This window comes from Hippoglossus hippoglossus, chromosome 18, assembly GCF_009819705.1.
Source record: "Hippoglossus hippoglossus isolate fHipHip1 chromosome 18, fHipHip1.pri, whole genome shotgun sequence".
Taxonomy (NCBI): domain Eukaryota; kingdom Metazoa; phylum Chordata; class Actinopteri; order Pleuronectiformes; family Pleuronectidae; genus Hippoglossus; species Hippoglossus hippoglossus.
This window is the reverse complement of record NC_047168.1, coordinates 7,828,742-8,290,099: the sequence shown is the minus strand read 5'-3', so window position 1 is coordinate 8,290,099 and position 461,358 is coordinate 7,828,742. Positions and strand designations below refer to the sequence as shown.

Here is a 461,358-nt window from a genome sequence, read left to right as displayed (position 1 = left end):
TTATTTGTATTTAATTTGGTTACTTCTCTTTTTGTTGATTTTTGTATTTCTTGTGAAATGTGCTCCATAATGAAGTGTATTCTTTTTACTCTCTTCTCTGTTTTATTGCACAGCAGCACAACTCTTATTTCCATTCACTATTTTATTCTTCTACTTCTCTTCTGTTTTTACGATACAGCAAATATTTATTATATCTATGGTAACTTTATGATTTCCCAGTGTTAACACTATGCAAAGAGCCATTGATGGATATATGATTTGTGCCAGTCCCCCTGCCTGCCCATCATGGATCATCCCCACATTTTACACAAGAGGCACAAACTGGAGCAAGGCTCAGACCAGTTCATTTCATTGATGGTGAATATTAAACTGTGTTTGTGGCACAGAAGAGCTTTTGACCAAACCCCCATCTGACTCAACCCATATCCTTGCCCGACTTCCTGTGGATCAGTGGGAAGATATTTCTGCAGCCAGCTTCCAGAAGCTTGCGGACATCTTTCCCAGAAGAGCGGAGGAGACATTAATGTGCACAGTTCAACAATCACATCTGATAAAAACCTTTCTGGTGTCCACATTCTTCTTCATGTAATAAAGTCAAATCATCTCAGACCTGCACTTTACACACAACAGCACTTCCAAGCTCATAATGTAGATTTTCCATCCACTGAAATGATGGCGTCTCTTTTACGATGTGGTTTGTCTGGCAGGCCACAGGCAACATTACAACTTTTACACAGCGGATCCCAAAGTGGGCTTCAGAGATCACCGGCGGTCCTCCACAGTGTTTTCATCATAAATGTCTCCACTTGATAGCTCACCACAAACAGTTTAGACAATCCTGCACCGAGTCTTTTTTTTTCCTCTATCTTGCACGATCCGCTGGGGTTAACAGTTTTTCATTTCACATAAGCACGTCTGTAAAACACCTCGGTAAGAATTGATTTTTTCCCGCACATGCCGTGGCTGCACAATGAAACAATCCCATAATAGCCAACAATAAAAAGGCAGGATGAAAAGATGAACCCAAAAATAAACCAGCCGGCTTCTCAGCAAGTCAGGACGACTGTCAGCTGTTCTGAAGATTAGAACATTTTTAACAACAGAGAGAGTTTTCAAACATTTCCTTTGACGGTCTCCCAAGAAGACAAAGAGATTGGAGTTTTCCGTCGCACACTTTAGTTCAACACAATGACAGCGTCAGACAAATCATCAAACAGGAGGCCACTTACACAGCTGGTGTAAAAAGAAATTGCCGACACTTCTCAAAAACACGAGCTTCACGTTAAACAATTCTGAAGAGCGAGTGTCATCTTTGAACTTTGGTGTGATACGTTTTTAGACTTATCTATGTATGGAGTACATATCGTATGCAGCTGATTGAAGTTACCTTCTGGTGCTCACGTTTCCCACACATGGATTTCAGCAGATTTATGAAAATAAAAGGGAATCAAGGCGATTTATAAACTGTCAGTGATTCATTGATATTCTTCATCTTTCTAATACGATTTACTACTCTGAAATAAAACCTGGGTGGTCCTCAATCAATCAAACAGTCAATCATCAATCAATCAAACAGTCAGTCAGTCAGTCATGCAAATGCCATGAAAACAATATCACACACATAGCAAAATGCTTTTAAATGTCCTCAATTCAACTGAGGAAACAACAAAGAAAGAGAAAATGATGAGGATAAAAATAATACAATTTAAAAAGACATGAGACTGACAAAGTAAAAGATATAACAATAAACTTCCAATTAATATAGTGGATTTTGTCACAGTTGAACAGAATCTTTGACACAATTGATGAAATATAAAATAATGATATTGTTGTAATAACTTCTATTCGCATTGACTCATTGTTTGAAAAGCTCATCCCCCACGTCCTGAAAGCCTCATTTCGAGCCCAACGGTGCGCAGACAAGACGAATGCTTTCCAATCGACAGCCCTCACTTTCCCAGTTGTGTGTGTCAGCGTGTGCGTTTTGTGTGAGTGAGGGCAACTGTCACCGCGAACAATGATAGATGCCGTTTTTTTCAGGCGCCTATAAATAACGGAGCGCCTGGACAGAGGGATGAAGCCAAAATGTGCTCAGACAGACTGGCACAGGTAGACGGATGGCAATGCGAGGGCATTAATGAGAGGACGGGTCCGCCAGCACATGGGGATGAGAGCTCTGCAGATGGCTTGATGTCATCATTATGTGGCACAGTGTGTGTGGTTGTGTGACTTTGCGGGGGAAAGATGGGACACAGCATCGGAGAGTGACAGAAATATCATTCGTCCCGATTATTATAGGAGGAGATTTTAAGTTGAAAGATCCAAAACAGCAACATATCCAAGTGGGTCAGCTGTGAACTTTGCTTTCACTCTCATCTTGGAATAAGAATCTATTTCTGTCCTCCTCTCTGAGAGGTTTATTAGAAATATTTATAGTTATAGTATATACTTGAGGAGTATTCAACTGCAATATGCAATTTCACCAATAGATGTCATTACATTCTGCACACTGGACCTTTAAACACACAGCCTCATATCAAGGCTTTTTTTTCTTTAGGAAATATGTTCCGTGTCCCACCAGCTGGACAATAAGGACTAAAAGCTGAGACGCCTTTGACTTTGAAGTGATTGTCAACTTTGACGCTTTGGATGTAAAGCGGAAAATCAAACCTGAATCCGAAATGTCTCGCGTTCGCCCCCTGAAAACACAAACTGAAGCCTGGCTGGAACATTTTAAACAACCTTCGCTCTCTTTAGAATAAACAGCCTTTTCTTTCCTCTTTAAATCAGATACATAACGTTGGATATGTGCCTTTTTAGCACTATCAGCATTAAATCTCGGCAGCATCACAAAAATGCAAATTTGCAGACAATCATGTGCTCTGGCTCCGGGGAAGATGTGACTAAGCCAGGAAATTAAGTGCAAACATCCGAATTTGCAAGTGTTTAAATTCAAACATTTGCAAATTCCCTGACCTTAGCACAAACAAAACTTGCATACTGATTGGACTTGGGCTCATATTTAAATAAAGCCCATGCAAATTTACCAGACGACATCAATTCAGCATTTATCTCTGCAGACAGCTGCTGGACAGTGACAGTGATCATCACAAACTCTGGGCTGCTAATTCTGCTCAAATCTATAACTGTCAGGCCTGGGAAGTTTATTTTGGACGATAAGCACAGGTAAGAAAAAAAATAGATATTTCTTTCCCTGGACAGCCAGAGCCACATAATTACAGTCGGCACAGTCAGATGGCTTCACTCTCGAGAAAGTATCAATCTTCATTCCAGTGGCAAGTTTTCACAACAGAGCCAGATGCTTCCTCCGGGCGCCACGAGCAGCGATTGGAAAATGTAAACAACACATCATTCGTCTGAGGCCGCTCGTCCCTGGGCCTCCCGGTGAGGAATCGCGCTCACATATGCTCCGCAGAGCGCACCAAGTGGCAATTGGGCGGAAAAGTACGAGAGGAATCGAGGAAAGGATCATCTCGGTGTCTGAAAACAGACAATTCAACGTTGGGCGTCTGACCGATTCTCTCATTGCGGATCGAGATGTGGGATCTGACCCCCAAGACTCCTCAATGAGCCTTTGAGAAAAGATTTAAATGACTTGATTTGTTTTATCTTAATTCATTATCGATTCCTGCCCAAGGTGTCCTCGTCATCTTAAAGCAGGAGATACCATCACTCCATTTGCCTTGACGAGCCCTCCCCCCCCCCACGCTGCACAAACACCCTCCCGCCGATTGTCACCCCCGCCTCGCTGACAGCCCCAGATGAACTTTATAACAGATGGCGCCGCTGAAGAACCTTGGCGATTATTTGAGGATCACTCTCTCGCGCCTCGAGGGAATCGGAGAGGCTGCCACCGATCAGGGCGGAACTGCTCTCTACATAATTCAAAAGTCTTATTATAATTTGTCACATCCAAGATGGCTCGGCGATACATCTTTGCCCGAGTGAAATATGTCTTTTATTAATATGCCATTAATGAGAGATTGGAGCGTTTTGGAGCGGAGCTGTCTGCTGCGTCATCTATGACCGGGATGAGCAGGAGGCCACGGTTGCTGATTATTATCAAGTGTCGAAATTTATTTACTGCGTGACCTTCGAAATTCAAGATGGCGGTTGGTGGCATGTTGTAAAGATGGAGTGATTATGTGACCACGTGCAATAGGTACATAGAAATACTCGGCTAAACGGCTACTTTCTCGTTGTGTTTACATAAAATTACCCAACCACAGGTGAAAAGTAACTTCATTCATACAAAAGAGGTCGAACCAACCAAAAGTGTCACGTTTGGGACATTGAGATTTTGTGTCGTTTGCACAAAACACATAAACTAGATTATTTTTGGAAGCTACAAACACTGAAGCTGTGGGTGATGTCATCACTGATATAACTGAGCGAGACATCAGTTCAGTTGACTCATGACGGGGAATTTTCAATACCACTCAACTGGATGAATCATTCGTAAACAGTTGAAGTCAACACGCAACTGTAAGAAGTCATTGCTATTTAATCGACTGAATATGGAACGTTGTCTCATCATTTCATTCGTTGTGTAACAACAGTCGTGAGTCTTTCATTTCACAGCTTCCATGTTTCACCAGAACCTCTTTTTAATACACATTCACTGACACTAAAAAGATGAAATAAAACTATCAGACTAAACAAATCTAACATATTGAGCTTAGTCGTGTCCCTTTGTTCTTTCAAACTACAACTTCAATCTGTGCTTGGCTAAATTGAAGTCTGAGTGTCACCAATACTGACATCCAGTGCCGTTTGTTGAATGAATAAAGTGCTTTATTACCTACATTGCAATAACATCCACTAGTTTTATTCTTCACTGACTAAATACTCAAAAGGATTTAATGATCCAGACAGTAACCTGATGCTCTGAATGTCACCGAGCTGATCGCACACATTCAACATGGATCCGGTCAGAACATATGCAGCACGGGAGCCTCAGTGAAACAGATCGAGAATATTAACGTCAATATTTAATCCGTTAAGAGAGTAGACGCATTGTGAACTCTCTTAAAAGGTAAAGGAGTCTCTGGTCAGCTGAACAGTGATGTGATGAACAGAGATGGTCTCATTTGATCTGTTTACACCTCAACTTTCACATCATTTACCTTTCACAATTTAATCATCCTTCTAAATTGGAATTTAAAAAACAAACATCTTAAAACTGATCTATATTAATTGTTGTTGATCCTTTTTAACTCACGCTTTTGCATTGTTTTGCTTGTTTCTCATAATTTGCTTGGGGGAAGATTTGTGTTGTTTATCTTCACTCCGTAATGTTTGTTTTGAAAGGATCTATACATGAATAAATCTTCACTTCGTAACAACGTCAAGCTTTGAACCCTCTGAGGCTGTTGACACAACCAAATCGTCAGATACACGACACTCACGCAGCAAAGAGTGATGCTAATCCATCTCCGGAGCACTCAGCAGTCAGAGCGTACTCTGATATATTCTCGCTCCCCGGCAGCGACGTCAAGCTGTGAGTGGGACTTGAGTTCGGCTGTGGAGGAAAACACAGACTGGAAGGAGGTGGAATAGCTGGAAGACACACTTCTCTCATTATCCTTTCTTCTCGTGGTCGCTTCAACTTGCCCTAAGAGTCGGCTGTCAATCACGAACCGGGCATCAAGTCGGCAGGAGTCCACAGTGAACGCCGCGCTCATCAAATCTGCCGGCGGGTGGGAAGAAAACGCCTATAGAGCCCGCAGCCACAGCCAGCCGCAATTAAAGTGCTGCTCCGTTGTGGGAGCAGCGACTGGAGGCCACCTGAAGGTCAGCGAAAAAGCCAATTACCAGCTTGTCATACAGTATATTGTCAGCTAGGAAACACCTTTGCACTCGCAGCACAGAACCCCAGCGAGGAGTCTGGGGTGTTCTCACAAGAACAAAAAACTTTCAATTGGGAACTTTTGTTTTATTATTGTCGGGACAAACTAGAAAATGGAGGAAAACACAGCCCCGAGGTAAAACGTATGCACGGGGCCGCAGCTCAGACCATGCAGTTTCATTTACACAACTCTCAAATGGAATAGAAGAGATTGATTAAAACTTACAAAAATAGAGCATTTACAAAAACATATCTACAAAGACAGTTCAGTGGCAAAAATGGGGCTAGTTATTTTTTTCCATTCATTCATTTCAAAACGACTCTTTCCAAGAAAGAAATGTACAATGGAAAAACAAAAAAGAGACATTTCACAGTTTAAAGACGGGAGCATGTCAGTTTGCAGTCTTTGGGACGGAAACCGTCGCTACACAGTAGTTTCATGTTTCCACAATCCGGTCTTAATACTGGCCGCACTCTCCGTGTGTATTAAAGGCATCGCTTGTCCATTTTCTTTAAGTGTGCCGCCATTTTGCGTGATGAGGTTGAGTCCGTATGACTTGGGTTGGCTTTCTAATTCAGCGCCACTCGGCTGGATTACAGGAACAGAGTCTTTACTTGAGCTTGAAGCTGCAACAGCAGCAACCTGCTCAGTCTCTACTGTCACCACTGTCCCTACTGTCACCACTGTCCCGTTCCCCAAGGTGCCGTCGCCGCCTCCTTTATCAGAGTAGCGGGAACGCCGCGGCAGGCTCGCACTGTCACTGCTGTCCTGCTGCAGCTGGCTCTGATGCCGCTCCCTGTACGCCATGTACGCCGCCCGTCGGCTGTTGCGTGCAGCTAAGTCATAGTGGTGGTGCCGCCTGTGGGACACGCTCTGCACGCTGCCGTCCACGCTGGTGGGCACGTCGTAGGCGTACTCTCGCAACACCGTGAGACGACTGGCTCTGTGTGCTCGCGCTCTGTTTTTGTGATGTCTGCTCGTGTGTCCGTTGGTGGCAGCTGTTGGGATGTTGATGTTGTTCATCGGGCAGAACTGCACCTCAACTGGTGCCACGTGCATTTTAATTTCATTGTCTACTGAATGCTCAGTGAGGCTGTTGTCCAAAATGGCTGCACCGTTGGCTGTCACAGGTGCAGAGGGGGACTTGCACTGAGCTGCCTCTGCGTGCAGATTGGTCAGCTTGCTGCCGTGGGTGGAGTTGCGCACGCTCGGTGCGCTCTTATTCGTGTAGGAGGATTCTGCACTGCTGTGGCCGCACTTTGTGGACTCCCCGTCTGCCTTATTAGCGGACCCTGCAGTGGATGTCATCGCCACGTCTGGCTGAGACAGAAGGACGTCCTCCTGTGCAGAGTAGGCTCGCCTCCCAGAGCAGCAAGCCTGGGACCAATAGCGACGCATATCCTGTCTGTTTGCGCAGTGATGTGCCACCATGAACGCCCCGAGCGCCAGAGAAGCCACGCCAAATAAGCAGGTAAAAGCCAAGTTGTAGGGGTGGTCCTGCGATACAGACATGGCGCCAAACACCCAGAGGGCCGCATACAGCCCTAACGCCCCCGCCGCACCCATCAACTGGGCAGAAAAGGTGTGCTCGTTCTCCAGGGCGGACAGCGGCACGGCGTGGGGAGCAGACATCACGGAAGACGACGCCTCGTGAGGGGGGAGCTGGAGAACGAGTGGGTGGCAGTGGCCACGGGGGCCGTCTGCCGCTGACTCCTCGTTGGCTGGAGTGAGATGCTGCTGCTCTTCGGTCGGCTCCTTGAGCTCGTAGCGGCGCTCGGGGTGGCGGCGCAACTGGAGCAGGATGCTGAGGAAGTACATGCAGTCCACAAAAATGATGAATCCGACCGGGCCGTAAAAAGCCCCGATGCTAGGCTCCCATGCCATCCAGCAACTAGAGAGGGAAAAAACAGACAAGACAAATTAAAGATTTTAAGATTCTTTGAGAGTTTTATTCTCATTATATCAAGATCTTTGAATTCTTAAATGTCAGCAGTGCTCATTAAAACAATACTTTGCCTCCTCGTCTTAATTTGCCACTTTCGTTATTTACTTCACAAACTTATGGTCTGCCTCGGAGAAACTTTTGCCTCTCATCTTTACAGTGGCTGTCCCATTACGTTCAATAACACAGGCTGGATTCGTCCTGCTTTGCGAGAGAAATTAATTAAAACTCAGAAGACTTCAGACAGACACAGGTCCAGATTTCTCAATTAGTCAGCCACATTGCACAGTCCAAACAGCTGCCACTGTAGAGAGCGGGCGGGGGGGAGCTCGCTCTAAACTGGCAGCAGTTGCTCGTTGCTTGGATGCACATACCATTAATAGGCCTCCGTAATCAGAACTTCAGGGAATAACATTTTTCTACCCCCGTGAAAGTATCCACTATTCACTAAAACAGCGCGGCCTGGCCGGTCAATAACGGAGCCACTCTGTCCTCCTGAGGGCAGAATGTAAACGTTCCCATGGGCTCGGACGCTGCCTTATTAAACGCCATCGTCTGGATAAAAATGATGAAGCATTTTCCTGAGCACAAACTGAGAAGCAGGAACTTTAATTGCTTCTTAAACAAGAGACTACTTACTAGGGCGCATTGGTCCGGCTTCCATAGTTTTTGATGTTAGCTGCCGCTGTGATGCCGCACACAATGATGGGTATCCCTCCGCCGATTAAGTAGAACCTTGCAGAGGAAGCACAGAGAGGTATTTCTGCGTCAGTCATTGTGTTTGAAGGACAACAAGTTGGCATGAACTGGACACAGAGGTTCAGTACTGTCTAAGGCCTCTACACTGACACCATGTGGCCATTTTAGCAACAAACATGGACAGGTATTACAAATGTTGCCTGCTTAGTCATACTAGTTCATAAAGAACAAGCATTGGTGTCACATTTATAAAGAAAATATTTGATATAAATAATGTTTAAACATCCCCAAAAACATTTCTGTATTTTTTGTGAGCAGTTAGAAGCTACATAGTAATCTGCTGTCTGTCGGCATTACATGAATAAAACATGTGAATCAAACGGCTATAGTTTAAATTGTGCTTTAATATTTAAGCCGATCCAGGTCTGCTGCAAGAGAAAGAAACACTTGAGATTGGAATTACAATAAAAGATGTTGGTTCATTCACAAAGTGGTGTGAAATAAATACAGGAGCAAGAAAAGACTGATAAAACTGTAATGAACATTACTAGATCTAAATATATTTGTGGTGTTTCATATTAAGTCTCACTTATAGGCAGAGTTAGTTAACAGAAGAGCACGATGTGCAGTTTAACGATAACAAAACATGATGTCTTCACTGCAAAGTTGAGAGAATTTGAATTGTTACCTCCCCCTGCCAGCAGGTGGTGCCAACGTGCGGCACTGACAAGGGCAACTCAGGATAAATTCTGGAGGTCACCAGATGGTTGTGGATAATAATAAATAATACATTCACACTAAAATTGTTTTTCCATTAGTTTGTCTGTACCAGTGGTCAGATCTGTCTTCCTTTGTCCTATAAAGTACTTGATTTGAAAATCAGTAGGTCCAGAGTCAGTGGTGGTGGTGGTGTCATACCTCAGCATCGGCCGCGGTGGTGGCGGAGGCTCATCCAGCTCTTCGTAGCGCTTGGCCTTGCGTGTCACCTGTTTGTAGATGTTGCGTGCGGTCACGCCGACCCACAGCGCCGTCGCCAGAGTGGAATAGTGCAGCAAGATACCAACCTACAAGAGACCACACCATTGTATGTATGACGTTTACTAAAACAAATGAAATGTTATCAGACACCTACACTAGAGTCGATTACGCTCCTGCTGTGTTGAGTGATTTTTACCAACAACAATACACTGGAGAATTTTAATTGTTGATCTTTGAGCATTTTTCAATAAGCCATATTCAAACCTGACACCAACATGTGTGTCTCAGGTGATCCGATCACAAGTGGACAGGTGTGAATGTTCCCAAGATGCATTGAGGTACAATCACTCAGGTGGTCTGGGAACGCAAATTTGTCCTGGGCCACATTTTAAGACCGCCTACTCCAAAACAACATCCTCTACACTGCTACAGTTTTATAATGAACTGGAAATATTTGTACACTTATGTCCCAGACATTGATACATTTGTGGCAGCTCACCACAATATCAACATTGATTTAATTGATTCTTTTTGCCATTTCTAGTTGAGCTGTGTGCCGCACAATGCCCTCATCCCCACCTTCTATCTCTCTTTCACACACACACCCACAATAGAGAGTGAAATACCAGGTGTGAGCTGTCATACTAAAGTCTGTTCCCTTGTGATTGGATCACCCAAGACGCATGTTAATACCAGGTATGAGCAGGCTTATTGATTACGTAGCCATCAACCTGAGTTGAAAATCACTTTATGCCAGAAGGGATTCAATAAATAAACAATCATTTTTCCCTCCAGGTACTTAAAGAAAGAATAAGTAATGTGTCTCAGTGCACCACAAACCGTGAGAGGTGGTGTACAACTGCCTCTAGCTATGGAAATGATCGACTGTATCTTTCCTTGTATCTTTTACTGAGTTTCTCCCACTTTTATGAGTGGAGTGAACTTAGCCCAGGGCAACTTCTACAACTTTTTTTGAAAACTTCCAAAGCACATGTTCCCTTTCGACTGAGAGCAGACGTAGCAGGGGTGTTGAGGTTGTGCAGGCGCTGTACACTCACTGCTTGGCAGACGCTTGCGTAGCGCGTCTGATTGATGCCGCCTACAAAGACCCCGCAGGTGAGGGAGATGTGGAAGCAGAGGTTGACCAGCATGTGCCAAAACTTGCGGCTCACACGGACAGACCTGGAGATTAACGGACATACAGCACATCACAGGATTAACAGAAAATCGTTGGTTCTAACAAATTTGAGTGATTTTTTAAATTGTTATACTTGTGAGTCTGAAAGAACCAAATATTCTCAAGCTTTATTTAATTATTCTGCTTGTTTAGAATCTTTGCTCCCATTTTTTAGTGGGAACAAGTTAACGTAATTTTTGCTACTCACATTAATTACTAGGAGTTACGTCAAGTGTTTTAATTAATTAATGCTCTCAAAACAGTAAATCGTTTTGTGTACTTGTATGAGTAACTAGCAAAAACATAAATAATTACCTGTGGTGATAGATGTAACTAACAATAATGGTGATCAGACAGAGGAGGAGGATAATAGTGGTGGCGTAGATGACTGGGTGAAGGGGCTGGATACTGGGAGAGAAATGCTCCACACTGCTGAGGTCCTGCAACGGAGATGTAACTTTATTACACCACAATAAGACTCAAAATCCATTCATTATAATGCTTATCAACAATAACAAACCAAAAGGCCCATCTGGAGTAACTGAATTGAATCCTTTAAGTTCTTTATATAAAAAGTTATAGTGCTGTTCCCCCAATGAACACACGATCCCGAGGAGGAGCGGCCCGGTCGAAGGTCTTACCATGAGCAGGCCGTAGTTGCCGAGGGAGTTGCAGGATATGGTGGTGAAATTGTCGTGATGGCCCAGGATGTGGCAGCCGTCGCTCTGCCATGCTCCCTGTCCTCCCACCAGGCTCACGTTCCAGTTAGCGGACACGGGATCTGAGCCCCGGGCGAACCGCCGCAGGGTGACGTTAACGGGGGTCCGCAGAGCATGCAGGGACATGCCGTCTACATGCCAACACAGACAGGGGGGTATCAGAATAGACAGAAAAACTCATTTTCAAGATATTATCTGAAAGGCTATTTGGTTTCAGTGGCTTTATGTGTCAGAATATCCTCAGATTTCTCACCTATTTTGGCCATGATGACGGGGGTCGCCACACTCCTCTTCCCTCCATCATCCAGTTGGGAGGAGTTGCCAGTAGAGGGGAAGAACTTGCCATTGCGGAAGGCCAGTAGGTGGAGCTTGTAGACTGTGTCCTCTGCCTGCCCGGGGACTGCAGCCTCGATAAAGAGAGACTGAGGAAGCTGCAGGGAAGCCTCCACAACCGTGCTCTATAGAAACAGTGAAGTAAGAAATAATATAATAAGATATTTACAATGTCTTCTTATTTTTTGATTATGATTTGCAATTGAGAAATTTTAGATTATATGATCCTATCAAACAATCTACTACTAAAGTGCTAACAAGGTGTAATTATCTCTGATGGGAGCTGACCTTGTGAAGGACGCTGGAGAAGGCGCTGGTGGTGTTACATTTGAAGGTGAGCTGGCGGTCCTGGTTGGGCGACCGCTCGGGGCTCGGCCTCTGGAACAACATGCAGGTCATGCCGTTCCAGTCGTTGGCCCTGACTGTGTGGGCCTCGAGTGCTATGTTGGGCGATGGCTGGAAGGACAAAAGGGAAAAAAGTGGATTATGACCCAAACCCTCGTAAAAAACAAAAACGTTCAAGGGCAAAACCATCGACGAGACCAACCAGGGAGAAGGCTTGTGCTGTGGCCAGGCGGTAGACGGCGATCTTCTGGAGGCAGGCAACGATGCGGGAGCAGGCCATGGCCTCATGCTGAGCCATCAACAGCACCCTCTCGTCGGCCAGCATCACGTTACTGGCCATGCTCAGCATCACCTCGCCGAGCTGGGATACAACAGAGAAACTTAGCAGGAAACTCAACACGACATACGCCGCATTATTCGAGTGGAAACACGAGACATGTGAATGTGCTCAGCCAGCATCTTGTTTGAATCAAACGGCACTTAACACATGCTTGAGGGAGATGCTCGACACGGCTCATGAGACGATTGGAAACACACGTCGAGCCTGGTGCCGCCCGACTAAACTTTAAAATCTCAGCGTGACTTGCCCGTGGCACTTACAACGCGCTAGCTCCTCGCTCGTTCATTAAAAAAGATGTTGCTTTGTTTGAATTTGCTGACCTCCAGCTGTGCCGCAAGTCGTGAAAAGACACTCGTTCTCATTAAACAACATGACATCAAACAGATGTCGAACATTAATCTGTTTGTCTTTCGACAGGGAAATAAATGCATCACAACGTCAATGTAGACTCGTAAAAAGTCTGTTACACAAGTTTTGTCTCTAATTTTCCTTTCACGGTTAGCGAGGCCACCGCACCGCAGTACTTACATCTTTAAACTTCTCCACAAACTTGCCAAACTTCTCGATCATCTCGGCCACAAAGATGATGTCCATCTTGTCTGAGAAGTTGGCGGCATCGATTGTGCAGACCAGCAGACGCCGAGCCCTGTGAACCACGTTGGTCTCGTTCAGAGGCATCTAAAAAGGAGGATGTAGAAAAAAATACATATTAGGTTTGAATGCCAGCTTTGCAGTTAAGGGCAGCTTCTACGTTCAAAGACGAGCAAAAGATAAGACAGAAAGCTGAGGAGACAATAAATAAAGTTTCATGTTGGAGAACAACAAGCTGACTAACAGACCTGGTTGATGACGTAGAGAAATCTAGTGACATCTTTCTGGAACTGGCAGCGGGAGTAGTCGTCCTCGGCCCACAGCCCCTCTCGATCACAGAAGCGCCACGCCCGCTGCTCTTCGCCTGAGCTGCCCGAGTAGGTGCCTGCGCTCGATGGCAGTTTGTTGCAGGGGAGGTAGGCTCTGATCCCCGCCAGGGTGCGAGGCCACCTGGAAAGAGCCCAACACAAATTAGTCCTGCTGTTTCTGATCCACTTATTTTCCCCTGAGTTTGTGTCATAAGCTGTTTTCAGACATGCATTGAATGTCCCATGTGAGAACAAGGCAGGAAAGGGCGTGTTGATGGCGTTTCTCACATGTGCGGAAATTCTCTGGAGTTCCTGTCTAAAGACGGCTATAATGTGCATAAAATATATCACTAGCAGCAGAGTAATGTTATACCTGCTGAAGCCATGAAGAAATTCTAATGTTCAACCACAAGGGGGGGCCACAGTGCTTATTATGACAGCAGGGGAACGTTCAGCAGTAGATGAAATGCATTAAATATCACTTTTGAGAGAATGGATGAGTATATACTTTTAATTATTCAGTTTGGAAAAACATTCTTTATGATTAAATATGTTCAACAAGCTATTTTAATTCAAAACAAATAAAAGTGTGAAAATGTTGAAACTGAGGGTAAAACTCTGTATTTACATACAGTGCTATTGGATGAATTGTCAATATTAAATCTAATATAAAATACAGGCTTTTACAAGGGATGGAGATACACTCAGTTCTAAAGATATTAATTGAGGAGCTCTTTTTCTGGCTGACCTGAACTCTCCCTTGTTGTTGGAGACGCGTTCAGGATCGCAGTACTTGGCAGAACTCTCCAGCACCACAATGTGGACGGTCCTGGTGGTGTTGCCCCTGCTTGTCCGAATCCGGCACTCCCAGTTCCCAGTGAAACCAGGCTGGATGTTCCGGATGGTCAACTCACTGATGGGGGGAAAAAAAACAAACAGAGAAACTTCAGAAATGTTTGCCGACCTGCCGAATTTCCCCACATGATCACAGAGAGCACACCCCACCTAAGATTAACCAACGTTGTCATACCTAGCAATCAACGAGCAGTTCTGCACCATGCGCTTTTCGATGAGGATGCCCTGGGAAGCGTCAGACTTGACCATTCGGCCGTTCTGGTACCACAGCACCTGCATGTCCTCGGCCACGAATGAGGCCTGACACTGGAACGGCAGGCTGTCGCCCTGGAAAACCACCTGACGCTGGGACGGAGTCAGCTGGAAGGAGGGCAGCTCAAGCGGAGCATCTGAGGAAACGAGGGGAAAGAGTCACATTTTGTTCATATTTGTCACAAGTCATTTTCAACGCCGTTAATTCTGGATGTGGTGCCATTTCATTTCACAGTTGGCCCCTTTTCGGACACAAGGGAAAGCAAAAGCAGCATGTTGAATTCTTGAGTGCTATTTGTCATTCATGTCAGGCCACTGGCTCCCGCTGGATCCATGCAGTGTATTTCATAATTCCTCACTGTGGCGAGTGCCAAACTGATAAGACGTGAGCAAGTACAAACAAAGGCCTGGGCAGCCCTTCCCTTATCACTCGTGTCATTGCACAAGCCCCTGTTCTCCAGACGCCCGCCTCACTGATACCAAAACAGAGAAATTAAAGAGACAGTGCAACATTTCTGACACCGCAATCTGTGGAACTACTCAACATGAATTATTTCAGCCTTTTAAAAATGTCTGCGACTGGACAACCGGCACAGAGATCTGATGAAAGATAAAGTGTCAGGGGGGCATATTTAGGCTTCGTTACATCTTTGTGTGTATGTATGCAGATTTAAGTCTAGCTCAGGTGTGTATGTGTGTCCGTACCGCAGGTAAGGAGCTCCGGTCTGACGGAGGTAATCTGCTGACCCTGAAGAGACTGCGGGTAGGAGCACTTGGTGTTCTTGACGGCGATGTTCTTCTCCTTGATCCAAGGCGGAAGCCACAGAAGGTTGCAGTCGCACAACAGGAAAGGTGTCTGAAACTCCCTGTGGATAGATGTAAAGAAACACACACACACACGAACAAGGGGGATGTCAGTTTGTGATTGGGCGCTAACAAATATCAATGTGGGTTATTAGTTTCCCTGATGGATAACCCTAATTTTCCTGTCATGTTTTATGGCTTAATCACAGTTTTATTTGCATTGCTGACAGATGTTAAATATACAGATGTCACATACACACTGACGCCTGCATGTGATTTGAGCGCACAGCGAAACTGGCTCCATGTCGAACTTACAGTGACTTCAGAGACACCAGGCTGTCAAACGTCCCCTGAGACAACGAAGAGAACATGTTCCCGGAAAGGTTCCTGGAAATACAAAAAGAAAGAAATGTTGTTTCTTTCGAGCCAGAACATGACAAAGAAATTATTACATTATATCTATAAAATGACTCGTGACTTACAGTCTGATGAGACTGCTGAGGCCCATGAAGATATCGGTGTTCAGACAGCCGATGCTGTTGTTGGACAGGTCTCTGAAACACACACAGAAAAAAAAAAGGTTTCCTGGTTTATTTCTTCTCCATTTCAGAAATCACACATGATAGCTATTAACTTTTAAAACACCAACAATTAGTGAGCAATAATAAAGCTGAATATGTAAACAGCAAAATGTGGTAAAAGTTGCCTGGACAAAAAAGTTTAACAGAAGCAGGTTGAGGCAAAGAGCCTGAATATTACGCTGACAGGTTCACAGCATTCAAGGTGATTCTCAGTAATGTGTGTGTGTGTGTGGGCCTCAAGGGGAACCTCCGCATCAAAGACAGAGAAACACTGACGGGAGGCAATTAATCACCTATTATTAATGTCAAACACGTCAAAAAGTGTGTGTTTCTCCTCTGGATGTGACCTGACATGATGTCTCTGGCAAACATCAGACATCAGTCGGAGGCTCCTGACGCTTCGTGATAGGACCGAACACGGAAAAGACTGATCTTTCCTCTGTGAATTACACCCGGTGTGCAAACATGAAGTGAAATGGTTGGAGAGAATATTCACAGGAAGCTTTGATACAGTGGTCCCCCCCCCCACCCGCTGAGGAGCCAGGACCACCCAAAACCCACAAGCAGAAATGTTTAAGTACCATAATGAAAATGTGGCTCGTGCTTTGATATCTTACGATTGTCATGATGACAATAATGATGTGATTAACACAAAAAAAGAAATAATGAAGAAACATTTCAGATACACATATTGCTGATTCTATAACCTTTGCTTTTTAATTTGTAAAATGTCCGGTCAATGAATAATCAGTAAAAGACCTTTTTAAGAGCAGATACGTCTACAAAACACGAGGGGTAATAATTTAGCCAAATATAAATATGTATTCCATGTAGAGACCCTTCTGCTTTTTAAACAAATGCAGAATGAAGTGATAATTATCTTTTTTTTTTACCCTATTATTATTTATACATTATTATTTGTAACATTGACTTACAAAACAATAAGCTGAAAGGCTCTACAACCCTATGAGGAGCTGTAGATGATAATTGCCTGTGGGTTTGTAATAACAAGTGATTCCTTTCATGTATTCATTTGATCTAATCTTAACAAAAACATTAATTAGTACAGCTTCAGAATTTGTGAGAACTAAACCTAATTAGCTTTGATAAGTTGTAACTTGTGATTTTTATCCCAAAAACTATTTTAAGATCTTAAAATGAGTATGACATAACAGAAATGATCTACACTCCGAGACGGATAAGATTCAAAGCATTTTCAAGAAAAGTTGCTGCTGCATTCTCACATGAGCTAATTCGAACATCTTCCGGGCATTTTATCAGGCGAGTGGCAAGAAAAGTTCTGCATAATGTCCAGAGTTTATGTCTGAAAGCAGCGATGACAATTCCAAAATTCTAAAGGGTCAAAGCACCTCGACAGTAGCTGCAACACACGTCCCTCTGTGATCCAACAATTGGAAAGTGCCCGGAAAGGAAACAAGAGCCTGGGAGAAAAGACAGAGCTTCACCTCACACTACCAGATGAACTGTATCCCGCGGTGTTCCAGGAATGCGATACTGACACAAAGTGTTACCAGGAAAATCACTGCCTGGCATATGCTAACATCCGAGCATTTATGTAATTATTGGCGTTGGTCCTCAAGGTACCAGCTGCGGAATTTACAGTGTGAGGCTATTAGTTCCACTTGGAAGAAAAGAAAAAGAGGTTTCTTTGCAGGCTCGCCAAATAGTGCAAGCGTTGTGTGTCAGACGAAGGATAACACAGGGAAAAGTGAAGGGTGGAGGGGGCTCCCCTAGCTAGAAGCATACTTTAATCTCACTTTATCGCCTGGATTCAAATACTGGAGTTACAGCTACATCAAGGGACTTAAGGCAATATGGTAAATGCTTGTGAACAAATATAATTTCAGTGATTTTCATGTATGGCTTTGGAGCTATTACCCACAGTACTATCCACTTTCCATCTGCCTTTAATGAGTATTCATGACCAAAGACCCAGAAACTGTGGCAAGTTAACAGCACAGAGGACTGCTTCACCGCAGTGCTTCAGTTGTTGTGGAGGATACGAGCAGCAGAAGCAAAAATAGCCCCGATGTGATTAGGCTCCAGTCTCAACTGTTCAGCTGTTGGTGGAATGCAGAGTAAAGACGGCCGAGGCCTGAGGGATCCATTGGATTTGAGTGTGTTGTGTGTTTTACATCTCAAACTGAGTGTGAGGTGAGTTATGGGAGACACAGGTGTGTCTTCTCCCTGAGGGTGGAAGTACACCTTATTCTCCAGACAACTTCTCTTATATTAGATTTAAACTGGATATGGATATTTTCTTATATTGATCCAATGAGGGTTTGCACACAAATCTTAATAAAAAAATGCACTATCGGTAAATTTTATGTGACATTTTTCATTAAAAGTACGACCCTAACCTTATATTTGACATGTGTATTTATATTCACATTTGATCTGTTCTACATATTTGGAAGTGGGTTTGTGTGGGGTGTATAATTATTAATTAAGTTTATGGTTAAACTATAAAACATCAAGCCTCATTCAAATTTCATGGTCATTGATAAGGGTTTGATACATTTTTGGAATCATTGCCAAATTTCTTGATTTATAATCTGAAATATTTTACTGCCCAAAACATCTATACCCGTAGCTCTAGTTTACATATAAACTTTAGGCATTTAAAGATTTAGTTATTAGAATTAAATCTGTGTGTATCTTGCTCAGTAAGTCAAGAGGTGAGGAATCTAAATTACACACGTCCCCCTCAGATGCGTTGATGCAAAAGCTGTTTAATTCAAGAAGACTAATGTCTGATGTGTAGAGCCCGTATTATCCCAAAACTTCTGAAGCCCTCTCTTTAAAATGCCCCCTGTCACCGCTCTGTGACAACACACAGAAGATAAATGGCTTCTCCAAATGGCATGTCTTGAAAGGAGAAGAAAACTAATTAGGCAACGCTGAGGAGGGAGGCGGACGCACAGATGGAGGAAAATTAGCTTGGCGAGACTGGAGTCCAAGACAAAGACAAATAGAAAGGTAGAGGAGCAAGTGCCAAAGATATGTCAAATAAATGTGACATTAAAAAAAAAAAAACACGCAAATGTGTACTTTTTATTCATTCCATTCCAATTTTCCAAAAAAGGTTGAAGAATTAGGGTGGATGTGCTGCTGCAGATGCCAGCCCCTGATGTAGAGCTTCTGTGTTTACATTCCCATGGCCCAGGCACTACCTCATCATCTCCTTTGCTCGTCTTATCCACTCTGCGCTCTCCCTCCCTTTCACGGTCGGGTGAGTGAGCGACTACCCTTTGAAAATGAACCGAGCTGGGTGGGGCCAATTAAACTTTAGCCTGTAGGCAAAAACCAAACCCTGCTCTGGAACGAGTATCGAGGAGTCGCAGATCAGCGCGCGGCGGTACAGTGCGTCCACGCCGCCGCACACAGGCTATTCATGATGATGTTAATATGCGGAGGACACACAGGCCGGCAGGGATCCATCTGAGTGTGGAATGAATATGCATCGAGGGGGAGGAGGAGAGGGGGGGAGACTGAGGCCGGGCCTGAGCCAAGAAGCTGACTGCCTTCCTGTCTCGCTCTTACTGCTCCACAGCAGCAGCCAAGCTCAAGTTTGTGTTGGCAGCGGCCGGGTGCTGTCGGGTGATTCCAATTCATGCTGTGTTGCTGCTCTCTCTCTCAGGCACACACACACACATACATACACAACTGTACACTTAAACACACAGTCTCTGACCTCCCACACTGACACACCACATATCTCAGATGGTCTCGAGCTTTATGTATTCTCTGCAAATCAAAATTATTCTCGCATGATATTCATGGTCGCAACACACACGCGGTTACATATCACCCTCCTCACACAGATTTTTCCAAGTGTGTGAAAGTATATAAGGCCTCATGGTGTCTGCAGTGGTCTCTGGCAGAGCTCCAGACAAAACAGGGCTGTAGAAATAGACTGCTGCTCCACCGTGATCCCTTATGGACACTGGATACACTCTCGACCTGCTTCATCACGCACAGCACATTGCGTATAGATAAAAAAAAAAAACAACAGCTGAGTCAAACACATTATCTGCAAAGTAAAGTCTTGGGCTCCGACCAAATCCTATGAAAAACAAATTGTACACATACTGCCCGCAAAGCCCAGACACTATTTTGACTATTTAACTGTGGAATTTGGTGAAAGCTTTCAAATTACTGCATGTTTTGCAAAACAACAGTTCTACCAGTGTACAATACCGAAAGGAAATGGCTCCAACCACATTTCCCCATGACAAACAACACAAGTCGAACAGAAGAAACTAATTTAACAAAAGATATATTAAGTCGCAGCTTTCAGAAACCAATATTTTCTTATGGCAAATAATTAAAGCAAGAACTACAAACAAAACAAAAAAGCTGGAATTCAGCACTTTTGGATGCAATAATAATAAAAAAGGCAAAACCACTCTGTGAAATCCCAGAGGAGCTAAATGTGTGAAAGTGGAGCGCGCGCTTGCACACACACACACACACACACACACACACACACACACACACACACACACACACACACACACACACACACACACACACACACACACACACACACACACACACACACACACACACACACACACACACACACACACACACCACATTAAAGAGCGCGAAGCTGCAGAAGCTCCAACACTACTCACAGTCTTTTTAGTGCCGGCAATCCAAGAAAAGCGCCTGGTTCAACACGACTGATAATGTTACTCCGCAGGTCTCTGTGGGGGAAAGAACAGAAAGAGAATTGTAGGTCATGAACAGTTCAAGCAGCAACAAAACTGTGAAACTGCAACAATTTAGCTTTAACGTTGATTCATCATTAGAACAATTTGAAACCAAAAATGTTCCAGTTTCTCATTTCTTACTCTGCTTTGACAGTAGACTGAATATCTTTGGGTGTCGGGCAGCCGATCAGTTTAAACAAGTAATTTGTAACATCACACTGAACTCTGGGAAATGTGTGATCTGCATTGTTTCCCTATTTGCTGACAAAACAGTAGAAACAGAATATAGCTGCTGGCAGATATGCACTGATCACTGCACATTTTCCTGATATTTTCCAGAAGTGCTGTACTGTATGTGAGCACGCAAATGTCCAAGTTAGTTGCTCTGGATATTAGCTTTTCCTGCCAGTCCCATGGATACATATCCAGAAAATGTAGATGGTGTCAATGTGCTGTAAAAACGCATCTGACCCACAGAATCTCCTGCTGTGTTCTTCATATGTAAAATACAAACTCTGGAAAATGTCGGGAACAATCTTCGGGACATTCTCTGGAGTTGATGTCTGCTTGTGATTCCAGTTTTTTATGTCTTTGCATGATTTCCGCCAGATTACAGCCTCAATCTTTGCTCACCTTATCGAAACCGACTCACGATTAGAAGTTATGATACGGTGAACACACAGGTGAGTGTATCTTGCACATGCACATTTTTATCCAATGAAAACATCCACCCACCGATCATTACTAATTGCTGTCATTGACAGCCTGGCCATTAAAAGAGCTTTCAAGCACACGCACACGCACACACACGCGCGTGCCTTGAGGTTCAAAGGCTTGCGGTCATAGAATTCCTGCAGTGCTCACCTGCGCTGGCACTGCCTAGTCACTCATTACAGCAGAGATTCAGGAGGCTTTCCAGTCGCCACCTGAACCCACACAAAAGGCCTCTGGGCAACTCTGACCGTTTGATGTTGAGAGGCTGTCATCTGAAGGTGGGTAGGTGGCCACAGATAAGTCATAGACAAAAAATGTTTTTAAAGCTTTTGATGTGAGCGAGCAGAGTCTGGCCTCTCTGTGCAGGAGTGGTGAGAGAAAGATGAGAAGGCAACAAGACCTTCATAACCAGTTAGATGCACTTTTAGAGAAACAAGTTTCAGTTTAGTAATTTGCTAATTTCTAAGGTTGAGGTTTATATTGGTTGAGGTGCTTTCAGACAGTCAGGACATTTTCCTGAAATTGACCTGCAAGCCCCCTAGTGAAATATCGGAGTGGGTCCATGTGAGAATAAAGTTTACAGCGAGTCATGATGATGAGGTTTCTAACAAGCAACAGATGGAAAACTGGGGATAAAAATATCTTTAGATTTAAAAATAAAAAAGAGATGCCACCACTTGTGCAAATGCTCCGGCAATCTTCCTGTTGTTGGGAACGCGTCTGACCCGGACCTGCAGCATTCTTGATATATCAAAGGCAAACTCCGGATGGTTTCCGACTCATTTTCCAGAGTTCATGTCTGAAAACGGCTTTGGGGATGCAGATGTTACAGGTGAAGCACTTTCCCTGTGTCCGACTTTAACAAGTTTCTGGCTGAGGAGTCAAGAGAAAACTCTTCTGTTGAATCACTGTTTGACTCACTGGTCAGATGTACACGCCACAAAACTTTGACCAACAGAAAAAAATGCTGCTAGTGATGAAACTCTTGACACATTATCAAACTAATTTCTGTTCACCAAAACTGAGAATTTTATTCATCTAAATTAAACTTTAGTGCTATTTTAACTTTAAAAAACAAACAATTTCCAACACAAAGCTTTAAACAATATGAACAGATATGCGTGGGTGGTCTTCACATATCAGAAGTCACTCACATAGGTAAAAATGAAAAATAGCCCTAAAAACCCACTACTACCAAAAACAAAAACACTAGTGAATAAAATATGGGGAGTCAGAGAAGGCCAGTCCATGCTTAACCGTCCACAACTGCACCTAGGATCCAAAAACCGCTAACCACACAAGACTTGGCACCTTCTAAATCTGTTTGCAGAGAAAAATGCCAGCTTTCCCCCAACATGCTCGAATTGAAATATCTCCAAGAGCTTTCCAAAACTGCTCTTGAACTGGTACCAAACCGAAGGGTGGTTTTGTAGCTGCTGCCATTTTTGAGGGAGCACACTGTCTTCCAAAAGGTATTGTTCATATTAAACTTCAAAACCGTGGCACGGGATATAGTTTAAATGAACTCCTCCATTCCAGGTTTGGGATCCACACATATATATATATATATATATATATATATATATAAACTAAAAAATATTTTGGATTATACATTGAAGATAAGACTCTCTGGTAAAGTCAATTAGAGACTCATCAACAATGTCCATCTTTCAAACTTACTCTGTCTCCAAGAACTACTGTAAAAACTTGCATTATATCCATGTATAACTTGCTTAAGCACTTACTTCGACACGTATTATGCAATTCATGAATAGACAACAAAAAGTTCTTCAGAAAACACTACACACTAGTGCCGTTATCCCCGCTCTGTTTTCCACAATAGACATTCCTCCACAGCAGCGGATTTAGCGAGGAATTAGCATGTGATGGTGGCCTAGCTTGGCTCCTATTTCTATGAGCTGAGTGATAATGGGGATTCTGTGTGGCTCATTTCCAAGCAGGGACACCTTTGGCCCCCGACAAAATTCAGCGGTCCCCCCAGTTACTTTGCAATTTCACACAGAGTTCCAGATAGGTGTAATCGATTCTCTACCCCTCTCTCTGGCACTCACATCCTCTGTCTCCGTCCAAATGAGGGAGAGTTTCTTTGTGGACCAAGAAAAAAAAAACGCTGTAAAGCTGAGAAGGCGGTAGGAAGGAGGGGGGGGTTAAAGATGCAGAGCCTCGGCACATTCAAACGGACTCATGCAGCAGGTTTTTTTCCCCTCTTTCAGAGTTTGAGGGGGAAAGAGGGGGAAGTGTGATTGAAGGTGGGAGGGAGGCCATAGGAACATTTGAAAAAGGGAGAGCCTTCAGCATGCAATGTGTGTGTGGGAATCATGGTGTTGACACCTCTGGCCTTGGCTTGGCCTCATTACAATGACAAAAGCAAGCAAGCCATCTAGCAACCTCGCTTCACTGGTCGAGGGTGGACTGGAGAGGGGTGGGGTCTGTGGGAGGCACAATGGGAGCTGCTTTTGGAGGTAAACTTGCCTGTGGATTGATGCAACGACAGGCAGGGCCCATTTTACAACCAAATCGACTGGCCGTTCACAGACAAAGCACATAAGTGCCTTAAAGGCTTCCTTGGTGGGGGGAGATCAAAGCTTCTTTTTTTTTTTTTAAGTACATTCAGCACATAGCCTCTTGTTTATCCTGCAGGCCTGAGCTCTAACAACATCTGAGCCCACAGGGGATTTTCTAGCAAATCTATAAACAATCTAGGCTTATCTGGCCGTATCAATGTGGGAGTCAACTTGGGAAAAGTCATGCAGGACAATTTTACTAAACAAGTTGTGAGCACAAAAGGGAAAGAGGAGGAAATACTTCAGACGCTTGTTACTGATAATGAACAAAAAACAAAGCAAGCGAATAACAGCAGGGTCCAAGGAGAATGGCGGCTGTAGAGTATATGTGATGTGCTCGTAATGTTGCTTGCCAACACTGACAAACAGTGTGCAAAACGCTGGGGAGAATTTGCGAAAATCACACATGCTTCTCGCCCGAAGCATGTGAATAATCAAACTTTTTAATAATCAATTGAATTCTCGAAATCTCCTGTTTGTGGCTAGCGTATCCCGAGAGCCTTTTATCTTATCAGCTTCACACTTGGCATATGTATCGTTAGGTGCACAAGTGTATTTCGATTTTGGTACTATTTGGACACACTTTACTTGCTACAGTCATTTACTGCAGGTCACTTTTGCAGTTTCAGAAAGAAAGGTAAAGTCACATTACCACAGGCCAAGTAAACAGCCCAACATTGCACTTGAAAATGAAATAATAAAATCACTACTATCTAAATTACTACCACAAGGCTAAATAGCCAATATGGCCTCATATAGCATGTAGATTTCTGGTCTTCTGAACCAGGGGAACGACAGGGAAAACATGCCCTTAGAATTCCATATCAGTGTAGTCATGTGTTATTGTAGCCTTGGGTAAAAGCACGGCCATTAACGGTCTGGTTATTTTATCTGCATGAAGCCATTCCAAAGTGATAAATCACCCATGGCCCATATGTGCAGGGCCCAGAGCCACTTTCTCAAATTCTCGGCAGGAAGGAAACACGAGTGATGACAACCCAATCTCCAAAGGGAAAAATCCCATGACATGAACAACATCTCTCTATTGTTAAAGGGGAGCCCAGAGAACATACACATGTATACCAATAAATGTATTCACTGTGTACTACTTATTTCCTTCTGCTCTCACTTGTTTCTTCCATCAAAGGTTTCTACAAGTGACGCGACTTCACAGATTTGTTATATACAGGCGTCACTTAATCCTGGAGACACAGTCAAGTTGTCTGTGTGTTACTCCTTGTGCAGACAGTGGGCCCCAGCCCCAGAATACCCAAGCAGCTGTATGTTGAGAGTATGTCACCAGGCAGACAACAACCAACCCTGGGGGCTATAACTATAATTAGCCTTTTCTCGTAGCACCTCCAGTCTTCCAACATAGGCCGATGCACTTGGCTAAAGGGGAAGTGCTGTTTGGACGTCTACTCGTTTTCTATGACCTCGATGTTCATGGCATGACGCCAAAGTGTGTTTTACAAACGTCTTGCACCAGAAGCCGAGGTGGAGAGATGGATGGCTCCTGCTAATGCACTGGTGGATATAATGTGAAATACGGAGACTGTAACATCAAGCCCATGAACTGGTGATTTTTCATGGGTAAATAGAGTCTAAATATTTGCTTTGCAAGTTGGAAACAAGGACTTTTTAAAGCTAAGATTAATCATTTTTAAGTCAAGCACCAACTTCAACTGCAAAGGTTCGTTTTACATTAAAAAGAGATGTAAACAAATAGCTAAGAAACAGTTATAAGGAAGGACTGAAAACACTAACACATACATGCTTGAAAAAATGAAAATATTTATACTTACAATTTTTCCAATGTAGACAATCCAAAGAAGGATCCATTTCTGAGCTCTTGAATCTTATTGTTGTTTAGAATTCTGTGGAGAGAGAAAAAAATGTCAAGCAACCGGACAAACCACTGAATCTTTAAGTACATGATATAATAAGGAATAACATCTTCTCAGTGGTTGTATCATATGAATGAATTAGTCACCTAAGGCCATTTACTGTCTGAAACACACTACTTTCTGCCGCAGCTCTAAAAACAGCCGCCAGGAATGCGTGTTAATTAAATTGTGAAGGTGGATTCAAAAGGATCTAGTGTCTTTTTCAAAAAGTGGAACGGGGCCACGCTGTTACTTGTTGACAGATAACAATATTAATTCTCACTGTGTGTCCTCTATAGCCACACTCAGCTTCCAGCCACAGAATGTTCCTCGCTGCCAGGAAAAGATCAGAAGAGGGGAAAAAAACAACAACTTAGAGTTCAACCCAGCCATCTCTTTTCAAGTTAAAATGCAATCAGAGCAGTCTTCGGACAGGTCGCCAAATGAGATCAAGTGATCTTTCTGTGAAGCCTCTTTTACATTAAATGAAGTATCATGTTCTGTAGCAGCAGTGACTCACCGATGATACACTTTTTGTTAAAACATAAACCGCCACATTAAGTTAATTTATTTTCACAATAAAAGCCCTCCTCCACTGTTCAAAAAACCCACTTGCACACATACTAACATCTGGCTAGTCCGCATTCACTCCCGGGTCAAATGACTCTGCCGTGGCACAGATTGGCAGTAGTGGAAACACTGAGGTGAACGCGCAGGTGAACGCGCCAGACAGCGAAGTGAAAGAGCTTCTTGGTTTTTCGTTTGTGAAATCAAACATGACTCACTGGGGGAGAATAAACGAGAGGCAAACTCCTCTAACGGCAATGGGAGAGGATTTGACTTGTTGGCGGGTTTAACTCACCTGCATATCATACCTGCTCATTGTGGAGTAAAAGAGCTAAAAAAAAAATCCATGTTTTGAGTTAACACCAGGTCAACTTCCACCCAGCCACGAACTGGCAGAATATTAGTGACTCTTAATTGCGTATTTACTGCAATCAAATCTTTAATCACCTTCATTGAGTATTTTATTGAATGGAATCAAAACGATACAAATACACAGTACACATTTTCTACTTTCTCACTACAAAAACAAGAATTGAGAAAACCTTCAAGTCCAAGTGTGAATTCTGGATTGCTTCCTCCCTGGGCAGTAAACCAGATTTTATTATCCAGTTGAATTCCTGGTGCACAGTGGGAGTCGATTCACTGCAGCGAGCTGCTTAGTAAAGCTCCACTTTCTGTGCCCATGTCCCTCAGAGTTCAAGACTTTCTCCCAAACTAGTCCTACAGGAGCTGGAAAATCAATAGCGCTCTACTCCCAGCAGAAAACTCAAGCAGGGACTTGTGGTTAGCATGTTTCTGGCCAGCAGGGGAGGGGATGTGGTGGGTGACATACATGCTAGTGGCACCCACAACCCGGGGCCAGATTGGAGTCATTATGGGGTGTTGAGGGGTTGTTTTATTACAGGGTTGGACAGAGGAGACTCGCTGGAGATTTGCTGCTTGGCTCCCTGCCGCTCAGAGAGGGAGAAAGACAGACTGCGTACACAAACACTTCCTGTGTTTCGCTGCTTGTGTTTTGCAGCCTTCTGGATGCTGAGACGGCAGATGTTAAAACACCACGATGTACAAGACTGCAAATTCTATCACTGCCTGTGTGCACACATGATCTGATAAGGGCAGAAACACAGTGCTTTCCGAAACTGTGGTCACAAAAGTCTCGTTTATATTGAAGAATATTTGGCATACCAACTGGATGCATTTAACATGAGGGCTCTCTGAATTTAGGAATGTATGAATATAGGGGGTGGACAACAACATTCATGCAGTTTCACTGTTTTGTTGCTGCTTGAACTACAATTCTTTTTTTTACAATACAACAGTAGTTAAGGTACATATAATTTGTGCTGCTCATAGTATTCAGGAACTGATGCACAAGATATTAAGGTAGAATCTTCAGATCAACACATAAATAAAATGCAGCTACAAAGCCAACTCTTCCATTTCAACGAATGGGCCCAACAACAAACATTTATAAAGGAACTGTAAACCAATTTATAGTGGTGCAAAAAAAACAGACAAACAAATAAATTGTGTAATGTGAAAGTTAAGTATGCCCAACTTTGACACTTGCCAAATAGTAAAAGCGTACAAAGACACAGAGTAATCACAAGTGGACTCATCATTGCTGATATTAAGTTATTTGAAGTAGCACGTGGCACTAACAGACATTCCATCTTCACAGGAAGTTGTATAAATTTACAGACTAGAAAATGGATTTACAACAACATCATTTTAGTCTGGCTTCATAAATCCCCATTTCTGGCCCCGTGACTCGTGGGCTTGTAAAAATAAATCTGCGAAAGAGAGTTCTCTTGAGAATCATGAGCCCTTTTCATGCCCTCCCTGTCCCTCCCTCTTCCTCATGACAGGAGTGTGACCTCTGCATGTTGGAAACTTGCTCTCGCTCCACGGCTGAGTCTTCTTTACACTCCTGCATCAGCGAGAAAGCAACACCACAGCTACTGATTTGCATATAGAAAAGCCTCGAATCAGCATGGATCACGGCCGTTTAACTACCAGCATCTCCACTGCCCTCAGGGCGTCTATAGCAAGACCGTCTGCTTCCTAACCGCCTGTCTCTGGACGTCGGCCTGAGGACTCCAGACTAGAGAATGGTCAGGAATTTCTTTAGGCTAGGCCTCAAACGACGCAGGAGAGGAGTCTCCGTTATCTTGATGCATAGATAAGACCTGCTTGAGCTTGGGCTAGGGACGAGGTGCAGGGGGGGGGGGGGGGCTCCTTCAAAATCTCACATTCTGTTTCCTGGTACAGATGCTATAAATCTCTGACATTCACGGCAAACGCTGCCTCTGAAACTGGAATTTCGACTCTGAGTAATGCAAAATGAATTGGCCTAGATTTCATTTTGCATTCAAAGTGAGTAAATATGACACCATTCGAAATAGAGTTCTTTTTCAGTTAAGAAACTACACCTACAAACAGGTATGCCTCTGGCTGAAGGAACATTATCCAGAGGAGGACTGCAAATGGCCAACACTGGCACATAGTATTTTAAAGGACAAAGCTGACTGGTGTGCGCTCTCAACACCTGCTTTGTGCTCAGGAGGCTTTTAGACAAAGAACTCCCGAGAGCCGAGAGCTGTGAGCCCTCAACAGGTTTTCAAATAAGTTTCAGGCTGCAGTTGAGCTCATAAAAATCCTTCTAGAGTGACGTCCTCTGCATGTAGTGGATGGAAAAGTGGGCCTCGGCTCAGGTGGAAAAGGGAAACGATCCAGTGGCTGAGGTGGTGCAGCTTGCCATGGTGATTCATGTGGTTATCTAACACTTTATTGTACTAAGTATGAAGAGGTTTCTGCAATATTGGGATTTGGGAACCAAGAGGTATAAAGGTTGTGCCAGGGATTTTAGTTTGAAGTATTATTGAGGTAATATCGTCGTTTAAAGTAATTCACCAAAACTGGCATATATGCTTTTGGACCCTTTAGTTTTGGAAGTCGTAGTCATTGCAATTTCCTCTTTCACCATCCAACAGGCCAAGCTTAAAGCAGGATATGCACCCTATAGCTGTCTGGCTGAATAAACAAATGATCACCCACCATGCAAACACCGGGATAAAAGAAGATTAGTGATAAAATGAACAAAGGCCAGACTACAAGGTATCAACATGCCTGAGCTCATGTCAAACAAATTAAAATGAATTGCTCGTGCGGGAATCGCTGACACTTGGGGCAACTTGGCAAAGTCAAAGCTCAACAGGTCTGTGAAATGAAAGGTTGTGAAGAGACTAAATCTGCAGCTGTCGGTAGCTCGCCTTTGGGATTTTGCTTTCTTCCACAAAGCACCGCGGAACTCCTGTGAAAAACACGGGAGCATTCCTTCAGACCAACTGAAAGCAACAAAGACACTTCCTCTTAGGACATGCATGACAGCAGACACCTGTGTTCTAGTTACACAAGCACTTCAAAATGGCTCCCAGCATGACATAGTAGCTTCTCAATGCTGGGGAGAATAAACAAATGGGATGATTGACAGAGGTACTGATCGCACATTCCAAACTCATTTATCTATGTCGACTGACTTTTCAGATCTGACATCCACAGTGAAACTGCTCCACAAGCCGAACCTGAAGGAAGCAAAGTCTCACGGAAACCAGATGAGAATGCAACCTTAACTCCCAGTTTGCATTGCCGTAAAACAAGACACTTTACTGCACTCCGACGTGTCATCGAACTCAGCGCGCTTCTCCCGCAGCGAGGGAGGAAATCCCTGCTTTCTTCCTGAAATTAATCCCGTGCTGCTCTGTAAAGGCGAAAGCCAGGTGTGCTTATTTGCACTGTCCACCCCAGGTGCTCCTGTGAATGAATCCTGGCTACACAGAACAAGCCTGGCAAAGAAATACGAGCTGCATGAGCACAGAAAGCTTAAATTTGGACAGTTCCTGTCCTATGTGGGTATGTAGGATGAAACTTTGACCGACTCGCACTCATGTACACACCCGCACAGACTGCTCACACATCCTGATTTATCTCCCCATGTGAGGCAAAGTTTAAACTCAACTCCCTCTGTATTTTAGCCGAGGCCTACACTGACATGGGGGGGCAGGTCAGCTGTAAACACATTTGTGTCATTTCCTCTCGGATTACTTAGGCATGCGGTATCATTCAGAGAGCACAAATGCAGGAATGCATCACTCATTTTTCCCCCTACAGAGAGGCATTCAGAGCAGAACTGCACCGAATAACTACATGCATTCAATCCCAGGGTATGCTAATACCGGGCATCATTTAGTTGTGGGGAAATAATAGCCCCTCAGCTGTGTGACTGCTCATGTATAGAGAAGCATGGTTAAAATAGAAGTTGTGGTAACGGCAAGACCCACCATGTGACAGAATTCTGGGGTAAATCTTCTGGCATGTAGTCAAAACAATTATCCACCGGTTCAATGAGTTCACCATAATAGTCGAGAAACCTCTCAAAGACGTGTGCTTGTGGTTCACGTCTTTTTTTAACTCATCTAAAAAGCCTGGGTTTCATGTTTAATTTGTTCTCAAAGCCCCAAAGAAGGAAAACAGGAAATCTCAAGTACAAAGAAGGAGGTTAAGTGTGATGAATGGAATGGGTCTGTAATCACATCTAGCGTCTACTGCCGTTTCTGGTGAAGGCCTTTAATTAACAAGCACAACAAGGTGTGTCGACGCAACAAATTGGAAATCCGCCAGATGGAAATATGTGAAATAACATTACCCCAAAACTGAATGGTGGAAAAAGATCCACATCTGTTTAGATCCAGGGGTGTGTGTTAATCATGTTCATAGCCACAGACACCCAAAGGACTTGGTACAAAGCATTCAACACATTTTCAACACTCTGGGGCTGGTCTTGAAATTTGACTAAATTACAGCATCGTTTACGTGTTGCATAATTCAATATTGAGAAAAGTAAGTCAGTGCCAAATAGGGTGGATCTACTTTGGCTTAAGTAGGATAATTAATGGCTGGTAATGTTCCACTGCAGACCAGACCTGCCATATCCAGGCCACAGTCAACCCCACGGCCACCACACTGACTGAGGGGGCTCCTCAATTCAACCCAAGAAATGCCACTATGGTCAACCAGGAGTTGTGATGAATGTGCATCTTCAAGTAGTTAGTTTTGTTGTTTTCCTCCAGTGGACGACAAACAAGTGTTCAGAAATTCAAAAGTGGAAAACTGGAAGGAATTCTTGAGAGTTGAAACTCTTTGCCCTCTGTGCTCTCTAATTACATCCATGGTCGTCTTTGGAGGCTATCCTCCACATAACAGTGCTTCAAGCTCAATGCTAAATCATGCGGTGCCATGCTCGTCCTCCGATCCATCACTGTCAGAACAATGTGACTCTGGGATGACTGAAAACACGTGGACAAGGCATGAAAACTGAAAACACGCAGACCAGAGTGAAGGCAAGCAAAACGACCTCAGAAGAGATCATGACTAGAGGAGAAATTCTAGAAATATCAAAGAGGACATTGAGGTTATTAAAGACCACAAAGAGGAAGAAAAAGGGGATGAGGATTCTTTTTTTTTTTTTTTTTAATAGAGATTTCAAAATCCAAGTTCCCTGTATGTGTTTTGCCTTTTCATCAACACTTATCACATCCACGTGTCATTACTGGTACATTACAAGGTAAGTCAAAACTGATTTGCACACACGATACCTGGGTGATCCCTGCAATTAAAGTTAAATTCAAGACTTTTTACAGATTTTTAATGCAACTTGAAATTAAAGTTTAAATTTAATTCCCCACCGCCTTAATCCAACTTGAGCCAAGTCTGAAAGAAATAAAAAGTGATTCTAAGACTTTTTAAAGGATCCGTGGTGACCCTGCAGGTACTCATCACAGTGAACTTCTGTTTATTCCGTGGCAATGCAGATGAGTAAGTCTACTTCTTTTAAGTTTTAATACTCAGCTGAGTGCTTACCAGGTGTTCGGCTACACCCAGGCTATACCGAGTGTGCCTGTAATTTCAATGCTAAAATGGTAACATAACTGATTAAAAAAACTTTCTTCAATATGGATTACATTAGTTTGTCCTGTCCTGAAATGACTACAAATGGACGGACGGTGAAGTGAAAGATCTCGTAAACCCATGACTTTGGACAGAGCTTCAAAGGATGTGATTTGTGGTAAACAGGTTAAAACATGCAAACTCACTGCAATGCTCTTCTGACTCGTAACTTAACAGCCAATCCTCCCCCCTTTCTGTCTTTCTCTCCCTCCCTGGAGTCCATTATTTGCTTTCTACTCCTGCACCAAGCCTCAGTATTCTCATATCCCCCCCCCGTCCCTCCCATCACTCACCACCACCAAAAACACACAAGTGCTCCGGGTGCACAGCTTTGAATTACTGGCCTTGGTTTTTTGTTTCTATTGTTGTGTTCTTTGAGACACTATGATACATCAAAAATCACAATAGAATTTAATCAATTCAGGCTGAAAGCTTTCAAAATCTGCAGTAACATTCGATGACCTCAACCCATGAGGTCATAAAAAAGTTTGTGAGGAAACTCTACTTGGGCTCAACCACTTGAGTCAGAATGAGCATCTGTTTTTTGAGGCCACACAGAGACTCACAGAAGCAGATTGATAATAACAGCACGGGTGAAAACTGACTCTAACTCCATCCAACGGTGTATAGTCCAGCCAGGGGGTGGGGGGGGAGGCACCACAAGGGGTAATTCATAGCCCTCAAATCTACTACAATGCCTCAGAGATATGGCAAGAGATGTCATGTCGTAGCAGCCAAAATATCTTCCTGCGCATGAATCACGACGCTACAGAGAGACAGACGGTTAGAGTTACATAGGGTTTACATTTACACTGTAGCAGTATGCACCTGTGAAAGCATGATATACGGCTGACACATATAGCTTTAGTGTACGACCCGTCACGGCGTATATATCTTTTAAGAGATTTACACGTGTGCTGATAAGGAATTTCCCCTAAATCATGAATCACTATATGTGTAGAGGTGAACGTCAATCTGCTTAGGTTGTAATTAGGAATACAATGATGTGGCCAGAAATTATATCAAGATAACGATTTTCAACTCTTTTCACTTTGTCTCCACTTTGTTATATTCAATAAATCAATATATAGCTTTTGTATTGTGTGCAAGAACATTGAGGACAGGCTATATAAACCAATAATTGGATTACCTCAGATTTGTCAGATGTTTTGCTGTTAATCAAGTTTAAAACAGCAACCTATACACTATATATCAAATTGTGATATTTTTATCGCAATAATTAGCAATATCGACAGATATGAAACTTTTTATCGAGATAATATGTTTGCCCGAATCGTCCCTTTGATTAGCTGATATGGGGTTTTGACATCGTCACGATGACTGTTCTGTCGTGGAAGGAGTTCAGGATATTTATCGCGATAATTACCAATTTGAAACTTTTTTATCTTGATATACTTTTGACGTCCCTGTGTTAAGTTGTTTTTACATGTAAGATGATGCACCTCCTGTATATGCACAGTGTGACTGTCCAGTTGGGGTAAGAGTCCGGGCCACTTTTCACAATAATAACTCATCTCTACTCCATCTAAACTTTTTTATCTTGATATAATTTCTGGTTGAATCGTCCTTGTGTTTAGGTGATATGGTGTTTTTGACAGAGAAAGATGAAGCACCTCCTATATACTCACGGTGACTATCCTGTTGGAGAGCAGTACATTTACCGCGATAATTACCTATGTGAAACTTTTAAATATTGATAGGGTTACGTCAACTTCCAGCCTCACGTTTAAGTAAGTGTGTGTTTGTCCTAGTGTAAGATGATGCACCTCCTGTCCTGTATACACACCATGCTGTCCTGCTGGGGAAAGAGTCCGGGACTTTTATCGCAATAATTGAAATGTCGATATTTCAGATCAATCGATATCGGTAATTATTGCGATAAATGTCCCGGACTCCTTCCTAAGTTTTGACTAAATCCTCCAGCCTAAGGTTTAGTGGATTGGGTGTTTGTACTGGTGTTAAGATGACACACCTCCTGCCCTGTTGGGGAAGGAGTCCTGGACATTTACCCCAACAATTACCTATAATAAACTTTTTATGTCTGTATAATTTTTGGACTAAATCCTCCAGCCTTAGGTTTAGGATGTTTGTACCAGTGTAAGGTGATGCCCCCCCCCCCCTGTATACTCACAGTGTGACTGTCCTGTTGGGGAAGGAGTCTGGGGGCAGCACCTGATGGAGCTCCATGTTGCTGCACACCACCTTCCTGTCGCTGCTCGGGCTCTTCCCTGCGCCTTTCGGGCGATCATCGTACGATTTGCAATCGGACGCGAGCAGCACCGAGCCGCCGCCTCCTCTGCTGCCTCCACCCAGCAGCAGGAGCGCAAACAACACGTCCACCCTCATGTCCACACGCGACCGGGTCCGAGCCTGGGATCGTTTCGGTCTCTAAAGACAGATCAGTGTGGTTTGACCGAGGAGGGAAAGGTTGCTCGGCTCCACTGAACCTTCCTCCTCCATTTCTCGCAAGGCTTCTTTCCCCCTTTCGCTCGGCGGCGTTCACTCCTCCTTTGTTCGCCGAGCCCTTCGTCTATAATCCCCGTCCCATAGTGGCGAGGTGTTCACTCCCTGCAGCTTTTTTAATAATCCACGGTTGTTTTTTTTGTTGAAAAACTGCTCGGAGCTTCCTAGACAACCCGCCCGGGAGCGGAGAGGGTTTCTTTGTTGCCCGGAGCGTGGGTCCCGGTCACGGTGTTGTCTTTTCCGCGGTGGGAGGCGGCGGCGGCGGAGGTCGTCATCCCAGGTTGTCCGCGTCAACTTCACCCTTTCCCCGTGTGAACACGTATCCTCGCGTCCATTACTCCGGACTGTGTCCCGAACACGAACCACCAGCGAGTAAACTTTCCACTCTCTTGTTTTCCACAGGCGCCGACAGGAAATTACTCTGGGGGTGGGTGGGGAGGGGGGGGGGGGAGAAAGGTGCCAAAACAACAACCTTTTCAACTTAAATTGGGCTGGAAATGCCCGCAAATACAAAATAAAACGTCGCGCGTCCGTTGCAGAAGAGTCCCCGCGGTGTCCGCGTCTCTTTCAGCTCCTCTGTGACTTTGGAAAGTGTCCATAAAAACTCTGGTCCATTGAGAAAAGTCCTCCTCTCTTCCCATGGTCCTGCCCCGGGCTCCGACGCGTCAAGTCCGCTGGAGCGAGGAGCACATCCGGGCTGCGCTTCACAATAAAAGCCTACCCCCATCAACAGTTGACTTCCGTTGAGAAGTTCTGAGTTTGCAGGACTGGTGGCATGTGTTTATATTTAAATAAACATAAATGCAAGAAAGAGTTGAGAAGAATCATGTAGACACCGTGCAAGGAAAGCATTTGACAGAAAAGGACATGGGGAATATTATGACAATGAATGGATATTCAGATAGACGGACGGGTGAACGGATAGATAGATGGATGAATGGATGGATGGAAAGATAGATTGTTGAAATAAACATAAATAGAAGAACACGTTTTGAAGAATCATGTTGACACTGTGCAAGGAAAGCATTTGTAAGAAGAGGACATGGGGAATATTATGACAATGGATGGATAAACAGATAGACGGACGGGTGAATGGAGAGATAGATGGATGAATGGATGGATGGAGAGATAGATTGTTGAAATAAACATAAATAGAAGAAAAAGTTTGGAAGAATCATGTTGACACTGTGCAAGGAAAGCATTTGTAAGAAGAGGACATGGGGAATATTATGACAATGGATGGATAAACAGATAGGCGGATGGACGGATAGATGGATGGATGTTTGAGTACTTCCTCCTCGCAACTCTATTCAGGCTGCAAAAACTGACGAATACATTTTGAAGGCTGCTGTATTTTTGTACGAGTACTTTTGAGTTTTTTCATTTCATTCTATTTCATTCCGTTGCTTATATTTCACAGTAGATGCTGAGGCCTTATCAGGGAGGTAGTTGGACCTGCCTCGACAGTTTATGTATTCTCACCTATACCTAAAAACATTGATCTCAATGGGCTTTTTATGCTTTTACTGAGCAAACACCAAGCACAAATAATCTAAGAGGAGTAAGGATCAAATAAATTATTTCTGTTTAATCAAAGCTCCATGATTGTAGACTTCAGAGGGAAATAATAATATCAGGTTTGCAGAATAAGACACAAAACCGCATTTCACAAGTTTATATAGAACTTGAATCATAGCAAATAATTGAGAAACATTCAATCACATGAGTTTTTATACTTTTATACTCAATATGTGACAGATGTTGTCTTTGGATACTTTTACTGCTGTATTTAACGTGCACTGTCAAATACAGGAATATTTAATGTAACCTTTGAGTGTTGTTACCCTTTTGTATGGTATTGCTGCTATTACTAAAGTAAACAGTCAGAATTCTTCCTTTATCTCTGGTCTCAGTCTTGTTTTTCTCTACACATACAATAGCCATGATTTGTTTACCCGCCCTATTCATTTTCTTGTGTTGTGACCAGGTCGAGTGAGTCACTTTATCCTTGAGTACATTGGACCAAAGGATAGCATTTAAGTGAGCGATCACAGGTCAGGGAACACCTCCAGGCTAAATGCATTCACCACCACTTGTCTTTATGTGTTCAGGATATGTGATGCTTGACATTCATTGACGAGCGACCTTTGACCTTTTTTGTCAGTGTGCACGATGTAACAATGTTGTCATTCAGCAAACGGCTGAATGGTCTATATTTGATAACTTTAATGTAAATAGATTTTTTTTTAAATCTGAGACACAGAAATCATAAAGATGAATAAATATGAAGAAGAATAAGATGCATAAAGAAGAAAGGGGGAATAAAGAAGACTAAAGAGGAAGAAGAAAATATGACCAAAGAAAATGCATTAGATTAAAAAAGATGATGGATATAATAATACAATGTCAAAATAAAACATAATAAATAACAAAATGATAGATATAATAATTTAAAAAAGACTACGACAAGGATTACATTTATCGGAAAAGTATTATTTTAAATTAAGAAATAAAGTTGACGTCCAGGACCTGGTGGTGACGTGGTCACGCAGCCGAGATGTGTTGCGTTCAGGGCTCCTCAGTAGATTTGATAAATCGAGACGGAACCACAACTTGTAAGCACAATTAAAAGACCTAACTTTGTGAGAGAATGAGTTGTATCTTATTTTTAGCAGTAAAAGAATGAATGGCTACTCTGGGGGTATAGAAACCAAACAAATACTACATATGGTCTGAGTTAGTGTTCCCACCCAATTTCAACTTGTCCGAGGTGCTTTAAACACCACATCCCGGAGCGGTCCCTGTTCGGGAGCATGTTTACGGAAGAAGAGCGTTTCAAATCTAACGTAATTTAGTTTTTCTAACATAAGACTCAACTTAACACGATAAGACGTTAGAACAACTTTGATTTAATGTTGTGATTCTGGAAAAATGTTCCCACGTGGCTTTGCGTGGGGGGCGGCCACCGCTGCGTATCAAATCGAAGGTACAGTGAAGTAAACACAAACAACAACACGTGTTCAGTCTTGATGTAGTAAACAGCTCTATAATAGTGATTTAAGCTAAATAATATTGAATTTGTTAGGGCAATAACTCGTTTAAAGTCTATTTTTAATATTTCAATACTCTTGTGATAAAATATCTTAACATCTGTTGTTATATTTTAAGTATTTCCTATTGTGTTATTGTCTATGATAGAAATAACACTAACTTTTAGTGTATTTATTGTAAACATTTTGTATTAAAGGGCATTAGACTGCACAGGTTTTCATTCACTCCCTATAAATGTTGTACACCAGCACACAAAGTGCATTCATGTTCTCAAACCAGAGACTGGTTGTCCGATGTCCGAATATCATGGGATTTTCAATTATGACCAATAAAGTACAAGTATTGTTAACTAAATTACCACTGATATATTGTTAAGCCTGCACCATTTCAATCAGCTCACAAGTCAAATATCATGAAAATATGAGTTAAAACATAAGGCAGTTGATTTAACAAGAAATCACTGGAAAGAAATTAAAGCAATATACACTGACTGGGACATCACATGATTATAATCCTGCAATAAATTCACAGAAATACTCAAAGTCCCAGCAGAAACATTACAGTCATTTTTCTTTCTGTAAATATACATCCTACGTTTATGAAACCCTTCGTGTGTGTGTGTGTGTGTGTGTGTGTGTGTTTAGGTGGCTGGCAGGCCGACGGCAAGGGACCAAGTATCTGGGACACGTTTTGTCATGAGGAAGGCAGAGTGTTTCAGGAGCAGGACGGAGACGTGGCGTGTAACAGCTACGAGCTGTGGGAGAAAGACCTGGAGTGTATCCGGCAGCTCGGACTGACGCACTATCGCCTGTCCCTCTCCTGGGCCCGCCTCCTGCCTGACGGGACCACCCGGCATCTCAATCAAAAAGGTATTTCCATATTCCTGTCACACCTAAATCGAACACAACACAATGGAAGAAGCTCATGTGTTGGTTCTAGTTATGTTTTATCATTAACAACAGTGCTGCCTCACTGTCCGACAGGTGTACAGTACTACAACAAGGTGATTGATGACCTGCTGGCCTGTGACGTGTCACCCATGGTCACACTTTACCACTTTGACCTGCCTCAAGCTCTCCAAGACCAGGGGGGCTGGAAATCAGCGGGTGTAGCGACCATCTTTGACAGCTACGCCAAGTTCTGCTTCCAGACATTTGGTGACCGTGTCAAACTTTGGATCACTATCAACGAGCCAAGCGTGTGCGCCAAACTGGGCCACGAAGACGGCGTCCATGCTCCAGGGTTAAAAGAGCAGGGGACTGCTGCCTACCTGGTCGGCCATAACATGCTGCGCGCCCACGCTATGGCCTGGCACAGCTACAACTCCCTCTTTAGGCCCAAGCAGAAGGGTGCGGTGTCCCTGGCCATCAACAGCGATTGGCTCGAGCCGCTCCACCCTGGCTGCGAGGAGGATGATGCTGCTACTGGACGAGACCTTGCGTTTACGCTAGGATGGTTCGCCTGGCCCTTGTTTGTCACTGGAGATTATCCAGAAATAATGAGATCTGCCATCGACTCTCAGAGTGAGAAATTGGGATACACTGGCAGCTCAAGGCTGCCCAGGTTCTCAAAGGACGAACCTGCCATTTTAGGCACTGCAGACTTCTTTGCGTTGAACTACTACACGTCCCGTAAAGTCAAGGCTGGAGGAGGGCGTGGACAGATGTGTATGAAGAGCGACCGAGATGCAGAAGAGGTTTTGGATCCATCTTGGTATATCTGTGGGGTTTCCTGGCTGGCTGTGGTGCCCGGTGGCTTAAGGAAACTTCTTAAGTACATTAAGGTAAAATAACAACCAAAACTCAGGTTCATTTTACTGAAGCTAGTCTCAGACATGCACTGAACTCTGGATAATCTACTGAAATTTTCAGCAGTGGCTGTATGTGAGAACACAAATGTCTGAGTCAGTTGCTCCCGACATTTTCCGGAGTTTCTCCTGCTCGGCACTTTGTGAAATGTCTAGAGAATGTACGAGTGAGCCAATGTGAGGTGCAGGATAATGTCTGGAGGATTCACAGCGAGCAAGCCGGTGTGTTAATGACGTTTCTTACACCTGACGGATGCGAAACTGAAAAAACAAACAAAACAAAAACCAATGCAGATATCGAAAAAGAGGAGCCTTACATGTAGAGGACGCTGGCGAAGATGTTAACATGGAAAGACGAGATCCGACAGCTTTTGGCGATAAGGGTCGGTGCCGGTGACGTTGTGATGTCTGCAGCAGAATTTATACTTTATGCCCCGACCTCTGTACGCTGTACCCAGACACCATCCCTCGCACGAATGCTCCGGACATTTTGTTTTTGCGAACGCGTCAAACTCGGACAATATCCTGCTGTGTTCTTCATATGTGAAAAGCAAATGTTCACATGTCTGAAAAGAGCTATAGTCCACATCTCTTAAAAAAAGTGCCCTCACAAGGCTCAAACACATTCCCACATTTTCAGTTGAAACAATTGTGAAGTCATTTTTCTCTGCTCTCTTAGCATCAAACCGAATTGACCGACAAGACAAATCACCTTCAAGCAAACAAGGAGAACACTCTGACATTTGTTTAGTGTCTTGCTATTGATTTCGTATGCAGTAATCTCCTTTTAACACCTCCAGAAACACACTGATGCTTCATTAGTGCTGTCACATTGAATGAAACAGTTACTTTGCTGAAAAGTGTTTGCAAACGAGCAATTTCCTGCTGTTGTGACTTGTCACAGGCCATTAGTTTGAGCTTGGCACCGTCGAAACGCAGCTAAACGGCACACTGTAGACCAATCTGTCTCTCCCCGGAACGTCTGACAGCTGTGATGCCTTGTTTGACAATAATATTGGCCCTGTGACTTCACAGGACACGTTCAACAACCCAGCGGTCTACATCACGGAGAATGGCTTCTCTCAGGTGGGGCCGGTGCAAATCGAGGACGTCCAGCGCTGCAAGCTTTTTAAAGACACCTTCTTGGAAGTGGCTAAAGGTAATGGCTCCCAAATCCGCGCGGGAGAAATAAAATATAACAAGCAGATTGCCGTTAGCAAACAGTAGTAAAATGTCAGTCCAGCAGCTGCCAATAAAAATACCGGCTCTTGTAAAACGAATGATATTTAGCAGGACCAAAGGTAATGTGATGCACCACCAACCCTCTTACGATCCGGGGTGTGAATTTTGATCGTCAAGCACCATCTCACAAGTTCGGAATGCAGAGATTGGTTTCTGTATCTTCAGGGATTTTTGATTATACCTCACTTCCACCTTGAGGAAGACAAGTGAGCTAAAGTGTGCTTGTTGTAAGATCATATTAATCTCTCTTTATATATACGCAATATTCACCCATCCACATGTTGGTGGATCAAGATAATCAAGATATAAAATAGTGATTACAGATGTCACTAAGCAGGTTTTGCTTAAAAATTCAAATATATATTTACCTTTGAATGGCAAACCATAGATGTGTCATCTGCTTTTCTTCTAAAGACAACAGAAGAGAATATTTGTATTGTTTTTGTTTGATTTGGCGCCACCATCTGGCCAGCCTGTGTATTTTGTATTGCTAGAGATATGAAAACGCTGGCTCTTAAAAAGGCCATGATAGAACAACAGTGAAACCAAAACAGCTAAATGGAATTAGGCCCATAGTTAATTGTATTACTTATATTAGTGCTTTTCTTGCTGTGACATGTGACATTGTCTGACGAAAATCCCTGAATCTAGGGATACAAAGAAGTTGCAGGCTTTTTCCAATCATAGAAATCACAGATAATGCACGACTTGCTGAGGTGATAAAAACAGGCTTTAAACCCTAAATAAACCCTGCTCTTCATTTAAAATACCTAATAATGATGCTTATCTTGTCACGTGTCATGTTTGCAGTCGTGGTTTAATTCGATGGCCGTAGCTATCAGAGCAGGGAGTGGGAGCAAGCACCAAATTACAACTCATTCTCCATGTTTTCACTCTGTGTTCTTGTGCAGCTATAGGTGAAGACGGGGTCGACGTGCGTGGATACTTTGCATGGTCGCTGCTGGACAACTTCGAATGGGCTGACGGATTCAGCGTCCGCTTTGGATTGTTTCATGTGGACTTCTCCGACGCAGAGCTGAGGCGAACCGTGTACCGGTCTGGACGGGAGTACGGCGAGATTATCATCAAACACAAGAGAGCGACTGATGTACAACGACTGAAGATTTACACAACCTTAATAAACAAGCAGCGTTTGCATAGTTGTTTTGTCTGAACCAAACTTGAAAGCACCATCATCGTCTCTGAATGTCTTTTCAGTTGAGAAATTGGCAAAGGAACAGTCAGAGTGAGCTAACTCAGCCGTCGGGGGCAATTTGGCGTTCATTATTTTTGCCCAAGTAGAGACTGGAGGAGCTCGGGATCGAACCAGCGACCCTTTGGTTAGTGGACAACTCAGTCTCCACCTCCTCAGTCATAGCGCCCCACTTAAATCGAATTTAATTTGTGAATTTAAACATGCCCACATGCCAATAACAGTGCCTGAGGGAGATGCCTGGCATGAATTAACGGTCTGTAGACCAAAGAATCTCCCCTATTTAAATTTTTAAGCAAAGAAAAGTGCCAGGACAAAGAGCCATAAGCTTAAATAAGATTTTTTTCATCAAATAACTCAAAGCACCGGTTCTTTTTTTGGATCAAAGGTTCTGATTAATCAGTGCCATTATTTCTTTGACTGTTAGATTCTGATCCTATTTGAAATACAAGAGGAAAATCAAATCACATAATCCTGCACATTTAGTCATCCTTTCTGTCCTTCAACACAAAACGGCTCAACGGCTGCACCTATCACACGGGAACGGACCCATAATAAGATAAACTACAATAGTCAGCTCAGTTATTATAATGCCAGCAGGCTGCACGGAGCACACTTGAGTTGACTAAGAAGGGGGTGCCAGCTGAAAGCAACAGATGTCCTGCCACAGGAAGAGAGCGGGACGCCACTTGTGTTTCCCCGCGGACAGCTGTGCAAACTCTCCACTTGAAGGGAGGAGAGAGGGGGAACAAGCCGAAAAGCCTCCTGCAGGATTTCTCTTGATTCCTCTGTGCATACTGCGGCTGAGGTGGGATTATTTATATTGAGTGCTGAACAATACACGGTGGATTGTGCACGGCAGGGAGAGCCATACCCATCGTTAGGCTGTAGCACAGATGTGTACAGATATGTGTGTGACGGAGAGGAGGATGTTGACAGATGTTTGACTTTGATGGAAAACCAGTAAAACATAGAATGAGAAGCAGACTCAGTGAGGAAAGCATGTTTGGAAGCATGTTTGTGGGCCTACAGTGTCACCTTGTGGTATCTTGCAGAGCTACACTGTTCTCAGCTCAACGGCCCATGTTCTACTGTACCCACTCCTCAACAATGAGCCGTCACGTGCTGCATTTGCTTTGATTAATAAAACGCACACTGTTGGTGTAACAATAAACAACCAAAGCAGCTCCCTAACCACAATACATCACAGATTTAACACAATTAATATTTATGCTCCGATGTGAAGGAAAGTGTCATTTATATTCTGCGTTGGGAGACTTTGTATGCATTAATAAGCGTGGTGTATCGTGACATCCAGTTGGCTGTGCATACTGTTTTCAACAGATGTGAATAATACCCTCGTGGCCCTCCTCCATCTATGTCAAACCGAGTGAGATTCTCCTTTGTCTTATGATGAATAACAAGCTATTGTGAAAGCATGAATAATGCTGCCGCTTGCATTAGAACTTCTTCTTCGCCTGCTTTGAACACAAAGTTGAACCACATCTCACACGATAAACACTACATTAAAGGGATAGTCCACCCCAAAAATGAAAATTCACTCATTATCTACTCACCACTATGCAGATGGATGGGTGGGTGAAGTGGTTGAGTCCACAAAACCCTTTAGGAGTCTCAGGGGTAAACAGTGTTGCAGCCAAATCCAATACATTTCAAGTAAATGGTGACCACTGCTTCAAACGTATAAAAACAACCGAAAAAACAACAGAAAATTCCTCCATACTGCTCCTGTGGTTTAATCCAAATGTCCAAGAGCCCCCGACAATCAAATTCCACTCGAAACGGCATTTACACTGGATGACAACACAGGAGCAGTATGGAGGCAGGTTATGTTTCTTTCTGTTACCGCAGTGCTGTTTACCCCTGAAACTCCAAAAGTGTTTTGTGGACTCAAACACTTCACCCACCCCTCCATCGTCATAGTGGTGTGTAGATAATGAGTGAATTTTAAATTTTTTGGTGAACTATCCCTTTAATGAACTTCATTTAATATCTGTGGCTCTGTGGGAAAGGGTGCTGCTGCTCTTCGAGTCTCCGCAGAGCGACAGTGACTGAAACAAAAAACACAATTCCTGAACAGATGAAACTTGTCAGGGACACTTGGTCCAAAGGACTCAAATCAAATATGTAAAAGAAAAAGAGCAGCGATCGAATGTTGGGAACCAAAAAAAAATAAAAACTTGAGCGAAAGCAGGTTTTGAAGCGCGTTTTCCCATGATTCATCAGTGCAGCCTATGGGCAGCTGAATTCCCAGCTAAGAGTTGATTAGTAATTCCACCGACTGTCTCCCAGTATTGATGGATTCCATCCTCCCTCCATCAGTGGCTCGGGGTAGCTGCATGGGTGAGAGAAGCACCGGTGCTGCCGAATTGATTGAATGAAATATGAGCGGGAAGTTGCAGTGCACTAAAGCGAATGTTGAAATCAGCCACTTGTGGGGACCTGGGGAATAATGTGCGCCCATCGCAGGTTAGGAAAGCTTAAAACATTAATTAGCATTTAAATAATTCACTCTCTCCGTCGCTTTAATAACGCAGACGACGAATATTCAGACTTTTTTCCTTGCTGATTGGACCGCGATGTAGGGAGTCGCAGAAGAAACCATTTCTAAATGTGCTTTCCAATTAAGCGCCAAATATATCATGTGTATAGATAAGTTGCTTTTGACAATGAATTAGCACTTTTAATTGTAACATTCAATCACACCCACTGGCGGAGATTTACCCCCGAGGAACGGTGTGGCAAATTACCAAGAGGGGCCCATTTGTATTTGACCAAACTTTACTCATTACATCTTGACGGCCGATATGAAATATTCAATAACCAGCAAATTAATCGACTTATTACAAATTAACTAAATAATTCAGCCGATAATAAAGTATCTCCATTGTGAATTATAGAGAAATAACTATCTGCTGTGTCGTGCGGTGCTTACAGGTGCAAAAGGGCATAACTTCTGGCAAATAATTACCTTTCTCTATTTACTGATTACCCTCACACGCATATTCCCTGGAGAAAAGGTATAATTAGATTGTTGCTTCGGTATCGAGATGAAGAGACACCAGCCACTCCCTGCCTCTGGAGCGCAGATACAAATCTCTCTTCCCTTTTTTTCCGTCTCGCTCGCTCTCTCCGTCTTTGTCTGGGTCTCTCTTCGTCAGCTGGCGAAGGGACCCGCGAGAGGCCCGAAACCACCACTCAGCCAGTCCTCTGTAGTTTTCTTCCTTGCGTTCTTTCCCTCGCTCTTTTTTTCCCCCCACGCTCACTCTCTCTAACTCATCATCTTCCCCTTCTCCTAATCGCATTGCTCATTCTCCATTGACAAGAGAGTATGAGGAGAGAGGAAGAGAAGAGGCAGAAAAAAACACACACACACACACACACCACAAACTTTCTAAATCCCATTGACCTACTTAGGCAGACATTTCACTGGGAATTCATATTAGTGCAAAAGAGTTAGAAGAAGAAATGTTTTCTCATTTTCCCCCCCCCCTACGTCTTCCTCGCAACCCCCCCCCCCCCCCCCCCCCCCCTCCTCCTCCTCTTTCTCTTTCAGCTGGAAGCCATTTTCCTCACATCCCATATTTGATCCTGTGTGAGCACTACAGTGCATTATACAAGTGGATAAACGCCTTACCATGGCATAACCAGCGGTTTGGAGCTCTGTCACCACTTTTGACAGTGGCGTAAGAAAGCGCGACATCGCAGTTCTAAAAAAGCACTCTGCGAGGCCCCCTCTTTTGATTGACGGATTTGGGCGGCGGAGACGAGATTGAGAGGGATGAATATTGCGGGGGCCTTGAAGACAGGAAGTGGAATTATGACAGCCCCACACAGAGAACTAAAGCGTGGGGGAGACGAAAAGAGAATAAAAAGAGGTGAAAGCAATTGAAATGTTTTATTTTAAGTCCCTCCCTGAGGGACTGCGGATGACCCCGCTAACGACTGTTGAAATTCTGACTCCCTTGAGAGTGATGGCGCCACGTGATGGGAGGGGGTTCGCGGACCTGTCTGAAAAATTGAAAGCTCCTAGAATATTCAGCTAACCCTGTGCGCTCAGCTGGGTGTCGTGATTGGAGGAGGAGTGGTGGTGGGGGGCCATGCAGAGATTGGTATTCCGGCGCTATATGTGTGTGCTGGGTAAGCCCAGCGGTGGCGGCGAGAGAGAACCCCCCTCTGCGTGCGTGTGTGTGGTGGCCAATGAGCCGAGCGCAGTGTCTCATGGGAACGGTGGCAGGAGCGCGAGCGAACATAAGTGAGGACGGGGGAAAGAGACAATTTATGGAACCTTTAGAACCGAAGTGAATAACTGTGATGGCGGAGCAGTTATCAGGCCTGGATCCAAGCAGAGAGACTAATGATGTGAATATAACCTCGTGCTCCCAATATGCAAACACAATGTCATCAACAAAGAAAGAGGGAAAAATCCATCTTCTATAAATCTCCTCGGAAACTTTAGAGACAAAATGGTTCCTTGTGGGTTCTTATCTGTCCGACAATTATCAAAGGGGGGCGAGTTACAGTAAAGCTTCATTCTACATTTACCTCGGCCTTTAATGTGAAACTTCAATCAAATATTTAAGGCAGGATTCCTTCATCCTAATGTATTTTCATATAGTGTGGGCCATCATTTCCATTGGTAGCAACTTAAATGGCACAGAGCGAAGACCTCCACTACGGCCTAACCGTCCCTTTAAATTCAATCAAGCAGCACCAAAATGATCACTGACAGAAATCAGAAATTGTCTGATCACGTTATCGTTTCTTTAGAAATCCAGAAAAATGCTGAAAAAATATTTTGCAATGTTCAAGTAAGAGGAAAAGAAATTCCTGCATCTGCCCCCTGATCCAGACACGCAGCAAATATTTAATGTGCTCTTCCCTGAGCCATCCCACATCCTTCCACCAAATTGCGTGGTAATCCTCCTTGACTGTGGTAATTACTTTTTAAATAACTTTTTTTGTTACTTTGAAATTGGAGTGATTGCTATCTTTCCAAAGTGCTATAAGATGTAGTTTGAGAGTTTGTTTGAAGGAGGTGGGAGAAACTAAAAGTCAAATGTGTTTGCTGTAATATTCAAAAATTGGTTTGGAGAATTCCTGCTAGTTTTGAATCATTATCCAGTTTCAGATTTGACTAAACTTTGAGCTTGTTTCCAGACAAACTTCATTCTAGGTCTTTCGAAAGTGCTCCCACATGGTTTGTTGAATTTGAACCAAACAAAATTGATGTGCGAATCAATAAAAACACCCCCCAACATTACAATTCATCTCACTGTTTCCGAAAGTGCACTTTTTTTGGGGACTTTGGAAAAAAAAGTCTGCAGTCCGTTTTCAGACATTCCCTGAAACAACAAGTGGTTCCTTTGCAAAAACTCCACAGCTCATCTTTGATTAACTGCAGATGCTTTCGGTTCAGGCCGTTTCGCGAGGAAGAGGAGAGAGAGAGAGCGTGTACGCACGGGGCGCGGAGCAACAGTGCACGCGGACTAATTAACTCTAAGTGTTGTACGACATGCTCCCTCCTCACCCGCGTTGTCACTCAGGGTTTGAGTGGCGCTAATGAGAGAATTATCTAGCCTCGGACCCTCGTAATGCATTCAAATGAACACCAGCTGACCTGACCTATGAGATGGCTTTTTAATCTCACCACTTAATACCAATCAGACCTGCTTTCTCATGTGCCCACACTGGGAGGGCCCTCTGCTCCAAACGCCGCCGTCCAATTTTTTTTTCTTCTTCCCTTCTCCTCACTGTTGATCTAAGGGAGAGTATTTAATTGTGTGTGATGACTCGAGGGCCTCTGCTGGTATTATGCGCCGAACCTCAGGTGTGCCGGATAAATCAGGTGCATGTGGCTCCCGCAAGTGTTTGCCTGGCATCAAAGTGAAAGCGTTTTCGGGTGCATGTGCGCGCTTGTGTGTGCGTGTAAGCCCCTTATCACGAGAACCCAGTTGAGGATTAAAAAGGTTAATAAGGTCACAAGTTTGCAACAAAAAGTCTGCGACATACAATAGGGCTCTGGCATTGTTGGATTTCCATAATCATCGTCCTTTGGTGCCCAAACCTTCGACTCAATTGTTGTGCTCGTAGTCTTTCTACATGCTACACAAATGTTCTGCAGGGGGGGGGCGGCTTGGGGGAATTCAATAATTACCTGCTGGTGTTACCAATTCAAGCATTTATACTCAAATAAGACAGTGTCTCTAATTGGATCAAGGTATTTTCGGTGTGATGTCTTGCAAGCCGAACTGCGTTGGGTTTTTCTTTCGGCTGCACGGCGCTGAACTTGTGGGCAACGTGAGCAATAAGTCCTCCCAAGTGTTTGGGCCGCAGCCGGTTTTTGTTTTTCGCCAAGCGCTCGAGGCAACAAATAGCGGATCAGTCGGAGTTCAAGGCTGCTCGCGAAATGGTTGCTGGCGCTTCAGTGTCTTTTGGGGAGACTGTTATTGTTGTAAATCTTGCGGCGCGCCAGGGAGTCAAAACACGAGCTCAGGTGCAGCATCTGCAACCCTCCCACACTTGCAGCATGCACGAGTGTGTCGGGAAACGGGGGAGGGGGGGGGGAGAAAGCCAGTGATGAGTCTAATATGCAGCGGTTTTCCACTTCCCTGAAGTCATTAGAATCTATATTTTTATATTGTTCACAAGCAGTCAGGATTTGCCTGAATGGGGCCCAATTAAAGGGGATTTAATGGGATTTGCTTATTGCTGATTCAAAGAGGTGGTTGTGATAGCGTTGGTAGCAATTTCACTCTGCAATAAATATTTTAGTTGTAGTTGAGGCATTAACTGGGGAATAATCCTGCTGGAGAACGCTGTCATCTTGAAGGAAGTGTTGGAAGATGTTATGCTGAAACTGCAAAAAAGGCTCTATATAATCATTACGATGCTGCTTCCCTTTGTTCCCTTGCTGTATGGATTTACTTTACCTTGATTTTAACTTGTTCGGATCGATGCAGACAGTATTTTGACTGTGTGATCAAACCTCGCGTCAAGAATATTGCTCTAATTACAGCAGGTGAAAAGTTGTTGTAGTGCTGACTTGTGTAGATTCACGCATGCAGGATTTAGGGATGTCCTACCAGGCCCGGATGCATTGTGTAGCGCATCTTTACATGTCGCTCGCTGACAGCTAATTGTAAGGGGGGACAATAAAGACCAGCTGCTGCGTTGTGTCATGTGTGTGTGTGTGTGTGTGTGGCGGAGCTGCAGCTTTTGCCTCTCTATCACAGAGCAGAGGCCCATTGTCATGCAGGCGCTCAGGTACCAGGGCCCACTCGTCGCTCATCCGACTGACGGCCACTGCTATCTGCCCTGACTGTGACTGATGACGGGAGTGGGTATGCGTTAGCACCAGACCGTGTGTTCTACCGTAGGAAGGGGGGGGGTCTGTGGCAGGCAGGCAAGAAGGAGGCTGGTGAGATTGATACCACCCTGACTGGCTGAGGGCTGGGTTAGAGGCCAGTGGGCAGCGCTGCATCCACTGACCGTGCCTGCGGGCAAGGCAGGGGCTATTGGGCGCAGCAGCCAAGCAGGCAGAGCAGTGTAAGGGAGATGGATCAGTTATCACCATGACAGTGAGAATAAAGTTAGGGTTCATAGACCGGCACTGTGTGAATATATGCAACGGAGGGCTGACAAAAAGAGGTGGTGTGGTGCAAATTCAGAAGTAGATTTGAAGACTTGTTATACGCAGCTTTACTGTGACTCGGAAACAGCTGTAAAAACTGTGTAGAGGTTCACTTGGGGCAACTGAGGAGGTGCAGGAGGGGAACGTGAAGGAGAAGGGAAATAGAAATTCATCTTGAAATCATTCACGTTGGAGCAATAAGCAGACGGGTGTGTTCACACCGGCAAGACGACAAGACACAGGAAGCAACAAGAAACAATATGTTAAGTAGAATGGTAATATTTTCACAGGTGGATCAAGAAAAAGTGTACTGCTCAGAATTTTAGCTTTCAGGTTAATTAGAGGAGCCTTCAGTCTTTCATATCCCAAAAATAATATGTCTGTGTGGAGAAAATTCAGCTTCCCTTGTAATAAAAAGTCAGTTTACATAACAACAAATTAATGAAAGAAATAGGGAGCTGTTTTCAGATATTCACTCAATGAAAATGTAAGAAAAACTGGGTCGCTGACATTTTCCTGAGTTTGCCTTTCAGACAACAACAGGATATCGTCTGGTACATTCAGACGAGGGGCGGTGTGGATAGAGAAGGACATGACGTATACATTCTGCTGTTGAAATCACGTTTTGGTCCATTATCCCTCTTGAATTTCACATACAGCCAATCAGAAAACTATCCAGAGTTCAGATGCAGTGAGACCTACAAAGACTGCAGGCTACAGCGTTTACAGTAAAAACATCGAGGCTCAAAAGGTTAAAGGGTTTTCTCAGGTGAATATTTGAAAAAAACTTTAAGGAAGTCTCAAACACCCTGAAAGCCACTTATCTATTTTTGGTGGTCGCATATTTGATCCATGTGCTTATCCTCAACGCAACAATGGAATGTATGAACCTGTGTCCTCGTGCATCTGCTGTCGGAGGAAGATCAATGTGTCCTCATTGATGTTGTCTTGCCCTCTGCACGTGAAGTGAATGGAGGGGGGAGGAGGAGGAGGAGGAGGAGGCGGCGGCAGCAGCGGGTGGGACAGTGGGACGAGGGGTGCGCGCTAAATGGATGCGATGCAAATGGCACCAGAGGACATAAGAATCAATTTAGCTTATTGAAACAAATGAGACCAAGTCAGCCTTGCCATGGCGTGGGTTTCTCTTCTTCCTTTTTTTTGGCCGCCCCCATTGTTATTGTAATTAACCCACCCAACCCAAATCCCTGACCCTCCCTTTCACAAGCAGAGCCAACCCCCTCACCAGCCATGTCTATGTCTGCCTGGGGTCCCTTTTACCCTAATGAAAAAGCCTCAGAGGTGCCCAGGTAAAAATGTAGGGGCTGTAATGGTGATTCATGGCCCGGGGTGACATGCTAAAAGGCATGGGAGATCTGCCTAGGAAAGCATTTAGAAAAAAGGGTATTCCACGTATGAGCACCACACACACACACACACACACACACACAGACCCCCCACACCTCTAATGACTTACAGTCATTCCCTACCCCCTTAGCATGCTCTCATGTTTATAAACTCCCCTCTCCCCACATTCAAGGAATCCCAATAACCAAAATGGACTCGTTGGAATGACCTCAGGGGTAAGTGGCTAGCAGAATGCTTATTTCATATAGTGATGTGTGACGTCCTATTGAAAATTTGCCATTCTTTCCTTTAAGGGTAGGCCACTTTCCTGCCTGAGCTCTAATTCCCCAGTGTGGTGTGGGCATTGTATAGGGGTCTTGGGGGATGGATCAATAGTTAGAGAGAGCGATGGGGTCACAGTGGAATCAATGCGCTGGACAAACGACCTCCAGCTGCCGCCTGCACCTTCCAAGCTGCTTGACACCTGAGGCGATCTTTACTGAAATGTCCTCTGCTGAAATGCCACAGGGCCATGGGCTGCTGAGCAGTCACTCATGCAGCGCTCCCAAATCAAGTGGTGTATGCAGACCGGGTCTGCTGTCATCCACGGTGAAAGGCCTTGGCTCAGTGTTACTACATAAACAAAACTCATGCACCTGAGAATGTCAATTACTTGCCGCCTGCCCCTTTGGACGGCCCCGTGCATGATGGCCAAATTGGGATTAATTTGGGGAGGATGGGGGCCAGCGTGGAGGTGACACCATGTCGTTCCACCCCAAAGCGAGAGAAGTGGCTGTGCCGTGGAGAACAGGAGCAGCGGGCCGGCTTGATTGTTCCCCTATTACCCTGCACATCGTTTTGCATAAGTGGCAAAAGGCGCTGATGAAAACAAGTGGTGGTTTCAGGTCGGATGCAGACACCCAGAAAATGAGCTTTTTTTCCCCCTTTCCCTTCTTACCCTTCCGCTGGGCCGCATAATTCAGTAGAGCCATCTTGTGGAAATGTCATCGTGTGGCGGCGGTGGAGCAAACAGTGTGACAGAATGCCGTAACGCCTCCCGGGCCGGGGGCCTTCGCCACGCTTGCCACGCCCGAGTCGGCCTGACCTTGCAGGTGCTGATGTATGCAGCCACATTGGCGTCAAAAAATGGACAACGGGTGCCTCTTCCTTCTGGAAGGTTGTAGCTGCTGCCAGCATTACTTTTTCTTCTCTGATTTGGGTTCATACAGAGGTGGTGCATATTTCAAAGAGGGGCTGTATATGTTTATTTGCTTGAGGATATGGATTTATTCTCATTTTTTCTGCTTTTCTTTTTTGAATAGAGGTCAATTCCCCACCATGCTTTCCCTTTTATGCACCCACTCCCTATTCTTCATTCATCTTACCTGCTGACACATCTGACAACACGCTGCTGTATTATCATCCCCCCCAACCCCCAGCTCTATACCTTCCACAGCAACACAGGGCCGGCCCGACTCCTCCACCCCTTCTCTTTCTCCTTTAGAAAACTGATTATAAATGGTCAATTTGAAAATAGACTGGAAAGTCCCCAAGGCTGCTTGCCTTGTCAAATTGAAAAGGGACAAGGACAAGTCAGTCGACTTGCCCCCTGTCCTCCGTCCTGATGTTTCTGAGGCAGGTGTTCGAGCGGGAACATAACAAATTCTCCCCATGCGGCGGGCGGGCGAGGCGATGACGAGGGAGGGTGGGGCAGCAGCGAACTGAGGATCTTCAACATCTAGCCCTCAGCATTTATACCACAAGTCCCCACAAAGAGTCTATGGATCACTCCAGTGGGCTGGTGTTGGCAGTATCAGGAAAAGCCATAGGCTGTCAGGGAGTATGTGCCTTTCATATTTCACCGTAGACAGCCTTCCATTCTCCCGGCCTCACTCACAGCAGCCTTTGAGGATAATATCTTCAAATCTTTCCCTGCCATGCTGAGAGGCTATTTTTAAATAGATATTTATTTCATTCTCTCAATTTGTCTTCCTCTCTCTCCCCTCTGACCTGCAGGTATCGCTTTACTGCTTGTGACCAGTAGAGAAAACCTGCACAAAATGGAGAAAACGCTTGTGGCGAGGAAGGTATTTCTGTCAGCACAAATCTAACAGTCTTTTTCTCTCTTCATTTCCCTCTTCCATTCAGTCGTCTAACAGGGTCCTTTTTCATCCCTTTGTTACAAACCAATCTCCCCATTCTACCTTTAATTTATAGAGCAAGATAAAATAAAGGAAAAAGAAATACACTGAGGATGAACTTGGCAAAGAAATAAGCTTTGGCCCGTCACCCCATTAGTCTCATCTCATCACCTGACACAGTGACTAAATACTTGATTTTATGAGTGTGGAGTCTTGCTGTGATCTGCCGTGACTTTTCTGTGTTAACAATAAAGTCCCCGTCCGATTAATCTAACCGGCGAGATGGAAAGCACCCTTTGATATAGCCGCGATGTCCACTGCGGCATGATTCATCAGAGGAGACCTTGTAATCAGATGGGACGTGTGCCTTCTCCCCAACACGTATCTCCTCTCTCTCCAGAATACATTAGAGGAGTGTGAGCGACGGAATCATCAGATACCGGGAGGTGAATTGAAGTGGTCATGAACCCAGTGTCAAACTCAAATAGCTGAATGGCGATAGATAAAACAAACAAGGAACGTGGGCTGCTTGCAGAGGGAGGCGGGGAGCCGTGCGCCCGGGCTGTGGAGAACTTTTTACAGATAAGGCCCCGGCTGCAGCGCCGCATCGCAAACCCGCGCTATTATCGAGTGTGACCCCTGCTGGAACTGTAACACATGACCCCAAATTTATGTATTGCATGAACTTTCTCCCCACGTAGCGCGACATGAGTTATGTTTCATGTTGAGTTGTGAGCTGTCCTGCTTTCCCACAGGATGCACAGTCCTCCTGACCCACTGCAAAATAAAAAAATAAAAAAGGTGGATGGAAATTTATGTGGGGCAACGCTCCCTTCAGGCTGAATGTTGCTATTAGCAATGTGACCATGCTTCAGGTTGAATACTGTGGGGACGGAATACACAGTGATAGAATACACAATAAAGCTTGTCCACTCAACAGCCTTTTATTCTGCATCCTTCAAAGCAGGCTGCACAAATTGACAGCTTTTCTGTCTCAAGCAATATCAATATATTTGGCATAACAGACGAATATTAGATGAAAACATGGCGCTGAAGCCCTAAAGCTTCATCGTACCCTCTCTCCTCATTCCCTGATGATTGTCTCTTGCACTGTAAGCACGTTGGAATTTGTTGTCTGTTATTCTTTATCGTATTTCATCCTTTCTAACCCCGGCTAATAACAGTTTTCTTCCTATCTTCCTCTCTTTCAGGGCTAAGCCGGGTCTTAGAGCTGGCCCACCGTTTTCACAGAGGCAAAAAAAAAGAAAAAAAAGAAAACTGCTTGGGTAAGCAGAGGAAGGATTCCTCCGTTGCTACTTCAGGTTGTCCCCTCTCTCCCTTTAGCTGAGATTTCTATCCCAGGCCCTTATTATCACCAAACAAGCACTTTTTGATGATGATAAGTAATAGCTACATCCCTGTGTGTAGGACTCGGCTTCTCAGGGGACTAAGGAGCGCATGCTGGTCATTTTTCTTGCCCGTTTTGGCGTCCAGCGATCCTGGGAAATAAACAGGGGGCTGCGTGGAAGGGTAAGGGGTGGGGTGGGGTGGGGGTTGATTGTGTGTTTGTGCAGCAGTATTCACAACAGGAGGAATGAGCAGGCGATTGTGTGAGAGTTATGCTTTTTGATGTTTTTTCAGTGGATTTAACTGGTTTTTGGGGGGGAAAATACAGAACAAACAACAGACTTATTACAAGGCTGAACGCCAAAGAGACCATATCTCTTAAGCTCCTTTTTCCACAGGTCAAAAAAACCCACTAACACCCACTAACATCTGGCTTTTGTCTGCAGTGGGAAAGGATTCAATCGGCATTCAGTCATATGACTTTGCAGTATCCAGCTCCGGCTCTGATCGGCAGTGATGGAAACATGGCACCTGGGTGAACGTGCTAATTTCCTCTCCTTCTTTAGTTTGGCAGTCACACGACATGCTGCAGCTTTTCTGGCACCACTTTATGAGTCGCATTTAACTTCCAGGCGTTGCGTGCTCAAATAGCCATGGAAGTTTGTGTACTCTTTTACATCCCGGGAGCAACGGGCATCAGCGATTCTTTTTTCCGGATCGTGTAAGCTGCAACACTGCCAGGACATTGAGCTCTCCGGCGTGTGTGTGTGACATCGAACTTGACTCACCGTGGGAAGAAAAAACTGACATGCAAAGTCCTCTACTGGCAATGGGAAAGGACATACTTCAACTTTTTGGGGCGGGCTTAAAAAAAAACCATATATCTGCTAATTTTGGTATCAGAAAGAGATATGAGAAGAATTCAAGCAAAGTGAAGAATTCCTAAGTTTACCCTTCATGTTTACTGGTGAAACAAAATTAGATATTTTAACATGATCCAACTTTACAGTGTGGCTGTCAAGCTGTATGGATAATCTCTGTGATAAATCCCCGACTTGATTGTTGGGAGCAACAATGACAGAGGAGGATCACATCAAAAGAGGGTCACTGCTTCCTGACAGGACTTCTTTAGCCACTAATAGCGTGGTTGGGTGACAGCGAGAGCACAAGACGGAGGATGATAAGCTGCGGACAAAAGTGAAGATGCACTGCGAGCGGGCGGACACAAATAAACTGCATCTCGGGGCCTTCTAATCCCGCAGGCGAGCCCGACAGTGGCCTGTCAAACAGCGCCGACCAATTTGAATGCACAGCGGGGGGGAACACCCCCCCCCCCCTTCAATTCGGTGGGCATCTTGTTTATTTCCTGCTATAACTGCATCTCGCTGCCAAACACACCCCTTCACAAAAAAAAAAAAATCTATAATTCAGTCGGATTTGCGAGACAGTTTTATATTATGGACTGCTAAAAGAGGAAAATAACGGGAGGAATGATGGAGAGAATGAAAGAGACGGAGGATGGAGCTGAATGAAAGGGAGGCATGTCTATAGAGGGTATGGCAAAAACAACACAAGCATGTGGACAGGACGGTCCTTTGTTGGTTTGACCGCTATGAAAGCTGCGGCCTTGGGTGTGGTCTGCCAAGTACGCCACTCAACAGAAGTGGTATTCAAAGCAGGAGGGTCTGGGCCCTCCAGACCGTTATATATGAACAGCTCTATCCTCAAGCCAATGATGCCTTTGTGGGGACTACTGAAAATGTGGGCAATGCTTTCACTTTGACAAATGTTTAATATTTTCTAAGCGGTTAAAATCCAAAGGGACTGAGAAGCCTTTGGCCGCCAACAGATGTCCTTGTTTGACAACAAAATGTTAATCGTCGAACTGTTTGATAGCACTTTAATTTACACGCGTATTAGAAGCTTTTTCAAAAACACAAAAGCTTGGACGTGCATGAACACCGGCGTCCGGTCTAAATATAAAGACATAGCTATGGAGCGTGTGGTCACTTGAAGGTGGTGGCTCTCCACTGTCCTGGTGGCTGTCACTGTGAATCCCTGAGCTGCCACTGAGCAGCCTGACCTTTGGCTCTGCCTTTTAAGTGCATTGATCCGCTGGTCACTTTGAGCCAAGATGGCAACTCCCCCCCCCCCCTTCTCTCGCTTGCTCCCACCTTGTTAACCTGAGTGGACTCTGTGAGTGTGGCCCCTGACGTGTGGTTGCCCCCATAATATAGAGTTCGGTGCACGGCTCCAAAATGTCTCAAATAATAATGTATTCAGAAAAAAAAAATATGGAAGGAGGAAAGCTTTTCTTCTAGGCCAGATGCACGCGGGTCATGCTGTCTAATTTTAGATGGTGTTAATTGTGGCCCTCTCAAGTGTCTTCACTGCCACCTTTGACAAAAGCACCATTCATAGGCAGAGTGGTCATGCGGGCTGGCAGGGCTCCCGCTTTGCCAGTTGCTGCTGACACCTCCTTGGCACAGCCGGGCGGCGGCTGTGGCTGAGGTGTCTGCCTCCCCAGTGAGCATGCCTGAGAGTTCACGTTCTATAAGCAGAGATTTAACATGCTCCCGTCTGCGAATGTCATACATGTTGGTTCCATGTATTGGATTACAAAAACAGCAGCAGGGGCAGGCGCTGAGAGGCGTGCCGTCATTTCTAGATAAAGCCCATGCGGTCAAGGGAAAAAAACGGTAACGGACCCTGTTGCAGTGCGTTAAACATTGCGGTTTGGATCTGAGCGAGGTGCATTTTGTCACTTAAAGGCCTGGGAGTTTACCTCTCGGGTCGGCACACGTAAACATGCTCCCCTGCAAAAGGCAATAGAGGTGCAGCACGTGCAGCACAAAGCAATTCAGCATTCTAACGCCCCGCCATCAGGCTCACATTTCAACCATTCTTTAGTCTCTGCAACAGTTCCAGCAGGGTGTAAATTGTGCTGTAATGAATCCATGTCAGGTCACAGAAGAAGAAGGAAAAACGAAGGGAAACGACTTGAAGTATGAGGGACCTTTGATGATAACACCCCCCCCACACACACACACACACACGCCTGCGCTATATTGTTTTGCATTCCTGAAAGAAATCTGGGACCCCCAAGGAGCTGTGGCCCTCCTACAGCACTTTCATGCTTCTATAGCTCTATTTGTCCCATTGTACTCTTTCTCCACTCTAGGACAGAGACAGCCTTCGGGCGGGGGCGGAACAAAATATCTATATATCTTCAAAAGATAATTCATGCTGGGCTCATATATGTGACCACAATATAACCCCAATTTCAACTTGCACCATCAAATCAGTAGGGTAGAAATAACTGAAATTAAAATGTGCGATCCATATAAAATATATAAAGCGCCATAAAGAAAATCCTCTCCCCTGCTACAAAAAAGTTCCAGCAAACTTATGATGTTTGGAGAATAAAAGGCTCTATCACCAATTTTCAGGTTTAATGGAGGTGAAAAGGTTCATTACACTCCCACCTTTGGTGATGGTTTCGTCTAATTCTGCAGCGTTTTGAGTCAGAAGGATCTGGTGTCAATCATGTCGACAAATATGAGGAGGTAAAAACGTTAATTCTTAATGGGAGTGGTCACATTTGCTGACATGCGGTGGGCGACTAAGTCTTTTTTAGCGTTCAAGTGAAAGCGACACAAAAACTTGACTGAAAACTAAATACCAGATATCGAAAAGTGTAAAGGATGGAAAACAATATCCCAAATCTCACGTCTCATTTCGCCATGGCAGCTCTGTGTGGCTCCCAGGCAGGGGTCACCAACCCGCCGCCTCCGAGCTGCTTCCTCTCTAGTGGCTTCCTCGCTTTGTCAACATCATTCATCTTTATCCAACTGTAAAAGAACTGCAGCCCATGAATCGAAACAGAAAGAAAAAGTGTTCTTAGTTGACACTGTGTCAACTAAAAAGTGCGTCATATGCTACATCACGGCCTGATGCTTCTTTACCGAACTCAATCGTGTAGTGGCTTGAATGGATGTAGCTATAGATTCAAAATTCCCCCCAAAAAACAAACTCTCGGCAGAAAACAGAGAAGTTAATAGTGTGTGGACACATTTGTTTGCTCTCAGCACCGCTGCTGCTGGCGTATCGGGATGTTTGATCTGCGGCGAGAAGCTAGCAAACAACAAAAAATCGAATGTTGTAATGTAAAGACGTTTGCGGAATAAGCAAACTGCTTTTGCCGGAAAGTGTCTGGGCTGGGGATGAAAGAAAGGGAGCGGTTTGAGAGGTTTTCATTCAGAAAATTAAAAGACTCGCCCCTCACCGCGAAGACCGTCAAAGAGTGGGGCCATAGAAGTGGCAACAAACACCAGTCAGCAAATCGAGGTCGTAAACCCAGCTCCAGCGAACTCTGTTGCCTGGAATGAGACATGGGATGTGGACAATGTTGAGCAGACAGCACTGCTAAACAGGTGAGTAAACTGGGATGGGCCACAGAAACAAATCATTGAGGAGATCCCGTCCAAAGGGCCAAAATGAAATGTTTAGAAGCCTCAGAGACGAGCACCAGCTGCATGGTGTCCGTGGCTACAGATGGAGAACCGAGTACCAGAGGAATTTAAAAAAGAAGTGATTGGATCGAAAGCTCCTCAGGTTTTACAGCAACTTCCACAAACTCAAACATTCCTCCGCAAGTATATGAAGAGACAAACCTTCATATACTTCATATAAAAGGAAGAAAGAACAAAGCAAAAGGCTAAAAACCACCTCCAGCTCTGTGCATTGCCACATGAGGTCCAGATCCAAGAAGCTCCACAGCCCTATTAACACGTCCGTCCAGTGGAGAGGTCCTGAAACGATTTATCTTTGTGTAGAACATGTGAAGGCCACACCGATCCAGAACTGGAGGATCCCGATTGGTTTTTTGACCGTAAGTTGACAGTGTTGAACAGAAACCTGACAAGCATCACATCCGCCACAGCCATCTTCAGAAACATAAATCCTATCAAACCACCGAAAACAGGGATTTTCTCAGTGAGGGGAATGACACAGAGCTGATATCATTTTTTTTTTTCGTCATTTCATTTGCAGAAACAGAGGGAAGACTCAAACTAGGCGTGCGCAGCTATGATGTCTAAGTTAACCCTACACATGCTGGATTTTTCTCCACCACAAAATGTATCCGTTTTGTGTTTTAAGAAGAAACAGCACTCCCCCCCCCCAATAAAAACAGGTATCAACTATTTTCTCTAGTTCTATTGTTTCAGCTCCAGACAGATTATGTTTTTCTCTATGGTTAAAAATGGCTCTTCAGAGAGTAAAGGTTTCCGACCCCCTGCTCCAGGGATACCAGGGTCAGTGCGATGGTCCAGCACAGCTCCCACAGCAACGAATCCTAATCACCTCAGTGATTGCCCGACTTCTTTCCGTAGCACGTCCAAGTCATTTATCTTGTGAAATATCTCAACATCTACCGAATGGGCTGACATTAAATTTTGCACAGACATTTATGGTTCTGATACAGTGAATTCTAATGACTTGAATTCATGTCCTGACAACTGTCGGATAGGTTGCCATAAAATCCGGCACAGACTTTCTCGTCTCTCTCAAGACGAATTTTAAGAACTTGGGTGATCCCTCGATTTTTTATCTCGTGCCATCGTCATGTCAGAACTTAAAGGAGAAATATCATGCTTTTCAGTTTTTTCCTTCCTACAGTGTGTTATATGGGAGTTTTCTGTATGTTAAAGGACCTGCAAAGTTAAAAAGCCGAAAGTCCCTGTTTAAATGGAATTCCTCTCCCCCACAGAAAACACTGCTCCTGAAACGTCTCATCAGTTGTCCTGATGATGCTGGAGGAAGAGGAAGTGACCAGTCACCAACAGACTGAGCCAGCTGGCCAATCAGAACAGCCTGGGCTTTATCGGGAGGGCGGGCCTTAAAGAGACAGGAGCTAAGACCAACGTTTCAGTCAGAGGCTGAAAAGAGGAGCTGCAGCAATGGACAGTATGAGGACAGTGATGTGTTTTCTGAAAATTAGAGCTTGTAAACTTTTTCAAGTAATATCCCGAATTAAAATTAAGATGCAACTTCACCACTAGATGTCACTACATTCTCCACACTGAACCTTTAAAGTACATCCTCACTGAGCTGCTTGGTTGTCCTCTGCCTTGTTGCTCAGAGAAGTAATGTCCTCCCTTGGCTTTCCTTTGCCCCCTTGCTAGTTGAGTGAATTTGTGCTTTCACTATAGTTGGGCCATATGTTTTAATAAATAAACCTTTAGGTACGAGAGAAATCTATATTATAGACTATTGTAACTACCTGAATCAAAGATAATCTGACAAGAAGCTTGTGCAGCCAAAGATTGAATAGAGTTAAATAATCCTGAAGGGCCTCATTTTATCTACTTCTTTTTCCCCCCACCCTCACAGAGCTTCTCTAGATTTGCTTCATTATTACTCCTGCTGAACATCTCCTTCTTAGTCTGGTGAACAGAGAGATGAGCAGTGGGGGGAAGTCGAGTCTGTCAGGGGGGAGAAATGAGCGGAGGAACCACGGCGTAGAAACTTTTTTCAGGCTCCATTTAAACTTTGAACAGACACGATAATGTGTTTCGCTCCAGACTCTCAAAGGATGAGGGATTTCGGGTTTCGGCTCCTGGCCCGGTGCTCATTTGGGCCTTATTAATCTAATTACTTGCCCAATTGTACATGTTTAACATCGCCCCAGTCCTCTCTGAACTCGACTAAGAGAAGATGCCTGAACTCAGTTGGATATACCTTTATAAGGAAAATTGCTGAAGCCTGCAGATAGTTTTGGGGTGGAAAAAAAAAGCTAAATGGCTGCAATTCATCACACGATTACACCAATTATGTTGCTGGAATCTGGACGGGCTCAGATCACAGACCTCCCCGTCTGGGATCCCTGGCAGCCAATCGCACGAGATGCAAAGGCCCATTTATCTACCTTTTGAGGAGTCTTAGCCAATATTAATGCCCCCGACTGTGATTCCCCATCATCTGCCTCACCCGGTCGGTGACACCAGCGGTTTACACGTGGGTTATTAATGGTCAATAAATATTCACTCGGTGTTTAGCGGGAGTTTGTGAAGCATTAGCAACATACGTTTGTGTCAGGGCGGGGAGGCAGCCGGGAGTTTTTTATTTCTTGACGTGACAGCGCAATGGTGTGGCTAACCTTGAAGGATGTGGCCTGATGGGGGATAGGACCTTGGTTCGAGGCACTGCTTTTATTCTCCGGCTTTTCCTGACTAGCGAGGCAGTGAATGATGAGCCGCTCGCGTCGGACCCCCTCGTTCTTATCTTCTCAAAACGCAAAGTTAGGGTGGAGGGGAGGGGAATCCCGCTCCCCTGCGTGTGCGCAAGTACACCCAAAACTTAGATAAACATCCCTCTCCAAACAAATTTAGAAGAAATAAATGTAAGAGAAATGAAAGTACATTGTGACAAATGACTCAGCTGTCTCTTTCTGTATATTTTTTCCCCACCACACAAGTGAGCAGCAACCAGATCTGCACAAATCCAAATATAATCAGACAGCTTCCTGGAACACGCGCAGCATTACATACACCTCGCTCACCGTGGATTAAATTGCCATTGACAAAGTCTTGTTGTTGCTCTCTCTCTCTCTCTCTTCTGGATGTGATTTGAATTGGATTCATGTGGACACTTCTGACACGGTGAAAGAGAGGAAGGGAAGGAAGGAAGGGAGGGAGGAAGGAAGGAAGGAAGGAAAATTGAGCTCAGAAAGACACGGGGGCAATCAGAGAGAGAAGGGGGAAAAAATTCTGACAAATCAGAGAACGGAGTTGAGCCATCGAGAACCAGAAGTAGAGAAAGGGGGTAAAAGAGAAAAGAGAGCGTGTCTGACTGTTTCACAGGTTCATTCTGATGCATGGAGACAGACAGGAGAATAGATTGGTAGCCTTGGGTGGATAAGGACAGAACCATTCCCCAGAGAGATGGATTAGACGAGGGAGTGGAAATAAATGATCGCAGATTTTAATGGCCTTTTGGCTTGCTGCGCCACTCGTCCTCCCTCCCCCCGTTACCATTTCCTGCGTGGGGGGAAGTTTTACAGTGATGACATTTTCACATGCCAACTGTCTACCTTGTGCAGTTTAACTCTCAAAAAAACAATCATCACAACAGTGTTCGGCGGCGGCGCAGGGGCTCAGGGGACGCCGGGGAAGCGTGTGTCCTCCTTCCAGTCACAGATGCAGGACGTTTGCGTTTCATTCACTGCTCTCTCTTTCCACTCAGAGATCATAATACAGTCGGAGAAGAATCTAAAATTGACACTGTTCTATACTAGAACACACGTATGGGAAGACACAGCCGCAGGAAATTTTCTCTGGCTTATGACAACACTGTAGATAAAGTAAGTAACAGAAAAAAAAATGACAGTTCAGTTTCTGTTTTCTCCTTCACATGATTTTTGTGCCACATCTTTGCAGCAATGCAGCCAGGTTCTCAGATCTTTGCAATTAAATCTGCAATAATCAATATTCTATGTAAATAATGGGTCAAACTATGTGTAATGTCAAAAATGACACTTTAAAAAAATACTTTTTCCTCATTCTTGTTGAGGGAGCAGGATGTCACACCTTGTTAAGTACTATGGGACAAATTCTGGTTTGTGAATATGGGCGATACAATTCATAAAGCTTTTTCTTTTGTGTTTTACAGTCCTAAACTTTACTATTTTGAATTCATTCTCAATGCATTCCTCTGGTGACCCATCCAGCATGCTTCCCGCCTCTTGCCCAATGTCAACTAGGATTTTATTATTATTCTATTTACTTATCCTCTATTTTTCCAGGAAGGATACACCAATATACAATATCTCCTCTGTCAGGGAGTTCTGGTCAATATGGGCAGCAATGAAGTACAATACTGTTTCAAATATAAATACAAGTAGGGACAAATTAGAAAAACACACACAAAAAACAGGAAACAGATTAAAACCAAAAGCAAATCATTGGCTAAACAGATTTTTAAAGATTTTCAAACTTAATCTAATCCTGCCAAAAAGTTACTTTGGACTTATATATTTCTGGCAGTGAAGGAAAAGCAACTTTTTAAACCGAAATAGAACCGACTTTGGTCTGAGTTTTTTTTTAAGAGGCTATCAATATGGACTCTGAAGGTCAACTTGTTAACAAGCCATATGCCAAGCTATTTATAAAACCTCTTTCACACCAAAATGTTAAGGTATATGCAGGTTTTTTATAAAATGCAGGTAAACACCTTTCCCATTGCCAGTAGAGGAGTTAACCTCAGTTTTTCCCCAGGGCGTCATATTAAAACTCGTGAACACACCAAGAACTAAGGAGCTCTCTCTCCCATCTACTGTTAAAATCGTATCTCCAGTAGATGATAAGGAAGCTCCAGCCCCCCCCCGACCCTCAAAGGATAGGTGGTAAAGATAATGGATGGATGGATCCAGTCTCAACCACATTTCCAGCTGTTTGCAGAAGAAAAGTTCAGATAAACTCCCTGACTGCCTGTAAATAATTAAAAGAAATAAGCAAGAACATTAATTTAATGCAGTTTTAACTTCAGTGAGCGCGACAATGTTATTACCATGGCTGTGTGAAACGGAAAGTTGGAAAGGTCTGGAATTCCTAATCGACGTCTTTTATTTGTATTTTAAATAAATTCCCGACTTGCCTTAAGCCGAACCATCGTGGAGTCACCATCAATGGAGTCACTACCCTACATACAAATAGCAGCTGGTCAATGGACTAAATCTCAGCGAGGGATGACAAGCTCAACCTATATCCCATTCACAGACAATGCCGGATACATATATCTGCTCCTGCAGTAATGTTCCCCCCGGTGTGAGGACACATGCGGCGACGATTATTCCCGTCTCTCGCCTCCTCTTCTCCTGTTCCAAGAGGTGCGAAGGGCATTGCACATTAATGACATACTGTTCATATTACCCCTGCTCCACTTTATCTCAGAATTCAGCAGCACATTAATCTTGGCAATTTTAAGATTATATATATATTTATATGTATATTTAAAATACAGGAGAGCCGGCACATAAGTCAGTATAGCAGAATAATATACTTGGCCATTAGTTTTTATGGAAATATAGCCTTGGGTTGTGGAATAAAAATGGGTCTCACTCCTAATTTCTGTTATGATAAGTTCCATACCTGATTGCCTCCATAAGAGGCAGATCTGTCTTCATAAGGCCTTGTGAGGCTCCTGACAACTATTTAGCCCTGCTAATCCATTTGTTTGATTTATTTCTTACAGTATGTGGCTAATGTCTTTTAAAGATCTCATAGCTACAGTACAGGGAGATGAAAGGAAACCGATTGCTGACAGATAGCATCAAATTTTGGAGCATCTAATCATTCTCGCATATCACCCTCTCTCCCTCAGAATTCTTTTTTGGTTAATAAATGAGACGCCTTGATGAGCACGAGAGATACGGATGCTATTCTGCGCCAGTCTCGACGAGATAGGGATTCCGAGGGCGAGATAAGCATCGTCTAAATAATGCAATGCACTACTCAAAAAATAAATTGATGACATGAAACAAATCGCACCACTCCGGCTGCTTAAACTCTGCTCGAGAAGAGGAAACAAAGCCTGGTGAGAGCACTGAAGGAGGCTTCGGTAAACTTTGTTTCCTCACTCAAACACTTGTGTCTCTCACTTCCTCTTCCCCCTTTCTGACTCCAAAGCAGCTTTTAGATGTACACTGAACTCCAGACATTATCTTGAATTTATCCGCAGGAGCTGTATGTGAGAGTTGGGATTTCTGCAGCCGAGTAGAAACATCATGTCCTGCCTCCTGGACGTTCAGGATATCTTCCTGCTGCTTCCTTAATATGTGAAAGTCAAACTCTGGAAAATGTCAATTTTCTGGAGTCCACATCTGAAAATGGCTCAAGTTACAGTTCCCTTAGAGGCCTTTCTAGAGGGACCTAGCTTGCAGGTTGAAGCCAAATCTCAGATGACTTTGGGTTGGGGGTGAGGGAGTGGGGGAGGGGGTCTCCAGCCCAGTCTGACCAGGAACATCTGTCACCGTCAGTGACCAACGACCAGAGCTCAGTGTAGCATATGGAAGGTGGTGGTGGTGGTGAAGGGATTGGTGTGTGGGGGTGCAAAAGGGAGCGATAAAGACTGATGGGTGAGGGGCTCGCGCTCCTCTATCATCATTTCACAGGTCTGGGACTTTGAGACAGCAGCGTCTCACAGTGGGGATCACCGCAGCGTCGGGAATGGATGGGAGACGGTGGAAGACGAAGAGTGGGATGCTCCCGGAAAGAGGAAAGCAATCAGTTTGGTGGACGAGACTCCAGTCAGCAGAGAAGCACCTCAATGGAAATGTATTGGGAATGCTTAGTGACATGCCACGCGGCTTTTCCTCAACTTCCGTGCAAATACAACCCCGGTGCAGGCGTGCGAATACACGGAGCACAATGTCAGGGCTTATCCTCCCAGAAACATAAGGTGGGGCAAAAATATACACACATGCACACATGCAAATGCACTCAAAGCCGCACACGATTGACTGTCCCTTAAGTAAATACACAGCTACGCGTTTGGAGTGCACACGCCGTCGCGCACATACACAGGTGCTTTCGCTGCTCGCGTGCACGTGTGCACTCACACACCTAGGCACAGATTAGGCTACTGCTGGGACTGAGGAAAATGGCTTTAGGGGAGCCATGGCAGTGGCTGTGGTTCCCCGTCTCTGGCTTAGACACAGCCACGTCGATAACTAATCCTGACCTTTCCCCAGCCGCCAAATTGAAAAATAAGAATAAGAAAAAATAAAATAGATGGCGGATGCTATCGAGACGGCCTCTGCTGCTTCCTGCGGGTGTAAGATGCGGCCCATCTATGGATCGAGAGGAGGTGGGGGGGAGGGACAGAGGACAGAGGATGGGTGTTGGGTTGGTCTTATCTACTTCTCACAAGGTCCCTTCACATGAGCTGAGAGTAATTCTATCCTTGGCTTGCCCCACTGGGCCAATCTGAACCTGGAGAGCCGGTCAGGAGGTAGATATCATGTCCGTCTTTGAATCATGGACACAAAGCAACCTATAGAAACAGACAGGTGACCATTAGCTTATAGGTTATAGGTAATCTAAATAAATTCAGATGTTCCCCATTGGTTCTCTATACGAGTAGACTAACCTCACACACACACACGCACACACACACGCACACACACACACACACACCTACTCCTTGCACTGTCATACCTGTTAGAGCTCTAAATTACCTTTGCCACAAGCATGGCGAGTGTTGCCAAGCATCTCGCCGTCGTGAATATATTTAGTTACATGACCCAACCGCCCATGGTGCGGCACCGAGGAAGTGATGTGCTCCCGTTGGACTAGGAAGATATTTGATTTCATCACATATATACTCTGACACCCACCCCCCCCCCCCCGGGAGGATGGGTCCAGCCATGTGTGTCCACCATCGGAATAATTGACACATAAACTCCATTTCTATTAAAGGCCATTACTATTGAGTGCATGTGGGAAGTCCAAAATATCAGCAGAGAGACACAGATGAAATTCTCATTGCTCCTAAACAATCAAGTGATTGTGCACAGGGGAAATCGAGGGAACGGGATGCGACGTATTGCATGTGGAAATGACTAAGCCATATTAGTTAACGATAACAAGAAAATGAAGCAGAAACAAAGCACTTGGAAATGCTGCAGGAATAAAACGAGAGGGGGAATGAAATCACTGCGCTCACTTGCTCAAATGGAGCCGTTTTTTTTTCCCTTCTCTGCCCACACAAAAGGAGAAAGTGTGATGTGTGAGGAGCCTCTGTGCCGAAATGTGCTGCGCTGATTCATTCCCTGCAAGTGCACACAGACACACGCAGAGAAAACACAAACCTGCTCAAGTGGGTGTAAAGTTTGCACACAGATACAGACACACTTCTAGCTCTTTAAATCTTTTGCACACATGTAGACATACATTTGATGGATTAAAGAGCCCTTTACTCCACACTGCAAAGCATACATGTAGATTCACTACCAGAGTGGTACAATTGGCGGATATTCCCACTGACTCCACCAGGGGGAGTGGTTGTTTTCAGTCTGTTTCATGTCTACTCAAAGTGAACCTTCTTTCAGCACCTATGTTGCTGTGTTGAGGCCCTAATACAAGTCACTGCAGCAACTTTGGGGCCAGGAGTTGATGCAAAACAGAGATGGGAAGTTTTACAATCATGGATCAATCCCAAACTACCTCTAGGATGAAATGTGAGTGGAAAGGATGGAGGGAAATAAAGAGGAAATGTGCCCGTGAGCATTTAGATTACATGCAAATGAAGATTTTATACACACAGATGGAAGCAGATAAGACAATAAGCAGCAAAATACCCATTTTTCAACATGCAGATCCATATAATGATATGCTGCCAACTGACTACAACAAAGCAGATGCATGCAACGCAATTCAAAACAATTCAGCGCGCACGGAAGTGGGGAGACAACTTTATGAGATAAAGAATTAGTTCTGCATAGAACACGTGTAACTATTCCTCCTTTTTCTTCTCTCCGTTGGCAGAGCAACAGGCCCGAACCTGGAACTGCCTCTCATCGCGGACGTATCAGTGCGGCACGCCACAGAAATCAGTCCCCGTCTTTTGATGCAAATAATACACATTTGTAAGACTCATTAGTCTCTCAGTGGGTAATGGTGCCAGACGGCGGCGGCAGAAAAAACCCACAAGGGCAGGTAAAAAGAATGGGAGAGATTAGAGTCTTAACTTCTCTCTCTCACACACACACACACACACACACATAAACAGTTGAACATGCAAAAACTAAACACACAACTGTTCACGCCGCAGATGCTGTGCATACACAATCACCTGCAGATTTATGTGGAATATAAAATATAAATAGCCGAGCCTTCCAGTTGTTAAATTACAGAAGGCATGGAATGGTAAATAACTACTGGGCAAATAACTTAAATACTCCCTTTGGACAATGTGGCGGTTGCACTTTTCGACTCAGTATATTAAAAAGGTAATGATTTCAGTTCCTTAAAATACAACACACGCAGACATTTTTGCTTTAAGACCAATTTTATTTTTCTATTTTTAGGTGCACGCACTTTAGTTGAGTTGAGTTTTGTGTTCATGGTAAGAAACTATCCAATTTCCTGTCAGTGTCCGTGCAGCCGACATCTTCCTGGCAACCTGGCAAAAGGCCGAGGTGTGACATCACATCAGGCTGGCTGATTGGACTGTACCATCCTACTACAGCCAGAGGGGTGTTCTCAGTAGCCCACTTCCCTTGTGCCGCTTCTTTCAAGCAGAATCTCCCCTGCAATTGACCATGTACCAAGTCAACATGGTATAAATGCACACAGTTAAGAGATTGAGCTTCCTCTGTTTGTTTGAGGAGCAATTTCAGGAAAATGTCCAGTGCATGTCTGAAAGGCCAAGTAAAATAAAGTCAGCCTTTCTATTAGATGTGTATTAATCTACGTTTAATCCACAATGCATGTGCCATATTCATTCTACTCAATTATGTTTTTTTCTGCACCAGTCGCTGAGAACGATCGGCTCTTTAGCTCCTAAATACTCCACTTCTTTAAGCAGGGAGTCCCTAACTTTGTTCCGTTGTTCGTTGACAGACTGGTTTGTACTGTGGGTGCATCAGCTTTTTAGCTAAAACAGCTGAATGCTGTGATAGGAAACAAGATTAATGAGAGCAGAGGGACTGAGCCAGGAACAGTAAAGTTAGCGGGGGCTGTAACACCAACAAAACTAAACAATGAGCTGAGAGAGGCTCCACTGAAAGGATCCACAGATTTGGGCTGTGGTTCTTAGGGTCTGTCTCTCCAAACAGCAGCTTCCACAGTATGACATCTGCACAGCTGGTGTATAGTTGGAGGTGAGATAAACCTCGGTTCCACTTGAAGCTGAAAGAACAAGCCAAGAGAAAAGATACGTCCATTATTTTCCTTCACATTGATCGTCTTTTGTCTATAAAGAAAAAAAACACATTTTCTGATTCATTGATATATAGCTGACATGAGCCCCGTTCACAAGTAGAAGTGGCAACAAGTCAAACGCAGCTCATCCCATACATCATGCAGCTTCCCAGCCTTTGTCAGAGAAGGTCACCGGAGTAGCACCCTCCAGTGGTGACGTTACAGCCATTTTCTGCTGTGTTTTACCTCTTTTTAATCGAATGTTTGCCTCCAGCAATCCACAGCATGGCTAATTAATTGGAGTAATTATTTGCTTAGGCAGACAAAGTGAGCGTTTTGTCTGTGTTCGGCAGTTTTCGACAGGAGAACATTGTGTCCGGACGAGGGCAACGGGGATCGGCGCCGGATAGCCGGGGGGGAGAAGTCAGGATGACGACTCGTTGATGCAAGAGCTTTTTTTTCCTCCTTATTATTATTATTATTATTATTCTTTTGTTGTAGGAGTGTGTGCTGGGCCATTGTGTCACCTTCACAAGGATTTGGGAATGTGGAGCCAGGCAAGTCGGAGGCGATTTGATTTCGCTGATCCTCTGGACTCGTCAAGGTTCAAGAAGAAACGATCAGAACAGAATGTGAACCCTCAGAATCCTGGAAACCATGAGTTATAATACTGGCAAGAATACATTATTACTTGACATTACTTTAACGTGCAAAAAGTAACTTTAAAATTATAACAAAAGACCCAGTTTGATGATGTCGTGAGGCAGCGTGGGATCATGGGAGTCGTTGTCTTATCTTCTTTGGTCGGTTGTTGTCGCTTTTACGTTTGCACTTTACTGGGAGAGCTTCAGCGACAGGACGCACATAAAACAGCAATGAATAATCGTGATCCAGTACGACTGACCAATAAAAACTGGCTAAAAGTGTGTGTTCCTTCGTCATATGTTGTTTGTCCTGGAAGTTTATGCAGAGACGGGCAAAGCCACCGCAAAAGCAGATAGGACGCAATTAAAAGGCAACTAAAATAAAACTTCCTCTTACATTGAATAAAATAAGGATTTGTCCAGGTTTGAACATTGTTGCAAACATTTAAAAAAATCTAAGTACACAAGTCAAGAAGATATAACATTAGGCTAATCATTTCTAATCAACATTTTAATGAAGAAGTGTGGACGTTCCTAGGAAAGCTTCCATGGTGGGAAAGAGCCAAAGAAACAAATGAGACAAGCAGGAGTATGTAGCGAATGATGCAAGGCTTGTATAAAGACGGCAGTTATAATTGGTGCGAGTTCGGTGGGAGGTTGTCCCCGACACACGCTCCATCGGCCTGCAGACGGCCCCGCCGCTCACCACCAGTGCATTTCCTCCGACTCAGCCACAGCGGTAAACGTTACTGACACGACCGTATATCCCTACCCATTACACAACTTCATGTGCCAATGAGCAGAAATAAAAGTGGAATGAACTGTACATTTAGCAAATCTTAGCGGGTCACATATAAACAAGCAGTCACACATACGCACACACAAACATACACACACACACACTCTCGCTCCTGCCTATATTGAACGAGCTGGATCCTTTCGAGCACTCTAAATCTGTTCATCTGTCAAAGTGTCAGAGACTATGCATCATCCCTGAGTCTTACGGAGCGACACAAACACACACACACACACGCATGCACGTACACACACACGCACACACAGACACACGAGACGGAGAACATCTCTCAGAAGCAAAGCAGAGGGCTTTACCATATTTTAAATAGAGCAGGCTTGCTGAGATATCAGATTGCTCTCCATCTTATGGGAGACGGTCGCTGCTCTTGTGTACGTGGGAGTAACAAAACATAAACTATTTTCAGGGAGCCCGTGGAGCCGTACAACACCAGCCTCTTAATACCAAACAAAAAAAAAAATCAAAGGAATAAAACAGATTCATGCTTCCAGAGTAGTCAGAGTCATACCGATGCCGCGCCAAAGAAATTTATTTACCTTGTTCATAGACTCACAACAAACAAGACGAACAAGGCAGAGATATTATTCCGCCTCAGTTTTTTCCTGTTGAGGTGAATCCTCACAAGCAAGTAAATGTGTCAAAAAATACATCGAAAAATGTTATTTGAGGACAAAGAAATACTCGTCTCTGCCAGGGAACTTAAAACATAATTTTGGTTTATGACAACTTGGGTGGGTTACGAGAACATTGTTCACCAGGTACGTTTCTGAGAGGATGGAACGTGGCATCGCTATCACTCAAACTCGGCAAAAGGCAGGAGGGATCAGATGATTTGCAACAGTTTAGCACATTATCTCTCCACGTTGTTGTATTTGGAGAAGTGAGCACAAAGGAAACTAAAACCCATACCTCCAAAAGTCCCCTGGAATTAAAGAACCTCACAGTCACCGCCCACTTTTAGAACGGCTCTGGTTCTGGAAGTAAATTTCCCAATTCATTATCTCCATTGACGTTTTAGAGAATCTTTATAAAAATATAGTTTTAAGCCTGGAGCAGTTGTGACAAGAAAACATTTGATAGTGAAAGAAATAAATATTGTAAAATGGAAGAAAAGGCAGAGGCACACGAGCTGTGTACAGACTTTTTTTAACCATTGTGTATAATCCCTTTCCAACGACTTCCAGCATGTCTCTTCTCAAAGTTCATCCCCTTTCCTCACCTCTATAAAACTGCAGAATGTTAAACAGTTAAACAGTGCTCTCCACCAATCACAGACAGTATTACTTCCCTTTGACATTGTGAATGAAACCCGTTTTTCTTAAAACACAGCTGACATCATACAGACTTTTGGTTTCTACAGGAGCACACAACATTGTTTCGCAATCTCATATCTGGTGGTAAATCTGAGAAATTAAAGAAAATTATGAAAATCCTGGATCTGCCTGCTAATGTAGATTCACACCGAAATTTAATGGGTTCTTTGTTTCATCGCCATCCATTCTTAAGTTCTCAGCGTAATCCTGCTCACTAATGAACACATTAGCGGTGGTAATAACTCCCTTATTACACAAAAAAACCCCAATACAGGATGATACTGAGCACAGTCCATCTCCTGCAGAGGATCATGAGATATTATTTATTTGCATCACTCCTGTCTTCCCAGTTCGCAGCACTTCACTCGATAAGAACAATGTTATAATGTCCAATAAGAGGCTTTTTTGCATGCTGCATGAATGACGCCTATATGTCGCTGTTCTTTAAGTAACACTACTTGTGAAGCACATGGATGTTGTGAAGAGATGCTCAGCCGCCACAATTGGTATTCCTCCGAGGCCTGGATGTAAACGGGAACGGTACACGGTGTACGAACGTTGAGAAAAGGGCACAGAGCCTCCGCGCAGGTAAGGGCAGCCATACTGTCGAAACAGCTATAAACAAAACTGATGCTCATGCTAGTTAGAGGGAAAAAGTCATTGGCAATATTACACTGTCAGTGGAATCAGGAAAACACATACGCCTTCTGTTCCTTTCGGCCCCCTTTGTCTTTCACTCCCCACACACACACACACACACACACTCACACACACACACACACACACACACACAGTTTCTGACGGCCATAACTCAAAGGTCACGGGCGCCCTGGAGCGTGTAGTATCTTACCACACCTCAGTGGTCCAACACAGCTCCCAGGTGAGAAGGGATGCTGTGGGCTCAGCATGCTGATGCAAGCACGACTCCTAAAAGAACAGAGCGGAGCAAAGTAATTTGTTTGTGTGTCATTGTCTTTGATTGTTGGCAACTGTATGTGTGTGTGTGTGTGTGTGTGTTTCAAAAACACAAGCTTTCCTACACCAGGTGCTTTTCTAGGTGGACATTGTCACGCCGAACAAAAACACAAAGCGCTGCCATCACTCTAATTGATTAAGCTGTTGTGTTCTCGCCACAACACCTCAGAGTCGCAAGGTTCTGGCGTTTTGACAGCCTCCATCTTTCGCCACAAAAAGTCAGCAAGAGATTATGAATGGTGCCGGTGGACGTTGGGAGAATTCGCAGTCGTCCCACTCAGGATTTAAAGGAACAGTGTGTAACTTCTTGTGAGCAACAGTGCCGTCTGCAGCCACATGCGGTGATTCACTCTATTGGGCTTTGTGTCCGAGCGATTTACTTGTTTTCATGCAGAGCAAAAATCAAAGTCCATCAATCGCTTGACCAGAGCTCTGACTGCGTAGTCGCACTCACTGAACCGAAACACAACCGAACGGCGGGCATTTCCCATGATCCCCAGCCTCCTGAACTGATGCATAGAGCAAGATCAGGCGTTCAGGGTGAGGAGGGGGAACGAGAGCGGCGCCATTCTCCCTGTTCATAGGAAGTGAATCATCAGAAAGGTTGCACCGTGCGACTTAAACGTCAGATTATTGATTTGATCAAAATGCCAATGGATTAAAATTGTAAACGTGTTGCCAATGTGTCCCCTCATCTGTTAAACAATACAAGCAATAAAGCAAACAGCAAATCTAACGTCTTGCTTTTCCATGAAAGCTATAGGCAATCAGTTTGAAGTTTTTCTCATAGCTGTACCACTGGGACACAATGAGAAGAACAATGCTGTTTCTTTATCAATATGTCTTCTAAATAGATACATTCTCAGCTAGGAAGGATATTGACTTTTAGCCTGGGACATGCAGCTGTAACCTCAATCCTAACCGAAGTATGACATCATGTATGTAGCCTTAAAATTCATGTTTGAGAACCTTAAAAGTGAAGGGGGCTTCATTCACAGGTGGTGTTTATGAACTAGACACCGTCCTGCAAATGGAATCACATAACGCACAACGCCTGCCAACGCACCCATTTTCAAACTTTGTCCAAATTTTGATCTCAACACCACAACTGTTTCAAATTCACATTTAAATACTGGCCAAAATACTCAAAACAACCTTGTGGGTAGTTTCTGCAACAGTAGATTTACCCCCCCCACACACACACACTATCCATCCATACATCCATGTGTTACTCCTTTGAGGGTTGAGGGCAGAGCCAGAGCCATTTCCAGTGCCATGACAATGGGCGGGAGGTGGGGGGACCCCCTGGACATTCATTTTATTATTCACTCTCACATTCACACCTATGGTCAATTTAAAGTCTCCCGTTAACCTAACTCCCACCTGCATGCGGGAGGAAGCCAAGAGTACCAGGAGTAAATGATCAAAAATAAATGATCGACGGCCCTTTGTTTTGAAAACCACTGAGAACTGCGAGTGGTAAATCTGCCACAGTTATCACAGTAAACTGCCACGCAACACCGCAGAGCTTGGCAGGAGAAGCAACAGAAACAAAGGGGTGCAGGGCTTAGTGAGCATTCAACTCGGGCTGTTAAAGGCCATTGGAAAATGTCCAATAAGTTTTTCACAACCTTAATCTCTCCCAGTCTGTCCCCTCTGTTTTTTGTATTGCACTTCATTTCCCTGCATCTTTGTCTCACCCGCTTACTTTACTCTCCCCCTCTGTTAACCCTCTCTTTGGCTCCATCATAATCACCCCCCCCGGCTCGCTTCCTCTCCCTCCTTCTCCACCTCCTCTCCCCTTGTGCGTAGTAAGATGAAAATGTGTGTTTGGGGTGTGGGCCGGTGTTTAATGTCAGCCTGGGCCATGATCCGCTCTGAGGAGTTGATTTGCTGTGGCTCAGCGCCCCTGAGGCCGATTAGCATTCCGCCGCCAACTCTCCCAACTCCCTCATACTGTACGGCAAGCACACACACACACACACACACACACACACACACACCTCCGCTGTCCTTTCTCACTTCATTCTTTTTTTACTCCGACAGTCGTTCCTGCCACCCCACGCCAATAATGAGCCCAACAAATATCACTGTTACACTCACTCCCAGCTATCCCGGAGCAACCCTACTGGACGCAGCACAGCCGTGCCAGTGTGGAATAATTGTCAGCACAGAGAAATGCACCTTTTTCCTTCCACTTCTGTGTGTGGTTTTCTTATTGCGACTGTTCGGCGACTGTTGGCTCAACGCCCACTTCCCCAGCACAATAAGCTCCGACAGGGGCCTGAACTTGCGGCTGCCTTTAAAACACTCGCCAAGCTGCTGGCGTTGAGGCCCTGCACGCGGCTACCTTTTTTTTTTTTTTTTTCCTTCTCATTCTTCTGAGACGGCCTTAATGGCAGGTGTGCCGGGACAGCGTGGCAGCATCGATCAGGAAGAAATGACCAGATTAGTCCCTCGATGGGTCTGGGACTACGGATAAGCTGCAGAACTGGGTGTCAAGATGCATTGGACCAAATAGGGAAAGATAAATCACAGATTGGAGTTTCAGATAAGGTTTTGGACCGCTGTTTCCAACAAGGAGCAATAAAATAACAGTGGGTAACCTGTGGATAAAAACCCTGTACTTAAAAAAAGTTGTTCCCCGACGTCTGGGATGAATAACCGGACTGTATATTTCGCTTTTTCCTTCTTAAAACTCAAACAAGTCCTTGATTGATAATATTTTGATGCAACAGACTGCAAAGCTCCTGGAGAAAGTCCTCCCAGCTTGACTCGAGTTCAGCTCTTTGGATAAAAGTGCATTCGTCTTCCGAGACGTCATTGCTTGAGCGTGTGGCAGCTCACTGTCAGTTATGCGAGACATACATCTCATGGACAAATTGATACAGAGTGCTCCTTTATTGAACTAAATCAGGAACAAACTTTAGTTTTATTGAATACACCCCAGGTGCTCAATAACCGTCAGGCCCCATCAGATGACAGAAGCTCTCTATTGAGCAACACAGATTAAGTTTCTTGACTTGAGCCTCTCCAGCTGAGAACAAAGATATATATCTGAATCATGTGGAGAAGAGAGGCTTAATGAAAAATAAGACAAAGAAAAATGAACGCGGAGATATATCGACGTCTTATTGGCGTCTGGCAGGACTCGCCCATTAATGTTTGTTTTTACATGTTGAATAGGATGCGGCGGCTCAGAGAAATAATCCTAATAAGGAATACAGATGTACAAATACAGGATTCAAGCAAAAAAGCGCTCCATCATCTGCGTCCCCCTCTTCTGTTTCCTTGCACATGTGCAGAATGAGAGCGTCCCAGCATCGCGGGGCAGACATTAATTCACCTGAGCACTGTTGCTTTATTCTCCCATACATCAAAATAAGAAGAGAGTGTGTCTTTTTCCCCCGTCTGCAAGTGTATGTTTACAAATGAGCGCTTTTAATTCAAAAGAATGACCCAATTCTTCGGTGGTGTCAAAGACATGATGACTAATGCTTTGCCTGGAGACTTGCTGCAAGTGATTGGTTTTCTATTGCATCAAAATCAGAGATTCATAGATCATGATAAAGTGGTGCGACCGGGACAATGCTTCATTAATGGCCAGAGAGGGACGCGAGCTCGGGCGTGTTTCTGAAGCAACACCCTTTTCTCTCTCTCTCTCTCATCTGCAGCTCAATAAATCCTGTAAAATAAATCTACATTCTGTTTGAATGAATTTTGAAGCAAATACAAGGTGAAGGGCACATTTTTTAACAGAAATAGAAAACTTTTCTTTGTATTGGAGAAACAGACAAAGTGTTTGAAAAAATATAAACAAGCTTATTTGGAGTTGCTGACTACAGGGCAGTCAATTTCTGAGTCTTTGTCTTTTTGTGGACATTTTATCTCCAGCAGCAGGGCTGGAAATCTGCGAGGGGGACCCTCTTTGGCTTGATCTGTGCCCCTGCTGTCTGTTTGTGTCTTTAATAAAGACGCTGTCCTCACTTCCTGCCGGCTCCCCTCTGATTCACGGCTCTATTTACAGTTCCTGCATGGCCCTGCCAAATAAGGGGCCCTCAAATTGGGTAGTTAAAAGGAGCTGCGGACGGAGAAGCGCATTTTATCACCAGATATGCCCAGAAATCAATGCACCCTCTCAAATGGCTGTCTCTTTATGGACCGTCAGGGAAATATGAGTGGAAATGGAGAAGCTCGACGGCAGTGATGTGATATGACTGAAGGAACCTCATTCTTGAGTCTCGCCTCCCGGTTCAAAACAGACATTAACACCAAGGGTCCCATTGGTTAAAACTCCCCTCTCTCTGAGTCCATTGTGTGCAGTCATGCGAGATTTTGTACCTGATTACTGGACATAAAATCACAAAAAAAAAGAAAGTTCACAAAGAAGAGTTAGGCCAAAGTATAATTGGTATTCAGAACATTTATAGGCGAGTCTATAATGTGATTATAACCGGGTTAAGAGTATTCCAGGTTGCTGTGTCTGGTGTTAACAGCAAGCTCTGATGCAATATTATGAATAATAATAAATAATGTGCATTTTAGACACACTGCCAAGTATTAGAATATTATGTTCATCCTATGTCTGTGTGCAAAGACATGTAGAGTCTTAGGTTAACGCTACACATCTAAATAGGTGTGAGTCTGTGTGTGTTGGCTCTGGGATATAGACTGGTGCTCAGTCCAGAGTGCACCCCGCCTCTCACCCAATGTTGCCTGGATTGGCTCCTGCCCTCCTTGCGACCTATAAAGACATTGATAATGGATAACGGATTGATGACTGTGATTGTAGCCTTTCCCTCCTCTTTCCAAAGTAAACATCATGGCCTCTGGTTATGGTATTATGGCAATTAAAGGAGAACACTTGCCATGTTGTTAAATAAGTCAACAAATCCTCCAATTCTTTGATTCTGCCCTCAATAACAACACTGAAAAACATTTTCTGATCTGAAAATGTTTTTCAGTTTGGACAAAACGGAGCAGTACCACCAGAAATAGTGGGGGGCAGTGTAGCTGATGGGTTAAGTGAGATGATCACAGGACCTGAGGAAGACACTTTTAGGGAATGGTCCCTTTGGCTTTATCCACCCCCCCCCCCCCCCCCCCCCTCCAGCTCAACCATCATACTCGACTCTCTCCTTTGCTACCAATAGATACAAACGGTCTGAATTCCTACAACTACAACAACATACACACTGTTAACGACATCTCATTTTTGGTCATCCAGGAAGAACAGAGCCGATTTAGTTGAGCATCCGAGTCATTTACACCGTGCTCACTGCATGCGTTGAGCTCGCTGACACCGATAAAGTCATTTGTTTGGCAGTTTCACTGTTTGTAAGCACTAACAACAGTGTGCTACAGCAGCACTTCGGAGAGTTTTTAAAGTCAAAGCCGTTTAACTCACATCAATCACCGACGCCACTGCTCCACATGAACACCTGGAAAGTGCTCGTGTACTTGATCTGTGTGTTGCCGCTGCTTAAACGCTGTTGCTGCGGGCCCGTTGAGCGGCCGCGTCGCCTCAGTGGCAACTTGCTCTTTATTTAGAATCCAGTCTCCCCGGTTCGGACCCAAGGTCACTGCATCACGCTATGGATGCTGGCTGCCAAGGAAAGTAGCCCTATCACTCATCAGCCTTAATGAATAGGGTGCGGAGTAAAAATAGATACAAAGACAAGCAGTCAGAACGCGGGATTTCACAGGCAACGGTGCTATTGGCACTTGGCAACTTGCAGCACTTATTATCAGCCCACATAGCTGTGACTGCTACTGTCCAAAACTGTTATCTTTAGTTTGCCGATGGTTATTTTAGTGACCATGTTTGTTGCATGGAGGAGGAGAAACACCGGTCTGAGAGGACACGCGCACACACACACACACACACACACACACACACACACACACACACACACACACACACACACACACACACACACACTACAGTTAAGAAATGTTATTTTAATCCATCCTTACTTATATTTTTCCTTCTGAAAGACCTGCAACTGGATTTAACGTGGATGGCTTATGGCTGCACAATAGCAGCTTAACTTGCTTGGTCCAACTTTGTTCTGCTTTACTCACAAGTTATCAGGCATTGGTATTATTTTTAACTCCTGGCAACACAATTTCTCTTCATTGTGCGGTGACAAGTCCGTGTGGGAAGTAGTAGAGTTTGAGCCCATTGGAAATTTACTCACAATAAATTGCAGGGAAAGAATCAGAAACACAACTGTAAATCAGTTATTATATTCATTATTTAGGGTATTTATTTATTTATTTAAGTTCCCCTTAAATTGACCGCTGCAGCCAACGTGGCCCACAATCTGAAACTTTTACTTTGAAGGCGAGCCGTCTCTGTTTCTGTCTCAAAAGTTCTCCTCAAAAGTAAAACAATTTACAACGTGAACAACAGCAGATGAATCACACTTCATGCACAGACTGGTGACACTCAAGACAAATAAGACAAACCATATCTCTTACATTTCGGCCATGCTAATTGGCATTTATTCATTAAACACAGCAAACAAAATCTTTAAGACCATCAACTTAACTTCCTGTGCATGTAGGAATATGTATTTAGACTTTGTGTTGCGTTTACAAATATGATTATATGCCTGTTTCTGTATTCTTGTGGGATCAAGAACGTCTTGTTAGCCGTCAAAAGAAGCTTTCCCAAATGCAGTTCGCAAAGATTAACTTAACGCCGGGCTGTGGAGCAGCGTTTCACTGCCCTCTCTGGTGGAAACTTTCAAGTCTGTTTCACTTTGGACCCATTACGGTGATGGGTGTGGTTAGATGTGTGCAACAACCTGAAACCGCACCCAAGACTTCAATTTGTCAGGACCTGCTGATGCACTCTGGAGTACACATCTACATCGCTGGAGCAGGATAAGCTGTTAAACCACGAGGGGAAAGTAAAAACCAAGCTGTTCAGGGGCTGTTAAGTTGCTCTGTAAACAGTATCATGCGGAGTCACAGTTCTTTGTGAGCAGGTCCTTGGTTTGTTCGTATCGTGTGTGTGTGCATATGAGCAAATGCCGACGCAAAAAAAACCCCAAAAAACTCTCCTGCAGCCATTTTTAGACTGTTGCTTTCAAAACAAATCCAAAATACTTCTTTGCAGGAAAACTCCACAAGGCAGCTTTAATCAAAATAACTGATACTCTCAAGGTTTGTTTGCCATCAATCAAAAACTGCACTTGGAGCCAGTTAAGCCTTGGACCCAGAGGATAGACAAAGTCATACTGGCCCTTTTCCAGAGAAATCAGACCTACAGACTTTCTTTGTCGCAAAGATGAAACAGGCAAATACCTGAAATTATGTACAAGCAGGGGAGGGAAGCAACAAAGTGCAAATACTTCATATCTGTACTTTACATGAGTATATATGTTTCTGACGACTTTTTACTTCTCCACGCAAGATTATAACATACTCCTTACATTTAAAAAAAAAAAAAATACTGTCGTTTTAATGCTCAACAATTTGTCTTGCTTGCACCCATGTTTTTTGTAAATTGTATTCACATTTATTTAAAGTAGGAGCAGTGAAATAGTCTTCAAACTGTACTAATATGACATGAGCCTCAGTTTGCTTTGCACCGATTGGGCCTTCAGTGGGGGACTTTCATACTTTGAGTACATTTCAAAGCTTGTACTTTTATACTTGAGTCATTTTTGACACAAGTAACTGTATTTCCCCTTGAGCAGATAATGTGTGTACGTTTGCCACCTCTGAGTACAGGTATCACTTAACTCCATTCTGGATCAAGAAAGTACTATCGCTCCTTGCCTGCATGTGCACTGCAGCCTCTGAGGATCGTGCCATGTACTGAAATTGTGTCCTTTGACAGTAGCCGTCGCTTCCTTTACTGAACCCACATTGGTCCCGAGGCTTTTGGAGGTACATGATGGCAGATGGCCGACCCCCCCCCCCCCCTCCTCGCGCCGCGCCTCCACCAGCTTGGACTAGCACACATGTTCCCTCAGTGCAATTAAGTCTAGCTGACCCCTCAGAGCCCCCTGCATCAGTGGGGTGTTTCCGTCGCGTCCCTCCATGCAGATGCCAGCGCCGGCGTGCTCGACGCGCAGGCCCTCGCCACGCGTGTCACACTGTGCACATATGGCTTCTCCGTGTTCAGCATGTTTAATAATGCTGACATGTTTCAGGAGATAACATTAAGGCAGCAGGAGACCTCCACAAAAATTGACCGTCCGCATAAAAAAAAATTAAGCTGTGTGGTTTTCGGCGTGAGAGATTCGCAGTGTGCAATGGGAACGCAGATGGTGATAAAGTAATAATATATCGCAAACAAGACTGAGGAACGTGGATCATGAGTTATCTGTTTGGTTATGCATGGCAAAAAAGGGCTTTGCTCACTTGCAACTCTTAAATCAAATTCTCTATTTTGATTGAAAAAACAAATCACTCACCATTTTCAATCCGACTCCTGGAACAGCATCTCCCTCTCTCTCTCTCTCACTCCTTGTCAATACATACAGTAAATATATCTCTGGATTTGCATGCACACACTACTCCGAAGGCATGACAATAAAAGAAGCGGCTTAATATATCAAAAAAAAAAAAATCTATCTGATTTATTGGGACGTGAAGTGTTTGCGCGCAACAAAAAAAGAAAAAATCATTCCCATGCCAAATAGTCTTTGTAAGGCTTGACTGCTATTTACTGTCATGCGTCTCATTTTAGTGTTATGGGTGATTATGATGGGGAGGCCTGTGCAGCCATATATTAGCATGCGCTGAATGAGCTGTGGGACACGATGCCCCGTGACTGTGAGGTAAATGAAAGCGACTTGCTTATGCACATGCATTTACAGCCCGACATGAACTGGAAATAGCCTGCGACATTATGCGGAGATGTGGCGCCTTGTTGCTTTCCATACATTTGGTGCGTTTATGATTTATCCCTTCCATCTGTCTCGTGGAACAGCACATCCTTTCCCATCAGTCCGGACAGCGAGCAGTCTTTTATACAAACGTGCTCGTCCACTTTCAGTTTGGGATGTGCAGAGCACCTGACCTGCTGTTGTCTCGACCCCAGCAGAGGAAACCTGAATGCATCAGTGTTGCTGTCACTCTGTTGGGTAAATTGCCGTGGTTCTCCCTTTCCGGGCTGCACGGCCTGGATCAGACTGGGGCCACATATCTGCTCCTCTCAACCAATTAGGAAATTAGTTAAAACCCTTCACTTGTGCTGGGACAAGCTGACAGTCGCACACACACACGCGTGCACAGAAAGGTGCTGGCTACAGCATCTGCCCCCCCCCCCCCCCATCGCCCGGGCTATTTCTTAATTTAGATCTCAAGTAGGATAACCGGTCAAAACACACATACAAACACACTGAGGGGATAAATAGACCGTCTGTCTCCACACTTCCCCCTCTGTCTGCCACATGGTGCAGACACACATCAATTGATTCAGCATCTCTCTTCCCGTCTCGCTTTTTCTCTCTCTCTCTCTCTCTCTCTTGTGCTTTCATACACACAAACACACACACGAGCATGAAGACCCTCCCCTGGGGATGAAATCACACACACACATACACACACACACACACACACACACACACACACACACACACACACACACACACACACACACACACACACACACACACACACACACACACACACACACACACACACACACACACACGCACACAAATATCGGGTGGCTTGTTGCTGGAGTGGACAGGCCTTTGTGAGATAACGGGCAAACGCAGCCTGACAGGCTCGGCTGGGCCATTATTGAATTGCAGTGAAGACTATATTACTTTAGAGTGAGATAAAAGACTACATACAAGACGGATGGGTGGGGGACATCAAACAAGACTGTGTCCAGATTGTGCCAGGAGTAATCCGGCTGGAGGCAGCGCTGATTTCCCCGAGGCCAGGTGCCATTTCTAGTTGAATAATTCTTATGAGGAATCCAGCAGCAGCTCCGCCTTTGTGCCATCATTTGTATCGTCTTCCAGATTCCTTCCATCATATCCTGTTTTTTCTTCCCCCCCCCCCTCCTCATCCCGGGCCTTGCCCATTCTTCCATCTTGTTTCTCGGATTGCCGTTGCACAAAACTTCAATGTTATGATTGGGATTCTTCAAAATCGTTTAACTTCACGTGGCGCGTCCTCGGCCCGGGAGGGGGGAGGGGGGAGGGGGGGGGGGGGGGGGGGATGTCCCTCGACTACGAATGAAGAGGAGAGGGCCCTCGGGGGAAATACTTGTGATGGTGTTTGGGAGGTTTGGCCCGGAATGCAATATGGATCGCGGGAGAAGCCATCTGATGTTTAGGAAACATTTGGCACCGCGAGTCATCTGCTGAACCTGTTTGCGGTCTGAAGCATCTTTGATGTCTAGACAAAAGCGGCGTAAACAGATGCTTTGTGTTTGGCGCACTCTGAACATCTTAGGCTGCAAAAAGCCTGACAGGTATGATGATTAGAACGTTGTGAAGTCAGGTGATCATTACTCACTTCAAAAAGGGGGAAATTAACAAGTAGAAAACAATGCAGGAATCACAATGTGAAGCCTCCTTTCCACTGTTCTGTTATGTGCTACAAGGTGATAGCGCTCTTTTGTCGCTGGCAGTGCTGAATGGCATTGGACTCGACAGTAATGCTGGCATGTCATTAATCAAATATATATGCATGGAAATCATTTAGGCGCCCAGCCATAGGTTACGCTCAGGTGGCATGGAATAAAAGAACCGGGGGGGATGAGACTTTTTCTTTTTCCCCCACCAAGATCCAATATGATTCCCACCGAATTAAAAAAGATGACTGTCTCGGACATAAATCCAGAGTCTACATTAATAAAATATCAATGCTCGGTGGTATGGGGAAAAAATCGATGCAGCTCAGCCGGTTCTCAGAATTACAATGCAGAGTTATGGGAATTTAAGAAAGTCCAAGTTGTGGACATGACATGTTTGTGGGATGTCCTCTGAGGGACACAATCATGTTGCACTGACGTTCCGTGTGGTTGCTTTGTCAAGTAATGCAAGTGATGGTGTATGTGTCAGATGCTCATTCAGTTCATCCTTGAATGTGTTCAAGAAAGACAAAAACACATCTGAGGACTGTTTTTGTCGGTTCTTTTTTATTTATTACCAACATGCAACTGCATGAGGCCGCACCAAAGGAAGTAAATCATCTCAGTGACAACGCAAGTAATCATCCACAACTGTCGGGCGGAGCGAGAAATCTCGATTTCTTCTTTTGCTTCATTTGTACGGTGGCCCAGAGAGCTCAATGCAATGCGAATTAAGAAAGCGGATACAAAAAGACAAAAAACTCGGAAAGGAGAGAACATCGTCAATTTGACATGTGTATTTAGTAGTGTTGTGAGTATATCGTTGTGTTGTGAGTATTTGCTTGTGATGTGAATATTTAGTAGTGTTGTGAGTATATGGCGGTGTTGTGAGTATTTGCTTGTGTTGTGAGTATTTGCTTGTGATGTGAGTATTTAGTAGTGTTGTGAGTATATGGTGGTGTTGTGAGTATTTGCTTGTGATGTGAGTATTTTGTAGTGTTGTGAGTATATGGTGGTGTTGCGAAGATTTGCTCGTGTTGTAATTGTCATTGTCAAATTGATGTTTTCTTCACTTGCATGTGTTTTTTCTATTTCCATGGGTTTCTTTAAGCGGCTGTGCATTGAGCTGTCAGAGCCACCATATATTAGACACACAGAGACTGTCCTCCCCTATAAAATGACCCTATAGCCTCGTTCTTTTGTTAGCGAACCTCTGACAGCTGTAGTAGTTATGACAAGAGGAAATGAGGAAGCCCAGTAATATATTCAGAGCAACGTCCTGGTTAGATGGAGACAAGATGGATGGTTTGGTGGACACAACACAGAAAGAGGAACTTTCGGAGATGTGACACCTGCTCGTAGAAACCTGAGAGCAGATGACACTTAAAACATTGATCCAATAACATATAGTAGAGGATCTCTGCATTTGCAGGGAAGCTTTACAGCCATTGCCTAAACCTGCACTCTTCCTGTACACAGACCAGTGTGAGATTCAATGTGCACCATAGATTGATGTCCACTCTCCCTCTTTCTAAACTGAGTCGGCTTCCCAATACATTGTTTGTGCCATTGATTACAAGCCGTGTGCCCCATGATCACTGTGGAAGAACAAGGTAAATAAACATTGGTTGTTCTCTGATTGAAAACTGGTTTGTGTGTCGCCTCCTTCACCAAACAATCCTTCTATTGAGCGGCTCTGGAGCAAGACGGCCCCATTGTCTTATTTATTTGCTGACGTGATTCACAACATGATAATAATAATTAACTGAGGTTATTAATTTTTAATGAGAGACCTAAATGGTGAAGCCCCAAGGGCCTATAACCTCTGGTTTTAATTAATATGTGGTGGGTGCACATTAGGCTTTCAATTAGAGTGGGGGAATGGCCAGGCAATCACTGAGCGCTTTTAATCCATATGCTCATCAAGGGTCTAAGTCATGCCTTTTTAATCAAGCACTCCAGACCTGAAAAGAGTGAAAATGCATGTCTATCAGTCATTCAGTGAGTACAGCTAGAGCCATTCTGGACTTCAAGACAAAGTGCGGCCTTTTTAATGAGCTTGGCTTAAGACAGTAACGTGGCATGAAACGGCCAGGGAATTCAGAGGGGAGGGGGGGGGGGAGAAAGTGGAATTCTTCAAGAGGAGCTGCGAGGGGTGGGAGGTGGGATTAATGAGATGCAAATTAGTCCCCATTTGTTCAAATGCTGACAGCTGAAGCGCCGCTCTGACAGGGGACACTGTCAGTCCAACAAGCCCAAATAAACACTTCCCTGTTTCACCACTCAAACAAATGGCTTTTCCCCTGCACCGAGATGTGGCACATTCGGCTGGCTTGCCGCGGGTGACTTCATGCCATTCATGAAAATGAGATCCGCCGTGCCACGAGGAGACACTTTGTATGCATGCCTGTTGGACAAGCGTGTTTGTACATCTTGTAAAACAATACCCGCACCACCATCTCATCCCAGCGACACACGCACACGCACACGCACACACACACACACCTTGGCTAAATCACGAAATTGCCCAGGTGTCCTGAGCAGAAGCTGCGTTTGAGTTCAATTTTCTCAGGTGCCAGTGCGGAGCCATTGCTCTAGGTGGCCCTGATGGAGGCAACCTCAATACTAATCAGCAAATCTATTTTCAGGAATAGAGTAAATGGATAAAATGGCTGTTAAGTGGTTTAATCACATTCAAACATGAGTAAAACTAAAAAGGAGCCCAGTCATCAGCTGTGGAATGTACCATCATCAAGCTGCAACCCTGCATTAAAGAACATCACAGTGTTTCACAGCTGGAATCAGTTTGTCTGGATGAGTGAGGAGAAATAAGGAAATTGAGACGGAGCGGTGACACGGAGGGAAGAAAGACGACTTATAGACAGAGAAGGAGGTCGATAGATACACAGGCAGGTAGACGGCGAGATCGGGGGGCGTCGCGTGGCAGCTAATGCACACCAGCAATTATGGGCCATCATAATCACAGCATCCAGTGACAACATAATCATAGCACAATCAGGTGGCGAATCAGAGGCAATTTGCAGACTATCTCCACAGTTTGCGAGGGGCTGGCGAAATCCCCCACCCCCCGTTTGTGTGCAGCAGGCTGAGAAAGCTTAATTATCCTGATGAGGGGGTGGCAGAGAAGGGGACCGGCGACCCCGGCGCGCTCCGAGCTAGCGATGTGACAAATGTCGGCTGGTGCGGAGGCCTCGAGACGCCCGGAGACGCGTCACGAGGGAGAATTCCTGGCGGTAACGCGGCGAGCAACGAGCAGGTGTCAAATCCATCCTGATTGAAAGGACAAGGAAGAGCAGATGCACTATTTGCAGATGGTAACGTGTCCTGTGATTTGCCATCTTTGGAGTGTTTTGTAGGTTTGCGCGTATGCACGGAATACAAATATGTTTATATGCATGAGCACTTAAAGAACTGTGATGATGAACTTCAAGAACATCTTTTTTTATCCTGCTGCAGAGGGTGATTATCTTATCAGGTTCTGGCTGCGGGCCGAGATGTGAAAATACTGATAATCTCGCAGTGGGAATTTATTCTGTATTCATACATATATGGGGGAACGCACAATTTGAAATCAACGAGGAGACAAAAATAACTGCAGAGAAGGCGCCCAAAATGTTCTGTGTTCACTGAAAAATGAAATACCTTTGGGTTATGTTATTAAACTCAGAAATGAACAACAAGGAAGCTGAATTAATCTCCACCAAGAAGGGGAGCCAGATAATTCCAGTTGAGCAAATTGAATTGGAATGTAAATGTTAAAAATGATCCACACGCCGTCCCTGGGTTCCCGCGAACACTGGCTCCGAATTCAGCGCGCGCCTCTCTCCTTTTTCCGTTGCTCAAATATGTGGATAACAACAAAATTAATTATACATATTAATGCTTGCTTGCCAATTCTTCATGCGCATCTTCCCCCCCCTCCCTCCACTCCCCGGAAAACGGCTTTCTTCAAAAAGCACCCGTCCAGAATTTGAACCAACTAATCTCTGGTTGCCTGGAGAGAGAAAACAAGCGCTTTGAGGGAATAAGTTACATTCTGTTGCGGCGTTTACACGTGTGGCTGAGCACAGAACTTCAGAGCTGGCATTTCAATCAGGAGCCATCAGAGGCATCCTTGGCAGATAAGAGGAGCCGCACAAGCGCCTCAGCTCGAAAACTCTAATAGTGTGTTTACGCAGGAGCTGCAGGAGCTACACTGAGGCCTTCTCCTCGCTGTACAGTATTCTAATCAAAGGGGAAATCTGTGTAATGTGTCGTTTTTAATGTCGTCTTTTAAATATTCAAATCATTACATTAAACACTTACATAAATAAAATAAAAACAACAATACGAGGTATTTTTTTTTGGTGCTGCTCGAGGTTTAGTGTTTCAAGCTTCACATCACAGCATCATCGCTCCCAACCTGGATCCACACAAGGGATCATGTGATGAACCCGAGGGGTCACTGCAGGATTGCCAGGACAGGAAATATCAAATTCTACATTCTCCTATGTTGAATTATCTTTTTTACAATGACCTCAGTATGAAGCATGTTGCCAGCAGCTGGTCTGGCCACAAAGATTGGAAATGGGGTGAAAAAGGTAGCGCGGCTTGCTCCTTAAAAAAAAAAGGTAACAGAAATGCCTACCAGCACATCTAAAGCTCGCTAATTGGGACAGGCGTGGTTCAGGAGGTAGCGGGTTGTCCGCTAATTACAAGGTGATGGTTTGATCCCTGGCTCCTCCTGTCCACATGTCGAGTGTCCTTGGGGGGAGACGCTGACTCCCAAGATGCTCCGATTGGATGGCCAGTGTGTGTGTGTGTGAGTGTGTATGAGAGGAAAATTGTAAAGTGCTTTGACCATTAGGGTAAAAAAAAAAGAAAGAAAAGTGCTATATAAGTGCAAGACCATTTACCATTTAATTAAGACGTTGTCTCTTTTATTTTTATGTACAAAAGCCAAAGTGTAAAAGTGTCAAGTTGTGGTTTTATGGGGGTTTATGTGCCAAACTGTTTCTCGGCTGAGTGCAGCCACTTCCTCACCTGGCATCGCCGGACCGATTTGCATTTGTGAATCTTTGTCTGGGGGCACTCGGGTCATTGTCCAACGGGGAGCGTTATCAAAACAGAGCCGACCTACAACCAGCGTGCTGTTGAGTAACATTCAACATAGCACTGAGCCTTCTAGAGAGAATATGTTCACTAAAATATCTGTGCAATGCCCTCATTGGTTGCTCCCCTGTCAGTCTTTGTATCGCATTTGCCCCATTTGAGATAAATGGTGACGACTGGCCCATTTGGTTTCAGGACGGATGGAAGTCAGTCGAAATGGGAAGTTGGCTGCCCCCATACTGCGAGATGGAATAAACATGAGCTCACTGATTGATCTAGTTCCCAGGTTGGTAACTTCCTGAAGTCCATGAGATTGATCGACAAGTAGCAGGGAAAAAAAGGAACTGACTGTGAATACGCGTTTTTCCCACCAAAAACTGAACTCGTCCTTTAAGGGTCATAAGAAAAACTGACCCACGCAGACAAGAGGAGAGCATGCAAAATCAAATAGGACCTGAAACCAGGAACCTTCTTGCACTGAGCCCTGTTGATTGTTAAATATTACAGACTATTTGAAAAGATGAAACTGGCTAATCTGTGTAAACCCGGTGGATTAACTTGTTGATGTGTCTGAGCAGAACTTAATTTGGGAATTACTCACTTTAGAAGCAGTTGCAGTGACGGCAGGGAGCTGGTTCAATACCCACATGCTCACCAATCCTACTGAATGTGTTTTACTCGGATGATTTAAGTTGTTTTTAAAAGCATTTAGAAACAGCTATATTGCTATTTTTGGCCAGGGCGGACTATTAGTCTTCAATGATTAAGAGAATAAGGAAAAAGCTTAGACTCCCACTCTAAAGCAACAACAGCTAAGGAAATGTGTACATATTTTATGACACAATAAAACTAAATAAAAGTTAGATCTTCATTGCGGTCAAGGCAGTTTGCTTTTGCTCTTCAAAACTCCTTTGTTATATCAGATATATTTCCTGGACGGCTCCCAATATCCTTAAGGCTTATTGGAGCGCTGCATCCACACAACTCGCAGAGGACGGCCAAAGATAACAGGAAAAGTTGGACCCCTTCCTAAAGTGAGGCATTACCGAGGCCGGCCGCCGCTGTGCACAAGGGATTCGTACCCACGGCATAAAAGGTTTATATCACCTGGTGTAAAGATTCATTGGCATGATCATTGGAATCGACTTTTAAGTGACCTGCTCGCGATAAAAATGAGGCTAATTACGCTGGAATGGGAGAGTGTCACCTTTGTGAAAATATCTCATCTATTGATGCCTTGATTTTAATGACACGCGTGACCTTTTTGCGAGTCACACCCTTGAGCGGGACAAATACAGAGAAGAGAAATGTCTCGGCTCGTCCCCGCGAGCGCCGGGACGCACCGTCTTGCTGCGAGCTGGCTTCATCTCCCGCAGACGCGAAAACCTCCCACAGCCCCTCTTTTGCTTCCTCACTTGATTTTCCACCTACGCACGATCTCCGAAATTTTAAATTAAGAGTTACTGGGTGTCTACTTGAATTATTTACAGCGGATCGTTGTCGAGGATGATGTTGTTGACAGGGATAAATGTGTTAAGAGAATCCACTCCACCCATGCTTATTCTATGCAGCCTAATTTGTTTTTGTCATCACAGGGCTGGCACCCACCAGCACATGATATAATGCAGCTTTTTACAAGCATGAGAGGCTTTCAACATGATGTCTGCTTGTCATCATAAAAAGTGACAGGAAAAAAAGAGAGGGAGTCGAGGGAACAGAACGTGTGGCTGAGGGCAAAAAATTATACTTCTGCCCAAGATATTATAAACCTGAAAACTGCACACAACAAAAAAAAAAGAAAGTTAACAGATTTATTGGTGTTTCTTAAAACTTCATCATTCTTAACGAGTGAAAAATCTACGAATAGTGTGAAACCAACTGAATCTGCATCAATTGAAGTCTCTTTTTTCATCATCTAACTTGCTACCAATTCTACGACAATCCTAAAGTAAATTAAACTGTGTTCCAAGTGCTGTTCCTATGTAAAAATCAAGACCCTACACAAGGTAATTCTTTACATTCTCTGGGCAGCTGCACATTCTCCATCATTCAGTGGTGCAACTTCCACTCGTAAAATCCAGGGACTGAAAAACTGCTCTAATCTAATCAAACTAAAATGTATTCCAAGTCTACGCTATCTACTTAAGGGATATACATTTGAATTGAATACAATTGAAGTAAATGGCGACCGCTTCTTCAAACGTAAAAAACAACAGAAAAAAATACATAAAATGCAAATTCAACTTGAAATGGCATCACATGTTTTTAGCCTAAATGTCTATTATCCTCCTGAGCCGCGTTCACGTTGGCTCTTGCCTCTATGCTCACTTCTTCAGCTATCGCGAGTTCTCGCTGATCTCGTCTCGCCGATCTCGTCTCGCCGATCTCGTCTCGCGCCCCTTGGGCAGAAGATGATGAGTAGATAATGGGTGCATTTTCATTTTTGGGTGAACTATCCCTTTAAGTTCCTGTCTCTTTAAGGCCCCCCCCCCCCTCCTGTCTGCCCTGATTGGCCAGGTGGCTCACATGGATGGGATTGGTCAACCACTCCCAGCACGTGTAGGAAATGTCGGCCTCAGCTCACAACACAGTAGATAGAGTGAAGAAAAACCAAAAAAGCCAAATATTAAATAATAAAGATGACACCGAGCTACTCTCCTTAATACGATGCAGCTTCAGCTACCTTCAAAGTCTGCGGAGAATTGTCGACATCAGTCTGACAAAACACAGACAATACAACCTTTTGCAATGCTGACTTTTCCAAAGGATACACAGTAAACTAAGTGATTTAAAATTAAACATGTTCTCATTGGTTTCAGTTATCCTCAGTTGTCTCCGTTTCGTTATGCACATGTTAGAAATAGCAGCAGAAACAAGAGGAGTTCCTATAAAGTCTGAGCTGAGTCTGAGTTGTCACACATAGAATACACACACACACACACACACACACACACACACACACACACACTGAGTCTAAGTAAGTTGAAACAGCAAACGTCTGTAGTCGGGGAACTTGACTGATTTGAGCTACAAAGATATATCTTGGAGGAAAAGAGAATCCCAGAGCTCAAACCTCCACACCTTTATATGAGCAGAATGTGTGTCTGGAAAAATAAATAAGCGTGATTACGCTAGCGATACAAGTTTTCAGCTGTAAAAACCAGGAGCAAATCAGTGTTTGGGTCCAACAACATTATGCAGATCACATTAGAGGGTAATCTGAAAAATACAGTTTACCTTAATGTGATCCCACATATTGCTACACAGACCATTACAACAACTCAGCTGCCTAATAAATCTACAAGCCCCGAGTCGGTGGCCACCATCGCTTGAACGACACTTCCATGTTCAGGCAGAAATCACATCCAGCCCGGCTAAATTGACGTGGACCAGTTTTCCATATCCGAGGTGCTCTCCGTGCAGCCGTCAAGAATGTGTGCATCTGTTTGTGTGTTTGTCTTGTGTGTGTGTGTGTGTGTGTGTGTGTGTGTGTGTGTGTGTGTGCGTGTGCGTGTGAGATCTTATTTCTGTATCGTTTCGGTGGTCTGATACGTGCGTGGGACTCAAGCCCACAGCGGAGAGTCAATCTGAGACATCTATTATGCACTTCATCAATCTTTTTGGACTCTTGACATTTCACTAGCTGAACAAATTGTCAGTTATCAAAACTCAATTTCAGAAATGACATGTCGAAATTCACTCCCCCCCCCCGCCCCCCTCCTCCGCTCCTGCTCACTCGTCCTCCCCGCCTCTCTGCTCGCGTGTGCCTCTTTTGCATTTCCCCGACATTGCCGCCACTGGAGTATTTCCTCCCACAACTGTGCACACGTACACACACTTAAACACGCGGACATAATCACGCACAAGTATGCACATACACTCGAGAGGACAAATGAAGTTCAGTCCTCACCCCCCCACTCCATACCACCTCTACCTATCGCTTAAATAGCTTAGCGATGGTAGTTTTGTATGCAAAGAGTTAACGGCTGCTGGAGTTAATCGCTCCTGGGCTACTGGCGTTCCTGTGAGCAGATAAGGCTGTTTATAAATTGATTTGGTTATGCTTCATTGATAATAAAAAGGAGCCCGGCTTTATTTACCGAACAAAACACACACACACACACACACACACACACACACACACACGCACACGCACACAGCTTGCCATATTTAGATGCCTGTACAGTGCCTGCATGAGTATAGGTATAAGGTTAAGAGAGCTGAGGAAAAAAGAGAAAGAGCGAAAGCAAAGAAAGAATGAAAGAAAGCAAGTAAGAAAGAAAGAAAGAAAGAAAGAAAGAAAGCGAGAAAGACAAAGAAAGAAAGAGAGCAAGACAGAAAAAAGGAGCAGGAAAGAAAGAGCAAGAAATAAAAAAGACGGAGCGACCAAGACATGAAGAAAAAGGAAGCAAATAAGAAAGAAAGAGAGGCAAGAAAGAAAGAGAGCAGGACAGAATAAAAAGAGCAAGAAATAAATAAAGAAGGAGCAAGAAAAAGAGCAAGAAATAAAGAAAGAGCAAGAATAAAACAAAGGAGAGAGAAATAAATGAAGAAAGAGCAAGAAAGAAAGAAAGAAAGAAAGAAATGAAGAAAGACCAAGAAAGAAAGACAACAAAGAAAGAGAGCAAGAAAGAAAGAAAAAGAACGAGTGCAGTGACAGGGTCAACCTTGAGGAAAGGATGTCGGGAGAAAATCATTAGAGGAAAGTAAAGGTGAAAGCAGGCGACACTGAAGGGGGCCTAATCCTCGTTCACTCCCGATAATGAAAGTCATCAGTCACATTCTTATGCATACTAATGACATGTGCGAGCGCGGCGACACACACCCAAAAAATACACATACATGCAGGCCTGTGATGTAAAACAGCACAAGGACTTCTGTATCTCGTTCAAACAGAAAAAAAAACTTGCAGCGCGATTCCTCCCCTCTCGTGACGCTCCTGTTTGTTTTTCCACAGATTAACATTTCAGAAACGGCTAATCTCACAGACTAATCTGAAACCTGTGTCACCTGCTCCGTTCGGTGATGTCACCCCAGCGTGTGATAGGCAATTGCATTTTTTTGGTATTTTCTGTCCACGTTGTGAACACAACAAATACAGTATTATTGGCTCTGACAAGCCTCGGGCTGGATTTGAATTTAAGTCTCATACGTTTCCTAAATAAAAGCAAAGACAGGAAAAAGACATGAAGGATGGGAAAAAGTTTTTATACTGTACTTATAGGACTGCTGTGGCCAATAACCCTGATCCATTACAGAAACAAACCAAAATCCAACTTCATTTAATTACCTAAACAGCGTTTTTAAAATGTCTTCCATGAAAAAAGGGGCTGCTCCTGAATGGAGTCTGTGGAAGGTACGTTAAGTTCCTGTTAGGTAGTGATTTGCAAACTCAGAACTTCATAACAAGTTACGTTTTATAATCTGTCCTAATCTTTTCTGAAAATTCTAGCATGAACAATAGTTGGATCACGATGGAGACTCAAACTGTATCTTTGTAAACAATCTGAAGATTCAAATATTGCCCATGAAATCTGTTTTGTAGAGTAAAGCTTCTGAATTCTTTGTCACATCATTACCAGCAAAAGCATTGATGCGTAACAAATCAAAATGAATTCTCCAAAACTTTGAGACAATTGTCACAATCAAATCTTTCTACACTCTTTGTCTAGACTAATTCTCGTTCTAAACCCGACTGTTTGGAACGGGCTGTTTCCTTGGCCTTTCTTTCTGAAACTGTAAGAGTAAAGAGCAGCTGCAGGACCACAGAACCCTGAAGCTGCACAGAGAGCTGTTCGCCTGTTTATCCAAAGGTTCGGTGAAGCTCCACTCAGTACACACAACCCAGAACTGGAGAATCAGTCGTCCTTGCCATTGTCGTGAATGCACTGCTGCCGCCACTGGTACATAGCACTGGTCGCCTGGTTGTTAAAGATTATCAATATTGAACGTATCGGGTGTTCAAATCTCTCCAAATTCAACACTGCACTTCCTTCGGCCCAAGTGACACCCAGACACAGACAGTGTTGTACTTTACAGATACCCACAATTCATTTGTATCACAAGGAAGCAATAATACAAGATACAAACCACAATTAAATCCCAGTAAATATCATAATACACAAACAGAGTGTACAGGTCAAAGTCCATATTATGAACTCATAAATACTAATAACTAGAGGTGTTACGGTCTAGTTTTATGTCAAAAGAGTACAAGTGAAAACTGTAAATTGCAATCATCACATTACAAATATATTATCTTAATGCTCGACTCACCCTGAATGCTATATAAAGAAATAAAAATCAATATTAGACATTTTCATTTCAAACAGAGTTGGACAGTATCAGAGAAAGACTGTAGGGAAGTTGCGACGTTTCTTTCTTTCAGGCATTTACTGAGATAATTATAGCAGCTGCATGTGAGGTGAACTCTATTTAGTGCTTTTCAATCTTCCTTCAAGCAGCCAGTGTGAAATTTAATTTAGTGTTGCGTCTGTCCATGTAACCTTGACAAGTTTTTTTGGAATCGTTTGATTAGTCCCCTCTACTTAAAATTGCTCGACTGATTTAATGACATTCGTGTTCCTTCATTAATAAACTTCCATACTTACAGCGCTGTATGTGTGATCGTGTGCATGTGTGGGTAGGATGCATCTATGCAGGATAATTGCAGGGGAAGATTGTCACACTTTGCATCAGAGACGCAGCAAAACTTTGATCTACCGAATGAATTTTAAAAACCACAGTAGGTGCAATACAGTCGGCCAATAGCACTGCAACAGCACTGTAAGGACGCAGGGGATTGTTTTTTAGATTCAATCAAATCTAGTGCAGCAAAGTATATTTAATTTCCCTTTGCTGTTTTTGTGCAAATTTATGTTTCCTCTGAAAATATCCTGACCTTTCCTTGACACTCACGATAGAAGCGTTCCCTTTTCTTTCTTTTTTTTTTTTCACACTAAAAACCGGCTGCACGGGAGGTACAGTAGCTTGCAAGATGAGCAGCTCTGCTCGGGGGACACTACCGGCTCGAGATTTATGATGATCAGGAAGCTCATCAGAGAAAACGAGGAGGGGAGGAGAGAGAGAGAGAGAGAGAGAGAGAGAGAGGAAAACATTCACAGAGAGGAAAAGTTCCAATAATCATAAACATCCGACTCGTATTCCCAGAACGCCGAGTCCTGTGCGGAGCTCATTAGCATTCAGCGGACCCACCAGATTACTTGGGGCACTCTGTAATTTGCAATAAAAAATAAAGATGACGCCAAAACAAAAACAAATCTGAGCCGATACAAATTAGGAGGCGCGCGCTTGGTTAGTCTGTCAAAGGAGTAAATTTCCTCACGCCGCGTGAAAAAAAAAAAAAAAAAACTCAGGTCACCAGGCCCCGAGTACAAGCGGGAGAAATTAATGAGCTGGCTGTGTGACTTTACTCCCCTTGTATTTTTTCTCCACCGTCTTGCCTGGACACTGTATCAATCTGCATTTAATGTACTGATGATTTGGTGCTGGAAATAATTGCATTAAAGTGATTGGATTTATTTTGATTATGAAACGGGGAGGTTTATCCTCCTGGGATAGGTGTGTAACCGAAAATACCTTAAGAAACAGCATGACTTCACATTCCACCTACAATCCTTAAAGAGTCTTCTTTTACTGCAAAGTTGTTATATTCGTCACATCTCCACAGTCGGCCTCAGCCGGTTTATCAGCAGCCGGTCACCCAATCCCGGGATGTTTTAACGAAAGCCAATCCTTTTCCCTGATGCCAGCGAGGGTCTCTCTCAGCATGGAGGCTCCAGCTGCCGGCTGACACTCCGATATGCAAGAGCCAGCTCCTCCTCGCTCCTCACGCTGACGCATCACTCGGACTTTCAGATTACGTGAAAGGTCCCTGGGGGTGAAGCCGCATGGGGTCTAAATGCCACCTGCCCAGATCTCAAAACCTACCCAACCTCTGTTTACAGTGATTTCAAACATGCTGATATGGGAAAGATCCAGCAGAAAAGAAAAGAAAAAGTTGGAATACAGACCATAATAGGTTAGGGAAGGAAAAACGCTTGCTGATGCTGCACTAACGTGGCAGATGGGAAATGATATTGTCAGCTCTTTCTGCTTGTGTCCCTCTATCTGTTCACCCATCCATCCATCTGGTGATCCAGCGGCAGAAAAAAAAGCGGCGGTGGGAACGTGAGCCACCTGAAGCTTTAAGGTCAGCTCTCATGGGACGTCACCCTCCTTCCCCAAAGACGGCGACTCGCTTACAGAGTCCTAACCTGGCAGGCTGACCTCGCTTCATCAGTGCGCGGCACAACGTGCAACACTGAGGGACTGTCAAACGCTGGACAGCCATGTCCAACCTTTCTGCTTGTGTATGCATTAAACGCTTTTTTGATACTTGTAACTGCAGAGAAACATGGTTGGATGTCTCTCGGAGCTGCATGTTAACCCACTAAGCTGCTGTTTTTTCTTCTCGTGTTTCACTGGACGTTGGTAAAACCAACATGATAGGTCAAGTGTGGAAAAAAGGCTGGAAAAGGGCAAATGCTACAAAACACAGACAGTGACTGTACTACATCCCGGGAAGCTGTTAGAAAATAAAACTGAATATATTGTACACTGACCTGCATTAGCTGGGGTTAAATCTGAGTTTGTGAATTTTGGCAACTTTCAGAGGAAAAACCTGAAAATAAAAAACACATTTGAAGTAGTGGTGCTACAACAACTCCCCGTGGACATTTAGTAGACACGGAGCCTGGTCCTAACCAGCTCCTGACAGTGTCTTGTGTGAATCTTGTTAGAGAGCTAGCTGCTAACGTTGTTATTCTAATGTGGAGTATATGTGCTGCGGAGTTAGTGCTCATTAGGTTTTATCAGGCTGCAAAACTGAAACAATAAGCACAATAGCCGATCATTTTCTTTGGATTTGACACAAAAGCATCAAAAGAGGGAAAAGATACTGTTTTGTTGTTGTTATATTTACATGATAATAATGTAATCGAGGGTTTTATTGATGTCTGGCTAACTATAGCAACTATTAGGGGCCAATACATTCAGTAACTCCAGAGCTGCATGCAGTGACTGGGACTAGTGTTAAACCAGCTATAGAAACATAGTAGTGAAATTATTATTATCATTATTATTATGATCATGTAAACACAGTAAATTCTGCCTCATTTTGGACCCCATCATATGTGGCTAAATCTTATCTTATCATCAATAGTCCAGCATCACTGTGAGTGACACCTATAATATTATATGCAATCGTTCAATCCATTTTTAATATTAACTTTAATCGTTAATCTCTGTCAATCCTCATGAAAATCTAACAGTTATTCAACATAATGTGTGATGGTATTGATGTATTCAAATGTATTATGTGCACGTGGCATTCTATCTATCCTAACAATTGTACATTATTTCCACACAACTCTAACACAGAGTTTACTGAAACAGTTGGACAGCCAGTGCTGGCACAGTCACCTTCACATAAATCCCTGACATGGCTGTCTCGAGATATTTACAGATAGAGAAGGCGTCAGGGGACGGCAAAGTGCTGAGATAAACCTTCCCTCACCCCTATTCATTTTTTATATCACAACCTATAAATATAAACATATACATTCATATTTGCCAAATCGCTATGGCGGCTGAGATGCATGGCTGGCGACAGGAGGAGGAGACGCGAGAAATAATCCATCATATGCACCGAAACTGAGATAGCAACCCTAAACCTCTGTGGAGATCCCAGGCTGTCTCCTGGCCTGAGAAACAGGACTGCATGGATGCTTTCTATAGGACCCTTGAGCAGCTCAAAGATTATGGGATGAGAAAAAAAAAGAAAAAAAAATAGCCTCTTCTTCTGTTCCCCAAGCTTGGCTGAGGTTCTTATTGCCGACCATGTATCCATTACTGCCTTCCTCTGGTGCCCCCACGTCAATACGGCCCAAAGAAAATCTGGTGTGGCGGCACCTTCCATTGACAAAGCATGTCTGGGTGGGTCGATAGTGTATTAATATGGGACAATGGTGCAAGCCACGTGTGGCTCGCACCACTAGCCCATATCGGAGTCTCTAGCACGCCCAGTGGCTGTGTGAATGGCCTTGAGCTCCACTGGGGCAGTGGATACTTCTTGCGTGTGTGTATGTGTATGTGTGTGTGTGTTTGTGTGTCAGTGAAGACTGTTTTCAACCCCAGAAGTCCCAATAACTGACTACCAGACCAAAGAGGGAGAGAGAAAGAACAAGGGAGAGAAACATGGTTTATCACTAACAATGCTGCTGTCTGGCTGTGAGGACTACAGCAATGTAACAGAGAAAATCACCTGCCTATTCTGCTTGAGTTGTGGGTTTAAGAACCTTTTAGTGTGTAGCATATTGTGTTTTAATGTTATATAGTTAAAGAAAACTGCTACAAATGACAAAAATCTAGATTTTACTTGTAAAATCAACTGGAACACTAGTGAAATGACTGAAAACATTTTGTCCTTCTTAATTAGGGCTCAGTAGTTTTAAGTAATACACTACAGTAAAGCAAATTGCAAAGAAACTGATATTCACACGTACAATATGCAACGGCCACTAGGGGTCTCTCAATCTAAACAATAACAGAAGACAGTGAAGCAGCATGGGATCAGGGAAGTTGTCTTCATCACTTGTCCCATAATCTTTTTCAGTTGCTTCTTTCCCCCTGTGCCTTTGCCCTTGAATGGGAGAGCGTCAGGCTACGATGAATAATTGTGATCCATTGCCAGTGACCAATACAAGCAATTGACCGAGAAAAAAGCCAACTGGCAAACTGGGAAGCATTGTTCTTAGATATACGTTGTTTGACAAGGAAGTTTAACAGAGACGGACAAGACCACAGGTAAATTCAAAGGTGACCAAACTGAAATTTCCTTTTACCTTCGATAAAATTGGGGATTTCTCTGGGTTTGAACATCGTTGGACACATTTTGGATAATCTTAGTACGCAAGTCCACAAAATATACGACATAGGTCTCGTCCTTTTTAAACATTTTACTGTAGAATTGTTCCCTATTATGTCTTTAAAACAAACAAAAAAAAACATGACTCAATTTCCAAAAGTCCATGTTGGTTTTAACATTGCTATAGGGGCTTATTTATGGCCCTGTCAGAGCGAGCTGAGAAAGTACATGCAGCCATGTTCAGTCATCAGCAAAAGCTTGTTTTGGCCTAAATAGGTTTTGTCAGTTCAATCCATTTTGTGTATCTACGTCACTGTGTTGCTATTAGATCACGACCCGTTGCAGTGTCACTTTTGTCCTTGCTTAATTTGTTTAAAAGGAAAGGAGTAAATCATGTTTATCACGAGACCTGTGCAAAACTGAGAAATGTGTGAGCACGTGGATGCACATAGGGACATGCACAGTGTCAGTGATCGGTTGGGCTTGGTTTTAATTTAAGGTAAGATAGAAGGCCGAGACAAAAACTCTTAAAAACCAACCAGACGGCAGGAAAAAGCGACAATAAACGCACATGTTCGGTCACACAGGTAAATGTCCTGTCTTGTGCGTGCATGCTTGCAGACACACACACACACACACACACACACACACACACACACACACACACACACACACACACACACACACACACACACACACACACACACACACACACACACACACACACACACACACACACGTGAGGTTTGGAGATTTACTACGGAGTACCTCTGCCGCCACAGCACTCAAATCAAAGCTGTCAACGGGGACCCTGGAGGAAGGGAGGAATCAAAAAATATCTCCTCGCGTTTCCTCCTCACCGTGACCTGTGTGTGTGGAGAATAGTTGGTGTGAGTCCGGATATCCTTTTGCGTGTGTGTGTGTGTGTGTGTGAAATGTGCGAAAAGATGGGAGAAACCTATCAGCTGGCTATGTGGGAGATCAGGATGCGGGCAGAGCCAGATTCACCTTCTCCCCTTGCGCCTGGCCATTATTCCTTGGGAAATATACGCCTTTGGATGCATGGTGGCCAGAGGCTTGTTTACTTGCTAAACAACCTTGGTAGCTGAGTGGCGTTTTCATTGATGCGGCAAGGAAGATTGACTGTCTGCCGGCACTGGGTGGGTGTCCACAGTCCCCATGCGTTCTTTACTATCCCTGCCAGCTTGCCTGCCTCCCATTACATACCAGCTTAACTCACAGGCAGAAACACACAGATGCCATTTGGGTCCTCATCTGTGAGCTTATATGCACATATGCAAATATGCGTGTGCGACGCGTGCATGCGCGCACACAGGCTCCAGCCCATTTTCATCCAAACGAATTGGCTGTTCCACACGTGCATGATATCTATCCCACCCCTGAATCCAATTTCCATGTTGATGAAACTGTGAATTTACAGTATAAATGCATCTAAACACACTGGTGTGCGAGGTGTCTATTATCATACAGCTGATGAGTGATTGCACGGTTTTCACCATGCCATTACCACTGTAATCACTGTAATCATTTGACCCTCTTTTGGCCATTTCAGTGAACGTGCAACCTTCATACCTGGCAGTATCTCTGTGTGAAGCGGTGCAGGAATGACTCGGGGAACGGCGCAAATTGATTTAGGGAGGCAGGGGAGAAACGCCTGCCAGTTCGCTATCAAAGTTCATGCATTGTATTTACCCGAGCCCGATTACCTTAACAAGGCACATATATCACATAATTAATCCAGAAGATTACCATCAAAAATCCATAAACCAGTAACATGCTTCCTTGCGCTCTGCCATTAATTATATTTGCGGCGCTGAGAAGAAGAGATTGAAAACAGAGACGCAAAAAAAAAAAAAAAAACGAGAAAGAGGGATACACAACATAAAGAGGCAGCCACACGCCAAAAGGCAAATGGCACTTTTATCACACATACTGACTGCGCTGTAATTCATCACATAATCAAGATTACTTTGCATTATAGACACATTTTTATCACGCCGTGACATGAACATACGAGTCCCAGCATGAAGATTTAAGCTGCATCATATCGTATCAATACTGCTCTCACGTAAACACTGAGCCTTATAATATGCATGGTTACATAGATAGTATTACAACAACAGAAAAATCCATATGTATACACACAGCACTCTATTACTGGTCAGGATTTGTCAGATTGTATGAATTCCATCTCTGCTGATTTAGATTTTAAGGCGCGAGGGTCGAAATCTGAAGCCCATTATTTTTCTGACTGACGGATAAAGACATTGTCAGCAAGGCCTCCAGGCATCGCTGGAGGATGGTGCTGCGACTCGTTGCCTGGCTTTGATTCCACTTCAACCAACTTGATCTCTCTTTCCCAGACATATATATATAGATTTATATATATTTTTTTCCCCCCATCGACAGACTTTGTTGCATTTTTGTCTGTCAAGGTAGGAGGACTTTAAAATAATCGTACGTCTTTCAGAAAAGTGTCTGCCAGCCGGTGTAACATCTTTATCACTCTTGGTGTCGGGGCCGGCTTTGCTAGCCTCGCCGATGGCGTGTTCAACAAAAGAGCGAGCACCTTGTCAAAAGGTCACACCCTCGGGCACAAACAAGAAGACAAAGCAAGATGGAGAAGTCAAATCCTCCACACAGGGGGTTGGGTGTTTTTTAAACCCTCTCGAGCCATTTCTTCCCTTTTTTTGTTTGAAACTTGGAACCTGAAGCAACAGCCTGAGATGACCACAAATCGTTATAGGTATTCTTCTCCTTTCCATTTTCGTCTTACCAAAAGTACATCTGTGCCTCTGTGTACCCTTTTCACCTGGTGTCCCAGTTTCATACCCTCTCTGTCATCTCCTCCTATATTATTTTGTCTTTTCCCGCGATGATCTCGCTGCATCTCCATTTATTTCCCCACCAGCAGCATCTTTCTGTCTGTTGCCAACACTGTGACTTTTTGCTTTCTGTGCGTCTCTTTCCTTTCTCCTCTCGTCTCGTCTTTACTCATACGTCTCTTCCCCTCCCTCTTTCTTCTTTCTGCATGATGGTGATGGATGGGGCTTATGGATGAGTGGGCTGTGAGAGGGACTGTGATGAAGACTGGCCTTGGAGGGGAGAAAGTGAGAGTGAGAGGTGTGTCTGCGTTTGTGTATGTGTGTGTGTGGGGTGGGCAACATGAAAGAAAGGAAAAAGTAGGCTATGCAGAAGGAAGGACAGATAGATTGAGAGACGCAGTGAGAGGTGGAGGAGACAAAGAGACAAAGACGGGGAGAAAACAGGAAGAGGAGTGGGTGAAGATGGTGATGGGTGTAGGCCTGAGGGCCGTGCTGTTAAAGTTTGAGGGTCTGTAGTGACCCTTCCCCGTGCCTGAGGCTGTGTCTTGACAATAGATCTCGTCCTGGGCTGATCCAACATGTGATGAGGTGAGACGCACTCGGGAAAGCTGCATATCCTGCAGAGATTAGGCTGTGTAGACTCTACAGCTCGGGCCTGAGAAGTCAAAAAGGCTTTGGGGATCTCTGTGTACTACTCTCACTATGTGACATTTTTTGATCCCAGCTATTGCCTTGTGGACAATAGGTGTCTGATCACAGAAGAGGTTTGCCGATTCCACGTGAACCTAGAGAGATCCATGACTGGTGTGAGGATATTCAACAAAAAGCTCATTCCCCTTACTTAGATTCTTGGTATTTATTGGACCACTCCATAAAGCTTGCAGCCTTTCACCTCTATCCTTCTAAAATATGGCATGATACCTTTAAAAGGCATATAGGGAAACATAACTTCAAATTAATTAGCCTTAAAAAACTAAACTAAATGACAATCACACCCAACCACACCGACAGTATCAGCGACTATGTTTACATGGAGGCCAATATTCTGATATTAACCCCATTAAGCCAATAGTCTGAATAAGACACGGCCATGTAAACAAGTTCTTAACCTGAATTTGACTTAAGACGTAGATTTCTGGTATTCTGATCTCTCATCGTGTAGACACGTATTTGTCTTAATAGCATTATAACATCCTAGTGGAGTTTGCTACTGTTTCAGCACCTGGGACAGCTCAGGATGAAGTAAAGACTCAACCACTCAAATTGTGATGGGCTTGAGTGTGGAATCTGTATTACCTCGATAGTTATGGACTCAAATCCCCCCAAAAATGTATAGGATGGGAAAATAGTCTGCACTAAGGTTTATATGATGGATTTAAATATAGAAATACTCCACTACGAAATCCATAAATATGCACAAAAAGACACAAAAGCTCCTTCCTATAAAGGCAGAGCTCCAGTAAGGACTGGAGAGCTCCAACACAAGGGGCATCATCTGATTTGTGCAAGGCACAATAACGCACAAGAATGCTTTAATATTGAATGAGCAACTCTGTCTGACTCTGCCCATGCATCTTTACATCCCATTGCATCCTACACATAAATGCAGGGATTTTGAGATGATAGCTGAATTGTAAAGGCCCGTGATTTTCGAGTAGCATCATAAATACGCCACATCCTATACTGACAACGGCATAGCCCATCCATCCACCTTCCTACTTACATTCTATTACCAGGCAAGGAAATAAAGGATCCCTTGAGATACCCTAAAGGCGATCCATTTAGAGAGGAGGGGAAGTGGTACACCGGGAGATTTTTGACCCCTGTCACCCATCTCCGGGCCTGTGGGGACTGCAGGGGCTTGCATAGCTCTGTCACTGACAGAGCCCTGGGGTCCTGACACCTGCACAGCTCTGCGATGTGACAATGAGAAACAGGAGGAGGCCAAGAGTAGGTTCCTGATGGCAGACGTCTTTAAGTCCCACAGCTCCGAGACAGGTGAAGAGGGTCAAAATAGGTTGGACGGGAGGAAAATGGTGCTCACAAAGTGTTGGAACCATTCAAGGGTTGGTGGGACACTGGGATTTCCAACACATAATTAGGCCAGGATCTATAGTTGCCGAGTAGACATGTGAGTAAAACTGACTGGGATAAGACTGGTATTCATTTATCTATTAAACATCTTTTGCAATTTTAAAGACAAAATATCATCATGTATAACATTTGCCTAATGAATTCCATGATACTTCCGCACCATCATGATATCATATGACATCACGATGTACTGTACCTCTTTGCCAACATTTGCATGATGCAGGCCTCATGGCTATAGTCTGGCTTGCTCCCCAACAAAGCCACGTAAAGTGAGAACAAAGAACTGGAAGCAGTTAACCAATCACAACAGAGTGGGGCAGCTGGCCAATCAGAATAGACTGAGCTTCACGGGAGGGGGGGCCTTAAAGAGACAGGCGCTAAAAACCAAGTGTTTCAGACAGAGGCTGAAAAGAGGAGCTGCAGCAATGGAGTGTATGAGGAAAGTGAAGTTTTCTCAATATTAGATCATGTAAACTTATGTCTCCTTCAAGCATAACATATACATTTTCTCTTTATCAACACTGTGGCTTCAACTCCATCAAAAAGCCTGACAAGCTAACTGACAAGGAACAATAGTTTATTGTGTACAGTGTGTATTAATATCATATAAAACCTCAAAAATATATTCTTGCCAAAACTGATAAAAACGACATACTGATGTGCCTATATTGCAGTTTATGTGCTTCTTTAAAGGCCTTAAACCAGTTGAGTCTGAACAAGCACCGTTAAGCCAGCAGCCCAATTTATCAGAGACATCCAAGTGTGTGTTTGTGTGCCTGTGCATGCAGCCATTTCCATCAGCTCCCACTAAAGTCCACGCTGAAAGTCTGAACAAACATCTATCAGTGGCGACAGGCGTCTTCCCCTGGGCTTTCACCCCAGCACCCAACTGGAGCTGACCTGTCCAATCTTATCTAGACCCAGAGAGCTCTGTTTGCCTTCATCACAGGGTCCCCCAACTGTCCAGCAGCAGCAGCAGCAGCACCACCACCACCACCCCTCCTTCCTTCCGACTGCCAACCCTCATCAGGGGATAATCCCATCTGGCCCACATCAGTATTGACTGGGAGGCAGTTTTATTGTTTGTGGAGTCTAAGAGGATACAGTAAACTGACTGACGTGACCGTATACGACAAAAGGATGACATTCGACTTAATTCTTGAATCTGTAGCTCACTCAGTCCTGCAGAGAATTGACAAGCAACGTGGATTATTTCTAAACATGCATGAGGACTAATTAAAAAATAAAAATCAACTTCTATAATTTTGATAGCCAGAAAATACTCCCTCTAGAGGAGTAGTGATTATATCAATAAGGATGTGGGGTTTAAAGTGTTTAGTACAGGTTTGGGAAGAGAAAATAAGAGGGTGAGAAGAGTTAATTAGCATTGTAAAGTGCATCTAGAGCTTGTCTGTGCATAACCTTGTAAGGCATCGCATGTCTGTTTGCATGCTACACAGATAAATCAACGAACGGAATGCAGTTTTGTTTGCAAAGAACATCTCGCTGTATCAGTGGCAAACGCAAACACAACAAGAAACAAAGTAGGAGGCAACGTGAGCTATTTATTAAAAACCCTGACGATAAACATTGTCCATCAGGGCTGGCAGTGGGAAGCCGTCATATATCATCAGATACAAATCTTGTCTTGTGCAGTCTGCGCGAGGACCATAAAGAAAAGCTGGTCAACAACAAATTGTGAGAGGCGACAAGGATTTATTTTGTTATTACCACGATTAAACCTTTCTGAAATTAAAATCTTTCCAGGGCTAAGGAACAATCAAGGATTCATTATACAGTCCTTTCTAAATATTTGTCATGTTTGCAAAACTCTGACTTGAAATTGGGATCATTTTCCGACTTTGGAGGTGCAAGCTACACTGTGTCCTCCCTGGCCAGCTCGCCAGAAGTGGAATATAGTGGGTCAATATGGCCTGGCTGCTTCCTGGCTTTTCATAATATACTGCTAAATGAGATATAAAGCTGGGGCAGTGGGTGGCTCCGTGTCAAACCAATGTGAGTGTGTGTGTGTGTGTGTGTGTGTGTTTGTCTGATCACCCGAGTGTCAGGCTAAAATGGGGACGTTCCTCTCTTAACTGCAATGAGCTGAAATGGCGAAGTGGGCCCATCTCTTCTCATGCTCCAACATGATCTAGCACAGGTAAGCCCATTAGCATGGGGAAAAGGTCACTTTGAGAAGTGGAAATCAAATACAGGGATTTGGGCAGGGCCATTAAGCCACCAGGGCTATTAGTATTCATGCGGTGCAGATTAATGGAAAATATGAGCCCTACAGAGGGGCCATAGTATTAAACTCGATAAGAGCTGATTTGTCCAACCTCCGACATCCCTGTTTTCCCACACCTTATTTCTACTCTCTCCTGTATTAATATTAATGATCGTATTTTTTTTTTTTCCCATTTCAAGGCACAATACTGTCAGATTGCAGCGCTGTGTGACTCAGCCAGCTGCCACGGCGACGATTGGTGAAGGTGTGATAAATTGTCAACCGGGGCAGCCAACATTGCAAGCCATGCATAACACTGTCAGGGAAGCAAATGGTAATTACATAGGTTAATATTCTTTAAATGGTGAAGATGCTGCATGATAAAGTCTTAAGAGTATAATGCCTCTTCGGCTAATTTGCAACTGTGGCAGCGTACTGTAGCAGTCTGGGGCTATTTTAAAGAGGGGGAAATCTAACGTTGAATTATTAATTAAAATCTAGGGCACTTGATCTACGACTGGACTCCTATCTGCCCCTGGCGCAGGTGCTGGGGCCCTGAGTTGAGGGGGGGGGGGGGGGGGGGGGCTCAGAGAACGGCAGGACTTTAGTTCAAAGCAAGATAACCCCCTTTAGAGATTTTGGTTGAAGATTAGAACATCTACATGTGTGTAAATGATGTTGTTTGGGATGGTGGAGGACTTAAACTTTACTACTTTACTATTATTTATGTGCATACGCAGGTTGCACTTTAGGACTTGGTAAGTTGGAATGACGTGGTTTGGTATCATGTGTTTCCTGGAGCGAGGCGTACGGGGGTGTTACAACGTCCCTTGAAACGCTCCTGACGCTAAGTACGAATCCTGCTTAACCAGTGTTTTTGTACCCATGAAAATACTATACGAGTGTCGAAATAAAATTGGGAATCAGTGCATAAACTATATGATATCATTCCATAACAAATCCACCATTAGGTATTCCCTTGCTGCTTCCCATGAACTGAGGCCTATTATCAATATGAGCATCACATCAATGGTCACTTTGTCTGGATCAGTGGTCCTCGTATATAGCTCTGCGGACCCCTGGGGTCTGTGGCACACCAGGGATCTGTGAAGGGTTTCCCCATTCATCCATTCAAATCCTCATGATACATGGGTATTCTGTGTTAATGTGGTGAACATGCTTTTAACACGTCTTATATCTTTCTCAGACATTTTCTCATAGTGTTCTCTCACACAGCTAAGCAGGCATGCCATCTTGTCGGGGTCCTCGGCTGAGAGCAAAAACATTTGAACCTCTGTTCTTGATGACCTGGAAGCTGCTAGTCCAATATTATGGTGACAGTCTTTAACGCATCTTTAATATTTCAGCTTTCATCCCTCAATTTTATGGCTTTAAGACTTTGATTCTTTCATAGGTGCTGACGGGCTACGTGTCAAATGTATATGTGATACATTTTGCAAGTTAAATTTGTCCCCAGTGAGTTACAGCTACTCAGGTTCTGTCCATGTGTCTTTCAGTCAGTGGGAATGCTTCTTTCTTTGTTGCCCATCTCTGACAGTGTCTATTGGATGTGACACCGCTCAGGTCATGGAGACTGTATAAAAAAGAAAAACTCAGACGGTGCCAGTTGCCACTCCCGGCAGATCTCGGCAGTGCCCCCCCCCCCCCCCTTCTTCCCTCCGTCTCCCACCCCTCCACCCAACAGTCGCCCCGTGTACCCCTCCCAGCTCACCCCGCCTTCCGCTCCATCTGTCGGCCAATAACCTGCTGGAGCCTGCCATGCCGTCAGTGCACCTGTGCCTGCCACCTCAAATAGAGCTGTTTGACGCACGCAGGCTGCATGCAACCACACGCAAGCACAAACACACAGCGTTTATACCTCCGGACATAAAGAACGTGTGTGTGTGTGTACGCTCTCTGGCCAACATGCATCCTGCAGGACAGGCTCGAGTAGAACAATGTCTAGTTGCTCAATCATCTATTTCTTGGAAGTACATCAAAGAAAATGTAGTTTACTGTTACAAACAGGTACTTCCTCCCTTTTCCTCTCAGATATACTGACAGTACTTCTTGGGTGGTGGCCACAACAGCACAATGGGACTCCTTCAGGCCACGGCCCTACTACGCCTTTGCCTTACATGTCCTGTTCTTCCTTGCACACGGGGCACACATGCCACGGGGAGACGGTCGCCTCTTTCCTCATTAGCTATGAAGTGATGGCTGTGGTCCCCAGAGTCTCGCCCTCGTTTCCCCCCTGTACCACACTCGTGCCCCCTCACCAATATGTTCCCCCACTCCCAACCCCCATCCACGCACAGTGAAGTGTCTCACTGTATCTCCATCAGCCGTCTGTTTACAACCACTGACTACTTTCTGAAAACGGTAAGGGCAATTTAGAGAGCACACACTTCTGCAAAGGCCCAACAGTCCCCTTATGAAACAACATTTAAAGATCTAGATCATCTAGAATCCAGATTTTTATTTTACTTTTATTCAAATTTGCATACACACAAATATCCGTCCCCTAAACACGCCTAATCTTTTTCATTAAGATCAATTAATTAGTCTGAGAAATCCACCTAAATGGTGTTAAACACAATCTCACAATGTAAAAAAAAAAAAAAGGGAAAATCCTGGATCCTCATTCCCACCAAACTTGAATGGCTTCTTTCCTGATCCGTTCTGCATCCTTCCACTTAGTTTTGTGATAATCTGAACTGTAGTTTTTGCATAAACCTGCTAAATATCAGACAAATTGTCACAATTCGTTGATTCAGTGTGTGAATTTGATGCCTAGGGAGTCATGTTTTCTGCCCCTGTATGTTTGTGTTTGTCAGCAGGATTACGCAAAAATTATCCAATGGATTTCCACAAAACTTGGAAGAATGGGACATGGGCCGAGAGAGAACCCATCAGATCGTGGTGCAGATCTGGAGAAAAGCCTGAATCCCGAAACTTCTCATCACCTACTTTAACACTGCAATCTTTCCTCCAATTTCCAAGGGAATAACGCATGGATCTTGATAAAAAAAAAAGAGAGACTGATATCTATGAGTGTCAGCAAATCCAGATCAAGCAGATGTGCGTAGTTTCAAGGGGACTGTTAGAGGAGGTTCAGATAAGTGGAATTCTAGTTTGACATGGTTCCACACGTGTGTGACCAAAGACCACTAGTGAGCAGACAGTCAAAAGTTGAAACGTTAGAGCCCTTGAATATCAACTCAGTGCATCCAGCTGCATCCGGTTCTAATACTTTCTCAGATTAGCTCCAGTTAAAGCATTCCAACTGGGTCTCGAATGGCACCGCTCCAAACACAACCGCTTTAATCCCTCCACTCGGGCAGGAGCACGCCGCTCAAACATCTGTCACGCGGTTCAAATGGGAGTCCAGCATTTTGAATGACTCGCACTTCGAAATGACTCCACTCGACGACTTGAAGATTTGAATCATGGGAACCATTAAGAAATTGAATTGTCACGGTCTTCCATTCATATAAAAACCATGATGATATTTATATACTAATGTGTGCTAAATGGCTCCCAGTTACATTATTCTTGTTATGTCCTATGATTGCCTGAGGTGTCTTTGGTTTTCAACTGGATGTGTGTACGTGACACCTTCGAGGACAATGGGTGGCATTTACCTCGATGGGAAGCCGATGCCCGAAAGCCGGCTTTTGAATGACAGGCCATTAGTAAAACATCTGTTCTACTTTCTGAGCAAAATGTCAAGACTTGAGATCAGCTGATGAACACAAGCGTCTGATTCAAATGAAGACTGCACTCTGAGGAAGAAAGCCCCATAAAGCGCACACACACAATCCACAGAGCCACGAAGAGACAACAATTATAAAAGGTCCCTTAGGGAAATCTGAAGCGGCACCTATTTGCGTGCAGGACTTGAACGGTGTTTCTCATCCATTCACACTTTTTTTTTTTTTTTTGGGAATGAAGGAGAAGGAAATAAAAGGCCACAATTAGTCAGCATTAGTCGTCAATGAATAATTGATCTGCGATTTGAAATTCAGATCAGGCCACAAGCATATTCCCGCATGGAGACCTTGGCACAACAAAAGCCTGTCAGGGCAAAGATGTATGTTTAAGTAATGCAACAGGAAGCCACAACATGGCCCCAGCGGAGAGTGATAGTAGCACTCCGTGTCAGCGCAGCAGCCAAACCCGCTCCGCGCCTCCTTTGTATTCACGGCCGCATTCGTTTTTCAATAATCAAAGAGAAATGCTTTTTAAAGAAGTGAAATCTTGTAGTTTCACCCAGACGTCACTCAAACACAGCTCGATGCAGCGCAGACATTTATCTTTGCACTTGCTCGCTCAGTCAGGAATTGCCTTTGTAAAACAAAAAGGAACAGCCTCTATCATAAGGTTCCGCTGCTCATACACCTCCTCGGTGACAGTTAAAGCAAAAACCCAAACTATCAGCGCTGCAAAGCTCAACTATAAAAGGTATTCTCCTAAAACATACACAATTAATCTGTGTATATTATGTAGTGTGTATACTTTGAACTTAATTCATGTGTGTACATGTTTATTGTGTGTACACTCACTTCCTCCAACATGTGGCTGTGTGCACCTACACGCCCACATAGGTTACATTACCTCTGTAGCCCCATAGAAACACTCATTCATCAATGCTGTCTCCAACAAATGACTGTTTGTTTTTTAATACAACAATACAACACAATATAATTAATCTGCCAAGTCACAAATTGTTGACTCTAAACATAATTGCAGAACATTTTCTGGCAACATATTTAATTTGTTTTCCTTCGATACTCTTGCTTGAGAATAAAATAGCAGTTTTTAGAAACTGAGGCTACGGCTGGTTTCGGCTCCCACGACGCAGGTTAAGGTTAAAGTAAAGCTGTGGTTTGGGTTTAATGCAGAGAGACACACGGTGAGTTGAGGTACAAGACTGTGTATTTACTGTCTTTACTTTTTACAGAGACCATGATCTTTGCTGTCTGTATGTAAACATCCATTAGATACCGAAGACTGCAAACCTGTTTAGAAAGGCACTGTCAAATCATTCACTTATCTGTGTACAGCCAATTATACAGACTTTGACTCTGCATGACAAGTGTGTACATATATTCCTGCACAATCAATAAAAAATGTACACACAAGTAAAGTATGCACCCCCATCACCAAAAATCCCTCTGTAAACATACATATACATGTATTGCATAAAGTACAGAATTCCAATATTGATACATGTCCATACCATAGGGTGTATATTCCCTGAAGGGAAGCTAAAGTGTCTCGATTGCCCCCTGGTGGCTGGCTGAGGTAAAGGTCATAAGTCCTGCCTCCTCCATGTTAGTGGATGGGACATGGACCAAACTAAAAAGTCAAAAGACATGTCAAATAAATTGCCATTGTAGGTAGTTCTAATCACAATAATTTATGTAAAACTCACAAGTGGTCAAGCGTGTGTATCGGTGGGACCTCGCTATTCCATCCCATGTTCACTACTGCAGTCACTCTGGCTCCCAATTTGAAAGATGGTAGCGTTCCTACCGAAGATTTTTCTGTCGTAGAAATGAGAGGAAGAGGAGATACATCGTCCATCTTTATATAAAGTCTGTGGTCCTTAAATTCAGCACCATCTTTCTACCTTTATATACTTTAAGTAGCCGGTATATACTGTAATATACAGGATGCATATAGCACATACATATATATATATATATAAATTATATACTTATATATGTGCTTTTAAACTTTAATCCGATTTCAATTCTTTTTTTAACAGGATGGATTTGTTTGTTCAACTCAAAACGTTTATTAAAAACAGTCTGAACATTAAATTTAAAACCTTGAACTTGCCTGTAGTTACTTATTACTTTGAAAATGTCTAAGTGCTCACTAATCTGTTCATGACTGAGCTGCTGGCTTGAAAAAAAAAAAAAGGAGTCTTCTGAAAGGACACTTAATAACACTGGTGTGACAGAGTGATATTTCACTTTTTCAAATTGCTCCGCGTCCTCAAAAGTTGCTCGGCGACAGTTTTGACTGCAGTAGATGTCTTCTTCTATTGAAGGACCAAATGTTCGCTGTGTTGCAAGATGACCTCTCGACAGACGAGCAATCACAGTTGTCAGCATTCCTAAGCCTCGTGCCTGGGCTGAGCTTGCAGACAGAGCCAACAAGTTTCACTCAGTTTGATAAGAAGGTAATACTGAGGAAATAACCTTGCCAGGTTGCGCCTGTATACTATCATTGAACCGCCACAGCACCAAACAAGGAAAATGGAGACAACGGGATAGAAACATCTCTTGTGTCCCTTTAACGGGGGAATTGGTAATTTTCCCTCTTTGCTGCCCTCAGCGCAATTCATTCCTCTCGCTCTTACGATTTAATAACTGCCACTATTTCTTATTGAAAAGGATTTTTCCGGGGATGGGGGGGGTTTGCGTGTCAAGTAAAGGCCAGGGTTGTCACTGAACTTCTCTTCCTGCTGCAAGACAGAGTCTGTTTACTTTTTTCAGTCATTCTCTCGTTCCGTGTCAGGGGGGGGGAAGTGCAAAAGCTCTCCACAGAAACCTCCTGCTCCTCCTCTGTCGGCTCATCTCTGTACCCTGTGTACTACACTTGTTCTCTTTCATCCACTTTGGGTAGTTTAGTGCTCATTGATATTCCGTCCGGTCAACGTGAGCCGGTGATAGAACTTCATCCCGTGGAGATTCAGAAGTGGCCGCTCGCAGATTGCGCCCGACACTGGCTGACGATGATTTCACAAAGCATGGCGCTGATGAAAAGGTTCACGAGCTGGGACGAGTCTCCCTCCCTCCTCTCGCATCCTGTCCAACACTAACTGCTTTTGACATCTTGCTTGTTTTATTGTGTACAGGTGTAATGGTAGTTTGGTATCATTTCAACCCCCACTCCATTCCTCCCTATGCTTCTACACTGGTCATCAGTGTGTATTCATTCATGAAAAACAACTGGTGAAAGTTAAAGATTTCATTTGTTATGCATCACCTGGCTTAGACATTCAAGGCAGATATTTTCTTTAGCCCTGAATAATCCTCAAACTTTTTTTCAGTGTATAGTTGAACTTCAGTAAAATATATAGCAGTGTTGTAATTTCAGATAAAATAAAACATTCCAGTCACTGAACTAATACTGAATGAATTAAGGTCAGTAGTTTGGATATCACCGCCTCTTCGGCTTGGACTTTGGCAATTCTTCATAAAAATCTGTCAACTTTATGGAAGGTCAACACTAAATCACACTAATCATTTAACCTTAAAGAACTTGATTAGAACTTGATTATACGCAACAGCAGCAGATTATGTGCACACCAACCTTGCTTGTTCTGTACCTTTGGACTTTTCACTTCAGTTAGAACCAAAACAACAGATCCTTAAGTCGGGAAAAAGAGACCAAAATATAGTCATATTACAGCTGCAACCAAATCAACTAAGTGAACTGCATCACTAATTTCTCCATTCAAACAGAAAGACTACTTTTTTCTTCTCACTTTATTCAAAAAAGCAAACGTAACAAAGACATTGTGTCCAAACGCCCTAAACGACTGGCTCTTTGCCTTGTTTTATATTAAATATCTGATCAAATACATCACTTTTATAGGTCCACTGGAATGAATCCGTTTCCACACATATACGCTCTTATTTTGTCAGGGATGCAAGAGCCTTTAGTTTGATGTTTCTGACCTAAATCTCAGCAGCAAATCTACTTTTGAAATAGCAGCAACTTTGTATGTAACCGAGTACACTTTGTCCCAGTTTGTATAGCGCCTCCGAAGAGCTCCAGTATCTTAAAATACAGAAAATAAAATAAAGGTAACGTCTGGGCAATCCCCAACCTCCTCACCCCCTCTGTCAATCAATAGTCTCTTTCATTGGCAGGGGTTGAGCTATCATTAATAATATCTGACACGGTCCTATAGTGGTAATAAACTGGGGGAATCTGGTATGTAATGGTACAGTAATGGCACCTGGGCAGGGTGTTACGCACTCGACAGCTGCTGATGGATAAACCCTAGGTAAATGGATTTGGGCTCATCCGCGGGAGGAGAGGAGCCGCCGCCGCTGCTGCTTTTGGACTGACTGATTCTGAGAGCTGGAGTGGGTGAAAGCGAGCGGCACAATTGTGTGGAAGTGCAGCTTTTCAAATCGGAGAAGTGGAGCCCGCGGACGGACATGTAGATTTCAGCCCCGGAGCAACAACATGCGCGAGTGTGAGCGGGGATGAATGAAAATGTACTCGGGGAGCGCTAACTGGGGCATGTCAAGGCAATTGTCATTCCCTACTCCCCCGTTGTCGCCATGAAGAATGATTTACCGGCTGGTTTGCCATTTCATCTCCTCAAAAACACAGACAAACACGGACCTGAGGATTGTTCAAAAGGCCCAAACTTCCTCCATCATTTCAGAGTTCTCAAGAATATAGAATTACGTGATTGATTTCTCGAGATGATGAGTTGTCACTTTAGACAGTGGGAATCAGAGGAGAGAAAAAGTTGAGCAAAAGATGTGAGGTATTTTTACTCCTCTGACAAGCTTGAAATATGGTCTATTCTGGTTAACCAAAAGGAACACATACATTTCTACATTAGAAAGAATTCCCATTATTTCTCTCTGAGCCATGAAAATCAATTCTAAAATGATTGCTTTCAGTGACAATGGGGAGAGAGGAGAGAAAATAGTTGATGTGCCTTTGGCTGGTCCAATAGATAGAAATAGAGGTTGTTTTTTCCCTTTTCTATTTTCCTCACGAGAAATGTGTTGAAAATGGGGGACGTCTAACTATTTCACTTGTTCCTTCTTCAGTCCCTTGTCATCTTTCAATGCGGCTCTTTGTTTATTTCACAACGCGAGGACCCAAATCTTCCGGCATTACATGATTTCGCCGCGGTTTCCAAATCCAGGGGTTTGTTCCATTGGCTTAAACCTCTTTTGATCACATTATGTGGTTGTTGTGTTTTTTTTGTGCGGGAAAAACAACAAAAAACAGATTCTCTCACTTCATTGGCAATGCTCATCAGCTTGTTCTGCATTGTGCCGTCTCTCCCATTTAACGAAGCGTTTAGCAGCAGATTAGGAAAGAGCTTGTCAAGTGTCAATTTAACAGATTAGGTAACTTCTTAGCCGTGATACAAAATAAGACATTTTTTAAATACAAATTGCGGCATTGGCTCCTTGCATCGCGCCTCAAATTCAAAATATCTTGCGTAGTACCTTAAATCCAATGTACTAAATGTAGTGAAACAAGCAAAAAAAACCCACTTCTGTTCCTCAAGTCAATAAAACATAGTGCTGAGCCATTAACACCGTCCATTTCCTAGATATCGTCCGTCCTATATCGCAGCGTTGCATCGAAGCATACACGATGATGTGTCCAGTGCCATGTTATCGCCCTTGTCTAAGAACTCCACACGACCGCCTTGTGTTTAACACTTCACCCCTACCGTGCGCCATGTCAAGTGCTTTCTCCGAGAGCAGCGCTACTAACCCCTTCGAAAAAAGGCCACTTTCAGTCAAAAGAAGCAAGAGACCGTCAATTCACTTAACTGCATTCTTATTTCATGAGTGCTGGATAGAGTTTCATGGCTCGGTCCTGCATGTAAAGTGACCCGGCCTTGTGCTGCAGAGGCAAGCTGTGTCTAAAATAAGCAGTGGCGGAATTGCCTTCAGGAAGCCACGGGAGACCCGAGTCCCCTCGGTGATCTCTCCGCATTGATACTCTTCCTACCAGAGAGAGGCTTTCAAAGGTAAGGCTGAGTTCACCGAGGGAGATATATACAGAAGGTAATGGGCTGGGTGTCCGTTCTGTATTCATCTGGCTTTATATGCGGTGAGCCCAGTGTCCAAGGAATTATATTCAAACTGGACAATTCCACCCCTCGCAATTTGCATCCAGTGCCGACGTCCACAGCCAGTGCAGAAAGTCCAGGGCTCTGCATGTAGCCAGGCAGGTTGGAAAGGGTTAGAAACCAGAGCCTGTGTATCTTCACAGAGCTCAAAGACACACTGCACATTTAAATGTGGTTTTCGAGCTGTAAACTAAATTATATGACTGTTTTTTTTTTTTTAATGAAATACATTAATACTGGTTTTAATATCACATATATTACCAACATGGCTTATAACACCACCCACTGTTACAGACCTTTACTTGTGTTTGGAACGTTTCTGCATCATTTTATATTTCTATATATTCAAAAAGATAAATTTTCACTCCAAGCTCCAACACAATCTTTAACCAATAAGTGTTTCAGTTTCCTAACCTGCCATTAGCGCAGCAGGGTCGCGGTTTGTCCGAGAGCACCTGATGTGTTTTGATTGCTCAAACCAAACCATACATCAACTGTATTTTATTATATATAACCACAGTCTTTCCCTAACCCTTACCTGCGCTGTAATTCCCATGTGCAGACATTACAGAAAGTAAGAATTAAAGAAAAATAAATTGGCCAGGATGTAAAATCAACACTGAACGTAATCGAAATCCAAAAATCAACATTACGTCTGCTGCTAATAAGGTTGAGTGTCCTCCACATGGAATGTTTGAACATGCGTGTTCGACACGTGTGTGAGGAGGGAGCTGACGGGCGAATTGAAATGCTTAAGCCACCGGAGCAGCCCCGGCTCCATAGCTCATTCCACGTACGCTCATCTGTTAAAGTGCTGGCGACTGACGCCCTCGAGGAGCCATTGCTGCCTCACTGAGGGGGCAGCAAAAATAAACAAGGCCTTGCCTGAGGAAAGAGAGAAAAGCAGCAACAACGGGGGGAAAAAAAGACTTATAGACCCTTCAGAGCGGTGAAAGGGAGAAATCTTGGTTGTTTGGGCAGCGTATACGGAGACAATAGGGGGAAGGTAAAGAAAATGTTTCAGAGGAAAAGCAGATCAACGTACAAACCTGTTTCCTCGCACATGCATGCACACGCACAGTGAACACACACACACACGCTCAGGCTCTTTTCATGGTTTTCTTTCAGTGTGCAATGCTCAGTGACCCGACTGAACTGACCCCCACCTCTCCAATTTAACTCCTCATCCATATGTGTATTAAACATAAATGAGATGGACCCAATATCTCACTCAAGGTTGCTTTGACACTTAGTCGCTCCACCACCACATCCTGGGCTATCTGAGCCTCCTCAGCCTGTTCCTGCCTCGCTCCAGTTTCTTCTTTTTTTCCCTCTCTCATTCTTTTCAAAGATTATTCAAGGTTATTACTTTCTCCAAAAGGCCACTTAGGATGCACAGTGGAAATATGTTGACTCGCTTTCGATTTTTGAAGGGGTTTGAGTGTTTTTCTAATCCACTGGTGGCATGGTTCACTACATATGAAGCTGTGGAAGTGTGGCTTTCAATGGACCTGAGGGGAACACATTTATAAACTGAATCTTCGACCAATGGGGGCTGGTAGGGATGCGTTTGCCTCCCAAAGCATTAAAGCTGAGGGAACGCCATTTGCGGTACTATATTATACATAAAAAATTGAGATGGGGGTGACTTTGCTCTGCTACTGACCTCTATCAATATTTGATTGCAGCGAACAGCAACTAGTAAACAATAGGGGAAGAAGGTGGCAGAGGGGAAAGGTGAAGGGCAGGGCACATGCATGAAGCCCACGGAAGTGCACACTTGGAAAATGTGTATTCTTGAAGCTCCGCTGCATGACAGTCAAGCATGATCCACTTTGACAGCTCGGAAAGTGTCGGTCCCTATGAAATAAAAACGAGGGGTCATCGAAGAGAAAACATTTCATACCAACTCGTGTCCATCAGACATGTGTCACACTCTCCTTTTTGGTCCTTTAGGAAAATAACAAAATGTTTTGAACGTCCTCACCTCAAAGGGGGATTGTGGGTGGCTTGTTGCCTGACAGCGTTAAAACGCCAACTGAAGCGATCTCTCCAGAGGAAAGTACGGCGCCTCGAGGCTGCTCTGACCCCCGTGACCCAAGTGTAATTGATGATCTCACTATTCTTCGTGGGCAAATGCAAATGGATGCATCTGTGCGGTTTTGCTTGATCCACATGTCAAAGAGATACGTCGTCACGGGCATGACCGTGCAGGGTGTTCAGACCAAACAAGCAAACTAATATTTCTCTGACGCAATTGCACTCATTGCAAGGACGTGATTGGCCAGGAATTTAAAACCTGGCGACGCAAATACACTGTCTGTGCTAGTTGAAAACGTTTCAGTTGATCCATTTGTTGTTGATGGGACTTTACATTAAGCCGTCGACTGGGTTCACTCGCCATTTTGCTGGATGATGCAGTATGTTTATGACAATCTAGTGCACAGACACAGATTAACTGGTGTTTATGGTGTACACTGTCTGACACATCATCACATCATCACAGAGCCCCAGACTGGGAGCAGCATTCACTGTGAGGACATGCCCCCTGCTCATTTTCAGAAAGAAGCATTGAACCCTAACCAATCAACAAATGTTCTTGCATAAAAAATAAACTATATATATATATATATATATATAAATCTTGCTAATGCATAAGTGTGTGAATCCTGTAATCTCTCAAATGATCAGAAGACGGAGAGTTCACTGGTTGCAAAAAGAAGCCAATTACTAAAAAGTATTTGGAAAACATTTTCTTAAGGAGTCTCAGTTGCCACAGTTTCAAGTCTTCAATACAGCATGGTGTTCATGTTGTGAGTTATGGCCCCATTTAAAGTAAAATAGACAATTAAAGCACAGAAAGCATTGGGGCGTGGATCCAGGTTGAATGACAGCTAGTTCCCGCAAAACGTCTCTAGGTCACATGACCTCAAAACATCCCAGTAGCGAGGCCGGCTGCAGACAGACCGTGCAGTTGCTCCTCTCCAGCTGCAGCACCTTGGGGCCGCCTCTGGGACAACACAACCCTGCTCTGATTGGCTGAAGGCTGACACTCGTATTGTTTGTATTCTAAGAATTCTGCTTTATTCACTGGCAATGCACATGTTTTTGTTTCTCTTTGTTTCTGTTACTTCTGTTAACTGGCAACAAAACAGTGGGTCATAAACCAGTGGGTGATGACACAGTGGGTGTTGGTGGGTCTCAGCCCAAATAAAGTGCACCACCCTGGTCCACACAGCCCACTTCCACCTGCTGGAAGTGACAGCTGCTTCACTGAGCTGCTGCAGCTTGCAGATGTTTAATGTCCACACTGACAGCATTGCCACAGCGGCACAGTTATCCCCCCCCAATCTTTCTACATTGAGTTTACCTTCGATAATGTCCATCCATAATAGACCATTTCAATTCATTATAAGCAGTCGTGCAGTGATTTTTGTTTACCTTTAATGAACACGAGCGAGAGAGACAGAGAGAGAAGCCGTTTTCAGATATGACCTGCGGATAAATTCCGGACAATTGACCACAGACTTTAGCCACAGTTTTCCTTTCACACATGAACAACATAGCAGGAGGTTCCTTTCACGCGTTAACAACAGCATCAAATCCTCTGCGTTATTCAGGCGAGAGGTGGAGCCGCCGGGTGCAGCAGGAAGTGACGTATTAACTCCGCTGTGGAGATCACGTGATCATGTTTACGGCACCCTAACACTGATGTCGGCTCTTATCACCGCAAACTCTCTTGACATCTTCGTTGGTGTCTTCTTCGTGTATGAAGCTGCTTTTTCTACAGACTTTATACTGACTTTATACTTGGAGGCCAGTAGAAAAGTCACAAATGCACCTCCTCTTGAGAAAATACGGAGGAACTGCGGAGTTCAGTGCATGTCTGACAGAAACTAGAGAGAGAAAGAGTACTAGTAAACTACTATCCATAGACTGTGATGTTAACTTGTTAGCATAAAATAACTATAAGTGCAGTGAGAGAGCAGATTCCGCCATCAAGGCCCAACATTCCCTTTGTTCCATCTGAATTCACTTGTTCCAGATTTGTATTTGGATCTGCATCAAATCACACACACACACACACACACACTCATAAATATCAGTCTCCTGAACATGTTGCATTTTTTTTCCATTAAGATCCATGAATTATTCCCTTAGAAATCAACAAGAATGAATGTTGAGTCAAGTTTTTGCGTAATCCTGCAGACAAATCAAACAGATGAAAACATAACCTCCTTGGCAGAGACAATTCCACTCATGGTGCGAGTTAATTCGCTGATCAATTTCAAAACTAAAAAGTCTTTCTGTTACAGGAGTGGCTGAAAAAAGTCTTTGAGTATTCGTGTCTGTACCAACTGACTAAACTTCCTCCTTCGACAATGTAACCAGCCCATGTCTGAGGTACATCAGCCCGTCACACACAAACAGACAAACAAGTGCTTGCTTCTCTATGTATGATAAAATTAGAGATCATCTCGGAGGCATGTGGAGAGGAAGAGACAGAGGAATGGGGGGGGGGGGGGGGGGGACAAGTTAATCATCCCGGAGTAGCTTCTCCCATCAGCTGGCTGTGACTTTAATCAAATTATGACCTTGTAAAGCATGCACTTGTCATTTGGGACCCTAATCTCTTTGCTAATGACTAATTAGCCCCATCACCTGTTCGTCGAAGCTTCCATTACACCCCCAACAAAGCCTTAAGATAATGGAATAAACAAAAGGGGGGAAAAAAACAATGCTTCCCTTATCACACGCAGAAGAGAAAAAGTGGAGCAGACAGACATCAATCAAAACCTGGGAGATTGATTAGAGACCAAATAGCTTTTGGATTTTTCCCCCCCCCCACTCTGTGACAGGAGGCCACTCTTCAGTGCTCAGGAGGACAATAAGGATACACAAATTCATTAGGAGCAATTAACCGAAAATAGCAACCAAACACAGGTGGGAAATGAAGAATCCAGCGTGAGGTTAGAGCGTCACGAAAATAATCTGGCAGCCTTGTCTCATCAATAACGACAAGGCGCTTTGGACCTAGTGAGGAAAAGCTCACTTGTTTGTTTCTGTGTTGGGCCTTGTTACGGATTAACTCATTTGCTTCAATCTGAGGCCGCACACGTGCAACATCCTGGCGTTTGCCGCAGCTCTGCGAGAAGGGGGACGGGGAGACTTTTTAGTTTGTGCCATCCGGCGCGCCTGTGCAGCTGCACTACTTGGCGACGGGCACACAAACAGGCGGCTCCCATTCATTAGGCGCTTTTTATATCAGAGACGCTCTTCTGGGGGCCCGGAGCATCTGCCTCCACATCAGTGAGACCACTGGGTGGGTGGGAGGGTGGGGGTGGGGCTGGCAGAGACACACTGGGTGGAAGAAGATGGAGACGGTACGCAGGGACAGACGAGAGACTGGAAGGGAGCTAGAGGCATCGTAGTTACACAAAACGAAGAACAAACTCACACAAAGAGGCTACTCCAGCAGCGAACCTCATTATTTGCTTGTCTCGTCTCCTCATCCTCCAATCAGAGGAACATCTGGCTCTAAAGAATAATAAAAGAGCTCGGGCTCTGTGTTCGCACAAATGAGCACATGCACCTCGACGACTTATCCAAAGGGACCCATGGGAGTCGGCGTTCGCAGCCGTGCACAGCTGCAGCGCAACAGTGCGGTTTTTGAGCAGCTGTAACAGCTTTTTTATCGATTCTGTATCAGTTATGTTGTTTCACATACATTGGTGACATTAAAAAATCCCTGTGTAAAGTTTCAACTTTTACTTTTACTCTGCATCTTAAAGGTCGTGTTTCTTATTACCGTCTGTTACATTTTGATGCACTCACCTGTCGTCTCCGTCCGACTCGCGCTTAAGGTTCTGTGGTCGTTTCACTTAGTGCCACTACTTAAAAACAAAAAAAGTTGCCGGTGTTGCGGCAGATATACCGTGGCCTTTGGTTGTTTATCTTATAGTGATGAATGAGGCATGCCACATCCCCAAATGAAGATATCCCACAGGCCACCACCACTGCTGTAATGAAGCACTTCAAAATGATACGGCCAGGCCCCAATAGAGGTTGCACTAAATTTGATCTCATTGAATTTCATTAAAGTTTACGCCAGCAGGTGCAAGGACAGTGGCTGTCTGTTGTTTTCCTTTTTGTGTGCGTGTGTGTGTGTTTTTGTTCTGTATGTATAAATCATGACACCCAGAGGGTACCTGCGGGTTGTCTCAGAGGATAGAAATAAATAAAACATCGGCTATATCTTCATACAAATCAAATTTGATGAGAAGTAACGGGGGAATGTGTAGTAGAAAGAGTTGAACCTGTCGGCTTAGATTGTGTTGGGTCCCTTCAGCATTTGAAATCGTGACATAAAGGGGCACAGCGGGACATTGATCTATGATTTGGGTTGGAGATGAGAAAAAAGAAAATACAGAATATATCCAAAATACAAGCAAGCTAATCCGAGGTATGCTAATGGTCTATTTTCTCTCTATAGCCCTGTAGTTTTAACAATAAACTAGACTCAACAATATGCCCTTTGCATTGGAGAATTCATCAGGCTGCCGCTGTCTGCCTGCCAACCGCTGTCAACACTGCTTTGAAAGATAGCGGCACATTATGGAGCTTGGAAAGCAAATCAGCTTCATTATTTCCCGCAATCAGTGGAAATTAACATCCACAATTAACCTTTATTTATGCAGACAGTTCACCTCTGGCCAGGTCAGACAAGCCATTTGCGTGACATTTAACACAGATAGTGTTTGAATGCAGCGCGGGGACCTATACATTAACAAAACACCTGAAATCTAAATGGAAACGGTTTCAGTCAATGGAGCCAAAAGGTGGGAAAATGTCGCCGCTTTGTTGAACCGGGCTCAAAGAATACAGATACATGAAAGAGCAGGGAGGCTGTGGATACAACAAACAGAATGATTACACATTTTAGAGCAATTTCTGGGTCCTGCAGTCATAATCATTTTGTCGATAGCCTTCCAGTGTGCAGGTGCGCTGATACAGATGGTTTTATGAAGATCCATTAAAAATAATTTCGCTCATCGCCAGGCCCAGGAGGGGCCCAGCCCAGCAACTGGGAGACAAGCCCAGATGCCTGCTTAGGCTACAGTGTGACACCGACCCACACTGCCCGTGTGAACCGCCCCATCATCATGGGGACGAGGTAAAAAAATAAAGAACGGTGGACGCATAGGAAGCGAGAGTGTTTGTGAAAACATGAACAAACAAGCTCATAAATGCACATAATGTGTAAACGCATGCATCTTAAGGCGAGGAAGCAGAAAGCAGCTATTTTCGGCTTGTACGGGAATGATTGCAGCCATAAAGAAAAAGTTCCCGCAGATGCTTTGAAAGAATTGCCGAGTTTAAACACAGGATTGCTGATTTGACTGTCACTTTAGGCTATTCCCGAATAGAAAAATACTTCCTCGCCCTGTTCCTCATCTCGCATCGACACGCGCCGCAGCAAAGCAGCGCTGCAAAACAAGGCAGCTGGTGAGCGAGGAATCTTTCTGACGTGGTTGTCCTTGGTGGCAAGAAATTTGATGTGTTTTGATTAGACTCCGGTGGGGGGGATTAACAAAGGCTAAGAGAAATCAATGTTCTTTTAATAAAGAGGACTTGGGTGGGAAGGAGACAGACAGTTCTGTTCATGACAGGGCCTGTCTCTGCCTTATCTCCCGCTCCTCAGATCCCCTAGACAGGCAAATATTTTAACTGTAAACACCCCTGGCTCGACAGCCTGCGTGGGCTCCCTGTCAAACTTTTCCACTTGCTACTTACTCACCTACTCTCTCACGTGACCCCAAAACGTGCTCGCATGAATACAAAACCACCCAGCCAAAAAATTACACTCATGAAAAGCACATGCACTTCTAAAAAAAAAGGCTAAATCCGCTATAATTATCCCTCAAAAGCTTCACGCACGCCCATTCTTGAGTTCAGAATGCTGCATCCACTAAGTGATACCTGCATCCTCCAGGTGCACATCCGAAATCCACTGTCATCCAGATTAGCCTGGACACCACCAGATGCCTCGGAGCCGCCAGGAGACGAGCGGCGTGGTGCGGGGCGGTGAATTCCCCGTAATTAATCCCAGATTACATCCTGTGCCTCTCCATCAAACTAAGTTAGCTCCAGTGTGCAGGGAGGTTCACCACAGGCTGGGAGGAATTCACAGATACTCACACTTGTTCTGAGGTTGCAGAGAAGTTTGCAAATACTTGTTTTGCGAGTGATGATTTGCTTGAAAATAAAGAGGCTTTTTAGTCAGGAAATAAGAGAATTGTATGGAGGGAGCATGAAAGTCAAATACCTGGGGAGCACAAAATCTGAACAAACATGAACTTCACAGGAATCAAAGAAGATACAGGAGTCAAATAAATATTAATAACTGCGTGTATTCTTTTCATTTTTCCGGCTTTCAAGCCATCGTGCCGTGCTACCTGTCGATGTTATACTAAGAGAAGTACAAGGGAGAGAGAATCCACATCTGGACAATTCCACCAGCAGCCTCCGCATCGTCATTTGATGCTGGACTTCTGCCGCACGCAGTAGAGCTCTGCATGTATCCCGCACAAATGTTGTGTAACGTGTAAAAATATGTTTCTATGAATTCATGGGGAGGAGCATGGGTGAAAATTAACTCAACACAAGTGGGCAGAAGGTGAGAGCTATGGTAAGTTTTATTTCTGGAAAATAATCTGCTTATATGAAACCTATAAGGATATATTTTATTGGTGAAGCCTATGACCAAATAAGCCTTTGACCACCACCAATAACTTACTGACACCGAACTTGCCACGACATGGAAAGGGATCACAAAAAGACAAAAAAACAGCCAGTGGCGAGTAAAAAGTAAAAAGTGTCACAGTGTGTTATACCTTTTGATGGCAGGCGCGTTGTCGCAGAGGAATCATATCGACAGCTGCAGGAGCACAGGTGCAGCGACAACTCACAGATACACAACTCAACCACAAGAAATGGGAGGACAAGGAGGCCATAACCCGTTTGATGTGAGTGGCTGTGTATGTAGCATATGTGTAATCATGGGTCAGGGGTCATATGTTAACCAGTCCGGATTTGAGATAATAGTGGGTACTAGTTGGGTCCAGTACGGAGCTTTGCGGGTGCAGGTTTGAATCTCACGTGTAAGTGCAAAGTATGAAAGATGGAGGCAGGTATAAATATCTCGATTAACGAGCACCTTACTCCATCCATATTTGAATGAAAACCTTGCCTCTGCCACTAGTGATCATGGTAATCAAAGCAAATCAAATATCACGCTAATGACACGTCCTAAAAGTAGGTGCACAAAGTGTTTTGGATTGACAATAAAACAATGTTTCACATCTGCTGGTAACCTGCACATGGCACATAAAGAAAACGTAGGGTCTCAGATGCACGGGGAGAGATAAAAGCATCTCCTCACCAGCACGCTGTATCCACCGCATACTGAGCAGCAGCCTCTTTATCCATCAACTGAAGTTTCTACTCTATCATCAATAAAACTTTGAGGCAATTTGCAGCCGCCGGAAAAAAAAGTTCACGCCACATTTTCATAGTCTGCGGAGGTAGATTTGTTTGAAAACTAATGGAGCCGCTGCGCTCTGGAATGCTTATATTTTGTCTGACCTTTCCAGCTCAATTTCTTCTCCGTGACTATCGAATCTAAATTAAATAAATGAACTACATTATACATTAAAAGGCATTTCAATTAAAAAATGGTGATCCCTTTGATGCTGAGGCCTGGGTGGTTGATGTGCTCGAGAAGCCCCCCCCACCAGCCCGAGAGGCCTCGAGAGCCTGTTTACTTCAGATTAGGTCGGCAGTCATTTCTCACTCGGGAGGAAAAATAGAGAAGCTTCCCTCTTGTCATTCTTCGAATAAACACGACTCTTTTGCAAACTTACTACGAAAGACTCGCCCTTTGAATTTCGTTGCATAGGAAGAAATAAAAAATTAAAAAAGGTGCTTGCATTTGTTGCATCACTTCCTTGCTCCTCCGTTTGTTTCCTTCCCCGATATTTGATATCCGGAAAAGCATCGGTAAGTCATCTGCCGAGCTCGACGCCCCCGCCCTCCCAGAAGACGAGCCAAGAGCCCTGGAATTAAGTCAATCATTTAGTCGTAACAAATTAATTAAAAGAATAATTAAATCATTAACACATCAAATACGGCAATTAGAAATCTTGTCCTACATGAGTGAATTTGAGTGAATTTAATGGAGGAAGCAAATGGAGCAATCGGCTGTGCCAAAACATAATTTTTATTTAATACTTTTTTCACAATAACATGCACTTTGGGGTAACCCTCCAATATGGAAATGGTTGACTAGTGTTATCTTCTAATGATATGATATCAAAAAATATTAAGGAGGGAATCTGCAGAACTTTAGTCTCAGTGTAATAATAATAATAATTGACGATGACATTTTATGGACGGAAATGTATTTATATCATGTTTAGAGCTTTTATAACAACTGGGCACAACACAACTGGCCATAATGGCTCCCGCCCCTCCCCGTTGCCTAGTAACTGCATCCGAATGTGGGGTTCAGGGGGGCATCGGGGAATAAAAAGGCTTCTTCGCCCCAAACTGCCTGTTGGCTTACAGGGAGCTCCACAGGAAGGATGGCTTGGCCAGGTCAGTGCCCCTCTGATAGCGAGCCAAGTCATAAGCAATGTTGTGGAGCTGGTTAATTCCACGCTGTAATACCCTCCATATATCCGCTGTCAACAGACATGATCTTTAAGTTCCCAACCTGCTGATGAGAGCACATTTGAGTAACACCGCTGCACAAATCCGGTTAGAGGCACGCGCGAGTGATGGGATGAAGCCGAGATGATGGAGATGAAGGAGATCAATGGAGGGCTGCTCTTGTTCAGGCAGCCATGGAAGTTTTATATTCATGTTATGTTAAATCATATACAACCGTGACCCGGCTCGGACAAGCGTTCAGACGATTTGGCTCTTGTTCACTCTGTAAACACGCGGCCCTGCGACACCACAGGACTCCAACCACCTCCTCCTGCATCAGCATTTAGATGAACCTGGATTTACAATGTTCTTTTCCAATCTTTGCTCTCATTCGTTTGTGCATCTCTGATGAGTGGAGAGCGTAAAACAGTACAACTCAAATGCAAATGACTGCAGAAATCCAACAACACAAATATGAGCCCCATAGAAAAGGTTCAGTTCAGCTGGCTCCACTTGTGTTTATAGAACTACGATCGGGGTGGTTGATGACGTTTCTAAAATGCGACAGACGCAAAAATGAAATAAGCAGCATCATACACCTAGAAAACACAGATGAAGATGTCAAAACAGTTTGTGGTGATAAGAGCTGACGATAGTGTCGGGGTGATGCAAAACAAAATTACGTGATCTACGCAGTAGAGTAAATACGTCACTTCCTGTCTCTGTCTGCTGCACCCGGCGGCTCCAGCTCTCGCCTGAAGAACGCGGAGGATTTGATGCTGCTGGGAACGTGTCTGTGCAGAGAACCTCCGGCTGTGTTGTGCAAAAAACTGCGGTTGAGCTCCGTAGCCAATTCTCCAGATTTTAGCCGCAGGTCATGTCTACGTCCATTTCTTAACACAGTGTATGGTCTACACCCATGGTCCTGACACCAAACACTACCACTGCTTGTTTGCTCCCTGAAATGAGTGAGCACTGATCTGCAGTTTTGTGTCTGCTATAATGAAGCAGTGAAAAAGAACATGAGTTATCATCACTCCTCCTTCCATAAAGAACAACATATACCAGCCACACCATTCAGCAGAACCTGCGCAAACAAACAGACTGGGACAATGGGAAGTTGTTCAATGCTAATATGGATTCTAGATAATGGCCACACTGAGTTGGAGTACAATTTATAGTCAATTAAAGTTGCCAGTTTATCTTTGCTGAAGAATACACGGTAGCCAGTTCATCACAGACATTCACAAAGACACACTGCTTTTCATGGATATTTAATACACTAATGACGGAGTAATGAGTCCTGGGGGGGATGCTGCTGTGATAGTGGATATGTTGCACAGGTATTCACTGCACGACAGAGAGAGAGAGAGAGAGAGAGCAGAGAGTCAGACACAAAAATATTGGGAGAAAGCCTCGGGCTTCCCATTACCGCTTTGAGTCGATTAAAGAACACAACTTTCTTTTCCAGGTATTTCTAACCACAAAAGCAACAACAACATATTTCTCTTTTAAACGTGTAAGTGGAAATCAGGTCATCTGCTGTGCTGCCAACAAAACCATACAGTCAACACTCGCTCTCCCATCTCTGCGTGTAGCAACAGTCAGATAGTGATCAAATGGCTTTCCCGAGAAAGCCTAATGCAAACGACTTGACACCATCTGGGTTTGGAAAGTTTGGCACGAGCGCGGAGATGAAAAAAAAAATACCTCCTCTATTCAAAGTTGCAGCGGAGAAAAAAAAAAAATCTCCCGACATAATCACATTACAAAGAAAGGTGTCTCTGACAGGGCACGCGCCGCCTTTCTCAGGCATTATTCTAAGCCCGGCGTTTTATATTCTGCGAGACAAGCTCAACCTTGCATTATGAGATGTAAAAAGCTCAGGGAAGGGGAGCCAGATACAGTGGTAGTGGCTATAAGCACCATACGTTCCGGCAGCAGCATCACCTCGACAGCGAGGCAACACAAGCACAGAGCCCTGAGGGCACTCAATACCATCAATGGTCTATTTGTGTCTACATATCAGAGCAGAATGGGAATGATCTCCTCCATCGATCCTCTCTAGTCTAAATATATTTAGTAAAAGCCATCGAATATATCGGCTGGTATGTTCTGGGAAGCATTAAGACAGAAATGTGGCTGTCTGAGTGTTTGTACATTAGTGGAAATATATACGATACATGTCTGTGTCAAACGCTGTGCAGCACCGCGTGGTAAATCAACAGTAGCAGCTGAATGAACGAGTTATTGCCACGTCAACAGAGCTGCAGAACAGCAGAGTGACTGTGTTTTGATCCAACTCCTCTAACTGTGTTATTTACTATGTTAAATCTCTGTAATTTACTATGTTGAATCATCACTTGCTTGTCCAACAGGCACCATCTGTGTCTGTCTGTCTGTGGATGGGATTTTTCTAGAGCCGTTCAATTTATTACCTTTGTACTCGGGATGTGTCTTGCTAAGGGCCCAAGGAAGTGTGGTATTGAATTTGGTGCAATTTGGACATTCAATACCTCCAATGTTAATACAACTTGAATAAACGGGTACACGGCAGCGCCTTGCAGTCCTTGGGGGCGGGGCATCGTGCTAGCAACGCGCAGGCAGTCTGTGGACCGAGTTGAACAAGTCTTCTACGTCCTCGCTGCCCACGAACCCAAATTTTGCACGCCAGCAAATATACATGCAGCAGCGTAGCAGCCAAATCCAGTATCTGAGTCTCAGAATCACGAACACTTCTCCACAATTGAACATAGGGTGAAGTAGAAGAGTAGAGAACAACCCTCAATAAGCTACATTAGAGACATATTCTCTGTCACAGACAAGCCGAGAGAAGTTATCAGCTCCACATTGGTCTTGTTTGTAGTTTTATTACAGCGTGCCAATGTCTGTCTCATTAGAAAGTTAATATTTCAAACCACAACACAAGTGAATTTGAAATTAATCTAAATGCATTTAAGTATCTAGTGTGACATATTTGAACTTATTTGAGACTTTTAAAGGCCTTTTGAAATTCAGATGATTGAACTTTAAGACCCGGCGGAAACCCTGGTTTCAGTGGCGGAGGCCCACTGGTTCTTTAGGTACCGTCACAGCAGCGTCCATCCATATTTCAACACAGCACACCACAGAGTACACACACAAACAAGAGGATTGAACCATCTTTCGCATGCTGTACACACCATGTATGCACACACCCACACACACACACACACCAACAACAACAACATCCAGTTATTCTAAACAGTGCAAACGGATGTTTTAAGAAATTGGTCTCTCTGTGCGGTTAATCTATTGTTGCCTTTTTAATGAAACTCCTGCAAAGTGGCACTCCCCCAAAAACATTAAAATGCAAACATATTGGATTCACTTATAGAATCCTGCAAGAGGCAACGCTCAGGTTCTAATTGCCCAGATTGAACCGATGTCTCGTAGCATGCGTTGTGTGTAATCTTTCTGGAAAATTGCCGGGTGCCGATTTAGCAGATATCCTGAGGAGATATGCTTTGCCGCATGATAATCGTACTGCGGGCGAGTTTTGTGCCTAAAATCAAAGTGGTTCCAATTCAGTGAGTTTAAAAACATCAAAGTATTTACTCTGAAGGAGGAAAAAAAATGGTTCTTTTATATATCGCTGTGGCCAAATGTTACTACAAAAGAAAAAATAGGGAACATCGTATTTTCACTTTGCACTAAAGAACGCACGTACACACTTAAGATTGTCATTAACGGCCACAGTTAGGCATTTATAAGCAACACACAGTAAAATAAGACATGTACTATAATGCAACACAGAACAATGGCTCCAACACATAAATATTACACTGTTTTGTCCTGGCTTTAAACCGTTTATGATGGCACACTGCAGTTCATTGTTTGATTATGCCTCAATGACCGGAAGCCATTTGTGTGACAAAATACTATTAATATGCTTATGAAGGGCTTAAAGGGATCAACACATTTGAATAACAGCCCCTAAAACTAATGTATTCAGCATCTTTGAAGTGTGCGAGCTATACAAATCGGGTTAGATAAGGATTTTTCCAAGTCCAGGAGTATTTCTAATGCCCCTTTTGTTGCTTACTCTTCTGACTTCTAGTTACAGCATCAGTACAGGAATGAATGCTTTCCTTAATAGAAATGTGACATTACTTTTTGCCTGTATAAATGTATATATGGAAATACAATCCACTGCTTCAATTGAAATAGAATAATGATACCACAATAAAATGTGTCAGTTTTGAGTAAATTTGCATGACTGTAGAAGGAATTGTGGAAGGAAATGCATGCAGCCCTTTTACATATAGTATCCACATTGCAAGAGGACAGAAACTCAACACTGGACGAATAAATGCTTCTTGGACAGATTTGTGTTTTTGTGCAAGTGCATGAACCAAAGAGCTCACACACTGGTCAGAGTTCACAGGGACGCGCATCTGCTTAATGAGAGACGATATATTTGTCACATCCATACTCGCACAAAACAAATCTGGCCACAATCGGCGCTCCTCACTTCACAAGCAGCAACCGCTCAGCTTCCAGCTCCACCTGCCTCACGAGGACGACCTGGATGAATTAGCTGTGTCACAGTCGGGTGTGACCCAGTGAAAACACTTGTTCTTTGGCCTCTGGTCACACAAAACACTCCAAAATACAGAGATGGAGCCAAATCCGTGACAGATCCAAGATTCTTCTATATCAGGGACATTACACTGAGAGTTTATTTGTCCAACATCAATGCATAATTCATGAGTCAGTAAGGTGCACATTTAAGTCCTTCCTTGTTTACTGCTAGCTCTGTAGCTTTGAGCAAAGCCATATGTTATTGAATATATTTAGAAAATTGCTCCTTGTTGAAGCACATTGTTTACTTCAAAAGGAATTCTCAACAAATTGTCATATTTATTGTTAGAATTATTAGTGAGCGACTAGTTCATTCAAAAAAATTACTACTGGCAGGACAGGGGCCAATTAGATTTCAGCTGGAGCCAGAGCCCCCCCTAGCCCCGCCCCTGGATCCACCCCCGATACAAACATAAAGATAAAATGGTCAGAATTAGACAGTGCAACACTTCACTCCAGTGAAGGGAGATGAAAAATGAACTGCTGCATTGATGCAACACAAGATACAGAGCCAGCGTATGTCAATAACTCTGAATTAGCTCCTACAGTGCCGCCTGGTTATGGCTGCAAACCTCATCTCAGATCTATGTCAGAGAAATCACTTCCCCGCCTTTTCTTGTGCGTTTGCGTCAGTTCCCCCTCGTTGGCTCGCTGATGGACTGCACCCTCGCCATGCCAGGCACGCACGAGACAACTGCAGACCTACAAACACCCAGGACAAAAAAAATAAATAAATAAAAACCTCATGTGACGCCGAGACACGACATGATTAGGGTTCACGTTCTCGTGGAACCTCATTCACATGCACGCATCAGCAGCGAGACGTCTGCTTAATGTGAGCAAAATTTTGTAGCGAGGGGTAATGATTTCATCATGCCACCGTAGCAGCTCATTGGAATGCCTGTCAGATCCTAATCCATTTGTGGTGATGAACCCAAAAAGCATGCATACACACACACACACACGCACACATGCATTAACGTGCACACGCACTAACACAGACACGTTTCTGTCTCAAGCTTATCATTTGTGAGAAGTATCATGTGAAAGGATATCTGGCAGCCTGATTCATGGTCAGATATTCATGGGATTGTTTTTAGGACTCACACACACACACACACACACACACACACACACACACACACACACACACACACACACACACACACACAGACACACACAGACACACACTCTCACACACACACACACACACCCAAGAGAGGCACAATGCACATCTCTGAGCAGACCATCAGTGGTTGTAAAACTGTAGTGTCGTAATGTTCCCCAGCCTTGGGGGCTTATTAGGAGGCATAAAAGCTGCATGCTACCTTCATTCATATTCTCCATAAACACCCTGCCACATCTCAGCTTCTTTTCTTTTCTTTTTTTCGCTGCTGCTTTCCGACTCTGGGCAGTTGGAAAATATAAGCCTCTGCGCCACTATTTTGTGCTGCATGATTGATTTGCAAAATAGGCCTGTACTGGAAATGTATCTGAATAAGGCTAGGATTTGCCTCTGTGTGTAAGTGCAAATTGCAGTGTCAGATCTCCGCGTGGATGTTGTTTGTCAGGCGTAAACTCAGCATGGCGGCAATTTTTATTCCTCTCTTTACACCGATGTCTGTATAATCTGCAAAAATAGGAGCCGCCGTTGATTATAGTCGAGGGGAGAGAGAGGGCCGGGCAAATTGACATTTCCAACTTGGAAATTCTGGGTGAATAAAAATGCACGGTGCGCCCGAGATAGTTTCCAGTTATAAGAATAGAATTATTCATTCCCCTGCGCTGTGCAAAAGTTCAGCATAGGAGAAATCCACTGCAGCTCAAGTGCAGACAATTACAGAGGCCAGTGTGTCGTTGTGGGAATCTGATTTTGAGGGAGTATCATCTGGGTTTGAAAACAGGGCCAGGCCACGGAGATCACACCTCTCATCTCCTGCGTGCGGTGCAGTCGGTATTGAAGGCGGCCCCGAATCACAGCCACAGCTTCTTTTCCCCCCCAATTCAAATCAGACTGTTGGTTCAACTTAAAACTAGGTCACTACATGACAGGCAGAGGAGGAGGAAGGGAGAGAAAGTTAGTTTGTTTATGTGGGTGTGTTGTGAGTGTATAATGCGAGTGAGTGAGTGGAGTGAGATCTTGGGAGGGAAACGGGAAAATAAAATGGAGGATGTGAAAAAATGAAGATGTGGAGTCGGAAGGAAACGGGGAGAGGGACTGGGGCAGAAAGTGAATCCATTGTGTGTTGTATTAGCTTCTCTTAGGCTACAAGTCTTTTTGGATGCCCCCCCCCCCCCCCCTTCCTCCTCCTCATCTTCATAGCACGGGAACATCTGGCTTTAAAGCAGCCCAATAAAAAGAGCCACTGGGGGGGGCGGAGTGAGCGAGGGGGGGGGGGGGGGGAGACAGAGAGAAAAAGGTGTGAGAGAATGTGTGAAGGATAGATAGATAGTGATGCGGCGATACAGAGGCAGCAGAGAAGACAGTGAGACGGTGTAAGAGTGTGCTGGGGGGGCTGTCATAACTGCAGAACCGGGCTCTTTCAAATGACATCCTTCACCAAATCATATTTCACACATGGCTACAAAGGCCACACCACATTTAGAGCACACCATTCCCTGCAGGGACGCCGCCGACACTCCGGGTTTCCGATTTTCCTCCCCGCCAAAAAGAAAAAAAAAAAGAAAAAGTCCACTTGCTAACAGTGCGTCTATATTTATAGTGTGCAATAAAAGATAGTGACAGCGCCCACATGCAAAAGTACTTGTAGCTCGACAGTAATTCAGAGGGAATTTCATTTGCATGTATATAAAAAAAAAAGGGGGTAGAAGAGATTTCAGAGTCGGTGCAGTGCATGTTATACAGACTGTGAGAAGAAACCCACTTGGATGTGAAGGTTTTAGCTGCTTTTCTCTCTGAAAATGCACCAGAAATAGTGGTTTAAAAAAGTGAAAATAGCCTTAAAAGTGTAGGGACTTACACAGGGAGAGAGAGAGAGAGAGAGAGAGAGAGAGAGAGAGAGAGAGAGAGAGAGAGAGAGAGAGAAAGTTTCCCTGAAAGTATTGGCGATTCGTATTGATCGCAGACTTGTCGCAGTATTGGACACAATCTCTCCAGCGCTACGTGGCTCCCATCAAAATGACATGAAATTTAAAAAAAGAAACAGTATCCTTATCTTCCTTTGCCGCAGCACAACTGTGAGCGAGACCAAACCACCGCGTGCAAAGCAACAAAAAAAAAACCCGGCGCTGATGGCAGTGGCTGGGCTGTGTTGGCTGACAGAATGACAGGTATTTTTGACAGCCACCTGTCAAGCCGGTGGAGTGTCACGCTCAAGTCGCGGTGTGATCACTGTCATTTGCAATGCTGAACAGGTTTATGTGAGGTTTTGTAGGTAAACCAGGCCGGCTGCTGTCAGGAATTCAAAACTGATGCAAGGCCACTGATTCAACAACCTCTCTGAGCAAACCACCACAGAAACTACAGAATAACAAAGATTCCGGAGTAACTTCAAATTTTGCAGATAAGAAACACACGCCAGTGTCCATGAAACTGCAATAAGTATATGACATCCGTGTTTTGTTTTGTTTCTCCAGTTGCATCATGTGCCTGGAAATCCAACAGGCGGGAAGCAACAGATTTCATTTGCATTGGCGCTCTGTGCCTCAACAATCCTTGCTCCCAAAGTAGGTCAGCACGAATCGGTGCCTCCGAAAATAATAACAAAAGGTGAGCCCCTCGCTCTCTCAGGGGTGAACGCGTCGCTTCCCCCCCCCCGACTCAGATGCTTCCTACTGTCAAATGTGCCACATCAGCACTCTCCAAATCTGTACAGGCATTATACTGGGGCATATTAAGGCGCAATATTGCATTCGGCTCGGCAGCTATTGTAAAAATTTTAACAAGACAATGGCGGATGCACACACACATTGTAAATATGCAGAGTTTTTGTTAGAAGGCGCCGGGGCTGAAATTGTAATGATGTTAGTGTGTGACGAGGGGGGGTGGGGTGGGGGGGGTTTGGGCTGCCGCGAAGACCGAGTGTGCCGCTGTAGCCTCATCCTTTTTCATCAGTGTGTTTTCCCAACCCGAAAAGTGAGTTGGAATACACAGTTTATTCCTTCGGGGGGGTGGGGGGGGGCAGCTTTGAGCAAACTGCAATTCATCTACAACAGTAAGTCAGGGGCATTGTATATCACCTCAGCGTAGACACACTGTCCTCACACACAAACACACAAACGGCACGTCCTCTCTTACTCCCAGAGACACACCGTGCCCTTCCTGGCTGCAACTCTGATTCACACACACTCTGTCAGTGTTTGAACAGCACATGCGATGTCCAGAGACCCAGCTTCATGCACAGTTAATGTGTCTGCTGTCCGGATGATTAACGTTACCTGATTCACACTCCCAAACGTTGCCCAAATTCCGCTCCCCCCTTTCCCGCTTCACCTTGCGTTGGGCTCACTCGTGGGCTTCAGGTAAAAATAGCCGCTCCGCCCGGTTCCTGTCATAAAAAAAAACACAAAGCACAGGAGAGACCCGGGCTTTAGGAGTCAGTGGAACAGTCAGAATTATACTGCGAGTGTGAGCAACGGTTCAAACATGGGAAAAACATTATTATTCTATTGGTAATGACCTGTTCAAATTCAACAGGACGTGCCCTAACATGGAGAATACAAACTATACTCCAACTTCACAGCCATAGCATTATTTGCAATTATGCAAGAAAATGCTAAGATGCCAAAAAGTGCTTTGTGAATTTTGACACCTCTTAAGGCTCAGTTACGCTCACGTTGGATATGTATATGGAACGGACGGAGCCTTCTGTGTGTATTCTACGTTCATTCGTCCGTATTTGTATGCGTCTTCTGAAATCTTAAGGATACGGACAAAACAGACAAAACGGAGCAGTACCACTGGGAATCGCAAGGGGGCAGTGGAGCTAATGAGACACGAAGAAGAAATTTCAACGACAGCAGAAGCTTTTGAGGAGAGACAAAACATCTGCTTTAGACTCTTTCTCAAGAGGAACGTTCATCTCAACCTCTTCCACCATGACCACGGGGGGTTGCTGTTCCAAAAGTCTCAACTCTGTGTCGCCCCCTAGTGGATGCATTGCTTCAAACTCATCATAGAAGACGCACAGAAGTATGTGGGCAGTGATTGGTTCCATTCTTTTAAAAAGGACATAATAGTTTTCAAACACAAAGACAGCATAAATTAGCCTTTAACAGTCATAATATACATTTACAGCTTTGTTCTCAAAGTATTAAGTTTACATTACAAGTCTCTTTGCAAACAATTACGCGTCCATATGTAGCCCACATTTAAAGAGTAATTAGTAGCTGCTAATGTTCCTTCTGTTCACACTGTCCCTGAAGAGATTCCGATGTACAGGACAGTGCACGTGACAAACTGTGACAACATTTTCCAGAGTTCATACAAAGCCGATAAGAAAAGTTTAACTCTTTAGTATAAATTGCGAGTCCCTTTTTGGTGCTACTGTTCATTCTGTCTGTGGAAGCAAAGAGTTGATATCTTACAATAAAGATTTCAACCTTTTCTCTAATGTCAGCTGAGGCTTCACCATATCAGCTGTCAAACGTCGGGCGTCAGGAGGGAAAACGGGCGTCAGGTGTGACATTTGACTGGTTCATCCGGTGCACTGTATCACGGTGGATGACGACCAGCGTCCTGACGACCTCAAACAAGTCGGGAAAGACCGAAAGCTACGAAGCCCTGGTCCTTGTATGACCCGCCAACTTATTTAGTTGTTTGGGAAAAAAAAAAAAAAAAAAAAGACAAGAGAGTTAAGAGCTCCCAAAGCTGCACTGAGCCTCAGACGGGTGAACTGACAGTCACAGTCTGCAGTACAAGCACGCACGGAGCTCCAACTTAGAATAGAAACTGCTCAAAAATGTGACGCGTATTAAGAACATTTAAAGAATCAGCTCGTTAACGTGTTTGCCCGAAGCTCCTGATACGGTGATATACAGTATATCAAAGCTTTTTTTTTTTTTTTTTCTTTCCCCCTTTGAGTTTGTCAGGTATCAAGTAACACAGTCCGACTTTACCTTTGACAAGTAATGCAAAACAGCTTTGGGAACGCTCCCAGAATCCTTGTTTGCCATGTCAGTGATGGGACTGGATGTGAAGTCGTTGCCCGTGGCCAGAGTGCACGCATTAGGAGTGAGTGGAGGCTCTCCAGCATGGCATATCTCTTTATGTAATGCAATAGCATCTGCTGAGGGCGTTGACATAATCCCAAAACTGAAGCATCCAGTCGGCATGCCAACAACTCAGCAGACAAGGGATCTAAAAATGGGAGTCGGACAGGGAGAGCAGGAGAGAAAAGAATAATTGTTGTTTAAGAGCTGTTTGAAGGCAGTGGCTTATGTAGGGGAAAAAAAGTTTATACGCCTTAATTTGTTTTCTACCCTGTAGGTTATGACGAGAACTTTATATGAACAGACATATGGCTTATATTGATCCAAACTTTCCCTCATGGTTCAGGTACAGCGACAATAAAGACATCTTGAATGGTGTTTAACTCGTCTCACTGAAACACTGCAAGCCAAATGTTTGTCCTCACTCTTTTTTACTGCTTTGGATTTAAAAGCTTGAGGGTGTAATAACAAGGCGAGAGCAAATACATAAGGAGGCTTTTGAAAACCCCCGAGTCAAATCAGGGGGAAACAGTAATTCAAGACCAAACAAACAACAGGAGACTTGAATAACGTCCAATTAAGTCGCACAAATCTGCGAAAACAAAGTGTGACCTTTGTGAGACTGTGGGAAAAATCACATAAACACTCAACCTACTTAACGGTGTTGGATCACGTCGTGGCCTCTTGCTTGGATGTCGACTAAACGTGTGTCGAGACATACGAGACATATCGCGCTTCTGGATGTTTGCAAGTTAAATATGAAATCACGAAGAAATAAAGCATCGAGCCACAAGTCGAGAAGTTTTTGATTGCTAACTTCCCCTCTGCAGAAGTGGGTCCCGTCAGCTGTGTTGTGTGCATGTGGGCACGCCGCCACTCTCCAATCAACACTGAATGAGTCCAGGTGCAAGTTTGTCCTTCCAAGTGCTGCGGAGCTGAATCGATACCAATCCACCCACCAAATTCGTTCCCGCTCACTCGGCATTGAGCAAAACTCTTGAATTACAGTATGTCGCCCTTATATAAAAAAATGGTGTCAAATTCGTGGAGAAGACACGGCGTGCCGCTCTCACGTATCTGTACAGGACGCCGTGTGTCCCCTGATGTCCTTTAGCAGGGGGGGGGGGTGGAATGTTACATCCTGTTGCCCTTGTATCATGTGTCAGCATTCAGTTCTGTGTGTGTGCCTGGCTGCACCAGTGTCGGCCAGGAAAATCCCTGCATCTGATTGTGCTATAGTCCGCCGTGAAATTGTCCTCAACCGGCTCTCATTGATGGAAAACAAACGACTCAGGAGCAGCACGTGACCACAATTCCTCGGACTGATTCAACATTAAAAGCTTTGTTTGCATTCTCACAAAGACAAAGTACTCCAAACTATAAGAACGCCACTTTTCACTCCCTGACACGTGCATTATGTCCATAGGCAGCTCCTGTGTTTAATTCAATTGCCTTTCGACTAACATGACAAACCGGCTTGTCACATTTAAAAATAAGCTTTCACGAAATGTGAAGACTTCCCACAAACTTCTCTTTGTCCTACAACTTATTGCCCTGTCTCTCTTTAACAAGAAGCAGGCGTGCTTGAATGGAAGAATGGCTCTGTCCTTCACACTGTCTGATTTGCTTAGGAAAGGCGCTCACGTCTAATACTAATCTGAACGACAGCAGTGGAAATCTTGGCTCAGTTTCAGAGGCTAGATTGGGCCTGGCCCAATGACCTTCTCTGAGAGAACATGGAAAGTTTGCCGGCTCAATATGTCACGGCCAGCATGAGCTTAGAAACAGAACAAGAAAGGAGTGATTAAATGGGTTAGATCCGTGGCTGGCTTTGGTGGATGTCAGGAGGAGTGCAGCTCCGGTTGTACTATGAGATTATCGTAAATTGTATCAGGCTGAAACTCGCGCCGTCATGTGTGCACCCAAATTTACAAAGCAGACAATAGGAGTAAAAGAAAAAGTAGAAGATCGTATCGTATTTCTACACTGAAAACATTACTCTCCTTATTCAAGTCGACTGAGCATCGTTTTGTGAATGCAATGCAGCGGCTGTGCAGCACTGCAGCATTTCAGGTCACTATGTATGGGCGCAACAAGTCAAGCACATCAGTGGCGATCAATAAAACCAGGCCAATATTATACAAAATGACAAAGCTATGATTATGTTAGGAGCCAGACTTGTGGAATTTCCTCTCAGGCATCCTGCTGGATAAGAGCAGAGCCCATCCACTGGAAATCAGCGTTTTTACTGACATAAATAACTGATAATTGAGAATTGGATGTTTCTTAAGGCATAATTACAGCAAGTGAAGTAAGTTTAAAGCAAATTAGCCTCACAGGAAGTTGAAACAAAGTGGTAAAACGAGGTTAATTGAATTGTAAGCCTTGTCACAGAAGATTACCAAGTCCAAGAATCACCACTTTAATTGCGTTATTACCATGTGGATTAAGGCACGGGGTATTTTTGCCTGGTAATTATAGCTCGACTGTCCGTGCATTTTAATGCACTTTAGTCAGGACGATTTGGACAGAAATTTCTGACAGCGTCGAACACAGAGGAAAGTTCCATTGCAAAATGTATCTGTAATGCTTGGGGATAACACTGACATTTGAGATGCAATGGTGCCCAGAAAATAAGGATTAACTGGATAAATGGTGATAATGAGTAATTAATTTGACAGGACATCGCCTTGATTTGATGCTATTTATGTAGAGCAGCGAATCAGAGACTCATCACACTGGTCATTCTTCCTTTTTCACATTGTACGTCAGACATGGGACCTTTACTACAATAAGTCTGTGTTCTCGAACACATCATCTGAATTTATTTTAAATGTTTTCAAGCCGTCCTCGGCAGCCGAACACTGGTTACAGCATACGAGTGATTATCAAGAGTAACTATGAGGATATCATTGGGAATGTTTGGTTTGTCAGGTGGTCACACAACTTTGATCCACTCTGCAAATATAAATATAAGAACTGGATGGACTGCCATGGAATCTGGTGCAGACATTCAAGGTACCCAGATGATGAACCCTCACATTTCCCTGCAGCGCCACCAACAGGTCACTATCTCCCTTAAGCGAAAACAGTATCTTCTCCTCTAATAAATAGATTAGCATCACAAGATTGAGTGTGTTTAACTATTTCATAAAGTCAAACCGTCATTGCATGGTATTCTTTTTTTCCCCATTATTTTACACTGTTTCATTTTATTCTTTTTTTCTATTTAATCTAATTTTTAAAATGTTTTATACAGATTATACTTTGTATTTATTTGACCTCTTTTCATCAAGCTATTATACCTGCTTTACATCTGCATGTTAGCATTTATATATATATATATATATATATAGCAAAGCACCAGTGTGTGATTACAGTCCACGGTGCTGCCTCATGACAAAACAGGGGAGACCACACATATAATTTAAGGTAAATCAAGGTGAATTCAATTAATTTAACCAACAGTAACTTCTCCAGAAATGTAATAAAACAAAACACAACCTGTCGTCTGAGTAGAAGAAAGAGAAACAACCGAGGGCTCCAGCCATCTTTTACAGCAATCAGGAGAAATGGGTTCAGGTGTGGCTGACCCCCACTTCCTCCTAAACAGGAAGAAGAAGAAAAAACACACAAACAAAGGCTGCATTCAAATGGTTCATTTTGCTTTCGGAACCTTCCTTTCAATGCTTCCTCACTTACCTCCTTTATCATAGGAAACATCTCTAAAAACTACACTCTGCACCTGGACACACCCACGTAAAAATCTAAAAACAACAGAACAGCTGTTTTATTCTAATGACACGACCCAGAACTGAATCCTCACAGGATCATGTGATTTCTTCTCTTTCACATCTGTCCAGTCAAGAGTCACAATAAACATCACACATACAAATTACACTTCACAAAATCATCAGCACAACTAAATACAAACATACAAGTTATTTCAACCCCCTGACAATCATTTATACAAGGTTTTCTTCTATGTAATGTTTCCTAATGTTTCCTCTGTATGAACTATAAACAACTTTTCTGTCATTCTGTGCATACGATTCTGTCCAGGAAACTTTATTAGAATTGTCAGTGCACAGCCTACAGCACACTTTGTTTCCCTTGCAGTTACAGCCACGCACCACTAGGATGCTGCAGCCATCTCAGCATCCCTTCACTTCCAGCATCCTTGGTGTGACGCGCTTGTGAGAGATGGACATGCAGTTTGCGAGAGACACATTTTTTTTGTTCACATTAGGAGCTACTTTTACGAGCTGATTTTCAAATGATATGATTCGGTTTATAGGTGATGAGGTCAGCAACTCATGTGGCAAAACATTTTTTTTTCAATTACACCATATTAACGTACAAGCAGAGTGGGAGGGGTCATCACATATCACTGCCCTGCTTCTGTTTCTGTTGCGATTGATGAAGAGAGGCTTTCAGAGAAGCTGGCGTATTTACATGTGTTCATGTAACTAAGTGTGTATCTGTGCTCTACAACGATAAGGAGCACAGACTCCATCCTCTTCTTTTGATACTTAATTGATCTCCTGCTTCTGTCCAGTCACACACCGTATGTTGGTTTGTTCAAACAGTCACACAGTCACCTCTTTGGAAATGCAAGGAACTCCATTTTCTTGCTCAAGGGCAGTGCAAGGCACACTGGAATTCAACCACAACCCTCCAAATCATGCAGCGGCCTCCCTTCTTTCTCCTCACACTCATGACTTCAAGAGCCAGGGAACCCGGGACGCTTGGAGACTATCATTAGCCTAATGGACAGGAGAGCGGGATGGCAAGGATGAGTGATTGCATTACGGTGCCATTTGCCGCAGACTGTACATTGACATAAATAGTGCAAACAAACAATAACTGTCCATGTGGCCATTCCGCCGTGTTGTGACAGCTTGCCGTCTGATACATGGGTTCAAACCGGGGTCTGAGAAAGAGGGAGCGATGCTCTCGTTCGCTGCTTGTGTCGGAGTAAGTGCGATTGCGTGGAGGCAAAGTAGCTGGGAACTAGATTTAGACACAACTCTGCGATCCGCCAAGGCCACTCTGCTAAAGAAAAAAAATACAAGGAGGAGATAAGAGAGAGAGAGAGAGAAGGGAAGAGACAGTGAGAAAGAATAGTAAGGGAGAGAGAGCACTCAGCTGTTCTCTCTTTCCAAGCCATCTTGTCAGGGATGCTTGAATGGAGCCATTATGAAGACCAGATCAAACTAGCAGAGGACAGTTTAAATAACAAGAATAAAAACTAGATAGCTAGCCTTTCATCTTTTCTAAAGCAGTGGTTGCCAAACTGGGGACTAGGACCCGCACAAGTGCACACAAGGTTAATTGAAGAGGTCCAGGGTTGACTTGGGGGATGGGAAATAAGAATAAAGAGATTTTGCAACCCAAACTCATCCAAATATGTCCCTATATTTTTCTAAATTTCAAATTATCAAATTTATATTCCTGTAAAATAGTTGTATCTCCTACAGGCTCATTTATGCTCAATGTTAGATACAGAAATGAAAGGAGCCTTCTGTCTATACCCTATTCATTTTGTCCGTGTTTGCTAAAGGCTTACGAATACAGATGTAATGGCGCAGTACCAATGGGAATCATGTGGGGGCAGTGTAGCCAATAGTTCAAGCGAGATGACTATAAGACACAAGGAACAAATTTCAACGATGGCGGATTACTTTTCTTAAGAGGCTCATTATCACAACCATCACTGCCATCGCCATATTTGTTGTTTTTGGAAATACTCGACTATACGATATTGCTTTAAGTTTGTGGGCACTGACGCTTACAATGTTTGAAACGGACGCATCACTTTTCGTACGTAACTGCAGCCGAAATGAGCCTTAAGGCCTCAACGACATTTATTTTATGAATATATATCGGAGATTAGGAAATAATTCATAAACTGCTTAAAAGGGTAACAAGCAAAAACATTTTACTCCCATTGATCTAATGAAGGTTTTGGTGATGAGGTGTTTTCTTCCGTGTAAACTGATGCTTAAGTCATTTCATAATCCAGGTTTCGTTCTACTTTTATCTGCAGTACTTGGTGTTTTAATCAAATCTCTCCAACTGCCTGTAAATGACTTATTTGTATGAAGGAAACAGGCATATTTGATTTGTCAGTACTTTGAATACAGTCATTAAGCACTGAAGTCATGGAAATTATGCTAATTGTTATTGATGCTACTCCATGATTGCCGAATAATTACCGACGATATGCTGCTCACATCATCACATTTACACGTGGCTCTCTGCAGCAGCTCGTTGCGAATGGCGCCCTGATGCCCGGGCCTATCAGGACGCACTCTCACCACCTGAACGCTTGCAGTGTGGTAGCGGGGACACGGATCGTTTTGGGCGCCACTGCAGCCTTGTCACGTCGAGTCAATCCCACTTCGTCTCATTTCCCTCTCTCTGTCCTCCGTCTTTGTTCAGGTGCTCTTACAGGGAAAAAAAAAACCAGGCGTCTGCATCCGTAACCTTAACGCTGTCTGTCGGCTCGCTGTCCTGCGGTCACGGTGAAGACACATCCTTCCTCCGAGGCCCCTCGTGTGCGAGAGCCGCCGGCCCCCTGCGATCTCAAAGGCCCGCCGCGGCCTCCAGGCACAGGAAGCAGGTGAACGCGAGTGCATCAGGGCGACGTGGCTCCGTTAGCGAATGATCAAAAGGCCAAATTACCAAATGATTGCCTTCTGGATCTCGTTCTTACACTAATCCATCAACAAAATCTATATGAACACACAGCAGACACACACACATCATTACAGACACTAACAGTGGAATCTTTTAGGTTTCCCTTTTTTGTTGTTCTAATTAATACGCCACGTCTTGGGCACACTCGAGGTAATTAACATTGTTTTTTGCCAGCAACACACAGCAGATGGTGATTGAAAATAGAGGGATGAGTCGCTCAATCAACCACCATTTGTCTGTAGCCATTAATTATCTAGCGAAGAATACGTTCAGTCCCCAAAGTTGATAGTTTGGGGGGGGGCGGGGGAGAATACTGTCCTTCTGTTCCTCATTACTCTTTAACAGCAGAAACTGCTGAAACTAGAATGCCGGATAGGGAGACTGTGATTTTAATAGCACTGTCATTATCTTTCCCCATAAGGTGGCATACGATAGAGGACTTGTGTTGGGGGGGGGGACCAAAAAAAAAGTGCCAACAAAGAAGCGTTTCGATAAATGGAAGCCAAGCAACATGTCGTGGGTTGTTCTGCCCTCATGTTCGGGACAAAAATGCCGTTTCATGCGAGATGACGGGTCCAGAAACTGCCACAGGAAATGTTTTCTTACGATCAAACGAGAGCCATCGGGTCACGTGGCCGACATTACGCCGCGGGCCACGTGACCGAACAGATCATCCTCGGCTTGTACATGCGGTCTGATTGGTGCGTCTTCCCCCCCCACCCCCCCGAAGCTACGGCAGCCATGATATCATGATGCTTCTCCCACCAGTTCCAGCAAAGTCTCGTTGCTTTCGCCTCAGCACTCCGGGAGCGCTGACGTCTGCCTGGCAACAGATTAGGGTTGCGCACAAAGCTTTTATGGAATCGTTCTAAAAATAAAAATAAGATAGGGGACAGCGAGAAAGCGGGCAAGAGAGACAGAAAGTGGAAAAGGAGTTTGAGCAAAGAGAAACCTTGAAGGGACACTGGAGGCAAGAAATAAATAAAATAAAAAGAGAACTCGGAGACACCGCAGCATCACTTCTTTCGTGTTATTTTGTCCTCACCAGCCGCTCCCTATAATCCTCCATCTCTGGCACCACTATAATCTTGTTTTTATTCTGTCTGCCAGCCTCGTAGTCAGAGATAATCAGTGTCACCAAACTTTAATTATTGGATAGAAGAGGAGATAAATGTTGTTCCCTCACTGTCAGTCGTTACTTCATTGATACAGAAGGGAAATTTGTTCTCTTAACACAACGCTGGGAATCTAAAAGTCCTCTTTACAGTGAATTACCGGAAGGATCGCTCATGTTCCACCCCATAGACTTTAATTAACTAGTCTCAGGTAATCTAATCTTATTATCCGAGGCTGCTTCTTTCACCACACCCCGACCTGCTTCCATGATACCAAGACAGGCAGAACCGTCAGGATGACATTTTGCAGGATTTCACTTTCGAGTTTCAAGCCACCAAAAATACGGAAAAACTATTTGCACGTTCTCGCCACATCATTGAAAAAAAGCTAAAAGGCCCGAATGGTCGAGTGGCGTGTTCGGGAATTCAGCAGCCGCCGCTGCTAGATGCCAAATAAAATACAGAGCTGTAAGCGACTGTGTTTGTCCCACAGAGAGCCCGGCCCCATCAAACCCCATTATCTCCAAGGCTACCACTTACTTCTAACTGGAGTGGAGATAGCTGCTTATCTGCTGGTTAATAATAAAAAAGACACATAACAGATAAAAAAAAAAATAAAAAAGCAATCCTATCGTGATGGAAAGAGAGAGGTGGGTGAGAGAGGGAAAAAAAGCCGACAGGGAGCGGAGGGGGAGATTTCCAGGGACAGTTTCATTCTGTGGAAAGGGCAAGCAGAAGGAGACCTCCCGCTGTAATGCGGCAGCCATGCCGAAATGAAAGCCAGCCGCTCTCTTCTCCGGGGCTAAACAGCGGCCTTAATAAAAAACACAATCAGACCCCCAACCTTAAAGTTTAATGCACATTCTTCCCATATTTCTCTTTGCGCCAGTGAAAAAAAAAAAGGGAGTACGGTCGGAGCTCCTGGTGTGATTCCAGCTCTGAGGCTAGGATGTGTGTGTGTAAGTGTGTTAAAGGGAAAAAAAGAGGGGGGGGGGGCTGTTATAGTCATAATGAAGCCCCACTGAATATCAAGCACGCCATCAACTCACTATGGCTCTCCATTGTGCTAATGAAATTGTTCCCCCCAACTTTTTAATTAACTTGCAGACTCATGGTGTGGAGTCAAGTTGTGGACACAGACAAAGACTAGTGTTCTCTCCCAGGTGATATGAATATCAAAGAGGGGAAGCTGCCCTGAATTAAGCCCAGTTTCTTTATTAGCAGGGGGGGGGGAACTTCAGAGAGAGAGACAGATGTGGCGAGGACGGGCTCGTGTCGCTCCTCCCGCGTCCGTCAGCCTTCACTCGACACTTTGATACAGACGTGCAGGGGCTAGGGGGGACGGATTTATTGTGGGATCCAGACTAACAACATGCATTGTTGTCAGAACTTTCCCGAATTTCTTCTTTTTCTTAAAACACTTCTTGATAGCAATGAGCGCAAATAATCGTTTCACAGCAGCGAGCGAAAGTGGTGCAACAGCGCTTGATTAAGGGACAGTCATCACACAGGGAGAGGAAGTTAATAGGGAAGGCACCAAAAATATTTTTTTGTTTCAAACACATTTCCCTTTATTGGCATGGTGAGGCTGATGAGAATTGCACATAAAAAATAAAATTCACAAGAAAGTCGTACAATAGGTAGAACCACAAAGGCATTGGTAAGGACTTGGCAGAAGGCAACGTGGATAGGACACAAACAGGTAACAACCCACAACGACTCCCCCCCAAACACACACACACTCACGCGCTCGCACACACACTGGCCGAAAAACACAAACTCAGACGTACATAGATACATTTGCTCATACACATATTGTCCTTCCAAAAGAAACATGATTACTCAACAAAGCAGTGGCAAAGTCCTCAGTAGGTCACATTATTAAAAAGTCCGCCACAGTTGAAATTTGAACCATAAGGTGTTATAATATATTGCTACTCTAGGCAATTTACAAAGCTTTTTTTTTTTTTTATTACAATGATTAAAGCCACATCTATCAAATGGGACACGACACCATTACCCAAACGCTATACAGACAGCAAGAAAGTAAAAACAATGTCTGGAAACACAGGTGAAGGGTTTTCTGTTTTCATATCCTTCTTCCTTTTGACCAATTTTTTTCCTCATTGCATCATAAAAATTAGCCGCTTCTTGTCTCCACAGTCAAACCCCATGAAAGGAAGCCTGTGATAATTTTTTTTGGCCTTCCTGTGATGGAAGCCTCCTCTGTCGTTACTTGGCGCGCGCTCGAAACAGGATATTAATTGAACCAGAAGCCGCAAGGTTACCTTTTATGTCATGTCGACGGCGATGTGATATCTGGACTGTGAGTGCGGGGCGGGCCACGTTGGCGGCGGAGGTGGTGGGAAGTGGAAAAGTGGCACGGCATGCGATACGTCGTTGAGTAGTTTTCCCTAGGCTTATAGAATGTCATTTAAAATCTGCCAGCTAAGACAGCTGAGAGGCAGATACCCAAAGTGGCGTGTACGCTGCGGCGCCGACCGTCCTCCTGTAATAGCCATGCACTACACAACAAACAGTTTCAACTCCACACGTTTTTGTTTTTTTTGTCACACACACACGGCGGAGAGTTAAGAGTCGGTCACGTTTGCACAGGTGTCACAAGGTAATGCGTGCATTACAACCACATAGACTCAGCTACATCTTAAAGGGGAGAGCGAGGGGGAGGTGGTGGTGGGAGTGGGCGGGGACATTCAAGTGTTTACTGCACGCGGCGAGGTCACGGTGACAAAATGGCGAGATACCGGAATGGCATTGTCCTATAGCTACCAGCGACTGGGTAATGGGTCACGTCCAAAAATCACACAACAATAGGAGGTAAAATACAACTTTGAAAAATAAATTATTGCTTTTTATATAGTTTTTTTTTCTTTCATTTATATTATTATCATTGTTATTATTAATTATCTTGTAATTATTGTGAATAATATTAGTAGCATCATTATATATATATATATATATATATATATATATACACATATATATGTATATATGTATATGTATTTTGTACATCAAATACAAGATCTTAAAAAATTCAGGAAAAGGAAATTGTAAACTTTTGTTTGGCATTCACATAATCAAGCATGAGTGGAGCGATGACAACAAAGTGTTTAGGAGCGGTACAAGAAAATTCCTGCAAAATCATTTTTATTGCTTCATGTTCTGCTTCTCGAGTGTGTAAAAAGGAAAACCGGCGACGCGCTGCAGCTCTGACTGACAGCGGCGACAGAAATCACTGAAAACGATGAGGGGCTGGCTGCCGGAGTGATTCGCTGAATGTTCTGATTGTTTCGGAAAGGCATAGAAGGTCGTATTATCCCCCACCAAAGCATTTATTGTACACCCTGTCTAGTGATTAACACATTAAATAACACAAATCAACGGACAGAATAAATAGCAAATAAATCTCATGAGGTGCGCCACGTGAGATGGAGCCCATAAATATTTGTTTTTTAGTTGATTCTAATATTAAAATAAATAGATAAATATGTGTCTTGTAATGATTGAAAAGATTTGAATGCAGTGTTCTCTGTCAGTGAAGGTAATCAAAACAAAAACCATACAAAGCAAGGAAATCAAACCCAGATATATCTCTCTCTCTCTCTCTATATATATATCTATATATATATACTGATTGCTTCAGAAATCATTAATAAAAAAATGGGGTACCTTTTTTACAATCATGAAAAACACGTTAAAAATGCATTTTACACTGGTTGTATAAGCAAAAACACTGATTGAGAAACTTTATAAACAGAGAAAACTATACATGGTTGACTGTTTTTGCCCAACAAAATAACTTAAAAAAGGACGTTTGTTCACATGCTCCCTCAAAATGAGCAACTGGACACATCTGGTTCTTCTTCTTTTTTTTTTTTTTTTTTACAATCATGTCATGTCTTCTAAACGTCATGTAGGCGTACAATATGTTTTACAGTATTGTAACTACTACAGATCGACATTCTGAATTAAGAAATGTTCTCCTCGTCTTTAAAAAAGGCTGCGTTTTACAGTGCATAGCTGTAACAAATAAAGAACTTTATCCCATATGTACAGAAAATAAAAATATTCCTTTTTAGAGCATTTTGTAAATACACGGCTACATTTCTCCTTAAAATGTAGACGACAGTGTTGCCTTGAGAATCTCACCTCCAAGATACAATTCCCTTTACTCTTTGTTTGTAATGTAACACCAGATCCAAACACCAGATTTAGAAGAAAGAAAAAAAAATCAACAGCAAAAAAACTAATAAAAAAATTTGAAGAAAAAACAAATCTGGCTGAACAAGCTGCATGTCTTCACCCCCAAAGAATTGTGGGTATTGTAGTACTTGGAGAAAAAAAGTAGCTTCATCTTCTTCTTCGTCCACTGATGGTTGTACAGCAGTAGAGTGCACCGAACAAGTGCACCGGGTTCTGAGGGATCACTGGCTTTTCCCACAATGCAATGTCTCTCCCCCCCCCACCCCACCCCCCGCTCTTCAGCAGCTATGTTCATGTAAACTTTATTTTTGATATATTCATTTATATTGATATAGGTCTATAGACTTAACTCTTATATACTCTATGACATAGAGTGTAAAACTTCTGGTAGTCTCGTCGTCAAAGGAGCGAGAGACAACAGTGAGGTATAGGACGTCCCTCTCAGGTGCCACTGCACTGGTTACCTTCTCAGGCTGCGCTGGGCCTCCCTCAGCAAGCTGTCAAAATCCATGGAGTCGTACTTGCTTTTCGTGGAGGCTGGATCAAAGTCGTCCGAGTGGGAGTCTGCGGGGGGGGGGAGGAAGAGCGGGATCGTGGTTAGAGACATGATTGTTTGAAAATGCACATAAAAAAAAGCAGAGATTCGTCTTTGTGTTCCAATGAGACTCTCTGGTCAGAGCTCACGGTTATGTTTTTCGTCTGCATTCGTTTTTTCAAGTTAGCAGGATTATGCAAACACTGTGGGGAGCGACCCAAAGAAGAAGCCATTGAATTTGGGTGCGGATCAAGGATTGTTTTTTAGAATAATTCATAGATCTCGGGGAAAATTCCAAATAAAAATCAGTATCCAGTGAATTTAAATGTGGTTTCGTAAGGGAACTGACTGCTCTCTGAATGTTTCCTGTCTTTGGCTACATTTTGTGTCGTTCTGCCAAATTCCCACAGACACATGAGTGACATGAAAAAAAAGAAGGATAACGCACGCAACTGTAATTATGTACAGTAGCAACCTATTTTACTACCAAGGAATTCATGTAGTGGGAGTATTTCTTTCGAGTCAGGGGCCACAGATGTGAAAGTGTATCCTTGTGCTATTTTTCCTGATCAACCTGATAATACATAAAGAGTATCTTATCTCTGCCAACAGACAGCTTCACAAATGGGCCCCCCAAAGGGCCCAGCAGCACACTCGGAGCGCTCTGAGAAATGGGAATGACCATGGCAGCTAGGAGACGCCAGTCGTGATCTAATGCAACGGCCGAGGGCTAGATTGCGTCACACTGCGCACCTTGAGGGATGAAAAATCTCCTGGCGCTCTACTTAAAACTAATGGACATGTCTCAGAAAACAAAAAAAAAAGGAGGAGGCAAGAGGCAACGAGATTGAGAAGACGGGGAGAGGTTTGGATACCACACTATTATAAGATCCTCCCGTCCTCTCAATCTCTTTATCCCGCGCTATCAGTGTGGGGACGACCGAAATAGCCAGTTCCTGACAAAGAGGGGGTCCAACGAAGGCCCTTTCCATTCCGCTAGACTGATTAGTCAATCTCGGCATAATGTCTGTCCTCGAGGCTTTGGGATTAGCAACCGTTTCTCCGCGCTTTCAATCCCTCATCGTGTTTGCCCTTAAAAAGAAGATGGCTCGGAGCATGAGTTTTGAGAATGTATAGTAACGGCTTCATCTATCGAGGGAAAGTGCTCATTTTCTCTCAAGTGACCTGTTGACCCCGGTGTGGTTGAAGCCTTACAACATTCTTGACCCCACATTCTACACATCAATATGTGTCTTATATCTGATATGTCGCGTAATGGGGGAGACGATCTTTTGTGGCTGTGCCACGCTTAACATAACGAGGCCCGTCTCGCTTCACTTTCAATATGGCTGCTCAATTATTGCCACCTCTGCAGAAGAAAAGAATCCTAGAATACCCTCTTTTATCCACATGTCAAAAAGAGGGAATCTTGCCAGAGGAAAAAGCCTTGATTTCACAGATCGCCTGCATTATTTATCAAATGCGTCATCCAGCCTTCAGCTTACATTTGAGCAGAGTATTCTATCTGGGATTTGGTATCTGACCAATATAGAAGCTGTGCACGCATCGGCTACATATGTGCACCTTTACTCTATGAAATCGCTAAATGAATTCTGCTCCGCTCCAGCCTTCCATGATCCCCCGACTCCCGACAAACCCAGTACGTACGCACGCTGCGGACCCTCCCTCTATGCAAATGACCCCTACGTGCCACATCAAGGCTCCACCACATTTCAGAGCCGCAACAGCTGGCGACAGATGGGAACCTCGCCCGAGAGGGAGGAGGGTTTGCCGGGACTTAACCTTGCTCCCACCTTCTTCTACCTCACCTCGCCTCCTCTCTCGTCTTTGTTCTAGCGCCGTCTTCCTCCTCGTAATTTTCCATCCTCGCCTCTCAAAGTGATTCCCACACCCACGCAGCACAGGAGAACACACCGTATGCACAGCTGCACACGTGCTCTCAAGTGCTATCGTTCTCCCTAATGTCTTGCTTTTTCATATCACCACGGCCGAGACGAGCGTCCCATGTCCGTATGAGTAATGGAGTCTGCCTCGTTTTCCTGAAGATACAAGCAGCGGGGAGGAAATGGAGCTCTATTCTCTGAGTGCTCACGGGCTGACCTCTGAACTCTCTTTGCCCTTTTGAGCCACAAATGCCTGGTGGACACATTCAAGGCTGCACCAGCACCGAGATGGGTTTCTTTTGATCTGGAGGCATTACTCAAGCCTCTTTTTTTATTTTTTTATTGCTGTTTTATTCCCCCTCCCACTTTCCTCCTCCCCTCTTTTCTCCGACAGTCCTCAGAGCAACGCGAATATACTGCCTGACTGCGGGGGGGCTGATGCAGAGAACAACAAAGCTGCACTTACCCAAGTCTGTGTAATGTGATTTGCAGAACTGCTTCTGTCCGCCAAAGCACAGCTCGAACTGGGGCTCGTTTGACCTGCGTAAGGTGTGTCCGTTCTCAAGGGCGGCGAAGGCGTCACAAGTGTAGCGGTACGTGATGAAGCCAAAATTGTCCCTGGTCAGGAATAGAAAGCGAGACGTCAGGAGGGCCGCTGCGGGGCAACAATAACTAAACAGGCGGCCTTGTCATAAATGACGATCACTCTATTTATATGCAAAGGAGAATCAATAAATGTGTATCTTTGGGGCTCTGTAGGCCGAGAAGTAGATGAATCAGGACACGCTCTGGGACTGCAAATGCTCCGTCTTTGTCTTAAATACTCATCTTTGCTGGAAGTTTTGTCTGTTGCATTCAATTATTGTTATTATCATTAGAAATAAATGTCTCTTCATGCCCTATTCTAGACTAACAAACTGATGCGCGCACGCGCACGCACACACACGCACACGCACACACACACACACACACACACACACACACACACACACACACACAAACTCCTGGGGCCTTACCCATCGTCCCTCAAGTTCACGGCACATTCTTCAATTTCGCCAAAGACTTCAAAGCGGCGCTTCAACTCTGTCCGGGTGCAGTTGGACCTCAGTCGCCCCACGTACACCACCCGTCTCTCCTCCTGCTCGTTAAGAGAGAAGACAGAGCAAAAGGGAAGGAGATTAAAAGGGGAGTCTGTTTTTCTTTTTCCCCCTCTCTTTTCTTCACCGGGCCCTAATGAATTGGTCTTGATCACTCCTGTGGATACCGCCGGCCGACTCCGTGCCCCCGGTTTTGTCCCCCCCCGTCTCCGTCTGTCTGTTGTGTTCCTCCGTGATTGGTTCGGCTCGCTCCCTCTTATCTGATAGAGGTGCAGTTTGGAAGCGCCTTCAATCTGCCCTGGCACCACAATTCCTCTTTCTCTCCGCAACTCATCAACCGGAGGCAGGGTGATTTTTATCAAATGATGCCATGTCTTAAGTGTGGGGCTGCTTCTTCTTTCATAAGGGCCGTGGGGTGACTCAGCCGTACATCAAAATAGCCTGTTTCTTTTTTCTTTGCCGAGGTGGTAGTCAAAGTTACAATACACAGCAAACTCTCAGGACTGTTAACTGAGAGGTCTGTCAACAGTGTCAGGATATTATAGCCAATAGAGAGGGAGCATTCAAAGCAGCAGTCGTGAGCCACGGGGCAAAAAAACATGGATTTCCATGAACCTCAGAGGACGTGGGGGTCATAGCAGAATAATTTAAGAACAAACTGCACCAGGCTGCAATTATAGCTTTTGAGGAGTTTAATTGCATCCGCTAATCATATAATACAGCACAAGCCCGGGGCTATAGTGTATCACTACTGTTATTTATTTATTCATTCCTTTATTTGCCATTACTGGGGCAAGTCCACTGAGGCCTGTTGGAATTTTGAATGCTGTCTTGAGGGTGGAAGTATCACACTGTACATGTAAATCAGCAGCCGGGTGCAAAACTCAAAGTTCACCTTTGCCCCGTCTGACTTATAGAGTCGCTGAGAAAAATATAAATTAACCACAGGTTAGTGTTTTTATGCTTTTTTTCCACTCTCTTTAAGGTTTTGGACCAAAAAAAGAAGTATTTGCTGAATTAGGGGTTTAGTTGCTGACAACTGATAAATAAGCAGTCTTTTCTTGATGGCACCCTGAGGGCTGTGTGTATGTGTGTGTGTGTGTGTGTGTGTGTGTGTGTGCGAGTGAGACAGACAGACCCAAGGAGACGCTTTCACATCCCTGGCCTCCAAAACCCTTGTTTGACAGCTTGAGCTTTACCGCTCGTAATTGTTTGTCTCTCCGTCTCCGAAAACGTATGCATGCAGAGCCACGTTTGCATTGCTGCATCGTTTAATGCGCGCTTTATCAACGGGTGGCGTTACCTCACTGGGAAACCTGAGTAATTTCACACCGAGAAAAGCTGAGTGGAGATACGGGAGGAAATATGTATTCGCCGCATCGGGGTGCATTTTGAAACAGATAAAGAAAAAGGAGAAGCGCTCGAGAGAGAATCAGTAGCCATTTCCTTTTCTGTCCTTTTCTTGATCTCAGAGTTTCCACTATTTTAACATTTTACCCCCGTGGTGTGATTAATAAGAGTCGACAGTGTTTCCAGATGACAGAGACGTTAAAAATACACAACCCGGAGATAAAGAGGAAGGGCCTGTCGCCTGAATCATTCAGTAACTCACTTTGTATGTATTCTTTCAGGAGAGAGACACTGTGGCACATGGCACGAGGCTGGAGGGTGTCTCTCTCAGTAATGTCTCTGTGTGTGTGTGTGTGTGTGTGTGTGTGTGTGTGTGTGTGTGTGTGTGTGTGTGTGTGTGTGTGTGTGTGTGTGTGTGTGTGTGTGTGTGTGTGTGTGTGTGTGTGTGTGTGTGTGTCTGTGGGAGGTTTTAATGTTTGTTTGCAGCAGTTTGTACATGTGCCACAGCAGTGATTGCATGTGGTCTTTTATCAGCGGCAGCGGGACAGATGTAAAGTACAGCGCAGAGGAAGACGAGAGGAAATGAGGTGACAGGAGCGTTTGTTGACTCACTATTGCTTTCTGCTTCTGCCTCTCCCTCTGCTCGGCTCTTTCGAACTCCCGCTTCTCGTAGTCCCGGCGGTACTCCTCCCTCTTCAGCCTCTCGTGCTGGTAGTCCTCGTAGCTGTCATACCTGTGGAAGACAAGATACTCGTGACATCGCCGTCCTTGCCTGTCCTCTAATTTCACCTTCCCCTGTTGACGCGTACGAAGAACAAACGCCTGGTATACACCAAGGAGTAGCCCGCCCCCCACCCCCGCTTCCCTGTTTTCTCAACACTGATTGTTGAGGAGGGGGTGGAAAAAGGAAATGGACGTGTTAATAAGACGCCACTGATATGATTACGGAGCCCCCGCAGGACAGGCCCGCGGGAGTGCCGGCGAGCGGCGCAGTCGGAGAGCCAGGCAGCTGCAACTGTCAGCACAACTTCACATGTCATTACTTTCTGCTTAGTTAGGGCTTCATCAAGAAGGAAAGTGCAACTTTCAAACCTTCCACCCCCCCACCCCCCAACCACAGACTAGCACAAGATGTGTCCGTTAAGTTTTCGACTGATGAGCGACTCTCGGGCTTGTCGGGTGTCATTAGGCATGTGGGCGCCAAATCAGCTCGCGTGCTGAGATGGTGTCAGTCTCCCTGTCTCTCGCCTCCCGCACAGTGCCAGTACTTCTCTGCATATGAAATTGTCCCCTCCGCAGTGGCTCATGGAAAACTACAGAGGCACCAAGTTGAATAAGCATCATTATACAGCTGGGAGCGTCAACTCGAGAGTGAAGTCTGAATGTGCATCAGTGTGATTTGGGATTCTCTTGTCACTAGTCCAATAAAACATGATCAATTAAACATATTTGCCCTGAATGTTTGTCAAGGCTGCGAAAAAAAAAAAAAAAGGCTTCGGTCTCGATGTGGAGAGGGAATCCGAGAGAAATCAAACTGTTCCTGAGTGGTGACAGGGAGAAGTCTGTGTCGACTGCTAGTTTTGTTTCTTAGCCTCGTTCCCTCATCTTCTAATAATACATATTTCCCCTCAGTTAAAGCTTGTGACGAAACACATGTTAATACACTAAATGATTAGAGGTTAAACAATTCATTCAAAATAATCACCTTGGCCTGCGGCTGAGGGGAGATCGGGACGGAGGGTGGGGGCTCTTGTGAGTCCTGGAGCGAAAAGTGCTTGAATCTGTGTTGTGACGAGACCTGAGGGAAAAACAAGAGGTTTATTTTTCACCAACATCATCATCTCACGCAAAGAATGTTTACAAAGGAATAAAACACAAACTTGTGACACATTGTTTAATCTCTTCTTGGCTTTGGAAACTTCTTTGATATTTGCAATAAGAAGCTTGATACTAGAAGCTCAACTTGTCCTAATCTAGCCCACGGCCACAGGGGGTGTGCATAATTTTATGCAGATCTTTTTTTAAACACACCTGACTTAGCATATACATGCACCTGCTATCTATGTTGAATGAGGAAATGGTCAATACTAGGCCCTGGTGGCCTGACTGTCGAGCTTGTTCCCCTGCACTCCTTAAGCTTGATGCTTAATTATTGAAGTGTTGCTGAAGAAGGAAGACCTGAATAATGGAGGGAGAGAAGTTTGGGAAGCTCAGTGAAGCAAAGCAGTGCCGCTTTGGAAAGATCGAGGATCTTGCACTGTGAAACTTGAAGAATTATTTTGCTGAAACACTCCCTTTCTTTCTCTCCTTGCATGAAAATATAACAAGCTTCTTGTTCTGTGACTTTCAGAACTACAAGCCCTATCCGGTATTTCTTTAGAAAGCTTGCCAGCGTCAGGTTCTGATAGAATAGCCTGGGAGTATTAGGGTTTAATCTGTGAGCACGTTGGTGTAGAACAGAGCCCAAACAGTATAAAGTGAATCTATTGGCTCTGTGGAGTAAACTGACCTTTAAATAATCAGGCAAACAAACTGAGTCGCTGCAGCGGAGTCGTGAACTGAGCCACTCAATGAACTACGACTGACAAACTGAATTTACTTCCACCCCTTCTCGGTAACTATGCTTCGCCTCTGTTCTTCTACCACCTAAAAAAAAAAAAAACCCCAACAGAAACCCCCTCGGCTCTGATCAAAGGGAAACATGGGAAATGTAGTTCTCACGCAGCGCTATGATGATAGGAGTCTCATTTGAGAAGGGTTTCGAGACTACATTCCCACAGCCTGGATTTGACTTTCATCTCTGGGGATGTAAAAGAGGAGGGTTTGCCACTCAGTAAAAACAACAGCTGCTGCTTAAAACAATAGCCCCGGCATCAAACAGGAGCGCGTGAGGAGGGGAGCGTTAGGAAGACACTCAAATATACTGTAACTCCCTGCCTAGAGATGAAAACTCACACTGTTCAAAAGTCCAGCGCCTCTGGCACCTTTCATGTTCTGGGCTTTTTTTCCTTTTCTGTTTCAGCTCATTGTTCATTGCACCATCCAACCAATCTTCTCCCCACATAGTCACTTCAGATAAATCAAAGTGCCACCTGGTTTAATAGGCAGAATCTGGTTTGCATAACAACTGCAGATAATGTGGCTACTCCTGCACTTTTAAAACTAAAACACAGCGTTTTCCAAAAGCCCGGTTCAGACCGGACATTTACATCTGTCCTGAGTGATCTGATCACAAGTCGGACAGCTCGGATTGCAGATGAGACAGCACAACATTCAGAGGTGGTCTGGGACCCATGGGGCCACATTCTTTTCCATGTGTTGACGCAAATCTGTCCACATTTAAAAAAACACCTACTCATTTGATGTCCTCTGGCCCACGACAGTTTTCACAATGAACCAAAACTATTTTTACTCTCTGCACCGTTTCCCATACATTGATTTATTCGTGGCAGCTCGCCACAATATCAACATTGATTGATGCCACATATTGATTTTCTGTTTTATTACTATTTGGAATTAGTAAAATCTTATTTCGCTGCAGAGCTGTGTGCAGGGCATTGATTTGCCCAGCCCCTCCTTGCCCCACTCTCTGACACACACACACGCAAACACACTGATTACCTGTCATAGGCAGACTAGCTTAAAAGAACACATTTTGGTCTTTGCACACAGCAATTATGTATATCTATTTGTATGTAGATAAGGGATACGAGAGCCAATCATAAGAGGTCACTGGAGACACATGGAGACACGTTCTAATGTCAAGGGGGGAACTGATGTACTTCGAGCTGTCCACTGGTGATTGGATCGCCAAAGAAGTGTGTTAATCCCAGGTATAAACAAATTCCGGATGCCAGACATAAATGTACCAAAACTAATGTCTTAAAACTAAGACTTATTACTGCGGATGGAGCCTCGCTAAATCTATTCTGCATTTAGTCCAGGTAAAGCTTTGACTAGCAGGAGGTCAAGAACCCATGCTAAGAGTCTCCAGGGTCTTTTCTGTCTGACATCAGCTCTGACGACTGATCAGGCCTGTTTAACACTCCCAAGCTCGACCCCCTGCCAGTGCTAAGCCCTGTTTAAACTGCATGGTAGGGGAGCTGCCAAGGTTCAGCCAAAAGAGACAGGCAATGTGCATGTGCGTGTATGTGTGTGTGAGAGAGAGAGAGAGAGAGCGAGAGCGAGAGCGAGAGAGAGAGAGAACGAGAACTTACCAAGAGGAGGGACGTCTGTCAGGTGAGCTGGAGAGGGAGCGCCCTCGGGAGTGCGAGGAGGAGCTGCGGGAGCCGGAGTGGGAACGAGAACGGGTGCGGGACCCGCCGCTGGTCCAGCAGAAAGGCCTGCCGGGCGAGAGGAGGAGAGAGGAGGGCGGGGAGACGGAGCCTCGCGAGGGGGAGCAGCTGGATGGTGGGGAACAGGAGGGAGAGCAGGGGGGGCAGTCAAAGAGTAGGTCCAGAGGGGTGCCCTCCCATGGATAGAGGAAGCGACTCTCGCGGCCCTCACCCAGCTCGAGCTCATCGTGGAAGGGCAGGAACCCTGGATGCAGGAAGCTGGAGCCGGGCTGCTTCTGGGAGCAGCTGTTGTCCACTCCCTCCTGAAGGGGCTGAAGGGCTGCAGCCTTGTTTGTTTTGCTGCCTGGTTCTTTCTCCTGACCACCCGGAGTAAAGAGAGCTTTTAAGGGGGGGCCAAAGTGCTTGTTGAGTTCTGCTCTAATTTCTTGGTCGCATAAGAGCTTCCGGCTGGTGGCAGAAGGGTGTGGTTGGTCCCTGTCAGTTGCGGCCTCCTGTGAGGGGCTCTGGGTGGTTTGTGTAAGGGTCTGCTTCTCCTGGAGCCGAACTGCCCTTCCATCCACAGAGGCAACATTCTGCTTCTCAGCTAAAGGACCAGATGCAGCTGATGATGGAAAGCAAGAGGATGAAGATGATGAAGAGGATGGTGGCATGGCTGAGTCCTTACATTCGACATGCCTGTCCTCCACTTTGCCTGTAGTAGGCTTGGGAGCAGCAGCGGCACCTGAGGTGACTGTCATTTCCGCTGCTGTAGTCATGGTAACAGTGGCTGTGCCGCCGTCCTTCTTAGTGCTAGCTGACGCTTGGCAATAGTCATGGTCACTGTAGCCACGGGCCGCCCGCTTATTGTTGCTAGTGCTGCAAAGCTCCCCGAGGCCGCCCACCGCCGTGCGTTTGGTGGCGGAGTAAGGGAGGGCGGTGGACGCTTTGCTCAGCTGGGCATAAAGCTCAGTCTGTTCGGGACCCTTCCTGTTGGGGCCCCCGCCTGAGGCACCTGGGGCCGGGGCCGGAGCGCTGGGGCCCAACTCGGTCAACCTGGCTCTTTTGCATGCCAAGGCCGAGGAGGAACATGAAGACAACTTGGTTTTGAGCGATGCTTTGAAAGGATTCTCTTGACTGGCTTTGTGTGGGGGCGTGGTAGGTGGTGTCAGACCTGCGGGAGGATGAAGAGACAGTGGTTGGTGGATTGGTGGGAATGGGGGGGGGGGCAATAAAATGAAAATGGAATCATAATGCAAACCACTCCAAATACCCCCCTCGCCCATCTATAAACTCCCTGGTCAGTTTATGGACAGTGGACACAGATACATGCCTGATTAAAATATTCACTTTCACTTGGCCTAATCCTGATCTCTATTTTATTGCAATCTTGACAGATTAATGTAATGCTTGGTGTAACTTAATATGGCGGTGCTGTAATACGGATGACTTGCCACCCCCTTCCTCTCTGACCTTGGAAAGATCCCTTTTCTCGAAAAGAAAAACCACAACACAAAACCCTGCAGAGGACAAACGCTATCCATGCATCCAATCTAAAAAAAATAAAGGTAAGTACATATATCATATCTGTGCCTGCCTCACACAAATGTCTGGACAGCAGCCAATTCATCCAAGTAAAACCAAAGCCCTTTTAAAATAACCAGCACTGACATGACACCGGGCTTGTTTCAAGATGATCCAGCACCATCTCTCTAAAACAATGTAGGAAGGTCCTGCATTTCAATACGCCTAATGCACATGGTGATGTTGCCATGGCGAGATCTCTGCTATGTCACGGAGGCGCAGGAAGTGCAGGCGAATGGGTTGTCATTCTTCTCAGATGGCATATCCCTACTGCTTGTGCCCCCCGTCTCTCCCCCTGTCTCCTACAGATTTACAACCAGACAGATGGCAGTTATATGGCAAGTCCTGAGATGAGCCCACTTTATAGCATTGTTAATGCACTCACACAAACAGCCGCCACCATTACTCTCATTCTCCCTTTTCCTCCTCCTCGCCTTCAGTCTCGTATTCTCCCCCTCTCCTCTCTCTTCCTGTCTGCCATCTTCCACGGATCAGTCTCCGTTTCCTCCCTTCCAACGCCGCTCCCCCGGCGTCTTTTCCTGTTTCTGTCTCGTGCAGAACAAATGTGCCCCCACACGCACTCGTCACCAACAGTCTCTCGCTGGAGTCAAACTCAGGCACTTTGAAACACCTACGCTCTCCCCTCCTCTTTGCCTTTCTTACAATGCACATCACTCTTCCCCTCGCTAGTGAATTGCACCAAATGACAGCTATTAGTATCAAATCCAGTGTTAGAGTATGCACAGGGAAGACAGCTCGGCGAAGGGCGGGCGGGAGCCTGATACATAAAAATGCAAGTTTGTGAAGCCACTTGCTGTGTTTGGAATGCCTGATCCATCGAATTATCATCCGACTTATTATCTGGATGTGTTTGTAAGTAGGACTGCAAGCCCCCGCTCTTCTCCACCCCCCCCCCCCCCCCCCCCCCCCTTTTCTCACATCTTTCTCTTCCTCCTCTCAATTCTCGAGATGCAGACATAGACATGAATGCTCTATGCCAACGAAATGAGCAACGGAAAAAGCGGAGAGGGGAGGGGGTTGAGGTGCTGCACAATGCCTGAGGAACTTCTGTTTCGCCAATGAAGCACCATCTGTCCAAAACAATGTGTGTGTGGGGTCATAAACTAGGAGCCATTAGCGATGGAGGTGAAATAAATCAGAATTAGATAAATATGTGCCTCTCAGTCAATCTCGCCGGTGATGGACGATCCGCAGACACCAACACCAATCATGTGCCCACCGGAGAGAAAATGATGAGGCAAGTGAGCAAGACAGAAAGAAAAGAGGGGTATTTTATAATCTTTGGGTTGTTTTTTTTTCTTTCTCTCGTCCAGCTGTAAATTGTGAGGAGACCTCGGAGCGAATAACAACTCCGGGCTTAAAGAGTTGATCCGCCGGTAAGCCGTGCAAATAGCAACACACAGACCACCCCAGTGTCATGAGATACAGTAATTAAAGACAACACGGCAGCACAGGGTAAATCTATTAGCTTGGCAGAGATTAGGCCTGAACAGTCCGATCCCCGGGGGTCTCGCTGCCTGTTGTGTGTCGAGAAAACATGCAACCAACAGTTCAACGGGTGCTATTATATAGTATTAAACACAACAGCTCAGCACACCAGGTACAGGTCTATGTTCAACTGATAATTCCATTTATCTATTCTATTAAGCAGCAGTTATCACCATTACTACAACTCATCATAAAGTCATAAAAAAATATGTCACTGGCAGCAGTTCATGGAAAATTCCATAACTGAGTCATCTACCTGCCTTGAAGGTGGAGGGTGAGACCGCCCCCCCCACTTGGCTTCAACCTGGTTATCAGTAACACCGGCATAATATCTATTCAAGAGGAATGTTAGTCTAAATCTGCAAAGGACATGTAACTCCCGACCTAAAAGCTTCCCCCTCTGCTTACTGGGATCTATATCCATCTGTCTCATACAGCACAAGACTCAAAAGCTAATCCCTAAGTAGGAAAGGGGCTCAGTAACCTGGAGCTTTCCGGACTAATGACTTTCCTGCTAATATTCAATCCTAAATTTGCACAGAGCGGGTCACGCAGTCAGGTGAAGGACTTTATTTGACCGCGCTTGTAAAATGGACGCGGTGGAACAGAACGGACGCCTGATATTCGGCCACAGGTCAACAGGCTCGCCCACGTGCAGTAAAACGGGAAGAAATATTAACTGTGCTCGATTGCCCCAGAGCTTAAGCGGCCCGGCTCTTTGCCTTCTTAAGGTCTCAACAAGCATCACCTTTGACCCCGCAGGCTTGGCTACACAAAAAGAGTTAAATGGCACTTCGACCAGGGTCAGGAGGACAAGAGTGAGACCCCCTGGGGGTCTGACGTGCTGCACATTTCCATCCCCCACTAAGCAGAGGGCGCAGACATGAGATATGGATCAGGACCATTTCCCTGGTTAGTAAATAAACACCTAAAGAAACCAGTGTAACGTTACATATTTCTAGAGGCTGAAGGGCTGCAGTTTTGTTTTTATTGACCTTAGATAATAAATCCTAAAGGGGATCATTAATAATTTCCGCAGAGAGAAATAATGTGGCCCAAAAATGCAGATTCTCTTTCCTATGACGTATAAATAACACAAAAGGATGATGAAAAACCCTGAAAAACCCTCATATTTACAAAACAGCATATACTATATGCAAGTGGAAATGCTGGAAGGTTACTCCCAAATGATCTAAATGTGTGCATGGCGAAGGAGGAAAGATGGTACAGATCACACAGGCAAAACTAGATTACGTAGCAAAAACCAATTAAAACAATGCCATTTCATTTCTCCTATGATGTGTGGGCTAAGTAAGCTGTCAGTCAGAGAGCATTAGGATCTGATAGAGGGAGAAGGAAAGCATATTAACGCTTCACTAACAGGGGAGGGGAGACGGCGGAGGATGGGAGGGGTTCGCTAATAAACCCCGGAGAGATTGGAAAGCCTAATCAATACTCAGGCACATAAATGTTCTCCTAGGCCTTCACCTTGAACTTTAAACTGTGATGGAACTATCAAGATGTTGAAAAGGCAGTGTTAACCCATTACTGGCAGCAAGAGGGGAGGATTTCCACAGATCAGTCTCTTTTTTCCCCACAATAAGTACATTTGCTTTAAACAATCAGCATATGCTCACCTGGGGTTCCAGCAATCTCCACACTTAATGTGCATTCAATGGTTTTGTTCTCAAACGGTGATCCCTTGTGGTCACTGGAAGACAAAAAGAAAGGGCAGCATTTTACTTTTAATGTCAGAGTGAGATTTTTTGTGATCTAAGAAAATGGAAATGAGTCACAAAAAAATGCCTCAAGTTGGATGCTAGTCTATATAGTCGTCTTTGACTTTTTGCTTGTTGTTGCTTTTTGCCTAGAATAAGGTGGAAAAACTTCACACACTTACTTTGGAGACTCTGGGGTCAAAGGAAGTGGCAAGGTGGTTGGTTTGGCTGCAGAACACAAAGGAGCATGGGTAATTATTGATCTAGGTATAGCACTCATAGCAGAAGAGAACAGGTCCACATTCTGCAACTATTAATCTCAAGCTGGCCTAATAGATGCAGGTATCGCTAAAAATATAACACCCATTCCTAGTTGGAAAAAAGTTTGTCTTTGGACACTATAGTACCAAGCAAATGTTTTTTAGATTGACCCCGCTCTAACAATTTATTCTCTTAGGATAGACTTGTTAAATCTGTGAGGCAGGATGAAGTGATGGCACATGTTTCGCAGGTGTCTGGGACTCAGACGAACCCGACAACAAACAGATTGGAATGGAGTAAAGACATAGAGAGACAATGCCACAAACAAGACACATGACAGTGGGTGAGCCCCTCCTTGGACATCAAAGTCATAATCGCATGCACCAACAGCAGAGGAGGGGAGGAAAAAAAAAAAAAGAAGGAAGAAAGGAGAGTCAAGGAAGCTTGTGCAGTTGCCCGAGGCTCTGGCCGACTTGTGCTCCAGCTAAGGGAACGTGGCTTTAGTAGCACGATGCTAAAGAGTAGCACCCGGGCTCTGAGTCTAAATGTACATGTTCGGCACACTCAGCTCAATCAGCAAAGGAAGGTTCAAGGGTCGACTTTATGAATACAAGACGTACAGTAGCAAGACAAGGCGCGCCCCTTTTCCCACCCCCTCTTTTTAATTCTTTAACTTCACTCAATTTCAATAAGAATGCCTCCAGGATTAACACAAAAGCATTGGCAAGCAGGCTGTTTGTTGTCATTGTTGTTTATGCTCTCAGAATGACTGTTAGATTCGAATTAGAATAGGGGTTAGTTGTGAAGTCAAACTGGGAAGTGGTTAGAGCAGGAGAGGGAGAAGAGAGAGCAGAGATAAGGCCAGTGGGGGGGATGCAGTCATGATTACCTAACAACGGGTGGCCCTGGTCGTCGGGGTGCTTGCTGAGTGCCTGCCTGTGTGGGTGCCCTTGCCCTTGTATGATGCAGGGAAGGGTGGGCTCTGCATTTCTAGTATCTGGGAAGAGTGGCCCCTGTGAGAGCACCACTGCGGGGCTTCCCGTGACGAGGTCATCATCATCAACATCATCATCATCATCATCATTATGGTCAACATCCTCCCCGCAGCCCCCCTGGATTGGCCACCCCAGTTCTAGTCCAAAGCCAATGTCTAGCCCTGGATCTAGCTGGTTAACCCATCTCTCTAGGTCTAAGGCAAGAGGTGACAACAGAGGCCCTGAGTCAGGCTCTTCAGCTTGACTTACTCCCCGCTTTTTAAAATCACTGGTCCCTCTGAACTCTTCCTCCTCCACCTTTGAAACACCCTGGGATGTACTCTCAGACCTCTTACCTGCTAATTTGCCCTGAGTTCTGGGTAAAGGGGCGATCTTAGGTGGGACAAGGTGGGTCAGATACTGAGCAGGCCTCTGTTTGGAGGTGAGCAGCTGGCTAAGTAAGGGGTGCCCCAGCTTCCCATCTCTTTTCCTAATAGTCACTGTGATGTGCCTGTGAGGTGCACGGCTGGCAACACTGCTCTTGCTACGGCCTTGCCTGCCAAAGCCCTTACTAGCCTGAGTGGCGCCCGCAGCCTCTCGGCAATGCTCACAGCTGTGACTCACCTCTCTGGGAGGGAGGGAATAAGAATGCATATACCTAATAAACCTAGCGGCGGCCAGGCGGCCCGCATCGCCTGGCGGCCTTCCTTCTTCACTGGGCGGCCCGTGCTCCAGTTTGGGGCAGGCATGGCCGCAGGTGGAGGTTCTGTGGCCGACAGGGATAGAGGCACCCTCCGACTTCTCAACACCGCCATCGTGAGTGCAACGCTGCCACTTCCCAGCCCCAACACCAGCCACACTACACTCGCCTGCAGCCCGGCTCTCACCTCGCTGGTGATGCTGCTGCTGCGGCTGCTGCTGCTGCTGCTGCTGCTGCTGTTGTTGTTGTTGAGACGGCACAGTTGACTTCTTCTTGGAGGCGGTGGAGGAAGACGAAGAGGTGGAGGAGAGGGAGGAGAACGAGGAGGTGGATAACGAGGACGGCGAAGAGGAGGAGGAAGAGGCGCCAAGACCCAGGCCGCTCTTGTCTCTGCCACTGGCACCACCCCACGTGCTCTTGGCTTCACTGGCTTTGGTGTGGAGCAGGATGTCATCGGTGGCCGTCAGGTATTTCAGCAGCTCAGTGCAAGGCCGCCTCACCGCGCGGTTCTGTGTGATGGAGCCCCCTCTCGTTTTGCCATTCCAGGGGCTCTCCGTCTGTGCAATACAGCAAGAAGGAAAGACAGAAAAAAGTATTAAGTTTGCTTAAATAAAAAGGTTTCGCTCACTGGTAGTAAAAGCAGAGAGAGATGGAGCCAGAGAGGGGCTAAAGGAGTGACTCAGGCAGCCCGAGCACAGCGGTTGCCCAACTGTCTGGGAGGCGATGGTGGGAGTGCGGTCCGCCCATCATCTTAATTGCGTGGCCCTCCGAGCACCACTGCACCACTCTGTAGGCACACCATGTCCTCCGGGAGCCCTCATTCGCCGTGCTCCAGATGACTCAAAGGCACGGTATGAAAATAGACTGTGAGGAAGGTTGTCGCACCACATGTGCAAACATAGTACGCACACTACACAAAGTCTGTGTCTGTGTTTACCACACAATATTATCATACAGACGCTTTTTACGATCTGAGGGTTTTAATGCGCTGGGGAAAACAAAATGATCAGTTTGCAAATGACACTGAACATACGGTATCGCAGGTTTAGACATGAAATCTAAACAGATAGCTGGAATCAAATACTTGTAACTTTTATTTCTTCATATTAATAAACATAACATATTGCACTGACTTAATCTAATCTCAACCAACCGTACCCCTTAAGAGAAAAAAGCTCCTTTGAGAGCCATCTAATGGGAATATCAAATCTGATTGATCTTGTCATCTCAAGGCGTCAATCTCGCCACAAGAGCGCCCGACGCTGTTTTTTTCCTAACAGGCACCATACCAAGGCGGGATAAATGGTGGAGCTAATGAGACAATGGTGCCGAAGCATCGCCTAGAAAGCCCAACAGCAATCAGCCTGTTTTCATTACGGGGCGGCCCCCTGGGAGAGTCGACTGGAGCAGTAGTCTAACATCTTCTAAAGGCGGCCACCAAAACAAGAAGAGAGGAGAGGGAGAGCAAGAAACCGGAGAGGAATAGCGGAGTGAGGCAGATAAACAAAAAAAAGTGTGTGTACATGAGTGAAATAAGCAGCAAAGCAGTGCATGTGCTTGTATGCGCGTGGGTGTGTGTGTGTGTTTGTGTGTCCCTACCTTGACGACGGCAGGTGGTGGTCTGATCCGGTGGTTGCTGCTGGCTGCATGGTTCTGTGCCTTGCCACCTGTGTATTGATTATAGCTGAGCTGGGAGTTTGCGGGCGCCAGAAGGAGCTTCTTCAGCTGCAAACGGACCCAAACAGAACAAGAGAAAGTGGTGAGGGAGCAGTGGGGGGAGAGCGAGCGCGGGTTATGCAAATCACCATTTTCTTTCAATTAGACAGCCTGCGCTTTTGTAAATGCAGCAACAGAAGAGACCGCGGTTAGAGAAGATAAAATCACTCCCACATTTAGAAGATTACAGATTTTTAAGCAATTTATAATATGTGACAGGGCAATTTAAGTTGTTTTTTTTTCTTCCTTCCTTCCTGTGCAGGTGTTATTGTGCACACACAGTCAGGCCTCTCAAATGTGATTGAATAAACACACTCGGGCATGTGGCTTAAAGGTCATCTGGAAGGGACCGGCATGGAATAAAATGGGCGATAACGGAACATAACAAAACATTTTAGGTCAAAGCCTTTAAGCTGGAGAAACGCCCAGATGGTGCGGTTCTGTGTAAAAATAAACAAGACAGAACTAAGTTAACCCAATGGCTTCTTTTTTCCCTTTTCTCTTTTGAGAGGCCTGTCTTTTTGCCAAAAGTGATGACTTGGTCACAGGGGGATTAGTTGATGCCTACTGAGAGTAGATGAGATGAGATCACTTTCTTTTCCTCCCCCCCTTTTACTTTCATTGTGTACCAGCTTGATTTCTGGGCCTATGGCACCGTCCCACTACAGCGTTCATATCATTGAACCGGCGCCACAATAGCGCCGTTACGTAATTAGCGCTGAGCAGCAAACACACTGATCCATTTCATTTACTCCTTGCATCCGCATGCTCTCACTGCACATATAGTGAGCACATTGTGACAAATGTGGCGGAGTGTGGACTGGGCGCTGCCAAACGCAGAATTAAAAAACTGCCAGTGTTGGTGCCCAGCTTTGTTGAAGAGTGTTATCTGGTGTCTGCCATGGACTGGACCAAATAAACAGTGTGTGCATGGTGGGAGGTCAGGTGTCAGTTTTGATGCTGGAGTAGTGACTTGGAGAATAATGAGAAAGAGGAGCTGCTGGTCATACCAGGGAAGGCTCCTCAGGCTCTGGGGTGCGCGGCGAGCCGTCGGGGGAGGAGGGACAGCTCCGGTCACTGGCATTGGTCACGTCCCCATCTGCCAGGGCCTCAAACGAAGGCAATCCGTCCTCATCCACCGGGATGCTGTCCAGGGTCTCTGTAAGCACTGCCAGCAAGTTGGCCTCATTTTCTTCATCTATCTTCTTAGGAGGGTGAAAAAGGGGGGAAGACAGAGACAGAAAAACAGAGAGACAGGAAAAATAGGACATTTTATTCAGGGGAAGTTGCATCTCTCCTTTTTTTTTCTTGGGGTAAGTAAAGATAGTGGGTGGTTGCATGCAGGCTTGCATTGCTAATAGAGTGGGAAGATTTTTTCTTGCAGCAGCAGCTGAGCTGGCTCTATTTTGGCAGTCTTTTTAAAAACAAAATTCACTCTGCGCGCAAGTGAGTCAAGGCTGTCACTCATATTTTAAACACGCAGCTTACTGGACCAAAATAATATCTCCCCCAAGAAACCCATTACCAGGGCTGACAAGTAGCAAGTATCCAGGGAGGACAGGAGTGGATTGGGGTGTGTTGCGGTATACAGAGGGGTTTGTTTGGGGGTAAAGGAAACGACGAGTGGAAGTTGACTCTCCTCCTCTCTTATGACGATCGACTTGCCGACAAGATGTGCACAAGCAATCCTCAGATAAGTAGAATTACCACCCACTAATGCTGACAAAATGTGAAACATTTGAAATATCGGCATGACAGCTGATGCTCACAACAGGCGGGAGGTTACCGTCAACATTTCAAGAAAAATAAAGCTTGTTCTTGCCACTCAGCTCCTCTTTGACGTACCGGAGGAGTTGTTTTCTTGCTGCAGCTGGCTGTTTAATGGTTGAGATTATAAGTGAGTGTGTGTGTGTGAGAAATAAAGAGAGGGAGAGATGAACATATAGAGAGGGATAGTGCGAGTGAGGGATGAAAGATGGGAGATGCCAGCTATCGACATGGGAGTTTTGCTGTGGATAATAACTATGCATGTAAGGAGAGAAAAGTAGATGGATATTAAGACTGAGGGGGATGCAGCTTTCCTGACAATGGGTTTGTGTGTGTCTGTGTGTGTCTGTGTGTGTGCGCCTTTGCACAGACGAATGACAACTTGTGACAAGTGACAACAGGAACTGTAAGTTCCAGGGCCATGAAAGCCCAGGGGACTATAAGACGGAGGAAAGATAAACAGCGTCGGCACCGTGGGATGTTCCGTGGCCAGTCCAACACCGACAAATCCCTTTATGCACACGACAGGATTATCATCGCTCGGCAACGGAGTGCGGCCATCATTATGCTGAGGTGGCCACCAATCTCTCAGATACCAGCGCGGCGTCTCTAAGACTCGGATTCCCACATGCACGAAATTTTCCCACCCACTTGTGTCCGTCCACCCCACTGATTTTACGCAATTACACACCCACCGTGGATGGCACAGCTGCGGATTCGCCAAAGACACGGTGGCCATTTTAATGCTTTCCCTCCTCCAATTTTCCGTTATGGCACACATTGACATGTTGGACGTGCAGGTAGCGAACTAACAATGAGTAAAACATTAATCTGATCCTCATTGAACAGATTTCTCTCCTAACAACATGAGCACTCAGTCATTATTAAAAAATGATAAAGTGGACATATTTCACTGAGATAACACAACATAGACTGGGGGCCGTGCCAGATTGGCGAGCAAATGCCTTGCAGGAAATTGCTCTGTATGAGGTGGCATGCTGTTTAATTACTTGCAAGGAGCTTCAAATCCACTGTGCTGGAACCACGCGCTACCAAAGATTCGCCATTTTCCAGCATCCCAAGTTATTACCTGAGCGCTAAGCTGGTATATTAACCGCTGATAAATCCGGAGCCTTTTCTCAGCCCAAACATATACATCCTCGCAGGAGAAATTGAAAGTAGGATCACTTGGGATTATTACAAATGAGTCTTTAACGAGCCAGAAATTTATTTAGGTGCAAGCTAACCAACCAGTCAAGCAATGCTGTATTTTGGTGTCGTTTTATTCACCTCACTCCAGTAGGTTCAAGACTGTACACTCAGTAGAAATTACAGCCTGTGCCACTGTGTGACAGTAGTTACATTAGAAGTTGAGAGGGATGTGCAAGCTTCATTATGACATGGTTTGGAGAGGATTGGGGGAATTTCTGAGGCTGTGGCTCAAATGTAGTGATTTCAATCTTGTTTCAAAAACCTCCACCAATTGGCAAGCTCCCAGAGGCACACTGTATCCCCGAAGATAACCCAGAAGGGACTCTCGTATTCTGAAAGAGACACTTGTAAAACCCTGAGTCGTGACGATCATGCTGCAGCCGCTGCTGTGGCTCTAGTGGAGGCACTCACAGGCCAAGTGGGGATTTGAGAAACTGGGGTAAAGAGCAAACCTCAGTGATCATTTCTACTCCGGTGGGAGCATGATCTATTACTCCTCTACAGGAGGGTGAGCCAACTGAAGGACCGCACCTTGTGGAGTATCCACACCAAAGTCAATCTACTGCCAATGACTCACTCGCCCCTTGTTTATTTATAAACAAAATCTGTGTGTGGGTGGACTTCAGGAGCTATGGCCCCCAAAGGGGGTGACGGCAGGATAACCTGGCAACCTGCTCGTGGCCATGTCCACTTATATTGATTAGTACAGCAGCTGCTGAGAGGAAAAGAGGGCAGCAAGAACAAAGAGAGAAGAGAGAATTTGTCTCGGCGGGAGCACTTTCTCGCCCATCCCGCTTAATGGACCTCACCGAATTAAAGAGATCTTAACAATCCTGGGCTAATTGTGGGATCACAATATATTAACCCCGCTCCAATTCTAAAGGGTGCCATTTTGAGCCTGCTTTATTCCAAATGCTTCAATTAGCCATAAAACATGCTGGCAAGTGCTGGCAGAGCTACTCTCTCCCCTGCTTCACCCCAGCTTCCCCACGTCGGAGAAACAACTCCAGTTGTTCATTATTAGGTGAGGCCCCTTTGTTATCAGGCAGCCCGTCTTTGAGATTGCCCTTGCCTTCAACACTTTTATTGAGTTCCATAACACAGCATTGTGTTCCAGCAGATACTATTCACACAGCTGATAACGGAAGGTGAAGGTGCTGTTTTAAACAAACACTCACTCCTGAACACTGGGGCAAATGGCCAAATTAAATCTGCTAATTGCTTCTTGAGGATTCCAAGCTCCTGAGCAAATTTGCCAGGGATCAAATTTTAACGAGCTTTTCGGGGGAATGCATCATTTACATGTTAAAAGGAACCAAATGTGTTGTGAAAGTGCCAGAATGATAGACCTGATCGCTGAATAAGACCAAGATGAGGCTTCAGCAGATTAACAGCCCCGCTGATATCTTCAAATGAGAGGCAGAACAAGTGGGAGACACTCTGGATGTGGAAAGATATCTCTGTTTAAATGGGTAAGCTGGTATTTAAAGTTCTGTTTATTGTCACTCTCTTTCGCTCACTCTCTCTGCAAATAGAGGAATGGCGAGCACTTCAGACAGAAAATATTCGTAATAAATTGGCCCCCAAATTGCATGGTGGGGTTAAATCTGCGCCTTGACAATTTAATTGCATTGCCTCATCCCAGCTTTTATATTTTGTGTCTGCTCTCTGCTCTGTCGAAATTTCAAAAGCATTCCCTTGGATGAGGTTAAGCTAGCCAGACCTTCTCATATTGGCACAATCGTGGCACAATCAGAAATTCTGGGGGGTAAATGTATGTGCGGCAAGTAGGAGTGGCGGTATCAAGTCGTCACATCTCGAAAAGCAAAGCAGCCTTGGATTTGATAAACAAATAATGTCATTCTGTGTTATTACCCACGGCCCCCAGATTTCAGAGGAAATAAATCAAAGTCAGCCTTGCTGCTCAGGTGTTAGTCAGGCCTGACATGTCGGCCGGTCACACAGGCACAACATATGGCAGCGGGGAAGGAGGGAGGAAAGGGAGGCGGGGAGGGTAAGGTATGGCGGGATGCATGGCGGAGAGACAAATCATGGCAGCCACCAGAGACGTCTGGTCATTTAGCATGAGCTCACTGAGATGTAGAGAGGGTGATTATGGCCTATACGGAGCAATGAAACCATACATAACACTGTTAAGTCCCCCTGTGTGCCTGTGTTTGTGTGTGAGGCGGCGGGGACGCAGTCCCAAAACATAAAACTACATTTTAAACCTCTTCACGCTGCAGCAAACTGACTGCTCTGATTGGCTCTCGTTTTTTCCACCTGACTACGTGGTCAACAGAGCGCTGCGTTATTCTGAAACACTTTCCTTAGCAAATGATCCTGTGGACTAGAAGGGTTCTGGACACAAAATCACATCACACTCACTGTATGTTTCTGTATTTATCAGTTGTCTCTCCTCTGTTGTTGCTACCTTGTGTGTTTGAGATACTGTCCACTCCGAGCACCAGGCGGCTGATTTCAGCCAACTTCAACCTACTTGGCCGTAATGCCACAACTGGCCGTGCGATAATCCCTCCATCCTGGCAGGAATTCACTGTTTTGTGCCTCCGGTTAAACAAAAATGGAAACTCTCTGAATTAAGACTAAGTGCTGGTATACAGGGGCAGGCTGTTTAGGTGCCAGATGTCTGTCTCAGCTTAGAAGGCCATGCGAGTTATAAATCAGCGAGGAAACGGTCCGACCTATCAATGAGGACCGGGATGTGTGTGTGTGTGTACAGAGATGATGCATCTCCTGGGAACCATTTGAGACTGTTAGAGGCCTATCAGATGAGCTGATGGGGGTAGAAGAGAGGGGGGAAGGAGAAAGTGAGAGGGGGAGATATCCGCGAGTGACTGTGAGCCAAAGAGAGAAAGAGAAACTGTTGTTACACATCCTGACAAGAGACTGGATCCAATTGAGACACCGACCCAAGGGATGTTAACACTGCTGTTCTTTCTGGTTCTCCCTGGAAGAAAATCTGCTGAAACCAACCACCTGAACTCTGCCACACATCTGCTGGGATCAGCTGAGGCTGTCACATGCCTTCACGCCCACCAGGCACCTTTGTTCCAACTTTGGGTCAAACATCACGCAGTCGGTTGCGTACGTTTCTACGAAAGCACAATGGATCCCTGTGATCCAACCGCATAATTCAGTGCATGCAAGCCTGTGCTAATATGAAATCACACACACTCTCAAACAGCTATCCAAACAACTGACAGCCTTACAGGGGGGGGGGGGTGCGTCCTGGTGGAGCCTCCCTATCTACAGTCCTGCCCCGAGCTGCTGTTGTTTTCCTCCTCCAGCCGTCCAACAGATGGTCCAAGCCACCGTTTGCTAACACCGCAGAGTCGCACACCATCGTAATGACTGGACACTCACTCTTTTGTTTTTGGCAGCCGCTTCCCAATCGGCTTGGCACGAGAAAACACTGATTGCTGTGATTGCTCTGCCTCTGACTTGCTCTGGCGGTCGCAGCAGGAGGGAGAGGAAGAACAGAGATTTGGAGCCGAGAATGAGGAATATTCAGCAAGATGCAGAGATGGGATGAGGAATGGTGCTTTCCTCGGCTTTTTTCCGCCTAATGGCATGCAAATAGCTATTTGCTTAAGTCGGCAGCTCTGAATGTGCACCACCAAGCAAGGGGCCTTTGAACATACTGTTACACTGTTGATAATGTGTCGGGGGAACACAGGGAGGGGGCAGACCAAGCTCAGAGCGAAAAAAGGAGCATAGAGACTGTTTCTAATGTCCATCTTGCTAAAATAGACCCTGTCACGTTTCCTGGCTGGTATGTGACTCTGTCATCAGCAGTGTGGCTGTCCATAAAAGAATTACACACACACACACACACACACATACACACACACACACAGAGGGACGGTCACTTTGGTTTTGACATTTACATAGATTTGCGAGGGGAGCAGAATTGAGCAGACATTTTTATTTTTTGCACAGCGGACCCAATGTTATTATCCCCCACTGACACCACCTTTATATACTTACAATCACACCGCACGCACACACACACACCTGCACACAAATGCTGCTCCTGACCTTTCAGGGCCTGCCAAGCCCATCGAGGGTTTGTGGAGTTTCATTTGTCACAGTAATGTCTTCCTCGGAAAGATGCCAATGCAAAGAGGGCCGGGGCACGGTGGACAAGATATGGCGGCTTTCGTTGTGTTTCTCTCTTTTGCGCGCACGTGTTTGTGCATATGACAGAGGATGCAATATCACAAATTTATGGTAATTGAAATGGCAGAATCTTTTGGGGGAAATGCAGTCAATTTGATTCTGCGGCAAAGAAGGTCACCCTATTCAATTTGCACTCAACGCCATACGCGGTGCGACAGGGAAACACCTGAAAGCAAACGATCTTATCGGGGCCTCACAGGCTTCAGCACTTACCCGCTGCATAAAAGCTATTTGCTGATTACTAAATAAACGCATTATCTTTTACCTTGACTTCTGTGTGCGCGAGCGGGTGCCTTGTCACTCCTGGATCCAGGTAGGAGGCGGACACTGCAGTGTGCCTGCCTCTTATCCGTGTCGTGACTTTGCGAGCATGTTATCGGAGCGGTTCTTTTTTTTTTTTTTTACCCTGCGCACTTTCAAGTGGCATATGTGTATGTGCAGCACGTGTGGTGGCAGTGGTCAAACGTGGAGGACTTCACAAGCCTTTGCATGTCGCGCGAGGGGATTCGATGCGGGGACGAAACAAATCAAAGCAATTGTGGATGCAAGTCGATACGATAGCAACTACTCGACGCTATGGGAAAATATGAGGGGGGCCTGAGGAGCTTTCTCTTTGAAGCATCAACATCCAATGTTGAGCCGTATTTCATCTTAATTTAGGATCTGTTCTCCGCGGAAGGCTGATCATGTTTCGCTTTTCACAGCTTCCGTTTAGCCGAGCGTACCCACCACACCTGCACACACTAGTAGACTGTGCGACGTCTGCCAAATGCTAAATGATCAATGACCACTGACCACTTGAAGACAATCGTCCGACACTCGAAATCCCTTCCCAATCTTCCAAATCGACTTATTATACAACGCGGCCCACAGCCACATGAAAAGAGCCCTAACTGACCATATAGGATTGCCTGAAAATGGTCTTGTGAGAGGAGCTGATCAACAAGCAGACAATTTTAGAGCTGTTGACTTCCCGAGGTCAACAGCTCTATCAGGGCAGACACAATTTATCCCTGATACACCAATTCACAATGTCACCTGATCAGCTTTAGCTGTGCTTATGCCAAATAACCATGTTTATGTCTAATTCAGCGATCAGACTGCGAGGAGTTAAGCTTTTACCTGTGTCTATATCCGTCCATGAAATGCATGACTTTGAATCTAGCCTTATTCTCAAGCAAATAACTCTGCACTTAAAAGTTTTTGTTTTACAAAAAGAAGCATGGGAGGAATTTGTTTTTTTTTATCTGTGGAGATCAAATGTCTGTAAAAGCTTCTGCTTTCAGATTAGACTCAGCAGCTACTGATTGGGCAGCAAGTGAGTCATCCAAGCATCCAGTCACTCATGCATCAGCAGAGCCTCAGAGAGCCTCTTGAACTATTTGAGGCCTGTGCAGACTTAAATGCTTCAGGGGGGAAATAAGCTGGAGCTATAAGCATGCAGTGCACATCATAAAGCTTAGTGAGAATGGAGGTTTTTTTTCTGCATGGATGACAAAGCTCTTAAAAATAGACTCTCAACCAGGGAAAACTAGTCCTTCACATGTACAGTACAAGATTGCAGGGCGCAGGGCCAGAGACGTGTCGAAAGGAAATTACCAACATTAACAAAACCTTGTAAGAGTAATCAGACTAATCAAATGCTTATATGTCCTTTTTGTTTCCCCTCGATTAATCCAAGAGGGCGTTATGACTTCACAACAGCCCTAGTCAACATGAAGAATGTGTCTACACCATCAGATCTTGTATTTGCTGGTCTTTATTGATTTAACTCCCACCTTGCTGTTTTAATATTTACAGGTTTATGACATCAGTGTATTGTAAGGTGCAAACGGAGGGGACGCAAGGTGTGGTCAGAGATGCTGCCCTTGCACATTTCTGGCTTTAAATCACTCTGTTATATCTGCCAGCAGGCCCCCCCCCACCCCCCTCGCGCCTTTATTTTGTCATTAATCACCAAACAATATTTATCGTTCAGAATCAATAAAGGTCTTTCGAACCTGCGTTAAAAGAGACAGAATGTGGCTAAATCTACCAGAGCAGAAGGGCTGGCCGGGGCTACTGGCACTGCTGGGTATCTGCTGGCACAGAACACACACACACACACACACACACACACACACACACACACACACACACACACACCTGGGATCAATTGGCCTTACCTGAAGAAGGGGGGGAGTAGTCTATCGCTCGAAAACTGATGCTTCACCGTGAATTACTCCAACCTCTCCCCTCCCTCTGTTTTTTTTTTTTTTTTTTTCGTTTTCACACTGATTTCTCTCCATCTGCTATTGCTTTCACTATTCGCGGCCGTCTACCTGACACACTCTCTGTCTCATCCGTTCATTTCATCTCTATGCAAACACCCTCCCGCGCATCCTGTCTCGTTTTTTTGCACAAGAGGACGAGCATAAAAGCTATCCATTGTTTATACCTTCCTCCCACTCCAAAGTGGACGCTAATAAATAATACAAAGAAGAAGACTGGTCTTATCACATGACATCGTTGCCACATGTTGCTGTGTGTATGTGTGAGTTGAGTCGGGGGGGGGGGGGGGGCGCTGGATTATTGGCTTAGTGTTTTGGCCAGGTTAAAGTGAAATAGCCCAGAAAGGCTCTTAGTAGAGATTACCCCAGGTACTAAAAATAGTAAATTTCACCCAATACACACACACACACACACACACACACATACATGTGAACGCACAAAACAGAAAGGCATGATTGTGTTGTGTGTCGGCCCAGAAAGGACCACTATCTGATCTTTGTGCAGGGGTGTCTCAATTACACAAAGATGCACTGGCCCACGTACACACGGGTGGCTCTGGTGTGATGAGAGAGATGGGTATCCACTGGGGGGCAGGGGATCAGCTGGGGCAGGAACACCAAACCATGCCTCAATCAGCAGCAGCAGCCTACTGGGAATGTAGGTTTTTGTGTGCGTGTGTGTGTGTGTGTGTGTGTGTGTGTGTGTGTGTGAGCAAAAGAGAGAGAGACAGAGAGAGCCAGACAGGCAGCCAAGCAGCCACCATGTTCCCTTCCTCTTTTTACTAAACATTCCCGAGGGCACTATTTTTTCTCTTTTTTTGGCCATACCCGACCCCCCCTGCTCCCCATCCTTTTATTTGATCTTTTTACCCCTCGCTCCGTTCCTCCTTCCAGCCTTTTCTTTCCAGAGGCGACTGTTGAAGGCCAGAATATATTTGTTTAGCCGCTGCAGCTTCAACTTTCCATCAGCCAGGAACAAATGCTCTGCCTTGGGAGCGAAAAAAGACAGAGGCAGAGGATGGGAGGGAGAGAGAGACGGGATGGCAGAGCCCACAGTGTTGTGGGGCGACGGTTTGAGAGCCCTTGTTGTGGAGTGGATCTGACAGACGCTCCGAGACGACACGGGCCCGGACAGCCAGAGTCTGCATCTCTCTTCTATACGTCTGTGGCTGCTTGTCCGTGCTCCCTCTCGTTTGTGTATCTTGAAACAGCACCGTTGCCGGTGCGAAGACGCTGCCTTGGACAGTTATGGAGGATTTCTCCCGTCACGACGTGCAAACAACGCATCGGCACGGCAGTAAAAAAACTGGAGGGAACTCGCGATGAGGAAAGTAGGGTGTATTCTAATAGGACTCACTCGAGAAAATCATATTATACTGTGGAATATGATAATTCATACACCCTTTGGTGGAGCGGTGAACTGGTGCGGGTGGTGTACTCTCAAATGTCAGCATAAATTTGCAAAATAAACGTAACCGGCATTCAGCAGGGAGTAGGAACAGGGACAATAAGGGTCTCTGCTGTCTGTGCTTGTGCGTGTGTGTGTGTGTGGGCGTGACAATTCCTCTCACAGGGTCTCCGACTTTGCTCCTGTCTCAGCTCACAGGAGCGTCTGTCGCCAACAAGTGCGTGAGCTAATCTACGCTTACACGTGTTTTTGCGGGGGTGGGGGAAACGAAAGAGCTGCTCGGGGAAAACGTTTTCATCGCGGCATGTTTTATCAAAGCCTGCTGAGAGTGACCCAATCAATCCAATCTGCCGTTACTTAAGAGTAAGCGCCTGAGCATCTGTCCAAGAAGGCACAAACAAGCGACACGAGACGCCATAATGCCTTTCGAAAATCTGATATAATCACATGCCGTCTCCTGTTGTTGGAGTAATATAAAGAGTTTGCATCACTGCCTCAACCCACATACGGTGTGTGCGCTCACGTGCACACACACCGCACGTCCCTGTATAATATCAGAGTAATGCTTTAAGCCTCTGCATCTTATTTTACTACCTGCAAAGCCCACAACCTTTTACGTCCAATCCATGGGCTTTGGTTCAGCTGGCACAGGTCCAAGCTTCGCCTGGTCTAAAGGTTTGTCTCTTTCGCTGCCCATCTGTCCCCACGTCCTGTCATCTGCTGGCCCTTTTTCTGTCCGTCCCTGCGCCTCCCATTGTTTCGCTTCTCTCTGTCCTCACCCGTCCCTTTTCCCCCCACCTGTCCGTCCATCATCAGGTACGGCAGCGATATCATGTCCACTCCGTGCCAATATTCTTGCATAATCACGTGCGCCGACACGCGGCCTCCGACAACTGTAAATGCCTTCATCTGTATATGTGTGATGTGGCGTGCGGCTTCCCAGCATGACCGCCACCTAGGGGGTAGGGGTGGGGTGGGGGTTTGTCCACGTCGGAATCCAAGAATCCAAATAAGTCAAAACCAACAAGACACGTTTCCATCAATCAAACGTTTGAAGCTCGACATGAAACCTGAGCAGGGGACCAGCGGTTAAAGACACATTGGGTCACGCTTCTGTGCTGTTATCTTTGGCAGTACATTGGGAACTTAGTGGAGTGACCACCCCTTAACAACTGCGGCCCGAAATAGACAGTGGACTTTCACAGTCGGCCCCGTTTTGAAGAGGTGTCAAACACACTGTGCCAGGAGCAATAGCTGTTATGTGTATCTGTGTGTGTGTGTGTGTGTGTGTGTGTGTGTGTGTGTGTGTGTGTGTGTGTGTGTGTGTGTGTGTGTGTGTGTGTGTCTGTGTGTGTGCATGCGCGCTACAAGAGGGGAGGTGAGGGGGGGTGGGTGTATCATTCTCCACAATTCGTGTCAGGGACAGTTGGGACAGTGGCAGCAAATGGAGCCAAAGGCCAGCGAGAGGACAGTTTGTGATCTGTTTGAAGACTGTATCCTACTTAAGAAACTGAAAACACATACAGACACACACAGAGACAGAAACTCTCACACACCTACACTGCTTATACAATGTGCAACACACAATTTCCATTGTCCCCCTAAAGCCCAAATAAGATTTCCTCTGATGTGGCAGCAATATTTCCGTTCCCAGCCGTACTGCATAACCAAGTCAAGCTCTGTTTACTTATTTGCTTTACTGCCTGTCACATGGAACTATAACTTGAATAAAAAGGCACAGCACAACACAAGAAAAACAGTTGGTCTTTACAGTGTGAGCTGCAAATCATTTCAACAGTCGACTTGAACTCATGAAAGTCAGTTCAAGCTCCCAGAGAGTGTGTTGTTCTATGGCCAGGGGCCCCCATGTGACAGCTGCACCCAGCTGTTACACATGTTACTCAAGGCAGCCTTGATAATCCGCTACCTGCTTTTTTTCCTACCACACATGCACGCTGTTTTATTAAGTGGATGTACCCACAAGAGAGGGAAGGGAAATGGAAAAACAACAACAGAGAAATACACTCGCAGGCTTTAAATCTGACCAGTTATTAGCCTGTTCTTTAATCTTCAACTTCTTATTGGATGCTTCTCGGCTCTGTGTACAGGCCAATCAGGGAGGGGGGGGTGCAGGAAGTACAGCTACAGCCCCGGCCCTCTGATCCTTGCCGAGCAGCAAACTTTCCCCTGTCAGATTAAGTAGGATTAGCCGGGTCCTGCCGTATGATGAACTGAAGCCTTTCCATATCCTGAGCATAATACAATAGCATGCTGGCTTGTGGGGTGGGTGAAAACATCGCACACTTGCTGCAATGTACAGTATTTGCATGGATGCAAACATGTGCACATGCAGACGCTTGCTCCAAAGTCACATGCTGCTTTTTGCGGAGAGCTCGGTCCCCCATCGCGGTCCTCAGTGGGTGCTAAGTTCCATTGTGTTGCACACACATAGACACAGGCACACGCACACACTGTCACTGGTATTTTTATCCATCCCCAGAGCCACTCGGTGGCTTCAAGCCATATCACTCTCAGACGAGAGAGGAGCCTCGGTCACACCAGCTAGTACTTAAGGCCCCCCCCCCCACTTTATGTGTGTATGTGTGTATTGGGGTGGTCCACAGAGGTAGAATGTGTGCTGATATAAAGGGACTCAGAAAAAAAAAGGTGGTGGGGAGGTTAAATGTGGAAAGAATTTAGTCTGTTATCAACTGCTGCCTGCAAGACCACTGAGGAGACACGCACACGCACACACACACACACACACACACGCACACGCAAAGACCCTGAAAACGTGACTACATGACAGGGCCATAGGCACAGACACAGACACACACACTGCCTTCTCAGACAGGGTTTTTCCTCCTGAGGCGAGGCAAAAAGCATCCAATCTCAGTCTTTCTTGTCTATCTCTGGCACTGATAAAGGCTTATAATGAACTGGGGACTGGAAGTCAGTCCCCAGACCGATGGCTTTATGGCCTTGGCCAGATCATCACCCTCTGCGGACTTCGTTTGTCACCGGGTGAGAGCAGAGAGAAAGCGTCAGAAAGAGAGAAGGATTTGAGGAAACAAGACAGAAAGAAAACTCAATCGGACGGGAGGAGGAGAAGGGGGGGGGGGGGGGGTAGCAAAGATTAGAAAGTTTTACACTCCAACCTTTGAGAAGCGTTTCGCAATACCGGCATAACCAGGGTTTACCACTGGAGCGATCCGTTAGATGTGTGCCGCATTACTGACTCAGTGCTGAAATAAACTCTCAGTTTTGATAAGGTGGATACAAACAAGGGGACCAAGGTTCTCCTGGGCTTATCGCTCATCACGTTATCACCCCATTTTGTACTTGGGAGCTATGTGAAAGCATGTTCTTAAACCCGCCACCTTTGTTTTTTGGCTAGCATTCAAGAATTTGATAAAGGTTGTGTTTGCTGGGGCATGTTATGATATCAGCTCACTCCTGACCACCACCGTGGATGCAAATATTCTCCATAATTCCCAGTATGAAGCAACTTGCCATGTTATGAATGCTCAAGGAAATGACTGATAAAGTAATGGATAGTAAATACTGATGCTGAGATTTAAAAAACAAAACAACTGTTAGCTTTACTTACCTCAAAAAGATTCGATGCCTCATTGCCGTACTGAGTGGAAATGATCTCTGATTGGTCGCTGTACCATTTGAGGCCACCCAGGAAGCTGTCTGCGTCTAAGTCACTGACATCCAGCTCTGAGAGGTCAAGTTCCGGAAGGTCTGGGCAGAGGGGCTGGTCTTCACCAACCAAGGCAGCGCACTGGAGAGAGAGACAACAACAACAAAGGTGGTCAGACAGATGTGACATCTCCATCACGTGCAAAATCTGACACTGAATTCCTCTTTAAACCTGCTGGTGAGTCGGAAAACAAAGGAAACTCATGTATTTCACACATTCATGACAAAGGAAAATTCCAAATAGGACTTCCACTTTCATGTGACACACTTACAGGCTATCATTAATCCATCCAGCCTTCATTGCGTCTCTTACTATTGTTCTATTGATTATTAACAGAATGTTTTTTGGCTGCAGATCACGGCGAGTAAAACCCTGCAACCTGCGAGCTCCTGTTGCACTTTGTCCTCCCACCATCACACTGTCACTGGCCTTTGTGCTACTTTCTGCCGCCAGTTGACATGTTGTATTCACCAGACACTTTTTATGTAATCTAGACAATGTGTGCTGTATGTAGCAGCTGCTCCCGTTTCCTCGGCACGAAAAATCATCAGCTCTGATGTGGTTGCAAGTAGACGGGCTCTGAGCTGTAAATCAAGCATGGGCTCTGGTGATGGGAAAAAGGTGTCGGAGAGGAGGGGAGGGAATGTGCAACAAGTTTGGCTCGGCTGATTCTGCAGGATCATTCAAAATGACAGTGGAACCTCTATTTCTTGATGCTCTACAGTGTTTGTCCTGCAAAATTATTCCCATCATTCTGGATAAGGGGGTATTTTCAGTATGCAAACTATAGGCAGGCAACAACAGTTGAAATATGCAGCAGTCGAACGGAGCTGTCTTTACACGAGGTGGGCGAACTTTGAGCTCTTAAGTCAGGGATCATTAAAAAGCAAAGCCTCGCCAGAGTTCGAGGCGTGTTTACGCACTGTGCCTGCCCCTACGCACATGCAAATCCAAGCCCGAGAAAACCGCTCCATGGCTGGTGTCTAATAAGCAACACGCTCCTAATTTTGTTGACAACACGTCAGCCGATATAGGAACATGATGGCCAGGGTGCAGGATATAAGATAGATATCCTCGGGCGAAGCCGGGAGGCATTTGGCCCGCGGGCTGAGGAGGGATGAGAGTCGGGTTCGGTTCAGGACAAAGCTGGGGCGACTGATGCTGTGCCAAGTAGGAAACACCCGCCCAGGCTCCCGGTGTCAGAGTTCATCCGTCTTCGGGAAGCGCACCAACACGAATACACGATGACTGAGACTGTGATGAGACGAATCCGTTATGTTGCAACTGCGAAAGCGGAGGGGACAGATTCGCTGCGTCTCAGGCTTCCCTCCCCCTGAGGTGATCCACTCCGACAAGGCACGGCATGGAAAAAAAGACCCGTAACAAAGCTGTTAGGATATTCAGAGGCTGGACGTCCTGTGCCCAATTATCTTATGGACTTCTTGGTGAACTAATAAAATAGCGCCACCAGAGAGACGATCGGGGCGCACCACAGCGCGCCACTGATTTACGCACGCATCGCGCATAAAAAGCACCCGGAGAAGATTATTGGAGGAAGCACCGCTGACCCGGGTGACAGTCCGGTTATGGGAAGAGCAGGATTTTCACATTAATAAGTGTAAATGCGCACAGAAGGATCCAGAATCCCACAAGGAACGCGAACATTTGCTGGATTGTCAACTAAACGCGATCGAAAACCCCTCTTGGATTAGAGTGACAGATTCACTGGCAGATTGAAGTGCAAAGCAGTTCATCTGAATGAAAACCAATTCATAAACCGGTCAGGAATAATAAAAATCTTACTTTCATTGAATAAAAGCAGTTTTCCTTCCTCATATTCTCCTCACGCAGCCCACAGTTACGCAGCCAGACTGCAGCCACGCCGTGTGGTTACTGTGGAAAACCTTCCTGAAGCATCACTGAGTACATACTGTCAGGTAAACGTCCGCCACAATGAGCTGGACGGACCCAGTACACCAGGAAACAGGACACGAATAAGTATGTTGCTTATATCTGCATGCACCGCGGAGAGGGATAGATGGATGAAAAAGACGACGGGAGCGAATGTGAGGTGCAGATTTGGATAAATGGATAGAAAACTACGCAGCAGGTAAAATGAAATGCGCACGGGACATAGAACCGTCTGACTTGGATGCGTTGCTGCTCTCGGAGCCAGCACAACGTCCCCTCCGGCCGGGATGTTGGCACGCAGACGCGGCCCCGGCACGGATCGTATTATGATGCTCCTGCATGCGCAACGCCAGATAGCGGTCCCCCCTCTGTGTGGACAACCTCGCAGCCCCCCTGAAAATAACATGCGCCACAGCACAGCACCAAAACGAGGATTATCGCCAGCTGGATTTGCGTGCGTCAGCCAAATACCTGACTTTGAGACATTTCAGTCATTTCGGCGTGAAAAGCTTCTCCGGCGCCGGAGCGCGCACAGTCCGCGGCTGGAGAGAGAGATCCGCCGGCGTGCACAACACCCGAGCAGAGATCCTACGAGGGGAAGCAACGGGTCCCGAGCCTGAGCACGCATTACAACAACTACATCCCCGCACACTCCCTTCCACTTGTCATATATCCCCCGTGTTGTATATCCGCCGCATCCTCAGCAGAGTCCAGACGCGCACTACACCGGCACCAGCAGAGGAGAGGAGAGCGTAAATGTGGAAATCACGGATGGCCACTGCTGTCCATCGTTCCAGGGAGGAGGTGAAAAAGAAAAGTCCAGAGGGGCTGGAGAGATGGAAGAAGTCGGATTTTGTTTGCGCTCACCTCTAATTCTCTCCACACCGAGTCCTGGTTACACCTGTCCCACGCCATCCAGCCACTGAATGACGGTCCGAGAAACAAAAAAAAAGGGGGCAAACAAAAAAAAAAAGGAGAAAGAAATCAAGTAAAAAAGAAATCCACACACGCTTCCCACTCGCGCTCACACAGGCAACTGCTGCCCCTCGCCGAGAATGAACCGAGGGCACCTGTCTTACAACTGCTTTCCATCACATGACAAAGCTATTAAAAGTAGGCAGGGGAGTGACTCCGCGTCCACACTACTCCGCCAGTGACGCGCACCGAGCAGGCGGGGTCTGCCTGCGCACATAGTAAAATCCTTTCCATGCACTGCAAAAAAATACCACGTCTATTTCTATACAGCTAGAAATCTATCTATACGTCTATCTTTCTCAAATATGTCGGAAGAAAAGGAGAAATTCTTCATGTAGGTTTCTGGAAGTAGATTCAGCTTAAATTTTATGACAATTATGTACCTAAAATCATGCATAGATAGATTTCTTAGAGGATCAGGATTTGAGTTTGAAGTCAGGCTCATGATATCTCAGCTTTGTTGTGATTCTAAGACAAATTGAATCTTGAATAAATGCTTTTGTTGTTGTAGTAACTAAAGTATAAAATGCCAGGAATGTAAACATCCAGGATCCATGTTCTTTTTTGATTTTTGTTCGCACGATCACTTCTTCCATGGATACCAGTCGTCTTTTTAAGTTTAATTCCAGGTTTACTCTCTTTTAATATCGCAATTAGCATTAAATCAATCTATCAGACGGTTACTTTCAATTGACGTCCCCATTCCTCCATTAGCTCACTCGTGACTGTAACTTAAAATGCCAGCGTTCGGCGGCTAGAATATCAAAGAAGGTAATTCAGCCTTTTGCAAAGTATTTCTTTGTCCATTGAGAGGCAATAAAAAGGACAGGTGGCAGTATCAACCGTGTATACAGTGTCAACAGGACGTGTATAGGCAACAGTACCTCGGCAAAATGAAAACAAAAGCTTTGTGGACATTTCAAACAAGAGTGGTTTTGTCTGTTGGGTGGACTGACAGGCACACGGCCGCAGGAATTCTCTGTCTTTTGCTAAATGTTATTCTCTTTCACTAATCACACGTTTAGCACGCGTGTCCACACAAACAGCAGTATGTAAATTATAATGGCACTGTTGTGTTACATTTATAACATATAAAAAGCACTTTTAAAAAGGGATATCACGCTTTAGCTTTTCTTTTTAGAACTTATTTTAGGGAAAAACTATTCCTCTCACAATACATACCTACAATAAGAAACTTATTCAATGGAAAATGTTAAAGCAAATCCAATTTTTTGTCTTGTAAGCCTATAAAGTCCACCTGAGCATACGAGGAGCACTTGTCTCCGTAAATTTGTGACCCACGTTAAACACGAAACTGCACAGGAACCTGGCAAAAAAGGTTTTGTTACAGGAAATGTAACTTGTACAGCCCGTGTGTATCCATGCACGTGTAACGCCCTGTGGTGTGTGTGTGTGTGTGTGTGTGTGTGTGTGTGTGTGCAGCAAGACGTTGTATGCTCGTGAGTATCCGAGGCCATTTGTACCACTAAATCCATACATCTGCCTCTCCGCGCGTGCCCAGAGATCCTACCCAGAAGCCACGGCGAAACCCGATCGGAGCAGGTGGTGTGTGCAGTGACCTCACAGAGCCCAGATGGACCGGTACTACGGAGAGCGTAATATAGGGGCGACGTGGGAGCGACACGGAGCTCGGCGGCGGCTGCGGACATAAAACGACGACTGGGGGGATGAAATGCAAACGTGAAGTTAGAAAACAGCCTCTCAGTCTCATGTGTTTATTTATTCAACAGATGTAGGAATGTGCAGGTACAGTAGCTGCTGGTGGGGGAGATTTTTCACAACTTTAAGTAATAGCACTATAATGAACACAGCGCTGTTAAAGAAAAGGGGAAACAAGAACAAGAAAGGAAAGAAAATCTTGGCCAGAGATACCTGCTGGTAAATGATATTTCTCCCTCTCCTGAAGCGGCATGTGAGTCACAGTCAAAAGCCTTATCTGATTGTTCCCTTCATGCCAATTAAGACAACGGAAGCTAAATATAGATATAACGTTACGATTTCCTTTCTTGAATGGCCTTTGATTCGTCTTTTTCTGCAAACGCGCTCATGCTACGGGCTGGATATTCATGTGTGTGTGCCACGGCGCAGATTTGTAGATATAGGAATCATTTGAAAGGGAGGGGGGGGGGGGGGGGGGGGGAAGGGCGAGGGGGAGGGGTTTTACAGCTGTACAGGTAATCTATGAAATGCCTCAGCTTTTGTTTCAGTTGCAGGGAGATGATAATGAACGGGGGAAGACGCGTGGGGCAGACCGTCACAAGCGGTTGCGGCATGAGGAATAGGTGGCGTTTAGTAGCCCACATCAGAGGAGATATTTAGGCCAGCCAGGAGGGAGGGGAGGGAGAGGGGAGGGGGCTGACATCGCCGTGCGTTCGATCATTCCGCTCCCCGAAGAAAGGCCTCGGGTCCCGCTTTCACACTGGCCCTGCATCACTCGCTCTTATAGATATCACGTCTCAAGGGGACTGAATCTATAGGATGTGAGTGTGAAAAGTTGTTCACACCCGTTTGATGCATTGCATGTCGTCAGTTGATGGACCCTCTCTCCGGGGGGGGGGGGGGGCTTCGGACCGCAGGGCTTCACCTTGCAGACGATCACGGTTAGAGGGATAGAGGAAGTTAACGTAAGAATCATTCAAAGCCAAAACAATTAAAAAAGCGACCGCTGGTTAATCGTTAATTGGTTCACGAGTCAAAAATGACGCGTCGGCTGCTCTGCGAGGAGCGAGCCCGGTCCCACGTGCACGCCAACGACTGCTGCACTTGCTTGAATCGGGGGGCCGTGCTGCTGGCAGTTCTCAGAAAGCAAAGAGCCTTAATGATTAAACAATTTCTCCCAAGGGTTCGCTGACAAGTGGAGTTCTCAAAGACAAAATGGCAAAATGGGGCTAATCCACAGATAATTATCTTTGTGTGAATATTTAACGTGGCCTGACTCATGCTACAGAGGCTCCCATTTGCTTCTCTGGTGTTAGACTGAGTGTGACATGAGCGTTTTCTGTTAAGAGCTGGATTTGTGTCGACCCCGTGGTGGTAATTACGGTTACATATTTTAATGTGACAAAATCTTTTATTTTGAACTGTCCTTTTTTGGGGGGGGGGGGCGGTTCATTCACACTTAAGTGGCCGTGTTTCCTTTTTTTTTTCGTCCGTGAATTGTGTCAGCGGCCCTCTGAGAGCGGTGCCGCCGCACAGTGTGGGGGGATGATTCATATCACTTTGTTGCATGTCATTGCTCCCAACAGAATCTATCCTAGCATCTGGCCATTTTTAATACATGGTGGCTGGATTCATAAGAATTAATTGAGGGCAGAGGTAAAACAGAGTGCCGCATCTATTCATGTATTGTTTCGGGGCGGTTCAGAGACGGCTTATGCTTCGTGCTCCTGCCTCATTTGATGTGCACGCGGATCGTCGGCGCATGGGTCATTTTTCCACCCGATAAGTCATATTGTTTTCGCCTTATTAGGGGACAAAGGAGGAAGTGGTCACATTTCACAATCGTCAAATGCTCTACAATAACATAGGGTGTAATGCCATACAGAACTGGCCACAGGAAATGTAAATGGATACACAGCGCAAATAAAACGCTTCTAATGTGGTGTCAAATGATCCCAGACGGCTGCTTTGAGAGTGTCCTTTAATGAACTCACACGACGTAATAAAACTCAATCACATATTCTAAGTATTTAACAATATTTCATGTTTTTAAATTCTTTATTTTTTCAACATCTCACACAGGGGCCATACATTAAAGTGGCCTCCATAGACTCCAAACTCATTTATTATAAGCAACAAGATAAACAGTGTGACGCCACAAATTATGCCAGCGCTCGCCCTTTGACTTACAGCAAAGCGAGTGCATTCTCCCCCTGTGAAGATTTTACATCCCCTCTGTTTGTAGTGCCCTTCAGAGAGCCCGCTGCCTCTCTGCCCTGCGTGCGAGCGTGTAATCCTTTCCATCAATGAACTCCACTGTGTCATTTAGCCACTCTCAGGATGGCGGCTACTTTCCCCGCAGAGAGTCCGGCCCACATTATTAAGGCAAATGGCACAGAGAGGCCAGGGCCAGTTAGCCATGGCTGAGCCTTGGAAATGAAAATAGCATCAGTCCCACGCAGGGGCTGGTAAACACAAAAAAGGAGCCTGGGGCGCAGCGCAGGACGGTTCCACCCTCCCTTTGCTCCGGCTCTGCCGCAGACGAATAATATCATGGTCACATGGTGATGCGTGGTGGAGTCTCCCCTAGGAGCCCTGTGCTGTTGGGTTGTTATTGGGCTTGTTTAAAATCACCAGCGATTCATGCAAGATGCATGTGGAAGGTGGTGGCACAGAGAAGGAGGGTGCGCCATGTGCACGGCGGGCCTTGTGTGTAATGCGTCTCGGTGTAGTACCGAGCTAAACTAGCGCTCTGGGCAGGGACTTGTGAGGCACTTTGTGTTTTGCTTGGGTATGGCACTCACAAGGAATATTAAAATTTATGGACCATGAGGGTTTGGGTGCCAAACACACTGACATAAACAAGACGTGCACGCCGCCTGTGCTTAAAAATGCTACAAACCCAAACTTTGAAATTGCTGTAAAATTCCAACAGATGCCACATGCCCGGCAATGTAACTAGAGGAAATGAGATGCACTTGTGTGGAGGAGATAGTAAAAAATCTTTTACTGAAAAACGCACAGGAAAATAGTGTTTGTTGTCATGGCCCATATGCAGCGAGGCACTTTTCCCGGTTTTATGTAAACTTTAAACTTAGCGAGTCAAACGCCATGGCCTGTAAAACACAATGATGATGATGAAAACATTACAGGAAGTACCTCTTCTCCAGATCGTGTTCGGATTGGGAGCTGGAGGTTTAAGTACGTGCAACAAAATTCATGTTTTGGACCCGAACACCGAGCGGCAGCAGGAGTCGAAATGTGAAAAAATACATTAATGATATCTCATCACTGGCTACGGGCAAATGTAGGTGCATCTTTTCTGCAAATGGCAGAAAGCTCCTGTGAGTCACGACGAGGGCCCAGAGCACAACAGATGTTGCTTGATTTCTAAAATAATAAGAGAGGCACGGGGGTGAATACCTTGACAGCGCGGTCCTTATGTACTCTTAGCGCTGGAGGAGCGCCAGGGAAGAATTAGGTCAGCTGAAGTGCATTGTGCCTTGTGGAACTCCGCGTTAAAACAGTGTCGGTGGTGGTGGGGGGGGGGGGGGGGGGGGGGGGGGGGGGGAGGAGGAGGTGGGATGGTGTTGGTGATACATAGGTAGAAATTTCTGGAGCAGCACGACCAGTTTTTTTTTTTTTCTTTTCTTCGCTATCTCTCTCCCCTCGCTAACACTCTTGTATCATGGAAACACGAGCAGAAACGTTACACCCCTGAGTCCAGACTGCAGCCTAATTATTTTGAGCAATGAAAAGAGAAGGAAAAAGGGGAATGAGAGAGAGGGGGGGGAGAGAAAAAAAAATGCATGTGAAATGCAATTCTTTCATACAGCCTGCATACGGGGTGTATAACCATAAGCCAGAAAAAATCCTTACGGCACAATAAAACTGATTGTATCATCACCTTTTTTTTTTCCCCTTACAGGGTGCATTTCTACTACTCTTCCCTTCACCTCCTAAAAGGAGCATGTACTGCTGGAGAACACAGTGACGGGAGGAGAGGAAAAAAAAAGAAAAGAAAGGCAGAGCAGGGATGAGAGGAAAGAGAGGAGGCACAGTCAATACCCATTTTTGCCAAGGCAGCCTGGTGAAAAAGAGCAAAGAGACAAAAGGAGCAGATGGATGGAGATGGAGCTAATGCTGAGTGAGAGTGTGACAGGGAGTAACAAAAGCAAGAGGGAGTGAGCCACTGAGAGAGATAGAAAAGAGTTGGACAAAGACAGGGCATGAATTGGAGGCAGATATGGAAAGAGGGGAGGAAGGTGGAAGCTAAGTACAAGAAGGACTGATTGGGGACAGGAAATGTGCGCTCTAACAAAGGGTCAGGCCGCGGGGAGGACGAGCAAACCACCTCGCCGCGCTCCGCAGCCGCTCCATCTCTCGTGTGAAGATAAAGCACCCGTTCGCCGGGGCAGCGAGTCCCCGCTGAACTGTCAGCGCCGGTCCTACCGCGTCCACTATCTCGGTGTTAATCTAACGGTTACCACATTCCCCTTCCCCCCCGCATATTCCGGTCATGGTCTGAGATCTTCCTGCTTACGATGGGTATCGGCCTCACACGTGCTACGTATTCATTTACAGGAAGGTTTAGATTTTCACACACACACACACACACACACACACACACACACACACACACACACACACACACACACACACACACACACACACACACACACACACACACACACACACGCACACACGCGGATCCTTCCACTGCCAACATGACCTCGTTGCCCCCCCTGCATGACTATCACGTTTTGGAAATAAAATTGTGTCGCAAACGCACCTCTCTCCCCCTTGTTAGCGATATTAAATTGGAGGAGATAATGAGATGCGGCCTCGAAGATGACAGAAAGTAATTGGTTTTGATGCGTGTAAAATCTGGATTTTAACTGGACATGATATTCAAATGACTTGGCAGCCGTCCATCAAATGTAAACGTGTGTGCAAGCACATTGCAGATTGTGCTGAGCAACAACGTTGGCTTTTCCTCGTGAGTAGGCAATCTCAGTGTGTTTTTGGCAACTGTAGCTTTTTTTTTTTTGTTTTGTTCGTTTTTTTTTCCAGTCAGATGTTGCCACGCCTGAGGCCCGTTTCCACTCGTCTGGAAATAAAATGATTTCCACTCCTTCTTTTACATGATATTCGATCATCAGCGGTTGAAATCAAGAGCAAAATCCACTGTCATTCAGTCAGTCAACCCTACGCTGTCCCTGCAGCCTTCTCCGTGACCCTCCCATAATCCCTTGTTGTGGCGCTCCGCGTCCACCGGGACTGTCATCGCCGGCACAATAAACAGGATTAATCAGAGCTGGCATTGGGCACTTTGGTCCAGATGACGCGTGTAATTAAGGAGTAATTGGCATGTCATCTGTACATGAGGAAATATGACATGCGCGAGCCAGATGTACTAATTGTGCCGCGCCGCAAAACAAGCAGCGCTTGAACAACTGTGTCCTCAAAGGCTTTTTTGTTTTTACAATCCCGGAGCATAACTTCCTTTGCACTGCTGACAGCCTCGCTTTCTTTAACATCTTGTTCACCTTGAAAACCTCCTCATATTTTAATCGGTCGCTTATTCCTTTATTTACATGCTAATACACTTAAACGCTAATTTGCTAACTTATTCATTTATTTACATGCTAACCCACTTAGTGCCGCTCGCATTCAGCAACTTGTTCATTTATCCACCTCCAGGATGACGCCGTTACATTACTGAGTGTTTATTTATGCACGTGGGAAGAGACTTACGTTCTCGCCGTCTAATTAAGCGGCCCCTCTCTTTTCACCGCGAACAAAAGGATGGGTTTATATGCTGCTCAATATATACTGTAGCTGCACACAATGGGAGATGGCCGAGATGCCCTTTCGTGTTTGGGGTCACGCTGGCTGCAACAATAGGTCTGAACTGCCCTTATCTCTCCTTGTAAACGTGAAGCTCCAGGATAAGTCCGAGCCCGATTTCATGGCTCATGTGGGAGATGTTAGGATGGAGCATAACTGAGGGGGGAGAATTCTTCTTATTTGCCCTTGCACCTTGCATTTCCTCAGTTGTTAGGGAAGTCGGTAATAAAAGAGAACTCCACCGCCAGGCGTTGGGAGGATGCTCCATCTAAGATCCTGTGAAACACAGTAAAGACGCACGCCTATTTATTATTATTTCATATCTGTATCTGCAGCCATTTGTCAGTAGAAACGCTATTTTGAATTAGAGGCAACATTAGGTATGCCGAGCTCGCACTGGCCTCTTCTCTATAAAATTCAGTTAGGATTATTAAAGGCACGTCAGAGCAAATGAATATTACGGCCCGTGCGTGTTATCTGAGAGAGTTTTAAAGATACACAAACGGACAAATATAAAAGTTTGGGCTGAAACCGGGGCGGAGGTCCTGCTTTCCAGGAGGAGCGAGCTTGGCAGGGAGCGGGGTCAGTGATGCACTGGCTGGTAACCTCAGATAGCTGCTGGCTAATTTGCAGCATGCCCCCAATTGCAACAGAGAGCCGAGAGCCATGCTGAGGTGGAGAGAGTGCGGCCATAACGGCAAAGCAAATGGCTCATAGAGATATCCCAGTTGTTTTTCATCACATCAATTTCACGCCTGTGCCGCCAGTTTTTCAGAAATGTGACAAGATGGAGACAGGGAGAGGAGGAGAGAAAAAAGAGAGAAATTGGGGGAAGAAAGGATAAAGGAGGGATAGAGAAAAGGACGAAAACATCGAGCTCGGAGATACATGAGGCTGGCAATGTTAATCTCAAAGCCCGCTCCTGGTGCGAGTGATTGCTGTCATCGCTGTCTCATAAACAAACAAATGAGAATATCTCTAAAGCTAATATCGCCACTGACAATGTTGCTCAACACTTCTCAATTTACTGATGCAACGCGGGACTTCTTCTGGCAATTCCGTTTACTCTCCCTGGTATGTTGGCAAAGAATTACATTTGTTTTTATTACATTAAAGCCTCGGAATGTGAACTTAAAAAAATGTGCGGCTTGTCAGTGCAGTTCCCAGAAGCAAAGGTGACAGTTGGGCTGCTTTTAACAGGCACTGAAGTCTGCATGTTTTCCTGGAACTTTCCGTAGGGGCTGTATGTGAGAGGTAACTGTCCGGAAACTTTCTAGAACTTTTCTACGTACAGCCCACATGTCCAGAAAATGTCTGAATGATTCCCAGCGTAGGTGAAAGTCACAGAGTGGGCGTGTTGATGACTCTTCTAACACACAAAGTACGTGAAACTGGAGGAATACAAATATCTCAGGGTGAAAAGAAGACGAGGGACGACGCCGGTGTCGGTGCTGTCACCCCAAAATGGCAGCAGAATTTCTCGGACATGTCCTGCAATAACAACCAGGCCTCGACTGAATGTTTCGGACAATCTCCTGCTGCGTTCTTTAATGTGAAAGGCGAACTCCAGGAAATGTCAGAGCCAGTTCTCCAGACATTTTACTGGAGTTCACGTCTTAAAGAGGGTTTACTGTTAACCCTATCACCAGTGAGTTCTCCTTCACCAGTAATGCACTTTGTAACCTTAATCTTCTTTCGGAGAAGTAATAACACAAAAGCTGCCATTAACTCTGTACTCTTTACTGTGTATGAGTCACTCCTCTGAGGAAAAGTACCCGTGCTCAAAAAAACCTAACAGGTGTTGATGTTCTAACCAGGTTTTATCTCTGGGACAAACACGTCTGTTTTATACAAGCAGATATTTAACCTGACAATGCTTTATGGTTTTCCTGACCAAACACATTTTACAGCAGTTTGCATAATTGCCCCCTCTTTCATCAGTTCGAAACTGTGACGAGAAACGTCGAGCGGCGCATCAACCCGAGATAGCGGCGCATTCAGGACCTCTGCAACTGTGGGGTTGTGCAATTATTCAAAGGGAATGTGCGACTGCAGTGGAAAATTTGCTCGTAAAGAACAGAAAGTTCTTCATTTTGCGTAACTGCAGGATATATTTGGTTTATATTTATAAGACTCATTCACTTGCAGATAAACAGCAGGAAGTCCAGGCCTAATAAAAACTCACTCTTCTCACTGAGCGCCTGATGGAGCTCGTGCTTGGGAGGGGAACAGTCAACAAGACTCAACTCATTGGACAATCTTCCATCCAACATAATTAATGACAGTGCATTTTTAATTACCCCTGTGCGGCGGTAGGCACCTACAGCTTTTGTTTATTGAGCCCCACTGATACCCATATTAACAAAGTTAGGTTAATGATAGAGGTATTTTACTTAATAGCATTTTTATTACTCCCGCTAAGAATGAAGCAATTAATTAACAATGGGCAAATTAAGTTCCTCTTCTGTAATGGCCTACCAACACAGGACATCATTACCAATCGTCAAAATAATTCATAAACCAAGGAGTCTGGTGGCAGGACGGCGGTGGGGGAAAAAGATGAATATTCCCCGAATGCATACGCTTGAGTTTTTCATTTTAGGACGGAATAAATTATGTATATGGTCCGTCAGAGCCTCTGGATCAAAGATGCACCGCGCTAACTCGCAGATTTCACGTAAGTGTCTGGCAAAAAAAAAAGTTTTGTCTCACACGACGAGCAGGTGAGTGTTATTTGAATAGATAAAGAAGTGAATTAAAAGATACACAGATAAATGAGGGAACAACTAAAAGAGAAGGAGAGATGGGGAAGTGACGGAGAGGAGTGATGTTCAAGAAATGACATCGAATAATGGACCTCAGAAGACATATATGAAAGCACCTAATCTTTTAAGCTTGCATTTGAAGGTAATCTTCCATTAAAGAATACTAGCTATTTCTTTGTGGAGGAGAAATGCAAAGACAGCAGAACTGATGGGGGGGACTACTGGTGTGACTTTGAATAGAGGTAAAGACCGAAATGGCAAAAGGTGCAATTTCCCCGGCGCCGGACTTCTGTGGTAAATTCTTTCATTCCAAAAGAACTACTAAAACAGAGGCTGCTGAGAAATATAATCCCCCACCCCCAACCTCCCAATGCCAACACACACACACACACACACACACACACACACACACAACACACACACACACACACACACACACACACACACACACACACACACACACACACACACACACAACAAAGAGGGAGAGATTAAAGCATTAATTCGGTGAGAGGGAATAGGATCCCGGCATAAATTTAGAGTGAATGTTTGGGGTTATCTTCTCTGCTGACTGCCGTTCCTACTCTGTGTACTCCATTGCACTCTGCATGCAAATGTAAATCAGGGTCACACCCTGTATCCTGTAACATATCAGGCTGTAAACTCTTGTTTTTCTTTGATAAGCTCTGTTTGTGTGTGTGTGTGTGTCTGTGTGTGTTTGCAGTGACAACAGGTGCACCCCTGTGTGGGAACGCGGAAATATACCAAACCATCCATGTGCATCGTGCTCTTTCTGTACGTGCGTATATTTATATGGCCGGGTGTGTCTGTAAATGTGGGTGTTTACATCTCAGTGCATTTCAAGCTGCACTGCTCGCATGCAAAAAAAAAAATCGCACCAAAACAGGGAGTCGTGTTTTGTTTGCTCGTCATTGCCGGGTGGGATGTACTTTACTGGGCACACCGGTAGTCTCCTGGCGTCACAGTGGATACCAGCTGGCGGGCACTGGGGCGCCGCGACGCATCGTGCCAGTGTCACAAACGAAGGGGAAAGTGTGCCTCATCATATAGAAAAGTAGTCTGGCAGCCTCCAGTCCTCATTAAAAATGCACTAACGCTGAACGCTCCCATTAATCTAAGCATGCTGTATTTAGTGAGGGTTAGCCTTGTGTACAGTCTATAAAACACGGCAATTAAAGCAGGTACTTTTGGCTTCCTCAAGGCCCAGCCAAGCATAAAGGGCCAGAAATGTGAAAAAGAAAATCCTGCAGTAGCTATACGCGAGAAGAAGCCGGGATGTAGTCCATAGCTCTAAGATAGATTATGGAACTGGAAGATGACACGATCTTATCTCGCTGCTGCCTGATAATAGAAAGAAAGTCTGTAATGTTTCTATCACCTGCGTCGCAGATAATCATCTCTGAGGTATCAATCTGTATTCCAAGATATCACCCTAATATAGACAAGAAAATGAGGATATCATGGTAGAAACACATCTTTAACCTAATATGTGGAGGTGAAACGCCACTGGGACACACCTGGAGTGATAAAATACACTGAAATGCAACGCAACCGCTCCAGGTTGCAGAGTTTCATGCGGCCCTATTTTAGGTTGTTTTGCATTGTGTTAACATGCTTGTCGGAGCAGTGCAAGGTGGGAGGACGACGTTTGGTATGATGGCATCTGTCATGACATAATTATGACTGCTGGATGAACTTTCTTATAGCAGTGGGGTTTCAAGGATGAGATGCAAGTCATGACTGCGTGCTTTCAACTGCAACCCGAGTAGGTTACAGCGTGCAGGGATCACATGTGCGGACTTTGATGATGGCTTAAAGGGACAGAATAGCTTGCATTGTCGCATCCCATAGCAACAACCTTTTCTCAAATATTTCTCATGACTAAAGCTGAGACCACACACACACACACACCACACACACACACGCATGTATATATATGTGTGTGTGTGTGTTCAGTGTGGGGTTTTAATGCACCTGCTTTCAAAGGAGGCCCAGGCCATCAGTGACCTTGACGCTGGGGTCTGAGGTTTGAAAGTAACCTCTTCTGCATGGTATTGAATGGTGAGGTTTTAAGTTCAAAGTATTTTGTTAGGAGTCTCATTCCAAAGGTACGGCACGGTGCTGGTTAGCACGCTGCAAGAAAGTTCCCGGTTTGAATCCCAAAGCCAGGGCCTTTGGCATGTTCCTCCCTGTGTCTGCGTGGGTTTGCCTCAGGGACGCCATCTTCGCTCCCACAGTCCAACAACATGCATATTGGGGTTAAGTGGAGATAGGTGTGTATGTGAGTGTGAATGGTTGTTTGTCCCTGAAGGTCAGGCTTGCGATTTGCTGACGGCCTGTCCAGGGTGAACCCCAGCCAGTGTTACGTGGGATTGGATCCTCAAAGGATAAGCGGCATAAATAACGGATGGATCATTCCCAAAACTGCAGTCAGAGGGGGGGCCAGGATCGATATCGCCGGAGCATTGTTGCATCACGTGACGGTGGTCATATAAGAATGACTTATAAGCAATTATTTCCTCGTGTGCATGCCAAGCCACAAGGGATAAACAGCATTAGCTACATAAATGGATAATGAGGCCACGCTCATTATTAAAGGATACGCTGTCCATAAAGTAGCATTAGAGTCCAAAGAGGAGAAAAAAACAGATGAACAGATGTATCAGGGAGACAGCCCGCCCCCCCCCAAACAAAGTGAAATCACTCCAGAGACTTCAGTCCATGTTGGAGAGGCTCCCATATAAACAGGTGGGAGTTACTCTGTCACCGTGTGCTCTTGTGAGTCATTTTATGAGCGAGGCAGGCTTAGGCTACGTAAAGCTGTCAACATTCCTATACCCTAATAATAATTACCCCTCGATTTACCCTCTGCCCGCAGGCAGTGGAGTAAACAGGGCAAGGATATAACCACCTCCATGCTAAAATGTGATTTCTCATCAGGAGGTGGCCACATGGTAAGCGAGATAAATCATTTTCTATATGTATGAGAAACGACGGCGAGTGCAAGATAAGAAGTCCAACTCGGTCCACTGTTGTTTACAAGTTACCCTTTTTATGAATTTTATTTATAGTGGATCTGACCTTGAATAAGATTAGCGAGTCAACAACATGAATTCACTAAGTTGCATTCACTGATAAGACCGCACTGCAGAGTTGTTTCATAATAAATATCTCCAGCGGGTAATGAGACCAGGACACAATTAGGTTTAACAGTGAAACTGTAAAGTGCAACTACTGTATAATGACTAATAGCAGTGTGGTTTTAATGGCTGCTCCTGCTGCTGCCATGCACTAATTCAAAAATTATTATTTGGTTCCTTTTCTTTCCTGAATGGAGGTGCACGCCATCTAATTTGGGAACACTAAGCGTGGTATCACTGAGAGGTAACTTAAGTAGCCAATTATCACGAGGCTTTAGTAATTCATAGATGATTCCATGCAACCCCCGACATTTCTTTCATGGTTTAGGCATCAACAGACTCTTCCTCTCTCAACTCCTGGTTCAGCTTCTTTAAGTGCTTCTATAAAAACTGACCATGTAACTGCCCATATGGCCGAAGCTGCAAACGCAACAACAGACACTTCAGACCCCTTTTCAGATCTCCGACTGGAACTGATGCTTTAACCGCTTCAGCGCTTCGACTTCATCTCCCATTTAACATCTCACTTGCCGAAGAAACTAACATTCTCAGACATTTAATTTTTCCCTGCCGAATGTTTTTTCAAATCGATGAAAAGAGACTTTCCCACCCTGACAACAACTGGCATTTAAGTTCCCTCGGCGATAAAGCTAAATGGTACGCGACAAAATTACAGGAGGGCGAGCTCGAACACTGCTTAACATAAACTTAATAACACCTAGTGTATTGTGAGCCAAATGAGGTAAATAAAGAGAAACGTGAAATGCTCTTGCATCCCCAGCCAACCGCCACCTGCCATCGCAAGATGTAAGGTTTTGCACAAATAAGAAATTGTTGTGTGTTTCTGCCACGTTACAGGTTCTGTGTTTGGGAATTGAGGCCTGGAAGCATTTGTTAAGGTATGAAAAAAGACAATACATATGTCGACGTGTTTTTCCACTGTTCTGTTCTCCAGCACTACATCTCCCCGGGGACTGCCGAGCTCAAACCAGCAACTGTTCCTCAACCATTTTCACATCGAGTTGGCGCAGACTAGGGCAAGGCAATTTGGCTCTCAGGCCATCTATACAGTGCCTTGTCTGGGAATGGATTTAGTGATTCTGATCTTTTTTTTTTTTTTTGTGCCTACGCTCTTTGTCTCTATTGTCAAGACTCGGGGAAAGAAAGAGAGAGGGAAAGAGGGAGAAGAGGGGGGGGGAAAACAAGTTTGACCGAAGCCCAGTCAATTATCTCCCAGGTGTTTGACTGAAGTGATTGTAAGCGATCGCGGCAGTTCCCACGAGCCCTGGACTGAGACGGGCTGGAATTAGCCAGGAACAAAACCCAATTCAGCAGAAGTGAAGAAACCAGCAGTTTTGAATAAAACCAGGCAGAGAATGCAAAAGAAAAGGCTTCCTGCAGAAGATAAAGTCGAATCCTGGCTCCTTCCCGCCCCCCCCCCCCCCTCTTCCTCCATTCCCCTGTTACACACAGCCTATCATAGAGCCTGGTCTTTTAAACAAACTGCGGGGCTGGAATTGTGTCTGTGGTGCTTCCAATACCTTATTGTGTGGAGGTTAATTACTGGCAAGGCATGAGAAAATTACATTCTCAAAATAAAGTATTATGATTGGCCCCTCCGCCGGCTATTTTAAGTCATGCATGGTCTTCATGCGCGAGATAGCTGAGAGACAAGATTTTTAGTCTCGCTCGATATCAAGTAACCTCGTTCCTAGTTCTCCTAATAAAGTGACTATTCTGACTTGCAAATTACCTTTCGTTCCCAGGCCCCAAACACCATTTCCTCACGAAGATTAAGTTATAGCCTGTACTTGAGCGCACGCGGTGTTGTAATAACACAGGACACTTTTTCTATTGATAGCAGTGAATTTCCTTGTGTCTTTTCACGTCTCTCCCTGAGAGAATTCAGTCATGCTGAAGGGCAGCATTTCTGTACCGGGAAGATACTGTGGAGATTGACATTTAGAAATGGAGGGGGAGGAGAGTGGCGGATCTTCGAACACGACCTGCGGTGGTCTATAAGGTAACGTATGTAGGTCTATAGCCGGGTACATTCTTCAAGTCAATTCTTAACCACTGCAGAATGGTTAACCAGGCAAGGACTTTAACTCAGCCTTGGTGAAGAGTCCAAGCAGGAGCCCTCTTAGCTTTGCATTAATCTTATAATGGGAGGACTCAGTTCCCAGGCAATGATTGTGCATTTTCCTCCCTGCTGGAATCGTATTTACTTTCGCCTTCCACATGAGATGGCCACATCAAGCATGGTTTACGTCCGCTGCACTTTCGCTCGGCTGCTCATGCTGCATGCCAGCTCACACACATCACGGCTAATAAATATGAAGCCCGGGGAGACGGGCTTCGCCTGACACGGCAAAGGCTGGAGGTATCCCGCCGAACTGGCAACCCGGAGTCCGAGAGCGCATCATGTGAAAGTTAGCGCTGCTTTGGACTGTGATGAGCATGTAATATGCAAACCGGGTACAACCTCAGGGTCTATGAGGCATTTGCCATGGTCAACATCACCCCAACACCCAACCAGCACATGCTCACATACACATACATGGCCGTACACATCCATACATCTCCATTAGTTAGCATTATGACCTATCTTTCAAACTTTCCTTGAAATGCTTTCTTTCCTTCATAATAATCTTCACATGGTTGAACCCCCACACACACACAAACATGAAGGCAGTCACCCCTCTATGTTACGTCTTGGCCTTTTTAAATGGATTAAAGCAACACACAAAAGCTGCTTTGTCATCCAAGTATAATGTCCGTAGAAATCCAGGAGAAGTTGTGTAAACACAGCAAAAATGAAAAAAAAACAAGAAGAAAAAACAAATCTCTGTGAAAAAGGGGGCACACGTAGAAGACACTGATGAAGATGTCAAGAGAGTTAGTGGTGATCAGAGCTGACGACGGTGGTCGGGGGGGCTGTAAACATGATCACGTGATCTCGGCAACGGAGTTAATACGTCACTTCCTGCATTTCTCTGCTGCACCCGGCTGCTCCACCTCTCGCCGAATAATGCAGAGGATTCGATGCTTCTTGGTCTGTGCAGAGAACCTCCCTGCTGTGTTGTGCCTGTGTGAAAGGCAACTCTGGGTAAACTCTGTGGCCAATTCTCTGGATTTTACCCGGAGGTCATGTCTGAAATGGGCTAAAGAAAAAGACTTCTTGATTCTCAAGGTGGTCTCACACTGAGATATGGAGGACCTTCTAAAAAGGGAATTGAGGATGATTAGAGGTCCACAAGTCAAAGGTCAACACCTTCTTGGGTTGCTTGAGTTTGTGAAAGCCTGGGCCACACCTCCACTTCTTGATGAAGTGTCAAATCCTGCAAGAGCCAAGTTCCCCAACCCCCCCCCCCCCCCCAATTACCCCTACTACACAAAGTTGTCCCTTTCATCAAGCTCATTTGGAGTGTGATCTCCTACCCTGAGCAGTGGCACACCCTACCATCAGTTTGAAACACATAGAGTACCTTTGTTTGCATAGTTTGAAATTTGCTGTTGATGTATTTAGATCACATGGGTTTATACACAGTTTCCCAACGTTTGCTGTCTTGAGATGAATCAGGGGAAAGTTAATGATATTTGGTGACATGGGCTCTTCAGGAAGCCACAGTTTCCCCACCCACTCTACCATGGTACTTCTAAATGGTTCTGCTTGTACTGTCCAGAAGAAGTTGTTTTGGGTGGTGCCAATTTTAGCCACGTCCTCATGCACGGGCAGAGCAGCAGTGACTATAATGTGAGTGTCAGAAACAATAAAAGCTTGTGTTTCTCACCAAAACTGCAAATTACACAGCATAAAACAAATAATTTTTTACAGAATGTTTAGGACTAGTCAGGTTATACAGTGATATACTGTACAGAGAGAATGATCCATCACATGTATTATGTTACAACATGATGTTGTCGCAGTTAATGATAATCCATGGGGCTGTTGTATTTCGTGCTTTCAGTAACACACCTGGTAATGAGCAGCCATCGCCACTGTGTCGGCGCGGGCATCTGCCAGTGATTGCTTTAGAACAGTGTTGCCAGTTCTTTGACATCGGTGAACTGACAGTTTACTCCCACATCCCCGACAAACAAGCAGGAGATGATCCGCCGAGCGCTGGTGAATCGACTGCAAATTACAGAACAACAGACTTTCATTCGCCGTCTATGAGTGACCACGCTGACAGTAACAGTGCACACCGACACCACATAGACAGATCACACGTGGTTCCTCTTTAAATTTGAAATGCAAAGGCAGCAACGTGTGAGACTTCTTCAAGTAACAAACCGGAGGAACCAATGTCCTGTAGTTCTTATGATATTGCTAACGAAGCTATCAGCCAACAAAGATAAGCACGTTTGCTGTCATCTAATTATCTGTGACAAATCGTGGACGCAATATAATGACAAATAAAAACACACCAGGCAACGCCGAGGGGGTCTGGAGAAAAAATAAAATATTACTAAATAAAGAATATGGAAGATTGTCTGGCAAACAAACATAAATGTGAAATATTACAGCCAAATATGTACCAGGTGTTAGGTTGACAGAGAATTTCAAGTTTTAATCTTTGCTCCTCAATCAATTAAACTTTGGAATGTGTAACATTTTCCCTGTACACAATTCGTGTTACTCCTGTTACTCAAAATTCACAAAATATTTATCAATTTAAAACTTATATTAAAATGTGTATTATTACTTAAATAGTCAGCATAAGTCAGATAACGGTTGCCATTGTAAAGCAGGTTGCGTTGATCATTTTAATTCTGGCAGCTTTTCTGTTTTATTTCTCTCTTCTGTGTCCGTCCGCCTCTTTAACACCTTCACACTTCTAAAAACAGACAATATTGACAACTCCTCTGTGACAACGAATGGACAGACTCATTCAAACCCAAATGAATTTCTACAGTCGCGTTGGGATTTGACTCCTGAAAATGCATCCCGGTTACAAGAGGCGAGGGTTTTACCAGGCGACAAAAAGAGGGATGGAGAAAAAGTAAAGGATCATAAAATAGAAACGGTCTATACTTTGATGCACAGTGGCAAGAAATGGAAGCTGGGATCGTGTCAGCAGGCAAGATAGATTGGCAGAGTCCACACTGGCTGAAGCTCAGGGCTTTCACAGCCTTACCCAAAACCTGTTTGTAACATCTTATTTCCAGCGTGTAGCCGGGGGCCACTTCCGTGTGCCTTAGCAGGCTGTGCTCTGCAGCCACACGGGTGTGAACCCCCTGATGACTGGCAGAGCCCTCTGATCTGGCTCCTCACACTCTCGTCCACACCCTGGGGATCAGGATAAAGGACCCTTTTCTCTGCTCTGCCCCATTTCTCCCCCTCCTCAACGTCTCTCCAGCAACCTCTGTTTTAACAACTGCCTGCCTCCATCACTTAGTCTCCCCCCCCCACCTCCTTCACTGCTCCTCCTCTTGCACTTCCTCCCCCTTTCATCTCGTCTTCTTCTTTTTCCTCCTGCCACTAGCCGTCGAGTGCAGCCAAGGCTTTTGTGTGCAGAGTGGCTCTTTATTGAGTGTCACGCTGGCCGATAATCGCTGTTAGCGTTTATCGCCCCTCCACACCAGGCCTATTAATTAGGCTTAATAGTCGAAGAGGCAACTTTTAAGGATGCGCTTGTATGGCAATAAGGCCCCCGGTTATGAGAGGCCACTTGTTTGCATGTGACTTCTGAGTGTGTTGTTGTTAAGGCTCAGTGCGCACGCACGGTTGTTACAGCGTTTGTGTGTTTGCCGGCTCGGCTAATCAGAGGGAGCAAATGTAACTGACATGTCTGTGGTTTATCTAGTCGATGATGTGGCGGGTGAACAATGGTGCCAGAAACAATGAGTGGGGGAGCGGTGTCAACCGAGATTACAAACGTCTCAGGAAACAGTGAGAGCCCTCGGGGATGTCAGATCACCATATTGTGGGGCTAATGAGATGGCGACACACTGTACACAAAGGTGTTGTAAAATCCTTTCTCTGTGATGGCTCAGGCTGCACGCTGTGACATTTCCGCAGGTCATATTGAGGTGACACATCACGACAAGGTCTTCCGAGTTAACCCGTCTCCTAAAGAGTATAAGCCAGGCCGTCTTTTTGAAGCAAGTGCTACAGATGGCTGTAGTGGCAGTTAGTCAGATAGGAAAAAATTGCATTGTCAACTTTCGTGACATAATATGTCGGTTTTGTTGCTATTTCGAGCTGGTATAATCTCGGTGTAAACATGTCAGTTTCTCAACATGGGCGACTAATGTGTTCTTTTTAAAATTCTCATGCCCAATAAAAGCCGCAGTGGCACGTTTTCTATGTGAAGCCCCAGTGAAATAAACTCCAAATATTTGTGCATGCAATCAGAAGGGGCTTACATCGCAGACAGCACGTCCTCAAACAAATATTGGCAAAAATGTTGGGGAGGGATTTTGTTAATTGATGCTGTCCTCTTCCCCTTTTAATCACATAAGCCCTGGATGAATCTTAGTTTAATTCGCTGATAAAATGCCTCTTTTTCCAGCCGTCCTCCAGTTCGTGCTGAAAGCTGAAGGGATCAGGTCTAATCCAAACTTCCCCCCTCCCCAGTCCTTTCCCCGACGTCCCATGGCTGGTCAGGTCTGGGCTGCTTGGGAGGACAGGGGGTGCGAGGAGGAAAACTGGCAAGCGGAGGTGGGGGACTGTTTGTCGGACCTGGTTATTCCGCTCCATGGATCCCATCAGGCGAGTCGTGACACGTCTCGTCTGAGGCCACGTCCCACCTGAACGCGGTGCAGGCGGTTGGACTCGACGAAGGGGAAGAGTGTATATAACTGTCTCATCTGGTCACATTCAGTTTGCATCCCGGGAGCAGCTCGTTATATGAAGTCTGACTGTGCCAACGCCTCCCTTTGTGAGTGGTCAGCCTACCTCTGCAATGTTTCATCAAATATTCTTTTTGTTTGACTCGACTGTTAAAATAAAACGGTTCAAACTAAGATAAGCTTATCACCCCCAAAGGCTTCGAGCTGCAGCTCAATTTCCATTTTTTTCTCATGTTCATTCAACATTTTTTATTGTTCTCATTGAATAAACTGTGCGCCCTCTACATTTAAAAACATTCAAACCATTTTTTTGGCCTAGAATAAGAATCTGTCAACTTAAGCAGAACCTTTATCGCAGCCAGTATTTCTCATTTTGGACCATTTCTGGAAGCCCTCCGAGCTCCAGTGAAGCTCTGTCTGTGATTCCAGCAGGGAAGCTGCATGCGTTAACCGTTCCACAATTAACTGCTCTGTGATTAGCTTTGGAGAGACAATGTAACCCTTCCTCCCCCAACCCCTGAGTCACGAGCCAGTTTTGTTTGGGCATATATCGACAGAATCAAGGAGAGGACGTCTGTGACGAGATGACTGGAAAGATAGGAGGAGTTAAAGGGACGATTCATGCATGTGATCAAGCTGATTTGCCGTGTTCTACACCGGCTCTGACAGACGTGTAGCACATGTGTACCAGCAGGCATGCCCGACTGTCGACTCGTTCCTATCTTTGTCGGACATTTGCGTGCATGTGTGCCCGTGTGTTAGCACGTGTGCTCATATTTATGTCTTTGTTAGTATTTATATGCAGTTGTCTCACCGTGACACATCCGGACCACAGCATGAATGCAGCTGATTACAACCGGTGCTAAACCTCTATCCCGTCCCAAGCAACAAACACAAGGCCGGTTGTAAACCGTGTTTCACATTCTCTGACCCTCACAGTTTGACCCCTCTGCTCCCAGCACAGCTGTCCGCGTCATTAAATTATATTCCGCAGCAGTGTTGCTGCTGAGGAATGATCTTTCTTTAAGATTACAGGGAACCTTTTTGTTGATTTTCCTACAATAAGCAATAATATGTGATTTACTTTTTGATGTTTTTTATAACCCCTTAGAGTGTAAAATTGTGATTTCCGTGCAGATATGTTTTTGGAGAAGAAGATTATTTTTTCCATTAAATTCTTTTCCTCACAGTTCACAGTTTGATCTTGAAGGGGTGAGGTCATACTTTAAATGTAGAGGATGACCCCTGGTTCACGTACACACAAGACGTCTCAAATTAAAAGAAACAACGGATCTGAAAAGCCACTGAAGACAACATCTAGTTAACATTTTTTTCTCCATTTTGTCCTCCTTTACGAAAACAACTTTCTCTTCCCTCTAATACTCTGATTTGTCACATATTAGGTGTCAAGCACAGATGATTCCAAGTGTTGTTTTTAAGCTGCAATAATCTCTATTTTGTCAGATGACTTTATGTTCATAAAATATTGATAAAACAACTCAAGCAGGAGTTCTGTTCGCCCGGTTGACAGGTAGCAGTTAAGGGCTGAAAACAAATGACTGTTTTACACTTCTGCAGTTGTCTTGACAGCAGAAACTAAAAAAATATGTAAATGAGAACAGCTGAACCAGGGGAAGGGGACCTCCGATCTCTGGGCCGCATTCGGCTCACAAGACAATTTGATCTGCATGGCCCCGAAGGCAATTCGGACATAAAAAAAAACGATAACAAATTCTCATGACAGCAATTGTTCCTGTGATAAAAAAACCAACATAAAATCGAAGAATAAAATATCCTTTAGGAAAGTTTCTTCTGGCTGGGTTTGCACTGCATGTCAGGTCAGGAGCAGGGTGAAAGAAACAGGCTTGTAGCTGCCATGTGTGATCACTGAGAAGCATCTTCAAGAAAAGAAAAGTAGATGTAGAATGTCATGCTTACAAAATCTACTTATGTTTTTTAGGTAAAGGGCAACCCAGTGTGTCTGGTTTACAGGGACATGCTTACAGAGATGGAAAAGTCCAACTCAGCTGGAAACATGCAGCTTGGATATATCAACAATGTTACGCAGGCAAGTTTTGTTGTTTGCAAGTTAGCAGCTATTCAAAAAATGCTGCGAGAAATTTCCAGTCTTGTGTCTAGCATATCCTGCTGTGTTTGAAACAGGGAGGGATCACTGTGTATGCTAGAAAACCAGCTCTCCGTAGCATCATCGTCATCACTACCACCGGACATCAGGTGCCTCGTCAAAACAGCAGTTCCAGCCATCACATCAAAGTTAGTGTGATAATGTGCTCAATACTTTATTGGCGTGCAAAGGACTTTACAAAAATATAAAAGACCTTCGATAGGAACACCTTTGAGCTGAACTGGGAGTTTGACCATATGTAAGATATAGTTTAACATTTTAGGAAGTATGCCCTTTTGCTGGTTTTATGAATATACCCCTCTTTTGTTTGTATGGTAAATATGAAAGCGTTACCAGTTGTTTGCTTCTTATAACGGCTGGAAACAAGTGGAAACACAAGACTGGCTTCGTCCAAATGCAGCAAAATTCACCTAATTAAAATTGGTAAATGCGTACAAAAACGTGTCTGATTTTTACAGTAGGTTATGTGAGTGACTTTACTGCTCTAGAAGCTCTAGTAGGTGGATTGTGCAACTTTCCAACAATGCCGGGCTACTTACTGTTCAGATACCAGTTTGGTATCGATCTTCTCACGTCCCTCTAAGGAATAAAGTGAGCATATTTTCTAAATTCCCAATGGGTGATTACAGAAGACAGGACAGACACACAAGGTTTTCTTAGATATATATCTATAGTATTTTCAGATGTGTGACTGTGTGTGGACACAGTGTATAAGTCACAGAATGCACCTGTGCATTTGTGCTCATTTGTATGTGTTGTGTGTGTGTGTGTGTGTGTGTGTTGTGTGTGGAAGAGGGATGCACAGAAAGTAGTGGTGGGTTCCTGTATGCTATGTCAACACCGCAAAATGGCCACAGCAGCATGTTTCCATGTAAACACACATGCTGCGTTGGACTATATGTGCATATGATTTAGCAACGTGCTCCAGTGTCAGGAGGCAGGTTATTATTCTGTGACTTTAGCGCTGCTATCGCCGAGTCCACATTCGTTTGCCCACATGACTCCGCACACAAACCGGGGCAGACATGTGAGGGTGCGTGTGTTCCATATTTAAAGGATATGTCTGAGTTTGTGTGTGTGCGCGCGTTTGTGAATGAGTTCGAATAGAAAAGGTTCAAGTTGACAAACTGCAGACGCCAACACTACTGGAGTGAGAGAGCATGAGAGGGAGGCAGAGAGAGACAGGGTGGGCCTGAGCAGAAAGGGTGGGGGAGAGGAGGAGATGGGGGTGAAGTGGAGGGGAGGGGTCTAAATCTGTGAGAAAACGTCTAATCCCTGGATTGCTGAAGCTTCGGAAATCCTAGAAATAGATTAGGAGCTTCACTGGCCCAGCCGCCTTTAATAAGGAGGCCCGTTTGGCTCCAAAGTCATGGCACAGCACTTGCATAATGTGCAGAGCCGCCACTTCTTGTAATTATCGTTTCCCCTATTTGGAAAATGATTCAATAAACACTGATCCACGTTGTCCCGTGCATACTGACAAGCTGCAGATGGAACACGCAGAGGCCGCGGTACATGTGCGACACCGCCTCTGCTCCGGCCACTAATCCAAATACAGGAGGAGGATGAGGGGTGCGCTAATCGAATGAGGACTGACCGTATCGACGGGAGGATCTTTGAGCGGTTTCTCTCCAGCCGGGCGGCCACTGAGCCGAGGAGGCTCCCGATACATTGAGAAAGGTCCGCCATCAGATATGAGAAAGTTGCAACGCTACTCTCGACTTTATCTGCTTTCACACATCAGCAAACTTTGGTCCTTTTTTTTTCTTTCCCCTTTTGGCATTCTCTGCCACCAACGTTGTCGCTGATATCTTTTTCGGAATGAGCGAGCTGCGAGGCCCCGCGGTGGGGGTGGGAGCGGGAATAAGTCATCTTCATCTATTTGCCCACAATGGGATTGTATTTTCCCCTCTCCACTGGCTCTGGTGTATGAGACCATATATTTCTGCTTCTCGGCGGGAGGCCTGACACTGTGCACTGGCAAATGTGTTGAAGTAAGGATTTTGATCTGAGCTTGCAAAGCAGGACAAGCAAATTTCCTGATTAGGAAAAATGAAGCGTGAACACGAAGATGAAGTGATATCATCGTGAAATCCAGTTTTCCAAAACAGCAACCAGCTATTGCATCTTTTCAGTTTTACAGATTAGTCAACTGTGACAGCCTAGAACTTGTGGTTTAGAATGCGGCCTTAATAGGTGCATTTGAAATAGAACATGACCTGGACACTTGTTGAATTGTACAAATGTCATTCTGAAAAAAGCCTCTAAAGGGTAGAGGACCAATCAATATCTTCACCTTCTGCTTTTCTTTGACACGGGTACAAGAGGTGACTTTTTTTTTTATATCTTTGATGTCCAGAAGGTCAGAAATGAAAAATACGTACCTTGGGGAAAGAAGCGATCACAGCAGGTACCATGTCTGTGTACGACTATTGTAACGATGGTAAAGCTGTTATCTGTAGGTCAGCAGTGTAGTTTTGATGTTGAAGGTTTGTTTTCGTCCACAGCCACTGCAGTGAGTAATTTGGGGATTCAAATATGACCCCATTACCAGACCACTGCTTGTCACCCGAATGCTCACCATCACAAGCAATTCATTCTCATCTATTGACGCATCTGAAGCTCCAGTGGACAAGACCCCACCGCCATAATGGACGTGTCAAAATGACAAATATTAGCTCTCCTCGCCCTCAATCAATTAAGAAAACTAGTCAATTTCGTCATCAATAGCCCAGATAGTCGATCTAGAGTATCGATGACAGGGTCCATGATCCGCGGCGCTTTGCGGAAAAATACGAGATTTCACTCCAGTATAAATAACTGCTGCCCTTCTGTTTTGCTCTCCTGGCTTTGTGCTGTCTCTTTCTTTTTTGCCAAAATGAGGGTAATGTGCTATGAAAGGTATCCCAGATTTCACACCTTCTGGGGCCCTGAGAGATGGAGCGACCAGCTGTCCATATCACAGCGCCCGTGTTCCTGGCTACCCCCGGCCAGAGAGCCACGGGCAGCCAGAGAGGGGGATGTGGAGGGAGCGAGAGGAGGAGAGAGCACTGGCGAGCCAAGGAGAAAAAAAAAAAAAGAACCAACTGGATTTCGCCAGGTAGAACAAAACCCCTCTGAAAGAGTGTTCATATTTGTTGTGTTTACAGACATATATGTGTGTGTGTGTACTGCAGGTGTGTGGAGATTTACAGCCAACTTATTGAGTCATGAAAAGTGAAACTCTCTTGCTTGCTCTTTCACGCGCGCACACACACACACTTGAGAGGCCAAGATGAGCCAGGACTGCAAAATGCCAGAAAAACAGTGACCTCAGCATCTTGGAAAATAGCGTTAAATCTGGCAATATCATGGATCACAACAACTCAGGCGCAGCTTGCAACCATTCTGTGACATTGCCCTCGCTCAAACTGTCCAAAGTAAGATATCCTCTTACTTTCTCTGCCCACGAAACTCTCCCCCACCTGCACCCACACACCAATCTTAAAAGCGGGGGTGCCATAACACTAGTGTTGTGTACTGCTCTAGGGCGCAATTTTCCATAGACTTGCTCTATATTGCCATCTGAGAGCGTTGGATGAAAATGGTATGGTTTCAGCTGGGAAGATGGAATATTATTGTAAAAATAATCATAGAAGCGCTTTGGTTTCCACCAGCTATCGCATTCATGTCACAGTGTCGCTACATTCCTGCCTTTAAATCCCACACATCTGCAGAACCCTTCCATGTGTATACTTTCCCATATCTGAAATGCCAATGACAAGATGGGAAAGACAATGAGCTGATTTGCATGTGATTAACGAAAAAGGTCGCTACCCAGAGTCTTATTTAAAATGAGATACAGTGCTGCATACAGGAGGAGTATCATTTTTCAAAATGCATATCCCTCAAGATTGCTGGGGACTTTTTGTCTCTGACTTTTACAAGTTAACTTGAATCTCCTTTCAATGATGCCCTGACAGAAATAGAAATTTACTTATTTCAAACAGTGAGTTTTTTGTCCAACATCTAATGTGACTTTGAAGGCTTGAAAGAATTTTGAAATAAGTTTGGGATTTAAACTTATTTTCTTCTCACTTAAATGAGAAGAACAGTGACAATTTTATGTCTGTATGCGAAACCTCCAATAGAAAGCCTGCCTCCTCCATGTTAGTGGATGGGACATGGATCAAACAAAAAAAATCAAAGTGCTCGTCAAATTTTTCTCAGATATTGTTCTGTCATTTCTTAAAAGACTGTTGTTCAAGTTTAAATTTTTCTTAAGACAGGCTCACAATTGACCACAACTGTGCAAACTCTGGACTCCAAATGATCAAGATGGCAGCGTTGGTATCCAGGGTATTTTGGCTTCATTTCTGGATAGTGGGAGGAGGTATATATGGTCTATAGTTTCTGAACAAACAAGATAAATCTTCTGTCTTTTGGAAACATACTCTATTACTACTTTTATGGTGTTATATGAAACATTGTGAAAGATGCTATACTTAATAAACTTCCTTTTTAACCTTAACAGAGACAAGCTGTTTCCCATTGTTTCCAGTCTTTGTGCTAAGCTTAGCTAACTGGGTTCGCTTCCTATTCACCATATAGACATCACAGTGGCATCGGTATTATTAACTACTCCTTTAAATCTTCAATAACTCTATTAATGCCGGGGTGTACCATGCAGAACAGTGCTGACCCAATCAGTCCTGCTTGATAAGACAACAAGATTCAAGAGGACAATCATGTGCAAGTACTTTTCACCCTAATAAAAACTATATATAGCTTCAAATACAGAAAAATAAGAGTATATGTTTCTTGATTAAGTATTTGTGGATCTATTTCTTGTGACTGCAAAATGAGGGCCAAGTCTGGGTGGCAGGTGAACCTGCGATGCCTGTGCCGAGCACTTAAAGCTTCTCCTGAGCATAAATAATCACACATTACTTTTTCGAGTGCTGCTCTCGGAGACGGTTCGTCTTTTAAATGGGTGCTGAGGTCAGTGGAGATGGCGAACCTAAAAGTTTTCACCTGGCGGGAGCTGGGCCATTTATTGATTGAGAAGTGCTCATTGGGCTATATCAGTGAATGATTGACTGCATGCTAATCCCGCCCATGAGCGTGGTTCAGCAGCTTCATTTTACCCCTCACTGCTTTCTGGTGGTGATCATTTATGCTTCATTTCTGACAACACACTTTCTATGTGAGAAAATGAGGGGGGAAAAAGACGAGGGAAAACCTATTTGCTGCACTTTAAATCACGAGGATTAAGTGTGTAAGTGAGCGAGGGAGCATACGAGAGAGTGGTGGCAGAAAGAGAGAGAGAGAGAGGGAGCACAATGCGATTCCAATCACAAGTGCCAGAATACTGAGTGAATGAGCTGCAGCAATTTATTCCAAACAACACAAAATCTTGTTCTTTTTGTTCAGATGAACGCTGGGGTTTCAGGCTCGAGAGAAAGACGACTATAGAACAAACACAGTTAGAAGACAAGGATGCAATGCCAACAACCCTAATTATATGCTATTCATGTTCCCTCTCATCACTTTGCAAGGAAACAAGAGCTGATGTAGCTGTTTTGCAGGACGGCTAATTGTGCGAGCAACAGTGCGCACCGCCAACGCATGTGTAAGTCTCAGAGGCGACTGCTGTGTGTAGAAAAATAAAAATAAAACTCATCGAGCGGCCCGGGCAACGTTCAGCGTCAGTGCCACTGTGGCTCGTTGGCATGTTGCTCTGTAGCCCACTCAGTAGCTGTATGCATATGGCGCCTGTTGTTTCCAATCACCTGGGAGGGGGGGCTTTCCTTTAAAAGGTCGGCAGTGGCAGGGACACTGCCTTTCATATTTGCACTGATTGTGGTGGCTATTTTGATTCCCCCCTGTCGCTTAGGCCAGACAACCTGCTGCTCATTCCAGTCACACACTCAGCCTGATAGAGGAGGAAGCCATTTTAAAAGGAGTGGTCAGGCTCAGTGGAATGAAAGTGTCTTTAGTGAAAAAAGAAAAAACACTTCAATAACGGTAAAAAAGCCAATTTCTGTAATATTTCTTTTCTTTTCGTGCCCTTGTCCATTTCTGTCTGTCCTTGCGGTTGTCTAAGAATATGTCCCATCAAAGTTCTTCGCCTTGGGGTGAAGTTGGTCATGCACACACAGTGAGAAGCACATCTCTGAAGTCAATGTGATCCTCGGGCTCTCTCACTACCCCTGCAGTGTGATGGGGCACGGGTCCCGGATCCCCAACCCACGACTGCCAGAGTCTTTAAGTGGCTTTGAGATGAGAGAAGTGATAGAGGCTAAGCCCTTAATAGCCATTTCTCTGTAATCTTTCCTATGAAAGGCTAAACTATGGGGTATTGATTTTGTTTGAAGAAGGGGGGGGAAAGAAAATGGAGGAGCGAGTGAGAAAAGTACTCCATCAGGACGGGGCATCTTGAAATGTGACAAAGCTGTTCAGCGGCCGAGGAGATAAGCTCAGATTGAGCCCATTTTATCCGATAAACGCTGCACAGTTTGCTCCGCGAGAGCAAAACAAAGACAAACTCATCAAATCCAAGTTGACAAGACTCACAAACAGCCGTGCTCTTTCTGTCTCCTCTCTCTTTCTGCCCTGCACTCTAACATGGCGGTGGTCTCATCAAAAGCCTCTTTTTTTTTTTTTTCCTCGGCGTTGGCTTCAACCTCCAGTCAGGCGCTCCTGTTAACAGCGCATCTATTGTCACAAAACCTGCACACAAACCCCTGCGAGGAGGCCGGTGTAAGGGAATGTGCAGCGTGTGTGGTGGGACTGCTTAAGTATCATAGGTCTGTTTGTACTGGTGTTATTTAGATGACTGCTTTCCAAATGATGCTAAGCAATGCTTCATTTTATATCTCACTGCACACGCCAGCACACATCTCCTGATAGATACAGCCCTGAAGGATATGGTAATTGAGCTATTATTAGATATGGCAGCGATAGAATTGTTTTCTTTGTAGTCCCACAGAATACATATTCGTCTGTTTGATGTATTAAGGGAATGTACAGTGTGCCCCTCCTGCTCGGGCATGGCGAATGATTTAAGAACCTACACAGTGTAATCCTATTACGTACGGTTAATACTGTATGCTCCAACTTTTAAGGGCAGAATTTCACATCAGCATCGCACTGATGATTCCGCAACACCGAGAGGAAAAGTGAGGAGCCGCCGCCGCCGGTATCTGGGACTGTTTTCTGAGGACATTTCCTTGCAATGTTAGTTCATCTGTCACCCGGGGGAGGGCAGGTGGTCTCAGCCTTGTTTTCTGGCCTTCTGTGTTGATGTTCACTCCACCTGGTCGCCCCCCCCCCCCCTCCCCACAGACAGCTGTCTGCTTCCTGAAAAACCAACCGGAGCCCTCGTCGGCTCGGGCCAAAACCCACACTTCAAGTCGCACCTCGGCCATAATTAAGACAGCCACTCTTTACACCGGCCCTGCTGTCTTTCAGGGACCTGACAAAGGGTCAAACTCTAGCTGCTTTCAGACAAGCACTAAACTCCAGATAATCTCTAGACATTCTCCGGCAAATGTGAGAGTGAGAGAAGTTTCTCACTCGTACTGCATAGGCTCTATCGCCTCTGGTAATGAGCCTAGTTTTAGGCAAATCCAGAACCAGTCTGAGCGGAGAATCTCCCGCAAACTCCGGAGAAAGTCCGAACCCAATTGTGCGCAAATTCATGTCTGAAACCAGCTCCTGTTTGGGCTGTAGCTTCACTTGCAGGAAATCATGATAAATCTGTTTTGTTAATCCATCATGAGCAGGGAGATAAGCAGAGCAAGGAGGTTTCCTCGACATATTTATTACCCTGATGTCTTGCAAGACACCTCACACTTCCAGAGGGCCATAAAAGAACAAACCCTCTCTTTAGTTTTCGGTCAGACAGTGGCAAACGAACTCCTTACCTCTCTCCAACAGTCATTAACCCTTGTGTTGAGTTTATCTTCCACACACACAAGGTTCTTGACCCCTTGGCCACCAGAGGTTACTCATTACCGCATGTGTTTGTGTGTGTCTGTGTGTGTAAGGGGAGGGGGCCGACTGTGTCAGGAAATGATTGTCTTTCCAATAGCCAGCAGACTAAGACTAGTCAAGTCAATAGGCTCCATTAAAAAGCCACTGAGTGGACTGAGGAGGGAATTAGCAATTAGACATTTATCATTTACAGTGCATTCACCCGAAGTGTGCATCCATGCAACGTTGAAATTATATTAAAAAGGGGAATTAATGAAAGGTTTAAAAAGGGAAAAATGTCTAAGTGAAGCCTATTTGCAGGAGTTTGTAGCAGTTTGAGACACCGCGGGGCATCAAGGACTTTAAATATTCATAGAGCCAGAATGGGTGTTCCTGTTTATTTTTAATAATCCCCGAGACAATTCTCCACAGTCCATTCAAAAGAAAGTGGACAAATGGTGGAGAGGAATAAAAAAAAGAGCATGAACGGAACACGAGGTTGGGGAGTTGTTACTACCCTCATTTATGCACAGCCATGTGTGCGAGCGAGTGGGTGGTCAGGGGGTTGAGCGTCCCCGTGGCAAAAGTCCACAGCGGCTTGAATCTGCCGGAGTTATTGGCTAACTGGCTGTTTGGCTCTGAGAACTAACCTCCCCACAGACGTCACCGGCACCGGGCTTGCGCAAACATTATAGTGGAGCGATAAGCACGCGGACGTACAGTGCACTCACACACGGAGGTGGAGTCAGAGCAGCCAATTACACAATCGCACACCACTGGAACGTGAGAGGAAGAAGATCGCTCTCCCTGCCCTATACTCCCTCTCTCTCTCCTTCTCCCTCTCTCTCTCTCTCTCTTTACCACCACACACACACACACTGTAAGGAGGACAGAGAAATCAATACTGATCATAGGGCCAGCTGTTTTGGGCCCATAACTCCCATTGTGATGTTGAATGTGAGGTGATTCATGACAGGCACGCTCTCCCACTCCCACGCCTCACAGAACGACTGATGGATTCCTCTCTTTCTGCTACCCATCCCTCCTTCCTCTCTCTCACACACACACACACACACACAGACACACGCGCGCACAGGGTCCGAGGTGATGAGAACGACACTGCGCAGAAGGGGTCTTTATGCAAATTAGATATGTGATACCCACCACACCCCCACGCGCTCTCACCCATGTGCAAATCCAATGCGTTATGGCAGGGAACTCGAGAAGCTTAATGCAGACTAACTGATGATACTGCAAGAGAGATCTGCAACCCCCCCCCCCCCCCATCCACTTTTTCCCAGTTTGGTAAAAAAGAGTTTCCACCATAATCGAGCAATAAGCTTAAAACTAATTTCATGCTATGGCCTCTTACAGCTTCTATAAAATAAAGAAATAAACGTAAAGTGATTTAATATAGGAAAAAAACCAAAACCTAATATTTTTGTTTTGACCTGTATTTGTGTGAAAATGAACAGTTATTGTCCCACAGAGCAAAATAGTTATAGCGCTGGCATAATAGATGATTTCTGGTGAGTGCATTAATATTTAAATCAACTGTTGCGCGGTCAAAGGTGTGCGTTTGTCGAACGTTTTACAACATCTCGAAACGTGACCAGCCAATCGGATGAAGGCCGACGAGGACTCGCACGTTTGCTCCCCCCCTCTCCGGGATGAAACTGGAGCTCTGCGCCACTTGTGTTTTGTTATTGTATATTAGAATGTCAATGTGCCTATGTCTTGTTACCCATACAAAGCAGCGGCTCTGGAACATAAATACAGGCCTTGAGGTATGCTCGAGAAAATGTCACGATACGGGGAAAATATCAGATATGAAAGGGAAGAAGAAAGCAATGGCTCTGTCAGTCACAACGCCGGCATGGTGGACGAGCACACACACGCACACACACGCACGCACGCACGATTGCGCACGCTCATTCAAACTCACCTAAATCACCTGGAAATGGCCAATAGATTTCTTAACACTGCAGCGTGACATGCAACCACGCACACACACAAACAGACAGAAATGAAGGCTGTTTGTTCATGTGTGTAGCAGACACACACACGCAGACACACACACGCAGACACACACACGCAGACACACACACGCAGACACACACACTACTTTTGACATTTGGGGATTGTTTGTTTTGGTCGACTTCAGGCGGCAACCCCACCTGTGGCGATGATTCTGTTTTGGGTCCTGACTTGTCACACTGCGTGAGAGGCGTCAGGAGGAACGCCCGAGGCGGAATCTGCCCGAGGTATGCCCATTTGTAATTGGCTAAAACACCAGGCGGCCTGTGGCCATTTGTCAGTTTGAATAATTGATACGGGGACTGGTCACACTAGCAAACACTCTGGCACTTTGGCTCACATTTATATGCAGACATTCCTCTCTTTTCTTTTTATTAAGGCATCACGCGTGTAATTTTCAAGTGCAATTCCATGCGATGTTATGAATTATGGATCCAGTTTCATTCAGATTAACATATAAAAACACACATTAGACCAACTAATCAATTATGAGACGTATAGAAATGAGTGAAGATCCAGGCAAATGGAGATTAAATTGGAGAGATAGCCGGTCAAATTAGCTGCCGCTTGTTAGGGAGGAGAAGATGAGATTCTTGTCGGCCGTTTTCTTGTTAATACGGGCTCCATTAATAACACGCTCACTTTTCATATTGTCACTCTGAGAAAATCATGAGCCATTTAAAGAAGGAGAAAAAAGAAAAAAACCTCCCTATTTAGCAGAGGCTGCTCCGACAGTCAGAGCTGTCAAAATCACTCAAAACTCCTTTTCCTCCCCCACAACCCTTCATTTGTTGACATGCCCTTTTCATGCAGCACAGTCAAGAGAGGGGATAGTTTTGATGGGTGCCTTTTTTTCTTTCATTCACTTTTTTCCTCCATCTCTTCCCCCCCCGTCCTCATGTCCTAATTAACTCCCTTTTGTCTAACCATGTTTTCCAAATGAACGCTGTGATTCTCCATCTCGGTGTTATTTTTGTCACTAATAAACGAAGGTTGCGCATGCACCGCCTTGTAATTAGCCGGAGAAAACAATGCGAGACTGCAGCCGTTTTTTCGGCCTTGGTTTGTTTTGGGTGTGATTCGGATGGAGAGAAGAAGGAGGGAGGAACGGAGAGAAAGGGAGAGAAGGATACAGAGAGGAAGCACAGCCGGAACCCTGAGACTCCCTGTTGAGAGAACATAAGCTACGTTGCAGGACTGCAGAATATGCAGCCCGGCTACGAAGGCCGGATTAGCGATGGCAGAGCATTGTACTGGCCTCAGCATGAAAACAGTGGGCATGTATACACCCTAATGAATCTGTCATTAAATTTGAAGTGGTTGGAAATATTCTGGATCACGACCGTCTGCGTTTAAAGGGCAAACGTCTCCTTCCATTGAGATTACTTTATGCAATATTGTGTTGTTGTTTTTATTTATAATACAGAGTATAGTGCAATATGTGATCAGTGCAGGGTTAAGTTGACTTTCTGTTGACATGATTGGACAGAATATAAACTGACAAAGGCTTAAAAACAGAGGTTCAAATGTTTGAATAAAGTTCTCAAACTTATTACGCAGATTAATACACAGGTAAAAATAAACTGTTTATGGAAATCATTCATTCCTCACTTTTATCAGATTGTTATATAAGAAGATGGGTTTTCAAGAAGCCTCAGGAAAGCAGGATATTCTGAAGCCGTATTTATTTGCTGCTGTGCCGGTGTAAAACCTGTGATCAATCAAGCGCGATACGAACAGATGATTATTCAATATCAGCTATTTGTTGTGTTTTCATTTTGTTTAGCTTTATTTAAATGGAGTCAGAAAATTGTCCGATTCACCAAAATGACATCCCCATATTTCCTGTTTTGTCCGAGCAACATTTTAAAACCCTCAAAAACCAGCTAGTCAGTCAGATTACAAAGATTCCTCACGTTTGAGAAGCAGGAGCATATTGATATGATCGAACTTTCAGCTACTTGTCTCAGCTCGATACACAGACGGTGGATGTGATCACACGGACGCAGCATGCGTGGCTCTTACCTGTCACGATTTTGTGTGCATGTGGGCCTGTGTGTTTGTGCGACGCATGTGCATATCAGCATCCGTGAGACACATTTGCAATTCACAGCAGCCTTTGTCCCAATCGCTGCCTACTTACACCGCTTCCTTTTTTTTTTTATGTGTTTTCCTCTGTGCATTGTTTTGGCCTGCAGCTATTGTATCTGTTTAGATTGACTGGTGGTTTGGCTTTGCCTCTTGGCTTCGGGATGGGGAGTGGGCTTGCAGAGAAGGGGGGGTGGAGAAAACAGAGACAGGCACAGGGTCTTGATCACCCACGCTACCCCCCCCTCTCTCTACCTAAATATTCCTTCACTGTGTACCCCCCCCCCCCCCCCCCCCCCCCCCCCCCCCCCCCCCCCACCCCCCCCCCCCCCCCCCCCCCCCCCCCCCCCCCCCCCCCCCCCCACACACACACACACCAAAACAAACAAGACATTTCCTTTCCTCTTTATCTCTTTGGTCTCATGCAATCGCCTGTCTCTCTCCTTTGCAAGTACTCCCTGCCACTCGGCCCCTCGCTTTTATTTTTTCTTCTTCTTTTTCTCATTCCATACTCCTTTATTCTCTCCCTCTGTCTCTCCTCATTTCTCCCCTCTCAGGTTTAGCAGAGAGGAGGAGTGCCAGTGATTAGGAGGCGTTAGAAAGAATGGACGTGCTGTTCCCATAAACCGCTCTGTGCTGTCAACACCAGCTTTGGTGGAATGGAATCAGATAAAAAAAAAAAGGAAAAAAGAATCACTGAGTGTGTGCATGTGTGTGTATGTGTGCATGTGCGTGCAAGAAGGGGGGGGGGGGGGGGGGGGGGGGGGGCAATTAGGAGTGTAGCCCACCAGCACCAGTGAGACACATGACTCTTTGCGGACTACTGTAAAGTCAGTTTGCCCTTCAGCTGAACTTTGGCTCACTTGAGCTCCGCCGAGCTGGGCCAGACGGAGATGAGAGGTGGGGAAAGAGGGAGAAAAGAAAAGGCTGCGAAAGGACCGACTCACAGTGGTGGAATTAATACCCCCACCAACCCCTCCTCACGCGCGCACACACACACAAATATTTGGCAACATACGGAGCGAGTGATGTGACACTTTGGCAGGGCACGGGGATAAGGGTGGGGGGAGCAGTTTGGCAGAGTCTACCAGGGCAAAGGGAAGCAGAAGTTCCAATGGCATTATCAGCTGCCTGCTGTGATTCTTGCCGTTCTCTCTCCGTTCATAAACTCATATTCTTCTTAACACAATAACGATCACGCTATGTTAACACCAGAGAACACGCACTTGGGGATTTACACTTTACATCCGTCGAACCTGAATCTAAATTTGGAGGATTTTTCTTTGCGAAAGTGAAATGTGAGGAGTAAGATCTTATTGGGATCACTCCAATGATGTTCCTCCAATGTTCCCAAGTTTAAGTCCCAAGGTATTTAATTTTTTTAATCAGGTGATGGATCTGGAAATAACTCGTGCAACATACAAGTACTATCGTGATTGCAGACAGAAAACATTCTCACATTGTACGTGATTTATTGAGAGTTTAATCACATCCTACAGTAAACAGAAGGCTAAATCATACTTTATATAATTTTTAAACCAAAGAACACAAATTGGAAGTGGCAACCTGTCGCCCCAATGTCAGCTGGGATTGGTTCCAGCCCCCCCCCGCCACCCTCGCGGCAGAACTCATTATCACAGAAGAACTTATTATAAAGCAGTAATTGACGAGTACACCGAAATTAGAAATTATGCAGAGTCACAATTTTAAAATTATGTTGAGTTATGTTCAAGCCATTATAATAATAACAGTAAACATTAGCAGAAGTGTCAGTAGCCACTTCCTATACATTAATCTGCCAGCGGTGCTCTGATTTACTGGAAAGGAATTGCTGTCCAGCGCAGAAGGAGCAGCTGAAGTAACACAGAAGTGAGGTTGAGATCCCAAGGACACTATTGCATGCAGGGGGAGGGCCTGGGATCGAACTACCAACCCTCTGGTTAGCGGACAACCCACTCTATCTCCTGAGCCACACATTGTCATGTTGACGAATTCAAATTTCCATGTTTTTCGCGAGTATTCTAAGGAGCTTTCACTCATGCTGAGATTCAAAGCTCTGCATTCATTTAATGAAGATGGATAATAAGTCTGTGTTCTGCTTAAGGGTGTAAATGTTAATATGGCTTTCTTTTTCTCCAAAAGAGGCATTTTGAGTAAACCGATACTAAACACAAACACATGTAATGACAAGTCAAACATCTGTTCAGCAAAGTGAATGAAAAATCCTCGTGGGAAATGTGCACTTAACTTTGACAGACAATAAAAAAGGCTATGGGTCACTCATACTCACAGCCAGTGTTTGCTTAGTTTATTACTGTTTAACCCAGATATCCTTAATTTGGCATCATCATGTGCATAACTTTTATATGTTAATATTGTAATAAGTCTGTGTTTCTCACATACACATTGTGTGGCTGCTGTTTAGTGTGCGACTGCGAGTGTTTCCTTTTTAATCTTCCTGCAGGTCCCACATGTCTGCCTGCTAAGTGGCCCAACTGGCTCTGTGTTCCCTCATAGCCAAATTAGCAGGACATAAAAGACAAAACACTACCTGTTTGCTGCATATTCTCATTTGCAGTGGCCACGCATCATCTGCTTAGAGAAACCAGAGTGAACCATTAGAATATCAAAGAGGCTGACATTTACTCGGAATTTAGTTGTGTGCGTCTTTAGTGTCTACTTCATCATAGTGTTCTCCAGTTTCCACTCTCGGTTTCTTCCTCTCCCACTTTTTCCCCCCGTAGCCCAACCGATACAGTACCAACCCACCTATTTGTGGCGCAGTTTGAGCTGCCAGCGTTCGCAGGTGTTAGATTCATGGTGACAGGGAGAGATGGAGGGAACAGAAAGAGATGAAGCAAGAAGGCAAGGAGAGAAGGAACAAAGGAAGAATGACAGAGTGAGAGTGAGTGGCTCTTCTCTCATGCTGAGGGAGTGGAGTGTCAAAACAGGACTGAAGTGTAGCAGTGCCATGAAAGATTGAATGCTCAGCGAGACCCCATGTTCCACATAGCATGTACAGACAGACAGCAACAGACAGACGGAGAGAGAGTCACGGTGATAATGCAGTCTGAAAAGGCGTAGAGGGACCTTAGGCTCAAGGAAAACACCACAGTGGGAAATCGTCATGCTGCAATGGATAATAAGACTAATATAGCATAGTTATGAGTCCAAGTTTGGCATCTTAACTTCAAGCCTGGCTATCAATCCCTGCAGTAAGCCATTCCCTGACTGTCTCCTATTTGCTACTACCCAATAAAGCTGCACTGCCATAAAAATAATCTTTAAAAAGATCATCAAATAGTTATGGATTCTCATAAGCTCAGAATTCTCTCAAAACCTAAGAATGTAAATCACAAATCTAACGTGGGCATTTCCGAAAGCACTCCACCTGTTCTCTTGTGACTGATGCTTATACCTTAAGCCACTAATTGGCACTTATGGGGAAACCCTCCCATGTACACCCCCCTCCCCCCCTCCATCACTCCTCAGATGCACACATATACACACAGGACATGGATTGACCTCATTCATTGGGCTTGGGGGGCTGCATTAAAGGGTCTCTCACTCTCTCCTAGTAGACTGTCAAAACGGGTGGTCAGTATAAGTGAGAATCATGCCCTAGTTTGTCTGGCTCTGTTGGGAACCACGTGGTCTTTTGACAAGGCTTTTAATGGACAGGAGTGTCCCTATGTGGATCAGGACCTATATCGAAGCAGCTCTTTGAGACTTGGTGGACACTACCTCTCAAGAAAATCCTGTTATTATACCTATACTGGATGTTTGTGGGTTCGTATTGGGCCTACAATAGAGCCCTGGGGAACTCCACATATTCTTTGTCTCCTAACAAGTCTAGACTGTGTTACCTGCAGTCCACATAGTTAGCGTTTTGGTAGCCATTAGAGAGCTATTTTGTTCGTGTTGGTCTTCATTACATATTTCAGATGTTTCATGAGGCACATGTGTTATATGTGGATCAGGACCTATGTTGAAGCAGCTCTTCATAGCTTTGTTGACACTGTCTATCAAGGAAAAACTATTATTATACTCACACTGGATGCTTCTGGTTTGTGATTGGGCCTACGATAGAACCTTGGGGAACTCCACATATTCCTCTTCTCCTGGCTAGTCTACACCGTGTAACCTGCAGTCCACATTCTTTGCATTTTGGTCTCCATGAGAGAGCTAGTGTGTTCGTGTTGGTCTTTGCTTCATATTTCAGATGTTTCATGACGCGCAAGTGCTGCAAACATGCCAGTTAACACGCATGCAGACCATTCCAAGACACACAAATGCACACACACTCAAAGAGCACGCAGCCATAAATCATTTAAAGCACAAGTTTTCTATGAGAAAAGCTTCGGATAAAAACAGCCCACCTGCGTCTAGCTGCACATAGATCAATCATGTATCACAAGAAAGTCAAGGGAAGAGTGGGATAACAGAAGAAGTGGGGGTGTGGGGGCTGGACTTCTCAGCTTTGAGCACCCGGAGGCATAGACCCCTCTACTGGAGTAGGTTCTTGCATGAGAGAGAGAGATGTTACATGGAATGGTCATATATAAGGTTCCTACATTTAAAGGCCCCGGCTATCTATGCACACAATACATAATGCATTGGGCGTTCAACCCAGTGTGCAATTAGCAGTGCTTACACGCAACCAGTGCACGCATCATGCCTCAGCCACTATGACAGTGTTAAAGCATCAGACACTCTCCCTCCCCCACGACCACCCCCCCCCCCGTTCTTTCTTCATCTTGTCAGAGGGAGAGAGGGAGAGAGGATAAGATAAGGCCAGGCTATCTGCTTGGTTTGCCCTCCATTTGAAAGGGGCAACGTGGCACTACGCAGAGTAGGAAGGAAAATAGGTAAGGTCTATCATAGAGCATGCTTGTTTTAGGTTAATGAAGGGACAACAAGCGGTAATCCTCCTTTCCCAGGCCTAAAGGGGACAGAGCGATAGTTAGGGGAGAGATGGAAAAAGAGGAAAAGAAAGTCTGCCAAAGAAAGATAGATGCAGATATACAGTATGGGTTGACCAGGTGCATGGGATATTTCCCTCATGAATATTATAAGTGGAAGCATTTCAGCACAAACTTTTTATTAATGAGGCAAACAGTAAAAATTAATCTCAGCCTTCTCAACAAATATCTCAGTGGCAGAAACTGTCGAGCCATCAATTATGAACCCTCATCCATGGGATACTGTAGTAACACAAGTTCAAAAATAGCACGTCATCATTCCTTTTTTGGATTCCCTCATCTAACCCTTCCAGACTTGCAAAGAGCCTGTGCTTCTGAAAGAGAATCAGTCTCTGTTCTTGGACTAACTGAGAAGCAGAGGTAGCATTCCTTCAAAAAGCCCGTTCTCCACTGCCTGCAATCTATAAAATTGCTGGGGAGGATCAATCTAGGTCTGAGGACGGGGCTAGAGTCAGTTTTCCCCTGAGTAGCAGGGCTGTGTGTAGCCTTATCCCCTGATGGATGTGGAGAGGGCTAGCTTTAATCCTGGACTAACAGCCAGTTATCTGGCCCATGATTGCTGCACAGCACAGAAAAACAGCCCAAGGGGCAAAATATAGTCTTCCTTTGATACCAAGGGTTCCAGCTAAAATTTATATTTGTGTGTATGACTACATGTGTGCATTCATGAAGGGAGGGAAGGAAAAGAGAAGACAGGGTGTAAGAGAAAGGCTGATTTTATTATTTGTGAGTATTGGGTTTTTGTTCACTGCTAAATTGTGGCCATCAATAACAATCTCACAGAATAATAAGGCATAAGGACCTCGAGCAGACAGAGCGAGAAGGCTTTGATTTTACATTAAAGCCAGGACACACATGCACACAGACTTTACAGCAATGTTCTTTTGAAACATTTGTCTAACCTATATTTTAACAGAGTGTACAAATATATAGAAAGGGAAATCCTGAAACACCCTTCAGTTTTTTTTATTTTCTACATATATGCCTTATTTATATAAAACATATTACATACTACGAGTATTTCTTTAGAGACAACAACCTGGTTTACGATGGGCTTCAACAACTAAAAGGTCTTGAAAATAAATTGCAGCTCAGTTTACGGCTTTGGGTCACTGGGTGATGGATTGATTGAAAATTGTCACGGAGTCAGTGAGAGTCTGTTTCTAGTTCAACTAGAACACCTGCACCCTCACAGTGGGCCATTATGTCTAAAACGTGTCTGTTAGAAAAAGTAAAACTGACATACCCATGGTGGAGTGGCGAGCTTTCAGCATGAGCCCTTACAGTGTTGAGGCAAATATTTATGGCCACCCTCAGCTGCTTGACCTATGTTCTCCCTGACAGCTATAACGCTTAGCTTATGACTGTTTATAAAGACGTGGGCTGCAGAATCTCACATATGGCCATTACCAGGCTGGATAGACAGCAACAGGTTAAGTTTCCAGCTAAGCTGTGAGCTTTGGATCATGTTAACATTTGAATGATGGGGAAGAGGTGTTTGTGTCAAGGACTTCATTTGGGACGCTTGCTCGCTTCAGGCAATGTCTCAGTGTCATTATTCAAACTGTGCAATGTAGTTAAGTATTTCAAGGTGTAGAACATACAAGATAGTTGTGTAGTGACGCTGGTGAATGCACGGTGCTGATTGTATGGGTTAATTAAGATATGGTTAAGGTGAGTCGCATTCCAATGGAGTGAGAATTAATACAGTTTTAGTAGAACTTATAGGTTATCAGTTTTTCTTCGCTACTAATAATTAATTATAAGACCTGATTATTTAAATGTGGGAATCCCCTGGGAGCAAAGAAAGCCCCCCCCCCATGGCAGTGATGCCCAAGTCATTGCAGGTGATAGAGTCAACTTTGCCTGATGCCTTGCCCAGCGACCGTGAGCAGCATGCACCATTGCACAGTCATATGGCCTCGCCAACAAGCAACCCCACCCCCTGCCTCCGCCCTTAAATATGCCCGTTTAAATGCACTCACCGACCAAATGTGTCCTCATGCACAGCGGCCCGTGCAACCTTTAGAACACCTGACTGTCATCTCTCCAGCTCACCCAGGAGGGCAGTAAATGAGAAAAATATACATTTTAATTGAGCTGCTTAGAGTGCCTTATGCCCTTGTGCAGGCAAAATGACTGTAACTTCTATACACACACAGTGTACAGTGTTCCGGATCATCCATCTTTGCTGCGATGAAGCTACCTTGCCAAGGGTGCAGCTACGCACGGCAATGCCTTCCTTTGGGGACAGGGCCACTGACACTTCGAGTCACCTTTTCCAGTTCTATTTCTACTTCTCCCCCTTTCTCTCCCTCCTATAAAAACTTCCCTTCCTCCTTCATGCTGCTGCAAATAAACAGCGAAAAGGGCTTAAGGGTGGCCGAGTGGCTGATTTCTTTTTTCTCCACGCTCCTTCCCATTTCCTCTAAAGTTACGGTCCCCAAAAATGGGCTTTAATGGGAAACTGAGGACAAGGTAAATGGGGACTTTATCTGGCCATCAGTTGGCAGTTAGAACTGCTACCGAATGGGCTTTGAAATCTCCTTAAGGCAACTCCGAGGTGGAGAGAGGAAGGGAGACAGCAAGGTGGGGTCAAAAGAAAGAGAGAGAGAACGAGACAGAGAGAGAGATAAGGACTATATGAGGGGGGAGAGTTACGACAGTGAGAAAGAGACTGCGGGTGATGGGAGACAAGGGAGGCCCGAAAATGACTGTATGAGCAGAGTGTGCGGGGGTGAGAGAGGAAGGAGCGCAGATATGATCGGTCAGTGAGGACTAGAGGAGGTCATAGTTGGATTAACCTGCATGAGGATTAGACAGCACTGTGAGGGGAGCCTCGGGCCTACAGCAGCTGTTGCCGAGGGTGCCAGTCACTTTTTACTCAGAGATGTTTTTGTGCATGCATTGTGGTCAGCAAAATACGTTGGATATAAGGATAAAGTATATTGAATTGTACTTACTGTAAAAAGCGCTTGAAAAGACCAACAAGAAATTTGTTCAACTGACAATTATTGCCCTTGTAGCCAGAGTCTGATGCATCGCCATTTGGTTTAATTTCATTTATTCGGCCTGAAATTGTGTTTATCAAAACCAATTTATTCTTGGGAGTTGGGGTAATTTGTTTTTCTAAGTTGGAAACAGATGTAGTGGAGGCTAGGAGTGCTGAAGTTGTTGACGGCCAAAAAGAAAATAAAGAATTGCTACTACTGTCATTGGCTTTTGTTGCCATTTTTCTGAACCAACTCGGGGGAAACTGTTGACACAATTCCTGGATGAGTGGGAGACGTGGGCAGCAATTCATTGGTCTGGAACCAGCCAGATTTTTACCTCTCTACTGTATAAAATGAAACTTTTAAAAACACACAAATCAGCCACATTGTTGTGCTATAGGTGAAAATACAGCTGAATAAATGAAACAACTTCCTTTAGTTTTGTGAACGCTCAACGTGACTAAAAGTGTCCCACTCTCTTTGGAAACAACTCTTTAAATTAAACCATATATTCGTGACCTGTTTTTAAGGATTTAGGTATTCAGTGGGAGAAAATAAGCTTGGGGCCTTAGACAATGCAGGGAAGTCTTACGAAAACTTAGGAACACGGACAAAAGGGTAGTTGCTTTTCTTCTATTCATAGGATTTGATAACAATGGAGAAAGTATACAATAAAACCAGCCTTATCCTTCAAGTTATTTCAATAATAGGTAAAATCACCTTGCTGTAAAGTCAGTGTGAAGTTACCTGACGCTCTATTTTGCATTTGACTTTAAGTTTCAGTCAAGATTTATACATGTGACCGAATGTCAGCCTTCTCACAAATAAACGCGAAAAACAGTTTCACCAGAGCCCTCCATCATCTGTGGAGCTGTCCATCTCTCTCGCTCTCTCTTATCTTTTGGACTCGGCTACAGAGGGGCTCTGGGCTATGTCATCTTGTCTCTAAATATACACACACACACAGACACACACACATACACACACAGATGTACACACAGATCTTTCCTCCATCACAGTAGGAGACAGTGGGTTTGGCTTTCGCTCTGATCTCTCCATGCAGCCTCCGAGCCTTGGAGATAGGGTCAGCTCAGCGCATGATGGCCTTCCAATCCGTCTCTGATACAAACAATACACACACACACACACACACACAGTCTCTGAAACTCACACATCACACACAGCACGGGTCAATAACCAGGGCATACCAACAGCAATCACAGGACTGCTGGACGTGGGGGCTGTGTATTTGCGTGACATTCGATCGGATGGATTCGCCTTGTTCTTTGCCAGTCTCCCGGGAGTGGAAGCCGAGGGAGGGGAAGCGATCGGTGGCATTCTTTCAGGGATGATTCTCTGATGATGGTGGCCTTGGCTCACAATGGGTCCCACATTGAAACAATTGCTCCTCCACAGGCTCCCTGCATTTTCTGTTGACCCAGGGGGGGTGGGGGGGTGGTTTGTAAACCGGTAAAGGTTTGGTTTTCATTGTGCATGTGTGTATACAAGCATGTGGGGGCCTTCAAGAGGCTGTACTGTGTGTGTGTGTGTGTGTGTGTGTGTGTGTGTGTGTGTGTGTGTGTGTCTTTGAACAATGTGTTTGGGACACAGAGAGAGAGCTTTTATCTGTATTGTCAGGGGATAATCACACAGCATACCCTTGAATATCCTGTGTGATAAAATCTGATGCGACACTGCGGGATAGCAGGGATGATTGAACACTTGTCTTAAGGAAATCAAGCAAATCCACCCTCACTCTGCTTGAGTTGGGGATACAACACGACGTCAAATGACTATGTTCGGAGCGTGAGGCAATCAGGGAAATAGTAGGACCGTTAAAAGGACAGGCCAACATGCGCTACCCTCCCGAACACGAAACCTTTCTTACATCTGGGATGATTTACCTCAAGCAATTATTTTTGCGACGCGGCGAAAACCTCTGCTATCTCCCTCTCTCTTTGTGTACTCCTGAACCAAACAAATAATACGCAGTGATGATGTTAAACAAACAGAAAGGGATTGCAGTTAAATAAGGAGCCCGACTTGAGATTGCTCATTTGTGAAGGTTTTTCACAGATGCTGATTCCCTTTTTCTGTTGGTACTTTTTGATCCTCAAAGGGAATTTGTCTCCAAAGAAAAGGTCAAAAGTTAGCGTTCAGTGTGGAATAGCATTCTCATAGCTGTTAGGGATGCTGTGCTTCACTTTAAGACAGATTAGCAGGGATCAGGGCTTTGAAAAATACAAGTTTGTACAGACTTTGGTATTTAGCAGGCAGCGAAATTTACTGAGCAAAAGTTGTTTCAAGTACACAGGAATAAATCCCATGGTATTTGTTATGGGTTAATTGATTCGAAACAGGAAAACCCATTGTGAAACTGTCGGTTATTAGCCTTGATCAACAACAGATACATTTCACAGTAAACTGTATAAGTGGAGGAAGATGTGTGTGATTTGGTCAACTACCAGTGTAGATTACATTTCTCTATACGAGCAGCATACATATACGGTTGGTAGGGCCTCCATTTGTTCTAGTCTGAGTAGTTTGTGGCATGGACATGAATCCATGTTGAAATGATGATGCAGATTTGTCGGTTTCCTGGCTAACAAGAGTGAAACTGAATGTGGTCTCCTGCCGCTGTAGACCATCCACTTCAGAATGGGTTGGTCATTCTTAGATGCTTTCCTGGTCGCCCCAGTTGTAAAAGAGTGGTTATCTGAGTTACTGTAGCCTTCCAATCAGCTCCTATACCAGTTTGGCCATTCTCATCTGACCACAAGGCTTCTAGAGACTTTTTGAAAATCCCTGGAGATCAGCAGTTGCAGAAATACTCAAACCAGCCAGTCTGGCACCACCAATCCCGCCTTGGTCAAAGTCACTCAGATCCCATTTATACACTATTCTGATGTATGATGAACATTAAACAAAGCTCCTGACTTGCAGGAGTTTATGCACAGGATTGAACAATTGCATAAAGAAGCAGGTGCACAGTTCCTAATTAAGTGCTCACTAGTGCCGTGTGTGCACACAGCAGAGAAAAACAACAGAAACTCTGTGAAATAAACATCACACAATGACATATGTCTCTGCCTCTGTGTGGATTGTGACACTTGGTAAAATTGAAACAAAAGGGGGGAAACACTTTCTGTGTAAGATAACAAATATGTCAGACTGATGCATGGTGAAATGTGTAAAATGAGACATCTGGAGGTTTCCATTTAATCTAATTGTGAAGCTATTAAAAATGGCATCTTCATGGAGAGTGAGTGTGATGTACATGAGGTGTAAGAACAAGCAGATTAGGCATTGTTGTGCATAATGTTAAATGAATGTGTTTGATTTAACCAGAGGGGACGTTTAAGGGACACAAACGGGCTCCTGGTGCTTTTACAGCACAATTAACTGTCATCAAAGAAACAAAGTTTGAAAAGGAAATGATTGAGTGACACTGTTTACAAGTTTCTTATGGCATGCCCATTAGCATGCCATCTGCAATGCGTAGAGATGTGAGAAAAGCCGAGCTCATAAAGCCTTGCCTCTCTGAGAGATTCTCCACGCTTGACCTTACGGATAATACTTCCGCCAGATTTTGGAGTGCTTAATAAGTAATATTCTGCTAAAGGCCAGCAGGTATTTGGAGCAGGGAATCATTATTGAATGAGGCTCAGACCAGGTTTATGGTCCCAATTATGCTACGCCGTAAAAAGACTGATACTGGGCCGAGCAAAAAAGTTTCTCCCAGTTTCCAAGTTGCTGAGACGAGACTTCGGATTAGAAATTAATTTGAGAAATATGATGTGAAATTATGATCGCGAGCAGTTGCATCATACTTGCAGCAGCTTTTATCTCTGGTCAGATCAAGGCTAATGGCTGTTTAAATATGCAAATTTCAAGACGGAGAGCGATCGGAATGAGACGCACAATGGCTGCATCCGCAAAATGAATTTTAGGTTTGGTATCCAGAGCTATAACGTAAACCGTCGTTTATACAAATCTCAATACACTAAGATTTGTAAAAAAAAAACATAATCACTTGAATGGATCTGGGTAAAACAACTATCTCGATGTGTATGGATGGATTTTTCCCAGCGACAGTGAGTGTACACAGCAAATGAGTTGTAAATATTTCATTTTGATTTCTGGGATGAGGTTTTATTATTGATGATGACAGGGGTGTGGGCTTCCCCCTGCGTGGAGATGATGGTAAAACGGATAATACTCTCACTCCTCTGGTTAAAATAAGACCATGAATGACACTGAGGTAAAGTTCAGTCTCTACCTAATATCATCTCTTCCTCTGTTTTACTCCCCTGTCATCGCTAGTCCTTTCTGCCGGCCCTGAACCTGCAGTTGCACCCACACTCGCCCCCCTTTTCTCTTTCATGGTCTCATTTGTCTTCTTGCGTCTCTCTCTGCCAGTCTCTGTCACGCTTTCACCCACCTCTCATATCTCCGTTACCCCCCCCCCCTCCCTCCGAGGAATGGATTCAGGTGAGCCAATTTTATCTCGGTCATGCCTCTTGTTTGCAACAGTCAATTCAGGGAAAATGGCCTCCTCTCTTCATCGAGGGCCTTTTCATTTGGACAACTTGGCTCCTTTGCCCTAACCCTGAAATTACTTTTGGGCGGTTGTGAAAGGGGGGTTATGCGTTAGTGTGATACGGAGCCGTCTCTTCATGCAGGACTGACACCGCTGTAGAGTGGCGTTATTTCTGTTTGGCTGAAAACAAGACTGACTCAGGACTACAGGCTTATTATGAAAATATAATTAGCCGTGATGCAACTTGTGCTGATAATAAGCCCCACTTGTGAGCAAAAACCTTCAGCAGCCTGTTGTGTGATGATTCATTTTAACACCATGGGAAGTCACTGATCATGGAATGATTTATTTTTGTCGACATTTTATACGTTTGGCATCAATTTTATGGCCAGCAAGTAAATAAGAGTTAGTGCATCCTATTTGATTGGATTTTCTGTTCAGGTTATTTGTTTTACACAACATAATGAAGATTATTATAGGAGGATTTTTGCATTTCATATATATGTAGAAGAAAAAAAGAAAATAAAAAGACTAAAGCCTTGATCGCTTTTCGGGTTTAACATGGACGGATGCAGAAATGCTTCTACATCTACTACAACGAGGGGTTTGCATAAACCTGTGGATTTACCGACTCGGATGGGTCTGGACACTAGAAAACAAAAGGCCTGTTGGGTTCGGGTCAGGCTCAGTTAGTTTTCCCTCTGGCTTGGACGGACGGGTCTGGACAGGGAATCGCAACCCAGCTGCTCTCGACATTGATATATTTCACACATGATGAGGAATACAGAATATTACTTTGCTGTATTTATGGATTAATCTATTATTATTGCCATATTGTTCTGACATTTTGCACACAAGATCCACATGCACCATTACGGAATCCATGAAGTGTCTTCAAGAGTCTACGACCATGCAAAATGGTGCTTGGAGCTAAATGCTAGCCTTTGCATGCTAACACAGTTACAAGTCTAACATGCTGGAAAGTCGACAGCTTTTTGTGTGGACAGGCAGTGACTGACAGAGCATCCTGAGGGATTCTTTAAAAGAAACATCTTTCTTCAGTATCTTTCATTATCTTTCATCAGACGCTCATTTATTCCTAGACTCCCCGCAAACCCTTAAGTATCTAGTCTGCTACAGTGTGTGGCCGAGCAATTATTCGGCGAGCGCGGAACGTGCAGGTGAAAATGTTGCTGCGTAGACCAGCACTGCTCAGAAAACTGCAATGGCAAACAAAGTGAAATCGGTTGTTCCCTTGACATGAAGTGAGGATGATGTAAGCAGCTCATTAATGCTTTGATAACATTTTTTCCGAAATGGGAAATAAATTGGGCACAAGGAACACTGCAACCGCTGTTCTAAGAATATTCCCTCACCTGTTCATAAGCCTTGACATTTCAGAGAAGACGGACCTTTAGCTCCCCAATCAGGTTCCACATTAGGTTACAGACATGAATACAGCCCAATGATGCTGATCCAAGTGTGCCAGTATTCTTTTGATTATGCTCCTCGAGCTGCCTGCCGCTTCCACTCCTCCCCGTCTCTCTCCCTCGTTTTCTCCTTTTTCATCTCGCCCTCTGAGAGATCACACCCTGTCCACATGCTCCAGCCATTAGCTAATAATTCTCTCAGATCATGAGTCGTTTACTTCACTCACTCAAGCACCGCCATGTTCGTCTAATGGTGATGACCCAGGGTGTGTGCGCGTGACAGAGACTCGCGCGTGTGGGTTTGGCGTGCACGTGCTCATACACACTCCGCGGGTGCATCTGTCACCTGCACCGCCTTCACGTGCCATTGACTGCGGGAAATGAGAAGCCTTTGCCTCTCAGCCTCCCATCCCGGGGAATGGGAGCTGAATGGCGTGCGGCTCTGACCGGAGGCAATCAGAGTTAGCTTTAACTGTGGGAGCTAATGAGAGAGGGCCAGCGCTGTGACTGTGTAAAGAGGGTGCGGAGCCACGGTTAATGCAAACATGCTCAGTTGATTTTGACACATTGCACACACACGCGCGCGGGCGCTGGAAACGGATGAGCTATTTGGATTGTATTGGCATTTAGGTGGGGAAACAGTGGGGGAGGGAGCGTAAAGTGTTCAATAAAATACTTCAAGTGCCCTCAATTGCATCTCAAATACTCAGGCAGTGTTCTCCCTCAGGTAAAATATCTTCGAAACGTTAATAATTGTGTGTATTGGCTATATTTGGCTCATCAGAACACAACCAACATGTCGCTCACTCCCTCATTTAACATCTGTGTATGCGTCCACATACACACATGCAGATGGTGCATTACAACTGCGTCCTCCAGGGAAATCAGGCCATTCGGCAGGACTGCACGTGTCACATGTTGAAATTATATCCTTATCATTACTTGACGCATAGGAGCGGAATTAACGCAATTTCCCCCCCGAACATTAGAAATCAGGTCTGTAAATGCTGAAGTAAACAAACAATGGCGATTTGAATATAAAAAAAAGTGAGAGATGCAGGCAGGCAGAAAGAGAGAGAGAGAGAGAGAGAGAGAGAGAGAGAGAGGAGATGAAAACACCCAAACACTCCTCTGCCCTCACTCAAAGATAGGATCACAATCAGGTAACACACACACACACACACACACACACACACACACACACACACACACACACACACACTCCTGCTTGTTTGTCTGATCCCCTCCTCCGACCTCACTGATTCTGCCACTAACGAAATAGGGATAAGGAGAGAGAGAGAGAAAGAGAGAAGGGGAGGGAGGGACAGAGGGAGGAGTAGAATGGCATTATGTCTGTCGGTGTGGATAATTGAATGTTGGAGCGTTTTTCTCCGAGCCTTTGTTGTCCAATCAATACAGCAGTTCCCATGGGAGCTAATCTGTATTAGCAGAATTAGCCTGCTGGCTAACTCAGATGTCTCAGGCAGACGGCCCCCTCTTCGCTGTCCACTGGAGTGATGTGGAGATGCACGACTACTGACAACTGTGCGAGTGGGTGGTGCGAGGGACATGCCGCACTGTCGAGGTAGACAGAAATGTGCACGGGATTATGCAGTCGTCAAATTTCGAGTTTTAAATCAAGATGAAAGTGTGTTTGAATGCAAAATCTTCCACCGCATCCCTGTTTGTCTGCGTCGGACTAAATTCACTATGGTTCTGACGTATCAAAGGATGCTCTGTGGGCTAAAGAATGAAAAGATAGTGCGAAACCTCAAAGCACGTCGTTGCCGCCGCCTTTCACAATTTCGCCGCGACTCGATCTGCCTTGAGAAAGAAAAGTGAAACATCAGCCCGAGATAATTAACGCCATCAATCACGCAACGCGCTCCATGGTTCCAGGTACGATGCTCTGACTTTGACAGAAAATGATGAATATGAATGATTGGAGGACGAGTGGTGTTTATCAGCAGCACCTTTCACACAGGTTACACACACACAGGGGAGACCGCGGCGCTTTGTTTACAGAGCTCAACATGGAACATATGAGAATTAGCGGGGTGTGTGGGGGTGTGTTGTGTGTGTGTGGTGTGTGTGCGGTGCACTTGACTATGCACCATTTGAGTTCAAATCTGCGTTCCACTGTGTGTTTGTGCATGTGCTCATGTGTGTGAGCATTAAGAAGGAGCGGCCTGCTCGTGCTAATGAGAGGTGAAGGGAGACAGTAATTGAAACCCTGGGGAGAGCGGGAGACGGAAGTGGAGTGGAGGGGGGGGCAGCAAATGAAAAAAGAAAAGAAAACACACACTCCTTGTCCTCCTTCATTTCCACCGTGGATCTCGGCAGCATGTTTCCCCAAGAGACACAGCCGGAGGGGCGAGGGCTTTCTTCCTCTCCCTTTTCCTCTTAACACATTTCATGTTGTGCGGTCACACAACAAAACACACAGGCAGGACCTGAGCGGATGACACGAGACGCCTCATCTGGATTTGCATGAAACAGAAACGTTTTTTTTTTGTCGTTTCTCGAAATTCTGCTTCTACACTTTCGCCGAGTTGCACGGACGGCGAGAACTGCTTGGGTGGAAATGTTAATATTGAGTTGCAAAGTAGGGTAATTTAGGGTCATAAGTAAAGTCAAGTTAATTTTCTGCCGAGACGTGTGAGGTGAACGGCAGCTGGAGCGCGGAGCTCTCGTTGAGTGAGTCATCGGTGTAAAAGGATAAAAGTGCCTTGTTTTGGGGAAAAAAGAAGTTAAGAAGTCTGTGTAAGTAAAAGTGCAACGAGAGAAGTGAACTACGACTCGTAAAGAGCATTTTCATAAGGAAAATACAGTCACCTTTCTTAAAAACTTCATGTGTGCATGTGTGAGCGAAAGCTTTCAGTTTATCTAACTTATAATTTCTACTTCTGTTAACTTAGAGCTGCATCATTTTTGCAGGATCACGGATCAGAATCTTTACTTTTGTTAATTTACCTATTAAGTACAAGAAACTCTTCATGCTACAAACTTCTAATTTTCAATTTTAAAATGAATAAAATTGCATTGACCTGTATCTTTATCCCTCATGACAGCTTTTACTGACATTGGTTTTTAGCTTAAGGGTCGAACACGAGAAGGCAGCAGAACAGACATGGTTCACTGTTGGCACATCAGAGACACGTGTATAAAAAGACGCATACCAGCCTCCATCATGTGTCATTCATAGTTGAAAAATATGGCATTTTAACCTCGTTGCAATGCATGATTGGAAGTGCAGAGTCAAGTAAACAACCCACTGGGCATTTTGTCAGCTGAACTTTCGACTTTTGCTTCTGAAATTGATAGATTAACAATTTATACTTCTGACAAAATCTGACAAAAGTTATAGTAGCAGCACTTTCTCTATTTCTAATGAATCACAGATTAAAACTGAGTTATCATTTAGAAGCTATTAGGGCTTCTTTAACTTCTTTAACTTTAACTTGTTCAAATAAGAGAATAGCTTCATTTGTTCAATTTTGACTTTAGATGCTGATAATTTAAGTTTTCTAAGGTCTAACAACCTCTAATTGGGAGAATACAAGATGTAGTTTTTACAGTGAGTGTATAATCAGTTGATTATTGGATTAGAGGTCAATAATAGTTAGAATCAGCAGCTATGGGGCCGTAATTTAATTGCAAGAATGAAAGAACCCTGATTTGCATCTAATGGTGTTTGATATATGAACGTTCCTGCAGCTTTACCGCGCCGAACATTTCATGTCCTGACCCCTTGCGCCATTTGCTGATCCAATATGTACAGCACGCCGTGTCCTACGAGACCAATTGGGCCCCGGTACTATTTCAGCCTGGCTGTGATGAACCACAAGCTTGGATTTACTTGACCCCGACCATATCTGGACGCCGCGCTGCCTGCAACAGAGGGCCGAGGTGTTGTAACGTTGTCACCACATAATAACTTCTGGCCTCGCGCCATGACACTTCACACACACACACACACACACACACACACACACACACACACACACACACACACACACACACACACACACACACACACACACACACACACACACACACACACACACACAAACTTGAGCAGCTGGACAAGGTCTTGGAAACTGTGTTTATCTTACAGTTGAAGCGGCTGTTTCTATGCTGTATTGTGATGAGTTGAATTGAACGTAGTTATTCAATGCCTTTTATTACACTGTATTGATATGATACTTATGTTTGCAAAATGATTGTAGATTTATTGCTAATCATCTGTCAATTTTAATAATTTTGTGTACTGTTTAAGAATATTGGATAGCAATGCTTGTAAATGCAAACACACACAAACACACACACAAAGCTACCATACCTCTGGCCTAATATCCTATACATGCACTAACACAGGCGCACACACACTCACCAACACATACATTACATTTGCCGAAGCTGCAGTAAGTGATGTGAATGAACAAATACTGAAAGCTGATAACAGTGTTAATGCATATTCCCCAAACTGTCCTCTATTTCCAAACCGTTTATACTGTATGCTAAATGGTATTTTTCAAAGACCTGTTTTTTTTCCCACTGACAATATAACAAACATTTTCACTATTTAGCTTCTGAGAACGCTGGCATCATTCTGTAAAGAGCGAAAGGTGATAGCGAAAAAAGAAAAACTCAAATTAAACTTTGCGAAAACTTGTGCACGTGTTTCTTCGAAGGTGCACGGCACGTGTCTCACAGGTGCCACAGACAAATTAGCCCACCATTAAGCCGATCGATTACTGGCACAAAGCCAGTCAAGAGAAGCAAAACACTCTCAGATTCGTATTGTGTGATTGGCTTATCGTACAAAGTACAGATATTATTGTGAGGGCACATCAGGTGCACACATGCACACTTTTTTGCCATTGTTTAATTTTTTTGAAAGTTAATAGCGTAGAGAAGGACAGGAAACAGAGAGAAGGGCTATGACACGCAACTAAAGACCCTGAACGGAATCGCACCACAGCCGTTGCAGATACGTGGCAGGTGCTGTTAACTATTCGGCTACCAGAGTGCTCCATGCACACGCACACTAAATTCAAACTGTTTTCTAAAGCAGTGCCCTGCCCATGAGCTCATGCAAACTGTGGGAAGTTCTGTACCAAAAAGCAAATATGTCCCTTTGTTAAATAGGACACATGCACACACGTGCACACACATCCAATGCAATACTGACAGCACTCCCCTGGAAACTTTCCTGGATGTCGTCCAGAGAGTCGCTTCGACCCTACGACTACACACAAACACAAATAGACACACTGTATCATGGTGACAGTGGTCATAAATAAGTTGCAGCCTCATACAGACACAACAACTTGTCACCGCTGGATTGAAAAACAACCTCGACTGAAAGAGGAGTTGTTCAATTCATGCTGCTTATAAGGGTTGTGTACACTATAATCCACAGATGCTATATGATTAACATATTATTTAAATGATCTAAGCTGGATAGCTGGATTGTAAAGCAGGTAAACTGACATGGGAATACATGACTTGAATAATGACCAAAGAGACCTCTTGTCTCAACCACATTTGCCAAGGACATCGCCTCACTTGACATCTGGACTCTTGCTGGCAACTGCACACCAACTGCAACATTCTATGAAAATAGAGTCTCATAAAACGGTGACACTGCAATCAAGAGGGAGGCGTGACAACACATCAAGGGTCTTACTTACAGAGGACACATCATGAGTCATAATTCAAGGGATATTTTAGGTGAAGGGGTGCTGGCCGAAGTCCGACTGTGGCATGATCTCATGGAAAATTGACAAGGGGGAAAATTCATAGACGCTGTCCTACACGTGCTCACATGCTCCTATACACACACACACGAGTCATGGCGTGCATACTGCCACATGTGAATTCAAATATAGTCTCACAGTCAAGGCATAGCATGAAACCTTTAAAACCTGCGAGGGTAAAAGCAGGATGCAGTTGCTACCTCCAGACGCTCTGATCCCAGCACGCAGTTCCTCCAGCCACAGCAGCTGGGCCTGCATCCAAAAGAAGGGTCAGAGTCTTACTTGAACGGGGCCAGTGAACACATTTGTACATGTAAGTTTATGCATGGTGCGAGTTGGTGGCCGCCAGCAATGCTGTGAGCCACGAAGCCAAAATTCCACCGTGCATCCAGTGGTAATTTATAAACCCGCTGGGTAGTGTTCCAATCAGTCACCGACTCTGGATTCAGAACATTGCAAGAGACATCAGTGATACATGTTACCCCGTCCATAAACAAGATTTTTCACAATGGGCACATTCCGAAAGATCTGGTGATGTTTAATTTTAAGCTTCCACACATTAAATCCGATCATACCAATCACTTTCATTAAAAACATGTCAGCAGTTGCTGACAGACGGAAAGAAAAACACCCGACAGTCATAAAAGATGAAAGTGCGGGGGCTAGCGTCCTGGCTTGGCCCTGCCATTCCAACTTTGAAAACAAGGCCTTAAAATACCAGAGCCCTAAGTAGAGGCGAGTGTTCTATGACCGTTTGCAGAAGGTAAATGAATATGGGACATATTTAAAAACAACCAAAAAAAGGTCTAGGTCGTAAATTAGGGCCAAGGGGAAGAGATAGGGCAAGCTTGTGAGAGAGGGGTACCCTTTGATGCAAGGTGTTCCATGACCCCTCACTGTTGCCTTGCACTTGCGTCTATTGCCTCTACTGGTATGAGGACTAGAATTAGGGGAAGTAAAATCATTAACACATACATGCACAGACTCTGGCCAACCCTCTGTGTTTATAAAAACAGTTTTTGCAGCCGTTACGTAGATACTTCTATTCTTTACAGAGGATGCAGTTAACCTTCATCGATATAAGGGTTTAAAGAGATACTATATACTTAAATGTGTTTTTGAGCTCTAAATTATTTGAATGTTCTATGATAAAAATTCATTAACGCTACTTTTAATATCACATTTATTACCAAATTAAAAACAAAATTGATGGATTGAACAGAGCTCATAACGCCACCTAAAGTTTCAAATCACTTAGGACCTTGCAGGCTCAATGTTTACCGAGAGTCAACCAGTTTGGGACGTCTCTTCGTCAGGACTTTAACTCATGATCAAAGGTAGGCATCCCCCCCCGCCACCAGCGATCTTTTGTGAGTGAGAATCTGGAGAGCCGCGCTCATTTTCAAATCCATGCCTAAACTAAACCACCACATCGTCTCCCATTCAGAGACGTCTCCAGCCCCTCGGCTGTCTCACACTCGCACAGTTTGAACCGTCTGTTGCAGCGGTTCCAATGGCTCGGGACTACTGGGCTATCCTCAGACATGATGACTTCCGCCCCAGCTGTCTCAGCACCAGCCACCTGTGCCGGCAGTTCAAAACATCTGGGGACGACTGTGGTTCTCAGTCGTCAGAACGCTCTCTACCTTACGGAACATTTTTGTCGCAAAAGGGTGTGCGGCATCTGGCTGAACAACCTAGATAATTTTGCTGTGTCTGTGTGTGTTGGGGAGAGAGATGGCGGCAGGGCGAGGGTACGTTGGCTTCCTGGGAGACGTGAGGGGTGAAGTTACACTTTAATAAATACCACGGGGGAATAAGAAGGCAGTTGGATGTAGTGAGGAAGTGGAGTGGATGGGGCACCCTCCCCAGTCTCTTCTCCCTCCCACCCTTCTCAGAACTGATGAAGGACTTAATCACTGGTGCTACCTCATCAGTCCAATAATCTAATTAGGGGGAAAGGGAGAGTGTCGGGATGGATTCATACTTTGGACTGTGCCGCGCCCCCTTACCTGCCCCTTCTGCCATTGCCGTGCACATTAATCAGGAGAAGAGGGACCACCTCTCCTTCTCCTCCTTTAGACGGGGGGTGGGGGGGCATGAAACAGACGCACTTTCCAAAAGGCCTGTCTTACATATTTCATTGCACATTACGGATGTCTTGCCTCAGCTCCACCGAAAATTCATTAGGACCTTTATGAAGTGGAGAGGAGAAAGGGAGGGAGGGAGAGGAGAGAGGGAAAGAGTAGCAAAGCAGTCTTAATATGCGCCTGTATATCTGGCCTTCCCTTTTTAGAGTTTAAGCACAAGTTTAAATGGACTACGCAATGGTGGGTTTAAGTGCCACTTCTTCTCTCGGAATTTTTTAAATTATGCACAATACAAGCTTATTCTCTTGGGCAGTATGTGGAGTACAGCGTAGCGCACATAAAGATGCTTTTCACCTAAGGAGGAGTTCCACCATATGCCGCCCCATCGCATATTGGAGGAGTGCCTTCACTTCAGGAGGAAGTGGTACAAACTTGTATCCTCTGCAATCAGAAACCAGCCCTTTATGGTGGATCAGGAGGCACACATGTCGTCTCAGGAGGGTCCATTACTGCATGTGCCTGGGATGGTGCTTCTGTGATAAAGGGTACGACACTTTTAGATGGAATTTAAATAAAATTAAAATACTGCTCCTGTATCTCTATGTTTGAGTGTTTGCTGACTTAGAGCTTGGGTTCATGCCGTAACAACGAAGAAACATTCGTGCTACGGTTCCAATGACAAGTGAGGCAAGGTATCAACATTTAACTTTAAAAGGGATGGTTCACCCAAAAATGAAAATTCACTCATTATCTACTCAACACTGTGCCGATGGAGTGTTTGAGTCCACAAAACCCTTTTGGACTTTCAGGGGTAAACAGCGTTGCAGCCGAATTCAATACAATTGAAATGACTTCTTGAAACGTCTCCATACTGGTCCTGTGGTGTCATCCCGCCGTTAGAAAGCCGGGGCTTACGGACACTTGACACCACAGGAGCAGTATTTTATGTTTATTGTCTGTTGCTTTTTTTTTTACGTTTGAAGACGTGGTCACCAGTTACTTCAATTGTATTGATTTGGCTGCAACGCAGGTTACCCCTGAAGCTCCGGAAGTGTTTCGTGAACTCAAACACTTCACCCTCCACCTCCATCGGCATAGTGGTGAGTAAATAATGAGGGAATTTTCATTTTTTGGTGAACTATCCCTTTAAGGATGTCATGATTTGTTTGAGGAGATAATACGTGGGGTCATTTTGTTTATTTTGTTTTTCTACGGATGCATTGTAATGACAAGTGTGTAAATCACCTGCTACGCTGCACGGTTGCGGCGCTATGTATCTGTGATCAGGATTATTGGGATTACGGGCGAGGTGAGTGACACACACACACACTCTCTCTCTCTCTCTCTCTCACACTCACACACACACACACACACACACACACACACACTGAAAGGAGAAAGCTCAGCTGATGGCTGATGCTGGTGGCCTGATTGCTCCGGCCCAGCGGCCCACTGAGCAGTGATTGCCACAGCTGGGGCCTCCGGGACAGATTCCTCCGGTGCTCCCATAGCTCAAAGCTGACACCTCCCACTAAGCACTGTCTGCCCAGGCCAACCCCTCACCACACCATTTGTCCTGTCAGATGGAAAGACAGAGGTTTGAAACCAACTTATATCTTCTCCCACTGATTTGTCCTTTTCTTTTTGTCTCCCTCGGCTCGCCCATCAATCACTCTCAACTCCACTTATTCATTTTGTGTATCTGTTTTCTCCTCTGTCTTCTCCTTCCGAGTCTCACTCCTCACCTCGTCCACCTCTCCGTTTCCCACATCTGCCTTTTCAACATTCCTTCTCCGACGCTGCCCCCTTCGCCCCCGGGCTCACATTCATTTATTTGGATCGCTCCCACCTCGGAGGGAATAATCCACTAACTGGTTCATTCATACGGATGACATCATCAAATCCCTCTGTTGCCGTTGGCTGGATTAATCCTGCTCATTCTCTTGCGCTGACTGAGTTCATTATGGAGGCACAAATCCAGACGGTTTAAAGAGTGCAAAGGGGTCCGAGCTACTACTGAAGGAGCTCCAGGGGAAGAGGGGCTGAGACAGATAGTGAGAGAGGAAGAAAAGGAGAAGGAGGGGAAGGAGGGAGGAAGAGGCAGTCACTTCGGGCCACGGTCAGGGCGCGGAGTTAAAGAAAAACAATGGTTTTTTGGATCTGCTTTTATGCAAGGCCAAAAGCAATTCAACTTACATACTGTGTAGTTTTAAAGCGGAAGGTGAGGGCAGATTGGGGTTCTGAATTTGCATTGTGTGTGTGTAATATGCACAGTCCAGGCTGACAAGCTACAAATACGTCTCTGAAAACATAACGCTGACATGCAACATATTACAAATTAAAAATGATGTAACGTGCTGTATAAGGGAGAGATTAAGGCGAGACCAGTTTTGGGGCAATAAATAAAAAGATCATTTTATCTGGTTTACATGGCACTACAGTTTGACGTAGTTTTCTGTCATTAGAAACAAACATCACTTGCAAATTCAGCGTTCACCTAGAATTTGGTTTAAATGTAAAAAAAAAAAGGATAACATCCATAATGGTAGCACAAACAATCAAAAGTAAAACAGAGCCTGGAACTATGCAACATAATTAAACCACATAACTATCTGGTGGGAGGCAATCCTGGCACGGCTCGATCTTTTTCCCGGAATTGTAGACTATTAGCGTTTTCTGCTTTTGCATCAGGAGCTTCATTAGTCTAATTTAGCTTATACAACATGAGATAGCTACAGGCAAGAATGAGAGGAGGGGTGTGTGGAGAGATAGACTACATGTTCGGCTCCACAGGTGGAGTGTTAGCAGTAACATAGCTGATCTAACCAGATCCAATTTAGCTGTTGTGGGTAATCGTCCAGGGAATACAACAGGGGAGTTGATAGACTACACCAGGCTAGGTGGAGGGAAGGTGGATGGGAAGAGAATTCCAGTGGGTAGGTTCTTCCTCATACGCGGAGGACGTCAGCTGAGTTGAGCCCGACAGTGCAGCCCAGGACACATGTGGCTAGATGAGGCCTAACTGATCACATCACAACACGTCCTCAATTGGCCCAGGATACATTCACACCTTCACTAAAAGCTGCCCGCTTGAGATCGGATCAGCTAAGAAACATGTTAATACCGGGCATAAACACAGCATAATTTGCATTTAAGTGCTTGAGTGATCCAATGCCAGATGAAGGGATCAGAAACTATCGGCTACTCTGTGGCCAGTGCCAGTATATAAATATATATATAAGCCCTGGAATTTTAAATATGTAAAATTGCTTGTCCACATACAGTACATGCATGTGTGCAGTGGTATAGGATATGCATGTGCATGCATTCACTGGTAATTGCAAGTGTAAATGAACGCCTGCTGGACAAATGGTGAGAGAAAGCAGATGGGTTACAGCACAGTCAAATCCCTGTACAGTATTTCAAGCACTAAAAGTGAAGTGATCAAACTGCCTCAGTAATCACATTAGTCAACGTTCATCCTTTTAAAATGAGTGGTTGTTGTGAACATAATTAATTTTGCTCTTTAGAACTTCTTTTCTCGAAATAGTGACATTTGAAATACTCTTTAGTATATTCAACAAATCCCCGGCTGTAGTATTTAGCCATTCATTTTGAGCAGCAGACACTGATGACTGTATTTGGACAGTTATATATCAACTTGGCAAGAAATTCAGTGCAGGCATTCCAAGTCCCCCTGTATGATTGTGCAATTTTGTCGGCCCCTGACATTTCCTCTAATGCCATCATCAGGCCACAAAATGTCCTCTTGACACTTGGGATCATGCCAAAGTCTAATGTCTGCAGATTTTCATTTTCAAATCTTCTATAAAGACAATAAATCACTCTATTTCTGGCCCTGACCTATTAGTTAGGTCATCATCGTTTCGCACTTTCAACACAAAACAAGAAAGACCCTAAAATTCCTATTGCTTTCCCGTTGCCCTCGGACCAAAATGTCAATTTCGGGCGATTTCTCATAATCTGTCAGCCAGAGTGCTTTGACATTTGCCAATTGCATTTATATAACCGTGCCACCACCATTAGCTTGCCAAAATTTGCACTGCTGTGGCGTGTGAAACATTGCAGCGATGCGGTACCAATAAATGCATAGTTTTGTTGTGCTTTCAATTATACAGCGTTCAAAGTATTTTCATGTGGGTTAGTTACCACAGAAAACTGAGGATAAACAATAACGAGTGAACTATATGCATCCGTTATCCAAGTTTAGAAGTTTTTAGTCTTGTGTGATATAAAGTTTTTCCAGAGTACAACCATAAAATCAAGCAATTCTGCCATTTATTACAAACGCTTTTCAAATACATTATGTAGTAGCAGAGCATCAACAACAAAACCTGTATAATATTCGTACAAGTGCTTTTCACGACCAAAGCCCAAATTGCCCCAATTTCTGAAACATGCTACTCATTTTAGAGTCGGACTGTGTGGGTGCGATCAGATGCTCTGAGCCGCTTATCGGTAGGTTGCATGAATTTCTAGTCGGAACAATTTGAAGCATCGTCACGAGTAGATTCCCCGAACTCAGCACTTTCTTCCCTCTCTGCGTCGGCACGATATGGTAAAATACAAGAGTAGGAAATGTAGTTTGTGACTGGAAGGAATTGCACAGCAAGAAAGAAAAAAGAGGGAGCGAAAGGTTTTCACAGAAGAATAATCAGAGTGTAGGTATAGTGATCAAATTACAATATAGTAGCTTCAAAAGTTGTTTTTCTGCAAAATAGCCAGCTTAAGGGCCATTTCTGCTAAGTTTGGAAAACAACACATCTGTTGTGGTTTTGTGGCTGGACTGGTCAGTCGTAGGTGATGGAGGGAGTGGGTGATCATCCCTGTCTAGCTGTCCCCTCCACCCCCCTCCCTTCTTACTCTCCCTCCTCTAGTCAGATGACACACATTGTGGCTGATCTGTCAGTGCGCAGGCATCATCGGAGCGGGACATGCATGATGTGTCAGAGATAGAATGTCACGCTGGGGGCCCCTGGATGGAGAGAGGGATGAAAGGGGGGTGGGGGGGGGGGAGAGATGACAGATGAATCGAGATCGACAAAAGACAGTGGTACACAAAAGAGGGATGGAGGGGAAACCGGTGGATTGAAAGTGTTAGGCAGAAAGGGAGACAAGGACGGAAAGAAGGGATCAAGTGAGAGGGGGATAAGCACACGGAGACAGATAGAGGGAGATTATTTCGAATGCCAATGCTGCACACTCTGAGCACAGGCGTAAGGGCAACAAGGTGGCTGCTTACACAACACAAACAGACTCACACACACACACACACACACACACACACACACACACACACACACACACACAGACACAAACACACGCACACAGCGACATGTTGCCAGAAAGACCTGCTGGGCGACTGCAGCGACATGAGTCATAGTATCCATATCACCAAGCCACAACACACACCTACAAACATATTGTGCTGCTTGAGCACTGCCGTTAAAGGCATTCTGACATTTCCCTGACAGAACAGACAGGATCTGAGGGTGCTGCCGGCTTGTGTTAAGGCGGTGGGGGGGAGCGCTGGCTTTACGTCTCTCTGGTTGGTTCAGTGCAGGAGAGAGCAGGGGAGTTAGAGCTGACCCCTTACAACAAAGGCAGAGTCGCTGTTGTGTTTAAGTACACCGTTGTGCTCCTCGTGGGCTCAGTAGAGACATAGCTAGTGGGTGCGTTTACTAATGTGTGTTAGCAGAGGTTGGAGTGTGTTAAGACAAGTATGTGTCGGTGTGTGCGTGTGTGTGGTAGCGGGAATTTAATGGGATTTCCAGCTCAGCAGAATGTGCCTGCTCGTCTCAGGCCGCCACCACCAACCCCCCCCCCCCCCCCCCGACATGTCGAGGCGTGTGCGCGCACAAACACACACTCGTCGCATCGATCTGACCGCCAGCTGCAGGGTCATTCATCAGATGGCTGGACACACCCAGGTGTGTTTTACTGTTGGCCAATGCTCAGCAGTGCATTCGAGGAGCAGACAACCATCGTCGGGAACATGCCGGAGGAGAGAGAGCCAAACAGAGAGGTGGATAAGGGAGGAAAACATTTTATGGTAACATAAAGAGTGAGACTTATAGATTAGACCACTGACAATTAGACCAACAGGTATTTTGTGAAAAAGAATGGGAGCCCAGAGCCAAAAGACTTCTCCACTGAGACAAGATAATGGAGGTAAAACATTTCACAGACATGTTTCATTATAAATGTGTCCTTGTTATGTTCATACAAACAGATGATGTCGATATTAATTTTATTTTTAGAAGGTAGGGTTGAAAGAGCAGAAAACACTGAGGTCGGGAAACAATATTGTCGTAGATCAAATTCTATTTTCTACAAAAACCCCGGCTTACGTGAAAGGCCAAAGTGTTTTTCGTGCCCACCAAAGAGTGAAAGTTTCCTATGTGTAAAGATTTCTCACTTGTTGGTTCAGTTAAAACAAAGTCAGATCCTTTTGCCTTGTTAGTACAGTTCATTAGAGCCGGTGTGAAAGCTGTCAGTCACACCAAGACTGCTTGACACAGGTTTAGTTCAAGTTAAATTTGAGACATTTCAAGATCACAATAAATGAAATTTGAGACCTATGTCATGTAGGACGGATATTAAGGAATATCTGAGTCTCTGAGTTACTTCGATTTCACCACGACTGAAGATAAGGTGAAGAAGCCAAGTAGAGGATAACCGAGGAAACGCAAGGTTATCTTGCAAACTACAGACAGAGAGAGTATCCTTAGTCTTTCCCACAGCCAAGCAGAGTGTAATTCAGTTCCATGTTGGTCTTGTTTGTAGTTTTATTACAGCGGGATAATATCTATATCGTTGAGAAAGAATTACAACATGGGAAAATTACAAACTTAGCATTCTGCCAAAACATTTCTGTAGTAGAAAGTAGGGGGTTAAAGGAGCATTAACATAATTAAGACCTACCTAAATATATTTAACTTTATAGCTTAATATTATTGAACTGTAGACTTTTAATCTCTTATCAGTCCCTATTGAAACCCTGTAAAATGGGGTAAGGCACAGTTAAAGTGCCTTGAGTGGACACACCCACTGTATTTCAGAATAAAGTAGGGAATAGAATTTCACAATTTTGAAATCTAATTTAATAAATTTGGCTGGGTGGTTATTAACAAAATGTTCTGTGATGTAAAATACCCGGAACACATATTTATTACTGCTGTACATGGACTTAAACAAATTCTTACGCGGTGCACAATCGAGGACACATATCTGCTATTTCTAAACCTACTCGTTCACAAAAATAGAAAATAAGAGTCCTGACTCCTAGTTTGGTACCACCCCCCCCCCCCCCCCGTTTTTGTGTGATTGACAAATACCAAAGATATAAACGGCAGATTTCCGATGTGTCGTTTTCACCTCTCAGCCCCGTGCTATCAAATCGCTGATCCCGCTGATGCTGACTGTCCCATCTCTGAGACGCAAAACAACAACAACCCCATACACAGCAGTCTCAACCTCCACCCTAATGGCGGGTTAACAGTTGCCCCCGACGCCATAGCAACAACTCCTTGGCCTTGTCATCATTGTACCTCTGATTCAATTACCTTGACCTCGGCGGGTGCCTGGGCCTCCCTCCCAGTCGTGCTCCTGTAGCCGGGGAAGGTTAATTGAAACGGAATGCAACATTAATTTCCTTATTAATGAGAGCAGGTGACTGGCCGCTGACTGTAGGAGAGGGTGACCTCACGGAGACTTTTTTTTTTTCTTTCTTTTTTTAAACTTTGCCTTGTTAGGAGATGCTTCGTGATAGATCAAGTGCGATCACGTCGTAAAAATGCACCGATATACATTCGATATATCTGTTCTAATGTGTGCATCTGCAGTATTTGCACTATGCCTATTTGTGCGTGTGTATCTTTGGCCTCCAGATCAAGCTGTTAACACCCATACAGTGGAGTATAGTCTGCTGTGATACCAAAGAATGTGTATAGCAATGAGATAGATACGATCAAATAACCATACATATCCTCAAATGCACTATGTCCCTGACACTCAGCCCACTCTGAGACTTGGGTTACCTCCATCTTGGCTCCAACACGACTGAAGATTAGAAAGTCCATTGTTCATGCACTAAGAGAGTCATTGTCAGTGCTTAGCATCCTGGGCTGGATTTCTGTCCTAATTCTCTGGATGTGAGTGCGGCTATTAGCTTTCAGTCTCCCTCTTGTTCTTCCACTGCAAAATAGGGCTGTCACTTTTTATTTGAAATTCAAATATTCTTTTGAACGTGGGAGGAAAAGTTCATATACGAACTGTAATGACCTGTTCGATTTCAAAATATAGCGTCTAGAAGTGCATCAGTCTGAAGCAGTTTGCCTCATGATCCAGCAGAGTGTGTATTGCATGGCCTCTTGGCCAATGAAGGAATTGAGAAAATTGAGGATGCTTGCAAGCAGAGCCGCCCTGAGCAGACAAACATCCCACCAAAGAATCTGAGAAGCATCTTCAATCAATCAATCAATCAAATTTTATTTGTATAGCCCATATTCACAAATCACAATTTGTCTCATAGGGCTTTAACAAGGTGTGACATCCTCTGCCCTTAACCCTCAACAAGAGTAAGGAAAAACTACAAAAAAAACCTTTTAATAGGGTAAAAAGAACGTAGAAACCTCAGAGAGCCATATATGAGGGATCCCTCTCCCAGGACGGACAGAAGTGCATCAGATGTCAAGTGTAAAGGAGAACTTCAGCAAGATAAGGGTATTTGCAGCATTGATTAGAATAAACATTTTGTAGCATAACTGAAGGTCTTGTTGAAGTATTTTGGGTTCTACACCGTAGACAGCAAAGGAACGAACATAGGTAAGGCTGTTTGTCGACTTTATACCATGCAATCTGTTGGCTCAACTGTTTCCACTTTCCAATCCAAGTGAGGCAGCAGAGGAGGCACCACAGATGAGCCGAGCAACATCGCCAAGTATTCGGCGTAGGGGGTGCATAACGAGTACGCAGACTTAAGAGTGAAAGTTCTCGTGTCAGAGAGAGAACTGCATTGCCACAACTGCAGCTGAAACTATGACGTCTGATTGTCTGCGTGGATGGTAAAAATGTTATTGACCAAAAGCAAGTGGTAGCGAGGGGGAGTATTTTAATTTATTCTAACAAATTGCGTGTCATGTCAAATTCGTTCAAACTTAATTTTTTGAAAAAGTGAAGGCCCTTGTTCAAAACAGAAAAAAATGCTTCAAGTAGCGTTGACTGCTGCTTAAACCTATTTGCATAACAACAAGCATTAATATGATAATTTGGATGCAGCTGATGCGCCATCGCATGTAAGTGTAGTTACAGGTCAACCCCTGTACAACCGTGTGATTTCACCCGAATGCCCCAGAAATGTTTCAACTTAAGACCAACTTTCATTCACCTGCACCCCCACAACGCAACAATTCTCCACGTGTGTGCATTCCGCTGCCTCGCGTCCCTCATCTGTCAAAACATGATAAGATATAAAACTATGCGGTGACGGGAAACAAGCAGCCTCCTCTTCAATCTCCTTAAACAAATACCAGGCAAATGAATGAATTTTGAACAGCCACCGCCGCCTCTATCACAAGACGGATCTCTGCTTTATTTAATTCCACCACCTTCAGACGCTTTTCCGGAGGACACAAGAAACTTGTTCTAATAAGATTTTCCTGCACTTGTTTTTTTGTTTTTTTTCTCCTTCCCCATTTCGCCGTCGTCTTCCACCAGACTACTCTGACTTCCTTGTTTAATCACAGAGTCTATTAAAAAAGGCAATTAAACATCATGCAGGTAATATGTATAATCCATTGAACAAATCCTGGATCAAATATGCAAATAGCAATAATGGAATGTTGATTAGTGTGCCATTTTGCCTGCACTATTGATTCAGTAAAGTTAGAGCGAGACCCCGGGCCCTCACTGTGGCATGGTGCCTGCTTTTAGGGTCATGGAAAGTGCATGGACATGTCTTTTATGCTCAATTTATGCAACACACTTTTAAAGGGGATTCTACATTTTCGCTCTGGGAGTATTGCCGCACATCTGGCTGAGACAGGACCTTTACTAAGTGCACGGAGTCTGCGGGAAGTCTTGTAGTGTTTATTCTCCCTGAGGCAAACACCCCAGAGCTACGCGAACATGAAGAGGCACACACCGTTTTTAAGGAAATATCACTTTAACTAAGCCAGAAAAGGGAATACAAATGGGTATTATGAATGTATGGTGGTCGGAGGTAAAGATAAAGACAAACTTACCCTTCATCTCTCCGTGTGTGTGTCTATAAATGCAAAACCCCCCAACTTTTATGTATCGTGAGTTTCACTGGATACAGGGTCCGGAGATCAAACAAGCCGAATTGCAATTAGAGCCGCATCCAGATGATTCCAGGGTAAATACGTGCCGTTATCGCTCTTCCATAACAAGGGATGAAAAATCACTGCTCTCTTCATCATCATAAAAGGCCGTACTAGACATAAAAAAAAAGTGCAATCAAAGCGAGAATCAAACACCACAACAAAAGCTTTCGCCCGAGTAACAGGATGGCATTTAAAAAAGTATATGCGTGACTGATGTTTATGCCTGTCTGCCCGGGCGTGTGCAGCAGCTTTGGAGCTGACAGAAGCTGCACAAAGCAGAGGCACAGATCAACAGGTTATTAGCATAAGCCCAGGACAGTACCTGCAACAACACAAAAAAAAAACACATTGAAATGTGGAAATAATTCCACCAGCCCAACTCCACTTCACACAAATGAAAATAATAATAACAAAAAAAATGACTGCTTTATCACTTTCTCAGCTTGATGCAGTTTCTCTTAGGGGGCTTTGCTGTTTTGTTTTGAAAGATTAAAAGTGGAGGAGTACAAGCTGGAGGGAGAGGAGGAAGAGGAAGAAGAGGAGGGGGAGGGAGCGTGCTTGGTGACAGTGGATGGAGGGAGGAAGAATGGTGGTGGCGGAGGATGGGTTGGTGGGTGGGAGGGGGATGTTTGTGTTATTGATGTGCAGCGCTGGCTCAGATAAAGGATTGGTGGGAGCCCACCAGCTCCTATCTGGCTCCTCCAGCCAAAGGCCTGTTTGCTTTCTAGGAGTTGTCGTCGACCGAAGTTTGTGTTTGTGTGTGTGTGTGTGTGTGTGTGTGTGTGTGTGTGTGTGTGTGTGTGTGCATGCTGGGAGGCTGAAGAATGGAAAGAGAGATAGCAGGGAGGGTTAGCGTGTAGATGCTTTTTTCGGAATTAGATTCTGCTTCCCTAACAGCACAATTAAGGTACGATCGGAGAGAGAGAGAGCGAGGCCGGGAGAGAGACATTCTCAGGGTTAAGCAAGGATAGTGTATAGTAATGGACTGAGCGCGGTGTCACAGATGGAATATGATTACCATAGATCCATTTCTGTCTTGCTTTCAAAAAGAAAAAAAAAACAGGAGGGGAGAAAAACAGAAACATCCACGTGGGCCCGAAAATACTCAGAGAACAAATAAATACGGTTACTAAGGGAGCTTCACAAGACCTTGATGAAGAGACAGCTTTATCAAAAAGATATGTTTCATAGATGGGACTCTTGATTCATACAGACAGGGACCCGATGATGAAACAGGAATTACTGGCTGGTTATAGAGGGATGGAGGGATGGAGGGATGGATAGAGCAGCAGAGGGGTGGCTGGATCAGCACAGGGAGAGCTACACCTGCTGAATCACCACGGTGAAATAACACCCAACCTCCAGTCTCTAAAAAGTGATGGATTGTGACTTGACAAAAACAAACACGACTTGATTACATTATAAATGTTAAGTTCAATTTTTGCCTCCATTCATCACAAGGAGGATATTTTGTTTTTTTGGGGCATTTTTGGCTTGCAATTAGATTTTTTTCTCTTACTTTCATGCTGATATGATCCATTAAAAGGTAATAAACACTTTATCAATATCAACACATTTTCCCCATTAAAGATGTCGGTTAATTTCGCAGTTTCCACCAGCATTAAAATAAACGGGGAAGGTAATACGTGATAAAAGAAACACCATTTTTTGGAGGATAGTTTCTCTGTCAGGGTGGCATCATGTTTGCAAAAAATGATGACCATGCAAAGTGTCTTTGCACATGTCTTTAAACAATGTTAATATAATGTAATATAGGAGTAACTTATGAAATAAATAGCAAGGAAGTCTTGTATTAAATAGCCGACTGTTTAGTGCACATGGTTTTTATGAATAGGTGTAATTTTCTGCAATCTACGAGTATATGTAAGTGTTACATGTGTTCCTTCACCTCCCTGGATTTAGGTTTAGCAGACAGGATAATATTTAACAACACGGAAACAATAGTTAAAGAGCCGACTACATTTGTTGCTTTGCTATACGGCTTTGAAGCTCATACTGTACATCCAGTGTTTAGTCACAGGATGCAAAGGTCAGCGGCGCCAATGATTTACTGTTATAATAAAAGCAATGATTGACGAGGGAATATCGAAGATCTGCAGCTTCAGTGAAAAATTTTGTGGTGCTCAAGTGACTGTTTTAATGTTTTATGAAAAGGAGGGTGACAGCTTTTTTTTCCAAAACTACAGGATGCATATGAACGGAAAATTCCGGTGTTTAGTTTAATTAATAATTCACCTTTTTGTCGTTATGGCAACTAAGCTTTTATATTTCTAAAGACCAAGTTTCTCTAAAATTTTGTGAATGAGTCATGCCTCTTAAAAAAAAAAAAGACCATTTCCCCTCATCCTGTTCTACTGCTCCCTTCATCGTGACTGATACGGGCTGCGTGCTACCCTCCATTTGTTTGACCCTGCAGGAGGGGAACTGATGTGCTGATCCATCAGAACCGCACGGCTCCATTTACGGGATGGACCCCTGCCTCTAAAGCAGCTCTTCCAGCCGGCGCCAACAGCTGCCCGGCTGTCTTAAAACACACGTCCACCAAGGGCAAGGGCAGATCCCCAACGGTAACACGGAAGCTTCTCCAGCTCCGACTCGAGCGGCTACAAGAGAACGCTCTGTCAAAAACAATGCGGCGCGCCACATCTCAATGTCAATCCCAGGGACGCGCTGATTGAACATGTTGGCTTTCTTTCCCATTGAGCATTGGTCTGACACTAACTTATGAGCGTTTGAAAGTTGCAATCAATTACAGCACTGTCTGGAACACAGAAGGTTCAGTAGGTTTATGCTGAATAATTAAAAGCACTTGCAGATTTTTTGGTGGGGTAACATTTAAATGCTCCCAATGCATGTAGGCCACTTTCCAGAAGTCTGAATCTTCAGTTTAATATTAACTCCAGGATACTTTTCTTAGACGTTCTGTCCCTTCGCTTCTCAATGCAACTGTCCCATTCAGGTTTCTGCTGCGCTGAATACGTCATAAGGCAAACACACTTCTGTGGGGCCCCACTTTTCCAGCCCATTCATGGTCTCGCTTTGCAGTGGAAGAGTAGGGCATACCATTAGGAAGCAGACAGGGGTGACGTGTGCCTCTGTGTGTGGAGGCGGAGGAGGAGGAGGAAGGGGGGGTCCGATGTTGCGTGCCTACATGTGGAGCAGAGCAGGAACTGATACCCTACCGCACACGCACGTGCACACAGTTGGGAGAGACTCAACCAGTGTTAGCCGACTTTCCGATTCCACACTGGCAGCTCAGTCATGGGATTGAAACTCCATCCACAATCTGGAAAGGGGAGGCTGGACAATCAGTTTCAAGAGGAGGTGCTGGTCGGGGGCACATGCATCATAGATCTCCATTTACACCAACGCATGTGTCTTGACTGAGGAGTCAAAGCAAATGCCGCAAAATGACATAAACAACTTTTATTGCAGTGGCTATAGGTTAATTATGTGGCCAAGAGACACATTTAATAGCGAGAATAAATCTGAAATTATTGTCTGAGATTTTCTTTAAAAGTTTGTTGTGCCTGCAGGACAAGTGGTTTTGTTGCAACAGGCCAATACCTGCAAACGTGGTTGCCTCTTGACCCCCCCCCCCCCCCCTGTTATGTTTAAACTGCAACGGCATCATCATTGATTCCCCTCAAGTTACAGCCCTGGTAACAGTTTTAACACAGCGCAGATGGGGGTGTTGAACATTAACGTGTCTCGAACACCAGCTGACTGATTCACCCATGGAAACTTTGGACTCCAGTGTCGGTGTCTGTCCCCCCCCCCCCCCATTTTAATTTCCCTCGCACATAATACGTCATCTCTGGTGGAGGTCCGAGCTTGGCTACACTTTCCCATGCCACCATCACAAACCCCACCCCCCCCACCCCAAACCCCTTTTCAGCTGACTGTAACTCTAGCCTCATCCCAGGGTGTGTAATCTCTCTCATGTTCCTGTCTCTCTCCATCGTCATCTAATCAAACTTGCCCCCCCCTTCCCCCCGCGCGCCGCTTCAGGCTTGACGCCGAATGCCGCAGGTCGTGACTGGGGCAGCATGTGCAGGGGGGGTGGGCAGGTGCAGTCACAAGGTATGTTTCCATGGTGGCAGAAATACGCCACTGATTTTTTTTGTTTCTTTTTTAGGAGGCTAAAGACATGGCATCCACTGCCCCCCCCCCCCCCCACACACACACACTCTCTGCACACACTGCCCTCCCTGTGCCTGCATTTGGCTCCCCTCTTAGGCCGTGTCACGAGTTGTGTGAGTAGCAGTTGCAGCTTGGCTGGGGAGATGGCTCGTCACGGGCGGAGGGTTGGGTAAGAATCTTCCATTAAGGCCAGCCTGCAGTATGTAGCACATGATTTGACTCAGAGTAGAAGGGAATGACTCAACAGCACATTCACTGCCAGATAAGGAAGAGCCACATATGCAACACCTCCTTAGGATGATATTGCTACCCTTCCGTAAAAAAAAAAGAGATGTCCTACTTTCCACATTTTTCTCTTTCTTCCAAGATCCTTTACAGATAGATTTTTTATTTTTTCTCGCATTTGTAAATATGCTGTAGTCACAACATTATGCAGATTTCTGAATCATTTGGATATTCCAAACTGGCCCTAATCAGACGGAGGTTTAAGGGGGGGGGGGGGGGGGGGGGGGGGGGGGGGTGCAGCAGTTTGAATTGTGAACGCAACCTCCGAAAAAACACCAGAGCAACAGTGCCACCGCTGAGAGTGACAGTCAGCATCACGCAGGCAGCGCACTGACGAAACTGTCCTGCCGTCTCAGTGTCATCTGTCAGTGATGTGAAGCTGCAGGCTCTGTGCAGTTACTTTGACCTTTTGCAAATTATGATGTCATGCAGCCATTTACATAGTTAATAGAGCTCTTGTCTGGAGGTGTGTGTGTGTGTGTGTGTGTGTGTGTGTGTGTGTTTGTGTGTTTGTGTTTGTGTTTGCACCTGTTCTCAGTATCTTTGCCTTTCAAAACACAAGGCTGTGTTTATGTGACACAATATCAAAATCACATCCCCCGTCTTTTGATTTAATCAAAGTGTTAGCACTAAGGGGAAATTGCACTTGTAGTAAATTAAAAGACTGCGCTCACTTTGTATTGAACCTGCAATCTTCAAATATCAGACTCCATAAACTGCCGCGTGAAAACAAACACTCCTTCTCATTTCATCCACTTGATTCTTCCCACTACTCCTCATCACTCTTCAAAGGCGAAGGTTGACTCTCACAGCTCCAGGGTGTGCTTGTTCTTCGGCACGTCTGTATCCCTTGCCTCGTTACTGAGCTTCACAGACAGTGTAATTTCTGCCTGACACTGCCTTGAATGTGCCGCTGTCAAGCCGCAGCACGGCGGAGTGCGAGTTGAGGGATGCAGGCTCAAAAATGTCACTTTCATTCTCGGCGAGATGAGAGGGAGAAGAAGAGCGCGGGGAAGGGGCTCGGGAGGGGTGGTGGATGGGTGGCTGGAAGAGGCCTTGAAACAACTGTTTAAATCATGACAGGAAAATGACCACAGCCTGGAGAGGTATTTGTGCATAACACACACACACACACACACATGCATGCACATGTGCAAGAGATTGCTTGTCTGTATGGTTTAGCCTGCACAACTTTTTTCTCTACTCTTGGTGTAAGCATGTCAAAAAATAAATCGGGGAGCTCACGCAACTCCTGCATATTCAAAACTAAAGTGTGTGCGCTTGTGTGAGAATGCACAAATACATCTGAAACTGCGTGTGTTATCTGTACTGTAGACTTATAAGTCCATCAAGTGAGTGGAACAAATGTGCATTTTAGTTTCTCTCCATATGTGTGAGTGCATGTGCCCGTCTGTGCTCCAGCGTATCTGGCCCTGACTACAAAGCCCCTCTGTTCTTAGCATGAGCTCCATCTCTGGGCCTTGTCAAACAAACGGCTCCTGGCGCCTCTCTCCTGGGCATGTGCCACGGCCGCTGCCAGGTCCGCCATGGCTTGTGGAGCCCCTGTTTCTGGCATCTTCCGAAGCGCTGCTAAGCATTGACGGAAGTCCCCTCCGTCCTCGTTTACATTCATTAAAACGGTAGCGCTGGGCTCCCCCAGAGCGCTGGGAGTCTGCGCCAAGCCTGCCGCAGCCGATAAACCGGGGCCACCTCTCACTGCCCAGTTGCTTTGCTTTCTTCTTTTTTCCCTGTGCTGCACTCTGTCTGAGATGGCGCCCCACAGCACCCCTCTGTGGGCATTGGACTCTGGTCTGTTGGCAGGACTCTGTGTCCGTCTTGGTCTTTACTTTGGCTTTTTTTTTTTTTTCTTTGTTGTTTGTTTTTTTTAGTTTTAAATGGTGCAGGTTGTCATCGTTCCAAGTCCTAAAGGGCAACCATACGAAACCGCATTTGAACCTGTTTCACTGGATTTGGTACGAGCTTCAACTGAGCAGGTAAAGCACTGAGCACAACTTCAGAAGCCAAAAGCAGACAAACAGTTTCCTCAGTTCTCACTTCCAATACAAAAAACAGCTGCATTTAAGAGCCACTTAGGAAATAAAACCATGAGGTTGATCGTGTCCAGCCCAAAAAACAACTAGAATGTAGTAGTACAACAATTATCAAGGCACATTAAATTGCACACAATCGTAGATAATGGTACCCTGACTATGTCTGATTTTTCTCATCAAGATCCGCAAACTATTCTTTGAAAAGTTGATGAAAAGGTAAAACAAAAAAAAGCCCTATCCCACAATGTCAATGAAAGTGATTAAGAAAATTACTGGATCCAACCTTTTGTCCAGACCCCCGCCAAAATGTAATGGGTTCTTTCTTGGCCCATGTCCCACCCTTGCACCAAGTTTTGTGAGAATCTGTTAAGTAGTTTTGCGTAATCCTGCTTGAAAAAGAAAAACGGGGGAAAAACATAACCTGATAAAATTGAGTCTATTCAGTTCAATGGAAGGCAAATATTTGCTGATCTCTGACCAAATTGACATTCACACTGCAGCACCTGTGAGGGATGACTTTACTAATTGAGTAACCAACTCTGATTCTGTTTGACTAATTATATAGCTGGACGAGTTGCCTTGAGAGGAGTCGGGGTAATTTGTGACAGAGGCTTTTGGAAATGTTAGGTCTTGGTTTGTGACGTGATAGCTCTAGAGTGGCCGGGGAGCAGCGGTTACCCTGTTTCTCTCATTTCACGCCTGGCTGGCTAAGATTCTTCATTGTCAACATGATAACCCTTAGCTCAACCTCGGTACGGAACATGGAGATGACAAACATTTGCTCGACACAACACAATGACCTCTACATCAGGGGAAGCCTCTACCGGGCCCGTTCGGAGCTTTGAGGTGAAAACTGAAGCAGGTATGACAGGTAACGTGCCAGCTATGCTCAGCCCGTAGAGTCCTTAATGCCAGAAAGATTCGAAATGAAGCTGACTGATCACTAACATCACAAGCTCCCTGCTCCCCTGTGCCTCGACTGTTTCTTTGGGGTCATGTTGTTGTACCAAATGGATGTTTGTGTGCGAGGGGGTGATGGATGAATGGAGGGGCAAGAAAAAAAAACCTCTGGCGAGATGGGAGGATGCCACTCTGGAGGGAAGATCGAGGTACGCGCTGCTGGAGGAGAGGCCGGCCCTCGGCTGAGGCGAGAGCAAGCAGAGTTGACAGAGTAGCTAAATAGAGAGATGAGGGAGGCAAGTGTTAATTACAAACAGCGAGTAGGGATAAGGAGAGGGATTAGGTCAACCGTGGAGCACGGAATTAGAGGAAGAAGAGGGGGGAAAAAGAGCTGACGTTAATTAGCATTGTTGGAGGCGCGGTCACGTGTTCGTGTTAACCCCAAAGAACTGAGGCTAGCTGGCATTAGCATTCACATAACGAGGGCCCAGTGCAACCGGGCCATTTCGGTAGCAATTACGTCGGCCTGGCTAGTGCTGACATGCTGGGACACTACACACAAAGATAGTCACTCGTGCTGCAGGGGCGACAGAGGCCAAGGGAGTGAGTGATTGAGGAAAAGCGACTGGATATTCACTCCAACCAGTCTTAGCATGTCATTAACTTCCTCGCCATCCGCCCCTCCCCCCCCCCCTACTGGACATTATGAGCTTATCACATCGAGCAAAAGGGAATAATTACCCAAATACTATCCACCATAGCCATCTTTAATCAGAGGAGTGTGTAATTACTGCCACACAAATGACTTCAGTTCATTACGAGGCTACCGTAACATGTCCAACGATGGGTTGTTCATCATTCTAGAGTGTATTATTTACTAGCGGCTCAGCAAACCAGGGATAGATAAATACACAATTGTCATTAAGGAGGAGAGGAAAAATGGATGCGCTGGTCAGACGAGCATTTTTCAAAGACGTGCATTAAAAGCCTAAAGTGCTGAGAGACATTAGAGGGCAAGTGAGACGATGGAGGAACCCCGGGCGACTGATGGCGTGTTTTAAAAGCAGCTTCCACTTGATTAACTCCCCGTTCTCAGGAAAATCTAATTTCTGCATATTTACATTTCTATTTGCATTCATTTCCTGACATACTCAAATCTGTTTATGGCGGTGCTTTATTTCCTCCCTGGCAAACTGCTCTGGAAAGCATTTCGGAGGCTTGTTGTTTTTGTCTTCTTTTAAGTACACGTGATGTGTATTTTCCTGGGGTCCAGTGGCGCACTAATCTTCTGGAGCCAGATGTGCTGGTAAAAGGCAAGCCACAAAGCCTCCACCACTAGACGTCTCTGCATCGCTCCTGGCCAGATATGATGCGGCATCCCTGGGGGCATTAGCTGAGAGCTTTGCCGGGCTCCAAATAGAACTATGCTCCTGCTCTGGAGACAGCGGCATAATGGAGCAGTGGGAGGGAGGAGGACCAGTCAAAGTTGAGGTCTATCATGGAAAACCACTGGTACGGCACTTTCCAAAGTAACACACGTGCGTTTTGTTATGATAATGACAACCAACTTGTTTATTTAGCCATGACAGAGAAGCTGAGCTCTTAATAGCACGCGATAGGTGTTCCAGTATCCTGATCAACTATTTTTACCTTATCACTGGACTATATTTGAAAGCCCCATTAATTCTTAATCAAAACTAACTAACCATTAAATAAGACTCTTTATCTGTGTATCGGGGAACAGGAAATGAATGAAACCACTCAGCAAACATATCAGCTGAAATGCTGAGTGGTGAGTGATTTTTCCAACTTCAGGTCCTTGTTGCCGTCGACAAAGATGCATTTCTGAGCTGCCTTTCATCCCAGTGATTATTGTGCCTCGATGAACCAATCAATCACAGCAGCATAAGGTACTTCTTAGAAAAAGGTGTGCTGAACTGCATCTGGATCTACATCCACTATGAAGCATTTAATGCCCTGGGATTTGGAGGGCTCGCCGAGCAATGAAACAACAACAAGCGCCAGCCGAGGCAGTTTCATCCCGATTGAGTGGCGGTAATTGTCGAGTTGTCAAGCGGGCTTTTGTGGATTCAGACGGAGCCGGCGGAGCCCATCAGTAGAAAATTACAGAGCAAAAGAACAATCAGATTCCTCCTCTGTTACTTAAAAAGAAAGAGTTTCCCAACAACAGGGGGGGATTCAAATAGAGATGAAACCAACCCAACAGGGAGAGGAGACTGTTTACCTCACGTTGTCTTTGTCTTGAGAGGGAAATGTCAACTGGAACCCAAAAAAGGGGAAGAAAAAAAGAAAAGAAAGAAAAGGAGAAAATCAACTCGGGACGCCATTGCTCATTCCTCAAACATCTGACAACAAATCATTATGCCGTCACTGCGATTGATTAACAGTCACCTGGTAATTGATATCAACAAAGGGAGGGTTGTTTTTATTTCGAGGCTCTCGCAGCCAGGCCTCCTTTTTTGCCATGAAAACATTAGAAAAGCTCTTTTTTCTCCTATTGCCACTTGTCTCTAAGGCAACTAGCTCAATTCATCAACCGGTGTTCACGGCAATGGAATTAAAGCTGCTCAAACAAGATCCCCCTTTATGGCCGGGAGTTGTTGTAACTAGTCACATGCTGTTTCACCCTTTGGCTGACCATCCCTCTGATTCCACCATGACAGGAAGTTCAGTTAAGTGCTGTGATCTCTTTCATTTGAGTGGTTCAATCCGGTTTCTTCCAATTACGAAAACATTTCCAAAAATAAGCCAAGACCTTCCAAGATAATTCATGTTTTTGTTTCTTCTCCCAAAAATGCATTCGCCAGACTTTTAACTAACACAGGGCGCAGGTCACTCATCACACAGGTATTGGCCAATCAGTTTTGAGAGGTTGTTAAAAACTATTTTCACTTGGTCTAGTCCTTATGGTTCCATTGATTTAGCTTGGCCTCTCTGTAGTTTTTTTTCTTCTGTTGTGTTTTACTCTGTTATTTCCTGTTTTTTATCTTAATGTTTGTTTTGTACAGCACCTTGTAACTTTGGTCTTCAAAGGTGCTTTGTAAATAAAACGTACTTACTTTACTTAAAGATGACTCACATCAACTGTAGCTCTGTTACATTACAGTTAGGTTGCAGTTTCTCAGAAGATTAAAAACTATACGTGGATAAATAATTCTTATCGAGACACACAAAAACTTGATCAGTTTCATGTGTACACTACATGCACTGATTACTATAATCCCTCCAATTTCGCCTTTCGTCGCACAGCTGATTGGGTTTAATGTGCGTGTTGCGTTGTGTTGACAGGTAGCTCACAACGGACCTTGGATGAGAACTGAAGACCTTTGTTTTTTGTTTGTCACCACCTGCTTCAAACATGAACAGATCCGCGGTGAAGGGCACACGCGTCACTCCTCCTACACTGCAGTTACGAGATCTGTATTTACTCGACAACGCCGAATGATAATCTGAACTGTACAGTAAATACCCATCTGTATACGAGGTGGTCTGCCCGTCTCGACATCTGGCTCTCACTGAATTACAGCGGGCCTCCATGCAGAGCGGCAAACGGGGGACCCAGCTCCGAATCGCACATGCTGGAAAACAGCGATGAAAGGTTCGTCTGTACCTTCTGTACATTACAGCCTTGCTCCTGGGGCTAAAGTATGGCAGCTATCCATCGCAGGGAGTCTCCTCGAATGGAGCTCGCCACGGGGGCTGAGCAAATAACAACACTTGGCCTGATGCTCATACATATGGCATCCTGCATTTTTTTTTATTCTAGGGCAGAAAATATGCTAAACGGAGAGTGAGGGGGAAAAAAAGTAAATGACATGTTATACAAATAAATGTAAAACTGTGGTTTTTACAGAGTGCTTACCCAAGTGTGTAGCTGTTTTTTTTGTGTGTGTGTCTGTGTGTGCGCATTAAGAAGAACAGTGACTCATCAGTGTTAATGTAGGGTTTTAACGCTTCATTTCATTCAGTGTTGGGGGTGGCAGTCGCCGTTTTCCATTTCTGTAATTCTTGCTGCTGCCACAATACAATGGAGGTCAATGGGATTTCATTTGTGGTGCTTAAAGCATTAAAGAGCTGCATTTAAAATCTTTTTTTTTTTAAACGCATCATCGTTTTCCAGAGACACTGCCCCCTTTAGTCTGGATAATCCACTGAGCATCCAGCCGACAGTTACAAAAGGACTATTTCTTTCGGAGAAAGTAGTTCCTCCGACAATCAAAATGTTCTAAATCTCGACAAATAAAACCAAGGTTGTCTGGACAATAGCCGAGTGGGAAAAGGACATGTTAGCACCAGATGCAGATGAGAGTAGGGGTCCTGTCGTACTGTAGCTGACATAACTGCTTGCTTAAGTAATCGCCAAATGGCCATCAGCCACTACCCATAACCCCAACCCCCTCACTCCATCGTCCTATCCCATCATCTCCCTGATGGACACTCAAACCCAGTGGTAACCCCACCTCCCCCCACCCTCACGCCCTGTCAGGCTCAAAAAGCAATCTTAGCATGGGTGGCATTACGTTCACCAGGGCATCAGTGAAACCGCGGACACTCGCATGAAGATGGGGTGGGGGGGGTGGGGGGGGGGACAATACCGTCTTCTGTTGCTAGGGAACAAAAGAACTTGAAATCCATGCGCATTTGTCATCGCGGCGGTTCCTGGCGAAGGGATACGGGTCGCCACTCGAGAAAGGTACATCAAAGGGCAAACAAATTTAGCCAGGATGTGAGGCAAGAGGAGGCATCGGTTTCTTCCAATTGGTAACGCCAGGATAGGAGAGAAAGATGAATGGAGAGAGAGGGAGGGAAAGAGAGAGAGAGAGAGCGCTTTGGGCCATGTTTTAGCGTGAAGAGGCAGCCCATTTTGCATGCCTGGCTTATCAGGTGCAGAGGTACGCCTGTGCACAATGTGCAGGTATGATGAATAAAAATGTTTGGGTTGTGTGTATTTTTGTTTAAGTCTGGGTGATTTTTGTCTTTGGCCGACGTTGAGCAGAGTGTGTGTTTGTGTTCCGGCTCAGAGAGAAAATCCTGCAGGGGTTGCTGCTCCACGTGCACGCATGCCCACACACACACACACACACACACACTTAATGTGCCTTTACTGCAGGTGCTTTATGATATCCCCAAAGCTGCTTGAAGACAAGTCCTTTGCTTGTGTGTCACATCAAGTGTACAATGCGGTGTTCATTGGGAGCGACACGTCAAAAGGGTTTAATGCCAATATCTGGCTCCGTTCTATGGCGAGTGCTGAAAATCAATACACCTGCTTTCTCCTTTGAGAGCATTTGGAGCAAAACAACATAAACACACACACACACACGCACACACAAATACAGCTCTGCTAGCAGTCTCCCCAGACTCTGTATTGGCCCGGGGCTAAGCTACACCTGTCCGCCTGCACTTAGGTGGCTTCTAATATGTTTGATCCACAGTGACAGGGTCCTCACCTCACAACTCTTACAATTTTCTGTTGAGGGAACAAAACTTTCAATTGTTGGGTCTGACTGAGGTTTGACTGAGTGCTGCTGTCAAAGCGTGTGTGTGTGTGTGTGTGTGTGTGTTGGAATATAATCCCATATAATGTGTTTCATGGAGTCATGAATAATACTGGCAAGAGAGCTTCTGCAACCAATCACTGCTAAAAGAGACCAGAAAACACTGATGTGGTTAGAGATTTAGAATCTAAATGATATTTACAATTCCCCTCGCCAAACACATTTGTCTTTCTTGTGGCCGTGGACTTTAAATAAAGTAGCTATTATGGTTAACACAGTCAAATGTCCAGATCACAGCGAGAATTACACCCCCCCCGCCCGCCCCTCCATCCCTGGTGGTCTCATTTTCTACCCGAATGATCCTGAAATTCTTTTTTCTCTCCGCTTTCAACCGCACTCTGTTTTCTGCGGCTTGGCACCATCTCGCTCCATCAACCAAAAGATTTATCATGTCCTGCAAGAAACAAACAAACAAGCCGTGTGCGGTCGTCCTGCTGTAAGTGCTTCTAATTACTCCTTTAAAAATCCACCAACAAGCTATTTAATGTCCACATTCTAATTTTTTCTCATTCCCCTCCACGCTTATTGTATCTTGAAACACTGCGAGCAATTAGTCCGAACGACTTTATTCATTAGGGGCCCTTTCCTAACGATTATTAAACTCAACACAAGTCAGAAAGTAACCGCGGGGCTCTGCGTGGTGGGAGAGAGTGAGAGCGAAGGAGGGGAAAAAGGGACAAGGGGAAGGGAGGCGGGGAAGGACGAGGAGGCTTGGGGGAGAGAAAAGAAGAGAGACAAAAGGATGAGGATGAGAGGGTGGGAGAGATGATGGGGATTAAAGGAGAAATGGGCCACGACAATCATGGACAAAAGTCGAATGTAGATGAATGTATAATCGGGGACAAACTGTCTCTCATCCCGACCGAACCGAAGGGAGTGAAGACGAGGCCGAGCTGTCCACCAAGAAATTAGGACAGATCATTTGCATCGTGGCAGGTGGATAATCGTCCCCGTCAAAATCAATGACATAAATCATCCACCACAGCCCTGCAAACACGTGTATAATGTAGGAAACAAGTGACAGACGGCAGATGTACCTATAAAAACCTCGCGACAAAATGCACACGCACAGTAAATAGTCCCGCCGCTTAGGGGGAAGCATGTGCGCGCCCGAGAAGACTCGTGCCCGCAGTGCAAACATGCAAAGACTTTAACGTGTCCCCGCCGCTCCCTCGCTCTCGTCAATCCACACCTGATGTTATCTGTAAGGGAGATTTATACACTTGCCGCGGTGAATTTATGAGAGACAGCCTCCTCAGTCAGAGGGACGTCGGCTAAGAAATTGCTTTGTTGGAAAAAAAGAAAAAAGCAGATTTGAAAGATTTATTTCTATCTACACCAAGGATGCATGATATATTCAATCTGTTTATTTGAGTGAAACAATCATTTCAGGGAGGGAAGCCTACGAGACGCGATAAGGCCGAATTGTGTTTAGCGCCAACACCGCCCCATCCACCCCCACACACACACCCCAGCTCCGACAGTCGGGCCCGCGTGCACTCTCTCAAATCCATTTGGTTGTCATTGTTTTTGTTTGCGGCAAACAGAAAGAAAGGGTGGTGGGGTTGTTAGGGTGATGAATCATTTTCTGCCTTTTGTTTGTTTTGCTCTTTTATTGATAGATTGATTGTTACCTTGGACATGAGCGTCGTGATGGAGGATCTCGGCACAAAAAAGGCACAAGTGGCAGGCTCCTCGCCGTCACTTCACCAGTCAGACTGGGGCGCACATAAAACATGATCAATATGGCCCCCTCCCCACGCTTTCCATTCATCTATTCATTGCTTTCATTCAGTCTCTATACGCGTGGCTGTCAAAAGTGCAAAGACAGTCCTCCTGTCTTATACAATACCACCATAATTGAAGGCCATTTTTTACTCGGCCTCCACACACAGTGCTTCTGTGCTCAAAATGAGTGAATATGGGATTTGACACACACTGCAAACACTGCGGCTAATAGAGAGGAGACGCTCAAGCTTTCGGTGGTCCTGACGTCGGATGTCCTGGGAAAGAAAAGGTCAGGGTTTGATTGAGTAGCCAGTCACTGCTCAAACAAAGCCGGTCTCAGAGGAGGCGGAGGACAGGCACAAAGTTAGCATCGCAGCCCCCCCCGGGTGCCCACACATGGCTCTCCACTTCTCTCTCAGATGGGAAAGAGGAACCGAGGGCATATGGAATAGTAAAGGACAATCACCCTGGACCGTCAGAGACGGGTCAGGCAAATGTAAAATGTATATTTCTCTATTCGCATGTTAGCCGCATGAATGAAAGTGGCAGTCCAAAATGGTGGAAACCTTCTTGTATCGTGTTTTATTTATGAGTTATTCCACAGAAGAGAAGCAGAATGATTTTGTGATTGCTTGTGAGACAGAAGTGGGTGGTGCAGTTATATGCCCTTAAAGAAAAGGCCTCAACTCGCTTAGGTTTAAGCTTTAACACAATCTACCTCACAGAGACATGCAAACAGATTTTACTATTTCGCCCTTTAATCACTTTAAAAATTCAATATTTCTCCAAATTACTCAGCCAGGCTAACGAGAACCTCAGCAAGGCCCCCACAAAATATTTGTCAAACACAAAAGGAAGAAAGAAAAAGAATGGCAACGAAATAATGAGTGGCAACATTTCCCTACCATGATGACATGGTGAAATTTAACCAGTCATGATAACAGTGTTCGTGAAGGTTGGAGGTAGCACAGCTTATTTTTCTACATAAAATATTTCTTGTTTTCCCGATTGTTGTGATTTGTATTCTGGATTTTGGTGAGTGCAGTCCTCACTTGGAGAAAATGGGATCATAACAGTATAAAAACAACCTTTAGAGAAAATGAAGCTCACTGCACTCGAGTATTGTCTTTGCTGCTCAGCTGTGGTGTTCACCTCAGCTTTTAAGACCCACGGGATTAAAACACGGTGCAACCTTTGTCGCTCTGGGGTGAAAAGGTCAGGAGCAGGAGTTCATAACATGTAATGGTAAGTAATTCCCGATCACACGCGGACATGGTGTTTCCTGTCAAAATATCGTGTCCAGTTCTCCAGCCCCTCCGTGCTCGTTGGGCACTTCTGGTGTCAGGTGACCATGAGGGGAAACCCGAACCCTCCCTTTGGTGGACGTGCTGCACCTCCGCAGTCGAAGGACTGTGGCGGAGCAATGGGCAAATAAGTGACAAAATCTGAGCCGAGGCATTTGCAGAGAAAAATGTGTCATGGCTCGTATGCCTCAGCCAATTAAAGTGTCTGCACCTAAAGTAGAATTATAGCATAGTTAACCATAATGAGTTGCAAAGTTTAAGATGGCTGCCTGCAAGACATAAAAGAAAAGAAATAGACGCTGGGAGTTTGAAGCAGTCGGGATCCGATCGAATGCTCTTTCTCTGCTGTATCGATTTACATGTATTAAGTGTTCAAACAGCTGGCTGCTCACCTGTTATTTACCCACGTTGCCTCAGTCTTCCCCCGACACACGGTTTGGCTGTCTTACTCCGGCAATGGGAGAGAACTTATTATATATCAAGTGACAGCTCTTAGATTGTCCCACTGACAGTCATGTTTAAATGCTGAAACCTTCTGCTGCAGGTTACAGTACTTCTCTTTCTTCCATTGATTTAGTGTCCTGACGTAATTTCTTGAAGCCAAACTCAATTTCGCATCTTGTTCACTGACTATAAAATCTTTGCGCTTTGATTAGATATATATGAATGGGCCCGTGCTTTTAACAGTCTCAGGCTGCCTTTGATTTATGTCGGCAGATAACTGTTTAGAGTAAATCAAGCGCCAGTAAAGTTGTAAGCGCGGCCTGTGTGCCGTTTTAATTTGTACACGTCTGCCTTCTTTTTGCTCTTATATTTTTTATGTATTTTCTGTCAAATCTGAGCTCAGATTTTGTGCGTGGGTGCAGATGGCACGTTTTATCTGGACGGACATCACCCTTCAGAGTGACAGTCCCCGGCGAGCGGTTGGATTTGCTCGGGTGGAGGTTAGAAAAGTGAAATCCGGGCCTGGCAGTGTTCCCTCCCTGCCGCGTGTGCCTCGCGCTAATCTCCTGGTTGGGTCAGTGCAAGAACAATTAAATGAGGAGAGCGCCGTGGTTCTGCCAGGACCCTAGGGCCCTGTCACATGGGCGGGAGGTGAGCTCGACACCACTGGTGGGAGAAGACGCATCATTAATGAATCAGGAAGTGGCGACCAAGCTTGTCGGCACCCCAGTAAACTCTATTAGACCACACCCCATTGCCTTTCACTAATGAATAATGTATGACGCCCTGCTGGTTCCAGGTGTGACTTGACACAGCAGTTAAAAAAAGTATATGAATATTCAGTGGCGGGTGGTAATGAAATCAAAATGTTCAGTATGGGAGTCCACTTTTAGATGGAGTCTATCTCTGCTGTGCGGAACTGGTAGACTGTGCTGATGGAGAGAAATGAGAGGCTTTATATGCACTGACAGGGCTGAAATTTTGCCCTGCACTTTTAATGGTTTGTCTGACAGCAGATGGAGATGTCACTGTGCGCGCACTGATGGAGGCCATTTTGTTTTGGCAAAGCAGCGGTGATTTGTTTGTCTGCAAGGACACTGATGAGCAGGAGGACGGAGAAATGACCCATCGGTCAACACTAAACAGACCTCATTTGGTTGCTCGAACAGACGGCTTGAAAATTGCACTGTCAAAGAAGGCATTTGCTTCTCGAGCACGAGCCGGTCCGTATGTACGAGGCTTCATGTAATCTACTTAAGAATGCATCAGGTGAGAGATGGCTGAGAGATGCAACACTGTCACACCGCGCCTCTGAGCACTAAACATGTTTGGTAATTTCTCCAAAACAGCTGCTGTAAGAAAAAAGAACAAAAAACAAAAGAATATCCTCTGCTACATCCTTCTATGTCCTTTCATCGTGCTCCACCAATCCTGCTATAGACGACCATGGAAGTGTGGCATTTACAGGGTCCATTGAGTGGCGGAAATACAGACAGAAAGCTTGTGAACAAGAGAGCAGCAGCACGTCATAGACAAATGACCGAGCCTCCGGTTAATGCCCACCATGTGTGGAACAGGGGGCCCACAGGAGGGCAAATGTGGCTGCAAAAAGCACGTCCCAGACACCCCGGCAGGCGCGTGGGGCTCTAGCTGCTGATTAATGTCATACTTTGGCTAATTACCTCCTCAGCGGACTTTAGCTTTAATGACACGAATCATCAGAATACGTCAGTGTGGATGGATAGCTGGTTGAGGAGAGGGTGGGGGGTTGAAAGAAGAGAAAAGCAGGAGAGATATCAGCGCAGCCGAGCGTCAGAGAGCCATCGACTGCGCCTTCCCACTCCATTAGGTCGATTCCAGCACACCCGCCACTGTGCCGTCCGTGTCTGAATAATAACTGCCACTTAGTTGCAACCCCACCACCCCGCTGCCCTTCCCTCAGTCCACCCACCATCGACTGGCTCCATTTGGTACCCTGTGACGCTTTCAGCGAAACTCTAATTTACAAAGAAATAAATGGCCTCCATAATAACAAGAGCCTTAGTGGCCCAATCGCAATGAAAATGGCTCAACCTCCCACAACAATTCATTCCAATGCAACTCGCCGACGGAGTGGACGGCGTCTCCAGCTGATGTCCCGCCCAGCTGATGAGCTACACGATGTCTGATTGGCTCGGTGTGCCGTCCTACTGTGTGGTCATCCAAGCCCCAGTGGAAGAAGTGAACTCTGATGGCAAAGCTAATTTGGATATTCTCTCAAGCGTGAAATATGGAAAAGAGTTGCTAAATGAGCAATTAATCCCACAGAGATACCGTGTACCTGCAAAAACTTAGATGGAAGAGGGGAAAGGAAGAGCGTCGAAAAAGGGAAAGTACCCTTTTAACTTTCCTTAATGTTACATATAGTTTAGTGATGTTTCCATATGATGAACTTTAATATACTAAAGAGAAGGAAAGTCAGAAAGCTTCACAAATGTTCGCGCATATACGTCTTTTATCATATTTTTTAACTATGTTTTACCATTTTCCCCGTGAAGGTTCTGACTAATTGCCTGTGGATGACTTTAGCCTTTTCATTCTCCGAGGACCTAATTGTAATGTATTGATGTGGAGGGCCACTGGGCTCTCCTGGAAGTCTTATTTATTTTTGCCATTCATCAGTCTGTTAAATATAGTCAATACCACTGTCAGCGTAAATTACATGGCCCCGCTATAGAGGCAACTTTGCGCGGACCGGGGAGCCGAAAAAAGGACCCTGAGCCGGTGCCAAGAAGTGTTCTTAAATGCGACACTGATGCTGATTCAGAGCTGAAGGGAGGCGATGAAAAAGGGATGAGATGGAAAGGGGTGGCCCTTGTCTTTTAGCTCTCTTTTGTGATGCGGGAGGAAAGGGTTTATCCTCGTGCCGCAGACAACAAGCGCATGGCTTAAGTGTCTGACACGATGACATGTAGCTGAAGAAATGGTTCTCCATCCCTCGTCTTATGTCTCTCTTAGGCACACGGAGAGAGAGAGAAAAAAAAGAAGGAGAGAGACGTGTGTGACCAGATTTCAGAGCTACACCCAGCTCTGGCAAAATATTGGTTCACACTAAGAAGTGAATCTCAAAGTAAATGTTTGCCACTTGCGACTCTGTAATTATGTCTTTAGGCGGTACACTCACAGTGAACACATACACAGTATTTACATATTAGCCATCAACTAGGGCAGGGCAGGTTTTGTCCTTGAAGTAAAGTTGAATTGGCTTTAAAACTTATTTCAATAACAATCTGCACAAGACTGCCTCTGTCGTCTTTATTCAAACAGAGAGGCTGTGGATAATCTCTCTCATCCCACACACACACGCTGACACACACACACACACACACACACACACACACACACACACACACATGCACACACTAATAACTAGCAATCATGATAATCTATAACTGCACTCCAGCCGAGTCCCTGGACAGGCATTACAGTCATGTTGCGGGCCAATAAATAACGCCACAAATAAAGCGCCTGTCCATTCTCGCACCCAGTGTGTATGCAAAATAGGTCAATAACACTATCCTGGAGGTCATTGCCAGACCGTTTGCTCTTTTATCGACTGTACTGCAATTCCAAAGGAATTAGGCTATGTCACAATTCATCGTAGCCGCAGCCTCTGGGTCTTTGACAAAAAAAAGGGAGCCTTCTGTGGGGATGACAAAACCTATTTGTCTTACAAGGTTGTGTGTGTCTGTTTTGTTTCTGCTTCGCCTTCAGTGACCTGAATCAAAATAGAAAAGAGGCTTTCGTGGTCTGACTTTTATTTTAAGTTGTTGCCTTTTTTGCCTGGTAGAGTGTTAGAAATGTATTTCTCTTCTTTGATGGCATGAGTTTCCACGACCAAATCCGCCTTCTTCTGCCGCCAGCTAATGGAATACGTCCTCAGATTACTGCTAATCCTGTTTGATTATCAGTCTTATACACTAGATTTTTGTTACAGGTCAAGAAATCAGTTACTTTAAGTTGCTGAACAGGTTTCCATGAGTCTATTTCCAGGTTATTAATCATTATATCTCCAATACTATATAACTGAATAAAAATGCATGCCATTTGTTTCCCCACCTGTAAAGAGATGACACTTTTTGGATGACCCATTCTGCACTCGGATCCAAAAACAAAAGAACCCATTCAATAAACACTCTCCGGCCCACAAGTCTTCATTAACTCACTGGTAGCCTACTGGCTGCAGGATCATGGGACTGCATGAAGGTACAGTAGGTGTCAGTTTGCAACATCACCCTCAGCTCTTGTTCCTGCCAAAAGGCCAAAACACGTGGCTTGATGCCCAGTTTAAGATCATGTCCTTTGCTTTCATCCTCCCCTGCTCATAATTAGGAGTGTAGAGGGCGCGAGTGATCTCCAAAGACAACTGTCACTGTCCATTTCATAGTCTTGGTTTCCTATTTCACGCAGAGACGCAGCACACCCAAAAAAGAAATCTACAATCTCTTCTCAAAGCCAATTTGTGGAACCTTTACAGAAAAAAATTGATTCCGCCTTCCAAACTTTACATTTAATGTCTTCATTCAAGCACAACCAAAATCTTATCAAGGAATAAGGCTAACTGAATCTGACGCAAACTCCAAAGATCTCCAAAGAAATATGCTGTATGTGTTGCACATGTACAGCAGAATGGTGGAATATGCTATGTTTACATAGACTCTTTCCTTGGTAGTGAAGCACTTGCAATATGTGCAACCGCATACATCCTTTAAATATACAAATGTGTCATTAGAAATGTTTGACTTTACAGTTTATGAGATTTTGCGATGACACAAATGAGATAAAGACAAGATAAACCCATCAAAGGTCTCGTCCTCTTTGTCAGCGTTCTTTACCTTTTGTGTTTTCCGACCCTTTCTACCTGTGCCAAGTGTTGGCTGGTGCTGCCATCACTAAGCCAGTGGCCCTGTTAAGAAAAGCTGACAGACAGACCGGGGGAGAGTGTCTACAATGTCTGGTGGGTTTTGATACTGTCACAAGACATCTCTTCCCTGCCCTTTCCACCATTCTTCTTTGTCCATTGCTCTGCTCGCTCCTCTCCCAGTCCCATCATGATGGCCTGAGCATGAAGGAGCCATCTGTCACTCCGTGCTCATTCCTTCTCGGGTCCTCAGAGCCCACCACTCGCCTCTCACCCGCCTTGGCTGTCATGTCCGCTGGCTGACGGGAAAAGTGACGAGCGGGGACAAACGTCCCCAGCTTGAGTCTGTCAGTTACCCCCCCACCCCACACCCTTTTTCCTCTCCTCTCCTCCCTCCACATGGAGGGAGGAGAGGAGTATTCCATGCACAAACATCTACACACGGAGAAAACCATATCAATGCACGCACCCTTCCTATGCTTGAAAAATCTGCTTGCTGTATCTATACGGACAGCCTTCAGAGAGCTCACGTTTAATTGATTTTCTCCATTTTGCAACAGCGTGACATTCTGACAGGGGAGAGGGTGAGCAGAAGAATAGAGGAGGGAGAAGATGGAGAGAGACAGGCAGAGAGTGGTATTCCCCCATCTGACCATTATGAGCGGCATGTCAAACGAGGGCAAGAGACAGAGGCCTTGACATGGGCCGGCCCACACAGGGAGAGGCAGCGAAGGGCGGAGGGGGTGGGGACGACGACAATGGGAGCAGGGGAATAGATAGGAATGGGGATGTGAAAAGACAGGAGGGCAGTTTCAGACGAGGAGGGAGGAGCACGATTGTGAAGGGATGGAGAGAGACACTGCAAAGAAAACAGAAAGAGAGTGGGGAATAACGTGGTGGGGGCAGGTGGAGAGGAGGAGGACAAAGGGCGCCCCCTCACAACCTCCCAATCGATCGGGTACAGTGAGACTGGCTCTGCCCAGTCCTCACCTCCTCTCTCCCGCCGCCCCCAGAACGCAGGGGCCAAAGTGACAGACAGTGAGAATCTAGTGATAGCATTTGATTGTCAGCTGAAGTGGCAGTTATAAATTTACTCCAGGATAGCCATTTACTCTGACGGTTCAGGGGGGATTGAGTGAGTGTGGCGTGGGGCGTGGAGGGTAGAGAGACGGAGAGAGGAAAGATGAAGGTAGAGGGGTGTCTCTGGGAGGGGCCCCATCATCCTTTGTAATAAAAGTGCTTTTATGGGTGCCACCAGCAGACACAAACCCCTCCTTTGCGCACATGCACGCACACACACACACGCACACGCACACACACACACACACACACACACACGCGCGCGCAACATAAAACCTTCAAAAAGCTACAAATAGCTGCTGTCTCAATTCAGACAATCCAGGGCTTCTATCTGACTCAAGAAAACAAGGAAGGTCTTAACACGGAAAAAATGACCTCTGCTTCTTGTCGTTTACTGGAACATCTGTCTTTGTTTACAATATCTCCCTGATATTTGGAGGGAGGTGGGGGGCTTCTGCGGCATGGCCATTTCACCGCGCTCCCTGACCGTCACCCCCCCACCCCCACCCCCATTCCTGGTGGATTATTCCTTCAATTTCTTAAAAGCCGAAGCCTCCGCGGGATGGTCCAATCGCAGGAGAGGGATATGGTGGGTTGGGTGGGTGTGGGGGTAGGGTGGGGTTTGCGGGGAAGCAGTTGGCATTTACAAATGCTGCGGGTGCAATGAAATATGGGAGCCATATTTCAACATGTGTGAGGCTGTACGTGCACACACACACACACACACACACACACACACACACACGTGTGTACAGGCTTGCTGACACCTCCCACACATGGAGCACACGATTCAGAGGGAGCACATTATCAGTCTGCAGGAGTCAGGTGCATTTGTGTGTATGTGTTTGTTTGTGCATGCGTGTGCGATGGTTGAGTGGGGGGGGGGGGGGGGGGGGCTGCATGGGTGGGTTTGTGTGCACCTTTGACACCAGCTTGACAGGCTCTTAATTGCATCCAGGGCCCATGATGCCTCTTTCTTTTGGCACACACACACATAGGATCCCAATGTTGTCGAGGACATGCAGGTACTGACTTGCATATTTCTCTACGCCGCAAACCTGTTAATTATCCTAAACCTCAACAATAACAATAATTGGATCTAAAAATATCCACTTTGACAAGACTTTTTTTTGTTTCTTCCAGGAATATTCAGACGTCAGAAGGCATGAGAATTTTGGTGTCACACACCCACACACACACGACACGAGCAGGAGGAAAATGAGATGGCAGAGCAATACAATAGGTATGTTCGACCTGAAGGCTCAGGCTCTAACTAGCAGCTCGACTAAAGAGGCTCTCCACTTCTTTTTAGAAAATCTTATTTCAGAGCAACGGCTCCACAAGAGCTCATGAATGTCTGCATCAATCACTCTTAACGCTTAAAAATCACATCACATTGCATATATTTTTTTTTTGCATGGGCAGGGATTTCTGAGGGTAATCGAAATCGCTCAATCTCTAGTGGCGAGCTCAAAAAGCAGACTTACGATCGAGATGTGATCTCCAAAAGGAAACTGGCAAGATTCATTCAGTCCTGATGTGCCTCCTCCCAAAAAGCTATGTTCGGTCTCAGTTAACGTCCATGATCCTTCTGCACAAGTTTAGTTCGATTAGTCTCACGACCCATCTCACGAGTGGCAAAGTAAGCAAATCCTTAACCGAAGCCAGAACGATATTGAGCAAAGCCACGTTCATATTCAACTGGAGACGCTGAGGGGTGCTGAGCGTGCTGCAGTTCCAACCCCCTACTGGCAAGGGGATGAAACTGCAAAACAAAAAAGTTGAAACAAACAAATGAAAAACTCAATTTTTTAGAGCACGCAGTCAATTAAGAATGGTTGTTTCTGAATGGTTAAATCAACCCGTATTAGTGATTATACATTTTATCTCAAAACATTTATTGTAGGCTATTTTCTCTCATTTCCCCAACATATATCAAAAAATAAACAACAAAGAAGCTTAGAGAATAGGCCGGCAGTCACCTCTCTACCACCAGGGGGCAACCCAGCCGCCTTGAGGAGGAGAGAACAGAGCAGCACCAGCAGCAGCCATTAGCTAGCGGTGCTACCGTGAATATGACCCTTCCTTCGGACAGTTCAATGGGGGGTAACTCCGGTAGCATTAACTTCCTCCGAGACCTGTTTCGAATGCATTCCATGTTGTTGCATATGGTGTTATTCTGCTTTGACATGCAGTGTTCAAGTTTGATGTCTGCTGTGGCGACAAGTGTTCTAAAACTGATGTAGAATGTGGCCATTCTAATGAATACAAAAATCATGCCTGTTTCGCGGCATTCAATATGACGTCCTCTCAGCGCCGCCAATTCCGGCCAACTTCCAGCGTCCCTGAATTCAACAATAACAACACCAGCCACAAAAACAAGTGTGCATGTTAGTATAGCGTTGGAATGTATCTGTGTCCGTCAGAAGTCTGGGTAGGAAGCCGTAATGGCATTCCTGGCCAGCTCGGGAAAGCTGGGCCACAACAAAGACAGGTACAGCTATAAGATAAACAGGGAATGTAATTACTGCAGGGTACTATATAGTTTACAAGCACATACACATCCGTACACCTGTATTACACACATACTGCACATTACACTCCAGGTATCTCTCTGCACACCATGAGAGAGAGAGAGAGAAATAATGGTTTTTTTGTATCTGGTTTTCAGCTAACCCTAAAATGACCTGCGCTGTTAGCATCCCTCTCTGCAAACCAATGGGTGCTGCTTCTCTCCAGCTGGTTTCATTCGTTTAAGAACTACAAGTAAATATTGGATTCAATATGAAGAATAAGAATAACAACAGTGTGGTAATGGCACCGCGCTGTTAAGGAAAGAAAAAAAAAACTCAATATTGCATGTATCTGCAATTTAAGGCCAATCTCAACTATTATTTTGAAAGCCTTTGTAGTTGTCTGTCTTATTTGCTTGTAATTAGCAAACATTTCCCGTTCTCACATGTCCATCTATGATACCTTTCATTCTCCTTTTCTAAATTGTATTTTCATCTGCACAAGACTAAGCAATCGTGTCCAGATGTGTAGAAAATGTATGGAACTAGCGGATTATTACAAGTTTACTTTGAAAACAAGAAACAAATCCCTCCTCATGCTTGCACCTCTTGATTTTTCACTGTTACGTTTGACCTGCATTGTTTTGTTTAAATTTTGAACGGCTGCTTAGAAGCACATAATGCCTGACTCATGTTTAAACATAGAATCTTGGGACTTGATATAGAAACGAATATAGCCCGAGCTTATCAGACAGCTTAGAGGTGAAATGATCTCACACAGCTGCACCTTCAACTTTTCCTTTAAGGCAGGTCTCTGTCTAAATGCTTGTTTATATTATTGATCTTTAAAATATTGTTAACACTGGACCTTTTTTTTTTATCAATGGACGAGATGGAGGGGGGGGGGGGGGGGTAGATCGCAGCACAGGAGCTTTTGCTTTTGCGAATGTCCAATATTTTTGATGTGTTGCAGTCATCCTCTAGATCCTGGATCTTTGCCCAGATGTCCCACCGGACTCGTACTGTACTGCAGTCCTCCATTATTGTTTTTAGTGGTATCATAGGTAAAATAATACGCTGTCAGTCAAACGGGTGTCTATATAGTCTGACAAAATCTAAATGGATTTTAAAATCTTTGCCGCCTATAAAAAATAAAATACCCTCTTGTTGCTATAATCTCCCTCCGTTTAATATTCTACAGTAGAGGAGAGAACTTCATTAGAGGTTTTAGGAGTAACACTCTTAGCCGCCTGTATAATCCATTGTATGGATTACACAAATTTTAAGATTTCTAATCTCTGTTATGGATTAAGAAGTGGATGGTGATGTTACTGCGATGGAATACTGATCACTTATGAAATAATAAAATCCAGCACCTTGCAGGAGCTATAACTTTTTATCAACAGTGTTTTTAACTTTCTTCTTTCTCTCCTATGATACTCTTCATTGTTGATGCTGCTATTGGTCACAAACAGAACAAAACTAATACATGCATATATATAAACATATAGTATACATGCATCAACATTTATAAGAGAAATAGAATTTTGTGGGGTAATTTCTGAACCTTTCAGAAAATAGAGTATTTAAAAAAAGCATTACTGGTGCACGCTCTTTTAAAAGTGAAATACAATGGACATTAAACAGAAACATCTTAAGTTCCAGGAGGAATCCACCGTATCTCATAATGTCGATATTAACTGCCTACAAAAAAGCAGCACTCAGCACCACAATAACATCTGTGAATGAACTCAGCCTGCACTCCTATTAAAGCCACATTAGAATCTCGACATTAGATTCCTCGTCTCTGCGGAGCGCCAGTCTTGTTTTTTCCCCCGCTATGTGTTTGTACGAGGACAACAGAGGAGGCGGCGCGTGCTGGAGGGGAAACTGTTTGTTTAATATGGATTCAGGCGCTGGTGCCTTGCGGGCCTGTCCACTGTGGGCCTCCCAGATGTCATTGTAATTTCATTAGCTGCCGCGGCGACAATGAGTGCCGTGTCGCATCAGCACATCAAACCCCTAGGCCGCCAGTACCCGCGAGCCGGCGTGGCGCGCACATGCTCGCGCGCTACAAGAACACAGGCTTACGTTTGTGCACATGCATGCGTAAACACGGAAACCCACTCACTCACTTTTTCGCACTCTCTCTAACACGTTCCCACACTCTTCCCACCCTCCTCCACCCCCTCCGGAGCTTTTTTCCCCACTGGTGGGTCTCTGGTGGGCAGAGGGAGCGGGATTTCTTCTGGGGCTTTCCCTGCCTTCCCGTTTTTAGAAACAGCAGAGCTGGGAAGGAGGACATGGTGGAGGGAGAGGAGCGGAGACGATTGGATCGGCTTTGATATATGGAGCCAGCTTTGATGGTCTCTCCCTTCTTCTCACTATAAATAGCTAGCTACAGCTTTAGGGGAATACGAAGAGAGTGCCAAGAGGAGGAGGAAGGGAGAATGAGGAGAGGCGAGATCCCCGGAGATAACGTTTTGTGCTCATAGGTGCATACATGTATATGCATGCATACAAACATACACACATGCATAACAATCTGACATAAAAGGAAAAAAAAGTTTAAGCACCAATTCTCATCGGTAAAGACATGGAAATGTTTGCGGTCTCACAAAGTGGCACGGAATGAAACACAAACATCCATGCATGCAGCACGTGCACACAATGTAGATGGAGAGAGCTTTATCAAAAATGTTTATGATGGATACCAGTGGACACATGGTCTTTGATACCTGAACAATGCTTTACATTTAGAATACATAATGCACAAGTTGACCAAATGTATCTTAGAAATGTTACCTGTTAAAATCAGTCATAGCATCAGAGTTGGACTGGGCTCATACGAAGACAGCTGTAGCCCGTTCTAGGTTTTGAAAGCCGGTGCAAAGTGTCGAGACATTTTCTGATATTCACTGATATCTAAGCAATTCCATGTGTGACATGAAAGTACGATACGTGGCCCCACAGGTCCCTGTAGCATGCTGCACAGTAGAGGGGTCACGTTCCTCAGACACAGAGGTGAGAGTGTGAATGGGAGGCAAAGTGAGAAACATGCCAACTGTGTAGACTTCACCTCACTATCAGTTCCCCACATTCACTGAAAATCGGCTTGTGATAATCTATCAAAGAAAATGTTATCAACTCAAGGTACTAAGAAGGAACATTTTGATGTTGATTTTGCAAATGCTGCTCACAACTGTTTTTCTAGCTCAACCATTAGATTAATAGGTATAAAAATCAACTTCCGCAACTAGAGGTCTCTCAATCGAAACAATAAAAGGATACCTGGTTTGGTGACGTTGTGAGGCAGCGTGGGATCATGGGAGTTAAATCTGATGAGAATGTATCCGGCTGAAATGACTCAAAATATCGGAAAATATGCAGATATCTACAGGAATTTAAATTGGAAACTCAAACTCTTTCTTCTTGCAACTCCAAAATGACTGAAATTGAGTTTGACTAAAAAGCCTCTCACTGCCACCAAAAATCTATCCAGTTCAATCAATAGCTGCGTGTATTTCAAGTGTGATCAAAACAAACCTTGAGCTCCATCCTGCATTTGCTTCTGTTTCTGTCCCATCAAACAGTGGCAGGGAGTTACCCAGCATGCAATGCGAGCGCAAGCCTAGAGGGCCAGCATCCATCGTACGTCACTGTAGCTTAACAACAGGTTGTCGCTGACACAGCCTACACAAGTCGACTCCAGCGACCAGAGAGCGGCTCAATTTAAGACTCGCGTTTTCTCTCATCCCCTCGCAGCGAGCCCTTCCACCTGCCGCCTCCCCTCCTTCCCTCTCCTGCTCCCACCAACACACGTGTGCACAAATCAAATGTAAACATGCAGACGGCGTGTCTCCATTAGCCACAGGGGACAGGCGGTGGCAGCTCTCTGCGCTCCGCCTCTCTTTTACCACCGGGGAAACAAATGACCAGTGCTTTCGTTTCCCCGCCCCGCCACAACACTGTCCCACCTAATGACTTGTCGTCGGCGAACATGACAGAGCTGTGCCTGAAGTTATGACTCCTGGATGATGACACACTTAGAGGCCCGGCAAAGGGAAGTTAGCGCCACGATAGATTGATACATTGGTCGCTTCTCTGAGGACTCTCACCCCCCCCTTCCTCCCCGCTACCACTACCAATAAATGACAAATGAGTTTAACTGCCACCGTTAAGGGCATTTATAGTATTGATCCGGCAAAGAGTCAATAGCCAGTGCTATGCTCAGGCACTCATAATATTACTTTGAGCAGTGTGCACACTTGCATGCGCGTAAATACATGCACAGCGGCACATGCACTCTGGTACAGTGTCTGAAAAACAAAAGGGAGGGAGATCAATGGACAGTGGTGCTACTAAGGGAAAGACTAATGTTCCTAACTAATGAAAATAAACACATTAGCGATGTACGGCGTTAACCGACCTCTGCATTGACCTCACTCCATCTTGACACAATTAATCCCTCGTTAACGGGGTAATTGTTTGCCACTGCTCATATTTATTGTTGATCACAGTGGCGAAGGTGCCCGCTGTGTCCAAGACCAGGGCGAAGCCCGTAATCAGTACACACACACACACACGTGCTGTTCATGTGTGAAGATAGCAGCGGTGGTCTCGAAGCGCCCGTGCCCCAACTTGCTAGGAGCAGCGATCAATAAGTAGAGGGAGCGAGCCGGCACAGGCTCTAATTGAAATGAATTTGGCGGCAGATAGATAAACGATTGGACATGTAAAGAGAGAGCGGGGATAAAAAAAAAAAGGGAGGGTAACCCGGGGAGGGGAAGAGATTGAGATTTTTTTTTCACCTTTTCTCTCAAAGGGCGAATGTCTGGGGAGTCTTCAAATGAGAAATACGGTCACTTTATCATTGGCAGCCACCAATAGGAATTTTACAGAGGGCCAAATCAATCACGCTGGGGTTTAATATGGAGCGGGATGAACAGAGGAGTATTTGCACAATGTAATAACAACATTTCTACATCGCGTCCATTTGGTCACTTGAGCTCGATTAACCCAAACAACCATTACACCTACACCATCTTTCTTGACATTTCCACGACTATCTCGTCAATACAATGGTTGAATGTAACTACTGACCTTACCTGGCCGCCGCGCAGAAACACCTCTGCATAAAAAGCCACACAAACCTGGACAGATTAAAATTCATGCTTATCATTCACTATCCTGTATCTATTGTGACCCCTTAAAACCCCTTGTGTGTTTTTATCATCAAAAACACACAATCTCGCCTGTATAGTCAGATGACTGACAGCTCAGCTTTCTGTGGGGCTCACAGACATGTTATCTGAGGTCAGCCCTGTAACCGCGCACGTGTTCCTCTACGTGGGCTTGCACCGGGGTACAGCCCCGACAACCATTTGATTTTTGTGTGCCGGCACGCCAGTCGTGATGATTTGTGTACAGAGGGATCAATGTGTCATTCCTGCGACTACACGGAGGCAGACCGGACGCTGCGGAAGGTAAGGAAGTGGAATACCAGGAGAGACCGAGTCGAGGAAGTAGAGGGAGCGAGCATCGGTACACATGTATAAGATCAATGGCGTGTCGTGCACTGTTTGTGTAGCAAAGAGAAGGCGCCCGTCAACCTGAAGGGACACCCATTGTCTGCTCTTCCAGGGCAGATGCACTGAACCGAGCAGTAACCTACATCCTGAGACACACTGTAAATGTACAGTTAGATGTGAGCGCACGCACGCACACACACAACATCCACTGTAAATATAGCATCCTGTCGTCACTTCACATGAACTTACCTTGTGACGCTGCCTTTGCATGACTTGTATTGCCAGAGAACGATTGGATGGGGATGCTAATGATGCAGTAAAATAATGGACAATTATGAAGACTACAACTACAACTCCCTAACTGCCATGCCAAAATAGCACAAAGTCTAATAATATTAATGAAAAGCATAGGAAAGCATTTGTGTGACAATTTCTACATTTGGATTTTGTTTCTAAGTTCATTTCAGAATTTTTTCCCAATTGCGTATTTTGGGTTATTTACAAAACAGTGTGACAGTTTGAGTATGAAGGTAGAGAAGCTAAATTACCTGAGAAGGGAATGGAAGGTGCGTCGATGTCCAAATCCACCAGTGCCAAGTAGGAACATGGAAAAAAGAGAAAGCAGGAGAAAACCAATCAATAAATGTCAATGAAAAGGTAATATTTCATTAGGAAATGTGGGGAAAACATGTGATTGCTTAACACAAAGATTGAACGCTGCATCAAAAAGAACAAAGGCCTTTCTATCGGTGATAAATTGCTTGACCTTTGACTTGATCTTAATTGATTCATCACTGGTTTAAATGGACGTGTATTTGTTTTGGTAATGATGTTGTTTATTCCTAATTATTAAACCAATCATTACATTTCTTTTAAAAAAATAAATAAATAATCGACCAATCATCTGTCTGCGGGCTAAACTGCCTTGACAAGCGGATTTGACCACTACACCGGAGGCTATGTGCTCCACAGTAGCCACGGTTACGGGAGTGACCACTTTGCACGGGGGCAGCCGTAATTAAAACACGCTTTGCTTTAAGTCCACAGCAAAACGAAGCAAATTAAGCGGCGGAAAATGAATTACCGCGAAACTCCAAAGAGAGGGATGATGGATGACAGCTGTCTGCCACCCCTGACAGTTTTTACATTTGACTTTCTAATTAATGTGGGGATTTAATGTGTTTGTTAATTCTGTCAATAGCAATTATGTCTCTTTTGGCCGGCCTTAACCGACGCACGCGCCTGATTTTATGCTAATGTGTCGTTCTGTATGTGCCGGAGCCGCGACTCTGCCAAACGAGCGCGGCCAGCAAATGGGCTTTGGCTCCCCGCGGAGAAAAGCGCCACGCTGAATATACATAGCGCCGCATATGAATTCTAGACGGCGCCGCACTGTTGTATGCTTAAGGAAATTGGCAAGCGACTTGGGGAAGTGAATGGAAATGGTTTGTTGCATAAATGTTGGGGAAGGATCGTGTTTACAGAACAATGCAGATTAACTGATGGTGCTTTTAAAAGGAGAAAACAGAGACATAAATTATGCTGCGGCACTTGGCACAACATCCGCAGCGGCTGAAGGTTAAGATCGACTGTATATCACTTCCACTCGAGTTTTCCTTTTTCTCCATCACATTATCACCCACACATAAAAAAAAATGACGACTTTTTGATTTGGTTTTCACTTGTTTAACCTGCGTTTTTTTAGATAAAAATCTTTGTCCAAACAGTTTGACAGCGTGTGGTCTGTGTAAAAGTTTCTTGTGAACACCAAGTCCTTGGGTAAACTTTTGTAATAAGGTTGCAGTCTTGGTACTTGTTTGAGGGGGGACAGCAACAAACCCTGCATAGTCAGCACTCAGTGCCCAAGGACGGAGGGGCCGTGGTTGAAGAAGACGTGAGGAAGATAGATTTAACTTGCTCTGGGACAAGTCCCTTGCTACCACCCACTCCTCCTCTCCTCTTCCCCCCCCCTCTTCCACCTGGCCCACCACTCTCTAGTTCAATATCAACCCATCGTCCACCCTCTGCCTCCCCCCCCCCCTCCTCCCCACCTTTCACTTCCACACACACAGAAACACACAGAGAACATCAATCACACGGCTGCTGTTACTTTAAGTGACTCACTTGTCTCACTCACAGGTTTGGCTACTGTTTCTCTTCACTTCAAAGAAAGGGAGGTAAGAAGATTAGACACATCGTAAACACGCAAACAAACTATTTCCAGATTTGCTAACGCTTTCCTCTGAGGAACAACTGAACGAGAGCTCGTCTGCAATACTGCCATCCGACAGAAACTGAAGTAGAGCCCAGAAGTTGCACTGAACTATGTAAGTGTGTGAGAACGCAACTGTCAGAGTGAGAGGCTCCAGACTTTCTCTGAAGTTTCTCCGGGCAGCCTCTTTGTCCCGATGAGCCAATGTGAGAACACGGCAGGAGATCCTCGGTTTGGGTGTGTTGATGACGTTTAAAACACGCGACACGCGACACACGCAAAACTGAAAATAAAAATATAAGAACAGCAAATATCTCCAGATAAAAAAAGCGGTGACATACACGACGAAGACACAGATGAAGACTTTAAAAGAGCTGTAGGTGATAAGAAGGAACGAGTCAGAGCGGAGAATCTCCTGCTGCGTTGTTCATGTGTGAAAGGCAAACGCGGGAGAAGGTCCGGACCTAATTGTGAGGACATCCTCCGGAGATCATGTATGAAAACGGTTTAAATATTTACAACCCCCTATTTGTGTGTCTTTTTCTGCCTGTATGATCGGCTGATCCTACTTGTCGGCCTGTTGGACCTTACGTTTCTTTACCTCAGTCTGTGCAATGGTATCACAATCAATAATCTGAACTACAGAAATAAATCTGTTGTTATAAACTATCATTTTTCTCTTTTAACATCTGTCACCGACTTGGCTTAATCCTTGACGATCACAGGATTGTTGATTCTCTGGCTGCCGTTGAGGAAACATTACGCTTACTCAGACGAGTTATTTTTATAGCACACAGAGTGTGTTCATAATCATATCTTAAACAGTGTACTCCCTTTAGAAATAAAGCGAGGAAGACAAAGGAGAACCGACAGGAAAGCATTTTGGGGAGCTGTTTTTAGCTAAAGAGGTCTCATGTTGGTATGGAAGACGAGGTTTTGGAGTTGAAGAAGCGAGAGGGAAAAGCAGCAGTACCTTGCAGACACAGTACATTACTTTTTCATCAGCACATGCACTCCCCTAAGCTTTGGTCCATGGGGGTGTGCGTATTGAATCACAAGCATGGCCCGGGTTCTTTCCCCTGCACTCTCATATACTGCATACTGTGGGAATGGAGGCCACGGTAAACTCATATAAGCCGGAAAAAAAAAAGAAACAGCAGAAGCTGTCAAAAACCCGCCGACAAATACAAATAAAGAGTGGCTGGGAGATGTGCATACGTCGCATAAAACACATACAATAACACAAGCGCCTGGGAAAAGAATCACTCGGATACAGTGCGCAAATACACAAAAAACACCATCAAAGTCGCATTTTCCACTGTAATAATCTTCCTCGTGTCATAAAAAACTATTATAAGACTAATAAGACTTAATGAGCAGGCAAATAAAAGTGTGACCAAACAAATCAGGGGTTGCGGGGGGTTTACAAGCATTGAGACTGAGGCGGAGCGGCCGCCAGCGCTGCAGGACGCGAGCGCCGTGTCACATTTACAACTTCACATCAAAACCTCTTTGTGTCCTTGCCAATGTTATCAGTGGGTAATTACCACTTACTTGCTCTTTATTACATATCTGGCTTTCTTGATAAGGCCCAAGAGGCCGTCTCCCCACGTGTGACATCAAAGTGTAGCTGTTTGAATCTAAAATAATAACCCCACGGAGCAGGTGTGATTATGGGAGGTAATTTGTTGTACATATTTTCGCTGGTTTCCTGCAGCCTGGAGAAACGCTTCCAGGCTAGATATGAGAATGTCCATTATTGCTACTTAAGAGAGTGGAGAAAAGGAGCTTGTGGCAGAGCTGGGGAAGCGGATGAGAAGTCAATCAAGACAGGAAGGATGTTCATTCTCTCTCTCTTCTTCTTTAGTGGGCTATAAAAGCTAACGGGCCCGGAACAGCGCTCACCTCGGTATCGCCCGATTGCTCCCCCCCTCCCTCTTTTTTACCTCTCCTCCCTCTGCCCCTCCGACAAATTGGCAGCGTGGACGGAGGTGAGGGTCATAAATAAGGAAAACGGTTGTCACATGCACGTGCTTGCATGCGCACACACTCCCACCGTCTCACATGCATGCACAGCTCGAGGCACTTTTTCTCCTTCCCGGCCGTGGGTATCCACGCACAACACACACAAGCGCACAATGACGGGCACGGCACGACGCAACCGAGGTCCTCCCCAGGAATGGCCATCGTTCATTTTTCTTCTTTTTTTTTTTCTCCCATTGTGTTACCTCAGGTGTAGAGAGGAGAAACGTGAGCAAAACTTCTAAAAATACAGTCCTACAGAGGAGCCGGTGCCACTGCAGAGGTTAAACAATCCGAGAGCTGCAGGCAATCATTCAATTTAAAACGCACCAGGAGCCCTTGGGGCGTGAGGGGAGCGGGACGCATAAAGAAATTTAACAACTCAATGTTTTACAGCTCACGAAAATGAGATCTGAGTACAGGATTGGGATGGGGCTGCTGAGAGCGAGCTGTGGGGTCCGTACACACGTGCACAAAAACCGCCAGACGAAAAAAAATAAAAGAGGTCAGCTGTTGAGGGTTGAGTCGAGCTCGTGACCCCTCTAAAGTACACAGCCGCCACAACGTGGGAGGGAGAGGGGACAACAAATCAAGTCTTGTGGGTTTTGCCTGCTTTATTTCTTTCAGCCCCACTGCTCATGGCCTCTCCTCCTCTGTCTGTCACATGTGTGTTGGTCGTTTCTCTTCCATTTTTGATGTTTTATCTTCCCCTGCGTCATGTAGGGAATCGGATGAGTTAGACCAAAGACTGTAGGTAAAGCTGGTCGACATGACGGCTTCCCAAAAGTGAAGCCAAGGCATCTCGATTGCTACAAGGAGTCTGGCTGCAGTAAAGGATCCCACCTCTGCCATGTTAATGGATGGGACACGGACCAAACCAAATTTTAAAGTACGCTGACGAAAGTGTTTGTTTTTATGGTAGGTTTGGATTGAATTAGTTTTTTGATGCCATAAAAACTGGATGATACGTCCGATATGTCCGATACCGATTCTGGCTCCAAACGCAAAAGATGGCGGTGTTTGTAACCAGGATATTCTAGCTGTATCTCAGGATTGTGGCCGGAAATGGAGACGTGTCCCCCATCTTTATACATGAGTCTATGAGTTTGACATTTTAGGTATGAAACCATCACCTTTCTTGGTTTGGTGAACATTCATTCAACACGTAGCATGTTGACATGTTACTAGTTTAGCTCCGTTTAATAAAACATCAACACTTTTCACTTCAAATGAAAGAAAGCAGCGCTGACTCGCCCTTGATTCAACCTGAGACGAATCAAGGGAGAAAAAGAACAATCAGGAAAATCAAAGGGATGAGACAAGACAGCAAGTGACAGACAATAAAAACAGACGGACCGGGATGGAGAAAATAGACAGAGACAGGCTGATAGAGGCGAAGCTGGAGAAAAAGACAAGGATACATACAGGAGAAGACAGGCGGGATGAGCTGAGACGCAGACAGACAGGGGGACAGACAGACGGGCGGGGCGGGAAGGCAGACGCTTTAGTCAAGCCTAGGGAGGACACAGTGCAGCTAACCAGCGAGAGCGCGAAACAGGAGTGTGTCACATGCGATGAACGCAAGCACACGAGACGGACTGTATTTTTAAAGAGCTGAGAGGACAGTAGGTAGTGTGGGGTGGGATGGATTGAGGGGGGGCGGGGGGGGGCGGGGGAGAAAGCGGGAGAGAGTGGGGAGCTTGTGCAACATACAAAATATCTCTATTAAATTTTTACTCTGGCTTTCTTTCAGTCAAGTTGAATTCAGAGGCACTTTCCTTCTGAGTGGCTTATGCGTCTTTCCCTTTTCTGCAGTTCAGAGTTAAATATCATACTTCTTCTTCTTCCTCTTATTTGTTGAACAGCCACAGATATTTACAGCTAAAAATATTTGCATTAATATTTTACAATCCTGCAAAACCTGATGGGTGTATAAAACACAGTGCTGTTATAGATCAAACCACCCAACAAAATATACAACAGTTGAAATTAGCTCTGATGTCACCGCCCACAGCATCAGTCATCATAATTTGATTTTGTAGTATAAGCATAAATAAAATATGCACAGAGGCTGTTCTACCTTAATAAAAAAGCACAACACCTCTGTATGTTGTAGTAGTGGGAGAACACTTAAAAGTAGAAATACAACAAGCTCTGGGCGAGATATTTATCAAACCATTAATCCATCAATTGATTGACAAATTATTTGCCAATACTCTCAGTCGTCACGTCGGTTAATCAATGAACTGCGCAAATTAAAAGTTAAATGACTTAATATTCTGTCTGGTAGTTCGGTCGATAGCCGTGTAAATAATTGATGGTTGTTGTGAATAAATGCACAAATCCTGCTTTTTCTATTCTTCTTCAGTTAAGACAGATATCATGATGTATTGTTCTACAATGTCCTGTAACATATCGATTATCACAGACTCGCTGTATCGTAATATGATCGTTATCCTGGGCCATGTAATGCATATTGTGGCATATCTCCTACCCCTTGTACAATATTAGACAAGATGCATGGAACAGAATGAAAGCATGAAAAATACCCAGGTGAAATACCAGGACCTCAACATTGTACTAGAATGTATTTAGTCACTTTCCACTACTGTTACTCATATAACATTATAAATGCTTGTAGCGAATCGGAATACCTTATCTACTGAATATTATGGTCGAGGATTCATAATCATAAACTCCTCTCTGAGTCATTTTTTTGTCTTGTAGCTTTGTCAAATAGTTAATTTTCATTTTCATTTGCCTTTAGTATCTTTATTCTATCGTCAAATCTTCGGTACTGTCTTTAATGGTTATTATTGGCCTCTGTGCAATCACATCTGCCTATCCTCTTACCAGATTCATTTCTAAATATTTTATCTCCTTCTCCTTGTTTTGTCTTAATTACTCATCAATCCATCCTTGTCCCCTCACCTCTTTTTTTTTAATACTCCACTGCCTCATAATATCAACTCTCTCCTCCTTCATCCCATTACCCTCCTCTTTCACCCTGCAGTCCTCCCTGTTTCTCTCCTTTTATCACCATTTCTCTCCACCTCAAACTTCCCCCCCATTCTCCCTTTTCTTCACTCTCCATGCATCCATCCTTCTTCCACATCTATCTGGGTCTGCCTGCGCTCAGCTTCAACACGTCCTCCTTTCTCCATCCTCTCCCCTGGCAGCGCCCCCCCTGGCAGAGGGCCTGAGTGTGGGCCTGTTTCCTCAGCAGGCAGCCGGCCGCTGCATGCCCGCATTGTGAGCAGGGGGAAATGTGCTCCATTGTGTCTGTGCGGCGCTCACCCCTCGATGTGGAAGTGGTCTGAATGCAGGCTCGTTAACCAATCAATAGAGCAGACGTGTCTAAAACCTCGTCCTTGAAACCCCTCTCTGCTTTTGTTCCATGCATAACAAATGAGCTAAGTGGAAGAAAACATCCCATCTTTTTTTTTTTTTCCTCCCTTTCCAGTGCAGATTTTGCCTTGTTACACAATTTGACAAACCTGATTAGAACATTTTAAAGAATCAAACGGCACCGGTTTTATTCTGGATGAATCACAGAATGTAATACATGGTAAAAAAAAAAAAACGAGAGACTAAAGTGGACCTTGTGCTTGATTGGAAAGACGAGGGAGTTATGATTGCACAGGAAGGGAAATGAGTCATCCCCAAACAGATGAATGGCTTTAAACATAGCCTAATAGAGTTCTCTGATGTGTGCATCAGGTATATTATCCCTTTTAACCTATAAAAGGATGTCAGCTCCGTTCTAATTCATTTCTCAACATGGTGTCAGAAGTGGGACGGGAACATGCTGATGTTAATTGCAATAGTTAAATGACCTGTTTTGAGGTGCTTCAACTCAAAGTATAGGACACTTTGTGACACCCGGCGTGTTTAAGCTGCTGGAGACGAGCCACTTGGCAGCATCCTCCTCTCCCTCGCAGACGCAACCAGACACAATCTTATAGACACTTGAACATGCCAAGGGTACTTTGTCAATGTGCTGGATACAGGATCGTTAGCAAACAACAGTAATGTAACCAATAATGCAACCGAGACCTCCTCAAGACCAATTAAACAGATAAATTCACTGTTGATACGACTGCTTTATTGCTTTGTCTGGCAAAGTTTATCAGGATTTGCCAACTGTTCTTTAAAATGTTGCGTTGAGTTACATAACTCATTTCTTGACAGCTCCAAAGCTCCCACATCCACACATCCGTTATTCAGTGTTTAAAGTCTACAAAGTATAGACTGTATATAAAGATGGATGACACATATCCACTTCCTCCCATTAAATGAAGCCAAATATCCCGCTGCAATCTTGTGCCATTGTGTAACCGGTAAAGAAAGACTATCTGTGTCCATGTGAGCATTTTGCCTACCACAGGAACTCCAGCAGTACATTTCAGACAAAAGGCGAATGAACGGGCAATTCAATAAACATCCTTCATTCATTACAGCTCCTGCCTCCAGATTTTTACAACTTTTCACTGGACAAAGAACTTAAAAAACAACTATGTCTTAAAAATGTTTTAAGATATTTCTACTCACAATTTAACTAACTATTTCAACTTTTTTTCATCCAACGTGTTGAAGTTTTACTGCTCTGATAATAATAATGTATTTATAATGTTGACTTTCGACAGAAAGAGTACACATTGGATACACACTGACCACGAAAAAAACAGATCTCTGTATGAAATCGCTGCCAGTGTCCGATTTACTCTCTGGCATCGAATCAATCCAATCACCCCCTGAGACGTCTAGACAAACTCTAATCACTTACAATTCAGAGCAATCACTTTCATCCCATGATGCATTTCTTTGGTGATGGGACGGGCCTCTAGCAGGGCGACTGTGTCACAATCATCCAGGCGGCAATTACAGTAAGAAAACAGCTTTAGAGAGCATGACAGTGATTCGATGGTCATGTGACAGTGAGTGGCCATAGAGTGTCAATAATTATACATTTACTTACACCACACACTGAATGCAATACGAGTCTGTCAATAGCAACTTGATTCAGTTTCGGGAAATGGAGGGTCAAAGCTAGGACCATGGAAGAAGCAGTTGAAGGAAGGACAAGAGTTTTTCTTTATCAAAGTTTTAACCCGGTCAAAATGTTGGCAGCTTTAGACGGATGAACATAAAAATGAAAGAGGCAGAGGAAGCAAGAAGAGACTAAAGCAGAAGGGAAGTAGGGAGGGCCCGATGGAAAGAACCAACAGACCTATAGACCTTCACTCTGCTGTCTCCAGAGTTCCCAGGGTTTCACCTTCAATCCTTCTAATCTTATTTCAGTGGAAGAACTAAAGGCTTCTGCCAGTTTACGTGGAGAATTCCTCTCCAGTAGTGAGTGTGAAGCTCAGAGGGCTCGGCATTTGTCAGAGAAACTCCTGCTCAAGCCTCAGCCCCAAACCGAAAAATAAAAAAAATAAAAAAAAAACCTTTGTCAAGCCGCCAGCATTTTTCATTCTGCTGTTGTTGTGTCTCGGTCTCACCTAAGGCCATTAAACTCACAAAAGAATAAATTACATTAATTGCCAGTCTCGATGAGAACAGCTGGGCTGAGGTGCAGAACAACAACGATAAAACGAATTAAAAGGAAATAAACCGCGGGTAAGAGGAGCCGCTCCCCGACTTTCTTGGGGTGGGGGGGGCATCCTCGAAACAAAATGGCGGCCGACATCGCGGGGTGGGCTCTGGTTTCGGGTTGTGCACGAGTAGATGCTCGTAGATGTATCTGTCTTTTCCGGGGTGGAGGTGTTCTCCGCACCCATGCCGCCCCAGTTCATCTTGACACCCTAGTGCCCAGGTGCATAGCTAATGAGGGGCTGGTGAACCACACACCTGTGTGCCGCGGAGAGGAGGCAGGGGGCCCAGCACCTTGACTAATGCCCTCACCCCTGTTCCTACCTTTTTCCATCTGTCTCCATCCCACCTTCCTTTTTGTTCTGCCTGAACAAACCCTCTCCATTTCCACATCCATCAGACTTCAGCTTGCCCACTCATTTCTCCAAAGCGCTCTCTCTTTCTTCGATGCACGTCTCCCCCCGCGCTGCACTTTTCCCGGCCGTTTGTACCTTTGGCTGAGGCTGCCCCGAGCACTTGGCTGAGACGTACCTCGGAGAAGAGCTCGTTAGAAGGTGTGAGCTTAACCCCTGATTGATTCCTGAGCACGACACAGCGAAGGGAGCCGAGATGTAGTGCAAACACCTCCTCTGATGACTGTGTGCGTGAAGTAAAGAGAAAACGAGACAAGAGTTGAGGGTTTGGGGTGGGGGTTTGGGGGTGGGGTGGGGGGTTCAAGAATAAGAGAGTGAAAGAAAAAGAGGAGGAGAAACTGACTATGCTCTCTTTTCCTTTTATGTGCCTTTATTTTTGTTGTTGTTTCGCACGCGTTGAGGGCTGTGCAATGAACTGAGGAGTGGCTAACTCGCTCCAATTTGTCAGGAGCGGTCTGAATGTTGTTTGGGCTGAGGGTTGGAGGTGAGGAGGGCGCAGCCGCTGATGCCAGCCCGCCAATAGTGGAGTGATTACTGGGCACTGGGCCGTGCTGAGCCGGGCTGGGGCGTCAAAACATGCTGTTGCACTTCACTGGACACCGCTGTATAAAGATATGTGCTGAGACCTATATGCTCTGACAAGGCTTTGCTAAATTTACAGGAACCACACGACGCTACTGATTATTTGGCTGAAGACAGAGCACATTGTAATATCTTCACACAAACTGTTTAAATGGCCGTTCAAGACAAAGTAAAGACAATCAATATAACTCTTTTTCATATGGAACTCAAATAATGCTATAAAACATGATTTGAATTCAAACATTTTTAAAGGTTAGTGACGTTTGTTCGTCTTATCGACTAAAGATGACATGATAGCTCCCCAAAAGTAAAGCCAAAGAGTCTCAAATGCCCCCTGGTGGCTGGCTGAAGTACAAGTCATGAACCCATCTCCTCCATGTTAGTAGATGGGACAGTAAGTTTGGTTCTAATTAGTTTTTGGATGCTTTGGACAAGTCACGACATCACTCTGGCTCCAGATGTGCAGGATGGTGGTGATCGTATCTGGAATATTTGGGCTTCATTTCTGCATAGTGGGAGGAAGTGGATCTGTATATACAGTCTATGATCTGATATTCTTATATCATTTGTGTTTAATATAGACCCAATGATATCAGAAACATGTATACAGAGAAAATTACAGGGGCGTTACTATGACATATCACAAGCTGGTTATTCAATCTGAATAAAGTATTACGTTGAAAGATAAAATTTGAAAAAGTCAGTTTGAGCAAACAATGCAAAAGCTTTTTCAACTGAGGTACGTCATAACAAATATTTCATGTCACCGGGTGCACCAGCCCCGTTGAAAAACATTGTTTTGTTGTTTTATAAAAGGGGATTTGTGACCGTGTAGAAAATACACAACACCTACAGTATACGCACAATAAGCCTGATACTTTACAGTACATGTATCCGGCCTCATGTACTCAGGCTAATGGAAAATTGGACAACGCCATTTACACTGAGAACAACCCAGCTGTATCTTGTTAATGGTTGAATTAAAGCGAGTGACAATCTATATTTTCAGCTTTTTTTATTCATGCACATCTTCTGGTGCCACAGTGTGTACGCGGTCTTGTTCTCCCGTCGCCGCGTGCACACTCCTCCTTCTCGCAGCATGTAAACAACCGCGTGTAGATCAATTCCCCGTAGTAATTCTTTGTCTCTCTCTTCCCCACGTCTGCATATGATTATTGATTCTATAAAGAGGGACCCTTCCATAGCGTCAAGGCGTTTAGATTTGCATTTATATTCTCGCTGCGACGTTGTTCTACTCAAGCAATGAAACCTCACACTTGCCCGAGGAGGGTGAGCGGAAGGGGGGGGGGAGAGTTTTGATAAGGCTGCCGTCATTCATTTCAATTTCCTTATCGAGCCTAAGTACCTTCTATGAATTGGCCCTTTAAAGTACACAAATTCGAGCCATCAGTTATGCTCGTATGCGAAACAAGGACGGTGAAGCGGTGAGGGAATGTTACCGAGGCAGAGAACAGAGTCACGGGGAGAAAATTAGGCAAACTGCAGCGAGAGAGAAGAGGAGAGGGAAAATAAGAATGAGGGTGAGAAAGACAGTTTCAGTGCGTGTGTGTGAGACAGTGAGACCACTGCTGTGTGGGCAGACCTAAAGAATAAATGTCTCTAATGCCTAATTCCACAGGGAGCAGTCGGGGTACAGTTCTTATCATTTTATAATGATGATTACTCAGGGTCTCTGGAATGAGCACCCACTCAGGGGCCATACCGGAAAAAAAATAAAATATAATAAAATAAAGTCGAGTAAACACGACAGGAAGTAAAATATATGCTGAAGAAAAATTACAGGACATTCAATTGCAGAGATTATGTTTTTGCTCCCTAATAAGTGTGATAAAGGAACAGGAAAAAAAAAACTCATGCATTTAAATATGCTTCTTAGCCTGGTATGTTTCCCCAGTCTCTGCGTCATTGTGACTCTGGCAAGAGACGAACCCAAACAATACTTCTATACCAAGTCGGTGTTTGTTTGCTTTACATATGAATAGCCCACTTTATTTCTGGAAGTACACCAATCACTTTTGGACCATTAAATTCTAATTAGCAGAGATAGAGCCTAAAGCCGCACAAAGAGAGATAATATTATAGACGCTGGGAGAGAACTGGGAAAGGAGAGAGGCAGAGACAGAGGAGACTGTTGCGAGAATGACAGAGACTAAACAATGGCACATAATAGAGGAGGCCTCAGAGCTGCTTTGCAGAGGAAATTAACCACTTCAATTCTTAAGGCCCATTAACTCACTCTGTGAGCTCTCACTTTTACATTTCGAGGCGCAGAAATATTCTTTTTCCATGCAGGTTCCTGTCCTGTTAATCAACCGTGACCCCCGTGCACGTCCTGACCAGCTGGGACCCAATATTATATATATTTCAGTAATCTACGTTAATATACATTTATATTCGATTTCAGCATTTCTCGTCTTGAACATATACAGTAGTTGATTAGGCCTGTACAATCTGGAATCTAAGCAAATGTCAGGTTTCCTTAACATACTGTACAATTACCATGTAATACTTTTACTTACTGGTTTGCTAGGACAGAAAAGGTAGTAGTATTCCGCCAACGCCCAACACTCCCATTATTAAACCACATTTAAATTCATTACAATCAGATTTTTGTTTGGATGGGCACCAAATCGCAGACACTCCTGATTGTTTTCATCGAGATCCATGAATTTTTCTCTTAGAAATCGAAGAAAATCTTGCAAAACCCCGTATTTCATAAGGAAGTGAGATCTATTACAGGATCCGCACCAAAATTAAATGGGTTCTTCCTGGACCCTTTCCGCTTCCTTCCAACCAAGTTTTGTGCTATTCCGTCCAGTAGTTTTTGCTTAATCCTGCAAATGAAACAGATAAACAAACAAACGCAGATGAAAACATAACGTCCTTGGCGGAGGTAAATACTGTAGCCTTCATGGTTGTTTCAGTCCTAATGCTTCTTGTGTACAGGTATAATAGCCTCTGTTTTCTCACATCTACACTAAGAAGATAAAACTATATTCCAGAAGTCACGTTAGATCTACGTCTGTGGTCTCCCACAGTCTCCAGTTAAGATTTCAAAATCCTCTAGTTTGCAGCAAGCATTCTTGCCGTCATCTCACTGAGCCCTTGGATAGTCGGTTGCAGTATTTCCCAGTTGTGACAAAACCAGAATGATCATTCAATACTTCTTCCAAAACTAAAGCGAGTAAAAAGTCAATTCCTGCTCGACTTCATCATATCAGCAGTGTTTTGTGGCTTCAGAGAAGTTTAGAGAAGTTTATCTAGAAGTAATCTGATATTGAATGTTGTCTGTGTGTGAACGAATCAGCCATCAATCTAACGCAGCACATAAAGCAGCCTCACACTTTGGTAGCCCAGGCTTCTGGGGGTGGGCGCAGCGTGTGCCAAATAGCAGGCCTGATTAATACACTGATAATCTGGTCCATAAATACTGTAGACATGCCAGTCTCTGTTTTGTATTTTATGTATCTGCCTTTACTGCAGCAATAACCGTTGGAAGGCTGTATTTCATGGCCGTTCGGCCGCCAAACTTCTCTCAGTTACACTCTGTCTCTTTCTCTCGCTGACTTACACTATCTCTCTTCCTCCCTGGCCCAATTCCACTTTGATGAAGAGTGAAAGAGCATGTTGTCTAACACTTTTTGGCAAGCGGTGAGAATACAGAAAAGACTGAGAGGAAGAGGCAGCTTTCACAATACATCAAGTCCTCTCCTCTGCAACACCTACAGTTTGCCGATACCTGTGGGTCTTTGTCCGGCCGCGAGTCGCTGATAAACACAGAGGAGGCTGCCAGATTAGAGGAGAAGGCTGGAAAAGAGCCCACCCACCCCATTCACGAGGAGGAACGTTGCCAACCAATAACATGGGTCACCGGCTCCCAGGCCAAACTGTAGCGTGACAGAGCTGCCGGGATGCCGGAGCGAAGGTGACAAAGGAGGAGAGGCTTTTACCACATCCGCAGCAGGAACATTCGGCGCTCGCTACAAAAGGAGCGTGGCGGCGCTTCCCCCGTCCCAATCCCCCTCTGACTGGATGTGTAGCTGCGGGGTAGTCATGCTCTACCAGACCTCGCCTGAACCAGATCCGTCTCCCACATTAGCATTCTCAAGTGAATAAATAACTGTGATGATGGTAACGCTGCTGTGCATACTTAATGGGAGATGGTGGGATGCCAGGTCACAAAACACCCACCCGAGTTCAATGAACAAAAGCTGGAAGACACATGTTGAAAAACTTACTTATTAATGGAGAACAAAAAAAATGAGGCTCAAGGCCAGAGCTGGCTCGTTTTAGTCATCGAGGTCCCCCCCCCCGACAAACAATTTATGTAGTTATCATATATTGCAAAACACAGCCATTAATGATGAGCACAATACTCTTCATTTCAAAAGCATGAAAACATCCCTTTTAATGGCCATTGGCAGTTCAGTGGAAACACAGCTAAATAAACAGCTGCAACCTCTGCATGATCTCCCAACTTGACCACTGTTTTAATTACAAAATTATAATTATGGCGAGCGGGATAAATGTGTCCACTGGGCCTGCAGAAGAATGGGCTTTGATATTCACATTTTATATTTTTTGGTAAGGGCAGAGGAAAGGGTTTGAAATATGGCCCCGGAGCAATAATTAATTTACTGTATCCTGAGATGTTGGCTTAATTTATTGTTACCAGTTTGTTTTTCGATTTGAGGTGAATCGCGTTGCTGAAAAGAGAGAGAGGGGGGGGAAAAAAATTTCAATTATGTTGCTGGAAAGGCAGCGACAGGAGCCTTTCAGTGCACAAAGCTGCCCTGTGACTTGATGAATGGCCAGCCTTTAATGTTATTGGGGATTAAAGATAACTTCTGAACGATCAACGGGCCAACATATAGGCATCTCCTCTTTCACCGGCATAATAAGTTCTCAGCTGCCACCGGTTTAATTACCTCCTTTTAAAACTCAATCCACGTGGACCCCTCTTTAAAAAAAAATAAGATGGCAGGAGGATTAAGATGAGGGGGGCAGTGGGGGTCAGGTATTCCATTGATTACACGGTACCATTAAAGATCAAGAGAGGAGGCACTTAGAGACATCCATCAGGCTAAGACTGAAGCGGCCGTAATGATCTTCCTGTACACCATAAATAACACTGATGCGTTGCTTCCATCTCATCCACACCGGCTCTGGCTTTGTTAGAAAGCAGCTCGGCACTCCTCCATCCAGGAAAAGCCCTGGGGAGAACCCGCCCACCCCCAAATTCCCACCACCCACCCACCCGGGCCGCTGAGCAAGTTCGCAAGAAATCCATCAGGACTGTGTCGGGATGAACAGATCATGTTCGCTACTCCCCAGGGAGAGAGGTCACCGGAGTTATGCGTCACTACTGTCACATGGAAAACACTGCGGAGGCGTGTTGGGACTGCCAGATGAGCATCTGAGATGCACATTTAAGCTGCTGCCAGGTGCTGATTGCAGGATTGGCATGAAGGAATCCCACCAGATGCAAAGACTCACTCAGTTTTTATGCTACATCCACACATCCATGTTTCCGTTTGAAATTGAATCAACTCTGCTACGGACACGCCTGACATCCACACTACTCCGGAGTTTAGGAACCGCTTAAACAGAGGGGCAGAGACGGGCAGAAACAAAAAGAGATGTTTGGAAACGACGTCGACACTCACAACTGATCTCATATGATCCCCCTCTGGAAGAAAAAAAACAGTATTAGCCTCAGCAACAAGTGTAGAGCACATCGTAGATTATGAATTACAAACGTTGCTGACCTTGTGTTCTTTGCTAACAACTAAATTCTGCATTCTACAATGCCACCACTGCTTACATGCGTAGGACACAAGGTACTATTCGCATGGCGAGTGTACATGAGTGTTGAAATGGACGAGGATTTAAACGGAGCAAAAACGCTTGTGTGCACAGAGATAATTTTAGTCTGAAGACACCATTTACAAATGAAAATGTAGTAGCAGTGATGCACCCCGAATCCCAATCTCCACGACGACAAAATCAAAGAATAATCACCCCTAAGCAGCAAAGAGGATCTTAAACATGACAGAACACGACTTAGCGACAGCTGTTAGATTATGGACATCCCTCACAGTCAACCACCATTGGGAAGCTGCATGTAGAAAGTAAAATAAACTAGCTACGGCCAAATATACTGGAGCAAAATCCTCTCCTTCTCATGTGGAGATGATGTGTTTGTGACAAATGTGAACTAAGAGCAGCATGAGAGACATATGTTCCGGGTCCACAGCTCTGTGCGAGTCCTCCCAGTGGACTGGAGAGCACAGGGACCGCATGCTTCCACCCTTGGCTCTGCCACTTTGTTTTCATCTTCTCTTGTCTCCAGTGGGCTGCAAGTCGCTGGATGGAAGATTGGAAAAAGAAAAAAGAAAAAAGAAAACGTGTTGCAGACGGGAGTCTTCATTGGCTGGTGATGAAGGATGGCGGCATGCAGAATGGGCGTCTGTTGACACCTACTGGGGGCTGGGTTGGAGAGGGGCCCAGCTGTATCTGTAGGTGTGGGGTTAATGGAGAGCACAGTGTGAGACCTTCCCCACATTACACATTCAAACAGGAAATCAAATTAAGCTGCTGGAACATCATCTGCTCTCTGCAGATTTATCCACCAGAACTTCTGCTTACTGAAATGCACGAGGGTAACACAGCGGTGTTTCGCGTAGGTGACCGTCAGATGGTATGCATTCCATCGTCTTCTATAATATCCACAAACAAAATTATGAAACACTGTCCCCCGATTCCCAACATGTTGTGCTTTTGAGTTTATTCCTCTTCTGAACAGTGTGTCATTGATCAACAAAGCTGTGCATCGCCCTAGGTGATCGCGTTGTTTTGTGTAGTACAACAACGCAGGCAGGGTGGGATGCAGGAGGAACAACAGCGAGGTGAAATCATGGGCACGCCCTGACAGAGAAACGGCGAATAAGACTTCAATAGAAGATCCCATGGGATTCATGGTACAGCAGTTGACCCTCTGCTGGGGTAGCTGTAGGGTGTCCTCACAGTATGCCCCCTACTGGTGGGTCACACAGTACCTCCTACAGCGCATCACACTTTGAGGAAAGCTTTTGTATGTGTAGCTATATTAAAGGCGATGATATATTCAGCTGAAAACAACGAATCAACCGTGTAGCAGGGGTGAATGTGTGCATGTTTTCGTGCACGCCTCCCTAGTATCAGAATGGGCGTCCTTCACTTTCAGTGCAGTCGGATCTGGGGCTCCGCAGAGGCTGTTAATTTGAGCAGATACATGTGAGCAGCAAGAAAAAGTGCTGGGGACAGGAAAACAAATCTTCAAATCAAATAAAAGATTAGAGGATATATAACAAAGGAAGTGAGAGAGAGAAGAGAAAGTGGGGAAATCCGAGTACTTCAAAGAGAAAACGTTCTTTTGTGTTTTTGCTCTCCTCATAAGCAAATCATTTGCTTTACTCCCGACTTATACTGCGAATAACACGGAAATCACAGATTGTTAACGTTTTTTTGAACAAGTATTTCCAAATACATGCAGGGTTTGTCCTTGCTTTTATGACAACCTGCTCAAGTAGCGAGATAAAAGCTGTACTGGTGCAACACTGTCAGATCAGGGTTGATTCTCCCCCCCCCCCCAACACAATGAGGCTGGCTGCAGGATGCAAGCTCAAACTACTGCTACTCTTGGCAGGGGCTAACCCAGAAAAAGGCGAGCAGGCAGGCAGGCAGGCAGGCTGGCTGCTGGAGATTGGGTCTGGTGGAAAGCAGGTCACACATACATCAGAGACCAACGCAGCGCATTGCCTGTTACAGCTTAATATCCACAGAAGCCGGAGCCAGGACATACACACCGCCACAGATAGAGCGAGGGAGCCGGGCAGAGGGAGAGATAGAGAGATGGAGACAGAGTCGACGGAGGGAGCGGACAACTGGAGGGAGGAGGAGGACGCGCAAAGTGAAAGAGCTGCAAAGGCAAAAACAATATATAGCTTAGAGGGAATGGAGAGAAGAAGAGGGAGGAGAGGAGGGAGAAAGTGATATGATGGGTTTGGCAGAGGTGTAGCTGACATGAGAGAGGGAGGGGAAGAGTAAGGAAGAGAGTTAAACACAGAGGGAGAGGAAAAGATGTCAGGAGATTTAAAAAAAAGGAGAGTTAAAAGAAAGGTTAGTGAAAATTGAGGAGAACAGATCATTAGGGTCATTACATCTACAAATATATATTTTGGTTTAGGCTGGTGACAAATATTTAACGAGAACACCTCAACAGTCTTCTCATGAAACCACATTTAAATCCACTAGGTTCTGGATTTTTATTCTGAAGCGCACCAGATTGCACACACTCATTAATATCACTCACTTAAACATTCCAGATTTTTCTGGTTGTTCTTTGACAACTCATGGAAAGAGTTGAAAAACATCCAATCTCAACAAAATATAAAAGGAAATCCGTTTAACAGTTTTTTTTGCGTAATCCTGTACACAAACAAACGCAGATGAAAACATAACTTCCCTCGGCGAAGGTAATCACAGGGATAAGGGAACGCAGAGTAAACGACTCAATAAAGTTCACACATTACGTTCTGTTGTCATCTCCAAATTAAAAATCTGTCTGGTTGTGAAATGAGACGAGAGCAAATGACGCAAACACTCACACTGTCCTCCTGCCAAGGCGATAAAGACACATTAGCCCCATCAAACTGCTGTAATGTTACCAGACGTTTTAGCTGTGCTGTAGAAAAAGAACAAGAAGCAGAAAGTGCAGTAGCTGAGAGAAACTAAAGGGACAAGTGTGGTAAGAGTGTGAAAAACGCTGACGGGCTCTATTGCTGGAGTCGAGGTTGCGAAGGGGGTAAAACAGAGTAGAGAGCGACTGAGCATGCAGGAGGAAAAGAAGGGGGAGATAGCGGAGGATGTGTGATAAAGGAAGTGGGAAACAAAACACAGGCCCAGCTCCTGAAAGACGAATACACAACGGTGAAGTAGGCCGGCGGTATAATGGTCCTTTTCGCCGGATCAAGCGCCCATTCTCCTTATCTTTGGCAACGCTCGTCAAATCACCACGACCAGACCAGACGGAACAGGATTCTACTGATCCAAACAAACACACACAAAACTATGTACAAACACTGCAGGCATATGTCAAATAATGGTGAAGTGTTTTTGCCAATTAATCAACTGACAAAAAAATGTAACTGATGGACAATTTTGATAATCTATTAATTATGGTTGCTGGTTGCTGCTTTGGGGTTTTAAGGCTTTTCTACCTTCTTTTTTTTTTCTTACACATGGTAAATGAAATATCTCGCAGGTTTTAACTGATAGTCAGACAAAAACGAACAATTCAATACTTTTATTTGATAAAAGATTAACCTCAAATGAACAGATTGATTTATAATGACAGCAGCCATTTAGTGCAGCTCAAATCCAAAGATATGGAAAAACACAATGGGTTCAATTCCTTCTTCAGGGGCTATAAAATTGCAGCACATTAGTATGCAATCCATATTTATCAGTTTTTAACTTTGGATTAGTGTCATGACAAAACCTTTACTGTTGTATGCCAAACCCAAAAGGGATTAAAAACCAAATGGATGCATTTATATTTATTTGTTCACAATGCTCTAAAATAGTCCACGTATGATCACAGACGTACAATACTCTATACTCATACCCACTCACGTACAGACATGCAAATTCCACGTTCACAAATTAAATAAGAACGAACCCAGGGACACCATCTCTATGGGTGTGTGTGCGCATGGGGTCATAATTGGGTGTGTTTCTGTAAGCAGTTATGTTGTTGTTGTTGCTGCCATTAGACTGTTATGGGACTGAGAGTGGTCCCGGGCGGATGCACGTCTGTAAGGCAAACCATCGGTGACATCCTAAGCACGGCTAACGTGGTTACCGCCGCAGCGACACAGACGAAGAGCCGTCCCAGGATACTCGGCAAGCCACGGCAGCGCACCGCCACAGACGGGGCCAAATGAGATAGCGCCGGGGCCAAATCTAATCAGGGGGACGAAGACACAGCACGAGAGGAGACGTCGCGGCGAAGAAATGGAAGGAACAGGAAAAAGGAGGGGGGGGTTGTTTAGAAGAGGTAAACAGAGGGAGAAGGAGGCCGAAGGAGAACAGGAGGGGTGAAAAAGAGAGAGACATCGAGTGGGTTGACAGAAATATACTGAGTGTTAAGCTGCCAGAGAGGGTGAGACCGAGCAGAGGAGAGAGAATAAGGCGGTGCAGGGGAAAGGTTTGCATGCACATGTGTGGGGGAAGCAGGCTGAATTGTTTGTGAAGTAAATGGGAAACACAGCCCGTGCCGTGTCCCACCGCCCCCCCCCCCCCCCCTCCATCCTCGGCCATTCAGAGCCACTCGCGCAGCCTTTTCTCCGCCAGCGCCGCACAATAGCTAGCTGATGAACCTGGGGCTAACGTGCCCTTTGAGCTCGGTAAAGGCAGAACGCATGGAGAGTCCTTAATGATATCAGCCCTGCACAGCAAACACACCGCTCGCTCCCTAACTCCTTCGCCTTCCCTCCTCCTCCTCCTCCTCCTCTCTCCAACCTTTTTCCAGCCCTTCGTGGGAAAAGGGAGCAAGCATCGCATCCCGGCTCCAGCAGAAAAAGGCCACAAGATCGAGCGCAGATAGTAAGCATATGTATTGGCACATCATCTCCCTGCGAGAGCTTCAAATTGAATTTAAGCATTTTGTTTTTTAAATGAAAATGCTGCCTGCGTTGATTGTGGCACTCCTGATAGGCAGATTGGGGAGAGATTAGATAAAAAAAAGGGATGATTTTGGCTGCCTGATGCCCTTCACTTCCTCTCTCTTTAGACACGTGGTGAGAGGATGAAGCTGACATCAAGATATATTCCCAACACTCGTGTTGCCAAGAAAAACAGAGAAAAGGAACAAAATAACAATATGCAAATCCCAAGGTTTCCTCACATATTAAAGATGAAGAACCAGATATGGGTATATTGTTGGGTTGGCACTTCTGTGGCATTAAATTAGAAGTGCGTATTTGAGGACAATGCAAGAAACGGTCGACTGAATAATTGAATATGTGCAATAAAGAAAAGGTTAAAGTATCACAACAAATGAGTCGACCGACATCTAACCTGTTCTCCTTGTAAAATGCCACCTCTGAACCTTGATAAATACGTTGCACAGCCAATTAAAGACGGGCTTTCGTTAACACGGGTGCCAGGGTGAAGGAAACAGACACTTGCCCGGGTCAATCCTTGGCCAATCACCACATAGAATCCACAAGTTCTGACACCATCAATATGACTCTTCCAAGAATAAAATGCGGTCATACATTGTATACAAAAATGAACGTAGACTCCAGTTGCCCAAAAACTATTCTCCCAAATGACCAGCAGAGGGCGACTCCAAAGGTTGCAAAATTAAGTTTGTTAGAAGTCGATGAGAAAATGACTTTACCTCTCACTTGATGATAACTCCTTAACTAGTCAAATCTTTAATGTAACGTGTGTGATTGACAACGACTACAATCCAATGGGAGCAGGTTGCAAGAGTAGCAGGTTGCAAGAGTAGCAGGTTGCGTGCAGTGAGCGGAAACTCTCAGGTCCACCCCCACGCTCCTCCCAATATGGTTACTTTTGGGTTAATAAACCAGGATGGCTCTGAGCAAAATGCCAAACTTAGGGCTTCAAAACGGCAATTCACAAACCAATGGTAGATGTCAAGGTGGGTTGCAACTTGTATATGACGAGGTTTCACTACCTATGGGCCGACAGCAGCAACACCAATGTGTCCAGGAAACTGGAAAGAAAAAGGAGGAATGTACCAGTACAAAAGAACTAGCATTCAATACTCTGAATTTCAAATCCCTTTGTATTAGGATGTTCATCAGGCCGACTGTTAAAAGTCAACAATATGATGTATTTTAAGTGCACATCAATCAGCATCAGCACAAACACAGACCCGGATTCAAACCTTTCCTTCAAGAGTGGGGTCTATCTGCCAAAAAATATTGTGGATTCCCATTAACCAAGCACTGTTTCCATCGAGTCAATCAAGCCATCAAATCAACCCCTGAGATGTTTAAAGTCTGACAAACACAATTTACCCAAAGAAGACCAGCATGTGAGCTCCGTAAGCATCCTCTCCAAAACCTTTTGAGCGTTTGAGTGATTACATTTTCATTCCACTCAAGTTTCCTGTTCCATTTTTGGCACCATCTGCATTTTTATCCCCTTTTTCCAACGATGCTCAATATGCTGATGCTAATAAAGCCAGGATTTGTGTTGTGTGTGTTTTTTTTGTGTTCAATTTGCTATCAGAATAAAGCTATCAGCTAAGCTTAAGGGTCAGTTCTATCACCGCCAGACACGAGGGCTTAGCGCGTTACTTTAATTCATCAAGGTTTGATTACTTCTGTGAAGATTTCTTCCTCCGCCTGATAACCTGATGCTCCCCAATTAATGCCTTTTCACAATCCTGCCGACGCCGACATGATCAGAGAGCGCTGGGCCTCCCGCATGTCTCTGTTTGCTTTGCTTTGTTGGAACACTCTTAGAAAGTTACACCTTGGGAGATTTAAAAAAAAAATTTTTTTAAAAACGTTTTCACTTTCCACTCTATCAATAATTGCAGTTCATCAAACAAGATAAATTAATCTCTCTGGCGCGCTGGCAACGAGCCCAGTAAAGTAAAGAGAAAAAAAAAATCCAGTCTGAAGCAGCACCAACCTACATGCTATTTATTTCTGTGATCCCTGACAAGACATTGTCCGGGATACAACTAAAGTAAAAAAATTGCCATTGGACTCAGCGGAGGTTTCAAGTACATTGGTAGATCTTCTGTACACTCAGTGATAAGGACATGGAATAATAAAGGAGATTAAATACTAGTAAAATAATCAAATATGATACTGAAACAAGATTTCAATATGTAGACAGCAGAAAACATAGCTGAATCAATCCAGCATTAACACATAATAAACACAATGTTAAAATCCCAGGCTGAGGCACAGCAAATCCAGCAGTCCCCCCCTGCCGGAAGCCTCCCCATTGATTAGTGATTGGTTGTGTCAGGGTGGAGCGACAGGAGAGATGAGCACAGGGACAAAGAGCAGGACCGGCCAGAACAAACAAACAATCGAAAAGATGTGACCCATTTAAGGTTGAGCTCCTTGCCACTACATAGCTACAAGCTCCAGGAACTATTATCTGCAGTTGTAATACAGTACATGCCCTTAGCATCCCATTGAACTCTCTCTCACTCATCACTATCGCCACCAGAGATGCGCTGGATGACTGCTCGTCTGACCTGCATTTGCCACTTTGATGCATTGGGCTGTGCAGCGGGAGCGGAACAAAAATAACAATCTTGACAATTTTGACAAGTATTCTAATGCATGTGGGCACGATTCGGAGAGACGCACAAGACGGAAGTTGCTGAAGTCGGGGTAGAAGTTGCCTCTGATAGAGCCAGGTATGACTGACTCTTCAGATACCCCACATCTCATTGCAGCTCCGGCCTCCTGGGTCAATCTCTCAGCTTCTCAACATAAAGAGGCTGCTTCTCCAAAGTCAGCAATCAAACGCTCGCAGCACAAAAGCACATTCATCTTCTGCGGCTTGCATTAAAATGGCACGTATTCATTTGGAAATTAAATTTGCCCACCAAATTAAAGAGTGGAGGAACATAATGGATGGATGTGGATTGTCAGGGGGGCAAGAGAGCCCCTGTAAATAAAAGAGAACGCGAGAGTTGAAAGAGAAGGTAAGCTGAGAGGTTTGCTGGATCAAATTACAGTATTGTCTTATTTCATTGGGGAAGAGATTGTGTGTGTGTGTGTGTGTGTGTGTGTGTGTGTGTGTGTGTGTGTGTGTGTGTGTGTGTGTGTGTGTGTGTGTGTGTGTGTGTGTGTGTACTGAGCGCGGGCTGAGTGCATGGCACTTCATTTTGGAGCTGATTGCGTGCTGCCCAGTGGCGCTGCCCATTGCCTGACTACTCAGTGAAAAGCCTGCACTCACTTCCTCCTCTGCTTTTCCGCTGCAAATAAATCAGCCGCAAAATCAGATTACGATCAGGAGAGATTCGAGGGGATGATATAAAAAAAAAAATACAGAGCTGAGGGGACTTTGAAGCAAAACCCCAAAAGCAGCGGGACTAGAGAGAGGAAAGAGCGAACCTTGTCTACAAATTACATTTTTACTAGGTAGTAAACAATTGTGCAGGCTTTCTCAGGGTATTTGTCTAAATCCAGCACAGTATAAGGGAAATGTTTTCATCACACAAAACACCTCCAGGAAAGTTAGAGGCAGGCTGCTGTAAAGTCGAGGGTACATAAAGTCAATCAGGAAAGCTGATTTGAAAGGTTGCACTTTTATGGAACACAATAAGTTGCCAAAATACACAGTAGTTGTTGTTTAAGGGTTCTAAAGACGAGGATTACAAAGGCACAATTAAAGTGGCAATAGACAAGCTTTTTGCTTTAACTTATCCTTATGAAGTAATGTTGATTGCACAATGTAATGGCTGTAGAATAATGACACCATCAGCATTTAGATTGGTTCCCTATGCGCTTTGCTCTCACTGAGCAACTCTGTCTGCCATCGGGCATGAGATAGCACGGAAAAAATGAAGGCTCAATTTATGGCACAAAGGAAGTGCGTCTTCCCCAGCACAAACAAAAGAGGGGATAAAACTTTTGTTTTCCCTGAGAGCTATCTGTAGTTTTCCCAGAGGAGGGGAATGGCGGATGGTGGAAGAAACGCAGAAACTGCACGGGGCAAATGAAAAGCTTTTGTCAGAGGAGGAAAAACAAAGGGAAGAGGGCCATGGTCGGACTGGGATAGAAATTCAGCCCATGGATGAAAAAGCGGTGCCGCACACGTAGAAGACACAGAGGAAGACGTCAAAAGAGTTTGTGGAGATGAGAGTACACAACGGTGTCGGGGTGCTGTAAACATGGTCACGCGATCTCCGCGGCAGAGTAAATACGTCACTTCCTGTCTCTGTCTGTGGCTCCACCGCTCGCTTGAATAACCCCCCCCCCGTGTTGTGCATGTGTAAGAGGCAAACTGCACAAAAAACACATTTTCTGCTTTTGCAACAGAGGTGGCACCATTGATTCCACTTGGAAACACCAGGGGACAAAGTTGTCTATACCCACTTTAAATGAAGCTAAATAAAGGCTTTGATTAACAACTGTCAATATCCCAGCATTGGTCTTCAAGTCCAAAGCTTCCCAGAGATAATTCCACAAAAGCCCCACTACCTCAGATACTTAAAAATATATCACAGGAATTGGCCTCTACTAAGGGACATCATAAATATGACCACATAATGAACATCCGCTCTGAGAGTGACTGTGATAGGGGCCATAAACCCTCTAAACTCATTCACACAGTCTGAAGGAACACCATTTGTCCTATGAAGGACATAAAAATATCATTTTGCCCAGGTAGTCTTCTTCATCTCTCCTTTGGCACCCTCCTCCTATCTACATGTCTCAAAGGGCTTTTGAGTAATGCATTTCTATTATTGTACCTTGTGTAGTGTCACATTGGTGGCTTTATCAGGAAGTTGTTGCAGGGTGAGGCTGGGAGTGGGATGGAAGGGTTATTTCGTGGGCTTGCCTGGCATTAATCTCTGTCACTTGTCCTCTCTGATTTATACTCCTCCCAATAAGCCAGTCTATGGCCTCCACTTCAATTGCTACTTTGTGATAGTGGCTCCATGTTCAGCCTTCGTCCGCACCCCCGCTTGACACTGAAGGCTTGTTCTCCAAATCGGTGTAAAATAAAAAAAGCATGGTAAAGAATTAAATTTTGCGCACCGGGAACAAGAAAGACAAGATAATAGGAGCCTGGAGCTGCCTCCACCCCCATATGAAGTAAGCCATTCTCCTCTTAAGTCTATTACACCCAGTGTGGCTTCTGCTTGACGACTTTGATCAAGAGCAATTAATCTTTCACCGGGAGTGAGAAACGCAATAAACTCCTGGGCCTGGATACAGTCACATTTTAAACATATAGAAAAGAGGTTTTAATAGGTAAAAGAGGAGAGATCAATCAGAACGAGCTCCTGATTAATGAACGCGAAGGCTCCAGGCTGCACGATCAGAAACACTCAACGGCAAACTCCTCCAATTGTCCCCTTCATCGTTCATTAACAGACCACCAGGATGGGCAACCATACCAGCCACCTACCGTCTAACAGCCTCCCACCCCCAACCTCTGCTGTGGTCCGTATATTTCCAAAGTGTTTAATTACAGATGATTTATCACCAAACTGTCGCTTGCTAACTGGGCCCTTCCGTTCTCTCTCCCCACGCCACTCTCCCGCTGTGTTGAGGGAACCTTCACATCATTATGAGAGAGCTCATTTATATTAAAATGAGTATTACCAGTTAATTCGCTCCATACATTTTGGACACAGCGTGTGCCATGCATGAGCTTTGGCTCACACCTGGTTCGCGGCGGCTTTGGCATACATCAAGTGCTTTATTGCAGGAGAGTTAATGCACATTTGATCTTGCTGCGATTTCCCATAAAGATTAAAGAAAAACTTGGAGCGTAACGCATATATCAGGATTCCATAGTGTCCTTGCAAACACGAGAAGTCTAAGAGAACATTAAACATTATGCACTGAATTAAACATAGCACACTAAAGGGCCATTTATGTTAAATCTCATTTCCTCGGCTGACCTCTGATCATAGCTGTCAATCATCCTCAACAGTCAAGGACAATTGTGGTGTTTTGCTTCGAGAAACAAAAGTAGTTTGAGAAAATAAAATGTATGCTCTTCAGAGCCCGCTCCGTCATCCCATAATCCTCCACTTCTTCTGATTGTATTCACAGAGGAGGCAAAACATTCACTTAGAGCCAAAGAGACCACACACACACCACTGCTAACAACTTACAAGCAATCCTAATGGAAACCAAAGAAAACTCGGATAAATACACACCGCTACCTCCACAACCATGTAAATGAGCAGCGAAATCCAGACGGCCCAAAAAAGAAATGATTCAAGTTGGGACGGGAATAGCTTCCTCCCTGTTCAGCGAGGGGAAATAATAATGAGGGTATTAAATACAGCCAGCAGATGAAAAATAATAACATATCGATTGTGCACGTAGCGCTTTCAAAAGGAGCGTAATGGCCTGATTCCTGGTATTGATCTGCGAGTGGGCTCAGGGAGGTGTAGCTATCCGCCCCTGTAAGACCCCCAGTGAGAACGAGATTGGTGAAGCCATCTGAGGTTCTGCCTCTTGTTTCACTCGGCACAGGCTTCATTTCAGATGGGTGTCTTTTCTGAGCGGATGTGAAATGAATGCGGCCAAAATGGTCTCGCACGCGCAGTATTTTCCATCTTTGGATCATACGTACGTGTAACAATGAGACTGTTGGTACAATGCATATGGAAATTAGTTTTTTGTAGGATGGCAGTAGCAGGAAATTTAAACATTTTGCGGATTATATCTACAAAACCACCATCTATAATGTAATTAACAGTTAAACATTCATGTATTTTACTGCTAACGTCTCGACTAGAATGGCACTCACCACTTACAAGCCCCAATAGTCTCCTTAAATTCAATCCTAGCTGCACCAAATTGCACAAATTTATAGAAATCATGCCCGATTTTTTTTTCATCAGGATCCATGAATTATGCTACGGAAATCAATTAAAATGTAAAAAAAGGGCTAATCTGGCAAAATCCTTAATCCCTTTGACCAGATCGGCACCAAGATCATTCCACCAGGTTTTGTAGTAATCTGTCAGGTATTTATTTTGCATACATGCTTACAAACAAACCAACAAATAAATGGACATTACCTCAGGGAAGGTAATGAAGTAGATGCAAATGTCCGGCAACATGAAATTGAACCTCTATTTTAAAAGTAAGCATCAGATGCAAGAGGATCATTTCCAGAGAGGAGATACCAGGCAGCATTTTACCTCCTTCACATTACGCAGCATTGCATTCATGGAGTGTATGTGCGCTTTAGACTGTGCAAAAGGTGGACAAAATTCCATCTCCAGCTTAACACATATGATCCCTAACCTGCCTCTCACAAACTGCTCAAGTGATCTTATTTCTGGCTCAAAGAAACAGAAAAATCCATATCTCAATTTGGTACACTTCAGCTCCACTCCAAAAGTGCCCTGAGAGAAAACTGAATTAAACTGCGACAAGCTGATTCAACACCCTGAAAGATGAATCTAAGTAGTTGTTTCTGAAATATGTATTTGCCATGTGCGGTGTTGGGCTTCTCTGCGAGAGGAAAAAACGTGATGGGACTTCACAGCAGCCCTTTTCGTCTGGAGCAAGGTGTGTTTTCCCCAGAATAAAAACGTGCATGCCCGGGAATACATTAATCATAACAAGGTGACAGCCGGTCTGACAGACGAGCAGAGGCACGGGAACAGATTTGACGCTGCTTTCTATTCCTCAACATGTTCAAAAAAGCAAAAACTTACAGGGCAATTAAAGGAGCGCTGATAGCCGTGTCAGCTGGATTAGGGGGTGGGCATGAAATTGTCACATTGTGCGTCAGGGGCGCTCTGTTAACAACTCGGCCCGGCTTTTGCCGTGGAGTGGCGGAGGGGGCCCCGATGGAATGTGACACTGGAAGAAATACCTTCAAGTCTGTGCAAGGCCGGATTAGATTAGCACACTGGAACAGGTGGTCTTTTATTGGCTGCGTGATACTGTCAAGGATACGATGAAACTGGATGCAGCATGTGCACATGTGCGTACAAACACACACAAACACAAACACACACACACACACACACACACACTGATCATTCAGGGTGAAAGTGGCACAAAGCCTTTGTGCTGGATACCAAAAGGAACCTCAGCTTGCTCACGCCTGAGTCAATTGTAATGTGAGAATGCAGCACATGCAGTTTGCTGGTGCAGTGACTGTTCCGCTGTTACAAAGAGTAGAAGAGAGGAGGAGAAGAAAAAAAAAGAAGCCATGTCAGGGTTAATGTGCTTTGGGCACAAAAAACACTGAGGCGTCTGCTGAGTGACAGAAAATCCAGGGATTGTCCAGCCGAGGCAACAGCCGCGAAAAACACAATCTGACGAGTGAGGGGAGGAGGGCGACGGTGGCGACAGTGAGGCGTTTTGCCAAAACATGCTTTACACCCACCAGTATATTTACTGTCATTTACGAGAAAACATATTACCCATGAATAATACATGTGCGGATGTATGGCACGAGTTCGCTTTGGATGAATCACTCCGTGGGGCCGCACCACATACTGTCTCATATCCCCATGTGGACATTGAGGCATAAACATGCAAGGAAACACCTCTGCCAAACTGATAATGGGTAATATACCGCCGCTCTCTGAATCTGGCTGAAGTAAATTTACTGAACAGGGCCAGAAACCGGGGGATCCAAATGCCACCTTGGCGATCCAAACAATGCATCCGACATACGGGGTTATCTCCGAGTAGGCAAGAGACAGTTTGGAAATCAGGCTCGCAAATTGTGTGCAGATTCCCCACAGAAATCTGTCATCCTGGGAATGCCAAAATACGACGCGACACAAAGACGGAGGGCGGCGGTGCTCTTTCAGCGGGGGAAACTGCTGAGGTGTTTTGATGTGGGAGAAGTGCACGGAGTCTGATGAGGGGCTCTTTTGAAACGAGATCACAAGGGGTGCCATTTTGTCAAAAGCCTGAATGAAAAAGCGTCGCGGGAAGCACAGCCACTTCATTTCTAGGACAGACACAGAATCCTGAATTCAAGGCGTCATAGTAATGTGACAACTCAAACATTTCAGAGGAGCCAATGTGTTACGAGCGTCTCCAGACAAATAACTTGTCTAAAGTATATTCGAGCACAGGAAGTTGACAATTTAATTTTGCTTTTATATTATTTACTTGCTCAAGTGGCCCTACTTGCTTCGAGAACACTTCTTGACATGCTTTCTATACACTATAAATTGTCTTAAGTGTTACTTCAGTAAATCTTCCCCAGTGTTAGTTAAGTGAACTTGATCCGTTTGTAATATACGATGAGGATGATTAGAGGATCCAGTTTTGTTATTATTACCTCCAAATACTAATTTTACACCTTTTTGTTTTAATATTCACGTTCTATTGCTTTTCTCCACTGTTCAAATTACACCGTGGCTTTCGGGGGGGGGGGCCCTTTTTTCTGGTGGGGCTGCTACACATGTCACATGCAAGCACACATGGAAGTGTGCAGCTGTGTGTGTGTCTCTCTTTATGACCGTTCTGTCCTTCCCCTCTGTCTTACAACCAAGAAAAGCAAGCGGGGATCAGTCTGTCTGTGCGACCACGACACAAAAACAAACATGGTTGCTGTGCCAACACATTGAAGAGAAGTTCAAGAGGCGTCATAACGTTAAAGCGCGTGATTTGTTGAAATCAGTCAGAATCCGACATGTTAGTGTGTGTTTTTCAAATTCTGATACATTTTTTACTATTAATTACTCTGGAATCTCATGACTATGTTGCAGAGCTCCCCCTTTTCAGGAGAGCAGGGATCCCCCTTAGCTCTCCGGTAATTCAAACCATGCTTCTCTCAGAAAACATTTCTCAGTCTACTCTTATGAATTTGCATGTTATTGTTGCTTTTCTTTTTCTTTGCACGACTAGATTTAAACATGCAAATTCCACTATTAGTCTAAAGATGAGGTGTCACTCACAAGCAGCACAAATTGAATTGAAACAGTGTTAAAGTTTTGGATTCATTAATCTTTCGGTGCAAACTTGGAGTCTACTTCCTGAGTATGTGTGGACAAGTCTATGAAGGAGTCCAAACTTTTGCCAAACTTTTCCATTATCCAATTAAGCTTGTGCAAAAGTTCTCAAAAAGGTACAGATAACAACATTTAATTCAAGCATTAACTCCCCTCACAAGCAGAGTGAGATACCATCTTTCTTCTCAAGCTGCAAAACGCTTGTGGTTACACTATAATATAGGGAAAACTAAACAATAACGCAGGCATGCAGTATGTGTCTATTTAGGGCAAAGCCTGCTGATGAATTCATGTTGGGTCCTTTGGAGGAAGCCGAGTTACTGCCAGAATACCAGAGAAAGACGATATTGAAGTCCCCCAGTGCTCTATCAGACAGTGTAAAAAAGAAGATTTGGCAGTATATGTGACACAGACTGAGTTGTGAGTTGGAGAACTATTATGGCGAGATTTTAATTGAAGGAATCCAAGAGCAGTTTTCACTCCTCACTATACAGCGATGGAAAAGATGGAGAATCGTGCACTGGACCAGCTGGTGAATGGCACACTCAAGGTTGAACTGTACTGATTATGGCTCGTCAGGGTTCGCATAATATTTACTACACAGTCTTTGAATATAGAATATCATGGAGGTAGAGAGCACACATTTCCTCCTGATGTGCAAAAGTAAGGAATGTGCATGAAATGTTTGGCCTCTAGCTAAATACACGGAATCCAAGATGCGTGATTAATTGTTTATTGCCACCTAATGAAGAATCATGGGCAAGCATGTTTTAAATGTGCTGCACCATCTCCTTTATCTGTGAGGGCTTCATAACCATACCCACTGAACTTCCTGTGAATACTCATGCCCTAATACAATATAGGTGCTTGTTTGAGTTGACGATTAATAGCTGCAATTTACAGCAAATGGGCTTCTGCACAATATGTTTAGCAAGGCTAGATAAAATGGGTCCCTGGCCACTGATGTGGAGACAGATTAGGTTTTTAGTCAGCTATGATTAAGGCATGAATAGGGAACGGGAGATCAGACTTTAGACCTAGAGAGTTTAATGCTGCCCACCTGTTATAAATGAGCAGTTAAACAAGTCAAGCGTTGGTGGTCCCAAGCCAATTCAAGGGCATAAGCTAGCTACACACACACTCTACCATCAGTTCTCTACCTCTCCCTTTTTTTTTTTAAGCCACTGCAACCCTTTTGGATTTTCCACACACTCTTGCGGCTGTGAGAGCGCGCAAGGTGCTGCTGTACGCTTGGCGGGTCACTCGGCCGGCGGATGGTCTCTGGTTTTCCCTCTGCATGAGATCCAAGGGAGAATCCCCAAAAAAAGGAAATGTATCACTGCAGGGAAATGAACAGATCTGCTCTGCTGCTGCATGTACAACCAGACCGACCGCACCGAGTGTGTTAAGTGGTAATAAACGACTCTTTAAAAGCAACTTCTTCTTTTCTTTTTCTTTTTTTCATAGACTCATCCTCATCCAGGGTAATGAATCACAAATCTGCATGTTCTTCACCACCGACAGACCCAGTGCTGCCGAAGGCATCTTCACACTGTACACTGTGCATCTAAGTGTTTAAAAAGAGCATCTCTTACATCTGCTCCGCGAAAGTGTGGGCTTCAAAATTGGGTCAACAGAATGTTGCTGCGTTTTTCTCTCTCGTCAAGGAGTCTCTCCTTGTACCTGCGGGCTGAAAGTACTGAACACGTTCTCTGAAGTTTGACTTTCACGCACTCTTTAAAGTATCTGAAAACGCCTGCTTTCTGTGTGAGCGCTCATGTCCGCTGCCGAGTGTTGTCCTCGTTTACTTCTAAATGGGCTTATTGCGCCGTGGAGGGCCCTGTAATTTAAGTGGTACAACATGTGAGAGGTGTAGAACAAAGAACTGGGGCTAGCCGTGGAGAGGGGGCTACTGTGGTAACGTGGGCTAAAAGGTTAAAGCAGCAGGGGGAATTAATATGTCTTAATGACATTATAATGAATGGGAAAATATGGGACATCATTTATTAAACGGAGTCAAGTGTGTCAGGGAAGCGCAAGGACTCACAGATGCATTAATTATCTCGTCGTCTCCCTTCGTGGACAGGGGGAAGAAAGCAATGGTGGAGAGGTATGACAGGCCCCAAACGGACGTCATGAATTACCACAGGGGGGCTTCAAGGCGACAAGGTCTCGTCTCACTCCTGCACTCACGCAGCAAGATGTCTTTTCATGTGTCCAAACCGTCACTGGGAATTTGGACAGAAAATCAGAGTTGCCTTTTCTCACTCTCAGTCTTTTCCAGACAAGAAAGGAGGGAAATGCCCTTTTTTTTTTTTTTCTCTCTCTAAAGATTTGATATCACACCGGCAAGATGTGACTTGTTATTTATCATACCTGTCACACGAGGGAAAAAAGAAGTAAAATGAGGAAGAAAAGGAGATGCAAGCTGAAGTCCTGTTTCCACACTTAGTAAGAACAAGGATTGGGGATGGAGAGACAGAACACTCGTCCATTACCATCAGTCTATTTCAAGGATTTGTGATCTGATCCAGGAGGCTTTTTATTTTCTCTGCTGAGTTTTCTGGTCACTGATGAAACTGATACAACAGCATGGTCTGGTGGGTGTCTTGTCTAGCGTGGTGTTTTGCGCTGTTGCTTCATTGTACAGCTGTGCCCAGTGCTTTATGCCCAGCCGTCTCTTTCATGCCCCTTCTCTCTCTCTCTCTCTCTTTGTCTCCTGGACACATAGACCACAGACACTTCTGTCACAGTCGGACTGGCCGTCGGGAGCACTGGGAGAAATCCCAGCACATCAGTGGGCTGGTGGACCATCAAAGAGCCCATAAAGTTTTTACTGTCCTCACCAGGCAGGCAGCATAACAGTGGCAGACTGTGTTTTAGCTGTGCATGTTCCCAAGGTGGGCATGCGGTTCTCAGCGGGCAGGCAGGCCTCAGAGTAACGCCGCCACTGCAGCTCCTGCCACAGATAGAATCCAATTCTGTGGGAAACACTACATGATGGCTAATTTGAGTCCTCAACAAGACATCCGACACCGCACCCCCACTGATTTAATGCTTTGTAGAACCTTGCTTGTTATTACTGCCACACTGCACCAGTCGGTATACATCATGCCTAAATTTGAAATTGTGCGCTTGTGTGTTAGTAATAAAGAAGCTCCATCCTGCCCCGGCGTCAAACCAGAGTGACGCATCCCAGTGCAAATAGCAAGCAGCACACAACAGCCTGTTTTCAGCTCTGCAAAATGGTTAATTCTTCAACACAATAAACCTGCCAATGCAATTTGAGGAAATACTGACCCAACCAAATGCACTTCAGAGCTCAGTGAATCTGCAGCTCTGTGGCCAAATGTTATGGCAATACCAGTTCCCCCGCAAACAAAGACTGTAGCAGATTTTTTTTGTATTTCTAATGTCATGGCGCTAGTCGTCTGTCAGCATTTCAGTATCTTACTCCTGTGGGTCAGCTGAGTCAGAGGTCAAACGCACGCGAGCTTGACACAAACACAACAAAGGCTTGGTTTCCTCGGAAAAGTCAATGAGTGCGAGATGAAGTAAGAATTGATGCAGTATTGATGTGAAGGTTAGATACAAGTTGAGATGCAATAAAAATGACATGTTGACGAAAGATTGACGGAGATTTGACATTTTAGTGTTTTTCCCTTTGTAGACCATTTTATTTAGTTCTAAAAAAGGTACTCAAAGAGTTCAACAACTTTTGAAATCCTTTTCTTGTCAAGTTTGTTTCCATGTTTCCTAAAAATTGTAAAACAAAATTCCCATGCCAACATTTTAACTCATTTTAGGGTTGAGCTCGACCATCTCATCTCAAGACTTAGACTCAAGGAAGAGGGAACAACAACCCGGAATGCTCATGTCAGTCAGGAAACGAGTAAATGACACTGAAAATTGCAGCAATTATTGCCGACTTAAGGCCCGTCTGTGGGCCCTCGGAGAGTTAGAGGAGAAAATACAGACTCCGTCTTCAAAGGCAATTAGTCTTCATATTGTAGTGTGTCCATTCAGCGAGTGTTCTTCCCACTCATGGGACTGCACATGTGGACATGGCTAATAGTCTCTGTTAATGAGCCAATCTTTCATTATCAATCTTCTGGGAGGCACAGTGTGAGAGCGGCATCCTGTTGACACATTTAGAGGAAATGGTCACCGCATGCCGTTCCTTACGTATGCACAACACTGCGGTGCAATTGTCACTGAGGGCTGCGAAAGAGCAGCTTGATTCCGCGTGTCCTTGCGGAGACAGCTAAATTAGACAGATTTGCATACGCGCGCACACACGGACACGCTCGCGCCGTTTGAATTCTCGCCTTTTCTTGAGGGGGAATGCCCTTTTTTTGTCCCCGGCCACCTGGTCAAAACAGAAAAACAGCTGACTTGTTGCCGAGCCCTGCAATGGTAATAAATCACCGCACACCGTCTCCCATGCATTCAAACGTACAGTCACACACAGCAGCAGGCACGATCGGCCCATCCCTGTACACCGTGCCAGATAGCATCTCTGTACGGTTTATGACAGAATAGTTCCCCATTTGTTTCATCAACATGCAATCTCTCTGTTGTCTCTACAAGCTCTATCTGCACAGAGCTCATGGTGGATGTTGGACCACTACCTACACTTACTCTTGATGCTGCTACATTGGCCATATCAGAAAAAAAGTGTTTATTCTGGGGAGCTTCTCTTAACCTTCGCTTCTGGGGTTTTCTTTACACTGTCCTCCATGTATGCTGGATGCAGCCGTTTCCACCACTGACTCACAGTAATCTGAGCTCTTAAAAGCCTTGTACATTCCTGCCTTACTCATTCATTCTCGCTTTGTCTACCATCTAGGCGGACTCTATTTTAGCAGTGGTCCAGCATTCTCCATTGACCTTACAATGCTTGACTAAGGACATTGGGCCTCTGGCGCCACTTTGTTTCCTCCATGTTTAATTAAAAGGTGAAGAAAGTCCTCTGTCCTGTGATGATGGTTTGGGTACATGATTCTCTGCCAACCGAAACCCCCCCCCTCTTGTGGCTCTGGCCCAATGCCTGTGACTACACACATCCCTTCTCTTCCGTCCATTGTCCTAAGACTGAAAACTTGTTTTGACCTTTGCGCTATCGCCAAGGAAACTGTCCATCTTTCAGTTTCCCTGTAATATGCTGAGCTCCACAGGATCAGATAATGCAAGGAGACTTTTCTTTTCTCTCCACTTTGTTTATAGACAAAATGTCTTTCTTGTCTGAGAAGGGAAGGGGGCAATCATCATCGTCTATAACATAAGTCGCCTTGTCAAAACCTGTTTAGAATACATCCATGGAGGAGCCGTGCTGAGAGGAGCACAGGGGTGCACTTAGTGTCATTGCCGCTGGGGAGGGGGCTGTCTCGCAGCGGAGCAGCGAGGAGGGGGCTGCTGTTTCATACGTCTATGGCAATTAACGCTGATGTGACACATTCAAAAAAGGTCTCCTGGGATTGACAAAGCCACGAAATTGACTTACCATTTGAGCACGAAAGCCGTAGGAGGAGAGAAAAAAGGCATGCGGCTTCATCTTGTCATAATGAATCGGGAAACTATTCCTGTTGGGTGCACTGCTGGTGTGATGATTGCATTTTATTTCCTGTATATGCCATCAAGTACCAGTGTGCTTACAGGGACGTTGTGTAGCTTTTGACAAGATGGGGGGGGGGGGGGGGGGGGTTGCCCTGAAGTAATGACTATATCGTGTGGTTCTTGTAACTTACATGACAAACAAAACCGTTGCTTTGCTGCTTGCTATAAATGTCTCCTTAGGCCCTGGAGCGATACGGGAAGAAAGACAGATGTTTCATTTCATGCCATGTTTTCAAACTCTCACACACAAACACACAAACACACGCACACACTCTGTATCTGACAAACCTCCACTCAATCCTGAATGATGAATGCATCTCATTCCATTCCCCTGTGCAGTACTGGACTCGCCCTCCAGCGCAGGGGGGCAGGAACTTGGTGTCCATAAAGGTTCAGCCGGTGATTCAGGCTTTTAAGGAGTGTTCAAAATGACAGGAGTCGTTGGGTGGCCAATTTGTTTTCTCATGGGGGGGCTGTGTTTGTGGCATTGGGCTTTCCTCAAGGAAACAAGGGCAATCAGCTGCAGCTTGTCGAGGACTATGAGAGCCGGTGACCTCTGACCTTCGCCGCTCAAGTCACTGGAGGTTCCCAGCAGAGGGCTACCATTGTCACGGAATACAACCTTACATCACACTGCCTGCTATTAAATTGCACTGCTCATCACATGCTCTTGAACTAGACACATTTTGATTTGTGGCTGCACATGGCAGGAACAAATCGGGGACGTATTAAAAAAAGGATTAAGTTAAAAAATGGCAGCATATTCATTCCAATAAAAGCTGCTTACCCCTCATCTTTGACTGGCCGCACACATGAAAAAATATATAATTTAAAACAATAAAAAGGTTGAGGTTTTAGTATCAGTGAAGAAGTGACTTACAGTTAACAATTACAACTGTTAATTACATGTTGTAATTGCACATAATCACTACAAAAAGTCCCAGGGTGAGTAAGTGAAGTGTTAAGCTTGAGTGTGACAGAGGCGATGAAGAGAGATGCTGCGGGAACCCTTACACATGTAATGTTGGTCCACAGGAGACCTCTGTGCAACTGAAGGGGAGGGGTGGGACGTGTGTTTGGTGGCATTGAGGTGGTTGATGGGGCAGATGTCTTCTCTGGGCGGCCATGCATACAGGGCCTGGCCCGGGGGATGTCTACCCGCTGTGCATCAAGAGCAATTAAACACAGCTCATGCCGGAGTTCAGTGACGCAAACAGGCCGTAAAAAGGATACTCACACGCAAGCAACCTTAAAGGACACGACGGATTGGGAAAAAACTACTGCGCCACAGGCTCAAGTTGTCCCAAATGAAGTAAATGCAAGGGAACCAAAATAATCCAACATTTTGTTATGTAGAAAAGTGAAGCACATCCACAATAACAACAGCATTCAGCATTTGATGGAGATGCGTGGCCCCTCGCTGCAGGCTCTGACCTAATCTGCAGCATTGTGGAGCTGCTCTTTTCAACATTCCCACAGCTGCATACCTGCCTGCCCTCAAAATGTATATAATGACAATATAAATGGATTTCAAGATACCTTAAGCAGGTGCACATTCAGTAAGAATAATGCAGGAAAGGAACAGGAATTGCAAAGCCTGCCATTACTGTGAACAAGTGAAAGAAGAGGACAATCAAACCACCCCTATTTTATAGAAAATATTATTAGTCGCATTAGCATTAAAATAAGCATTATTAACTACAGCAGGTGAATAAGTGCAGTTTTCAGTGTACATTTAATTAGATAATGCAAATTGGGTTCTCATTAACATGCAGTATTCAGTTACACGTAGAGTATAAAATCTGAGTTGCTGTGCTTCGCTGTCGGCTGAATTGGCCAAGACTAACTTGAACTGTGAATTTTGAGAAGGCAGCTGGTTTGTAGATCTACGATTAAAGGAGACGACACCACGACAAGATCCATTTTGCTTGATAGTAGTCAAAGTAGCAAAGATTTGGGCAGTTATTCATTTTGAAATAAAACTGTGTATACTACAATTAAGTTTAAAGCTCTACATCAATATAGAAAATACCAAGTGGGAGTTTAAAGTCCTTTCAACACAAATTGCAAAAGTTCAAAGTCACTGGACATTTGGTTATTGAATGTTTGAGATTTGCATTTAGACTGAGGTGGAGTTGTCACATGAAGAGATGACCAAACAAGTGAATAAGATAATGATGAAAATCATCATAGTAGCAGAGGTATCAAAGGAAGTTGTTCAGCAAATAATGAGCAGTAGTATTATTATAAAGGCAGTTGTGCACAGACAAGGCAGCACAAGTCTAGTGGATGAGCAGGAAATCATTTGAAATCAAAGAAAAAAGTAATTTCTGACTACACAGCAAGTCAAGAACTCTCTTCAGGTTGTAGACCGACGTGTTTCCTTGTCAGTGATCGAGAGAAGACTTTAAACTCAGAGGATTCACCGCAAAGATGCAAACTCCTGGTTAACCCAAACAAATGAAAGGCCCGGCTACAGTTCACAGCAACACGAGATCAGAAACCTGCAGAGTCCACAGAACAAATCTCGACAAACACCAACCTCGCTGTCAAAATGATAGAGGAGAGTGTGAAGAAAAAGTAACTGGCACGCAGGCATTCACGGACGATCCCACTGCTGATGGAAGCAACAGGATGAATAAAGAGTTGTACGGGAGCATTCTGCGTGATCCGATTCAGTCAAATACTTCAAACTCACCGGATGACATTTCGTCTATTCAGCAGGAAAATGCTTCAAACACACACGGCCAGAGAAACCAGAGAGCTTTTCAAAGTGAGATAAGTAGGATATCTTCGAGTGGCGGAAGTCAGTCACCTTATCTCAGTTGGACTGAGCTGCAATCCTCTGCTGATCACCAGACTGACACTGGACTCACACGTATGCGTTTTGCTTAAAGCTTGATGGTGGGCGTGCTGGTCGCATGGTGCTGGCACGATCACAAATATCCCAGTTTCATGTTTCGGACACAAATGATATCCAGAATAAAACCCCAAAACAGATGAGCACACACCACATTCACCAGCCACCTCTGCCTCTTCATGCAAATTCAACGCACAATTAAAAATTTCATTGGCCGATGCCTCCATTGCTGCATGAAAAGACGATCTGCTCAAGTTCTGCCATACAAAAGGAACCACAATGCATTTCAGCAATGTGTGACGTCATCCCACTAAAAGTGAATGAGCGGTGTTTCTGTTGAAGACAACACAACGACCAGCGAGGACATGGTAAAGCATCAAAATGGAAGATAAAGAAATGTCTGGCGATGTGTGGGTCGATGACTTCAGCCAATCACTGCAAACCACAAATGATTAAAAATGATGATTTTGTTTGACTTAATGCGTTTCTGTCCAATAACTTTCCCAACACTCCAACCAAGAGTGACTAATATCTCCCACACCATCCTTTCTACATTGATGTAAACCCACTCAAATTAAAAGGCTGAGACTTTATTCGTCACTGTAGTATCCATTATGTTATTTCAAATTAAATGCACATGAGTACAGAGCCCAGAGAACAAAAAGAAACTGTGTAACTATACTTATGGCCTGGATTACTCCAGGCCATAAGTATAGTTACACAGTTACAAAACTATTTTTTTTTTTATTTCCTCTGTCGCTTTGGTTATCTTTAGAGAGCTTCCAAATTAATTCAACACAGTTATAACTAGATTCAGTGGCGTGCGGGAATAACCGGCGTTCTACAGCTAAATCAACATCAGACACTAGGCTGGTCCTCTGGGGGCGCCGTGCAGTGACTCACTGTTTCTCAGTCAAAGCAGTGCGCCTCGCCTCCAGCCCCCTGTGGAATATCTCTTAATGTAACTGGCATCTTCATTTTGGCTCCGCTCTGATGTTGCATGAGAAATCAAATCCTCTATTTTAACTCCGAAAAGTAACAAAGAGTGAGAGACCAACAGAGGGAAACGGTGTAAGCTGTTAATGCTATGTTAATCCCCGTCTAAAAACAGCTGAAGGTAATGCAGAGCGAGATAGCTAGCAGGAGAGGTGAGAAAGGAGATGGGGGGGTGCAGGGTGGACATTTTTTTAAAAGAGGAAACATCACCATTAAGACTTTCAACCAGTCAGAGGAATATTTTCTGGAATGATTTTAAGCCTATCAAGACTTCATGCCTAGTCAACCTTGTTACTGTCGCACGGAAATAAATGTTGGGATTTTCTTTGAGAAGTAAACAAATCTATTAACCCAACAACTCAACAATGCCAAAGGTCTAAATATTGAAAATGAAGTTCTGTTAATTGAATAGCAAGTCGCACATTTTTAGTTACTGGCAGAATACAGTTGGAACTGGTGTCTGGTTGCAGGAGACATGTTTGCATGGACACAAACATTCTGATGTCAACTTTACTAAAGTCGCACTGAAGTCTGTACATTCTCCTGAGATTTTGCGGAGGGGCTGTATGTGAGAATGCAAATGTCCGAGTCAGTTGCATCTGGCGTTTTGCAGAACTTTTCCTGCCGGACCACGAGTAAAATATCCAGAAAATGAGTCAACCCGTTTGAGAATACAGCAGGAGAATATCCGGAAAATTCACAGTGAGTGAGCGGATGTGTTGACGACATTTCTAACATGCAATGGATGCAAAATTGGTTAAAAGAAGAATAAAAACATCAGGATGAAAACGAGGTCTGACTCGGAGAATCTCCTGCTGCGTGCGTCATATGTAAAAGGAAAACTGTCCAGATCCAATTTTCCAGAGCTTATGTCTGAATAATGTCAAAAGTGGGAATATTGCATGTTGATGTAGTCAGTGTTTAACTACTCGGGTTGAGGTGAGTCAGAATTCAAGTTTGAACTAAGTCATATTTTTGGAAGTTTGTTAAAGAAAGATTAAAAAAAACAATAAGTGTGGTTACACTGTTGTTACCATTGTATTGTTCATATTACAGCCTGACAATCAACACTAATGACATTATCAGGCAAATAAAGTGCTGTACACAAATGCCATTTGATTTGTTTTATAATGAATTGATAGACTGGTTAAACGTACAAGGCCGCGACTTGGGGGTGTGTTACATGTCCTCACCGGGGGGAATCCACATGCAAATTCTACAAAGAAGGACAGACAGTGTGACATGGGAGCCTATCACACAGCAGGGGCTGAAAAATCAATCAGCACCTTCGGGTAGCTGCTTTTCAAAATGATGAAAATCGGGGACATGCGAGGTTTCAATGGAGGACACGGCCTTCAGATGCACCTGTCTGACACGGACAGCTTTCTGCTCATTAGATGAGACTTCAAGGCTTTAGCCCTCTTTTATAAACACGTCCTACTTTAGACACATTAATTGATATCCTAATAAGCAACGACACATTCTGTCAAATTTTACAACCGCTGCATGTAGACATTCCACATCCACTGCACTCCAATGCTCTTCACAAGCCATATTATGCATCTAAAACAAATGTGCATGGGTGATGAAAACTTGTATACCTGCTTCCACCTGTATCGTTCTTATCACATTGGTGTTTGCTTGTGTTCATGCTTCTTATTAAGAAGTCCTCAATATCGTGGCTGAACTCCACGATCACTACTCTACAGACTCTGGCTCTAAAAGCCCAACTCGGCCGTTTTTACATATTCAGTTTTTTTTTTTTCCATTCATGTATAGTGGGAGGAAATGAAGAAGCGTCATCTATCTTCATGTACTCTACTATGGTTTTAACTGTCTAAACCGCTCTTAGAACTTAAACTATATAGTTGCAAACAATTAAGGTTGAGATCACTAGAATTTACTGTGCTTATATGTTTAAATCAAAGCATTTATAGATGTCATTTTCAGTGAGTGAGCCAGTTAGAATAAAGTTGTTTACCATTAGTCATAAGGACAATAACTTATTTTGCTGGCTTGGAAAAAAAAACATGCAATCATGCAAAATTAATATGTGAAAAATACATTTTCCCTCTGTATCCCTATCATATGTGCAACCACTGCTCATGAAACAATAGAATAACACACTGTAGGTAGGAAAATATAGAAAACTGAACATTGTGTTTTTCATGAGGACACATCGAGCCAAGCAACGGAGCATGAATATTCATGCAAACCACAGCAAACTCTGAAAACGGCTTTGTTAGTGAAACCAAATCCCAGGCTCATGTTTGAGAAAACGAGTGCACTCTCTGGTGGGGGCTTGGATCCAAGCCCGTTAAGACGGTTGCCACCAGTGGTGGGGAATGATGCTACAAAAGGCTGGCATCAAAGAAACAGTGTGGCTGAAATGTTGTTTACCTCCTTGGCGAGCGTCGGCTGGGCCCTGCGCTCAGGTATCAACAGTGGGTCAAGTAAAGAGCCACCACGTACGGTAGCTGTTAATTGAGGTGATACACTTAATGTCCCCAAGTGTGAATTTAATGTAATTTATTGTAAAGAAAACGGAAAATGGCTGCAGTTATAAATCTTCCAGAACAAGTCAGACTTTACAGGCCACATACAGACAAAAGTAACGTTTGGCAAAAAAATAAAGATGCTTAAAATATGATTAAATCACTTCTAAATAGATAAAGATACGTTTCTGAGAAATGTGCTTGCTAAACCTGAATGTGTCGTTCTTCATTTCTCTACATCTTAAAAGTGGAATAAAACACATGCATGTGGTCGTTAAAGGGCTCACTTGACAGAGCAGGGTTTGGAAGAGTAATTAAAAATATAATACATCTTATTTAATTCTAGATGTTTAATGAATATCACTAATTTGCACAGTAACATAATTACTTTATAAATGAGCAAATTTATAATACATTTTTCAGTAACTTGCTCAACACTGATGTTGTGGATGTTATTGAACAAATCCTCCTAACATTAACCCAACCACAATTAGTATCTTAAACCTAACCAGGACGTTTAGTCCCCATGAGGTCTCTGGTCCTGACAAAGTCAGTGTTTATGCAGAAAAGGGTCCTCAAGAGGCAACAAAAACGAGTACAGACACACGCACACACACACAAACAGATACTTGAGGGGGAGCCAACATGTGATCAGACATTAAGCAGCGATAATCTACAAACTAATCATTACATACTGATTAACAATAACTCTGTAGCAGGCAGACAGTTGCAGTAACTCATCATCTACTGTATGGTCCTGGATGAGAGTTATTAAAGTGCTGCTTATTAGCTGTAGATCATTTACAGTTTCTGATACGTTCCTCACTCAATGACAAAAGAATCAGGAAGCAGATTCATCCGGGAGGAATTGATTCGTTAAGCTTCTCCTCTTTCCCCGTGCACATCAGTCAAAAAACGGGATTTAACATCTGCTCAGAGTCGGTCCTCTGCAGGTCAGAGGGGACTCCGCTGGGTGTCTTCCGACCACCGGCTACCCACCAACTGGACCGGTTCACCGTGTGGTAACCTGGCTCGTGTGTGTGTGTGTGCAGGTGTGTCATGTGTTCATATATATGTATCGTCTCTGTGTTAATCTGCATTAGAGGAACAAGCGCTGTGCACGTGTGCGTATAATGCATGCACTGGCAGCATAAATAACTGAATGTGGATTCATGTGTTTATACTGCGTTGGTGTGTATGTGTGTGTCCACGTATATACTTGTACACTATACTGCATGTGCCAGCTGTCCAGTGCTGCCCTCAGGAAGAATGTGTAGTGGGGATAAGCTCCTTCTCCTGGCTTCCAGCGGCTTAACTGCAGATCTGTTCCAGGTGTGTGTGCGCGTGTGTGTGTGTGTGTGTTATGTGGATGTGTGTGTGACCTGTGCAAAAAAACAAATGCAGAAGAGCCAAGCCCCCAGCTCGCTGCCCAACCACTAACAACATCTCTGTCTGAGAAGGCAGCAGCAATGAGCCCGTGCCGACATAATTATGTCACACTGAGCCGCTTCGAGTTGAAACACAATCGTCAAAGCTCTCCCACTGCTCAGCCGCAGCCTCTACAGAGATAAGAAAACATGGCCGTGCTTCATCTCACGACTACAGCTAATTATTAGAAAAACAGTTGTGATCAAAGTTAACTCGGTCTCATCGGCGGCGTCGGTGAAAAGGAAGGAATGCAAACGAGTATTCAAATGGAAAAAGATAAATACACGATATCAGCTTTGTTATGAAGCCTTAAAGCTCAGTGGCGCTGTTTCGCCCGAGGTAAAGGCAGGGAAGCGGATTATCGGGTAACGATATTATAGAGCTGATGCAGCACGGTGGAGATAGAGCTCGGCGTGTAGGAGTGTCTGCTGGAATGGAGGTGGTGCGAATACTGGAGGTTTCTGACCTTGGATCACCCCCTCTAAACCCACCACGATGCACGGTTACCTGTGAACACACCCCCCCACACACCCCCCCACACACACAAAAAGGGGCCTGAAGCTGTACTCGCGATAAGCCAACGAAGGGAGAGGGACAAAGCGAGGTGCAGGAGGAGGATGTGGCACTGGCACTTGCAGGAGGCTGTTTACTTGCATTGTTAATTTCATTAGCCCTCCAGCAAACACTTCAATATTTAACATTCTCGATTTAGCCCTTTTCCTTTTTTAACCCAACCGCCTTTTATCTTTTAACAGGTTTTGCCACCAAAGTCCAACAATTAAACAGAGTGGCCAAAGGTAATCTATCAGTGCTCCGGTCTTACCACTTAATATAGTCGCACTCGATTTGCACTCAACTGAAGGAGGCCAAACCTTGTAAAAGCCACAATCCTTTTAAATGGGCAATCAATTTGGCAATGTGACTTTCCAGCCTGGTGTTTCTCGGTCCTGCTCGGATAAACCAGCAAGTAATGGCCAAGCATGTGGGCGCACAATGGAGAGGCAGAACTGGATATATACTGCGTGGCACCTCATCCAACTCTGAGCGACACATATGCCCCCCCAAAAAAAGGGCGGCTAATTAAAGAAAATGTTTCGCTATTTCTTTTAGAAAGTATCCAAATGTCCAGGGTCAATGCCATGGGGGGGGGAATCTAGCATGAGAATGTGAGCTGCAGTCAGTGTATTAGCATTAGCGGTCACATACACAGAGCGCGCTGAAGAGTGTGACAGCCTGCTAATGGCTCTGTCACAAAGGGACCGGAGTTTAGACACAGCTATAATCATGATCTCAATAAGCGCGCGAGCCCACCCCCCCCCCACCAGCGCACCAGCTCAGTCGTGTCCCCTGATAACCATACTCTGACATCACACGCGTGCAGCCCCATGAAATCTAACTGGGGCTCAAAAAGATGGCTTCGCATACTGCCGACATCTCCGGGCGGGAAGGCAGCGGCGCGACTGCTCCGCACACTCCTGCGGTACCGTGTCAACTCAGCCGCCCTGAATAACATCCCGGCCTCTCGTTTAATCCCCTCCCCTCAGCGCAGGATCGTATCGTAGGGGTCTTTTATCCCGATGAGGCCGCAATTTATAGGATTTCTGTTATTTCATTGTGGGGCGCTAGCGGCACTCCCAAACCACCGATCTCAACAATCTCGCCCCCCCCCCCCCCCGTTAACTGATTTATTTTACAATTCACATGTTCGTGGGTAGGTGTGCTGCATGGCGAGGCAAAGCGTTGAAATATCGCCACAATAGAGCCGCGGAACTTTTCATTTCCCGTAGAAAACAAATCTGACTGCAGCGGGCAGAGGATAAATCCAGACCTGTGAGTAAATACATGTAATCGAAGCAGTGGACTGTTAAAAATGCATCAGGACCAGGCTTTTTTCTATTACGGGGGATATTTATCTTCCCTCCTAAACATAAAGGCCAAGGTGGAAGTCGGGCAGGCGGGTGGGGAACGTGTTTGTTTTCCCGCCGTACAGTACTGTGGGCAAGCTTGTTTGAGTGTGCAGGCATGTGGGTGTAATTGCTGCCTGTTATCATTAAGCAAGCTGGAGCGATCGGAGGATGCACAACAACCTATGAAGGGCAAACCTGGGGATATTGTGCGTGACATTGGACATCTGTGGGTAAGTAATGATCAGAGCAGCGTATGACAGCCCGGCCTTAGCGGCGACAATGGCGCATTGTTCACTGTGCTATGTCGCCCGCGTCCAACTCCTTACCCACCTCTTCATTAGTAGGGAACCCTGCATATTCACCCGGGAATATGCAAGTGCTGCTTCTTCAGTGCTAACAGAGCCATTATATGAAACGCCTGCCTGGGTGTTTCAACACTTCAGGAAATAGTCATTTCTAATGCTGAAGAGGCCAAACAGAGGGGTTTGTTCTTCTTTTTTCTCTCCAAGGGTCATTTCCTCGTCCTCTGGCGCTGAGGCAGGTTCAAACCGGGGCCACGTCACCTCGAGTAAGAGCCGGAAATAACCTTTAATTGAGGAACAATCCTCAACAATTGGATCGGGGAGTGGCGGATAATGAGCAATGGTTAACTACATGAGACAATTCAGTCGGAGCTGTGACATCAAGATGGCGGAGGCGGCTGTGAGAGAGCAGAAGCAGATAAATATGTACAACACAAAAAACGACAGTCCTTACGGTGGCCCTTTGGCACCTATCAGCTAAATGGACGTATGCATTGTACGTGGCTTTAAAGAATGAGGCTGGTTTTGGTCTCTTTTTGTTGCTGCTGCAGTTTTCAGCAAATCCCACCAGCCGACCAGAAACCAATCCATTAGTCTGTCTCTTAGCACTTTCCCCGACATCCCTATCTGTGACACTCGCTGTGACACAGTCCCATGCCTATTCATTCCTGCTGGGAGCATAAATCTTTCAAAAAAACATGTTTCGCAAATATGTACTTTCATTCAAACTGTCATCTTTTTCCCCCCCAATTTGTTGAGTAGAGGAGCAAGTAGTACGTTTAGTTGGGAAATCTCCATCTCAAACTAAGATAATCTGGTGAATGTGTTTCTAATAATTGTCTATGGTAGCAAAGAGTGAAGCTTTTTCAGCGCTTGGCTACACAGACAAGATAGATTTATTGTTTTTTATCTTTAAGGGCCTTTGTCGAGTGTATGAAAAATACTGTCTGCTTCACTTTTTAGAATCCGGGGATGTGCCGTGTGTCTGCGGAATCACCAGAACTAACCAGGGCATGCATTTTTCAACTTCGTCACTTTGTAAACATGTCAGCGCTGCAGGTAGCGCACCGATAAATGTCACTCAGGAGGCATTGTAATTTCATTCTGTTTGCAATAAATAAACCTTTCTCCCTCAAACAGATTACGCTCCCCTCAGAATCTTTTTCGGCTCGACTCCCGCTTTGATGAAACAGGGCCCCGCTTAATGACGCCGTTGATTCATATCCTGTGGGTATCGCACCGAAAGGGAGAGAGGGAGAAAAGGCTCAACCGCGACTCCAGTCAGCGGAGCCCCTGCCTCCCGTCTAGAACGGCTAAAGAGAAAATGGACAGACAACAGCAATTCTTGTTTTCGCTGTCATGAATAAGTTATATCAACCTCCAATGTATGAGGGAATATGAAAAACTAATTACCATTTTTTCCATTAATAGGAACAGAAAAGTTTTGGGCGAAAGTTCTCAAACTGCAGTAAATTCTGTAATTATGGGCCTTTTCTTGTTATTCTTGTTTGGTAAGACGGGAAACTCACAATGAACAATATTCACTGGATTTATAAGCACCCAGAGAACTCTGGTTGTAAGCTGATAAAGGAACGAGCTGAGCTGGTTTGGCGTTCTTGGGCTAAAGACAGATTTTTAATGGTAATAGGAAGCATTTATATGAAGTCAAAGTCTGGCTTTGTGCTTGCTATTAGAAAAAGTTAAGACAAACAATAAAATCGACTGGTGGAACTTCTTTGGTTTGCAGAAGCCCATATACAGTGGTATCAAACATCCCACAGCCGCAGGCGAAATAAACTGCTGCACCATGAAGCCACATGATTGAATCATAGGACAAATATTTCTTCATTAATACTGAGTTGAAACTATTTACATTTGAAATCGGCTCTTGCTACAATATAAAACACGACATATTTCTACAAGTCTTCCTCGCTGCTCCGGACGCCGCACCAAGACAAACGCTTCTAACCAGCCGAGAAATACATCAGATATGAGCACACACGTGAACTCAACGTGACTTCCCTTTTCTGAATGGCAAAAGTGGGTTTGCAGTGCTCGAGGAAGCGGGGGATTTGGTACACTAACCCCTGCATCGATCCAGATCAAGCACTGGCAGAAAGCAGTGGGCGTTGGGAGCAGAGCCCCTTTGATCAAACAGTGGTCATGACTTCTTCAAGAAGCAGCAATCTTCCACTGAAGTCTGGGAACAGTGCGGAAGTCCCATAAGGGATTAGGTCTGAGTATGTCAATTATAGTATGTACGCAGAGCTACCCAAGGGCAGGATCTGCCAATCTCTGCAGCTTTCTGATCCCACCTTGGCTCAGAATAGAAGGGTCTGTTGCGTCTGTGCCAAAAACACCCTCAATGTAAAAAGAAACAAAACATTCACAGCATGCATTTACAGCAATACGCTGCTTTATAACATTTCCAACAATTAGAAAACATATATCCTGGGAGTGATATACTGTTTAATGGAGAACATTATGCAAGCTGCCTTTGTTTTCGTCTTATAATTTCAGTTTATTTATTGTTTTAGTACATATACATAAGTCACCCTGTATAAAAACCTTTATAAGATCTAACTAATGGCTCTATTAATAGCACAATCAATCAACTAAAGCCTCACACCTCAATTTTAAGCTAAATTTAGACTTTGCTGGTGAGTCATCAACAGTCAAATCATTAATAAATGCTCCTTCTCGCTTTCGTCTGTGCTCCTAAAGGCCAATAAACAAGTTCCGCCGCTGCGCATGTTCCTATAGTCATTCATAAATGGTCATGAGGGTTTATCATATATATTCACAACAATTCATCAAGTCTACAGTTGTAAATGATGTTGAATATTTAATATATCTATCGCAGGTAAACAGCAGCAGTTTGCTGCCGGAGGAGAAGGAACACCAGACTCAGAGATTCAAAGAGTGGAAACTTTGGGGGAAAGTTGTTTTCAGCAGCAGCAAACAAAAAGCAAATAACCGATCAATAAAGTCAATCAGTAAATTGTTTATTAAGCATTAATGAAGACAGAAGGTGACGGATCAGAAAGTTATACTTGTGCTTTGATGGATTTTCTGGGTATTGAATATACAATAAAATGTATGTTTGATGGCTATAAGGCTTATATCAGTGTATAATTTCCAACAGTCGGACATCTAGATTTAACATCATTATAAAAAATGAACATCAAAGCTAATAAACAGAGCAACTCAGCAAACTGAAATTGTTAATGAGCACTTTAATGTGATTGACACGGCTGGAAACAGCAAGTAAGCAGTTTTTTTTTTTCTCAATGTAAATAAATACTTCTGAATGTACGTGCACAGTTCACATTTGGTGATGACCTTTGCTATTGAACTTCCAAGCATTTAACATTTTCCAAGTTTAACATGTATTCTTTGTATAAACCCAGCCATTATAGATTGTGAGGGGGTGATACAGATATTTTACAGTTTAAACATACACTTTATTATAAATAATTATAAATAACAAGAAAACACAAGTACAGCCAAATATACGGAACTTGAATTAAGAGAATTAACATATTTTTTATGGAAAATATAAACATAAATGCACACTGTTTCAGCTTTGTTAATTATATAAAATAAAAGTTTTCATAATGGCCCACATCAGCAAACAAACGCTGATACATTATGTCTGTGAAAGGCTCATGTCAGCTGATCCCAATGCTGGGCTAAACATCGAGACAACCGCCATCCATCGGCCCAACCATACGCCACAGGATAATAATCATAAGAAGGAGAAGAATAGTTTCTTTACCCAGCACTTTGCAAAACTCTAATTATAACGTGATTAACAAGGCAATAATTAAAACAAATAATTCATAGCATTGCCTATATACACTTCTACATAACATTACTAGTGTAAATACATACATTTCAATTTAAATAAATGAATCCAATGAGATTTGAAGAAAAAAAAGCAGCAGTCTGAACCACGATGCTGAAAAGAGAGAATTCCGTGGATGTTCCAACACCTAGCAGGTCTCTGTTCTCAGCCAAATAAGATCAGTGTCTCAATTCCTGAAATATGTCAAGTCACTGTACACTTGGAGCTGATCCAAAACCAGATTAAAAAATGAAATGAAGATCTTTTTTTTCACTCTCCTGCTCTTCCCGAGTAAACACACTAATCCGCACTTTGCTGCCTCGTTTCTCGGGCTCTTAATTAAAATGCAAGCACTCCTTCTTCAGGCGGTTACCAATACTTGATGCGCTGGATTACCGGCGGTGAAGTCGGACATAATTTGTTTTTAATAAAACATCGGAGGGATTAAGTCGATGGAGTTTACTGAGATTTGGCTCCGAGGAACCCGCGTGTCTTGTAAATGCTGAGCACAAACAAGCCAACAAATGCTCTGGCATCTTTAATAGGCATTTAATTGCTCTTAATATAGAACAAATGACTGTAATAACAGGGATTCCTTACGTAAATGCAGCTACTGTAAACAGAGAGAAAAGGCGCATACTAATGTGTGGCTTACCTGTATATTTGCATTTGTTTGTTCTAATTTAGGATGAAATGGTTGAGTATAATGTTGGGAAGAAGTAGTATTAATTTGTAGCCTTAATTAGGAGTTTTATGGGTTGCCACAGTAGAGAGCTCATAAAACGACAGCGTCATCACTAATTCAACATGGCAGGCTTGCAGAACACCATCTGCTGCCCAAGAAACTGTTAATAAAGTCACAATTATCTTTTTGTAAGCACTTTATTGAGAATAAAATTTGCAAATTAATTAGCTGCGAGTCAAGTCCGACGGGCGCGAGCAGGAGGAGGAGGGGGGGAAAAGGCCACATCGCCAAAAGGCAGAGGCGATGCCGTTTGATGCGAGGACGCCGCGCAGCCAAACACACCCAGCGCGCTAATGATAATTTCGGGTTTCACTGCCGATGATTTGAAACAAAGGCTTTGTTTCACTTTTTAATTTCGCTTCACATCCACTTACAGGCGCTCTGTAATGAGGCTACACATTTAACCACAGCCTCCCTCCTCTCATCACAACAAACACGAGCGAAAAAAGAAAATAAAGCAGTCCTCGCAGCCAGTAATTGAACAGTGTGTTAACAGCTGGCTATCAAGACCCCGCAGGAAAAATACAGTTGGCCCCGTAAAGTTGAGGATCAAGCCTATTCATGATCAATACTGCCGGTCCAAGAGAGCACTTATCTGCTGCGTTAATGTTGTTGTTAGTTTCTCATCAAGAACACTCGGGCTGCATTTTGCTTTGCCGCCTTTTCAGGGCTTTTGTCAACACCGGCAGTGACAATAAATGGCCAGAGTAGAGGGGCCAGATAATTTTGTTAATCCCCTTTGCCTAAGACCTTGAGGAGTTTAATTCATGGTGATTGTTTTGACTCCCCCCCCCCCCCCTCGCCTGGCGATCAATACCGACCGTTTCAGCACTTGTGGCCGGGCTCAGAAGCAGAAAGCCCTTGTCGCTGCGCTCTCCTTTATGAAGACATGGACAAACACTGTATCCTTCAAAGTTATCAAATGTGCGGACAGACGGTACACACACACACACACACACACACACACACACAGAGTCACAATCTACTGTATGTGACTGTAACATATATATCCTGGTGTCTTTTTTCCTGCTGTAAATGGCTTTTAGAGGGGAAATAGTGGAGCTGGTGATGCTGGGGGTAGAAGGTGGGGGAGGTTATTCTTTCCATCTAGATTTTTCCAAGCGCTTATCAGTGACCCCCTGCAGCTTGATGCCCTCCAACCCCGTCATCAACACACACATGACCTCTTCATTTTAGCCTGGCAGACGGGCAATATGAGCAAATATCTCTGCAGGAATAAAAGAGAAATGCGCGCTCGCTCACATGATACCAGTCCCAGGAAATGGAGCCGGGGAGAGGATTTAACGGTGGTGGGGCTGCGGAGTAAAAAATGGAAAAGCGGTGACACTGAGGTTGCCAAATTAGCCACTGTAGCACCATTTATTTCCCATTCAAGGCAGCGGAGAGGACGCCCCAGAGAGAGGAGACCAACAAACACTTTAAACAGACGCGAGGAAGCGGATGTGCACTGTAATTGTTCTTGTTAGCATGATTTATGTTTCATAAATTCTCCGCTCATCCGGCATTCCCTTTGAAAACAAAAAAAGATTTGATTATTTTGCAAACCTCTATAATGCTTAATTACCTGGGCCTGGCCGCTGGTTTATGTGTTGATGTGAGAAACAGTGGGGCAATCACCCCATGTCTCCTGTGTTTTTTTAATGAAATGCGCACGGGTGTCTGTGCGTAACCAGATCTGCAGTAAGCAAGTGCACAAATTAAGCGCGCCCATCGCTCTGACGGCAGCACCTCCTAAGTGGCATTTGGAAAATTACCTCATACATTTTATTTGCCGGCATTCTTTGTTCACGGAGCGGTGTAATGAAATTGCAACTAGAATCGCTGAATGTGTTTTTAAAGTCAATAACACAAAATGTAATGCCCCGCTGAGCAAGAGTTTCGGGAAAACAATTATGATCAATTTGTGTGCCGAGGGCAGCCATTTTGAATCAGCCTCATACAGAGACAATGGGTGCCTCTCACTCGGCGAGCTCATAAAACAACTTCATCTGTATTTGTGCTTATGGGGAGATTGAGCACAGACAAAACAGACGCATGCTGTGTAACAACACAACCTCGTGGCAGTTTAGAAAACCATTGAAGTTACTGGATGGAACAAAGCAAACTTCCCCCTTTGGATGCAGGTACACTTAGAATCATTATTATCACTATTTGACCAATACTGTACTTAAAATTTTTTAATTCAGTTACTGTCAGTTCTTTCCTGAACCCTTCTTCCATTTTGTGGCTCAGCATTCAGTTTTTACACCACACTCCCAACCCAGTTACTGTCCTTTGCCAGGAGAGTGTGTTTACAGCAGCCTTCTCTCCACTATTGTGAGGCGGAGAGATCCAGCTCCTCGAGTGTGTCACTTGCCACACTTCACGGCCCCGGCACTGCATCCTGGCTGAACGGTCTGTAGGACACGCCACGCCACGCCGCCCCCTTTCTCCCCTCATCCGCCAGCTGCCTTTAAGTGACCACTGGCCGAGGAGGCACAGCTGATTTATCGACTCGAAGGGAGGAAGCAAGTTGGGTTGGGCCTTGATGTGTTTCAGGGGTGTGATTATAATGGGAACCTTGAGGAAGGAGGGGGATTGATAGGGATTATGAGTTTTCCGAGCCTCTGTTCATCAAATGGACGTGTGAGCATCATCTCTGGGAGCAGAAAAACAAAAAGCTGTCTCTCTGTTGTGTGCCTTCAGAAGACGGAATTCCTTTCAATGCTGCTTTGGCTGCGAAACTGGAGACATTATGTTTCTTATCAAAGTGTAATTAAGCAAATGCATAAGTATTACAAATCCTAATATCTAAATACCCTCATAAAAAGGAGATTACCTCTCTTTTTAGCAAACCATAATAAGGGCATAATATTGTAATAACTGCACATAATGTGGGATAATGCTATAAATGCTAATGACAACAATTGAGGAAGTAATGCAGTGATGTTTAATGTGGTTATGAGTCAATACCCATAAGGATGAAAACTGAGTTCATATTTGAATGTAAAATAGTCATGTGTTGAGTGTGCGTCTTCATATTACACATTGTGATACTGTGTCTGTTACTAGAAGACAAAACTAAATATGTAATAAATCGGTTGTATGATGTGTGGATTTTGTTGATTCCGATTCGAATTCTACTTATTGATTTCGGTTCCAGCAAAAATAAATAAATATGTACCTTTTAGGAATAGATAAGCAGAAACGAAATTCTACTTTTTCAGCACTTGGGATCCAGTTCTGATTTTGAACTGGGTTTCAGTTCCCAAAACTTGTCATAGAACATAATAAACTTAAAGATGTACTATGACTGCTGGATAGTACTATAACACAATCAATCAGCCGTCTCATTCAATACTATTTGACGTATTCTATAGTGAACAGATGGAAATATTGTGCTGAAATTCCTCAGTATGAAATATATTAGTTCGAAACCCATACTATTGGTTACCTGGCTACTTAATTAAGTAACATTTCATGTGAATGAGATGTTTTCGTGCTACATTTTCACAACTGTTAACTACATATTAAAGAGCAGCTATATAACCACAGCGTGTGCTTGGAAGCTGCAACCTGTTACCGGTCGACCCTGACTCAAGGAAGAGGAGCATCAGTATCAGACTGGTAAGTCAACATGATCAGATTACACGTTTGTCGGATGGCTTGGGAGACAGCGCCATCGTGTTTTTTTCTCATTAGACGCTATCAGGTGGCACCGGCTGACAGAGCAGGCGATGGCTGCATAACCTCCAGACTCCGGTTGGCTGCGCTTCCCAGCGGCGCCGGGGGATGAATCCTCTGACCTCATCACTATGGTCACCAGCGTGTTTTTTTATCAGATGCCTTCGTAGTCAGTGGAGATGTAGCACGTGGATGTCATTTGCAGACTGTGGTGCGGTATCTCCCTTATCGGGATGGGCAATCTGGCGTACGTGTACCAGACAGCCAACAAACAATGCTGATGAGCTCAAATATGCATACAGGCATGCTGGCCAAGTGTTCTGTGAAAGTGCATCTTGAATCCCGCAAGTAAGGCGTGCTGTGAGAGCAGTTCTCACCCTGCACCAGAGATCACAGGATGGCCAAAACTGCCATTCAAGAAAAAACTAAAAAACATTCAATATCCAACTTTTAAAGCCGTTTCTTCTGGGTCTCGTCTCCTGTTGTCTTAACTCAGAAATAACTGCAGTGGCCTGCTCTCTCAATGGCATACGACAACATCATAAATCTGTTCCATGATCGTTTTGAGACTGTTTGCTTCCTTCCACACATAGCATTCCCGTCTGAGATAGCATCAGTATTTCAAAAGTGAAATAACAACATGTCCAAGAGAAGTGAAGCTGAAGAAAAGCAAGTCTGGATGTTAACAGTTGAGTTGAGGCTTTCTTGGGTGTAAATGCATCAAGGGACCGCGACTATAGATATCAACTATTCATTGTTCTGATTACCGTTAAGAAAACCATATTGTTAAATAGATGAACAAAAGTATGACGAAATTGCTCTATAAGCAAGACAAAAAAAATGATTTGACCGAAGTTCACAAGCTTGATGAAAGTATGAGACAAATTGCATTGTAATCCATCCAACAGTTGTCCAGACATTTCACTCCAAACTACGAATGTCAACATGCTGGTGGCACACAAAGGGAAAGTGAGTGGATCGTTAACCCATTTAGAATGCATGCAACATGCGTGCATATACCTTTAAGACCAGGTGCTTCTCCCTTTAGAGCTGGATGAGAAATGTGCGCGTTTTATATGATGTCAGCGTTTTCAATGCATGTGACTGATGAAATATATCTTGATTCAATGAAAATGTAGTTTGCTTGTTTTTCAACACTCTTAGTCTGCAAAAAAAGTCTTAAAAGTTGCATTTCAGACAATGCCCGACGATCTAAATCAGGGGAGCGGTATTGAAGCAGACTGCAGCAGAGTTTCATAGATGAAAGCAACAATGAAAATAGCATTTTTTAAATGTTAATGAGTTCAGGGAAACGGAAATGATTAACAATCAAAGCTAAATGTTTAAGCGATCAAAAGTTTTTTTATCTGCATCAGAGGCTAAAATTAAAAAGGTTTTGTTAGTGTAGGCAAATCTGTCAGCTCTTCAAAAAACCCTCATGTTTTACATCGTTGATTTCAAACACCGTTCAGGTTTGAGAGGGGGCGTTTTAATTCTGTACCATAGGTCTGCATGGGTTTAAGTCGATTGGATTCATACTTCGGGGACCACAAATATCCGTTTTTAATCTGTTGAAACACTTCAGTCTGGACCACAAAGTCATCAGATAAACCCACATTGCTCACCCTGTAGTGACATTGGTAGTGTGGCTAAAAATAAAAAGAACCTCATGCCTTTACTTTATCATTGAATACAGTAGTATGCGTAAGTCGGCAATGGAGTAAAAATAACCCTTCCCAGAGAAATCTCATTTGCAGAATGTATGGGATGAAAAGGCCTTACAGTAAAGCTTTCACACTTCAGCTACATCAATTTAAGACTGCCAGAGTATCACTGTGTTCATGTTTGGAGCTAGTAAGATTGGATTGACATTAGCAGGTATTGCTGTTGTGGCCATGTCAATAACCCTTCAGCCTGTGGGGGGGGGGGGGGGGGGGGGGGGGCGCGCCACGGGAACATTTCCATTCCCTGATCTAATTAGCTGCCGACTAAGCTAACTCAACCCGGGCAATCCCCCTGGCCGCTGGAGCCACCAACAGCAGCCAGCCGGGAAGAGGCCAGAAGGTGGGCTGCCACCTCAACTTTGTACATTGATTACAGTTGATCCCTCTGGATTTTGTGCTGGGTTGCGCTTCAAATCCACACCCCTTCGAGTCCCACATGCACATGGTAAACACACGAAGTCAGGCCCGACAGTTGTTGCCATAAAAACATAGGAAGTGAGCACTTCAAAAGGCTCGGTACAACAGTAGCAGGGGCCAAATAGATCCGTGTTGATCGGTGAATGATTGTTTTTGTACGGTGGAGGAATTCCAGTGCGATTGGCAATGCAGAGCAGAGCAGAGCAGTTACCATTTGGATGAAAACTTTAAAGATTTGAATCTGCACCTTGCTTGAAGGGCGAGGTTGTTAAAGCTCTGAAGTGGATTCAATATGCTGCTGAAATTTGTTGAGGGTGAGCTGCCAAGTAGAGTTAGCATAATTTCCAGCCACCATTTATCCCAGTTTTCATCATTTTTTTCAGCCCGCGCTCCATCAAACGTTCCCCAGTCTTTGTAAAACTTCACAAACACTGTAAATTGTAAGTTCTCCATGTCAGCAGTTAATTAGTGGTTAACACACACACACAATCTGCCCAGAGACAGATGAGTGCACATCAAAGACGAAGTCCAACATGATGGCTACTTTGGTTTCCATGTGTTTATCCTCCGACGGCAACACCCCGTCAAACTTGAGGGCAGTCTGCCCGTCCTGCTGGTCAGCCACTGAGCGAGTGAATCCACGGGAGCAGTTGAGTCACAACGTCAAAGTGCAGGTTAAGTGCGATAAGTGAAATGAGCATATGCCAGGGGGAAGATAATGACTAAAAATGACTTTCCATCTCCCTTACACAAAGAGAGACAGGTACAGGGGCACAGCTGCTGTGGAAGATTAATGGTGCTGCCAGATGTAGGGACTCTGAAGAGGGTGACCATCCCGTGTTGCTCTTCACCGCGGTGGAAGAGGACAAAGTGGCCGTCGGAGGAGCGCGGGACAGACACAAGCAGGCGCGTCGATTCATCACTGCATGCCGAATAGAAAACATTACATGACAGCGATGTGCAAAAACTGCCAGAGAAGACAAGCTGAAAGTATGCAGACGTTCTAATAATGATGTTTTTTTTTGCCAGCAATGATACCTTAAAAGCTGTGCTTAAATCTCTACAATACACACAATAATCCGCAAGTAATGAATCACCTTGCATTGATGACACCTTGCCAGTAATGCAAAACATATTTAAAAAGACTGACTTCAATTCCACACCTCATTTCACTAGAGCTGTGTGACACAGTCTGAATGCGAGGCAACTACCTAAAAAAGCCCGGCATTGTCACAGCCGGCTTTAACACGGGTGGAATTATTAGAGGCCGAGATATAAAGCACATTTAGGAAAACGAGGGAGAAAGCAGAAATAGAGTCATTCAGCGAAGCACAGTGATGCTTCTTTCAAGTCACCTCTGACTCACCTCCAGGCCACCTGAGCGAATGACATGCCATCACAGCACAGTGTCAATACTGCAATTTGTTTTTTCCTATTTCCTCCCTTATCAAGGTTAAAGGGAACAAATCAATCATCTTAGCCAGTGCGAAAGGAGGGAAAAAAGCACTCTTCTTGTCAGAAAATAAGGATTATAAATAATGCGGTAGCAGTAACCAAACACTTGCGATACAAATTTCTCAAAAAAGCAATTAACTCTGCGGAGGGGAGGGGAAGAAGAAGAAGGGAAACCTGAAACAAATGCCTTCTGAAAGCCCTTCTGCCAAATCTCCGATGTGGGGACACCGGTTCCTTGTTCTCAGTACAGAGAGAGTTTCAATTACATGCAGTTTGCCCTTGGTTGGGCTATTTCAATATTTTATGTTGATACATTACCACTGCAACACGCCTTCATTCATTTTCATTCAGGAGAAGGAGCTTTGAGCAAAAATAGACTCTTTATCAGGCCATGTTCGGTGTTATATTATTGTGTCTGTCTCGATAGAAAATAGATCATAGAGAAGACAGACTGCCTAATACATAAATGAGAAATGCACAATTACTTTTCACTTGGATTCCTGTGGAGCCAAGAGTGGCATTGAGATTGCTCTCGCATAGCTCGCGCAATATCGGTGACATGTCTTGTGAATGTTAGCATGTAATTGGTTCAAACAAAACGCACGCAGTGATGCACTGAGGATGGATTTAGCACAACGCAGGGTTACCGACACAATGTGCGCCGCATAAACCAAATAATAGAAAAGGGTATTTACAGTACACCGGGGGACAACTTTAAATGGGCATGGCACCATGTGATACCAAGGTGTGCCAGGAAGGTCAACACAAACCTGTGTGACATACGACTTGCACAGACAATGTGACATTTTCATGCACAGGCCACTTGACAAGCAATGACAGATATGTGAGTGCAGGCCTCTTGTGACCTTTAGAGCACACTCAAAGACTCGCTCCAAGAATTTCAGCTGTAACGCCGGCCTTGAATTGTCTGTGAGTAAAGGCCACAGTGAGGGTTAATATGTCCCGTATCTTTGCATGCAGGTTATATTGTCCAGACCCTCTGTTTCCCACCCAAGGTTTCATTAAGCTCCTTAGCGGGGAAGGCGGCGAGATTGATTGGCCGCTGGTATTTATTGGGCACTGATGGCCCAGGTGCTGTGGAACACAAGCATCAAGCTTTGTTTTTATATCTGGTTTATAGCACAGCTGCTTCTGCTGAGCCAACGCCGTGCACATAATCACTGCAAAGACACTCAAATCATCATCAAAAGCTCCTGAAATGCAAATAAAGAAAAGGGAACGGAGAGAGAGAAATGAGAACAAGTCTGAAGCCGCTCCCGAATCGCTAAAGGCACGGGCTAAAGGTCAACGAGGTGTCTCAGAGGAAAGTTTGGAGCGCAGTCGAAAAGTCACCCAAAAAAACTCAGGGGACCCCCCCCCCCCGCGCAACTCTCAAAAGTTTGTGACTCTTAACGGCAATTGGCTCATTAAAAATATTACACACCACCCTCTAACAGCAGCATCTTGCTCGGGGAGCCGCGCATCCTCTGGAAACATTATTGGGGCATGCGGCGGGTCCACTGGAGTGCCACTCTAATCATTGTAATGCATCTCTGTTCTTTTAATTAAGGGATAATGTCCAATTTCATGACGTTTATGAGGTTATAACATCCATTAGCCTGCAACAGATGCCGTGGCTGAATAGCTAACTAGCCTCGAGCTGAGCCACACGGGTCCTCCTCCCGGCCAGCGAGCCCCACTGTCCAGCACTTAATGGTGAAAGACATTCACTGTTTCACTCTCTCTTTTTCTGATTCTTATTTCACACACTTTTGTCTCCTTTTCTTTCTCCGTCCATTTCCCTCTTGCTGCCTCCGAGCAGAAATTGGAAGGAGATTTAAAGAGTATAGCTATTGAACTTTAAACAGCTTATAGCCATGGAACATAAAACTGGCATTTAAAATTTGTGATTGCAATTAAACGCAAGTTATTCGCAATGAGAATGTCAAAAGCAGTTCTAATCATTTTTATTGTGCCGCTTAATTATTGCATTGCACTTTTTCCTCACCCAAGCCAAATGCTTTCTGGGTGCATAATTTCAACCTTTAGCTCATCTTCTCACGCTTATGCCAACAGCAAGATGAGCAGTCTGCTCGGCAGGCAGACCCTCAATTCCAGCAAAATGAGTCTGCTTCAACCTCTCCAACACTATATTTTTTGGGCCCAGAGCCAGCCCTCCTCTCTGCGGTGACCTCAATTTTCTTATAAATACCTTTTTTACCCGTCGCAGTGAGGGGTGAAGGACACAGGCAACTCAACGCATCAATTGAGATATTATTAGTCTACTGTGGCACCAAAATATGAAATATTTATATCCATGGTGAGAATTAACAGTGGCCAAAAGTTAAATTGACAGCTGATGCAGACGCAGTGGCAGCAGAAAACCAGCCACCACGTGGGGGATGTGTCGTATTCTCCTGAGGTTTTGTGGTGACAGCGTTTGGGGAGAGAATTCAACTCCAACTTTATTGAAAATCATGGTTAACCTATGTGTCAAGTCTGGTAAAAAAATTTAAAAAATAATAAGTTTAATAACCCCAATCCCTGGATTGATGGTTCAGGGCAAATCACCACAACTCCCCTGAGGCAGCTCTGCCAACCTCCTGTGATGGAGACGGGCTGGAATTGGCAATGATGGCGCCAGGTCTCGGGTCCAAGGTTGGAGGACGAGGGAGTGAGATAGACGACTGTCCCCAGGGCAGGGTGAGGGTCTGCTGGGCAGCTGTCCGGTAATTAGTCCCCTCCCTTGCGCTTGCCCCCTGGCATCTGTCGGGGCAGCGGCTAACAGTGCACGTGGCCCTCATCCAGCTCTCAGGACGCAGTTCAGTAAAAACCATTAGGCTTTATTTAACCACACGCACCTGCAGTTAAACACACACCTGGTCAAGTTGTGTGATAGATATGATGATGCATGTTGAAATAAACTCAAATGCACATCATAAATTCAAGTGCAAGTGCGCAAGTACAGCCTCCTCTTCTTCTTTGGTCCTTCCAACAGTGTGACCATGAAATAAATCTAAATATAAGCCATGTGGGATTAGGTCTTCCACTCTCAAACCTTCTCATTATGAATAGCTCCTGTGGGAGTTAAACACTGTTCGTGCAATGCTCTTCATACCGAGCTGCAAAGTGCCTCCGATGCAACGCCTGAGTTTGAACCAAGCATTTTCTACCACAACATTAAACAACAAAAAAAGCTTTTCCCCGGAGTTCAATTCCTACAAAGGGCTTTTAAAAAGCCCTCTGAATGAAAAGGATGCTATGCACCATCAATACCTCAATGTGGAGATCCTGTAAAACATGCTATAAGACGACAAAACCACTTTACTTTGGCTGCACTTTGTTTGGCCCTGCCTCCGGCTTTCACAAAGCAGTTAGTGTTTGCCACACTTGGCTGAGTATTAACGCAGTCACAGGACAAACACAAGTGTACCCTGCAGATATAACTCCAGAAATCATTCACTGGTCAAGTCTCTGTACATCCTTCTCCTCACACTCTTCCCTTTCTACTAATTTTGCTTCTTTGCCTTCTCCCTGCATTTCTTAAACTCTGGATCAGAATATCTTACATGGTCTTACTCCTCCTCCTGTATCTTCTGTCCCTGTCAATATAAAAAGTTATCCTCGGCTTTGTCGCCTGAAGCAGTCTTTAGTGTGCGCACGCTCCCTTTTCCTCTACTTCCCCTTCATTTTATGTCCACGTGTAAATCCTTCTCCGCTGGTGTGAATGCTTTCCCATAAGTTTAGTGTTCTACACACTAGGTTTGGTCTGGAAATGGGGAATTTTCTCAGAAACAGTCAGTTATGACAGATTAATCAGCCTTTCTATGTGAAGAGCTGCTTTTGGATGGGGCTCACGTCTCTCTGGCTTGCTCCACTATTCTTTTCTTCTTTTGGTGTCAGTCTCAACTCCCTCCATCCCTCCTTCTCCCACTGTGTCGTCTTCCACGGTGCATCAGCCAGCTTCAGTCGCACTTGGAGAGAGAGCCTAAGTGTCCTTGGGTGAAGGGGGTTCCCGAGGAGCTAATGGTTAGCGCGGTATGACTAATGGGGAAAAAGCGTGACAAAATAAGACAAATGGTTTGGACCAACTTCATTACCTAAGTGACAGCTTGACGGTCCTGCTGTATAATATGGTATTTTTCATCTGTGACTCATTTGGCAAAGGAAAATGACAGCAGGAGCAGAGACTAACTTTTTTTATGACATCAAAGAGCTGCTGATTTTATACCTGCCTGAGCAGCAGAAGTAGTTGTGCAAGTTTGGAATTTTTAAAGGTGTTGTGTGCTTTGAAAAACAAGCATCGGCACGCAGAGCGAATTTGGGATTTGGAGAAGAGATACAGTATTCTGATGCACTGGAGAGAGTCTTAGGTTTTCCAACATCAAACTACCAGGCAGAGTGGCACCTACAGGCTAGCACTGGCATACTGTTTACTCACCAACCTCCCTTTTTTGTATTATACATCTGTGGACAAGTTCTCGGTGGAGACAGAAAGCACAGTGGCACATGGAAACCTTCATAATGGATTAGCATTCAACAAAATCAGACTAAGAGATGAGGCAGGAGTCAAGACATTAACCCTTATTCCAGTCGGCTTTGCTATCAAAACAAAAAGGATTGAAATATTATGAATCACAACCATAAGATAGATTCCGACAAAAAAACAACAATTAATAATAAAAACAATTCCCGACGTCTGCATCTTCCTTTATGATGAAGCCAGGAAAATTGATGACAACTGTTTCTCACTCCTCGCTGGAGGTTTGCACTAAATAAAGCCTCATCTGCTCAATATCAGAGCGCTTAATTTTTCATGAAAGAAAAGGTCATATGGTCCACTGTAATCTCAAGTCCCAGTCCCTGTGTATCAGCCGCTGCCTCTCTTATGCTATAGCATACATTATTCAGCAAGTACTTGGGAGCTCTAGAGGAATACGGTGGTTTGCCTCACTGTCTCCCTTTGAATTACACAAATTCTGATAAAGAAAAAAATTGGCAAAGTTGGCCTAAATAATTCACAATTTGCTTGGTCTGTTGTTGTCTGTTGTTACTAAGCAGTTAACAGACAAGAGATGTCAAAATAACCTCGCACCTCAAAATCCAAACCCAGGTCTTTGTTACATTGTTGACACACATTGCAATTTAGTGAGAGCACGTAGGAATTTTGTTTAACATACATACGTCCAGTCATCATTACCTGTGTGGGCGACAAACCAATCAATGCCAAGTATAACCTAACCTATATAAACTATATAGCAGACACCCACATTTGATTGGGTCAGAACGTCTCCTTCTATGGTTTTATATATAAAATATCCAGCATCGACTACCAGCAGTGAATGCAACAGGGTGGGATTTGAGTTTTCAAGAGTGTTGGCGTGGACAACATGAAATCAGTGAATGTTCAACCTTTTCTTCGCAAGTGTGGATGTTGGATGACTGTTTTTTACTTTCCTCCAGACATTTCCACTTCACTTTCCACCTAATATGACATGTCTCCCGAACCGAAATCTCACTCTCTGTACCCCAAACAAACTGGCTATCTGCATAATTTAAATTTGCTCAGCATTTCAGACGAATTAGAATATTTTACACCAACCCATGTTGCATTGAATCAAACTTGGTTGAGTTACACAGAACATCTTTTTTTCTCCCAGGTCTGCTGACTGTATTCTACTTTCAATGGAATATCTCCCAGACTCATTCCTGTGTAAACGCTGCTGGGCCTCGGCTTGCTGCACGCTGCATTAAAGCCAAGGAGTCATTGCCTCTTCTGAGGGGAAGAATCCATCAAAACCACCAGGGAATAGCTAGGTAGAGCAGCTGTCTCCTCGTAAGGGAGGTGCAAAAAAAAGTGGCAGAGTTGCAGATTATGTGTTATTGTTGAGCTTTCAGACCTTACTTTCTCTCTCATCTCCATCCGTTCCCCAAACTTCATCTGTACTTTGCTATTTTTGTCTGCAGGCCCATCTTTATCGCCACGGAGAATAGCACTGGAGCCATTACAGAGCCCCACTTTCAACTCAGGTCCACCGCAGAGGGCAGCTTACATTTTTTCTTCAGAAAAGGTCAGAAATATTTTAAGAAAACATAAAAAAACAGGCATAAATTTTTATATGCAACATAAAAACACATAGCAAATGGTGACGGTTTTTCGGTGTTATTAGTCTACACTCAACTCCACCGGTCTTTCAGGCACAGCTCACAAGGTGGCTCCTCAAAAAAGGGAAGCAGACTCAGACTACAGCAGCAGGCCACAATGGGGGAGGTGTAAAATGAATTATTCGGAGGTCGTCCTCGTTGAACTAGACAAGACAGACAAATCCAGCAGGTGTTCTGGACGCAACTGTCCATGCCACGGAAAACTATTTTTTCTCCCTACATCCCTACATACCTGACAGACATCCACAAAGATTTATGAATCAAAGGTTGAACTTATAGCATCACGCTTCCCCCGTCCGAGTCCATCCCTCCGTCGCCCTCCCTGTGGCTTCAGCGGAGCAAAGTCTAGACTTTTCAGACTCCTCAGCAAAGCAGACGGGTCACTGCCCACACGCCCGTCCGCCTGCCCCTCGGAGACCAGAGCCCAGTGCAAGCTGGGAAAAAGAATCCTTTCAAAAGAGAAGCGCTGAGGTCTATGTACACAGTCTCAATGTGTAAACAGCCTTTCAGAGGCCTTCCCTGAAATGATGAAGGCGCTCAGCTGGGACAAGGGAGGAGGAGAGAGGAGGTTCAACGAGACAGCCCAAGGTTTCTATTATCACATCCAAGAATTGGGTCAGCATAAAATAAAAAGTCAACTTCAACGGTAAAGTGTGCTCTGCGAACATGTGATGCATTTGTTTGAAGGTCCCAAAACGTTCCAAACAAAAATGAAAGAATGGCAGAGAAGAGGAAGAGGAGAGGGAGTGGTGATAAAGCCGGTTGTTTCATCTCTGCATCCCTGTGGGGAAATCAGAGAGAAATTGCTTTTATAAAGCGAAGCAGCACATGAATGTGTTTCTGAGTCACTTAATGTAATAGATCTATGACTGCTGGTTTTGTGGAAGTGGTACATTTTCATTTCAAAAGGGTAAAATTAAGAACAGTAAGTACGACCTCAACATTATCTTTGATCTGTAAAAAAAAAAAACTACCTGTAGGACACAGGCACGTTAAAACTGTTGCTCACTTTTATAATCTCACGTGAGGAGGCAGAGGTTTCTTGTGCCACATTGATTCAAACATTTATGTCTCTGTTCTGCATGAGAATTTTGAGCCACCATCATTTTCCTGACCTGTCTCGCGTTGGCTAATTGCTACAGATAGCCTCAATTCTGCCCGTCTGCATATTTCAGCTCAGCCTTCTCACTCGGATAGATTACCTGCACACTCGCTGTGTAGTTTATGAACTGATGATGGGTTGCTACTGCCACACTTCATGGGAGCCATAAATACATGTAGCCATGGAGTGCATTATTTTTGTTTAATAAGGCACATGCTGTCTGCCGTCTAGCTGCAGTCTAAGACTACATGCATACTAAGACGTCTGTTTCGAACAGCATTTTAAAGCTAAAAATCTCCATCCACACAAGCGTTTTAGCACCAAATTAGTAATAATACCCTCCATATTATCACAGCTAAAAAAACAGTATCACATGGCCATTCATGTTCACTGGCCATGTGCGTGCTGGTGTAAACAGGAAGCAGGTTGTTTCTGAGTTGCAGAAAATACTACGTAGGAGAAACAACAATGGTGAAAAGAAACATCAGGGATTTATTTCTTGGTCTGACGACGAGGTGGAGCTGTGTTTACGATGCTTTGCTTTTACCACTTCAACTGGGGTTTTCAAACTAAAACAGGGCCCGAGGGTTTTCCAAGCTTCTCCATTTTAGGTGTTCGAAAACTCTGGAGTGTGTGGACAGCCGGTTTAAACAAAGGAACAGTGCTTTCAAACGAAAACACTGGAGTGTGGATCTAGCCTAAGGACACATCAGTAGTTGTGGAATATGTCCTTTAATTCAATCAAGGACAATTGGACTTGGTTGTAGACACTTGAAGACATTGAAGATGTGCTTTTCGTGTTGAAACCAATTTCTCCATCTTGTCTTCAAATTGTGATAAGAGTGCTACGCTGCTGCTGCACGGAGCATCATCTGCCTTCAGGAGGTCCATAATTTGATTCCTGCATTACTGGATTATTAAAACGGATTCCCTGGTGCGTTTTACGTGATGTGTACCTTTAAATGTTGTATGGCCATCGTGCAAGTTGGTACAAATACAGTGTTTCCAGAGCATTAAATGGACATTCAAGTTAAATAGGAGTACCTCGAATTTAAAGTACACAACTTGAGTAAATTCATTTTGTTAATTTCCACCGCAGCACATCAGGAGTGCATCAGGAATACTGAGAGTAAATTGCATTTCTTTTATCTTTTTTTTCACCCTCCGCAATTAAGATCTAGTCTTTAATGGAAAACTTGGTGGGAAGTGAAACGCATCAACATTAATAATTAAGAAGCGAAAGACAAAAGCACAACAGTAAGATGGAGTGATCAAGAGGCTACTTGAAATCTTCAGACGTGTGTTTTTTCCTTCGGCTGGGTAAAGAGGTCTTCAGCGCAGGCAAACCTCATCTGTGTTGTGTGAGTTTCTGCACTGAAGTGCTTTTTAATCGCTATCCCCGGTGAAGCAGCTGAACGGGCTTCCTTCCGACCGCCTCCCCTACAGTATACCCCAATGACCTGGCATTATAGTGGACTGGAGGGCTGAAGCAAGAGGATTCATGAGGGGAACACTACATTTATCATTAATAATATTCCGTTATCTATTCCGCCATCTCTGCACAACCGGCCTTTTTCTGAAGAGCAAAAACAATCCCAAATGAATTCACAAGCAGCGTACTGTATGTCTACAGTCACTTCGACGCAGCTCGGCGCGGGAAAAAACAAGCACCACATACTGACACATTTCATACCAGGGGAATACAAATTAACCTGAGTTGCCATCAGCAATTACGCCTAATTTCAATAACGTTCAACATTTCATATTCGTGTGTGCTTTCCCATTAGCGTAATCAAGCGACAACAAATGTTTCCCTGCATGATAATGGCAAGCTGCCTCCTCTGTGTGTGGATAAATTAAGAAAAACATACAAGTACTGATTAAATTTGGCCCATCAGGAGAAAGAACTGGGTTGATGGTTACACACCTCCAAGACGGCGAGTCTCCCTCACCCTGATCTAATAAGGGGACCAAAGAGGAATCCCGAAACGCGCATATTCAGCCAACCTTGAACCCCGCTAAACCCCAGGATCAATCGCTATTCAGAAACGCGGCACTGTTAATGATGTTACTTCACTGATGAAGTGACATTGCTGTTAAAAGTTGCTGTACATTAAAATTCAGTAGTACCTCTTGGTTGGATCGAGCGAGGCGGGCATAATTAGAACTGATGGGCTCCATAAGCATTAATATAGTGGTGCATCAGCAACGTGGCCCCTTACAGCAGCCTCTCGAGCTTCCTATTCCCAGGTGGGAGATCTCACGTTTTACCAACATTGTTTTCAGATTATTCGAGAGGACGGCCCGTCATTATCACCGTACGTCCGTCCGTCTGTCATTTCGTCTGTCTGTTTGCGGAACGCATATCTCGCGAACCGTTTGTCTCATCAGCTTCACACTTGGTATGTGTATTGTTAAGGGTCTGGGGAAGTGTGGTGTTGAGTTGAGTGAGATTTCAGACATGAAAAACGTTCAATATCAATCAAATTTGAATAAACAGACAAACAGCGCTCGCACAGTCAGACCTTAACCCAAGATGATGATTAGATAGGGGATAAAATGTGTTTTGCGTCATATAGCAGCTCCATTAACCAAAACACAGGCAATGAAAATTAAGACAGGAACCAAAAATACACACATTTATTGTAACATCCAAATCACAAAAGGTCAATACTACAAAAATTACATTATAAAACAAAGATGATGCTCAAGGCCCTTTAACGTACATTTGATCTGGGATTAAATTCCATATGTGATTTGAGGATTGACTGGTGCACAAAGGAGTTTGTCAGTCTCACCTTGTTCAATCATGGAGCCTCGTATCTCCGGTTGGTTGGTAACAATCTATATTCACTGTTCAGGACATGATTGGGATCAGAAACAATGTTGTTGGCCAATCTTTATATGTTACTATGGTAGGCTGATTCATAGATTTTCTCCAGAGGGCAATCTTTGAGCAGATTCTTATTTGGTTTGGCAGTTTTGACTTCAAAGTAGTGGACAGACACTCGTACCATGTCATTTTTACAGTACTGTAAAAAGGTACATGGTACAGTGTCCGTCCACAGCCATTTAACAGACGTTTGAAATAGCAACATGCAATGTATGAAAATATAAATCCAGTTCAGTACATCAATTACACTTATATATAAACCACACGTGATTATATGGTGGATCGTGAATTAATTGCGCAGTTTCAGGAAGAAAGCTGCAACCAGCGTTACCACAGGCCGAGCAAACAGCCCATTCAAAAACAGACTGGGCAGAGTTGGCAGAACCAGAACGTTTCCATAGAAACCTCCCCTGATAGAAGCTTTTGTAAACACGAATCATATGAACACATATGAGATATGAACGCAAAAATAGTCCCTCTTTTAAAGCAAAAGCTTGTTTTTAGGTATTGGTGACAATTACTGAGATGTCCGTTAGCTCTAGTCAACTTTATGACATGTCCCACAATTCAGTTTCGCAGTGAGGAGTGACCCTGAGAACCAGCTGGGTTCGGCTAGCACTGGGGCTAATGGCCCAAATGCATGAGACAATAAACATGTGCCTTTATAAACCAGCCAGAACCTGTTACTGTGGCAGCAGGGTCTCAAATGACACACACTCAACATTAAGCCTGGCCAATAAACGTGTGTAGCATTGTGTGATTACATTAGCAACGTGTTCTACACTGTGCAGTGTGGCTCGACGAGGTGATGCTGGGATGGTAATTACCGCCATTCCACTTTGCTTGTGTTGCACAATGAGTAAAACATCTGGTTCTGGGGTCACCTATCCAGTCTTGGTGAACTTGTCCATCATGGAAAATATCAAATACTTTCCTTGCAGCTGCAACGTGGTGTGATATGCTCGAATGGCAGCACTTGCAGAATTCTCGCACATGAATATATACTGTGCCACAATCTGCTTTTAGCTACACTGCAGAGATAAAAACCAAGCTCTGACCTATCTCTCGAGGCAAGATATATTGACGGAGTGTATCTCCCGCCAGGTGCACACACTGGGAAACTGATACAGTGCCTTTAAGTATTTCAAACTACAATCGCAGCTTTCTGCCAAACCTGTGCTCTTGTGAGAAAAATCAAAATCAAAGCCTCGTTTCCAGGTTAGTGTGATGAGAGAGAAGGGAGCAGGGCTGACATTATCAACCTCAAAGCGTGGTCAGTATTTATGCACGTGGTGTACAGCGGGGGTGATTGAGTAAGGCTGAAATACGAGATGCTAGTTTGAAGGACAAAATGCCTGCTGGAGCTCTGGGGAAAGGTAGCTGTGAATGTGTGTGTGTGTGTGTTTGTGTGTGTGGGTGTGTGTGTTGGTAGGTGGGTGGGTGTCTGCATGGGTGTGTAAATGAAGAGGTAATCTCAGGAGTGAATGCCTGGCAAAGAGCTAAGAGATGACCTCTCCAAGGAGGAAATCGAGGAGAAGAGGGAAAGGACTATAAAAAACCAGAGCATGATCAAGTAAAGGAGGAAGCCGAAATAAGGTGGGAGCTATCAGGAGGAAAGAGAGGTCAAGGGGACAGCAGAGCGGAGGGTAGGAAGAGGAGTGGGATGGGATTGGTCCGTGATGAGGGCAGTACGACTCGCGGCTCTGATTACAGACTTTGCGGAAAGCTGTAAAGACTGCGAGGCAGACTTCAGGTTGCCCACAGGCAGACTTTTCTCTCACCTACAGCAAATGACTTCTGACTCATCAATCCCAGCGGAGTGCACTTCCTTTGCCCGTGACAGGATGGATGGGCTTTGACTTTGCCACATTTCTGTTTGTTTTCATCAGCTCCACTCTGGATTGGATGGTAACGGTTCACCACATGAGTCCAAACTGAAACGTATCAACAACCACTGTATGTGTTTTCATGCTGCCAGATCTCCAATGACTCCTGGGATTCCCACATTTCCTGTAAAGCAACTGGCAGGTCAAATTTTTTGACATGTGGAACATCTCAACATCTCCTGGATGGATTGGCACTCAATGCTGCATGGTCCCCAGAGGATAACTCCTACATACCTGACTTTTATTGCATCCAAGCATGAGACGTATGGTTTTGACATTCTCTTCTGTGTCTGCATCAATTAAGAAAGAATTGTGTTTTAAGATTTAATATGTAACAATTCATCAAAATGTCAAAAATTTACTAGGCCTATGTTATATATTTTTGATTGAGTGACCCCTAGTGGCATTGAGAGACATATTGTATGTTTAATAAAAAATAAGCAAATGTTTGCATGCAAATGTGACAAACTAAGATGTATAAGAGAAAAGGACTTGTGTGTGTAAATTACTCAATCTAGACAGAGAACTCTGGGAGGCAAGGTGAATATTCGCTGCGAGCATAATAGTGGGGTGTAGACACATTTCAGAAAAACTACACACAGCAGTAAAATAAGTGTCAATGAACATTTCTAGATTGGACTAAAAACAAATAATGCAAATGCAACGCTCCGTTCGCAAATGTACAGTATGAACACATAATCACCAGTGGAATAGAAAACATGCAAAGCCTTACAATATGTATATGCCTCTGATTGTTTGCAACAAGAACAAAATTGTGCAGCGTTATGAGTAATTGTGATGCACAGCAGCAGCATGCATAATCAGGGCCCCCTTTTTTATTTTTTTATGTCTGCAGTGACCCGGTTAGTGCACTCAATTTCACATAAACACAGGAATCCTGCTCCTCGACATATTCCAAAAATATTTGTTGTGGCTAAGAGGAGGCACAACAGCCTCCTAATGTCTCACAGCGGGATGTCATGTGTGTCCGCGTGCAGCCTTTGCAAAAATGAATTCCAATGTCGCCACGAGGGCCATTTGTCGAGAAAAAAAAAAGAAGAAAGACTACTGTACGCCGCCTCATGAATATAACATTACCCTGATCCAGCCAGGTGAACTGTGGTGACGCGACAACCACTATAAAAAGATGACTGTATACATGGCATGCCTCACAAACACACAGTCTAATCGTGCGCTGAACATGCAAAACAGTCAGGTGAGCTCTGTGAGCTGCACAGAGTTGTGCGTGTCGTATGAGAAGCGGGGAGCAGAAGGATGTATAGTGGGAAATCAGGGGGAATGCCAATCCATTAATAATGAACACTGACCAAACAGAAGAGAAATAAAGACAACTGGGATGGGGGGAGAGAGAGGGGGATCACAGCATTTCAGCAAGTGCTCAAAGCATCGCCTGTAATCACACAGTGCTCCCCCCCCCCCCCCCCCCCCCCCCGCCTATAGGATCCTGAATATGAATGCATTAAAGCGAAAGGAGTCACAGAGAAGATTATGAATAAGAAAGTACCGCTGTTGATTATGCATTTTTCGGTGCGCGGATACAATTTACAGCTATCAGGTCCTGTGATGATTGAATGCCGTCTGTTGCCCCCTGGTAGTTGAATGGGGAAGGAAATGAAGATTGGCGTGCATGGGAGGGAAGACGGCACTTTCACAGGAGGGGAAACTGTGTGCGCCAGACTATCATTTCTGGTCCTGTTTTTCCTTCCAACATGATCCATCAGTCAAGCAACTGACGAATCCCTAATGAGCAGATTACACAGTGGCCCAGCTTCGCAGAATGCATAATATTTATAGTACCATTAGAGTCTGTGCGTTAGATTATGTGCGGTAGTTCCACAGAGGGAATCGCGGAGGAAGTGTCTTGTGTATTACTTGATTATCATGAAACGAGAATGAGGCCTCAACAGTGAGCAAAAGTCTACGGCAAGGAGGTCTGGAGGAAAAAAAGAAAGTTTCCATTTCAAAGGCAACAAACTCAGAAGCAGCCGCAAACAACATAAAGCGAGAGCTCCGCATTGGAACCTGTTACAGGAGAGAGCTGGAGAGAGGACGTGAGGAGAAGGAGTCACAACATTAAAAGGCAGCCATAATGCATGTACACATCACGCTTTAGCTCTTATCTGTTCCAAACAACACATCTGTTCAAAACAACAGCATATGAAAACACACCATTTGAAGAATGCAATCAGAGATGGTTAGGTTCCCGTGACAGCGAGGCAGCCCTTCATCTCGCGCAAACAGAATCCTTCTTCCGCGTGGCGGGAGGCGGGCGGCGGCGGTGGCAGCTGCGATTTTTTGCAAGGCCCTGCCTCGACAGCACGTCCATGCTTTGTGGAGTTCACAATTATTGGTGCCCATGTGTGACAATATGATGTTTGCTGAGAGCTGCTACAAGTGTCTCCAGTAATAAGTTGGCATGCGGCAGAAACCGAGTGGCGCTGCTCGGGTAAACAGACAAAGTTATCTCTGATGAAATACCAAACGCACAGCAGGGAGCCGCTCACAAGCAAACTCCAACCATCTGAGATCCTCTATTTGATGTAAATTACTTTTTGGACAATTTGAATTTCATACATGCATGCTGATTTTCAAATGTTAGTTTCAGTTCCAGACAACCCTGAGACATAAACAACATTAATGCCACAGTCTGCTCAGCGTATCAGCACTTTACACGAGTTTTGATCATCTGAGGCTTTTGCAAATGTTGTGCCGAGCCGCACAAACAAATCTGACAAGTGCGACATGAATTCAAACAGGGCGAAATAAAGGGGGGGGGGGGTAAAGCCTACTTAACTTCAGGCCAGGTCAGATTACATCATGGAAGTTTTTCTTTAAAGTCTGGAATTCAAACTATAACACAGACAAAACTGACTGATGTGTAATTAATTGGGTTAAACTCACAGTTGCATCAGTTCATATCTTGACTTGTTCGTAGATGACAAATAAATTGCACCTTCCAATTCCCGAAGTGAAAACACCCAGCGCCGTAGTCCTGACCTGGAAACCTGAAGACACAGCGTGCAATCGTTAATTAAAACATCTCACGTGCTGCACATGTGGATCCATTGTTGGTGACTGGGGCCCAAAGAAATGCCAAAACTCTACACTGTGCAGATGAAATATGATTATATGCAAATTGAATTGAATCAAGAATGCAAAGATGTGTCAAAAATGATTGTGTTGCCATGGATACAGAGACTGACAATTAACTAGTTTAGATACTTGAAAGCGTTTAAGATTTTTTGTTTTTGATGGAATCCATAAATATTTTTAACTCAATGCAGAACGAGACATTTGATTTGTTTTGTTGCACTGGATCATGTGGTAGATATTTATCTTAAAAAGGCCAATAAGGAAGTCTTAATTAAACATCTAGATTTAGCTTGACACTATACTGACTAATACAATAGTGCAGGGGTGACATTAACACTATGTTGTCATATCCAACTCTGTGCTTATTAATGATGTCTACTCATCATTAATCAGTAGATTTATGTTTTGATCGATTCATTTATAAAATGGTGTCGTAGAAACTGCCCATCTCTAGTTATTGTGATATTTGGAAGGTTGGGCGAGCAGCCACCTCGCGCCATAATGATCATAACCAATTACGAATCCTCCAATCACCCTGAAGACAATGCGGCAAAGTTGGTGCTCGCCGCTGCCCAGGGTGGCTGAAGACAAATTTCACGCTAGGTTAATGCTGGCCAATTGTATGCCACTTTCAATTAATTTCATTCTCTCCTCATAAAAGCTTACAATTGAGATATTTTGACGAATTCTAAAGCTAACCATGCAGCGACTTTCCCTCTCTCCATTCAAACTGGGTTGTGACAGGAGAGGTTAGTCCACCCAAAGACTCTTGTGCCCCCCCCCACCCCACAGACACACACACACCCTGCTGATTGAAATCGAATTAGCTATTTTGCTTCCCTGCTTACACTCGCAGATTGCATGTTTAACATTCAATCAATATTTGGTGTTGTGGCACAATAACTTTTTTGAAATGCAATTAGGTTCATGGCACGGGGAGATGTATGTAAAGTGTTTCGGCTTGAATGGACTTGATTCAGGTTGTCCAGAGCAATTATCTGCTGAAAGGAATGGAGCAAACCAAGTGGCAATTTGGCTCCAGCTCTAACACACTGTACTGTTATGATTACCTTTAAAGTCCCCATTGATTTCCTGATGACATTATGACTTGTAATTTTCACAAGCAATCTCCAATGCGAAGACGCTCGCTGTCCATTTCAAAGTCATGATTTCAGTCCTCTCCCCCTCATCCTAGGTATATACATATATATATTAAATCGTTCCTGTTCTCTCATCTTTTACTCTCCTCTCACTGCCACCCTCTAACTCCCCCATGCGCGCGCACACACACACACACACACACACACACACACACACACACACACACACACACACACACACACACACACACACACACACACACACACACACACACACACACACACACACACACACACACACAGGAATTTCTTAGAAATTAAAATCCCATTTTTGGCTCCAGTTCAATCCCTTTCTCTATTTTTTTTTTTTTTTCCTTTCCCCAAAGCTTCTGGCACAGAAATGGGCAATTCATGACGGCAAAGCTGAGTGAGCACACTAGTGCACACATTTACCCATGGCAGCGTCTTCTAACAGGACGAGGTGTTTTTCATCCCGTGTTTGATGTGATACAGGTATGGACGCTACCCTTTGTAAGCCCAGACAAGTGCACTGTAATATTCCCCTAGACTAAACACTCTGGCATGACCATCCTCTGTGAAAGAGTGAGAGAAAGTGATGAAGAGGAGCCGGGGGAAGAAAGGGGCCACTTCACAGTCAAGGTAATGCATGTGAGTATTTACCGTGCCACTTTGCCAAAGCATCCTCCTTATCTGGTGTTAAATAGACAGCCTTGTTCAAGACATGCAAGACATGAGGAGGGGTTGGATGATAACCTCCATCTCTCGCCCCTTCCCTTATAATCAAAGTCGCTTGCCACTTGCGAGTGTTGCACTTGCAGCACGATTCACTTCTCGATAGCCCACCACCCCTCTAGCAATTACAGTTCTGACAGCTCCACTAAGACACGCTTCCCCGCTATAATTACCCACGGCTTATATATCCAGGATGGGTATGTAAGTGGGTGTGCACACGTGTGCCGGGCCGAGGGGGGTTTGGACTTGTAATAATGATCATTGGGGAACGTAGTCGTCTAACAAGGTGGCATGTTTGCTCTAAATAGAAAGGAGATCCCCATTAAGTTCCCCTCACTTCTGCTGGGAGGCTGCTTACGGTGTAATACAGCACTGGCTAGCAGCATGCCTTGATGTCTGTATTTTTTTTGAATTTCTACCAGTCCAGAATAACAGTTGGCAGATCATCAGTCCAAAAAGAAAGCCGGTGTACGTAGCAGCTTTTTGATGAAGACAGACGACTTGACTGCACTGATGAGGGTCAAGCGTTTAGCTGCGGCGCAGGAAATAAAACCCCCGAAAAAATGCCTCTTGTGATTGAAATACAAGGCGAGATAAAGAAGACAGACCGCTTCTGGGTAAATAGGTGAGGTCCTTCTGCCACTCCTCGCCTGCGCCCCCGTCTGATGAGATCACAGTTGGGGCTGATGATTCCGTCAAACCCCCTTAGCGAGAAAAAATAAAAATAAAAGTATCGGAGCAAAATTCGCTCAAGTCATTTTCAGCGATCGAGTGATAAAGTCTGTGTTTTCTCCTGCAGGCCGGGGAATATTCAGCTGGCGTGAGTATGTTTCATGATTAGTCGGATCTTAGCAATAATATAAACCACTTGTTCAACAGTAATACAGAAGCACAGCTGCATGCATTTCATTATGGCAGCTGTGCTAGCAAACGTTAACTCAGCTCGACGATGCAAATGTATTCAGACGTTCCATTTCACAACGGAAGAGCATCAAAACCCTAGTCACACCACCACCACCTCCCCTCCTCCGACCGCAACACGTCCCCCAGTACAACATTACGCCTGCGTTTCCCGGGGAATATGAGTATCAAAGAAGGGCCGTCCATTTGCAATGTGTATTACCCTCGAGATCCATAAGATGATTTATCTTTACACCATCTCATTTCGTCACTCCATCGTGCAACCATTCAGCAGCTCGCCTTTTTCCCCTCTCCGTTTCCCTCCGCTGTGCTAATTTCGCCACGTTAAAAAAGAAAAAAACGCAGAAGAGATACTGCTCTGACAAATTGTTCCTCTGTTCTTCTCAAAGCTCGACGGAAAGCCGAGGTTCACGTCGCCAAACCTGCGAGTGCAACTCTTAAGCCCACCGCTGACAGAAAGCTGACAACTTTAGAGAAAGACAAATGGAGGGGGACTTTGATTTCGCTTGCAGTTTTTCTGCTGCTATTTTAGTTGGAACGGTGTCGGCATCACGACAACAAATGATGGTAGTGCAGTTTTTGGAGTTTATGCCCCCCCACCCTCTGACTGGCTGTCACTGTGGTTCTAAATCAGGCGTCATAACCCCTTCTCATTAAAACCATCCATTAGACACGTGGGCCTGAAAGCCATCCAAACACAGCTTGTTTTGACCCCTTCACATCCCCTTTTTTTCTTTGTGAGCCAGCGAGACGAGCAGAAAACTCGTCTGCTGCGCGATTGACAAGGTAATTTTAGATGTTCTACTGAGGGACTTTCTGCAGTATTTTCTCACTGCGTAAAAAAAAAATGTCTGAGCAAACGCACACATATATTCGAGATGTTTCTAATCCCTACAATTTCCGTCTCTGAGCTCAGTCCTACAGACTGGCTCTAATGCAGCATTTCAGTCTCAATTACATTTAATGGCTGGATTAGACACCTCGCCTATTCAGTTTGCATGTTACGCCGTGGAGCATGTGAATCAGGTTGGAGCTGCGGGGGGAAAAAAACGCTGCTTGTTTTCTCGCGACCAGCCTCTGAGGCGTACCAGGGCTGGCTGCCAAAACAGGCGCTGTTTTGCCTCCATCAAAATTCCCCAAAGTTAACCTTCTAACAAGAAAGGTGGAAAAACCAACACGTCTTGCATCTCTGCACAACAGCTCAAGACGTGTCATACTGCTTTTCCCCTGCTTCCATGTTCTTAGCAAAGTGAACTATACGATAGAAGCCATTTTTGGCAAAGTGCTGAAGTCATGGGTCCTTTTTTTTGCGCGAGGATGAAGTGAAGTCTCACTTTCCCACAATGCTGTCAAAAGCCATACGTTTCTGTTTAGCCTGTGTGTCCCAACAGGAAAGTCTATTTTATACATTATCTATACTGTCATAAATAATCTCTATTTGGCTTTTTTAATGTTGAGGGTTAAAAGATGTATTATTCTTGACCTGCTACCTCATTCATATCTGTGCTATACAGCCCCAATTTAGCTTCTGCAATAAAAGTTACAGGAACATTTGGGGAAATAGATTCGCTGATAATTAGATGACAAGATTGACACCATTCTTTGCTCGAATACGGATCCTCCCTTTTCCATCACATGTTTTAGGAAAAAGATTTTATCCAGGAGGCTATTTCACCTCCTAAAACATGATGAAACTCTCCTTGTTGCAAAAAATGGCTTTTCCTCCTCATATTGTGACTGCCATGTATGAATATGCCAATATGGCCCCGCCCTCACAGCGCCACCTGCAGCTGAGAAGCCTTCTCCAGCTACTGGGCTCCACCCACCAGCTGACAGAATAGTTTTTTTTAGGTTTGTGACATCACAAGCCCTGGGTGAATCCGTTTTATTCAGAATGACATTTTCTCACTGCAGTGTTGAGGTAGAAATCCTCAGCCATGGCTCTGACTGGTTATTTCATTACTTGTTGTCAAGAATGTTTGTAATTGTCACGACTCTGGACCCAAGATGCTGCAAATTCTACAGAACAGTATGTAGGTGGGGTCAGCAGTGGGATTGCTTCGCTTAACATGGACTTGAAACAACAGCCAGCACGGCTCTGCCCAAACGTAACAAAATCATCGTACAAGCACCAATAAAGCTTACAAAAATAAAACACTGTTTATTCTGTGCTAAAATAGAACAGAGTGTAAAAAAACAACAAATCACCACAAATCATTTCTTGGAAACACTGGTCCCCCGGTCGCAGCCAAGAAAAAGTCTGGCACCGAACCGCCTATAAAACAGCCAATTGTCATTTTCACACTCCTGGTTTTGACCTAGACGCGGGAGTGGTATCAGTCTGCTCCGAGGAAAAAGGGAACGAGCGCATTGCCCAAATAAACTCAGCGGGTGTGTTGCTTTTTATGGCGCTGGAATCCCCTCTGCTTATCATAACACAGTTTGTCATCGGCACATGCATATGTGAGCGGTTGTGCGTCGCCGCGGTGCCTGAGTCATCCCCGCGCCGGACAACTCGCTCCACGTGACATCGTCGGATAAGCAGCTCGCTGTATGTAATAAAATGAGACAAAGCACCGCCATGCTCAGCCATGCAAACGCAGTACAAGTATGCAAACAGGCCCGTTTGTTTACTGCCACTGATAACTAATGTCTACAAGTTGCAGAAAATTGAAAAAGCAAATGGCATCGCTTTTTAGGCAGCGGGTGATCAAAGCGCAGCAACGTTTTAAAACATCAAATGGAAAAAATTAAAAGGCTGGGTAATGAGTAGGCTTATTTCTGGTTATTTGGTGTGGACACATTCATTATGTAGTATGGTGCGAGACTTGACTAAAAAGGTCCTCAGACTGAAAACACACACATTACTCAGTCTCCATCGGTCTGAATTTGTCTTTTTCTGTCAGGTTTATCACAGCCAGGGCGCCGCGCTCCGTGTTAGCAAATGCCACAAGTAACAAGTAGACATTTCGAACATTTAAAGTGACTTATGAACAAATACTACAGAGCCCTATATCCGACATGGTGCGATGACAAAACCAGGCCTTCCTTCGGAGAAAAAAAAAGGAATAAAAATGAGGTGACTTCAGTGTAACCCTTTAATTTGTTTCATTCTGGGATGGGAGGGGAGGTTGTTATCATTCCAGTTCAAGTAATTAAAACATCACTCTGCATGTGCCAAAGAACTGCTGTTTCTTTTTTCTCTCTCGCTCTCTTTTTTTTTTTTCTGCCCGCGCACAAGGTCTCCAAAGCATCAGCACATTACAAACCAATTTCCCTATATCAGCTTATATTCACATTTGATTCTGTCGCAGTGCTGATGGGAGTTGGAACACGGGTCTCTGTACACAGGAATCTAAATAACGTTATGAAGCCTGGCACAGACCTCATTTATAATCCAATGCCTTGGCTGAATTCCATTATGAGTTTTTTTCCCCTCCTTTATTTGTGGGAAATAAGGGAAAACTGAGATTATTATAAAAATGGCATCAACATACAGTAACTGCTTGGAAGCTGCGGCTCCGGCGTGAAAACGACTACGTGCACAAAAGGAAGCCGCGGACAGGGTTTTATAAATTATCCTCCCTTTTGGGAAGAGCAACAATATATTAGCTTTGCTTGCTGAACTTTTATCACAGGCTATTGATACTTGATACCCACAGGTCCTATTTTGAACTCGGGTCCAGCTGCCTCATGTAAGACAGGGAGGAAAAAGGCTGAAATTACATATTTCTCTATGGTGCAAGCAAGCAATTAAACTGAGGAGGCCAACAACACAAATTAATCTCAAACTAAACATGTCTCGCGTCATAGGCAGCTGCCTGTATCACACACACCTCAACGCCCTGCAAGCCAAATCAACATCTGGAACCAAACTGATAAAGCATTTGGAAGTGCAGGAGCCACAGGCCAAGCTGCTTTGATATACTACAAACTTTGCTGGAAAGTTACAACGCCGACTCAGGTGTCACAAACGCAATGTCACAATGGTGACTGGGGGACGGTGGCCCCCGTGCCGCGAGCAGAAACCTTGGAACATCTGGAGAATCCCTTGGCGAGCGCGCGGCAGCCGGGCCGGGAGAAGATGTCAGACCTGAGTGACACACAGATGTGTGGCCTCTTGGCCGTCCAAGGCTACGAGGCTGGGATAACTCATTAATCAGAGGACCCCGCCAGCCGGAGGGTGCTACCGCCGCCAAGTGTCTCCCTGCACACCGCCGCCACAGCTCGCAGACATAAACACATTAGAGCCTGAGACGCAGGCTGTATATTAATTGACATATTGCATACATCTCCCGTTCTTTTCTGTCACAGTCCCGGGCCTGAAACTCTCCGATAATTGGCACAAATGACCACAACGGACGATTTCTGACGCAATCCTCTGGTGCAAACCGCAAAATATGATCTATTCCCTTTATCGAATCAGGCACAAAACAACAAGCTCGGCACTGTATATCATCATTACTGTACACAGGGGGGAATGACAAAGAGTTACCTGTCACCTTGTCTTGGGAAAAGGCTATTTAATTACTTATCAAATAGCCTTCAATGTCAACAGACTAAATCTGTTTCATAAATGTGCATGTAACAATTTTTGACTTTTTCCACTTCCCAAGGGGAGGAAAATCAATTTTAATCTAAAGTCCTCAAGCCGTTCCATATGTATGTCCCCGTGCAGCATACTGTACATCATCTGGGGCAATAAATGGCTGTGTGACAGAGGAGAGGGGGGAGAGGAAAAAAAAAATACATAATTGAAGTTGTTGTTTGCATTGCTTAGTGAGGCACTTTTTGCTGAGCGCTGCCAGACTCGTGTTATATTATATTGTCAACATTCCTAATGAGTTGCTCTTATAATTTAGGATCCGGCGCGGCTGATGGAAGAAAAGGGTGAAAGAAAAAAAGAAACATCTTTGTGTCGCTGTCTGCCATGTTGCGAGATGATTACATCCGCTACACCCCCTCCGGTTGGAAACAACCCACTCGTTCTGATGCCTTTCTGTACAGGTTAGTCACTCCACTCGCTCTCCACAACACTTCATATATGTATATATAGGACTGTTATGCTAATGCTCTTGGAGTGTGTTCTGTGCGTATATGACACCGAAGTTGCTTTTCTTAATTCATCTCAGATTGCATTTTCTGACCCTCAATCCTGACAATGCCATTCGGAGGGAGGATTTCACATCCAGTTAAAAAGCATGCATATATATATTTATATTATTAGAGAGCGTGGATTTGTTTATTTCTGTCTAAATGCTAAAGGGGCCGACTCCTTTCATCACCAGTCGGGCACTTGGCAGGCAAAATCCCGACAAATTAGCCCGGGATGACGATTCGGCCTTAAGCGTCGGAGGAAACTCGTTCGAGGCCATCATCTGGAGACTAATCTGTTTATCACACTTGGCATTAAGTTGACCGAACGGCTCAGGCCGATGCATCAAAACATTTGTTGGTTGTTACGTATTGAATCGCTGCATTACACAAAGCTTTTCTGCATATTCTCTCCTTTTTTTTTTTCTCTGCCTCCCCCAACCCCCCCCCCCCGCGGTGATAAAAAGTCAGGCATGTTTATACATGAAATGCCCAGAGAATATTTGCTCTGAAGGGTTTCCTCCGTGAATCACAATCGCCCTCTTAGGGAGGAGGGGAGTGGGGGGGGGTGGGGGGTGGGGGGGACGGAGAGACAGAGAGAGGATGGACAAATCTGCTTACTTTGGAGCTTATTGAGCAGAATGAGTCATGCACGGAGATGAAACGTGACTGCAAAGCAAAAGGTAAAAGGAAAGCCTGACGAGAACAGAGGAGCGACGAGATGAGATCGAGAGAGAGAGAGAGAGAGAGAGAGAGAGAGAGAGAGAGAGAGAGAGAGAGAGAGAGAGGAGGGTACGGAGAGGTGAGACAGACAGGGGAGAAACAGACACGCAGCGACAAAGGGGGGAGCACGAGAGGGAGCGGGAGTACAGACAACAAGGCATGAATATGTGTACACGCATGCACAAGTGTGTGTTTGTGTGTATGTGGGGGTGGGGGGGACTAGGATGGGTGAGTGGAAGAAGGGAGGGATGGGAACATTAAAGACCAGATGAAATTAGTTCCATCAGGCCTCTCTGATTGTTCTTTTTATAGTGTGACCTGCCACCGGGGGAGCTGCTGCCTTCTGGGAGTGTCACGGCCAGGGTTGCTGACACGCAGCACTTTCAATATCACTGACTGAATTGTTCAAGGTGTCACTATTGATAGTGACACAGTGCGCTGAAAAGGAGCCAGCCTTCACATTTTGTTTTGCGCCCCCTCCGTCTCTGCCTCAGCCGCTTTCGCCGCCCGCCTCTTCTACCGGCGGCCACCGTAATTGTTTTCGCTCGGTTTTAAAAACAACTGTAAAGCCAAGTGGTGAAGAGGTTGGGGGGGGGGGGGGGGGGGGGGGGGGGGATGTCTGAGAGTGTGGCGCTCTCTCTTTAGCTTTTTTATGAGTGAGCAATGTCGGCGTGCCAGCAAATCTTGCAGCCTTTACCCCCCCCTCCTGTCAATGTCACGACCTGTGGCAAAAACCTCAAGCCTGCATTGGATTTCCACTCATTCAGGAGGAACAATGTTCCCAGCCTACTTGCACATTAATGACTCAGGGGCCTTTAATTGTCAAAGGGGACCGAGTCTCAGGTACAATAGACCGGAGAGAGGGAGCTCTTTTTAATGCCATCGATTATTTATCCTGACCTTCAGCCGGGGTAAAAGAAAGGAGAAGTCAACAGAGAAAGGAAATGTTTCCCGAGCAACTGAACACCTCTGTGTCTGTTTCACCATCTTTTTTATTTCCACTCCACGTTTTATCCTATCCTTAAGCCCAGCTGCTTCTCCCTCTCCCCTTCCCACTATAGTCTTTAAAGCTCGTCCAAAAAAAGAGTAATCCCCCATAACTAAACCAACAAAACCCCCCCCCCAAAAAAGTCCAAAAAGGATGAGGTAGCCAAAGCACTGGCTTGATAGCAAACAGTAACCCTTCTTTCTTCACGACCACTGTGTGGGACCATCGCGCACAGGGGAATGAACGTGGCTTAATATTTCCAGCAAAGCAACAATCAACAGTGCTGAATTGGAAAAAGTAGTGATCGTTGAATCCAATCCTGTTCAAACATGAATCAGTCAATAAGTGATATTGTGTTGTTGTTTACATCAAATCTATCACCTACACTGAGGTTGCATCTTGGGGCGGGGGGGGGGGGGAGAGAAAGGCCGGCGTTTTATCACGGGAAGTCCTGCTTTTATGATTGTGTTAACCATATGCTTAAGAAAATGAAAATTCGCCAACCATCAGGGGAATTACAAAAGGGGAGAGAGGCAAATTTCAAAGCCAGCAGTTAAGCTTGTTGACACATTTTAATCTAGGGAAGCCAGACGAGCAGCTTCCAACCCATGACTTTGTGGGGAGATGTAAAGGCTGGAGAGTGCTTGAAACAGATGTCAGGCTCTTTTTTTCCCCCCTCGTCCCTCTGAGCGTGATATGGATGCCATCAACATCACGGGCTGCATTCATAACAGAGTTATTGAACCTGGGCTCGGCTCAATTGAAATTCACCGCCACGCCACGCTGTTAAGGCTCTATCTTAAAACATGCACCTGGCTACGTACGGGAAATAAGCTCGTTACCCGCTGGAGGGAGATGAGGAACCCCGCTGGCTCCCTGCACCTCGATGGCCACAAGCCTTTTTTTCTTTTTCAGAAACAAAGTCGGTATTTTCTGGAAAACAAGGGGGGATGCAATTGATTTCCAATTTGCATAATCCATTTGTGATTACACGGGCGATTTTCACTTCGGGTTTATCGCAACTGTGCCAAACTTTGATGTGGCCAAACATGAGCACGTAAATACTTATCAAACTAAGACAAGTCCGATTTCAAATGAAAAGTTCAGATTGCCGCATGCTGGGTTTGACAAAAAATACTCAGCCTCACGATAAGAAATGACCACTTTATATTTTTATCCAGCCAAAATCATTTCTACTTGAGTACAAACAAAGGGGAAATAAAGAGCTTGAGTACTATGACAATATAAAACTAGATCGCATAACTCTGCCTTATAGTCAATAAAATAATTCACTACTTTGCAGACTCAGCTCCTTAACTTGTTTAGACTAAATGCAACAAATGCATGTATACACCTTTAAGACCAAGTGTGTGCTTCTCCCTGTAGAGCTGGATGAGACATTTGTGTCTAATCCACGTTTTCAAAACATGTAACTGATGAAAAAGATTGCGATTCGCTGAAATACTTGCGGTAAAGGTGAAATGCATTGTGGGAAATGTAGTTAGTTTTTTAGCACTCTTAGCCTGCAAAAAATTGCTGACGATCAAAGATCGAAGGGAGCGATATTGACACAGATTCAAGTAATGTTTCACTGACGAAAACAACAATAAAAATAACGTAGAAAAAAACGCCCGATCTCACAAAGTCAAAGAAAGTGAAACAAAAAATTCTTCCTCAAATCAATTCAAAGAAAAGTGATCAAAGTTGATTTTCATAACAGTCTTGATGTATAGGAAACTTCCTGTCTAGTTGCTGTGGTGTCTGCACCTTTATTGTTCATAATATCATCACTACCTGTGTAGGACCTTTCATGCAAAGATGCAGCCTGTACCATCAGTTTAGGGACATAAAAACTAAATGAGGACATGAACACTGAATTAGCTGAATTGAGAAAAGGCTGCTTCATTGCTACGTAGTGTGATTTCCAGGCTCAAATGCCGCCAGTATTTAGATCATCATGTAGTTGGTCAAACGCAATCTGTGAAGCTGGGAGATCTGACCTGTAATTAACAAGTTCACCAGCGTCCAAATCGGGCTTCGTAAGCAGAGCTTTTAAAAGCAGCAGGGAAAAAAAAAAACTAATTGCAGAGAAGTGTTAATTGTTCTTGTTTCCTGGCAGAGTCACTGGAAGCTGGGTTTAAATAGTTCGCTGCAGGAACGGGGTCCAGTCAGAGCACATGTGGACGGATTCATTGTTGTCAAACATCTGCATACATCTGTTTTTTATGCTACTGCCAGTTTTTATTTATGTGATTTATCTTATTTTTGTTATTTACTGTTGCAGAAAAAAAATACACCCGGAAATCACACACAGCTCTGTGTGGAATTTCCAGCCCGGAGATGGCACAAGCAATCAAAGTAATGTGTCGGTTAAATAAAAGTTGAAATGAAATTCCTGGTGCCAAACGCTTCAGTGCGGGGGTGCAGAACGGCCAGGGTTCACTGGTCGAGTAAATAAAATGCTGACGAGGGTTAAACTAGGACATGAGCAATGAAGAGGTATCCAAAAATCCATCTGGACTTTACTTCAAACTGTCCTTGTCTAATTGTTTTTGGTGACAGGGATACAATCAATTCATCAGAACATTATGGAACTTTTTCCTTTCTTTTGCCTGCACAAAAAGCCAGGTTGGAAACTGTGTGACAATGAACTGACTGTATTGTCACCTCTGTGTGAAAACCTGTTTGGAGTCAGTCAAGACTTCTTCCCAAAGCTTCTCCCGCCTTTCGCCTTAATCAAAAAACCAGTTCAGAAATTGAACTGTCACACAGGAGCTTATGCGGCGCACATCTCCGCACTGCTTAAGTTATACATAAACATTTCTGCCATAGAGCCCAGATAAGCAATAGGCGTGCCTGGGAGAGATAGCAGAGGTCAGTCCCCTTGTCCATTCATACCCCCCCCCCCCCTACTCCCCCTGCTGGCCTTTCATGCTAATTATAAGTTTTCTCTGTAATCCAGCGCAAAGCCACGATCTGCCGTACGGGAAATATTTATAGTCCTGGAAACAGCGAGTCGCTCTCCTGCTGCACATTCCCCACACTCAATGGTTAATGGGTTCTCTCCTGACCTCTGCTTGGCGGGGGTCGCACACTTACACGGTTACACGGACTTATGCAAATGTGGTCAGCTCTCCTGCCGTGTTTGTGTGCGAGGCGACGCGTGTAGCGTGGAATCACGGGCGTAGCAGCGAGGGGGGGGGGTCACACTGGAGGTTTAAATCCCAGCAGGACAGGTTAACAGTGTAACACAGCCTGAAGGTCAATTATTCTAACTCGTTTGATTGTTTAGAGATTAGTCGCCTTAACTTACTCGGATATTTGCCTTTTGAACCGCCCATGTGAGGTAGCTCTCTTTCAATTACCCAAAAACGCTCGCCTGGCCGTAACAGGAAGGCGGCCGCGCTGTGGATAATTCATCAGAGGGTTTTCATCGCCTCTCACACAGAGGAGGGCCGGTCCACTCGCTGCCAGCCAAGGTCTGGGTCCGCCAACTAATGGCACGGTGCTCCAATTAGAGGTGACAGAGAGGAAGGTCCTGACCCCCATAAACCTCGTCAGTGGAGAGCTGTCAATCAGCGCGCGGCAAAGGGGGAGGTCCCGTCGCCTGGCAGTTATTGGCATGATGGGCGAGACCGGGTCCGTTGTGATGAGGTCGACATTGACCCGTGCGCTTATCTCCGATCAAACATCTGCTGCTGATACAGGCGCGGGGAGGGAGGTGCCGGGGCGGAGCTGAAGGAAAACTGCATCAGTTATGGCTTGAGAACATGACGGCGGCGATGAATGGATGGCTTTTCAATTAGAGGTCATCTGGACACTTCCTTTTGTCATGGGCATGTGAGATTCAATTTCCTGATTGCTCGAGTCCGTCCTCATGCCTCTCTATAGCAGGAGCCCATATTGCTGTGAAACAGAAAAGGGGGTTAAAAAGGTTAAATTCATCTAAGAGGGCGAGCGTTGAAGTTCAGTAAATTCGGGGACTTGTGTCGCATGTTTTGGAAACGCTTGGTACGGTGGCATGAAATGATTGAGCAGATGGGTTTTCCAGTCCGTGAGAGATGCGTCATTTACTCAGACAATGGTTTTAAAATGCATGAGGCTGCCGGAACAAACAGCGAATCTAAATGGAGATGATTTCTGAGATTCTCTGACAGCAGGAAGACCATTTCACATACTGTATAACACGAGGCAGTCAAGAGATCACAAAAATCTTACAATGACGATAAAATGCAGAGAGGTGGTTTTAGCCTCAGGTCCTCTCTGTTCTGACTTCATTAGGCGTAGGATCGCCGATCTGAATTTCCATTTGATAACATTTTACTTGACGCATAAGACGGAAAAGAAATCAAAGCGTGTTTCTCTCCGGCGTATTTGCCACCGAGAGATCGAGACAAGATGTTCTGATCCATATACAAATCAACCATCTGAGCTTGCATATGTTGTCACCGCGTTTGTTTTTTAACGCTCACTCATTACATATTGTTATAAAAGACAACAAGGAGAGCTGATCGCAATTCTGATGCAAACATTGTATTCGGGCCACTTACAAGAAGAAAAAAGGAGATTTCAAGAATAAAGTTGCAATATTGCAAGAATGAAGTCGTCATTTTAGGCTACATGTCATTTTAGAGGAGGAATATCTGAAGATCAGTCTGTTTCGTGAGTAAATATTTGATATATATATATATATATATACCTTAATTATTTGGTTATTTGTGATTGCGATACTAATCTTTTCTCACATCAGCACCACAGTATCAGGACTTTTAAAAGATTGTGCAATAACCTGTCTATTCCAAAGAAAGAAAGACACAGAGGGTGAAAAGGGGGTTTCTTAGTTTCTCAAGAAATTGATTTGTAATCAAGATTTTGAATCCAGAAGAAGTGGAACTGAGCAAGGGTTCTCCCTGCTGCTTATTTCCCTAAAAAAATATGTATTTTTGTAATATTGCAACTTAATTCTCGAAATCTCATGTTTCTTTATACCTTCAATATGGCCCAAATACAAGATTTGAGCTTTCAAAATTACGTTTCATGATATCAGATCAATTATAAGCAACGGAGAATAAGAAACTCAACATAAATAACATTTCAGAATCAAAACGCAGTCAAAGTGAATGCGTGGACATCTTTTCAAACGCCACACTTTGCGAAGAAAGCCCTGGAAAACTACCTTCATCTTGTGCCAGCGCAGGGGTACGTAGGAAAAAAAAGTAGGCTGCAGTAAACACAGTCACTGCTTCAACACAATCACAGAGGAAGAGAACAGTGCCAGTAAAACAAATGCACTTCAAGCGCTCCCCGTCTACTGACCTGCATTTCCCCGCTTTTCCCATGCACCTGGATTCTGGCTCACTTTGCTTCTGTCTTTCTTTCTTTTTTTAAAGAGTGTTGAATTTTGAGAGTGTGGCTCTTTTAAATGCTGGATGTATTTGTTCTTTTTCAAAGTGTGGTTTGAAATTGAAGCCCTGAGGGGGGAGAGATGATTTTCATATGAGGAAAATTAAGTGAATGCCTAAATCACTACCATGTGCACATATTTAAGAACAGAGTAGTTAACAATATAGAATAAAGATTATCAATGCTTCTAATTCCTTTATAGCATTTAAATGATTCACGACACAAATGTTTGATATTGTCCACGTGTAAGTTGGACGGCGGGTAGAGAAGAGAGGAGAGTAGTGAAGCTGTTCTGTTGTTGGATCTGTGCAGTGCTCGTCGATGTTACCGAATATGATCTCACACTCCAGGCATTAGTTCACACTGATCATCCTCCGACCTGGGCTGTGTTGCGACTTCCTGCTCCGGCAATATTGTTCGCTCTCACATCCCGGAATAACTGAGACAAGGTGTTGTCACTGACAACACAAACTATCCTCTCCACATTCTCAGCTCCAGACATGTGGAGATTCCTTGACACTGACAACCATGCGGCAGTGCTATGACAACCTGGTAGTAAGGCAACGTGTGTGTGTGTGTGTGTGTGTGCGCGTCTGAACACTAGTAAGGGGGTGTTTGATGGAAAGATGATTGAGGGGATGGAACGTGGCAGAAGACACGCAGTCCTCGTCGCCGTCACTCCGAGAGGTGTGTGATGAAGTTGGTGTGTCCGCAGGCGACTTGTTTTTCTGTCCGTCTTTTTAACTCCGCGCCGGGCACGCCCCGCTCTCCCTCCCCCCACTCCTCACCCCGTCCCAAAGCCCAGCACAATACATCAACGGGTGTCCGGACGGCCGCTCTGTAATAACTCTGCAATCTCTGGAGGAAGTACCCCGTCACAATGCATGAGACAACATCTTTTTTTTAATCAATTGAGCGAATCGAAAGAACGCGCGCCGACAAACGCTGCCAACAACCACCAAAAACACGCCGAATGAGGAGTGATGCCCGGACGGACGACTGCATTAGCGTCTGTCGGAGCGCAGACTCTGATGCTGGGAGAGCATGAAAGGAAGCGGAGAGAAAGAAGACAGTGGGGACGGGGAGATGGAGGACAAAAAAGAAATGAACACTTAATCATTAAATTTGCCCATTCTAATTTTGTTCCCTTCCATCACTTTCAATTATTAAACACCGCCTTTAAGAATGAGTTACTTTATAACTACAGAAAGACCAATAGTCCCTAAAGCTGCATGTTACATTAGAAGACTATGTGCAGAGCAAACGACTTTCATTTAGCTTTACAGCTGACTAGCTTTTATGTCCCTCTGAAAACTATCCTCAGAGCCAAATGGTCACGTGGAGGAGAATGATAGTGGGGGAAGAGGGGGGGGGATAAAGATGGATGTGAGGAGGGAGTATATCAGTCCACAAACACAATGGCTATAATTAATCATCAGCTGTGTTATTTCTTATCTGGAGATTATTTAGGGGAGGAGGGGGAAGTGAGATCCGGGGAAAAAGGCTCAGGTGATAGGGAGAGTTCGACACAGGGAGAGGTGTGCAATTGGAAGTACGCCATAACCGCACAGAATATTGTGTCACTGTTTTTTGGGGGCGCTCGTCATAAACATAATAAGCAGGTAGGATTAAAGTAAAGTAGAGAGGAAAATATATTGTAGGCTTTTCCTTTTTAATTCTATCCTACTCCGATTATGGTATTGTGTCTTTCCAAGCTGACATCTTCATCAGCGTCTTCTATGTGTATGGCTCCTGTTTTCATTCTGAAGATGTTTGTATTCTTCCAGTTTTGAGTCCATCAATACGCCGACTCGCTCGCCGGGAATGTTTCGGTGATTTTCCTGCTGTTTTACGAGGGGACAGGCAAGAAAATGTCAGCAGCAACCGACTCGGACATTTGTGCATTTCCATAAGATTTCAGGAAAAAAGACTTCAGTGCTGGTCCAGATTTATTTAAAATGTATCCAGTCCCAGGTTTGCTGCATCAGATCCACACTCAAAATCCACACTTTCTCATGACAGAAAAAACATTTCTTCAATCTGTCAGCACTGCAAAACCTGGATCCATCAAATCCACACGGCTTCAACTTTAGTTACATTGAAATTAAACTTCGAAAGATCTCCAGGCAGAAAATAGTGTCTTACATTGACAAGAAAAAAAACAAAAACCCTGAGGCGTTGTTTTGGTGGAACATTTGCACATCGGGAGGCGATCATTGTCATTAAAAATGGATAATTCCCTGCGAAAGAAAATGCCACAAAATAAAGAAAAACAGTAAAAAAGACATATGTCCACTGTGATTGCACTTTTCGAATCATCAAAAACTTGCTATTTTCAGCATGCAGGTTGTTAGCTCCGAGGCTATTCCCCGTAGTTAATGGGGATTATGAAAAAGTAACAGCGGAGAAGAAGAATGCTGGGGGAGACACGTGACTGTTGACCAGGACGAAAATCACGACAATAATTAACGGGTAAATCTAGGTTTAATCAAGGCTCCTGTGGTCTCGGGCAAAAATCTCACAGAAGAAATGTTTCAGTGAAGAACTCAGATCAATACAAAGCATACCTACTAGGACCCAGGGAGCAGCTGATGAGTGCCTGTCACCTTTAACTGACCTTTAAGCAGCTTTAATTTGTCTATCAAGAGCAGGATTTGCAACAGGATGACATGTATCAACCAGCTAAGCGGAAGTAATGATGGCAGAGGTATAATCCTGGAGTGGCCACATTTAAAATCCACATAAATAAGAGAATTCTTTTGAGTGGAGGTAAAGATGTGTGAGGTATTTGAGCGGTGGTGGATCTCGGGACGGCTATCTCGGCTTGTCATTTCATTTCTCGCAGCTCAGGGGAATGTAAGCGCTCAATCAGCCCCCCCGGTGCAGAAAATCAGCCAAGGAATAGCAGAAGTAATGCCTCAACCTCCCTTTGGCTAGGTGGCGCTTGACTGTTTCACCATCAACATGGGATCAAGTACCCTCTCTAATGACTAATATCGATGCCCTGTACTTACAGAGGCACCAAGCCTCCAAAATGTCAACAGTGGCATTTTATGTGCTAATGCCATATGGGTGCAGTGGGCTGTTAAAAAGCTTTTCCTCCCGCGCGCTACGCTCAAATGCTAATACCTCGGCACTCTCTGGTCTGCTTCATTTTCAGTCCCCGTTATGCTAGATTAGCGGCTGACATCTCGCAGCGAGCGGCCAGCTTGCGTTGATACAGAGGAAGGCGTTCACGGGTGGCCATTCTGACTCAGCCTCGACAGATTGGTGTGCCATACAATGCGAGTACATTCAGTGCCCGGCCCCGGCACCGGCCCCTTCCGGTTCAGTTTCTGCACGGTGGGCACGGCCGGCGCGGGGCCCCGAGTGCAACCTGTGCTTGTGCCACAGAAGGAGAAATTATATAACATCCATATTTTGCATCCAGAAATAGCAATGTAGGCCTGGCACAGAGTTGGGTAGCCCTGCGTGACGGCACCCAAGAAGCGTGACAAAACAAAAGCTGCAGGAGACATCACTCAACTTTAGCATCTTGCTTTTCAAATTTGCCTCCCATTTTTTTCTTGCTTATTGTCGAATGCAGACCTTTGCATTTATTCCTGTTTTGGCACAAATCAAGTCCTGTTTCATATTACGTTGCCTAAAGTAAAAAAAAAAAAAAAAAGTCTGAAATCCAGGTCCAGTGGTGAAGACAGGTAGAGTGGGATTTGGTCTAATGGCTTTGCTCTTTGACAGGCCAACAGTCTTTGTTCCTCATCACACTCCATAACCCAACTGACGGCCATGACTCATTTTGTCACTCATCTCCCACACAAAGGCTGTCCTTGCCCTTTTGCCCTGTCAACTGACTCGCTCTAAATCTTTCTGTAAAGATGGCAATAGCGCCCAGGCTTTCCTCCCAGAATGGATATGAAATTAGGTAGATAACCCCCGGGAGCGCTTACTCTTTCTGCCATTCCTTGCACACTTGTGTCACAACCTGTAGGTGTGCCAACGCCCCAACCATCCCACACACACACACACACACACACACACACACACACACACACACACACACACACACACACACACACACACACACACACACACACACACACACACACACACACACACACACACACACACACACACACACACACACACACACACCACTCGTTCCCCCATTCGGCCCGTGATGTGACAGGAACAGAGCATACTGGTTCTCTGCAAATTGCAGAAAGTAAAAAACGCTGAGGCCCGGAGAACGGCTGTGTTTATCTGCTCCGAGATCTGCAGATGAGCTGACTGATCTAAAGCAAGCAGGGCTCGGGGCAAAATGAGATTTCTAATCCTAAACAAATTCTGAGGCAAGGCGGAACAGAAGAGCAGAGCTCCCTTATTTACATAGGCTGGTATCACAAACACAAAGTGACAGGGAGGGGGGATCCAGGCAGGCAAAATGTCAACCTTGTTTGAATGACCTCATAATGCAGATTAATACTGACATAACCTGCCATTTAGACAGGATCTGCAATCCTGCGGGCTCAGATTATTTGAGTATCAATAGCTTGTGGGGCCATTCACAGATTCATTACGCTGACCGACTCTTTACAGGAGTGACAATTTGTTTTGTGACGCCTGAAAGCAAAAATGTCAGTCTAGCAGTCACCGAGATGTGATCAGCTTCAGGAGGGCAGTGTTCTGTGCCTGAGCCACAGAAATCCCTCCTGCTATTGTGGAAAAGGCCCGTCCACGTGCACACTTGATACATTCACGTGTGCAGCTTAGTCAATCGCGCTTCCTCCCCACTATTTTCCATCTTGATTAGATAACACACAGTATAATTGTGTTCATTCACTGATTGTACATCTGCCTTCAAATGGTCAAGATAACACCTACATTCAAACTCATTGTGAGTATCCAAGCGTATCCATCCACTGAGGACACTTTGCAAAGAGTCTAATTTAGATTTTAGAGCTACATTAATTACAACAAAAAAAAAAGAATCTGATCTATACCAAATTAATTACGCCTGGGTGAGTGAATGCTGCGGGAGCAACCGGCCAATCAAAGATGGTCTTAAATCATCAGTTGTTCTACAATACCCCCACAGCGAGCCCAATGAAAGACTCCTGCAAATTAAAAAATGACCATCGTTTATTGGTCACCGCTTGAAGCCAGCTGCCTCAGAGGAAGCCCCATGGCTGTTCCCGGGCCTGTTTGGACCAGCAGGGCCCCGCTGCCACGCCAAGAATAACAGCTCTGGCTTTTCTAATGAAAACAGATTTACTGGAGGAATACCAGATATTTCTCTTTTGAAAATAAAATAGGTAATAAGTTTGAATGACAATAGGGATTGACAGAGTACTTTAAAGACTGAGAACTATTACTAATACTACTATTACTGTTCAGGTTGGTGGATAAACTGTAGGATTTTGTAACATTTGCTTTTTTTAATTTTGTGTGTTGTTGCTGCTCGTACTGTATATAGTATTTTAGTTTTAATTACTTAAACGCAGTATGTACATTTTCTTGTATTCTGCTGCCATAGAAAAGTTTGTTATCTTAATATTTATTTGTAATCAAGCATCATTTATTATAGCATTGGTATACTGGACCCTTCTAAGAATCGCCCCCATAAGAAGGTTGAGGGGTTTGTGTGGGGGTCTCCCAGGGCAAACTTGTCACAGGGGAGGGACCAGACTAAGAGTGATTCAAAAAACCGTCATGAATGATTCTTTTTGGGAGAGCAGGGGAAGAAATCAGGGGCCCATGCTGGTGCCAGACCTGGGAGGGGAGGGCGTGCGGTGGCCGGGCCTTGACCCATGGAGTCCTCTGAGGAGGAGGCACAGTTTGAAGACCCGGGGGGGGGGGGGGGGGAGCCTCACTTGTACCTCTGGCAGAGAGGTCACTGTCACTTCTCAGCGGCAAGGCGCTAAGGTGTGGACGAGATTGGCCCTGACATGCTGAAGGCCCTGGACACTGCTGGGCTGTCCTGGTTGACACGCCTCTTCAATGCCACATGGAGGTTTGGGACAGAGCCTGTGGACTGGCAGCAGGAGGCCGGTGGTGTTCATATTTAAAAAAGGGGAAGCGGAGGGTGCGTTGCTGGGGGAGAGGTGATGTGTGGACTACCTTGCATAAGCTGCTACCATGACAATCAGACCCTGGATTGATAGATAGGTTTACGTCACACAAGTATTTCTTGTGTGACTTTTACTCACATTGCGTACCGATGCAATTACTTGTCCCTTAGCAAAATAAATTTACCTGAGAAAATAAAATATGATGTATTTCTATTCTTTCTATTACCATACATCTGAATAATAAAGTCAGACCAGCTCCCACTGGAATAAAATTATCTGACCAAAATAATCAGCCTCTTTCTGAAAATATGTGATACTACATGTATTTTTGATGTGTTGCCACAGCGAAGTGGGACTCACAGCAGCGGCAAATGCCACAACATAGCTAGCATTACCCTGCATAACGTACAGTTGGCCGTTGCCCACCTCCCACTTAGAGCAACAGTCCAGTTCAGCTGACTCAACCTTGTGACCCGCAAATGGAAAAAAAACAAACAGCCGGTTTTTCATTTACATGCAGCTGGTGTCGTTTCCACACCATGAGACTTTGGCACGAGCTGCTGGAGCTCCGCACGCCCGCCGGGGCTGGCACCAGTTTCCTCGTCTAAACCTTTGCAAAAGTCCAGCCGTGACGCAAGGCAGGAGTATTTCGGGATGAAGTGTGTGGGTTTCCCAAAGAGCGACCGGAGATAACTTTAACTGGATGAGCACGATTCCTTCCTATTCCTGCATTCCAGTGGGGAAGTTATTTTTGGGTGATGCTTTACAAGGCACCAGGCACAGCAGGTGGGAAAAAAAACTAACACGCAGTTGGAAGAAACAGGCGCAGGACACATTTGACATTATCTGAGGTCCTGCAGCCGGAGATAGGTGCTAAAACGCTTGTATCCTGCACAGTCACAGCCAAGATTTTTGGCTGAAGAATTCTGTGGGTGTAATATTGTTTCCTGCTTCGAAAATAGATTCCTAAGACATTCTTGACAGTAGGTTTACATTACAAACTTTATATGTTGTAATAAAGAAAGTACAACCCATTATACTGATGATTTGGATTATACCGGTGTTTTTGAAAAATGAATATTTGTTTTGCAGGCATTTTCTGCATACAATGATTAATTATAGGGTGAAAGAATCAATGTAAATTGAACAAACAGACGATTCTGTTGGCTCAGTGACATGCTGCATATTGCAAATATAGATGGACACTTTCACTCTAATTCATTTCTTCTTCTGCACTGAGACTCATTACATTATCAGCTCCTTCCTGGGCGCATTGCCATGTCCTAGATTTACAAAGCACAGCTCGCACACTTTACTCGTGTATTCTGAGCAAAGGAAATAAGAAGAAAAAAAAAAAAGGTGAACATTCCTATAAAAAGGAGCAAACAGTTTTGTCTGTGGTTCACAAGCTACCCGTTTCCGGGTTTCCTGTTGCAATGCTTTGTGCGGACATTGCATTTTCTCTGTTCCTGGGTTTCGTGTAAAGCGATCCTGGCACACCACTGTTCCGGACCGTCTTGAGTGATCCATTACTCAGCCATGCCAACTGCACCCTTTCAAGTCTTCCAAGCTTTGGCAGCTTGAAGAGCAGGCACACAATCAGAAATTTTATCCCGGGTGCTTCTTGCAGTGTATTTTTCTCCTGGAAATCAGTCCCTTCCTTCCAGGCGTGCTCATGCTCATTTAAACCCCACAAGATAAAAAAAAAAAAAGTCTCCATCTCAGTATTAAAACATTTTTATCTCCTGCATGTGACGTGGTACTTTTTCAACGATTAGTGAATGTGGTGAGCGCTTAACACAGTGTGTGTGTGTGTGTGTATTTGAGAGAGTGAGAGTGCGGTAAGGCCCAGTGCTCCACGACTCGTTCTCCTAATCGTGCGGAAACTCAGACTACTTGCAGGAGCAATGAGGGAGGTAATGAGAAAGTAATTTTTACTAATTTCGCCGAGCTCCACTTCCATTCTGTATGATTGTGTGTGCCGTCTGCATCATTACGGGCAACATCTGCAACAACTCGCCATGCGTACGCCACCGAGAAGGAGTGGGGTGGGGGGGGTGGGGGGGGTTGGAGAGGAAGGGGCAGAGAAGTAGAGGAGAGAGACTACAAGCTGGTGACTGAGTTTCCATGTGGAAGAAAAACAAGAAAGCAAAGGCTGCCAATCCTCCATGCTCATACTGCCTCCTGTTGTCGAGACTCTTACTCATCAAGGTGGTTGTGATCTGAGACAATGAAGCCCTCTGTCGAGATGTGTTTTTTTTTTTTCTTTCCTCTCACTAAGTCCGCCGCCAAGCAGCTGCCGCTAATCTCTGTTAGCAGAGCCCCACTAAACAGCTGACTACAGCCTTTAATCTGGTCCCACCACAATCATTACCTCTGGAGCCAGGGGGGGGGGGGGGTCGTCTTCTGCTTAACACAATCGCAGAAGAGTAAACAAATGAAACCTGATTTGTGTCCATTTGTCAGCCATTCCTCTGGCTTTCACGTAATCTCATTTGAATATTTGTGGAGGAGCCAAAGTTGCAATCATTTCATCGCGCCGTCGCATGCACGCTCCACAGCTCAGGCCTGCGTTTGCCCAGTCTGCCTAATTTGTTGCAGCAGCTCCGGAAAAAAAGTTTGGAAACTTCAAACTCTGAGTTCCTGTAGTGCCGCTCGCTTTATCCCTCCTGTAAACCACCACGGGAAAAACCTAAGAAGGATTGTTTACACAACCTCATCGAGCCATCTGTGGCCCCTGTTGCTCCCCATAACGGCCCCCGACTCAACATACGCTCCCGTTTGCTTTATCGCTTGTCCGTGTCATGCCTGCACGTCAAACTAACACGAGGAGGCGGCCACTTCGGATGACAAACACCGGCACAAATTTGTCTTTGCAAAAACACGGCTCGATGTGTCACCGCCAGACAAGCTCGTCATATAGCATGTTCTCGTAGCGAAGGCATTTCTCTCTCTTCTGGAATCACCAGTCTCTGGCTCGGTCCCAGTGCTTATATGAAAGTCTGTGATTTGACTCCTCTGCCACGAGCACATGAGGGAACAGGTGTCCGTGAAATTAAAGTCAGGGGGGTTTTCAGAAGTGCGCGAGGAAATGCAGAGAAGCCCCCGTGCTGCAGACTGCAGATTACCTCTATATAGCATGAGAGCTGCTGGAGAGCTGAGGCAGCCCCCTGTGACGAGCCCACGGGGAGAACGTTACCAGCAACTTGACAATGACTTCTGGACACTTTGTTCTTAGCTCCTCCGAGGGGGGAAAAAGCTGGACTTGTGTGATGATCACAGGGGTTTGATGCTTGCTGTGTTATCGGAAGATGCAGTACTTTGCCATTATTGTGCCCCTGCCTTATTATAGATTCCATTAAGATGGCAGTTAAATTGGATGTCTCCATCAGCTCTGGAGCATGTTGTTTGTTTTAGAGAACGGGATGCTGAGTCACAGAAGTATTATTAAGTCTTTCAGAAGATAACAGATGAATTAAAGTGACAAAGCAAGCAAGAGGCGACTGTCTTTTCCCTTTTTCCTACTGGTTATATAAAAAATATATATATATAAAAAAAAAAAGACAAATCAAAATACTATTAAGCCACAATCCATATTTAAGATAAGAGTTTTTCTAATTATTTTTAGTTTCGCGAAAATGTCTTAAACGTTGCACCATCAATGACTTTAATGTGATGTCAAGTAACGCAGCGGAATCACTGATAACAGGCAGGAGAGTGATTGGGTAAAAATGTGTCCTAAAATGTGTCGGTTAATAAGGAAAGTACAGAACGTGTTGCTTGGAGACCTCATGGATGTTAGTTGTAGTTACTGTATAGGCTAAAATCACTATGTTTCTATTTATAACACAGCTGAATGTGTATGTGAGGGGTCACTGGTAGGTTGGGTAGTTTTCTTCAGGTCCACAGAGCCTGTCAGTGTCTTTAGCTCATTGCTTTGGTTTTACAGCCTGTAGCTTTTCTGCTTTGGTTCACACTCACCACTTTCATCAGCACTGGGATCATTCCAGCCGTATCAGGCAGCTGCTTTCAGCACAGAGAGGTCTGATAAACCCACTGTTCACTGCCTGCTCAGCACCACATGACAGACAGAGAAAGCGCTGGAGAACATAGTGGAGCGTTTAGCCACAGAAGAGACTCAAGAGTTGGTGGAGACCAAATCGGAGCGAGAAAAAGAGTAAATAACTGACCTGTGATTCATCAAGTGGATTTAATAATGTTATGCTGCATCGGCTGGATGTTAAAATATCTAATATCCAAACATAATTATCATATACACACAAACACACACACACACACACTAAAAAAAGTCTCTTTTGATTAGTTTTTTTTTTAAATTTCCTTCCTCAACTCTTCTTTTATCTGCTCTATTTTGTATTTAATCTAAATTGGAGATCAACATGCCATTAATTATCTATTAGCTGTGTTGACCTCTATAAATAAAATATACAGATATGAAAATGACCTCTCCGGGTTCATGTAAAAAAAAAAAAGCATTTTCTGTGTAACATAAAACAATAATTGGGAAAATAAGCAATAAGAAAAAACACAGATTAAAAGTTGAAGTGACCCAATCTTGAAAACACAGTTATCAGACTCCATTTATTAATTTCAATTTCATGTACTGATCGTTCCCACAGATTTTCCATGGGCATACAGCTTTTCAAAGCATTCAGCATGTACAGTATCTAATTCTCTAACTGTTGATGATACTAGCAATAACAATACATAATATAAGAATGGGCCTGGTGCCCTGTAAATAATGAATTATAACACTAATATATATATGAATTTCTTCATCAGATTTTCACTCAAATTTAGGTTTAAAATTAAGTTTAAATAGGATATAAAAGGGCCACACATTTTCTACTTAAAAAACTGACATCACATGAGGTTTAAAAACAAGGTGACAGTCCAAATGATGAGCAGCCGATGGAAACTCTTATGTCCTCTTAACAAACAGGACATTTCTTCACACGAAAGCTAAAACGCAGAGTAATCTACTGGAACACACCCATGCAGCCGATCTGATTTCGCACCGGAGTCACTTCTGGCTTTTTAAAGACATTTTCCCTGCATCGCTGGGGAAGGAACACATTGTAAATGAAAGATTAGTGCGATTGTGTTACATTATTGTGAGGTTCCCCTCTCAGCTTAGGCTGATTTGTGAGCCCATTGAGCGATGTTGCGGGCACACTCCTTTGGTAATAGATGTACTGGGCCTTGAATTGTTGTGCGGCGGAAGCAGTTCAATTAATACAGCACCACCATAAAATAACTATTGAAATGACGAACGGGTAAGTGAATAAGCATTTACCTCCGCGGGCGCGGGGAGGGATGTGCGCCTGCTGAAATTTATGCCGGCGAATCAAGCGCTTTTGGGGAAGATGATGCCGTCAACTAAATATATCCGGCTGTCACACACAAGAAGGGGCAGGTAAAAGATGGACCCGTTATCTCTCACACCATCGACTGATGATGGCTCATTTGAATATTTACAGCTGCATCTAAGGTAGATAGAATGATCTCCTATCATTAGGCCACAGGCCCGTCAGTGCAGCATAAAGATGCATCAGAGACAGCAGTAAAATGCAAGGGAGGGAAAAAAGAGAAGAAGTTGGCATGCATGGTGTTTGGTTATCTCGCACACAGTGAGGACAGGAGAGGCCTCAAGGTGCAAAATGCACCCGGTTGACCATGTGGTGGGATGGAGAACGCCCTCTCACTATTGTCAATATTCATTTCTGGCAGCATTGAAAAAAAAAAAAAAAAAAGCCAAAAGGATAAATATGCATGAGGGCTGAAGGAGGTGGTAGGAGGGAGAGTAAGAACTCCTGGTTTTAGTCAACAAGCCCACAGTGTTCACTGCATGCTGATTAAACACTCGAGTGCAGGAGGACTAAGTCATGTCTGACAACTGCCGTGTGAGTAAGAGTTTTTAATTTACGCTTTGCCACATCCAGGAGGTTGTCTGGTCTTAGTCATGGCTGCTGTTTGTTTTTGCTCTAATTGGACTAAGATGTTTTTCGACGATCCGGAGCTGGTTATTTTTGGTGTTTATGTGTCACCACCAAGTATATTTGGTTGTGGTTGTCTCCTGCCATTACCCAGAAAGACTTAATGCTGGCTTAATGGTTATCATGAGCAAGGGCTGTCATTTGCTTGGGGGGGGGGGACCCTGCTCCGGTTGAAGGTGAGTTAATCCTGGCACCACTTCCAAGAATTAGATCAGATCACATGCACGTTTGCAGCGGTGGCTTGCAGGAAAATGGATGGTGTCCAGAGTGTAGTTTACATGGGTTTCAATTAGCAGTGTCTAAATGAATTAAGAGGTTTAAAAGCCATTGCTGTTCTAGTGGTGGTATTAACCTGGTGCTTCTCATTAGCCACCCCTGGCTGATAAAGAGAGTAAGGGGAGCGGCGGTGCAGACAGACACCTCTCGCTGACAACGGGTGACAGAGTGGATCACACTGCCTCATGAATAGTAATGGCCGCCAACATGTCCCACTCTCCCCCGTGTGAGGAGTGACGGATTCCTGTGTCAACAGGGCCCATGGCTGGGGAAAAACGACTGACAACTGACTGAGACATTCTGGGGGAGGAGGAAGAGAGGAAAAGGAAAAAAATCCAGTGCCGACATGAAGGGTGCATCATAAGATTGTTTGTCTGTCAGAGCTGCCTTCATTGCCTCCCTGAGAGTGAGTAAATAAACGCTGTTTGCAGGGAAAAGGAAGTGAGACTGGATTGTTACCCAGTGCCCTTTGGGTGCGTGGAGAGGCGCTGGCGCGTCTCAATAAATCAGGCTGAGCAGCCGCTCTTAATGCACTCCCCAAACTATCGATAAGGGAAGGAGAGGCAAACGCGCCTTTTCTGAGGAGTGATGTCACTGATAACCTGGCGGGCACACGCTCTTCCTCACTGACCAGGTCTTGGCTGATCAATAGCAGCACAATGCCTCACTTGGCAAATGCACAGGTGAGCAGAATGTCGAATAAGCTGCGAGAGCGGAGAAAAGACCAAGTTTCTAATGGAGCCAGAAGTGGCAGCGCTGGTTGACACGTCCAGTGCTTCAGACAGGAGCCACAAAAAAAGCTCCACTGAGCCAAGCAGTTGGACATCACACTTCAGCCAAGTCTACAGCCTTGAAATGTGGGAGAGGTGGATGGGCACCTCTGCTCCGAGTTGTCTGGCTTTTTCTGATCAAAATGTCTTGTTATTGTGTTGACTGAAATGTGAGCACAGCTGGGTCCACGAGTAGTTCATTTGTTCCCTGTGAACTCCCCTGGCACTGGACGGACTTTAGAAACTAGTTGGTAGAATAAAGGTTACAGGTTACACAGGCAGACACTAATCGAATCTGTCCATAGAGTCCAATTACTGAAAAACTCATGTGCAACATGTCCTGGGCCTTTTTACACAGCCGAGCATGAAACGTTTGAGAAAGTCACTCCATTCGCAGTCCGTCATCCTATTTTAAAAAATAAGCTCTACCTCTCACACGGCTGCCATGTGTATTCCTCACATCCAGGACAAAATTATCCCTCAGCAGTTTTCTCTGCCGCACAAGGAAACCATGTCCGAATAATCCAATTGAAATAAAAACATTTATTCCTACACAATGGCGTCCTGCTGTTACCTGAGTGACAAATACCAAACTTGCCTCGTGGCAAAGTCACCGATTAACCTTTGGCGTGTCATTGAAGTGCAGTCACCTTGGTCAAGTCTCAGCTTTACCCTCTGATGCAGTTGTACAATGTTAAAATAAAACTTTCTCCTGAACTCCTTTTAATGTCACTTTTAAATTTTCATTACATTTAGCATCTTCCCCGCAGCCGTTTCCTCACTTTGTATTGGGCATCATTTCACGTCGTGTTCTGATTGGTTGGTTTCCACTGATGTACGTGACTCATAGTGAAATCTCCGACCAATATTTTGGACTGACGACCAAAAGAAGTCAGTGCATTTCTCTTACACCCGTCAACCTTCATCTCAGATGGATCAAACCCGCCCAGTGCTCAGGGGTCTGCATAGAATTTAAACTCACATACTTCATAAACAACACAACTGATCCGACGAACCATTACCACGTCTGAAATGACAGAGCCAGAAGGACAAAAACTAAATGTCATTTCACTCTGTCCATCAGGCTGCAGCTGTCCAAACTGTTGCAGCTATCATTTGTAGATGATGCACATCAACAGGTCCACATCTGCAGTTACTTCCCTCGTCTGTAGGTCGAACTGGTTTCCCCGAGGCTACGCAGCCGTGACACACAGGTTTTTATCATTTCTGCGCACTTTCATCTCGAACTGGTAAAAGTAAAAGGTGTGTGGGAACTCGACAAAGACGTCTTTAGGGGGCTGAAGCCGATACAGACATTAGGAAGTAAAATATTTGTAATGTTGACATAAATATGGCGATGATCTGATTTCAAAGATGATCAAACCTTTATGAAAAAGAAATATCAATGAGGCTTAATATTTTTACATCTTATTAATGGAAAATAAAATGTGAAATGTAAACAAATGCACATTATTTCTGAATCTCCAAAATAAAAGTTATCATGTTGCCGTATACTGACAAACCTAACCGCTGATACCAATGTGTGTATAAAAGATTTACATCAGCTGATAATATTGACCAAAAAATAATATATATAAAAGTCGAGCTCTAATTAATACGGTCAACAGCGTCATAAATGACATGATTTAATAGGTACTAAAAAGGACAATTTGAGGATCTTACTTGGTGCAGCGTTGGTCCTGAGCCCTAAACAGCACATCACGCTGATATTTCACTTGCTGTGACAGCCAGGGGTGTCACATCCACAAAGATCTCTTGTGAAAGAAACCACTGTTGTTAATATTGGATCTCCCCTCCCTCTAGATTTTTCTTATCGCACACAAAATGTGCAGCGAGCCTGACATGTCACGGTGCCGTTCGTCAGACAGCCCTCAGACTGAATGTGGTTGTTTTTTTTCTCCCCCCTGATCAAACTGAAATGAACTATATTTTCAGGCGACTTGTTGTCACAAATTCATCACGTGGATGTGATGTGTGCTGTCAAAGCCTTACTGGTGGCAGAATGTTTGTGTGTCTTAAATGAATGATAAAGTGCACGGCAACAGCTGAGAACCGGGGCTATTTGGTAAATAAAATGGTTTCAGTAGTCAAAAGAACTGTGGCCATAGAGCAAGACTCTTATATAAAGCCTGTGACAAACTGCACTGACGCACGCTCCATTCGATAATCTTTGACTCAATTTGTTTCTATATTTATGTTTCGAGTCATTTCAGTCGGCGGAATGAAAGGAAAATGTTCCTTTGAATCAGATTTTCACGGCAGAAAAAATGAGGGGATGCTAATCTAAAATCTTAAAGACCATATTAAAAGCAATGCAGAGACATTTATTCAGCAGTGTAATTCATTATATGCCATTAATGTTGGATTTTTTATTTTATTTCCACATTAATGTGATCACTGCACCCAGGCGGAGTGAGTCACAGCAGTCGATCGTAGGTGTTTGTACACAACTGGAACAGAATATTTTGGGGTTTGTGTGTGTGTGCGAGTGTGTGTGTGTGTGTGTGCCACGTTAGGGTAAGGAATAATGTGGGGGGGGATCATTCTGAATTCTGAAAAGCTGAGATTGATTTCCTGCATCAATTATTCACGTGTACAGCCTGTTTCGGTAATCGCTTTCATATTGTCCGCTAAACGCAGAGTCGACATGGAAGGAGGCTGAGTGCGTGCTCAGCAGGAAATGATGCCCCATTCATGGGTAGTTTTTGGTGCGACAGAACTTAAGATCAAACTGATCAGTTGATTCATATCAACTCGGGGAACTTTAACATACTTATGACTGAGGTGAGGCTTTAAATCTATTTATAATCTGAGTGATTCCATTTACGCCCCAAAATATTGAGGACTGCTAGAGGCCACAGCTGATCATAAACTCAATGCTAACATGCTGAAGTTATGTGGGTACAATGTCACTGTGTTCGCAGGATATTTAGTCATAAACCAAACAACTTTTAACCACCGGGGAACATGAATGCACCAAATATTAGGGCAATCCATCCAATAGTTCAGTAAAAAAAAAAAACACAAATATCCTCAGGGAGAAACCTTGTACCTGCAGCCATAGCAGCACTAAATAAGACATCCTGCCACTAGCCCAGCTCTTTACTGTCAGTGTTTCCTGTTAATGAGTCCTTCCTTGTTATTGTCTAATGATGTGTACTTTGTTGCTCTGTTGTTTGTTTCGTGGGACGTGGTTTGTGGGGATGAATACGAACGTGAGACTGAATTTGCCCCCATTCAAGCACAATAAGTTAAACAACTACTAACATGTGCTTTTCAGTTTTTCTTCCCACTAGGGTGTTGCAAAGTTTTTATGTGATCTGCAAAGTTGAAAAGCCAAAAGTCAGTCGCACATTTGCGTAAAGCCACGCCGAGCAGCATGTCTGGCACTCCCCCTAAACAAAGCCCGGTAAAACGAGAGCGGAGGCCATTATTTCCTACTCGCGCTGTAAGCTGTTGACCAATCACAACAGAGGGGGCCAGCTGACCAATCAGAGCAGACTGGGTTTCATCACCTTATAGAGGCAGGAGCGAAAACCAAGCGTTTCAGACAGAGGCTGAAAAGCTGCAGCGATTGACAGTATGAGGGAAGGTGATGCGTTTTCTGAACATCAGAGCACGTAAACCTTTTCAAGTAATAACAAAAATGGCAATTATGAACCTGGATGTGAGAACGTGTCTCCTTTAAGAGTCACCATTTGGACGGCATGGATATCTGTACCAGATTTCATGGTAATCCATCTTATAGCTGTTGACGTATCTCAGTGTGGATGAAATTGGAGGAGCGACAGCGCCATCCGTAGAGCCACACCGCTGGCACCACTGAAAGGATGAAAGATTATGTGCAACACATCTAACAAGTTGATTCCACTTTCCGAAAATGATGATTGCTAGGAAGTAAATTGCATAAACTTCCTCCTTGAAAGACTGAGCGCGTGCATTACTGAAACTGGGGCGTAAATGTTTATTTTTGTGTGTAAATATAATTTGTTTTTGTTCTGGTGATAAAATCCATGAAGGGCCGAGAGTAAAACAAATCGCGGCGGAATCATTTGTCACAAGCACCCGACAGCATCAATCCTGTGTTATTCCATTTAATCACAGTTAGTCAATCACTTCTGCGATCACTTTTAATCTTGTTTTTTGTCACCCACTTTGTTTTGCGGTCTGATTTTGGCCATCAATAGTAAACAGTCGTATCATTTATTGTCTGGTTTACAGCGAGCGCAGAGGTTGATGTTCTTCTCGGGGAGGGGGTTTACTCTTCTCCGGGAGCTGGACGGCTCCTGGTTAAGGAATCAATTTGACTGGACAGCCTTACAAATTGCATAAAGAGGCAAAGTTGTCCTTGGAGTGCGCCACAATTGATTGATGGCTCAACACACTTGTACCGTAAATCCTCCCGACAGAACGGAGACAAATCAGTCGCCTGTTCTGCCGCCCCCACCTACACCACCCCGACTCAACCCTCCCCCCATTTGCCCATCTCCCCTCACGCTGCCTCCGTTCGCTCAAAATGCCACGATTTTTTCAAAAACAAAGCCAAAATTCCTGTCAACCTTTTTGTTTTGACACACAATTGTGAAAATGTGCACAGTCAACACACAAAATATACTTATCAGACACTTTATATGTAAATGAGTGAGAATTGAGTGACAGCGAGTTCATGTTATGAGGATGTTACAATTTTAAAAAGCCATCGCCTGTGTAGGCTTGAGGAAACTGAATGTTTCTTCCCCCCCCCCCATCCTGCACAATATCATCAGCTTGTGATGTGAAAAACAAGGCATGGCCGAGCACACAGTTTAAAACCCAAAGTTAACAGCACTTGGGAGATAAAACAGCTTCTCTTGGGGGTTGTGCTGTGCTAAGAAAATGGCTATCTTCCCTGCGGAGGCCACACCACTGTTTGTTTCTGAGAGAAAAACACTACGGGCAACTTTTAAAAGCACCCCCACTAATCAGAAGTGATCCGTTCACATGTGCTATCCACTTTCCCTCGGGATGGAGTGGGGGAGAGGAGAAAGAAAAGAAAAATAAGTGCAGGCTACTCACACAAACACACACACACACACACACACACACACACCAGAACAATGTTGGAAATAAACATCCAAAGGGGGTGGAACATGAACTAGTATGAAGATTTGGTACTAAACTTGCTGAAAAACAGCACTGTCTATATTAAATTTATGCATTTCGCCTGCATGAGAAAAAAAAATACTTGCAAACATGCTTGTGCAGAATTCCAAGCAGGTTAAATGCAAAACATAGCCAGAAGTAGAAATGAAACCAAACAACTTCAAAAATAATCCAACAGTGCTGCTCAAGAAAAAAAAAATTTAAATAAAAAAAAGAAATTACATTTAACTCTTTCTATGCGCACAAGGGGGCAGAGTGGGCAAATGCGCTCCCCGCCGAATGAACACACGACAACTGGATGTTACCATCGCGCCTGGAGCGGGTGCAAGTGGGTGGTTATATACTGTACTATTTCTTATTAAAGGATCTTCATGCTGGTGCGTAGGTGCAGGCAGGTAAAGCACAACAGAAGCCATCTGTTCAGGATTAAAAAGGAATGCTACCATTCCCCCTACCACGGTTACTAAACACAGGGAGGGATTTGGAGAGAGTTAAAGTCTAAAGTAGACGCACAAGGGGGAATATTAGATTCCTTCTGTTGTATGCATGTTAGTGTCCTCCCGATTTTCAAACCGTAACGGATAGGTATAAATAATTAAGCAGCCTGTTGCCCTGAATAGCCAGGGAGCAAAGAGAGAAGAGAGAGGACAGAGGGAAATTAACAGCGATCATCCCGCTCCCGGCATTTTAAAGCACCACAGCATTGTCATAATTAGGTCCTCTCTCTAGGAATCACCAGGAATTTCTTCCACGAGGACAAAAGCCTTCCCCTCCGTCCCTCTCTCTCATAATTAGAATACGGCCTTCGCTGCTGCTTACACGAAGATGCAGTATGCGCCATATTCTCTGTCACTTTAATGAGAGTGATAAATGCTATGCTAGCTTTGGCCGTTTATGAATTTTATGGCACAAATTGTGGCATAAAAGGGCACAAATCGGATGAATGACAGAGGAAGGACAGCTGCCGCATCGTCCCTCCATTAAACGCTGCAAATGGCCAACTGTGGCCCGAGCAGTTAATTAGCCAGAGAGGTCCTCCCCAGGTAACGCACTAATAGGAGAAGCTTGAGGAGCCACAGATGGAGTAAAGAGTGAGGAAACAAGGTTGGCTTTGGGTTTCTCATAAGGAAGGTTCGACAACCTGCTCTGACCTGCGTGAAAAAGAGAAACTGTATTGGGCTGAACTTTTAATTTTAATGTATCAAATTAATTATATTGTTCTGCATGTGGCAGTGGTTCAATGTGAGGTTCAGGACCCCCAGGAGATCAAAAGATTTATCAAGAGCTGCTTTCAGCCGTGCACTGAACTATGAATATTCTCACAAAATTATCTGGAGGGGGAAGAGTTTGTGGCTCCTGACTTTTCCCCCCCGAGTTTCTCCGACCTGCCTCCTAGTAAAAACTCCAGATAATGTCTGAGTTACCCCATGTGAGAATACAGCAGGCTATTTTCTGGAGGATTCACTGCAAGCGAATGGGCGTGTTGACGTTTCTCACACGTAACAGATGAAAAACAGGAGCCATACACATAGAAGACATCAATGAAGACGTCAACTTGGAAAGACAACGCAGTGTAATTAATACGTCATGAGATTTCGGTGCCGTGAATGCGTCTGACCAGAGAATCCCCTGCTGTGTTGTTCCTATGTGAAAGGCAAACTCCGCACATAACCCTGTCGTCATCGTCCGGACATTCTCCAGAGTTCATGTCTGAAAATGGCTAAAGGGTGCTAAGACAATGAAAGGTGCCCTGTGGAGGTGTTTTTTGCATTAACCTTCACATTGTCTTGTGTATATGCTTGATATAGCAGAATCTTCAAATCGTAAAGTGCTAGAAATAAACATTTTGTGCTACACCAATGAGACATAATATAACCTGTGTCAAAGGATCAGGAGTGTGCATTAGGAGGATGGGAGCCAAGGGACTGCCGTCAGTAAGTAAAAAGGGGAAAAACACAGAGCAGTAACATGAGGCAGTTGCACCTGGAAGTCAACAGAGGACAGACTGGAGCATGTGTCCTCTGTTAGTACGAGACAGTGGAGAGCTCACGCTGGGGCAAACACTCACGGAGATAAGGCAAACAAATGCCTTAAGCACCCTGAAGTTAACCAGAAAAGCCTCTGCATGCATATCAAACAGGTCCCGCCAAAATAAAATCCAGCCGGCTCGCCTTATGTAATCTGCCGAACAATCAGCCAGCCAGCATATCTCACAGAGGAGAGAGCGTTAGAGAGCGAGGAAGAGACAAAAATAAATGAAAGTCAGGCTGTCCTGACTGATGATGTGATGCTGTAAACAGGGAAGCTTTTTTCTAACAATTAAAGAGCGGAGGCTTATTGATTTCCAATGGTGCTCTCAAGTGACTTGCTGGCTGTCACAATGAGGCCCGGGGTAAGGTGACCATGTCTCTGCTCAATGTGATAAACCTTGCATGTCATCAGGTAGGGAGGACAAGGTGTCCCCCTTCCCCACGCCACTCTCCCTGCCTCGCACACTCTCGCTGCAGCGCTTATCCACGCTGGGATGTGGAATTATGGGCCACTTCATTTAGTAATGAAGTCACAGAGGAGTTGGCAAGTGCAGCCGGCCCAGATGAGGGAATGAGTCAGGGTTAAGAGCTTTCCTGTGCAAACATTTAAAGTTCAGGCGCTCATAAACATGTGAATTCCATTCTGATGGCACCGCGGCCAGCGAGGCAATCGTGCTGCTGGATGTGCGGCTCTGCAGGCATCATGGGAAGTGGTGGCGACTGAGATGAGAGGTCAACTCCAGTCTTACTCCGGCAATAAACAGCCATAAATCAGAAGACGAGCCGTCAGTCGAGTAGATCCATCATGGGCCAACCTGCAGTTGCTAACGCAGGCACACACACACACAAACAGGAGGAAAACAGAGAAAAGGCCCATGCAGATTGATTGGCTCTTTCAAATTAGTGGCAGTGGGGTTATGTTGATCGATTCAATGGATAATTGACTGATTCTAGTGTTGTTAGAAGGCGAGTAACGACTACATGTCAGTCGCTGTGATGCGACACAGCCCGCGGGCATTTTAAGTTGTAGACATGCGAAAGCAAATTGATAACATGCAAAAGGAAATCATCCTCGGTTTTTGCTCTCTCTCTCTCGAGGAGAGAGAGAGAGAGAGAGAGAGAGAGAGAGAGAGAGAGAGAGAGAGAGAGAGAGAGAGAGAGAGAGAGAGAGAGACGAGGACTGTGTTAAAGGGGTTTAGAGGAATGTGATTGCAGGAGGTCATTACCATGTACATGGTGTAAACGTGTGAAAATACGTGAAAGCACAGAAAACTTGGAAACTTGTACAAACAGCACCGATTGCCAAAAACCCACAAAATGGAACCACTTTTAACACAAACAGCCTTGTTTGCCAAGCTTATTTGCCCTTGTATTTTAATGCCGGGTTGTGGCTGAAATGCATGTTGAATATAAATATCCTTTTTACTGTCACTTTAGTAAAAGTTGATTGGAATTATTACGGCGGAGAGTCCAGCCAAAGGAAAACAAAAGGCTTCTAATCTAATTTTCCTTCACCTCCACCAGCGAGTCGCCATTCTCACAGGTCTGAACCAATCAATGGATTAATTTACTGAGGAATTAAAAAGGCACAGCCATGGAGGAGTTGAACTCCATATTTGGAAACCTTACCACTTAGTGACACAGCAACTTGCAGCTGTCCGGAACTGCCTGGAAAATAAAACTGAATAATACTATTCAAGAAAAACATGCAAAAGTATGAAAGATACGAGAAAGAAGGACCCCCCCCCTATTGTAAGATACAGCCAGAGTTATTATGCCAAGAGGTGGCCACTGAGTGGAGGAAAGGACACTGATGCATGGAATGCAAAACGATTTTTAATTATTCTTGGGAAAAGAGCACAAGCCCTTGGCTTGTTTACCACTTTACCGGAAACAGCTTATGATTGCTTTGTAATTATCTCCTTGATAATGTAAAATTTACCCCCCACCCCCTTTCCGTCCACTCCTATCCGTAGAGCACCACGCTGAAGTGATCATGCATTCATCATTTAGCCCAAATGTTTTAACTTCTATTCAGGGGAGGTGGAAGGAGGGCTAATAGATTATGGGTAATGAAGCAGCTCCGGCAGTAACACAAATAGGACTTGTTGTGAAAGACATAGGCTAAGGCATGAATGTGCTCCAGTCATCAGTCTCTCTTTTGTCTCCTGGTAAGTTGAGAGCCTCACCTTCACCCGGAGAGCACATCATTTCCCTTCTGTGAGGCTTAATGAGACATTAGCCATACTAACAAATGGTGGACGAGAAAGTGAAAGTGACTTTCCAGGTAAAGGCCGTTTGCCTGACCGTAATCAGTCCCCAAGTGCAGCTAAAAGATGGAAACAACTCAGAGTCTCCGTCTCAACAGCTTGCAGTGGCTTTTATGACAGGCCTCCCAGGGCCCATCGAATGGCATGTAACGTCTTAATATCCCTCAAATAGAACAGGTAATCTGCTTTTGTTGTCGGCCAGTCTGCCGTGATGCAGACAATATAGTGTGTCCATTTTGGCTTGTAGTCCTGCTTAGGGTGTCGCCCAGAACGAAACAAAAACAACTCCCTGTCAACTTGGGCACATATGTGAGAGCTTACGGCTTCATTACTTACTTAAGGTTATTTATAGTAACAATTTTAAAACGCTTCAAAAAGCCACACGGAGCACGGCTATCATCTACCACGAACTGGCAAAGCAATATCAACGTGAATCTTGGTGAATCGGTTTTCTCTGAGACGCAGAATTGTGCATCAAAATACTTCCTTTTGTGCAGCATAGAGTGTTTTGGAGACATGGGAGTAAAGACACAGTGGTGGATGGAAAAAGAAAGGAAGTGACTAGCCGGTGTGTGAAGGGGCCCTGTTCCCCCGCCGGGCCTCCCAGCTCAATTAGCTCAGCTCATCCCGGCTTTCTGCTGATGGGGAAATTCAGCAACACCAGACTGTACCACACAGTCCAGGGAGTCTGGCCCGTTAGTGAGTGAATGAGTGAGTCAGTGTGCACATTATGTGTTCATGTCTCACGTGCCGATTTTGCATTTGTGCATGTGTATATGTGCGGGCTGCGTCGTCTCTGGGAGACTGGAGCCCCACAGTGCTCTCGATATCAAACACCTCAACCAATTAAGATACACTCATTGGAAAAAGAAAAAAAATCCCTTAAGCCACTTTCAGTAACAGTCGTGCAAAACTTAGCTTAAAAGAAGTTTGTCTGGATTCACTTAAAAAATCAAATTTTAAAAAAAAGGAGACGAGCTGGAGAGAGACCAAGACAAAAAGTCAAAAAAGAGTTATGGATTATGAAACTCCCGCCAGACTAGAAAGGTTATATCTCCACACTTTACTGCCAGCAACTCCAAGCTGCACAAGAAACTTCTTCACGTTGAAATTCTGAACTTTCAGTCAAGCGTATAAAATTCAGAAAATAAATAATAAATTTAAAAAAAACACCCCCAAAAAATAAGAAAACTATTGTTTAACTCTGTGGCAATCAAACTCTGCGTTGTCATGAGAGCATTTTAGTACAGTACAAACAGTGACGGTACAGTAGGTGGTCTGCATGTGAGATGTGGCACATAAATCATAGAGATGGCCTCTGGACGTGCTCTGGATGTCCTCAAGGAAAAAAAAAAAAAAAAAAAAGGAGGCCAAGGTCTGAAGGAGGCAGGGTGCTGCTGTATGACAGCGTTTCAGTGTTTGCAGGCAGGCGCCGGGACCTTTCCGGAGACCTGATGCACCTGAACGTCTCAAAGGCAAAGTGAGATGGAAAAGAGCAGTCGTGACTGAAAGTGCTTGGCCGGCATAACTCAAGGCCAAAATCTATTTACTCATTGAATAAGGACATTTTCGAAAAAAGGGCAGAGCAATATTCCTGAATGAAACACCCCCCCCCCCCCCTTCTCCACTTAACGACACAATACATTTTACTGTCCACACACTCGTCTCATCTGCTGCTGTAACTATTCCCAGAAATTAATACACCTCTCACACGTTCCTTAAAAAGCTGCCCAGGAATGCTGCAGTGCACCAAGTAACTAACTAAACAAACAAAGTAAATACACTGATAATGCCAATGATAAACATCCAAGGCGAAAGCAAATGATGAAGGTCAGTAATTGGGAGAAGGTGGGGGGGGGAGATAGAGGCACGGTGTGGTTTGTTTTTCTCTCCTGGCAGGGGTCCATCTGGGCGCGTGCGGCAGGCTCCGGGGCGGTGTAGGAGCACGTCTGTGCAGAGGTTAAGAAAAGCAATTAATCGGCAGCGGAGATAATCAAAGGAACCTTCCCCTCCAGAAACCTTGGCGAGGAGGGAAGGGGGAGGGAGGGGGGAGAAACAGAGACGCAGACAGAGAGGGAGATGGGAAAATACTTGTTTACAGGCGCCGCTGCCGCGATCAAAAGCGCAGGGGGTTCAGCTCTGCCACCGGGGCCCTCCGTTCCAGGTGGAATTGATAACACTTCAGATGTACAATTCAATGTTTGTGAGAGTACTTTTACCTCCCGGTGAGGAGGCCAGGATTTTTCACAGTCTAAGCTGCATTTCCTTTCATCTCAGATTTCGCGAGGTATCAACAGATTGTCGATGGAGAGGAAGACGTTTTCCCACACATAATCAAAGAATGCAGTCTGGAGTGCATGCGAGTCCCCCCCCCCACGTTGATGACGATTCAGACGTCACCGGTGCAACAAGGCTAAAAGACTAATATCACTGGAAACTAATATTATGATTGCATTCATTTATCTGCGAAACAAGCAAAGACAATACACACAAAGTATTTGGTCTGTCGAAAAGAGATTTGACTAACGACTAATTTTACAGTTCCACAGGGAATCGAAGCTCGTCGCTCCCCCTGCTGGTGCAAAACTCCCTCTGGAATTCAAATAAAGTTAGGGAGAGGTTGATTTATGTTTAACCTTTAGGGGTCTGGGGATAGTTTTTAAATGCTTTTGAAGTTGTCCTTATATACACCACATAAAAAAACAAAACAGCATGGCCTTGTTTGGCAACCTTTTTCTCAGCACAGTATTGCCTGTATTTCCAGACATTTATTTTTTTCACCTTGACATAGTATATCAACTTACTGGACCCCAAAATAACACAAAAAACTGAAAAACTGATGTGGGAAATTATGTTTTTGATAATAATGAAGATATTGAAATAAATACAAGGACTGCTTCATCCCATCGTCCTATATTTAGCCGATCATATCAAAACATGCAGAGTTTCAAGTCAGCACTTTCGTCTGAAGCTGAAACCAACGCTCCACGTGGCTCTGTGTTTTTACGCTGTAGCATCTTGAACCTGCTTTACTCTCTGCTTGAGTCCATCTCCTCTTCTTTGTGCAGCGACTTCACTGTTAAATCTTTAGAAATGACAGGAGAGCTGCAGTCGCACGTCGTCACAAACATAGTAAGCACCAAGAGACATGTTGGTGTAATGTTGTTGTTTAATTATTTAAAAACTACATCTGTTACATCAATATTGCTTGAAAGAATCATGTTGTAAATCCCACTGAGCAACATGAAAATATCATGGGTTAAACCTCAAGATCCCTTTTAATATATGTTTTAAATGCTTTTATTTTATGTGTTTGTGCATATTATAAAAAGACATGATTCTTTGTATCACCTTAAATATTGACCCAACACTAATACACTATAAAAAGTGCCAAAATGGAGGGACTGTAAATGATTGAAATAGAGTATATATACACATTAAAAAACCCTGGCAGACAGTGAGCAGGTCAGCGGTGGGTGAGTGGCGGCACTTTCACAAAGTCTTAATTAGATAACTGCCCATTCATATCTTGGCAATATGCTGCAAGGGAACGACACGCAACATGCTCATTAAACTGACGCCGGGCCCTGCTCCTGTGGGCTGCTATCAGAAGCAAGGTGTTCAGGAGACACACTTGTTGATTAAAAAAACGTAGGATGTGCCAACGTGGAAATTAGACTTATTCCTTAGTGGGTAATTGTAAGAGGTGGGTGTAGTTTTAGATACTGTACACAGAGCAGTCCATTTCTGAACGTCTGAATAGGATATAAGACTTCACCTTTCCTGCTTTCAACCATTTTAATCCCATGTGGAAGTAGACTGGCACTAAGTAGAGCACATACCTCCGCCAAGGCCCCACAGTCCCCTTATGACACCACATTTAAATTCACAAGATCCAGATTTTTAGAGATATATCTGTCCTCTACACATGTCATAATTTTTCCATCAAGATCAATGAATTATTTTCTGAGGATTAAACAAAAATGCAAACTCAAGCCAAGACCAAAAGCCTTTTTAGTTAGTATCTTCTGCAGTTGATTTTCTAGTTGCACAATCCATATTGCAGTATGCTGGATTTTGGAAAAATTTATTAAACTCACGAAATGAAATGCCAACTTCTTATATTCGAACTTGTGTAGATACAAAGGGAAGCAATTGAGAAAACTGAAAGAGCACAAGCGGTATGACATATATAAAACTAGAATGCCACTCAGATAGAGCGAATACCTCAAACCAAGGCAACAGTCGCTGCACCAAATTTCACACTCTCATATATATCAGAGTCCTGAATGAGCCCCATCTATTCTCAGAAAACTAAAAGAAAATGTTGAAAAACGCTCTCGATGTGAAGAAAATACTGGATCTGCCCCAAAACTTACTGGGTTACTCTTTGGGTCATGCCACACCCCTCCACAAAATGTCGTGGAAATCAGTTGAGTAGTTTTAGTGTAATCCTGCTAACCAACATACAAACCAAGATGAAAACAAATCCAGAGTTTACCTCATACTGACACCATCGCTTGTATTTAAGTACAACGTTGAGGTACTTGTTCACAGTATTTCCATTATATGCTGCAATTCTACTTCACTGCATTAATTTAACAACGAATATTAGTAGCTGCTTTTCAGATGTTAAACACAAAAACTATAACCAGCTGCAACAATAAGACACTGCTCGCATGTCAATTCTGAAACCAGGCAGTTGGGTGCGAGAGGACAGAAGACAAAATATACACGATTTCTACAAGTCTACTAAAATGGTTTATACAGTAAATAATATAAAGTAAGTATTCCAAGATTAAAAATTCACAAACTCAAAACTCTACCATATTCATACATTTCCATGCCTTTCTTACCACAGTGCCTCCTCTAAACCAGTCAGGCTCCTGACTTGCGTGGATTAAATACTGTAAATAAGAGCACACATAAAGGAGCTTTCTTTAAACCAAGCCACTGAGCGAGTAGCGCTTTAACTTGAGCCTTGCTGTGATGAAACATACTGTAGGCAGAGGCAGACAGACATAAAAAAAAACACATTAGTCCTCACTGCATCTGAGAGCACGCTCTGTTACCTGCTGAGCTTTTTTCTAACAAAACGCCTTGAATGATAGGCTTCGCCCTTTTTTTGAGGTGGACTTGCCAAGCGCTGGCAGACTTTTTGTCCAGACAAACCGAATACATTGCTTTTGAAGAGCGGCGAGGGCCGGACGGGGACCGGAGAGCCGATGGATTCAAAATAGACACGCACGAAATGTGTGATGAAACTTTCAGCACCACGGACAGCGGTCGTCCAGAAGCCTGACGGGGGAGAGTGTGTGAGACGGAGGCACCGAGTGGGAAATGAACAGGAGTGACGTGACAGGCAGTGAGTTCATTTGGTAATTAGGTAAAAGAAAAACATGCATTCCAGCCATCCCCACCCCAAAACACACACACACACACACACACACACACACACACACACACACACACACACACACACACACACACACACACACACACACACACACACACACACACACACACACACACACACACACACACACACACACACACACACACACACCCCTGCAGCAAAACCCAGCTTTTCCACAGTTTCCCCCCCCATCTCTGTGTCTTAGGCTGAATAATGCAGGGCCTTTACCCAGAACTCAAGCATGAGTGGATAATCTGGCCACAAGGACAGGCTGTGTCAACATTTCCCTTTACTCGCTTATTTATTTATTTACCCACCCGCCGTAGGAGCTGGGGAGGGCGAAGGAGGATATGTGCATGGCTAACAGCACGTTGGCCTAGCGGATGACCTGCTTTCAGAAGGTTCCCTTTTTAAAAAGGGGAAGAATGCAGACTGCGCCCAACTGAATTTTGGGAGAATACATTGCGAGCTCTTTCAGGGTAGACAGGGATTCTGCCTGAGCGAGACATTTAACACAGAAATGAAGGGGCCTGCCTGCAACTTGCAAACTCCCAGAGCCCAAAGTGAAAGTAGTTTAAAGAAGGGGTATTCGAACATATCGGAATGAATTAGGTGTCATGTCAAATTCATACGAAGTGACATTCAAATTACTTGTTTTGTCTGACCAGCAGACAGAAATCCCCAAAATATTAAATCTAATTGAAAAGCCAATAATAGTCGACTCAAAAAACTAATTGATCATCAAAATACACATCACTTTAAGTTGATAAACAAATTAAGGAATGGACTCATCAAACAGCTTTTTGTTTCAGCAACACAAAAACGGTACAAATAACAAAATTGGAATGGTTTCTCTCTTTATGAACAAAGAAGTGAAGCTATGAAGGGATGATGCATGCGAAACCTACAAGTCAATTTTTCTTTCATTGTGGATTTAAGTGCCTCAGGTTTGTAACTGAGTGGCTCCCAAGTGATGAGCCAAAATCCATTTTGCAGCAAAAACAGCTGAGGCTTAATTGTTGCACACTTAAAAAAAAAAAAAAATGCCATTCACTGTGACTTTGCATTTCTGAATCATATTTGGGGGCTTTCGTTTTTTTTCCTGCTTCTGAATAACTGTCACAATGTGACTCTTAGTGCAGCTGATTGCAGGCTCTGGCTTAAAAAGAGCCTAATCCTCTTTAATTTGTGATTACTTGTAATTCTAAATGGTAGCCCACTAAAGCACAGGAGATTTATTGTTTAGATGTCCTCCTCCACTGTACAGCAACCTGGATGCTGATAACAGAAATAAATATCCTGTATATTTATATATATGAGCTCTCGTGGAGGCATTGAAGTAAATTGCCATAAAAAAAAAAAATCACTGTACAAATATTTTGGCATCAATCACTGAGTATAAACTGCTAAGTAGCCGGGCCCTCTTCGCTTTCATAGGGAGTGATTTCATTTCATTTTTGTGGCCGATGACTTGAGCCTCACACAAATTAGAACGTGAGAATTAAGGGGGATTTCGTACTGCACGATAAGTGTGTTTTAAAAGGCAGAACTGATTAAGCTTGAGGGGAAGAGGGAGGAATTAGGTAATTATCTCCAAACAGACACCGCCGCTGCTCTGCTGGTGTGGGAACAGGCCCAACGCTCCAGGATCAAAGTCTACGCTCAACAACAACAAATCAGAGACTGTATATAAAAGATGGACGACGCGTCTGCACCTCCTCCCACTATCCAGGAATGAAGCCAAAGTATCCCAGATATCATCGTGCGCATTTGGAGGCAGAGGCTGCGCAGTGGCGAGGTCCCATCGATACACACACGCGACGAATCTCAGATGTCAATCATGAGGTTTTAGCCTGATTTTCTAACATCAAATAACGAATTAAAAACTAATTTAAGCTAAAAATATACACTTGAGCAAACATCAGCGCGATAAGAACAATCTAAAACGATAGAAACCTCTTCAAATATTCATCTTCAAATGTTTTTTTATGTGTACTTTGACATTTTAGTTTGTCTATCTCCTATCAATTAACATGGAGGAGGCAGATTTATTACTGATCGTCCATCTTCCGTCTATGCAACAAACTCAGTCTTTTGCGAGTTTGCCAATACTTGCCTTTAAACACCTTAACTTGCAACCCCCGACAAAACATCATCTTTAGTTTCTTCAAACAGGAAGTGAAGGTTTGCCACTGATCTATTGATAGAGTTCCTGGCATATGAGATTCATTTTGTCTACCAGGTTAATTCATTATTGATCTCGAGGGCAGGATGTTTGAGCCCTGACAGAGCGCAGGGGGAAGTTGGGAGAGGCAACCGTTCAGGAAAGTAGGGCTCAGCGATGTACAAAAGTTATCATATTTGTACAATAATTTGGCCCCATGAACCATCAACAATACAGAAATTCCCATAATGTATAATAATTTGATATGTTAGTGACACTGTAATGTGTTGTAAAAGTTATAAAAGTCAAACATTGATCCTACGCTTGTTTACATTTGTTGGGATGACAAACGTGAATATGAGATCTCTTCTCATGTGACGTTTTCCCAACCAATACGCATTTATGTAAACATGTGCTATGTATTCTATGAAAGTATCATTTATTTATAAATATTTGTTGATGTACTGTTTATTGTTTTCTAGGATATTATCATTATCTCATCTAGGTTTTTATCTTGTCTTTTATTTTTTATCTAGCCACCTATGATTCATGCTATTCTTTGCTTTAAAGCACATGTTTGCATTTGCTGTATGAAATGTGCCATATAAATAAACAGCTATTTTTCTAAGCTTTTTTGAAGTACACAATTTGTTTGAACAAGGAACAATTTAATATATATTCAATGCAGGGTTAAAGAGCCAACAGTAAACAGTGCAGGAATGAACCTTACTCAATTAGGAATTATGCACAGATTTTTGGACCCCCCCCCCATGCGTAAATTGCGGCCCCCTTGATGGCCCCTGATTTAGAAAAATCCAAGATCCGCCACTGATTCTCCTCAAAATACTTCTAGGACACACTTGAAACACGTCCCATGCTTGTGGGACAACTTTTCCATTTGATCCCAACTGTGATGCCAGACAGAAAAAAAGTTCCCGAGCTCCAGAGCTGCAGGTTTGAGGCTGAGCAGGGATCCATGAGTGTGTGTGTGTGTGTGTGTGGAGGGGGGGGATGGAGTTAGTGAAGTTTGCTGCCTGCTCCTGTGCTGACTCACTCAGAACCAGAGGCTGAGTCCTACCTGCTCGTAGCAGCTCTCCCAGGTGAGGTTGAGGAGGCAGGCGGAGAACAGCTCGTCCTCGGTCCGGGCGTAACCGTCCATGGCGCGGGTGAGTGTGTGGCAGCCAGGCGCGTCGGGTGGAGGAGTCCGCGGAGGCTGAGTCTCTCCCTCGTCGAGCGTCTCCTTCTCTTCCTCTTCTTCTTCCTCCTCCTCCTCTTCTTCCTCTTCTCCTCCGCCCGGTGCCGTGTTCTCTGTCACACGCGCAGCTGCGGTGTCGCTGGCTGATGTTTCGCCTCAGTCACGTGGGCGCGTTCTCCCCTAAAAACACGCTGCTTCCCAGGGGCGGTGGTTCCCAAACACGGGTCCGCGGACCACCGAGGGTCCCATAAGGGCACCCCCCCCCACACGCACACACACACCCCCACAGACACACATACACACAACATGATGGAGATTACGTGTCTGTGTAGCTTCTCTTCATGTGTTATTAGTGTTGTCAGTGTCCTGGTGCTCCTCCATAGCTCCTGTTTGCCTCATAACATTCACCTGCTGCTCCAGCTGCAGTTCACTTCCTGTTGCAGCCAAAAGGCTTATTTTAATTTGACAAGATAAATCGTCATTGGACAGGGACTTTTTTCAGTTTCAATTGTTCTCATCTTTTAAAAAAAAAATCTTTTCCAACACTTAATTTGTGAATTGTGTGAATATATAGTTATTTAGTTATTTAGTTCCAGGTCAAAACTTCTCCGTTTCCAAATTTAACCAACAACATGCATAACCTAAAGCCAATTAATTACAAATACTCTTATGTGAATGACACATATACAATTATAAAACCACACTCGATCCCTTTAGTTTGAAATGTTTTTTACAGACTTTTTATAAAGTTAGATTTAAGATCCACATAATGACTTGTAAGGCAGAAAGTTTAGCACTTTACTTGGGACTAATTTGTAACTTACAAAACAATTACTTTGTGCCTCCTCTGCAGCCTATACTTCACGCTAAGGACTTAAACACTTTAATGAAACAGAGGGGGGTAAATAAAGTGCACCATATAGCAATTACAACGTGATTTTGGACACAGCCCTGCGGATCAGTGCAACAACAGACGTTTTCTTGGCAAACACTAATTACAGCTGCGTTATATCAAAGTGATCCCGTTTCCTGGCTCACAATGAAGCCATTGTTAAGATGATCATTTACAAAAGTTTCTTCCTGCTGTGTTGAATCTAAAAACACAGCTGTGTGCACACAATCCAAAAATCCAATCCAAAAATACATAAGTACTAATGTCTTCACTGAAGAGAAGCAACTTTCCAATGAAAAAGAAGAAATGCGACATGAGGAGACCTTACACAATCAGCCTTGTGGACCCATGGTGCACAAACTATTGTTCCATTAGACATCGGACACGTGCGTCGTTTCTGATCGACGTCTCCGTCATTGTCCTGTTAGTATTGTTGCACCTGTTACTGTGGGGGAGCTGCCACATCAAACTTCCATACTTTTCCTTCACGGAGACACAATTCCCTTTGTAGCTTCAGCGTTAGCAGAGGTCTGCATTGAATTTATTTAAGACAAAACACTGAAATTAAAATTTAAAATTATAATTATTTCTTAAATTACGCTAATTGTGCTAATGATGCTATCAAATTGAGAGTAATTTAACCAAAGGTACAGGAAATCAGCGAAGTACACACAGCTAGAGATCCAACTTTGCATCAGGATCAGATACCACAGAAACACAGCAATACAAATCATTTTTTATAAGTTCATTGGTCTTATTATAATACATTATACATTGTAATAATTTTGCCATGCCAGTAAACCAACTGTATTTCCCGGACCACCATGTGTTTGATGCGCTATCATTTGTTGATTTCTTGCAGCATCAATACTTCTCACTGTGATGATCCCATCTGGTCTTTGTCGACGACATACAGTATTATCCCATCTGAGAAAGAAAAATCAATAAGTACTACAGAAGTTTTGTATCTTAAAGGATCGTGGCTTGCAGTAATGCCAGAATAGATGTTAACACCGTCTAACTTCTGGTTTATCACATAAATCCTGTACAGTTTACATATTTTAATGAGGAGTTGATGAGCACCAGGTTTCACCTCCATATACTTATTCAAACTATAAAATCAATGTGTTTCATGGGAAACTCAAAGTAAATTCAGATTTAGTTGCAAAAAGCTTCACAGCAAACACCCTAGATTTATACTGTCTGACCAAAGGTTGACTCACAATTATCGGTTTAATACTGAAATGCCATTGCAGCACCCTGCACTTTAAAGAAAATAGTTGATACTCCCATGAAAATCTCATTGAACTGAATCGCTGTCCTCTTACTCATCTGTTACAATTCAGTCTCCATGGACCTTTACAGTACATCTACTGTGCGTAATGAGGAACAGGGAGTGCCCTTGCACATAAACCCACTAAAGCATTATATTATGGACACTTTATTTATTATGATGGGGCTCATGCATCACGGAGACGAGTGTAGGCTGGAAGCATCAAATATTAAGGTTTCAATCTTAATACAAGGTTTTACAGATAAGGAAAATATTTGTCATTATCACTGTTTTCCACATCTTTTCAACGAATACATTATTTTTCCTTACATGTCGTGTTTGATTTGCACTTATTAGCCACATACACAAGAGACTGAGTTGCACGTTTAATCAAACCCATTATGCTTGATTAAAATATAAAGTCTGCCTCATTAAAGTTTTATAATGTAGTTTTATGTGATAACCATGCCGCCTTAGACAAAAACCACTCCATTGAGCATATCTAAGCTTTGTTTTCTTTCTATACAACAAAACCAGTAATTTTATGCACTGGAATTTGCTTTATCCACGTGCAGTCATGCTGAGCACAGAAAATCTTTCAAGCTCGGTGTGAACCGTGCGAGCGCGGCTGCTCGCAGAGCTCATTTGGAGAGCTGTCTTTTAGCACGCTATTTATCGTGACGCCCGGCGCGTGCGGTTCGACGAGGCCTTTTTTGTTCATCAGTCCTCTTCGCCTCCTCGTTTGATCAGACCGGTTTGCCACGCATGATCTGCGGCCGTTTGAAGTGTGGTCAATTGGCACAGCGCCGTGCACTTTTCTCATCCTGCAGAAATTGTGGAGGATCGACTGCAGCAGTGCAAGTGCAGAAAGGCAGAGGACGACGGTGGACGTCCCCGACCATGCAGCGATTGGCCATAACACAGCTGACACGTTTCATAGTGAATTCTCAGGAGGCTTGTCAGCGGTGTCAATACTGCAAATTGGGGAGTAATAATACATTAAAGGTTCAGTGTGTAAGATTTAGGTGAAAAGATCTAGAGAAGAAATTGAATATAAAATAATCCTAATGTTTTCACTAGTGTGTGATCACCTTGATTGTAAGAAGTGTTGTTTTCTTTACCCTAGAATGAGCCCTTTATATTTAAATACTTTATATTTACATCAGGAGTGGGTCCTCTCTATGGAGGCAGCCATGTTTTTTACAGTAGCCCAGACTGGACAAACTAAACATCTTTTGAGTTTTTATGACAACTGAAAGCTTCCACAGGTTCTCTGTCATGTTTGGAAGGGGAGGGTGAGGTGAGGAGGATTCAGCTGTAACGTGCAACTTCACCACTAGATGTCACTTAATTCTACACACTGACCCTTTAATTGCCTTTATTCAATCGTACAATTTCAGGGCAAGTTTACGTCTTGTGAAAATTCTCTTGCAAATATGGGGTGAACCAACTGGGTGCCTTAAAAGAAAGCCGGCCCTGATGTGGAGGTGAGGTAAAAGGAGTGACGCAAGCAAAATGAAGTGCAGTTTGTTCTTTAGCCTTATCTGTCACCATCGACCATAATCTGTCCCGTGTTGTAGATTAATTTAAAGATTAGCGAGTGCCATGCATTTGCGCAGTGGGGGACTCGAGGCACAGGAGAAATCACAGATCGTATAGCCGGCTCCTCTCGGAATATATGGCACAGCTCAGCTCGCCCCTGTGTGTTCCGCACTCCCTTTTCTCTGATCTGCCTCTTCTTCTGCCCGGTGACACATGAAAGCTTTTCGCTGAATCAAATCAACAGCCTGAGATAATTCAGTGTGACAATGTAACAACTGCGTTAGTGTGATTTCTTGTGGGGACGTTTCGATCATTCACACACGTCCCATTGAAGGCTGCCGCCGCGGTGGAATCGGGTGAGAGTTCAGGGCAATCCGACAGTGTAGCAGGGGAAATAAATGAGGTCAAATCAAATATTGTTTCCTCCCCCCGCCTACCGGTAGCGGCGGCATGTTACTGCACAGGTGCCTTCAGTAGTTGGGTGATTCATTTGGCAGGCCCGTTTTAAACATAGTCTACAGGCCACATCTCCCCTACATAACCAATCTATCAAGCCTAACCCAGCGGTACATGCATATACTCCCATATCACAGAGAAGGCTGCAAAGCAACTGTCATAGATGGCATGATTGAATTGTTCCCTTGCACTGTCACCAGAGGGGCTATTATTTCAAATTAGCATACAAATTCAAACCAGGACAGATGGATTTGTCACATTCCAGTCGCCATCTTCCTGGAAGATTGGCTGTGCTTGTGCTGCGCGATGGAGATAAGACACCTGTCTCGGCTGCGATTGGTGGCGGCCCCCGGTCGAGGAGAAGGGCCGGCGTGGGATGGGGAGGAGGAGACCGGGGTGGGCGGATGGATTTCCTGAGACGCCGTGGTGTTCGGCAATAAACTTCCCCCTACCCAAGGCCTCAAATGATGATGAGGCACCATCCAGGACTCTGTGGGTGGCGGGAGATTGAGCTGGTGATTCACACTGTTTGGAAACACGCTGAACAATACCTGTCTGGTGTCGGTTTGTGTTTGCTGCTTCTGTTGAGTTACTGTCAAAGAGCCACATAAAATGGCCCCCAACACCAGCACAGGGTGCAAGAATAGGTGTGGAACAGCTATGGGACGGAATACACAGTGTATTATCGCATGGTTCAGCTCCGTACATCCTTAAACTCAAATACCTTTTTGGCTTTTAATAGCTTAACAAATGGTAAACAGCGAAACTCATTGCAATTCTGTCAGAATCTCATTTTTTAAATCAAATCTAAAGATCCTCATGTATGAACATCTGACACCCACGGACAAATGATTAAGCACGAGAAGTAAGACCGCGTGCAACCGCCGTGTGCGCCCACATCAGACACTAACAAAATACAACTTGGGAGACATAATGATTTTCATTTGTAATTATGGCAGCGTGGATCAATGGGAAGTATCGAGCATGAAAAACTGTTCTTACCTCAGGATCAATTCCATATAATTTCCAGATCAGCTCAAACTAATGGGTTTTCTATTGGCTTCACTTTGGAGGGAGCGGCTAATCTCTCCGGCACCATTTTCTAGTCCTATGCACGTTTCCCCGGCAAAAAGGCCATCCACTTAAAAACATGTCTCCCAACAGTGCAAAAAAATATTAAAGCACACATGCTAATTTCCCTGACTTAGCATATTATACAATCTGCGGGCTTGATTTAAAACTCCCTTAGCAGGTCTAGTATCTCTGCCGGCTTTCTTCCAGACACTACAGAGATTGTGAAAAGTGCTTACGGCTTCATTCCTGCCTCTTACCCTCGCATCAATGTTTTGCTGATTTCCTTATAATTCATGTAAACTTGAGACGCAGAACAGAGGAAAGCAAAGGTATGACATCTTTAAGGCTCTGGGTGTGTTCAACATGAGAAACTATTTTCATTTCATGCTTCCAATTCAGAATAGTCGGTCCTCCTGGAGACGTAATAAGTAGAAAGGAAGTGATTAGTCGATTCAGGGTTTGGTTGATCCACAGAAAATGAATCGACTATTTAGATCGTGGATTTATCATTTTAGTTGTAAAAATTGTCAATATTTGCTGTTTCTCAAACATTTAAAGGTAACTGATTATATTTGTGTTTTGGATTGTTGGTCTGACAACACAGTTTTAATTTTGTAGACCAGCAGATTAAAAGATTGTCTAATTACACTGTTGACCTACGTAATGAGGGGAAATCTTACAAATAAAGTTTCTCTCTTTTTTGTTAATGATCACAAGCTTGTTGTCGGAGACCATTTCCAAAGGTAAGTTGCTCGACTAGCACAAAAATAATACGATTCAAGTTGCGTCACTAGCCAGTACTGTGGTTATTCTTCAGATCGCAGCCCTGCTTCGAATCCCTGCTTCTCCCGACTGCAAGCGTTACCTTCCCCAGAAAGAGAGAGACCGACACAAAGCGGTGGAGCCAGAACAGGCTCCGGCACAGCAGGGATTTCACACTGATCTTGTTCCGAAACATTTGTAATTAACATTCCCCCTCACTCCGACTGTTTCTGAAGCTATCAATATCCCAGTAAGAAGATTTAACTTCCCCGAAGAGCTCGGAAACAAGCTGGATTTGGCAGGTCAAAACGTGATCGCTCACACTGCCTGTGTGTGTGTGTGTGTGTGTGTGTGTGTGTGGATAAGGGTTGAGTGAAAAGTTGATGCGTAGATTATCGTGTTATTTTAATGCTGACACTGGAAAAAATATTTTATTACAAAGTCGTTTTTATTAAGTTGACTGGAAATGTGCCTCTTCCTCCGTGACAAGAGGACATTACATTATGCCTGCATCAAAATACAGTATAAATTACATTTGATCAAAAGCTTGTCTAAATGGACGAAATGCTGTTTTTTAGCTGTAGATGCAAAAGACCAAGCAAGAATTCCGAGGTGACATTTTTTTTTATCATTGATGCCTTTAAGAGGAATGTTGAAATTTACTTCTAATGATGATTCACACAGAATTCCTGATAACCGGTCCCACAGTCCATTCTTAACAGTGCTTTACGCTCTTCGCTCCCAAGACAAAGACACATGTCGGCCGGAGAAAGCAACTGGACACAATCCATCGATCGTTATGAAAATACATTAAACACAGTGAGACAAAAATAGACTTCAGGATGAGATTGTTGGTGGAGATAAGAGAGAGAGAAAAAAAAAGACATGACGCTCAAAGAGTTCAGATTGGACTTTGTACAGATACTGAGGATGCACATGCAAACCCTCTTAGTACTGAGAGTACTCCTTGGTGGAGAGTTTTGCAACAATTCGCTCCAACTGTCTCTTTGCTTCACACTGGGGGAAGTTGCTCATCTCGTAGTACTGCGGGGCGACTTTCACCAACCTAGGGAAGGAAGGAAGGAAGGAAACGTTAGTGGCAAATATTGTCTTCAGTATTTACCATATTCACACAACAAATCTGACTGCACGAGGTCAATCCCCCCACGAGGGGGAAGAGAAACATGTCGCACAAACACAGTTTTTACTGAGGGTGTGCGCTGCATACGAAGCCTGAAGTGGTGAGGCTGGCTTCTTCTGTTTATTGGACTTAAATCAGTTGTACTTGTGCACTTACAGCTCAAACAATTCATTGATTACCCAACGGACTGACAAATAGAATTGATAGACAATAATTTTGATGGTCAGTGATTTGTTGCAGTAATATTTAAGGCAAAGATGAAATCTTTCTTTGAGTCCAGACTCTAAAATACAATTATTTTCCAGTTTTCTTGGTCTCACATGATAGCCTGTGCATTATTGCCCAAGTATAGCTGAGAGCGAATCTTGCACTGTGTCACATTACGTTTGTAAGTGATTTTTATAATGTCAATACAACTTTACAACTAACAGAATTGGAAATCTCACAAAAAAAGACACAAGAGACAGACACACACAGCTGATATACAGGAAAAAATATACTATTTGTTGCCAACACAAATAATTAAATGTCCATATGACTAAAAATTAAACAAAAAGAAACAATTAGAAATTATTCAGTTTTTGATGTGGAGGGTTTCAATTTTAATAATTCAAATTTTCACAAAATAAAAGACTTGAATGAAATGCTTTGCCCATTACATTTAGAAGATGTGATAATTATCTTTGAAATATGCCGACTTCATCAAAAATGCAGCTAAAACAGAATCTTACCACTCTGGTTTGACGTCTGTGCACGTGCGGATGTAATTCTTGGTGGTGAGCACGAACTCATTGTAGAGCACCCACTCGGGCTTGTGGTCCAGCACGGTGGAGGGGTGCAGCTGAACGACTTGGTTGTCCTTCACCGTGAGGTAATGGCCAGTGCGCTCCAGGTGAGCGATCTGTTTACAGCACAGGAAGAGAAGAGGGTCGTTACAGGATCCCGCACAGAAGGAAAAAACTAAATGCCCACAAACACTGCCTTTCTGGGGCTTGATTTATGTATTGTAGCTACCCTGGACCCATTTTAACCTATGTAAATTAACAACACACTGATTTAAAAAAGGAAAAGTAATACGACACAGAAGACAAACGTGTTTGTAACCAGGCGCTGGCTTTTTTCCCCCCTCTACTTTGCAGATACTTGGTGAAGCTGCGGTGGCTGTTGTGATTAACCAAGGCAATCAGTCTCAATAAAGACCTTTCCAAACAAAGACATGAACTCAAATGCTGTGAAAGCTCGAACATGAACCGCAAATTTGTCTCAGAGATAAAGGTTAATGTTGACAAATATTTAAATATTAACACCATAATTCAACTTGTCAGGTTTGCTTGTTTCAGGTAGCCTTGAAAATGGCTCCTCGCAAAATGCCATTTGTTTCCTTAAGGGAGGCACAAATTGACATGATTTCTTGTTATGTGTTTAAAACAAAGCAGCTGTGTGTGTGTGTGTGTGTGTGTGTGTGTGTGTGTGTGTGTGTGTGTGTGTGTGTGTGTCCATTACAATAAACATCTCCACCGCAGTGAGTACGACTGTTTTGCACAAAAACACTTGTTTTTCAAATGATCAAACTCAACAAGGGCAAACTTCAATGAGCATCAGGTTAGCGGTGGAAAAAGACTGCGTGTACAAAAATCACAAACAACAAAACAACTAGAATTGCTGCCTGCTGATTGTTTGCCTCGGCCGACCAGTCAGGAACTATCGTCACTATCTCCCCTGTTGCTCCTGGGTTATGGTGTTGAATCAGACTTTGGATATGAAGTGTCCTCTCTCTTCATCAGTTTATCCAATCAGACAGTGGAAGTGACAGGACTTATTTTTCCAATAATGCCAGAAAGCTCTGTCTGTATGTGACTCGCATATCTCGAGAAGCCATCATCTTATCAGCTTCACACTCTGCATGTGTATTGTTAAGGGCCCGAGGAAGTGTAGTGTCGAATCTGGGGCAACTTGGACACCCAATATGTTTAATATTAATAAACCTTGAATAAACAGGCGACCAGCCATCTGTAGCAGCAATGGCTTGGACTCTTTAACGTATGTAAGAGCGCATTCACGACAACAACAACTGATTCTCCAGTTCAGGCTTCTGCGTTCTGAGACGACTTCACTGAACTTTTAAAAAAACAGGTGAACTACTGTTTGTGCAGCAGCGGTGGAGCAGCTATAAGGTTCTGTGGACGGAGACCTGCTGTGGGTCTTTTCTTGCCGTGGCTCAATTAGTCCGGGTCACTTTTACAGTTCCAGAAATAAAAAACAAACGCTGCAACCAGCATTGCCACAGGCCAAGCAAACAGCCCATTCCAAACGGGCAGATTTAGAACTGGCACTGCGCTCGTTGAGACCAACTGGCTCGGGTCAACAGGTTACAAATACACACCAATACTTCACCAAAAGGCTCGTAATGTGACTGACTGACCTGCATGAAGAAGCCAGTGACCAGCGCTCGGCGGATGTTGATGTAGTAGTCTCTGCTGTTGAACTCGGTGCTCCGTCGCGGCAGATTGAAGCGGTCCATGATCCTGGACAACTGCTGCCGCACGTTGTCTGCCGACATCAGCGAGCGGTAGTTGACAAAGTTGTCATAGCACCACTGAGTGGCGTCGTGGTCTGTTTGAGAAAAGGGTCCATTTAGACAAAATGTGACGACATGAATCGTAATTGGGGAAAAGTGAGTGCGCGAAACAGCCACTCACTTTGTTTGAATGCGTGGTAGACGTTGAGCAGTGTCATGTGGTCTCCGTCGATGTGGGCGAAGCGCATCTTGGACTCGTCGGCCACCTTCCTAGCCTCCGTGGGTCGGACGAAGCACTGTGGGACTAAACAAGGTTGGTATAGGCCGCAACACAGCCGCCCATAGGGATAAGTTAAGCAAATCCCACAGAGAGGAACAAGGCCTCAGCTGAAGAGAGGCACAGAGCACTTCACAGGGCACACTGTACTCGCCAAGTGTTTATGGTGGAGAGGGAAAGGAGGAGGGTCAAAGAGGAGGGGAGGAGGATCGGTTTCTCCGTCCTGATGCGTTTTTATACCAGATATGGCAAAACAAGCCTCCTGTCTTACACACCTGATACTGAAGCAAAATAAAAATAGAGCTGTGTAATTTACCCAGAGGACTTTGCCCTCTCCCCTCTTGCGAACTTGCTCTGAATTGCTTAACGTCAAAGCTGCTTGATTGCAGCTTTAATAGGAAAACCCCCTTTTTATCGAGCCCCGCGGCTGGCTGCTGTGGCGGCATCGTCCTCAGGTGTACTTTTTGCTGCTTACTCTAATGAACTCAGCAAAAACCTGCCATCCTGAAACACCTGCTTTAAGTGCTCGCCACGCACACCTACTTAAATCCATTTCCCCACTCTCAAAGACCCTCGCGCTCCCTTCAAAGGCTTCAAGATTCATCTCAATGAGCAGCATTCTGCTTTGAAAAGCCTGAAGCACAATTACTGCAGGAGTATGCTGGTGCTGCTCCAGCTACACCTATACATTTTGTCCAGACATGTTTTTTCCCCCCTTCCTCACAAGTAATAGCTGACATCACTTACTTCATCCTCTGCTTGCCTTGTAGTTAAGTTCAGTAGGACACTTATTCTACGTAGATCAACACTTCAGGGGTCGGGATTGCTCATACAGATAAAGTCAACTGTAAGTACTATTTAAATGAGAGCGTACAGTGTGTTAAACAATACCTAAAACTACTTCACTGTTAGATATGACTAAAATAGTGAATAAAATACGCGTGTCCTTTAAGCTCATTGGTTATTTCTGAGGCACGGTCCACGAGAACAGGAAATGGAAAGAGTAGCAGCTCAGACCCACACAGCAGGCCGGCCCCAAGCATTACCTGACAACATGGCAGTGATGGAGAGGATCTCGTTGGAACAGTTGAATTCACAGCTGGCGATGACCATTTTGGCCAGCTGGGGGTCCAGGGGGAACTCTGCCATCATGGAGCCCAACTCCGTCAGGTCGCCATCGTTGTTGAGCGCCGCCAGGTAGTTCAGCAACTCCAGGGCTCGCATCAGGGTCTCTGGGGCTGGAGGAGACAGAATGGGCGAAGACAGGCCATTACAAAAAAATGGTTCCAAGCCCATGGGCAAAACACAGAGATAATGAACATTTCTAAAACGGTCAAAACTTCTTTCATTACGGCCACCCTGCAGAAGAACTACGAGGAACACATGGGATTGATTGATACTGAGATGAAGGACCGCATCTGCTCTCAAAACATCAATCTGACTTTTTTTAATAGTCACTTAATTAACTTAATTAACTAAAGTAGAAATGCCAGCCTTTCTCAGATTTCCCCTTCTCAAATGTAACAACTTGCTGTTTTTTTTGTCATTTATTGAAATTTAAATGATAAAAAAAATTTCCAATGAATTAATCAAGAAAACAATCTGCAGATTAATCAACATTTAAAATTATTAAATTATAAAAAATCCCTCATTGTCTCGTCATGTCCTCAAAATTAAATTAAATTGCAATTAAGGCTGAATAAGTGAATGATTATAATATAAAAACATAATTTTCCCTGAATAATATCTAAGGCAGAAATTATTATTTTTTAAACTAATTTCCTTTAAGCCAGGAGATAAGAGTTTAAATGCTATGCTATGACATGTGGTTCAGCGGTTCTTGCAACCATGATGAAACCAAATGACTATTTGAGAAAAGAGGCAGCCCAAGAAAAAAAAGAGCTGTGACAACAATAGAGTTCCATCATCTGCTTGTTCTTGGACCTTTAATGGAAGACAAATGCGAGTTAAAAAAAGACACAGCCACTCAAACAAAGGCCGGCTTGTTTGCAGGTTTTGTGGCAGGGTGCATGAGGTGAATCAAAATGAGAAGGCTCTCCGTGTGACGGCCAGAGTTACGCTAGACAGCAACTTAGCGGAGAAGTAATCACGGCAAAGCTCATTTTTCATCCTTCGCTCAGGCAATCCTAAACAACTAATGCAATTACAGGAGAACTTTCTACTTAATGCTTCAACACAAAAGGCTTCCACCGTTTGGTTAAAAGATTTTCCCTCCAGATGCAATTATTGACCTTTGGCTCCTGAGAGCTGAAGACTAATGACCAGTTGCATGTTAACTGAAAATTAGCTTCAAGCACTGGCTGTGGTGCTCGTTCACTTTCATTTCTCCCAAGTGCTCACAAAAAAATTCAATTTCAAACAGCAGGGAGGCATTTTTTTATGATTAACAAATATTGATTTGGGGCATCAAAGCTCTTAAAACACAAAAAACACAAAGTGAGTGCCGGCTACATTACTTACCACACCAATGGCTTGAGTGGGGGGCTGCACAAAAAGTGTAAATCTGATTTCCAAGTTCTGCTAGCATGATGAAGCAGTGTGGAAATTCAATCTATACACAATGCGGCTCATCAGAAAGTAAGTATTGACTGCCTCAACACACAAGAATCCGATATATTAACCAAGGGCCAAATCAATGAGACGAAAGGCTAAAGGTACATTAAACCACACTGACTTTGAAAAGGTACTTCTTTGGAAATGTCATGAGGCAAATGAATCCCACCCAGCCAAGTCCCTGTGTAAATCGCTACTGATTTCTTTTGGATTTTCCATTTGGTTGGCTGGCTCACGTCGTCGCTCCCGTGTTTAGTGAGCAAGGAGGGAGGTGGGTAAAGCGAAAAATGCACGACACACTTGAGCGTTTCACAGCAAAAAGGAAAATCAAGGATCCATTAAGATTATGGACAAGCTCAAATGGGGGGAAAATAACACTGGCATTTGGGGTGAACCATCAAAGGAACAATATCTTAAATCAATTTTAGATTACTTGAAATTTCAAGTGTACAAAATGTATGTTGGCCTAGGATTATAAAAACAAACGATGTGGCCTGAAACAAAGGATTTTTGATTGTGACGGTTTAAGAACCTCCTATCCACCCATTTAGGATAGAAAACATACAGAAAAACCCTTCAAACTCTATTGTTTCTTCTCTGATGTGTCGACTCTCCAGCGACGCTCCTTTGACCTGTGCATTTACTCTGAGGGGGGCCTTTGACACAGGGTATCAAAATTGATCCACTGTAACTAGATATCATGAAGTGCCTGTCCAGGAGCTCTCACAGAAATCACTGAGACAAAGCAGACCTCATTCGCTGCACTCAACTAGCTCCAGCCTCCAGTGTGCTCAGGAGCTAGTTAGGAGGAACCTTTCGCCATGAATGGATCAAATAAATAAAAAGGTAATCCTCCCCTTTGCCTTCACCCCACTGTTCCCAGTTAGACTCGGCAGACAAGGCCAATCCTATATGCCGGCGCTTACCCGTACGTTTTGTGAGAATTGTGGGGGTGGTGGTGGAGGTCAGTCACGTTTCACTGGAGGAATATAAAGGGAAGGCAATAGCCAAGGTGATAGCGCTGCTATTGATGTAACCAATTTCATTCTCAAAATGGCGTTTGCCACAGTGGACGGGGAGAGATGGGTTTAATCTCAGAGGTGAGATGAAAACTATATTATGGTGAGAAAAGGGGGGAGGGGGAGGTTAGGGATAGGGAAAGGAGGGGGTGGTCTCCTTGGGAAGATGTAGGAACACACGCTCTACTGAAGAATGCCATAACTTGGCGCCACAGCAAGAAGAGGTCTGTGTTCTGGCAGAGAAACAGCGTAATTCTTATGTACGAGAAATAAGAAATACAAACAGAGGCTGCCGGAACATCACTGCCTTTTCTCACTCTCTCATAAAAACTGCAGAATACTACGGAGATGTCTACCAGAGTGCTTATCCACAAATCTCAACATTCACCACTTGATATCTGCCAAGATCACTTCATTTATGCTACTGAGCTCCCAGGAGACTCAGCTGACCCAGATTTGATACTGCACATCAGAACCACACTTAAACTAAATGTTGCTCGATTTCATAACAGCTCAATTTGTTTTGATTCAAATGGAGCCATAGATCAAGATCAAAATTACATTTTATCAAGACGTCAATGCTTCAGATTATAGTCATTGTTTTTTTATGGGAAAGAAAGTGTAGTTTGACACAACGGAAAACACTCATTTAGCAACTATGCTTTCAGAAATACAACAGAGGTGCAACTGGTGACTGTTTACAGTACAGTCAAACTCTATATATTTATTTCTTTAAAAGTCTATCAATAATAACTGCAACTTCATTCATCTATCTAACACGTTGTCGGGAGGAAGCCGGAGTACCCGGAGAAAACCCACCCAGACACAAGGAGAACATGCAGACTCCACACACAAGGACCCCGATACCCAGCACAAGTGCTTTTCCAAAATAAAATACAGATATCTGCATTTCCCCTTGTGTGTGTGTGTGTGTGTGTGTGTGTGTGTGTGTGTGTGTGAAGGCAGTTTGAATGCAGGGAACACAGTCAGTAGTGATGGACCCTACTGCCAACAATCAAAACTATGACATGCATAGAATGGGTATTACTAAAAATGCAGACCTAAATAATTATCACTTACTATTAAAAGTTAACAACCTTCACTCAGAAGCAAGTAATTATCGATATCAGATGAGAAATGTTTTTATCTCAAAGTTTTGGGCCATATCGTCACGCTCTTGCTTTTACCATGCAAAGCTTTATACTTTTCTGTGGAACTGAACGTTAATGAAACAACATAAAGAGCTTTGAGCAATAACGAACAGAAACATGTCTTTCTGAGCTGAAGAAAAACGGTATTTGTTCACACTAACCTGGTGGGTCCATGAAGTCGAAGTGCACCAGGTCATCAATACCCAGCTTCTTCAGCTGCAGCACCACAGAGCCCAGGTTCGACCTCAGGATCTCTGGATATGTGTTATCCTGCGCCAGGTAAGAGGTACAAGAAAAAAACCTGAGTCCATTTAAAATGTATTAGTCAGCGCACTTGTTATCTCCTCATGTGTCGCTCATATGTCAACCTGGGAGTCTACGGCGTTTGAAGGGCTATTTAACTTATTTTTTAAAATTCCATTTGCCCCTCAGCATGATGTGAAGGAATTACCCTGTTAAAGAGAACTGAGCTTCCGCACGTCATTTGTCACAAGGTGGCGGCGTCGTTAGTACGGTTATGAGGCAGAGTGGGGAGGCTGTGGTTTAGCACTGAACTCTTGGAAATAGAACTCAGAGCTAAACTGGGACTCGTGGAATTGCAAGTACTACATAACAGAGAGCTTTACCAGCTTGAGGGCAGCTCCAGGGGGATACAAAGTGCTTGTGGCATTGAAGAACGTGAGATATGACAATCATTCGCTTGTTTACACCTCATAGAATTTCGTTTTTTTCCCCCCTAAACTATCTTGTTGCTTACCTGCATTTCTGTCTTGTAGGCTTTCTCAGTGTAAAGGCGGAAACACTTTCCTGGGCACGTCCTTCCAGCGCGCCCTGCCCTCTGCTGGGCTGAGGCCTTGCTGATGGCCGTCACCAAAAGCGACTCCACTCGGATTCTTGGGTTATACACCTGACGGAAAAATAGAAATAAAAATTACATTTCAGATGGATAGAATTTTTTTTCCCCAGGGATAGATATAAAAATAAATAAGTGGTTAAACACACTAACACCCACAATGTGCTACAATACCAGCAGCTAACAAAAAATGTACAACACATCCACACAATTCACTACAGTGCATAAATCGTCTCTTTTTTACGCCATGTGTAGGACTTGGCTGCAGGCTGGTGAAATGTCAGAGGAATAAATAACTGGCTTTTCCATCTTTTGCCGCTGTCAGGTGTGCACTGCTGTGTTTATCTGGAGATTCTCAGGCAACAGACGCAGATGATCACTGCAGATAAAGGGCGGTGGGAGAAGATGGGGTGTGGGGGGTGAGGGGGAGAAGATGGGGGGAAAGCTAACCTTTTGCTTGGCAAATCCGGGATCAATTACAAACACCACACCGTCAATGGTAAGGGACGTCTCTGCGATGTTTGTTGACACGACGACCTGTGGAAAGGAGAACACGCGGGTGAAGACATGATCTACCGTGGGGGGTTTGGAGGAACCCACTGGTATGCATGGTCAACAGTTATTTAGCAACATGCAAGTATTAAAAACAGACAACTCAACGACTTGAACACATGAAAGATGACTGTTTTATAATGTTTCACAGACAGAAACCAGCGTGCAGAACTAAATCTGGAAAAAGGAAGTCATTCTTTCACATGAAGAGGAAAAGAGACAGACAAGTGCAGATGTAACACTTTGCTGCAACTTGAAACATATTCCCTGATGTGAGCGAGTTGACTGAAGGAGCCTCTGTGGTGCTCTGTACACACATTGTCTAATGTAACCCAACAGGGCAGTACAACAACAGTTTCTGCAATCAGGTTCAATGTGCTTTCAGCGAATTTGTGGAGAGAGCCGGCGAGGTGCTCAGTGCCCCATCCAAATGCATTACCTCTGTCCTTTGTGTTATGCGTGCATGCAGTTGGAGTTTCTGCCTGACTGTCCTCAGCACGTTGCTGCTTTTGTTGAGGTGTCAGCTTCCCTCACTTGGAAAGCTCTTTGTGGAGTTTTTTTCAAAATTGCAGAAAACAGTTGATGTAATGGTTCCGGCTTTTTAACACGTTGCGGGCTCAACGGTGGTTACTGCTTTCCTGTGAGCGTCTCTCATGTGAACCCGGCACATGTCTCGAAATTTGGAACACTGCTGTCTGCAGACGCACCGACTGTGCATGGCTCATTGTCGCTGATTGGCTCTCGCTGTGTGCTACGAAAAGGCTGGCTCTGTCAAAGCTGTGCTTCAAACACCACCAGAGGCAAGCAGCATTGCAGTTTGCATTTGCACTTGACCACGAGAAAAGTCTTCATCATAGCAGAATTGCTGTTAGTTGTGTAGGAGCTTTTGAGATTCGACAGTGACGTGTTTTATACCAACACTCCTGTGTTACCTCCGCTAAAAAGGTTATGTTTTTGACGTCTGATTGTCAGCCGGATTACGCAAAAACTGTTCACCAGATTTCCATGAAAGTTGATGGAAGGTTGGAACATCAGCCAACAAAGAAACCATTACATTTTGGGGCAGAGAGGAGAAGCACATTATTTTAACTTTGGGTATTTTGACGTTTTCACCTATTTACGAGGCAATAATTCATAGATGTGTGTAAAATTTGGTGCATTACATTGAATTTAAGGGGACTGTTGGGCCTTGGCGGAGGTATGCGTTCTTCTAAGTGCTATTCTCGTGGCACAATGTGGCACGGAAATATCAGAACATGAAGATTGCACATCTAGTCCAGAGTAAAACTAGAGTGACAAGATATTGGATGAGGCAAATCTAAAGATGGATTTATACTGTGACTTAGTCCCCAGGTGGATACATAATAGAATAGATTTATATCAGCTCTCCTGCCTAATTTCTCTCCTCTCATCCTGACCAGTCGAGAACTGAGCCCAGTTCGGTTGGAGGTTTCTCCCCAATTAAAACGGTTGTTTTTTCCCTCTGCACAGTCACAAAGTGTTTGCTCATTGTAAGAACTATAGGGTTTCTCTATAATATTGTAAGGTCTCGACCTTCTATGTTGTGATTTGACTCTGTACAAATAACATTTAATTGAACAAGAGATGCTTACATTCACTTTCTCGCATGGAGCAACATCGTGCTTGGCATACAGAGCTGGAATTATATCCAGAAATAGTTTGAATACTTTTTTTAACTCATGAGACAGAGTGCAGTTTTTCAATTTGCAGTGGAGCTGGATTTGACAGATGAGTGTTTGACATCCGAGTCTGTCTTCAACTTCCTTCATGTCTTCTTCAGTCGCAACAATCCCCACTGGCATCAAAGACTAGCAGGAAAACACAAGGTGACCAGTTACAGCTCTTGTCTCGTCTCTTAGTAGCTGCCACAGCCCTGACGTGTACATACATTCTGGTTGTTTGCTGAGATGTAACATCTTGACATATAAGCTACGGTACAGCCTACAGTAAAACTACAGCGGATACATAGAAGCCTCCGCCGTTGTAGCTACGCTGCAACCCCCTCTCCTCGCAATTACTAAGTCCAGCTTCAGTAATTTCACACCAGTGTGATGAAAAGCAAACCTGGTAAGTCAAAGCAGCATTATATCACAACAACCTAATGATGTCAGTCCATTCAAGCTTCAACAAGCAAGACAGGCAGGTTGTGCAGCATATGCTTACTATGTTGGGCATAAGGAAACGTTAAAAATAAAGAAACAAGCGAGCAAACAAATGCTAACGCAGTTCTGATCATCTGAAAAATGGGGAACGTAAAAAGGGTAGTGATGATACAGATGGTTTATTGGACCCGTCGCGTGCCAGCGTGGCGTGGGAGTTGATTTAAGCATCAGGGCAGATGTCATTGTTAACTGTCTGTGTGCAGAGAAATACTGCGCAGAGGAAAAGCCGCTTGGTTTCTGAGAATAAGACGGATGGGGGAAAACTGTGAACCTGCACCATCTCTCTGTCTCAGATCTTTTTCTATTACAATTATCCCCTATAGCAAGACTGTCTATGAGAAACGACAGCTGAATTGGAGCAAAAAAATATAAAAAATATCAAATGACTCACATCACCCTATGGGTCTCTTGCTGTCAGCATATACACAAACAGGGGAGAGGAGGGGAGAGGATGGGGGAGACAGATTTGCAGCTGCTCTCACGCGAACCATGACCGCCGCTAGGGTGAGTTCTCCTTATATAACACTGGGAGCCGACTGGACAGAGAAATCCTTTAGATTCATCATAGCACTTCAGACTATGGCAGCCGGGTCATAGCCCACTCTACTGGCAACTGCCACTCCAGTGTCACAGCTCAATGTGGAAGTGGGTGTTTGAAAAAAAAAAAAAAAAAGCACCTTTCAACACTTGAAAACTCTTTTCCTTGCTCACTCACTCAACATCCACCAGGACAGGAACAAGCTGCGGCCTGACCTAAGCACTCATTTTGGTGGTAGCCAGTCTGCTTTCTTGGTAGTGTGCATAATAAAATGCCCAGCACAAAACCAAACAGTCCTCTGTAGTCTTTGCTGATGCAGGTCCACAGAACCAATTTTGCACACTTGACACACTTCCTTTGTGGCTGTGCCTCTTCAGCTGCCTTCAAGCTGTGAGCCGTAGAGACTTTTAAATCCCACCTTTTAAGCGAAGATTCTTCACCAGCCGCAGAATGCCGGACTGTTTAGTTATTAATGCCAGGGAGGGACTTTCTTCACCCTCATTCAGCCCTTGACCTCAAGTAATTCACCTGCCCAAAGACTTATTCCCCTTAGTATTCATACAGACGAATGAAGAGGAGGCAGTGAGCACCCATCTCCATATGAAACTGATCAGACAGTTGTATCTGGTGAATGGATGTAGTGGTTATAACCTCGGCCAAGAAGGTTATGTTTTTACCCCTGTCTGTTTGTTGCTTGATTTGTTTGTGAACAAGATTACACAAAAACAACGGCACAATTCTCCAAGAAACCAATTAGAGTAATAAATCAGGCATATTTCAGAAACTTATATCCATGAGTGTGTTTACTGTGGTGCAACTAGATTGAATTTAAAAAGGGACTGTTGGGGGTTGGCAGGGGCTCTCGTTATTCATGTAAGAATGCCGGTCTAATTGAGATAAACTCAGCGACACGTGTGTTGACTTTACTTTTTCCACACAGCTGAGAATTGTGTTCCTGAAAACAAAGTATAATCAGAGTTTCCAGGTACTTTCAACGGTTGTCCGCAGTGCCGTCGATCCTGATTGGTCTAGTAAATGTGGCATCACAGCAAAGATTGATGACAGTATTTTACTACTGCATTTGTAGAAGAAAACAAATACTTAAAAGTAGAATAGAAGAAAGGAGAATGCTTGGGGAGGCAGGCTGAAGGGAGTTTTCTTAGTGTCTGGCACAAATGGAGATAAAACAAACAGCCATAAAGCATAGGACAAAATCTAAAGAAAAACTGAAGACATACTCAACATTATACCAAAAAAACAAATTTCAGTTTGTTTGATATGTTGGACATTCTGCTTTATCTTTTTAATTGCACAATATCCAAAAACAACCAGGTACCAAAGAGTCATAAAGTTCCTAAAAGCTCAGTGCAAAGCTCCAGGTTAGAGGTTGTTAAGTTCCTGCAGTGTGAAAGCACTGCCACAAGCCCAAAGGTATAGAGGAGTCACATCATTGTGAAGGCAATTCGCCACACTGTGGCAGTCTGAAAATAAATTGGCTGGCCAAACAAAGACAGACCAGGCCATCAGACAGTGTCTCATGACAGACACTACATGCCAGCGTCCCAGCAAGGAATGAAAGGCATGGAATGCTTCAAAGTCTGGTTTTAAAAAATGGAATAGGTGAGGCTGCGCTGCCCTGTGTGCTGGGACACAGTCAGTGCTCCAGCAGATGCCACACATGACACCCTCTCACATTTCATGATCATATGGGTGGCCTCATTGGCTGCATTGATTCTGAAGGATTATCCAGCCTAGGGCCATTATACTGAAGGCAGACTGGCTCCTTCCAGTCTGTTGCTGCACTGGATAATCCTGGCTTCTTCATCAGTAATATCATTACAGCATCATCTCTGCATGTTATTTCTGGGTTATTACCTGCAGGAGAGCAAGTGCTATTGCTAACACGGGCCATCTTTCACGTACCCTGCTGGGAGACACAGCCTTGTTGACAAATAAAGCCTCCCCCAACCGGGGAAAGGAGAACGTGCCTTGAGCTGCGTTGTCACACCCACATTCAGGGCTCATTGAAATGGATATAGGGGGAATTAAAAGTGACATTTGAGGGACTATTCCAAACGTGACAATGCTAAAAACAAACCTAACACTCATCACAGCACATTTGTTAGAGACAATCTTTGAGACGCTGGAAAGCAAAGTGAGATTATAGTCTTTGTTTGTAATTAGTCAATTGCTGCCTTGGCTCTAAATGATTAAACTGTTCAAAAATGGAAGATCGGTGGCTTTCCTGGAGAAATGGAGCAATGACGAGCTAGTGCTTTATGTTAATTGAGGGGTGCCTAATGCAGTCGTTAGCATGCGTAGCTGCAGACATGACGAACATTAATTCTTTTTCGCTCCTTCCTCTTGGGCTGGCTTGAATGACATCTCTACATTTTTCACTTGATGAGTCGCTCAGTCAGAAATGGAGGAGAAGCACATTTACTTCAAGCACGGCAACTTTAGATGCGACCTCGACCAATTCAACAAGCGCCTGACAAATCTGTCTTGGGGAAAACAGGGTGTGGAGTTAAAAGTGGTGGCTGGGTTGAGTTTTGAGGGGTCACAGTGGAATCATTACATTCACTTTATATCCTGAAGTTACTTGTGCAAATTCAGGAGAAGTTAGTAAAGAAGCAATACACCATGGCCATGTTTCATGCTCTTCCGAGGCAAATACTGTGGATGACATTTGAACTTTGAAAAAAGATCTTTACAAACCAACACTGGGTCATCTCACCACTAAGAATGATGAGCCTCTCAAACCTGCACTACACAACCAATGTTGACTGAAACAGCAAGACTGAAGAGTTGAAACTAAGGAGATGGGGTTTTAGTGTCAAATATATTATCCAAACTTTGTAAGCAAAGCTTCTGCATGGGCCTTGCTAGAAATACTGACTTGATGACAGACTTAGGGGGCATTCACACCAACCTGGTTTGGTCCCGAGCTTTGGACTTACTTCATAACAGGTGTGAAAGCTGCCTTGGACCAACGGACGGAAATTGAGTCCAACCTTAAGAGGTTGTCTTGGTCCGGATCAAACTCAACATTTTTTTTGGTAAAGTTTCAGACTTTCTGACCAATTGCAGGTAGTTTAGATAGCATTAAACCAAAAAATCATATCACAACTTTGACAGGCCATAAATATGTTCACTGCTCATGTGTCGGCCTGATCTGCCTCAATTAGAGGGGTTGTAGCAATGAGTCATTCATCAACACCGTCCCCGATCAGATGCTGGGGGTGAATGTTTGCTCATTCACTGGCAGTGATATTCTGATACTCTTTCAGATCCCTGGCCAACAGTGTGCCAGCGCAGGTGGTGTTGCGACTCTCGGTGATGAGCCGATCTGAATAGAAACTGTCACACAAAAGAGGGAAATTGTCTTGTGTCTGTATCAATAAAAGGACCTTCCAGTCCTCTGAGATCCGACAGCCAGAAAAGTCCTGCTTTTGGTCAGCTCAGATCACCTTTGACAAATCAGACAGCAAAGGTCTTAGGCCTCCTCTCTGAGCAGCAGCAGGGCCTGTGCAAATGTAGTGGAAAGATAAAAATGACTGAGAATGCAATACTTTCCTCAGGCTCAGAGGGCGTGAGTAAAACCCTAGTTATAATTTAGAGCAGAGAACTGCATGCTGACAAAAGCAGCATATGTTGTGTGAGTCAGTTCTGCACTAAAGCTGAGAAAGGGAAAAAAAGTTTTAGTCCCTACCTTCCAGCTCTCTTCTTTTACCCACCTTATTCTCCATCTGTTCTTCCTACATCAACCCCACTCAGTTTCTCTTTCACTTACCCTCTCCCTCAAACTCCCTTTTTCAACCTCCCCCTCTCAGTGTTTTTATAGCAACAAGGCAGTTATACCTTCCTTCCGATTGCACCGCTTGGTTTATTGGGTGGGGGTGGCTCGAAGATCCTCTGTTGCTGCTGTGGAGGCAGAGTGGAATACAACGGGATGATTTTGATATCGCCAACTTCAGGCCCCAGGTCCTCAACTTCTCTCTTGATTCGCTTGCAGGCTTCATCAATTTCCTGAAAGACAGAGAGCGCAGCACTTAACCATGGCATCATTCGTGTATGCACGCGGCGAAAGCAAACAGGTTCTGAAAAACACCTGGAGAAACAATGGCGGTGAGTGTGGATGATTCAGGAAGGCGAAGAGGAGGTGGCCGGGGAAACCGTGGTTCCCTGCTACAGTACATTTGTTCTGACTATCGCTCCATCTGACGGAGGAAATTAAACCTGGACTGCAGTATGCTTTGCTGAGCTCCCTGTGGCTCTGTTGTCAAATGCAGCAATCACGAAAAACATGGACGTGCACGCTATGCAGGCGCACACATACACACACAGAGCCAGACAGACTCAAACAGGGTTCATTATTCCACAGTGCAGTATTGTAGAAGGGAATGTGAGATGAGACTGCAGCACTGATGCATAACCAGCGGCAAATCATGGCAGATCAGTTTAGTGAAGCTGAACGTTCTAGAGCCGGTGGGCTGGCAGACAGACAGAGGACCTGAGTAACACCAGGAATAAGAAAGCATGATGAGTGAACACTGGGTTAGGGCCTATTGTCTCAAGGCCTATTAGTACACAATATTAAATGTAATAAAATACATTCAGATATTCCACAGGCACAGCTGCATCACTACAATAGGAAAAAGTGTTTTATTTTACCTACCTCTATAGACATACACACATTTTTAATGGGCCAGAACATCATAAAACCGCTTTTCATTTAAAAGCAACTTCCGCTGTTCAGGACGATTTTCTTTGTTTTTTCCTAACAACAATCATTTAATCCTCATAAAGCAGCAGTTACTATGTGTGTCACAATAAAGCCTATACTGTTGCACCACCTGCAGGCCCATGGGAACAATGCAGCAGCTCTTTGAAGTGTCACAGTGAAGACACTGATGAACAGGATCTCGGATTCCCACAATTGTCTCATAAGTGGTTATGGACACAAAAAAAAGCATCACAGCTTGTGTTATTCTTGTTATTTTATATTTTAAAACTTCTTTGACACGGTCGCTTCCTTTTCTGAAAGCAAACTGTGCATAAATTAGTTAAAGCCTGGCTGAAACGAAAAGATTTGTACTTTTGTGTGAAGCCAGTAACACTCGCCTTGACATGAGATAACACCGGGTGATGTTTCCTGTTTTCCTTCTGGTCTGAAAGAGTGTTATTAGCCCCGTTTGTCCCCTTGTTCATTGCATTAAGCCAAACCCTGCTGATGGCCATGTGCCTCTTAATCAACACACTGACAAGTGGGAAACGGTAAATCTGAATGGATTGGTAAAATTATCCTGGGTATTAATAGCCTATCAAGCCTCTGGATGCAGCAGCTGCCATGGAGGAAAAAAATGGCCCTCTTTGCCAAAGCGCTGGAAGCAAGCTGGCTGTCTGTCCCTTAGGGACATGAAGACAGAGTGTGTGTGTGGTTGTGGTTGTGTGTAAATGTGTGTATGCACACATCGGGGCAGTTGGCCAGTGTTGGAAACCTGTCCGCCAGCTCTCCCTACGACCCCCAGAAGCAACAATCTACAGCCAAGATAATAACCGACACATTTAGGAACTCCTCTTGACTAGCAAACAACCCCCCTGCCAATCCCCATGTTTTGATGTTAGCTGCTGTGGGGGAAGCTTAAATATTAGGACTTATCTTAGCTCAACAGCTGTGATATGTTTCGACTTCCTTGTTTGGAGTTGGTGCTTCAGCTCTATTTGTTTGTGGAAGCAAAATATCTCACAGAAAAACTGCGTAACAGAAGAACCCAATACTGTGCATTTTGCGTTTGCCTGTTCTAAATTAAATGGTCAGATGAAGAGAGTCTGTGGCTATGCCAGGGATCTGCCTCACAATCATTAGTCCACATCAACGTCGCTGGGAGACTGAAGAGGTTAAGAAGTGCTCGAGGGGTGTGCTGCAGCACCCTTTGAACACCCATCTCTGCCAGACCCACCACACATTAACTTCTTTAACCCAATTAGGACAGGGTGATAATGAACTCGCCGTGGGAGTGCTCTCAGTAATGCTTCAGCTAGACACAGTGTGGGGCAGGCGGGGGGGTAGCTTGGAATATAACTCGACAAATTACATCTAACAGCAAAAAGATTTTAAAAAATCTAAAAAATGTCTCACATTGGCTGTGAATATCCCAAACTTTTATACACATTCATAAGAGTGACGATCAGTGTTTCAGGCCATCCGAGCAGCTGGGATGCCTCTAAATCTAAAATCAATTACCAGCCCTCAAAGGAGACCACTTCAAACACCATGCCCTCTAATGACTTCATCCCCTTCATAACAAGCTGCATATTGATCACGCTCTGACAAATGAAAACGGACATAGATGTACTGCAACAGTCAGGCTGCTGTGGAGTGACAAATAATTACTGCTAATAAACACACCGTCAGAGTTTATTTGGGAAAGTCAGAGTCACGACCATAGACTGTACATAAAGACGGACGCCACGACTGCTCCCCAAATGTGAAGCACCTGGTGGCTGGCTGCAGTATAGGTTATAAATCCAAACTATTCCATGTTAGTGGATGGGACATGTGCCAAAGTAAATGTACACGTCAAATACATTTTGACGTCATTTAAGCTACTTCTTATTGATGAATGTTCAGGTGTTTATTTTTTCCCACTAAATTTTGTTTTAATTAGTTATTTGATGCTAAAAAAGCCGAGCGCAACCGCCAGTTGAGACTGACCCACAATTGGTCGAGCGCATGTATAGGCGGGACCTCGCATGCTCCCATGCTGGATATTTTGGCTTCATTTCTGGAAAGTAGGAGTGGCGACATGTCGTCCATCTTTATTTACAGACAATGGTCAGGAGTTTGTGATTCCTTGTGTGGGTGAAAAACTGGTGTTAAGCCACTGAAGAGGAAAAACTAAAACTATTTGGATTTTGTTCACACATGCTATATTCTACTTTTCAACCACAACTTGTCTCTTAAACCATTTTGTCAGAGTAGTGAGAGAATAATCACAATAGCACAGGCACTGTTGGCTCTGACAATCTTCCCTTGTCCATGGATCAGGAGATTGAAACATTTGTTGCTGCTCTTTCTTTCTGTGAGTGTGTGTGCGCGCATGTCCACCCAGGTGTAACCAAATTCATCATTGTGGGCATGAACCCAGACCTCCATTACATGTCAGTGGACAGCATTTGCAGAGAGAGGGGGGGGGGGAAATAATAAATGACTTAATTTCAGACATTCGTGGGAAGGGCAGAATGTGGGTCACTCATCTTTTCTTTTCTTTTTTCGCCTTCTCTCTGCAAACCCTTGTGGTTTCCCAAACAGGTACAGTCACATCCATTAACATCTATAAGTCTGAGGATTAATAGTTTCCTGTGCAGAGTGTAAGTGCGTGTGTGCACATGTCAAAGTGTATGGGAGTAACTCATCTATGTAATTAGATTAATTTAAATGCTCTTAACTTTGGGGATGTAAACAGTCTTTCAACAAATTTGTTGGGACAGAAAAAAAACACAATCATGAATAAATATAGAGCTGAAACGACTGGCTGATTAATAGATTAGTTATGCGAAATAAAATCAACTATTATGATTATTGCTCGTGTGTGAGGCATAAATACAAAACATTTGCTTGTTTTACATATAGTGAATTGTGTTTTGAAGTTGAAAAAATCATTTTATGCTCAAGAACATTCTGATGGGCGAAGTTAATGCCTCAATGATGAACATAAAAAATAACCATGTGAAAACAATAATTACGTGCAGCCCTACAAATATTGAATAATAATTACATACATTAACACGTTTGTGGTGGCTTTAAACAGGAAACATTATTGGTGCTGAATTTATCAGCACCAATAATGTTTCCTGTTTAAAGCCACCACAAGCAGGTTTTTTGCAGAGAAAAAACCCATAATCCTGTGGACTCATACCTCTTGTCCAGTGAGGAAAAGCAGAAGGTCCCCTTCATCCACCTCGCACATGTGGATCTGGATCACAGTCCGGATGGCCGCCTCCAGGTAGTCGCGCTCTGGTTCCGGTGTGTAGAAAATCTCCACGGGGTGGGTGCGTCCAGGGATGGTCAGCAGTGGGCAACTGTCAAAGTACACCTGGAACTTGCCGGCGTCGAGTGTGGCGCTCATGACAATGACCTGGGCAGAGAGGGAAGAGAACGGCGTTTGTTCAGAGACTATGTCGTCATAAAGGAGGTGAAAGAAAAGATTTAAATAAAAGTAAAGACAGCAGAGTTTAAATGACTGTGGCAATTAAGGGAGGGAGCACTCAAGTGAAGAATGAGTTAACACTAAATATGGCTTGATGGTGATTGCGGATGACGACACAGGCTAAGTGGATAACAGTGCAACCACATACAGGATAGATGAAGGGTAATGCTCTGAATAAGAATTTAAGGTGAGCGCACTGGCACAAACCCAAGATGGTGTCTGTAGTGCAGAAGTGGGCATTACACTCCAAGTCAGTGACTTGTGACTTGGCGCTCTGTGTAGTCACTGACCTACACCGAGCCATGACAGACCTTGTTCCTGATATTGGGTACACAATGTTCTCTCCAGAGCCATTAGATAAAGCGCATTAGGATTCTGATGGGAAACACGTCTCCCATTTTCAATCTCTAGCATTTTCAGGGGCCAGCGTCTCTGCATTTCACTTTACGCTCTGCGAGACATCATAATTGCTCTTAATCAAGGCAAATTAAACTTTCAAATTTGGTAGGGGATGGGAATGAAGGAGATAGAGGGGTGTGGGTGGATGATCATTCCCAATAACCTAGACCTCATTTAACAGTCCGCGAACAACAATCTAACCTTTGATTCCACACTGACACACAACTAGTCATTATCCATCTGCTGTATGAGAAGTATTTCTGGCACACGCCACCTATAAAACTTCTGCCTGCCTGTACGCTCCCATCCACACCGACACATTGCTGTTCTTCCCCTTGGTTGATTGGCTTAAAATGGGGCCGACTCTGGGAGCAATCTCCGCTAGTGCTGCGGTGCAGAATAGATGTGCATTTCTGAACCTAATGCCAACATTTGTCTTTCCTCAATACACACACAGCTGTCAGACATGGGGACACTGTCAGGAAAATTGTAAATAAAAGGAGGGAGCCACAAAAGAGGGACATAAACACTCGTCCTACAAGGGAGTCATAGTGTAGAGCTTTAAATGATTTGTAAGCATTAAGTGGGAAATTTCTGAAAACAAAACAGACGACTGTCAAGAGTACTTTCTACACCAAAGCTGCTTGCAGTCAGGACATTTTCCAGAGTTGCTGTATGAGATAACACAAATGTTCAAGTCAGTTCCAGAAAATTTGCTGCCAGCCCCTTAGTAAAATGTCTGGAAAATGTTGGAATGAACAGCAGGAAGATTCACAGCAAGCGAGTGGGTACGGGGATGTTTTTTCCCGAAAAACACGTCAAAAAATGAAACTGTATATACAAATAACTTAGGATGAATATTAGGTGCCACACACATAGAAGACAGCAACAATGTTTTTGGCGGAAAGGGCTGACGCTGATGTGCCGAAAACAAAAAGAGCAGAATCTATATGTCATGTCCTGCCTCATCATGCTCTACACAAGCACCGCCACCCCTCGCCTGAATCCGGACTCCGACAATATGCGTTCTCCATATGTGAAAGACAAACTCTGGAAAATGTCCAGACACAATTTTCACAAAGAAAGTTCATGTTTGAAAACAAGTCTAAAGAGAGGACAAAATAAAAGTGAGGCCGATTTGATTGGCTCAAGAGAAAAAAATAGGCTCAACAAATAGTCTAATTAACAGTTAGACATTTACAGTCAATACAATCCACTTGCTACCACATTCTAAAACTAAGGCCATAAAAGAAAGATTATTTACCTTGAGGTCAGGCCTCTGGCGGACCACCTCCTTGAGGACCCCCATGAGGATGTCTGTAGCTAATGTGCGTTCGTGGGCCTCGTCCAGGATGATGACACCGTAGCGCTCCAGCAGGGGATCGTTCATGGCTTCCCGCAGCAACATTCCATCTGTCATATACCTGAGAGAAAAACAAGAGATCCAAAAGGCTTTATCACGGCGCACAATGACATTATCTGAACAAGACCATGTTTGAAACTAAACCAATTAGCAAAACATTCCCCTGAAGAGACTTTCTATGTGGTCAAATACATTACAATTCACTGCCCATCATGAATTGGGGCAGTAAAAAAAAAGATATATTGCTTTTAATAAATTCAAAGCAATTCTTGAACTCAGGAATCATGTAACTGTAAAACAAAAAAACTAAGCAATGTGCATCAGTTGAGAAAGTTTTTGTATTGTGATGCATTTTATGTGTTATTCATAGCAGCCCCATAGTTTATTGAATTAAATTAATTGTAATTTGAATAAAGCTTTTGTTATATTCATAGGCTTCTGCTATTGTCCACTTCTCATACAAAAGCAAGCTGGGACCAATCTGAATTTTTTTCTTACTTGAGTACAGTCTTGGCAGAGCTGCAGTCCTCAAACCTGATGGAATAGCCAACCTCTTGGCCCAGCATGACATCCATCTCATCAGCCACCCTCTGAGCGACGCTCATGGCCGCCACCCGCCGGGGCTGGGTGCAGGCCACCGCTCTCTTTGGCCCCCCCGTGGAGCGCACCATGTCCACACACCACTGGGGGATCTGGAAGACAGTGCACATGATGAACTCTTGAAATGATTAAGCAAATAATAAACTATTACATAGTGATACAACTTGGAAGTGCATTGCTACTCTGCAATGTCCTGCAAAGCAAAAGTTCATTTCTGGATGAACACCCTTTGTTCTGAAATAACTGTCTTTGAATAACACGTCATCAGAAGGAACAAATCCCAATGACAGGTTTGGAAGACAAACATTTCACATACGGTATTTCAATCTTGTTTTAGTATTTAAAAGAGCTGATCATAAACACCATGTTTGGTAGAATACTGAACGCGGCTGCACTTTTCATTGTTTAACAATGTGATCTCAATGTATATTTGTGTGCAACCTAATTTGTGCATGGCAAAGACTAAGCCGCATTTGCATTTAAAAATAAGTGAACAGTGTTTTTTTTGTTTTTTGAATGTGCTGCTGTTATAAAGTAACAGAAATCCCATAGATTTTTAAACTCAACAGCATCATGGACTATTTTCCCTATATTTCAAGAGATATCCATAAATCAAGCCCCCTCTACTAAACATTGTATTTCTGTGGAATTCATAACTTTAGAGAAAACAGATACTTTTTGGAATCAAGGCAAAACACAGTGCAAAGACTGTGCAACTTCATTTAAGAAGATGGTTTATATTCCCCTCAGGAGGACCTCAAGGCTCAATCTGTGATTTACTTTAATCTTCTCTGTTGCAAATTTTAAAAAACACACAATCAAGCTCTCGAGAGAACCTATTTAAAATGCATCATCTGCTCACTGCACCCTGTTTTCTATTTTATTATTTCGCCAATTTTATCAAATTCGTAGTCAGGGTACAGTAAAAGTGTATTTGTAGGGGCAACTGACAACTAAGTTCTTGGATTGCCGAACATTCTGCCTCTGTACCTGTGTGGTCTTTCCAGAGCCCGTCTCTCCCACCAGCACAAAGGACTGGTTCCGCATCATGATGTTACTGAAGCTCTCTCTGTAGTCCCAGACAGGCAGCTGCAGCCGCTTCTTGAGGATCTCATAGTAGCGTGGCGTGTGGGGCAGGTTGGTGAATGGGTTGATTTGCTGCTGTACAGGGTTTGGCTTAAGAAAGCCTCCACTACATGGAGTCTGGATGTTGTGCACCACAGATGACTTCACGTCCCTGTCCCGGTCCCGGTCTCGCTCCCGGGCCCTCTCTTTCGACCGATCATCACGGTCTCTGTCATAGCCACGCCTGCGGGAGGGGAGATGCACACGGGTTAAGATTTGGTGAAGCACTACTACAAAACATAACCAACTGAACTCACCACAGCACAGATCTCCAACTGTGTGTAACATGGATGCATGTGCACACACACACCATATATCAATTGTGGCCTTGGAATGGTGCAGTGAAAACAAAACAGAAAAGGCACAACATGGAATAGACAGAGCACAAATATTATCCTTCGTCCTCAGTGGTCAAAAGCACCACCTAAACAAGTGTAGGATGCAAATGTCATGAATAAACAATTGATTTGACATATTCCAGAAGAATATATTCATTCAAAATGGCTTCAGATGTAAATATGAAACATTTATATCCACACACTAAAAAAAAGCTGTACTCAAACACGGTTTTTACACTGAAGCTGGCTGCATGTGGTGCCAAATGTAAAAGATGGTGCTTAGATGGAAGGGTGAGAATGCATTTGATTGTAGGTGCAGCTCTGATTCATTTGTCTGACAATAAATTAAGGCTGAATACGACAGTGACACCTTGATAGGAACAAATAAATAGGAATTCCTTGCATAGTCCACTTGATTGTTACTTCTCTTTTATAAGGTCAAAGCAAAAACATTGCAGTGACCCTGAGCTTGTGCTGTTGGTGTCAGCCAACTACTACAGGCACAACAGCCCCATTAGGACCCCACACTACCCGCATTTATAAAAACCTGCCACCGATTTGGGGCTTTAACACGAACCATGACACTGACATCTGACTGACAGGGCATCTCGTTCATGCTACGCGGCTAACATTAGCTTAGCACAGCCCCGCCTGCAGCCCCAACGTACACTTCCCCCCTTTATTGTGACAACAACACATATCGTGGCACATGCACACACTGCTGTGTTGATTTGGCCTCATCACGTGCACGCTAGGTTAGGAAACAGCCCTCCCTGCTAGCATGTAGCCACGTGCAAACCAGGCCGGTGGCTGGCTAACTGTTTGCTACGTTAGCCCCACTAGCTAGCCACCATAAACAGCACGGTGTCCTTTCATCCGTCAGTGCTAACTCGCTAGCTTAACTTGTGGAGGGGTTAGCTCGGCTAGTTAGCAGCGGGGCAACAACACAGGGGGCTAAGCTAACACGCTGCATACCCGTGAGGGGACCTCTTTCTACCGGACGACTTTCCGAACGGCGCCGCTCGGACATGCTGCCCCCGTCCACACAGCGGGATAAGCGGCTAATTCTCTCACGCAGATTCTCCTGAGATAAAAACCCGTTAACACACCGGGAAAATGGCGACCGGAAACTCTTACCTCATCGTTATTATCCTTTTAGAAAATGAGTCGAAAGCTGCGATTGACGGTGAACTCTCCCCGCGGCTGAAGTAGTGAAAGGGGAAAAAGGCGCCGGTTCTACCGAGTCCTGCACATGGCGCTGTCTGCGGAAGTCGGAGGCTGCGCTGCGGGTACGGTGCAGCAGTGGTGCCGGGAGGGGGAGGGGGTGGTGGAGGAGGGGGAGGAGGCAGGGAGGTCTGATGATGATGATGATGATGATGTACCCACCAAACAACACACACACACATGTTAATTATTGCTTATTGTATTTTTTTATATTTAATTTGTGTTTCCTATTTTTTAAAATATTTTTCCCCTGTATACTTGCACAAATACACCGCAGCAAATTCCTTGTATGTGTAAACCTGCTTTGCAATAAAACCAGATTCTGATATATTTTTGTACATTATAAAGAGCACAGGTGAACAACATATATATATATATATATATATATATATATGAAGCTGGTTAATTATAAGATCATTATTTATAATGGTCATTATAAATAATGATCTTATGAAGAAGGGTCAGATTAAATAAATTTGTACTTTTTTTCACTCCTTTTCGAATGTGTTGTGTGTTTGTTGATTTTTTTCCTCATCACTGTTTGTAAATCAATTTTCGAAATAAATAAAAATGAATGAATGTTTGTTTGTACTTCTATCTTAGTGAGGACACTCATTGATATAATACATTACCCTTAACCCTAACTATAACCATTCAAACTAAATGCCTAAACCTAACCCTAAAACCAAGTCTTAACCCTCAAACAGCCCATTGGAAAAGTGAGGACTGGTCTAAATGTCTAAAGTCCAGGCTCAAAATGGTCCCCAACAAATAATCTGTATACGAGTTAGGGTTACTTGTACTTCTATCTTAGTGAGGACACTCATTGGCATAATGCATTAGCCCCTGACCTTAAGCTTAACTATCAAAACTAATGCCTAAACCTAATTCTAACCCTAAAAACAAGTCTTAACCCTTAAACAGCCCTTTGAAAGTGGGTCATATAAGCCTAGCGCCTTATCCTTATCAGGAGTTTACATTCACTACCATTCATTTAGAACAGCCTATCAAAAGCCTTGTCCCTTACCTGAACCACAATTCATTGGGGAATAAATATCAAAATATTCAAAAACTGACAAAAAGGATTTGACAAGTTAAAAACATTAAATCTCTGCAAACTTTATTTTGTATTTGAGTTATACTTCTTCAAAACTGCAGCACTCTTTTTACAGTGTTTCTCCAACACGAGTTTCTATTGCGGCGGTTCCCCCAGTGCATCTGTTTGTTTTCCAGATTTGAAACTTGGTGATCTGAAAAACTGGTGCACATTCATTGGGGGGGAAAAAGTAAACGTTGAAACTTCCTTTAGAATCTTTGCAAACCCACACCTGCACTCCTATTGCAGTCTGCCATTTCAGAGTTGATTTCACAGCACCTACTTTTCAGAGATTTGACCGCGCATTTGCGATCTTGCGAATCACATGATTTTTGGTGGTGCTGTCACACAGCTCTGAAACTCCAAAACTGATCATCTGAAAAAAGATTGGGATCCTGGAGGAAGAGGCATTTGCCCCTCACCTTTGTTTGCACGCCCTAGATTCAATAACTACTATGCTGTGCTATTCATACTTGGGCAGGCAAGGAGAAAATGCAAATCTTGTATGGAAATATCCAAGAGCTAAAATTAAGATTATTGCAACTCACGAAGTAATAAAGTATGGAGTTTTCTATTTTAATTTACTTTTTATATGTTTCAGCTCATACTGGATGCATATTAATTTCCCTCCCAGAAGGAACAGCACGTATTTGTGCGTTCCCATATTTTTCTGGACTCAACATGCACAAACATGATCCCGGCTGGAAGCTGCAACCATGAAAAGTGAAGAGCATGGACATTTTTACTTCTAGTTTTATTGCAACAACTTAAAATCCCCCTTTCAGCCTCCACAATTATAAAGTGATGAATAATCTGTTACTGAAGACAATCATTGCCGTTGACACAGGTAATTACACAGCCTGGACATTGCTAACAAGCTGCATAATGGCGAATGGCTCATTGCTTATAGCAGGGGGATTGATGGTGATGGTTAAGGAGAAGTCAACGTTTGAACAAAGTCATAATGCTCGAATATTCAAGGATAATTTGAAATGCTCGGTATTTTCCACCTTTCTGTCCATCTCTCTTTCACAGGCTATTAAATAGCAGTCCAATTGTGTATGAAATAGCTCTGGCAAACATAGCAGAGCTGGCAGGGACAGCATGGACAACACTGGATGGCAACTAATCGTTTGCTAAATTGCCACATGGATTCAGAATGAAATCCCCAGCTTTAAAGAAGTGGATGCGAAACAGACTCAAAGACAACAATAATTAAAAATCTAGAAGGGATGCTGTAAGCTAGAAGATACATTTTCGGAGAGGGTTGTTTTGCAAAACAGTTGAAATAAAATTTTGATGAACAATTATGAAGTATTTGTAGTTTTTTTTTAATCAAATTGTTTCTGGCATCATGAGTAAAATACTTTTTGTGTGTCACATCAACTGTTTCCATTGCATCAATAACCTTTTGTAGTGCGCACACACACTCTTCAGGGCAGTTTGTGGTTTTGCATAATGTGCTTATTTAGCATTAACAAGAAGTTTTAACAAGTCCCTTGAAATGTGAGGCATTTCATAAAATTGGACAACAGTGGACGCTGCTCTTATAGTTTTGGGGAAATATGCCGACGCTTTGCACAACTTCAAATGTATTTTCCATCCTAAAAGGTGGAGCTGAGAGAATATACCTGCAAAAATCTACCTGAAGATGTGCACAGTCAGCATAATAATGTTGTGTATTTAACATTTTGATGGCGGGATTGGCCACACTTACTGTGGCTCAGCACGAGAGCTATTGGAAAGTCAGTTAGGAACAGGCTGGAAAGGATTTAAATACAGAAGATGGTACTGCAGTTAATGAAGGAGAGGAGGGGAGCCATGGGAGTAGAAACACAGGCCACAGAAGTGCCTGTTACTGGAGTGAAAAAGTCGAGCTCGCTAGAAAATAGTCCTGCAGGAAAGCTTACGACAAACAAACTGCAACCAAGGATGCTGCGACTTATTCTGTTTCTTGTAATCACATATCCAATGGTGCACTTTCTTGGTGAGCAAGTACAGATGCATAAGTCTTGAACTGTGATGGAATACCTAAATGATCTTACTTTCCTGAAGAAATCTTTTCATTCTGGGCACATTTTATGTACTGTAAATCCCTTTCAAGTTTAAATCTGTAGAACGTTTCAACTGTGTAATTCTCCGAAGTCATATTAAGATCTGTGTCTGGCGGTTTCAATGCTTCAAAACTCGAGATTGTTTTCTGCAATTTCCAAAATACAATATGTGAAATTTGCATGAAGATTATTGAGGACTACTTCATGGTACCAATGCCGGGGGAACAAGTTCGGTCCAGCCCCGATTCCCCCGCTGGTTGATGACAGTGGCATCTGCTGCCACTGCCCAATCACTGATATCCCATCACCAGGTCCTGTCGCCTCTTATCACACATGGCCCACCATCTTCTATCTTAATAGAGATCTGACTGTATGCCGTGGCTACGTGCTGACCCCCGGTGTGGCCCTTCTGCTTATCGGCCGTCCACAAGCTCTCGCATCCTCCAACATCCCGCGACTTTGCCTGCCTTGCTTCCCAGCAGGGTCTCGGGAGCCATGTTGTTGTTGTTGTTGTTGTTATTGCAGTCAGTTTCAGTTTTGCCTCCAGGAAATGGGGAAACGACTGAGGTAGGTCACAGGGGACGAAGAAGCACAAGCAGCAGGCAGTATTTTGTGATCAAGTTAACTTCTTGATTAACATGAGGTCTGAGGGCAGTCCCAGGGTATTTACAGCTCTGTAATCTAATGTTGCTTGAAAATAATAGTTGGACATCTTCCGAAATATATGTTTCTTTGCTTTGTTCAGAGTTTGTTGAGAAGACTGATTCTACTTTCATGTCGATCATGTCTTAGTATAAAACGGGAAACAGGGGAAACAGGCAACTTACAACCCAGTAATATAAGAGTCGAGAACATAAACTTTGCATGAAGTTGTGAATCATACTTTCTACATTAAACTATTTGAATTCTATTCTTTATTTTCCCCAATAATTAAATTAGATTTTGACTTCAGAATAATGAATAAGAACCTGAGTAGCTAACCCCTGTGTCATATCTTTATGCTAAGCTAAGGTTTCTGGATGCCAGCTGTGGCTTCATATTTTCTTTTGTAGAAACATTGACTGTAAAGATTGAAGACATAACGGCTCCCCACCTGGTGGCTGACTGCAGTAAAGGTAATAAATCCAGCCTCCTTCATGATAAATACATCAAATAACATTTTCTCAAAGATGGTTTTTGTCATTTTAAGTTTGTTGTTAGGTTTCACAGTTAGTTGGGTTTTAATCAGTTAATTGAAACTTTAAAAACACAGTGAAACGTCATGATTGACAGCTGAGACTGACTCACGATTGGTCAAGCGTGTGTATCACCAGGACCTCCCCTTCAGTGGCTCCATCCCCCAGTCGCTGCTGCGCAGACTCTGGCTCCAAATGCACAGCACAGCAGCGTTCGTATACAGGATATTTTGCCTTCATTTCTGGATAGTGAGAGGAAGTGGAGACACGTCGTCCATCTTTATATACAGTCTATGTACAGAAATTAGAGTGGTATATCAATTTTTCTCATCTGAATTGTGTAAGATCAGATAGGACAAAAATTAAATAAACAACCTAATTCTCACAAGAAATGCCAAACCAATGTGGGTGGACAACATCACTGGGTACCTTATGACTACAGTATATGCTGTAGCCTATGCAAAGAGAAGAGCTCAATTTACCAATCTGCACGTGACCATATTCATATTTGTCAGTCGAAGTGATATGAAAATTAACACAGTAATTGCGGATACCGAATCTAGATTTAAGTGCAAACCAAGCAAATGATGCCGTTATGCAAATCGCATCTGTGATGCATTAGCGTTATTAACGCCACATGAAACAAGCGGGAAAAAGATGACTGACATATTTTGCCCGTTTTACTTTTTTCCTGTCCCCTATTATCTCAGATAATAAGAGCCTTGTCAGCAGCGGAGCAGAAAGTTACACTTCTCAAATCGCATCACCTGGGGAGCAACCCTGCAGGGCTCGGCGAACTGGAGTGTCTTTGAGGCACCACATGAAAAAACTCAGGTAAGGGTAGGAAAAAAAATAGCAAGGTGAGTGAATGAAGCGTGGATCACAAGGGCATTGACCATCACTGGAAAGGGCATCTCGTTGGTAGAGTAATTAACCCTACTGAGTGGTTGGCCTGGAAACCGCTGGCTCCGAACGCCCCTGTCTACCCCCATTCCTCAAACCTTCGGAGGGCCCAGAGATGATGGGGTGTCAAACCCTCCTACATCCACAAGCCCTCTGGCTCCCTGGTCACACTTATTAGAGTTGGTGAGCATTTGCTGTGACCCTGCTGGTCTCTCTCTCTACTTCAGGGTGGGATAATATGGTGGGGTGGAGTGGGGGATCAGAACAAAGCAAGCTGATACTGCGATAAGATGAGCAGCATGGGCCTTTTTCACGGCAGACATGTCCCAGCAGGAAAAGCTGACGTACAGTTTAAATACTGAAATTAATTACTGGGACGTCATCAGGAACACCTCTGCTTCTCTCTCAATGACATGTCGAAATGTCTGCGGAGGAAAAAAGCCTGTATATGATTCGGTACAAGCCATCTCAACTTGTACAACATGAAAGGGAAGCAGCTACGTACAAAGCTGCAAAAATCTCAGGACAGGCTCGCATACACATACGGATGATCCCCACTTTGATCTCCCTTTCAAGTACAAATAGAGACACACACCTGAGCGATTCGAGCAGCACGGGGGCCAATCGGAGCACTTTGCAATGCACATTTTTTTTACTTGCCTTCCATTGGGGGAATGTCACTGTCACAGAAAAAAAGGTTCAAGATTAGTTTCTGGCATGGGCTAGCTGCTGGTGCCGTAGCCTCATTTTTATCTGTAGTGGCGATGATTGGCTACAACAGCTCTCAGCAATCCCTCTTTTTCCTTCCTCTCTCTAGGGGTCTGGAGAGGGAGCCTGAATCTTTCAGCTGTGTGACAAGGCCAGATACTGGCCAGTCAGATCCTAACGGGAAGCCGTCAGAGGGTCTCTGATGAATCTTTAGCGAGTAACAGCTCATATATCGTATACCTGTGGTGGTTGTTTGTGTGGTTATGTGGGGTTAATTCAGGTAGATAAAAGTTAATCGCCAATAAACTTCCAGACATTTTGTCTTTACTACTGGCACCTGAGGCTTATCTTGTTTTCCTTTTCTTTAAATGCCTTGTTTAACAAGTCCACACGAGTGGACTGGACATGTGCTGCAGTTTCTTCTTACTTATTGGATACACACAGATATAAACTATAAACTATTGGATCCATCCAATCCACATCCAAGCAGCAGAGAGTTAAGGAAACGATTAAAGTGAAGGCTAATGGTTAAGGAACTAAAGGCAGGTTCATTGACTGTAAATAAAGATGGACGACGCATCTCCAATTACTCACACTATCCAGAAATTAAGCCGTCAAAGATGTCATACACACGCTCAGACGTGAATCAGTCTCAGCTGTCAATCAGAACATGTTACCCGGTTTTTATAGCATCAAATAAGTAGCGAAAACCACACTTACAATTGAACATACATCAGTGTAACAAAAACAACCTAAAACTAGAATGGCACTAGTTAGAGCGTGTATCTCCACCAAGGCCCAATAATCTCCCTAAATTCAATCAAGCTGTACCAAATTTCACATACTTGGAGAAATTAGTCCCCCGAATAAACCTGGGTAAAAAGAGAAAAAGTCAATAAGCACTCACTCACTAACAATGTTTAAGAAAAGTGATTAATAAAAAAATCCTGGATCTGCACCTAAAATGAATGGGTTCTTTCCTGATCCATATTACTTCCTCCTTCCAATCTTTGTGTAATCTTGCTTACAAACAAACATACGAACCAACAACAAATGGAGTGAAAACTATACTGCAGCCTGCCACCAGGGGGTTATCAAGATGAATTGGCTTCACTTTTGGAAGCCATCAGGTCGTCCATCTTAATATACAGGGTATTGGCAGGATGGTCAAAAGATATTGTCAACTTCAATTCCCCAAATCACCTCTATCCTGTATCATGCATACAGGATGACATCTCACCTCATCTCAGCAAAGCTCACTTACTTCTTTAAGCCATTCATACGCATGGAGAAACAAAAATCATAAACTGGACAACGACTTGATGAGGACTCCAACGGTATCATGGCGCAATTTCATTAACTTGGACTCCATCTGGCTAATAAATTTAACAAACTCATTGAAAAAAACAAATAGGCCCGCTGCAGCTTGCCACATCAGCTGCCTGGCACGCCGCCGACACTGGGGGCACACCACGGCTCTCTAGCTTGAAATTCTTTCTCTTTCCTTGCCTTGATTTTGTGTCAGAGATTAAAAATAGCAAGTGGTCTTTTGCAGAATAAGCAGTTCGTGGATTCTGGCTTTGACGCTGCGTTCGCCTGGAGGGGCCAGCTGTCACCTGCGAGCGGGAGGAGTCGGCCTCGCCACTTGTTCTCGATACGCTGTGGGCAATGGACTTTGACTGCGAATCCATTTAACAGATCTGGAAAACTTTTGGTGTCTGCGACTTAGCTTTTTAGTTACGCGACCAAAGTACCATGCTTACCACGTGCACGTTAGCAATTTAAGTTTTAAACCGTCTTTGTATGATCCAAAACTTGTGAATTCAAGAAAAAAAGAGTTAGGATTTGTGACAACTCACTCTAGATTTGCCGGAACACTGCTCTACCGAGGCTGAAAGGAAGAGACTCAAATAAAGCGGCTCTAATCGCTTAAAACAATCAAAGCGACTGAGGCCGTTGCATTTAGAATTGATGAGAGACCAACCGTGTGAGCACAAATCACTCAGTGCTTTCCTGCGGATTTGTTCTCATTTTCTGGCTCGGAACATTGACATCAAACAAGTCACATGATAACTCAGACAAATATCACGAGCTCGGAAAGGTGAAGTTTTGATCAGACACATTTTCAGCTGACACACATATCGCTCACACTTTCACTATCACTGGACCGGTGATTGCACCTTCATTGGCCACTGCCTGTCGTACTCCAAAAATCTGGGTTTATTTTCACGAGCAAAGACCACACCACCAACGAGATGTGATCACGGGAATGATGTGTGAGGGGTTAAAAGGATTCTTGAGTCTCAGTTGTGCACCCAGGCACGACAGACCCCCTCAGGACCATACGGAGAGGAGGTGGGAGAGGAAGAAACAAAGAAACATTGGGGTGGGAGGTGCAAAAGAATCAGATCAAAAATCTGATATCTGAAAAATACCAAACAGCAATACTGCAGATTTTTTTATAAATTTTTAATTAAATAAATATCAGTTAATATTTCCACATTCTGTATAAGGCACATGTAGTCTCATCCGAATATTAACTTCTAAATGAGGGGGAAATACAGACAATGATTGGTAAGATTTGCCCATACAGATGAATAGACATCAGTAGAATCTCTTACGTTAACATTATTAATTCACACATATCTACAAGACATTCAGGCAAAAGTTTTGGTGAGATAATTTGGAACCCCCCCCCCCCCCCATGAGAGCAACGATGGAACGGAAAGTTGATTCGCATCCCCTAGGAAGAGGAGGAAAGCAAACAATTGGGATTATCTAATCACAGGGGGGGAGAAGGAGGGAATATGGAGACCCGAGAGCTGAGGCTGCCATGTTTGTTATTTTCCGAGCTCCACTCTTCCTGTAGGGCATGAAGTTTGCAACTCCATTGATTTCAAGATTGTCTGTTCCTGCGCAGTAACAAGCCTGTCTGGATACAACTGCACCTCCGGCTCTGTCGACGCAGGCTGAGAAGTGAAAGTGTTTTCTCTGTGTTTTATTGACTTAAAAAAAAAAAGAAATAAAAAAAGGGCTGTCGGGTGGAACAGGGAGCCGGTGAGCAGGGGCAACGCTGTGAGAATGCAACGAGGGATGATAAACGTGGATGTAAAACAACGTCTCGGGTGTTTCTAGGATCATGCCAAGTTGTCGCTGTGACTGGCGTCACCCTGCGCCGAGCCACAGTGAATGTCCCACTCCACTGTACTCGACACCTCTGTGGCCTGGTCCTCGGGAGCTGATATGGAGGCCTTTACGTGTTCAGGGACATTATTAGACTCCTGAGTTTCACAGCACCGATGAGCCACGTCTGAGTTATCGACAGAGGCTTGTTTCATCGGAAGGCATGGGCGGTCTGATTCAGTGGGCGGCACATCCAGCGCCAAGGCCGCCTCTTCTCCCTCCTCCACCGTAGACTCAAGTTCCTCATCTTCAATTCCTTCTACCTCGTGCCCCGCCTCTTCCACCGGACTGCGCCCCTCTTCCTCGTCTTCCATCAGCGCCGCCCTCTCTCCCCCTCCTCTCCTGTCGATCCCATTCATTTCCACCCCCGCTAGTTGCTCCAGACTGTTGAGCAGTGCAGGTGTGTCGTCCCCGCTGACGCCATCTGTGCCAAGGTCGCTGCCAGCGGTGTGGCATTCCCACAATGATTCATCCGAACTTCTGTTGCCTGACACAGCTGAGGGAAGGAAGATGAGACAACCGGTCATCTTAATTGCTCATTTGATCTGTGGTCATCAGAGAACAAGCACTTCTGCCCTATGCTGCACAGCAATGTGTGCAAAACAACACCAACAAATGATACCACAATTATGGGCGCCACTATTGTAGCTCCGGTGCATAAAGGAGGAGATTGGGTGTAGTTTATCGCTCACTTTATTGGCGTTTATGGACAATATATCAGCTGCACCGTAACTCTCACTCTGAAAGGAGACACAGCCCCGAAAAACGGAAGCAACAGCACTAGGGGAAATGACTGAGAGAATTCACTTCCTCCCTACTCCAACCAGTCAGCAGCCTGCATAGTGACTCCGTTACATGCAATCTTTTGATTGGTCAGGCAGAGGAACTCTACAGGACACCGGAACAGGGCCGCTACAATAAATTGATTATCAGAAAATAATGGACAATGCACCTCTCAATTTCCCTGATATCTCAACTTCCCGATTTTAGAAAACCCCAAATGTATTTATTTTACAAGAATATTGAATAGTAACAGTAAATTACATTTAAGAAGTGGGAACCAGCAAATATTAGGAATTTTTATGTTATAAATTATAAAATTGGTTGTTAAAACAATGAACTGACTATGGAAATGATTGGGATTAATTTCCTGAATGGCAAAACATTTAGAGATAGAGTTTACAATGGAATTTGAAGGACATGCATTTTATATTTTTGCCCTTGTAACAGTTGACAGAGAAGAGTGACATAATTAGACTTTGGAGATATAGAGAATGAGTCTTAGACTAATGCAAAGAATATTTAGGAACTCGTATTATTCCTTTGCTCTATTATTTTTGTTTATAAGGATGTATCTGTCTGTTGATTCTCAGGGCAAAGGCTGTCTGTCCTTTTATCATTCAGGTTGTTGTTTTTTTTAAGAAAATTAATTTGTGACAGAATGAAAAAGAAAATGAAGAAAAACTTTTCTCTTTTGGATCTGTGCCACTGTGTCAATGTAGAAAGTTATTTCAATTACTTATGTGACTGAAGTGCTTCCATGGCAACAGGCTAAATATAGCAGCAGTGCCCCAGACAACGGGACGCAAGACAAGTGTGACGCCCCGCGTCTCAGCAATAGCAACAGCTTAGTTCTGCTTCTTTCTGCCAAAATATGCTCTCACTTTGGGGATTACTGACCCATATTTGTCGATGTGGAGGCAAAAAGGTTAAAGACTGCACATAGAGTACCCCACTACACACACACACAAACACACACACATGCAAAAACATGCAGGAAGAAAGCAACATGACTGGAACTAGCATCCATATTTATGGCCCCCCCATCCCCTTTCAAAGAGAAGATGGCAGAAGTTTCTGAATGTCAGCGGGCGAGAATTTGCTTCACATTTCCAAAATGCCATGGCATTTGGGCAGCTTGCACCAATGAGAAGCCGAGTGGGGTGGAGGAGGGAATGCAAAGGACTTGGGTTAAACATGGAAGGAAGCGAGGAGCGTTTAGCACATCGTGGCTAATTACAGCGAGGGCTCTCATCGACGGGTGGAGGAGCCTGCACACACACAATTACTCGCTCACCTTTGGGCGGCTGCACGATTGGCTGAGGTGTGGCACGTGTCGGATGAAGCTCTGGTTGAAGGTTGTCGTTCAGCATGATGCTGTGTCGTGTCCCTGTGAGAGCACAACACACAGCCGCTGTTACTGTCACTTTGCAAAGGACAACAAAAAGACAAAGTGATGTGAAAAGTTGTCAAAGGTTTAGGCAAGTTAGGAATGGATGGATGCAGCATACAAAACATACAAGCATGTATGCACTGCAGTGCTTTTACAGAGAAGTGGGTTCAGCTCCCTGTCATCTGTCTTCATTAGTGAAGGCTGCATGCCTCTTAGGCTGACACCATATGCTAATCATAGGAGCCTGTGTACTATAAACGCGACACCACACACACACACACACACACACACACACACACACACACACACACACACACACACACACACACACACACACACACACACACACACACACACACACACACACACACTAACTACATGCCTATAAGTCTGCCCATCAGCCTTTGTCTCAGAGAATCTCTGTGAATAGACAAGAAACCAGGCCCATTCAAGTGTGGGGACACGAAAACAAACACAAAGAATGAGAAAATGGATGACTGGGTGACGCGAGGCGTGAGAATCATGAATGGTGAACGGAGACCATATTGTTATGAATGCAGTCCATACTGTTATGAATGCTCAATGTTTGGGGAGAGAGAGAGAGAGAGAGCGAGAGAGAGAGAGAGAGAGAGAGAGAGAGAGAGAGAGAGAGAGAGAGAGAGAGAGAGAGAGGGGTGGGGTGGGATGGGGGCTACTCGGATGCTGAGGCTTCTGCAAATAGGAGAGAGAAGTTTTCTGTCGTCTAACAAATAGTTCCTTTACTTCTTTAACAGAGAGGATGATCTCAAAAAAGAACTGCTGCACATATTGTATATTATAAAAAAATTACACAACCTTGCTCCATATCTTTATATTGCACATTTAGTAAAGAGACATGTACATGTGTTATTATTTCTACTTTTATTGTATATAGGATTTCTATTTTTATTCTTGATGCATTTGCCCCTTGCGCTGCTTCCTCCTTGTGCCTGTGTGTCGTTTGTGGATTTCCTCTATGGAGGATCAATAAAAGGTAGATCTTATCTTATCTTATCCTATCATTTCAAAGGTTTATTTTTTGTAGGTGCATGGCCCTGGGGATGACAATGTTAGTTCACCACTTTGATGGATTTAATGGATTGCCATGAAACTTTTTTGTACAGACATTCACGGCCTCCAGAGGATGTATCCTAATGTTTCCTCTTGCATCATCACCATGGCAAATATTTGTGAATGTGAATATCTCAACAATTATTGGACGGATCGCGATGAAATTCGGTACAAGCATCCATGCCCTCCTCGAACAAAACTTCCACTTTTTCCAGAACTGTGGTTTATGACCAGATACCTGAAACAAACAATTGTATCCCACTGACATGTCTGTGATTTCATCATATATTTCCACCTAACTCCAACCTTGCTCACAAGAAGAAAAGAATGCATCCTTTCTCTCCAGCCGGCGAAAGACAAAAGAGTCAGCCGTTCTCTAGAAGCAAGCATCTCCTCCATTAGGCCGAGGTAGCTGGTCTGTGGTGTGGCTTTGAGAGGGGGGCTTTCTGAGGACTGACTTTCATAGCCAATAATAAGGTGGTGTTGTTTGTCAGATATCAGGAGCCCAGGCCCCAACTGAGCACAGTGGAGCGTCTCGTGGAGGCTCGCGGCAGGAGGCCCCGGTGGCCTGCTTTAACCCTTACTGGCAGCTTCCTGTCCAGTCATCTCACCATCTCCTCAACGCTCTCTCTCACACGCAGCATGCTATAAATTTGTATGCACCCATCCTGCAAAGATAACAGAACTTTCTGCTTGACGTGGCACCCTAACGTACCAGATCATAAACACAACAAACATGGAGACAAAAATATGAAACTGGGGGGAAAAAGGTCTGTCACTGCTCAAAAACAGAGCGACACCGGTGCATTCTGTATCCACCTGTCTTTTCAATAGCTGATGCACTCGGGCAGCCTTTTCACTTGCTGTGTTACATATCGTCTTGCAATCATTCCATACTGGGGGAGGGGTGGACTCAGGAGTGGATCTATCAATCACAACTTTATCTGACTCACTGCATCAATGTGATTGTTACTGTTTTTCGCTCCCTCTCATCCGGAGACAATGCAGTCACCCTCTCGTGTTCTCCGGGCCTCAGGTATAGGCGGCCGTGCCGCTCCATCCTATCCTGTTTGCCTTTAATATCCATCAGCCCAACTTCATATCACATCAAGGCCACAGACGCACACATCTCTCTCTACATCTCCGTCTCCCTAACTGTGGTGGACAGCGTGGTCGTCAGGCACTCTGGGCCCTCGCCTACAAATTCGCTAATAACGGCACATTCCCCTAAATGTGTTTGTAATGTGGGCAATCATTTTCAGTAATGGATGCTTGTCAGCTTTATGGCAGTGAGAATGACGGTCTCATGACAGGGCACCTCCATCCAGCCGCAGCCCCACCACCTCTCAGGGCTGGCTCATACGCGACACAACACCTCCCTCCAGTGGGGAAAAGAGGGAGCTATGTTCGAGGCAGACTGTAGTTGAGAGGTAAACTGTGCAATGATCATCTTTTAGTTTAATTTTGAATGGCGGGGGAACATCCTCATATCTGAAAAAACATTATAATGGTTTGACTAAAATGCCAAGACGAGTAAGACATTTTTCTGTTAATCAAAAGTTCTCTCTTCTCTGGCCACTCTGCAACATATGTCAATATTTTAGTCTTTTTGTAACATGATTTAAAATTCTAATTCTGGCCATTTATAATCTGAAAACATTAAAAAAAATGGATCAGAGCTCTCCTGCCCTTTAAACATTCCAAGACCCAAACTTTTTTTCCCCTGGGATAAAATTTAAGACAGATCCACTGGACCAAAAAAGGATCAGTGTGTGATATTCAGGTAGCCTGGCTTAGTCAATGCTATCATGAGTGGACACATGAGTGGGTGGTCAATGGAGTCGACACACTGAAAACGGTGGGCATGAGGTGACACGCTTTCTGGGCGTCTGCCCAGATTTGTCCTGGCATGACATAGCGGAGGGCATGGATGGGCTAAGTGGGGCAGAAGGAATACATACTCCCAATTCCCAAAGATACACGGTAGGTCAAGCCTGAGATGCAGCGAGAGAGGAGAGAAAGACACGTTGTTATGAGCATTAAACCTCATTAATGGGAGAAAATGTTAAACAAATTTCAATCACTGTACAAGGTAGAACAATCAGAGAAAAGAGTTCAATTCTATATTCATTAAGACATAAGAGATAATACCAGGGATTCAAGAGTGACATGTTATTAATTATTAAGTGAGTTAGCTTCACGCACACACACGGTCATGTTTGCTAATGGTGTGGTAGGATTACAGACTGGTTATATACAGAGATTGAGACTGATGTATTAACCCATACAAAAAAATCTTCATTACAAATATGCATGCAATAGTAAATAGTAATTTCATTATAAGTGTTGTAGTAATTTAATTTACTGACTTTGTCTAAGTTTTATAATAAAAAAAAAAAAAACATAGCGTTTACCAGCTGAGTTACAAAAATGTGTAAAATTGTAAAGTGATTGACACGATTATATTTAACACAAACTCTCTCTTAAGAGGGAATGTGCTGAAAACTCTAACGCCCTGAACAACAGTCCAATCACTGTTATTCCTCTGTAATTGTTTTATAGCTGGATTGATCTCTGTGTTCTAGTGAACGATGGAAAGATCGTTTGTGGTCTGACTGTTATATTGTTTTTTGTTTGAGACCCACCTGGAAGGCTCCACAGTCCTGAAACCTCCAAGGTCTTCAGCTTCTTCTCCAGATCTGCAACTCTGTTCCCAAGGATCCTGCAGAACAATGCAGAAAGGGTCAGGTTACTAGGGGTGATGAACAGTGTGTGCCTGTGTCGCACCGTGTAGTGTTTGTCTTGGAGGCGGAGGAGGACTTTTAGTACAGGAAGTCAAACAATCGTTATGCTGTGAGGTTGTTGATTTTAAAAGTGCTTTTTGTAGTCGGCAGAAGAACAGGAATGAGGGGATAGACTATTAATAAAGATGGACGACACACATTTCATTCTACAATAATGAAGCTAAAGTACCCCAGAGATTGGTGCCATCATTTTCTGCTTTTGACGTCATTTGGACGTCAGTCTCAGCTGTCAATCATGACGTTTCACCCCATTTATACAGCATCAAATAACTAGTTTAAACTAAACTTACTGGACAAATGAACACTTAGAACAATCATCAGTGTGATAAGAACTACATAAAATAACAGACACTATTGTTGAGAAAAATGTATTTAATGTACTATGACTTTTTAGTTTGGTCCACGTGCCATCCACCAATATGGAGCAGGCAAAGTGTATGACCTGTACTGCTGCCAGCCACCAGGGGGGCGATCAAAATGATTTGGCTTCACTTTTGGGAGCCGTCACGTCGTCCGTCTTTACAAACAGCCTGTGCTCAGTACCTGTTGGTGTGCCTCTGGTGCTGGATGACCAGATTCTTCTCATGGATGGTCTCCAGCAGAGCTGTGGCCAGGGACTTGAGGTCGGAGATGGACTGAGGTGTGGCTGGCAGGCTGCAGCCGTGCTCTTCCAGGAGCATCTCCTGGACTAAGTAGGAGACATAAGCGAGTGTGGAGGTGAAAAATAAGGTTGAAGTAGAGAAAAGAACGAGAGGTGGAAGGGGAGTAGGAGGAGAAACGGATACAAATGAAGGAGAAAGGGTTTTTTCATTGGAAAGCAGATGTGTGTGAAGAACACCCTCTCATACTGAGGGTACTAACCAACAGCCTGATATAATAATGATGCACTGATAAAACTTTCAAAAGACCCAAAACATTTTATAAAAGTGAGAACGGGGTAATATCGCAAGAGACGGGGAGAACAGCATGACAAGAGCAAGACAGAGATAGAAAGTTAGAAACAGCTGTCAACTAGGTGACACTCCTAACTTTAACTCCAGGGCCCACTGTGCTGCTTCTGCCTGCAACTGTCAGTCATCATGGCAGACTCATTTCCCTGCCAGTGGCGCTCTCTACCACTCAGAATACAATTAGTAACCCAGCTGGTGTCCGGTTGGCTCGAAGGATCAGCAAAAAAAAAAAAAAAAAAAGGATTCATTAAATAACGGAATGATTTACGGCGAGAAAAATAGGAAGAATCGGCCGCAGAGTTTATCTGATCAAAATCTGACTGACGTGCTCGGAAACGGAGGTGACGGAAAACATTTCACTCAGTTGCCCGATCAGCTGCGCCAGCATCTATCTATGCCTGAGTTTAAAGAGAATTCAAAGTGAGCTGAGCAGTTTGTGTTTTCACCTTGTTTGGCTGAGAGAACTCCAGTGAGGGGACTGCTGTTTGATTTCCCATATGTGCTGGAGTACTTCCTCCTCTCAAGAGCAGTCTGTGGGGAGGGGCAGACAAAAGAATAAAGCGGGCCCTGTCACGTTTGATGAACACTTTAAATCAAAGTCTCCTCCTTTACTTTTAGTGCACAAGCATAAGAATACAAATTTAGTGAAATCCCGTGAGTTCTGTCAGGATTTATAAGCCTAATAAACAGCATCACCTAAACATGTTAAAAGCGACGCGCCATCTGTACCTTGTACTTCATGATGTTGGATTTGAGCAGATTCACCTCCTCTTGCAATTGGCTGAAACGATCATGCAAATACCTGCAGCAACAGTGATTAAATTCACGTAAGATTATTGAAGGGGTGATCGACTACATGCAGACACAGATACTAATTGCTTTAAGCTGAAGCTCAGAGAATCATGAATGTTCTGAGTATTAAACATGGGAAATTGCTGAAATAAGATCAGTTGCAGTGTTACTGGTCTCAAAAAGGATTACACGACTAATACTGACTAGAAAGGCATGCAGTAGAGTGAATTCCTCCAGCAAGGCCCAACAGTCCACACAATGAAACCACATTTAAATTCACTTGATCCCGATTTTTATTTTGGTCTGCACCAAATTTTGCACATTCATAAATATCTGATCACTGATCATGTCTGATTGTTTTTAATCAAGATCCCTGTATTATCATGAGAAATCAATGAAAATGTAAAAAAAAAAATTACTGGATCTGCCTCCTGATCCGGAGCTGCACAAAAATGTAATGGTATGGATTTCTAATAAATTGATTGGTGAGTGTGAATAAAATATCAAGACATTCAATCCAAAAATTTAGAGAATCAAAGAAAGCAGCTGTAAATTCTGTTATGTTAATCTATAGTTAGAGTTTCATGCAGCTCGTAGGAAACACACGGTTTCTCTAGAAGCTGGTGATATGAAGAACTACAAGTGGATCAGCCTTGGATGAGTGTGACTAATGACAGTGGCCCCGTCTTCTCGACATCTCGATACCTTCGTGTCCCACTCACTTGTTCTCCATGCAGAGGGCGTCCACATCAATGATGCGTGCCTCGTGGTTGCCCAAGATGTGGTTGAGCTCCACATTGATTCGATCGGCCTTCTCCCTGAACACACTGCGCTCCGCCTTCACGTCCTGCAGCTCGTCCGTCAGAGCCTTCGTGAGGTGCTCCATCTCCTCCATCTAGAAAAACGGAAGAGCGGGTGAAAAGTGCTCGTGAGAGAAGCCGCTGGGAGGTTTTAAGGGAAATTCGAAGCTTTGTTGACTTGAGTAGAGTTTGCTGAGCGTGCATTCACTGTTTTCAAGCATTCAGCAACTTAGGAGCTCCAAATGTTTTCAGTGAAGTACATAGAAACAATGTGCCTTGCTCAAAACACCTCAACAGCAGGTTTAAAGGGGAGGCAACAGCACCACAGCCTGAAAAAAAGATAAGAAGCTGAACCTCATAACGGCAGGATGTACTGCACTGTGTGTGTAGTTGAAGAAGATGATAGTAGTCGTGGGTTGAAAGTATGTCCCTGATGCACAACGCAGAATGTGAATGAACTGTATTTTGAACAAATGAAGCTGCTGTAGTTTGAAATCTATGGTGGATTTCTCTCAGTATCATCAGCACAAAATAGTTCCAGGAACTATGGAGCCACAATAATTTAATTCAGGAACCTAACTAAGAACCCCAAAATCACCCTCTCCATCTTGCTTCTTTTATTCTAGTTGGAAAGCTGACAACATTACAAAGGTTTTTGTGTATGTGAAAAGTCTGGAGAGTTAACTATAATTACAGCCCTGCAGTTTTATGTGTACGCAAACCAGTGCAGTTTTATTCTACACACGTTTCCAGACTTTCTTGTACCAGATTCGAAGAAACTCCCTCAAAAAACATCTTTCATAAGGTTACATTGACCTTTGTCCATCAAATTCTCAGTTACTCCGTGAGTACAAGTGAACATTTGTAAAGAAATTTGAACGGATTCCCTGGAGGGTTTTTTCTTGGTTTTAGATGATAATTTCCTTGAGAAGAAAATGAGAAAAATGTATGAACCTGTAACCCAGCTCTCTCTAGCTGGAGAACCAGATCCTCACGTTCATGGGCAGCAAAGTGGCGCGCCCCCACCTCCTCGTCCCCCAGCCTCTGTCGAGTAATCGTCATCCTCAGGAGCTGTAGAAGAAACATGCTTAATTTACTGCTTCTCTCAACATCTACACAAGCACTATGTGAGGGCCCAGGTTAAATGAGTGGTATTTAAAGTGCACACGTTAGTGTGTGCGGTGCTCCTGGTCACCTCACCTTGTTATCCCCCTGGGCCTCGGTGAGCCTCTGAGTCAGCTCCTTCACCTCCTCACCGAGCTGTTTCGCTCGTTCCCTCGAGTCTCGCAGCAGCTGAGCCAGGTTCACCTGGGAGGACGAGTTAAGCATGGACACACGGAGAGGAACAGAGATCTACATGGTCAAAAGACAGCTGGTGACAGGGCTACTGATCCATCATAGAGAGTGCAGATACAACAAATCCCTGTTCAGTGAGGCTACATCTTCTTTCTTCTTCCGCTCAGAGGAATAACACACAGAGGAACAACTGCTAACGCTCAAGAGCAACTGTGAAACAAGAACAGGTTGTGCATCATTGAACACAATGTGAGCCTATACTACTAAATAGATAAAGATAAAAGATCACGCTGAGAAAAACACGCTCAATTATTATTTCTTGGTGATTGCTGATTTCTCACTTTTATTACATAATATCAGCAAAATCAGCTAAAATTGACACAATGAAAGTGTAAAATCTGAAAAAAATGAATTTAAAATAGTGTTTTATTAAACAAATTGGTAGATGGAATGGCACATGGTCGAGCACATATGTCTTCAATTGAAGATAATTATATAAACTGCTGTTTCCCTGAATCCACTCCACATCCACAGCAGCACATTAGTGGTAGTTACAAGTTTGTAGCCCTATTTACTTTGAAAATGTACACTACAATTAATTCTGCAACATCCGGATTTCTATTCGGATCCGGAGCGGGTCCTCTCTACGGAGGCCACCATGTTTTTTACAGTCGTCCAAACTGGACAAACTAAACACCATTTTAGTCTTTATGGCACCTGAAGGCTACCGCAGGTTCTCCCTCATGTTTGGAAGGGGAGGGGTATTCAGCTGCATGTCACTAAATTCCACACACTGGTATCAATAGCATTAGTGCAAGTGAGAAAGTTCATGAAATCATCAACTTACTTGATTGCGTTTCTCTGGCGGCAAAGAGGGATCACCATCCTGAAAAGATCAAAAGAATAAACTAGAATATTAGATAGACTAGAAGATCACATGCCTCAGCCAGTCATTGTAGTTTCAGTCTAGTTTCAGACTCATCACTGTGACCTTTGACCACAGAAATTCCCAAAAGGCAGAATTGAGATATTATGTTGAAGAGGCTTATAAACATCTTTAGTGAGGCCACTGTGACCTTGACCTTTGATCACACAACTTCAATCCATGAGTGTAAGAGAAGATATGTGCGACATTTGAGGATTCTCTCGAGGTGTTGTTAAGATCACACGTTCACGATGCAAAAGAAGAGATTTGCAAGGTCAGCGCTACCTTGACCTTTGCCCAATAAAATCGTATCAGTTTATCTCTGAGTCAAAGTGAACAAATTCCCTCAGGGCCTTTCCGAGATGTCGTGTTGACGAGATGACTAAATGTGTTGTTTAAGGCCCTCTGACATTGACCTTTGACCTCCACATTCTAACTAGTTCACAGGTCACAGCGACCTTGATCCAACTTAACACACAGTATGTACTAAAATTTAAGAAATGACTTCATGGTGTTCTAGAAATATTGTTTTCATGAAACGAAACCAGAGAACATAATGCTTCTCGCCACAGGCTGTCGCTGCCGTCGAGGGATAAATACAGTAATTACAACATTCTCAATCATCAGATACAACTAGCAAATGTTTTTTTATGCATGTGTTGAAAAGTTTCATCATAGTCCATGAAGAAGCAGTGCAGTGGAGACATTAGAGTGCACGTGGACAAATAAGACCCACTCACAATGAGTTCCCTGTACTTCTTCTTGAGTCCCTGGTGACGCTCCCTCAGCTGGTTGGCCATCAGCTTGTACTGGTCTCTTTCCTGCTGACAGGTATCCAGCTCTTTAGACAGAATGAGCAGGGCCTCTTTCTTACTCTCCATCTTACGCCTACACACCAGGAACTACCACAAATGCGAGGACAGAACACAGAGCAGTGGTATTATTAGTTGCATTATAATGGACAAAGTTAATCACATGGTCATGGTCTCACTGTACGTGTTGATTTCTGACATAAGTCTCCATATAACATTCCTCAATCATGACGACTACTGTATCATCCAGCTTTCTGTTGGCTGTCGAATTTCCTGCAGGGATGGAAATGGCCAGATTACCTGACTGTAAAAATGATACAACCCAGACCAGTTCCCCAGAGGTTGAAAAACACACATACAGCAGCCAAGTGTTTAAAGTGTAGATAAGACTCAGCAGAGGGAACAGAGTAAACCTTGATAGCTGTCAGACCAGCTCATAACCAAATCAAACAGCAGCTGCTGTCACAGAGGTGAGTATACTGTGGTAGAGTGTGTAGTAAAGGTTGTAGAGTGGTTTGTGGCTCAACCAAGCTATTCCCTACCTTTACCAAGGAGGTTATGTTTTCACCCTTTTCAGCTCTTTTGTTATCTTGTTGGTTGGTTAAATGGTTGATTGGTCGTTTGGATCACACAAAAACTCCTGAACAGATTTATATGAAAGTTGGTGAAAGGATTAATAAATAAATCAGATATTCCAAGATAGATGCTTTCTTGGCCCATATCCCATCCTTCCCACAAGTTTTATGGAAATCCATTCAGTAGGTTTTTTGCAATCCTGAAACTCTAGACTCTGTGCTGCCTTCTAGTGGATGTATTGCTTAACAACCATGCCAATGTAGAGGTGCATGGAAGTATGTGGGCAGTGACTGTTATATCCTTTAAAGGGATAGTTCACCCAGAAATGAAAATTCACTCATTATCTACTCACCACTATGCCGATGGAGGAGTGGGTAACGTGTTTGAGTCCACAAAACACTTAATGAGTCTCAGGGGTGAACAGTGTTAGAGCAGAATTCGACTCGAAACAAGGTCATTTACACCGTGTTTTAAGCCTAAAAGTCCACCTGAAGTGGCTAAGCTAGTGGACATTAGCATTTCCGACGGACGGTCCCTGAATGATATATCAGAGGACATTTAGGCTTAAAACACGGTGTAAATGACCTCGTATCGAGTCAGATATGAATGTCGGGCCTTGCGGACACTTGGATGACACCACACGGGCAGTATGGAGGAATTTTATGTTTTTTCTGTTGTTTTTCTACAAATTGATCACCTTTTTCTTCAATTGTACTGATTTGGCTGCAACGCTGTTTACCCCTGAGACTCCTAAAGTGTTTTGTGGACTCAAACACTTCACCCACCCCTCCATCGGCATAGTGGTGAGTAGATAATGAGTGAATTTTCATTTTTCTGTGAACTATCCCTTTCATCGCTCGGGAAATGGAGCCCAACAGAATTCTTCCCCACGTGTGGCTGCAGAGGGCGCTGTTGCTCGGACACACTGTGGCTTTAACTACACATAATCCATGTTGTCAAATTGTGACGGTAAGATATCATTCAGCGGGTTTAAATGAAATGACTGTAGCGATGTAAACAAGGACATGAGCTCCCACAGGTGGGTAACATCTGGTGCACCCGGCGAGGAGGATGCCATCGGCCTGTAACACTCGCAGGCTCGTTCCATATGGAGCAGGGGAGCGTCTCGAAGAGGCAGCCCGCCTCTGCAGCGCCTGTTCGCGGTCCTCGCCCCTCACTCACCTCGCTGACCAGCCCCTGCCAGTCGCTCTCACTCCTCCGGGAAGACCGCATCGTCCCAGACATGACGCCCGACAGCCCGACAGCCCACAGCTCCGCGCCGTCTCTCTGCCTCAGTCCGAGCCGCCTCCGTTTGTTTACCCTGTGACGTCACTCTCCCGTCAAGCCCACGCGTCAGGAGGCGAGGAAAAGGCACTTCCGGTACAACATGATATCAAAAAGTTGTCGAATAAAACCAACAATTCCTGCGTGATTCTACAGTCGATTTTTAATATGAAACACTGTTTGGCCCATATTATTAGTTAATAAAGCTCTGGAGAACTTCTGAAGAGGAGTTATGGCAATGATGAAAACGTGACTTCCAAAATAAAAGCACACAGCGAACATGTCCACCAAGCTGTGAGCAAATATCATAGGAGAATAAACCAAGAATATTAATAAAATACAAAATTAGATAAGATATGTGTCACTATACTGTGCAAACAATCTAAGAAGCAACTAAACTAATCTCACTTTTTGTTGCTCTTAACTGATTCGTTTTTTGTAATTGATTAATTTGCTCTAAGTTGAATTACATGTACTGTATTTATACCAAAGGCTGTTGCTTTTGCTATTGGCAAATTTGAACGTTTCTTATTTGCGTTTTCTTGTTGTCTCAGAATGTTTTGTTTATTTTCTTTATATATCATAAATGAGGGCTCAACCTCAATATATTCCCGAGTTTAAATTAAGGTTTAAAGAATGAATGAATAAATAAGACAAAACATTTCTCACTTGGATAGATCAAGTTTATTTTTAGTATAATATAAAAAACAAAATCTTCAACATCTCAAGAATCTAAAATTATTCAAAAAATAAGCCAGTTTTGTGTTCCAGATGATTCAGCAGGAACTGTTGTTGGGTCATTTGAAGCACCGCAAACTTCATCATTTGGGTCTTGGGGCCTTTTCTGGCTTCTTCTTTTTCCTTGCTTCTTCACACTCCTCGTTGAGTTTGCTCAAAAGATCTTTCAGTCGTCTGAGCACTTCTTTCAGCTTGTCATTCATTGTCATATCTGCAGATTCCAGTATGTCCTCTGGCACTGACGTTATCCCTGCTGATGTAAAGATGCTAACAGCAAGTTCAACAGACAACAAGTTTCTAACTATGCCATATGTGTAGACTTGGATGTCAGAGGAGTACTGATCGTTGACAAATGGAGCAACTGTCCCGCAAAACTTATCAATGAAACTGGGATGCCAGTCATTTGTGATTTGTGTTTTCTGTGTTATCACATATAGTGTTGACTGAACAGCTTCTAACAGCTTAATATCAGGTTTCTCTTTGCAGCCAAGTCTTTTCAATAGTTGGGGGACTGTTAAATTAGCTAGCCAGAAAAGAAGCTAGCTGGCTAACAGCTAGTTACTATTGTACATATTTCTCTTTCTCACTAGTAATGGATTGTAAAATAAGACTTATGATGCGTATCAGATGTGCAAAAGCAGCTGTGTGAAATGTATGGCAGGTGTTCTGTGGTGAATACATACTGTATGGGTCATATTGACCCATGTGTGTAAAAGTGATGTAGAAATACAAAATGTTTGTTCATAAAGTAAGAAAGAGAAACGGAAAATAATGATTTGTGGCATAAAAAGATATATAATGAATTCTTTGAATATTAAATGATAGAAGTATGTACAAACACCAGGTTGATTATGGTAGAGAAAGCAGCTACTAACTATGACAGTGATTCTTCAGCAGGTAATTTAAAGTCTGTCTTGAAATGTGCAATGGATTAAGGTATGTACAAACACACCTGATGAGGCTGTCAGAATAAAAGCTATACTGATCTGCTTTAACTTATTGTGGGTTGGCCTAATTTAAGTTCACTTTCTTCTTTCAATTCGTCAATCATGCTTCTATGGCGAAGCTAGCGTTGACTTGTGAAATGATGCATATACTTACAACAGTAACAACCAACTTTTTGTTGGAGCATAGAGAGAGTGCAGATACAACAAATCACTACTCAGTGAGGCTACATCTTCTTTCTTCTTCAGCTCAGAGGAATAACACACAGAGGAACAACTGCTAACGCTTTAGAGAAACCATGAAACAAGAACAGGTTGTGCATCATTGAACACGATGTGAGCCTATACTACTAAATAGATAAAGATAAAAGATCACGCTGAGGAAAAACACGCTCAATTATTATTTCTTGGCGATTGTTGATTTCTCACTTTTATTGCACTTAGAGCCAATTCAATTCCACAGATCTTTCTATATCAGCAAAATCTGCTGAAATTGACACAATGAATGTGTAAAATCTGAACAAAATGATTTTAAAATACAGTGAATCGGAATGGCACATGGTCGAGCACATATTTCTGCAAAAGGTCCAACAGTCCCATTAACTTCTGCACTAAATATGTAATGTTTGTTTGTAAAAAGGTCGAAAACAATTGAATATATATATATATATAATCTGCTGTTTCCCTAAACAGACATTCAAATTCGACTCAAAACGACTCTGGAGCCGCGTTCACGTTTGCACCCACACAAGCTCTCGCACAAGGGTACGCGCAGGGTGGGCAGTAGCATCACATGAACACAACAAAACAAGATAAAACATTTCTTACAATCATATTTTTACATGTTTGGATAGATCAAGTATTTTTGAGTATAATATTAAAAAAGAGAAACGTTTTAAGAACAATACAAAATCTCAACAAGCTAAAATGACTCTAAACTAATTTTCTTATATATATTTTTCGTTTGAGTGGTTTAATCAGTCAACTTAAATTGCAGCCTAAAAATATTAATTTGTATTCAAACTGCCTGTTCAAATAGTCTCTATTAATGGTGCAGTTTCATCATCCATTCAGAGTCTGTCCAGGTTTGTTCTACTGGACTAGATACCGCTAGTTGGCTCAGTGAAAGTGTGTTCAGATTCTTGAACTGCAAGGCTGACATGCTCTTCATAGTTTTTGGGTTCCACTTCATGTCTGTTGGCACCTACTGTCTTTTCTGGTTTGAACATTTCCTTCAGGGGATTCTCTAAATTCCACCCTTGCCTTATGGTGAATTTATAAACGCATCCAAAGAGATGGGGAAACAGTGATATCAGATCAACGCTGGCGGCATCATCGGGACTGCAAACAGAGAAGTGGAATAATATTACAAATAAAATCCTGAATGTACAGTGGACCAGTAACTTCTGAACCTTTGGCTTGTGGCCTCTTAAAAAGTATCACTGTCTATTAGCACTGCCTTATCATCAGTTGCACGATGCCAACTGGTTACCTCTGCCAAGGAGCTTATGATTTTGCCCCTGGCCATTTGCTTGTTTGTTGGTTGGTTTGTGTGTTTGTCAGCAGGATTACACAAAATCTACTGAACAGATTTCTTTGAGACTTGGCGGAAGGATGGGACATGGGTGAATAGAGAGCCCATTCAATGTTGGTGCAGATCTAGATAAAGGGTTGGATCCATTAACTTTTCTCCCCTTTCTATAACATTGTGTTTTATGGACATTTTCACAAACTTCCCAGGGAATATGACAAAAATCTGGCATATTGAGGGGGCTGATGGGCCTGTACACAAAATTATCCAGTAACTAAAAAACAAAAGAGATACGAA

General features: G+C 44.3%; 6 protein-coding genes across 17 annotated transcripts in view; 1 reads left to right on the top strand and 5 right to left on the bottom strand.

Moving 5' to 3' along the window:
- Positions 1 to 5,935: 5,935 nt before the first annotated feature.
- adgra3 (adhesion G protein-coupled receptor A3) lies at positions 5,936 to 35,471 on the bottom strand. The gene is made up of 19 exons (XM_034568686.1): positions 34,444 to 35,471; positions 25,638 to 25,709; positions 20,456 to 20,527; positions 15,696 to 15,767; positions 15,529 to 15,600; positions 15,115 to 15,275; positions 14,333 to 14,546; positions 14,051 to 14,215; positions 13,243 to 13,444; positions 12,932 to 13,081; positions 12,266 to 12,424; positions 12,007 to 12,174; positions 11,639 to 11,843; positions 11,308 to 11,516; positions 10,982 to 11,106; positions 10,548 to 10,671; positions 9,430 to 9,575; positions 8,452 to 8,547; positions 5,936 to 7,761 (listed from the first exon to the last, which is right to left on the bottom strand). Exons 1-19 carry the CDS (start codon positions 34,656 to 34,658, stop codon positions 6,294 to 6,296), a joined length of 4,095 nt encoding a protein of 1,364 aa, XP_034424577.1. The 5' UTR covers positions 34,659 to 35,471; the 3' UTR covers positions 5,936 to 6,293.
- A 2,085-nt stretch (positions 35,472 to 37,556) lies between these two features.
- Positions 37,557 to 43,413, top strand: gba3 (glucosidase, beta, acid 3). The gene is made up of 5 exons (XM_034569254.1): positions 37,557 to 37,761; positions 38,471 to 38,695; positions 38,810 to 39,609; positions 40,669 to 40,792; positions 41,787 to 43,413. Exons 1-5 carry the CDS (start codon positions 37,707 to 37,709, stop codon positions 42,047 to 42,049), a joined length of 1,467 nt encoding a protein of 488 aa, XP_034425145.1. The 5' UTR covers positions 37,557 to 37,706; the 3' UTR covers positions 42,050 to 43,413.
- A 104,311-nt stretch (positions 43,414 to 147,724) lies between these two features.
- Positions 147,725 to 403,315, bottom strand: ppargc1a (peroxisome proliferator-activated receptor gamma, coactivator 1 alpha). Of its 9 annotated transcripts, none has more exons than XM_034615534.1 (13): positions 403,045 to 403,315; positions 182,493 to 182,672; positions 169,033 to 169,227; positions 167,906 to 168,031; positions 166,494 to 166,863; positions 164,554 to 164,599; positions 164,291 to 164,364; positions 159,507 to 160,734; positions 156,995 to 157,087; positions 155,902 to 156,022; positions 153,859 to 153,980; positions 153,309 to 153,460; positions 147,725 to 150,967 (listed from the first exon to the last, which is right to left on the bottom strand). In XM_034615534.1, the coding sequence occupies exons 1-13, from the start codon at positions 403,123 to 403,125 to the stop codon at positions 150,864 to 150,866; spliced, it is 2,892 nt and encodes a 963-aa protein (XP_034471425.1). In that variant the 5' UTR covers positions 403,126 to 403,315; the 3' UTR covers positions 147,725 to 150,863. The 9 variants fall into 9 exon arrangements, with proteins under 9 accessions (XP_034471425.1, XP_034471426.1, XP_034471419.1 ...); XM_034615535.1 differs by having other exon boundaries at positions 169,033 to 169,224; XM_034615528.1 differs by lacking the exon at positions 403,045 to 403,315 and adding an exon at positions 185,370 to 185,634 and having other exon boundaries at positions 165,522 to 166,863.
- Positions 403,316 to 409,577: 6,262 nt separating this feature from the next.
- Positions 409,578 to 435,373, bottom strand: dhx15 (DEAH (Asp-Glu-Ala-His) box helicase 15). Of its 2 annotated transcripts, none has more exons than XM_034568705.1 (14): positions 434,980 to 435,106; positions 433,532 to 433,850; positions 432,440 to 432,633; positions 431,843 to 432,002; positions 429,889 to 430,107; positions 425,828 to 425,995; positions 419,144 to 419,230; positions 418,598 to 418,747; positions 418,002 to 418,110; positions 414,143 to 414,334; positions 413,001 to 413,123; positions 412,724 to 412,914; positions 411,033 to 411,202; positions 409,578 to 410,226 (listed from the first exon to the last, which is right to left on the bottom strand). In XM_034568705.1, the coding sequence occupies exons 2-14, from the start codon at positions 433,589 to 433,591 to the stop codon at positions 410,109 to 410,111; spliced, it is 1,941 nt and encodes a 646-aa protein (XP_034424596.1). In that variant the 5' UTR covers positions 433,592 to 433,850; positions 434,980 to 435,106; the 3' UTR covers positions 409,578 to 410,108. The 2 variants fall into 2 exon arrangements, with proteins under 2 accessions (XP_034424596.1, XP_034424595.1); XM_034568704.1 differs by lacking the exon at positions 434,980 to 435,106 and adding an exon at positions 435,142 to 435,373 and having other exon boundaries at positions 409,731 to 410,226.
- An 8,768-nt stretch (positions 435,374 to 444,141) lies between these two features.
- LOC117779362 (coiled-coil domain-containing protein 149-like) lies at positions 444,142 to 457,897 on the bottom strand. 2 transcript variants are annotated; one of them, XM_034615487.1, is made up of 13 exons: positions 457,747 to 457,897; positions 455,917 to 456,078; positions 455,099 to 455,137; positions 454,156 to 454,263; positions 453,910 to 454,026; positions 452,878 to 453,050; positions 452,093 to 452,165; positions 451,810 to 451,894; positions 450,957 to 451,101; positions 450,255 to 450,331; positions 449,571 to 449,603; positions 446,425 to 446,517; positions 444,142 to 444,843 (listed from the first exon to the last, which is right to left on the bottom strand). In XM_034615487.1, exons 1-13 carry the CDS (start codon positions 457,807 to 457,809, stop codon positions 444,302 to 444,304), a joined length of 1,710 nt encoding a protein of 569 aa, XP_034471378.1. In that variant the 5' UTR covers positions 457,810 to 457,897; the 3' UTR covers positions 444,142 to 444,301. The 2 variants fall into 2 exon arrangements, with proteins under 2 accessions (XP_034471378.1, XP_034471379.1); XM_034615488.1 differs by lacking the exon at positions 449,571 to 449,603.
- A 2,232-nt stretch (positions 457,898 to 460,129) lies between these two features.
- The window catches only part of LOC117779366 (serine/threonine-protein kinase/endoribonuclease IRE1), a 4,205-nt gene continuing 2,976 nt past the window's right edge, over positions 460,130 to 461,358 (bottom strand). Inside the window, exons 6-7 of one of the 2 annotated variants that reach the window (XR_004616995.1) lie at positions 460,543 to 460,871; positions 460,130 to 460,508 (exon numbers count right to left, since the gene is read on the bottom strand). Coding sequence is in view for 1 of the 2 variants with exons in the window: in XM_034615491.1 (XP_034471382.1) it covers positions 460,631 to 460,871 (241 nt within the window). In the remaining variant the exon portion in view is untranslated. Of the gene's footprint in view, positions 460,872 to 461,358 lie in introns of both variants that reach the window. The other variant, XM_034615491.1, reaches the window with a different exon arrangement.

Coding starts and splice junctions, on each gene's coding strand:
- ppargc1a (XM_034615528.1), bottom strand. CDS start 185,417: ATGGCGTGGGACAGGTGTAACCAGGACTCGGTGTGGAGAGAATTAGAG. Junction 168,032..169,032: donor AGCCTGAGGAGCCTTCCCTG/GTATGACCAGCA, acceptor GTCCGTTTGCAG/CTGAAGAAGCTCCTTCTGGC. Junction 153,981..155,901: donor GGCAGAAGCAGAAAGCAATA/GTGAGTCAACAA, acceptor CTTAACGAGCAG/GAGGAGAGACGGGTGGTGTA.
- adgra3 (XM_034568686.1), bottom strand. CDS start 34,658: ATGAGGGTGGACGTGTTGTTTGCGCTCCTGCTGCTGGGTGGAGGCAGC. Junction 13,445..14,050: donor AACAACAAGGGAGAGTTCAG/GTCAGCCAGAAA, acceptor GGCTCTTTCCAG/GTGGCCTCGCACCCTGGCGG. Junction 13,082..13,242: donor TTCTCTACGTCATCAACCAG/GTCTGTTAGTCA, acceptor CCTCCTTTTTAG/ATGCCTCTGAACGAGACCAA.
- gba3 (XM_034569254.1), top strand. CDS start 37,707: ATGTTCCCACGTGGCTTTGCGTGGGGGGCGGCCACCGCTGCGTATCAA. Junction 38,696..38,809: donor CCGGCATCTCAATCAAAAAG/GTATTTCCATAT, acceptor ACTGTCCGACAG/GTGTACAGTACTACAACAAG. Junction 40,793..41,786: donor CTTCTTGGAAGTGGCTAAAG/GTAATGGCTCCC, acceptor GTTCTTGTGCAG/CTATAGGTGAAGACGGGGTC.
- dhx15 (XM_034568704.1), bottom strand. Junction 432,003..432,439: donor TCTGCCAAGACTGTACTCAA/GTAAGAAAAAAA, acceptor TTTTTCTCTCAG/GTATATGACAGATGGAATGT. Junction 418,748..419,143: donor CCGGATTTGCCAAGCAAAAG/GTTAGCTTTCCC, acceptor TTTTTCCGTCAG/GTGTATAACCCAAGAATCCG.
- LOC117779362 (XM_034615487.1), bottom strand. CDS start 457,809: ATGTCTGGGACGATGCGGTCTTCCCGGAGGAGTGAGAGCGACTGGCAG. Junction 451,895..452,092: donor CCAACATCATGAAGTACAAG/GTACAGATGGCG, acceptor CCCTCCCCACAG/ACTGCTCTTGAGAGGAGGAA. Junction 449,604..450,254: donor AGGACTGTGGAGCCTTCCAG/GTGGGTCTCAAA, acceptor GCTGCATCTCAG/GCTTGACCTACCGTGTATCT.